Source organism: Plecotus auritus, assembly GCF_963455305.1.
Source record: "Plecotus auritus genome assembly, chromosome: 5".
Taxonomy (NCBI): Eukaryota; Metazoa; Chordata; class Mammalia; order Chiroptera; family Vespertilionidae; genus Plecotus; species Plecotus auritus.
In genome coordinates, this window is record NC_137776.1 from 107,351,437 (window position 1) to 107,865,106 (window position 513,670).

The 513,670-nt window shown below is 43.6% G+C and overlaps 5 protein-coding genes and 5 pseudogenes across 27 annotated transcripts; 5 read left to right on the plus strand and 5 right to left on the minus strand.

The window, feature by feature from the left end:
• Nucleotides 1-39,758: 39,758 nt before the first annotated feature.
• LOC308248283 (keratin, type I cytoskeletal 19-like) lies at nucleotides 39,759-68,129 on the minus strand (annotated as a pseudogene). The gene is made up of 3 exons: nucleotides 67,971-68,129; nucleotides 40,896-41,395; nucleotides 39,759-40,512 (listed from the first exon to the last, which is right to left on the minus strand). The product of its transcript is annotated as a keratin, type I cytoskeletal 19-like (transcript).
• Nucleotides 68,130-78,422: 10,293 nt separating this feature from the next.
• Nucleotides 78,423-86,932, plus strand: LOC308248284 (F-box only protein 21-like; annotated as a pseudogene). Its single transcript has 5 exons — nucleotides 78,423-78,494; nucleotides 79,347-80,791; nucleotides 82,938-83,057; nucleotides 86,598-86,711; nucleotides 86,795-86,932. The product of its transcript is annotated as an F-box only protein 21-like (transcript).
• A 6,152-nt stretch (nucleotides 86,933-93,084) lies between these two features.
• LOC308248285 (annexin A2-like) lies at nucleotides 93,085-94,093 on the minus strand (annotated as a pseudogene). The gene has a single exon. The product of its transcript is annotated as an annexin A2-like (transcript).
• Nucleotides 94,094-154,227: 60,134 nt separating this feature from the next.
• On the minus strand, nucleotides 154,228-170,162 carry LOC308247753 (peroxiredoxin-like 2C). Of its 3 annotated transcripts, XR_013960551.1 has the most exons (7): nucleotides 169,893-170,162; nucleotides 169,408-169,476; nucleotides 168,350-168,403; nucleotides 168,077-168,182; nucleotides 163,891-164,022; nucleotides 154,582-155,281; nucleotides 154,228-154,517 (listed from the first exon to the last, which is right to left on the minus strand). XR_013960551.1 is itself a non-coding variant. In XM_080667264.1 (6 exons), exons 1-6 carry the CDS (start codon nucleotides 170,118-170,120, stop codon nucleotides 155,259-155,261), a joined length of 612 nt encoding a protein of 203 aa, XP_080523390.1. In that variant the 5' UTR covers nucleotides 170,121-170,162; the 3' UTR covers nucleotides 154,228-155,258. The 3 variants fall into 3 exon arrangements, 2 of the variants coding, with proteins under 2 accessions (XP_080523390.1, XP_080523389.1); XM_080667264.1 differs by having other exon boundaries at nucleotides 154,228-155,281; XM_080667263.1 differs by lacking the exons at nucleotides 154,228-154,517; nucleotides 154,582-155,281 and adding an exon at nucleotides 158,450-159,319.
• Nucleotides 170,163-192,662: 22,500 nt separating this feature from the next.
• Nucleotides 192,663-212,256, minus strand: ZNF510 (zinc finger protein 510). 4 transcript variants are annotated; one of them, XM_080669491.1, is made up of 6 exons: nucleotides 212,174-212,256; nucleotides 209,567-209,782; nucleotides 208,712-208,770; nucleotides 197,893-198,040; nucleotides 197,517-197,613; nucleotides 192,663-195,547 (listed from the first exon to the last, which is right to left on the minus strand). In XM_080669491.1, the coding sequence occupies exons 3-6, from the start codon at nucleotides 208,724-208,726 to the stop codon at nucleotides 195,526-195,528; spliced, it is 282 nt and encodes a 93-aa protein (XP_080525617.1). In that variant the 5' UTR covers nucleotides 208,727-208,770; nucleotides 209,567-209,782; nucleotides 212,174-212,256; the 3' UTR covers nucleotides 192,663-195,525. The 4 variants fall into 4 exon arrangements, with proteins under 4 accessions (XP_080525617.1, XP_080525619.1, XP_080525618.1 ...); XM_080669490.1 differs by having other exon boundaries at nucleotides 192,670-195,547; XM_080669493.1 differs by lacking the exons at nucleotides 209,567-209,782; nucleotides 212,174-212,256 and adding an exon at nucleotides 211,871-211,983.
• Nucleotides 212,257-220,974: 8,718 nt separating this feature from the next.
• LOC308248286 (peroxiredoxin-like 2C) lies at nucleotides 220,975-293,693 on the plus strand (the record flags this gene model as incomplete). The annotated part of the gene is made up of 6 exons (XM_080668280.1): nucleotides 220,975-221,100; nucleotides 275,564-275,632; nucleotides 277,444-277,497; nucleotides 277,665-277,770; nucleotides 288,496-288,627; nucleotides 293,680-293,693. 6 exons carry the CDS (start codon nucleotides 220,975-220,977, stop codon nucleotides 293,691-293,693), a joined length of 501 nt encoding a protein of 166 aa, XP_080524406.1.
• Nucleotides 293,694-294,919: 1,226 nt separating this feature from the next.
• On the plus strand, nucleotides 294,920-434,051 carry CDC14B (cell division cycle 14B; the record flags this gene model as incomplete). 13 transcript variants are annotated; one of them, XM_080670806.1, is made up of 15 exons in its annotated part: nucleotides 347,131-347,299; nucleotides 377,423-377,513; nucleotides 378,043-378,118; nucleotides 380,355-380,447; nucleotides 396,735-396,811; nucleotides 400,489-400,555; nucleotides 403,148-403,210; nucleotides 406,279-406,366; nucleotides 406,979-407,209; nucleotides 413,184-413,322; nucleotides 413,484-413,643; nucleotides 414,313-414,410; nucleotides 424,175-424,291; nucleotides 428,313-428,378; nucleotides 428,672-434,051. In XM_080670806.1, the coding sequence occupies 15 exons, from the start codon at nucleotides 347,140-347,142 to the stop codon at nucleotides 428,706-428,708; spliced, it is 1,563 nt and encodes a 520-aa protein (XP_080526932.1). In that variant the 3' UTR covers nucleotides 428,709-434,051. The 13 variants fall into 13 exon arrangements, with proteins under 13 accessions (XP_080526940.1, XP_080526932.1, XP_080526929.1 ...); XM_080670814.1 differs by lacking the exon at nucleotides 347,131-347,299 and adding an exon at nucleotides 294,920-295,233 and having other exon boundaries at nucleotides 428,313-434,051; XM_080670803.1 differs by having other exon boundaries at nucleotides 347,140-347,299; nucleotides 428,313-434,051.
• On the plus strand, nucleotides 305,857-307,243 carry LOC308248287 (guanine nucleotide-binding protein subunit alpha-12-like; annotated as a pseudogene). The gene is made up of 2 exons: nucleotides 305,857-306,178; nucleotides 306,846-307,243. The product of its transcript is annotated as a guanine nucleotide-binding protein subunit alpha-12-like (transcript).
• LOC308248288 (large ribosomal subunit protein eL8-like) lies at nucleotides 327,251-327,883 on the plus strand (annotated as a pseudogene). The gene has a single exon. The product of its transcript is annotated as a large ribosomal subunit protein eL8-like (transcript).
• A 5,207-nt stretch (nucleotides 434,052-439,258) lies between the features above and the next one.
• On the minus strand, nucleotides 439,259-483,057 carry HABP4 (hyaluronan binding protein 4). The gene is made up of 8 exons (XM_080667813.1): nucleotides 482,529-483,057; nucleotides 478,343-478,505; nucleotides 471,501-471,662; nucleotides 471,238-471,306; nucleotides 465,865-465,948; nucleotides 451,995-452,166; nucleotides 441,606-441,791; nucleotides 439,259-440,035 (listed from the first exon to the last, which is right to left on the minus strand). The coding sequence occupies exons 1-8, from the start codon at nucleotides 482,917-482,919 to the stop codon at nucleotides 439,979-439,981; spliced, it is 1,284 nt and encodes a 427-aa protein (XP_080523939.1). The 5' UTR covers nucleotides 482,920-483,057; the 3' UTR covers nucleotides 439,259-439,978.
• Nucleotides 483,058-513,670: the final 30,613 nt, after the last annotated feature.

The window sequence follows — 513,670 nt, forward strand, 5'->3', positions numbered from 1 at the left end:
CGCCATATTCTAAAAAAAATAACTTTGCTTTCTAGCCTGCTTGAATAATGAGGAAGATAAACTTAGCTGTCTGACCTTGTAGGCCAGAGACTAGATATGCCCATAATCTCAATGCCATGCCAGGTGTATATTTTTAATTGGATAGAACTGTGTTGTTTGCAAGACCAGCAGCGAGATAACCACTAAGCGCACATAGGGCTGGCTCTTTAATTAAAAGGGAAGTTCTGGTTGTGGCTTGGCTTAGAATTTGAATTCATTTTCTCTAAGCCCACCCCGGTGAATAAAGTGTGACTCCAAACTCTCTGAGCATTGCTTGATTTATTCTGGTTCTCTGTAACATTAGGAGGTACTTAGAATTAGAATCTCCAATAAGTAATGAGTAAACTGAGCCCCAGATGTAAATGGACAACCAAGAGGTCCAGACTGCCTGTCAATACTTGAGCCAATTAAGCAGAGACAGGGTTGAATCATATATGAGCGTTTATTCCAATATTGCTGGCAGCATGGGAGAGCAGCAGGTCATCCACAAAAATCTGCTCTGCAGCCCCCCGTAAGCCAGCTTGGGTAGAAGGACAGATTACATGGGGAAGTAGGCAAAGGGGTCCACCAAATGGGCAGTTTGCAGGTAATATGGGCTGGTGATATGCAAAGGGCTGGGGTCTTCAAAGGACTGGCGATTCTGGTTTCTGCAACAAGGCTGTTAATCTTTCGGCAGCTCCCTGATGGGGAAGATGGGCGGCATTTCCAGGTGAGCTCCCAGCCAGGTTAGAATATGCCTTCTTTAATCAGAATACAGCAATCACGATTAACAGAGCATGATTAATATTTCTTACAATTCAAGCTGGTTCCTCATATTCTATTTCTGCCCCTATCACAGAGAGACTGGGGGCCTTGTCCAAGGCTCCACAGCTAGAAGTGACAGAGCCAGAAATGCACACATGCTAGCCTATGAGCATTCCAGTTCACCATGATTGTCCTGAAACCTGGGCGGTGCAGACTTAGCCACCATGCACAATTTGGGGTTATTAAGGGCTGTAGGGTGTCAGAACACGTCACCCCAATATAGGCCACTTTGGCATATGGGTTGTTTTGAGCTGAAGACAATTGAGAAGCAGTGGATGCCAAACAAAGCTCTCTGCCCTCCCCATCTGTCAGAAACAGGACATAAATCCCCACTTACAGGGTGTGCCAGCGAGGGTGTGACCTGGATGTTGGGTCTGATCAAAGAATTGAATCGATATCCCCTCCCCTGGGAACTGACCTTCAGGCCACTTCACAATGGACATTCCACTTTGTTAAACCATTATCTCTCCCCTCTGGAGTTTCCCAGAATCTGGACCTGCAGAGAATTCTCCACCCAGAAAAAGCCCAACTAGAGTCCTTTAAAAATCTCCTACACCCCCGTCTTTGGGTGCTGGTGCCATTTTGGGGCTCAGCCCCACTAAGTTTCCAGATGACCTAATAAATTCATAATTCTTTATCCCCTTTGGCCTTGTGCGTTCCTCTTTCAGTGACCCTAACACTTGGCTCTTTTATTTTTAAATATATTTTTATTGATTTCAGAGAGGAAGGGAGAGGAAGAAAGAGATAGAAACATCAATGATGAGAATCATTGACTGGCTGCCTCCAGCATGTCCCATATGGGGATCAAGCCTGCAACCCAGGGATGTGCCCTGACTGGGAATCGAACTGTGACCTCCAGGTTCATAGGTCAATACTCAACTGTTGAGCCACGCTGGCTGAGCTGACCTGGACTCTTTTTTAAAAATCCTTACTCGAGGATATTTTTTCATTGATTTTTTAGAGAAAGTGGAAGAGAGAGGGGAAGACAGAGAGAAATATCAATGTGAGAGAAACACATCAATTGGTTGCCTCCTGTATGGGCCCTGACCAGTGTCTGGGGCTGGGGAGGAGCCTGCAACCGATATACCTGCCCTTGACCGAAATCGAACCCGGGACCCTTCAGTCTGCAGGCTGACGCTTTAGCCACTGAGCCACACCAGCTAGGACTCTTAATCACCACAATGCCTCTGGACTCCTAGCAGCTTAGAGGTGGCATTGGAGGAGTCATGTCCATCACAAACCTGCTCAACAACCCTGGTCTTCCCTGATTCCCCCCATATTCACCTCCCGAGTTTGCTGTCTCTGAAGCCTGAACACCTTTGTCTGAGTCTTGTCCCTTCTCGACAGCTGCACTGCTTGTTAATGTGGGGAGGGGACAACTTCCCTTCCCGCCTCTGATTGTTTTGGCTGATTGAATAATTCAAGACAAGAGAATAATTAACAAGAGAAAGTCAAATTTAATTTCTTGTGCATTGGAGCACCACATATGTGAGAGACTCAGAGACCCCACTTTCCTGAGAGTTTCAGAGCTAGAAAGGTCAGTGTAGGTGGCATCCTGAGCTATGGGCAAGGTGAGGGGGCCTGGGCCTCGGAGTGGGGAGAGTCATTGCAGGACAGTAAGAGCAGATGCTCAGTAACTAGTAGTCCGTCCTGCCTTGGGGAGAGGTCAGAAAACGCTATTTCTGGTAACAAGCCATTGCAGGCAAGGCTCCCAACCCAAAACAGATGCTTCTAGGTCATTAAGCGGGGAGCAGAAGTTTTTCTTGAGCCCAGAGGGTCTTGGTTGCCTTTAGCTCAAAGTCATGCACCTACTAAAGGCACATCCCTAAGTCTCCCTGTGTGGGTGTGTGCTGCACAGATCATACACTGATGCTCTCTTCACTGTACCTCATCACTCTAATTTGCACCCGGAGAAGCCAGGAGGGAAGAGGGGATGGGTGTTTTCTTCCCCTACAGAGCGCATACCTCTCCCACTGGCAGTTGGAACCTCATCAATGCTCGGAGCCCGGCTTGGTGACCTAGAATACGAGGGCAGCACATTGCCCCACCGGCCAGAGCCCACGGAGCCACAGTGGTGGTGCTGCCTTCCACATTCACTGAGTAAAACAGTGAGCACCTATGTGCCAGCCGTCAGCCAGGCCCTGGGACAGTTCTGGGGTTGAAGCATCCATCTTATATAAATACTGCAGTTTGAAATTTTAGCCCTGCTATTTGGCTTCTGTAAATTCTTGCTTGCTAAGACTACTCCCACTTCAGAGAGGCCATTAAACCTTCCCCAGACAAGGTTATCAGTGCTGGTGCCAGGCCAGGCCTCTGGTTGAGGTCTCGAGGCCCCAGCACATACGGGCTCTTTAAGAACTTGCAAAAGGGGCCGGAAACACCCCATATTTGGGAGACAAAGAAGGTAAAAACATATAAATAGGGAAAATTCCTGCATGTTGGGGCCCAGAATTTGAGAGACATTCTCCTCTGGACCCGTGCGTAATAAATGTAACTCCATCTCTCTAAGTATTGCTTGGTTCTTCTTCGGTTTTCTGTAACATTATTGGTTCCCTGAGATTCCAGGAAAACCAACCCATGCTTGGCCTTTCAGCCTCTGGTGAATGGGCTGGGTTTGGGGCCCGGGGAGCCGGATAGGCCTCCGGGAGGTGCCGCTCTGCTGATTTAGCAGAATTGAACCGGGGGACTCCGGGCACTCCCAGACCTCAGCCCAGGACCCGGCCGGCATCTGGAGAGAGTGGACCGACACTTCTGGACCTGTCGACAGAATCGGTAAGGTAGGGGCCCCGTCAGTTCAGCCCACTCCAAGTGAATGGAAGGGGGAGCTTGATCACCTCCCCGGAAGCCATACAGCTTCCTCAGGCAAATCAATCAGGAGTCAGGAATCAGGTGATTGTTTAAACTCTGGGTAAATACCTGGTAGAAGTCAAAAACTCGAACTAGCTAGTATATAAATGTGGGACTCTGGAGGTGAATGAAGGAATTATGAGTTCACTTTGCTGTTTGTTTGTGTGGGACTAGCCAATTTGCTACCGAGAAGGGGGACTGGACACAGTCTTAACTCCTCCGGTAGGTTCTCACCAAGACGTTGGTTGAGAATTCTGTTCTGGGGCATGAGTGCCGGGAGTGCCCCCATTCCCGTCTGGGAAGTTGGGCATTGTTTCGTTTATCTGCTCAGCTCCAGTTCAGGCTAGTCTACTGAGAGAGTGTGAGTATAGATGTTTGTCTGTCTTGATATAATTATCTGCTCATTAACTGGTCTGTGTGAAGCAAAAGCCACTTTGTGCCTTCTGGCTGTACACAGGAGAGTATTTGTTATCTCTTTCTATTGTTTAATTTGTTAAAGATAGGGCGGACCTGCTGTGATGGTCTGCAAACGTCTTAAGCAGCGCTGCTGAGTTATTTTTCTCATAGATGTTTGCTCTCTATCACAGTGGGAGGGAATCAGCCCACTTAGCTAATAAAAATTTCTCTCTAATTTTGTATAAGTAAAGGTTTCAGTTTGCTCTGATTTGTGAAATTGCTGTATTAAATTGAAATTTTAAAGTCCTAGTGTTAATTTAAAGGTATAAATTTATGACATTTCAAAAAACAAAGAACTTTTATTTATGGCTTTCTTATCTCTCTCTTTTTTTTTCGTTGTTATATCTTTTTATTTTTTTATTTTTTTAAATAAATCTTTATTCAGATTATTACAATTGTTTCTCCTTTTTCCCCCCATAGCTCCCCTCCACCCGATTCCCACCCCACCTTCTGCCCTTACCTCCCCCCCACTGTCCTCATCCATAGGTGTATGATTTTTGTCCAGTCTCTTCCTGAACTCCCCCATACCCCTTTCCCCCTGAGAATTATCAGTCCACCCCCTTTCTATGCCCCTGATTCTATTATATTCACCAGTTTATTCTGTTCCTCAGGTTTTCAATTCACTTGATTTTTAGGTTCACTTGTTGATAGATATGTATTTGTTGTTCATAATTTTTATCTTTACTTTTTTCTTCTTCCTCTTCTTTAAGAATACCTTTCAGCATTTCATATAACACTGGTTTGGTGGTGATGAACTCCTTCAGCTTTTTCTTATCTGTGAAGCTCTTTATCTGACCTTCAATTCTGAATGATAGCTTTGCTGGGTAGAGTAATCTTGGTTGTAGGTTCTTGCTATTCATCACTTTGAAAATTTCTTGCCACTCCCATCTGGCCTGCATAGTTTCTGTTGAGAAATCAGCTGACAGTCGTATGGGTGCAACCTTGTAGGTAACTAACTGTTTTTCTTTTGCTGCTTTTAATATTCTCTCTTTGTCTTTTGCTCTTGGCATTTTAATTATGATGTGTCTTGGTGTGGTCCTCTTTGGATTCCTTTTGTTTGGGGTTCTGTGCGCTTCCTGGACTTGTAAGTCTATTTCTTTCACCAGGTGGGGGAAGTTTTCAGTCATTATTTCTTCAAATAGGTTTTCAGTATCTTGCTCTCTCTCTTCTTCTGGCACCCCCATAATTCTGATGTTGGTATGCTTGAAGTTGTCCCAGAGTCTTCTTACACTATCTTCAACTTTTTGGATTTTTTTTTTCTTTTTGCTTTTTCGGTTGAGTGTTCTTTGCTTCTTTGTATTTCAATTCTTTGACTTGATTCTTGTGTTCCTCTAGTCTGTTTTTGGGTCTCTGTATAATATTTTTTTATTTCAGTCAGTGTATGTTTAATTTCTAGTTGGTCCTTTTTCATATCTTCGAGGGTCTCATTATATTTATCAGCCTTTTCTAGGATATTCTTGAAAAGCCTTATAACCGTGGTTTTGAGTTCTATATCCAGTCATTTGTTTTCCTCCATTTCTTTCGTTTGTGATCTGTTTCTTTGACGCTGCATTTTCATTGCTTCCATGAGTTGGTAGGGTAGCTTTGTGTGCTAGGTTTCCCATATGGCTCAGTGGGTCGGCCTCCCCAGTTAACCTGAGGTGGACACTCTTGGTGCACCCCTTTGTGGACTGTGTGTACAGCCTTGTTGTAATTAAGTCTTGATTGTTGTTGGTATCACTGGGAGGAATTGACCTCCAGGCCAGTTGGCTGTAAGGATCAGCTGTGTCTACGCTAGGAGAACTTTGGTGCTGGAGACAGCCTTTATAGGATTAGACTTGCCAAATTGCAATAGCCTCTGTGCTCAGCTTGGATGGGGTGGAGTCTCTGGGCAGAGCAAACAGTCTTGGCTTCCGGTCAGCCTTGCCCTTGCGCGTGCGCACCTCCAGACCTCTGCCTTCCCCGGCTCCTGAGTCTCCGCCCGAGAGTCCATATTCCCCCCACAAGAGCGTGGGTCCCCAGGAGCTCGCCTGGAACTGGGGTTCAGTGCAGTTAGAACTGGGGCTCAGTGCAGTCAGGAGCTTCTGACTCCCTTCCACTAGGGAAAGCCTGTGGCAACCTCCGCAGCCTTTGTGCGCACTGGCGCCCGCACCTCCAGACCCCTGCCCACCGGGGCTCCCCCGGGTCTCCCCCGGGTCTCCGAGTCTCCGGGTGCCTTTCTCTCTACCTGACAGTCCAGACTCCCCCTGTATGAGCCTGGGTCCACGGGCTTTCGCCCGGGACTGGGGTTCAGTGCAGTCAGAACTGGGGTTCAGTGCGGTCAGGGGCTTCCTTCCCCTTCCGCCAGAGAAAGTCAGCCAGGCTCTCAGCCGCCCTTCCTCTCTGCGTGCACAAAGACCCTTTGCCATACCTCCAATTTTCTGTGAGCTTTTCTCTTTCCTTCTAGTTGTAGAATTTTCACTCAGCCAGCTTTCCTGTGGTTCTGGATGGTGTCCATTCTGTCTTTTAGTTGTAGTTTTGAAATTGTTCTGCGAGGCAGCAGTTTAGGTGCTTACCTATGCCGCCATCTTGGTTTCTCGGCTTTCTTATCTCTTTTGATGATCGGAGACTTCCAGGGGCAGGGCTTACAGCTCCGCAGGGCGGAGAGATTTACAGGCCCTGTCCCTGCCTGTGATATCATAATCCAACGTGAGGACAAAGGCTGAAGTTATTATTAACTATCTATGGACCTCCAATTCTAATAACATCTGTACCTGGATTAAAGATCTTTTCTTTCAGGAGGCCATCCAGGCTTTCAGTTCTCAAGAAATCTCCCTACACACCCTTATCTTCCTCCTCCCTATCTGTCCAGGCTGACTAAGAGTCATTTTTCTCCACAGGTCGGACCTCAGCCTTCGAAAGGGAGGACTACTACAGTGGTAGTCTGTAGTTTTCTCTGAAAGTCCCACTGTTTCTATTTCTCCCCTCTAAAGGAATTGTCTTCCTCTGACTCACAATCAGAAAGAGAGACAAGCAACTGGACTGGGCGACGGGACAGGGGAAGGGGGGGTTGTCCACAGTTAATTATGAAGCAGGGAGAGATAGGTTTTTGTTGATTTTACTGGCTGCAGACCGCTCTGCTGGCGTAGGGGTATGGTCCAGGTGTCTTATCAGAACTTCACTAGATTTAAGGTCGCAAGTTTTCTGCAAGCATAATTAATCTAGCTGCCCTGGTGATTTAAAACTGGTTGCTAAGCAGACTCATCCCCCAAGAGCCGGATGAAAGAAGGGGGTGAGGGGGGATGGATGCCTGAGCTGCCTGCAGTGGCCCTGGAAGAAGCCTCAGCAGCAGCGAGAAAAGCAGGGACAGCAGACATTTACCTGACACTAGAGCTGCCCCGCTGCTGCCCAGTGAGTAGTGAGTGTTTTACAACAAGCAATACAGGACTTAGGCCTTTGGCTTGCTGGCTGCAGCAGTTAAACCAGAAGCCAGTGACTGCTACTAGCCTTCCTGCAGCCCCAGGAATAGAGCAGCAGGCTTGGGATCTGTAAAAGCAGCAGATAGAGCTAGTGAAAGTTCCCTGTTTGCAAATGTGCTGAAAGGGTTCGGTACCTGTTACTGCTGGAAGAGGAGGGGCTGAGATCCCTTTCCAATGCACTCCCTTGGGAGAGGCCTGGTCCCTGCTCTGCCACAAAGGGGACTGGAGGGAAGACTAGGGGTCTAATACCCAAGCCACTGCTACAGAAGCGCTTTGCAATATGCAAAGTTGTTTCTAACTGCAACTCCGGCTGTTTTGGACTGGCAACCTAAAGTCAAAGAGCAAAGGAAAGGCACTCTCCCTGGACTGAGGAGCCTTCAGGACTTTGAGATTCTCCAAGAGAGGAGGAGTCTGACTGAGGGATGGCAGAGACCCTGTTGGGTTAGAAGGACCTAAGGCCACATGTTAAACTTACAAATTACGGCTTTCTAGGCAGATGTCCAAGCCCAGATATGTAGGGGTTAAGCTGCCAGTTTACAGCAAAACAACTTTCTCCCGTGCCAGTATAAAATTTAGGGAAATTAGACAGGTTGTGTTTGTGGCTAGAAAGAAGAACTGGCCACCATGCACAGCCCTGACAGTGGCCTGCAGAAAACTGTATAATAGATTTAGATGATACCTGCGACTTCATGGACATGACTCCAGAAAGACAAGGACAATTTTGCTTTCTGTAGGAAGGTCAAGAATAGACTTTAGTCACCTCCCTAAGATATCTATATAGCCCTACCATATGTCATATATGGTAGCAGAAGATTTGGCTACCTAAGGTGGCCACAGTGCCAATGTTACTGTCTTGCAGGCCTGTGTGACCATGCCCATGTCAGGGGTGGCACAAACCTCAACTTTAGGAAACTGGGGAAGGCCTGTTTAGAACAGAGGGAAGTAGTGAGTACCAGCCCTTTATTACAGGAATTACAGACCACGTGAGGTCCTGTGACATATGAGACCCTGTAAAGCAATAAAGCTCCCTTAGTCCTTTCTCAGAGGGCATATCACCCCTCCCAGAGACCATACGAAAATTTAAGGACAAGTTAAGTAGGGAGAACCCTACTACAAGGACAGCTATAATTGTCTACTTGAATATAGACACATTTTTAATTTCTCCTTGTCATTTGAAGACAGTTATATTACTCTGAAGAATCCATAGAAAGGACTGACAAGGAAAATCAGAAGATCTTAAAGCAGGTCAGTATATTTTTCTCCTTATATAATTCCTCTGAAATTTGGCAATGCTTAATAAATCATGACAACACATTTCTCTACATAAATTCAATAAGACCGGTTTCTAATAGTGGTTTCATTGACCAGAAACTTTGACTGGAATGTCATGTTTTAAAGAGCCCTGTCTGAACTCTAAAGACTTGAAGCCAATAAAAGTGCCAAGGAAAAACCTGGTATCCTGCTTGGGAGCCCTGAAAATGGCTGGTGCTGGAGCATCAGGCCCATACCCTACCATCACTGGTGGTTGGTCAGAGTAGAAGGGGAGCAATAAGGATGACTCTGCGTCCCTGCGGAACCCCACACACTCTAGGCCGTGACGAGTAGGAGGGCTACTGAGATGGGCCTTAAAACCTAGGGCGTGAGCCCAGGTGGAGTCACTGCAGGTGAGGGATTCACCTAACTCAGCAGATACTACAGGCAGGCCTGACGCAGCTGGATGGCTTGGCTTCCTGGCCCTACGGAGCACAATAAGATTCAATCATGAAATTCCGGCAAAAGTAGTCAGTTACCATTCTTGTTGTGTTTATGCAAACAATCAGGCCAAATTAAATACAATAGGTAAATTAGTCTTTATCTGGCTCTTTTGATAAACATAAAGGTAATATTGAGGAGAAAAATTCTATTTCAATAGAGGTCATTAAAACTGAAATGTTTTCTTTCCCTTCCAATGGACCATTTGTTACAGTTTGTCTCTGCCAGGTCACAAGCCCACCTCCTTCTGGGCCCAGGCCTCATCGTCCCTCTGACAGACAGCAAGGATCTCTTGGCTCTGAGAGAAAACTCCGTCCCTCCTCAGCATGAAGCAGCTACAGAAGAAATTCTACGTCCATTTTCCCTAAAAGAATTCAGAGCCAGGATCCTTGAGGTAATATATTAGGCAGTTAGACAGACATGAGCAGAGCAGGGACGATGGGCCAACTAGCGCTACAGGATGTAACTAAGTCTTTCCACCTCTATGTATGTGAGACAAGGGGCATAGGCAAAGAGGTACTCACCAAAGTCTCAGCCCCTAAAAAAGGCTGGTAGCCTATTTGTCCAAAAAACTTGACCCCTTTGCATTTGGGTGACCTACTTGCCTCTGGGTGGTAGCAGCCACAGCTATGCTTATTGAAAAAGCAAATAAGTTAACCCTAGGGCAGTAACTAATCCTAACTGCCCCACATGAGGTCGAGGTTTTACTCCAGAACACACTAGAGCACTGGATGTCAAACACTTGAGTCACTCAGTTTTAGGCTCTCTGGTAGACAAAAGAAAAATCAGTAACAATTTATACTGATAGCAGGTATGCATTTACAACAAGGTAAGGGTTCTCCACAGAAGCAAGAAGGAACTGGGCCACAGATGAAGCTGCCCAGGAAACCAGTGGGGCCTCTACAGATTCTAGTGACTCTTCCAGATCCTGACCTACCCAATCTAGAAAAGCTAAAATCCATAACCAGTCTTTATTCAAGTTCTTACAGGCTTTACAGTCTACCCAGGAAGCAATCCAGAAGCACATGTGAAATGCTCTGCCTGTACCAACTTCTGATCTGGTTCATCCCTTCCACCCTGGTGACTCTGTTTGGGTAAAGAAATTTGCCACCCAAGGACTGACTCCTACCTGGAAAGGACCACCTCCACGGCAGTCAAGGTCAACGGAATCCCAACGTGGCTTCATCACACCCGGCTTAAGACAGCTCAGGAAAAATTGAGAGTCCAGGATTCTTCGGACTCTCTAAAGATTACTCGTGGCCCTAATTCTGGACCCTTATCTTATAAGCAGGCCCACTAACTGTATTAGGCAGAAAATTAAGATTATAGTCCTCAGGGGTAAATATAACTACAATGACTAAGAGTCAATGATTTGACTCATGTACATAAAACCAGTGGGGAATGAAGCATCCATCTTATATAAATACTGCTGTTTGAAATTTTAGCCCTGCTATTTGGCTTCTGTAAATTCTTGCTTGCTAAGACTACTCCCACTTCAGAGAGGCCATTAAACCTTCCCCAGACAAGGTTATCAGTGCTGGTGCCAGGCCAGGCCTCTGGTTGAGGTCTCGAGGCCCCAGCACATACGGGCTCTTTAAGAACTTGCAAAAGGGGCCGGAAACACCCCATATTTGGGAGACAAAGAAGGTAAAAACATATAAATAGGGAAAATTCCTGCATGTTGGGGCCCAGAATTTGAGAGACATTCTCCTCTGGACCCGTGCGTAATAAATGTAACTCCATCTCTCTAAGTATTGCTTTGTTCTTCTTCGGTTTTCTGTAACAGGGTCACACAAAACAGCAAATCAAAGTCTCCTCCTGTCAGGAGGGGCGAGGGAGGGAAGCTCTGGACAGACCTCCCTCCCTTTCCTTCTCCCCCCTCTCTTGCACCCCAGCTCCTCCATCCTCATCCTCCATCCCCTCAGGGCTCTGGGACTGTTTGCTTCCCACCTCTCTTCCCAGACCAGCAGCTCCTCAAGAGTGAGGGTGGACCCTTAGCATCTTCTAGGAGTCTGAGGACTTCAGAGTTCTGCCCTGAGGGCTTAGTACGCAGATCACCCCAACACAGTGGGAACAATGGAGGCCTTCGGTGGAAATGGATGAGTGGGGGCCATGCCCCCTGACTGGTCTCACTCCTTTGAAATTCTTCTGGCTCGTTTGTCCCTGAGAGCAGGTTGTAATTGTGCTTACAAACCCCATAGGGCATCCCCAGATGGTTCACATCTCTGGATGGAGAGGAGGGAGATAGATCCCCAGGCTGCCTGGAGGAGAGTCTTGTCTCATCTGAAAATAGTTTCTTGCCTCTTCCATTCCCATAATCACACACACACACACACACACACACACACACACACACACACACACCTGACCCAATTTAAATCTGCTGGTTTGAGAAGGAAAATCCCTATTTTGTAAAAACTGCTGTTTGAAATTCTCTGTTGTTTTTCTTAGACGGCCTCTTATTCTAAAAAAATAACTTTGCTTTCTAGCCTGCTTTAGCCTGCTTGAATAATGAGGACCATAAACTTAGCTGTCTGACCTGGTAGGCCAGAGACTAGATATGCCCATAATTTTAGCTGTCTGACCTTGTAGGCCAGAGACTAGATGTGCCCATAATTTTTAGAACTGTGTTTGTTTTCAAAGACAGCAGCGAGATAACCACTAATTGCACAGAGGGCTGGCTCCTTAATAAAAAGGGAAGTCCTGTTTGTAGCTTTGCTTAGAATTTGAATTCATTTTCTCTAAGCTCACCGCGGTGAATAAAGTGTGACTCCAAACTCTCCTGCATTGTTTGATTATTCCGGTTTTCTGCAACGGGTTCACAAAGATTCTCCTTAACCAAGCCCTAGTCAGCCTCCTCATGCTTGGCCTGAAGACAATTGAAACAGGTATTTCAGAGGTAAAATAGGACAATTTTAGAAATTAAGGGGACCATGGAGGAAGCACAGGGCTGCAGAGCAGCAGAAGGTATATTTTCATAGAATAGGGAAGCTGAAAAGCTGCAACAGGTACATTTCCATAGAATGAGGGAGCTGGGAACAGCAAAAGGTCTGTATTTACAAAATAGAGAGAAGGAAGCCCTTCATCCAGAAGGAGAAGAAGAAAGCCCAAAGGGAATAAAAAACAATAAGGAAGGAGAAGAGAGAACCTCACATGTCCCAGGTGAGGTTCCAACCTTGGGAGCCCTGGAGTTACTATAGTAACCAGTCTAAGGGAATAGTGACCAATCAGAGGGGATATCAAGGCACCAGGATCTGCAGCCTTTATAAGCCATGGGGAAAGGAACTTAGTGGGACCCTTTCCCCCTTCCTACATGGGAGTCCATTGTGTGGGACTCTTTCCCTCTCTGCACGTGGGAGCCTGTACTTGTTCTTCAATAACCCTCCACCTCTGTTATACCACTTTCTGTCCGTGGATTCATTCTTCGATTCTGGCGGACAAAGACTCGGGTTCCAGTCCAAAAATTCCGTTTTACAATCTGGGCAAAGAACCTGTTAACCAGTTTAGCCAGCTCCCCCCCCCCTCCCCCCAACTCTTGACATCTGGTCAAATTCCTCATCCGCACCGTTGAAAGGAGTTTTAGGATAAAATAGGCAGGTTTAGGGAGTTTTCGGAATAAAGAGGGTCCGTGGGGGAGGACTGCATAGGTGAGGGCTTGGAGCTGCCAGAAGACTCACATTCACAAAAGGAAAAAAAAGGGTGCCATAGGATAAGGGGAGAGGAAGACACCCACTCACAGAAGATAGGGAAAAGCCACAGGGAAGGGGGGACAGAGGAAGTAAACTTTCACCGAGGATAGAGAAGTGCCAACAAATGGGAGAAAGAGGAAAACATCTTCACAGGAGATAGAGAATTCTATCAGTGAAGGGGGAGAGGAAGAGGGGGACACGGCATGGGGTTTGGGCTTTGAAGCTGATATTCTGCCAATTGGAAGGAGTATGAAGAGACAAAGAACTGCAGCCTTCATAAACCTTAGAAAAAAGGAGCTTGGTGGGTTACCCCCTTGGGACACCCTCCCTGCGTGGGAGTCTGTATTTGCTTTCAATAAATTTCCACCCTTTTCATCTACCACCTTTTGTCCATGGCTTCATTCTTCAAATCCATCTGGACAAGAACCCAGGAAAGAAATCACCCTTGCATTCTGCTCAGGAAAACTACCCGACTCACCACCCTAAGTGGGTTCAGCAAGCATCCTATTGAGTCCCTCTAGCCAGAATTCCCCCCACCCCCATATCTCCTCTTTCTCAGTGATTCTCCACCCATCAACCCCTCCCTGCTCCTTGGCTATCAACCCACAGCCAACTTTGCTGCATTTGGCCTGGGGCCAGTCTCAGCCCCTATTGTAAAGGTAGTCTTGAATAAAGTCTTCCTTACTGTTTGAGCAAGTGACAGAATAATTTTCTTTAAGCTTGTTTTAGAAGGAAACAGAGAAGTCGCCTAGTGCTTGCTTCTTGTTTTCTTCCTCCAGTAACCAGACTACAGCCAGTGTGACTTTGGGGTGAGATCCAAACATATAGCTATTAAGGTAGCACTGATTCAGGCAGAAGCCCAAATAGTGTTCTGATTAGGAGGCAAAAAGCGAGGGATATTATGAGGAAGGGAAGGGAACAATGACATCACTAGAAAGAAGGCATTTCTATTGGTGCAGATAACAGAACAGTGATACTAATTCTAAATAATGTTTTTAATCTTCAATCTGGTAGTCATAATGTCTACTTTCTTGTTAGCTTTGCAAGCAGTAATTTGGGATACAATGTTTTTCAGACCTAGTTCAAAGGCGATTTTGCCCAGATTTGAGGAGAAAGACCTACAAGGCAGTTCCTCTGGGATGGCAGCTCTGACTCCATTTAAAAATGGCTTCGTTTGCTTTTTTTTTTTTTTTACAGCTTATATGGTGAGAGTATGCTATCTCTACAGCTAAAAATAAATTGGAATTCTAGGAGAAAAAATCTTCTAGATATCAAATAAGATTTACAGAAAAAAATTTACCTGAGAATTAATATAATCCAACAGTTTACATTATGTTTTTTAAAACCTCTATATAAAACCCAGAATAGAAAATGTATAAAAGTTTAAATTAACATTTTAGATAATCTTCCAGCCGTGGGCAAACTATGGCCCGCGGGCCAGATCCGGCCCGTTCGGCTGTTCTATCCTGCCCACGGAGCCAAAAGAGTGGAGGGTTCTCTTGCTCTCTCCTCCGCTCCTTCACCAGCAGCAGTGTTAACATGGCAACGTCGGGAAACACAGCCGCAGCTCCTTCTGAGTGGGCGGATTTATATCCACCCATTCAGTAGAAGGAACAACCTCTCAATCTTCCAGAGGCTCCTTGTAATGCCCGCGGACGCGTCTCCGGACATCACCCTGGGAATGCGTAGACACGTTATCGTGGTGATGTAGGGAGACACGCCCCTGGAGAGCACAGTATCAGAGCCTTTCTGAGGTAAGATTAAGAGCTCTACTCAAACACAATTTTTTCCTCTTCCCACATTCTGTACATCACAATGACTTGTTAATAAAACAACAAAGACTTTCAGCTTTTAGTCACTTCAACTGGTGGCCTGTCCTTTGTCACAAAACCCTGAAACAGCACCAGAAGAGGTGCAACTGGAACTCATTGATCTTCAGTCTGACTTTGTCCTAAAGGAGAAATTCAGCTCTCTTGAACTAAGAGACTTTTATGCTTCACTTAATGAAGCCACTTTTCCAAACATCCAGAGGATGGCACAGAAGATACTGGTGCTGTTTGGGTCAACCTATGTTTGTGAGCATTTAGCGTCATGAACATCAACAAAGCCCCTCACAGATCCAGCTTAACTGACGAACACCTCAGATCTATCCTGAGAATAGCCACAACAAAACTAACGCCAGACTTTGATGCATTAGCTAAAAAAGGAGACCAACAACACTGTTCCCACTGAAGTTGATGTTTTAAAGACCAAAACCTTTCAACCCAGTCTACATTGCCATCTACATCTACGTCCCGGGCATAATTTGGAAGTTGCACTAAAGAAAATGTTTAATTTACTGTTTACACATTTTGTTCTTTTCTATTTGTTTTAGTTTTAAATTATTTTATTATATTTAAGTTTAATTTGAAAGGCTTTTGTACCTTTCCTTTGTTAGGCAATTTTATTTTGCCTTTGCCATCTTCAATATAAGGTATGTTATTGTGCTATGATTCCTGGTGCCACAGTTTATTTAAATTCCCCTTCTGATGGACATTTAGGGTTTTATTTCTTACCAGAGCCCCAGTGCACGAATTCGTGCACCAGTGGGGTATCTCGGCCTGGCCTGCAGGATTGGGCTGAAACCAACTCTCCAACATCCCCTGAGGGGTCCTGGATTGTGAGAGGGTGCAGGCCAGGCTGAGGGATCCCACTGGTGCAGGATCGGGGCTGGGGAGGAATGCAGGAGGTTGGCCAGCCGGGGAAGGACCACCGGAGGGCTCCAGGGTGTGTCTGGCCCATCTTGCCTAGTCCCTATCAGCTGGACCCCAGCAGCAAGCTAACATACAGAGCATCTGTCCCCTGGTGGTCAGTGCTTGTCATAGCAACTGGTTAACCAGTCGATTATTTGCCCCTGGTGGTCAGTGCACATCAGAGTGAGCGGTTGAGCGGCCTTAGCATATCATTCGTTGAATGGCTGATTGGTCGACTGGACAACTTAGCATATTAGACTTTTATTATATAGGATGATGAACGGTACTTCCCTAAACATCACAGACATGCATGAGTACTTGTCTAGGACAGCTTTTTAGAAATATAATTCTATATAATGTATACATACACTTTAAATTTTGATAGATGCTTCCTCTTTCCACTTGCCAGGGAATTTTCTTTCTTTCTTTCTTTCTTTTAGCTTTTATTTATTTATTTTTAAATTTCTTTATTGATTAAGGTATCACATATTTGTCCTCATCCCTCCATTCCCATCCCAAACCCCTCCCCACGCATGCCCCCACCCCCCTGTTGTCCGTGACCACTGGTTAGGCTTATATGCATGCATACAAGTCCTTTGGTTGATTTCTCCCCCTTACCCCCACCCTCCCCTACCTTCCCTCTGAGGTTTGACAGTCTGATCGATGCTTCCCTGTCTCCGGGTCTGTTTTTGTTCATCAGTTTATGTTGTTCATTATTTCCCCTAGATGAGTGAGATCATGTGATACTAGAAATACACTTATAAGAACTGAAAATGAGACAAGCAATAATGGTTATGCTGAGAGGCAAATGAGTCAGTCAGTCTGTAGTGAGTTTCTTTCTGGGTCAACAGTTCTTTTGAGTCCCAATTTCAATGTCAAACAGATCCCTATGTGTACATGTCAGCAATGATATTTCAGTTCTGGATGGTGGACAAATGGTGGTAATGCAGGTCTGACCCTCTCTGGTTTGGTCCTGGGAAACCTGCAGTGACGCACAGCTGCTGACTGCTAGTATGGCAAGGCGTCGTCAGCGTCTTCCATCCCTGGACTGTTTCTCTTCTGTCTTCATGGCTGGAGCAGTCCTATCAATTCCTCTCTGTTGCAGGAATCCACATGGTCTTGGAGTTGTTTTCTGAAAATATACAAACATATTCTTGACCAAAAGTTAATAAAGGAATCTTTTCTATAAATTTAACTTGGGCTCCTTTTTCATTTTTTGCCCAAATGATTTTCCTTTGGCTTGTTTTGACACCATGTGTGTTTTTCATGGGTGTCTTGCTATTAGCATTACAAATGAAAGTTAATTTTCTAAAGTAAAAATTTTCTAGATGTAATTTACTTACAGGATATTTTCCTTACATGATATTCTTCTGCTATCCCCCTTTTTTGATTTAAATATTAGGAGGCTTTTGGAAATTTTATAATGTAGTCTTGATAGCTTTTTAAATTTTATTTTTTTGTACTAAAATATGACTGCTTTAGGTTCCTTACATGTTATGCAATTTTACCATGAGATGAACTACCAAAAAAAATATTTAGTTAACACTTTAGGAACAGCTTTTTGTCCAGTACCATTAATTTTTCTAGAATATTCGCTTATTTCAATTAGCCAATTTAAATTAGTCTGAGAACTTAACTACTATTTTACTGTCAAATTTAATACTCTAACAACAATCTTATTTTACCCTGTAAATATTAGTGGAAAGGATTATTTGCCTTCTTGAGTAGGCCCTGAGCATTTCTGGTGCTAGGCTGGATTTAGATATCAAAAACTCACTTCCCACACCATGGGTACAAGACAACTCAAACAAGTCTTGTTGCAGTGAGAGGGCAGCTGCTGTCGGCCAAGTCTCTGTCTGTTACCTGGGTCCTGATTTGAGCTGGGCATGGGAAGCGAAGCAGCCATGGAGGTAGGAGACATCCCTCAGAAGGGGTGAGGGTTCAGGCCCCTGCAAAGTTAGGGGGGTGAGGGTCTGTGTCCCACCTCTGTTGACTCCCAAGTTCTCTCCTGATGGCCCCTCTGCGACTGTGCCTGTCTTAGGTTGTTCCTTCCCTGAGGAATCTTACCCGTCTCTGGCTAACCAGCCATCCTCTGGGGCCAAGCAGGGTGATGTGAGGTTCAGTTCTGTCTCCTTGGTAGCCTATGCCCCCGTGGCCTCCATGCCAAGCACCTGCCTTGGGATCCCCTCACCTGCTGGCGGGGCCCCGGCACTGATCACATATCTTGGGGAACACAGGTTTCTTCTCTTGCCAGGGAATTTCCTAGTTTCTTACGAACCTGCCTCAAATTGAACTATGGTCAATTGAAAAGAATCATTGTATAAGTGGACCTGTGCAGTTCAAACCCTTATTGTACAAGGGTCAACTGAACTTTTATAATTTTACCTTCTTAAATTTGGGTTCTTAATACAAAAAATTAAGAATATGTAATTCTTAAACTAGAAAGACATAGTAGTTTTTCTGTATGGACAGTTGTCTCAAAACCACTTAAAACATTATCCATTCTTGCCAGTCAGAGAAAGATAAATAGAACATGATCTCACTCATTTGTGGATTATAATGAACAACATAAACTGATGAACAAAAACAGATCCAGAGACAGAGAAGCATTGATTAGACTGTCAAACCTCAGAGGGAAGGTAGGGGAGGGTGAGGGTAAGGGGGAGAGATCAACCAAAGGACTTGTATGCATGCATATAAGCCTAACCAATAAACACAGGCACCAGGGGGGTGAGGGCATAAGGTGGGGGGGGGGGCAATGGGGTGATTAGGACACATATGTAATACCTTAATCAATAAAGAAAAAAATAATAAAAATAAAGTAAAAAATAAAAACATGTGGCAAAAATACTTGTTTTGGGGAAAAAAAACACACACCATTATCCATTCTTTTTCTACTTTTTTGAACTATGACCTTGGTCATGTGTTCAATTCTCACTGGTCAAGTTGCCTCTGGAAGTGCCAAAGCCACACTATTTCATTTCAGAGCCACTAGTGTTTTACATGTGATAGGACTCCTTCATCATTTTCCTTGCAGATTTTATTTCTCTTATCTGCAGAAGAACTTTGGGATTCACTTTTCAAGTCCCGTTAGGATTGGTTGAATTTACTGATTAAGTTTGGTTTCTAAGTTTTGGGGTATTATTTTGCATTACATTTTCTAATTCAGTGTTTCTCATGTATAGAAAAGCTAGTGATTATTGTTTGTTGATACCATATCTGCCCAGCTAATGAAACTCTCCTACTACTTTCACTAGTTTTCCCATTGATTATTTTGAATTTTGTGTGTAAGACAGTCATAATTTCATTATTTATACCTCCTTATTTTTTTGTCTTATCTTATTACATTGGCTAGGACCTCAACCACTATGTATTCTTTTTTAAAAATATATATATTTTATTGATTTTTTACAGAGAGGAAGGGAGAGGGAGAGAGAGTTAGAAACATTGATGAGAGAGGAACATCAATCAGCTGCCTCCTGCACACCCCCTACTGGAGATGTGCCCATAACCAAGGTACATGCCCTTGACCAGAATCGAACCTGGGACCCTTGAGTCTGCAGGCCGACGCTCTATCCACTGAGCCAAACCGGTCAGGGCAACCACTATGTATTCTTATTTTATTTGAAAATTCAAAATTATAGATTAAAGTAGACAAATTTATTTTTACATCTTCAAAATAAAATTTGTAGTTTTAAACTGTGAAATAGTCACTGCAAACAGCAAAAAGAACAAAGAAAGAAAAAATCACTAATGAAATTACATATTCAAATATAAATCATCATGAAATTTCTCCTCAGTAGTTAAAGGCTTCTAACTCCTCCTGCTCCCCATCCCCACCCCATGTCCAGCATTCTAAATTCTGAATGGAAAAAAAAGAATCCATAGTATCCTAGGGACCAAAATATTTTGGTAAGATAGAAAAATCAGTCAATATGTTGGGATATGGGACATTATCTTGTGTGATGCTACACAGCTGTACAAAGCAGTTGAATGTTGTGTTTTTGCAATTGCAAAGAGAACACCAATTTTAGATGGATTCGGACTAGAAAAGGGCCACATGCTAAACCTGACAAGCTCAGGGGCAGGAGCGGGGGTGGGGGTGAGCTGATTGGTGGTCCTTACAAACTCAGAGACCTAAAGTAACCACATAGGTTTGTCTGAAATAAAACTTCCTAACAAAAAGCAACTCATGGTGGGTAGTCATGTCCTAGGCTGGTATCTTGACTGACAAAGGAATCTTTACCTTAACTGAGCCTGGCTATTGTCTTTTTGCATCCATGATAACATACCTTTGGAATGTCAGAGTAATCCTCCTTTTCTTTCTTCCTTTCTTTCTTCCTTTCTTTCTTTCTTTCTTTCTTTCTTCTTCTTTTTTTTTTTTTTTTGGTATAGCAAAGGTGAAGATTTATTGAAGAATACGTACAGACTCCCACGTGGAGAGGGGGAAAGGGTCCCCATTTTTTTTTAATTCCCTTTTTCTGAACTCCTGAGGGCATAATCTCCTACCAAAGCATGAGACCCTCATTGTTATCTTGTTCCCCACATACCATCTCCATGTGCTGTAAATGTTGTTAACTATCCTATACCCACCAGTGTAAAAGAAGCATGTGTCTATCATTTTACTTTTATCCAATCTCAGAGATTTCCCTGCTTTGCTTTCTCCCGCCTCTCTAATCTATCACAATGGATTTTATGTAAACCCCTTATGTCTTCTCCTTTGATTCTGATGTGTAAAATAAGTGGTGGAACTGCCATTTTATCAATCTATTTAGATTTTGCTTCTCAACAAGTACTTTCAGTTTGGCACAGATAAACTCATAAAAAGTTTCCACAAGTTTGGATGTTTCTTATGTCAACATGGAACATAGCTGACCATGGTTCTATTTCAGAATAGTAGAACTGTGAGATCTGCCAGATTGCTTATGGCAAGGATGAAACCCAGTGTCTCGTTCCCAGGCTTAGGAACAAATTCCCTTGTGCCTGGAAATGGCATTGGTAATTCTTGAGTGACAATTTGTAATCACAGTTTCTCATTTTAGTCCATAACTTCTCAGCTGGCTTCATATCTGAGCTGCCTTCACCTGGAACATTCTTTTGTTCCTCTTTACCTTGTTAACTGAGCTGCTGGTTGCTTATCTAGGACAGCAGATGACGACAACTTAGCTTATTCTTACATCAAAAAACTTACTTCTAAAAAAAACATTTTGGGCGAGAGGAGAAAATGGTGGCTGAACAGGCAGACCTGTCAGTCACCTCATCCCAAGGGCCAGGCTGGAAATACAACTAAATTGGAGGGCATTCACCTGGAATTACAACTGTGGTCCAGCTGAGGAGGTGACTTAGAACAAGGAAGAATAGGGGACACTTGGAGACCGGTAGGAAGAGCAAGATCATGAGGGGGGGGTTGCCCAGAGCACACACACAAGCCCAAGGTTGTGGCGACCTACCAGCTGCACCTCCAGACCTGTGGCAGCACAATCCGCAGCGCCCATATCATCCAAGCAGCTACGAAAGGTAGCAAGGCTGTGGGCAGCAGTGGAGTCTAGACTCAGCAGACCAGAGCCAGTGGGGGGAGAGCTGTGGTTTCAATTGCCTTTTAAAAAAATCTCTAAACCTAGAGCACAGGAGTTTTCATTTGCAACTATATATCCGAGGCATTGGTGCAGGGAGGGAGGCATGGATTTGAGGTGCCTGAGGACAGGTGGGTGTGGTAAGATGGGCAGGGAGACTTGGAAAAGCAGTAGCCAGGAGTCCTGCATTGGGTTGTTTATAGGCTTCCAAACCTAAATGGCCATTTACCCTGGGAGGAGCTACCTGGGAGAAAAAAACCCACCCTCGCTGATACAGCCTGCCACACCCTGCATTTTGAGCTTTACTGAGGAAACAAAGGCAGAGGCCAAGCTTACAGGTCGAACAGTCTCAAGGAGCCCACAGTGACCAGAGTGGAGAAGGGCCACCCGCCTCACTATTCTAGGAAACAGACTGACAAAAACTCCAGGGACCCAGCGGACCCCATTGGTCTCCATATAGGACCCAGCCAAGAGCAGGGTAATATTTTGGGCCACTCGTGGAAGAGTAGCTCTGGGACAGGAAGAAACACCCATCTCATTCTCTGAAAGCGAAACAACACCAACTCCACCTAAAGCCCTGTCAGAAACAGACGCTTGAGTGATTAAGATTGACAGCTGGCAGATAAGCAAAAAAGGCAGATTGGCCCCTTCTTGCAGCCAAGGCCTGTGGAGACAGACACAAGCAGTGGACTGGTGGATTGCTTGGAGCTTCAAGCAGGGAGCTAAAAGCCAAAAGACAGTGGTTAGCACCTAAGTACCTCACTGGAAGCCCAGAATTGGCAGACAGAACAGAAGAGTGGAGTCCTAAGCCAGGTCCACTGGGCATTAAAACTCGGCTGAAGTGAACAACATTTCACTTCATTTTTATATTTTTTATTTTATTTATTTTATTTTTTACACCTTTTTATTCCTCTCTTCTCTTTTCTTCCTCCTGTTTTTCTTGTCTTTTCTCCTTGTTAAGTTTTCTCTTTTCTTTCTTTCCCCTCTTTTTAATAATTGATCTTCCTTATCTGTCTGCTTTATTGATTTGTTATTATTCTAGTCTCTGTTGTTTTGTTCATATATCTGATCCACTCTTTCCTGCTCTTACTCAATTTCCCTTTTCTTTTTTTTTCACTACTCAATTATTTTTTTCCCTCTCTTCTCATTTTTTTTCTTCTTCTCCTAAATAATTAACTTGCTTCATTTCTTAAATTCAGGATTATCTGCTCTCTCCTCTTGAATTTTTTTTCATTCTTGTCTCCTTTATTCTAAACCGTGGTCCTTACCCTATTCCTTTAATTCTGTAATGTTATTTTCTTTATTTAAGCTCTGCATCTACAGATTATGGCCACCCCCACCCCCCTTTTTGGGAGTTTTTTGTTTGTGCTTTTTGGTTTATTTGTTTGTTTTGTTGTGTTTTCTCCCCATATTTTTACTCTATTTTCTTTTCTATCATCCTTGCTCTTTTCTGTTTCCTAATTCTCTTTTTGCTGATGGTTACTTTTGTTGGGGTTATAAGGGTTTTGTGTACGTTCGTGTTCTGTTCCTTTTGTGTTGTGTCTTGTCTTGTTGTATTTTGTGCTATTTGGCCAGCACCTCCACAACAGCTGGCATGATGTGACAGGGAGCAATCCACATAATCAGACTCCCTGAGAGGAGACTCCATCCACTAATGGGACAATAACATTCAAGACCCAACTTCATCAGGAGAACCCAAATATCTCAAGTAGGGAGCCTCTTTAGAACACCCAGCCCAGGAGACCTGAGAGACAGCACCACTGGTCCCACAAAACATCTACTACATAAGACCAACCCCAAAAATCTGGGTGGCATAGCCATTTGATCTAATACATAGAAACAAATACAAAGGAACAGCAAAAATGGGGTGGCAAAGAAACAACCCTTAAATGAAAGAAAAGGAGGAATTAAATAAAAGAGGCAAGTAATTTGTCAGAGAAAGAATTCAGAGTAATGGTTATAAGGATGTTTAAACATCTGGATGAGAAATACATGCAACTCAAGAATTATAAGGAGCTGAATGAGAAATAACACTACATGAGTAAGAATCAAGAGAAAATGAAGAATGACATAGCTGCAATAAAGAACACAATGGAAGGTTTCGACAGTAGACTAGAAGCTGAGGACTGAATCAGCGAGTTAGAAAATAAGATAGGAAAAAACATCCACGCAGCACAGCAACTGGAAAACTTTTTTTTAAATACAGGAGGAGAGTCTAAGGGAGCTTTGGGACAACATGAAACAAAACAACATCCACATAATAGGGGTGCCAGAAGGAGAGGAAGTGGAGCAAGGAATAGAAAACCTGTTTGAAGAATTAATGACAGAAAACTTCCCTGACTTTGGGAAGAAAAAAGTCACATAAGTCCAAGAAGCATAGAAGGTCCCAATCAAGATGAACCCAAAAAGACCTACGCCAAGATACATCATAATTAAATTGGCAAGCATAAGAGACAAAGAAAGAATTTCAAAGGCTGTAAGAGAGAGAGAGAAAGTTACCTACAAGGGATCTCCCATTAGAATATCAACTGATTTCTCAACAGAAACACATCAGGCCAGAAGAGAGTGGCATGAAATATACAAAGTGATGAAAATCCAGGGACTGAATTCCAAGACTACTCTATCCAGCCAGGATATCATTCAAAATTGAAGGTGAAGCCAGGAGGTTTGCAGACAAGAAAAGGCTAAGAGAGTTTATTACCACCAAACCAGCAATGCAAAAAATGCCAAAGGGAATTTTGTAAAAAAAATATATAAAGGGAGGAAAGAACACAGGCATAAAGAATAAAAATGGCAGCAAACAAGTATCTGTCAATAATAACCTTAAACATAAATGGATTAAATGCTCCAATCAAAAGACATAGAGTAGCAGGATAGATAAGAAAACATGACCCATATATATGTTGTCTACAAGAAACCCACTTCAGAACCAAGGACTCACACAGACTGATGGTGAAGGGATGGAAAATGGTTTTTCAGGCAAATGGAAATGAAAAACAAACAAACAAACACAAAACCAACAACAACAACAACAAAAACCTGGAGTGGCAATACTTATATCTGACAAAATACACCTCAAGTTGAAGGCCATAACAAGAGATAAAGAATGCCACTTCATAATACTAAAGGAACTGATACAAAAAGAGGCCGTAACTCTGGTAAACATATATGCACCCAATTCAGGTGGATCTAAATATATTAAAAAAAAACTTCTGGAGGATATCAAGGGAGAGATCAACAATCATAGTAGAGACTTTAATACCCAACTGACATCATTGCATAAATATTCTAGACAAAAAACAACAAGGAAACAGCAATCCTAAATGATACTCTAGAACAGCTGGAACTAATTGACACCTTCAGAACATTCCACACCAAAGCTACAGAATATACATTCTTCTCAAGTGCACATGGGACATTTTCAAAGCTAGACCACATGTTAGGACACAAGCTAAGTCTCTACAAATTCAAGAAGATTGAAATCATATCTAGCATCTTCTCAGACCACAATGACATGAAATTAGAAATAAACTACAATAAAAACACTAAAAAATAATCAAAACATGGAGGCTAAATATTATGGTATCAAACAATGACTGAGTTACCAAAGAGATCAAAGAAGAAATAGAAAACATCCTGGAAACAATTGAAAATGGACACAGACATCTCTCTCATAGATTGTTATTCAAAATCTATGGGACCCAGTGAAAGCATTCCTGAAAGGGAAGTTCATAGGCCTACCTCAAAAAAAAAAAAAAAAGGAAGAAAGAAAAAGAAAAAGGTAATAAGTTATCTAACCCTGCAAGTTAAATAAATAGAAAGAGAACAACAAGAAAAGCCCAGCATAAGTAGGAGGAAGAAAATAATAAAGGGACTTATCCTGGGGATGCAAGGCTGATACAATATTCACAAATCAATAAATGTGATATAGCACATAAACAGATTGCAAGACAAAAATCACATGATCATATCAATTGATGCAGAAAAAGCATTCAACAAAATCCAACACCTTTTTTTGATAAGTACTAGACACAGCGATCAGACAAGAAGAAGAAATGATAGACATCCAAATTGGAAAGGAGGAAGTAAAACTCATTGTTTGCAGATAACATGATACTGCACCTAGAAACCCTAAAGACTCCATCAAAATCTACTAGATTTAATAAATGAATTCAGAAATGTAGCAGGATAAAAAATTAACACCCCCCAATCCATAGCATTTTATACACGAAATAGTGAACTCTCAGAAAGAGAAGTTTAAAAAATAACCACTCCCATTTATCATTGCAACAGCAAAATTAAGATACTTAGGAATAAACTTAACCAAGGAGGTAAAAGACCTGTACTCGGAAAACTACAGGATGTTGAAAAAGAGATAGAGGAAGAAATAAACAAGTGGAAGAATATACCATGTTCATGGATTGGTAGAATCAACATCATTAAAATGTCCATATTACCCAAAGCAATCTACAGATTCAATGTGATCCCTATTAAAATACCAAGGGCATATTTCACAGACCTAGAACAAACACTCCAAAAATGTATATGGAACCAAAAAAGACTCTGAATAGCCACAGCAATCTTGAGAAAGAACAAATTTGGAGGAATCACAATAGCAGATATCAAGTTATACTACAAAGCCTCTGTGCTCAAAACAGCCTGGTACTAGCATCAGAACAGGCATATATCAATGAAACAGAACACAGAGCCCAGAAATCGACCCAAGCCACTATTCTCAATTAATATTTGACAAAGGAGGCAAGAGCATACAATGGAATCAATACAGTCTTTTCAATAAGTGGTGTTAGGAAAATTGCACAGGTACATGCAAAAAATGAAACTAGACTACTTCTTACACCATACACAAATATAAACTCAAAATGGATAAAAGACCTAAAGACATAAAACCATAAAAGTTCTAGAAGAAACCATAGGCAGCAAAATCTCAGACATCTCCTGTAACAGTGTGTTTACAGATATATATCCTAGGATAATGGGAACTAAGGAGAAAATAAACAAATGGGACCACATCAGAATAAAAAGCTTCTGCACTGAAAAAGAAACCATGAACAAAATAAAAAGAGTGCCCATTGCATGGGAGAACATATTCACCAAGGATACATCTGATTAGGGGTTATTCTATAAAATATATAAGGAACTCATACAACTTAGCAAAAGGAAGACAAACAATTGAATTAAAAACTGGGCAAAGGCCCTAAATAGACACTTCTCCAAAGTGGACATACAGAAAGCAAGAGACATATGAAAACTTGCTCAAAGTCATTAATCATCTGAAAGATGCAAATCAAAACGGCAATGAGATATCACCTCACATCTGTCAGAATGGCTACCATCAACAAATCAACAAACAACAAATGTTGGTGAGGTTGTAGAGAAAAGGGAACCCTCGTACACTGTGGGTGGGAATGCAGACTGGTGCAGCCACTGTGGAAAACAGTATGGAGTTTCCTCAGAAAATTAATTATGGAACTTCCAGTTGACCCAGTGATCCCACTCCTAGGAATATATCCTAAGAAACTCGAAACACCAATCAGAAAGAACATATGCACCCCTATGTTCATGGCAGTGCAATTTATAATAGCTAAGATTTGGAAACAGCCTAAGTGCCCATCAGCAGATGAGTGGATAAAAAAGCTGTGATACATTGACACAATGGAATACTAGATGGCAATAAAAAAGAAAGAACTCTTACAATTTCTAACAGCATGGATAGACCTGGAGAGTATTTTGCTAAGTGAAATAAACCAGTCAGAGAAAGGCAAGTATCACATGATCTCACTCATATGTGAAATCTAATGAACCAAATAAACTGATGATCAAAAATAGACCCAGAGACTACAACTAAAAGACAAAACAGATATCATCCAGAACCACAGGAAGGCTGGCTGAGTGGGATTTATACAACTAGATGGAAAGAAAAAAGCACACTGAGACTGGGAGGAGGTGCGGAGGTGCGGAGGCGCGTGCGCGGAAAAGGGCTGGCAACTGACTACGCTGTTGTCTTTTCAATCGGGAGAGAGATACAAGCTCGCGACTGCTCTGAACTCCAGTTCTGGGTGAGACTCTGGGGACCCAGACTCATAGGGGGAGAAACTGGACTGTATGGCATCGGGTGGAACTGGAGGGCAGCTTTCTCTCAGAGGTGCTTGCAGTGATCATTGTTCCTGCACAGTGCCGCAGGACACGGAGACCTGGGGACCTCTTTGGGGCAGGGCTAATGGTCAGCCATTGCTGTTTGTTCCTCCCAGGTGATTCCCTGAGACCCCACCACACCCAATTTACAACCCCACCCAAGCTGTGTGCAGAAGCTTTTGCATATGAATGGCCTGGCCTTTTGCAATCTTAAACCTAACATACTGCAGCTGGGTGAGAGAACCCCAGAGCATCCAAAAGAAGGCCCAAAGCTGGACAGCAGCTTGCACCGCTTCACAGCTGGGCCTTATTTGGGCACTTCCAAACCCCAAAGAAAGAGGAGGAATCTGCACATCTCTCTGTATCTCCTGCTGAGTGGCCTCAGGCAGTGGCTCACTTTGCACCTCCTTGGAGATCCAAGAGCCAGTGTACCTAATGGTCAGAGTGAGATCATCCAGATTACAACTCTTCACATCCATAAGAGACACACTCAGGGGGAAGACTCAGTGAGTGCCAAAGCCCCAATGAAGCAAGTCCTGCCCCATAAGGGTGTCTCCAGCACAGAAGTTCTCCTGTCGTAGACACAACTGGTCCTCACAGCCAATTGGCCTGGAGGTCAATTCCTCCCAGTGATACCAACAACAACTAAGGCTTAACTACAACAAGATTGTGCACACAGCCCACAAAGGGGTGAACCAACAGTGTCCACCTCAAGTAATTAGGGAGGCTGAGCCACTGGGCCCTATAGGACACCTAGCACACAGGCCACTCTATCAACTCAGGGAAGCAGCCAAAATGTGGAGACAAAGAAACAGGTCACAAATGAAAGAAATGGAGGAAAGCTAACTATTGGATATAGAGTTCAAAACCATGGTTATAAGGTTACTCAAGAATCTTCTAGAAACCTCTGAGAAATTTAGTGAGACCCTCAAGGATATGAAAAAGGACCAACTAGAGATTAAGCATACACTGACTGAAATAAAGAATAATATACAGAAATCCAACAGCAGTCTAGAGGAACGCAAGAATCAAGTCAAAGATTTGAAATATGAAGAAGCAAAAAACACCCAACCAGAAAAGAAAAAAGAAAAAAGAAACCAAAAATATGAAGATAGTGTAAGGAGCGTCTGGGACAACATCCGAATTATGGGGGTGCCAGAAGAAGAGAGAGAGCATGATATTGAGAACCTATTTGAAGAAATAATGACAGAAAACTTCCCCTACCTGTTGAAAGAAATAGACTTACAAGTCCAGGAAGCACAGAGAACCCCAAACAAAAGGAATCCAAAGAGGACCACACCAAGACACATCATAATTAAAATGCCAAGAGCAAAAGACAAAGAGAGAATCTTAAAAGCAGCAAGAGAAAAACAGTTAGTTACCTACAAGGGAGCACCCATATGATTGTCAGCTGATTTCTCAACAGAAACTATGCAGGCCAGAAGGGAGTGGCAAGAAATATTCAAAGTGATGAATAGCAAGAACCTAAAACCAAGATTACTCTACCCAATAAAGCTATCATTTAGAATTGAAGGTCAGATAAAGAGCTTCACAGGTAAGAAAAAGCTAAAGGAGTTCATCACCGCCAAACCAGTATTATATGAAATGCTGAAGGGTATTCTGTAAGAAGAGGAAGAAGAAGAAAAAGATAAAGATAAAAATTATGAACAACAACGTGACAACAAATACATATCTATCAAGTGTATCTAAAAACCAAGTGAATAAAAAATCTGATGAACAGAATAAACTGGTGAATATAATAGAATCAGGGACATAGAAAGGGAGTGGCCTGACAATTCTCAGGGGAAGGGTGTGTAGGGGGTGTGGGAAGAGACTGGACAAAAATTGTACACCTATGGATGAGGACAGTGTGGGGGAGGTAAGGGCAGAGGGTGTGGTGGGAACCGGGTGGAGGGGAGGTATGGGGAGAAAAAGGAGGAACTACTGTAATAATCTGAACAATAAAGATTTATTAAAAAATAAATTAATTAAAATAAAATAAAAATAGACCCAGAGAGATAAAAGCATGAAAGACTGCTGAACCTTAGAGGGAAGGCAAGGGAGGATGGGTGGGAAGGGATCAACCAGTGAACTTGTATGCATATATGCATAACCCGTGGACACAGCCAAGGGGGTGGTGCAGGTCTGGGGGTGAGGACAGGAGGTTAATGGGGGGAAAAGGAGGACCTATGTAATACTTTCAACAATAAAGATTAAAAAATAATTAAAAAAAAACAAAAACAGAAAAAACTTTTTTGCCCTGGCTGGTATGGCAAAAAAGTTGTTTGGGCCCCATTCCATGTATTGAAAGATGCCAGTTGGATTCCTGGTCAGGGTATATGCCCAGGTTGTGGGCTTTATCCATGGTAGGGGGTGTGCAGGAGGGATCGAATTGATGTTTCTCTCTCTCCCTTCCTCTTTTTCTAAAAATCAATAAAAGTATAAAATAAAATAAAAACAATTTTTGGGGTCTTTGTCATAAACAAGTGGATTGAAACAACTTCACTGAAGTCACAAAGTGGATTTAAATCACATGAAATCATTACACTATGTTCCCATCACTTTATCAAGGCAGCTCTTCCTGCCAATTTTGCTGGGTCACGAAACCCCAGGAAACGTGCAGCTCTCTCTGCTTCACATTCCTTTTGTTGCTGCTCACAGCTCGTGGGCCTTCACCCAGGATTGAAGCTGTGTGCTCTCAGTTCCTCAGTTCACATTCAGCCCGATTTGTGTAGGGAATAAATGGATACATTTCATTCCTGAGTTTCCTAAATATTCTTTGACTTGGCAACATCCTGTTCAAGTTATTTATATGTAATTCATCAATTATCTCATTTACTCTTTGTAGGATGATGCATTTTCTTCCCTACATCTAAGGAATTTATAATTTTGGCAATAAAGTCAGGCCTTAAAGACATGAAATAGTGGAGACTCACACCCCCTGGTGGTAGAGCAGGGCATTGTCAAATATCAAATACACTACTTCAAGTTTTACAGGTAGTTAAAAAAAATAAACTACAGCCTAGAAAACTTATTTTTGTACATATGGCCCACCACTGTTGTTTCCTCCGAAGTAAGTTTCTGCCTCCGTCCTTCTGTCTGTCTTCAGAGTCCTGGTTGCATTCTTTCATGGCACAAGTTCTCTCTCATCTCTGGCGCACCCACACAGGCTCACGGGAACTCTGGGATTGGATTGCTCTCAGCAGGAGTGGGCAGAGAAGTGGCTGAGGCTAACTTGGGGCTCTGCCCCTCACAACTGCATTCCAACACGAGACAGCCTTCCCTCTGGGTCTGCACACAAGCTGCCCTTGCACCCCGCCCCCCTGAACTGTACCTCCTGGTCCACCTGCGGTTTTCTCTGCTATGTCCTCCATCAGTGCTCTTCTGCCTGCACTCAGAGTGCTCCAGAAATGGGCTGGGATTTCCCTCCACCTGTCCATTAGCATTGCTCACTCTACCCGTGTTTGCTGTCAGGTGCTCATTACACCTGTCCTTCCCCTTCACTTCTGCTCACTGGTGCCTGCGGTGACTCCCAGTGCACAGCATAGCAGACATGGAGATCCCAGGACACGGCGAGCCAAGAGAGAAGCAGGAAAGTTCTGGTGAGTGTCTGGCTGCAAACGCACACATTTACTATGTTGAATCGTTTTTGAGTGTTGATGGTATGGGCGTAAGCTTGAGGCAAGGAGAGGAAGGGTTCGGTCTGACTAGCAGGTGCATAGCATGGCCACTTACTGAGATGGAGGAAAGGGAGTGAAGCAAGGATGGGGCCCTCCTCAGGGGTGCTCCTCTCGATATGTTATGTTTGAGAAAACCTACACTTGCTGTCGGTGTTCAGAATATGTCACCCCAAGTTATGCCACCGTAGAATACTGATTCTTTTCAATTAAAGTCCATTGAGGCAGAGCGGGTGCAAGAAGGGCACCCTGACTCACCTTTGTCCCCTGAAAGCAGGAAATAACTCTCCCTTGTGAAAGGTACCCTCCCTGTGCCAGGAGAGAGAGCCAGCCTTACAGCAGAGGCAGGGAATTTAGGGCTGAGAAGGCTGTATGGACAAACCTGGTTACGTCCTCACTAATTTACTACCCTACACCCCCTTCTCTGTCCTCTCAATTCTTCACACATTGGTTGTTTCCTTGTCTAAAAGGAACAAAAGCTGCCTGCTTTGGTCACTTCTTTGAGTTTCATATTTTTAGTAGGGCTCCCACAAGTACAAAATTAAATTGGTTTTCTCCTGTTAATATGTCTTAAAAAATTTTTTTTGAAGACTAAAGCCTTTGTTTTAGGGATATTGGATTTAATGTGACAGTCTCAGAGGGACAGACAGTTGTAACTTGAGAGTGCATCACAGCTGATTGGCTAGAGGTCAATCTCCTTTGTAAAATAAACGTTGAAGCACCTGGGTGAAAAGGGAAGTTATATTATGTCTTGCTATAGTCATAAAAACCCAAATATGGCTTTCTTTCTAAAAAAATTTTTTTTATTGATTGACTTTTTAGAGAGAGAGAGAGAGAAACATTGATTTGTCACTCCACTTCTTTACACACTCATTGGTTGCTTCTTGAATGTGCCCTGACCAGGGATTGAACCCACAACCTTGGCATGTTGGGACAATTCTCTAACCAACTAAGCTACCCGGCCAGGGCTCCTGTTAATCTGTCTTATGTCAATTTAATTGTTAGACCAGCCAAAGAACCTGGAAGGGAAGAAGAGAAAGGTTTTCCTCCCTTGTGACTCACAAAGTTGCTTGGCAGCCCCTTGAAACTCCTGGGCGTGCCACTCTTCAGAGCTCTCTTTACTTCCGGAGAGCCAGGCCCCTCGAACAATGACAACGTTTGCACTTACGCCAAGCATGTTTACCACTGGCAAACTTTTAAGCAGCTTTAAAAACCATTTAAAGAAATAGAATAACTACTTTAAATCTCATCTTCATTAGTCACTTAATGAAAAGAATATTTGTTCAGAGAGAAATAAGTCAAAGGTCATGATTTTTCTCAGAGTAGGGTTGTAGGTAAGGCACCACTAGCTGATTAAAGTGCTCCTTTGGACAGAGAAACCAAGATGGCGGCATAGGTAAACACCTAAACTGCTGCCTCGCACAACAATATCAAAACTACAACTAAAAGACAAAACGGACACCATCCAGAACCACAGGAAAGCTGGCTGAGTGGAAATTCTACAACTAGAAGAAAAGAGGAAAGCACATTGAGACTCAGAGGAGCTACAAAAGGCTGAGGTACGGAGGCTCGCACGCGGAGAGGAAGGGCGGCTGTGTGCACGGGCGGCTGAGTGTGCGGCTAGCTTTCTAAAGCGGGAGGGAGAAGGAAGCTCCCGACTGCACTGAACTCCAGTCCTGGGCGAGATGCTGGGAAACCAGACTCATTCGGGGGGAATCTGGACTGTCAGGAAAAAGAAAGCACACTGAGACTCGGGAGCTGCGGAAGGCAGAGGTCTGGAGGAGCACGCGTGTGAGTGCAGAGAGGACTGACTGCTGAACGCACGGGAGGCTGAGTGCGCGGCTGGCTTTCTAAAGCGGGAGCGAGACAGAAGCTCCCGACTGCGTTGAACTCCAGTTCCGGGCAAGTTTCTGGGAACCCCGACTCATTCGAGGAGAAACTGGACTATCTGGCAGCGGGCGAAACTTGAGGGCAGTGCTCTCTCAGAGGTGCTTGCAGCGATTACCGAGGGACACTGAGATCCAGAGGCCTCATAGGGCAGGGCTGATGGAAAACCAAGGCTGTCTGCTCTGCCCTGAAACTCCGCCCCATCCAAGCTGAGCACAGAGGCTTTTGCAATTTTGCAAGTCTTGTCTCATAAGAGTGTCTCCAGCACAGATGTTCCCAGCATAGACACAGCTGATCCTCACAGCCAATTGGCCTAGAGGTCAATTCCTCCCAGAAATACCAACAACAATCAAGACTTAACTACAACAAGGCTGAGCACACAGTCCACAAAGGGGTGCACCAAGAGTGTCCACCTCAGGTAACTGGGGAGGCTGAGCCATTGTGCCCTAGAGGACACCTACCATACAAAGCTACTCTACCAACTCAGGGAAGCAGCGAAAATGTGGAGACAAAGAAACAGATCACAAATGAAAGAAATGGAGGAAAACAAATGACTGGATGTAGAGTTCAAAACCACGGTTATAAGGTTTTTCAATAATTTCCTAGAAAAGGCCAATAAATTCAATGAGACCCTCGAGGATATGAAAAAGGACCAACTAGAAATTAAACATACACTGTCTGAAATAAAAAATATTATACAGAGACCTAACAGCAGACTAGAGGATTGCAAGAATCAAGTCAAAGATTTGAAATACAAAGAAGCAAAAAAATACTCAGCCGGAAAAGCAAAAAGCAAAAAGAATCCAAAAATTTGAAGATAGTGTAAGGAGCCTCTAGGACAACCTCAAGCGTACCAACTTCTGAATTATGGGGTTGCCAGAAGAGGAGAGAGAGCAAGATACTGAAAACCTATTGGAAGAAATAATGACTGAAAACTTCCCCCACCTGGTGAAAGAAATAGACTTACAAGTCCAGGAAGCTCACAGAACCCCAAACAAAAGGAATCCAAAGAGGACCACACCAAGACACATCATAATTAAAATGCCAAGAGCAAAAGACAAAGAGAGAATCTTAAAAGCAGCAAGAGAAAAACAGTTAATTACCTACAAGGGAGCACCCATACGATTGTCAGCTGATTTCTCAACAGAAACTATGCAGGCCAGACGGGAGTGGCAAGAAATATTCAAAGTGATGAATAGCAAGAACCTACAACCAAGACTACTCTACCCAGCAAAGCTATTATTCAGAATGGAAGGTCAGATAAAGAGCTTCACAGACAAGAAAAAGCTAAAGGAGTTCATCAGCACCAAACTAGTATTATATGGAATGCTGAAAGGTATTCTTTAAGAAGAGGAAGAAGAAGAAAAAGGTAAAGTTAAAAATTATGAACAACAAATATATATCTATCAACAAGTGAACCTAAAAATCAAGTGAATTAAAAATCTGAGGAACAGAATAAACTGGTGAATATAATAGAATCAGGGGCATAGAAAGGGAGTGGACTGACAATTCTCGGGGAGAAAGGGGTGTGGGAGGTGCGGGAAAAGATTGGACAAAAAGCGTACACTTATGGATGAGGACAGTGGGGGGGAGGTAAGGGCAGAGGGTGGGGTGGGAACCGGGTGGAGGGGAGCTATGAGGGGAAAAAAGAGGAACAACTGTAATAATCTGAACAATAAAGATTTATTAAATTAAAAAAAATTAAAAAATAAAGTGTTCCTTTGGGCAGGTGTGTGGCCCATTTGGTGGCCCAGCTGAGATTTCTGTGTCTAATCTAATAATTCTCTGACCCTGCACTGGAAAACAAGTTCTGCAGGGCTGGCCTCAATGCCTTGTGTTTGGACAAAGTTCAGGGTTACTCAGCACTGTGTAAATAATAAGTAGTGACAAACTAAGACAAGCTTCAGAATAAGTAACACACACCACTAGTTTGTACACTTTAAATGAATGTGTGTGATATATGCATTATCCTATATAATAAACTAGAGGCCCGGTGCATGAAATTTATGCACTGGGGGGGGGGGGGTGTCCCTCAGCCCAGCCTGCACCCTCTCCAATGTGGGATCCCTCTCATAATCCAGGACTGCTGGCTCCCAACTGCTCGCCTGCCTGCCTTCCTGATTGCTCCTAACCGCTTCTGCCTGCCAGCCTGATCACCCCCTAACCACTCCCCTGCCAGCCTGATTGATGCCTAACTGCTCCCCTGCCAGCCTGTTTTCCCCTAACTGCCCTCCCCTGCAGGCCTGGTCACCCCTAACTGCCCTCCCCTGCAGGCCTGGTCACCCCTAACTGCTCTCCCCTGCAGGCCTGGGTCTCTCCCAACTGCATTTCCCTGCAGGCCTGGTCGCCCCCAACTTCCCTCGTCTGCCGGCTTGGTCACCCCTAACTGTCCTCCCCTGCAGGCTTAATTACCCCCACTGCCCTCCCTTGCAGGCCTGGTCCCTCCCAACTGCCCTCCCCTGCTGGCCTGATCGCCCACAACTGCCCTCCCTTGCAGGCCTGGTCCCTCCCAACTGCCCTCCCCTGCTGGCCATCTTATGGTGGCCATCTTGTGTCCACATGGGGGCAGGATCTTTGACCACATGGGGGCAGCCATCTTTGACCACATGGGGGCAGCCATCTTGTGTGTTGGAGTGATGGTCAATCTGTATATTACTCTTTTATTAGATAGGATGGCTAATATGCAAATAGACTGAACAACCAAACAACTGAACAACCAGTGGCTATGACATGCGCTGACCACCAGGGGGTGCGCACGGAACATGGTGGGAGTCGGCCATGGCAGGATGGTGGAGCAGCTGAGCGGGGGTGCCAAACCAAGGCCCTCAGAGCTTCTCCACCTCCTCCTGCTCCTGAGGGGTGATTGGGGCAGCAGCTGCCGCTCGCACCCGCTGACGGCACTGGCCCTGCTTGCACCCGCTGCTGGAGTGCCATCAGTGGGTGTGAGAGGGGCTGCGAACAGACAGGGGACTGGGGCTGTGGTGGGAGGGGCCAGGTGGGGGCATGGAGGATGGGCTGAGACCTGCCCCTGTGCCCACCGCAGTTTTGTGGCCCACAGTTCCTTTCAAGGTGCATGAATTCGTGGACTGGGCCCCTTGTATTATAGAAGCCTCAAGGTGTAACCACCTCTTTGAGTAACTCATCATTGTCTATGGTGTGTGTTTGTGTGTGTGCTGCATGGGTTAATAAACAGCTTCTCTTGTTGATCTATCTTTGGTTAATTTGAATGACCTCAGTCCATGAACCTAAAGTTTTCCTCTCCTACAGGAGGACCCATCTGTACAATGGAGATTGATTTAGTCATTAATAGATCTGAGGGGAGATGGCGGAAGGCACAGGAAGGAGTAGAACCCACCTGGTGGGTCACTTAATGGGGTGAGACTGTCAGGAAGAGATGACCTAGTGCCATGTGCCCATCAAGAATCAGAGGACCTGGAATCAGAGCGGAGGGCTGGAAAGGAGGGGAGCAACTTGGAGGGGTGTGAATGAAGGGGTTTACAGAATAGACAGCCTTCAGTTTGGTAGGGGTTGGACCTGGCCCAGACTATGGGTCTCAGCTCCAGGTAGGGAGCGGCCAGCACCCTCTGTACCTTGCCCACCACTCCATCTACAGGATCTGCCTGCACTCTGGGTTGTTCTTGGCCGGGCGAAGAATGGATTACTCCAGAAATGCTTGCTTGGCAAAGACTGACTAACACGGGGAGAGTGACATTTGGATGGACTGCTCATGCACATTTGAAATCTGGAAACTAACTATGGACTAAATGCAGAGCCAGCTCCCAGTATGTGGACATGGGAATCCCTGTCTTATCCATTCATTTTATTTTATTTTATTTTTTTAATCACTGCTGCTAGCTTTTGAAAACAAAAGGATCATATTCTGCCATATTTTAAAGCATAATCAAAGGGAAATTATTTGCAGCCAACAAAGAAAAAACTGACGCTTTGAGTAGGGTCTTTTGAGAAGCAATTTAACGTGGTGGTCATCCCTGATTTATGTGACCGCTGGGATTTAGGTGGGATGATGCACAAATGCCTCCTGTGATGGCCAAAGGTGCCCAGATCCCAGAGGTAGCCTGGGAGTGAGGTCCGCTGAGGGTGAGGTAGACTTCCAGTTGCTTTGAGGACTTGGAGCGGGGGTGGGTCCTTCTATTGAGAACAATGCAGTCTGAGCGGGAAGCATTGAGGCTCATGCTTGCCTGTGGATTTCCTTCAAGTCTCAATGACAGATCCTGTTTTCTCCCACTGGACACAATGGCATTCTAGTCCCATGGACTCTTCTGAGCTTTATCCACCAAGAGGCTGTGTGTCTGTTCTTTCCCCTCGGACCTGAGAACTTTGTGATGCTGTAGGAGTGACCTCCGTGGTCGACGAGGCTGCGTTAGAAATGGTGACACAGCTGCTGCCTGGGCCTTGTGCCTTGGGGCCTGAGCCACCGTGCTGTGGGGGGATGTGGATCTGGCTTCACGGAGCAGCTGTCCTGGATGCCAACGGGAGCTGAGGTGCACCGATCCCCAGAGCATAATTGAACTGTTTGAATTTTGCTCCCCTGCCCCCAACCAGGAGGGTTGTTGTGTTGCTGTCATAATGTTGCTTCTATTTAAGGATGTAACACACAAAAGATGCTATAAGAAACAGTTGTAGGGAACCCCAGTAACTTTTGCATTATCTCCGAGCACATTGTCTATTAGAGGGCTTCTTGAGCTTGAGAGAGCCATAGAATCACTTTGGAGGGTTTAAGGCTTCATGGGCTCCACTCCCAGGATTTCAGATTCGGTAGGTGTGCGGTGAAGTTGCCTGTCTAAGGAGTTCCCAGGTGACCCTGGTGCTGTTGGTCAGGGGCTCTCATGTAAGATGTTTCAGACCTTAGAGTCAGGAACAGCTTTGCTGCCCTCTTAGGTCTGCTAGCTCTCTCCTTGTTAACAATAGGAACTATGCAACTGTATTGCTCTTTTCTCGTTGGCTGCCAGGAGCTAAATGTGTGGTTCCACTCTCTCATCTGTGAAGGCCTCTCTGCGTGACCTCCAAATTCATGTCCACTTAAAGTCTCACAATGTGATCTCGTTTGGCAATAGGATCTTTGCAGGTGTAGTTAGTTAAGGATCTTAAGATGAAATCATCCAGGATTTAGGTTAGGCCCTAACCCAGGGGTGGGCAAACTTTTTGACTCGAGGGCCACAATGGGTTCTTAAACTGGACCAGAGGGCCGGAACAAAAGCATGGATGGAGTGTTTGTGTGAACTAATATAAATTCAAAGTAAAGGAGCGGAGGGGAGAGCAAGAGAACTGGATAGAACAGCCGGATCCGGCCCGCGGGCCGTAGTTTGCCCAAGGCTGCCCTAACCCAACAGCCAGTGTCCTTACAAGAAGAGGAGAGGACACGGAGACACATGCACACAAAGGGGAAGCCATGCCAAGAGGGAGGCCAAGGTTAGAGTGATGCAGGCAGCAGCCAAGGGAGGCCGGAGCTGCCGGGAGCTGGAAGACACAAGGAAGGGCCCTTCCCCAGCGCCTTTGGAGGGGGTGGGCTCTTCTGATACCGAGTTTCAGACTTCGGGCCTCCAAAACTCCGAGAGAACAACTCTCTGTTGTTTCATGCCACTTGGTTTGTAAACTTCTCTCTCTCTCTCTCTCTCTCTCTCTCTCTCTCTCTCTCTCTCTCTCTCTCGTATTTGTGAGTACAGTTTCATTGTATGTTTTTGCAACTATTTCAGAATAAGTCAAAGCCAACATTCTATTGCATTCATAAATATTTAAATATTTCTGTGTTTTTAAAGAATGATGAGACATGTCAAAAGGGACCAACACCAATTTTGGAATGCTTGAACATCAGAATAATAATAACAGCAAGAATGGATTACAAGATATTGACATGGAGGAATGCCTACTAAGGAACACTATGGGAAGGATAATGGAGTGAGGACATTATCAACGGCACTCAAACAAGGGAGTGAACGTTTGATGAGCTTCTAAATTACTAAGGACAGAGGGGTGGCTTTCCACACAGAAATCTGGTAGAAACCACCTTCACCAAGGGATCAAAGTTAACATCACTAGAACTGGGACAAACGAATACCATATGCCTCCTGAGAAAGGCAAAATATCTCTATGATAGTATCTCTTCTAAAACCCAATTATGAGAAAACATCAGATAAACCCAAAATGAGGGGTACTCTACAAAATAATTGCAATTAAAAATAATTGTAATTTAAAAATCACAAGGTCATGAAATGCTAATGTTGAGGAACTGTTCCAGATTAATGGGGACCAGAGGGACACGAAACTGCATGCATTGTGTACTCCTGGGTTTGATCACAGACCAGGGGAAAAAATGACCACATAAAGGACTTTATTGGGACAATCGATAATAAGTAAAATCTTTTCTACTTAAAAAATGTTTTTTCTCCTTTGGGCCATAACATTTTTTAAAATAAAAAATATTTTTATTGATTTCAGAGAGGAAGGGAGAGGGAGAGAGAGATAGAAACATCGATGATGATAGAGAATCATTGATTGGCTGCCTCCTGCACACCCCACACTGGGGATCAAGCCCAGCAACCTGGGGATGTGCCCTGACTGGGAATTGCACCGTGACCTTCTGGTTCATAGTTCGACGCTCAACCACTGGGCCACTCTGGCCAGGCTGGGCCATACACTTTTATTGACAGGTCAGAGGAAGAGCCAGAGAAAGGGTCCCTCCCCGCCCCTGCCCTTACCCAGGAGCCTCCATCCCTCTGCAAGAGCAGGAAGCCCAGGAGGCTGTGGGCATGTTGTTGTAATAGGCATCCTGGCCCTTGCGCAGGCTGGGTAGGTGGCAATCTCCTTCCTTGTCCAGACGATCTTGATGTCCATGAGCTGCTGCTGCTCCAGGTTCTGCTGCTCAGTGTCAGCACAAACGTCACTGGGCTGGGCGATTCTGCTGATCAGTGCCTGGGTCTGTGGCAGCTGGGCTCTGAAGTGAGCCTCGATGTCTGCCAGCCTGGCTTTCATGCTGAGCAGAATTGCAGCTTGATCTCCAGGCCCTGGAGGGTGTGGCACAGGTCGGAGTCTTGCTAAGCTGCAGTTGCTCTGTGGGGCCAGTGACCTCCCTGTTCAGCGCCTCAGTCTGGCTGGTGACCCAGGCTTTAGCATTCTTCCGGTTCTTCTCAGCCATGACCTCATATTGGCTTCTCACGTCACTTAGGATCTTGGCTAGGTCACTGCCACCTGGCCCCTCAGAGCACTGATGTCCTCCGCGTGGTTCTTCTTCAGGTCGGCCAGCTCTTCCCCATGCCGCTGCCTGCATATCCAGATGGGCTCTGGCCAGGCTCAGCTGGTCCAGCACCTCGTGCAGGTCACTCATGTTCACCTCCACGCTCATGCATGGGGCCTGCTCCTTCTCGAACTTGGTTTGGAAGTCATGCGCAGCCAGACAGGCATTGCCCATCTGCAGTTCTGAACTGCGTCCAGCATGGCCAAGGGTGAGCCTGAGGAGGGGCGGTGAGGGATTAAAGAAGACAGACAAGAGAATACAGTTGGGGCTAGGTGGACCACTTGTGCCTGGATGAGGAAACAGTGACACAGCCTGTAAGCCAAAGCTTTATTTTATAGTCAGATCACACAAAGCAAAACAAGGGGAGTGGTCAGCATGCTTACAATGTTCTTGCAAGTTTCAAATCTATTTTGTTACTCAAGCCTTGTTTTGGCAGCACTTGCTGCACTTCCCATAGCCCATTAGCTACCTAGGAACAAGGGAGGACTATAAGGTCAAGCTTAATTGTGCTGGAGGGCTCTGCCCTCCAAGCTGGGACTTGTATGTGGCTCTGCCACAGGTCAGTCCAAGGCTTGACCCTATAGCCACTCCCTGCACAGGACAATCTTGGAGTTCTCCATGGTGGCACCAATAATCTTGTCCCATAGCTCCTCCAGGGTCGGGTAAGAGTGGCTGGAGGTGTGAACAGGCGGGCCCATCTTCTGGTGCTAATCACGGATCTTCACCTCCAGGTCTCCGTTGGCCCTCTCCAGGGGGGCACACCTTCTCCAGGTAGGAGGCCAGACAGTCATTGAGATTCTGCTTGGTCACCTTCTCATTGCCCACTAGAAGCCCGGGGGACCGGGCCAGGGAGCCCACGGAGCCACCACCATAGCCCCCAGAGGACGAAGACACACAGTGGGTGGAGGACACTGACATGCCAGGGCCATGGAGCCTCTGTGGATGCTGGGTGCGTGGTAGGCGCCTCCTGCTCCAAAGCGCACCGCGACACCGTCCAGGCCCCCGCAGGATGAGGAGGCTGAGGACTGGCAGGCAATAGCTGTAGGAAGACATAGTGAAAGAGGTGGTGGGATACTAGTCGGAGGAGGAGCTGTGGTCTGCAGGAGAAGTTTTTAAATTTTTAATTATAAGATATATTTTTTATCTATTAAGGTTTTTATTACTTTGTGTATATATACACACACATATATTAAATAAATATTTATTGTTGAAAGTATTACGTATTTTCTTCTTTTCCCCCCATTGATCCCTTCTGGTGACCACCCCATCCCTGCCCCAGGCCTTCAGCACTTTATTGTCTGTGTCCATGGATTATCCATACAACTTCTTTGGTTGATTACTTCCCACCCACCCACCCTCCCTCGCCTTCCCTCTGAGATTCTGCAGTCTGTTCTATGCTTCTATGTCTCTGGATCTATTTTGTTCATCAATTTATTTTGTTAATTAGATTCCACATATGAGTGAGATCATGTGATACTTGTCTTTCTCTGACTGGCTTATTTCTCTTAGCATAATACTCTCCAGGTCCCTCCATGCTGTCTCAAAGGATAAGAGTTTTTTCTTTCTTCCTTCCTTCCTTCCTTCCTTCCTTCCTTCCTTATTTCTTTCCCCTTCATTCCTCCCTTCCTTTCTTCCTTCCTTCCTCCCTCCCTTCCTTCCTTTCTTTTTTACTGCTGCATAGTATTCCATGGTGCAAATGTACCACAGCTTTTTATCCACTCATCTTCTGATGAATACTTGGGCTATTTCCAAGTCTTATCTAGTGTAAATTGTGTTGCTATGAACATAGGGGTGCATACATACTTTCTGATTGGTATTTCAGGTTTCTTAGGATATATTCCTAGAAGTGGAATCACTGAGTCAAACAGCAGTTCCATTTTTAATTTTTTGAGGAAACTCCATACTGTTTCCCACAGTGGCTGCAACAGTCTGCATTTCCACCAGCAGTGCACTAGGGTTCCCTTTTCTCCACATCCTCGCCAGAACTTGTCATTTGTTGACTTGTTGATAACAGCCATTCTGGCAGGTGTGATGTGATATGTCATTTTTGTTTTAATCTGAATTTCTCTGATGATCAGTGACTTTGAACATTTTTTTCATGTGTCTCTTGGCCATCTGTATGTCCACTTTAGAGAAGTGTCTATTTAGGTCCTTTGCCCATTTTTAAAAAAATCTTTATTGTTCAGATTATTACAGGTGTTCCTCTTTTTTTCCCCCCATAGCTCCCCTCCACCTGATTCCCCACCCCACCCCATGCCCTTACCCCCCGCCACTGTCTTCATCCATAGGTGTAAGATTTTTGTCCAATCTCTTCCCGCACCCCAAACACCCCCTTCCCCCTGAGAATTGTCAGTCCACTCCCTTTCTATGTCCCTGATTCTATTATATTCACCAGTCCATTCTGTTCTTCAGATTTTTTATTCACTTGATTTTTAGATTCACTTGTTGGTAGGTATGTATTTGATGTCATTTTGTTGTTCATAATTTTTATTTATACCTTTTTCTTCTTCTTCCTCTTCTTAAAGAATACCTTTCAGCATTTCATGTAATCCTGGTTTGGTGCTGATGAACTCCTTTAGCTTTTTCTTGTCTGTGAAGCTCTTTATCTGACCTTCAACTCTGAATGATAGCTTTGCTGGGTAGAGTAATCTTGGTTGTAGATTCTTGCTGTTCATCACTTTGAATATTTCTTGCCAATCCCTTCTGGCCTGCATAGTTTCTGTTGAGAAATCAGCTGACAGTCATATGGGTGCTCCCTTGTAGGTAACTAACCGTTTTTCTCTTGCTACTTTCAAGATTCTCTCTTTGTCTTTTGCTCTTGCATTTTAATTATGATGTGTCTTGGTGTGGTCCTCTTTGGATTCCTCTTGTACGGGGTTCTGTGCGCTTCCTGAACTTGTAAGTCTATTTCTTTCACCAGGTAGGGAAAGTTTTCTGTCATTATTTCTTCTAATAGGTTTTCAATATTTTGCTCTCTGTCTTCTTCTGGCACCCCAAAAATTCGGATGTTGGTACACTTAAAGTTGTCCCAGAGGCTCCTTACACTATCTTCATATTTTTGGATTCTTTTTTCTTTTTGTTTTTCTGGTTGGGTGTTTTTTTTTTTTCTCATATTTCAGATCTTTGGTTTGATTCTTGGGGTACATTGATCTACATATTTCAGATCTTTGGTTTGATTCTTGGGGTACGTTGATGAGTTTCTGTATATTCTTTATTTTAGACAGTGTATGCTTAATTTCTGACTGGTCCTTTTCCATTTTATTTTTTTTTGGCATTCTCATTAAGATCCTTGAAGGTCTCACTAAGCTCCTCGGAGGTCTCATCAAGTTTCTCGGCGATTTTTAGAAGATTCTTGAGTAACCTTATAAATGTGGTTCTGAACTCTATGTCGTCCAGTAGTTTGCTTTCCTCCATTTCTTTCATTCGTGACATGTTTCTTTGTCTCCGCATTTTGTTGCTTCTCTGTGTTGATGGAGTGGCTTCGTGTGGTAGGTGACCTATAGGGGCCAGTAGCTCAGCCTCCCCAATCACCTGAGGTGGATGCCTTTGGTACACCCCTTTGTAGGCTGAGTGCAAAGTCTTGGTGTAGTTAAGCCTTGATTGCTGTTGGTACACTGGGAGGAATTGACCTCCAGGCCAATGGCTGTGAGGACCCGCTGTGTCTATAATGGAAGAACTGCTGCGCTGGAGACACGCTTATGGTGTAGGACTTGTTTCAGTGGGGCTTTGGTGTTCACTGAGTCTGCCTCTTGATTGTGTCACTTATGGATGTGAGGAGTTGAAATCTGGTGTCTCACACTGACCGCTAGGTACACTGGCTTCTGGATCTCCAATGGGGTGCAGGTCAGCTACTGTCTGAGACCACCCAGCAGGAGCTACCGCGAGAACTACAGTTTTCTCCTCTTTGCTTAGGGTTCGGAGGTTTTGGAGCTGTCTGACCCGGGCTGCAAGTTTGCTAGGTTAAGCTGAGATAGGGCAGGTCATTCATATGCTAAAGGCGCTGCTTGGATCTTGGGTGGGTTTGTAGATTGTGCGGGGCGGGGTCTCAGGGCATCACTAGGCTAGGGCATGGCAAACAGCAATGGCTGCCAGTAAGCCGGCTTTGCGTCTCTGACCGCGTCCCTGCGTCCTGCGCCCCAGCACAGTAATCAATTATTCCTGTGCGCAGCCCTGCAAGCAAGCCTCCCTCCCTTTCCGACCCGATGGCAGACAGTCCAGCTTCTCCCCGTAGGAGTTTGGGTCCCCTGCGTCTCCCCAGAAACTGGAGTTTGGAGTAATCGGGAGCTTGTCTCCCTTCAGGTTGAAAAAAGCAGTGCTCCCAGTCGCCCGTCGCCAGCCCGATTTGCACGCCTCTGTACCTCAGCTTTTCAGCGCTTGTGCACCTCTCAATGCTGTTTTCTCTTTCCTTCTACTGTGTTTCCCCGAAAATAAGACAGTGTCTTATATTAATTTTTGCCCCCAAAGACACGCTAGGTCTTATTTTCAGGGGATGTCTTATTTTTCCATGAAGAAGAATACGGTACACATTTATTGTTAAATAAAAATAAAAGAAATTTATTACCTGTATACGGTACGGTAGTACGGTAGTTGTCAACACAAACCAGACAAACTGTGAATCCTACAGTATCAAGAATTTACTCATTTATTCAATGACAATCATGTCATCATCTTCTGGAACATCATCATAACAATCCAATTCCTGAATTTCCTGGTGAATGTCTTGTGACTCCATTTCTTTCAGAATCAGTGGACCAAATCTCTCATGTTTAGCAATAGCACTGTCTTTAAATGAGTACTTCTTGTCAAGGTAGCCTGCTCGCAGTGCATTTGCAATGCAACTGTCAGTGATTTTCTCCCATGAATTCTTCACCCAAGTCAAAACTTCTTGCAGTTTAGGTTTCACAAATTTTCCACGCTGATTTCTCTCCATTCTATTTTTAATGTAGTCATTAATTTCCATGCGCAAATTGTCTTTGAATGGCTTGTTTATTGCAATATCAAGAGTCTGGAGATAGGCCGTCATTCCTGCAGGAATCATTATCTGATCTATTTTTCTTTCGTGAAGAAATGTCTTCATGTCTTTAGCGTGGTGAGTGCTGGCTGCATCCCAGACCAGAAGACCTCTTTGGCTCCCTCGCATAACAAGCGGCAGCATTAAATCGACCCACTTCCTTATAACTGCTTGTGTGGCCCAGGCTTTTTCAGTTTCAAGAATAAAAACGCCCAAAACACGTTCAATCTTTTCCTTCTTGCCCTTAGAAGTGATTAAAGGTGGGATTTTAGTGCCATCCAGACGAATTGCCAAAATACAGGAAACACGTGCACTTTCGTAAGCAGTGGAGGGAATGTACCCTAAGGAGGCACCCCGCTGTTCAATTGTTGTTTGAGATGATTGGCCCATAAACACTGCAGTTTCATCCATAGCAATCATGTTGGAAAGATTGTATTTAGAGAAGTCAGCATCATCAATAAAGGACTTGAATGCAAGTGCTCGCTTAATAACTTGAGTATCTTCCAACCTAAACAATGTTGTAGATCTTCTTAAAGACAGTTCACTTCGCTGAAGGAAATTATCCAGCCAGTGTTGTGATGCTTTGAAGTCTTCGGGGGCTATGTCAAACTGTGGTGCCATTGCAAGGGCAAATTCTTGAATCTGAGTCCTATTCACAACCAAAGCCTTTGCTCTCCTGTCAACAACCCATTCACAGATCAGGTCTTCCAGCTCGGAAAATAATGGTTGCCGACCTGATCCACACTTGCGCTTTTTAGCATTTCCCTTGTCCACTTGTTCAATGAGGTTACCATACTCTGCTCGCCATTTTCGGACCAATCGGATACTCAACATCTTCTCTTTGCAGAAAGCAGTAAGATTTTGGCCCCAAGAGTCTTCCACAATTCCTTTCTTGTACTCCACGGAGTAGCTTTTTCTTTTTGCGCTCATTTCTAGGGGTAAAAAAAAAGAAATTGGGGTATCAAGGTGGGGGGAGGGGGATCACTCAAAATGACACAGGGGGGATCAGAGGGGAGAATCAAAATGGCACAGGAGAATCAGAGGGGGGATTATCATTTTAGTAACCCCTTTTGATCCTCCTGTGTCATTTTGATTGCCCCCTCTGATCCTCCTGTGTCATTTTAAGTGATCCCCCTCTCCCCACCCCTGTGCCACTGAACACCTTCACCAGACATCCCCCCTACCCCTTTATCAGACATTTACCCCCTGGGGCCTGCCTGGGGACTGTCACTGGGCTTGCTGGGGCCTGGATCTGGGCTGGAGCAGGGTCTGCCACTGACTGAGAACCTTCAGTCATCATGAAGGCGGCCGCGAGCTCAGGTAGTGTCACCAGAGACAGACCAGCACTCACCACCTTCGCCGCGTCCCATCCGCTCCAATCCTCCTGTTCTTCTACACGCATCTGCGAAAGTCTCCTCCTCTCTCCCGCCCCGCGCTCACCGCTCACTCCGACCTCCGCTCCGCCTCCACACAGCAGTGACGTCAGGACTCCGCGTAACGTCACTGGTTGCTAGACGCCAGTCGGGGCGGCCCTAGCGACCAGTTTACGGTAAATTAATTTTCATTCTGAGACAGAGCCTGGGGGCCTTATTTTCGGGGGATGCCTTATATTTCACTCAGAAGGAAACCTGTAAGTGGGTCTTATTTTCGAAGGATGTTTTATTTTCTGGGAAACACGGTAGTTGTAGAACTTCCACTCAGCCAGCTTTCCCACGGTTCTGGGTGATAGACATTTTGTCTTTTAGTTGTAGTTTTGAAATTGTTGTGCGAGGCAGTAGTTTAGGTGTTTACCTACGCCGCCATCTTGGATCCTCTCCTTTGCCCATTTTTTAATTGGATTGCTTGCCTTCCTTTTTTTAAGTTGTATGAGTTCCTTATATATTTTGGATATTAACCCATTATCAGATGCATCGTTTGCAAATATGTTCTTCCATGCAGTGGGCTCCCTTTTCATTTTGTTGATGGTTTCTTTTGCTGTGTAGAAACTTTTTATTTTGATGTAGTCCCATTTGTTTATTTTTGCTCTAGGAGATGTACCCATAAACATTGCTATGCGAGATATCTGAGATTTTGCTTCCTATGATTTCTTCCAGGATTTTTATGGTTTCACATCTTTACATTTAAGTCTTTTATCTATCTTGAGTTTATTTTTGTGTATGGTGTAAGTTGGTGGTCTAGTTTCATTCTTTGCATGTATCTGTCCAATTTTCCCAGCACCATTTATTGAATAAACTGTCTTGACTCCATTGTATGCTCTTGCCTCCTTTGTCAAATATTAAATGAGCATAATGGCTTGGGTCAATTTCTGGGTTCTCTGTTCTGTTCTGTTGATCTATATGCCTGTTCTTGTACCAGTACCAGGCTGTTTTGAGTACAGTGGCTTTGTAATTATAACTTGACATCTGGTATTGTGATCCCTCCAAGTTTGTTCTTCTTTCTCAGGATTGCTGCAGCTATTCAGGGTCTTTTTGGTTCCATATAAATTTTTGGAGTGTTTGTTGTAGATCTATGAAATATGCCATTGGTATTTTAATAGGGATTACGTTGAATCTGTATATTGCTTTGGGTAGTATGGAGATTTTAATGATGTTAATTCTGTCAATTCATGAACATGGTATACTTTTCCACTTGTTTATATCTTCCTCTATCTCATTTTCTATGCCTTGTAGTTTTCTGAGTACAAGTATTTTACCTCCTTGGTTAAGTTTATTCCTAAGTATCTTAATTTTCTTGTTGTTATGGTAAATGGGATTGTTTGCTTAGATTATCTTTCTGATAGTTCATTATTGGTGTACAAAAATGCCATTGATTTCTGGGTGTTAATTTATATCCTGCTACATGCCGAATGCATTTATTAAATCTAGTAGTTTTTTGGTGGAGTCTTTAGGGTTTTCTACATTTTATACCATGTCATCTGCAAATAATGAGAGCTTACTTCCTCCTTTCTAATTTGGATGCCTTTTATTTCTTTTTCTTCTTCTTTTTTATTTATTTATTTTTAATTTTTTAATTTTTTTGTGCTGCAGAATTTTATTTTTTATTTATTTTTTAATAATTTTTTATTAAGGTATTATATGTGTACATATCTTACCATTGCCCCCCCACCCCACTCCCATACATGCCCTCACCCCCCAATGTTTTGCACCCATTGGTTACTCTTATATGCATGCATATAAGTCCTTCAGTTGATCTCTTATTTCCCCCACCTCTCCCTAACCTTCCTGCTGTAATTTGACAGTCTGTTCGGTGCTTTACTGCCTCTGTATCTATCTTTTTGTTCATCAGTTTATACTGTTTTTCATTATCCCCAAATGAGTGAGATCATGTGGTATTTTTCTTTCATTGACTGGCTTATTTCACTTAGCATAATGTTCTCTAATTCCATCCAGGTGCCTACAAATGGTAATAATTCCTTCTTTTTTATGGCAGCATAGTATTCCATTGTGTAGATGTACCATAGTTTTCTGATCCAGTCATGCGCTGACAGGCACCTAGGCTGTTTCGAAATCTTAGCTATTGCAAATTGTGCTGCTATGAACATAGGGGTGCATATATCCTTTCTGACTGGTGTTTCTAGTTTCTTAGGATATATTCCTAGGAGTGGGATTACTGGGTCAAATGGGAGTTCCATTTTCAGTTTTTTGAGGAAACTCCATACTGTTCTCCACAGTGGCTGCACCAGTCTGCATTCCCACCAGCAGTGCACGAGGGTTCCTTTTTCTCCACATCCTCGCCAACACTTGTCGTTTGTTGATGATAGCCATTCTGACAGGTGTGAGATGGTATTGCATTGTTGTTTTGATTTGCATCTCTCAGATAATTAGTGACTTTGAGCATGTTTTCATGTGCCTCTTGGCCTTCCTTCTGTCTTCTTTCGAAAATATTCTATTTAGGTCCATTGCCCATTTTTTTTATTGGATCATTTATCTTCCTTTTATTAAGTTGTATAAGCTGCCTGTAGATGTTGGAGATTAAACCTTTATCAGCGATAACATTTGCAAATACGTTCTCCCATACAGTGGGATTTCTTGTTGTTTTGTTGATGGTTTCTTTTGCTGTGAAAAAGCTTTTTATTTTGATGTAGTCCTATTTGTTTGTTTTCTCTTTAGTTTCCATTGCCCTAGGGGCAGTATCAGTGAAGAAGTTCTTTCGGCATATGTCTGAGATTTTGCTGCCTGTGGATTCCTCTAGTATTTTTATGGTTTCCCGTCTTATATTTAAGTCCTGTATCCATTTTGAGTTTATTTTTGTGTATGGTGTAAGTTGGTGATCTAGTTTCATTTTTTTGCATGTATCTGTCCAATTTTCCCAACACCATTTATTGAAGAGACTGTCTTGACTCCATTGTATGTTCATGCCTCCTTTGTCAAATATTAATTGAGCATAGTGGTTTGGGTCGATATCTGGATTCTCTATTCTATTCCATTGATCTATATGTCTGTTCTTGTGCCAGTACCAGGCTGTTTTGAGGACAGTGGCTTTGTAATACAGCTTGAAATCTGGTATTGAGATCCCTCCTACTTTATTTTTCTTTCTCAGGATTGCTGTGGCTATTCGGGGTTTTTTCTATTCAAGATGGATTTTTGGAGAGTTCTTTCTAGGTCTGTGAAATATGCCATTGGTATTTTAATGGGGAGTGCATTGAATCTATAAATTGCTTTGGGTAGTATGGACATTTTAATGATGTTGATTCTACCAATCCATGAACATGGTATGTTCTTCCATCTGTTTACATCTTCCTCTATCTCTTTTTTCAGTGTCCTATAGTTTTCCGCGTATAGGTCTTTTACCTCCTTGGTTAGGTTTATTCCTAAGTATCTTAATTTTTTTTTGGTGCGATGGTAAATGGGATTGCTTTTTTAGTCTCTCTTTCTGTAAGTTCACTATTGGTGTATAGAAATGCCATAGATTTCTTGGCGTTAATTTTGTATCCTGCTACATTGCCAAATTCATTTATTAAGTCTGTTAGTTTTTTGATGGAGTCTTTCGGGTTTTTTATGTACAATATCATGTCATCTGCAAATAGGGACAGCTTTACTTCTTCTTTTCCAATTTGGATGCCTTTTATTTCTTCTTCTTGTCTAATTGCAATGGTTAATACTTCCAGTACTATGTTGAACAGGAGTGGTGAGAGTGGGCATCCCTGTCTTGTACCTGTTCTTAGGGGAAATGGTTTTAGTTTTTGCCCATTGAGTATGATTTTAGCTGTGGGTTTATCATATATAGCTTTTATTATGTTGAGGTATGATCCTTCTATTCCCACCTTGTTGAGAGTTTTTATCAAGAAAGGGTGTTGGATTTTGTCAAATGCTTTTTCTGCATCAATTGATATGACTATGTGATTTTTATCTTTCAATTTGTTTATGTGATGTATCACATGTATTGATTTGCGAATATATGCATTTATTGAATGCATCCTTGCATTCCTGGGATAAACCCTACTTGGTCATGGTGTATGATCTTTCTGATGTACTGCTGGATCCGATTTGCTAGAATTTTGTTGAGGATTTTGGCATCTACGTTCATGAGGGATATTGGCCTGTAATTCTCCTTCATTGTGTTGTCTTTATCTGGTTTTGGTATTAGGGTGATGCTGGCTTCATAGAAGGAGTTTAGAAGTGTTCCTTCCTCTTGAATTTTTTGGAATAGTCTCAGGAGGATAGGTTTTAGTTCTTCCTGGAATGTTTGGTAAAACTCTCCTGTGAAGCCGTCTGGCCCCGGGCTTTATTTGCCAGAAGCTTTTCGATGACTGCTTCAATTTCTTCCATCTTTACTGGCATATTGAGCTGTTTAGATTCTTACTGATTGAGTTTTGGAAGGTTATATTTTTCTAGGAATATATTCAATTCCTCCAGGTTGTCCAGTTTATTGGAATAGAGTTGTTCGTAGTATTTGTTAACAATCCTTTGTATTTTGGCGGGATCTGTTGTTATTTCACCTCTTTCATTTCTGATTTTGTTTATTTGGGTCCACTCTCTTTGCTTCTTGGTGAGCCTGGCTAGAGGTTCATCAATCTTGTTTATCCTTTCAAAGAACCAGCTTTTGGTTTTGTTGATCTTTTGTATTGTTTCTTTGGTCTCTAGGTCATTTATCTCCCCTCAGATCTTTATTATTTCCTTCCTTCTGCTTACACTGGGCTTTTCTTGTTGCTCTTTTTCTAGCTCTTTGAGTTGTATGGTTAGGTAATTTATTACCATTGTTTCTTGTTTTTTTGCAGTAGGCTTGTAGAGCTATGAACTTCCCTCTCAAGACTGCTTTCGCTGTGTCCCATAGATTTTGGATTGTAGTGTTTTCATTGTCATTTGTTGCCATGATGTTTTTTATTTCTTCCTTGATCTCTCTGGTAACCCAATCATTGTTTAATAGCATGCTGTTTAGTCTCCATGTGTTTGATTTCTTTGGGTTGTTTTTATTGTAGTTGATTTCCAGTTTTATGCCACTGTGGTCTGAGAAGATGCTTGATATGATTTCTATCTTCTTGAATTTGAAGAGACTTTGCCTATGTCCCAATATATGGTCTATCTTTGAAAATGACCCATGTGCACTTGAGAAGAATGTATAATCTGTGGCTTTGGGGTGAAATGTTCTGAAGATATCAATTAATTCCATCTGGTCTAGTGAGTCATTTAGGATTGATGTTTCTTTGCTAATTTTTTTTTAGAGGATTTGTCCAATGGTGATAGTGGGGTATTAAAGTCTCCGACTATGATTGTATTGCTGTCAATCTCTCCCTTGATATCCTCCAGGAGTTTTTTTATGTATTTGGGTGCTCCTGTATTGGGTGCATATATGTTTACCAGAGTTATTTCTTCTTGTTGGATTGCTCCCTTTAGTATTATGAAGTGGCCTTCCTTATCTCTTGTTATGTCTTTCACTTTGAGATCTAATTTGTCAGATATAAGTATTGCTACCCCAGGTTTTTCTTCAGTTCCATTTGCCTGGAAAACCTTTTTTCATCCCTTCACCCTCAGTCTGTGTGCGTCTCTTTTTTTTTTGAGGTGGGTTTCTTGTAGACAGCAGATATATGGGTCTTGTTTTCTTATCCAATCCGTTACCCTATGTCTTTTGATTGGGGCATTTAATCCATTTACATTTAAAGTTATTTTTGATAGGTACTTATTTGTCGCCATTTTTATTCTTTACCCCTGTGTTCCTTCTTCACTTCCTATTTCTTTTTTTTTTACAGCAGACCCTTTAGCATTTCTTGCATTGCTGGTTTGGTGGTAATAAATTCCCTTAGTCCTTTTTTGTCTAAAGCTCCTGATTTCACCTTCAATTTTGATTGATAGCCTTGCTGGGTACAGTATTCTTGGATTCAGACCCTTCCTTTGCATGGCTTTGTATATTTCATTCCATTCCCTTCTGGCCTGATGAGTTTCTGTTGAGAAATCAGTTGCTAGTCTGATGGGGGTTCCTTTGTATGTAACTTTCTATCTCTCTCTTGCCGCTTTTAAGATTCTTACTTTGTCATTGGTATTTGCCAATTTAATTATGATGTGCCTTGGCGTCGGTCTTTTGGGGTTCATTTTGCTTGGGACTCTGTGAGCTTCTTGGATTTGTGTGGGGTTTTTTCCCCTATATCAGGGAAATTTTCTGTCATTATTTCTTCAAAGAGGTTTTCTATTCCTTGCTCAGCTTTCTTTCCTTCTGGAACCCCTATTATGCAGATGTTGTTTTATTTCGTGTTGTCCCAAAGTTCCCTTAGGCTCTCCTCCTGCCTTTTAATTTTTTTTTCTAGAAGTTGCTCTACTTGGGTATTTTTTCCCATCTTGTCTTCTAGCTCACTGATGCAGTCCTCTGCTTCTTCTAGTCTACTCTTGATGCTTTCTATTGAGTTCTTTACAGCAGTGATGTCATTTTTCATTTCTTCTTGGTTCTTCTTCATTTCCTCTTGGTTCTTTTTTTTTTAAAAAAATATATTTTATTGATATTTCACAGAGAGGAAGGGGGAGGGATAGAGAGCTAGAAACATCGATGAGAGAGAAACATCGATCAGCTGCCTCCTGCACACCTCCCACTGAGGATGTGCCCGCAACCAAGGTACATGCCCCTGACCGGAATCGAACCCGGGACCCCTCAGTCCGCAGGCCAACGCTCTATCCACTGAGCCAAACCGGTTTCGGCTCCTCTTGGTTCTTGCTCATATTGTCGAAATTGTCTTCCATTCTTTTCAGCCACCTCATGACCATTTCTCTGAATTCTTTTTCTGGAAGGTTGCTTGCCTCCATTTCGTTTACTTCCTTTTCTGGTGATGCCTGCTTTTCTTTCATATGCGGGCTGTTTCTTTGTCTCCCCATGGTCTCTCTTCTCTGGGTGTCTGGTTATGTAGTTCTCTCTCTCCTGCGGTGATTTAAAGGCATAAAATACAGCACTACCAGGTACAACACACAAGACACTGAACAGAAATGTATTCACTATATTAATAACCTCCAATAAAGGTGACCACCAGAGAAAGGCAAATTAGGGGATAGGAGAGAAAGAAGAAGAGGAAAAAGAAAGAAAGGAAAAAAAAAAAGGAGTGTCAAAATGAAATTGGGAAAGGAGAAAAAAAGTAAGAGAGACAAGAAAGAGACTAAGGGATAAAGGGGAACAAACTATATATATGGGGATAAAACTCCAATAGAACAATCACTAATCCCAGCAAATGCCAGCAACAAGTACCTGGGGATTAATACAAACTACAACACCAACTAATATTGAGTGAGGCAAGGGAAAACAGAAGCACAAGACAAACAAAAAAATAAACAAAGAAAAGAAGAATAAGCAAAACAATCTCACAAAAAAGCATAAAAATTCGATATAATCAACATTCAAGCAAACAACAACAAAAGGACAGAGAGAAAAACAATTTTTTTGGATAGTTAAGACAGCAAAGAGAGAGGTGTGGAAGGACTTGGAGCAGGGGATTGGAGATTAGATATTTAAGTAGGGTGAAATTTTAACAGGGGGTAAACAGAAAGAATAGGGGAAATCTAAAGCAGGAAAGGGGTAAGATAAACAGGACACCGAAAAGGGGAAGGTTAGGAAGAGTGTGATGGCATAAAGGTAGAGTTGAGATAAAGTAAAACAATGCTAAAGGAAAGATGAAAATAGAATGTAGAACACTAATCCCAAAGTAAAATGAAGAGAAAATAAAATACACTTAAAAAAAAAAGATAAAATAGCAGTAGTAATAATATGGATTGAAAATAAAAATGTAATAATTAATAAAAGTAAAATCAAGTGAGGAAAAAAGAAAAAAATTAGTTTCTTGAGTAAAAGATGCAAAAAATGAAAGTAAAAAAATAAAAAACAAAAAATAGAAATAAAATGTGGAGTAGTGAAGGTCATTCACTTCCTCTGTTGTTCTGTTTGGCACGCCTGTTTCTCAGTCCGGACAGTATTGCAGTTCCCTGCGTTCCACTACTCTTCAGTGTTGTAAGCCAGTCCTGATTTTAAGCAGGCGGTGTGTCTTAATTTCTCGTATTCCTTTATTTTTGATTACACAAGAGTCAATTTGTGATTCAGCCCCTGGGTGGCAGTGTTTCTGGAATGACTTCCGGGTCTATCTATGGCCTCTCTAGGCAGTGTTAGAGCCTTCTTTCCCTGTGGCACTCACTACCGGTTTGTGGGAGTGGGCTGCCTCAGAGCTGGCTCTCCGATGGTCACTCCCCACTCCGATCCCCAGGTTCCAGAAAAACAACTTTCCCCTGCAGTCTCCCAGGGTGTCCCCAACTGGGTGATCCTATGTATTGGGCTTAGTAATCAGAAGCAAGGATTTGAAGAGGAAAAAGCCCAAGTGTGCGAACTCCGGCGCTGCGCGTAAGTCTAAGCAGCCGGCATACCTTGAAATTCTTAGGCTGTCCCTGCACGTCAGATCAAAATGGGTTGCTTTTTAGAGATCCCTTCTGTTAGCAGCTCTGATGACCCCCTTCCACATTCACAGATCGCGCCAGCCCCAACAGCCACGGATTTTTCTAGGCTCAGACTTCCCTGGTCCTCCAGCTCCCACAAAACGCACGTTCCTCTCTCCCGCCGGGACCAGAGACCTCACCTTATCCCAGGCGAAATCTGACCTTTCCGTGGTGGAGTGTAGAGCTCCTCTGAATCTGCCTGTTTGCGCCAACTGGGGACCAGTGTTCTGGGGCTTGCAGCTGTTCCGTGGGTGCCGCAGTTGTGGATTCTCAGGCTTCCGATAAGCTCCACTTTCCCGCTCAAGATGGCGCAGACTCCGGGTCCAAGCCTGCAGCTCCGGGAGGGGACCCAGCCGCAGTGGGGGCTGTCAGATCAGGGGAACCCGTCTAGCAGTCCTCCACCTTCTTCTGGAGTTTAGCTGTCCCTTAACTTGCCAACAAACACTCCTCATACGACCCTCAGCTGTTCTTTCTTTCTGCTCCGGGACAAGGCTCGGAACACGTCTGTCTATTCTGCCACCATTTTTCCTCTCCCTCTTCTTCTTTTTTAAATCCTCACCTGAGGATATTTTTCCATTGATTTTAGAGAGAGTGAAAGAGAGAGGGAAAGATAGAGAGAAATATTGATGTGAGAGAAACACATCAGTTGGTTGCCTCCTGCATGAGCCCAGATCCCAGGCCAAGGAGGAGCTTGCAACCCAGGTACATGCCTTTGACCGGAATTGAACCAGGGACTCTTTGGTCCACAGGACAACGCTCTATCCACTGAGCCAAAATGGGTTTATTTCTTCTTCTTGTCTGACCACTGTGGCTAGGATGTCCAGTACTATCCTATCTAATAAAGAGGAAATATGCTAATTGACCCTCATGCCGTCACAAAGATGGTGGTGCCCATAGCCAATAAGGAGGGAATATGGTCATTGACTGCCCTGCCCTCAAAGATGGCGGCGCCCACAGCCAATAAGGAGGGAATACGCTAATTGACTGCCACACCCTCAAAGATGGCAGCACCCACAGCTACAAGATGGTGGTGCCCAGTCCCCTCAGTGCCGCTGGGGCGCCTGCCTCTGAAGTCCCCCAGTCCCCTCAGCCCCCCAGCCACCCAGGGCCAGCCAGAGGCACAGGCAACCTGTGGATGGCGGCTGCCCAGATGCCCAGGACCACCCAAGGCTCAGGTAACCAGGGCTGGCCAAGGTTTGTGCTGCCGGCAGTGATAGCAGCAGAGGTGTGATGGGGCGTCACCTTCCCCTGATTGCTGGGTGGCCTCCTGCCCCTGAGGGCTCCCAGACTGTGACGGGGGGAGGCCGGGCTGAGGGACCCCCGCCTCCAGTGCATGAATTTTCATGCACCAGGCCTCTAGTATTGAGTAAGAGTGGTGAAAGCAGACATCCCTGTCTTGTTCCTGTTCTTAGGGGAAATGGTTTTAGTTTTTGTCCATTGAGTATGATGTTCACTGTAGGTTTGTCATATATGGCTTTTTACTATGTTGTGATATGATCCCTCTAATCCCACTTTGTTGAGAATTTTTATCAAATATGGGTGTTGGATTTTGTCAAATGCTTTTTTTGGTGTCTATTGATATGATGATGTGATTTTTGTCTTTCAATTTGTTTATGTAATGTGTCACATTTATTGATTTGCAAATATTGCATTCCTGGAATAAATCCCACTTGGTCATGGTGTATGATCTTTTTAATATATTGCTGGATCCAATTTGCTAATATTTTGCTGAGGATTTTAGCATTAACTGCTTTTCTCAGTAAAATCACTGGAGCCAATTGTTAACCTCTCCAAAGACACATTTGGATAACTTCTATATCACATTTCCATCTACAAACTCCAAAACATGTGAACTTGGATTTGGTTTTTCAAATGTCTAAGCGGTGGCTCCTTGTTGTTGTTTTTTTAAAGCTGAGAAATTCTGAAGTCAGTGCTCTCTGGGAGGGGTGTGGATTTCTAGAAGCTCTATTCTGCCTCAGTGTCCAGGGGATGCAAGAGTAGGCAGGCCTGGGCTCTGGGTGCCACCCACCAAGCCTGGAAGAGCAGGTGTCATGTGAAGCTTGTCTGTGTCCCCAGACTCAGGCCTCACCTGCCCCCTTACTTCCTGGCAGCTTCAAATCGTCTCCCCAGCAATGCCCAGTGGTCATTAGCATTGTAATTTACAGAATTCCAGAAAGGTACTTCATGGAAATGTAATTGATTTCCCCACCAGAAAATGTTCATATTAAAATGACATTTAGAGAGACCCCTGTCCCTGTGGGCAATGGCATTTCCCTAGCTTTCATTCCTAACTGAAGAGGAAAGCTGGTTTTCTCAGGCTGAGAAATATCGTGATGACAGTTCAAGGAATGTTTGACCTGATTGTCTGATTGTAACAATGAAAAACTATATAAACAAGCAAGCATGAAGGATGTTAAGGTCTTGGAGGTGCTTCCCATTAAGAGACTGAACTTTTTTGACAAGTATCCCAAACACCTAACAATACCAGATGTTTGGCTTTAGATTTGTTTTTCTGTTTAGTTCTCATCAGTTGTCATTTGTGTGTTTCTGTGGCACCAGGAGGAAGGATCTTTGTGCACAGGGTCTGTGGCTGCACCAGCAGTGGAGTAGCCACCAGACAGAGTTGTACTTAAAGCCATTCCGATCAAGTGTTGACCTAATGGGACACCTTCTGCTCTATTCTTTAGGACCATTGGAACATCTTTACTTCAGTCCCATTAGCATAGGTCCTGAGGATCCCTGTACCAGTGAACTAGTTTGGCTGTTTTTATGCTCCTGTTTCCCAAAGACAGTTTACCAGGATCTCAACCTTAAAGGGAACACATTTGAACATGTCAGAGGACGCTCATTTTTAATAACTTAACAAACATAAGGTACAATTTACATAAATAAGATGTATCACTTTTGAGGGTGCCCCCTTCTATTCATTTCCACAAAGGCACACAGTTGTGAAACCAATGTCCCCATCAAGACAGACAACAATGCCATCACCACAGAGGTCTCCATCTCCATCACCCTCCCTGGCTGGGCCACCACTCCTCTGACCTCCAGGACTCTGAGTGGGTGGTTTGCCCTGTCCTAGAACTCGGTATCAGTGGAGCCACACAGCACACGGTCCTGTGTGTCTGGCTTCTTTCATGCTACACGACGTATTTGAGATCTACGCACATCTCGTATCAGCAGTTGATCATTTTTATTGCTGAATAGTATTTCGTTATATGAATAGGCCATCCTTGGCTTAACTATTTTCCTGTTGGTGGACATTTGGGTTGGTGCCTGACCATGGTGCTTTTCAGGTCATAGTTTGGAAAATGCTGATGTAGAGGAATGTCACAGGATCACACACACACACACACAGAGACAGAGAGAGAAACGGAGACAGCTAACAGGCTCCCAGGGGAGGTGGACAAGAAGGATGCTTTTTCAGCATTTCTCCATGCTCATGTACAAGAGTGGTCTGCAGAAATTTTTGTAGTGTTTAGTAAACTAGAGAGATTTTATGCAGAAGAGGAGATATTCTTTTTATTTTTATTGTTATTGATTTCAGAGAGGAAAAGAGAGGGAGAGAGAGAGAGAAATATCAATGATGAAAGAGAATCCTTGATTGGCTGCCTCCTGCATGCCCCCTACTGGGGATTGAGCCTGCAAAGTGGGCATGTGCTCTTGACGGGAATCGAACCTGGGACCCTTCAGTCCACAGGCTGACGCTCTATCCACTGAGCCAAACCAGCTAGGGCAAGAGGAGATATTCTTAAGGCAAAGTCTCAAAGGTGTATAGTTATCCATCCAACTGGTTTGGTCATTTTCCCTGAAAAAGAATTAAAAATTTGTTTTCATATAGCCTTTTAAAAATACATAGATGGTTTATATAAAAAGTATGCTGAACAAGATAGTCAATTTAAAAAATATAAAATCAAACCAAGCAAAAGGAGAATGCCAATATTCCAACAGTAAAGGCCAAAATAACTACTGAGTTTAAAGTTTGTCTGGGTCCCTGTGCTGAGAATCCACACCAGAACCATAAGCCATGCTATTCTTGTTACCACATGACAAAAACACGTAATTTTCCTCGGAGGAGGCAAGTTGTTGCCATAATTAAATTCTGAAAATGATGCAAAGAGACAACCAGTCAGTTCAACAAATACATGTTAAAAACTCCAGTGGGCCTCTGAGCAACGGGTCTGCTTTCTGTGACTAGTGTATGCACTGCCCATCTTACCCGGAGCCCGTGTGCCTTGATGGGGACATTGGACTCCAGGCTCAGATGTTGTTAACGGAAGACCATCTTAGTGGGCACTTGGGCCACTGTACATGGGAGCATATGTGGGACCATTAAAATGTGGCATAAAATTTCACAGTGGCAACCTTGTTCTTACACGATCCAGAAGAAACTGGATTTTAAGATGGTACACAAAGGTTAAGAATGAGTGTGTTATAAGACTTCAAAACCGTGTGGATTAAAAAAAACATATATATTTTTATTGCTTTCAGAGAGGAAGGGAGAGATAAATAGAAACATCAATGATGAGAGAGAATCATTGATTGGCTGTCTCCTGCAGCCAAGGTCCACATGGGGGGATGGATCAAGCCTGCAACCCGGGCATGTGCCCTGACCGGGAATCAAACCTTGGCCTCCTGGTTCATAGGTCGATGCTCAACCACTGAGCCACGCTGGCTGGTTGAAAACTGTGTGGATTTTTAATTCTTAAGTTTCATTGCAAATTTTAACTAGGACTGTTTTCTTTCTTGGGGACCACAACGTTTTTACACGTGCATGGGCAACCAAAGTTCTGAGGTAACATAGCAGGAGACAAGAAGTGACTTTCTTGCAAAAATTGACCTACAGACAGAGCTTGGAGGAGCAGCATGAGGCCATTCCACTCCTTATCCCTCCCACCCAACAATTAGAAAAAAAAAAGTTTTTTCATGTGAAGAATTCAGAAAACAAGAATAAAGAAAAATGTAAATTTAACTTTTAATTTCCAGTTATTTTTCACTTCAGACAAGTGGAAACATCATTAAAAATGTCTTCCATTGACAGCAGGAGGAAGAGTCAGGGTCTGAGACAACTGGAGGCGGTAGTGGTGGCTGGAACAACTTTACGTAAGGAAAGCTATTTTGCATCTGCCCTTTCTGCTAGAAATGGCCACTGTGCTCTGTGACTGGTTTCCTATCTCCCAGGATTTTACTCTTTAGTTAAAAGGGATGTCAGTCCCAAAGCCTTTTCAACGGCAGGACCTTCAGTTTCTGATGAGTCTCATGTGACTGTTTGCAGAAATGGCCACCAACAAACTAATGATTCTGACTGTAACACAGAAAACTAAGAATGGTAGGGCTGTTTGGAGTGAGGAGGTAAACATGAAAGAGAAATGCTCTGAGGAAGTTCATCAGTGGTGCTGGGGAAAATGCTGCGCTCTCTGAGCCCAAGGTTATGGGCTGACTTTATTGACCCATCATCTGGTTTGGCATTTTTTGGACCCTATAGAAACAACACACTCTCTCTTTAAAATATATTTTTTATTGATTTCAGAGAGGAAGGGAGAGGGAGATAGAAACATCAATGATGAGAGAGAATCATTGATTGGTTGCCTTCTGCACCCCCCTACACCGGGGATCAAGCCCATAACCTGGGCATGTGCCCTTGACTGGAATTGAACCTGGGACTCTGCAGTCGGCAGGCCGACGCTCTATCCACTGAGCTAAACCAGCTAGGGCTGGAAACAACACTCTTTTTGAAACAGATCAATGCTATTGACATTTAGTATACTCTGTTGATGATCTTGGCTCTATAAAGTGATTCGTCACCATCTCTTGGGGTACCCATGTGGATGTAGGCAGTATCTTTATGAATGCAACACCAGACAGGCATACTATGAAAAAATTAAGTGGAAACTAGTAGTAATGTCAATGTACTATTTCTACCTAACATTCGGGTTGATCTATAAACACTGTCAAAGGCTTCAGTTTTTAAAATTTACCTATTTCTAGGTATTTATTTCAACATTTATGAATTTACAACATTGACAAGCGTTTGTGGTTTTTTTTTGTTTTTGTTTTTTTTTAAATAAATCTTTATTGTTCAGATTATTACAGGTGTTCCTCTTTTTTTCCCCCTAGCTCCCCTCCACCTGATTCCCCACTCCACCCCATGCCCTTACCCCCCCGCCACTGTCTTCATCCACAGGTGTAAGCTTTTTGTCCAGTCTCTTCCCGCACCCCTCATACCCCCTTCCCCCTGAGAATTGTCAGTCCACTCCCTTTCTATGTCCCTGATTCTATTATATTCACCAGTCCATTCTGTTCTTCAGATTTTTTATTCACTTGATTTTTAGATTCACTTGTTGGTAGGTATGTATTTGATGTCATTTTGTTGTTCATAATTTTTATCTTTACCTTTTTCTTCTTCTTCCTCTTCTTAAAGAACACCCTTCAGCATTTCATGTAATCCTGGTTTGGTGGTGGTGAACTCCTTTAGCTTTTTCTTGTCTGTGAAGCTCTTTATCTGACCTTCAACTCTGAATGATAGCTTTGCTGGGTAGAGTAATCTTGGTTGTAGGTTCTTGCTGTTCATTACTTTGAATATTTCTTGCCACTCCCTTCTGGCCTGCATAGTTTCTGCTGAGAAATCAGCTGACAGTCATATGGGTGCTCCCTTGTAGGTAACTAACCGTTTTTCTCTTGCTGCTTTCAAGATTCTTTGTCTTTTGCCCTTGGCATTTTAATTATGATGTGTCTTGGTGTGGTCCTCTTTGGATTCCTCTTGTATGGGGTTCTGTGTGCTTCCTGAACTTGTAAGTCTATTTCTTTCACCAGGTAGGGAAAGTTTTCTGTCATTATTTCTTCTAATAGGTTTTCAGTATCTTGCTCTTTCTCTTCTTCTGGCACCCCAAAAATTCGGATGTTGGTACGCTTAAAGTTGTCCCAGAGGCTCCTTACACTATCTTCATATTTTTGGATTTTTTCTTTTTGTTTTTCTGGTTGGGCGTTTTTTGTTTCCTCATATTTCAGATCTTTGGTTTGATTCTTGGGGTACATTGATCTACAGTTGAGTTTCTGTATATTCTTTATTTCAGACAGTGTATGCTTAATTTCTGACTGGTCCTTTTCCATTTTTTTGGCATTCTCATTAAGGTCCTTGAAGGTCTCACTAAGCTCCTTGGAGGTCTCATCAAGTTTCTCGGCGGTTTTTAGAAGATTCTTGAGTAACCTTATAAATGTGGTTCTGAACTCTATGTCGTCCATTAGTTTGCTTTTCTCCATTTCTCTCATTCGTGATATGTTTCTTTGTCTCCACATTTTGCTGCTTCCTTATGTTGATGGAGTGGCTTTGTGTGGTAGGAGACCTATAGGGGCCAGTAGCTCAGCCTCCCCAGTGGACACCTTTGGTACACCCCTTTGTGGGCTGAGTGCAAAGTCTTGGTGTAGTTAAGCCTTGATTGCTGTTGGTACACTGGGAGGAATTGACCTCCAGGCCAATGGCTGTGAGGACCCGCTGTGTCTATAATGGAAGAACTGCTGCGCTGGAGATACGCTTATGGTGCAGGACTTGTTTCAGTGGGGCTTTGGTGCTCACTGAGTCTGCCTCTTGAATGTATCACTTATGGATGTGAGGAGTTGAAATCTGGTGTCTCACACTGACCACTAGGTACACTGGCTTCTGGATCTCCAATGGGGTGCAGGTCAGCTACTGTCTGAGGCCACCCAGCAGGAGCTACAGCAAGAACTACAGTTTTCTCCTCTTTGCTTGGGGTTTGGAGGTTTTGGAGCTGTCTGACCCGGGCTGCAAGTTTGCTAGGTTAAGCTGCGATAGGGCAGGCCATTCATATGCTAAAGGCGCTGCTTGGAGCTTGGGTGGGTTCGTAGATTGTGAAGGGCGGGGTCTCAAGGCGTCTCTAGGCTAGGGTGTGGCAAACAGCGATGGCTGCCAGTAAGCCAGCTCTGCGTCTCCGACCGTGTCCCCGCGTCCCGCGCCCCAGCACAATAAACAATTGTTCCTGCGCCGCAGCCCTGCAAGCAAGCCTCCCTCACTTTCCGACCCCACAGCAGACAGTCCAGCTTCTCCCCGTAGGAGTTTGGGTCCCCTGCGTCTCCCCAGAAATGAGTTCGGATTAATCGGGAGCTTGTCTCCCTTCGGGTTGAAAACAGCAGCGCTCCCAGTCACCCGTCGCCAGCCCGATTCGCGCGTCTCCGTACCTCAGCTTTTCAGCGCTTGTGCACCTCTCAATGCTGTTTGCTCTTTCCTTCTAGTTGTAGAACTTCCACTCAGCCAGCATTCCCGTGGTTCTGGGTGATAGACGTTTTGTCTTTTAGTTGTAGTTTTGAAATTGTTGTGCGAGGCAGCAGTTTAGGTGTTTACCTACACCGCCATCTTGGATCTCTCCGCGTTTGTGGTTTCTAAATCTCAAAAGATTCATATTGTTAATGAATACATGTTAATAAGCACATCCACATTGTTCAGAACATGGCAATTAACATGTAACGATGGTATGATCTCCTATTGTTATTTCTTCCCTTTATTGGAAAACCTTAGTTTTAACTATTTTTTCCAAAAATAAATTATACATTCACTTTTGATGATATATAGATTTTCATTTTTTTGTTAATCCTCACCTGAAGATATTTTTTCCATTAATTTTTAGAGATAATGGGAGGGAGGGGGGAGGAGGAGGAGAGAGAGAGAAAGACAGACAGAGAGAGCGAGAGCGAGAGCGAGAGAGAGAGAGAAATATTGATGTGAGAGAGACACATCAATTGGTTGCCTCCCACACACACCCAACTGGGGCCGGGGATCGAACCTGCATCTGAGGTAATGTGCCCTTGCCTGGGAATTGAACCCGGGACCCTTTAGTGTGTTGGTTGATGCTCTAACCACTGAGAAACACTGGCAAGGGCTCATTGCAGTATTTTTAAGAAGTGGTTTTTAAGACTCCTAAGAAACTATAATATTGAGAAACCAATGGCGGCATAGGTAAACACCTAAACTGCTGCCTCGCACAACAATATCAAAACTACAATTAAAAGACAAAACGGACACCATCCAGAACCACAGGAAAGCTGGCTGAGTGGAAATTCTACAACTAGAAGAAATGAGGAAAGCACATTGAGACTCAGAGGAGCTACAAAAGGCTGAGGTATGGAGGCTCGCATGCAGAGAGGATGGGTGGCTGTGTGCATAGGCGTCTGAGTACTCAGCTGGCTTTCTAAAGCAGGAGGGAGAAGGAAACTCCCAACTGCACTGAGCTCCAGTCCTGGGCGAGATGCTGGGAAACCAGACTCATTCGGGGGGAATCTGGACTGTCAGGAAAAAGAAAGCACACTGAGACTCGGGAGCTGCGGAAGGCAGAGGTCTGGAGGCGCGCGCGTGTGAGCGCAGAGAGGACTGACTGCTGAACGCACGGGAGGCTGAGTGCGCAGCTGGCTTTCTAAAGCGGGAGCGAGACAGAAGCTCCCGACTGCGTTGAACTCCAGTTCCGGGCAAGTTTCTGGGAACCCCGACTCATTCGAGGAGAAACTGGACTGTCTGGCAGCGGGCGAAACTTGAGGGCAGCTTTCTCTCAGAGGTGTTTGCAGCGATAACTGAGGGACACTGAGACCCAGAGGCCTCATAGGGCAGGGCTGATGGGAAACCAAGGCTGTCTGCTCCACCCTGAAACTCCTCCCCATCCAAGCTGAGCACAGAGGCTTTTGCAATTTTGCAAGTCTTGTCTCATAAGAGTGTCTCCAGCACAGAAGTGTTCCCAGCGTAGACACAGCTGATCCTCACAGCCAATTGGCCTGGAGGTCAATTCCTCCCAGTGATACCAACAACAATCAAGACTTAACTACAACAAGGCTGAGCACACAGTCCACAAAGGGGTGCACCAAGAGTGTCTACCTCAGGTAACTGGGGAGGCTGAGCCACTGTGCCCTAGAGGACACCTACCACACAAAGCTACTCTACCAACTCAGGGAAGCAACGAAAATGTGGAGACAAAGAAACAGATCACAAATGAACGAAATGGAGGAAAACAAATGACTGGATGTAGAGTTCAAAACCACGGTTATAAGGTTTTTCAATAATTTCCTAGAAAAGGCCAATAAATTCAATGAGACCCTCGAGGATATGAAAAAGGACCAACTAGAAATTAAACATACACTGTCTGAAATAAAAAATATTATACAGAGACCTAACAGTAGACTAGAGGACCGCAAGAATCAAGTCAAAGACGTGAAATACAAAGAAGCAAAAAATACTCAGCCAGAAAAGCAAAAAGCAAAAAGAATCCAAAAATTTGAAGATAGTGTAAGGAGCCTCTGTGACAACCTCAAGCATACCAACATCCAAATTATGGGGGTGCCAGAAGAAGAGAGAGAGCAAGATACTGAAAACCTATTTGAAGAAATAATGACCGAAAACTTCCCCCACCTGGTGAAAGAAATAGACTTACAAGTCCAGGAAGCTCACAGAACCCCAAACAAAAGGAATCCAAAGAGGACCACACCAAGACACATCATAATTAAAATGCCAAGAGCAAACAACAAAGAGAGAATCTTAAAAGCAGCAAGACAAAAACAGTTAATTACCTATAAGGGAGCACCCATATGAGTGTCAGCTGATTTCTCAACAGAAACTATGCAGGCCAGGCAGGAGTGGCAAGAAATATTCAAAGTGATGAATAGCAAGAACCTACAACCAAGATTACTCTACCCAGCAAAGCTATCATTCAGAATTGAAGGTCAGATAAAGAGCTTCACAGATAAGAAAAAGCTAAAGGAGTTCTTCACCACCAAACCAGTATTATATGAAATGCTGAAAGGTATTCTTTAAGAAGAGGAAGAAGAAGAAAAAGGTAAAGATAAAAATTATAAACAACTAATACATGTCTATCAACAAGTGAATCTAAAAATCAAGTGAATTAAAAATCTGATGAACAGAATAAACTGGTGAATACAATAGAATCAGGGGCATAGAAAGGAAGTGGACTGACAATTCTCGGGGGGATAGGGGTGTGGGAGGTGCGGGAAGAGACTGGACAAAAAGCGTACACCTATGGATGAGGACAGTGTGTGGGGGGGTAAGGGCAGAGGGTGGGGTGGGAACCGGGTGGAGGGGAGCTATGAGGGGAAAAAAGAGGAACAATTGTAATAATCTGAACAATAAAGATTTATTAATTTTTAAAAAAGAATCTATAATATTAACCTTTTTGAGTATTTTTGAATGAATGCAATTAAAAATTCTAGATTTAAATTTTCATAATTTTTTTCATATACCAGTCTGAGCATTACTTCAAAATAATATACATACAGGAAAAGAAGAATAAGAAGAATACTACATCTTTATGTATAAGGGCATATGAATCTCATCCTAACACATACTAAAAAAAATTAACTCCTGGGTTGTAATAAATACATGTAGATCATTTTGAGACAAAAAAGAAAAAGGAAAAGAAAAAAAAATGTCTCCCATCTGCAGATTCAAAGGGTTTTATTTATTTCTTCTTCTTTTCCTCCTGAGGATCCTGGGGCTCTTTACATGGATTGTGAAGCTTCATAAATAACATCCCTTACACGTAGCACATACATTGTACCCTAAGTGACCGGAACACACTGCGGGACAGACCTTAATTCATCATGACAGGTTGGTGACCAGCTACCTGATGGAAAAGCTACTGACTGAACAAGGGACTATTATGGTTACATTTCATAAAATGGCTGATTTTTAAATTACTTTTAGTAATTTATCAACAAATATGGTAAATGCCCTCATGTTCTGTCTTAATTAAAATGCTACTTTTAGTAAAGTGTGTCAGAAATCTGGGCACACGTGACAGGAACCTCACTCTCAGGGGGAGTGCATTGGCTCAAGCCGCTGACAAGGCGCTGGTTCGCCGGTAGGTGGCGCCCGCGATTCGGACTCTGGGTCTGGAGAGCCTTCCTCCTGGGGCTGGTCCCTCCCTGCTCTTGATGTCAGAAGGCAGCTCCTCTCAGGTTCCAGAGGGAGGAGAGCATCCTCAGGGCTCCTGCGCGGCTGGCTGACACATGCCCTCCTAGACCTCCCTGGTGGCCAGGGTAGGGGTTGTGCATGGGGCTTCCGCACAGCCTGGGCCTGGGCTAGGAGCTGGGTCAATGCCACATGGGCCCATGCCCGAGAGCAGAGGGTGGTCATCTCCTCCCGGAAGGAGGAGAAAGGGTTCTGACCAAACGTTCTTCCGAAAACAGCCCAGAAATAACGAGGCATTCTCAAGCTCAAACGTGCCTCACGGAGCCTTTCAGGGCCTGTCAGCTGTTCCTCCTGTCTCTTGGGATGATCGAGCTTTTACTTTCCTTTATCATTTTTATTATTTATTCAATCATTTTTATTTATTTTTAAATTTTAACTTCATTTTGATAAGCACACTTAACATGAGAACTTAACCAATGTTAACACATTGTGGACCAGTAGTTTTATTGCTAGCTTTATCCAGTGGCCAAATAAGCTTCTATTGAACGAGTACAAAAACGTTTTACATACATGATAAAGGCACTCTTTAAAATTAAATACCCATTGCATTTCGAAGTTATTTATTACATGTTCTTACAAGCTAATATCTTTTCAGAGTTCTCATGATTGGCCACAAGCCTTAGAACAGAAAACACGAGAATTCTCGTGATCTGTCCGTACAGTGCCACTGTCTACAGGCATAGTCTCTAGTAATTATTCCTTCTGCATAACTGACACTTCATATCCACTGGACAGCAGCTCCCCGTTTGCCTCCCCCCACCTCCCCTGCCGCAGCCCTGGGCACTCACCACTGGACTTTCTGCTTCTATGAAGGTGACTGCTCTCGGGCCCTCACGTAAGTGGATCACGCAGTGTTTGTCATTCTGGGAGTGGCTGGCTCCTCCATGCCGCAGCACCTGCAGGCTTTCCTTCTCTGTACTATGTCCCACTGCGTGTCTACGCCTCATGGTTTCATCCTTATCGGTCAGGGGACAGAGGTGGTCTCCACAGGGCTGTCTTGTGGCTGAGTTGTCCTCTCTCTTCTCTGCAGCTGGAGCAGTTGTGGTCCGCACAGCTGCTGCCTCTTCTATGCATCACATGTAGCAGCAGTTCAGTGAGTGTTGGAATGTTTGTGGATCTCAGCATTGCTGAGGCCCCCATCCCTTTGGAAAATGTTTCTAGAATCCGGAGTCTCCGAGGTGCAGCTGAATGTGGCATCCGGACTGTTGATTTGGAAACCCGATGGTTTTGCTGCTTGAGAGAAATGGAATGTAAATACTTTCTCTCACCCCTGGGAAGATTAGAAAATAAAGCCTTTGCCATCATCCAGAAAAGGGGGCTGGATTTAATAGGTCGTAAAAAGATCTTTCCTGATTAGGGAGAATCAGAAGGTGTGTGTGGGGGGTGAGGGGGTGGGGGAATTCCCTGGGGGAAACAGGAAGAGGGAAAGAAGCACTTTCCTGAAACAGAGGAGGGATGGGCTTAGCACAGTGGTGTCACGGGTCCCAGGCCTGTGGACCCTGTGCCCCACCCCATCATCCCACGTGGTGCCCCACTCGGCAAATGTCCCAGGACACCCACCAGCGCAAGAATAAAAGTGGAGAGAAGAAAATGGCGGCCGAATAGGCAGACCTGTCAGGCACCTCGCCCCAGGGCCAGATTGCAAATGCAACTAAATTGGAGAACATTCACCTGGAATTAACAACCGAGGTTCAGCTTTGGAGGAGACATATCAAGGAAGGGCAGAGAGCACTGGGAGACCGTTAGGAAGGGCGAGGTTGTGAGAGGAGCTGACCCAGCTCCAAGAGGCTGCAGGCCGAGACAGGAGGGAGCGGTGGCTCAAAAAACAGAGGCCCGGAACCCTGGGCGCCGCACCCCGAGCACCCGAGCCTAGACCCAGGGCCCACACATCGGCCATTTTTCCTGGAGGAGCTAGCGGCTCCCAGCAGCCACAGGCAGGTAAAGAAAACCCCTGCCTCGGTGACACAGCCCGCACACCACAAGGAGCCCTGCACGCCAGCCACACCCTGCATGTTGAGCTTTTCAGAGGAAACAGAAGCAGAGGCCAAGCTCATGGGTTGAACAGTCTCAGGAGCCCTCAGTGCCTGGATTGGGGAAGGGGCCGTCCGCCCCACTATCCCAGGAACCACATCGGTTATTTCCCCAGATGGGAGGACCGATAAAAACTCCAGGTTTCCAGCCGACCCCGCCGGTCTCCATATGAGGAGCTCTGTCCAGCCGAGGGCAGAGTAATACTGTGGGCCACTCATGGAGGAGCAGCTCTGGGACAGGGAAACACGCCCAACACATTCCCTGAAAGCGAAACAGCACCTCCCTGCCTAAAGCCCTTTCAGAAACAGACAATAGAGTGATAAGATTGACAGCTGCCTGACAGGCAAAGGCGGGCAGAGGCAGAACAAGGGGAACCAGAGGAAATCTGCTGACCAAGCCCTGGGCCCGGGTGGCTAACAAACCTACTCTAGAGGGCAGATTGGCCCCTCCTGTTTGCCACCAAGGCCTGTGGAGACAGACACAAACGGTGGATCAGTGGATCGCTTGGAGCTTCAAGCAGGTTGCTGAGAGCCAAAGGACAGTGGTTAGCACTGAGGTCCCTCGCAGGAAGCCCAGAACTGGCAGCCAGAACAGAAGAGTGGGGTCCAGAGCAAGCACCCATGGGGCGCTAAATTCCACTGAAACAAACGCCACTTCACTTCATTTTTCTCCTTTTTTCTTTTCACTTTTCCCCTCCCCTTTTCCTTCTTTTCTTTTTTATGTTTTCTCTTTCCTTTCTTTTTATCCCTTTTAAAATTTATCTTTTTTATCTATCTGCTTTATTGATTTGTTATTATTCTAGTCTCTGTTGTTTCAGTCATATATCTAATTTTCCTCTTCCCTTTTCCTACTCAAAATTTTTTTCTTGTTTCTTTTTTTCACTACTCATCTCCTCCCCTTTTTTCTTTTCTCCTGCTTTTTTCATCTTTTTTCTTTTTCTTATTTTAGGTCTATCTGCTTTCTCTTTTGTTTTCCTTTTTAACCCCCCCCCCTCGACCACCTTTCATTTCTTTTCTTTCTTCTTTATTTTAAACTGTTTTCCTTCCCCTCTTCCTCTAATTCTTTATTCTTATTTTCTTTATTTCAACTCTGTATCTATATATTCTGTCCCCCCCTTTTCTTATTGTATTTTGTTTGTGTGTTTTTTATGTGTTGTATTTTGCTTTCTCCTCCTATTTTTTCCTTCCTTCTTTTTTTTTTTTTTTTTCTAGCATCTTACTCTCTTTCATCTTTCCTAATTCTCTCTTCTCTGGTGGTTGCTTTTGTTGGGGCTGTAGTGGTCTTGAGTACGTTTGGGTTTTGTTTCTTCTATTTTATGTTTTATTGTGTTGTATTTTGTTCTGTTTGGTCAGCACTTCCACAACAGCTTGCACGACATGGTCAGGGGTGAGCCACATAGTCAGCCAGCCTGAGAGGAGACTCCATCCACAAACGAGACAATAACATTCAAGACCCAACTACAACAGGAGAAACCAAATAACTCAAGTCAGGGGCTTTCCTAGAGCACCCAGCTCAGGAGATCTAAGAGACTGCACCACTGGGTCCCACAAAACACCTACTACATAAGACTACCTCACAAAATCTGGAAGGTATAGTAGTCTGATCTAATATATAGAAACAAAAACAAAAGAACAGCAAAAATGGAGGGACAAAGAAACAACCCCCAAATGAAAGAAATGAAGAATCACCAGAAAATAACCTAAATGAAATGGAGGTAAACAATTTGTCAGATAAAGAATTCAGAACAATGGTAACAAAGATGCTCAAACAACCAGTGAGAACTACAAGCAACTTAATGAGAATTATAAGGGTCTTAATCAGAGCTACACCAACATGCAAAGAGAGCTTGAAACAATAAATAAGAATCAATTATAAATGAGAAATGACATAGCTGAAATAAAGAACACCCAGGAAGGATTCAACAGTAGATTAGAATAAACTGAGGGCCAAATCAGCTAAAAGAGACAAGGTGGAAAAAAACACCCATTCAGAACAGCAAATGGAAAAACAAAATTAAAAAGCAGGAAGAGAGTCTAAGGGAGCTTTGGGACAACATGAAATGTAACAACATTCTCATTAAAGGGGTACCAAAATGAGCAGAACCTGAGAAAGAATGGAGAACCTATTTGAAGAAATAATGGCAGAAAATGCCCCTAACCTGGTGAAGGAAAAAGTCACTCAAGTTAAGGAAACACACAGAATCCAAATCAAGATGAACCCCAAAAGACCAACACCTAAGCACATATTAATTAAAACGGCAAACATTAAAGGCAAAGAAAGGCTCTTAAAGGCTCCAAGAGAGAGACAGAAAGTTACCTAAAAGGGACTACCATTAGACTATCAGATGATTTCTCAATAGAAACACTTCAGGCCAGAAGGGAATGGCACAAAGCATATAAGAAAATGAAAACTAAGAGACTGAACCCAAGACTACTTTACCCAACAAGGCTATCATTCAAAATTGAAGGTGAAATAAAGAGCTTTGCAGACAAACAAAAAGGCTAGAAGAATTTATTACCACCAAATCAGCACTGCAAAAAATGCTAAAGGGACTGTTGTATGAAGAAGAAATAGAGAGAAAGAGAAGAACACAGGCATAAAAAATAATGACACTAAATCATTACTTATCAGTAATAAACTTCAATGTAAATGGCTTAAATGCTCCAATCAAAAGACATAGTGCAGCTGAATGGATAAGAAAACATGATTCATATACCTGCTGTCTATAAGGGACCCACCACAGAACAAAGGACTCACACAGAAGGAAAGTAAAGGGATGGGAAAAATTTTCCAGGCAAATGGAAAAAAACACACAAAAAACTGGGGTAGTAATACTCATATCTGACAAAATAGACTTCAAAGTGAAGGCCATAACAAGAGATAAGGAAGACCACTTCATAATACTAAAGGGATCAATACAACAAGAGGATATTAACTCTGGTAAACATATATGCACCCAATACAGTAACATCAAAATATAGAAAAACATTCTGGAGGATTTTAAGGGAGATATCAACAGCAATGAAATCATAGTAGGGGACTTTAACACCCCACTGACATCACTGGATAGTTCTTCTAGACAAAAAAATCAACAAGGAAACAGCAATCCTAAATGATACACTAGATCAGATGGAATTAATTGATATTTTCAGAACATCTTACCCCAAAGCTACAGAATATACATTCTTCTCAAGTGCACATGGGACATTTTCAAAGAGAGACCACATATTAGGACACAAACTAAGTCTCTATAAGTTCAAGAAGATTGAAATCATATCAAACATTTTCTCAGATGACAATGGAATAAAATTAGAAATCAACTACAATAAAAACACTCAAAAACATGCAAACACAGGGAGGCTAAATAGCATGTTCTTAAACAATGACTGGGTTACCAAAGAGATGAAAGAAGAAATAAAAAACATCCTGGAAACAAATGAAAATGAACACACAACAACTTCAAATGTATGGGACACAGTGAAGGCAGTCCTGAGATGCAAGTTCATAAAACTACAGGCCTATCGCAAAAGAACAAGAAAATTTTAAAATAATTTCTCTAACCCTACAACTTAAAGAATTAGCAAGAGAACAAAAAGGAAAGCCCAGAGTGAGTAGAAGGAAGGAAATAATAAAGATCAGAGCAGAAATAAGCGACATAGAGACAATAAAATAAAATAAAATAAAATAAAATACAGAAGATCAGTGAAACCAAGAACTTGTTCTTTGAAAAGAGAAACAAGACTGAGGAACCTTAGCCAGACTCATCAAGAAACAAAGAGAGAGGACCCAAATAAATAAAATCAGAAACAAAAGTGGTGCAGTAACAACTGACACCACAGAAATAGAAAGGATCGTAAAAAAGATACAATGAATGACTATATTCCAACAAACTGTACAACCTGGATGAAATGGAAATATTCCTAGAAAAATACAATGTTCCAAAATTCAATCAGGAAGAATTAGAAAACAGGCTGATAACTACTGATGAAATGGAAACAGTAAGACAAAAACAAAAACAAAAAACAAAACAAAACAAAAAACTTCCAGTAAACAAAAAAAGCCCCAGTCCGGATGGGGCTTTCAAATAAGACTTAATATCTATACTCCTCAAACTATTCCAAAAAATTCAAGAGGAAGGAACACTTCCAAGCTCATTCTATAAGGCCAGAATTACCCTAATTCCAAAACTAGATAAAAATGCTACAAAAAAAGATAATTATAGGTCAATATCCCTGATGAACATAGATGCTAAAATCCTCAACAAAATATTAGCAAATTGGTTCCAGAAATATGTTAAAAAGATCATACACTATGACTAAGTTGGATTTATTCCAGGGATTCAAGGCTAGTACAATATTTGCAAATCAATAAGTGTGATACATCACATAAACAGATTGCAAGACAAAACTCACATGATTATATCAATTGGTGCAGAAAAAGCATTTGACAAAATCCACCACCCTTTTTTGATAAAAACTCTCAGCAAAATGGGAATAGAGGGATCATACCGCAACATAATAAAAGCCTTATATGACAAACCTACAGCCAATATCATACTCATTGGGCAAAAATTAAAACCATTTCCCAGTTTCACCACTCTTATTCAGCATAGTACTGGAAGTCCTAGCCATAGCAATCAGACAAGAAGAAAAAATAAAAGGCATCCAAATTGGAAAGGAGGAAGTAAAACTGTAATCATTCGCAGATGACATGATATTGTATATAGAAAGCCCTAAAGACTCCACAAAAAAACTACTAGATTTAATAAATGAATTTGGCAATGTAGCAGAATACAAAATTAACACCCAGATATCTATGGCATTTTTATACTTAAATAATGAACTCTCAGAAAAATAAAAATGAAGAAAACAATTGCATTTACCACTGCCACAAAAAAATTAAGATACTTAGGAATAAACTTAACCAAAGAGGTAAAAGACCTGTACTTGGAAAACTACAGGACGTTAGGAAAAGAGGTAGAGGGAGATGTACATAAGTGGAAGAATATATTGTGTTCATGGATTGGTAGAATCAACATCATTAAAATGTCCATACTACCCAAACCAATATATAGATTCAATGCACTCCCTATTAAAATACTAACAGCATATGTCACAGACCTAGAACAAACATTCCAAAAATTTATATGGAACCAAAAAAGACCCCGAACAGCCACAGCAATCTTGAGAAAGAAGAACAAACTTGGAATAATCACAATACCAGATATCAAGTTATACTACAAAGCCACTGTAATAAAAACAGCTGGTACTGGCACCAGCGCAGGCATATACATCAATGGAGCAGAACAGAGAACCCAGAAATCAACCCAGACCATTATGCTCAATTAATATTTGACAAAGGAGGCAAGACCATACAATGGAACCAAGACAGTTTCTTCAATAAACGGTGCTGGGAAAATTGGACAGACACATGCAAAAACATGAATGTAGGCCACCAACTTACACCATACACACACAAAAAAAAAACACCTCAAAATCGATAAGACTTAAATGTAAGTCATGAAACCATAAAAGTCCTAGAAGAAACCAAAGGCAGCAAAATCCCAGACATCTCGCATACCAATATGTTTACTGATACATCTCCTAGGGCAAAAGAAACTAAGGAGAAAATGAACAAATAGGACTACATCAAAATAAAAAGCTTCTGCACAGCAAAAGAAACCATCATCAAAGTGAAAAGAGAGCCCACTGAATGGGAGAACATATTTGCCAATGATACATCTGATAAGGGATTAATTTCCAAAACATATAGGGAACTTATAGAACTTAACAAAAGGAAGACAATCCAATTAAAAAATGGGCAAAGGACTGAAATAGGCACTTCTCCAAAGTGGATATAAAGAAGGCTAAGATATATGATAAAATGCTCAAAAGTCACTGATCATCAGAGAGATGCAAATTAACACAAAAATGACATATCACCTCACACCTGTCAGAATGGCTACCATGAGTAAAACAACAAATGACAGTGCTGGTGAGGATGTGGAGAAACGTGAACCCTAGTTCACTGCTGGTGGGAATGCAGACTGGTGCAGCCTCTGTGGAAAACAGTATGGAGTTTCCTCAAACATTAAAAAATGGAACTCCCATTTGACCCAGTAATCTTACTTCTAGGACTAAGAAATCAGAAACACCAATCAGAAAGAACATATGCACCCCTATGTTCATAGCAGCACAATTTAAATAGCTAGATTTGGAAACGGCCCAAGTGCCCATCAGCAGATGAGTTGTGAAGCAGCAACCAGCACAGTTAGGGTTCAGGATCTGGAAAAGGACTGCGCACAAATGAAGACACTAGACAAGAAATATGAATTTACGCCGAAACCGGTTTGGCTCAGTGGATAGAGCGTCGGCCTGCGGACTGAGGGGTCCCAGGTTCGATTCCGGTCAAGGGCATGTACCTTGGTTGCGGGCACATCCCCAGTGGGAGGTGTTCAGGAGGCAGCTGATCGATGTTTCTCTCTCATCGATGTTTCTAGCTCTCTATCCCTCTCCCTGCCTCTCTGTAAAATATCAATAAAATATATTAAAAAAAAAAAAAGAAGAAATATGAATTTAGAAATCCTGGGGGGCCAGGTGGAAAACCCTTCTCTAGTGGAAAGGCTTCACTGGGGCCCAGGCCCTGTTAGCTTTTATTCACTTTTAGAATACACATCTTGCCCTTAGTCAGGCAGGCAATCCGGTAGCAGACAGATTATCTTAAAGGTCAGTAAATACTAGTAAAGATTTACTTTGAGATTATTAGGTCAGGAAATTGCTTGAGCCACCATTGTCTCAACAGAACAATCGGTGCATAGCTTTTAGCCCTTGCTAAAGCTCAAGGTCAATCAGCCTTCTGAATTCGCTGTTACACTTTCATGATACTGTAGACCAGCCATGGGCAAACTACGGCCCGCGGGCCGGATCCGGCCCATTCGGCTGTTCTATCCGGCCCGCGGAGCCAAAAGAGCGGAGGGTTCTCTTGCTCTCCCCTCCGCTCCTTTACTTTGAATTTATATTAGTTCACACAAACACTACATCCATGCTTTTGTTCCGGCCCTCCGGTCCAGTTTAAGAACCCATTGTGGCCCTCGAGTCAAAAAGTTTGCCCACCCCTGCTGTAGACAATGGATAGCTTCCAGCATGAGTGGATAAAAAAAAGTGTGGTACATATACACAATGGAATACTACGCTGCTGTGAAAAAGAAAGAAATTTTACCATTTGCAACAGCATGAATGGACCTGGAGAGTATTATGCTAAGTGAAGTAAGCCAGTCAGAGAAAGATAAGTATCATATGTGGAATCTAATGAAGAAAATAAACTAATGAACAAATAGATCCAGAGACATAGAAGCACGAAACAGGCTGTGCAATCTCAGAGGGAAGGTGGGGGAGGGTGGGTGGGTGGGAAGAGAGCAACCAAAGAACTTGTATGTATAAATGCAACACCCATGGACACAAATAATAGGTGGTTAAGGCCTGGGGTGGGGGGTGGGGCAGGCTAGAAGAGGTCATGTAATACTTTCAACAATAAAGATTCTTTACAAAAAGAATAGAAAAGTGAAGTACAGGAGATGCAGTGAGGTGATGGTGGGGAAGCCCCATGATTCCCGCCCGACTGGGGATAAAGCTGGGGCCTCCCTGTGGCTGATGCGATGCTCCTGGAGCTGGCCTGGCTTCCTGCCATCCGGCCTCCCGCCACCCAGGCCTTGCTCACTCACTGCCTTCAGAAATGAACTGCTTGAAGTCATATTTTTATGCAAAAAATTAAAATTTAAAGTTATCAAGACTGCATTATAAAATTTACAAAAGCCTCCATTAATCAAAAAAAAGGGGGGATAGTAGGGTAATACCATGTAAGGAAAAATATCCTATAAGTAAATTACATCTAGAAAATTTTTACTTTACAAAATTAATTTTCATTTGTAATGCTAACAGCAAGACACCCATGAAAAACACACATGGTGTCTAAATAAGACAAAGGAAAATCGTTTGGGCAAAAATAAAAAGGATCCCAAATCAATTATATAGAAAAGATTCCTTTATTAACTTTTGGTTGAGAATATGTTTGTATATTTTCAGAAAACAACTCCAAGACCATGTGGATTCCTGCAACAGAGAGGAATTGACAGGACTGCTCCAACCACGAAGAGGAGAAACAGTCCAGAGATGGAAGACGCTGACGACGCCTTGCCACGCTAGCAGTCAGCAGCTGTGTGTCGCAGCAGGTTGCCTAGGACCAAACCAGAGAGGGTCGGACCTGCATTGCCACCATGTGCCCACCATCCAGATATCATTGCTGACATGTACACATAAGGAACTGTTTGACATTGAAATGGGGACTCAGAACTGTTGGACATTGAAATTGGGACTCAAACATTTTTTGTTATTATATGTTTATTTCTAGTCTGCAGAGGCAAGATTTTTTAAAGGAAAAAAATGGGGAAAAAATAGATACAGAGGCAAAGAAGCATTGAACAGACTGTCAAACTACAGCAGGAAGGCGGGGGAGGTTGGGGGCGGGGGGCTGTAAGAGATCAACCAAAGGACTTGTACGCATGCATATAAGCATAACCAATGGGTATAAGACACTGTGGGGGGGGGGGTGGGCAGGTAAAGGCATGTTCTGGGGTGTAGGGGAGGCTGGGGGGGAGGTCAATGGGGGAAAAAAAAAGGAGACATATGTACTACTATTTGTAATACTTCAAACAATTAAAAAAAAAAAAAAAGAAATGAACTGCTTGAGAACAGCCCTTCCTGACTCCCTGGTAAGAAAAGCACCCCATCAGTCACTAGTGCTTTATTCTGCTGGATTTTTCTTGGATATCACTCCCCAATACTATTTACTATATACAGTATTAAATGAGAATATAGGGTTCAGGCAGCAAAGGATTTTTCTATTTAGTCTTGTTATTTCTGCAGTGCCTAAAAAGATGCCTGCTGCTTAGAAAGACATCATGCTTAATTAATATTTATGTTAGCAAGAGAACGCCTTTTTCTTTCCCAGCCTTTATCCTCCTTCCCCTCCGCCCCGCCCATAGGCAGAGAAGGCAGTGGTCAGAGGCAGCAGCAGATGGTGCTATAAAGACAGACTGTGTGAACCCAAAACTACTCTAAAAATATAGTCTATTAATTTAAGGGGGGAAAGTACTAAAATTTGGTCAAAATTGAGGTGTCTGTAGGAACTGCTAGTTTTGTAAAAAGCAAGTGATGCTTGCTGTAAGACTTATCACCATTACTCTTCTGTCTTCCCTAAAGAGTAGGAAACCCCAGAGTGAAAAGGTTAGTGCCAGTGACCAGGCAAGCTGATCTGCTGCCGCACTCACCACAAGGGGAGGATGGCTCCTGCGTCACCAGCCTCGGCTCGATGCTCCATAAGGAGATATTTTTTGAGGATGAACTGGTGTGTATCCTAAATATAAATATTTCTCTCTTTTCTGTGACCAGCACGGCTAGAGAGTGGACAGGAGTCCTGAGTAGGGGCGATGGGGAATTGAGAAAATGAAAGAGACAGACACAAAGACAGTGGGAAAAGCTGGGACTGGGTGGGACAGCTGTCCTCTGATGGAGAGACAGGGACCCAGAGCCGATACAGTGCATTTATTTTATACAGTAAGATACCAGGAAGTTTTACTAAAGTTTAAGATAAAGAAAATATGTGCATTCGTGTGGCTTCTTTGTAATCGTCACTTCTGGGTGGGCCCAGATAATTGTGTTTGTTCCTGGTGCCTGGCTGAATTTAGATAATGAAACCCACCCCTGCTGTCTGAGCTAAAGGTCAGACTGACAACACACCTGCCTCTGGCAAGGTATGTTTCCAGGGCATGGTTCTGCCAGATGCCACTGGATTCAGATGACAATCAGCCCTGACCGGTTTGGCTCAGTGGATAGAGTGTCGGCCTGCGGACTCAAGGGTCCCGGGTTCGATTCCGGTCAAGGGCATGTACCTTGGTTGCGGGCACATCCCCAGTGGGAGGTGTGCAGGAGGCAGCTGATCGATGTTTCTCTCTCATCGATGTTTCTAACTCTCTATCCTTCTCCCTTCCTCTCTGTGAAAAATCAATAAACTATATTTAAAACAAACAAACAAACAAACAAAAAACAGATGACAATCAGCTCAGGGGCCTTTCCTAGGCACTCTCTACACTAAATATGGAAGGAAGGAAAGCTTTGACCTGGAAGTACTACGAAAAAAAAAATATCCTTTACTACCTACAACAACAGAAAATTTTAAATAATCTTAAGGCTTTTCTTCAGCATTCGGATGACTCTGAATCGTATCTCAAAGGTGCTGTGTTTATCAACCAATACTGCAATCCTCCCTCCGAAATCAGTCTCAAAAACATCCATGCCCAGAATGGCAGCATCGTGGAGCTTGTGTGCAAGACCCTCCAACGCATCAACAGCCACCACCCCAGTTTGGCCTTCAAGGCAGTTGAGTCCTCCATGGTAATGGAGGTAGAGCTCCAGAGCCAGGTGCTGGACGCCATGAACTATGTCTTGTATGACCAGCTGTATTCAAGGGGAACCGCATGGACTACTATAATGCCCTCAACTTATACTAGTATATGCACCAGGTTCTGATCCGCAGAACAGGGATCCCAATCAGCATGTCTCTGCTCTACATGACCATTGCCCAGCAGTTGGGGGTCCCTCTGCAACCTGTCAACTTTCCAAGACACTTCTTACTGAGGTGGTACCAAGGCGCAGAAGGGGCCAACCTGGACATCTTTGACTACATCTACATTGATGCTTTTGGGAAAGGCAGGCAACTGACAGTGAAAGAGTGTGAATACTTGATTGGCCAGCATGTGACTGCAGCGCTGTATGGGGTGGTCAACGTGAAGAAGGTGCTGCAGCGACTGGTGGGAAACCTATTAAGCCTGGGAAAGAGGGAGGGCATTGACCAGTCATACCAGCTCCTGTGAGACTCATTGGACCTGTACCTGGCGATGTACCCAGACCAGGTGCAGCTCTTCCTCCTCCAAGCCAGGCTCTACTTCTACCTGGGGATCTGGCCAGAGGAGTCTTTTTGTCTTGTCTTGGAGGTGCTTGACATCCTCCAGCACATTCAGACCCTAGACCCTGGGCAGCACGGGGCCGTGGGTTACCTGGTGCAGCACACTAGAGCACATTGAGCATGAGAAGGAGGGTGTGGGCATGGAGGTTAAGCTCCATTCCCACGAGAAGCACAGGGATGTCTGCTACTCCATTGGGCTCGTTATGAAGCATAAGCGGTATGGTTATAACTGTGTCATCTATGGCTAGGACCCACCTGCATGATGGGACATGAGAGGATTCAAAACATGAACGTCCACAGCCTGCCTCATGGCCATCATCAGCCTTTCTACAATGTTCTGGTGGAGGATGGTTCTTGCCGATATGCTGCCCAAGAAAACCTGGAATATAATGTGGAGCCTCAAGAAATCTTGGACCCCAATGTCAGACACTGTTTCTCAGAGTTTACTGGTACCCACTAGATCCTGAACGCAGAGCTAGAGCTCCCATACCCAGAGGATCTGGAGTCTGTTTACGAAATGGTGCAAAACATTTACAGTGCAAAGAAAGAGAACATAAGAGTAAAGTCCAGTAGAGGGCATTGTGCCTTTACTGCTGCTACTACCTTCCAGGAGAACAGGACTCCAGGAGTCCTGGGCCCCCTTTGGACGCGACCACCAGGAAGCCACTTGGCCTGGAGTGCTGGTTGCCTCCCACCAGTTTAAGTGGCCCAGGAAGCCACTTGGCCTGGAGTGCTGGTTGCCTCCCACCAGTTTAAGTGGCCCAGGAAGCCACTTGGCCTGGAGTGCTGGTTGCCTCCCACCAGTTTAAGTGGCCCGTGCTCTCCTCAGCTGCAAAGACAATGTTGCTCTCCGTCTCCACTAGTGAATCCTTGGGAAGGCACTGTTCGGTCTGCTTGTCTGTGGTGAGAGTCTGTGACATTCTGTCTTCATGAGGGCTCACAGTCGACACTCGTCTAATCATTCCTTAACTCCTTCTCATTAGTCTGTCTCGCACTTATCTCAGACATTTCATTTGCTGGGCGATGGGCTCATAAGTTTGCAATGATTTCTCCCTGATTTCTCTGTGGCCCAGCTGCAGTCCTGAGTCAGGGTTATTGGTCTTTTCAGCCTGAATTTAGCTACTTATTCAGAGGTGAAGCTAAAAGTGAACTTGGCAGCATTTTGGAGATGAGCAAAGAGGTGCTAAATCAGAGTCGTTTGCATTTATTTTTTCTAATGTGTGAAACCGATTTCAGGCACTTGTCTTTGTCTGTATTTGAGTTAGAAGAATAACACAGTTTTCCCTCTTGGACTTATGCTCCTATCGCTATGAATCATTAGTTTTCCACTTTGTTACATGGAATTCTTTGAAGAAATGCATAATAATGGCCTTGGTGATGTATTTTTCCATGTTCATCTACTGTTCCTCCCTTTAAAGTAACTTTTTTTATGTTAATACTCTCCAGTAGCATGAGTAGATCTTAAATCAGTGATGGCTTCTCTTCATAGTAGGAAGTACAATCTGATGTTAAAATGTTTGCTTTTAGAAATTATACTTTGAGGTCTCCAAAGACGTAAAAATGAGATTTCACTTCTGTAACCAGAAGAAAAATGAACCTTAAAAATGAAAGAGGAGGTCCCATGCCCCCTGTCATTCCCGAGAATCACTTGGAGACCTTTTTGAGTGTGTCAGGGTAGAGCAGCCTTGGGCAAACTACAGCCCACGGGCCGGATCCGGCTGTTCTATCCGGTTCTCTTGCTCTCCCCTCTGCCCCTTTACTTTGAATTTATATTAGTTCACACAAACACTCCATCCATGCTTTTGTTCTGGCCCTCCGGTCCAGTTTAAGAACCCATTGTGGCCCTCGAGTCAAAAAGTTTGCCCACCCCTGGGGTAGAGCAACTAACACGTCTTTCATCGTAGAGCGTCTGACCCATGGGAAAAGAAATGAGTGTAGTCTGCTTTCTCGAGTCGCCATGGCTGTGACAGCACCGGTGAAGCCTGCACTCAAGTCCCCTGGGGACTCTGACTGCTCACTCAGCCCGCACTGGCCCCTCTTCCACGTTCTTAGTAACCAAGCGCTGACAGGTCCACGCTGTGTGCAGCTCTGGAACTCCCACCATGGCCATCAGGTCTCCTGCCAGCTAGTCTTGTTCACCAGTCGAGGCTGGTGTCTGGAGTTAGGGCCTCATGATGTCACTCTCTAAGTATGAGAATCCAGTTGATCTAATGCCTGAGGCTCTAGGGGGCAGGGATCCAGTCACTCTTGCTGCTTGTGCTCATTTGAGTGTAGGATTTTATATCACGTTGGATGACTGCCTTCCATTGGTCCTTAATGAACCCTGAGATGACAGGTTTAGGGACGCTACCTGAGGCTCTATAGGAAGTGATGGCTGAGTTAATAAGCATTTATTAGAAAAAGATGGAGATTTGGCCAGCTGTCCCCTTCCAGCCTGAACTCGCTATCATCCGGTATCCATGGTGCTAATCAAATCCGAAGTCAGATGATGAGGACTTGCATTTGAAATTGTGATCACTCACAGCACCCCGCCTGCCCGAGGCCGGCGGCAGGGGGGTGGGGGTGGGGGGTTCACACTACTCTCATTTAAAGGTGAAAATTAGAAAGTGTGGAGTAAATATTAATGAGATGCATTACAAAGAAACCGTGGAGCATGCTGAGAATTATGATTGTTGATTTTCCGGTTTGATTTCCTTTTCTCATAGAGTAACATCGACACCAAGAAAGATAAGATGGTTTTCCCTTTGGTGACCCGTGTAAATATGTACTGTTTAAAGGTTTCTTCACGGATGCTCACCTGGCTCCAGGAGGCCTCTGTCACCTGTGTAAGTTGGTATTGGGCACTTGATATTTTTCTAAAAATGTGTTTTTGGAACCTGTACTCTAATAAATCATAAGTTTCTTTTTAAAAATTTTCCAAAGTTTCCTCCATTAAAAAAAACAACCTTGTTATAAAAGTAGAACTTTTGCAAGGTTAAAATATTAAATATTTGGATATAGTAACTTCTTTTCTTTTCCAATGAAAGCCAAGATTTTTTTTTTAAACAATGGTTAATTGTAGAGGTGTTCTCTCTTTTCCGCGTCCAGCACGGAAAAGGAACAGGTCCAGTTCCTGAGTGGAGGAGCTGGGGATTAAGAAATAAAAGAAAGAAAGAGACCAGATAGAAAGATAGAAACAAAACTGGGAGCCAGGTGGGACGCCATCCTCTCTGATGGAGAGGCAGCGACCCCGGAGACCACGCAGCACATTCATTTTATACCCCCAAATACCAGGAAGTATCACCAAAACTTAGGATCAAAGGAGCTTATTTGCATTCTTGAGTAGGCCCTAGTATTCCTGGTGCTTGCCTGGATTTACATATCAAAGCCCGCTCCCCTGCACCTGGACAAAGGTAAAAAGTCAGTACTGATAACGCCCCCCACCTTCTTGGGGAGGGCGTAACCGAGACGCGGCTCTGCCAGTCGCCTCGGGCTCAGCTGACAACAATTTAAAGAATGCCCATGTGCCTTCCCAGGCAGCCCCCTACAGTTAATAAATGGAACTCCTCCAGGAACACCACAGGAATGGCCTGGCCGAGTTCGTCCCAGCAGAGGCCCCGCCGTGCCCTGTCGCAGAATGTCTCCAGTCTCTTCTGATCAAAAATAGGCAAAAATTTGCTCTGCTGAAACTTTTAACATTGATAAGTGAACAGGGTATCTTTAGACTGTGATTCTCCTGCCAAACCTGAGTTTTATAAGCTCGCGAGGAATCTTGCAAGTATCTGGTTCTAATGGAAAGACTGCAGCTTTTCAGTTCTGTTAAAAAGTGTGTGTTTGTAAAACCAGAACTTGAAAAGCTTTGAGGGAAACCCAGGTTCTTGGTGTGTCGCTAATGTGGACCCGAAAGCTGCGCTATTTCTCCCCCTCGCCTTCCCCCAGCAGAATGTCCTGCCGCGTCCTGATGCTCCGCGATGTCTCCGCGCGCTGTGCCTGTGCGGGAGGAAACTCGTGGGCAACCGGTCACGCGGTCCTTGCCCTGCGGTGTTTCTCAAAGCCTGCAATGTGCTGCTGCGCGTTGTGACTTCAGGCACGTGTGCTGCTCCTGCCTTCCTGCCGTCCCAGCTTGGGACGTCCCCCTGGACAGGCACACATGCCCGTGGCGTCCCAGGGGTCCTGTGTGCAGACCTCCTTTGGGAAACGCTGTCTCGGTGAGACACCAGTCACGCCCAACACTAGTCTCTACCTTGTGGTTGTGAGACCAGTTCTGCTAAGCATCGTGCTTGAAAGCATCATCCACCCAATCGATTCTGAAAGGCGGGCTTTTTGTTGTCTCTGCCTGAACCCTGTCGTAGATCTCCATTGCAAGTGCATTTACCCAGCAAAGTGTTCCCTTGCCACAACCAGCGCTCAGTCCTGTCGCTGAGTCAGTTTACTCTCTTACCATACCTACTTAATGTCTAACTTACAACCTCAAATGTTGCGGTCTTCTCCGACGCGTTAGACGCCTCCACGTTCTGCTGCCAGCAGGTACCTTTGCTATCAAGGGAGCTACTCCTTTCTCTTGGTCATGAACTTGAACTGCCAGCAACTTTTCACTTGAAAGATCTTGTGTTCCATGACAATCAAGATGTTTGTCTTGTTTCTGGGAGGGGAGGGGAGACTGTTCACCTAGAGGAAATGAGGAACCCGTCAGGAGGCAGTTTATTTTTGAAACACTAATAGCTGTGTTGCATGCAGCACTTCCTATTGCTTGCTTCCCTTTGAGCCAGGCACCGGCCTGTACTGTGGTGGCCCTCACAGAACCCTGTAAGGCAGGGCTGGTGGGTAACTATTTGGCCTGCATATGGTCTCAGTCACATATTCTTCTCTGTTTTTAAAAACGTACAAAACATCCTGAGCTCAAGGGCTGTACAGAAGCAGGCCTAGGCCGGATCAGGCCCCTGGCCATCGTTTGCTGACCCTGGCCAAGGGGTGGGCCTGCCTGGCATTCCCCCTCTGGCTGTACAGATGGGGAATCGCGCACCCTGCTTGTTTGTAGGTGGGAAACCTGGCATTTGACAGCCACACTACCGACTACCTCGCAATGTTTTTATCCTTCGCCTTGCAGCAACTTTAACTTCTTACCTTTCATTTCTGAAAACTTAGAATCAAGAGAAAAGGACATTCCTGTGGTGATACAAATAATGTGCAATTATAGCATAAATGTACTATGGCCATTTAGCAATGATTGTATTAGGATAATGCTACTTCTGTAATAAATAGACCCAAAAATTAAAAAATTAAAAAACTACATCAGAGACATTTAAAATATTTAACTTCCATCAATAAATGGACCAAAATTAAATGGTCTATGATTATAAAACAAATAGATTTCATATTAAAACAGCTTCCATGTGAAGATTTTTTAAGAAAAAAATTTTTAAAGTACCACTTATTGGTGAAGGAATCAAATTAAATATCTGCCTTTCCAGCCTCAAATTATTTATGAAGAACAAATGTCCAGATATTCTACTTTCTGTTATGAATATGAGTTTAGATTGAATAGGATTCAGGATATAACTTAGCAGAGAAAAGAAGTCCAGGATAAAAAAGAACTGAATAAATATATGGAGAAGGAAGGAAGGAAGAAGAAAAAATGGAAAGAGAGGAGAAGAAAGAAAAGGAAGGAGGAAGGAAGGAGTGAGTGAGATGGTTAATATTATGTGTCAACTTAGCTGGGCCATGGGGTACCTAGATATTTGGCCAAAGATTATTCTGGGTATTTCTGCAAGGGTGTGTTTGGATGAGATTAACTTTTAAATCAATAGACTAAAGATGCCCCAGTGTGGGTGGGCCTCATCCAATCAGTTGAAGGCAAGAGGAGAACAAACGACTGACCTCCCCCAAGTGAGAAGGAATTCTCCAGCAGATGGTCTCAGGCTCCTATGAGCCAGGTCTCTCCTGGGCCTCCAGCCTGCTGCCCTCACTGCAGATTCTGGATTTGCCAGCCTCCATAACCATGTGAGCCAATTCCTTATGACACCTTTCTTTCTCTCCATATGCGCATCCTATGGGTTGTACTTCCCTGGAGACAGCTTGCTAATACTCACCCCCATGAATCCCCATTTGGAAAAAACACACCAGGTTTTTCTGAGATACTATGAAATCATGCTTTGACAAAGCAGAAGCACCTCGTCCCAAACACACACTCTGTCCTTATTGCCAAAAGAAAAGTTTTAAAAAGTGAACTAAGATATAACGCCTTCATCATTACGAAGGACTAAGGCAATGGTCGGCAAACTCATTAGTCAACAGAGCCAAATATCAACAGTACAACGATTGAAATTTCTTTAGAGAGCCAATTTTTTTAAACTTAAACTTCCTCTAATGCCACTTCTTCAAAATAGACTCGCCCAGTTGATGGAGTCAGTCGGGCTGTGGCGTTTCATAAGGGAAGGCCACCTGGAACTGCTCCTTCCACACCTCCCACTGCTCTGGCAGAGCTCGCACAGCCGCTGCAGGTACTGGAGACGCAGTGATGTCCGGGGCCGTCAGTGAACCACAGCACAGGATGTACTCCCACACTTCGCACTTCGCTGGGCAGGGTGACCAGGCAGCTGAGGCCCGTCACCTCTGCAACAGCCTCCTCCAGCAGGGCTGCGTCTGTACCACAGCCATTGGGCTGTCGATTGCTGCTGCTGCCGCTGCTGCTGCCACCATCATCTTGTCCAAGTACCTCTGATGTAGTTTTTTGTTTTTAAATATATTTTATTGATTTTTTACAGAGAGGAAGGGAGAAGGATAGAGAGTTAGAAACATCAATGGGAGAGAAACATCGATCAGCTGCCTCCTGCACACCTCCTACTGGGGATGTGTCTGCAACCATGGTACATGCCCTTGACCAGAATCGAACCTGGGACCCTTCAGTCTGAAGGCCGATGCTCCATCCACTGAGCCAAACTGGTCAGGGCCTGATGTAGTTTTTAATCACACATATGCAAATCCAACCAAGATGGCTACTGCCACAGAGAGCAGGAGGGAGGCTTGGGTTTCCCCAGTGATGGAGGAAGCCAAGCTTTCCGCCTGCCCTTGCCGGCCTAGGCCTCCACTCAAGGCTACAAAGTTTCAATGATAGAAGATACATAAACCCAAACAGAAATGGCGGCAGCCACAGAGCTGGAAAGAGCAGGAGGCTAGGGTTGCCCCCGGTGATAGAGGAAGCCAAGCTTTCCGCACACCCTGGCCAGCCCAGGCCTCACTTAAGGCTACAAAGTTTCAGTTATAGAAGATACATAAATCCCAATAGAAATAGCTGCTGCCAGGGAGCAAGCAGAAGGCTTGGCTCTGCTCCAGGCTACAAAGTTTCAATTGTAGAAGATAAATAAACCCCAGATCCCAGGGCCTCCCCTTGGGTTGCCAGGGGGCGTGGCCGGCCTGCAAACCACCACAGGCCCCTCACCCAGGCCGCCCCACGCCCCAAGGGAACCCCCCACCCTGATCCGGGACACCCTTCAGGGCAAACCAGCTGGCCCCCACCCATGCACCAGGCCTCTATCCTATCTAATAAAAGAGTAATATGCAAATTGGCCATCACTCCAACACACAAGATGGCTGCCCCCATGTGGTCAAAGATCCTGCCCCCATGTGGACACAAGATGGCCGCCACAAGATGGCCAGCAAGGGAGGGCAGTTGGGAGGGACCAGGCCTGCAAGTGAGGGCAGTTAGGGGTGACCAAGCCAGCAGAGGAGGGAAGTTGGGGGTGACCAGGCCTGCAGGGAAAGGCAGCTGGGAGGGACCCAGGCCTGCAGGGGAGAGCAGTTGGGGGGGACCAGGCCTGCAGGGGAGGGCAGTTAGGGGCAAACAGGCTGGTAGGGGAGCAGTTAGGCATCAATCAGGCTGGCAGGGGAGTGATTAGGGGGTGATCAGGCTGGCAGGCAGAAGCGGTTAGGGGCAATCAGGAAGGCAGGCAGGCAGGTGAGCAGTTGGGAGCCAGCAGTCCTGGATTGTGAGAGGGATGTCCGACTGCCCCTTTAGGCCCGATCCCACCGGGAACAGGCTTAAACGGGCAGTCGGACATCCCTTGAGGGGTCCCATATTGGAGAGGGTACAGGCTGGGCTGAGGGACACACACCCCTGTGCACGAATTTCGTGCACCGGGCCTCTAGTCTATATATATAAAAGGCTAATGTGCTAAATGTCCGACCATCCAGGTAATGACGTCCCATAGCAATGCCCGGCTTCCTCTCCTTAGCAACTAGCCTCCTTGCAGTTTCTTCAGCCCAGGAACACAACTTGCTTTATTATCCGGTGCAAACATTTCACACTTTAAGTGAAGTGTTTTCCCATGCCTCATTTCATTTGATCCTCACAGAAGTCCTGGAGTAAGTAGATAGGAGAGTTGGTGGAATCCTATTTTCTTTTCATTAGCCAGAAAATGGAGATTTAGAAAGCTTAGAAACTTGACCCAACTGAAAAGAAGTAAGAAATTGTGGACCTTGAAAATGACTTCAGGTTTTCTCACTGTGCAAAATATAGTCAAACACTGTTGCAGTTAAATATTTTTTATTTATTTATTTATTTTTCAAATATTTTATTGATTTTTTACAGAAAGGAAGAGAGAGTTAGAAACATAGATGAGAGAGAAACATCAATCAGCTGCCTCCTGCACACCCCCTACTGCCCGCAACCAAGGTACATGCCCTTGACTGGAATCAAACCTGGAACCCTTGAGCCTACAAGCTGACGCTCTATCCACTGAGCCAAACCGGTTAGGGCAAATATTTTACTCTTTGTTCTCCCTGCATTGCTGGAAGCCAATTCCAGCATGTCAGCAGGGCTGAATTATCTGGGAATGGCTAAAAGGCATTTCCGCAAACCTGAAAATGATGCATAAAATGATTGTTTACTGCCAGACAGCCCAGGGCATCTTAATCTACATGTTATTACCTCCTACTGGCCAAACACCTGAACAGCCGAAGGCAGTTTCTCCCAAACCTGATAATCTGACAATGGATTGTGTATATGAAACCCTACCCTTTGATGTGTATATCTCCACCTTGCCTTAGGACAAATTGTGTTAATAAAAAGCAAGGGGTCCTGAGTTGAGGAGAACTTAGTTCCTCTAGCTAAGTCTTCTCTGACTCCTCATGATGCCTTTCAAAATTATGTTTCATCTCTGGACTCTTACTTAATTTACACACAGCCCCTTCTCCAGATTTCTGAACCCTTCTAGATGCTGGATCAAGACCACCGGCACTGCATGATCTGGAATAATAATTGGCTTCATGTTGATATTTACTGCTGTGTTGCTGACAATTACCTGAAAGAGAAGTTGGGGTGCTTCACTGGGCTGGAAAAAGTTTATCTACATCAGAAAGCAGGTCTAATTAAGCAAGTTTATTCTATCCTATCTAATAAAAGAGTAATATGCAAATTGGCCATCACTCCAACACACAAGATGGCTGCCCCCATGTGGTCAAAGATGGCTGCCCCCATGTGGACACAAGATGGCCAGCAGGGAGGGCAGTTGGGAGGGACCAGGCCTGCAAGGGGGGCAGTTGGGGGCGATCAAGCCTGCAGGGGAGGGCAGTTAGGGGTGACCAGGCTGGCAGAGGAGGGAAGTTGGGGGCAACCCAGGTCTGCAGAGGAGAGCAGTTGCGGGGGACAGGCCTGCAGGGGAGGGCAGTTAGGAGTGACCAGGCCTGCAGGGGAGGGCAGTTAGGTGTGACCAGGCCTGCAGGGGAAGGCAGTTAGGGGCAAATAGGCTGGCAGGGGAGCAGTTAGGCATCAATCAGTCTGGCAGGGGAGTGGTTAAGGGGTGATCAGGCTGGCAGGCAGAAGCGGTTAGGGGCAATCAGGAAGGCAGGCAGGCAGGTGAGCAGTTGGGAGCCAGCAGTCCTGGATTGTGAGAGGGATCCCAGATTGGAGAGGGTGCAGGCTGGGCTGAGGAACACCCCCCTCCCCCATGCACAAATTTTGTGCACCGGGCCTCTAGTCCTATCTAATAAAAGAGTAATATGTAAATTAACCATCACTCCGCTACACCCACAAGCCATGCCTACCAGCCAATCAGGAGCGAGTATGCAAATTAACCCAACCAAGATGGCTGCGGCCATGGAGAGAGCAGGAGGCTTGGGTTTCCCTGGCAATGGAGGAAGCCAAGCTTTCCGCACACCCTGGCTGGCCCAGGCCTCCACTCAAGGCTACAAAGTTTCAATTATAGAAGATAAATAAATTCCAACAAAAATGGCGGCAGCCACAGAGCTGGAGAGAGCAGGAGGCTTGAGTTGCCCCTGGCGATGGAGGAAGCCAAGCTTCCGCAGCCCTGGCCTGCCTTGGCCTCCGCTTAAGGCTACAAAGTTTCAATTATAGAAGATAAATAAGTCTCAACAAAAATGGCTGTGGCCACGGAGCAAGCTCCGCTCAAGGCTACAAAGTTTCAATTATAGAAGATAAATAAATCCCAGATACCAGGGCCTCCACTTGGGTCGCCGGGGGGCGAGGCCGGCCTGCAAACCACCACAGGCCCCTCTCCCAGGCCGCCTCACGCCCCAAGGGAACCCCAACCCTGATCCGGGACACCCTTCAGGGCAAACCAGCTGGCCCCCACCAGTGCACCAGGCCTCTATCCTATCTAATAAAAGAGTAATATGCAGATTGACCATCACTCCAACACACAAGATGGCTGCCCCCATGTGGTCAAAGATGGCTGCCCCCATGTGGACACAAGATGGCTGCCACATGATGGTCAACAGGGGAGGGCAGTTAGGGGTGACCAGGCTGGCAGAGGAGGGAAGTTGGAGGCGACCGGGCCTGCAGGGAAGGGCAGTTGGTGGGGGGGGTGTGTGGCCCAGGCCTGCAGGGGAGACAGTTGGGGGGGACCAGGCCTGCAGGGGAGGGCAGTTAGGGGTGACCAGGCCTGCAGGGGAGGGCAGTTGGGGCAAATAGGTGGGCAGGGGAGCAGTTAGGCATCAATCAGGCTGGCAGGGGAGTGGTTAGGGGGTGATCAGGCTGGCAGGCAGAAGCGGTTAAGGGCAATCAGGAAGGCAGGCAGGCAGGTGAGCAGTTGGGAGCCAGCAGTCCTGGATTGTGAGAGGGATGTCCGACTGCCCTCGAGGGGTCCCAGATTGGAGAGAGTGCAGGCTGGGGTGAGGGACACCCCCCCCCATGCACGAATTTTGTGCACTGGGCCTCTAGTATATATATATATATATATACAAGGCTAAGTTGACTTGCGCATGCACGATACATATAAAGCTCTCACTGGTGCCAATCACACACATGTGTTTCCATCTGTCATTGTCGATCATGAATTTGGTTGACACTTCTGTTATAGAGAAAGGGTGAATAGCGATATTAAAATATTTCTTCTAATTAATTTCCTTTCAATGTGCATGAATCCATGCACCAGGCCACTAGTAAAAATATAAACACTCAAACACATTAAAACAAAAAAGCATTTAACATGACCAAACAAAACTAACAATAAAACCCCCAAACAACACACACAGACACACACACATGCTGACTTTCATACTCTGTACAAGGGTGGTGGCAAAATCAGGACAGGAGACACACACTCAGATGTCTTTGACATGCACACAGGTAAGCTAACCAGGTAACACATTAATAGGCTGTTATGGAGCTGCAGAGCGCATGCGGCCAGGAGACTCACCACGTCCATGTTCCTCCTGCAGCGGGGAGAGGTTTCAGCAGGAGCAACAGGGGACATGCACCATGTGCAAAAGGGAATGAATGTGGAAGTTAGGAATGCATGTGAGGGAACTAAGAAAAGTGTAGTGAATTTTAAAGACAAATGCTGTCACTATTACACAAAACCAGAAGACCGCTTCATTTAAGAGGCATCTGGCCATCTCAGAAGCTTTAGATGGTTCATAATCTAGTCAGCAGTACGTGGTGGATGGATTGTGAACTATATTTGCGTTGAGTTCTTATCTGGAGGTAAACCGAGGGAGTGCCGGTTTTCTCCAGCACCTCTGGAAGGGCCCAAGCTCTGACCCAAGGTCACATCTTCTCCCACCCTCTCCCACTCCCCCTGCCCCTGTGAGCCCTCTCTCCCAGAGCACGCATTAGTAGATACACTATCTGTCATTCCGGGCTCCCTCTAATTTATCACTAGGAAAGTCCAGACATGATTATATCTGCAAAACGGGGAGGGGGGAGAAAGCACCACGTGTCTTATAGTGTTTCCAGGACCAGACAGGCTATTTTCAGGCCACAACGCATCTGAGAACACAAAGAGAACTGTGACCTTCATCTATTTGGTCTGGTTTTTAAAGGAGGAAAACCTTGTGCTCACTTTGGAGGTGACTTTAACTTCAGGCTTAGTCAAACATGACATTTTGTTCCAGAGAAAAACTCATTTTTGGAAGCAAACTAATTTACTTTATTTGGAGTCTTGCATAAGACACCCCTGGGTTGGGACCCTCAGGGTGGCCACTGACTGTGTTTGTAACCCTGAGCTCCTTACAGCTCCTCACAAAGCATCAGATTCTTCGTTTATCAAGTGGCATCTGAACACCCCTTTTCAGTTTCCTTAGCCTTGCCTACACTACAGGGAGTCCTTTCATTAATGTACTTATTTTCTTTTCTAAAGTAAAAATTCAGCTGACTCAACTGTGTACGACACAGCACAAAGTGTTTCACATCATAGATTTCACTTCCAGCTCCTTGGAATGCTCCTTTCTTTGGCTCAAAGGTGAGACTAGACGGGAAATCCAGGCAATGCTTAGTCACCTGAAATGAGGACGGGGCAGGGGACAGTGCCAATGCTATCCGCACAGGCTGGGCACAGGGGGGCTTTGAGTCGCAAGCTGAGTTTCTAGAGTTGTTAGCTGGCAGCAGAGGAGCCCCACTCCCGGACATGGGAGCCATCACGGCTCAGTGTCCCCACCACACAGGAACAGCAGCGCCTTCTGGGCGTTCCCCTTGGCATCTTGCTGGATGTAGTAGTACAGGGACTTGCCACACTTTCTCTTGAATTTAGACCTAACTTTCAACAAGTCCACTTCACTGCGGAGACAGTGATTCTGGTCAGGTCCTCATCACGAGTCTTCTTGCCCTTCACGAATAGAGGCAGTCAGCAAAGTAAGGGGCTTGTCTGGGTACAGGGGCCAGGCTCAGGAAAGCCCTTTCCAGGTCTCCCTGGACCTCCTCCTTGATGCTCTTTAACATGTCATAGGGACTGCAGCACTGTACCTGCCAAATACTTTCTGGACGTGACACATGCTCCCATCAGTCATGATGCTGATCCACTTGGGAACACCAGTCCCTTTTCTCTCCACTCCAGCATCATAGATCCCAGGGGCATCTTGGTCAGTCAGGCCATAATCCATGACAGAGCCGTCTCTGCTCTTCAGCCTTTCACGAGGGCAACCACCAGCTTGCAGAAGTCACCAGATGTGTCGGGAATCGTCCTCCAGCTCAGTCTCCTACATTTCCTTGTGGACTCTGTTAATTTCCTGCAGCTCCTGCTTGCTCCGTGAGCAGATGATCTCAATGAGAGAGCCCTCCTCAGGCCCCAGTTCCTCCATGGAGGCCTTCAGCTTGGAAGCATTGCGCTGAGCAGGTGTTTTCAATAGGTCCCCAACCCCCACCTCCAGGTGGCCGGACAAGGCTGACTTCAGTGCTGAAGCAGGTTACTCTTTTGTCCTTCTCTGTTGTTGCTGTGGTTGGTCAGAATGTTGACAATGGTGACCTCATCCACACTTTTGGTCTTGATGGCCATTTCAATGTTCAAAGCATCTCAATTGCCATCAAAGTTGGTGTGGGCTTTGACTGCCCCGTCCCCATTTAAGGGTGAGAGTGACCACCCTCCAAGCTGAGCATGTGCAGATTGAAAAGTCTCGTTGTGGTCATTTGTGTCTCTGGAGTAGGATCCATGATGCACTATCGTGGAGAAATCATTCAGAGGCAAAGCCCTGCTTGGTTGGGGTGTTTGGGCTTTCTCACTGGCACCCCGTCCAAAAGCACTGCTGGAAAAGTTGCCCTGGATTTATGTTTTGGAAGCACCGGAAAGACTAATCCTTGCAGGTTTGAAGTTGGACTGCATAAAAAATAGGTAAGATCATTTGGGGGAGGGGTCTCATAAAAGTCTCTCCAGACTTTATTTTCCTCATCTGCAAACAGTGGTGAGGGCAGGGATGATTTGGAAGGTTCTGTCCAATTCAAATGATATCAATCCTTGATACTTAGAGATAGCAGGAAAACATAATTTAAAATATTTTGGGAGATAATGAGTCTTGGACTTAGAATTCTCACTCAGGAATGACATTTTAAATTTCTCACATGACCCCTTAAAGGGATCTTGGACATTTTTGCCCAACACTGTGTTGTGTCGCCAAGAAATGAAACTGAATTTGGCTCTAGCCTTGTTCTGTGAAAGCTTAGAGAGTGGGGGCTGTGGGCTTCTTGGGCCAGGCCATCTAGCACAGCTGTTTGACTCTGCTATTCTGAGGAAGCATCCACAGACTCCCACCGTTCCTTGAGGAGAGAGAATGAGCTTAACATTAAGGGGTCAGCGGGAATGGACAGATTCTGTAATTACTCTTAACCAGGGAGACAGACCCACACTCCTCAAGAGCTGTGGGCTGACATGAAAATTAGCTCAAGCCCTTTCTTTGGGTATAAATAAATGTAAGTTTACCAGAGTACTTTGTTATGCTATCACAGGAAGGTGGTGCCTTAGAAAATACGCTCTGAATCTGCTGGCTAAGAGGAAAGGGATTCATGGTTGTCTGGGTCCAGTTGAGATGAACACCTTCCCGCACCTGAATGACCTGTGAGGATGAGGTTCTGTGTGACGCAGACGCAGTAGGGAGTAGCTCCACCCCCTCCCACACTCCCTTTGGTTTTGACTTTGTGTTTTTAGCTTGGAAGCCCCCCTCTGAGAGAACAGCATGGCATTAAGGAGGCTAAAAAGTGTAAATGCTTAGGATTTGAGACCCGTTCTCAGAAGATGACCGGCTCCATCCCACTTGCCCAGGAATCGCTGGACAAGGATACACATTTCAGCATCTCTCCCCACACCTGTGCCTGTGTGTGATGTGTCAAGAAAGCTGTGCCTAATGTAATTCAGTCCTTCCTCCATCTCCTGCCCCCTTCCAGGGGAACTGAAGAAATGACAGAAAACAAACAAAAAAGGACGGGAGGGTGGGGGAGGTGAATTTGGGTCCAAGCCAGAATAGAGAAATTAGCACCAAGGGGAAGAAAACCCAGAACAAGCCAGCGCCTCCCACCACACCATCTTTAAGTGTAGAAACACAGCAATGAATTATTAAAAAATAAAAGCATTACGATAACATTAACAAGTTACCAGAAAATTACAGAAGAGGTATTTCCTCTGCTTGAAATACGGGACCAGGAGAGCCAGGGGGAAATTTCAATTATACAAGCATCTGAGGGCTTGCGGCTCACAGCAGATGGTTCTTGGTCCTCTGGTTAATTGCGGTACATGAATCTGAGTGTTTTGTCCTCTAAATTTTTAAATTCCATCTTGTAACCATCATATGGTCCCCTGTCATCTGCATGGTTATCTGTCAGTTGAGCAGTGACTTATTTTACTCCAAAACGTCCTTGCAGAGTGAAGAAGGCCTTGGTACTAGTGAAAACGCCGGTGAGAGTCCTGTTTCTGGAAGTGATCGCTGTGTGTCCCAGAGCGTCACCGTCACCGCAGGCCCCAACACCCATGCGCGCACAGAACGCTTTGCGGGGCGCAGACCTGTTGGACCGGCTTCATGATGAGACTGCTTATTCATGGCTCCTCATTTTGCACAGGTTGAGCAGACGCTTAGCATAACCATGGAAACTGAGGCAATCTCCTGGCCTGCAGCAGCCCCGCGCACCTGTCACCACGGGGACGCTTGTTCAGCCTGTCCCTGCTGCCCAGCCAAGCTGTCTGTGCGCTTCCCTCCCATCGCTGCAGCTCCGTGCCACAGTCTTGTTTTGTTTCATCCATTGCTTTCTGGGAGTGTGGGCTTCCTTGCCAAGACCAGACCAGGTTTTGGCTGTCCCACCACCTTGTGGTTTTTAAAGTAAATACTGGCTCACCCGAAGAAGCAAATAAACTCTGGCCTCGTTTTGAGAGTAAGATGCAGAGATAGCTGCCCACAAAGCGGCCCTAGCCATCCCCGTGCGTCTGTGTGGAGGACGGGGACAGCCGCAACGCCGTTCCTCTCGCACAGTTTTGCCACACACACCTTGTCTCGCCAAGAAACGGAACTGAATTTGGCTGCAGCCTTGCTGTGTGCTGCGTTGGTTGGCGTAATCAAGTTTCTTCCTTTTCCTTGGAGGCAATGGGTAAGGAAGACAGGAGGCAGAGGAGGGAGAAGAAGCCACACCTGCCTGTCTCTCAGCATGCCATGGCGGGGCCTGCTGGGGCTACAGCGAGTTCCATCGTGAGGGGGTGGCACAGCGAGCCTCACCAGGGGCTAGGCAGGACCACTCTGCTTCTGGAAAAGAGAAGAACCCTTGGAAATGTCACCTTAAAACTAATACTTGGAACTTGCAGGGGAAGGTGGCTGGCTCCTGGATGACAAGCACACGAGAAACTCACAGAATGGCCCCCAGGGAGCCAGTGAGGAAAGGGGGCCGGGAAGCCCTCATCTTTGGAAAGTGATGGTCAAAGAGAACAGCGGGCTTGGTTTGCAGAAGTTTCTATCCTCAGAACACTGCCCCAAGTAAGGCGGGGAGTGGGTGAACAAGCCTGCGGATTCTCACGGATGCCCCTCTTCCCATCCACCTCCTGATACTGAGAAAAGGGGCAATTGGAGGAAAGATCGGAGAAGACCTGAGAGTGGAGAAGCCCCTCGCTCCGACCCAGTAAGTGTCTACTGATGTCACCCCTAGGGACAAGAGCTCTGAGACTGTCATGTAGAGAATTACACTGGAAGTAAACAGCAGCAAAGGGGACTCCCAGAGAACCCGCCTCTCCTTGGCGTTTCTTTGTTCTGTTCGATCATCTCCTTCTTCTTGGCGATTTCTCTCTTCCCCTTGGCCCTGGGTTGCCTGCTACACAGCCAGCCCAATAGTGTCTCCACAGGACTTAAAGCTGCCTTTGCGTGGGCACTTCCTATAGGTCTAACCCAGAGCCGGATGCTGGTCTCGCTTTACCTACCCAAGGGAATGGTTCTCGCTTCCTAAGTGAGAAAACTCAGGGAGCTAACATGCTTGCAGCTCACGGAAGCCCTGGGTTCCCACGCCCTCTGTGCCTTCCCTGTGCTGACTTGCCTCACTGCCCACCATGGACCTCACACCCACCCTCTGCCTCCCAGGACCCCCGGCACCTGAACTTAGCTGGGGGCAGCCCCAGACCTGATGGCCTCATAGGCAAAGGGAGGCGTTTTCCTGAGTGCAGACGGCAGAAAATGGAGCACTGGTGTTAACTTAAAAATAAAAGGCCTTTCAAAGGGAAAGGCCACAAGCATTGAGCTGAATAAGAACAGTTATTCAGGACTCATTGATTCAGCCAGAAACCCAAATTGTGTGCCAATTAGGAGACAAAGGTAAAGAGAGTCATGAGAAAGGGGAGCGAACAAGTACAGAAATAGAGGGGGGCATTTCTGTGGTGCAGGCAATACACAGTGAAGCTACTTCTACACAATGTCCTTAATTCCCAGCCCGGGACTCATCAGTCCGGGAGTCACAATATCTGCTCTCTTTCATTCTTGCCAACAGTTCTTTGGGGCACAGTGTTCCTGCAGGCCCTGACCATAGGCTATTTTGCCCTGTTGTGGCATCCAAAGCTTTGACACACAAGACACGCAAGGCAGTTCCTCTGGCCTGGCCACTCCGGCTCCATTTTTTTTTTTTTTTTCTTAGTGTGTACCAGGCAATGGCTTATTTTTTTAATTTTTTATTTTAAAATACATTTTTTATTGATAGTATTACAGATATCTCCCATTCCCCCCCCCTCGTTCCCCTCTTCTCAGCCCTAATCCTCCCCCACCAGGTCTTCACTATCCTATTGCCCGTGTCCATTGTCTATGCATATCTATATATATAGAAGCCTAAGCAACTGGTCAACCCAATAACTGGTCGACTTGTTGCTATGATGACGCACTGACCACCAGGGGGCAGATGCCCAACACAGGAGCTGCCCCCTGGTGGTCAGTGGGCTCCCACAGCCAACTTCCCACGGCTGGCCAACCTCCTGCGGTCCCTTTCCCCCGGCCGGCCAGCTCTAATTGGCCCCAATTGCTGGCCAGGCCAAGGGACCCCGCCTGTGTACAAATTCGTGCACTGGGCTTCTAGTAAATATATAAGTTCTTTGGTTTATTGCCAGACGTTGGGTGTGATTTAACACCAGTGGTCTTGATCCAGCATCTAGAAGGGTTCAGGAATCTGGAGAGGGGACCTTATTTACATAGATTAAATAAGAGTCCAGAGACAAAACATAATTTTGAAAGGCATATTGGGGGAGGCAGAGGAGCCTGGCTAAAGAAACCAAGTTCTCCTTGTCTCAGGACCCCTTGCTTTTTATTAACACAAACTGTCCTAAGGCAAAGTGGAGATATACACTTCAAAGGGTAGGGTTTCATACAGAAACATTGTCAGATTGGGGAATAGCCTATGGCTGTTCAGGTGTTTGGCCAGGAGGAGGCAATAACATGTAGATTAAGATGCCCTGAGCTGTCTTGCAGCAAACAATCAATTTAATGCATCCTTTTCAGGTTTGGGGAAATGCCTTCAGCCATTCCCAACAGGCGATAACATATATGACTCAGCCCTTGTTGAGTTCCCAAGTTCCATCAACCTTTCAATGAAACTCTTGCAATTATGACATGCTGAAATTGGCTTCCAGCAGTTTATCTCTTCTCGGTCCCCCAAGGGGTATGTCAGTCTGTTCCATGCCTCCCTGCTTCTGGTCTTATTGTTCATTAGATTCCACAAATAAGTGAGATCATGTGATATTATATTTCTCAGACTGGCTTATTTCACTTAGCATAATAGTCTCCAGGCACATCCATGCTGTCCCAAAGGATAAGAGATCCCTCTTTACTGCTGCATAGTATTCCATGGTGTAAATGTTCCACAGCTTTTTTATCCACTCATCTACTGATGGGCACTTGGGCTGTTTCCAAATCTTAGCTATTGTAAATTGTGCTGCTATGAACATAGGGGTGCATACATTCTTTCTGATTGTGTTTTGGGGCTTTTAGCTCCATTTTAAAGTGTCTCCGTTTATATTATTGTTCACACTGTCATACCATTCAGGCAAGGGTACTTTTCTATGAAAAGCAAAAAACAAAAAAACAAACAAACCCAAAACCCAATTCTCTTACTTGAACACCTGGACAAGGTTTTACTTCAGGAGGCAGGCTGGGTGCCACTTGTTGTGTGCTGCCTCCAAAACCTCAGGGCCATGGCATTGAAGGAATCACTGCATTCAAGTGAGGAGAATGAGAATGGGAACATAAATGTCGGGGCAATTCTAGAAGACAAAGCACTGCCCAGAATACAGTGGGGGGGGGGGGCAGGGGGGGGCAGTGGTTAGGGGATGCTGCGGGAGAGGTGGCTGGAGGGAAGGGCAGGGATCAGCTAGAGGAAGAGGCTGCAGGTGGATCCCAAGGCAGGAGTGAGGGGAGCAGAGGGCTCCTGGGAGGTCACTCTGCCAGCCACTGCCCCCCCCCCCCCCCCCGCCCTGCACAGCCAGCACTTTCCCTGCAGAAAGCAATGGGAATTCCCCCTTAAGAGAGTCGGAACACGGTTTGTGAATCTCGAGGAAGATGTCTGAATGAGAGAGCCCAGTGCAGGCACCTCTATTCTGACACTTGACCTCGGTGACCACCCCCTCACCACAAAGTGAGCGGGCCCATCCTCAAGCCCTGCCCCCACATGGAATTCCTTCCTTGGAGGGCAGGAGAGCTGGAAGGAAAGCCAGTGCAGAGGAAACCCACCTCCAAAGCTCATCTCAGAGAAGAAAGTAACATGGCCTCATGGCATGGAGGCTAGGGATCACCAGACACAGGGAGATGAAACAGCCCAGAAAGAGGAGCCGGGACAGTGACCTGACCTGGGAGGAGCCCAGAGGGGAGGGAATGAATGAAGAACTGAGAAGCCATCAGTGAGCCAACCGACCTGGCAGACCCCTCCAATTAGCATCATCGGGGATGTGCGGGACAGAATTTCATCTAAAAATAGGAAAACATTGTGACAGCACGAAAGAGTTATTGGAAAGAGAGATACAACTGCTGAAAAGTAAACAATAATAATGGAGGGGTGAAAGTGGAAGAATACTCAAGAATATACAGCAAAAAGGTGAAGGGCTGGAAAACTTGAGAAAAGATTAGATGGAGAGAGGACCTAAATCTGTCCAGCAGGAACTTTTGGAAGAAACCAGAGAAAATAACTTTTAAATTAAAAAAATTCAAAAACAAAATTAAAATGAGTAAATGATAAAATTAAGTTAAATTAATAGTAATTATTTTTTTAATTTTATTAAATTCATTGGGGTGACACTGGCTACCTCACCTCACAACAGGCTTCACTTCAGCAGGGCTCCTATTGTGCAGGAAAGGAAACTGAGGCACAGATGGAACAGGACCATGTGACTTGCATCAAAGCCTAATTTCCTTTGCCTCCGTGCCTAGGTTCTCTCCACTGCACACCCAGGCCCCTTCCGTGTTGAATGAGGTTCTGCAGCTCGCCAAACTCGAATTTCTGTCCCTTGAGTCTGATGACCGATAGGAAATGCCCTTATGTCTTCAAGTACTGGACACGCACCCTGTTTGCGTTTGCTCAGAGCAGAGGGGGCTGCAGAGTTGAGAGAAACAAAGAGAAGAGGAAATCTGCCCTTTGTGAGGGTGTTCGGTTCCAGCCATGATCCTCCCTCAGCTCCTCCAACAGGGCAGAGGCCTTGGGGGCGCGTGAGAGTTCTCCTGGAACCGCTGTGGTTCTAACATGGAGGCCCCCAAATATCTTACTGTCTCAGGGAGCTGGGAACGTGGCTTCAGGCACCACCTTCTCGCTGCACAGATGAGAAAGTGAGTTCAGAGGGCAGAACTTGCTCCCCGCCAGCGGCCAGTGGGCAGGGGACCCCGGCACTTCCCATCCAGCGCTGCCTGCGAACAGGGTGGGGCCAGCGAGGAGTGGGGCTGGGTGGCAGGGACCCAGAGAGAGAAGGGTGGGTGTGGCTGGAGAGGGCAGCCTGTGGGCCTGCAGCCAGGGCTCCCCAGGGGACTCTCCCAAGTGGGGAGAGGAATGTGGGCAGCGCTGGACAGTCCCGCATCCTTGAGCTGGACTCGCAGGGGACGGTGTGCGTACTCTGGTGCGGCGCCGCCCCCCCCCCCGCCTCGCCGCGCCACGTTTCTGTGAGCTGTGCTCCCCCTGCAGCGCTGTGGTTCAATATTCCGGCCAGATTAAAGCCCATGAGTCCATGTGTGGAGCCCAACGTGGCCATGTGCCATGTCCGTTCAGGGGAGCGCATCCCCCTGTAGCAGGACTCCCAGGAGCCAGGCACCCTGGGGCCAGGAGAGAGAGGAAGCAGGGCGAACTTCCTTTGTCCAGAAGTTCATTTGTTTAGATTCCACGTGCTTGCAGTGGCCACGCCTCCTGGCCAGGTGTGATTGATGGGCAAGCATTTTCCATGTCACTCAGACCTTACTGGGCATGAGTCTAAACTGCCTTTGTTTAGTCTCTTCCCCCATCAATGAGTGGGGAACAGCCCTGGAGTGTTAAATGCAGCTTTTTGGCAAAGCTGCAAAAATGGCGTGCCTATATCCTTGGTCTCCCCTTTCACTCCTTTCCTGTTAAATAACAACTGGTGATTACAATGGCATCAGTGCCATCCTGGTCTTGTAAGATGACACCCTTGGGAGAAACTGGGTGAAGTGTGCTCCGGATCTCACTGCATTAACTCTTACAGCTGCACGTGAATGTACATTGTCTCTAAATAAAGGTCAATTTAATATAACAGTGTGTGACTATAGATGTGTTACACCTCATTCTACTGTCACACCCAGCCCCACATTTATGCTATTTGCTTACCTCTGAGGCATTTGAATTTTTGAACTTCTTGAATGACAGCTAAATTGCCAAATGATTAAATAATGACTTAAAAGATGTTATTCCTTGTTGTATGTCAAGAGTTTGTTGTTTTTCTCCATTCTACCTCACTGATTTACTTCCCCTTATACATATCACCAAGGACATAGAGCCAAAATTACTGTATAACTTAAAATATATATATATATATATATATATATATATATATATATATATGGCCCAGTGCATGAAATTCATGCACAGATAGGGTCCCTAGTGGCTGCCAACCTCCGGCCTGGTCCTCCCTTCCTCCGGCTGCCTGCCACCACTGCCAGTGCCAGCTGTGGCCTCCCTTCCCACGGTTGGCTGGCTGGCCCCACCCCCTGGACGAACTCCCTGTCGAACTCCCAGTAGAGGGGACAATTTGCACATTAGGCTTTTATTATATAAGATACAACACATTAATAGTTGGACATTGAAATTCTGCAATGGTTTTGCTGAACCTTTATCATGGAATGGCTAAGTAGGAAAGGTAGATGGGTGCCATGAGCAATGAGACCTAGGGGGTTGGAAAGAGACTGTCATCTACATGAAGCAATGGCAGTCAGTGAAATGTTTCAAGTAGGCGACATTACATTCAATAACGGTGCCTGCAGTATGCCAGCAAGTGTACTAGGGAACTGAGGGTTGAACTGTCTGTAGGCTCACACAGATAGAGGACAGAGTAGGAGCCAGGTCTGCAAGTGAGGAGAACATAACATAAAATACTATCTTCCCTTTCATCTTTGCTAAGGAACATAAAAGACCCAAGTCAAAACTGGACCCACAGCAGTGCATTGAGCAAGCCGTCTCTGCAGCTGAATGGGCCTTCGGTGCTCCCAGGAAGTAACACATGAATAATGAAACACCGGAAAGGCTAAGACATTTGTGTAATTATGGAACCTGCTGAGGAAGGAACAGCTGTAATGAAAGCCACAGGGAAAATGTAAAACAGAGCATTCTGGTAATCCTCTAATCATACTTTTTAACTAGAGAAAAGCCCTCTCAGGCATGTCCTTTTATTCCCCTAGAAACTCAGGGCTGAATTCCTGAAGATCAAAATTATTAAAACCAATGAACATTCTTGAGAATATCTTTACTCATTCGGAAAGACAAATGAAGGATAAATATTCCAGAAAAATAATCAAGTCCTATAGTTTTCTGTAAGGGATGTTTTTTCTGTCCTGAGCTCAGAGCATGTTCTGATCTAGAAACCAATATTATTACACTCTCCAAGGCAGACGTGACTTCCACCCCCGTGTTCTGTGGGCACTGCCAGTGGCCTCAGACCTCTCCCTGTTCCTCTAGGATTGTCCTGCCTACATCTGCTCATGGCTGTCATTCCTATGCCCCCAGCTCGACTGTGTTACTCCATTCACAGCTTCAGTTAATGCTTAAAGTATCTGCCATCTATTGCAACGTACAGGAGTGAGCTTCGGGTCCTTATGTTCATTCTTGACATCCCACCTCCTCCATGAAAACAATTTTAACTGACAAGAAATATAATAGCAAATGTACATCCTCTTTTTTTTCCTGTGAGTCACCCCAATACCTCCCTCATCTTTTTTCCCAGTTAGTTATAGATTACTGCAAAACAACCCCTCAAATCAGTTTATAAACAATATTCACTTTATTGTTCTCTGAATTCTACAGCCAGGAATGTAAGCAGGGCCCCACGAAGATGGCTTGTCTGCTCCTTGGGGTCTGAGATCCCAGCTCAGAGGACTCAGATAGAGAGTGGTGTCACCAGAAGGCTTCTTTACTCGCTCATTCTGTGCCTGAACTGGTGACCTGAAGGTTGGGCTCAGCCAGGCCTGGAGCCCCTGCATGTGGCTTCTCTGTGGAGAAGGGGCTTCCTCCTAGCATGGCCGCCTCAGGGAGGGTGTACTTCTTACCTGAGGGCCCAGGACTCCACCCGTGTCTAGTAGAGGAGGCAGAAACTGCGTGGCCTTCTATGGCCCCATATCAGAAAGCTCACAGCGTCCTCTCCACCACATTTTTTGGTCAAAGCAGCCAAAAGCCTGTTGAATGCAAAGGAAAGGACAAAGACTGCTGGATGGGAGTGATACCACTATGATCAGCTAGTTATTAACAATAGGGAAGGAGCAAAGAGGGAAGCCAGGCATTAAGGGCATGTCATTTGGGCAGCTTCACCAGGAAGTTGCAACTTCTCACTCCACAGGGAAACACTGGCCTATTCCCTGTAAAACACTGGGGGAAAGGATCAAACAGAGGGAGGATAGATGCATGCCCAGTAAAGTTAGGGTAACATGGGGCAGGTACTTACCTGTCAGTCATACCTGGGAACTGAAATCATTGGCCAGGATGGCCATGGCCACTGCAAGCCTGTGAACATTTGGGAACACATAATCTCTTCACCAAGGAGTTCTGTCTCTTGTTGCTCCTTCCTCTTGGTCCCGCGTGTCTTGTGGGACTCTCTTGTTTCGCTCCTGCCCAGGTTTCCTCCATAGCCATGTGGCCCTGTGGATGCCACATGCGATGGACTAATGGACTGCAGCGGGGAAACACAAGCTAACCCTGGTGCTGGACTGGACCCTGCTCCAATATGGAAAGAAAACTTTGGACACTGGCTCTGAAGCCCCCGCTACACTTCTTTTATGGCAGGAACACGGGAAATGGGACTTAGGAAACTCAGAAATGTAATTCCACAAAAATAAAGCTTTCTACCATATCTCATCCTTCCATGTGAGTCTCAGAAAACTCCTTTTCTCCGGATATTGCAAGAAATCTACCCCCAATAGCAACTGGGGGAGATGAGGAATTCTTCCCTCTATGACCAGGAAGACCTACAAAAAATTTGTAGCATTTTTTCTTTAGTCTAAGAACAATGGGCATTTAGACACTGGCAACAGGTTCACACCTGACAGCGCCACAGCAGGGGTGGGCAGAGCGAAGACAGAGGCAGGGGGTAGGCGCTGCGGGGGCACCACCAGGGCCTGGGGTTGCCGGTAGCTGCCGGGGTGAGGGTAAGGGTGAGAATGGTTGGCCACAGTGACTCCAGAGTGCCAGATCCAGGTGGTCACAGTCAGGGGCTCACGGAGAGTGGGCACGCCGCACCCCTCCAGGGCGGGGCATTGCCAGGAGGTCAGCATAGGAAGAAGCCTCGGCGAGGTGCTCAGGTCCACCCAGACAGGGCGGACCAGCCTTCCATCCACAGGTGTGTGGACAGCAGCTTCACTGGCCACGTAGCAATGTTTTGACTGCACACACCTCAAAGGTACTCTGCCTTTGACTCCCACACACCTTGGGACCGCAGTTCTTTTCTTCTCATCACCGCCTGTTCCACAGCATCATCTCCCGCCTGGATGACCTTGACATCCTTACCGCTCTCCCCACACACGCTGATGCTCTGCTCAGCATAACTATCTCTGCCCTGTACCTGAGGAATTATGAAAACCCAGGTTTACTTCTCACCAGCTGCCAATGCTTCAGAGGTTAAGGTAAGAGTCCATGGCTTGACCCTGAAGGCCCCATGTGGTTCATTCCCTGACGACCTATCTTGTCACCCAGCCCTGGGCTACTTCACCTTTCCGAATGCCTCAAGGCCTTTGCACATGCTGGTTCCTCTACCTTGAATGCTCTTCCTTGCAAGTCCCTCTCACCTGCACCCAGAGACCCCCTACTTATAATGCAGCTCTCAGCCCAACACCACTGTCATAGGAAAGACTTCTCTACTCCCAGAGTGAACCTGAGCCCCTGGGATGCATTCTTACAATGCCCTGTGCTCTTTCTTCCTCTCTCCTCCTTTAACTCATGCCCTTGCAACGTGACCTTGCTAACTGCCCCACAGTGGACTCTTCCGTGGGATTTGCTTCGGACAATGGGATATCACAAAACATAGCACAGGAGGCAGTGTGAAAGGCGCGTGTGCATTGGGCTTGCTCTCTTGCTGTGACTGGACCCCCAAGACCAACCAGCCTGCTGCCTGCGGCCAGCGGTTACATGGAGAAGAGCTAAGGCTCTTTGTGTCCTGGCGGGAGGTTGTCCTGACCAGCCAGCTGCCACCCGGCCCTCTGACTCATCACAGACCCCGGAGAGAGCTGAGCAGACACCAAGCCAGCTGGCAGGAGGCGGGAACCAGCTGTGCCGGGATCAGAAGTTTGCGGTTGGGAGCCACCCCAGGCAGGGGGAGCGAGTGGAGATTCAGGTACTTCAGGACTTCATACCATCCACAGCCTCACCGGACTGCAAGCTTCATGAAGGCAGGTGCCCTCAGCTCTCCCTCTGGTCGCTGGTGCTTACAGCAGCCCCCAGCACCATGCAGACTCTCATAATGATTTACTGTTGAGCAAATTAAGTGAATAAGTCATGAGTCTCCACCGTAGAGACATCATTGTCTGGGTTGCTGACTGTTAAAAACAAGGCTCTGCATTGGTTTTTCTCACGCTATCTCTCCGGGTTCTCCTGACGTCACTTTCCGAGGCGTGTGGATATTCTTTCCCAAGCCAGCCTGCCCCTCCCAGCAGCTCTGCTCTGGCTCCTGCCCCTCCTGTCCTGTGTCTGTCCATGTTTTCACCTTAAGCAGCATTGTGGTGCCAGGCTGTGGGAGACTAGAAATTCCCGTCTAACCCTCCCTCAGGGAACACACACGTCCTAGAAAGTCCAGAAGGCCTCCCCCAGGAAGGCCGGAGCTGAGGTCTTGCAGCCCCTCCCCACACACTCCCAGGCTGTTTCAGCTGTTGGTAGGACAAGTGAGCATCCTAACACTGGAGGCGGGCAAGTCATTTGCATGACTTGGTACCAGCCCGCACTGCAGAGGACAAGGGCACTCTCTGGGGTGATGGCAACATCACAGATCTCAACTGTGCTGGTGATGACACAAGTGCACATCATTTGTCAAAACATAGAACAGGTGCGAGTCATTGTACAGAAAGTCTCAGCAAAGATGACCTGCAGAGCCACATGCGGTCCTGCTCTTCCCGCTCCCTCTCTGCCAGCTGTGCTCCTCGGTCCTCCAGGGTGGGAGCGTGGAGGGATGAGGGAAGGTGGTGTCACCTGCCAACTCTCTGTAGCTCACGTGGGTGCTGTAGAACTATCCCAGCCATTCTCCCAGGGGCAGGAGTATCCCCCAGCCCATGGTGTTCCCAAACTCCAGAGGCCCCTGGAGCACCCCTCAGCATGGGCAGCATGGGCCCAGGGCCCAGGTTGCCTCAAGGCTGTCTGTCTCTCAAGATGCTGCAGCCTCCTTCCTTGATGGTCCCACCCTGGAGCTCTCTGTGAACTTGTACTTAGTCTGGGAACTCCTCAGGGTTGCAGCTCCCGGCCCTGGAGGTGCACCAATGCGGCATCCCATTATAAATGTCCACGTGGGGTCTGGCTTCTTATGTCCTGTTGTTGTGGGGCTACACCCAGTATCCATTCCTGTGAAAATAGCAGCCATGTCTTCCTTTTGTAATGGGTTTTCCCCAAATCAGTCCAGGTGGTTCTGGAAAAGACACCTCCACAGGGAAATTCAGAGAGCAGCAGGAGCTGGTTCAAGGGGCGGGGGCTCGCCTTGCAGTTACCCAAGGGAGAACATTCTGGGACTGAATCGTGTCCCTCCAAAATTGATTTGTTGAAGCCTTAAGCCCCTGTGTGACTTCATTGGGGCATGGGAACTTCAAGAAGGCCATTAAGGTTGAGTGAGGCCTAGGGGTGGAGCCCTGTTAGGGTAAGGTTGGCACTCCATAACACTCCGCCATGGAGGACGCAGCAAGGAGGTGACCATCCACAGGCCAGGGCTAGGGCGCACTCCAAAGCCCACCATGCTGACACCCAGAACTGTGAGAAATGAATGTGTGTTGTTTAAGCCGCCCAGCTGTGGGGTTTTGTTAGGGCAGCTGAGCTGACTGAGACAGGACTGGACCGACAAGTGCAAAGGCCCTGAGGTCTGAGGCTCTGTGAGGTGAGCACAATGGGCAAGAGCTGTGATGAGAAAGGCCGTGGCCAGGTGACCCTCATAGGAGGTCATGACTTTGGCTTTTGTCCCAGGCTGGAGGCTGTGGGGAGGCTTTGATGAGAGCGGGACACTCTCACCTACATTTACAGGGACCACCTGGTCTTAGAGCGGGGCGGGAAGGCCTGTAGGTGACTGCACAGCGCTGGAAGGGCTGGGGGGTGGAATCAAGTTCTGTCCTAAGTGTAGAGGCCTGTCCTCAGGGAATGGGGTGTGAGGTTTGAGGGAAGGAGAGTCACAGGCTGACACAGCTCTCATCCTGAACAACTGGAAGGGTGGGGGTGTCACACTCTACCCGGGGAAGCTGGGGAGGAGCAGGTTCTTACTTAAAAACCTTTTTTTAACATTCAGTTCTCATCACCTGGTTGCAGGCTCTCCTGACATACAAATGAAGGTGATGCGGTCCCTGCCTCTAGGAATTTCGTTCCTATGATAGCCTCTAACCCTTACGTCTAGCCAGCTATACACTGGAATGGATGTGTTTAGTTTCTAAGTCCTAGTGAGAAAGCTAACCCCTATTTTGTAAAACTACTGTTTGGAATTCTCTGCTGTTTTTTTTTTTTTTTTAGACAGCCTCTTATTCTAAAAAAATAACTTTGCTTTCTAGCCTGCTTTAGCCTGCTTGAATAATGAGGAAGATAACCTTAGCTGTCTGACCTTGTAGGCCAGAGACTAGATATGCCCATACTCTCAATGCCATGCCAGGTGCATTTTTTAATTGGATAGAACTGTGTTGTTTTCAAGGCCAGCAGCGAGATAACCACTAAGTGCACATAGGGCCGGCTCTTTAATAAAAAGGGAAGTTCTGCTTGTAGCCTTGCTTAGAATTTGAATTCATTTTCTCTAAGCCCACCGGTGAATAAAGTGTGACTCCAAACTCTCCGAGCATTGTTTGATTATTCCGGTTCTCTGTAACACTAGATCCCATTTGTATATCCAGGAATAAAAATACACTTGAAAATAAAGTATACTGCCCCGGCCCGCGGGGCAGCAACGAGGGCACGCAGGAACCACCTAAGAGAATGAGACAAACAAGGAACTCGAAGAACGGAGGCAAGACAAGGTTCCTGATCAAGCCTCGTTTTTTTATTCGAGTGTTGCGGTATATAAGCACTCAAGAGGGGAGGGGTAGGATAAGGAGTTGCCATGGGATGATTGGTTGGGGACTGGGTATCTGTCCTAGCTGATCGGTTATTCTGATATGGGGGGTTCTTCTGGCCCTTGGGCGCGCGGGCTTTCCTTGCTCAATCAGAAAGTAAGACTAAATTCTTCTTTTATGGCCCCCGGCATCTCCTCCCTTTCTGTTTTTAAGCGGGAGTGGGCTTTAACTGAGCGAGGGAGTAGAGCGAGGGAGTAGTGACCCGGCTCCTCCCGTGGGTTTCCCAAGCCCACAGGTAACGACTGTCTCCTCTTGTCTTCATGGCTGAATTATTTCCTGCTAATTCCTCTCTGTTGCAGGAATCCACATGGTCCTGGAGTTTTTTTCTGAAAATATACAAACATATTCTCAACCAAAAGTTAATAAAGGTGTCTTTTCTATAAATTTGACTTGGGATCCTTTTTATTTTTGCCCAAATAATTTTCCTTTGGCTTATTTTGACACCATGTGTGTTTTTCATGGGTGTCTTGCTGTTAGCATAACAAATGAAAATTAATTTTCAAAGTAAAAATTTTTCTAGATGTAATTTACTTACAAGGCATTTTTCCTTACATAATATTGCTCCACTATCCCCCCCTTTTTTGATTTAATTATTAGGAGGCTTTTGGAAAATATAATGCAGCCTTGATAACTTTAAATTTTAATTTTTTGCACAAAAATATGACTGCTTTAGGTTCATTGCATGTTAAGCAATTTTACCATGAAATGAACTACAAATAGAAATTTTGGTTAATACTTTAGGAACAGCCTTTTGTACAATTAGATTTTCTTGAATATTCCCTTATTTCATTTAGCCAATTTAAATTAATCTGAAAACTTGACCATTTTACTGTCAAATTTAATACTTTAACAATTTTAGTTAATGGAAAGGATTATATGCATCCTTGAGAAAGCCCTGAGCACTCCTGGATTTAGGCTAGATTTAGGTATAGGGCAGCTGCCATCAACCACTTCTCTGTTGCCTGGGTCTCAGTCTTAGCTGGGCCAAATCTGTTTGTTGCCTGGGTCCCAATCTGAGCTGGGCATGGGAAGCACGAAGCAGCCATGGGGCAGGAGACCTCCCTCAGAAGGGGCGAGTGTTCAAGCCCCTGTAATGTTGGGGGGGTGAGGATCTGTGCCACACCTCTGTTGACCCCCAAGTTCTCTCCTGATGGCCCCCTGCGACTGTGCCTGTCTTAGGTTGCCCCTCCCTTGAGGAGTCTTACCCGTCATTGACTAACCAGCCATCCTCCGGGGCCAAGCAGGGTGATGTGAGGTTCAGTTCTGTCTCCTTGGTAGCCTATGCCCCTATGGCCTCCATGCCCAGCACCTGCCTTGGGATTCCCCCACTGGTGGGGGGCCCCAGCATTGATCAAATATCTTGGGGAACCCAGGTTTCTTCTCCAGGGAGGGCCCAGCTCCCGCCATTGTGCGAGAGACAGATCTATGGTACCATCCAACATGAGCTTTCAACCTCAGAATGAACTGAAAACTCAAGCAACAGCTGTGGGCAATTGAATTGTGAGAAGAGGGTTCCTTTTGACAAAAAGGGCCAATATAGAATGCTCAAGTACCTTCCCAAGGGGCCTTTCACACAGTGGAAGGAATTGAATCCTTTCATGTCCCTTTTAAATTGCTGCCAAACATTAAAAAAATTTTAGATTTTTAAGTTTGTTTGGATTAATTGTACAATATGCTGTTTGTAAAGCATCGAAAATTATAATGACATTGTAGAATAATATCATGTAAGGATATTCTTTGCTCTAAGCCATGACAATTCAATTTCAAACTGGCTGTCAATTTCTTTTTGTATAGACAAGGTCTAGTTACATTTTCTGTGCCTCTCAAATTTCTCCTTTTTTATTAAGCTGGAATTTTATTTTTTAAGAGTATCCCCATTAGCTAATTTGCATATACAGAGGGATCATGGGAAGCCTTCAGTAACTTTCTTAGAATACTTAATCAAATTGCTTACAAAGACATTGGCTTATTCCAAAGGAAAGGGTTGGCCCCTATGGCTTCCAAGGTGGTGGCCCCAGGGGGAGCGGCAAGACATGTGGCCATCATGGTGGCTGTCTAATCCGTTCCTTTAAGACAGTCAAATTTATATTGCAGACAAACAAAAATCTCACTAGCTGTTTCTGGTCTTTATTAGAATTGTTTATAAAAATATTGGCTTTTTATTTAGCTGAAAACCTTGATTATAATTTAAAAAGCTAATTTATTTAAGTAATTAAAGTAGGTATCTTCATTTAAAAAGCAAAGCAAATTTAGTAAATGTTTATGTCTGATTCACAAGCAGCAAATGTTGCCCCGCCTCTAGCTTAATTAAGAATGCAGGCGGCTACCAGTCAGGCAGTAAATGGTGGCTTCTAATCTGTTCTTAAATTTTACTTGGATTCAATTACTTATAAAAACATTGGCTTTTTATGTAACTTAATTTATATGAGACCTTGATTATAATATAAAAGCTAATTTATAAGTTAACTTAAGTAGGTATCTTTAATTAAAAAGCAAAGAAACTTATTCAGTAAAAATTATAAGTCTGATACTTATTGGTCTGATCCAAAAGCATAAACACTGTTCTACCCCAGCCCATTCAAAATGCAGGCTGCTTGTAACTTTTGTCTTTCTTGAAATTCTACTGCTGTTAAAATTTTTGGTTATATTTAAGAAATATATTGATTTTGCCCTTCTCAGAGGCGAAAACCTTCATAACACTTAATATATATATATATATGTGTGTAAAATATATTACTTAATTTTTATTTGATAACGCTTTCCATGCGATTTCAAGTATATTAGATCGGTTAAATTTAAAAATATTTCTTTTAAGAGAGAACAGACTTTTGAAAAACATTTCAGGGCCCATGAAATGTCCAAAAGTTATTCTCAAAACCTTGAAATATACTTGGAAAGATCAAATATATATATTTATATATATGTTTTAAAGATTATATACTTAAATTATCTTAAAGAATATCAATTAAATCTATACTGAATCACAGAATTAATCCTCTTTTTAAAATCAGATCAATAAGTAACATTTTTTGAATTCCTAATTATCAGAGAAAACAGTATTTTATTTTCTCAAAAACACGTTTTTATATTTTAGGCATTTAATTACCACATTTATATAATTTCTCCCAATTTAATTTGAACCTTGAAATTTTAGAGCTGGCACGTCAAATATTTAGTAGTTCTTTATTAATAACCCTTTATACTTTTAAGAATATATTTCAAAATCCAATAATTAACTTTAAATGGACCATGTTTTTTCTGCCCGGGGCAATTGAGAAGCAAACTTGTAGGTATTCAAATGTAAAATGGCCTTTAAAGAATGGCTACTAGCGGAAAGCTGATTTCAAAGGAGCCACTTTTTATTTAAGAGTTTGCCACTAAAGGAAAAACTTTTAGGCTACCAAAACAGTTTTTTTGGCCTAGCCGCTTGACCTTTTCAGGGAAGGGCGGCTAGCAAACCTGTAGCCATTTAAATGCAAATTATCATTCTTTAAAGATGGCTGCTGGCGGGAACTGGTCTACCTGTTTTTCTGGGGGAGGGGCGTCTACCCCTTCCTCCATTAACAAAGGGCGTTAGCTTTAAAACCTTTTCATGGTGAGAAAAGAGACCTTAAACTTTCAGAGCTTCAAATTTTAGGTAGCAAATTAAATACTTAGCATTTCTCAAATCAATAATACTTTTACATTTTTAAGAAAAATACAAGACATAATCAATTAATAGATTCAATTCTGTCCTCTAGGTTTTTTATGAGGCAAATTTAAACTTTACTTTTTATTTGCCAGTAGCTCTGTAAAACTCTGTTTGGTTTATTCTAATGTAAATTACCACATTTTTCAAAGATAGTTCCTGGCAGGAAACTAGATTACCTGTCTTCTGGGGGAAGGGCGTCTACCCCTTCCTCCATTAACAAAGGGCGTAGCCAGTTACCTGGGCTACTTAGCTCTTTATAATTAATACATTATTTATCTATATTTCAACAATTTCTTTGAGATTCTAGAGTCAATTATAATTATTTTCAAGCATTCACTTTGGATAAATTCTATAAGAGAGACAAATTTATTTATGTTCTCCTAGGCCTTAAAAGTTAACTTTTTTAACAAGGTTCATTAGCATTGTATTTTAGCTGATAGGGCCTGGGGTGGGGCTTTAGTTTTAGTTTAGATTAATAGTTCCTTCTAGGGGGAACCAAGGGCAGGTATCATGAACAAACTCAAAGAACTGCCTAAGGTCTTTTCTTTTAACCCTTATTCCTCGCGCTCTGAGGGATATCTTGACACCGTCAAGGAACATTTCATGGGCACTCAGAATTCCCCATTATTGGTCGACTGGATGGTGTAAGACCCCCAAAAGGGACCCTTACTCTATCTCACGGATCGGCGGCAACCCCAATCATCCGCAGGAGGCGTCACTTGATGCAAACAGCAAGAGGCTTTATTCCAGCGCGCTGGGGCTCAACTCCTGACTCACGCGAGCGAGGAGTCGCACCCCGAGCAGACAGTCTTACAAGTATATATAGGCAAAAACTATACATCGGGGGGTTACACATGTGAGGGGGAAGAGAGGACAAAGCCGCCGGGAAATTCCAACAGGGCTCGTTAATAACATGTTTAATGACAGGGCCTAAGTTTTCAGTCAACAGTCCCATCCTGTAATCTCCTGTCCTGCTTTTCTTATCTGTCAGAGCACTATTTGCTTTATCTGCTCTTAACTCAGTGCTATTTTCCTGAGACAGGTCCAAGGGTCTTGTTCCCACCACCGGCGAAGGGGGAAGACCTTGGAGTTTTAAGATAAAACGGACAGCTGTAAGAAAACTTTACTCTTTCAGTTAGGGTTTGCTTTTTTCCTGAAGCTCCATTTTCCATTGTTGCTTTTTAATCTCTGGAGTTAAGAAGTTCAGGATTTGCCTCGATAAGATAAAGTAAACAAAATTCTTTACCTTTCAATGGCTCTCCGAGTGACTCCTTCCCCCACGTAAGCCTCAGGGACGTATAATCCCCGTTCCAGGTCAGCCTGAATTTTCCCGTCAACCCAGGGATTCAGGCGGAATTACTCTCTTTTCGACTCTACCCTTTACTCCCTTGCTTGCGTGAAACAGTCGGTAGGTATAATCCGCCTACACGGATCCACACAGACGGGAAGACCCCTTTTGCCCTTTTCAGGGAGTAGGAATTCCCTTTGTTGAGTCTGTGAGGTGAACGACCTTTTGTTCAAAGCAAGCTCAAGGTTTTAAGAGTAGATCTAATTGGAGAGAATTCACGACAAGAAAGCCGGGCGACGGTACTAATTCAAGTGAATCAGAGTTCTCACAGCCGGAGATGGGTACCCTTCACTCTTCCCCAAATCGGCAAATGAGTGCTTATTAGTGGGCAGGAAAGAATCGACCAAGAGAGCCAATAATAGCAGTCGAGCAAAAAGGGGTGAAATGTTCTGAAATCTTGTTTGAAAAATCGTCTACCTACCTTCTTCCGATCTGTCTCACGGCGGGTGGGACCGTGGTGATCTAATGCTGAGTCTTCACTCGCGGGTCCTCGCGGCGACTCTGGGGGGGTGCCTGGCCAGGGCTTCTCCGGTAGACGTTCTCGTCGGGGGTCCCCAGGTCACCCCACATTGGGCGCCAGATGCCCCGGCCCGTGGGGCAGCAACGAGGGCACGCAGGAACCACCTAAGAGAATGAGACAAACAAGGAACTCGAAGAACGGAGGCAAGACAAGGTTCCTGATCAAGCCTCGTTTTTTTATTCGAGTGTTGCGGTATATAAGCACTCAAGAGGGGAGGGGTAGGATAAGGAGTTGCCATGGGATGATTGGTTGGGGACTGGGTATCTGTCCTAGCTGATCGGTTATTCTGATATGGGGGGTTCTTCTGGCCCTTGGGCGCGCGGGCTTTCCTTGCTCAATCAGAAAGTAAGACTAAATTCTTCTTTTATGGCCCCCGGCAGTATACCACTTAGACCAAATTAGGTTGTGCTTTTCAAAACTACACATTTTTCTCACTAAGAGTTGTAAAAGCTTCACAAACTTTTAATTGACAGAAAGTCATTTATTCTCCAATCATTTGAATATATTTTATTGATTTCAGAGAGAAGGGAGAGACAGATAGAAACATCAATGATGAGAGAGAATCATCAATAGGCTGCCTCCTGCACACCTCCCACTGAGGATAGAGCCCAAAACCAGGCATATGCCCTGACCAGGAATGGAACCATGACCTCCTGTGTTCATGGTTCGATGCTCAACCACTGAGCCATGCTGGCCGGGCATCCTGTAATCATTTATATGAACTTACATGAAGGACGAATACCTCATACATGGGGAGGGTATGACTTAGAGAGCAAGTGTGAAAGATTAATAAACAAAGCACTGGGTGTCTCGAGGAATCAGAAAAAAAAGTGGGAAAAGGAAAAGAAAAGAAAAGGCGAAGTACAAATGAGGAGAACGTGACAACTCTGGCAGATGGTCAAGGGAGGTGCGAGTCTCCCTCTGCTCTGCTGCTCCATGCGCCCGCCTCGGAGGAAGGGCAGTCTGCCAGAGGGAGAAGGTCCAGTCTTAGCTCCGTGGATTAGGAGTCAAAATGGGAAGACACATGGGACTCCTGGGGAGTGGGAGAGAAAATGTGACAATTGCCTGCAATGGCACTGGGTTTTACCCAGTTACTTTACACTGGCTTGACATTTGGTGCAGTTTAACACAACCCGTGACAAAGGATTGTGTGGACCAACGCACACTGATCAGTCCACACACCTTTGTGCGAGGTGCCCGAGCACCATTAAACACCACCGAGGCAGGCACTTCGACAGCTACTGTGAAAGCAGCTACAAGATTTATAGACTCAGAAGAAAATTAATATCAAGGTCGTGATTTCCCCACAGGGAGTAGCAGATCTTAAGAAAACCAATGCAAACATGGCCACAACTGTTACAAATAATAACTAGGAATGATCTGTCACTGCTTGGCACCTCTAATTGATCACATCATTCACTTGAGGGAAATAGCCTGATTCTACCTAATTCCATCAGTCTTCTGGAGGGGTACACAGCAACCTTGTCAGTACTTTGATTTGTAATATATAATCTTTTGTGAAGCAAATCACCTTCATGTCACGTGTTCATGCTACATCAATGCCTGCTATGTACCACCACTGACCTTCAAGAAGGTGAGTCTGCTGATATATATTCATCGTGACACTTTTCTGGAAATTACAGAAAAGTCATTGTAGCTCAAATACAACATTAGGAGATAAAGATGCTCCTTTAATGCTATTCTGCCTGGAAAGGCATTTTACATTTTATTGCCTTTTTAAAAGTTTGCATTAAATATATTACAATGTTAGCAAATGATATTTGAACTGCATTTATAATTCTATTCAACAAACAAAAGTCTTAAACACAGAAAACTTGAATAGCACCCCATACTTGCTGTGGTAGCTTGTCCCCCATGTATAGACATATATATGCATACACAGACATTGACACAATGGTAACTATAAGTCTGGAGTGCCTTCTGTTCAAAGGATTGCTCTGCTTTGCAAACTTTAGTTCATTTAAACCCCACAGCAACCCTGCAAGGTGGCATTTTAACTCTTATTTTATAGGTGAGGAAGCTGACATTTTGATAAATTAAGTAAAGTGACAACTTTTCTATAACTAATAAGTATTGGCACTGGGATTTGAAACCAAAAGCTGACTGGACTTCAGAGCCCACGTGCTGGAGGCTAATTCCAGCATGTCATAAATGCAAGAAGTTTCATCAAAAGGTTGATGGAACCTTGAGGCTTCAGCAGGGCTGAAGATACATATTATTGCCTGCTGGAATGGCCAAAAGCATTTCCCCAAACTTGAAAAAGATGCATAAATGATTGCTTGCTTCCAGACAGCTGAGGGCATTTTAATCTAGACGTTATTGCCTCCTGCTGGTCAAACTGCTGGAACAGCCAAAGGCATTTCCTCCAGCCTGACAATGCCTACTGTATACCAAACTTACCTTTGCTAGGTATATCTATTTTGCTATAGGGCAAAATGTGGGAATAAAAAAAGCCCTGGATCCGGAGACAGAATTTAGCTACTACAGCTAAGCTTCCTTTGGCTCCCCCATGGATTACAAATTTATATTATATTTCTAGTCTCTTTATTCATTTACTCGCAGCCTTTCTCCAGATTCCTGAACCCTTCTAGATGCTGGATATCACCCCGGCACCCACGCCTTCCCCACTGTGCACCCCCAGGCCCTGCTCCCCAGTGGGAGTCTTGCTGGTGGGCTGTGAGGGCAGTGGGGAGGCAGGGGACAAAGTTGAACTTCACCCACTTTGCACTCACACTGTGTCTGTGTGGCCATTCACGTGTATTTCCCTGACAGACAGCTTTTACTAACTCCTTCAGGACCCAATGGTTCCACTAAGTTCTGTGATTTTTAGAAAGCCAGTGTGCATTCCATGGTGCCCAAAGTCATGCCCTTCTAGGAAATGGCAGCTCCACATAAACAAGGCAAAGATCCAGGACGGAAGTTCTGGTAAAACGCATTCATGCCCAAACTCTTACTGACTTTCTGCTCTGAATGCAAAAAGTTTATATGGATATATAGACCTTACATGGTTTTTGCAATTATTTGCAATGTAGTTTTGCAAAATATATTTTTCTACATTGCATTTACTAAGAGTAGAATTTGGACAATTTTCATGCCAACTTTTACTTTTCTCTTGGTCAAAATGAGGACATTTATAGATTAGATAAATAAATAGAATATTTATTTATATATTGATAAATATATTTATAAATTAGATATTTATAATTGTAAAATGTAACCCAAATTTCCAAAACTGAGCTGCTTTAATACGTTGTTATGACTGTACAATGAAGTGCTACTTAGAGAATGGTGTATCAATAATATACTTATATCATCTATAAAACAAAATCAATAAAAAGATATATTGTATAGTTTCATTTTTGTGAGAAATAATAGTATAGTTTTAATTTAAGAGAAAGGTCCTCCCAGCAGTTATATCTCTGGTTGGTGACATTACAGAAGATTTTTATTTTTCTTCTGTGTGCTTTTCTCTTTACTTAAAAAACAAGTTCATGTAATAAAACTTGCTTTCAGATTAGATTTAATAAAAAATAAATATTGAACATAAATGCAAATCTCAATTCTTATTCTCAAATTTAGTTAAAGAAAGTAGAAAGGAGGTAGTGTGTCTATAAAGAAAAATCCCATCACAGGAATACATACGGGGCAACGGTAATAAGTGTTTGTTGAATGCCAATACTCACCAGGAATTCAGCTGTTCCAGTCTATGGGAAAGGGGAATACTATTTTTGGAAAGTTTCATGTCAATAAGGTCATCTGTTTTTATAAAATTATATAGGTGGAAATTATGTTCCCTTAAACATATAAAGCATAGTGGAGAGAGCTTTGGAAGCCTTTAAAATCAGTCGAGAAGATCTGGGTTCAAATACTGGCTCAGTCCTTTTATAGGTCTGTGAACTTGGACAAACCACTTAATATCCCTTTCCAAACTGTGACATGAGGAAAATAAGGCCAATGCATCATTGAACCCACTGGCTCACACAGTACACAGTAGCTATTACTGTTTTTGTTGATTACTTTTGGACTTCATCACTTAGCTGTGGAAACAACAATGCCCACATTAAATCAGAAGGACATGTGGGCAGACATTGCATGGTGCAGTAGACAGCCACTAAGTGGAACCTGCCTTTTTCCCATTATATGGAAATGGATTCTCTTAGTCATTTGGTAAATGTCTGGTGAATGAGAGCTGCACTTTAGCTCAGCAATAGAGGTAAAGAGGTGAGACTTAGTTACTTCTTTCATGGAGCTCAGAGTCAGGTGGTGGAGACAAGTGAGTAACCAGACAGTTATCATTCTATGCCAGCTGTGCAGGGCCAGCACAGTCAAGGGTTTGGTGAGCCTGAGTGAGGGCGGTGAAGGATTAAAGAAAAGACAAAGAGAATAAACTGGGGCTTGGTGGATCTCCTGTGCCTGGCTGAGGCCACAGAGAGAGATCCAGCCAGCAAGCTGAGGCTTTATTTTATAGTCAAAGGTAAACAAAGTAGTGGTCACCATAGTTACAATGTTCTTGTGAGTTTCACTTTTGACAGCACTTGCTGTACCTCCCACAGCCCATTAGCTACCCAGGAAGGATCTGCAGGGGTGGGCAAACTTTTTGACTCGAGGGCCACAATGGGTTCTTAAACTAGACCGGAGGGCCAGAACAAAAGCATGGATGGAGTGTTTGTGTGAACTAATATAAATTCAAAGTAAAGGAGCGGAGGGGAGAGCAAGAGAACCCTCTGCTCTTTTGGCTCCACGGGCCGGATAGAACAGCCGAACGGGCCGGATCTGGCCCGCGGGCCATAGTTTGCCCACGGCTGATCTAGGGAATGTCATAAGGTCAAGCTTAATTATGCTAAGAGGGCTGTGCCCTCTAAGCTGGGACTTGTTTGTGGCTTTGCTAACAGGTCAGTCCGAGGCTTAACCCTATATCCACTTCCTACAGCCAACTGCTAGTAGTTTTGGATGCACAGAATATAGGCACACCTGGGCACATCACATGACTTCAGATGCACATCATTTCCCTTGTATTCTGTGGGTACAGAGCCTCCACAGGGCACCATCCTGTGCCCCGGCCAGAGCCAGACTTGGGGAGGATTGAGGTGGAGTCAGAGCGGGTCTCCAGTGGGTGCGATGCTCTACTTGAGTCTTAAAGAATGAGGAGACCAATGAGTGCAGACAGCAGGGAAGGCTATGCCATGGACAGGAAAGAGCCCGGATAAGTGCAACCTGGGAGATGTGGTCTGCCCTCTGCAGGGGCCTCAGAGAATTCAATGTGACAGCAGGAAGGGGGCTGGGAAGAGAACGCATGGAGACTAGTTAGGATTAAAAGGCCCACCATGCAGTGGCAAATGGTTTGGAAGGGTTTTAATAAAATAGAACCGATAAAAGTCATGACGGAGACAACCAAGATGGCGGCATAGGTAAACACCTGTACTTGCTGCCTCTCACAACCACATCCAAACTCCAACTAAAGGACAAAACAAATATCATCCAGAACCACAGGAAAGCTGGTTGAGTGGAAGTTCTACAACTAGAAGGAAAGAAAAAAGCACATCGAGACTGGTAGGAGGTGCAGAGGTGTGGAAGTGAGGAGATACAGAGGCTTGAGCAAAACGGGCTGGCAACTGGGTGCACTGTTTTTTGTTTTTGTTTTTTTCAGTTGGGAGGGAGACAAAAGAAGCTCCCGCTTGCTCTGAACTCCAGTTCCAGGTGAGACTCTGGGGACCCAGACTCATACGGGGAGAAACTGGACTGTCTGGCATCGGGCTGAAACGTGAGGGCGGCTTTCCCTCAGAGGTGCTCATGGCAATCATTGTTCCTGAATGGGGCCATGGGACACAGAGACCCGGGGACCTCTTCAGGGCAGGGCTGACTGGCAGCCATTGCTGTTTGCTCCGCCCCGATGATTCCGTGAAACCCCAACCCACCTAATTTACAACCCCATCCAAGCTGTGTGCAGAGGCTTTTGCATATGAATGGCCTGTCATTTTGCAACCTAAAATCTAACAAACTAAAGCTGGGTCAGAGAGCTCCAAAGCCTCCAAAAGAAGGCCCAAGGCCCGGCAGCAGCAGCCTGCATTGCTTCACAGCTGGACCTCATCTGGGAACTTCCAAACCCCAAACAAAGTGGAGGAATCTGCACATCTCTCTGTAGCTCCTGCTGGGTGGCCTCAGGCAGTGGCTGACTTTGCACCTCCTTGGAGATCCAAGAGCCAGTGTACCTAGAGGTCAGTGTGAGACCATCCAGATTACAACTCTTCACATCCATAAGCAACACACTCAAGGGGCAGACTCAGTGAGCACCAAAGCACCACTGAAGCAAGTCCTGCCCCATAAGGGTGTCTCCAGCACAGAAGTTCTCCCATTGTAGACACAGCAGATTCTCACAGCCAATTGGCCTGGAGGTCAATTCCTCCCAGTGGTACCAACAGCAATCAAGGCTTAACTACAACAAGACTGTGCACACAGCCCACAAAGGGGTGCACCAAGAGTGTCCACCTCAGGTAACTGGGGAGGCTGAGTCACTGGGCCCTATAGTACACCTAGCACACAAAGCCACTCTATCAACTCAGTGAAGCAGCCAAAATGCGGAGACAAAGAAACAAGTCACAAATGAAAGAAATGGAGGAAAGCAAACTACTGGATATAGAGTTCAAAACCATGGTTATAAGGTTACTCAAGAATCTTCTAGAAACCTCTGAGGAATTTAGTGAGACCCTCAAAGATATGTAAAAGGACCAATCAGAAATTAAGTATATACTGACTGAAATAAAGAATAATATACAGAAATCCAACAGCAGACTAGAGGATTGCAAGAATCAAGTCAAAGATTTGAAATATGAAGAAGCAAAAAACACCCAACCAGAAAAGCAAAAAGAATCCAAAAATATGAAGATAGTGTAAGGAGCCTCTGGGACAACTTCAAGCATACCAACATCTGAATTATGGGGGTGCCAGAAGAAGAGAGAGAGCAAGATATTGAGAACCTATTTGAAGAAATAATGACAGAAAACTTTCCCTACCTGGTGAAGGAAATAGACCTAAAAGTCCAGGAAGCGCAGAGAACCCCAAACAAAAGGAATCCAAAGAGGACCACACCAAGACACATCATAATTAAAATGCCAAGGGCAAAAGACAAAGATGGAATCTTAAAAGCAGCAAGAGAAAAACAGTTAGTTACCTACAAGGGAGCACCCATACGACTGTCAGCTGACTTCTCAACAGAAACTATGCAGGCCAGATGGGAGTGGCAAGAAATTTTCAAAGTGATGAATAGCAAGAACCTACAACCAAGATTACTCTACCCAGCAAAGCTATCATTCAGAATTGAAGGGCAGATAAAAAGCTTCACAGATGAGAAAAAGCTAAAGGAGTTCATCATCACCAAACCAGTATTATATGAAATGCTGAAGGGTATTCTTTAAGAAGAGGAAGAAGAATAAAAAGGTAAAGATAAAAATTATGAACAACAAAGTGACAACAAATACATATCTATCTACAAGTGAATCTAAAAATCAAGTGAGTAAAAAATCTGATGAACAGAATAAACTGGTGAATATAATAGAATCAGGGGCATAGAAAGGGAATGGACTGACAATTCTTGGGGGGAAGGGAGTGTGGGGGGTGCGGGAAAAGATTGGACAAAAATCTTACACCTATGGACAAGGACAGTGCAGGGAGGGGTAAGGGCATGGGGTGCGGTGGGAACTGGTGGAGGGGAGCTATGGGGGGGAAAAAGAGGAACAACTGTAATAATCTGAACAATAAAGATTTATTTAAAAAGTACATGACAAAAAAAGGAACCATATTTATTTAATTTTTTATTTAGTCACTAGAGGCCTGGTGCATGAAATTTTGTGCAAGGGGGTGGGGTGGTGGGGGAGGGTCCCCTCAGCCCAGCCTGCACCCTCTCCAATCCAGGACATCCCTCTCACAATCCTGGACTGCTGGCTCCTAAGTGCTCAACTGCCTGCCTGCCTGATCACCCCTAACTGCCCCCCTTGCCAACCTGATCACCCCTAACTGCCTCCCCTCCTCTCCCCCCCCCCCCCCGCCAACCTGGTTGCCCCCAACTGCCCCCCTTGCGGGCCTGGTCTCCTCACGTAGCCTGCTCCTCGGCCGTTTGGTTGCCCCTCACTAACCCCTTGCTGGCCTGGTCGCCCCATGCAGCCTGTTCGGTTGTCCCTTCAGTTGCAACAGTCGTTTAGGCTTTTATATATATATAGATTTATATTTTGGAAAAGAAGACGATTGAATGCAGTTTATTTTTTAATCAATTGTCTAGTATTTACCAGACAAGATGTAATATTACTTAGTGTCATTGGTAGATAAATAATTAAATGTTCTCACTTTGGGGCAATTTTTTAAAAAAAATATATTCCTATTAGTTTCAGAGAGGAAGGGCGAGTGAAAGAGAAATAGATATATCAATGATGAGAGGGAATCATTGATTGGCTGCTTCTTGCACACCCCACACTGGAGATTGAGCCCTCAACCCGGGCATGTGCCCTTGACCAGAATGGAACCTGGGACCCTTCAGTCCACAGACCAACACTCTATCCACTGAGCCAAACCAGTTAGGGTGGGGCAATTTAATTGGAAACTTAACATGACCTTAAATGAAACTATTCATCACTGCTGTCTTCTACTCTATTTTTTGTGTGTGGCTAAAGAGTAAACAATGCTCGCAAATATCACTTTAAAACATGCTGTTTTAATCCCTAATATGCAAAAGCAGATTAATTAATAAACTAATGTTATATATGTCCCAAAATTCATTGCAGGACTTTCCATATGCTTGGAAAGATTTTAAGTCCCCAAAGCAAAGGACACATCAATTTTTTTTTTCATCCTCTCCTGAGGATATTTCTTCCCATGGTTTTCTGAGAGAGTCGAAGGGAGGGAAAGAGGGAGAGAGAGAGAAACATCGAAGTGACGTCAGGTGATGGGATGATGCTCTAATCCACTGAGCCACAACTCCGGGGTCAACTATTTCTTTCACGAGCCAGTCCATTCAAAGGTGAAATGAAAGGACAAGTCGGTAGAGCATCTGATGGTGTCCTCTGGCCACTTCAAAGGCTCTGAGCACTGTGCTGGCTTCAAAGAACACAGAAGGCCCGGGAGATGCTTCCCTGAGTCCCCTCCGTTGCCCCACAAGGACAGGGATTCCCTCCAAAGAAGGCTCCTGGGAACAGACTCAGTTTTCACTCACTCAGGAGGCAGCGTGTTTGGGTGCGGTCCCTACTAGCTGCGGGCTCTGCTCTGGACGTGGGGGGTGCGGCCCCCTGTCAGGTCGGGGCCGCGGTGTCTGGAACAGGCTCCTCCTGGAGGGCCAGCAGGTGCCCAGCGCCTGCCCCACAGCTGGAGGCCCAGGTGCTGGAGAGTCAGGAAGGGATTGGCCAGAGTTGAGGCCCCGCCCCTTGCCCTTTGATCTCTCCTCCCGCGCTGGACTGGCACGTGCACCTCTCTCCGTTGACGTTTCCATGGAGACATCAGAGCTCCTGGATGAAGTTGGCTCAGTGCTTGCGAGAGCCCCAGAGGAGTAGGAAGCGAAGGAGAAGCTCTCCCAGTTTCTGCTCTGACCTCGGCTCGCTGGGCTCACAGCTGGCTCTCGATGGGCAACTTGCTTTCTAGGTTTCGTCCTTTAATCCGCCGCCGCCGCCGGGCCTTGCCTGGTGCCCGCTGCCCCGTGGCTTTCCCGGTGCGCAGGGACGATGCCCCGCCTGGCCGCGCCCACCCCGCGGCTTCTGCACCTGCCCTGGGCCCTGAGCACCGGCTCCTCCCCGGGGGCCCTGCACCTGCAGCATCTGGCTGTCACACAGCCGGGAGAAGGCCGTGTCCTCTCCCCCAGACCAGGCGCTCCCCTCTGGGGTTCCTCTCCCTGGTGAGGTGGAAGGACCCCTCAAAGAAGCCCAAGCTGTGTTTCCGTAACCCCAGGACAGTCTACATCCCTCCTCCAAGGGGCAGACTTGCTCTCCCCGGGCAGGAAGTCAAGGCCGTGAAGCCGAGACCAGCGAGCACCATCCCACTTCCTTGCCCAAAGGACATGGAGGTGAAGGTCCAAGAAGAGTCCCCAAAAGGGAGGGCACAGAACCAAGACCATCAGGTACAGAGGAAGGGACAGGGTGACCAGGACAGCCACTACAGCGCTGGGGACCCCCCACTCACATCTAGGACCCTGGAGATCACGGTTGTCCTCCCTTCCGGCAAGAGCAGTCCTGGGCCTCTGGACCTCAGTGCCCAGCACCCACAAGGCAGCTTGAGCGAGAGCGCCCCGCTGTCTCCCAGGCACTGCTCCTGCGAAGGCCAGGTGGTCGCCAGCTCAGGCAGCCCTGCAGGAGATGCCCCGCCTGCTCTGCAGCCAACCCCAAGCCCAGGCTGCTTCCTGCAGCCACAGAGACCCGCAGAGGGAGTGCTGCGGGGAGACCACCCGCCCAGCGTCCCTGCGTCACTACCTTTGTGCGAGGAGATGGAGGCTCAAAAGCCATCAAGGAGCAATCCTCCCCTGGCCTCTGCCGCCAGGAAGCCCTGCAAGAGGACCAGGTCCCTGCCTCTCCAGCTCCCGCTGCCCCCGCTGCGGTGGGATCGAGGGGAGCTGCCCCCGCCTCCCAAGTTGCCCTGCCTTGCAGGGGATGGAATCCTGGGCGCTGACACAGAGGCCAGGGCTGCCTGCAGTGCCACTCAGTCTGCCCCTGCTTCTTCCCCTCCTGGCTCAGCGATGGCAGACCCCCTGCCCCTGGCCACTCACACTGGGCAGGTCGCTGCTCCCATCACAGCCAGGGGCAATGAAGGTTTCACCTCTCAGCCGACCTCGGATGATGAGGACATTGAAATGGACACCACTCCCCCTTGCTATGCTTGCACAATCACAACTTACCCTGACTCCAGCCTGAGATTCCTGCCATCTTACCAAATCCAATACAGTGTGGAGCGCAGGGACCCTGCAGTCCCCGCACCGGCCCACCTGCACTGAAGGACTGCTGCCCTCCTCAGGCCATCCCACTGGCCCCAACCACCCCTCAGCCCACCTGAGGGACTCCTCCTGGTCCCAGAAGGGACCCTCTCTCCCCAGCGCTCCTGTTAGCACTGAACCACACACTATGGCGTTGCCACGGAGATGCTAGACACTGGGAGCAGCAGTTCAGTTTGCGGTACACCGGCAGGCCCACCTGTGGTTATGGGTCCTGCGGCTCCATGGATTGTGGGAGCCCTGGGGTCAGTATGCCCACCCCAGGCCCCACTCATCCCCAGCATCCAGAGCATCCACGTTAGAGATGGACTGAGGAAGGCACACAGCACTGCTTCTACATCTCCCTTTGGCCATAGACCAGGGACCCATCTGGCCGCAGCCTGGCTGCCGACGAGGAGGAGCAGGCATCACCCAGTGCGTGCATACACTGCTGGTTCCACCTGAAATCCGATCCCTGGAGCCCACCTGTGATTACACAGGCGGTGTGGAGATGGGGAGGGTACCCCAGTCCCAGATGGAGGCGCTAGTGTTGACACTGGCCATCAGTGCACCTGCGGCCCGCCTGGACATGGAAAACCTCCTGCACTTGCAGCAGCCACCACCGTGGAGAATGAAGGTATGTTCCGAGACACTTCTGTCTCCACCTTTCCTCAGACCACGGGGGCTTTCCTGGCTGCACGGCCTCCATTCTCCATGCAGGTCCCACTTGTAGCTGCACTTTCTTTCCAAGCCCCGGGAACCACCTGTGCAGAATGCAGGGGATGCTATGGGAGGGTCCAACATCCCTCCCCTGATGGGAGGACCTGCTATTCCCACTTGCCATCAGTACAACTGGGGCCCGCCTGGCCCGCACACAGGTGGTGCCCTCACGGGGAAATGTCTCACCTGTGATGAGAGGCCACCGTGTCACCACATGCCATCAGATCACTTGCAGCCCAGCTATCCAGTGAAGGGGACAGCACACACTGCAATGACTGGATAGGCTTAGGGGCCCCCCTTCACACTGAGTCCTTGGGCACCCCCGGACCCAAACAGCAGTGCTCTAGGGGAGAGCACCAGACACTTTTACAGAGAAATGTCTACTCTCAGTCAAACAGCTGCCTCCATCCCCCAAGGTAGGGGGCCCCCTCTCACTTTGAGGAGCCAGGACTGTGTGTGGAGGCACCTGTTCAGAGCAACCATGCCTGGGCTCGGGCAGAGCAAACGCCAGCTTTGCAGTTGGGGCATCTGCCCAGGGATTCGTGAGAGCCACCAACCAATTCTATCTCAAATCTCAGCAAATTAGGACACCTTCCTCCACAACCTGTGTAACCATGGACTTTGCTCCGCTGGGAAGAGGCTTAGCCCCTTCAGGTGAAACTTAACCTGCTGGTCCTACATCAAGTCAGAGGGCCACACTGCAGGGGTCTGTGTGTTTGGGGCAGGTGGCGTTTGAGGATGAGGGACAAATAAGCCCAGGTAAAAACTACCTGCAACTTAAATCCCTTCAATAGCCTACCAGAAGTTCAAACCCCTTGTTCTGGCATGTGAATCCTCAAAATCTGCTCGCCCTACCCCCTTCTCTCCCCTCCCTGCCTTGCATTTTCTGTATCAGCACATAGAACTTCCTGCTGTGTCCCCAAATAGCCATTCTGTGCTCATGCTCTTCTCTCCTTCTAGATTCCTCTGGCCCTGACTTCCTTCCCCACCTGCAATTTGATATTCCATGCCCGTCATTTAAGACTTTTCTCAGATAGCTTGTCACTCAAAAGTCTTCGTTGTCTCTTGTCCCATCTGGATTAGGTACAACTCTTTTATGTCCTTGGAATACCCCGTGCACATCTCTGCCATCATACTTATCAGATTGTATTATAATTCCCAGTGGATACGTCTTGGGTTCTCACTAGAACATGAGGTCGTTGATGATGGATGCTGTTTTATTCATCTTTGAATCTTTTGCAATAGATTTATCTTCTATCTCACACAAGGCACTTCATTAAATAGTTGTTGAATGTGTGAACAAATGAATAAATGAAAGCTGCATTCATTGGAATCAAGTTTTGATGAGATCCAGAGATAATACAAAATATAAACTTCCCAGCTGAAGCAATAGATTTATGGTATCTTCCCACAGCTTTTTCTTTTTTAAATATATGTTTATTGATTTCAGACAGGAAGGGAGAGGGAGAGAGAAATAGAGACATCAATGATGAGAGAGAATCATTGATCGGCTGTCTCCTGCACGCCCCCAGCAGGAATTGAGCCCCCAAACTGGGCATGTGCCCTGACCGAGAATCGAACTGTTACCTCCTGTTTCATCTGCTGAGCCGCGCTGGTTGGGCCCATATCTTTTTCTTATCAATGCAAGTCCCACTTGTTGTTGCACTTTCCGAGCAGTAGCATGCACGGACGAGATCTGATTTAAGAAACAATCCCGTAATAAGTGCATACGGAAAGGAGGAACTGGTGGTTCCATATGGGGATTAAACCAGAATCTTTGGTCTTATGGGCAGCATGCTCTTTAACCAAAGCAATAAAACAATACTGTAGGAAATTTTATCACAAGTCCTATCACAGATAGAAAGATATAAGGTGATATCTGTGTCTCAGACTTCAACTCTGAATGTCTGGTCCTTTTATCAAAAGTAGGAAACAGAGCCAAGAGTCAGCCCCATATCAATAATAAGTGTGTGGACAGGAAACCTTGGGGACATACGCGATGGTGGTGTGACTGTCAGAAAACCCGCATTACCTCTTGTGCCATTGCTTCCTTCCTGTGAGAGCCTGGCTCCTCAGTTATTGGAGAAGGGGGACGTTGAGAGCACAGGGGAGTTCACAGGGACTCTGTGGCAGGCTCAGAGCCATTCTACAACAGGGTCCTTTCCTCAAACCACGGAGTCACTTCCAGGGCTTTTTCGGTTCTGTATTTGCTATATCATCGGTGACAGCCCGCCTGCAGCAACAAAGTAAAGAATCTCACTCTGCTTCCCTCTCATGGTTCCACAGGTAGTTTCCTGCCTTTCCGTGAGGTTACTTAACAGCAAACACTACAGAAACGTCCTGCAGTTCATCCACCTGCATTGCCTTCAGTCTGAACCCTGACTCTTCAATCACAGCGGACTCATTTGAATCACACAAATTTAAAGGTCATGACATTAATCACAGAGTTACCTAATCTCTGAGCCTTTTCCTCCTTTTTAGAAGGGGTGGCCTGTCATGGGGTGGGTGGGGAGAGCAACAAGAACTCTTCATGGTTTATGCAGCTTGATCAATTTCAGATGTGGTTTTCTGATATGATTACTAAATATTTGATACCAGGGTGCTATCTACATAAGGTCCAGTGACATAAGGTTATGAGAGATGGTTCATGGTTTTAGGTAGGGGTCCAATGAAGTCAGCACAGTGCACTGTTGGGTTAGAGGACTATTCATTCTATAGAACAGGTGAGCGGGCATTCACTTCACTATAAACCATAATCTTTATAGAAAGCCCTATTTTATTTTTCTTAACAATCAAACCTGGTAGGTCTTATGACCACATAAAATGGGGTGAAGGGGATGAAAGAGATAGTTCAAGGATGTGCTGGTGATTTTGTTTTTATGAATAAGACTCTGAGCAGATGGAAATTAAACCACATCATTTAATCACAGGGAGGAGAGAAGGTCTGAAGGAAGTCTGCACTATCACCTGCACGCCTTTCAATCTGGAACCCTGGGCGGGCTAAGACAGACTCTCTGTTGATTTAGATGTGTGTGATGGCTAAAGAAAGCTTGTTGATCTCTGTACTTGATGTGGTTGCTCTGTTACTGCAGACAGTCAGGGAGCATGGGGGAGTCTCCTCCACTGGCCAAGATGGCAGGTGGAGATTCTTACACTGAGCATGAAAGATGAATAGAAAGATGAATGGAGCGGGCCCCAGGGCATCAAAAGCTAGAAAGATAACTGGATAGAAAAAAGCCCTCCCCTCTGTATCCCTATAAGACCCCCAGCCTTGAGCAGGAAGGAGGGATGGTCTTTGAGACAGAAGTCCACCATTTTCCCAACTCATGGAAACTGGATAAACCTCTTTCCTTTTGCACCAACATCTGTCTCAGGAGTTTGGCTTTCCTTGGGGCAGGCAGTTGAACCTGCATTTTGGTTTCAGTTCTATGGGCCTCTTTTTATAGTGTCTCATATTAAAACCAGAATGTAAATCTAGGCATAGTTGTTCTATGAATTGGTTCAAAGATGTGTTCATTTTTCCTAATATTTAAAATATTTTAATGTAATGGATTAACTATAATATAAAATTAAGCTTTTGCAAGGTAATTTATGAAACTAACTCCTTACTCTTTCCTTTTTTGGGAGCACTAAATAAAAAAAAATATGGAGAAAGAAATATACAACATGTAATAGCCCCAACAATCACCTATCAACATTGAGAAAGATCTTACACAAGTAAACGTGAATCAGAAGAAACTTAAATTCTAGAGCTGGGATAAAACATCTTTGGAAAACACATTTATTCATAACACTGGTTGGAAAACAGGTAAAAAGTTTGCATTTTGTTTGGGACTTTAATAGGTTTATTGGACATAAAGTATGGTTAGACTAGTTTCATTTGTACTAGGAACTGGACAAAAACGATGCAAAGGAAACCAAATAGAATATAGAAAAATGGAAGTTTAGACAACATTTTGAAAATGTGTACAAAAAATTAAATGATTAAAGTTGTAATGTCATGTTCTCCAATGATATAACAATAATGATGCCTCTAATATATTTTAAAGGAAATTGTATGTATATCAATAAGTTAGGTAAAAACAAATATACTCATGGGGAAAAGATTAGAAAAACATATTCAAAATTATAATAGTAGCTATGTTGAGGTGGTTTATTATTAGTGAATATTTCTCTATTTTCCATATTGGGTAATACAATTATTTGAATGTGACAATTTAGGTTTAAATCCCACTAGGGTAGGAATTTTTCTACATCACTGCCTGATACATATCAAGTACCCAATAAATATGTGTTGAATGAAAAATTAAGACATTTATTACATTATAACATATTCATTACATTCATTAAAGTATATTGTCCCAATCTTGACATTTCCAGTCCCAGCTTTGAAGGCTGTACCAGGCAGTGAGGCGTGTCCTCTGTGCAGTTCTCAGTGGAGGGAGGTCAGCACTTGGCCTGCAGAGGTTCACCTCTGAGCTCACTGCTGCCTTATGCAGTGCAGTGAGGCCTCGAGCAGGTTACTCTCTGTGACTCAATCTCCTCATCCAAACAATAGGTATAATGATGCTTCCTGCCTAGGACTGTGTGAGGATCAAATGTTTCATACATGAAATCTCTTAATGTAATGCATGCCACATTGTAAGTGATAAATAAGTGTTGACCATTACCAGTATTGTTAGTGTATTGTTGATGTTGTTATTAATTTTATTATTAGTGGAAGTTTATATCTCTAGTTGTCTGGCCAGTATGTTGTTTTCAGCCTCTAATGCCCACAGTGGTTTCTGCCTCATGCAACAAAAAACATTTAAGCCTGATTGAGAGAGATTAAAATCTTGCATTAGGCTCTCAAGAGAATCAGTAATCGACAGATGACTCTTGAAATACAGATAATATCTGCCTTGGAACTCAAATTAGGAGAATTTAAGAATCTGAAAGTTGTCTCTCAGGGTTCAAACATGAGAGGGCTAAAACTCCTTCAGAATGGGTTTCTGCCTGCCTTGCCGAAGCCTGGGGCAGAGGTTCTGAGCTCTACGAAGCCTGGGGTGACGTGTGGAGAGATAAGGGGGTGGGGGGCAGGAGCAGCAGCCTGATAAGGAGTAGAAATGAGCTGAAAGTAAGAGGGTGGGAGGCACTCCCACTAGATGACTTTTCTTCTCTCCACTCTGGTCCTTCTCCCTCACTCTGTCCCCTCACTGTCATCTCAGGCCTTTGGGAAGCAGAGCTCTGGGGAACCAAACGACAGGGCAGGGGCGCTGGCTGTCTTCTGCTATGATGGCCCCACAGCATCTAATGTCCTCGGGTCACTTTGCATTTGTGGCAGGAAGGTACATTAAGTATGCTAGTATTGTGCAGTCACAATTTCAGCTCCCAAATTGGCAACTTATTTTTAAAAATTATCAAATAAATGATTTTCTTAATGTACCTTTAAGAAAAGAAAATTTGGTTGAAATCTGTAATTCTGACTTTTAGACATTTAGATGCAATTTTATTGCCTGAGTGTGTTTTCAGTGGAAATTAATTTCACTAATGACTACGATCTCAGTGGAGGAGTTTTAGAAATGATGTTCAAAGCAAACAAGAAAACCTTTCACTGGAGAAAATGAGCTTCATCATCTGATGGATCAGAACTTTGTTCAGAAGGGCAAAACTCCGCTTGAGATAAGTCACTGGTTACTACTTCATTTTATAAATCACTGAGCTTTTGTTTAGCATATAATTTTATTTGATTTGTTATAAAATGTTATAATTTATACAGCTATATTTTGTTTACTTTTTAATATCTGCCTTTCTCACATGACTAAGCTCAGTAGCACCCAAATTTCATTTTCCACTTATTGGTAACTGAGAATGCCACACTACAGATGATCAAGAAACATTGATGAGAAAATGAATGAATGAAATTTTTTCCTGTATCCCCATAGGAAAAAAAGGGGACAGGATTTTTATCATAATACTAGCAAATGAAAGAAATAAAAAATAAAATGAAAAAAATTTCAGCTTGAAATTTTTCAAAATAAATAAAATAAATAATGAGTGTGAGGTGAAATAAACACTTTCAGATATTTCTGGAGAGAGTATGAGTTGGTAGACTTTCTGGGAAGCAGCTTGCTAGTTTTTATCAAGAACTTTAAATATTTCATTCTCAGTTCCCACCATTTTAATTTGTAGCAATTTAGTCTAAAACATAATTAAAGACATGCTCAAAAAAGTGGGGAAAGATTCATTTACACTAATATTAAGTTCAAACAAAAGAAAATGATTGGATACATTATGGCAAGGAAGGGATGGCAAGGAAGGGAAGTTAAGGGCAACCAGGCCAGCAGGGGAGGGCAGTTGGGAGGGACAAGGCCTGCAAGGGAGGGCAGTTAGGGGTGACTGGGCCAGCAGGGGAGGGCAGTTGTGGGTGATCAGGCCAGCAGGGGAGGGCAGTTGGGAGTGACCAGGCCTGCAGGGGAGGACAGTTAGGGGCAATCAGGCCTGCAGGGGAGGGCAGTTGGGGGTGACCAGGCTGGCAGAGGAAGGCAATTGGGGGTGACCAGGCCTGCAAGGGAGGACAGTTGGGGGGGACCCAGGCCTGTAGGAGAGGGCAGTTGGGGTGACCAGGCCTGGAGGGGAGGGCAGTTGGGGGTGACTGGGCCAGCAGGGGAAGGCAGTTGGGGGTGACCAGGCCTGCAGGGGAGGGCAGTTAGGGGTGAACAGGCCAGCAGGGGAGGGTAGTTAGGAGCGATCAGCCTGCAAGGGAGGGCAGTTAGGGGTGACTGGGCCAGCAGGGGAGGGCAGTTGGGGGTGACCAGGCCAGCAGGGGAGGGCAGTTAGGGTGAACAGGCCAGCAGGGGAGGGTAGTTAGTGGCAATCAGGCCAGCAGGGGAGCAGTTAGGTGTCGATCAGGCTGGCAGGGGAGTGGTTAGGGGGTGATCAGGCTGGCAGGCAGGCAAGCGATTGGGAGCCAGCAGTCCTGGATTGTGAGAGGGATGTCCGACTGCCTGTTTAGGGATCGGTCCTAAACAGGCAGTCGGACATCCCTCGAGGGGTTCCAGATTGGAGAGGGTGCAGGCTGGGCTGAGGGACACACCCCTCCCCCTGTGCACCAATTTCGTGTACCAGGCCTCTAGTTACTAATATAAAAATAATTGAGGGAAATCAAGAAAACATTGTGATTTCTCTCTTTGTGTTGGCATACAGGTGACTTTCCCCTTTAAAATTCCCATATTTTCTAAATCACCTATAATGAAACTATTCTTTTGTGATCCAAAATAGATATTGATAATAAAAAAGTATCCTCTTCAAGGACTTGAAATTTTTTTAATGTGAGTGAGCACATTCATATTTATAGCTTATAATTTATTTTTTAAGTATACTAAGTATTCTTAAAGAAAACACATTTATCAAGTTTTGTTTGTCAAGGAAATAAAAGTCAGTTCATTAAACACATAACATTCTCACTTTTGAGAGTTTAGCTCTCTCACAATATCACTAATGCAGAACAAAGATGAAAATCAAGAAAAACCCTGACAACATAAGCCCTGAACCAGCAAAATAAATGGCAGAGAATCTGCACTAAACCTCGTACATTTTCTTATTTAAAAGGCCCTCAGTCTTCTCTCAGTGCCTTTGTTGTCTGTGTAAACTCTCTCCGTGCCATTCTGCCAGCAGGGGCCTGAGGGGCACCCTCCACTTGCTCCTTTTTTCTGGTCTTCGCATTCTGCAGTCAGGTTTCCCCAGGCTGTCCCCAGATGATGTGGGAGGTCAGAGGGAAATTCAAACCACCTTTGTCTCTTACTTGGCTTATGGAATGTTTCTGAACTGGTCTCCTCCTCTCTAGTCTTCATCTCTTCCACGTCACTCCCTTGTCCCCCGTCCCGCCCCTCTATACCCCTTGGCTGAAATGCATCAAGACTTGGCATTGCTCCGGAGACCAAACTGCAGGCAGGGACTGCCTCCCAGACCTTCCTCGTGTGGTCCCGCCTGCTTCTCCAGCTTCATCTCTGCTCGCTGTCACACACACTCAGCTGAAATCACAGCACACACTCCTTCCCCTTGCCTACATTTCTCACATTTGCTTGCTCATTGGCCTTTCCCAAGACGGACCTCTGACTTGAACACACACTCATCTCCTCTGCCTTTTCACCTGTGAGCTTTTAAGTTGCTCATCCTTTGGGGCTCAGCTTAGACATCTTCTTTGAGAGGCTTTGCTGATCACCCAAGGCAGGAGCCACTGACTGCCATCCTCTGCTTCACACCCGCTGTTCCTCGGATCACAGCCCTGGCTGCACATTGGTCTCTCAGAGGCTGTCTGCTCTCCCCTTAATTATACTTCTAAACTAGCTGAGCTACTTCATTTCCAAGCACAATGTGAGGAGCACCAATTATAGGTGAGTGTAAAAGCAGTTATCAACAGATATACAGACTAAAGTAGAAATGAACAAGCTAGAGAGGAGACTTAAAATAAGGAACTGAAAAGTCTTGGTATCTTTTAGATAGAAGCAAAGTCCTTAAAAGTTTCACTATTGATAGAGTGCAAGACAATGTCCAAAAACAGTAACTCAGGGAGAGGCATGTCAAGTCAAAAAGAATGAAACTATATTTGAAATACCAACAAAATGGTTGAAATAACGTTTGATTGATTATTACATTTGATAATTGCTCTAGGAAGTTATAATTACTTCAGTGTCACCTGGTCATCTCAAAGTGGTCATTTCTGCTCTAGGTGTGTGTCACGTATTTCCTTCCTCATTGCAGGATGATAAATGATAGTAAATGCAGTTGTGTATACATGTAATTGATAAAATATTTTTAAAATATGCAGTATATAGAATTAAACAGTTTGAAGAATTCTTCAGATAGAATTGATTGAACTGGTAAATTACTTTACTGTCTTTGCCGACTTTCGTGCAGCCTTTGTATGTAATAAAGCCAACGTTGTTACATTGATAGATGCAAATCTACTGCTTTGATGTGGACCAATGCTCAAGGTTTAAGGAAGCAGTTAAAGGAAAAGGGAAGATAAGAGCTTACCCGTTCCATTTGAGGTAATCATTACAAATAGATTAAACACCAACTTCATTCTTTTTTTAATCACATGAAGTATTGATGTGAAATATTGAAACAAGCTTTGGAACAAATAGAAGAGCTCACAAGTAGAATGGCAACTGGTGGTCGTTTCCAAAGAGAACAAACCCTTGGCTGGGAAGCAGAAAGGGACTCTTGCATTTGTTTGCTGGGCTCCTCACTTCCAGCTGGAGCAAACCCTTCTGAGTGCACCCATTTGTCCATTGTATCTGCCAAGCGTCACAATGACAAGGCAGTGACTGTGAATCATGACATTTAAAATCTACTTGTCTCGGTGGAAAATTTAAAAAATTAAAAAGGTTTTTTGTCTTATTTGTTTTACCTTGCTTGGAAAAAAAGTGATAATTTGGAGGGCATTACTTTTGAATGATTAAAATGGAAATCACTAATCTTTACATTTAATTGAACAGTTAATATTTTACCCCATTTTTAAAATGTCATTCTTTTTTAACAGGTTGGAATAGAAGAAAATTTGGAGTACAAAGCAATCATTGATGGAGTTGGGAATGTCAGTCGCTTTGGTAAGCAAGCTATTTGTAGAAATGTCCTTCCAGATTTGGATGCATATAAATTGTTACAATATTACAAAAATCAGTTGTTCCAAAAGAAGAAAGGAGTGATCTCTCAATTTTCACACTTGATGATTGATACATTGCACACAAAAGAACAACTTATCCATAATTTTTGTCTATAATTCCATATATTAGCAATACATGTCCCAACTCCTACTAGGCAAGATATAAAGGCCTGTTCTTCATAGGTTCCTCCTGAAAGTCAGAAGTCAGAGATATTAAGAACATTCTTTGCTAAATACACCCAAATATTTTCATCTCTTCTGGATTGAATTAGTTGTCCTTCAGCCAGCCCAACAGTGGTCAAGAGCCCAATGGGAGTGAATGTTACCTTCGAAAGACGACCTCGAGGTGCTCCTTGGGTCCAGTCACCCATTCTTCCCCTCTGGGCCCTCTTCCCTCTGATGTGATGGAGCTTCACCCCTGCCAGCTTCTGAGCAGCTGGAGTGGTGAGAAGCACGTCTCAGGGTCCTGTCCATTTTTCCTCCAGATGGCCCATCGTCCTTGCTCTGCTCATGTCTGTCTAACTGCCTATCACACACCCCCTCACGGATCTTGGCAATTAATTCTTTCAGAGAAAAGGGGTGTAGACCTCTTCTATAGCTGCTTCATGCTGAGGAGGGACAAAGTTTGCCTTCAGAGCCGAGATCCTTTCTCTCTGTCAGAGGGACAATGAGGCCTGGCCACAAAGGAGGTGGCAATAGTGTCTAGAGTTGGTATTCCCTGAGTACGAGTAGGGCTTGTAACCTAGTGGAGACAAACTGTTATAAATTTTAGTAATATTTGGTAAAAGCCAGTGATAAATTCAGGATCCAGTTCAATTCATAGGTGAAAAATAAAACTTTGAGTCTAATATTCACAACTGTGTAGTATAGAGTCTACTGAAACACAATTTTCCCCCTAAAATTATCCTCATTTTTATTAAGGAGCCAAATTAAGACCAATTTATTTACTGTATTAAGTCTAGTTTCAATTTGGCCTGATTGTTTGCAAGAACACAGAAAGAACAGCAATTAATCATATAGGCTTTTAAAAAATATGCTTTGGGCCCAGCCGGCATGGCTCAGTGATTGAGTGTCGAACTATGAACCAGGAGGTCACAGTTCAATTCCCAATCAGGGCACATGCCCAGGTTGCGAGTTTGATCCCCAGTAGGGGGTATGCAGAAGGCAGCCAATCAATGATTCTCTCTCATTGATGTTTCTAGCTCTCTCTTCCTCTCCTTTCCTCTCTGAAATCAATTTAAAGTGTATATTTGAAAATATGCTTTGCTGGAATTTCATGATTGAGCTTTCATTAGTCTCTAAGGGCAAAGAAGTTGAGCCATCTAGCTGCCCTCGGGTATGCCTGCAATACCAGTAGACTTGGGAGAACTCCTCATGTTCTTGAGGTTTCCAAAAATGTCTTGAGATTCCTTCCTTGCCATCTCTCAGGAAAGCAACCTTCATTCCTTAACTGGAAAGACTTTGAAGCTCTTACTGGCTTCAAAGAGAGTCTTCATTCCTTAAAGCTTTCTACTTCTATTTGTTCCACAAGCTTTCAGACATGACATTTTAGTGAAAGTCTTGGTTAATAAAACTACAATAGGAAACTAGACTTATTGAATTCATGCTAATTAAGAATTGCCAAATTCTGGAGGGGTCAGGTTGGGAGAAAAATACATAATTTACCAAATTGCTTTAAGAAAAAAACAAGTTTCCTTATGTCTGAATAACAGAAAGATTAAAAATCAGCAATACTTTACACAAAAGTTACAACAACTATATAATTATTATTAGTTCATTCAGTCCCATAATCAATTTTTTTGTTTCTCCTGATTTTTCCTGCCCACTACTATAAATCCAGATAATTCTACAGAGTTCTAATAATTTTCATCCAGTTTAAAGGGGATGATCTGAAAATGTCAGAGTCTTTCCCATGGATCCCTCAGAACATGTAACATTTTTTCCAAATGCATTATAACAAAATAGTGACGGTCTCTAAATGACAAAAAGAAATTTAAAATAAGATGTTTATGGATTTGATTATAATGCAAATGACAAGGAATCTTGTCCTTTCTGCAAAACAGAATATTCCAGAACAATAATTACAGTTATAAATGAAAGCATATCAGAATCTATTTCAATAATATGCACATATAAATAAAATATAGTTATTATTTCTTTATTTGACAAAACTTTCCATGTACCTTAAGAAGAAAATTTTCCTTCATAAGAAGAGAAAACAAATCCTTGAGGCATTCCATGGCCTATTGCAATGACCTAAAGCCAATTCTAGGTCAAGAAAAAGTTTCTTGAAATTCAAACCCTGGGAAGGTTGTCAAACTTATTTTACAAAATATCATATATCATTATTATTTTTATGAAACAGTATTAGACTATTCATTAAAAGTGACAAAGGAGTATAAACACAAATATATGCTAGCAAAACTTCAGTTCCCACAATTAAGAAGATAGCTTTTTTTAAGTAATCAAGTACCTGATTAATATACATAATATATAACCATTTCAATAATTTATAGAACTTTTGCTTCCTGGGCAAAACAGGAAAAACTTTTCCTCTTTTAACAGACTAGAAAAGGACTAAACAAATTCTGCATTAGCTTACTTTAGATTAATTTGTCTAATTACATTTATTATTCAAAACTACTTATAATTTCATTTTAAGATTTCTCTTCACAACCCTTCTATAACTTTCATAAGCCTTCTTACCCATTCAGAATAACCAGCTTTAGGAGTTACTCTTTTCTCTTCAAAACGCATCTCCATGCCTCATGCCTTCTATTGCAACCACCATTCTCTGGAGCATTACCCCAATCTGTTGAGATTTAGCTTCCTGGCAATTGTCGACAGTTTGGGTCAAATAAACTCAAAAAAAAATTCTTAAAAAAAAAAAAAAAGATTTAGTGACTCCATATATTAATTTGGAGAAAATCAACACCTTCATAATACTAAACCTTCCTACTCATGAACATGGTATTCCTCATTATTTGAAAGTTTATCTAATTCTCTCAAGAAGTTTTGTAATTTTAAATGTAGATGTTGTACACATTGTTAGATTTACTTGTTTGATTTTTAGTTGCTATTTTAAGTTATATTGTCTTAAAATTACTTCCTATTGTGTGATATATTATATGGAAATAGAATAAATTTTTGTATATAGGTCTTGTGTGCAGTGACTTTACTGAATGCACTTATTAATTCCAATAATCTGTAATTTTTTAAAACAGATCATGATTATATTTAATACACAACATCGGTACACCAAAAAAGTAAAACAGCACTGAAAAATAATAACAAAATCATGGTATTTCATTTGCAATGCATGAGAAATGGTTAACATTTTTAGTCATAAACAAGCTCTTAGAAACCAGTAACAGAGACACTATAATGCAAGGAAACTGGAAAAAAATAAAATGAAATAATACAAATGACAATTAAGCATTAAGTATATTGATGATTGTGCTGAGCAGTGATGAAAAATAATTTCTCTGCAATATGACACTGAACAGAATAAAGACACTGACACCTAATGTTCTTCAGTGTTAAACAGTGTTGTACAGTTTGAAGTCTCATAAAACATTGATGAGTATCAACAATTAGGGGGAAAGCTGGTTTTGAATCAAAATATAAATTTGAATATCCTTAGCCCAAGCAATTAAATTCATTGAAATTATTTCAACAAATTAGTTGAACAAATTCAAAAGGAGTGATATAAAAGCATGTTTAATGCAGAGAAAATATGTAGCCAGTATAAGCACCCTAAAATACCACTTGCCTTTCAATTTATCAGCTCAACCCCAAAGGGTGTGCACAGAATCTATTGGTAGTAGATGATAGCGTAGGGAGTACAGTCACTAAGACTGTGATAAGTACATATGGGGCCTGGTGAGTACCTGAAATTGAGGGAACACTTTGCAGCACACCTGAAACTAACACAAAACAATATTGAACCAATCCTATATAATAAAAGCTTAATATGCAAATGGGCCAGTAGGTGGGGGGCGGGGCCGACAAGTGGGCAGAGGGAGGAGACGGCAATTGGGGTGGTGGCAGGGCGATGGGGGGCGGGGCCGGCTGCTCGCCTGCAGGCGCTGTCCCCCATTGGCCTGCAGGTCACCTCCCGCAGAGGGAGGCCAGACTGTTGGACATCCCCCAAGGGCTCTTGGTCTGCGAGAAGGCACAGGTCAGGCTGAGGGGACCACCCCCCCCGCAAGTGCATGAATTTTTTGTGCACTGGGTGGGCTTCTAGTTGAAAAATAAAATGAGACATAACATGAGGGACAGGGGGAGTATTCAAATTAAAAGAAAAATAAAGGTACATAAAGTAATACTATATACTTAACAAATTTCTATGTTGTCCAAATCTAAAAAAAAAGATTATTTTTAATGAATACATTTTAAATCTACCCTACGATAAGTAAAATCAGAAATATGTGGGAGCCCTGGAGGAAGGCCTCACAATGGCACGTCCCAGGCTTCTCGGTGTTACCGTCGCCAGCACCCCGTCTCCTGGGATGCAGTCCAGCAGCAGCAATGGAGACAGTCAGCATGCTGCTCACGGTCCTCTCCATGCCACCCTTTAGGTCGCCTTGGAACATGAGCTTCCTCACTCCTGTGTTCCACATCGGCAGGGCGTCTCCGTGGCAACACACAAAGGAGGCCTCTCCACACCTTCCTGAAGACGGGCCTTGGGTAAGATGGTGGCAGGAGCGGTGGCAGGTGTTCCTGTTCAGTCATCACAATCACATCGCCAAGAGGTTGTCATTTTTTCAATATTTTACAGGTACAATCATATTATTTTCAAATTGTGATGTTATCATTTATTCCTATCGAGTCTTTTTTTCTTTATCTGATTTTATTGCATTGGTATACTCTTCAGGGCCATCCATGCTGCACAAAAGTAAGATTTCTTTCTTTTTTATGGCCACGTAGTATTCCATTGTGTAAATGAACTACAGCATCTTTATCCACTCTTCTATTGATGGGCACTTGGGCTGCTTCCAGATCTTGGCTATTGTAAATAACACTGCAATGAACATAGGGGTGCACATATTCTTTGGAATAGTGTTTCAGTATTCTTAGGATCTATGCCCAGAAGTGGGATCGCTGGATCAAAAGGCAGTTCCATTTTTAACTTCTTGAGGAAACTTCATACTGTTTTCCACAGTGGCTGCAGGAGTCTGGAGAATGGAAATAGAGGTTGCTTGGGGCGATGGCTCAAGATGCAGTGAGCAGCTGATATTTCATTGAATTGTACACTTGAATGCTGTGTGGTTTTGCAAACCAATGTCATCCCAATAAATTCAATTAATAAAGAAAAAAGAAATAGAAGAGAAACCAAGATGGCGGCATAGGTAAACACCTAAACTGCTGCCTTGCACAACAATTTCAAAACTACAACTAAAAGACAAAACGGACATCATCCAGAACCACAGGAAGGCTGACTGAGTGGAAATTCTACAACTAGAAGGAAAGAGAAAAGCACACTGAGACTCACAGGAGCTGCAGAAGGCAGAGGTACGGAGGCGCGTGTGCAGAGAGGGCTGACAACCTAGTACGCAGCTGGCTTTCTCAATCAGGAGGGAGACAACAACTCCCGACTGCTCTGAACTCCAGTTCTGGGCGAGACTCTGGGGACCCAGACTCATATGGGGAGAAACTGGACTGTCTGGCAGCAGGCGAAACTCGAGGGCGGCTTTCTCTCAGAGGTGCTTGCAGTGATTACCGTGGGACACTGAGACCCAGGGGCCTCTTAGGCCAGGGCTGATGGGAAGCCATTGCTGATTGCTCCGCTCTGAGACTCCACCCCATCCAAGCTGAGCACAGAGGCTTTTGCATATGAATGGCCTGGTCCTTTGAATTCTAAACTTACCTAAAAAACTGCAGCTGAGTCAGTGAGACCCAGAACATCCAAAAGAAGGCCCAAGGCCCTGCAGCAGTTTGCATTGCTTCACAGCTGGGCCTCATCTGGGCACGTCCAAAAACCAAATAAAGAAGAGGAATCTGCAGATCTCTCTGTAGCTCCTGCTGGGTGGCCTCAGGCAGAGGATAAATTAGCACCTCCTTGGAGATCCAAGAGCCAGTGTACCCAGGGGTCAGAGTAGGACCATCCAGATTACAACTCCTCAGATCAAGAAGGGACACACTCAGGGGGCAGACTCCATGAACACCAAAGCCCCACTGAAGCAAGTCTTGTCTCATAAGGGTGTCTCCAGCACAGAAGTTCTCCCATTGTAGACACAGCTGATCCTCACAGCCAATTGGCCTGGAGGTCAATTCCTCCCAGTGATACCAACAACAATCAAGGCTTAACTACAACAAGACTGTGCACACAGCCCACAAAAGGGTACACCAAGAGTGTCGACCTCAGGTAACTAGGGAGGCTGAGCCACTGGGCCCTATAGGACACCTAGCACACAAAGCCACTCTATCAACTCAGGGAAGCAGCCAAAATGTGGAGACAAAGAAACAAGTCACAAATGAAAGAAATGGAGGAAAGCAAACAACTGGATATAGAGTTCAAAACCACGGTTATAAGGTTTTTCAAGAATTTTCTAGAAAAGGCTGATAAATTTAGCGAGACCCTCGAGGATATGAAAAAGGACCAACTAGAAATTAAGCATACACTGTCTGAAATAAAGAATAATATACAGAAATCCAACAGCAGACTAGAGGATCACAAGAATCAAGTCAAAGATTTGAAATACAAAGAAGCAAAAAACACTCAACCGGAAAAGCAAAAAGCAAAAAGAATCCAAAAATATGAAGATAGTGTAAGGAGCCTCTGGGACAACTTCAAGCATACCAACATCCGAATTATGGGGGTGCCAGAAGAAGAGAGAGAGCAAGATACTGAAAACCTATTGGAATAAATAATGACCGAAAACTTCCCCCACCTGGTGAAAGAAATAGACTTACAAGTCCAGGAAGCACAGAGAACCCCAAACAAAAGGAATCCAAAGAGAAGCACACCAAGACACATCATAATTAAAATGCCAAGAGCAAAAGACAAAGAGAGAATATTAAAAGCAGCAAGACAAAAACAGTTAATTACCTACAAGGGAGCACCCATACGATTTTCAGCTGATTTCTCAACAGAAACTATGCAGGCCAGACGGGAGTGGCAAGAAATTTTCAAAGTGATGAATAGCAAGAACCTACAACCAAGATTACGCTACACAGCAAAGCTATCATTCAGAATTGAAGGGCAGATAAAGAGTTTCACAGATAAGAAAAAGCTAAAGGAGTTCATCACCACCAAACCAGTATTATATGAAATGCTGAAAGGTATTCTTTAAGAAGAGGAGGAAGAAGAAAAAGATAAAGATAAAAATTATGAACAACAAATACATATCTATCAACAAGTGAATCTAAAAATCACGGGAATAAAAAATCTGATGAACAGAATAAACTGGTGAATATAATAGAATCAGGGGCATAGAAAGGGAGTGGACTGACAATTCTCGGGGGGAAAGGGGTGTGGGGGTGTGGGAAGAGATTGGACAAAAATCGTACACCTATGGATGAGGACGGGGGGGGGGGGAGTAAGGGCAGAGGGTGGGGTGGGAACCGGGTGGAGGGGAGCTATGGGGGAAAAAAAGAGAAGCAATTGTAATAATCTGAAGAATAAAGATTTATTTAAAAAAATAAACAATTTTTAAAAATCCCCCCCCAAAAAAGAAATAGAAAATTAGCACTTCTAGACCTTTATATAACATGATTATTATTCTAGTAATTCATTGTTGTTGGATTTTATAAAAGTACTAGTGGCCCAGTGCACAAATTCATGCACATTGAAAGGAAATCAATTAGAAGAAATATTTTAATATTGCTACTTGCCCTTTTTCTATAACCGAAGTGTCAACCAAATTCACAATCGACAATGACAGATGGGAACACACGAGTGCAATTGGTGCCAGTAAGAACTTTATATGTATTGCGCATGCACGAGTCAACTTAGCCTTTTATAGATATAGAATAAACTTGCTTAATTAGACCTGCTTTCTGATTTAGCTAAACTTTTTCCAACCCAGTGAAGCACCCTAACTTCTCTTTCAGGTAATTGTCAGCAACACAGCAGTAAATATCAACATGAAGCAGATTATTATTATAGATCATGCAGGGAGAACAAAGGGCAAAATATTTAACTGCAGCAGTGTTTGACTATATTTTGTGCAGTGAGGAAACCTGAAGTCATTTTCAAGGTCCACCATTTTTTACTACTTTTCAGTCAGGTTAAGTTTCTAAGCTTTCTAAATCTCTGTTTTCTGGCTAATGAAAAGAAAATAGGATTCCACTGAGTCTCCTATCCACCTACTCCAGGACTTCCTGTGAGGATCAAATGAAATGAGGCATGGGAAAATGCTTCACAGACATTTGGTTAAAGTGTAAAATGTTTGCACCTGACTATAAAGCAAGTTATGTTCCTGGGCTAAAGAAACTCCAAGGAGGCTAGTTGCTAGGGAGAGGAAGCTAGGCGTTGCTATGTGATGCCATTACCCGGAGCCCACAGTGTCCGTTTCTTGCTGTACTGGGCTATGGGCTGAATTTTGTGCCATGGGGTCTTTGCAGCATTGGCTGAGATTTGGTGGGGTGTCGCTCTGGGGTGGTTGTGGGGCCTGTGTCCCACTTGGGGGAAGCTGAGTGTTGGCTTGTCAGCACCAGGTCCGTAGTGCTGGCCAGTGCACGTCATGGCAGCTCCTGCGTTGAGCGTCTGTCCCCTGATGGTCAGTGAGCATATAACGACTGGTGGGATGGTAGGAGGGACAACATATTAACCTTTTATATATATAGATTGGTCTCCACAGATTAGAAATTTAAGAAAACAAAACAAACATGTTCCTTCACCACAAGATGTGAAAGGCTTGAGAAGCACAGCCATAAACCACCCCCTGACCCATCTGGGACCCCAGCCTCACCCCCTCTGACCATTTTGTTACTCCAAGCATGTTGTTCCCTTTCCAAGGGTTTCCTCCCATAGCACACCCTCCGATTACAGAGGTTGTCAACCAGTGTCCACAGCAGGCACCCTGGTGGTGCTGCAAGAATTTCCAAAACACCCAACACCTGACTGTTTAGTCAGGGCACTGACCTCTTTTCCTTTAGATTGTCAAATAGATAAAATGACAGCAGCCAACACAACAATAGCCATCCGGTGTGAGTGAATCAAACTTATACCTATTTTTTTTGTCTGATCAGCAAAAAATATATTTTTCTGTTGTGCCACAGAATTTTAGTACTTAGTTTGTGTGCCATGAGATGAAAAAGGTTGGAAATCGCTGTCCAATTATATAAAACTTGGACCTGTCTCAGCCAGCTTTCTAAGTGCTATTCCAGGTTGCAAAATTCCACTCATTTATTCAATCATGAAATGTTCACAAGAGGCTCACTATAAATTTTATATAGACTTTTAACGCATAAATATAGTACAGTACTCTATCCCTCTTCCTATGGCTATGTACATTTGCTAGTCAAATGTCATCTCTCTCAGATGATAATTTTCTGGATCATTTGGTTGCTAAACCTTAGTTTTTTATGTTTAAGGTTGGCACAAAAATATATGGACTTCCCTGGCAGGTATAGCTCCATGGTTAGAGATTGGCCCCAGGATTGGGTTCGATTCCCGGTCAAGAGCACTACCTGGGTTGCAGGTTCAGTCCCTGGCTCCAGTGGGGGCCTGTGAGGGAGGCAATGAATCCATGTGTCTCTCTTACATCAATGTTTCTCTCTCTCTCTCTCTCTCTCTCTTTCTCTCTCTCTCTCTCTCTCACACACACACACAGTCGTCTCTCTCTCCCCTCTCCCTCACTCTCTCTAAAAAAATCAATGGAAAAATATCCTCCAGTGAGGATTAACAAATATTGATTTCACACCTTCCAGAAGTGTTCTACCAACTACTGCTAGCTTTTAGCCAAACTGGTATGGGATACGTTTCTGTTATATTAGACTGAACCTCTAAATCAGACCTTCCATATAGAAGGGAAAGTTTGTCCAAACCTGGGGCTACACAGATACTTGCTACCCAAGATGGAAATTTATAGGGCAACTCACAACACAACAAACCAAAAGGACAAAGCAAAGGGCAAGGAGTCCACCTAAGAAGGCTTTAGGGAGGAGGGGCAGGGAGAGAAAGGGCTGCGCACAGCAAATGACTGTGCCGATGGTGAGGGCCAACAGCGATGATCCACATTAAAGTAAAGACTGTGTGAGCTCTTTCTGATTATTGGTTATTTCCATAGTTTTTGTTTAAAAAGAGACAACAGTAGCCCAAATCCAAGCCAAAGTCCATAGTATTTATTTTCTCCAAAGCCAAAGAAAAAACTCAGCATCCCATAGAACTTGAATCTCTCCCTGTATTCTTAAAAAATATAAAAATAAAAAACCAGTTCCAAAGACATGCGATTCTCTTGAACAGACAGCTAAGCCCAGAAATGGTCCTACCTTCCCAGTAGGAGCTGTACTTCATATTCCATAGGTAGTGGAGAGACACCACGTCCTCTGTTCTTTGTAGCCATTCTTGGGTCTAACATGAGGGAACAGGTTCAGATAATACAGCCTTCCCTCCCCACTCCGCCCAGCTGGATTCATAACCACAGCCCGCTCCCTCCGTGACCCTCCCTCCCTTCCTCCCACCTCCTCTGTCTGGGATGTGCCAAGTGCGAATGCTGAGCACCTTAAAGACGCAATGTCATTTTTTCCTTGCAAAAACCACATATAAATAGATACAATATTTCTAAAAAACTTCAGAATTTTTCATACTTAAGTAACAGTAATTTTTCTTAATATTTTCAATATCGAATCCACATTAAAATTTTCCCAATTTTCCCCAAATGACCAATGGAAAAATGCTGTTATTTCCCTCAGGAGACAATAGAGGACCACCCCTTGCATTTGACAAAAGAGTTCAAATTTACACCGTAACCTCTGTTTCCTGGCTACTTGAAGGCAGTGGGCTGCTTCAGGATGAAGCTGAACACCTACTTCCTGGCCACTAGGGTCAGAAACTCATTGAAGTGGATGATGGATGCAAACCTTGTACCTTTTCTGAGAAGCATATGTAGGCCGTCCTCTCTGAGAGCTTCTACCCCTAAGTTCAGTAAAAAATGAGGTTACCTGAGTAACAAGTAAATAAGAACAGACATTTGAAAAAAAAACCCTTAACCTCCTCGGGCTCTAAAAGAACCTGGGCCAGAGACTTACTAATAAGAAATTTGTTCTCCAGCTTTCAACATGCCTGAAGGCTGTGCAGGAGTGACGTCAGAGGGGACATGGAGGCCTGTGGGAAGTGTAGTCCTGAAGCTTCCAAATAAAAAATCTTGCCTTACAGCATTCTATCTTTTTAACTAGATGTAAATGATATTACTGCAAAAAGTAAATAATGCACACTGAGTATTTTTTCTGATAAATAAATCTGAATGAAAAAACTGTGGCCTTCCTTTGGTGTAATTTAATTCAATGAATCCTCAGTTTTTATTTCTTTGTGCTCGTCAGAAGGACACGTGCACTGTTGATAATGAGTGGAGAAAAGTGTATGTTCACTAGGCTGACTCCTATAAGGCATAGGCCCAGAGTGTGACTTGGGGAGTGTATCTAGGAGCTGGAAGGCAGGCCAGGTCTTGTGACCCCCACCTTTTTTCCGTTCCCTCGGCTGAACCTCAGTTCTCCACACTCCACCAAGAGCCACAGAAAATGAACATACCTCAGGGGAGCTCCTTATCCATTCCCCACTGTATCTTGTAATGGATTTATGAGGTTTAGAGGGCTCTGTGTTACATGGAAAAAGAAATAGAAATAGATCAAGTCAATCTTGAGGGAAATATTTTTATATTTTACTGTAAACTGTGATGTTTGCTGTCAGCTCTTGGCAGGTGACCTTTGTCAGGGTAACTAGGTCCCCTTCAGGTGCTAGTTTGCTGGGATTGCATTTTAGTCATGAATGTGCATTGAACTATATTGAATACCATTTGTGTATCTATTGAAATAAAGCTATACTTATTTCCTTTAATGTACACATATTTTAAACAATATAGTGGGTTTTCTAATATTAACTTGAATTCCTATATTGGATTGGACTATACTTTTTTTTTTAAGCTGTTCCTATTTTTAATATATTTTTATTGATTTCAGAGAGGAAAGGAGAGGGAGAGAGAGAAACATCAATGATGACAGGGAATCATTGATTGGCTGCCTCTTGCACGTCCCCCACTGGGGATCGAGCCTGCAACACCGGCATGTGCCTTTGACCGGAATCGAACCTGGGACCCTTCAGTCTGCAGGCTGACGCTCTATCCACTGAGCCAAACCAACTAGGGCTGTACTTTCTTCTTTTACTTGAGATATAATTAACATTAAGTTTAAGGTGCACAAACTGTTGGTTTTATGTATTTACGTATTATGTATGACTAGTGGCCCGGTGCACGAAATTCGTGCACATTAAAAGGGGATTAATTAGAGGAAACAATTTAATATTGCTATTTGCCCTTTCTCTATAATAGAAGTGTCAGAGATGAAAGAAAATTAGTAAAATGAATATGAAAACCTTCCTCCTGTCAGAGTCTGGGGCACACCATGGGACCCAGAGTCAAGTCCCTGCCCACCCACATGCGCCTCAAAATCTTGTGAGACCCAGACCTGGCCACCCCCCCCCCCCTTGGGATAGATCCAGACCTGGCTAGTCCTACCCTTGTCAAGCCCCGCCAGGCAGGGAACGTAGCCTCAGGTCCCCTGGCCCGGCGCCAGGATGGGGGGCATGGCCTGAGGTCTCCCAGCCCAGACCAAGGTTGGGGGTCGTGCCTTGAGGTCCCCCGTCAAGCCCCACCAGGTGTGGGACATGGCCTGAGATCCCCTGTCAAGGCCTGCCAGGCGGGGGTGAGGGGGTGCAGCCTCAGGTCCCCCGGCCCGGCACCGGGTGTGGTGTGGTGTTTCTTCCTTTTCCATGTCCCGCACGGAAAGGGAGAAAGACAGGTTCCTGAGGGGAGGAGCTGGGGATTAAGAAATTAGAGAAAGAAAGAGACAAGAGACAGAAATAGATTCAAGCTGGGTGCCTGGGTGGCTTCCTGTCCTCTGATAGAGAGACAGTCACACTCACCTCAGACAACACAGCATATTTATTGGTTTCCAAAAGGGATTTTATGATCAAAAGGAGTTTCGGGTGTGCCCAAATCCTATTCATCAGGATCTGAGTAAGCTCCTTATTTTGGGTGGGTCAAGGTCCTTTTTGTTCCTCATTCCAAGTACATGGGTACTGATAACAGGATTCTGCCAGTGCCCTTGGGCTCAGCTGATAAGAATTAAAAAAGTATCCATGTGCCTTCCCAGATGGCTCTCTACAACCGGGAGGGGGGAACAGCCTGAGGTCCCCTGTCAAGCCCCATCGGCAGGGAGTTGCAGCCTCAGGTCCCCCATGGGCGGGGGGCACAGCCTGAGTTCCCCCGACCCAGCCCTGGGGGTGCACCTTGAGGTCCCCTGTCAAGCCCCGCCATGCAGGGGGGTGCAGCCTCAGGTCCCCTGGCTCGGTGCAGGGGATGCGGCCTGAAGTCCTCTGTCAAGCCCTGCCAGGTGGGGGGCATGGCCTGAGGTCCCCCGGCCTGGCACTGGGGCCAGGGGAGCAGCCTGAGGTCCCCTAGCCCAGCACCAAGACGGGAAGCACACCTTGAGGTCGCCTATCAAGCCCTGCCGGGTGTGGAAGGCGGCCTGAGGTCCCCTGTCAAACCCCATCAGTTGGGGGGCGAGGCCTGAGGTCCCCTGTCAAGCCCCACAGGGGCCTCAGGTCCCTGCTGATTGCTTGTTAAGGCTCCTTATGGGAACTTGGCCTCAGCTGAGGGTGCAGCCATCTTTGTGATGGAGTGATGGTTAATTAGCATATTCCCTCTTTATTAGATAGGATTACTACAGCAGCATTAGCTAACACCTTTATTGTGTCACATATTTCTATTGTTGTGTGTGTTGAGGACTGTTAAGAATTAGTTTCTTAGCAACTTCAAGTGTATAATACAGTGTTGACTGTAATCACTGTGTTGTGCAGTAGGTCTCCAGACTTACCTATCCACCAGTTGCAGGTTTTAGACCAGCCGTGGGCAAACTACGGCCCGAGGGCCGGATCCAGCCCGTTCGGCTGTTCTATCCAGCCCGCAGAGCCGAAAGAGCGGAGGGTTCTCTTGCTCTCCCCTCCGCTCCTTTACTTTGAATTTATATTAGTTCACACAAACACTCCATCCATGCTTTTGTTCCGGCCCTCCGGTCCAGTTTAAGAACCCATTGTGGCCCTCGAGTCAAAAAGTTTGCCCACCCCTGTTTTAGACTGTGCTTTGTTGTTTCCCTTTCCAATCGTGTCAGCATGTTCATAGCCTCGTGAAAGGAAATGGCCACTGTCCTGCTCCTTTTCTAATAACTTAGATGGGAAAGTTGTGTTATGGGTAGACTTTGTGAAACTTACCTATAAAGTTGGGCCTTGAGAGGACTTTTTGCATGAACATTTTGATTAGTACTAATTTTTTTCTTAATCTTCACATGAGGATATTTTTTCCACTGCTTTTCAGAGAGAGTGGAGGAAGGTTGGGAGAAAGAGAAAAACATCGATGGGAAAGAGACACATCCACTGCTTGCCTCCTGCACGCACCCCTGATGGGTGAGTGGGGAGAGAAACAGCAACTGAGGGACATGCCCTTGACCAGGAATCAAACCCATGACCCTTCAATGCATGGGCCAACACTCTAACCCAGGGGTGGGCAAACTTTTTGACTCGAGGGCCACAATGGGTTTTTTCTTTCAGCTCTGCGGGCCGGATAGAACAGCCGAACGGGCCGGATCTGGCCCGCAGGCCGTAGTTTGCCCACAGCTGCTCTAACCTCTGAGCAGCACTAGCCAGGGCTTGATAATTAAATTAGTTTGTTAGTGATAAGTCTACACTGAATTTGTATTTTTTCTTAGTATAACGTTTCTTCTTGCATTTTTATAGAAAGCTTTCATTTTTATTTCATTTTAAAATGTATTTTCATAAAGCTTATGATAGTATTCTCTTAGGAACCTAAGGTCTTTATCTGTGTATCAAGAGTTTCCTCCTTTGGTCAGTTTCGAATTTTTTTTTATTTTTATTGATTTTTTACAGATAGGAAGGGAGAGGGATAGAGAGTTAGAAACATCGATGAGAGAGAAACATCGATCAGCTGCCTCCTGCACACTCCCCACTGGGGATGTACCTGTCGAACCTGGGACCCTTGAGTCTGCAGGACGATGCTCTATCTACTGAGCCAAACCGGTCAGGGTGATCAGTTTCAAATTTTATTTTAGTGCAAGTACTGCTAATAGTAAAGGACAAAATACGGCCCAGTCTGAAACCTAGAAGTCCGGGTTTGAGAGTCTTCACCTTTTGTGCTGACCATAGACTCTCAATATTGGGCGTAGAGGAACATACACTTGCCATGTTTATCCCCTCTACCTTTGTATCCCCACCTATCAGCATCATTTGTTGACAAGAATATACTTTCCACATCGCATTGCCTTGGCACCACTGTGGGAAATGAACTAGTAAACTATGTATGGCTCTATTTCTGGACTCTGTTCACTTCCACTGATCTTTATTAATCCTTTTGCTAATACCATATTGTCTTGATGAGTGTCTCCTTACTGTAAGTCTTGAAAACAGGTAATATAAATCTTGCAACTTCCTCTTTTTAAAGTTGTTTTGGATATTCTAAGACCTTTGTTTATAGAAAGTTTTTTTCTGTCAAAAAGCCTGCTGAGCTCTTCATTTGATGGCACTGAACCTGTAGCGTCTACATCAGTCTAGGGAGAATTCAGATTGGTCATGTTGAGTGTTCCAGCGCATGAACACAGTGTCTCTCTTCATTTAGGAAGGTGAGTTGGAGGGTTTTGAGGGTTTGGGTTTTTATCCATTTGTGTTACAGGGATGGTGTTGACTTACATTTTAAAAGAATAACCCTGTCTGTCGTTGAAGACCGACGCTCACAGGGCAGGGATAGAAGCTGGAGCATACCTGTGTTTCAGCTACCCTGGTAGGAAATGATCGTCACAGGGTGTTAACATTGCTTTGAAACACCTAGATCCTGCCTTTAATATGAGGGAGAGCCAACCACCTGAGAGCGCCAGTTCCTTTCCCACAACCTTGCAAATAAGAGCAATCTGTCAAGTTTTTTGAATTCGTACCAATGTAATTTTAAAAATTGCATCGTATTTTTAAATATATATTTAAATATATATTTTTTATTGATTTCAGAAAGGAAGGGAGAGGGAGAGAGAGAAAGATCAATGATGAGAAAGATCATTGACTGGCTGCCTCCTGCACACCCCACACTGGAGATCGAGCCAGAAACCAGGGCATGTGCCCTGACTGGGACTCAAACTGTGACCTTGTTCATAGTTCGAAGCTCAACTACTGAGCCATGCCAGGGGGGCTCCAGTGCATCTTTATAGCCCCTTTTCTGTGATATAAATTGCACTATTGTCCTACAGTTTTGCCTCACTCATGATTTTTCTTTTCTTTTTCCGTTTTATTTTTTCCCCATGAAGACATTTGATTTTTATGTCGTCAGATGTAGCCGTTTTTTCTTTTATGAGTCCTGGATGGGCATTTCCATCTAACATTGTAAAAGAAGTGTTCTGTGCAGTCTTCTAGAATATGATGTTATTTTTTGCATTTAGATCTTGAATACTCACATTGTATGTTATCCTGCTCTGGTGTGAGAGATGGACCTAACTCTTTCCCCAGATGACCATCTCATTATCCCTGTGATATTTGCGTCCCACCTTTCCTCACTCATTTGAGATGTCATCTCTATTCAGATAGGAAATTTACTTTCCTAACATTCCTCACACTGCACTTTGTTCCAGTCCACGCATGGTGTCTCAAATGGCAAGATTTCATTCTTTGTTATGGCTGAATACTATTCTATTGTGTGTTTATAGGTATGGATAAAGAATATGTCACATATTTTTAAATTGATTTTAGAGAGAGGAAGGGGAAGAGAAACATCGATGTGAGAAACGTTGATCATTTGCCTCCAGCATGTGCCGATGGAACCTGCAACCTGGGTATGTGCCGTGACCAGGAATCAAACCCGCCACCTTTCTTTGGTGTATGGGACAACGCTCCAACCACCTGCCCCGCACCGGCTAGGGCTTTCACATCTGCTTGCTCCATATCTTTCAATAGACACCTAGGTTGCTTCTCCATCTTGGCTATTATAAACAATGCTCCAATGAACATAGGGGTCCACATAGCTTTTCAAATTCGTGCTTTCATTTTCTTCAGATAAATACCCAGAAGGGGTACTTATTTTTTATTTTATGAGGAACCTGTGTAGAGATATTTTTGATTATCACAACTGGATGCTACTGTCATCTAATCAATGGAAGACAGGGATATTGATAAACATCCTAAAATACACAAAAATAGTGTTATCTGGTCCACAGGTCAGTACCCCATTGAAGAAATCCTGCTCTAGAGCACTGCTCCTGAAATATAAGTCTGGTGGTGTGGCCCTGGCTGTGGCTTGGTGGTTGGAGCAGCATCCTGCACACCAAAAGATTGCTGGTTGGATTCCTGGTCAGGGCACATACCTAGGTTGTAGGTTCGATCCAGATTGAGGCCAGTACTTGGAGGCAACTGAGGCAACCAATTGATGTTTTTCTCTCACATCGATGTTTCTCTTCCTCATTTTAAAGGACCTTGGAGCATTAATAAAATGTAAAAGTATTTTAGGCAAATGTCAACAAATTCCACAAAGCAGAGATATTATTGTACAATAAAACAAAATTGCAAATATGAGAGAAATTAAAATCCCTCTATCTTAAATCAATAATGCATGTATATCTTTTTTTAAAAAATCTATTTTATCAAAAAGTAAATCAATATTGTACAATTTCCAGAAATTGTTTTAAATGAAAAACACTTATTAGAACTTTTGGGCTATCAGATAAGGCAGTGCTTAGAGGAAAATTTTCAGTTTCACATACTTATTTTAAAAAGCAAGAAAGTAGATGGTAACAAAAACAAATATTTTATTCAATTACTAGCTCATCATTAATCTTGAGAAACAAAAGTATTTGATTTTTAAAAATTAAACATTCACTTTCATTTTATTGTAATTCTTGTTGCCCCAACTGTTCATTACAGAAGGCTTACAACACGTGTCCTCACTGGGTTCCTTGGTCTATGGATGGGTGTGATGGTAGCCCATTCTTGCACTGCTGTAGCCCATTCTTGCACTTCTGTAGCCCACTCTTGCACTGCTGTAGCCCATTCTTGCACTTCTGTAGCCCACTCTTGCACTGCTGTAGCCCACTCTTGCACTGTTGTAGCCCACTCTTGCACTGTTGTAGCCCACTCTTGCACTGCTGTAGCCCACTCTTGCACTGCTGTAGCCCATTCTTGCACTGCTGTAGCCCACTCTTGCACTGTTGTAGCCCACTCTTGCACTGCTGTAGCCCACTCTTGCACTGTTGTAGCCCACTCTTGCACTGCTGTAGCCCACTCTTGCACTGCTGTAGCCCATTCTTGCACTGCTGTAGCCCACTCTTGCACTGTTGTAGCCCACTCTTGCACTGCTGTAGCCCACTCTTGCACTGTTGTAGCCCACTCTTGCACTGCTGTAGCCCACTCTTGCACTGCTGTAGCCCACTCTTGCACTGTTGTAGCCCATTCTTGCACTGCTGTAGCCCACTCTTGCACTGTTGTAGCCCACTCTTGCACTGCTGTAGCCCACTCTTGCACTGCTGTAGCCCACTCTTGCACTGCTGTAGCCCACTCTTGCACTGCTGTAGCCCACTCTTGCACGGCTGTAGCCCATTCTTGCACTGCTGTAGCCCATTCTTGCACTGCTGTAGCCCTTAGGCATAAGTCACAGGTTGTACTTTATGCTGTAGCCTTTAACTCTCCACTGCAAGGCCTTGGAGTTGGCCAAGGATTAGCCTTCTCTAATTCCTGGGATGGTTACAACCCTAAGGGCAGCCCATGGCGTCAGTGCCTCGTTTCAGCCTGCTGGAGTTCTTCACTTTCTTATGAACTCAGCTTTAAAAATGATGTTGTTTCTTCTCTGTAAAATGATGATGATGATGATTATGATGATAGTATCAATTCTATAAAGCTAATATACTGTATGTAAAGCATTTGAAATAGTATCTGGCAAATAATTAACACCATATACATGTTAGATGTTATTCTTTTATCCAGTATTCTATGTATTTATTGCAGTAAGGTTTTAAGATATTTTGAATCCAGTATATTATTGGATGTGGAGAATCCTATATAATAAAAGCCTAATATGCTAAGTGTCTGGTCAACAGATCAGCCATTCAACCAATAAAGCGTAATATGCTAAGGCTGCTCAACCACTCACTATGACGTGCACTAACCACCAGGGGGCAGATGCTCTGACCAGTAGGTGAGCTTGCTGCTGGGGTCCACACGCCCTGAAGCCCTTCTGCAGTCCCTCCCTGGCTGACCAATCTCCCGCATCTCTCCCTGGCCCCGATCGTATACTGGTGGGGTCCCTCAGCCTGGCCTATGCCCTCTCGCAATTCAGGATGAGGGACTCCCCGCCCCCCACCCCCAAGTGCACGAATTTCGTGCATTGGGCCTCTAGTGTTTATATATTTTGTAACACCTATTATAAGTTTAAACATTTGTTTGGGTAGGCAGTTTACCACTGTATTATAAATGTAACTATACCTCCCAGAAGTCACATAAATAACATTTATATATTTTAGAAAAAATGTGTACATTTGTAAGTATATAAATTTTATGTAAGCTATGACTCAGCAGTTTTAAGTCTAAAATCAGCAAAGGATATGGGTTACCACCAGTCTTTCCTTACTATAAAACATAGCACAAAATTGCTTAATTTTCAATTTTATGAGCAATTTTATTTTTATTAAGAACATGATTGTGCATGTATATGTACATGAAAATACATTCAAATATTTGGATACTTTAAATATATATTTTTGTGTGACTTCATATGCTAGATAAAAAAAATTGTAAATTCAATGCAGTATTATACTTGCTAATAATTACCAATATAGGGTGGGGCAAAAGTAGGTTTATAGTTGTGAGTATACAAAACAGAGTTTATTATTTGTTAATTATTATATTCTTTTCCATATGAGCAACTATAAACCCCTACTTTTGCTCCACCCTGTATTTTGACTTTGAGATACTTTTTATCAGAATTTCTGGGATTCTTCATATTAAGATTCTAGAAAAAATAAAGGATGACAATCCACTAAATAAAAGCAATTTGGGGGTAAGAAATGGAAGCTGTCTAGAAAGTAAACAAATCACAGTGTATGTTTAAGTTATAAAGTATTTTTAGTTTAAACAATTTTCTTCCTGTTGTTTATTGTTGTTAATCCTTACCTGAGGATCTCTTTTCCATTGATTTTTAGAGAGAGCAGAAGGGAGAGAGAGATATCGATGGGAGAGAGACACATTGATTGGTTGCCTTCCTCATGCACTCTGACTGGGGCCAAGGATTGAACCTGCATCCCAGGTATGTGCCCTTGACCAGGAATCAAACTCGCCACCCTCAGTGCTTTAACCACTTAGCAAACCAGCCAGCGCTAAGCAATTCTTAAAATTCCCTTAAAAAAAAAAAAAGCATGTCCACCATAATTTAAATATGTATCTTAAATATCTAAAACATATTTTTCTCCCCGCCCCCCTCCCCCACCAAAAAAAATCCTGAGGGATGAATTTCTGAGGTCTCCATTCATATGTAGGAACTTGAATTTAATGGCAAGGCACTATGAATAATAGGGAACAATGAACTATTCAATAAGTATTCTGGACCAATGCTCACTATAGAGAATATAAGATTAAATCCCTATCTCAGAGCACACACAAAGTAAATCTCATATGCATTAAAGACCAAATGTGGAAGAGAAGTGTAAAATTTTAAAAAGAACACAGAAGAATATTTTTGTAAAGAGAGAGTTTTCACATAAAACAAAAATACCCATAAATCATAAAGGGAAAATTTTACGATATTAAAAATAAACCTGGCAAATACTAAAGCACATTCTAACCAAGTGAGAAGACAAGCTGCAGACCGAGTGGAGATGTCTACAGTGCCTGTAACTGACACACAGTTAGGGTCCAGGATGTGTATAGATTTACAGACCAGTAAGGAAAAGTCAAACGACACAGGAGAAAATTGAAATGGATGTGAATGGGTGATCCACAGTGAAACAACCTGAATATCCAAAAGCTTATGGACAGATGCTCAACTCCATTGATAATCAGAGAATTGCCCTCACCCCCAAAAAAGGTCCTAGTGAAATGGATAGTGGGTGTGGGTGACAAGGTGCTTTGAACAGACTATAGGAAAGGTGTGGTTTGCCTTATTTCCTCCGAGTAGAGCAATTGTGATAGAAATACACTGAGTGGCCAGATTATTATGATCTCTGAACGCATAATAATCTGGCCACTCCGAGTATATCCTATATAATAAAAGGCTAATATGCAAATTGTCCCTTTGACCAGGAGTTCGACCAGCAGGCAGGCCGGCCAACTGCACATGTCCCCTCCCCCTGGCCAGGCTGGCTGGACCCCACCCATGCACGAATTCATGCACCGGGCCTCTAATATATATATATATAATATATATATTATATATACACACACACACACACACACACACACACACTCTGAGTGGCCAGATTATTATGCATTCAGAGATCATAATAATCTGGCCACTCAGTGTATATGGCCTTGCAGCCTATATAATGGCACCGTTGAGGACCTGGAGCTTGTTGCGTAGGAATATACTATCCTTCATGTAATTTTTAAAGACCTTTTCCTGGCCAAAAAATGAATAATGCTCACTATGTAATAGTTGGGAAATATAGAATAGTGTGAAAAAGAAAATAAATCCTGCCATACAGAGATACCTACAAGCAAGATTCTGGTGTGTTGCCCTGGCTGGCGTTGCTCAGAGATTAGAGCATCATTCCAGGCACCAGAGGGTCTTGGGTTTGATTCCCAGTCAAGGACACATACCTGTGTTGCAGTTTTGTTCCCCAGGCCTGGTTGGACACATGTGGGAAGCAACCAATCGATGTGTCTACCTCACATTGATATTTCTCTCTCTCTCTCTCTTTCTCTCCCCTCCTCCCTTTCTTCCACTCTAGCTAAAAAAGCAATGGAAAAATATCCTCGGGTCAGGCTTAAAACAAATAATAAATTTTAAAAAGATTCTTTTTTTCTAAGCATACAAAAATATAAACAAATACATATAAAAATGTGATTATATTATATAATAGGTAAGAATTTAATATCCTTTTACTTTTTCCACTGGATAAAATTGTGTTGAATTGTTTAACTTTCCCCTTATATGTTCTTCATAAGGATTTATGCTTTCTATGGCCCCCCAAAACCTTTCATTGAATGGATATACCATAATATAAGATAAAGAATAGTATTTACTATTTTATGGCTTTTAAAATTTTATTTTGGCTCTAGCCAGTTCGGCTCTGTGCATAGAGCATTGGCCCACAGACTGAAGGGTTGCAGGTTTAATTCCAGTCAAGGGCACATACTTCGGATGCAGGCTCGATCCCCGTCCAGGGTCAGGGTGCATGCGGGAGGCAACCAATCAATGTGTCTCTCTCAATTGATGTTTCTCTCTCTGTCTCTCCCCCTCCATATTACTCTCTCTGGAAATGAATAAAGAAAATATTCTCAAGTGAGGAATAACAAAGAAAAAACACAAAAAAAGTTTTATTTTGTATAAATAAAATTTTGTTTAAAACTTTAAAAGCCATAAAATTAGAAATATACATCACATTTTTGACAATCAATGCTTCTCAGCATGCGGTTCAACTGGTACATGTCTCTATGTTTTCAGAACTCCTCAAAGGCTGACGAAGTAGACACTACACAAGGATATACACTCCGACATTTCACACAACATCTCAAGGGTCCGTCTGAAAGTGACAGTCTGTTTGTCACACATGGATAACTGAAGGTCTGCCTGTGAAGTCCACCTGCTGGACTCCTACAAGCTGTAAAACAGAGTTGATGGGTTTGTGATCCAATCTATTCTTGTCATGGTGTATAAAATGGATGTAGTGACCTAGAAGACAATAAGAATAAAAGGCAGAGGTTTGCATACATTATTACCTATTGGATTTATTGCTTACTAGAATCAAGGATGCTTGTCAACTTTTAATTAATCCACAGGAAAAAATTAATCACCCAGAGTACATTATATTCTATGTGTAGTGCCATAATAATTTTAAATTAAGGTAATAAAGCATGATAAGGATATGGTTAAATAAGAGTGATACTTATTGTTTATGAAATCCAAGGGGCACGGTTCTTAAATTATGACCTTCTATTAGGTTATAATTAAATAAAATATCCTGTCAAACAGGCAGAAAATGGAACTGACATAGATAGCAAGCTGGAAAATCACATCTGTTTCTTAAATGTAATAATGGAATAAATCACTCGCTTAAAAAAATTCACTCCCAAATACTGATTTAATAGGCTATCTGCACATTGGCCAGTGTAATCGGTTGGTTGGGCATTGTCCTGTGCACTGAAAGATTGCCCATACTATTCCCGGTCAGGGCACATGCCAGGGTTTCAGGCTTGGTAGTGGGCGTGCAGGGTAGCCATTGATGTTTCACTTTCAAGTTGATGTTTTGCTCTCACATCTATATTTCTCTCTCTCTTCCTCTCTCTCTAAAAATAAAAAAGAAAGATATTTTTCTTTTTACTTTGCAAGTATCTTTTTGTTATTTTTATTTATTAAAAATTTTTTTATTTTATTATTTTTTTAAAATATATTTTATTGATATTTCACAGAGAGGAAGGGAGAGGGATAGAGAGCTAGAAACATCGATGAGAGAGAAACATCGATCAGCTGCCTCCTGCACACCTCCCACTGGGGATGTGCCCGCAACCAAGGTACATGCCCTTGACCGGAATCGAACCCGGGACCTTTAAGTCCGCAGGCCGACGCTCTATCCACTGAGCCAAACCGGTTTAGGCTATTAAAAATTTTTAATGTTGACATTATTGTAGGTGTTCCCCTCTTTTGTACATCTTCACCCACCCCCCAATAAAAAATATTTAAAAAAAAAGGCTATCTGCATTATAACTGTAGACCAAAAGAAGCTGAAAATAAGGACATTAAGACAATCAGTTAGGATAGACTTAGATGTCTACAATTCTTTTACTGCTCAAACATAAATAAGTTATCATTTATAGTCCAGTTCTGTTTACTTATATTATTGGGCTCAAGATAAGAATTTTAACTTAAAACAGTAGATTAAGGAAACATTATTAGAGGCATGTTTTCTGCATTGTATTTATCTGCTGTCTCTAGTCATCACTATAGATTTAATATAAACTGGCTTATTATCAAATAATACAAATAAGGCAAATGAAATACTGGCTTAACCATGATATAGATTTGTATAAATACACACACCTGGCTTTTTCCTTAGAGGAGCTCTATTTCCTCCAGGAGGTAGTATCAAAATCTCCTAGTAAGTGTGTTCTCAACTTGGACACAAATGACACTCTCCCTGCGCTCTCCATCCTTACACAACTGAACGTGTGGTCCAGTGACACCGATACGTGGAGATGAGGGGCTCAGAAAAACACGGTCCAATCTAAGGATGGAAACGAGTCCATCGGAAATGTGGCTAATGTTGTTCCAGGCAAATTATAGGACTCCTTCATAAAACATGGCTTCTTCTCGCGAGTCTAACTGGTGTACACTCGAGAGGGAAAGGGAGCTTAAGTAACAGAGTTTAGCTTGTTGTAGTGTTCCACATGCAAAAGGCCAAAAAGTCATAATGTTTGGTCAAAATCCTCTCTATAAATTCCTTCTAGCTATCTGGAATTTATTAAAGTAAATGTAAATTTTGTAACTCTTAGAAGCTACACTCACTAACGTGGACAATTTTAAAGAGGAAGAAGAACCAAGAAAAACAGTTTACAACTGCTTTTTGGCACTGTCACGTGTGAGTGTTTGTCCCTGACTGCAGTACTGGAAGGTGGCAGAGATTCAGCACTCAACCACTTAGCAGAGTGGAGCCAAAGGAATTTCAGGTGTTCCAAAATGATCAATAAAGCCATCGAAAGCATGTGGCTTTTAGTGATTGTTATTGAATGAGCTATCCCTGGGGCTGACTTGCTTTCTGAACTAAGCAAATCCCGTCTAGAACTACCTAGATTGACACATCTATTGACCCAAAAAAAGTGCTTGATGACTTTCTCCTATTTGGAATGTTCAGCTCCATTGAACTTCCTTTTTTTTTAAAGTTAATAAATCTTTATTGTTCAAATGATTACAATTGTTCCTCTTTTTTCCCCCCATATCTCCCCTCCACCCGGTTCCCACCCACCCTCTGCCCTTACCTCACCCCCACTGTCCTCATCCATAGGTGTATGATTTTTGTCCAGTCTCTTCCCCCACCCCCCAAACCCTTTTCCCCTGAGAATTGTCAGTCCACTCCCTTTCTATGCCCCTGATTCTATTATATTCACCAGTTTATTTTGTTCATCAGACTTCTTATTCCCTTGATTTTTAGATTCACTTGTTGATAGATATGTAGTTGTTGTTCATAATTTTTATCTTTACCTTCTTCTTCTTCCTCTTCTTAAAGAATACCTTTCAGCATTTCATATAATACTGGTTTGGTGGTGATGAACTCCTTTAGCTTTTTCTTACCTGTGAAGCTCTTTATCTGACCTTTAATTCTGAATGATAGCTTTGCTGGGTAGAGTAATCTTGGTTGTAGGTTCTTGCTATTCATCACTTTGAAAATTTCTTGCCACTCCTGTCTGGCCTGCATAGTTTCTGTTGAGAAATCAGCTGACAATCGTATGGGTACTCCCTTGTAGGTAATTAACTGTTTTTGTCTTGCCGCTTTTAATATTCTCTCTTTGTCTTTTGCTCTTGGCATTTTAATTATGATGTGTCTTGGTGTGGTCCTCTTTGGATTCCTTTTGTTTGGGGTTCTGTGCGCTTCCTGGACTTGTAAGTCTATTTCTTTCACCAGGTGGGGGAAGTTTTTGGTCATTATTTCTTCAAATAGGTTTTAAGTATCTTGCTCTCTCTCTTCTCTGGCACCCCCATAATTTGGATGTTGGTACCCTTGAGGTTGTCCCAGAGGCTCCTTACACTATCTTCAAATTTTTGGATTCTTTTTTCTTTTTGCTTTTCTGGCTGAGTGTTTTTTGCTTCTTTGTATTTCAAGTCTTTGACTTGATTCTTGCGGTCTCTAGTCTGCTGTTAGGTCTCTGTATAATATTTTTTATTTCAGACAGTGTATGTTTAATTTCTAGTTGGTCCTTTTTCATATCCTTGAGGGTCTTGTTAAATTTATCGGCCTTTTCTAGGAAATTATTGAAAAACCTTATAACCGTGGTTTTGAACTCTATATCCAGTCGTTTGCTTTCCTCCATTTCTTTCATTTGTGATCTGTTTCTTTGTCTCTGCATTTTTGCTGCTTCCCAGGTGCTTACAGCGACTACCGAGGGACACTGAGACCCAGGGGCCTCATAGGGCAGGGCTGACGGGAAGCCAAGGCTGTCTGCTCCGCCCTGAGACTCCGCCCCATCCAAGCTGAGCACAGAGGCTTTCACAATTTTGCAAGTCTTGTCTCATAAGAGTGTCTCCAGCTCAGAAGTTCTCCCAGTGTAGACACAGCTGATCCTCACAGCCAACTGGCCTGGATGTCAATTCCTCCCAGTGATACCAACAACAATCAAGACTTAACTACAAGCCTGTGCACACAGTCCACAAAGGGGTGCACCAAAAGTGTCCACCTCAGGTAATTAGGGAGGCTGAGCCACTGGGCCCTATAGAACACCTACCACACAAAGCTACTCCATCAACTGAACTTCCTTTTTTTTTTTTTCAATCCTCACTCAAGGATATGTTTTTTATTTTTTTTAATGTTTTTATTGATTTTCAGAGAGAGGAAGGGAGAGGGAAAGAGATAGGAACAGTAATGATGAGAGAGAATTATCAATTGGCTGCCTCCTGCACACCCCCACTGGGGATAGAGCCCAAAACCCAGGCATGTGCCCTGACCTGGAATTGAACCACGACCTCCTGGTGCATGGGTCCACACTCAACCACTGAGCCACATCAGTGAGACCAAGGATATTTTTTATTGATTTGAGAGAAAAAGAGAGAGAGAGAGAGAGAGACAGAGGCAGAGAGAGAAATATCAATGTGAAACATCAGTTTCCTCCCATACACGCACTGACCAGGGATAGAACACGCAACTAGGTATGTGCCCTGAGCAGATATCTAACCTGCAACCCTTTGGTGTACAGGATGACGCTCCAACCAAGGGAGCCACCTGGCCAGGGCATCCATTGAATTTTTTTCAAGTGTTATAGCCACATACAGTCCACCAAACCACTGTTGACTTCCTGTCCCAAAACCTGAAAACCCTCGGGCATGGAATGATGGGCACATTACATCCAATAGACAGACGTCAAAATACACACAAGCCTTCGAAAACACAAGGTGCCCCCTGAGAAAGCACAGCATCCTGACTGCTACAATGTCAAGCTGCCTATTTTAACGTGGTCGCTGTTTTATGAAGAAAGCAGGTAGCCCCTGCACTTCTAAAGCACATGAAGTGTTCTTTGGGTCTGGGCTTTGATGCTTACCTGGACCTAAAATGAGGGTCCCACCTTGCTGAACTGGATCTCCTTGAAAATCAAAAAGAGGGCCGGTCACCGCCCGCCACAGGCTCCAAATGCTTCCTGAGAGTATGTTTGACTTTATATGGGGGCTTGGTCCTGAAATATTAGAAAGTGTCTTTAGATGCTATCATTTTATATTCGATTAGATATTTAAAAGGTAACGTTACTCCTTCTCTTTCTTGTGTTTCATCTTAACTTTCGACTTGTCTATTTTTCCTTCAAAGAACGGTTTCTCAGCCTTCCAAGAAGGATCTCAGATGAGAGCATTCTTTGTCCTGTGCAATGTAGTGTGCTTAGCAGCACCCTTGCCCTCTACACCCACTAGATGACATGGCACCCATTACCCACCAAGATGTGATGACTGAAAATTCTCCAGTCAATGTCAAATGTCCCCTGGGGGCAAAAGTGTCCCTGGTTGAGGATATCTTTTAAAAAAATTTTTTATTTGTTGACTTTAGAGAGGAAGGGAGGGAGGAAGGGAAAGAAGGGAGGGAGAGCGAGAGCGAGAAAGCGAGAGAGAGAGAGAGATTGTTCCACTTATTCATGCATTCATTGGTTGATTCTTGTATGTGCCCTGACTGGAGATCAAACCTGCAACTTTGGCATATGGGGATGATGCTCTCACCAGCTGAGCTACCCAGCCAGGGCGAATTGCCTGATTTCTTAATATTCCCAGAAACTTGTTATTTTCCTTCATCTTGTGAACTCCTCTCTTTCATGTTTACATTAAAATGGACAGTCATCTTACCAAGAAACAAACAGGCGAATTCACTTGGAGACATGGGGAAAAGACTAAATTTTACTGTTTTATAGGATTCTTCACCTAAAATAAATATTCAGAAATCCAAACTATCTCCTCCTGTCCACAGAAGATGTCATTTGATATTTCTGAATTGTTAGAACTTCAACTGAAGGAGATTCCACAGCCTAGAATTTAACAGTCTTTGCTGGGAAGCACACTCCTGTGGGAGGCAACCAATGGATGTGTCTCTGTCACATCAATGTTTCTCTCTCTCTCTCCCCTCCTTCCCCTCTCTCTAAAATCAATGGAAAAAATGTCCTCACTTCTCGGGTGAGGATTAAAATAATAACAAAATAAATTTATAGCTGCATAGTACTTTTTAGTGTGTTGGTTTTAAGGAGGACTATTCTGACATTTATACTGTTTCAGGAAGGAACTTTTAAAAATTGTTATATAAGAACCTAATATTTTCTGTTTGGAAATACAGTACTTTAACACGGGTCAAAGAGGCTTAACATATGTGACTATCCCCTCTCTTATAATCACAAGGATATATTTTGTCTAGAATTCAAATCCTTATCTTTGTTGTGGCAATGCATGGTGAGGTGCTACTGAAGTGAAACTCACAGTTTACATCTAAAGTGCTAAGTGAGACAGAGTCCATTCACACACTGAGACTCCGTTGCGGCACTGGAAATCAGCCTATCAAAGAGTAAGTCCACACTGCACTGCTGAAATTTCCTACACTAAAGAGAGAAAAGGCGCGAACTCAGTGTTTATGCCAGCTCACCAACAGCTTTAGTAAAGTTTAAGTTGCTTTCTTTAAAAACATTAGAAATGGGTCATGTTAACTCGCTCATAAACAGCTCCCCAGTCCGCCCCCTCCTGCCAGCCACCCCTAGGACTTCAGGCCTGTCATTTCTTTCCCGCCCTTCATTACAACCTTCTCACTAATATCACTGGCTCTGGTGGTGGGTTCCAATTCCTCCTCCACTCTGGGTTGTGATTGTGTCATAACTTGTCCACTTTAAGTACTTGTACGAGCCCCACCCGCACACTGCCTCCAGAACAAACCCAAACTCCTCGGCATGTCACCCCATACTCGGCATGAATTAGCCACAACCTGTCTCTTGGCTCACCAATTCCCAAATTGCCTTTTAGACTCTGGCCAGATGCAGGGACCTGGACTTCCCCAAGAGTGAGCTTAGCCTGACGGATGTGGCTTAGGGGATTGAGCTTCCTCCTGTGCAACAAAAGGTCACTGGGTCCATTCCTGCAACTGACTGGGTACTGTCATGAAGCTATGCCTGGGTTGGGGGTTTGATCCCCAGTAGGGGGCATGCAGGAGGCAGCCAACCAATGTTTCTATATCTCACTCCCTCTCTCTTCCTCTCTCTAAAGAAAAAAAAAAAACATATTTAAAAGTGAGCTTAGACGCCTCCTCCTCTGAGAAGCCTTCCCAGATACGCTCTCCCCTCGCTTTTCTGGCACAGGTATCCCCAGTACATGCTTTCCTCTCTCACAAACCCTTCACCTGGATCGGAATGAGCTGTTTGCTTCTGGCTCTCAGAGTAGAGGATGTGCCGGGAGGGCAGGGCTGTGTCTGTCTTCTATCACCACCTCCCAGAGCGCCCAGCACAGCGGTTGTCACTTACGAGAGCTCGATAATGTTTGTGGAGATGAATGATCTGAGTTCAAGTTTTCTTATTGGCATCTCAGAGCCAACTTCTTCCTACCTAAACCACAGATTAGCAGTTCACTTGAAGCTCACTAAGCTCTATTAATTATAAAGAATTGTGCCAAGGGCAGGGAATGTGGACCACATAATGGTGAATAAAACATCAAACTCTTCAACTAACTACACTCCCAGCCCCTTTATGCGCAATAACTAAGTATACAAGGAAGTACAAGGTGCTGTTAAAATACAGCGAGGGGAGCATTTACTCCTTCTCGAAGAGCTATTAAGAGCCCCTTTGAGTTGGGCTTCAAATGAAACCAAGATTTAATCAATGAAAGGACATAAAATATTCAAAGTCATGAAGATAAGGTATCTATATATATATAAAACCCTCACATGCAAATAGACCAAATGGCGGAACAACTGAACAACAGGTCGCTATGATGTGCACTGACCACCAGGGGGCATGAGCGAAACATGGTGGGCATCGGCCATGGTGGGATGGTGGAGCAGGTGAACGGGGGCACGAGACCAAGACGGGGCACTGGTCGCTATCATCGGGGTGAGCCTCTGGTGGTTACTGAAAATTCTTTGCTCCCACGCACCGCGGTCCCACCAGGCGCTCACACCTGCTGTTGGCACCAACCCTGCTTGCACCCGCTGCCGGCACCAGAGCTACCACTCGCACCCGCTGCTGGCACCCACTGCCAGCACACAGCGCTGGCCTCAATCGCTCAGCGCCGTCAGCAGGTGCATATGGCAGCTGCTGGCCCTGATTACCTCTGAGGGCTTCTCCACCTCTCCCTGCTCCTGAGGGGTGATTGGGGCAGCAGCCGCCACTCACACCTGCTGACGGCGCCGGCTCCACTCGCACCTGCTGCTGGCACCGGCCCAATCGCTCCACACCATCAGCGGGTACGAGCAGAGTCAGTGCTGTCAGTGCCTGGGAGTGGTGGTGGCAGGAGCGGGGCTGCTGGCAGACAGGGGACAGGGGCCGCAGCAGGAGGGGCCAGGGAGGAGCAGAGGATGGGCTGCGACTCGCCCCTGTGCCCACCACAGCCTCGCAGCCCACAGTTCCTTTCAAGGTTCATGAATTCGTGCACTGGGCCCCTAGTAAAAGTATATTAGCTTAAGCAATAATTTTCTCTTAATCATAAAAGTAAAATGTACTCATTTTAAAAACACATAAAAGCCATTTTTCTCACTTCCATTAGTTGGGGTTAGCACTGCAATATCTTTTAAAGTCTTTTTCATTATACACACACACACAGACAGACATACACACACACCACAGCTCTTTATGTTTAGTACTTCGCAGCTTTCCATGTCATTATACCCCCAGAAAGGAATCTTTTAGGGCAGTGGTTCTCAACCTTTCTAATGCTGCAACCCTTTAATACAATTCCTCATGTTGTGGTGACCCCCAACCATAAAATTATTTTCGTTGCTACTTCATAACTATAATTTTGCTACTTTATGAATCGTAATGTAAATATCTGTGTTTTCCGATGGTTTTAGGCGACCCTGCTAGCGGTTCTGTATTAAAGGGCTGCGGCATTAGAAAGGTTGAGAACCACTGTTTTAGGGTCTGCTGTATCTGGACTGCTTACAGGAATCATAAAAAACAGTCTGAGTTATTAACTTACCATTTGTTCCCCTAAGCATGTAGATTCAAATGTAAAAATACATCATTAGTGTTTTCTACTTGAGACATGTCATGTGTAAATTACCTGAGGAGGTAACTTCTTCACCTCTTTTCATTCCCAATATTTTGTAAATTTCTCTCTCAGGATCAACGTAGATTTCATGACAATACCCAGTCAGTTTGCAGAAAGGCTACAAAAAGAGAATATGTGAGATCTTTATAAGAAAAAAGTGAGAGAAAAGTAATTATAATCTAACTTAATTTCAGTAAATATAACCTACACTTAGTGGTTCAAATCATATTCTTGCTATGTCTGTTAGTTTTAATGTGTTAATTTTTCAATTTGTTATACATTTACCTCAATATGATGGTAGGATGACTGTCCAATCACTATAAGGGTGACATTTGCCTCCTTTAGGAGAAAAAACACACATGTAAATACTATTAGAAATTATGTTTCCTACAACTTCCCCTTATCCATTCCCATGGAATAAATGGGAAAAGTATGTGAGTCAAAGCAAAGAAATGTATGGTAAAATGTTTCATTCTGATGATCTTTTGCTAAGTAAGAACTTTAATATAGTCAATAATTTTCTACACTCCCCCCAAAGGTGTGCTTTAAAAAAGAATAGTCCTGCACAGTTAGCTAGGTGTTGTCCTACGCACCAAAAGGCTGTGGGCTCAGTCCCCGCTAGGGGGCGTGCAGGAGGCAGCCTATTGATGTTTCACTCTCACATGAGGTTTCTCTCTCTCCCTCTCCCTTCCCCTCTAAAACAAATCAATAAAAATATTTTAGCAAAGAATAAAAATGATTAAAGTAGTATTATTTAATCAGTTTTATTTTTTCACATCCCAATGGTAAGGTCTGGGGAAAACAGATCTGAGTTTTACAAAGGCTGCCCAATGCCTTCACTCGAAAGCTCATCTGGGGACAAATCTCTATGTATGTGCCTGACGAAAAACACATGTGTTTGGTTGTCACAGGGATGTGGAATGTGCACCCCATTACCAATACAATTTTTCACCTTTAAGATATATTAGTATTTTCCTATAATGAGCAACTATGTGGTGTTTTTATTACAAAATTAAGGAAAGAAATCTCAATAATTGCCAGCATTTGTGTTTTTGGTCATGTCGTTATCATTCAACATTTGTGAATAGGCAGGTTACTAGGTAACATCAAAAGTATTACTGTGGTTAGTATGTTTATAAGCCGCAGTAACCAATACATGAAAACAGGAATAGATGTCTAATGCGTCCCTCCCTGTTAGGAGGTGCTGGAGAGGTGCGGGAAGGTGATAACCTGGGTCTAAGGCAGCTCCTCACCGACCCCCACTGCACTTCTTATAAATGTAGGTGACTTGCACAAGGTCCCCTGAGGCAGGGCACGCTGCTGTTCACTCTCAGGAAACTTACTTGTAAGAAACTCTTGGGGATTTTGGCTAGATCTTCCACGTACTCCTTGCAGGTGTAACACAGGAAATGCTGAAACCCCAACCGGCAAGAAGAACAAGTTAGCGACAGACACCCTCCGGGTTCAGCAAAGACCAAGTGCTTCGTTTCGCATGACGCTAACCCAGCACCCACGTTGGGTAGAAAAGGGTATCGCGGTGCCCAATGTGCTTTAAAGCTGGGCCGCACCCCGTCCCCGCTAGGCCTCCTCGCTGCGGAGAAAAGGGCCTCGGCTTGGCGGCTAGTGGTCCCTTCCGCCTCTGGGAAGCGAGAGTCCGCCCGGCGTTCCGGACGCCCCTAGTGGGCTGCCATGGGAAGGGCCGGGCGGATACCGCCTTCGACCCGACCCTCCAGGGCCCGAAGTGTCTCCCAGCCGTGGCTGGGGAAGCAACCTCCACCCCAGCTGCGGGCGAGGTCCCTGCTCCGGTTGCCTCGCCGCCCGCGCTCACCCGCACGAAGACCACGATGGCCTGGCGCTCCTGGAACAGCGCGCCGAACGGCACCCGCCTTCCGTTCGAGTCCAGCACGGGAAGCTCGGCCACGGCGTCGGCCAGTGGTTGCCCGCGCGCGGGGTCGCTCGGGACCAGGGCAACAGCGGCGGGGCCGCTCGGAACCGGGACTGTGGCGGTGCGGCCGCTGACCTGCCGCGTGATCGGGGCCAGGGCCGGGGCGGCCATCGCGTCCTGATTTCCCGGGCCCGAGTTCACGCCCCGAGTGGGTGGGACACATAGGCGCCGAGGTGGGCGCCAGGGTCACGGGGAGGCGGGGCTCAGCGGAGAAGGGTGGGTTCTTGGGGAGGCGGAGCGCGCGGGAGGCGGGGCGCGGCGAGAGGCGCAGGGCGCGGGGGAAGCGGGCAGCGCAGAGTTCGCGTCACTGGGTTGAGCTGCTCGCGTCCAGCGGCTCCGAGGTGAGGTTGTGCGGCTCTCGGTTTCCACCCGGCTCCGCAGGTCTGGATGCCTGTGCGTTGCTGACAGAAACACTCCTGGTAGGAAGAGTGAGATGGGTCCGAGGCGAGAAAAGTGTTATTTAGGAAGAAAGCAGTCTCTTGGGCTGACTTGAGTTCTTACTCAGGAGAACCAGGTGCCGAGGATTTTCTTACCCAGGGCAACCATATCTAGGATCCAATAGCATTGCTACTGTGTTAGCTTATATTCCGTTTTTAACCCAGCCCCTGTCACTTTCTTTTCCAAGTAATCATTAACGGTGTATTATACAGATCTTAAGTGTAGAGTTATATTTTTAAAATATACACATATATTTTTATTGATTTCAGAGAGAATGGGAGAGGGAAAGAGACATAGAAACATCAATGAGAGAATCATTGATCGGCTGCCTCCTGTACGCCCCCTACTGGGGATCTGAGCTAGCGACCAGGCATGTGCCCTGTGGGGGAATCAATCCTGACCTCCTGGTTCATAGGCTGACGTTCAACCACTTAGCCACATCAGCCCGGCAAAGAGAACCTTTTTATTCTTTTCTTTAAAACTTGCCAGTCCAGGTCATTGAGTGTTTCTTTATGAAGTTAGTAAGTAGTAAACAATTTAGTAAGCAGATGAAGAAATAATGTTTCATCAGTTATGTAAAAGCCAGTTTGAAATGCAGGAATTCTTAGATTTAGGAAACATTCCCATTTCATGTTGAATTGTAATCTACTTGTTTGGATTGTTGGGAAAGCCAACACTGAAGAGAAGTCATGATGGTTGTGAGATCCTCCCTCCCCCCAACTGGTGGGTGGAGTTATGACGTTACCGGGGTCTGCCGCCAAGACATCCCGGGACATTGAACCATCAATCAGCGCCGCCGAGTGCCCTGGGGCCCACCCCTTCCTGTTCCTTCCCTTTAAAAGGACTCTCCACCCATGCACGTGTTGCTGTCCCTTCTGATCTGCAGGAGGCAGTCTGGTTGGGTCCCTCCTTCTCCTCCCGTCCCTGTTTTCCTGGTTTCTCTACCTCCTCAGTGAGGAATCTCGCTCCTTACTGCGGAATAAGCCTCCTTTTAATATATCTTGGTTTCTGACTCCCGTTTCCTGCGCCTCGAACTTTACATCGGTGAGTCTAGTTGTTTACTCATTCATCCATTTAATAATCAACACTCACTTATTGAGCACCTACTATGTCCTAGGTCCAGTGAACTCTTCTGTTTGAAAAAAGTGGATGAACTGAGAGAAAACCACAGAGTTAAGTAGGAAAGTAAGTTTTGACTCTAGTATGAACCTTTTTGTTGGCTAATTCAATTGTAATGTAATCCCTTAATTGAGAAAATAAACATAAATGAACATATGAACATAGCTGTATTCCAAGCTGATGGCATATCCACATATTGAAGAACTATTTCAAATGACTCTAAAACAGCATTTTTTTACTCTACATCCCTAGAAGGGTATTTTGATTAAAAAAAAAAAAAGAAATCTTAAAATCTTTGTAATAGTATTATTAGTAGTAGCTAGTATTAGCATTGTGATTTCAAGACTATTATATGTCTTCTGTAGGATAAAGCAAAGAAGTAATCAAAAATTTCACATAAGGGAAAGAGAGAATTATATAATCAAATAAATTGAACAAAACCCCTGCTACCTGTTATATAAGTGGGAAATAAATATAATTTTTTAAAAAAAATAGGCTGTATTTTTAGAGAAGTTTTAGGTTCACAGCAAAATTGACAGAAAATAGGAAGAGTTGTCCATCCCTGGTCCCTGTAAATGCAGTCTTCTCCAGCATTAACATCCCGAGCTAGAGGATACATTTGTTACAATCAATGAACCTGCACTGACCCATCATTATCACTAAGTCTGTAGTTTACATTACCATTCGCTCTTGGGGCTGTACATTCTATGGGTTTTGACAAACGTTTAATGACATGTACCCATTGTAGTATCATACAGCATAGTTTCACTGCCCCAGAAATTCTATGTGCTTCATCTATTTCTCTCTCCCTCTCACCCAACTCTTATAACCACTGATTTTTTAATTGTCTCCATAGTTTTGCCTGTTTCGAAATGTCATATGGTTGGAATCATACAATATGTAGACTTTGTGGGTTGTCTTCTCTCAGTTACTACAGTTGATCCTTGAACAATGTAGAACTTAGCCCCCCCCCCACACCCCTCCATGCAGTAGGAAATCCTCTCATAATGTTGACTCCCCCAAAACTTTACCCTCAATATCCAAGGGGGGTTGGTTCCAAGACCCTCGCAGATACCCAAACCTGCAGATGCTCAAGTCCCTTACATAAAATGGCATAGATCAATGCAGACAGTCAACCTTCCACATCCACTGACTTCCAACTACAGATCATGGCCCTGGCCAGGTAGCTCAGTTGGTTAGAGCATCGTCCTGATATGCCAAGGTTGTGGGTTTGATCCCCAGTCAGGGCCTATACAAGAATCAATCAATGAATGCATAAATAAGTGGGACAAAAAAATTGATATTTCTCTCACTCTCTCTCTCCCCCCTCCTTCCACTCTCTCTAAAATCAATAATAAAAAGAACAAAATACACCAGTAGAGGTATTTATTGAAAAAGCCTGCGTATAAGTGGGCCCATGCAGTTCAAGCCCATGTTGTTTGAGGGTCAACTGCAATATATATTTCTGATTCCTCATTGTCTTTCATGACTTCTTTCTGGTGCCAAATAGCATTCCATTGTCTGGATGCTCCACAGTATTTACCCATCAACTACCTCAGGGCATCTTGGTTGCTTCCAAGTTTGACAACTGTGACTAAAGCTGATGTAAACATTGGTATGCAGTATTTTTTTTTTCCATTAAATTTATTGGGGTGACATTAGTCAACATGAACATATAGGTTTCAAAGTGTGCATTTCTATGTTAGACATACGTTTTCAACTCCTGTGTGTATGATTGCTGGATCATATGGTAAGAATATATTTAGTTTTGTAAGACACTGCTAAATTTTCTTCCAAAGTGGACCTGTTGGGCCAAGAAATATTAAAAATTACATTTTGTCACCAATAGTTGGACTGACATCTCAAGAAAACTGCAAAGGTAGAGAACTGGAAGAATAGAAGTATACAAAAGCTGTTAAAAGAGGCTCAGAAAATCTATGTACATAAAAATAAGAAAGGCAAAAACAGAAAACTAACAATGTTACACGTTTTAATTTGCCTTCTTTTAGTTTTTATCACAGAAGGTCTCTTGTACTTTGTTGAAGGTATATTTTCTTGAAAGTAAAAGTGCATTTAAAATGCGTTCATAAATGTAAAGCTAAGAAATGCATACTGTTTACTTTTTGGTAATCATTGAAAAATTAAGGTTTCTAAAAGTGAAGAATTCTAATACATTTTACAGAAAAAAGAAAAAAAGAAAAGAAAAGGCCAGTACAAGTTGCTGAAGGTGTGACAGAAAGAAAGAATATTAGAGTAGAAATACTTAATGGAAGTCTGAGGCATGGTTTTGCATTTTTGAAGGACATAGAAGGAAGGTTTAAAGGCTAATTTGGAAGTGTGAAATTTGTGAAGGTTGTGTATGTAATAAGAAGGAAAAGAGAAATGTTAAAAGGAAATTAATTAAATGATACAGGCCAGTACGCCAGGACAAGCAGAACAGGGAAACGGAGATATTTAAACAGCAGTTTGCAACCATCTAGAAAACTCTGTCTTCCCTAAACCAAGGACACTTAAAAGTCAATGATTTGCATTTTGCCTCCCTAAACAGAGGGTAAATAGCTTATGCCAAAGTACTCAGAGAGACTGATAGAAGAAATCCAATTAGTGTTATTTGCTGTCCACACCCAAGGACAAATGAAGTTAGGAAATAAGCCTTATTTTGGTAAGTTCTTTTCTGGTAAAATAATTATGTTATATTAATCAGGTATTTAATAAAAAATGACCATCTTTTAATCGTAGGAACTGATGTTTACTACCTATGTTCCTGTCTAATATACTTTAATATTTAATCTTTTGATAAAATCAAGTTTGACAATCCTTTAAGGGTTTGAATTTTAAGAAAAATTTCTCTTGATCTAGAATTGGCTTTACAATTGATCATCCCAATAGGCTCTGAAATGCCTCAAATGTTTGTTTTCTCTCTCATAAAGGAAAATTTTATACTGAAGGTATATAGGAATCTTTGTCAAATACAGTTATAATTAATGGTTATTATAATATTATAGAATGTTGGGTTTTACAGAAAGGACAACATTCCATGTCTTTTACATTATAATGAAATCCATAACTGTTTCATTTTAAACTTCTTATCATTTGGAGACAGTTACTACTTTTTTATAATACATTTGGTAAAATATTATTCTGAAAAGTCCATAGAAAGGACTGGCAAGGAAAATCAGAAGATCTTAAAACAGGTCAGTGTATTTTCCTCCCTATATGATCCCTCCAAAATTTGGCAATACTTAATGAATGAATCATGGTATTACATTTCTTTGCATAAATTCAATAAGACCGGTTTTCAATTGTGGTTTTATTGACCAAAAACTTTGACTGGAGTGTCATGTTTTAAAGAGCCCTGTCTGGACTCTGAAGACTTGAAGCCAATAAGAGTGCCATGGAGAAAGCCTGGTATCTTGCTTGGTAGCCCTGAAAATAGATGGCACTGGAGCATCAGGCCTATACCCTGCCATTGCTGGCAGGTGGTCAGAGTGGAAGGGGAGCAATGAGGGCACTTCTGTGTCCCTGCAGAACCCCCATGCACTCTAGGCCGCGACAAGTAGGAGGGCTGCTGAGATGGGCCTTGAGGCCTAGGGCGAAGGACTGGGTGGAGTCGTTGCAGGAATTCACCTAACTCAGCAGATACTGCAGGCAGGCCTGACAGCAGCTGGATAGCTTAGCTTCCCTGCCCTTCGGGGCACATTGAGATTCAATCATGAAATTCCGGCAAAGGTGGTCAGTTACTATTCTTGTTGTGTTTATGCAAACAATCAGGCCAAATTGAATGCATTAGACAAATTGGTCTTAATTTGGCTCTTTAATAAACATATGGGTGATTTTAAGGAGAAAAATTCTATTTCAATAGGAGTTATTAGAACTGAAATGTTTTCTTTCTCTTCCATCAGACCATTTGTTGTAACTTTTGCTGTTCTAATTGCTCAATAATACTAAATTTTATAATACAGTTTGTCTCTGCCAGGTCACAAGCCCACTTCCTTCTGTGCCCAGGTCTCATCGTCCCTCTGACAGACAGCAAGGATCTCTTGGTTCTGAAAGAAAACCCCATCCCTCTTCAGCATGGAAGTAGCAGAGGAGCCCACCGACATCCATTTTCCCTGAAAGAATTCAGAGCCAGGATCCTTGAGGTGATATGTTAGGCAGTTAGACAGACATGAGCAGAGCAAGGACGATGAGGAAACTGAAGAAGAAATAGATGGGACCCTAAGGTGTGCTTCTCACCACTCCAACTGCTCTGAAGCCGGAAATGAAGAAACCTGTGCAGACTCTCTCTCCCTTCCTCCACAGGTTTAGAACAGCTAATAGATAGAATCAGTAAGCTCTGAATCCCCAGATGTTACTCCAGACCAGGTCTCTGGACTGCCATCACAATCCCTTAGGTGATGGAGATGAAAACAAAACACAAAACTCGAGCTGCTGAACACCCTACTCTCTAGCTTTGAGTCTTCTATTGAATCCCCAACGCTGAAAATCAGCTTGAGGATCAAAGCGGGGGAGATGATGGGGAAAATGAGACATTTTGGGGGGGCTAGCAATCTGAATCTGTGCCAGTAACCTAATGCACATCCTTGTTAGCCTATAGTCTTCTAGTCACTGCCCCTTCTTTAATTATCTGGTCCTGCAAGACCTGTTTACCTAAGTACTACCCCCATTTTAGAGAGGCCATAAATCATGAACAATACACCACCCCCAGACGGAGTTATCAGAACTGGCGCCAGGCCAGGCCTTTAGATATGGTCTCACGACCCCCACCCCAACACATGGGGCTTTTTGCAAAGCCTGTGAAAGGTCTGGAAATCCCATCCCATATTTGGGGGACAAAGAAACCAAAGGGTATAAAGGGAAAGCTTCCTCCATATTGGCTTGCTCAGGATTTGGAGAGAAACAGCCTCCCTGAAACATCTGAAAATAAATGGGTTTTTCCTGTACTCCTGCGTATTTTTTGGTCGCCTGGTAAATTCTGTAACAGTAGGGGGCGTGCAGGAGGCAGCCGATCAATGATTCTCTCTCATTATTGGTGTTTCTATCTCTCCCCCTCCCTTCCTCTTTGAAATCAATAAAAATATATTTTTTAAAAGAACAAATGTAAATAGCCAACATGTATACAAAAAAATTCTCAACATCACTAATCCTCAGGGAAATGCAAATCAAAACTACAATTAACTATCACCTCACACCTGTTAAAATGGCTATTATAAAAAAGACAAAATAAGTGTTGGTAAGAAAATGGAGCCCTTGTACACTGTTGATAGGGATGTAAATTGGTACAGCCACTATGGAAAACATTATGGAAGTTACTAAAAAAACTAAAAATAGAACTACCATGTGATCCAGCAAATCCACTTTGGTTATATACCCACAGGAAATAAAAACGAGATATTGAAACAACATATATGCACTCCCAGGTTTGTGGCAGCATTATTCACAGTAGCTCAGATATGAAAATAACCGTTCAATGGATACATATACACTGAGTGGCCAGATTATTATCTCTGAATGCATAATAGTTTGGCCACTCAGTGTATATCCTATATAATAAAAGGCTAATATGCAAATTGTCCCCTTGACCAGGAGTTCGACCAGCAGGCAGGCCGGCCAACTGCCCATGTCCCCTCCCCCTGGCCAGGCTGGCTGGACCCCACCCATGCACGAATTCATGCACCGGGCCTCTAATACACACACACCCACACACACTCTGAGTGGCCAGATTATTATGTGTTCAGAGATCATAATAATCTGGCCTCTCTCTCTCTCTCTCTCTCTCTCTCTCTCTCTCTCTCTCTCTCTCTCTCTATATATATATATATATATATATGTCAATATCACAATTTTTTACCATTTACCCATCAATGGACACTTAGGTTGTTTCCATATCTTCTCTATTGTAAATAATGCTGCAGTGGCCCTACCTGGTTTGGCTCAGTGTAGAACATCAGCCTGTGGACTGAAGGGTCTAAGGTTCCATTTGGGTCAAGGGCACATACATGCCTGGGTTGTGGGCTCGATCCCCCATAGGGGATGTGCAAGAGGCAGCTGATCAATGATTCTCTCTCATCATTGATGTTTCTCTCTCTCTCCCTCCCCCTTCCTCTCTGAAATAAATAAAAATATATCTATAATAATAAAAACGTAATATGCTAATTAGACCAAACATCCTTCCAGACGACCTTCCGGACGAAGCTGGGGCTGTGAGGGAAGCCCGGGTCCCGGGTGCCTGCTGGTGGCTGGAGGGAAACCCAGGTCCCGGGTGCCAGAGGGAAGCTGGTGCTGGCAGCTGGGGGAAGGAAGGCCTACTCTTGCACGAATTTTGTGCATCGGCCTCTAGTTTTAAAATAATAATGCTGTAGTGATCATATGGGTGCAGATATCTTTTCCAATTAGTGTTTTCATGTTCATTGGATAAATGCCCAGATGTGGAATTGCTGGATCATATGGTAGTTCTATTTTTAATTTTTTGAGGAACCTGCTTGGTGTTTTGTTTGTTTTCTAATATGTTTTTATTGATTTTTAGAGAGAGAGAGAGGAAGGGAGAAGGATAGATAGAAACATCGATGAGAGAGGAACATCATCAATTGACTGCCTCTGCTTGCCCCCTATTGGGATCGAACCCACAACCTGGGCATGTGACCTGACTGGGAATCAAACCGGTGATCTCTTGATTCCTGGTTCAACCACTGAGCAACACCAGCCAGGCTGCAAAGTGTTTTTTATAGTGGCTGCATCAATTCACATTCCCATCAACAGTGCACAAGATTTCCCTTTTATCCACATTCTTGCCAACAATTTTTTTATAATAGCCATTTAACAGGTCTGAGGTGATATCTCATTGTGCTTTTGATTTGCATTTTCCTGATGATTATGATATTGAGCATTTTTTCACATTGGTCATCTGTGTATTATCTTTGAAATATGTTTATTCAGGTTGTTTTTGCCCATTTTAAAATTATTTTGTACCTGTTGTCTCTTTTAACAGAACTAATAAACAAACTCAGTAAAGTTGTAGGCTAAAAAAGCCCATTTTATACTTTGATTTTGAGTTGTGTGAGATATTTATATATTTAGGATGTTAGCCCCTTATCAATACATGATGTGCAAATATTTTCTCCCATTCAGTAGGTTGCCTTTTCATTTTGTTGATGGTTTCCTTTTCTGTGCAGAAGTTTCTTAGACTGATATAGTCCCACTTGTTTATTTTTGCTTTTGTTGCTTTTGCTTTTGGTATCAGATTAAAAAAACACACATCATCAAGACATATGTCAAGGAGCTGCCTATATTTTCTTCTAGGAATGTTATGGTTTCAGGTATTATGTTTAAGTCTTTAATCCATTTTGTTTAAGATGGTGGTTGAATTTCATATTTTTTTTGCATGTCGTTGTCTAGTTTTCCCAGCACCACTTATTGAAGAGACCATTCTTTCCTCATTGTGTAGTCTTGGCTCCTTTGTTATAAATTAATTATCCGTGTATGCATGGGTTTATTTTTGGGAATCTCCCTTTTTTATTGTTCTATATGTTTATTTTTACTCCTATACCACACTTTTAAAATATAGTTTGTAATATAGTTTGAAGTCAGGAAGCTTAAACCTGTCAATCTGGCGTTACATGGTCCTCACTAGTAAAGTAATCGGTCTGGTAGGCCCCTGCTGTCCCCTAAAGAAGGTGACCGACCGTGCCACCACCAATTTGCTTTTTGTTGGTATGACTGACTTGTTCGGTTCCTTTCTGCCTATGAAAGCATTTTATTTTGTACAACTCCTCAGAATGCCTTTCTGTTTGCTAGATGGGATGCTGCTTGATTCATGAATAACTGAATAAAGCCAATAAGATCTTTAAAATTTACTCAGTTGACTTTGTTTTTAACAATTCTAATTTTTTTTATTTTGATGGAGTCTTTAGGGTTTTCTATATATTATGCCATATCATCTGAAAATAGTGAGTTTTACTTCTTCCCAATTTTGGATGCCTTTTATTTCTTTTTCTTGTTTAATTGCTCTGGCTAGGACATCTAATACTATGTTGAATAAAAATGGTGAGAATGGGCATCCTAGTCATTTTTCCTGATCTTAGAGGAAAAGCTTTTAGCTTTTTACCTTTGGGTCTAATATTAACTGTTGGCTTGTCATATTTGGCCTTTATTATGTATTTTAAAAATTTTTATTTTTTAAAACTATAGTTGACATTCAATATTACTTTGTATTAGGTTCAGGTGTACAGCATAGTGGTTAAACATTTATATAATTTATCCCTCAGATAAATCTAGTACCCATCTGGCATCATACTTGGTTATTACAATATTATTGACTATATTCCCTATGTTGTACTTTGAATCCCTGGGACTGTTTTGTAACTACCAATTTGTACTTCTTAATATCTTCACCTTTTTTACCCACCCACCTGGTAACCTTCCCTTCTATCTGGCAACCATCAGTTTGTTCTCTAGGAGCTGTTTCTGTTTTATTTTATTCTTTAGATTCCACATATAATTGAAATCATATGGTATTTGGCCTTTATTATGTTGAAATATGTTCCCTGTGTATCATGTTTGTAGGAAATTTTGATCATAAATGGATGTTGAATTTTGTCAAATGCTTTTACTGTACCTATTGAGATGATTATGTGATACCTTTCATTTTGTTAATGTGATGTATCTTATGGTTTGCTTTTAAAATTGTTGAACCATCCTTGCATTCATGGAATAAATCCCATTTGATCATGGTGTATGATCCTTTTAAAGTATTGTTGAACTTGGTTTGCTAATATTTGCCGAGCATTTTTGCATCTATGTTTACCAAGGATATTGGCCTGTAATTTTCTTTTCTTGTGGTGTCCTTGTCTGGTTTTAACATCAGGGGAATGCTGGCCTCATAAAATGTGTTGGGAAGAGTTCCTTTCACTTCTTTCTTTTTGGAAGAGTTTTGAGAAGTGTTGGTATTAATTTTTCTTTGAATGTTTGGTAGAATTTACTAGTGAAGCTGTCTGGTTCTGGACTTTATTTCTGATTTAATTTCCTTACTATTGTTTTCAGATTTTCTATTTTATCATAATTCAATCATGGTAAGTTGTATGTCTCTAGGAATTCATACATTTCTTCTAGGTTATCCAATTTATTGGAATATAATATTTCATAGTGTCTCTCATGAGCCTTTGTATTTCTGTGGTATCAATTCTAACATTTTTATATGATCATTTTTATTCCTGAATTTGGTAACTTGTATCTTCTTTTGTTGTTGTCATAGTAAATTTTTATCAGTTTTATTTTCGAATGATCAACTTTAGGTTTAATGGGTTTTCTCTTTTTATGTTTTCAGCATCATTGAATCTTGCTCTTAGGTTATTCTTTGCTTCTCTTGCTTTGTTTATTTTATTCTTTTTTTGTTTGTTTGTTTCCTGAGATGAGCTCTTAGACTTGCTGACCTTTCTTCTTTACTAAATGTAAGCATTTGGTGATATAAATTTCCCATCAGCACTGCTTTAACACCAAGGCACAAATCTACACAAACTCCCTCACCACACACATTCAATTCAAATTACTTTTTCATTCCCCTTTTTAACTTTCTTTTTGTCCCATGTAATATTGATAAGTGTGTTGATTCATTTCCAAATGTTGTATTTTTCTGTTATCTTTTTGTTATTCATTTATAGTTTGATTTCATTATAATCATAGGACATAATCTGTATATTTTTAAAAATTTACAATTTGTTTTATGATATATGGCCTTAGTGAATGTTTCATTTGTTCTTGAAATGTGTATTCTGTTATTGCTGGGTGTTCTGTAATGGAAATTATATTCATTTGGTTTAGGTACTGTTCAATCCTTTTATATCCTTGCTGATTTCCTATTTAGTGACATTGCCAATTGCTGAAAGAGGGATATTGAATTTGACAACCATAATAGATTTGCCTCTTTCTCCTTTTAGTTCTGTTTGGTTTCACATGTGGTGATATCTTGTTTTGTACACAGAGGCTTGTTGCATTTTTGGTGGATAGAACTTTTTATCATGTAATGTCACTTTCTACCTTTGAAATATCCTTTGCTGTGAAGTCTGCCTTCAGTGTTTGGCTTCTTTCACTTTTGCATGCGTTGAGGTTTGTCTGTTTTGTAGTATGTATCAGTACTTCTTTTCTTTTTACAACTGAATAATATTTTATTTTACAAATATACCATATTTTCTTTATCCATTAATCTGTTGATGGACAGTTTGGATTGTTTATATCTTTTGGATGTTGTGAACAGTGCTGCTATGACATCCATGTACAAGTTTTTTACTTCTTTTTCAAATATTTTAGGTATATGTATAGCAGAATTGCCACAACGTCAGGCCACGTAGTTTATTTTATTAATTATGTACAATGAGTCAGTCAGTGGATAGTTAAGCTAGTTATATTTTTCTGTCAGTTGTGCAGTCTGATCCACAGAACACCAGAAGATCACTAACATAGCCATGTGGCCAGGCAGTCTAATGGTATTTGGAAACTGTCCAGTCTCCAACTAGAAAACAAACGTGTTTCTCCCTCATTACAGTGTGAAGATTCCCTAGTAGGACAGAATATATTATTTCTGCTGGGCTTCCGGGAAGACCTATGAGAGAAATAATGTACCTGTCAAGGAAAGACAAGCAAGGGGGCAGGTCAGAACAGGTGTTATGCCCCTCCTTTTGGGGTCAGAAACCTCTCCCAGGAGATAGATTCTTGAACCTGGAAAAATAAAAAACTTCTTGGAATTGCCAGAATGAAAATTTGGAAGTAAAAATGAATGTAACCACTGGTACAGTGGATTAAATTGATGGTCCTGAAACCAATTCTTTTGTCTCCCCACTTGGTTGACATTGAAAATCTGATTTACCATTACTGCTGTTTTACAATATTGCTTGACTTGGTGCTTACAAAGAAAGCCTGAACTCTTAAAATGCTAATAAAAAATGGATAGATACGTAGATAACATTTTGAATTGGGTATACCAGTTTAGTAAAAATAACTGTCTAACAAAGATCTGAAGGACAGTAGTGTACACATCTGAATATTAAAAGCAAGTTAAGTATCTTTTAACAATTTTATTTTTTATTATTTTTTTAATTTTTTTATTAAGGTATTATATGTGTACATATCTTACCATTGCCCCACCACTCCACTCCCATACATGCCCTCACCCCCCAATGTTTTGCATCCATTGGTTACTCTTATATGCATGCATATAAGTCCTTCAGTTGATCTCTTATTTCCCCCACCTCTCCCTAACCTTACCAGTGTAATTTGACAGTCTGTTCGATACTTTACTGCCTCTGTATCTATCTTTTTGTTCATCAGTTTATAATGTTTTTCATTATCCCCAAATGAGTGAGATCATGTGGTATTTTTCTTTCATTGACTGGCTTATTTCACTTAGCATAATGTTCTCTAATTCCATCCAGGTGCCTACAAATGGTAGTAATTCCTTCTTTTTTATGGCAGCATAGTATTCCATTGTGTAGATGTACCATAGTTTTCTGATCCAGTCATCTGCTGACGGGCACCTAGGCTGTTTCCAAATCTTAGCTATTGTAAATTGTGCTGCTATGAACATAGGGGTGCATATATCCTTTCTGATTGGTGTTTCTAGTTTCTTAGGATATATTCCTAGGAGTGGGATTACTGGGTCAAATGGGAGTTCCATTTTCAGTTTTTTGAGGAAACTCCATACTGTTCTCCACAGTGGCTGCACCAGTCTGCATTCCCACCAGCAGTGCACAAGGGTTCCTTTTTCTCCGCATCCTTGCCAACACTTGTCGTTTGTTGATTTGTTGATGATAGCCATTCTGACAGGTGTGAGATGGTATCGCATTGTCGTTTTGATTTGCATCTCTCGGATAATTAGTGACTTTGAGCATGTTTTCATGTGTCTCTTGGCATTCCTACTGTTTTCTTTTGAAAAGATTCTATTTAGGTCCTTTGCCCATTTTTTTATTGGATCATTTATCTTCCTTTTATTAAGTTGCATAAGCTGCCTGTAGATGTTGGAGATTAAACCTTTATCAGTGATAACATTTGCAAATATGTTCTCCCATACAGTGGGGTTTCTTGATGTTTTGTTGATGGTTTCTTTTGCTGTGCAAAAGCTTTTTATTTTGATGTAGTCCCATTTGTTTATTTTCTCTTTAGTTTCCATTGCCCTAGGGGCAGTATCAGTGAAAAAGTTCTTTTGGCATATGTCTGAGATTTTGCTGCCTGTGGATTCCTCTAGTATTTTTATGGTTTCCCGTCTTATATTTAAGTCCTGTATCCATTTTGAGTTTATTTTTGTGTATGGTGTAAGTTGGTGATCTAGTTTCATTTTTTTGTATGTATATGTCCAATTTTCCCAACACCATTTATTGAAGAGACTGTCTTGACTCCATTGTATGCTCATGCCTCCTTTGTCAAATATTAATTGCGCATATTGGTTTGGGTCGTTATCTGGATTCTCTATTCTATTCCATTGATCTATATGTCTGTTCTTGTGCCAGTACCAGGCTGTTTTGAGGAAAGTGGCTTTGTAATACAGCTTGAAATCTGGTATTGAGATCCCTCCTACTTTTTTCTTCATTCTCAGGATTGCTGTGGCTATTTGGGGTCTTTTTTTTATTCCAGATGAATTTTTGGAGAGTTCTTTCTAGGTCTGTGAAATATGCCGTTGGTATTTTAATGGGGAGTGCATTGAATCTATGGATTGCTTTGGGTAGTATGGACATTTTAATGATGTTGATTCTACCAATCCATGAACATGGTATGTTCTTCCATCTGTTTACATCTTCCTCTATCTCTTTTTTCAGTGTCCTGTAGTTTTCCGCGTATAGGTCTTTTACCTCCTTGGTTAGGTTTATTCCTAAGTATCTTAATTTTTTTGGTGCGATGGAAAATGGGATTGCTTTTTTAGTCTCTCTTTCTGTAAGTTCACTGTTGGTGTATAGAAATGCCATAGATTTCTTGGCATTAATTTTGTATCCTGCTACATTGCCGAATTCATTTATTAAGTCTGTTAGTTTTTTGATGGAGTCTTTCGGGTTTTTTATGTACAATATCATGTCATCTGCAAATAAGGACAGCTTTACTTCTTCTTTTCCAATTTGGATGCCTTTTATTTCTTCTTCTTATCTAATTGCAATGGCTAATACTTCCAGTACTATGTCAAACAGGAGTGGTGAGAGTGGGCATCCCTGTCTTGTTCCTGTTCTTAGGGGAAATGGTTTTAGTGTTTGCCCATTGAGTATGATTTTAGCTGTGGGTTTATCATATATAGCTTTTATTATATTGAGGTATGATCCTTCTATTCCCACCTTGTTGAGAGTTTTTATTAAGAAAGGGTGTTGGATTTTGTCAAATGCTTTTTCTGCATCAATTGATATGACTATGTGATTTTTATCTCTCAATTTGTTTATGTGATGTATCACATTTATTGATTTGCAGATATTGTACCATCCTTGCATTCCTGGGATAAACCCTACTTGGTCATGGTGTATGATCTTTCTGATGTACTGCCGGATCCGATTTGCTAGAATTTTGTTGAGGATTTTGGCATCTACATTCATGAGGGATATTGGCCTGTAATTCTCTTTCATTGTGTTGTTTTTACCTGGTTTTGGTATTAGGATGATGCTGGTTTCATAAAAGGAGCTTGGAAGTGTTCCTTCCTCTTGAATTTTTTGGAATATTCTGAGGAGGATAGGTTTTAGTTCTCCCTTGAATGTTTGGTAAAACTCTCCTGTGAAGCCGTCTGGCCCCGGGCTTTTGTTTGCCGGAAGCTTTTCGATGACTGCTTCAATTTCTTCCATCTTTACTGGCATATTGAGCTGTTTAGATTCTTACTGATTGAGTTTTGGAAGGTTATATTTTTCTAGGAATATATCCATTTCCTCCAGGTTGTCCAGTTTGTTGGAATAGAGTTGTTCATAGTATTTTTTAACAATCCTTTGTATTTCGGTGGGATCTGTTGTTATTTCACCTCTTTCATTTCTGATTTTGTTTATTTGGGTCCTCTCTCTTTGCTTCTTGGTGAGCCTGGCTAGAGGTTCATCAATCTTGTTTATCCTTTCAAAGAACCAGCTCTTGGTTTTGTTAACCTTTTGTATTGTTTCTTTGTTCTCTATGTCGTTTATCTCTGCCCTGATCTTTATTATTTCCTTCCTTCTGCTTACACTGGGCTTTTCTTGTTGCTCTTTTTCTAACTCTTTTGAGTTGTATGGTTAGGTAATTTATTACCATTGTTTTTTGTTTTTTGCAGTAAGCTTGTAGAGCTATGAACTTCCCTCTCAAGACTGCTTTCGCTGTGTCCCATAGATTTTGGATTGTAGTGTTTTCATTGTCATTTGTTGCCATGATGTTTTTTATTTCTTCTTTGATCTCTCTGGTAACCCAGTCATGGTTTAATAGCATGCTGTTTAGTCTCCATGTATTTGATTTCTTTGGGTTGTTTTTATTGTAGTTGATTTCCAGTTTTATGCCACTGTGGTCTGAGAAGATGCTTGATATGATTTCTATCTTCTTGAATTTGAAGAGACTTTCCCTATGTCCCAACATATGATCTATCTTTGAAAAGGACCCATGTGCACTTGAGAAGAATGTATATTCTGTGGCTTTGGGGTGAAATGTTCTGAAGATGTCAATTAATTCCATCTGGTCTGGTGAGTCATTTAGGATTGATGTTTCTTTGCTGATTTTTTGTTTAAAGGATTTGTCCAATGGTGATAGTGGGGTATTAAAGTCTCCTACTACGATTGTATTGCTGTCAATCTCTCCCTTGATATCCTCCAGGAGTTTTTTTTTATGTATTTGGGTGCTCCTGTATTGGGTGCATATATGTTTACCAGAGTTATTTCTTCTTGTTGGATTGCTCCCTTTAGTATTATGAAGTGGCCTTCCTTATCTCTTGTTATGTCCTTCAGTTGGAGATCTAATTTGTCAGATATAAGTATTGCTACCCCAGCTTTTTTTTCAGTTCCATTTGCCTGGAAAAACTTTTTCCATCCCTTCACCCTCAGTCTGTGTGTGTCTTTATTTCTGAGGTGGGTTTCTTGTAGACAGCAGATATATGGGTCATGTTTTCTCATGCAATCCGTTACCCTATGTCTTTTGATTGGGGCATTTAATCCATTTACATTTAAAGTGATTATTGATAGGTACTTATTTGTCGCCATTCCTATTCTTTACCCCTGTGTTCCTTCTTTGCTTCCTATTTCTTTTTTTTTTTTTTTACAGCAGACCCTTTAGCATTTCTTGCATTGCTGGTTTGGTGGTAATAAATTCCCTTAGTCCTTTTTTGTCTGTGAAGCTCCTGATTTCACCTTCAATTTTGATTGATAGCCTTGCTGGGTACAGTATTCTTGGATTCAGACCCTTCCTTTGCATGACTTTGTATATTTCATTCCATTCCCTTCTGGCCTGATGAGTTTCTGTTGAGAAATCAGTTGCTAGTCTGATGGGGGTTCCTTTGTATGTAACTTTCTGTCTCTCTCTTGCCGCTTTTAAGATTCTTACTTTGTCGTTGGTGTTTGCCAATTTAATTATAATGTGCCTTGGCATTGGTCTTTTGGGGTTCATTTTGCTTGGGACTCTGTGAGCTTCTTGGATTTGTGTGGGTTTTTTCTTCCCTATATCAGGGAAATTTTCTGTCATTATTTCTTCAAAGAGGTTTTCTATTCCTTGCTCAGCTTCCTTTCCTTCTGGAACCCCTATTATGCGGATGTTGTTTTGTTTCGTGTTGTCCCAAAGTTCCCTTAGGCTCTCCTCCTGCCTTTTAATTTTTTTTTCTAGAAGTTGCTCTACTTGGGTATTTTTTCCCATCTTGTTTTCTACCTCACTGATGCGGTCCTCTGCTTCTTCTAGTCTACTCTTGATGCTTTCTATTGAGTTCTTTACAGCAGTGATGTCATTTTTCATTTCTTCTTGGTTCTTCTTCATTTCCTCTTGGTTCTTGCTCATATTGTCGAATTTGTCTTCCATTCTTTTCAGCCACCTCATGACCATTTCTCTGAATTCTTTTTCTGGAAGGTTGCTTGCCTCCATTTCGTTTACTTCCTTTTCTGGTGATGCCTGCTTCTCTTTCATATGCGGGCTGCTTCTTTGTCTCCCCATGGTCTCTCTTCTCTGGGTGTCTGGTTATGTAGTTCTCTCTCTCCTGCGTTGATTTAAAGGCACAAAATACAGCACTACCAGGTACAACACACAAGGCAATGAACAGAAATGTATTCACGATGTTAATAACCTCCAATAAAGGTGACCACCAGAGAAAGGCAAATTAGGGATAGGAGAGAAAGAAGAAGAGGAAAAATAAAGAAAGAAGAAGAAGAAAAAAAAGGAGTGTCAAAATGAAATTGGGAAAAGGGGAAAAAAAAGAAAAAAAAAGTAAGAGAGACTAGAAAGAGACTAAGAGAGAAAGGGAAACAGACTATATATATTGGGGATAAAACTCCAATAGAACCATCACTTATCCCAGCAAATGCCAGCAACAAGTACCTGGGGATTAATACAAACTACAACACCAACTAATATTGAGTGAGGCAAGGGAAAACAGAAGCACTAAACAAACAAAAAAATAAACAAAAGAAGAATAAGCAAAACAGTATCACAAAAAAGCATAAAAATTCGATATAATCTACATTCAAGCAAACAACAACAAAAGGACAGAGAGAAAAACAATTTTTTGGATAGTTAAGACAGCGAAGAGAGAGGTGTGTATGGACTTGGAGCAAGGGATTGAAGATTAGATATATAAGTAGGGTGAAATTTTAACAGGGGGTAAACAGAAAGAATAGAGAAAATCTAAAGCAAGAAAGGGGTAAGATAAACAGGACACTGAAAAGGGAAAAGTGAGGAAGAGAGTGATGGCATAAATGTAGAGTTGAGATAAAGTAAAATGATGCTAAAGGAAAGATAAAAATAGAATGTAGAACATTAATCCCAAAACAAAATGAAGAGAAAATAAAATGACACTTAAAAAAAAAGATAAAATAGCAGTAGTAATAATATGGATTGAAAATAAAAATGTAATAATTAAAAAGGTAAAATGAAGTGAGGAAAAAAGAAAAAAAAATAGTTTCTTGAGTAAAAGATGCAAAAAATGAAAATAAAAAAATAAAAAATAAAATGTGGAGTAGTGAAGGTCATTCACTTCCTCTGTTGTTCTGTTTGGCACGCCTTTTTCTCAGTCCGGACAGTATTGCAGTTCCCTGCATTCCACTGCTCTTCAGTGTTGTAAGCCAGTCCTGATTTTAAGCAGGCGGTGTGTCTTAATTTCCCGTATTTCTTTATTTTTGATTACACAAGAGTCAATTTGTGATTCAGCCCCTGGGTGGCAGTGTTTCTGGAATGACTTCCGGGTCTATCTATGGCCTCTCTAGGCAGTGTTAGAGCCTTCTTTCCCTGTGGCACTCACTACCGGTTTGTGGGAGTGGGCTGCCTCAGAGCTGGCACTCTGATGGTCACTACCCACTCCGATCCCCAGGTTCCAGAAAAACACTTTCCCCTGCAGTCTCTCAGGGTGTCCCCAACTGGGTGATCCTATGTATTGGGCTTAGTAATCAGAAGCAAGGATTTGAAGAGGAAAAAGCCCAAGTGTGCGAACTCCGGGGCTACGCGTAAGTCTAGGCAGCCGGCACACCCCTGAAATTCTTAGGGTGTCCCTGCACGTCAGATCAAAATGGGTTGCTTTTTAGAGAGCCCTTCTGTTAGCAGCTCTGAGGACCCCCTTCCACATTCACAGATCGCGCCAGCCCCAACAGCCACGGATTTTTCTAGGCACAGACTTCCCTGGTCCTCCAGCTCCCGCAAAACGCGCGTTCCTCTCTCCCGCCAGGACCAGAGACCTCACCTTATCCCAGGCGAAATGTGACCTTTCCGTGGTGGAGTGTAGAGCTCCTCTGAACCTGTGTGTTTGCGCCAATTTGGAAGCGGTGTTCTGGGGCTCGCAGCTGTTCTGTGTGTGCCGCAGTTGTTTCTTTTAACAATTTTAGAAAATTGTCCAAAATAGAAGTCTTTGAGTGGGAGCTTACAGCAATAATTTCCTTTAACTACAATAAATGATGAATAATCTAAAAAGAGAATTTGCAGCATCAAACGGAATATAAGAGTTCAGATATCACGTTGATAATTCTATCTTCAAGAAATATTTCTGAGTGCCCAGGATCGTTTCATACACTTGGGATACATTATGAACAAAACAGATAAAAATTCCTGCCTTCATGGAGACTTTTCATTATTAGCTTGAAGTCCCTTCGCAGGCAGGCAGGCAGGCAGGCAGGCAGAGTCTCTAGATGAGGGATCCACCTGTTGGAATAAAAGTCCGTGACCTGGAAAGGAGACCAACCAGGCAGGGAGAAGAGAGCAGTCACGACTAGAGTGTAGCCCAGGGCCTCCAGCTGAGACATTGCCACCTGGCCTCAACTGAATGACTCAGGCCCTAGGGTGAATTGGTTCCATCCTGGTGGGTAGATGATCCTGTACCTGATAGCAAATCCAGTCATAACCCTCAATGCTTCTATATAAAAGGGGGAGTTAGGAAGATGATTTTAAGTATCTTAAGAATCCAAGAAAATATTTTAAGAAAGGAGGTTTTCTTTGTATTACCAACTATCATAAAAACAGAGTAAACAATAATCTCTTGATTTTCTGGGAATATAGCACTAACTGGACATTATCTTCTCTTATTGCAGAGGCATATTCTTGGCAAAGCTGCTGGTAGCTCTAGAGCAGGGGTCCTCAAACTATGGCCCGCGGGCCACATGCGTCCCGCTGAGGACATTTATCCAGCCCACCGGGTGCCGCTGCCTGTCCTGCTTAGCAGCCGGCTTGTCCCGGGCCCACAGTGCGCATAGGAATTTGTTCATAGTTTTTTTTTTAAAACTACAGTCCGGCCCTCCAACGGTCTGAGGGACAGTGAACTGGCCCCCTGTTTAAAAAGTTTGAGGACCCCTGCTCTAGAGTAACAATGTAACAGGTCTGTGATGTTCCATTTTCAACCTCCTGGGAGGTATTCTCCTTCTGTAAACTTAATTCAGCACTCTTCAGTGAAACCTTCAGTACCCAGCCAGAAAGATGGAGTAGTTGGGCTCATAAAAGGTAGCCCTGTTCACAAAAGGAGGATGTTACTAATCTATATATATAAAAGGCTAAGTGTCCGGCTGTCTGACCAGTAGCTATGATGTGAACTGACCACCAGGGGGCAGACACTCAACACAGGAGCTGCCATGATGCACACTGGCCATTTAAAAATGAACGGGCCACAGACTTGGTGCCAACAAACCAAGTGGGACACAGGCCCCACCATCACCCCAGAGAGACATCCCACCAAATCGCAGCCAACGCTGCCAAGACCCCCTGGTGCAAAATGTGACCCACAGCCCAGCTCAGCCTGGAAACGGTCACTGTGGGCACCAGATAATGACATCACGTAGCAATGCCCGGCTTCCTCTCCCTAGCAACTAGCCTCCTTGGAGTTTCTTCAGCCCAGGAACCCAATTTGCCTTATAGCCAGGTGCAAACATTTTACAGTTTAATCAAATGTTTGTGAAGCATTTTCCCATGCCTCATCTCATTTGATCCTCACAGAAGACCTGGAGTAGGTAGATAGGAGATTCGGTAGAATCCTATTTTCTTTTCATTAGCAAGACATGAATAGCGATATTAAAATATTTCTTCTAATTGATTTCCTTTCAATGTGCATGAATCCGTGCACCAGGACACTAATATAACAGAATGTAGAAAATGGGTCATGAGCAGCCATATGCAATATGGTTACAAATGACAAGTTACCATATGAAGACATTAAAAATCAGTAGGAAAGGGGTGAATTAATCAAATGGTATATTGAACATTGCCTACTAATCCAGAAGCAAGTAAAGTATATATTCTAATATCAAATCACATCAAGTGAGGCACTCGATAAAGAGACCTTTACTTTGTATCCAGTGCATGATGGTGGATGTTTTGCTGTCAGTATGATAGTTGATCCAGGGAGCAATGCTGGCAATCAGGGTAGTGAAGTCTTCATCAACAACTTGATTCCAGTCAGTTTTGTCAGAAAATAGTCTCTTAACATGGGCATCTAGTTAAACAACCCAAGTGTGATGCTCAGCAGCTGGGACTTTCCCCACAGTTCACAGAACCAGGGGGCTGCTTTTGTCATTCTGTGGTGTTACATCTGACATGTCAGATAGGCACAGTAAGAGCCCAAGAGTAAATAAAAGCACACCGAGTTTGATCAAAGGGAATGCTGGCTAGAGTTGAGAACACATCAGGTTTTGGGTCTGCATAGTGACAGGTTGAATAGTCACAGGCTCTGAGTGATTTCAACTAGTCAAACCATCAGGGAAACAAGGGCTGCTTAGAGTAACCTCTGTGGATTTACGGCCCTGCTGAGCCAGCAGCTTTGCTCCAGGCAGCATCGTGGGGATAAACTTCTTCTCTACGGGATAGCTACTATTTCATGTACGGCTGATACTACTGGGACTAGGAGAGCTGTATTCTGAACATACCAAGAAGTCCTTTCTATCTTGTAAGTCTAAGATGATACACTCCAAAATCAAGTCAGAGGTCTGAGAGGCAGACGTTCAGTGTAAGAGAGCTCAAGACTAAGTTAATAGGTACCTAAAAAGGGGGTATACTTGGTAGCTTTGCCAGGGCATCAAGTCAAACCACCCTGTCCCCTCACCCCCAAGGGGCCTCCTTTTGCTGGAAGTTTGAATCAACAAAATCAGTCAGAGAGTTGAAGCCCACTAAGGGTTGTGGGACCTTAAAGGTATCTTACTTCCTGACTGGGAGAATTCTCTCTGTACCTTATGGGAAGGGGGAGTACAACATATAACATTAATTTCTTTTAAAAATGAAAAAAATTATTGATTTCAGAGAGAGGGGGCGAGAGAGGGAAACATTGATGTGAGAGGGTAACATTGATCAGCTGCCTCCTGAATGCTTCCTACTGGGGATCGAGCCCACAATCCAGGCATGTGCCCCAAATGGGAACCAAACTGGCAACCTCTCAGTGCATGGGACAATGCTCAACCACCTGAGCCACACTGGCCAGAGCAACGTTAATTTCAACTATACTTCCAGATACAGAAGTAACCACAGTTCATTGCACTGGTACAAATGGCCCATTTATTGAGAAGGTTACATTCATTTTCCTTCCCTACTGTGAACCCTGCCCTAAGGATAATAACTAAATCTAGGTACTCCCTACCTCCATGGGAACTGGTAAGATGTTGACTTGGGTATCTGTATTTCATAGGACCATAAACACTTTCCTTCCCCTCCAAGTTCCCCAGAATAACTTGGTGTATGCCAAAGGCCTTGAGTCTCCGCTGGAGACAGGAAATCTCTTCCCCTTAAAGCAGCTGAGGTTGGGGTAGAGCAAAGTGCCAGGAGGTGTGGAGGGAGAGTGGCTTCATGCCGTTAAACAAGCCATGTTTACTTTAGTTACATGATAGCTGCTCACCATTCATCTAATTTTTAAATCTTCCAACTTTTTCAATTCATCCAAAGCCCAGTATCAGGTGGTATGATCTTACCTCATTATATTGAAAGGATGCCTTTTGTATGAATTCTCTGATGGTCTTTGAGAGACCCCTTTGCATATCAACTCTCTAATAAGGTCTGTACCCGCTGGATAATGTAAGTTTGGCTTACGCAGTAGTATTCTGCCTCTTCAGCATTAAAATGGTTAAATTATGTATAGAAATAGACCCGTACATATAAGTGCTCAACAGAACACAAGTTCAAGTCTTGCTCACAAAATGTTCAAAAGGAAAGATGTGGAAGAAAATTTGGTTTCACATATTTCAGGCACCCTGGCTTTCATCTTGTACTGTGCCATGCTAATCCACGGCACACTAGGCTGGCCTGGAAGTCATCTCCACATTACCCTTACAGCAGCCTGGTCACTTGTTGGGGAAGTCTTTTGTCAGAACTGGATGTGGCATACAACATGAGCATCCACATTCCACTAGCCAGTCACAAAGTCCCTCTTAGATGAAAGGAGACTGGGAAATTTAGATTAGCTATGTGCCTAGAGGAAAAATGAAATTCTTACTAGTGAACAAATTATCAGACTGTGTTATTGCGAGAGTTCTAATAAGGCATGACAGCATTCAAAAGGCCTTTCTCCATAGTAGCTTGTGTGAATTCTTTGGTATACTCTCAGGGTTAACTGTTGGACAAAATTCTTCCTACATTCATATTTATATGGTTTTTATTCTATGTGAATTTTCTAATGTTAAATGACTTGGTCTTTAGCCAGAAGGATTTTCCTTAGTTGTTATATCAATAGGGTTTTCTCCCTCCCTGAATTCTCTGGCCTACATTTAGGGTTGACTTCTTATACAATTTTTCATATTCATTGCATTTATAAGACTTCTCCCCACTGTGAGTTCTCTGATGTATTCTGAGGTTTGATTTCTGGCCAAAAGTTTTCCCACATTTATTACATTGAAAGGGTTTCTCCCCTGTGTGAATTCTATGATGATCACTAAGGATTGCCTTTCGGACAAATTTTTTCCCACATTCATTACATTTAAATGGTTTCTCCCCAGTGTGAATTCTCTGATGAACTCTGAGGGTTGATGTCCGGGCAAAAGTTTTCCCACATTCATTACAATTAAATGGTTTCTCTCCTGTGTGTGTTTTCTGATGTTGAATGAGATGGTCTTTTCGCCAGAAGGATTTTTCACATTCATTACATTGGTAAGTCTTCTTCGCACCATGAGTCCTCTGATGTATTCTGAGGTTTGATTTCTGGCCAAAAGTTTTACTACATTGATTACATCGAAATGATTTCTCCCCTGTGTGAATTCTATGATGGTCTCTGAGGGTTGACTTTTGAACAAAAGTTTTCCCACACTCAGTACATTCATAGGGTTTCTCTCCTGTATGAATTCTCTGATGTCCTCTGAGGGTTGATTTTTGGACAAATGTTTTCCCACATTCATTACACTTATAGGGTTTCTCTGCTGTGTGAATTCTCTGATGTGTACTGAGATGAGACTTCTGGGAGAAATTTTTTCCACATTCATTACATTCAAATGGTTTCTCTCCTGTGTGGGTTCTCTGATGTTGAATGAGATGTCCTTTTTGACAGAAGGATTTCCCACATTCATTACATTTATAGGATTTTATGTTAGAGTGAGTTCTTTGGCGTACTTTGTGGGCTGACATCTGGTAGGATTTTCTATTTTCATGATATTCAAAGGATTTATGCCCAGTTTGTGTTTTGTCATTACATACCAATGCATTCTTTTCTGTGGCAATTCTCTGAGACTGAATGAGATGTGACTTCCTATTGAAATTATTCTCACTGGCATTATGTACATAGTGTTTCACAGCCATGTTAACTTTATGGTGTTCCATGACAGCTAATTTCTCACAGAAGGATTTCCCACACTGCTTAAGATTAGAGTATTTCTCTTCTGTTCCAGTGTTTTTTTGATCAAAGACTTTTATCTTATCACAGTTTCTCCTACATCCATCATCTTTACAGGAATTTTCTCCTGTATGAATACTCTTATGTGTAACAAAGGCAGCCTCATCATAGAATTTTTCAGTTACATTATATTCAGAACCTTGCTCCAAAATTTGACACTTTTGATGCTCAGGAAGATTATCCTTATAAATGAGGGCTTTCCCATTTTTATTACATTCAAAAAACTTATCTCCAGTATGAGTTCTCTCAAAGTTAATTTTGAAAGGCAAATTTTCAGAGACACTACAGCAACCTGTTTCTGTTGTTGAATAGGTTCTATTAATGACAGATTGAGAAATATTTTGCAAATTCACTCCCCATGAGTCATATTTACAGGACATTTTTGTTGAAGAAACAGGAGCTATGTGCAGATTAAATGGTTTTTCCCAAATTTCCTCTTCTTTTCTAGTCAAAGGCTTATTAATGATCAGTGTTATTTGCTGCAAGTGTTTGTCTTTTATTTTCTTGTTCCTCTTGATCAGGTCATCATCTCTGTAATGTTCCAATACTGGGAAAAAATGGAAAATATCTTATGAATCTTACTTTTTTTTTTGCGAGTAGGGCTCATAGATGTATACCTTATGTTGCATTTCAGTTTTTGGTTTCTCAAGATTAAATAATTTGCATGCATACATATATGTATGTAGATAAATGTATATTCACTTTCTTTTAAAAATATTGATATAGTGAAAATGAGAGGGGAAACTGGCAGTAAATACATATCTATATTTGAATTTTAGATAGATTGGATTTTGCTACCTGGATGGAAAAGGAAAATATATTAGAAATTGGACTTTTATTGGAGTGGTTATTTTAGGCAGCAGGAAGACCAGATTATGGGATGGATACAACAAGGACTATAAACTTAAGTAATAAGAAAAATAAGAACTTATTGAGCATTAATGGGCTAGGCCCAAAAGGGGAAGGATTTAGCCCACCTTATAGTTGTGAGTCTATATAGTAATACAAACAAGAGTAAAACCAATGAAAGGAAAATCCATTCTTGCAACCAAATTAGATTCTCCTTTGATTTATTCTATCTATCAAAATTGAACAATAAGTGACCCTGATAACTACCTCATCCTAAATTTCCACATTTTAATTTTATATGAGTGGTGCAGTTTTAAATGGGGTATTATGGAAAGTCTTACTGCAAAGATGACACTTAAGAAAGGTCTAAATTCTTTATGTATTCTGGATGCCCATCATTTATGGGTTATATAACTTGCAAATATCATCTACTTTTGACTCATCTCTTAACACTCCATTAAGCATGAAACATAATTTATATTTGCATCTAACTTATATGTACAATATAATAGTATACATTATATACACAATATAACACTCATGGAATTAGAAATCATGTAAAAAATAGAACACAAATTGCTCTGCAAAAATCCCTATTTGACCCTCCCTGGTTACAGTTTCTTCATGCTTATGTCTCCTAATGTTTATGTAATAATTTCCTTTGTAGTTTTAGTCCAATATATGACTTCTTAAAAATGTAACTGAATTTTGCCTTTTTCTAACATATAATCATATGTACATATTTGATTTTGAATAGGAACTTTGAAATACATATATATATTTTGTTTCTTTTACTTAATATATTTATAATCAGTATATAAGATTTTATGTAGCTTTATAATTCTCCCTTAGGAATACAATTTTTTTTTTTATTCTGATGAGCCTAATTTTTGGCAAAAATAAGCAAAATTGCCATAAATATTCTTTTATTCATTCTAGAGCAGCGGTCACCAACCAGTGGTCCGCGGATCACTGGTGGTCCGTGAGGTCCGAAAGGTTGGCGACCGCTGTTCTAGAGAATACATTCATGCCTTTCTGTAGGAAACACAGTTAGGAAAGGGACTGCTTGGTGACAAGGTATGTAAAACTTCAACTTGATTTGATAACATCCTCCTAATTCCACAGTGGTTTTATCAGTTCACATTTTCACTCAGTGGGTGAAGGTCTTTAATATTTCACATCCTCATCAGGACCTGGCATTGCCAGATTTGTTGATCTCACTGCATATCATGCATCTCTCTTATCTCACCTCATATATTTTTTGCACTCTGTGAAAACTAATAAGTTTAATCATTTTCAACCATTTAATTGGCCATTTCAAAGTTCCTATTCAAAGTCTCTAGCCTATTTTTCAACTGGATTGCTACCTTTTCCTATATTGACCTGCAAAAGTTCTTGCATTTTTAGGATGTGTATCCTTCTTAGGTTACTTGTACTGTATGACTATTCTGCTGCTCTGTGGCTTGTCTTTTCATCCTTTTAATGGTCTTTTATGAACAAAGTTCTCAATTTTAATTTAGTAAAGTTTGTTCATCATTTCCTTCTGATTGGTGCTTTTTGTGCCTTTTAAGAAAAGTCTTGAGATACATAGGTGTTCACTGCTAAGCTGACCTTCTAGAGTCCAACTAGCGCCATCGAATTCTGTCTGCTGGTGCTCAGTAACTCACCTTGGTGGCTCTGGTTTGAGAATTCTTCCTCTAAGAACCAAGGCTCTTGTCCTTGCTCCAACTTGAAGATGACCTTCTGGTTTGAAAATGCAGTTCCCTAGAAGTAGGAACAATGGAGTACTTAGGGCAGAGGAAAAGCTTTTTTGTCTCCAAAAGTAGAAAAAGATGCAGCTTCAGGAAGAGCCTGAAGATCCTCATTTGAAGTTATCATCGGGAGTTGACAGCACATTCCTCAACAGGGCTTAGTTACTTTATACTCCTGAATTAAAACTCTAAATAACATTAAAACCTGAGTGAAGTATCCATGTGTACTATTGCGTAAAAAAGAAGTGCCTTCTAGACAGAGTTACAAAAGTAAGTTATGCTGTATGCTCACCCACTGAGACTAGGTTGTTGTAGTTCTCCAGCGTCACATCTCTGTAAAGGGTCCTTTGAAAAGGACCCATGTGCTGCCACTCTTCCTGGGTGAACTCCACAGTCACATCCCTGAATGACACTGATGCCTGCATACACTTCTGTTCAATCTGAAGGGTTCAGAATTAGGAGACATAGAAAAATACATATGAAAACAATTCTTATGTTTACTGTAAAACACAAATGAAAATAAATACGCCTATTTGGGATCTAATTTTATACTTTGGAGTTACTTAGTAAAAGTATTTATAACTTATTGTATATATATATATATATATATATATTTTAAATATATTTTATTGGTATTTTACAGAGAGGAAAGGAGAGGGATAGAAAGCTAGAAACATCGATGAGAGAGAAACATCGATCAGCTGCCTCCTGCACACCCCCCACTGGGGATGTGCCCGCAACCAAGGTACATGCCCTTGACCGGAATCGAACCCGGGACCCTTCAGTCCGCAGGCCGACGCTCTATCCACTGAGCCAAACCGGTTTCGGCTTATTTTATATATTTTTGAGTTATATACATGTACAATCAATAAGCACATTAGTAAAGATTTTGTTGCTTGAATTTTTTTAGCAAAAAAATATAAACTTCCTACAATTTTTATCCCACACCCTCAATATACAACCCTAGATATACATACTTAGGCTAGGGTCAGCAAATTATGACCTGTGTGGCCAATTTCAGTTTGCCACTTTTTCAATTAAGTTTTATTGGGACATAGTCACACACACACACCGTTATTTTGTATTGTCTATAGTTGATCTTGTGCTGAGCTAACACAGCCTCGTAGTTCCATAAGAGATCTTGTAACTATTAAAGGAAAATATGTACTCTCTGGTCCATTACAGAACAAATTTTCCAACTTCTGGACTAACCAATCCAATTAAAGGAAAGATTGACAATATAAAAACAACAAATCAAACAGAATTTATAGAGCCCAGCTGGTGTGGCTCAGTGGTTGAGTGTCAACCCATGCACCAGGAGGTTACCAGTTTGATTCCCAGCCGGGGCACATGTCAGGGTTGCGGACTCAATCCCCACCCAGCAGGGAGCATGTAAGAGGCAGCCCATCAATTTTGATGTTTCTCTCTCTCTCCCTCTCCTTTTCTTTCTAAAAAAATCAATAAAAACATATTTTAAAAAAACAACACAATTTGTAAAGAGTGATATATTTAGATTGAAAGTAAGAGGATGGAAAAAGATACACATGTAGTCACCAACATAAAGAAAATTGATTTGGTTATATTAACATGAATAGCAGTAGATTTGAAGGTAAGAACAAATGATAAAAACATAATGAATAACAACATAAAGATAAAATGGTCCTTTTAACAGGAAATATAGCAAATTGGTATGCACTTGAAAAGATAGCTTCCAAATATAGTCGATCCTTATTATTCAGAGATTCTGTATTTGCAAATTCACCTACTCACTAAAATTTACTTGTAACCTCAAAATCAATACTCATGAATTTGTGGTCATTTGTGGACATTCACAAAATGGTGAAAAATTTGAGTGCCCAATACAAGTTTTCCCAGCTGAATTTGAACAAGATAATGCTTTGCCTTCGTGTTTCAGCTGCCATAGAGTAAACACGTGTCTTTTTTACAGTCTATTTAGCACTTTTTCCCCTGCTTTTTCTTGTGATTTCACTTCGTAAAACGGCCCCCTTTTGAAATGCTGCCTAATGTTCCTGAGTGCAAGAAGATTGTGCTCTGCCTTCTGGAGAAAACAGGGGTGTTAGATAAGCTTTGTTCAAGCATTAATTATGGTGCTGTTGGCTGTTAGATCATGAATCAACAATAATATGAAATAAGGTGTTTTCAAACAAAAGCACATATAAAAAAGATTATGTACTGATTGATTGCCCCAAATGTTGTGACCAGAGGCTCAAAGGAATCTAACCCTGTATTTCCCCTAGGAGTAAAAATTTAGTAGTTGCTTATTCAGTGTTTGTGGTAACCTAGAACATAACTACTGAGAATAATTAGAATTAACTGTATATAAATAACAGAAATTAGATAGACAGATCCACAGTTATAATTAGTGATTTTAACATAACTCAGTAACTGACAGGACAAGCAGTCTGAAAAACAAACAAAAGGTATTTGGAACAGGGGTCAGCAGACTATAGCCCAGAAGCCAAATCTGACCACTACTGGTTCTTTTATAAGTAAAATTTTATTGGAACACAGTCACATTCATCTGTTTATGTGTTATTTATAGTTGCTATAGCACTAACCTGTAGAGTTTGGTAGTTCCAACAAAGCCTACTATCTGAAATTTAAATAAAGTTTGCTGACCACTGTTACAGAAAATTTAAATGATGTAATTGACCAACTTGACTAACTGAAATATATAGGATAACCTGATCATAACATAAATTATTTTTATGCACTTTGCACACTAAAATGCAAAAACAGTAAGTCTCACAAAATCAGAAAAAAAATGCATCCAGAGCGGCTTTGAATTTTTGCTCACAGATGTAGATCTGAAAAGAGCAGTGCAGTCACGCACCACTTAACCATGGGGACATGTTCTAAGCATGCTTTCTTAGGCAATTTCATCTCTGTGTGAACATCATATAGTGTACTCACACACCTAATGGTACCGAATGCACACCTAGACTATATGGTATGCCTGCATTATATATACACATCATTATGTGGCGCATGACTGTAGTAACATCATTACAACAAGAAAAAAAGCTGGGCAAATTGAAAACTAATATCTACAAATATTAAAGAATCTAAAAAAATCTATTAGAGCTAACAAATGAATTCAGCAACTTTTAGGATTCAAAATGAACACACCAAAACCATTTTTTGTTCATTGTTAGTGTATTCCTAGTATACACTAACAATGAACTACAAAAAGTTTAATAAAACAATTGCATTTACAATGTCAAATACTTGGGCATTCAACACTAGAAAACATTGCTAAAAAGGAATTAAAGAAGACCTAAATAAATGGAAAATCACCCTATGTTCATGGATTGGAAGATTTAATACTGTTACAATGGTAATACTCACCAAAGCGATCTACAGATTCAGTGAAATCTGTATCAAAACCCCAATGGCTTATTTTGTAGAAATGTCAATCCTAACATTCATATTGAAATCACAAGGGACCCTGAGTAGCCAAAACAATCTTTAAGAAAATAACAGTTTGAGGACTTGAATTTCCTGGTTTTAAAACTTAACTATAAAGCAACAGTAATTAAGACAGTGTGGTACTGGTGCAGATATTTGAATCCATGAAATAAAACTAATATCTAGAAATAAACTCATCCATGCAATCATTTAATAGGAAAAGAATAGTCTTTTCAACAAATGATATTGGTAAAACTGGATAGCTTTACCAAAAACTGGACATGCAAAAGAATGAAGTTGAAATCTTACTCATACCACATTCAAAAATTTATCTCAAAATGAATCAAAGACCTAAATATAAGTTTAAGGTATGAAACTCTTGAAAGAAATGGGAGATAAATCTTTATGACCTTGGATTTGGCAATGCTTTCCCAGATGCTACACCAAAAGCACAAGAAACCAAAGAAAAAAAATAATCTGGATTTAATAAAAATTAAAAACTGCATCAAAGGACACATTCAAGATAGTGAAGACAACCCACAGAATGAGAATATTCATGAATTATATTCAGAACTCTTGACTTACAATGATTTGACTTACAATTTTTTTTTTACTTATTAATGGTGTGGAAGTGATACATAATAAATTACATGAGCTACTCAACATTTTATTATAAGATAGATTTTGTGTTATATGATTTTGCCCAACTGAAGGCTAAGGTAAGTGTTCTGAGCATGCTCAAGATAGGAGAAGCTTCACTATGACATTCCATAGGTTAGGTATGTTATATGCATTTTTTTACATATATTTTCAACTTAACAATGGATTTATCAGGACATAATCATCCAGGAGTATCTAGCAGCCAGAATATATAAATAACTTTTACAACTGAACAACAAAATAAAACCTAATTTTAAAAATGGGCAAAGAATCTGAATAGACTTTTCTCCAAAGAAGATACACAAATGCCCTAGCTGGTGTGGCTCAGTGGATAGAGTGTCGGCCTGCAGACTGAAGGGTCCCAGGTTCAATACCAGTCAAGAGCACTGGGTTGTGGGCTTGATTCCCAGTGGGGTGTGTGCAGGAGGCAGCCAATCAATGATTCTCATCATTGATGTTCCTATCTCTCTCTCCCTCTTCCTTCCTCTCTGAAATTAATAAATATATATATATTTTTAAAACATACACAAATGGCCAATAAGCACATGAAAAGATGCTCAATATTATTGTCAGGGAAATCCAAATCAAAACCTAAAACTCCAATGAGCTACAACTTCACACTCTAAGATGGTCATAATTTAAAACAACAACAAGTTAGCCTTGGCCAGATGGCTCAGTTAGTTGGAGCATCGTCCCATACATCTAAATGTTGAAGGTTCAATTCCCAATCAGGGCACATACCTTGGTTGTAGGTTCAATCCCAATGGGGCACATACGGGAGGCAACTGATCAATGCTTCTCTCTCTTTTTCTCTCTCTCTTGCTCTAAAAATCAGTAAACATATCTTTGGGCAAGGATAACAAAAAAGTTAAACAAGTGGTGGTGACAATGTGAAGAATTTGGAAACCTAATACACTGCCAATGGGAATGTAAAATGGTATAGTTGTTGTGGTAGTTAGGCAATAAGATAAATGTAGTGTTACCATATAACTCAGCAATTCCACACCTAGATTTATTCCCCAAAGAAATGAAAAAGAGGTGTTCATACAAACACGTGTGTATATCCACATATCTATTTATCTACCTATGTATTTGATGTTAATAGCAGTACTATTCATAACAGCCAATGTAGAAACACCTTAAGCCCAGCAGTTTTGATGAAGGGATAAACAAAATGTGGCATATCCACATAAAAAAATTGAAAACATTATACTAAGTGAAAGAAACAGTCACAAAGACCACAGATTATACAATTTGATTTATTTGAAATATTCAGACTAAGCCAATCTATAGAGACAAAATGTAGATTAGTGGTTGCTTAGGGTGGGGCTAGGGCAGCCTTGGGCAAACTACAGGCCGGATCCAGCTGTTCTATCCAGTTCTCTTGCTCTCCCCTCTGCTCCTTTACTTTGAATTTATATTAGTTCACACAAACACTCCATCCATGCTTTTGTTCCGGCCCTCCGGTCCAGTTTAAGAACCCATTGTGGCCCTCGAGTCAAAAAGTTTGCCCACCCCTGGGCTAGGGGTATGTTGGGATAGGGGTGTGTGATAGTTAATGATACAGAGTTTTTTTAAGTGATAAAGATGTTCTAAAATTAACTGTGGTGATGATTGCACAATAGTGAATATACTAAAAACCACTGACTACTTTAAATGTCTGACTTGTAAGGTATGTGATTTTTATTTCCATAAGTTGTTTTTAAAAAGGACCCCAGAAAAATGGGCATTTTCAGATTTTTTATGTCTATTACAGAAACTGAATTCATAGTTAAAAACCAGCCACAAAGAAACCCATAGGCAAACTTGCTTTAACGATATATTTTCCAAACCCTTAAAGAAGAAATAACAGCTATCTTAAACTCTTCCATATAACAGAAAATGGAGAACCATTTTATGAGTATAATATTGATAAGACATTACATGAAAAGAAAAGTTCAGACCAATTACCTCTCCATTAACACATACTGAGAATTACTAATTGAAATACTAACAAATTGAATCCAAGACATATTAAAGGGACAGTACTTCATGACCAGGTGGGAATTATCTCAAGAATACAATGAATCAATATAATTCACCCCTTTAACACAATAAAGGAGTAAAATTTTATTATCTCACTGGATGCAGAAAAAACACTCGACATAATTGAATACCTTTATGTGATAAAAACTTTAAGAAAACTAAAAACAGAAAAAGAACTTCTTTATTCTTTTTTTAAAAATCCTCACTCAAGGATAATTTTCCCATTGATTTTTAGAGAGCATGGAAGGGAGAGGGAGAAACAGAGAGAAAGACCAATGTGAGAGAGACACATTGATTGGTTGCCTCCTGCATGCCCCGACCAGGGCCAGATTGAACCTGGGACCCTTCAGTCCGCAGTCCAACACTCTATACACTGAGCCAAATCAGCCAGGGCAGAATTTCTTTATTCTAACAAAGGATATGTCCAAAAGAAACCAGAAATATTGAGTACTTGCCCCCTCAGGCGAGGTATACGAAAATGATTTCTGTTATTATCACTTGTATTCAACGTTGTTCTGAAAGTACAAGAATAAAGCTTAAAAAGAAATTAAAGACATAAAGATTGGAAAGGAAGTAAAGCTGTTTTTATTTTTAAAAGACCTAATTGTGCGTATTTAAAATAAAAAAGAATCTACAAATAAGCTATTAAAATAAATGATTAGATATGAAATTAATGAATATGTTTTATTACACTTTACAGATATTGTGTTTTTTTTTTTTCAAAATTGAAATTAAGACCTCCACCAAAAACATTATGACTCGCTGAAGGCTCAAATGCTAGTTAGCATTTTTTTTTAGCAATAAACTATTTTTCAATTAAGATATGTAGTTTTTTTGACAATGCTATTGCACACTTTATAGACTATAGTTTAGTGTAACAACTTTTACATGCACTGGGAAACCAAAAAAATCATGTGACTCACTTTACTGTGATATTTGCTGTATTCAGGTCTAGAATCAAGCCCGCAATATTTCTGAGTTATGCATGTATTAAAAAATACATTGTATTTTAATAAACCAACAATAAACAATTAGAAAATAAAATAAAATAAATAGTATTATTTACAATATCAAAATAGACCAAATACATAGGAATAAATCTAATGAAACATGTCAAAGACTTCACCTCTAATCTGAAAAACTACCCAGCAGGATTTTCTGTGGAAACTAACAATACTTCTTTCCTTTCTTTTCTCTTCTTTTTTTTCTTTTCTTTTTTTTTTATTTCTAGAGGAAGGGAGAGGGAGAGAGAGATAGAACCATCAATGATGAAAGAGAATCATTGATTGGCTGCCTCCTGCACGCCCCCCACTGGGGATCGAGCCCACAACCCGGGCATGTGCCCTTGACTGGAATGGAACCCGGGTCCCTTGAGTCCACAGGTCAACACTCTATCCACTGAGCCAAACCAGCTAGGGCGAGAGGAGAGTCTTTTAAAGAAACGTTACCAGAGTAACTTGATATCCATATGGAAATATGAGCCTTGACATGATATCACACACTAAAGCAATTCCAGGTGACCAAGCTTAAATCATCAAGCATCTGCTAAAGCATAAAATATCTTCATGATCTTGGAGTGGGGAAAGACCTTTCAACCATAACACACAGAGGACTACCATTAAAGAAGACACTAACACTGACCTTTGAGGACTTCCTGATTTCACAACTTAAGTATAAAGCAACAGAATCAAGACAATCTACTTCTGGGTATATCCACAAGAATTAAAGGCCAGGACTTGAAGAGATATTTGTATACCTTTATCCATAGCAGTGTTAGTCACGATAGTCAAAAGGTGGAAGCGCCCTGGCCGGTGTTGCTCAGTCAGAGCATTGACCCAAGCACCAAAGGATTGTGGGTCAATTCCCGGTCAAGGGCACTTACCTGGTTGTAGGTTTGTTCCCCGGTCCTGGTTGGGGCACATGTGGGAGGCAACCAATGTGTCTCTCACATTGACGTTTCTCTCTCTCTCTCCCCACTCCCTCCCCCCTCCCTTCTTCCTCCCTCCCTCCCTCTCTTCCTCCCTCCCTCCCTTCCTTCCTTCCACTGTCTCTCAAAAAAATCAATGGAAAAAATATATCCTCAGATGAGGATTAACAACAACAACAACAAAAAGGTGGAAGCACCCTAAGTGTCCATCACTGGATGAATGGATAAATAAAATGGGGTAAATACGTACAATACAATGTTATTTAGCCTTAATACGGAAGTATATTCTGATATATGCTACAACATGGATAAACTTTGAGAACTTATGCTAATGAAATAAGCCAGTCACAAAAAGGAATGGAACCTTATGACAAACACCATATGATTCCACTTCTATGAGTAGTGGAATTCATAGATAGAAAGTAGAATGGTATTTGCCAGGGGCTGAAGGGAGGAAGGAATGGGGAATTGCTATTTAATGGATTAGACCTTTAGTTTTGCAAGCTGAAAACAGTTCTGGAGATTGGATGCACAACAATACGAATGTGCTTAACATTACTGATATATACACTTAAAAATGGCTAAGATGGAACATTTTATGTTACCTGCATTTTACCACAATTAAAAATAAAATGGAAAAAAAAGGTAAAGAGCTAGGTGCCCTAGCTTCACGAGCTGCCATAACCAAACACCAGACTAGTGGTTTAACCAACAGAGGGTTATTTCCTCCCAGTTCTAGGGCTGGAAGTGCGTGATCAGGCATCAGCATGGTTATTCTGGTCAGGCTTTACTCCTGGCTTACAGATGGCCACCTGCTCACGGTGTCCGTGCATGGCCTCTGCTCAGTGCCTGATGCCCCATTTAACTTTCATTACCCCCTGAAAGCTCTATCTCCAAATATAGCAGCATTAGGGGTTAGGGATCCAGCATATGAACTGGGGAGTGGGTGGGGGGCGGAACGGGACACAGCTCAGTCTGCAGCACCAGGTGAACACAATGAGAATATGGTTCTAAGTGTCAATCCAGAGAAGACAATGAGAACATACTAAGAGGCGGAGCCAGGAACAAGCTATACGAGGTTTGGTTTTGCTTTAGAATAAAGTTACATAGTGAATTTTTTAATGTTACATTTCCCACTAGATTGTGAACATTATTAAGAAAAAAACCTACCTGTGTTGTTTAAGCGTAACTATAGCACATGCCAATTTGCGGGAACCTCTTGGCTGTCAGCAAATAAGTGTCAATCAAGCTAGAGCAGCAGTGAAGGGAAAAGGAGAAACGGGAAGGGGCGATGCCTCCAAAGCCTGATGTGGCCATCTGGAGAGACTGGGAATTTTACTGCGACCAGTGAGGAGCCACTGAGGTGATTCACATGCGGGAGGGACATTACCTCAGGAGCATTTAGGTGAACAACCCGTGTGAAATGTGCTTGAGGAGGTGAGGAAAGAAGTGGGCAGAGTAGTAGAGAAGTTATTCCAACACTTCAGTGGAGAGACCATAAGATAGGGGAATAAAGTAGAGAAATGCATTTAAAGACATTAGGTGGAGCCATATAAAATTGCTATTATTTTTGACTGACTCAAATAGAAAAAGTAGCAAAACATGATTACCGACCAGCATCGACAGAAGTTGAGAAAGAGAAAGAGTGAGAGCGAGAGCAAGGAGACCCACAGATGGATGCATCCCACTTTTGTGGCTTGGGTGTCTAGCTGAATAGGGTTTATCAAGGAATAGGGAAAGATGAGGAAAAGTAGTTTGGGAGGGACTGCCAATGTTGGCTTTTACTTTGAATCAGTTGAGCTGTAGATACCTACAGAGAGATGCTGAGTCAACTATGTCCACTATAGTAGCCACTAGCCACATGTGACCATTTAAAACTTAAAAATTCAGTTCCTCAGTCAAATAAGCCACATCTCAAGTGTTCAACAGGCACAGGTGGCTCGTGCCACCACTCTGGACAGGACTGATATAGCCCTTTCCATCATCACCAAAGTGCTGTTGGTCAGAGGGGGCTGCCGGGCCACATTTGGGAGAATGAGCAAATACACCATTGTTAAAGCCAGAGAGGGGATGGGACGACTCAAGACTAGTTAGAAGGGTAGTGAGAAAGAATGGGAACGTGGATGACACATGTGCAAGGGCAAGAGAAGGATGATGGCTCCCTGAAATGATTGAGAGGCAGGACAGCCGCAGAGGAGGGGGCAGACGCTAACACGAGACAAGAGTTCTTCCAGAGGGTTTAGTGGGGGCAGCCAGGCACTGCACACGAGTCTAATGAGGTGAGGATGAGCAGGACCCACTCGGTTTGATGATGATTAGGTCACTGGTGGGTGCAGGTCATGGGTGTGGGAGGAGAGACATCAAGGCCTCATGCAAAGGTGTGAATGGAAAGTGTGGCAACATCTGCCAAAGAATAGAACTTTAGACTATCTGCTGAACAACTCATTGATGACAGGTACTTGGGAGAAATATTTACGGAGAAATAAGGATGTGGATGTACAGATCATTCATGCTGACCTCCAGCTAGCCTAAGAATGATTTCTGAATTCAACAGGATGGTCAGGAATATATCTAACTCCTATTTCAGTTACCTGGGCCACTGTAAGCCCTGCATGGGCAACATGTCCTCTGCTTCCACTGAGGAGGGAGAGGAAGCAGCCCCCTGCATTTATTGCAGGGATGTTATTAGAAAGATGTGCACAATCACCTCCGTGAAGACCAACAAAGACATTTCTTCCTGACTTGGAGGGTTTTAGGTTCCACCAGGAATGTTTGGCTTACACTTGTTATCCACACACATCTTTAAACTAATCTTGTCTGCCCGACCCTGACATGCCTACCGGAAAAGTCAGGAAGAAATTTGCAGCTGCACTTTGGAAAACCTGTGACATTCTGTGACATGAGGACATGCATCTAACTACATGACAACTCTGCTGTGTTCTTCATCTGCTTTCTCTATCTTCCTTGAGTGATGCCGGTACATTTTCTAGTTCTATTTGTCCACATCAATATATGGTTCTTTAACCACCAATAAAATCCACTGTAAAAAGGGAGTTAATAAATAACTCACCTGAGGTGTGTTCATTCTCTGTTGCTCTCAGGAGAGTGTAGAGAACTCTGAAGGATAAACTGGGGGTAAGGAAAGAGGAATGAAGTCAGGAAAGGTCTGGAGAGCTTCTGTATTCACTTGCCTAAAAGTCTCATCACTCCAGCGGGGGAAAGGCCTCCCTGTGGAAAACGTTTCACTGGCCCTTGAGAAGGGGCAGGAAGCACCATGCAGAGACAGCAGTCCCTGAAATGCACATCTCTGATAGTATCGCATGGATGTAACCTTGCTATTTTTTATTGGGTGATTGTAAGTTATGTTACTATTGATTTTAAAAAAGTATGTTCCCTCTGACTAATGTAATTAATAATATTATTAAATATAATGGTAATACTAATCCAGTTTTGATTTTTTATTTGTTAATATTGTTATTATTTACACCTTGAGTTAGAAAATAAAAAATGGAAAAGAATAATAAGATACATACTGATTTAAAAATGTAAAATCTTTTTGTTCTAATTTGTTGAAATTTCTCAAAAAGCTTTTTTTTTCTCAGCGAAGTTTCCCTTTCTATTCTCCTCCTGATGCCTAAATTCTTGAGTCAAATTTACTTCTTCCTCTTGAATCTGCTTTGCTTTTGAATTTTTAAAAAATATATTCAATTTATTGGGGTGACTTTAGTTAATAAAATTATATAGGTTTTAGGTATAGAATTCTATAACACATCCTTTGTATACTGTATTGAATGTTCACTATTCAAAGTCAAGTCTCCTCCCATCACCATTTATCCCTCCTCTACCCTCTTCTACCTCCCCCTAGCTCCCGAAAGTCTTATTAAAAATAAAAAAGACTTTTGATAAGACACTTCTAGTGACTTACCTGTGACAGAATAGCACAGTGCTTTGCTCCTAGTTCTGTCCTGCGGGACCAGGGGACATACATCTTAGGTTCGAAACTTTTAAGATTTCAAGAGTTGGAAACAGAAATCCCTTCCTACACTATCATTTTGTGATCATAACTGTTCAGGATAAAGGAAGCTTCAGCATATCTCTGGATGCCACATGTGATGAACATGATATGAGAGATGCTCGAGATCTGGAAAGAAGGAAGAATGAAGAGGATGGAGGACTACTTCAGAAGAAGACCAATTTCCTTGGCCATGGCTGTGGCTTTTCCTGTGCATCCTGACAGTCACCCATCCCTCTCAACCCCAGCTTCCCACTTTCCGCCGGCTGGTCCAGTTTCCGCTGTCACCTTCCGGATGTGGGAACAAGTCTGGCTGCCCTGGACAGGGTGACTAAGAACTGCTTTTGGTGGAGCAAATCAGGACCCGCTCCTTTCCAAGTTATCCAGCAGCTGTTCTGAAGCTCTGGTGAGGCCCAACCGGGGTTCTTCCAGGTGGGACTCCTGCCCCTATGGCTCCCTCCTTCTTGCCACACAGAGTCGCTTTGTTCCAGAGATGCTGAGACCTAGGCCTAGGAAGCAAATCCATTTCCGTTGAAACTTTCATCTAGAGCAGTGTTTCTCCATTTCAACTGCTGACACGTGGGGCTGGGTAATTCTTTATTACGGGGGGCTGCGTGCAGTGTAGGCTGTCTAGCAGCAATTCCGGCCCCTACACACCAGGTGCTAGTGGCACTTCTCCCAGCTGTGACAACCAAAAACACCTCTAGACATTTCAGAAGTCCTCTGGGGAGCAAATCACCCTCGTGACATGATCGCATTAAACCAGGTTCTCTTGGAATTCACTAGAACTGTTCTATCCATTACTGTAGCCACTAGCCACATCCTACTACTGAGCACCTGAAACGTGGCTAGTGCCACAAGGTGAATTAATAACATTCTGCACGTTAAGATAAAGGCAATACAGTCAGTCCTCACTGAACATCATCAATAGGTTCTTGGAAACAGCAGCTTTAAGTGAAATGGTATATAACAATCCATTTGAACATAGGCTAATTGAGATAAGCAAGAGTTAAGTTCCTACGGCATATTTCTGGTCATAAAAACATCACCAAACTTCTAAATAAAGGTCCCAAATACCTCCAATACTACGTAAACATCGATATAAGTGTGAGCTATGTATGTTTTTAAGGCAGATTAATGAAAACAAGATGATTTTTCTAATACCCTGCTTATTCAGGTTCAGGGTGTCCAGAGAGTCCCAGCAGCTCGGCAGGACCCCCGCCCCTGACAGGACACCCTTCCATCGCAGGGCAGCTCACACCACATGCACTCACTCAGGCTGGGAGAGTGTAGACGTGTCAGTTAAGCTAACCTGCACATCTTTGGGGCGTGGGAGGAAATGGAAATCTCTGGCGAAAACCCACACACGTGCAAACGCCTCCACACAGTGGCGCAGCTGCAATCAATTAATTCCCCTCCTTCACCAATGCTATTACAAAGCGCTGTGAGTTAAATGCCGTCATTCAAGGACCTGCTGTATATTCTTAAAATTATTTTCACGTTTCTTTTTAGTTTTTAATGTGGCTACTAGAGCATTTACCATTATAGCTGAGGCCCACCTTATCTTTCTATTGGACTGCGAGCACTGCACTGGACTATCAGATTGAAGGCAGACACAGCCTGGGAGTGCCAGGAGCCCCCAGAGGCTTTCGATACATGCCAGAAACCCCAGAACACATACACCTGCCACAGAGGGAGGTTCCGCGGGCACTGGCTTTATAATCCCGGTCCTGGGGATCCGGCACACGACGCTCTGCTCGTGCTGTGCAAGCTGCAAGCCGGGTGGAGGCAGGCAGGGTGAGGAGCAGGCTGCATGTGGGGGTAGAGCATACCTGTACTTGCATCCTGGCGTCCTCACTTGGTGGCCTGGGTCTGTTCACTGTACTCCTGGGTGGCCATTTTCTTATTTTTTACTGATGTGGTAATAACTATAAATATGGTGGTTGTGAGAATTAAATGAAATACTAAATGAAAAGAACAAGAGTGTCTTCCAAACATGATGGGAGCCAACATGTAATGTTGGCGTATGAACTAGTACTTATTAGTGCTCATTAACTAGCACGTGTTAAACAAATACTTGCCAAGTTATGACCTCTCTCTCTCTCCCTCTCTCTCTCTCTCTCTCTCTCTCTCTCTCTGAACAACGTCACAACGTAGTTTTTACTATTTTTCCACCCAAAATGACAAATCTCCCCCAAGCCCAAGTGTCGCACTGACCCGTTCCGCGAGCTCCAGGCTCGGCCTCTCTTTGCAGACCCGCGGCCGGCGCGCTGGGCGTCAGGTTCAGGTCAGCGCCTCCCTCCAGGTTCGCGGTCAGCGTTATCCCGCGCATCCCTCCCTCCGACCTGGTCCGGATTTCCCAGGCCCGCGCGGTAACTCCGGCCGCACCCAGCATCTTCTGACAGGACTCAGCCCCACCTGCGCCCCGACACCTCTGGGCTGGGCCGCCCACCCGCCTTCCTAGGTCTACGTCTAGGCCTGGCCCTAGGAGAGGCGGTGGCAGCCCCCCAAAGCTCTCACCTGCCTGCAAACCCTCAGCGCCAGCGAGCGGGAGCGCGCGGGACAGGACAGTGGGCGGGGTGGCTGCACATGCGCAGAGGAATGCACAGGCCGTAGGTTCCCACAATGCTGCGCGCGAGTGTGTGTGTGTGTGTGTGTGTGTGTGTGTGTGTGTGTGTGTGTGTGTGAAGTAATCATTACTTTTGCTCATTCTTATAATAACATTTGGATTATCTAGTCAAGTTTACTTTCTTCGAGATGCATATTACTTAGCATTGTTTTTTTATTTGTAATTAACTAGAAAGGCAAATATAGGAAAATGTTATCATGTTCTACCTCTAGAATATTGGTATTCTCATTTTACTGTTTTCTACTTTTCTATGTGTTTGGAAACTAATATAAAGTTTATTTTTTATTTTTTTTGAGGTAACTTTATTTTTTTAATTTAATAAATCTTTATTGCTCAGATTATTACAATTGTTCCTCTTTTTTCCCCCCATAGGTCCCCTCCACCCGGTTCCCTTACCTCCCCCGCACTGTCCTCATCCATAGGTGTACGCTTTTTGTCCAGTCTCTTCCCGCACCTCCGACACCCCTTTCCCTCCGAGAATTGTCAGTCCACTCCCTTTCTATGTCCCTGATTCTATTATATTCACCAGTTTATTCTGTTCATCAGATTTTTTATTCACTTGATTTTTAGATTCACTTGTTGATAGACATATATTTGTTGTTCATAATTTTTATCTTTACCTTTTTCTTCTTCCTCTTCTTAAAGAATACCTTTCAGCATTTCACATAATACTGGTTTGGTGGTGATTAACTCCTTTAGCTTTTTCTTATCTGTGAAGCTCTTTATCTGATCTTCAATTCTGAATGATAGCTTTGCTGAGTAGAGTAATCTTGGTTGTAGGTTCTTGGTATTCATCACTTTGAATATTTCTTGCCACTCCCTTCTGGCCTGCATAGTTTCTGTTGAGAAATCAGCTGACAATCATATGGGTGCTCCCTTGTAGGTAATTAACTGTTTTTGTCTTGCTGCTTTTAATATTCTCTCTTTGTCTTTTGCTCTTGGCATTTTAATTATGATGTGTCTTGGTGTGGTCCTCTTTGGATTCCTTTTGTTTGGGGTTCTCTGCACATCCTGGACTTGTAAGTCTATTTCTTTCACCAGGTGGGGGAAGTTTTCGGTCATTATTTCTTCAAATAGGTTTTCAATATCTTCCTCTCTCTCTTCTTCTGGCACCCCCATAATTCGGATGTTGGTATGCTTGAGGTTGTCACAGAGGCTCCTTACACTATCTTCAAATTTTTGGATTCTTTTTTCTTTTTGCTTTTCTGGCTGAGTGTTTTTTGCTTCTTTGTATTTCAACTCTTTGACTTGATTCTTGTGGTCCTCTAGTCTGCTGTTAGGTCTCTGTATAATATTTTTTATTTCAGTCAGTGTATGTTTAATTTCTAGTTGGTCCTTTTTCATATCCTCGAGGGTCTCGCGAAATTTATCGGCCTTTTCTAGGAAATTATTGAAAAACCTTATAACCGTGGTTTTGAACTCTATATCCAGTCATTTATTTTCCTCCATTTCTTTCATTTGTGATCTATTTCTTTGTCTCCCCATTTTCGCTGCTTCCCTGAGTTGGTAGAATAGCTTTGTGTGGTATGTGTCCTCTAGGGCACAGTGGCTCAGCCTCCTCAGTTACCTGAGGTAGACACTCTTGGTGCACCCCTTTGTGTACTGTGTGTTCAGCCTTGTTGTAATTAAGTCTTGATTGTTGTTGGTATCACTGGGAGGAATTGACCTCCAGGCCAATTGGCTGTGAGGATCAGCTGTGTCTACACTGGGAACACTTCTCTGCTGGAGACACTCTTATGAGACAAGACTTGCAAAATTGCAAAAGCCTCTGTGCTCAGCTTGGATGGGGTGGAGTTTCAGGGTGGAGCAGACAGCCTTGGTTTCCCATCAGCCCTGCCCTATGAGGCCCCTGGGTCTCAGTGTCCCTCGGTAATTGCTGTAAGCACCTCTGAGAGAAAGCTGCCCTCGAGTTTCGCCTGCTGCCAGACAGTCCAGTTTCTCCCTGAATGAGTCGGGGTTCCCAGAAACTTGCCCGGAACTGGAGTTCAGCGCAGTCGGGAGCTTCTGTCTCCCTCCCTCTTTAGAAAGCCAGCCGCACACTCAGCCTCCCGTGCATTCAGCAGTCAGTCCTCTCTGCGTGCACGCCTCCAGACCTCTGCCTTCTGCAGCTTCTGAGTCTCAGTGTGCTTTTCTCTTTTCCTGACAGCCCAGATTCCCCCCGAATGAGTCTGGTTTCCCAGCATCTCGCCCAGGACTGGAGTTCAGTGCAGTCGGGAGCTTCCTTCTCCCTCCCGCTTTAGAAAGCCAGCCGCACACTCAGCCATCCGTGCACTGAGCAGTCAGTCCTCCCCACGCGTGCGTCTCCGTACCTCAGCCTTTTGCAGCTCCTCTGAGTCTCAATGTGCTTTCCTCTTTTCTTCTAGTTGTAGAATTTCCACTCAGCCAGCTTTCCTGTGGTTCTGGATGGTGTCTGTTTTGTCTTTTAGTTGTAGTTTTGATATTGTTGTGCGAGGCAGCAGTTTAGGTGTTTACCTATGCCGCCATCTTGGTTTCTCCTATAAAGTTTATGAAGGGAAAGTTTTGAACTGTTCAAAGTGTACCTTTTAACTCAGAGCTGCTAAAAAGGTAAAGATATATGAGTCAAATGCCAAAACTAAAACAATCTAGCAATGAGTTTCATGTGCTTTATTCAATGGAGAACAAACCACAGAATGGGGAAGTACATGCCTGGCAAGCAATGGATCAGTCTTCTGATGGATTTTGGACAAGAGCAACTGTTATAGAGTTGCTTGAAGATGCAACATGGAAATGGCATGATTGCTAAATCAGAGATTTCCTCATATGGAAGGTCCTAGGTTTTAGGGTAGAGTAAGCTAGCAAAAGCTGAGTTGGAGGGTTGTGATTAATGTGTTAGGTTCCTTAACAGATGTTCTGCATAAGTTCAGTCTGACTTAGATTAGATTTGTAACATAAGCCCCCTTTCTTATGTTACAAATACATCTGGGGTCATGATTTATCAAGGTCGGCTCATTGAGTATAACAAATGTACCACTCTGCTGCAGAATGTTCATAGTAGGGAGGGCTATAGGAATTGGGGCACAGAAAACAGACAGGAACGCTCTGCACTCTCTGCTCAGTTCTGCTGTGAGCGTAAAACTGCCCTAAAATCCTCTTACTATGGGGAGAAAGGATACAGAGCCAGCCTGAAAGATCTCCCAATGACCAAAGCTGGGACATCTTTAGCAAAATGATAAATATAGTAATGGATTAGAGCCCAAGGGATGAAATAATTTCCAGGTGCCCATATAAATAAAACAAAGGAATGAGTGAACAGAAGGGGAGAAGGGACAGAGCTTCCTAGCAGAACTCCAGTTAATAACTGTGGACCATGTAATGCACTGAGCCAAATGCCATCAGCAACACACTTGCAATTGAGCAATTTGGATTTCAATAGGGTTGCAATGAGGTCGTTGCATGAAGGTCTTAGTAAGAGGGTGCTAGGAAGGAATTACAGGATTTGAGCTTTGGTCAGTTCATTTTGCAGAGGTTCCAAGGCAGCTGAATTTGCTGATCCCCGCGCTCTCATCCGGAGTGCAGGCCCTTCATTTCCACAGTAGACCCTGAGGTCCGGAATCCCCTTCCTGGAGTGCTGGCCCGAGCCAGAAGCTTCAGGACTACACTTCCCACAGGCCTCCATGTCCCCTCTGACGTCACTCCTGCACAGCCTTCAGGCATGTTAAAAGCTGGAGAACAAATTTCTTATTAGTAAGTCTCTGGCCCAGTTCTTTTAGAGCCCGAGGAGGTTAAGGGTGGTTGTTTTTTGTTTGTTTGTTTGTTTTAATGTCTGTTCTTATTTACTTGTTACTCAGGTAACCTCATTTTTGACTGGACTCAGACTTAGAGGTAGAAGCTCTCAGAGAGGACAGCCTACATATGCTTCTCAAAAAAGGTACAAGGTTTGCATCCATCATCCACTTCAATGAGTTTCTGTCCCTAGTGGCCAGGAAGTAGGTGTTCAGCTTCATCCTGAAGCAGCCCACTGCCTTCAAGTAGCCAGGAAACAGAGGTTACGGTGTAAATTTGAACTCTTCTGGCAAATGCAAGGGGTGGTCCTCTATTGGCCCCTAAGGGAAATTGTTGTATTGTAAATCATCGAATGAGATACAAGACGCCTTAATGAGCCAATTAATTAGGAGTCATTTATTCTCACACAGCCCAGAGGGAGGTGTCTTTTCCAAGTCTCTGAGCAACCCATACAGGAAGTTTTCCATATTTATACTTTTCAAGCCTCTTTATTTGCAGATATTACAAAGGGCTCTGAGTGAGTTATTGTTACAGACAGTTGTAACCCTGAATACATAATGAGTTTGTACTTGGAATTATTATCAGTATTAGTCTATTTTAGTCTATTACATTAGATGGCTAGCTTGCAAGGTCAGACAGTTAAGTTTATCTTTTTCTATTATTTTAACTAAAAAACAAAGTCATTTTACAGAATAACATACTGTCTTAAAGTGACAGAGTTTATAATGACAGAGTATACAGGACTAGGGACTATCTAACAATATCAGAGAGTTTCAAACAGCAGTTTTTTATACAAGATGGAGGTTGCTATACTTCAAAATAACAGCATTTTTCCATAAGTGATTTGGAGAAAATGGGGAAATTTTAGTTTGGATTGGATATTGAAAATATTAAGGAAAATTACCATTACTTAAGTATGAAAAATTCTGAAGTTAATTCGAAATAATTGACAGTTAAAAAAGGCATAATGACTGAAGTATTTAGGATTTAAATTGTATAGCTGGTCAAACTATATTAAACAGATCATGTCTCAAGCTCTGGGCCCTTCTGACTATTCTTGCTAAATGTTAAAACGTAGCAGTTTTTGCAGGTGCCGCTGTAAATAGGATGAGCTTGACAGGAACTCAACCTGCAAAGAAGAAATCAACCTGTAGTTGACCAAATAGTATATATAAGAAATAACTAGCTCTCTCCAAGACTGAGTTTTGGAGATGTGTGTCTCCTTTATTGGGTGCAAGTAAGTAAAACTACCTAACAACAACCACGTCTAGTTCCTGAATAAAGCACCCCAAGAGGTGACCGTCTTGATTTCAGTAAAAATCATAATACATTTTAACATAAAAGATCACAAATGGAGAAAAAGTAGTCACTACATATGTTTATTCAACAAACATTTATTGAAAACTTGCTACTGCAGCCCTGACCGGTTTGGCTCAGTGGATAGAGCGTCGGCCTGCGGACTGAAGGGTCCCGGGTTCGATTCCGGTCAAGGGCATGTACCTGGGTTGCGGGCACATCCCCAGTGGGGGGCGTGCAGGAGGCAGCTGATCGATGTCTCTCTCATCGATGTTTCTAACTTTCTATCCCTCTCTCTTCCTCTCTATAAAAAATCAATAAAATATATTTAAAAAAAAAAAAAAACTTGCTACTGCATAATAGACACCATTCTAGATACCTGGATAGCAACAGCAAACTAAATTCCTGCCCAGCAGGCATGACTCAGTGGTTGAGCATCAACCTAGGAACCAGAAGGTCAGTGTTGGATTTCTGGTGGGGGCGCATGCCCGGGTTGCGGCTGGATCCCCAGTGTGGGGTGTGCAGGAGGCAGTTGATCAATGATCCTCTCTCATCATTGATGTTTCTATCTCTCTGTCTGTTTCCCTTCTTCTCTTTGAAACCAATAAAAATATATTTCTTAAAAAAGATTACATTCCCTAAACACCCATGGAGTTTTTGATTACTTGTTGTGGATAACTATTAGGGTCCCTTCAAGAAATAAGTGCTCACAAATATCACATTAAAACATGCCGTTTTAATTCCTAATGTTCAAAAGAAGATGATTAGTAAATTTACATTATACATGCCCAAAAATTCATTGAAGTCCATGTACTTGTAAAAATTTTAAGTCCTAAAAGCAAAGGCCACTTCAACTATTTCTTTTTACCCTCACCTGATGATATTTTGTCCCATTGATTTTCAAGAGAGTGGAAGGGAAGAAGGGAGGAAGGGAAGGAGGAAGGGAGGCAGGGAGGGAGGGAGGGAGGGAGGGAGGGAGGGAGGGAGGGAGGGAGGGAAAGAAACATCAAAGTGAGAGAGACACATCGATTGTTTGCATCCCGCCCTGACTCTGACCGGGGCCTGGAATCTGGGATCGAACCCACAACCCAGAGCATGCCCTACCAGGTGTTGAATCCGTGACCTTCCCCTGAATGGGACAACACTCTAACTCATGGAGCAACACCTCCCGGGTCAACTATTTCTTCACAAGCCAGTCCATTGAAAGGGTGAAATGAAAGGACAAGTCGGTAGAGCATCTGATGGTGTCCTCTGGCCACTTCAAAGGCTCTGAGCACTGTGCTGGCTTCAAAGGACACAGAAGGCCCGGGAGATGCTTCCCCGAGTCCCCTTCGTTGCCCCACAAGGACAGGGATTCCCTCCAAAGAAGGCTCCTGGGAACAGACTCAGTTTTCACTCACTCACGAGGCAGCGTGTTTGGGTGTGGTCCCTACTAGCTGCAGGCTCTGCTCTGGATGTGGGGGGTGCGGCCCCCAGTCAGGTCGGGGCCGCGGTGTCTGGAACAGGCTCCTCCTGGAGGGCCAGCAGGTGCCCAGCACCTGCCCCACAGCTGGAGGCCCAGGTGCTGGAGAGTCAGGAAGGGATTGGCCAGAGTTGAGGCCCCGCCCCTTGCCCTTTGATCTCTCCTCCCGCGCTGGACTGGCACGTGCACCTCTCTCCGTTGACGTTTCCATGGAGACATCAGAGCTCCTGGATGAAGTTGGCTCAGTGCTTGCGAGAGCCCCAGAGGAGTAGGAAGCGAAGGAGAAGCTCTCCCAGTTTCTGCTCTGACCTCGGCTCGCTGGGCTCACAGCTGGCTCTCGATGGGCAACTTGCTTTCTAGGTTTCGTCCTTTAATCCGCCACCGCCGCCGGGCCTTGCCTGGTGCCCGCTGCCCCGTGGCTTTCCCGGTGCGCAGGGACGATGCACCGCCTGGCCGCGCCCACCCCGCGGCTTCTGCACCTGCCCTGGGCCCTGAGCACCGGCTCCTCCCCCGGGGCCCTGCACCTGCAGCATCTGGCTGTCACACAGCCGGGAGAAGGCCGTGTCCTCTCCCCCAGACCAGGCGCTCCCCTCTGGGGTTCCTCTCCCTGGTGAGGTGGAAGGACCCCCCAAGGAAGCCCAGGCTGTGTTTCCGTAACCCCAGGACAGTCTACATCCCTCCTCCAAGGGGCAGACTTGCTCTCCCCGGGCAGGAAGTCAAGGCCGTGAAGCCGAGACCAGCGAGCACCATCCCACTTCCTTGCCCAAAGGACATGGAGGTGAAGGTCCAAGAAGAGTCCCCAAAAGGGAGGGCACAGAACCAAGACCATCAGGTACAGAGGAAGGGACAGGGTGACCAGGACAGCCACTACAGCGCTGGGGACCCCCCACTCACATCTAGGACCCTGGAGATCACGGTTGTCCTCCCTTCCGGCAAGAGCAGTCCTGGGCCTCTGGACCTCAGTGCCCAGCACCCACAAGGCAGCTTGAGCGAGAGCGCCCCGCTGTCTCCCAGGCACTGCTCCTGCGAAGGCCGGGTGGTCGCCAGCTCAGGCAGCCCTGCTGGAGATGCCCCGCCTGCTCTGCAGCCAACCCCAAGCCCAGGCTGCTTCCTGCAGCCACAGAGACCCGCAGAGGGAGTGCTGCGGGGAGACCACCCGCCCAGCGTCCCTGCGTCACTACCTTTGTGCGAGGAGATGGAGGCTCAAAAGCCATCAAGGAGCAATCCTCCCCCGGCCTCTGCCGCCAGGAAGTCCTGCAAGAGGACCAGGTCCCTGCCTCTCCAGCTCCCGCTGCCCCCGCTGCGGTGGGATCGAGGGGAGCTGCCCCCGCCTCCCAAGTTGCCCTGCCTTGCAGGGGATGGAATCCTGGGCGCTGACACAGAGGCCAGGGCTGCCTGCAGTGCCACTCAGTCTGCCCCTGCTTCTTCCCCTCCTGGCTCAGCGATGGCAGACCCCCTGCCCCTGGCCGCTAACACTGGGCAGGTCGCTGCTCCCATCACAGCCGGGGGCAATGAAGGTTTCACCTCTCAGCCGACCTCGGATGATGAGGACATTGAAATGGACACCACTCCCCCTTGCTATGCTTGCACAATCACAACTTACCCTGACTCCAGCCTGAGATTCCTGCCATCTTACCAAATCCAATACAGTGTGGAGCGCAGGGACCCTGCAGTCCCCCCACCGGCCCACCTGCACTGAAGGACTGCTGCCCTCCTCAGGCCATCCCACTGAGGGGCCCCAACCACCCCTCAGCCCACCTGAGGGACTCCTCCTGGTCCCAGAAGGGACCCTCTCTCCCCAGCGCTCCTGTTAGCACTGAACCACACACTATGGCGTTGCCACGGAGATGCTAGACACTGGGAGCAGCAGTTCAGTTTGCGGTACACCGGCAGGCCCACCTGTGGTTATGGGTCCTGCGGCTCCATGGATGGTGGGAGCCCTGGGGTCAGTATGCCCACCCCAGGCCCCACTCATCCCCAGCATCCAGAGCATCCACGTTAGAGATGGACTGAGGAAGGCACACAGCACTGCTTCTACATCTCCCTTTGGCCATAGACCAGGGACCCATCTGGCCGCAGCCTGGCTGCTGACGAGGAGGAGCAGGCATCACCCAGTGCGTGCATACACTGCTGGTTCCACCTGAAATCCGATCCCTGGAGCCCACCTGTGATTACACAGGCGGTGTGGAGATGGGGAGGGTACCCCAGTCCCAGATGGAGGCGCTAGTGTTGACACTAACCATCAGTGCACCTGCGGCCCGCCTGGACATGGAAAACCTCCTGCACTTGCAGCAGCCACCACCGTGGAGAATGAAGGTATGTTCCGAGACACGTCTGTCTCCACCTTTCCTCAGACCACGGGGGCTTTCCTGGCTGCACGGCCTCCATTCTCCATGCAGGTCCCACTTGTAGCTGCACTTTCTTTCCAAGCCCCGGGAACCACCTGTGCAGAATGCAGGGGATGCTATGGGAGGGTCCAACATCCCTCCCCTGATGGGAGGACCTGCTATTCCCACTTGCCATCAGTACAACTGGGGCCCGCCTGGCCCACACAGGTGGTACCCTCACGGGGAAATGTCTCACCTGTGCCATCAGATCACTTGCAGCCCAGCTATCCAGTGAAGGGGACAGCACACACTGCAATGGCTGGATAGGCTTAGGGGCCCCCCTTCACACTGAGTCCTTGGGCACCCCCGGACCCAAACAGCAGTGCTCTGGGGGAAAGCACCAGACACTTTTACAGAGAAATGTCTACTCTCAGTCAAACAGCTGCCTCCATCCCCCAAGGTAGGGGGCCCCTCTCACTTTGGAGGAGCCAGGACTGTGTGTGGAGGCACCTGTTCAGAGCAACCGTGCCTGGGCTCGGGCAGAGCAAACGCCAGCTTTGCAGTTGGGGCATCTGCCCAGGGATTCGTAAGAGCCACCAACCAATTCTATCTCAAATCTCAGCAAATTAGGACACCTTCCTCCACAACCTGTGTAACCATGGACTTTGCTCCGCTGGGAAGAGGCTTAGCCCCTTCAGGTGAAACTTAACCTGCTGGTCCTACATCAAGTCAGAGGGCCACACTGCAGGGGTCTGTGTGTTTGGGGCAGGTGGCGTTTGAGGATGAGGGACAAATAAGCCCAGGTAAAAACTACCTGCAACTTAAATCCCTTCAATAGCCTACCAGAAGTTCAAACCCCTTGTTCTGGCATGTGAATCCTCAAAATCTGCTCGCCCTACCCTCTTCTCTCCCCTCCCTGCCTTGCATTTTCTGTATCAGCACATAGAACTTCCTGCTGTGTCCCCAAATAGCCATTCTGTGCTCTTCTCTCCTAGATTCCTCTGGCCCTGACTTCCTTCCCCACCTGCAATTTGATATTCCATGCCCGTCATTTAAGACTTTTCTCAGATAGCTTGTCACTCAAAAGTCTTCGTTGTCTCTTGTCCCATCTGGATTAGGTACAACTCTTTTATGTCCTTGGAATACCCCGTGCACATCTCTGCCATCATACTTATCAGATTGTATTATAATTCCCAGTGGATACGTCTTGGGTTCTCACTAGAACATGAGGTCGTTGATGATGGATGCTGTTTTATTCATCTTTGAATCTTTTGCAACAGATTTATCTTCTATCTCACACAAGGCACTTCATTAAATAGTTGTTGAATGTGTGAACAAATGAATAAATGAAAGCTGCATTCATTGGAATCAAGTTTTGATGAGATCCAGAGATAATACAAAATATAAACTTCCCAGCTGAAGCAATAGATTTATGGTATCTTCCCACAGCTTTTTCTTTTTTAAATATATGTTTATTGATTTCAGACAGGAAGGGAGAGGGAGAGAGAAATAGAGACATCAATGATGAGAGAGAATCATTGATCGGCTGTCTCCTGCACGCCCCCAGCAGGAATTGAGCCCCCAAACTGGGCATGTGCCCTGACCGAGAATCGAACTGTTACCTCCTGTTTCATCTGCTGAGCCGCGCTGGTTGGGCCCATATCTTTTTCTTATCAATGCAAGTCCCACTTGTTGTTGCACTTTCCGAGCAGTAGCATGCACGGACGAGATCTGATTTAAGAAACAATCCCGTAATAAGTGCATACGGAAAGGAGGAACTGGTGGTTCCATATGGGGATTAAACCAGAATCTTTGGTCTTATGGGCAGCATGCTCTTTAACCAAAGCAATAAAACAATACTGTAGGAAATTTTATCACAAGTCCTATCACAGATAGAAAGATATAAGGTGATATCTGTGTCTCAGACTTCAACTCTGAATGTCTGGTCCTTTTATCAAAAGTAGGAAACAGAGCCAAGAGTCAGCCCCATATCAATAATAAGTGTGTGGACAGGAAACCTTGGGGACATACGCGATGGTGGTGTGACTGTCAGAAAACCCGCATTACCTCTTGTGCCATTGCTTCCTTCCTGTGAGAGCCTGGCTCCTCAGTTATTGGAGAAGGGGGACGTTGAGAGCACAGGGGAGTTCACAGGGACTCTGTGGCACGCTCAGAGCCATTCTACAACAGGGTCCTTTCCTCAAACCACAGAGTCACTTCCAGGGCTTTTTCGGTTCTGTATTTGCTATATCATCGGTGACAGCCCGCCTGCAGCAACAAAGTAAAGAATCTCACTCTGCTTCCCTCTCATGGTTCCACAGGTAGTTTCCTGCCTTTCCGTGAGGTTACTTAACAGCAAACACTACAGAAACGTCCTGCAGTTCATCCACCTGCATTGCCTTCAGTCTGAACCCTGACTCTTCAATCACAGCGGACTCATTTGAATCACACAAATTTAAAGGTCATGACATTAATCACAGAGTTACCTAATCTCTGAGCCTTTTCCTCCTTTTTAGAAGGGGTGGCCTGTCATGGGGTGGACTTTCAGATGTGGTTTTCCGATTTGATTAGTAAATATTTGATACCAAGCTACAGCACAAATGCTAGTTTAGCCAGAGAAAAGTTTAAGACTTGGTCTTGCAACATTTCATATTTTTTAATGACCTTTAAATAAAACATAGCTATTCTTAGCACTGCTTGGGTGCTGGCTACAGAAGATCCAGTGACATAAGGTTATGAGAGATGGTTCGTGGTTTCAGGTCGGGTGCAGCACAGAGCAGTGTTGGTTTAGAGGATTATTAATTCTGTGAAACAGGTGAGCGGGCATTCACTTCACTGTAAGCCAAATCTTTATAGAAAGCCCTGTTATATTTTTCTTAATGTTAAACAATAAAATCTGGTAGGTTTTATGACTGTAAAAAATTGGATGTGGGGGGATGAAAGAGTAGTTCAAGTATGTGCTGGTGATTATGTTTTTATGAATAAGACTCTGAGCAGATGGAAATGAAACCACATCATTTAATGACAGGGAGGAGAGAAGGTCTGTAGGGGGCGACCAACATGGAGAGTGCTAGGGAAGTCTGCACTATCATCTGCACACCTTTCAATCTGGAGCCCTGGGGGGCTAAGACTCAGTGCCTTATAATACAATGAGGCTTTCTGTTGATTTGGCAAAGTATGATGGCTAAAGAAAGCTGTATTGATCTCTATACTTGAAGTAGTTGTTCTGTTACGGTAGACAGGGAGCATGGGGAAGTCTCCCCCATCGGCCAACGTGACGGGGGGAGATTCTTACACTGAGCATTGCAAAAGCTAGAAAGATGAATGGACAGGGTCTGAGTGAGCCAAGAGCTAGAAAATGAATGAGAGAGGGCCCCAGGGCACCAAAAGCTAGAAAGATAATTGGATAGAAAAAAGCCCTCCCATCCCTATGAGACCCACAGGATTGAGCAGGAACGGGGAATGGTCTTTGAGACAGAAGTCCACCCTTCTTACATCATGTGGCACCTGAATAAACCTCTTTCCTTTTGCACCAACATCTGTCTCAGGAGTTTGGCTTTCCTTGGGGCAGGTAGCTGAACCTGCATTTTGGTTTCAGTTCTATAGGCCTCTTTTTATAGTGTCTCATATTAAAACCAGAATCTAAATCTAGGCATAGTTGTTCTATGAATTGGTTCAAAGATGTGTTCATTTTTACTACAATTGTACATATTTTAATGTAATGGATTGACTCTAATATAACATTAAGCTTTTGCATGGTAATTTATGAAACTAACTCCTTACCCTTTCCTTTTTTGGGGAGCATTAAATCAAGAAAATTGGAGAAATAAATAGCCAACATGTTATAGCCCCAAACAATCACCTATCAACATTGATGAAGATCTTGCACAAGTAAATGTGAATCAGAAGAAACTTAAATTTCAGAGTTGGGATAAAACACCTTTGGAAAACACATTCATTCATAACACTGGTTGGAAAACAGGTAAAATATCTGCATTTTGTTTGGAACTTTAATAGGTTTATTGGACCTTGAGTATGTCTAGATTACTTTAATATGTTTTTCCTTTGAATAATGTATTACGAACTAGGTAGAAACTTGATGCAAATAGAACATAGAAAATTGGAAGTTTAGACATTTTGAAAATGTGTACAAAATATAAAATGACTAAAGTTGTAACATCGTGTTCTCCAATAACATAACAATAATGATGCCTCCACTAGAAGATATGATAAATATAATGTAATATATAGTTAATGTAATCTAATGATTCCCTCACTAGTTAATCACTTACTCAATCAGGATTTTCTTTTCTTGGGCATTATACTTTGATCTTGTCTGCCCAACCTCATATTATATTCAGTAATTGGATATGAAAAAAGCAATAGACTATAATTAAATTTTAAGAAAAGAGAGTACTAGCTCTTGAATATAAAAGTTTAAAATTACTGTATATACATGATCCTTAGGAAGCACTCTCCAAGTGTTTTGCCTTGAGACTATCTTTAAAAAAAAACATGCAAAATATAACACCATAAAAAATCTAATAAGTGATAAATAAAATAGTTTTTAAAAATGAACAGCTTTGCCTTTCTAATATGTTTTAAACAAAATTGTATGTATATCAGTAAGTTAGGTAAAAACAAATATACGCATGGGGAAAAGATTGGAAAACATATTAAAAATTATAGTAGTAGCTATGTTGAGGTGGTTTATTATTAGTATTTCTCTATTTTCCATATTGGGTAATACAATTATTTGAATGTGGCAATTTAGGTTTAAATCCCATTAGGGTAGGACTTTTCTACATCACTGCCTGATACATATCAAGTACCCAATAAATATGTGTTGAATGAAAAATTAAGACATTTATTACATTATAATATATTCATTAGATTCATTAAAATATATTGTCCCAATCTTGACATTTCCAGTCCCGGCTTTGGAGGCTGTACCAGGCAGCAAGGCGTGTCCTCTGTGCAGTTCTCAGTGGAGGGAGGTCAGCACTTGGCCTGCAGAGGTTCACCTCTGAGCTCACTGCTGCCTTATGCAGTGCAGTGAGGCCTCGAGCAGGTTACTCTCTGTGACTCAATCTCCTCATCCAAACAATAGGTATAATGATGCCTCCTTCCTAGGACTGTGTGAGGATCAAATGTTTCATACATGAAATCTCTTAGTGTAATGCATGCCACATTGTAAGTGATAAATAAGTGTTGACCATTACCAGTATTGTTATTGTATTGTTGATGTTGTTATTAATTTTATTATTAGTGGAAGTTTATATCTCTAGTTGTCTGGCCAGTATGTTGTTTTCAGCCTCTAATGCCCACAGCGGTTTCTGCCTCATGCAACAAAAAACATTTAAGCCTGATTGAGAGAGATTAAAATCTTGCATTAGGCTCTCAAGAGAATCAGTAATCTCCAGATGACTCTTGAAATACAGATAATATCTGCCTTGGAACTCAAATTAGGAGAATTTAAAATCTGAAAGTTGTCTCTCAGGGTTCAAACACGAGAAGGCTAAAAGCCCCCCACAGCCTGGGGCAGAAGTTCTGAGCTCGATGAAGCCTGGGGTGACGTGTGGAGGAATAAGGAGGGGGACAGAAGCAGACGCCTGATAGAAATGAGCTGAAAGTGAGAAGGCAGGGAGCACTCCCACTAGATGACTTTTTTTCTCTCCACTCTGGTCCTTCTCCCTCACTCTGTCCCCTCACTGTCATCACAGGCCTTCGGGAAGCAGAGCTCTGGGGAACCAAATGACAGGGCAGGGGCGCTGGCTGTCTGTCTTCTGCTATGATGGCCCCACAGCATCTAATGTCCTCGGGTCACTTTGCATTTGTGGCAGGAAGGTACATTAAGTATACTAGTATTGTGCAGTCACAATTTCAGCTCCCAAATTGGCAACTTATTTTTAAAAATTATCAAATAAATGATTTTCTTAATGTACCTTTAAGAAGAGAAAATTTAGTTGAAATCTGTAATTCTGACTTTTAGGAATTTAGATGCAATTTTATTGCCTGTGTGTGTTTTCAGTGGAAATTAATTTCACTAATGACTACGGTCTCAGTGCAGGAGTTTCAGAAATGGTGTTCAAAGCAAACAAGAAAACCTTTCACTGGAGAAAATGAACTTCATCATCTGATGGATCAGAACATTGTTCAGAAGGACAAAACTCCACTTGAGATAAGTCACAAGTTCCACTGGTTACTACTTCTTTTTATAAATCACTGAGCTTTTATTTAGCATATAATTTTATCAATTTGTTTTCAAATGTTATAATTTATACACTTATTTTTGTTTACTTTATTAATATCTGCCTTTCTCATTTGACTAAGCTTAGTAGCACCCAAATTTAAATGTTCACTTACTAGTAACTGAGAATGCTACACTACAGATGATCAATAAATGTTGATGAAAAAATGAATGAATGTAATTTTTTCCATATTCCAGTAGGAAAAAAGGGGGGCAGGATTTTTATCAATATACTAGAGAATGAAAGAAATAAAAAATATGAGAAAAATTCTCAGCCTGAAATTTTTCAAAATAAATATCTATATAATAAAAGCCGCCGAAACCGGTTTGGCTCAGTGGATAGAGCATCAGCCTGCGGACTGAAAGGTCCAAGGTTCGATTCCGGTCAAGGGCATGTACCTTGGTTGCGGGCATGTCCCCAGTAGGGGGTGTGCAGGAGGCAGCTGATCGATGTTTCTCTCTCATCGATGTTTCTAACTCTCTATCCCTCTCCCTTCTTCTCTGTAAAAAAAATAATAATAATAAAAATAAAATAAAATAAAAGCCTAAGCAACTGTTATGGCAGAATGACCAGAATGACTGGTCGCTATGATGCACATTGACCACCAGGGGCTCACAGCTGGCGAGCGCAGCGGCGGTGGCAGGAGAGGCTCTAAGGAGCAGCGAGCCGAGTGGTAAGGAGCAGTGAGCAGGCAGGCGGTAAGGAGCGAGGGGTCATGGACTGTGAGAGGGCACAGGCCAGGCTGAGGGACGCCCCCTCCAGTGCACAAATGTTGTGCACTGGGCCTCTAGTAATAAATAATGAGTGTGGGGTGAAATAAACACTTTCAAACATTTCTGGAGAGAGTATAAATGGTAGACTTTCTGGGAAGCAGTTTGCTTGTTTTTATCAAGAACTTTAAATATTTCATTCTCAGTACCCACCATTTTAATTTGTAGCAATTTAATCCAAAACATAATTAAAGACATGCTGAAAATGTGGAAAGATTTATTTACATTAATATTAAGTTGAAACAAAAGGAAATGATTAGAGTATGGACTATATATATCTTGTAAAATTAATGTTTTTGAATGATTTACATAAAATGGTTCAACATTAAAAATTAATGCTTCTTAATTTTTTAAAAATATGAAGAGTTTAAAAAACAATATGAAATAGTATACATGATATTATAATTTCAACTTTATAAAACTAATTAGAGACTGAGAGTACAGAGTTGAGTTAAATGGACCAGGTTTGAATAGTGACTCTGCCATTTAGTTGTGAGTTAAAGAATGACATTGGCCCTGCACGGTTTGGCTCAGTGGATAGAGCGTCGACCTGCGGACTGAAGGGTCCTGGGTTCAATTCTGGTCAAGGGCACATGCCCAGGTTGTGGGTTCATTCCCCAGTGGGGGACGTGCAGGAGGCAGCAGATCAGTGATTCTCTCACATCATTGATGTTTCTATCTCTCCCTCTCCCTCTCCCTTCCTTTCTGAAATCAATAAAAATATATATATATACTGTTGGCCCAGTGCACAAAATTCATGCACGGGGGGGTGGGGGGTTGTCCCTCAGCCCGGCCTGCACACTGTCCAATCTGGGACCCCTCGGGGGATGTCTGAGCCTAAACCGGCAGTTGGACATCCCTCTCACAATCCAGCACCACTGGTTCCTAACCGCTCACCTGCCTGCCTGCCTGATCGCCCCTAACCACTCTGCCTGCCACCTGCTCACCCCCAACTGCCCCCCCTTCACTGGCCTGATCACTCCCAACTGCCCTCCCTTCCTGGCCTGATCGCCCCTAACCACCTCCGCCTTGGCCCCGCCACCATGGCTTTGTCCGGAAGGATGTCCGGAAGGTCTCCCAGAAGGTCTCTAGTCTAATTAGCATATTACCCTTTTATTAGTATAGAATAGAGGCCTGGTGCATGGGTGGGGGCTGGCTGGTCTGCCCTGAAGGGGGTCCCGGATCAGGGTGGGGGTCCCCTTGGGAGGTGGGGCTGGCCTGGGCAAGGGGCCTGGGGCAATTTGCAGGCCAGCCATGCCCCCATCGGAGTGGGGGTCCCTTCTGGGGGGCGTGGCCAGCCTGTGTGAGGGGCTGAGGGCTGTTTGCAGGCTGGCCACGCCCCCATTGGGGTGAGGGTCCCTGCTGGGGGGCATGGCTGACCTAAGCAAGAGGCTGAGGGCCATTTGGGGCAGTTTGCAGGCCAGCCAAGCCCCCAGCTTTATCCAGAAGGACATCCGGAAGGTCTCTGGAAGGTCTCCTGGTCTAATTAGCATATTATTCTTTTATTAGTATCGATTTTAAAAAGACATGACATTCTACAAATTATTTAATTTACTTAAGTTTCCATTTTTCTTCTGTAAAATTGACTTAATATTAGTAGCACCTGCTTATGAAGTTGTTATGAGGATTAAATGAGAGAATGAGTTATTACTAAGATAAAAATAATTGAGGGAAATCAAGAAAACATTAACAGTGATTTTTCTCTTTGTGTTGGCATACAAATGACTCTCTCCTTTAAAATTCCCATATTTTCTAAATCACCTATATTGAAACTATTCTTTTATAATCCAAAATAGATATTGATAATAAAAAAAAAGTCCCCTTAAAAGACTAAATTTTTTAATGTGGGTGAGCACACTCATATTTATAGCTTATAATTTATTTTTTAATATATTAACTATCCTTAAAGAAAACACATTTATCAAATTTTGTTTGTCAAGGAAATAAAAGTCAGTTCATTAAGCACATAACATTCTCACTTCTGAGAGTTTAGCTCTCTCACAATATCACTAATGTAGAACAAAGATGAAAATCAAGAAAAACCCTGACAACAACATAAGCCCTGAACCAGCAAAATAAATGGCAGAGAATCTGCACTAAACCTCGTACATTTTCTTATTTAAAAGGCCCTCAGTCTTCTCTCAGTGCCTTTGTTGTCTGTGTAAACTCTCTCCGTGTCATTCTGCCAGCAGGGGCCTGAGGGGCACCCTCCACTTGCTCCTTTTTTCTGGTCTTCGCATTCTGCAGTCAGGTTTCCCCAGGCTGTCCCCAGATGATGTGGGAGGTCAGAGGGAAATTCAAACCACCTTTGTCTCTTACTTGGCTTATGGAATGTTTCTGAACTGGTCTCCTCCTCTCTAGTCTTCATCTCTTCCACGTCACTCCCTTGTCCCCCGTCCCGCCCCTCTATACCCCTTGGCTGAAATGCATCAAGACTTGGCATTGCTCCGGAGACCAAACTGCAGGCAGGGACTGCCTCCCAGACCTTCCTCGTGTGGTCCCGCCTGCTTCTCCAGCTTCATCTCTGCTCGCTGTCACACACACTCAGCTGAAATCACAGCACACACTCCTTCCCCTTGCCTACATTTCTCACATTTGCTTGCTCATTGGCCTTTCCCAAGACGGACCTCTGACTTGAACACACACTCATCTCCTCTGCCTTTTCACCTGTGAGCTTTTAAGTTGCTCATCCTTTGGGGCTCAGCTTAGACATCTTCTTTGAGAGGCTTTGCTGATCACCCAAGGCAGGAGCCACTGACTGCCATCCTCTGCTTCACACCCGCTGTTCCTCGGATCACAGCCCTGGCTGCACATTGGTCTCTCAGAGGCTGTCTGCTCTCCCCTTAATTATACTTCTAAACTAGCTGAGCTACTTCATTTCCAAGCACAATGTGAGGAGCACCAATTATAGGTGAGTGTAAAAGCAGTTATTGACAAATATACAGACTAAAGTAGAAATGAACAAGCTAGAGAGGAGACAACATAAGGAACTGAAAAGTCTTGGTATCTTCTATTTTTTTAAATTTCTTTATTGATTACGGTGTTACATATGTGTCATTATTCCCCCATTAACCTCCCAAACCCCCCCTCATGCCCTTACCCCCCTGTTGTCTGTGTCCATTGATTAGGCTTATATGCATGCATATAAGTCCTTTGGTTGATCTCTCCCCCTTATCCCCACCGTCCCCTACCTTCACTCTGAGGTTTAATGGTCTGATAGATGTTTCTCTCTCTCTGAATCTATTTTTGTTCATCAGTTTATGTTGTTCATTATATTCCATAAATTAGTGAGATCATGTGATATTTATCTTTCTCTGCCTGGCTTATTTCACTTAACATAATGCTCTCCAGTTCCATCCATGCTGTTGCAAATGGTAAGAACTCCTTCTTTTTTACCGTAGCGTAGTATTCCATTGTGTAGATGTACCACAGTTTTTTAATCCACTCATCTGCTGATGGGCACTTAGGCTGTTTCCAAATCTTAGCTGTAGTAAATTGTGCTGCTATGAACATAGGGGTGCATATGTCCTTTCTAATTGGTGTTTCTAGTTACTTGGGATATATTCCTAGAAGTGGGATCACTGGGTCAAATGGGAGTTCCATTTTTAGTTTTTTGAGGAAACTCCATGCTGTTCTCCACAGTGGCTGCACCAGTCTGCATTCCCACCAGCAGTGCACGAGGGTTCCTTTTTCTCCGAATCCTTGCCGGCACTTGTCGTTTGTTGGTTTATTGATGATAGCCATTCTGACAGGTGTGAGATGGTATCTCATTGTCATTTTGATTTGCATCTCTCTGATGATTAGTGACTTTGAGCATGTTTTCATGTGTCTCTTGGCCTTCCTTCTGTATCCTTTCGAAAAGTATCTATTTAGGTCTGTTGCCCATTTTTTGGTTGGGTTGTTTATCTTCCTTTTAAGTTGTATGAGTTCCCTGTAAATGTTGGAGATTAAGCCTTATTGGTGATAACATTGGCAAATATGTTCTCCTATGCAGTGGGCTTTCTTGTTGTTTTGTTGATGGTTTCCTTTGCTGTGCAAAAGCTTTTTATTTTGATGTAGTCCCATTTATTTATTTTTTCTTTAGTTTCCATTGCCCTAGGAGCAGTATCAGTGAAGAAATTGCTTCAGCATATGTTCGAGATTTTGCTGCCTGTGGATTCCTCTAGTATTTTTATGGTTTCCCGTCTTATGCTTAAGTCCTGTATCAATTTTGAGTTTATTTTTGTGTATGGTGTAAGTTGGTGGTCTAGTTTCATTTTTTTGCATGTATCTGTCCAATTTTCCCAGCACCATTTATTGAAGAGACTGTCTTGACTCCATTGTATGTTCATGCCCCTTTGTCAAATATTAATTGAGCGTAGTGGCTTGGGTCAATTTCTGGGTTCTCTATTCTATTCCATTGGTCTATATGTCTGTTCTTGTGCCAGTACCAGGCTGTTTTGAGATCAGTGGCCTTGTAATACAGCTTGATATCTGGTATTGAGATCCCACCTACTTTGTTCTTCTTTCTCAGGATTGCTGCAGGAGTCTTGGTATCTTTTAGATAGCAGCAAAGTCCTAAGAGTCTTACTCTTACTAGAGTGTAAGACAATGTCCAAAAATAGTAACTCAGGGAGAGGCATGTCAAGTCAAAAGAATGAAACTATACTTGAAATACCAGCAAAATGGTTGAAATAACATTTGATTGATTATTACATTTGATAATTGCTCTAGGAAGTTATAATTACTTCAGTGTCACCTGGTCATCTCAAAGTGGTCATTTCTGCTCTAGGTGTGTGTCACGTATTTCCTTCCTCATTGCAGGATGATACATGATAGTAAATGCAGTTGTGTATACATGTAATTGATAAAATATTTTTTAAATATGCAGTATATAGAATTAAACAGTTTGAAGAATTCTTCAGATAGAATTGATTGAACTGGTAAATTACTGTCTTTGGCAACTTTTGCGCAGCCTTTATATGTAATAAAGCCAACGTTGTTACATTGATAGATGCAAATCTACTGCTTTGATGTGGACCAATGCTCAAGGTTTAAGGAAGCAGTTAAAGGAAAAGGGAAGATAAGAGCTTACCCGTTCCATTTGAGGTAATCATTACAAATAGATTAAACACCAACTGAATTATTTTTAATCACATGAAGTATTGATGTGAAATATCGAAACAAGCTTTGGAACAAATAGAAGAGCTCACAAGTAGAATGGTAACTGGTGGTCGTTTCCAAAGAGAACAAACCCTTGGCTGGGAAGCAGAAAGGGACTCTTGCATTTGTTTGCTGGGCTCCTCACTTCCAGCTGGAGCAAACCCTTCTGAGTGCACCCATTTGTCCATTGTATCTGCCAAGCGTCACAATGACAAGGCAGTGCCTGTGAATCATGACATTTAAAATGATGTACTTTTCTCGGTGTGAAATTTTAAAAATTTAATAAGTGATCATTTGGAGGGCATTACTTTTGAATGATTAAAATGGAAATCACTAATCTTTACATTTCATTGAACAGTTAATTGAATATTTTACCCCATTTTTAAAATGTCATTCTTTTTTAACAGGTTAATAGAAGAAAATTTGGAGTACAAAGCAATCATTGATGGAGTTGGGAATGTTAGTCGCTTTGGTAGGCAAGCTATTTGTAGAAATGTCCTTCCAGATTTGGATGCATATAAATTGTTACAATATTACAAAAATCAGTTGTTCCAAAAGAAGAAAGGAGTGATCTCTCAATTTTCACACTTGATGATTGATACATTGCACACAAAAGAACAACTTATCCATAATTTTTGTCTATAATTCCATATATTAGCAATGCATGTCCCAACTCCTTCTAGGCAAGATATAAAGGCCTGTTCTTCATAGGTTCCTCCTGAAAGTCAGAAGTCAGAGATATTAAGAACATTCTTTGCTAAATACACCCAAATATTTTCATCTCTTCTGGATTGAATTAGTTGTCCTTCAGCCAGCCCAACAGTGGTCAAGAGCCCAATGAGAGTGAATGCTGCCTTCGAAAGACGACCTCGAGGTGCGCCTTGGGTCCAGTCTCCCATTCTTCCCCTCTGGGCCCTCTTCCCTCTGGTGTGATGGAGCTTCACCCCTGCCAGCTTCTGAGCAGTTGGAGTGGTGAGAAGCATGTCTCAGGGTCCTGTCCATTTTTCCTCCAGATGGCCCATCGTCCTTGCTCTGCTCATGTCTGTCTAACTGCCTATCACACACCCCCTCACTGGGGGCGGTGCTTCATCAGAGCCACTGGTGCCCCATAATGCCCTCCCCGAGGACATGGATTCCCTGGGAGTGTTGTTCTATCTGGATCCTGGCTTCTCCCTAGGAAGCAGTGCTAACAATCTCTTTCACTGGCTGGGGACACATCCTAGTCTGCCTTCCATTCCCCACCTGTCTTCTGTCTTCTGCCCTGCTTCTTCTGCACCCACTTCCTCCCTCCTCTTTTACCCAAAATAAAGTCCTCGTGCCCAGCAGCTCACTCACTAGATACCTCATGTTTCAATGTGCTCAGCAAGGACACCTAAGGCTGCACAGGTGGCAAGCGGTAGGACCAGAATGTAGAGCCTAGTCTGTCCACCAAGTTTGTTCCCCTGTACTGGAGATTCCTATTAGTTATATGTTTCAGAACACACATGATGAACATGTCTTACTTTTATTTGAAAGGTTGTTAAATATGATCTGTTTGAACTAAATTTGTTAAGTTCTCCTAACGTTAATCATTTTTCCATTTTGGGAGTTCTTGGATTCCATCTATTTCAGAGTCTAGAAAAAACAACAACACCTAATGCCCAACAGACTGAAGGCTTCCCCATGTGGGCGCCAGACAGTGCTGCTGGGAACCCGGAGGGTTGAAGACATGGTTGTCCTTCGACAGTGACTCTGGAACTGCAGCCCAACTGCTAAATCCTGCCCCATATTCTCCATAGAATGTGAATCACCCAAAACAGCACTTCTCAACCCTCAGCCAGATTATAAATCTGTCTCACTATCATGTGGGCTGGTTGCGCATTTTCTATGTTTCTCTCCAGGAGACAAACCCATTTCTCTTTCCTTCCCTCACCCCTGCTTTCCTTGTCTTCCTTCTTCCATCCCTACTCTGTGCAGGCATTGTCCTGTCCATGGTGTGGTGAGAGGGAGGGGATGTGGCAGCCATGCAAAGGTGGTGCATTAATATTCCCCAAGCAGAGCCCGTAAAATAGGGAACTGTGACTGAACTTTCTCAAATTGGAAGGAAGAGCCACACCTCAGGTAACATCATCGGTGACTCTGAAATGGGAATTCTCATCGGCATGACTTGTGGTGCTTTCTTCCTCACAAATGCAGCCAGGAATGTCTATATTGAAAAGTCCTCACAGGTGGTGTTAATGTAGCTCCATCTTAAGTCTCATTGTCCTGAGTAATAAGAGTTGATTTTAAGTATTTAGTTTTAAGTATTCTTCACTAGGTTGGCCCTGGTGTGGCCTTTATCTCTCGTCCTCTCAACCTCCTGGTCTTTCCTCCTTCTACTACCAACCTCCTTATGGGAGGGGAATCTGATTGGTTGGTTAAATACCAATATATATGTTCAAATGAATAGCGATTGAATGAATGAATGATTGTTCACAAATAGAGCAACTTTGGCTCAGGTGTGATTCTCTCTTGTATTAGCAATATTGACCTGATTCAGATGAATAACATATTTTTGCAAACCCAAAAGAACTGCAGCTTAATCCAATTTTCTCTTGTGACAGTGGTGTAATTGAGAAGCACTATTGCAACTGAAAAATCTTGTGATATGCAAGACAGAAACTTTGGACATGCATGTAAATAAAAAACCAAGACAAGATACGAAATAGTTAACACCTTCATAAGAGAGACTAGATGAATGCTACTGAGGATCAGGGACAGGAAGAATAGATTCCATATTGGGGTGAGGGAAGGAGAAATAAAAAACTACCTTCTGATTCTTTCTCTTCTTATTTTCCCTTTAATTTTTCCCCATTTCAAGGAAATTCTCTATTATAGCATCCCTATTCAGATCTCCCTTCTGCTTCTTTCTTTTTCCTTTTTCCCCTGGCCTCTAGCTTCTCTGGTGCCATTTCCTCTCCACCTCATTTAGCATCGGGTCAATTCTGGCTCCTTCCTCAGTTATCATTCTCCACATCCACATTTCCACAGAACACTTGTAGATACAATTTGTCTTCAAAGAAAAAGGGAACATTATAGCAATTGATTATTAAGAAGAAGATTATTTAATCACACATTTTTTCAGCTATGAAAAACATAAATCTGAAAATAGAAAATATTTGCTTATTAAATATTTTCCTCAGTTTCAGAGAACTTGGATCTGTGTCTAAATTTTGATATGCTCATCTTGACCTTGGAGGAAAGAAAGACATAATTCTAGAAGTTACTAATTAATCCATGGAACCAAATAGAAGTAGAATATTTTAATGGACTAAAACTAGATTTAGGTTGTATATAGGCAACACTATCAATTTCACCACATAGATTTTTATTTCTAACATTCAGTGTTAAATTCAGCCTGGAAGCAGTTATAGATAAATTATTAACAACACCTTTTCTTCCTTCAAAATTTTCTGTGTTGCAGAACAATTAATATTCAATAATTTAACTCTTAAATGGAAATTTTATTTTTAACCTTTCTAGACATGTTCATTCTTTCTAGAATTTAGAGCTGTGGTAGACTATTAAGATCATCTATGTTAAGGTTTTTGGCCTATAACATGGGCTGTGAAAGAAGTCACAACTGAGAGAAGAGATAGATGCAGAGAGAGAGAGTTTATTTTTACTTTCCCAAAGGGAAAGGGCTGGTGCATTGCTAACCAATGCAAGGACAAGCAATAAACAGCTGCTCCCCCTCTTAAAGCCTGAGCAGCTGTGGCAGGTGACCAGGAAGAGAGGGGGATTTCAGAGCTGAAATTCAGCAGACATCAGGGGGTTTTCTTTGAAAAGTTTGCTTTTTTTAGGCGACAGTCCAGGCAGATTTCCTAAGGAGGTGTCTTATCAGTATTTTTCCCAAAGCCTGAAAAACATGCATAGAGTAAGTTATGAAGAGTTCAAAAGAGTCTTGTTTAAAGAGAAGGGGGGAAGGGAACTTTCTATTAACTGCCCCTGAGTTGTAAAAATAGCAGGGGGTGGAGGATGCAAGAATGTAGCCTTGAGAGTAACTTGTCTTGGGGTTTGAACAGAGGGGCTGTTTGAATCAGAGGTGCTAACAATCTTGGGGTTTAATTACATAATTGTGGAAGGCCACAGCAAAGAAAAAGAAAGGCCTTTCTATGCTAATAATCTATTTCCATTGTTTCATTTCATAATGAGTAAAGTGGGGTTCAAAAGGACTGAATTCAACCACCTTGGGGCTTTCAACCCTGGCTGCATGTTGGAATCAGCTGGGGCACTTTTTAAAAATGCAGATGCTCCAGTCCCCACTAGAGATTTGAATTTAAATGGTGAGTGTGGGGCCTGTGACATTGGTATATATTTCAAAGCTCCCCAGATGATGCAAATAAGGGGTGAGTTAGATGCTCTACATTGTGCCACTTCACTTAGACTAGATTAAATAGACTTTGGGGACTATTTCTTAATGACCTAAGTCACTCACTGGAGCAGAGGACATGAACAGGGCTGGGTAATTAGGAGGGTAGGGGACGGAGTTATACACAGATCTTGCTGGTAAGCAGATTGCTGCCCATAGGAGTGAGGGCTGGCACACAAACAGTTAAATGACCAAGGCAGTGCTACTGGGAAGATGAAAAACAAAAATGGGACTATTCAATGAGACAAGGAAGTCGTATTGTTTCAGGATCCTAAGGTCAGATGAAGCACTTAGGAAACCTGCACGAGTGTTTTATATATATACTAGAGGCCCGGTGCATGAAATTCGTGCACGGGGTGTGGGTTCCTTCAGCCCAGCCGGCCCCCTCTCCAATCAGGGACCCCTTGGGAGATGTCCAACTGCCGGTTTAGGCCTGATCCCTGGAACCTAAACCGGCAGTCAGACATCCCTCTCACAATCTGGGACCGCTGGCTCCTAACTGCTCACCTGCCTGCCTGCCTAATTGCCCCTAACTGCCTCTGCCTGCCTGCCTGATTGCTCCTAACCCCTCTGCCTGCCTGCCTGATCACCCCTAACTGCCTTTGCCTGCCTGCCTGATCACCCCCAACTGCCCTCCCCTGCTGGCCTGATCCCCCTAACTGCTCTCCCCTGCTAGCCTGATTGCCCTTAACCGCCTCTGCCTCAGCCCTGCCACCATGGCTTTGTCCGAAAGGACATCTGGAAGGTCTCCTGGTCTAATTAGCATATTACTCTTTTATTAGCATATATATATATATATATATATATATATATATATATATATATATATACTGTATATATGTACTAGAGGCCCAGTGCATGAAACTCATGCACAGGTATGTTCCCTAGGCGTGGCAGGCGTGGCAGGTGATCAGGGCTGATCAGAGCCTTCCAGCTGCCGGCCAGGGCCTTCCTTTGTTCCATGCCACCCCCTGGTGGTCAGTGAACATCATAGCAAGCGATTGAACACCCACTCCCAGTCTCCCGATCAAACTCCCAAGGGGACACTTTGCATATTAGCCTTTTATATATATAAATAAACCAGAATATATTTTTCACTACTTGTCTTGCCTTTTTATTCTCTTAACTAGAGGCCCAATGCACGAAATTCGTGCAAGAGTAGACCTTCCTTCCCCTGGCTGCCGGCACCGGCTTCCCTCTGGCACCTGGGACTTGGGCTTCCCTCCAGCCTCTGGCAGGCACCCGGGACCTAGGCTTCCCTCGCAGTCCTGGCTTTATCCGGAAGGTCATCCAGAAGGTCATCCAGTCTAATTAGCATATTACACTTTTATTATTATAGATAGTGACTATTGATGAATAGATCTTGATTGTCACATATTAAGATTTATCATTTATCCTTCACTAGAGGCCCAGTGCACAAATGTGTGCACTGGTGGGGTCCCTTGGTCTGGCCGGCCAGGGGGAGGGACAGTGGGAGGTTGGCTGTGGGAGCACACTGATCACCAGGAGGCAGCTCCTGCGTTGAGCTTCTGCTCCCTGGTGGTCACTGCGCATCATAGCTACTGGCTGGTAGTCCGGTAGTCCAGTCATCCGGTCATCCAGTCGTAACAGTCACTTAGATGAGCAATACTATTTGTGTGCCATTGTAGAAATCTTAACCAACCATAAGGTTATAACGATAATTTTCTGTTTTCCTCTAAAAGTTTTTTTTAATTCTGTTCACATTAGATCTATAATTTATTTAGAAGTTGTTCGTGCAATGTATTTAGAGCTGATTTGGTGTGAAGAAGGGAATCAAGATGCACTTTTTCCCCATAAAGACATTCAATCAAGGCAGCACTGTTTATTGAAAATGTTGTTCATTCCATCCACAGAGTAATTTTTTATGTCATAAATCAAGTGACCATGTATGTGGGTCTGGACTCTCTGTTATCTTCAATGTTCCATTTGTTTACTTTTCCATAAAGATCTCACTACCATGCCCAGGCCAGTGCTGCTTAGTGTGTGAGCATCACCCCAGGCACTGAGCAGTCTCCAGTTCAATCCCTGGCTACCTGGATGTGAGCTTGCTCTCCAGTAGGGGGTGTGCAGGAGGCAGCCAATAGATGTTTCTCTCTCCTTCTCTCTCTAAAAATCAATCTATGATAATAAAAGCGTAATATGCTATTTAGACCAGATAGCCAAATGACCTTCCGGATGTTCCAGACATCCTTCCAGATGAAGCCACCAAGGTGGGGACTGAGGCAGAGGCGGTTAGGGGTGATCAGGCAGGCAGGCAGGCAAGCAGTTAAGAGCCAGCAGTCCCAGATTGCGAGAGGGATGTCCAACTGCCAGTTTAGGCCTGATCCCACAGTCGGACCGGCAGTCAGACATCCCCCGAGGGGTCCTGGATTGCAAGAGGGTGCAGGCCGGGCTGAGGGACCTCCCATCCCATGCACTAATTTCTTGCACCAGGTCTCTAGTAAAGACATATAAAAATATCTCACTATTATGATTTCTATAGCTTTATATAATTGGTCTTCTTATCTAGTACTGAAAGTTTACCAGCTTTGTTGTTGTTCAAGAGTATCCTAACTTTTCTTTGTGGAGTTTTTTCAATTACAGTTGACATTAAATATTATATTAGTTTCAGCTGTATACCATGATGGTTACACATTTATATAACTTAGGAAGTAATCCCCTTGATAAGTCTAGTTCATACCCGACTGGCACCATACATATTTATTACAATATTACTGACTATATTCACTATTCTGTACTTTATATCCCCATGACTATCCTATAACTGCCAATGTACACTTATAAATCCCTTCAATGAGTTGAAATTGCTTGGGCTAAGGATATTCAAAATTTCAATGAATTTTGTTTTGTGTTTCCTATAAAATTTTAAAATCAGCATGTCAGTTCACACACATGTACACATACATAGGGAGAGACACACACACATACACACATAAACACTCCTGGGACATCGATTAAGATTTATTGACTCCATAAATTAATTTGGAGAAAATCAACACTTTCATAATACTAAACCTTCCTATTCATGAACATGGTATTCCTCATTATTTGAAAGTTTTATCTAATTCTCTCAAAAAAGTTTTGTAATTTTAAATATAGATGTTGTACACATTAATTGTTAGATTTACTTGTTTGATTTTTTGTTGCTATTATAAGTTATATTGTCTTAAAATTACTTTCTATTGTGTGATACTATTATATGTAAATAGAATAAATTTTTGAATATAGGTCATGTGTTCAGTGACTTTACTGAAGACACTTATTAATTCTAATAATCTGTAACTTTTTCTTTTTTTAACAGAACATGATTATATTTAATACACAATTTCAGTATACCATAAAGTAAAGCACCACTGTAAAATAATAACAATAAACATGGTATTTCATTTGCAAGGCATGAGAAATGGTTAACATTTTTAGTCATAAACAAGCTCTTAGAAACCAGTAACAGAAACACTATAATGCAAAGAAACTGGAAAAAAATAAAATGAAATAATACAAATGACAATTAAGCATTAAGCATATTGATGATTGTGCTGAGCAGTGACGAAGAATAATTTCTCTGCAATATGACACTGAACAGAATAAAGACACTGACACCTATTGTTCTTCAGTGTTAAACAGAGTTGTACAGTTTAAAGTCTTATAAAACATTGATGAGTATCAACAATTAGGGGGAAAGCTGGTTTTGAATCAAAATATAAATTTGGAATATCCTTAGCCAAAGCAATTCCAATTCATTAAAATTTTTTCAACAAATTAGTTGAACAAATTCAAAAGGAGTGATATAAAAGCATTCTTAATGCAGAGAAAATATGTAGCCAGTATAAGCACCCTAAAACACCACTTGCCTTTCAATTTATCAGCACAACCCCAAAGGGTGTGCACAGAATCTATTGGTAGTAGATGATAGCGTAGGGAGTACAGTCACTAAGACTGTGGTAAGTACCTATGGGGCCTGGTGAGTACCTGAAATTGAGGGAACACTTTGCAGCACACCTGAAACTAACACAAAACAATATTGAATGTAAACTAATTGAAAAGTAAAAAGAGACATAACACTGGGAGATGGGGATTAAAATTAAAAGGAAAGCAAAGGTACATAAAGTAACATGGCTATGTTGTCTAAAAGCTAAGAAAGATTATTTTTAATGAATACATTTTAAATCTACCCTACGATAAGTAAAATCAGAAATATGTGGGAGCCCTGGAGGAAGGCCTCACAATGGCACGTCCCAGGCTTCTCGGTGTTACCGTCGCCAGCACCCCGTCTCCTGGGATGCAGTCCAGCAGCAGCAATGGAGACAGTCAGCATGCTGCTCACGGTCCTCTCCATGCCACCCTTTAGGTCGCCTTGGAACATGAGCTTCCTCACTCCTGTGTTCCACATCGGCAGGGCGTCTCCGTGGCAACACACAAAGGAGGCCTCTCCACACCTTCCTGAAGACGGGCCTTGGGTAAGATGGTGGCAGGAGCGGTGGCAGGTGTTCCTGTTCAGTCATCACAATCACATCGCCAAGAGGTTGTCATTTTTTCAATATTTTACAGGTACAATCATGTTATTTTCAAATTGTGATGTTATCATTTATTCCTATCCAGCCTTTTTTTCTTTATCTGACTTTATTGCATTGGTACTGTCTTCCAGTTCAATGTTAGAAGCAGTGTTAGCAGGACATCCTTGGTTCACTCTTGACCTCTAGGGGAAAAGCTTTCAAGAACTCATTCTTAAATATGAAGTTTACTTGGGCTTTTAGAGGTGAACACCAGAATAAGATTTTAGGGGTTTTTCCCACTAACTGGTACTGACTGTTATCAAATCAGTTTTTTGTATTTGGTCATGTGTTTGCTGAGTATTTTTCATCTGCAAATACTCTCTCTAGCATCTTGCTGTTGTAAAGATGAAACATCTAACACTATGTAATGATATCTGTAAAAAGTTAGGAGTATGCCAGTTTTATTGCCCTTTTTAAAATATATCTAAAACATTCTTAACATGTCAATTCTGCTGAAATACATGACAAAGCAGAGGTCTCTGTTTATGGAAGTTTTGAGCAGCTGAGTTCCAGAGCTGGCCTTCCAGCTGACACGCATGTTACTACTTTTAGGGAAACAGGCTGAACCTCCTGCCAAACTCCACTGACAAGTGTGACACTTACGGTGACTCATTGAACTCGCCTCCTTGCAAGGCCATGGCCACCTGGATTGTTCTTCAAGCTACAGTTATCCTCTCGGAAAGCCAGGTCATCTCGGAAATGCCAACAAATGAAGTAACTTGAAGGAATCTAAAAAGAATGATTTTCTAAGCTTTACTACAGAATATGCTTTAAAGCGTTAACTGATGCCCTTGAAACAGGAATGTTAAATTATATGTTAAATTATCTTCCTTTTGGTTGGCTGTTTCTGCGAAGTTCTTCCAAACAGCGTCTGTTTACATCACGCTGATGGACTACTTACAAAACAGTTTTCAAGACCAACAGAACCAGTTTCCTAGGCGGGTGATTTCCTCTTATACTGAAAGGAAGAGACTCATGAAGCAGGTGTGTATTGAAATACCATTTTTCTACAACTCACAGATTCAGTGCTGTAGTAGGAGATAAGTATGATACAATGGAAAGCATAAAGACAAGCATTTTTAGAAACATTTTGATTATTAGTGTTTTAGCTCTACACAATCTATTTAACTTCTATAAATCTTAGTTACCACAGTCATAAAATGGCCCTTTAAAAAAAATCTGTTCTTCCCACACGAATAACACTATTTTTGTGTATGAGAAACACTGCGATTCAGTAAAGAAGTGAGTTTTCTAAGACATGGTAATAGAAGGCAAGTTCACTTTATGGAACTCGCCTGTGCTCAGAGCTGTAAGAGAGAAATGAATAAGCGACCGAGGTGTACGGAGCTTGGAGAGATCATGTCTGGTTGGGGTGATCAGGGAGCTTCAACGAGAGAACCACATTTGAGCTGAGCCCTGACATATGATGTGGGTTGTAAATTATTTGTCTGTGTACACTGAAAACAGATAATTTGCAAATTGAAGGAAATTCTTAAGTGTCCCCCCATTGAGATTGGAAAAAGAGGTGCAGTGGCGTCATATCCTAGGACCGTCCTATTGCTGGAGCCCATCCCCTGAGTGTGCTCCTGTCTGCGCATGTCTGTGCATTTAATTCACCACAGGATTCCCATGAGGTTAGAGTCATTTCAAATTCCCGGTCAATCCCGGGTAAGCAAACTGTGTGCCTTAGTGCTCATCTTGTTGTACAAAAACGTGGGAAGAATCTTTTAAATCTGTGTTTATACTGTTGGAAACATTCCCCCTCCTGTGTGGAAGGGAAGACCTCAGCAATTGTCAGGGAAAGGGTCTTATTCCCTCCCCTGACTGGGTGACACTTCTCTTTCTCCCCTAGTCCTCTCCTCCTCCTCCTCCCCTTTCCCCTCCCCTTTCCCCTCCCCTTCTCCCCCTCCCCCTTCTCCCCCTCCCCCTCCTCCTCCTCCTCTTCCCTTTCTTCTTCCCCTTCCTCTTCCTCCTTCCCCTCCCCTCCCCCTTCTCCCCCTCCCCCTTCTCCCCCCCTCCTTCCCTTCCTCCTCCTCCTCCTCTTCCTCCTTCTCCTCCGCCTTCCCCCTCTTCCTCCTCCTGTTCCTCCTCCTCCTCCTCTTCCTCTTTCTCCTCCTCCTCCCCCTCTTCCTCCTCTTCCTCTTCCTCCCCCTCCTCCTCCTCCTCCCTCTCCCCAGTTCCATCTTTTTCTTCTCTTCTCCTCCTCTTGCTTTTCCACGTCTTTGCTCATTCGAGTGGCGGTTATCAGCTCCTGGCACTGCCAAGTGGCCTGGCAGAGCCAGCGGTAAGCCAGGGGTCTCCCTGTTTGTGTCACTGAGGACATTGTCTGAAATATACATCACCCTATTTCCTGACATTCATGGAAAACCCCACAAAATCCTGGGCAGGGAAACGCAGAGCAGCCCACGTGGGCATGTCCATGACATACCAGACCCCTGCAGGGCCCTACCTGAGAGCAGTTAAGAACCCTCCTGCTGATGACCTGAGAATAAATGAATGGTGGCCCAGGAACTTCTAGGCTGAGACCAAGTTTCAGGTCCAAGCAATTGCTAGTACAGTGGTACCTGCTATAATGAAATCTTTTTTTCTAAGCACCCAGAAATCTAGAATTTACCTTGGCAGTGACGCAGGGAGGATGTCTGGTGGCACCTGGGAAAGGGGTGGATAGAGGCAGCATTCGGGGGAGAACTGACCATGCACCATAGCTGCTCAAGTCGGTGCCACATGGATCTGTGTGTGAAACACGCTGGCAGCAGCAACCACCTGGGTCAGATCCACACGGGGTGGACCTGCAGGCTCAGCAAAGAAGGGAAAATCCCGAGTGTTAAATAGTCACCGAGGAATCCTGCTTCCACTTAAAGACAACATATCTATTCAGACTCCAGTTCAATTTTATTCCCAGTTTGACCTGTAAAAAGGGAATAAAAATAGTATCTGCTTATATGAGATTTTTGCAAGGGAAAAATGACATCGCATCTTTAAGGTGCTCAGCATTCACACTTGGCACATTACGTTAAATCAATGGTGACTGTTTGTTACATTTGATTAGAAACACAGCCATGGGGCTAGAACTTGAGAATTCCCTACAAACGTGAAAGTGAACGCAGCTTCCTGAATGAACTCCGAGGGTCACATCCTGCTGTTTTCTGTTCCTAGTCCCCATGGAGATCTGCCTTTGCCAATTATGTGTGCGTGCGTGTGTGCATGCGTGTGTGTGTGGGTGTGTGCATGTGTGTCTCCTCCCACACCGCGCCCCCATCCCAGACAGAGGAGGAGGGAGGAGGGGGGGAGGGTCACTGAGGGAGGGAGGCTATGGTTATGAATCCAGCTGGGCGGAGGTAGGGCTGTATTATCTGAACCTGTTCCCTCATGTTAGACCCAAGAATTGCTACAAAGTAGAGAGGATGTGGTGTCCCTCCACCACCTAAGGAATATGAAGTACAGCTCCTGCTGCAGGGTGGGGCCATTCTGGGCTTAGCTGTATGTCAAGAGAATCGCATGTCTTTGGAACTGGTTTTTGTTTGTTGTTTGTTTGTTTTTTGGTTTGTTTTTTTCTGAGAACACAGGGATGCAAGTTCTATGGGGTGCTGCAGTTTTGTCAGAGCAGCAGCAGGAGCCCTGCACAAGCTCTGGTGCTGAGCTGCTCTGAGTGACTGAGTCCATGTATTCTCCCATTCAACTACGCCAGGGCTGGCTCCTGCCTGAACCCTGCCCACTGTACTAACTGTTGGGAACTTAGTCCAAGTTCCTCCTTTATCCTCGGCTCACTAGTAACAGGTGTCGGGTCCGAGCCCTCTGCCTGGAGCTGGACCTTCTAGGATGCTGGGTCTTAGATGGAGAAGCCATGAGAGGTTGTGGGTGTATAAGGATGAGTCTTCATTGCAGAAGCCAGTGGTCACATAGCCATCAGACAAGAACAGTCCTCACAGCAAAGTCCACACAGGCAGGCAGCCGGACACTGGCTGGTGAACATAGATCTTTCCCATAAAGCAGCATCAGTCTCTGTCCCCACAGCTATTATCTGAGCAGCCGCACGCTGCCTCCTAGACTCACCACCTCACAGCATAGCGGTACCTGAGCTCTCCAGCTCAGCAGATTCTCCTGTCTCTCCTGCCCAGCTGCTCTCTCCAGCAGACTTCTTCACCGACTCCAGCCTACTCCAGCCAACCAGCTGGTCAGTAACCTACTTTTATACTATTTAGACAAAAAAGGCTTCACGCCAATAGTTACATCAATCACATTGGCTACTGAAGTGCATAGTCTACTGTGTGTCCTTGCACCCACTCATGGTATTATGGCCTGATTAGGATTCCTAGGCTCAGAGTCCTTGGACATCCCGTTTAGGCAAATGCCCAGAGCGGCCTTTGGTCACTCTGGTGTATTGATAACAAGGCCTTTGTGATTCCATTGGCCTTGACTATCCAGGTCCCACAAGTTTTTTCTTTGGCTTTGGAGAAAATAAGTACAATGGGCTTTGGCTTGGGTTTGGGCTAATGTCTCTTTTTAAACAAAAACTATGGAAATAACCAATAATCAGAAAGAGCTCACACCATCTTTTACTAAAATGTTGATCATCAATGTTGGCCCTCACCATCGGCACAGTCATTTGCTGTGCGCAGCCCTTTCTCTCCCTGCCCCTCCTCCCTAAAGCCTTCTTAGGTGGACTCCTTGCCCTTTGCTTTGTCGTTTTGGTTTGTTGTGTTGTGACTTGCCCTATAAATTTCCATCTTGGGTAGCAAGTATCTGTGTGGCTCCAGGTTTGGACAAACCTTCCCCATCTATATGGAAGGTCTGATTTAAAGGTTGCAGTCTAATATAACCAAAACGTATTCCATACCAATTTGGCTAAAAGCTAGCAGTAGTTGGTAGAACACTTCTGGAAGGTGTAAAATCAATATTTGTTAATCCTCACTGGAGGATATTTTTCCATTGATTTTTTTTAGAGAGTGGGAGGGAGGGAGGGGGGCAGAGGAGGGGAAAGAGAGAGAGTGAGAAAGAGAGAGAGAGAGAAACACTGATGTGATGTGAAAGAAACACATCCATTAGTTCCCTCCCTGCAGCCAGAGATTGAACCTGCAACACAGATACGTGCCCTTGACCGGAAATCAAACCCAATGCCAGGGCTAAGCTCTAACCACAGAGCTACACCTGCCAGGAGCAGTCCCTATATTTTGATGCCAACCTTAAACATAAAAAACTAGGATTAGCATCCAAATGATCCAGCAAATCATCATCTGAAATGACATTTGATTATCAAATGTTTGTAGCCATATGAAGAGGGATAGAGTACTGTATGATATTTATGCTTTTAAAATCTATATAAAATTAATAGTGAGCCTCTTGTGAACATTTCATGATTGAATAAATGAGTGGAATTTTGCAACCTGGAATAGCACTTAGAAAGCTGGCTGAGACAGGTCCAGGTTTAATATAATAGGACAGCGATTTCCAACCTTTTTCATCTCGTGGCACATAAACTAAGTACCAAAATTCTGTGGCACAACAGAAAATATGTTTTGTTTTGTTTTTCTGATCAGACAAAAAATAGGTATAAGTTTGATTCATTCACACCAGATGGCTATTGCTGTGTTGGCTGCTGTCATTTTATCTATTTGACAATCTAAAGGAAAAGAGGTCAGTGCCCTGACTAAACAGTCAGGTGTTGGGTGTTTTGGAAATTCTTGCAGCACCACCAGGGTGCCTGCTGTGAACACTGGTTGACAACCTCTGTAATCGGAGGGTGTGCTATGGGAGGAAACCCTGGGAAAGGGAACAGCATGCTTGGAGCAACAAAATGGTCAGAGGGGGTGAGGCTGGGGTCCCAGGTGGGTCAGGGGGTGGTTTATGGCTGTGCTTCTTAAGCCTCTATCACCTGTGGTGAGGGAATATATTTATTTGTTTTGTTTTCTTAAATTTCTAATCTGCTGAGACCAATACTTTTATTGAATCCAACAACAATAAATTACTAGAAAAATAATCATGTTATATAAAGGTCTAACTTTCTATTTTTTTCTTTATTAATTGAATTTATTGGGATGACATTGGTTCGCAAAACCATACAGCATTCAAGTGTACAATTCAGTGACACATCACCTGCTCACTGCATTGCGAGCCATCGCCCCAAGCAATCCGTCCTCCAGACTCCTGTGGAAAACAGTATGGAGTTTCCTCAAAAAGCTAAAAATGGAACTGCCTTTTGACCTAGTGATCCCACTTCTGGGCATAGATCCTAAGAATCCTGAAACACTAATTCAAAAGAATGTGTGCACCCCTATGTTCATTGCAGCATTATTTACAATAGCCAAGATCAGGAAGCAGCCCAAGTGCCCATCAGCAGATGAGTGGGTAAAGACGCTGTGGTACATGGGACACTACGTGGCCATACAAAAGGAAATCTTACGTTTTGTGCAGCACAGATGGACCTGAACAGTATTATGCTAAGTGGAAGAAGCCAGTCAGAGAAAGACAAATAACGTTCCATTTCTGTACATAACTCATCTCGCACCAGGGAAAAGCAGTTCCCTGACGGACAACAGGCTGCCCAGCACTCCGAGGAGCACTTGTTAGGGAATGGCAGAGCTGGCCCTCGAAAGAGGTTGGAGCTAGACTGCCAGGAATCTTGTGCATGATTAAAGAATTCCAAACTTTATGCTCTCAAAACTGCCATAAATTATCTTCCTGAATTTACTTGCACTGCAGGTTAACTCGCTTAAGACTTCTGTGCTGAACAGTTGTTTGATAAAACATATATCTAACAACCTATTTGGGCTTTGCAGATATGGATTAGTATCCCATCAGTTGCCTGGAATTTTTTTCTTTTAAATAAATAACCTGGTTTGTGGAAATTTGGGTTTGTTTGGATAAGGGAACACTTTATATCATCCCGGTTTCCTCTCCCCGTTTCTCTGTCTTGTATCTGTTATCATCTGAGTAGGTTGGATTTTATATCAGATTTCTTAGCAACCAGAACTGACCTGTGAGCCCCTACCTTTTGTTGTCCTGAGCTCTTATGACCTCCTTCCAGGCACCAGGTTTCAAGAAGCTGCATGTATGTGGGGCCAGACTGGACCAGCTGGAGCTCCATTTCTGCAGAGCCTCACCCCAAACCTGTGATGGCCCTGAGGCGGGAGGATGTGAATGCCTGGGCGCCTGGGTGAGGAGGGCACCTCGGGCTCAGGCACATCAAAGGGATCCCACCCTGGGATACAGCCTTCCAACTGGAGGGCATTCCCAATAAGTTAAACATTTCCTATTTTTAAAATATGTGGGAATAAAATGACCCTGTGAGTGAAAATTAAGGAGCATCGGAGTGAGAATAAAATGTCTGTGAGAGTAATTTAAATACCACAGGGCAATATTCCTTTACTTTGGTTATAATGAGACTACAGGCCCGATGGACGAAATTCGTGCAAGGGGTTGGCCCCAGCTGCTGCGGCGGCTTCCTCTGCCTCAGCGTGGTGGCCGGGGGCCTCTGCCTCAGTCCCCGCTGCCGCAGCTTCGTCTGGAAGGACGTCCAGTCTAATTAGCATATTAGGCTTTTATTATTATAAAGGCCTGGTGCACAAAATTTGTGCACAGTGGCTGGGGGGGGGGGGAGTCCCCTCAGCCCAGCCTGCACCCTTTCTAATCCGAGACCCCTCGGGGGATGTCCGACTGCCTCTTGCAATCCGGGACCACTGGTTCCTAACTGCTCACCTGCCTGCCTGACTGATCGCCCCTAACCCCTCTGCCTGCCTGCCTGATCGCCCCTAACTGCTCCGCTGCTAGTCTGATCACCCCTAACAGCCTCTGCCTCACCCCTCACCCAGGAACCAGGATTGCCTCCTCTGGCCAGCCGCAGGCACCCAGGACCCGGGCCGGCTTCGCCCGGGCTGCAGCTGCAGGTGCCCAGGACCACGGGGCGGGTGGCTTGTCCCTCTCCCGGGCCGCAGGCGCAGGTGCAGGTGCCCAGGACCATGGAGACTGTGGGGTGTGCGGATTGTCCCTCTCCCAGGCTGCAGGCACAGGTGCAGCCGCTGGTGCCTAGGACTGTGGGGCATGTGGCTTGTCCCTCTCCCGGACCGCAGCCTGGCTGGTCCCCATTCCTCTCTCGCGAGCTCATTTGTGCCTGGCTGGTCCCCATTCCTCTCTCCCCAGTGTTGAGTATCTGAGCCTTTACAGTGTGAGAATGTGAGGGCGTGATGACCATTTGCATATTAGCTCTTTATTATATAGGATTGTTAGTTAGAATCCTTACCTGAGTCCAGAATTCAACCAGTAAGTATTCTTTTCATCCCATTCCATGCTGTCTCTGACCAAGGGGTGCAGGGGCTGCTTTTAGAAGGAGATGACATCCCTCAGTCATTCTCTCCTGTCCTTCATAGTGGCCCTCGTTAAGGGCCTGAGGAGACCCGGCCACTAAGGACACCCTGTCTTTGTCTCCTGGGACCTGCCTCTGGAAGTGCTGCACTGAGTAGGGTGTGCTCGTGAGAGTTTGCCTTGCCAGCCCCGTGTGAAGCCTTTGCATTCATCACTCCCTCTACCTTCACAATAATCTTACGATGTAGGCTTGACTCCTATCTTCATCTGAAAGGTACATGTTTCCTTTCCCTGAACCATTTGGAAATATGTGGCAGACATCATGACACTTTACTCCTCAATGCTCAGTATGCATTTCAGTATCATTTTCCTGAATAACCATCATATCATTTTCACACTAAGAAATTAATAATTCCATCATATCATCTCACATAATCCATTTAAAAGTCCCCATTGTCCCAAATCACTTTTATGGCCTTTTATTTTAACTGAAGCTTAAATTTTCTTCCATTTATTGTGTTTTATATTGTTTAAAAACAATATATTAGTAAACATATCTCCTTTTTTTTCCCCCATTGACCTTCTGCCAGCCTCCCCGAACCCCTGTCCCATGCTCTCATCCCCCCCGCAGTGTCTTGTGTCCATTGGTGTGCTTATATGCATGCATACAAGTCCTTTGGTTGATCTCTTTCCCCACCTCCCCAACACTCTCCAGCCTTCCCGCAATAATTTGACAGTCTGTTCGGTGCTTTACTGCCTCTGTATCTATCTTTTTATTCATCAGGTTATAATGTTCTTTATTTTCCATAAATGAATGAGATCGTGTGGTATTTTCTTTCATTGCCTGGCATATTTCACTTAATGCTCCCCAGATCCATCCATGCTGCTGCAAATGGTAAGAATTCCTTCTTTTTTATAGCAGCGTAGTATTCCATTGTGTAGATGTACCATAGTTTTCTAATCCACTCATCTGCTGATGGGCATTTGGGCTGTTTCCAAATCTTAGCTATGGTGAATTCTGCTGCTATGAACATAGGGGTGCATATATACTTTCTGATTGGTGTTTCTAGTTTCTTGGGATATATTCCTAGAAGTGGGATTACTCGGTCAAATGGGAACTCCATTTGTAGTTTTTTGAGGAAACTCCATACTGTTCTCCACAGTGGCTGCACCAGTCTGCATTCCCACCAGGAGTGCACGAGGGTTCCTTTTCCTCCGCATCCTCGCCAGCACTTGTTTGTTGATTTGTTGATGATTGCCATTCTGACAGGTGTGAGATGGTACCGCATTGTCATTTTGATTTGCATCTCTCAGATAATTAGTGACTTTGAGCAAGTTTTCATGTGTCTCTTGGCCTTCCTGCTGTTTTCTTTCGAAAATATTCTATTTAGGTCCGTTGCCCATTTTTTTTATTGGATCATTTATCTTCCTTTTATTAAGTTGTATAAGTTCCCTGTAGATGTTGGAGATTAAACCTTTATCAGTGATAACATTTGTAAATATGTTGTCCCATACAGTGGGCTTTCTTGTTGTTTTGTTGATGGTTTCTTTAGCTGTGAAGAAGCTTTTTATTTTGATGTAGTCCCATTTGTTTATTTTCTCTTTAGCTTCCATTGCCCTAGGAGTGGTATCGGTGAAGAAATTGCTTCGGCATATGTCTGAGATTTCTCTGCCTGTGGATTCCTCTAGTATTTTTATGGTTTCCTGTCTTATGTTTAAGTCCTGTATCAATTTTGAGTTTATTTTTGTGCATGGTGTAAGTTGGTGATCTAGTTTCATTTTTTTGTATGTATATGTCCAATTTTCCCAACACCATTTATGGAAGAGACTGTCTTGACTCCATTGTATGTTCATGCCCCTTTGTCAAATATTAATTGAGCATAGTCATATGGGTGAATTTCTAGATTCTCTATTCTATTCCATTGGTCTATATATCTGTTCTTGTGCCAGTACCAAGCTGTTTTGAGAACAGTGGCTTTGTAATACAGCTTGAAATCTGAATTTGAGATCCCACCTACTTTGTTCTTCTTTCTCAGGATTCCTGTGGCTATTCGGGGTCTTTTTTTTTTTTTTTTTTAATGATGTTTACTTTGAATTTATATTAGTTCACACAAACACTCCATCCATGCTTTTGTTCCAGCCCTCCGGTCCAGTTTAAGAACCCATTGTGGCCCTCGAGTCAAAAAGTTTGCCCACCCCTGCTCTAGTGGGAAGACTACCACCAGGCTCGGGCCTTGCTACCCCTTTCCTCGGGGTCTTTTTTTATTCCAGATGAACTTTTGAATAGTTCGTTCTAGGTCTGAGAAATATGTCATTGGTATTTTAATGGGGAGTGCATTGGATTTATAGATTGCTTTGGGTAGTATGGACATTTTGATGATGTTGATTCTACCAATCCATGAACATGGTATGTTCTTCCATCTGTTTACGTCTTCCTTTATCTCTTTTTTCAGTGTCCTGTAGTTTTCCGTGTATAGGTCTTTTACCTCCTTAGTTAAGTTTATTCCTGGGTATCTTAATTTTTTTGGTGCAATGGTAAATGGGATTGCTTTTTTACTCTCTCTTTCTGTAACTTCACTATTGGTGTATAGAAATGCCATAGATTTCTTGGCGTTAATTTTGTATCCTGTTACATTGCCAAATTCATTTATTAAGTCTAACAGTTTTTTGATGGAGTCTTTAGGGTTTTCTATGTACAGTATCATGTCATCTGCAAATAAGGTCAGCTTTACTTCTTCTTTTCCAATTTGGATGCCTATTATTTCTTCTTCTTGTCTAATTGCAATGGCTAATACTTCCAGTACTATGTTGAACAGGAGTGGTGAGAGTGGGCATCCCTGTCTTGTTCCTGTTCTTAGGGGAAATGGTTTTAGTTTTTGCCCATTGAGTATGATGTTGGCTGTGGGTTTATCATATATGGCTTTTATTATGTTGATGTATGATCCTTCTATTCCCACGTTGCTGAGAGTTTTTATCAAGAAAGGATGTTGGATTTTGTCAAATGCTTTTTCTGCATCAATTGATAAAACTATGTGATTTTTATCTCTCAGTTTGTTTATGTGAGGTATCACATTTATTGATTTGCAGATATTGTACCATCCTTGCATTCCTGGGATAAATCCTACTTGGTCATGGTGTATGATCTTTCTGATGTATTGCTGGATCCGATTTGCTAGAATTTTGTTGAGGATTTTGGCATCCATGTTCATGAGGGATATTGGCCTATAATTCTCTTTCATTGTGTTGTCTTTATCTGGTTTTGGTATTAGGGTGATGCTGGCTTCATAGAAGGAGCTTGAAAGTGTTCCTTCCTCTTGAATTTTTTGGAATATTCTGAGGAGGATAGGTTTTAGTTCTTCCTTGAATGTTTGGTAAAACTCCCCTGTGAAGCCATCTGGCCCTGGGCTTTTGTTTGCTGGAACCTTTTTGATGACTGCTTCAATTTCTTCCATAGTTATTGGCTTATTGAGATGTTTAGATTCTTCCCGATTGAGTTTTGGAAGGTTATATTTTTCTAGGAATATGTCCATTTCCTCCAGGTTGTCCAGTTTGTTGGAATAGAGTTGTTCATAGTATTTTTTAACAATCCTTTGTATTTCGGTGGGGTCTGTTGTTATTTCTCCTCTTTCATTTCTGATTTTGTTTATTTGGGTCCTCTCTCTTTGCTTCTTTGTGAGCCTGGCTAGAGGTTCATCAATCTTGTTTATCCTTTCAAAGAACCAGCTTTTGGTTTTGTTGATCTTTTGTATTGTTTTTTTGGTCTCTATGTCGTTTATCTCCCCTCAGATCTTTATTATTTCCTTCCTTCTGCTTACACTGGGCTTTTCTTGTTGCTCGTTTTCTAACTCTTTGAGTTATAGGGTTAGGTAATTTCTTACCATTGTTTCTTGTTTTTTTGCAGTAGGCTTGTAGAGCTATGAACTTCCCTCTCAAGACTGCTTTGGCTGTGTCCCATAGATTTTGGATTGTTGTGTTTTCATTGTCATTTGTTGCCATGATATTTTTTATTTCTTCTTTGATCTCTCTGGTAAACCAGTCATTGTTTAATAGCATGCTGTTTAGTCTCCATGTGTTTGATTTTTTTGGATTGTTTTTATTGTAGTTGATTTCCAGTTTTATGCCACTGTGATCTGAGAAGATGCTTGATATGATTTCTATCTTCTTGAATTTGGAGAGATTTTGCCTCTGACCCAATATATGGTCTATCGTTGAAAATGACCCATGTGCACTTGAGAAGAATGTATATTCTGTGGCTTTGGGGTGAAATGTTCTGAAGATGTCAATTAATTCCATCTGGTCTGGTGAGTCATTTAGGATTGATGTTTCTTTGCTGATTTTTTGTTTAGAGGATTTGTCCAATGGTGATAGTGGGGTATTAAAGTCTCCTACTATGACTGTATTGCTGTCAATCTCTCCCTTGATATCCTCCAGGAGTTTTTTTTTTTTATGTATTTGGGTGCTCCTGTATTGGGTTCATATATGTTTACCAGAGTTATTTCTTCTTGTTGGATTGCTCCCTTTAGTATTATGAAGTGGCCTTCCTTATCTCTTGTTATGTCCTTCAGTTTGAGATCTAATTTGTCAGATATAAGTATTGCTAACCCAGCTTTTTGTTTCATTTCCATTCGCCTGAAAAATCTTTTTCCATCCCTTCACTCCAAGTGTGTGTGTGTCTTTTTTTTTTGAGGTGGGTTTCTTGTAGACAGATATATGGGTCATGTTTTCTTACCCACTCAGCTACCCTATGTCTTTTGATTGGGGCATTTAATCCATTTACATTTAAAGTTATTATTGATAGGTTCTTATTTGTTGCCATTTTTATTCTTTACCCCTGTGTTCCTTCTTCACTTCCTATTTCTTTTTTTACAGCAGACCCTTTAGCATTTCTTGCATTGTTGGTTTGGTGGTAATAAATTCCCTTACTCCTTTTTTGTCTGTGAAGCTCCTGATTTCACCTTCAATTTTGATTGACAGCCTTGCCGGGTACAGTATTCTTGGATTCAGACCCTTCCTTTGCATAACTTTGTGTATTTCATTCCATTCCCTCTGGCCTGATGTGTTTCTGTTGAGAAATCAGTTGCTAGTCTGATGGGGGTTCCTTTATAGGTAACTTTCTGTCTCTCTCTGGCCACTTTTAAGATTCTTACTTTGTCGACATTAAAAAATGTCTGATACCGGAAGAGAAACCAAGATGGCGGCATAGGTAAGCACCTAAACTGCTGCCTCGCACAACCATTTCAAAACTACAACTAAAAGACAGAACGGACACCATCCAGAACCACAGGAAAGCTGGCTGAGTGAAAACTCTACAACTAGAAGGAAAGAGAAAAGCTCACAGAGAATTGGAGGTACGGCAAAGGGTCTTTGTGCACGCAGAGGGAATGGTGGGTGAGAGCCTGGCTGACTTTCTCTGGCGGAAGGGGGAAGGAAGCCCCCGACCGCACTGAACCCCAGTTCTGACCGCACTGAACCCCAGTCCCGAGCGAAACCCTGTGGACCCAGGCTCATACAGGGGGAGTCTGGACTGTCAGGTAGAGAGAAAGGCACCCGGAGATGTGGACACCTGGGGGAGACCCGGGGCACCCCAGCAGACAGGGTTCTAGAGGCGCACGCGCCAGTGTATACAAAGGCTACAGAGGTTGCCACAGGCTTTCCCTAGTGGAAGGGAGTCAGAAGCTCCTGACTGAACTGAGCCCCAGTTCTGACTGCACTGAACCCCAGTTCCAGGCGAGCCCCTGGGGACCCACGCTCTTGTGGGGGGAATCTGGACTCTTGGGCGGATACTTGGGAGCCGGGTAAGGCAGAGGTCTGCAGGCACGCACGTGCGCAAGGGCAAGGCTGACTGGAAGCCAAGACTGTCTGCTCCGCCCTGAGACTCCACTCCATCCAAGCTGAGCACAGAGGCTATTGCAATTTGGTAAGTCTAATCCTATAAGGCTGTCTCCAACACCGAACTTCTCCCAGCGTAGACACAGCTGATCCTTACAGCCAACTGGCCAGGAGGTCAATTCCACCCAGTAATACCAACAACAAACAAGATTTAACTACAACAAGGCTGTACACACAGTCCACAAAGGGGTACACCAAGAGTGTCCACCTCAGGTTAAATGGGGAGGCCGACCCACTGGGCCATATAAAAAACCTAGCACACAAATCTACCCTACCAACTCAGGGAAGCAGTGAAAATGCGGCGTCAAAGAAACAGATCACAAACGGAAGAAATGGAGGAAAACAAACGACTGGATATAGAATTCAAAACGACGGTTATAAGGCTTTTCAAGAAAATCCTAGAAAAGGCCGATAAATATAACGAGACCCTCGAAGATATGAAAAAGGACCAACTAGAAATTAAACATACATTGACTGAAATAAAAAATATTTTTTTAATTTTTTTTATTAAGGTATTATATGTATACATATCTTACCATTGCCCCCCACACCACTCCCATACATGCCCTCATCCCCCAAAGTTTTGCATCCGTTGGTTACTCTTATATGCATGCATATAAGTCCTTCAGTTGATCTCTTATTTCCCCCACCTCTCCTAAACCTTACCGCTGTAATTTGACAGTCTGTTTGATGCTTTACTGCCTCTGTATCTATCTTTTTGTTCATCAGTTTATAATGTTTTTCATTATCCCCAAATGAGTGGGATCATGTGGTATTCTTCTTTCATTGACTGGCTTATTTCACTTAGCATAATGTTCTCTAATTCCATCCAGGAGCCTACAAATGGTAGTAATTCCTTCTTTTTTATGGCAGCATAGTATTCCATTGTGTAGATGTACCATAGTTTTCTGATCCAGTCATCTGCTGACGGGCACTTAGGCTGTTTCCAAATCTTAGCTATTGTAAATTGTGCTGCTATGAACATAGGGGTGCATATATCCTTTCTGATTGGTGTTTCTAGTTTCTTAGGATATATTCCTAGGAGTGGGATTACTGGGTCAAATGGGAGTGCTATTTTCAGTTTTTTGAGGAAACTCCATACTGTTCTCCACAGTGGCTGCACCAGTTTGCATTCCCACCAGCAGTGCACGAGGGTTCCTTTTTCTCCGCATCCTCGCCAACACTTGTCGTTTGTTGATTTGTTGATGATAGCCATTCTGACAGGTGTGAGATGGTATCGCATTGTCGTTTTGATTTGCATCTCTCGGATACTTAGTGACTTTGAGCATGTTTTCATGTGTCTCTTGGCCTTCCTTCTGTCTTCTTTCGAAAATATTCTATTTAGGTCCGTTGCCCATTTTTTTATTGGATCCTTTATCTTCCTTTTATTAAGTTGTATAAGCTGCCTGTAGATGTTGGAAATTAAACCTTTATCAGTGATAACATTTGCAAATATGTTCTCCCATACAGTAGGGTTTCTTGTTGTTTTGTTGATGGTTTCTTTTGCTGTCCAAAAACTTTTTATTTTGATGTAGTCCCATTTGTTTATTTTCTCTTTGGCTTCCATTGCCCTAGGGGCAGTATCAGTGAAAAAGTTCTTTTGGCATATGTCTGAGATTTTGCTGCCTGTGGATTCCTCTAGTATTTTTATGGTTTCCCATCTTATATTTAAGTCCTGTCCCCATTTTGAATTTATTTTTGTGTATGGTGTAAGTTGGTGATCTAGTTTCATTTTTTTGCATGTATCTGTCCAATTTTCCCAACAGCATGTATTGAAGAGACGGTCTTGACTCCATTGTATGTTCATGCCTCCTTTGTCAAATATTAATTGCGCATATTGGTTTGGGTCGATATCTGGATTCTCTATTCTATTCCATTGATCTTTATGTCTGTTCTTGTGCCAGTACCAGGCTGTTTTGAGGACAGTGGCTTTGTAATACAGCTTGAAATCTGGTATTGAGATCCCTCCTACTTTATTCTTCTTTCTCAGGATTGCTGTGGCTATTCGGGGTCTTTTTTTATTCCAGATGAATTTTTGGATAGTTCGTTCTAGGTCTGAGAAATATGCTGTTGGTATTTTAATGGGGAGTGCATTGAATCTATAGATTGCTTTGGGTAGTATGGACATTTTGATGATGTTGATTCTACCAATCCATGAACATGGTATGTTCTTCCATCTGTTTACATCTTCCTCTATCTCTTTTTTCAGTGTCCTGTAGTTTTCCGCATATAGGTCTTTTTCTCCTTGGTTAGGTTTATTCCTAAGTATCTTAATTTTTTTGGTACAATGGAAAATGGGATTGCTTTTTTAGTCTCTCTTTCTGTAAGTTCACTGTTGGTGTGTAGAAATGCCATAGAGTTCTTGGCGTTAATTTTGTATCCTGCTACATTGCCGAATTCATTTATTAAGTCTGTTAGTTCTTTGATGGAGTCTTTCGGGGTTTTTATGTACAATATCATGTCATCTGCAAATAAGGTCAGCTTTACTTCTCCTTTTCCAATTTGGATGCCTTTTATTTCTTTTTCTTGTCTAATTGCAATGGCTAATACTTCCAGTACTATGACAAACAGGAGTAGTGAGAGTGGGCATCCTTGTCTTGTTCCTGTTCTTAGGGGAAAAGGTTTTAGTTTTTGCCCATTGAGTATGATGTTAGCTATGGGTTTATCATATATAGCTTTTATTATGTTGAGGTATGATCCTTTTATTCCCACCTTGTTGTGAGTTTTTATCAAGAAAGGGTGTTGGATTTGTCAAATGCTTTTTCTGCATCAATTGATATGACTATGTGATTTTTATCTCTCAATTTGTTTATGTGATATATCACATTTATTGATTTGCGGATATTGTACCATCCTTGCATTCCTGGGATAAACCCTACTTGGTCCTGGTGTATGATCTTTCTGATGTACTTACTGCTGAATCCGATTTGCTAGAATTTTGTTGAGGATTTTGGCATCCATGTTCATGAGGGATATTGGCCTGTAATTCTCCTTCATTGTGTTGTCTTTATCTGGTTTTGGTATTAGGGTGATGCTGGCTTCAGAGAGAAAGCTTGGAAGTGTTCCTTTCTCTTGAATTTTTTGGAATATTCTGAGGAGGATAGGTTTTAGTTCTCCCTTGAATGTTTGGTAAAACTCTCCTGTGAAGCCGTCTGGCCCCGGGCTTTTGTTTGCCGGAAACTCTTTGATAACTGCTTCAATATCTTCCATAGTTACTGGCATATTGAGCTGTTTAGATTCTTCCTGAGTGAGTTTTGGAAGGTTATATTTTTCTAGGAATATGTCCATTTCCTCCAGGTTGTCCAGTTTGTTGGAATAGAGTTGTTCATAGTATTTTTTAACAATCCTTTGTATTTCGGCGGGATCTGTTGTTATTTCACCTCTTTCATTTCTGATTTTGTTTATGTGGGTCCTCTCTCTTTGCTTCTTTGTGAGCCTGGCTAGATGTTCATCAATCTTGTTTATCCTTTCAAAGAACCAGCTCTTGGTTTTGTTGACCTTTTGTATTGTTTCTTTGGTCTCTATGTCGTTTATCTCCCCTCAGATCTTTATTATTTCCTTCCTTCTGCTTACACTGGGCTTTTCTTGTTGCTCGTTTTCTAACTCTTTGAGTTATAGGGTTAGGTAATTTCTTACCACTGTTTCTTGTTTTTTGCAGTAGGCTTGTAGAGCTATGAACTTCCCTCTCAAGACTGCTTTGGCTGTGTCCCATAGATTTTGGATTGTAGTGTTTTCATTGTCATTTGTTGCCATGATGTTTTTTTATTTCTTCTTTGATCTCTCTGGTAATACAGTCATGGCTTAATAGCATGCTGTTTAGCCTCCATGTGTTTGATTTCTTTGGGTTGTTTTTATTGTAGTTGATTTCCAGTTTTATGCCACTGTGATCTGAGAAGATGCTTGATATGATTTCTATATTCTTGAATTTGGAGAGACTTTGCCTATGTCCCAACATATGGTCTATCTTTGAAAATGACCCATGTGCACTTGAGAAGAATGTATATTCTGTGGCTTTGGGGTGAAATGTTCTGAAGATGTCAATTAATTCCATCTGGTCTGGTGAGTCATTTAGGATTGATGTTTCTTTGCTGATTTTTTGTTTAGAGGATTTGTCCAATGGTGATAGTGGGGTATTAAAGTCTCGTACTATGATTGTATTACTGTGAATCTCTCCCTTGATATCCTCCAGGAGTTTTTTTTTTTATGTATTTGGGTGCTCCTGTATTGGGTTCATATATGTTTACCAGAGTTACTTCTTCTTGTTGGATTGCTCCCTTTAGTATTATGAAGTGGCCTTCCTTATCTCTTGTAATGTCCTTCAGTTGGAGATCTAATTTGTCCGATAGAAGTATTGCTACCCCAGCTTTTTTTTTTCATTTCCATTTGCCTGGAAAACCTTACTCCATGCCTTCACCCTCAGTCTGTGTGTGTCTTTATTTCTGAGGTGGGTTTCTTGTAGACAGCAGATATATGGGTCATGTTTTCTTATCCAATCCGTTACCCTATGTCTTTTGATTGGGGCATTTAATCCGTTTACATTTAAAGTTATTATTGATAGGTACTTATTTGTCGCCATTCCTATTCTTTACCCCTGTGTTCCTTCTTCACTTCCTATTTCTTTTTTTTTTTTTTACAGCAGACCCTTTAGCATTTCTTGCATTGCTGGTTTGGTGGTAATAAATTCCCCTAGTCCTTTTTTGTCTGTGAAGCTCCTGATTTCACCTTCAATTTTGATTGATAGCCTTGCTGGGTACAGTATTCTTGGATTCAGACCCTTCCTTTGCATGACTTTGTATATTTCATTCCATTCCCTTCTGGCCTGATGAGTTTCTGTTGAGAAATCAGTTGCTAGTCTGATGGGGGTTCCTTTGTATGTAACTTTCTATCTTTCTCTTGCCGCTTTTAAGATTCTTACTTTGTCATTGGTGTTTGCCAATTTAATTATGATATGCCTTGGCATCGGTCTTTTGGGGTTCATTTTGCTTGGGAATCTGCGAGCTTCTTGGATTTGTGTGGGTTTTTTCTTCTCTATATCAGGGAAATTTTCTGTCATTATTTCTTCAAAGAGGTTTTCTATTCCTTGCTCAGCTTCCTTTCCTTCTGGAACCCCTATTATGTGGATGTTGTTTTGTTTCGTGTTGTCCAAAGTTCCCTTAGGCTCTCCTCCTGCCTTTTAATTTTTTTTTTCTAGAAGTTGCTCTACTTGGGTATTTTTTCCCATCTTGTCTTCTAGCTCACTGATGCGGTCCTCTGCTTCTTCTAGTCTACTCTTGATGCTTTCTATTGAGTTCTTTACAGCAGCGATGTCATTTTTCATTTCTTCTTGTTTCTTCTTCATTTCCTCTTGGTTCTTGCTCATATTGTCGAATTTGTCTTCCATTCTTTTCAGCCACCTCATGACCATTTCTCTGAATTCTTTTTCTGGAAGGTTGCTTGCCTCCATTTCGTTTACTTCCTTTTCTGGTGATGCCTGCTTCTCTTTCATATGCGTGCTGTTTCTTTGTCTCCCCATGGTCTCTCTTCTCTGGGTGTCTGGTTATGTAGTTCTCTCTCCTGCGTTGATTTAAAGGCACAAAATACAGCACTACCAGGTACAACACACAAGGCAATGAACAGAAATGTATTCACAATGTTAATAACCTCCAATAAAGGTGACCACCAGAGAAAGGCAAATTAGGGATAGGAGAGAAAGAAGAAGAGGAAAAAGAAAGAAAGAAGAAGGAAAAAAAAGGAGTGTCAAAATGAAATTGGGAAAAGGGGAAAAAAAAGAAAAAAAAGTAAGAGAGACTAGAAAGAGACTAAGAGAGAAAGGGAAACAGACTATATATATTGGGGATAAAACTCCAATAGAACCATCACTTATCCCAGCAAATGCCAGCAACAAGTACCTGGGGATTAATACAAACTACAACACCAACTAACATTGAGTGAGGCAAGGGAAAACAGAAGCACTAAACAAACAAAAAAATAAACAAAATAAGAATAAGCAAAACAATATCACAAAAAAGCATAAAAATTTGATATAATCTACATTCAAGCGAACAACAACAAAAGGACAGAAAGAAAAATAATTTTTTGGATAGTAAAGACAGCGAAGAGAGAGGTGTGTATGGACTTGGAGCAGGGGATTGGAGATTAGATATATAAGTAGGGTGAAATTTTAACAGGGGGTAAACAGAAAGAATAGAGAAAATCTAAAGCAAGAAAGGGGTAAGATAAACAGGACACCGAAAAGGGAAAAGTGAGGAAGAGAGTGATGGCATAAATGTAGAGTTGAGATAAAGTAAAATGATGCTAAAGGAAAGATAAAAATAGAATGTAGAACATTAATCCCAAAACAAAATGAAGAGAAAATAAAATGACACTTAAAAAAAAGATAAAATAACAGTAGTAATAATACGGATTGAAAATAAAAATGTAATAATTAAAAAGGTAAAATCAAGTGAGGAAAAAAGAAAAAAAATAGTTTCTTGAGTAAAAGATGCAAAAAATGAAAATATAAAATAAAAAAATAAAAATAAAATGTGGAGTAGTGAAGGTCATTCACTTCCTCTGTTGTTCTGTTTGGCACGCCTTTTTCTCAGTCCGGATAGTATTGCCATTCCCTGCGTTCCACTGCTCTTCAGTGATGTAAGCTAGTCCTGATTTTAAGCAGGCGGTGTGTCTTAATTCGTATTCCTTTATTTTTGATTACACAAGAGTCAATTTGTGATTCAGCCCCTGGGTGGCAGTGTTTCTGGATTGACTTCCAGGTTTATCTATGGCCTCTCTAGGCAATGTTAGAGCCTTCTTTCCCTCTGGCACTCACTACCCGTTTGAGGGAGTGGGCTGCCTCAGAGCTGGCTCTCCGATGGTCACTCCCCGCTCCAATCCCCAGGTTCCAGAAAAACAACTTTCCCCTGAAGTCTCCCAGGGTGTCCCCAACTGGGTGATCCTATGTATTGGGCTTAGTAATCAGAAGCAAGAATTTCAAGAGGAAAAAGCCCAAGTGTGCGCACTCCGTGGCTGCGCGTAAGTCTAGGCAGCCGGCACACCCCTGAAATTCGTAGGGTGTCCCTGCACGTCAGATCAAAATGGGTTGCTTTTTAGAGAGCCCTTCTGTTAGCAGCTCTGAGGACCCCCTTCCACATTCACAGATAACGCCAGCCACAACAGCCACGGATTTTTCTAGGCACAGACTTCCCTGGTCCTCCAGCTCCCACAAAACGCGCGATCCTCTCTCCCGCTGGGACCAGAGACCTCACCTTATCCCAGGCGAAATGTGACCTTTCAGTGGTGGAGTGTAGAGCTCCTCTGAACCCGTGTGTTTGCGCCAATTGGGGAGCGTTGTTCTGGGGCTCGCAGTTGTTCCGTGGGTGCCGCAGTTGTGGATTCTCAGGCTTCCGAAAAGCTCCATTTTCCAGTTCCAGATGGCGCAGACTCCGCGTCCAAGCCCTCAGCTCCGGGAGGGGAACCAGCCACAGTGGGGGCTGCCAGGTCAGGGGAACCCCATCTAGCAGTCTCCCACCTTCTTCTGGAGTTCAGCTGTCCCCCAACTTGCCAACAAACACTCCTAGTGCGACCCTCAGCTGTTCTTTCTTTCTGCTCCGGGACAAGGCTCGGAACACTTCTGTCTATTCTGTCGCCATTTTTCTCTCTGAAATAAAAAATATTATACAGAGACCCAACAACAGACTAAAGGAACACAAGAATCAAGTCGAAGAATTGAAATACAAAGAAGCAAAAAACACTCAACCGAAAAAGCAAAAAGCAAAAAAAATCCAAAAAGTTGAAGATAGTGTAAGAAGACTCTGGGACAACTTCAAGCGTACCAACATCAGAATTATGGGGGTGCCAGAAGAACAGAGAGAGCAAGATACTGAAAACCTATTTGAAGAAATAATGACCGAAAACTTCCCCCACCTGGTGAAAGAAATAGACTTACAAGTCCAGGAAGCGCACAGAACCCCAAACAAAAGGAATCCAAAGAGGACCACACCAAGACACATCATAATTAAAATGCCAAGAGCAAAAGACAAAGAGAGAATATTAAAAGCAGCAAGACAAAAACAGTTAATTACCTACAAGGGAGCACCCATACAATTGTCAGCTGATTTCTCAACAGAAACTATGCAGGCCCCGATGGGAGTGGCAAGAAATTTTCAAAGTGATGAATAGCAAGAACCTACAACCAAGATTACTCTACCCAGAAAAGCTATCATTCAGAATTGAAGGGCAGATAAAGAGCTTCACAGATAAGAAAAAGCTAAAGGAGTTCATCACCACCAAACCAGTATTAAATGAAATGCTGAAAGGTATTCTTATAGAAGAGGAAGAAGAAAAAAGTAAAGATAAAAATTATGAACAACAAATACATATCTATCAACAAGTGAACCTAAAAATCAAGTGAATTAAAAACCTGAGGAACAGAATAATCTGGTGAATATAATAGCATCAGGGGCATAGAAAGGGAGTGGACTGATAATTCTCAGGGGGGAAGGGGATAGGGGGTTCAGGAAGAGACTGCACATAAATCATACACCCATGGATGAGGACAGTGGGGGGGAGGTAAGGGCAGAAGGTGGGGTGGGAACCCGGTGGAGGGGAGCTATGGGGGGAAAAAGGAGAAACAATTGTAATAATCTGAATAAAGATTTATTTTTTAAAAAAGATTCTTATTTTGTCGTTGGTGTTTGCCAATTTAATTAGAATGTGCCTTGGAGTCGGTCTTTTGGGGTTCATTTTGCTTGGGACTCTGTGAGCTTCTTGGATTTGTGTGTGCTTTTTCTTTCCTATATCAGGGAAGTTTTCTGTCATTATTTCTTCAAACAGGTTTTCTATTCCTTGCTCAGTTTCCTGTACTTCTGCAACCCCTATTATGCAGATGTTGTATTGCTTCGTTTTGTCCCAAAGTTCCCTTAGGCTCTCCTCCTGCTTTTTAATTTTTTTTTCTAGAAGCTGCTCTACTTGGGTAATTTTTCCTACCTTGTCTTCTAGCTCACTGATGCGGTCCTCTGCTTCTTCTAGTCTACTCTCAATGCTTTCTATTGAGTTCTTTACAGCAGTGATGTCATTTTTCATTTCTTCTTGGTTCTTCTTCATTTCCTCTCGGTTATTACACATATTGTCAAATTTGTCTTCCATTCTTTTCAGCCACCTTATGACCATTTCTCTGAAATATTTCTCTGGCAGGTTGCTTGCCTCCATTTCGTTTACTTCCTTTTCTGGTGATGCCTGCTTCTCTTTCATATGCGGGCTGTTTCTTTGACTCCCCATGTTCTCTCTTCTCCATGTGTCTGGTTATGTAGTTCTCCCTCTCCTGCATTGATTTAAAGGCACAAGATACAACACAACAAGGCACAACACACAAGGCACTAAATACAAATGTATTCACGATATTAATAACCCCAAATAAAGGTGACCACCAGAGAAAGGCAAATTAGAGGATAGGAGAGAAAGAAGAAGAGAAAAAATAAAGAAAGAAAGAAAGAAAGAAAGAAAGAAAGAAAGAAAGAAAGAAAGAAAGAAAGAAAGAAGTGCAAAAATGAAATTGGGAAAAGTAAAAAAAGTAAGAGAGAAAAGAAAGAGAATACGAAAGAAGACGGGAACAAACTCTATATATGGGGAGAAAACTGTGATAGAACAGCCACTAATCCCAACACATGCCACCATCAAGTACCTGGAGATGAATACAAACTACAAACAACAACTAATATCAAGCGAGGTGAGGGAAAACGAAGCAAAAAAACAAACAAACAAAAAGAATAAGCAAAACAATCTCCCAAACAAGCATAAAAAAACGATATAATCAATAATCAAGCAAACAACAACAAAAGGACAGAGAGAAAAACAATTTTTTGGAAAGTGAAGACAGAGAAGAGATAGGTGTGTATGGACTTGGAGCAGGGGATTGGAAATTAGATATATAAATAGGGTAAAATTTTAACAGGGGGTAAAAAGAAAGAATAGGGAAAATCTAAAGCAGGAAAAGGGTCAGAGAAACAGGACAACTAACGGGGAAAAGTTAGGAAGAGAGTGATGGCATAAAGGTAAAGTTGAGATAGAGTAAAATGATGCTAAGGGGAAGATGAAAATAGAATGTAGAACATTAAGCCCAAAGTAAAATACAGAGAAAATAAAATGATACTTTTTTTAAAAAAAAAAAAAAGGTAAAATAGTAGTAGTAATAATACTGATTGAAAATAAAAACGTAATAATTAAAAAGGTAAAATCAACTGAGGAAAAAAAGAGAAAAAATTTGTTTCTTAAGTAAAAGATGAAAAAAAATAAAAAAATAAAAATAAAATGTGCAGTAGAGAAGGTCATTCACTTCCTCTACTGTTCTGTTTGGCACACCTGTTTCCTAGTCAGGACAGTATTGCAGTTCCCTGCGTTCCACTGCTCCTCGGTGTTGTAAGCCAGTCCTGATTTTTAAGCAGGCAGTGTGTCTTAATTTCTTGTATTCCTTTATTTGTGTTTACACAAGAATCAATTTGTGATTCAACCCCTGGGTGGCAGTGTTTCTGGATTGACCTCCGGATCTATAGGTCCTTTCTAGCCAGTGCTTAGATACTGCTTTCCCTGTGGCATTCAATACCGGTTTCTGGGAGTGGGTTGCCCCAGAGCTGGTTCTCTGATGGTTATTCCCTGCTCTGATCCCCAGGTTCCAGAAAAACAACTTTCCCTTGCAGTCTCTTAGGGTGTCCCCAATTGGGTGATCCTATGTATTGGGCTTAGTAATCAGAAGCAAGGATTTAAAGGAAAAAGAAAAAACAAACAAAAAAACTAAAAAAAGAGCCAGTGTAAGCGTGCGAACTCCGGGGCTGCGTGCAAGTCTGTGCAGTCTTTTTCCCCCCTTGGGTCTAAGTAGCTGGCACAATTTTAAAATTTTTAGGCTGTCCTTTTGCATCAGATCAAAATGGGTTTCTTTTAAGAGTTCCTTTCTGTTAGCAGCTCTGAGGACCCCCTTCCACATTCATGGATCATGCCAGCCCCAACAGCCATGGATTTTTCTAGGTGCAGACTTCCCCCGGTCCTCCAGCTCCCGCAGTGCGTGCATTTCTCTCTCCTGCCAGGACCAGAGACCTCACCTTATCCCATGCTAAATCTGACCTTTCCGTGGTGGAGTGTAGAGCTCCTCTGAATTCGTGTGTTAGTGCCAATTGGGGACCCGTGCTCTTGGGTTCGCAGCTGTTCAGTGGGTGCCGCAGTTGTAGATTTTCAGGCTTCTGATAACATCCACTTTCCCCTTCAAGATGGCACGGTCTCTACGTTGGAGCCGGTCGCTCTGGGAGGGAACCCAGCCACAGTGGGGGCTGCCCGGTCAGGGTAGCCCCGTCCAGCAGTCCCCCACCATCTCCTGGAGTATAGATGTCCCTCAACTCACTAACAAACACTCCCTGTGCGACCCTCAGCTGTTCTTTCTATCTGCTCCGGGACAAGGCTTGGGACACGTCTGTCTATTCCGCTGCCATATTTTCCTCCCCTTTCCATTGATTTTTAGAGAGTGGAAGGAAGGCTCTTCCATTTATTGTTATGTCCCTTTAGTTCTTTTAATCAAAAACAGCACACCCCTAACTCCCTTTTTTATTTATTTATTTTTTTTTCTTTTCAAATTTTTATTAAGGTATTATATGTGTACATATCTTACCATTGCCCCCCACCCCCACCCCACTCCCATACATGCCCTCACCCCCCAATGTTTTGCATCCGTTGGTTACTCTTATATACATGCATATAAGTCCTTCAGTTGATCTCTTATTTTCCCCACCTCTCCCTAACCTTACCCCTGTAATTTGACAGTCTGTTTGATGCTTTACTGCCTCTGTAACTATCTTTTTGTTCATCAGTTTATAATGTTTTTCATTCTCCCCAAATGAGTGGGATCATGTGGTATTTTTCTTTCATTGACTGGCTTATTTCACTTAGCATAATGTTCTCTAATTCCATCCAAGTGCCTACAAATGGTAGTAATTCCTTCTTTTTTACGGCAGCATAGTATTCCATTGTGTAGATGTACCATAGTTTTCTGATCCAGTCATCTGCTGATGGGCACCTAGGCTGTTTCCAAATCTTAGCTATTGTAAATTGTGTTGCTATGAACATAGGGGTGCATATATCCTTTCTGATTGGTGTTTCTGGTTTCTTAGGATATATTCCTAGGAGTGGGATCACTGGGTCAAATGGGAGTTCCATTTTCAGTTTTTTGAGGAAACTCCATACTGTTCTCCACAGTGGCTGCACCAGTTTGCATTCCCACCAGCAGTGCACGAGGGTTCCTTTTTCTCCGCATCCTCGCCAACACTTGTCGTTTGTTGATTTGTTGATGATAGCCATTCTGACAGGTGTGAGATGGTATCGCATTGTTGTTTTGATTTGCATCTCTCGGATACTTAGTGACTTTGAGCATGTTTTCATGTGTCTCTTGGCCTTCCTTCTGTCTTCTTTCGAAAATATTCTATTTAGGTCCGTTGCCCATTTTTTTATTGGATCCTTTATCTTCCTTTTATTAAGTTGTATAAGCTGCCTGTAGATGTTGGAAATTAAACCTTTATCAGTGATACCATTTGCAAATATGTTCTCCCATAAAGTGGGGTTTCTTGTTGTTTTGTTGATGGTTTCTTTTGCTGTGCAAAAGCTTTTTATTTTGATGTAGTCCCATTTGTTTATTTTCTGTTTGGCTTCCATTGCCCTAGGGGAAGTATCACTGAAAAAGTTCTTTTGGCATATGTCTGAGATTTTGCTGCCTGTGGATTCCTCTAGTATTTTTATGGTTTCCCGTCTTATATTTAAGTCCTGTACCCATTTTGAATTTATTTTTGTGTATGGTGTAACTTGGTGATCTAGTTTCATTTTTTTGCATGTATCTGTCCAATTTTCCCAACACCATTTATTAAAGAGACTGTCTTGACTCCATTGTATGCTCATGCCTCCTTTGTCAAATATTAAATGCGCATATTGGTTTGGGTCGATATCTGGATTCTCTATTCTGTTCCATTGATCTATATGTCTGTTCTTGTGCCAGTACCAGGCTGTTTTGAGGACAGTGGCTTTGTAATACAGCTTGAAATCTGGTATTGAGATCCCTCCTACTTTATTCTTCTTTCTCAGGATTGCTGTGGCTATTCGGGGTCTTTTTTTATTCCAGATGAATTTTTGGAGAGTTCTTTCTAGGTCTGTGAAATACGCCGTTGGTATTTTAATGGGGAGTGCATTGAATCTATAGATTGCTTTGGGTAGTATGGACATTTTAATGATGTTGATTCTACCAATCCATGAACATGGTATGTTCTTCCATCTGTTTACATCTTCCTCTATCTCTTTTTTCAGTGTCCTGTAGTTTTCCGCATATAGGTCTTTTACCTCCTTGGTTAGGTTTATTCCTAAGTATCTTAATTTTTTTGGTGCGATGGAAAATGGGATTGCTTTTTTAGTCTCTCTTTCTGTAAGTTCATTGTTGGTGTATAGAAATGCCATAGATTTCTTGGTGTTAATTTTGTATCCTGCTACATTGCCGAATTCATTTATTAAGTTTGTTAGTTTTTTGATGGAGTCTTTCGGGTTTTTTATGTACAATATCATGTCATCTGCAAATAAGGACAGCTTTACTTCTTCTTTTCCAATTTGGATGCCTTTTATTTCTTCTTCTTATCTAATTGCAGTGGCTATTACTTCCAGTACTATGTCAAACAGGAGTGGTGAGAGTGGGCATCCCTGTCTTGTTCCTGTTCTTGGGGGAAATGGTTTTAGTTTTTGCCCATTGAGTATGATGTTAGCTGTGGGTTTATCAAATATAGCTTTTATTATGTTGAGGTATGATCCTTCTATTCCCACCTTGTTGAGAGTTTTTATCAAGAAAGGGTGTTGGATTTTGTCAAATGCTTTTTCTGCATCAATTGATATGACTATGTGATTTTTATCTCTCAATTTGTTTATGTGATGTATCACATTTATTGATTTGCGGATATTGAACCATCCTTGCATTCCTGGGATAAATCCTACTTGGTCATGGTGTATGATCTTTCTGATGTACTGCTGGATCCTATTTGCTAGAATTTTATTGAGGATTTTGGCATCTACATTCATGAGGGATATTGGCCTGTAATTCTCCTTCATTGTGCTGTCTTTATCTGGTTTTGGTATTAGGGTGATGCTGGCTTCATAGAAGGAGCGTGGAAGTGTTCCTTCCTCTTGAATTTTTTGGAATAGTCTGAGGAGGATAGGTTTTAGTTCTTCCTTGAATGTTTGGTAGAACTCTCCTGTGAAGCCGTCTGGCCCCGGGCTTTTGTTTGCTGGAACCTTTTTGATGACTGCTTCAATTTCTTCCATAGTTACTGGCATGTTGAGCTGTTTAGATTCTTCCTGATTGAGTTTTGGAAGGTTATATTTTTCTAGGAATATGTCCATTTCCTCCAGGTTGTCCAGTTTGTTGGAATAGAGTTGTTCGTAGTATTTTTTAACAATCCTTTGTATTTCGGCGGGATCTGTTGTTATTTCACCTCTTTCATTTCTGATCTTGTTTATTTGGGTCCTCTCTCTTTGCTTCTTGGTGAGCCTGGCTAGAGGTTCATCAATCTTGTTTATCCTTTCAAAGAACCAGCTCTTGGTTTTGTTGATCTTTTGTATTGTTTCTTTGGTCTCTATGTCGTTTATCTGTGCTCTGATCTTTATTATTTCCTTCCTTCTGCTTACACTGGGCTTTTCTTGTTGCTCTTTTTCTAACTCTTTGAGTTGTTGGGTTAGGTAATTTATTACCCCTGTTTCTTGTTTTTTGCAGTAGGCTTGTAGAGCTATGAACTTCCCTCTCAGGACTGCTTTCGCTGTGTCCCATAGATTTTGCATTGTTGTGTTTTCATTGTCATTTGTTGTCATGATGTTTTTTATTTCTTCTTTGATCTCTCTGGTAACCCAGTCATGGTTTAATAGCATGCTGTTTAGTCTCCATGTGTTTGATTTCTTTGGGTTGTTTTTATTGTAGTTGATTTCCAGTTTTATGCCACTGTGGTCTGAGAAGATGCTTGATATGATTTCTATCTTCTTGAATTTGAAGAGACTTTGCCTATGTCCCAACATATGGTCTATCTTTGAAAAGGACCCATGTGCACTTGAGAAGAATGTATATTCTGTGGCTTTGGGGTGAAATGTTCTGAAGATGTCAATTAATTTCATCTGGTCTAGTGAGTCATTTAGGATTGATGTTTCTTTGCTGATGTTTTGTTTAGAGGATTTGTCCAATGGTGATAGTGGGGTATTAAAGTCCCCTACTATGATTGTATTGCTGTCAATCTCTCCCTTGATATTTTCCAGGAGTTTTTTTATGTATTTGGGTGCTCCTGTATTGGGTGCATATATGTTTACCAGAGTTATTTCTTCTTGTTGGATTGCTCCCTTTAGTATTATGAAATGGCCTTCCTTATCTCTTGTTATGTCCTTCAGTTTGAGATCTAATTTGTCAGAAATAAGTATTGCTACCCCAGCTTTTTTTTCAGTTCCATTTGCCTGGAAAACCTTTCTCCATGCCTTCACCCTCAGTCTGTGTGCGTCTTTTTTTCTGAGGTGGGTTTCTTGTAGACAGCAGATATATGGGTCGTGTTTTCTTATCCAATCCGTTACCCTATGTCTTTTGATTGGGGCATTTAATCCATTTACATTTAAAGTTATTATTGATAGGTACTTATTTGTCGCCATTCCTATTCTTTACCCCTGTGTTACTTCTTCGCTTCCTGTTTCTTTCTTTCTTTCTTTCTTTTTTTTTTTTTTACAGCAGACCCTTTAGCATTTCTTGCATTGCTGGTTTGGTGGTAATAAATTCCCTTAGTTCTTTTTTGTCTGTGAAGCTCCTGATTTCACCTTCAATTTTGATTGACAGCCTTGCTGGGTACAGTATTCTTGGATTCAGACCCTTCCTTTGCATGACTTTGTATATTTCATTCCATTCCCTTCTGGCCTGATGAGTTTCTGTTGAGAAATCAGTTGCTAGTCTGATGGGGGTTCCTTTGTATGTAACTTTCTGTCTCTCTCTTGCTGCTTTTAAGATTCTTACTTTGTCATTGGTGTTTGCCAATTTAATTATAATGTGCCTTGGTGTCGGTCTTTTGGGGTTCATTTTGCTTGGGACTCTGTGAGCTTCTTGGATTTGTGTGTGTTTTTTCTTCCCTATATCTGGGAAATTTTCTGTCATTATTTCTTCAAAGAGGTTTTCTATTCCTTGCTCAGCTTCCTTTCCTTCTGGAACCCCTATTATGCGGATGTTGTTTTGTTTCGTGTTGTCCCAAAGTTCCCTTAGACTCTCCTCCTGCCTTTTAATTTTTTTTTCTAGAAGTTGCTTTTCTTGGGTATTTTTTTCCATCTTGTCTTCTAGCTCACTGATGCGGTCCTCTGTTTCTTCTAGTCTACTCTTGATGCTTTCTATTGAGTTCTTTACAGCAGCGATGTCATTTTTCATTTCTTCTTGGTTCTTCTTCATTTCCTCTTGGTTCTTGCTCATATTGTCGAATTTGTCTTCCATTCTTTTCAGCCACCTTATGACCATTTCTCTGAATTCTTTTTCTGGAAGGTTGCTTGCCTCCATTTCGTTTACTTCCTTTTCTGGTGATGCCTGCTTTTCTTTCATATGCGGGCTGCTTCTTTGTCTCCCCATGGTCTCTCTTCTCTGGGTGTCTGGTTATGTAGTTCTCTCTCTCCTGGGTTGATTTAAAGGCACAAAATACAGCACTACCAGGTACAACTCACAAGGCACTGAACAGGAATGTATTCACGATATTAATAACCTCCAATAAAGGTGACCACCAGAGAAAAGCAAATTAGGTGATAGGAGAGAAAGAAGAAGAGGAAAAAGGAAAGAAAGAAAGAAAAAAAAAAGAAAAAAGGAGTGTGAAAATGAAATTGGGAAAAGGGAAAGTAAAGAGAAAAAAAAAAGTAAGAGAGACAAGAAAGTGACTAAGAGAGAAAGGGGAACAGACTATATATATTGGGGATAAAATTCCAGTAGAACAATCACTAATCCCAGCAAATGCCAGCAACAAGTGCCTGGGGATTAGTACAAACTACCACACCAACTAATATGGAGTGAGGCAAGGGAAAGCTGAATCACAAAACAAACAAAAAAATAAGCAAAAGAAGAATAAGCAAAACAATCTCACAAAAAAGCATAAAAATTGGGTATAATCTACATTCAAGCAAACAACAACAAAAGGACAGAGAGAAGGACAAGTTTATGGATAGCTCAGACAGCGAAGGGAGAGGTGTATGTGGACTTGGAGCAGAGGATTGGAGATTAGATATGTAAGTAGGGTGAAATTTTAACAAGGGGTAAACAGAAAGAATAGGGAAAATCTAAAGCAGTAAAAGGGTAATATAAACAGGACACTGAAAAGGGGGAGGTTAGGAAGAGAGTGATGGCCTAAAGGTAGAGTTGAGATAGAGTAAAACGATGCTAAAGGAAAGATAAAAATAGAATGTAGAACCCTAATCCCAAAATAAAATGAAGAGAAAATAAAATGACACTTTAAAAAAAAAAAAAGATAAAATAGCAGTAGTAATAATACGGATTGAAAATAAAAATGTAATCATTAAAAAGGTAAAATCAAGTGATGAAAAAAGAAAAAAAAAGTTTCTTGATTAAAAGATGCAAAAAATGAAAATAAAAAAAAACATTAAAAAAATAAAAAAATAAAAGGTAAAAATAAAATGTGAAGTAGTGAAGGTCATTCACTTCCTCTGTTTTTCTGTTTGGCACGCCTGTTTCTCAGTCCAGACAGTATTGCAGTTCCCTGCGATCCACTGCTCTTCGGTGTTGTAAGCCAGTCCTGATTTTAAGCAGGCGGTGTGTCTTAATTTCTCGTATTCCTTTATTTTTGATTACACAAGAGTCGATTTGTGATTCAGCCCCTGGGTGGCAGTGTTTCTGGATTAACTTCCGGGTCTATCTATGGCCTCTCTAGGCAGTGTTAGAGCCTTCTTTCCCTGTGGCACTCGTCACCGGCCTGTGGGAGTGGTCTGCCTCAGAGCTGGCTCTCCAATGGTCACTCCCTGCTCTGATCCCCAGGTTCCAGAAAAACAACCTTCCCCTGCAGTCTCCCAGGGTGTCCCCAACTGGGTGATCCTATGTATTGGGCTTAGTAATCAGAAGCAAGAATTTCAAGAGGAAAAAGCCCAGTTGTGCGTACTCCGGGACTCCGCGTAAGCCCAGGCACCCAGGGAACGCAGGGGCTGCGCGTAAGTCTGGACTGCCTGAAATTCTTAGGGTGTCCCTGCACTTAAGATCAAAATGGGTTGCTTTTTAGAGTGCCCTTCTCTTAGCAGCTCTGAGGACCCCTTTCCACAATCACAGATCACGCCAGCCCCTACAGCCACGGATTTTTCTAGGCACAGACTTCCCTGGTCCTCCAGCTCCCGCAAAACACGCGTTCCTCTCTCCCGCCGGGACCAGAGACCTCACCTTATCCCAGGCGAAATCTGACCTTTCCGTGGTGGAGTGTAGAGCTCCTCTGAACCCGTGTGCTTGCGCCAGTTGGGGAGCGTTGTTCTGGGGCTCGCAGCTGTTCCTGGGGTGCCGCCGTTGTGGATTCTCAGGCTTCAGATAAGCTCCACTTTCCGGATCAAGATGGCGCAGACCTCCCTTTTTTATTTTTTTTATTGTTTGTTTCAATGACATTGACTCTTTTTGAAGAGTCTAGGCCAGGTGTAACCCATCTGTTTTGCCTCCTGGTTACTCAGGTTATATACTTTTGACATAAATATTCCATAAGTGATACATGTTGCATAATTCAGCCCTTCTCTCTCAGCAGCTGGGGTGGAGGTTGCTTCCCCAGCCACGGCTGAGAGACACTTTGGGCCCTGGAGGGTTGGGTCGAAGGTGGTATCTGCCCGGCCCTTCCCATGGCAGCCCACTAGGGGCGTCCGGAACGCCGGGCAGACTCTCGCTTCCCAGAGGCAGAAGGGACCACTAGCCGCCAAGCCGAGGCCCTTTTCTCCGCAAGCAAGGAGGCCTAGCGGGGACAGGGTGCGGCCCAGCTTTAAAGCACATTGGGCACCGCGATACCCTTTTCTACCCAACGTGGGTGCTGGGTTAGCATCATGCGAAACGAAGCACTTGGTCTTTGCTGAACCCGGAGGGTGTCTGTCGCGAACTTGTTCTTCTTGCCGGTTGGGGTTTCAGCATTTCCTGTGTTACACCTGCAAGGAGTACGTGGAAGATCTAGCCAAAATCCCCAAGAGTTTCTTACAAGTAAGTTTCCTGAGAGTGAACAGCAGCGTGCCCTGCCTCAGGGGACCTTGTGCAAGTCACCTACATTTATAAGAAGTGCAGTGGGGGTCGGTGAGGAGCTGCCTTAGACCCAGGTTATCACCTTCCCGCACCTCTCCAGCACCTCCTAACAGGGAGGGACGCATTAGACATCTATTCCTGTTTTCATGTATTGGTTACTGCGGCTTATAAACATACTAACCACAGTAATACTTTTGATGTTACCTAGTAACCTGCCTATTCACAAATGTTGAATGATAATGACCAAAAACACAAATGCTGGCAATTATTGAGATTTCTTTCCTTAATCCTATATAATAAAAGTCTAATATGCAAATAGACCAAACGGCGGAACAACTGGAACAACTGAACAACCAGTCACTATTACATGCGCTAACCACCAGGGAGCGTGTGCGGAACATGGCAGGTGTTGGCCACAGCAGGATGGTGGAGCAGGTGAGTAGGGCGCCAGACCAAGGCACGGCGCTGGTCGCTGTCATCAGGGAAAGACTCTGGTGGTTACTGAAAATTCTTTGCTCCTGCATGCTGTGGTCCTGCCTGGCGCTGTGCCTGCTGCCGGCACCAGCCCTGCTCGCACCCGCTGCCAGAGCTGGCCCCAGTCACTCCATGCTGTCAGCGGGTGCAAGTGGGGCTGGCGCTGTCAGCGCATGGGAGAGGCGGTGGCAGGAGTGGGGCTGCAGGCAGGCAGGGGTCCGGGGGCTGAGGCAGGGGGGGCTGGGCAGGGGCATGGAGAATGGGCCAAGACCTGTCCCTGTGCCTACTGCAGCCTCGCAGCCCACAGTTCCTTTCAAGGTGCACGAATTCGTGCACTGGGCCCCTAGTTTTGTAATAAAAACACCACATAGTTGCTCATTATAGGAAAATACTAATATATCTTAAAGGTGAAAAATTGTATTGGTAATGGGGTGCACATTCCACATCCCTGTGACAACCAAACACATGTGTTTTTCGTCAGGCACATACATAGAGATTTGTCCCCAGATGAGCTTTCGAGTGAAGGCATTGGGCAGCCTTTGTAAAACTCAGATGTGTTTTCCCCAGACCTTACCACTGGGATATGAAAATATAAAACTGATTAAATAATACTACTTTAATCATTTTTATTCTTTGCTAAAATATTTTTATTGATTTGTTTTTAGAGAGAGGGCAAGGGAAAGTGAAAGAGAAACATCAATGTGAGAGTGAAACATCGATAGGCTACCTCCTGCATGCCCCCCTTAGTAGGGATTGAACCCACAACCTTTTGGTGCGCAGGACACCACCCAGATAACTGGGCCACATCAGCCAGGGCTACTTTTTTTTAAAGTACACTTTTGGGTGGAGTGTAGAGAATTATTGACTATATTAAAGTTCTTACTTAGTAAAAGATCATCAGAATGAAACATTTTACCATACATTTCTTTGCTTTGACTCACACACTTTTCCCATTTATTCCATTCTTCTGGAAGCCTATGGCTTTGGAATGGAATGGATAAGGGGAAGTTGTAGGAACCATAATTTCTTTTTTAAAAAAATATATTTTATTGAGTTTTTACAGAGAGGAAAGGAGAGGGATAGAGAGCTAGAAACATTGATGAGAGAGAAACTTTGATCAGCTGCCTCCTGCACGCCCCCTACTGGGTGTGTGCCCACAACCAAGGTACATGCCCTTGACCGGAATCGAACCGGGGACCCTTCAGTCTGCAGGCCGACACTCTATCTACTGAGCCAACCAGCCAGGGCAGGAAACATAATTTCTAGTAGTATTTATATGTGTGTTTTCTCTCATAAAGGAGGCAAATGTCACCCTTACAGTGATTGGACAGTCATCCTACCATCATATTGAGGTAAATGTATAACAAATTGAAAATTTAACAGATTAAAACTAAGAGACATGGCAAGTATATGATTTGAACCACTAAGTTTAGGTTATATTTACTGAAATTAAGTTAGATTATAATTACTTTTCTATCACTTTTTTCTTATAAAGATCCCAAATATTCACTTTTGGCAGCCTTTCTGCAAACTGACTGGGTATTGTCATGAAATCTACATTGATCCTGAGAGAGAAACTTATAAAAGATTGGGAATGAAAAGAGGTGAAGAAGTTACCTCCTCAGGTAACTTACACATGACATGTCTCAAGAAGAAAACACTGATGATGTATTTGAATCTACATGCTTAGGGGAACAAATGGTAAGTTAATAACTCAGACTGTTTTTTATGATTCCTATAAGCAATCCAGATACACCAGCCCCTAAAAGATTCCTTTCTGGGGTGTAATGACATGGAAAGCTGCGAAGTACTAAACATAAAGAGCTGTAAGGTGTGTGTGTGTGTGTGTGTGTGTGTGTGTGTGTGTGTGTGTGTGTTTGTGTGTGTATGTAATGAAAAATACTTTAAAAGATATTGCAGAAAAGGAGGAAGATGGCTGCCAATGGGAAGGCAAACTGCAAGAGAGTGTATGTGTGAGAAAACAAAGGGAGAGTGTGTGGTCGCACAGGGAGTGTTTGTTGGTGAGTTGAGGGACAGCTATACTCCAGGAGACTGTGGGTGACTGTCAGGCAGGGCTCCCCTGACCGGGCAGCCCCCACTGCTGCTGTGTTCCCTCCCGGAGCGACTGGCTCGGATGTCGAGATCTCACCATCTTGAAGGAAAAGTGGATGTTATCGGGAGCCTGAAAAGCCCAGGGAATCTACAACTACAGCACCCACCAAACAGCTGCGAACCCGAGAACACCAGTTCCTAAGTGGTGCAAGCATGCGGATTGAGAGGAGCTCTAACTCCACCACGGAAAGGTCAGATTTTGCCTGGGAGAAGGTGAGGTCTAGGATCCCAGCAGGAGAGAGAAACACGCACGTGGGAGCTGGAGACCTGGGAAAGTCTGCACCTAGAAAAATCAGTGGCTGTTGGGGCTGGTGTGATCCGTGAATGTGGAAGGGGGTCCGCAGAAGGGAACTCTTAAAAGCTACCCATTTTGATCTGGGCACAAAACGATAGCCAAAATTTTAAAAGTGTGCAGGCTGCTTAGACCTAAGGGGAAAAGAGACTTGAGCACAGCCCCAGAGTTTGCACACTTAACTCTGGCTCTTTTTTTTTTCTCCTCTTTAAATCCTTGCTTCTGATTACTAAGCCCAATACATAGGATCACCCAATTGGGGACACCCTAAGAGACTGCAAGGGAAAGTTGTTTTTCTGGAACCTGGGGATCAGAGCAGGGAATAACCATCAGAGAACCAGCTCTGGGGCAACCCACTCCCACAAACCAGTATTGAATGCCACAGGGAAAGCAGGATCTAAGCACTGACTAGAGAGGACCTATAGATCCGGAGGTCAATCCAGAAACACTGCCACCCAGGGGTTGAATCACAAATAGACTCTTGTGTAAACACAAATAAACTGCCTGCTTAAAAATCAGGACTGGCTTACAACACTGAGGAGCAGTGGAACGCAGGGAACTGTAATACTGTCCTGACTGGGAAACAGGCATGCCAAACAGAACAGTAGAGGAAGTGAATGACCTTCACTACTGCACATTTTTATTTTTTCATCTTTTATTTAATTTTTTTTCCTCACTTGATTTTATCTTTTTAATTATTACATTTTTATTTTCAATCCATATTATTACTACTACTATTTTACATTTTTTTTTTTAAAAAGTATGATTTTATTTTCTCTTTATTTTACTTTGGGATTAGTGTTCTACATTCTATTTTCATCTTCCCCTTAGCATCATTTTACTCTATCTCAACTTTACCTTTATGCCATCACTCTCTTCCTAACTTTTGCTCTTTTGTTGTCCTGTTTCTCTTACCCTAATCCTGCTTTAGATTTTTCCTATTCCTTCCTTTTACCCCCTGTTAAAATTTCACCCTACTTATATATCTAATTTCCAAGCCTCTGGTCCAAGTCCATACACACCTATTTCTTCTCTTTCTTCACTATCCAAAAAATTTTTTCTCTCTCTCCTTTTGCTGTTGTTTGCTTGATTGTTGATTATATCGATTTTTTTATGCTTGTTTGTGAGATTGTTTCACTTTTTCTCTTTTTTTGTTTGTTTTGTTTTTGTTTGTTTTTTTGCTTCTGTTTTCCCTTGCCTCGCTTGATATTAGTTGTTTGTAGTTTGCATTCATCTCCAGGTAATTGTTGTTGGCATGTGTTGGGATTAGTGGCTGTTCTATTACAGTTTTCTCCCCATATATATAGTTTTTTCCCCCTCTTCTTTCTTATTCGCTCTCTTTTCTCTCTCTCCTTTTTTTTTGCTTTTCCCAATTTCACTTTTTCACTCCTTTTTTGTTCTATTCTTTATTTCTTATCCTCTAATTTGCTTCTCTCTGGTGGTCACCTTTATTTGGGGTTATTAATATCGTGAATACATTTGTATTTAGTGCCTTGTGTGTTGTGCCTTGTTGTGTTGTATCTTGTGCCTTTAAATCAATGCAGGAGAGGGAGAACTACATAACCAGACACATGGAGAAGAGAGAACATGGGGAGTCAAAGAAACAGCCCGCATATGAAAGAGAAGCAGGAATCACCAGAAAAGGAAGTAAATGAAATGGAGGCAAGCAACCTGCCAGAGAAATATTTCAGAGAAATGGTCATAGAGTGGCTGAAAAGAATGGAAGACAAATTTGACAATATGTGTAATAACCGAGAGGAAATGAAGAAGAACCAAGAAGAAATGAAAAATGACATCACTGCTGTAAAGAACTCAATAGAAAGCATCGAGAGTAGACTAGAAGAAGCAGAGGACCGCATCAGTGAGCTAGAAGACAAGGTAGAAAAAATTACCCAAGTAGAGCAGCTTCTAGAAAAAAAAAATTAAAAAGCAGGAGGAGAGCCTAAGGGAACTTTGGGACAAAACGAAACAATACAACGTCTGCATAATAGGGGTTGCAGAAGGACAGGAAACTGAGCAAGGAATAGAAAACCTGTTTGAAGAAATAATGACAGAAAACTTCCCTGATATAGGGAAGAAAAACCCCACACAAATCCAAGAAGCTCACAGAGTCCCAAGCAAAATGAACCCCAAAAGACCGACGCCAAGGCACATTATAATTAAATTGGCAAACACCAACGACAAAGTAAGAATCTTAAAAGTGGCCAGAGAGAGACATAAAGTTACCTACAAAGGAACCCCCATCAGACTAGCGACTGATTTCTCAACAGAAACACAAAAGGCCAGAGGGAATGGAATGAAATATACAAAGTCATGCAAAGGAAGGGTCTGAATCCAAGAATACTGTACCCAGCAAGGCATCTATCAAAACTGAAGGTGAAACCAGGAGCTTCACAGACAAAAAAGGAGTAAGGGAATTTATTACCACCAAACCAACAATGCAAGAAATGCTAAAGGGTCTGCTGTAAAAAAAGAAATAGGAAGTGAAGAAGGAACACAGGGGTAAAGAATAAAAATGGCAACAAATAAGAACCTATCAATAATAACTTTAAATGTAAATGGATTAAATGCCCCAATCAAAAGACATAGGATAGCTGAGTGGGTAAGAAAACATGACCCATATATATGCTGTCTACCAAAAACCCACCTCAAAAAAAAAAAGACACACACAGACTGGGAGTGAAGGGATGGAAAAAGATTTTTCAGGCGAATGGAAATGAAAAAAAGCTGGGGTAGCAATACTTATATCTGACAAATTAGATCTCAAACTGAAGGACATAACAAGAGATAAGGAAGGCCACTTCCTAATACTAAAGGGTGCGATCCGACAAGAAGAAATAACTCTGGTAAACATATACGCACCCAATGCAGGAGCACCCAAATACATAAGAAAACTCCTGGAGGATATCAAGGGAGAGATTGACAACAATACAGTCATAGTAGGAGACTTTAATACCCCATTATCACCATTGGACAAATCCTCTAAACAAAAAATCAGCAAAGAAACATCAATCCTAAATGACTCACTAGACCAGATGGAATTAATTGACATCTTCAGAACATTTCACCCCAAAGCCACAGAATATACATTCTTCTCAAGTGCACATGGGTCATTTTCAAAGATAGACCATATGTTGGGACATAGGCAAACTCTCTTCAAATTCAAGAAGATAGAAATCATATCAAGCATCTTCTCAGATCACAGTGGCATAAAACTGGAAATCAACTACAATAAAAACAATCCAAAAAAATCAAACACATGGAGACTAAACAGCATGCTATTAAACAATGACTGGTTTACCAGAGAGATCAAAGAAGAAATAAAAAACAGGCAACAAATGACAATGAAAACACAACAATCCAAAATCTATGGGACACAGTCAAAGCAGTCTTGAGAGGGAAGTTCATAGCTCTACAAGCCTACTGCAAAAAACAAGAAACAGTGGTAAGAAATTACCTAACCCTTCAACTCAAATAGTTAGAAAGAGAGCAACAAGAAAAGCCCAGTGTAAGCAGAAGGAAGGAAATAATAAAGATCTGAGGGGAGATAAACGACATAGAGACCAAAAAAACAATACAAAAGATCAACAAAACCAAAAGCTGGTTCTTTGAAAGGATAAACAAGATTGATGAACCTCTAGCCAGGCTCACAAAGAAGCAAAGAGAGAGGACCCAAATAAACAAAATCAGAAATGAAAGAGGAGAAATAACAACAGACGCCACCGAAATACAAAGGATTGTTAAAAAATACTATGAACAACTCTATTCCAACAAACTGGACAACCTGGAAGAAATGGACATATTCCTAGAAAAATATAACCTTCCAAAACTCACTCAGGAAGAATCTAAACATCTCAATAGGCCAATAACTATGGAAGAAATTGAAGCAGTCATCAAAAAGGTTCCAGCAAACAAAAGCCCAGGGCCAGATGGCTTCACTGGGGAGTTTTACCAAACATTCAAGGAAGAACTAAAACCTATCCTCCTCAGACTATTCCAAAAAATTCAAGAGGAAGGAACACTTTCAAGCTCCTTCTATGAAGCCAGCATCACCCTAATACCAAAACCAGATAAAGACAACACAATGAAAGAGAATTATAGGCCAATATCCCTCATGAACATGGATGCCAAAATCCTCAACAAAATTCTAGCAAATCAGATCCAGCAGTACATCACAAAGATCATACACCATGACCAAGTAGGGTTTATCCCAGGAATGCAAGGATGGTACAATATCTGCAAATCAATAAATGTGATACCTCACATAAACAGAGATAAAAATCACATAGTTATATCAATTGATGCAGAAAAAGCATTTGACAAAATCCAACATCCTTTCTTGATAAAAACTCTCAGCAACGTGGGAATAGAAGGATCATACATCAACATAATAAAAGCCATATATGATAAACCCACAGCCAACATCATACTCAATGGGCAAAAACTAAAACCATTTCCCCTAAGAACAGGAACAAGACAGGGATGCCCACTCTCACCACTCCTGTTCGACATAGTACTGGAAGTATTAGCCATTGCAATTAGACAAGAAGAAGAAATAAAAGGCATTCAAATTGGAAAAGAAGAAGTAAAGCTGATCTTATTTGCAGATGACATGATACTGTACATAGAAAACCCTAAAGACTTCATCAAAAAACTGTTAGACTTAATAAATGAATTTGGCAATGTAACAGGATACAAAATTAACGCCAAGAAATCTATGGCATTTCTATACACCAATAGTGAAGTTACAGAAAGAGAGACTAAAAAAGAATCCCATTTACCATTGCACCAAAAAAATTAAGATACCCAGGAATAAACTTAACTAAGGAGGTAAAAGACCTATACACGGAAAACTACAGGACACTGAAAAAAGAGATAAAGGAAGACGTAAACAGATGGAAGAACATACCATGTTCATGGATTGGTAGAATCAACATCATTAAAATGTCCATACTACCCAAAGCAATCTATAAATCCAATGCACTCCCCATTAAAATACCAATGACATATTTCTCAGACCTAGAACGAACTATCCAAAAGTTCATCTGGAATAAAAAAAGACCCCGAATAGCCACAGGAATCCTGAGAAAGCAGAACAAAGTAGGTGGGATCTCAATACCAGATTTCAAGCTGTATTACAAAGCCACTGTTCTCAAAACAGCCTGGTACTGGCACAAGAACAGATATATAGACCAATGGAATAGAATAGAGAATCCAGAAATTGACCCATATCACTATGCTCAATTAATATTTGACAAAGGGGCATGAACATACAATGGAGTCAAGACAGTCTCTTCCATAAATGGTGTTGGGAAAATTGAACAGATACATGCAAAAAAATGAAACTAGATCACCAACTTACACCATACACAAAAATAAACTCAAAATGGATCAAGGACTGAAGCATAAGACGGGAAACCATAAAAATACTAGAGGAATACACAGGCAGAGAAATCTCAGACTTATGCCGTAGCAATTTCTTCACTGATACCGCTCCTAGGGCAATGGAAGCTAAAGAGAAAATAAATAAATGGGACTACATCAAAATAAAAAGCTTCTTCACAGCAAAGGAAACCATCAATAAAACAACAAGAAAGCCCACTGCCTGGGAGAACACATTTGCCAATGATATCAATGATAAGGGTTTAATCTCCAACATTTACAGGGAACTCATGCAGCTTAACAAAAATAAGATAAACAATCCAATCAAAAAATGGGCAACTGATCTAAATAGACACTTTTCGAAAGAAGACAGAAGGTAGACCAAGAGACTTATGAAAACCTGCTCAAAGTCACTAATCATCAGAGAGATGCAAATCAAAACGATAATGCGGTACCATCTCACATCTGTCAGAATGGCTATCATCAACAAAGCAACAAACGACAAGTGCCGGCAAGGATTCGGAGAAAAAGGAACCCTCGTGCACTGCTGGTGGGAATGCAGACTGGTGCAGCCACTTGGAGAACAATATGGAGTTTCCTCAAAAAAGTAAAAATGGAACTCCCATTTGACCCAGTGATCCCACTTCTAGGAATATATCCCAAGAAACTAGAAACACCAATCAGAAAGGATATATGCACCCCTATGTTCATAGCAGCACAATTCACCATAGCTAAGATTTGGAAACAGCCTATTGCCCATCAACAGATGAGTGGATTAAAAAACTGTGGTACATCTACACAATGGAATACTACACTGCGATAAAAAAGAAGTAGTTCTTACCATTTGCAACAACATGGATGGAGATGGAGAGCATTATGCTAAGTGAAATAAGCCAGGCAGAGAAAGATAAATATCACATGATCTCACTCATTTGTGGACTATAATGAACAACATAAACTGATGAACAAAAACAGATCCAGAGACACAGAAACATCAATCAGAACGTCAAACCTCAGGGAAGGTAGGGGACGATGGGGATAAGGGGGAGAGATCGACCAAAGGACTTATAAGCATGCATATAAGCCTAATCAATGGACACAGACAACAGGGCGGTGGGAACATGAATGGGGGATGGGGGGTAATGGGAGAATAAGGACACATATGTAATACCTTAATCAATAAAGAAATTAAAAAAAAAGATATTGCAGTGCTAACCCCAATGAATGGAAGTAAGAAAATGGCTTTTATATGTTTTTTAAATAATACATTTTATTTTTGTGATTAAAATAAAATAAATACTTCATCTTCATGACTTTGAATACTTTATGTCCTTTCATTGATGAAATCTTGGTTTCATTTGAAGCCCAACTCAAAGGGGCTCTTAATAGCTCTTCAAGCAGGAGTAAATGCTCCCCTCGCTGTATTTTTTAAAATATATTTTATTGATTTTTTACAGAGAGGAAGGGAGAGGGATAGAGAGTTAGGAACATCAGATGAGAGAGAAACATTGATCAGCTGCCTCCTGCACACCCCCTACCAAGGTACATGCCCTTGACCGGAATCGAACCTGGGACCCTTCAGTCCACAGGCCGACGGTCTATCCACTGAGCCAAACTGGTTAGGGCCCCTTGCTGTATTTTAACAGCACCTTGTACTTCCTTGTATACTTAGTTATTGCGCATAAAGTGGCTGGGAGTGTAGTTAGTTGAAGAGTGTGATGTTTTATTCACCATTATGTGGTCCACATTCCCTGCCCTTGGCATAATTCTTTATAATTAATAGAGCTTAGTGAGCTTCAGGTGAACTGCTAATCTGTGGTTTAGGTAGGAAGAAATTGGCTCTGAGATGCCAATAAGAAAACTTGAACTCAGATCATTCATCTCCACAAACATTATTGAGCTCTCGTTAGTGACAACCGCTGTGCTGGGCGCTCTGGGAGGTGGTGATAGAAGACAGACACAGCCCTGCCCTCCCGGCACATCCTCTACTCTGAGAGCCAGAAGCAAACAGCTCATTCCGATCCAGGTGAAGGGTTTGTGAGAGAGGAAAGCATGTACTGGGGATACCTGTGCCAGAAAAGTGAGGGGAGAGAGTATCTGGGAAGGCTTCTCAGAGGAGGAGGCGTCTAAGCTCACTTTTAAATATGTTTTTTTTTTTTTTCTTTAGAGAGAGGAAGAGAGAGGGAGTGAGATATAGAAACATTGGTTGGCTGCCTCCTGCATGCCCCCTACTGGGGATCAAACCCCCAACCCAGGCATAGCTTCATGACAGTACCCAGTCAGTTGCAGGAATGGACCCAGTGACCTTTTGTTGCACAGGAGGAAGCTCAATCCCCTAAGCCACATCCGTCAGGCTAAGCTCACTCTTGGGGAAGTCCAGGTCCCTGCATCTGGCCAGAGTCTAAAAGGCAATTTGGGAATTGGTGAGCCAAGAGACAGGTTGTGGCTAATTCATGCCGAGTATGGGGTGACATGCCGAGGAGTTTGGGTTTGTTCTGGAGGCAGTGTGCGGGTGGGGCTCGTACAAGTACTTAAAGTGGACAAGTTATGACACAATCACAACCCAGAGTGGAGGAGGAATTGGAACCCACCACCAGAGCCAGTGATATTAGTGAGAAGGTTGTAATGAAGGGCGGGAAAGAAATGACAGGCCTGAAGTCCTAGGGGTGGCTGGCAGGAGGGGGCGGATTGGGGAGCTGTTTATGAGCGAGTTAACATGACCCATTTCTAATGTTTTTAAAGAAAGCAACTTAAACTTTACTAAAGCTGTTGGTGAGCTGGCATAAACACTGAGTTCGCGCCTTTTCTCTCTTTAGTGTAGGAAATTTCAGCAGTGCAGTGTGGACTTACTCTTTGATAGGCTGATTTCCAGTGCCGCAACGGAGTCTCAGTGTGTGAATGGACTCTGTCTCACTTAGCACTTTAGATGTAAACTGTGAGTTTCACTTCAGTAGCACCTCACCATGCATTGCCACAACAAAGATAAGGATTTGAATTCTAGACAAAATATATCCTTGTGATTATAAGAGAGGGGATAGTCACATATGTTAAGCCTCTTTGACCCGTGTTAAAGTACTGTATTTCCAAACAGAAAATATTAGTTTCTCATATAATAATTTTTAAAAGTTCCTTCCTGAAACAGTATAAATGTCAGTCAATCTCAGAATAGTCCTCCTTAAAATCAACACACTAAAAAGTACTATGCAGCTATAAATTTATTTTGTTATTATTTTAATCCTCACCCGAGAAGTGAGGACATTTTTTCCATTGATTTTAGAGAGAGGGGAAGGAGGGGAGAGAGAGAGAGAAACATTGATGTGACAGGGACACATCCATTGGTTGCCTCCCACAGGAGTGTGCTTCCCAGCAAAGACTGTTAAATTCTAGGCTGTGGAATCTCCTTCAGTTGAAGTTCTAACAATTCAGAAATATCAAATGACATCTTCTTTGGACAGGAGGAGATAGTTTGGATTTCTGAATATTTATTTTAGGTGAAGAATCCTATAAAACAGTAAAATTTAGTCTTTTCCCCATGTCTCCAAGTGAATTCGCCTGTTTGTTTCTTGGTAAGATGACTGTCCATTTTAATGTAAACATGAAAGAAATAGAGGAGTTCACGAGATGGAGGAAAGTAACAGGTATCTGGGAATATTAAGAAATCAGGCAATTCACCCTGGCTGGGTAGCTCAGCTGGTGAGAGCATCATCCCCATATGCCAAAGTTGCAGGTTTGATCTCCGGTCAGGGCACATACAAGAATTACCAATGAATGCATGAATAAGTGGGAGAACAAATCAATGTCTCTCTCACTCGCTATTTCCATCCTTCCCTCCCTCCCTCTCTAAAGTCAACAAATAAAAAAAATTTAAAAAGGTTTACTCAACCAGAGACACTTTTGCCCCCACAGGACATTTGACATTGACTGGAGAATTTTTAGTCATCACAACTTGGTGGATAGTGGGTGCCATATCATCTAGTGGGTGTAGAGGGCAAGGGTGCTGCTAAGCACCCTACATTGTACAAGACAAAGAATGATCTCATCTAAAGCATCAGTAGTGGAAGGCTGAGAAACCGTTCTTTGAAGGAAATATAGACAAAAGGCCAGGCCTCTTTTGGGGTTAAGATGACACACAAGAAAGAGAAGGAGTAACATTATATTTTTAATATCTAATCCTATATAATAAAAGACTAAAATGCAAATTGTCCCCATGGGCGGGCAGGAGTTCGACCAACTGGGAGTTAAACATGTGCTGACTACCAGGGGGCAGTGCGGAACATGGTGGGCATCAGCAACTCGGTGCTGGCAGGGGGCAGCAATGGAGGCCCTGCCGGCCCCGATGGGCCCCTATAAGAGCAGGACCATGGCAGGATGGTGGAGCAGGTAAGCTGGCGGCTCCAGGCCAAGGCGGGTGTGAGCAGGGGCCCCGATCACCCCACCGGTCGCCCCACACATCAGCCCTGATCGCTGGCCAGGTCTAGGGACCCTACCTGTGCATGAATTTCATGCACCAGGCTATAGTCCAATATAAAATGATAGCATCTAAAGACACTTCCTAATATTTCAGGACCAAGCCCCCATATAAAGTCAAACATACTCTCAGGAAGCATTTGGAGCCTGTGGAGGGTGGTGACCGGCCCTCTTTTTGATGTTCAAGGAGATCCAGTTCAGCAAGGTGGGACCCTCATTTTAGGTCCAGGTAAGCATCAAAGCCCAGACCCAAAGGACACTTCGTGTGCTTTAGAAGTGCAGGGGCTACCTGCTTTCTTCATAAAACAGCGACCACATAAAAATAGGCAGCTTGACATTGTAGCAGTCAGGATGCTGTGCTTTCTCAGGGGGCACCTTGTGTTTTCGAAGGCTTGTGTGTATTTTGATGTCTGTCTATTGGATGTAATGTGCCCATCATTCCATGCCCGAGGGTTTTCAGGTATTCGGGACAGGAAGTCAGCGGTGGTTTGGTGGACTGTTATGTGGCTATAACACTTGAAAAAAAATCAATGAAAGCCCTGGCCAGGTGGCTCAGTTGGTTGGAGTGTCATCCTGTACACCAAAGGGTTGTGGGTTAGATATCTGGTCATAGCACATACCTAGATTGTGGGTTCGATCCCTGGTGAGGGTGTGTATGGGAGGCAACTGATCGATGATTCCCTCTCACATTGAAATTTTGCGCTCTCTCTCTCTCTCTCTCTCTCTCTCTCTCTCTCTCTCTCAAATCAATAAAAACATATCCATAGTTTCACTGGTTTGGGTTAGTGGTTGAGCGTGGACCCATGAGCCAGGAAGTCACAGTTCGATTCCTGGTCAGGGCACATGCCCGGGTTGCAGGCTTAATCCCCAGTGGAGTATACAGGAGGCAGCTGATCAACGATTTTCTTTCATCGTTTATGTTTCTATCTCTCTCTTCCTCTCCCTTCCTCTCTGAAATCAATAAAAATGTATTTTTTTAAATAGGCCTTTAAGACCTTGAAAAGGCCGAAACCGGTTTGGCTCAGTGGATAGAGCGTCGGCCTGCGGACTGAAGGGTCCCGGGTTCGATTCCGGTCAAGGGCATGTACCTTGGTTGCGGGCACATCCCCAGTGGGGGGTGTGCAGGAGGCAGCTGATCGATGTTTCTCTCTCATCGATGTTTCTGACTCTCTGTCCCTCTCCCTTCCTCTCTGTAAAAAAATCAATAAAATATATTTAAAAAAAAAAAAGACCTTGAAAAGACTACAATGTGTGTATCTGAAACTAAGACAAAATAATACTGAATGTGCACTGTAATTGAAAACAAAACATTTAAAAAAGAAAAAAAGCAAATCACCTAGTAAGTAAAAAGAGATTTATATTTTTAGTATAAATGTTATATTTATTAAATATCTTTACAGTTTATTTAAATGTATTTACAGAACTATTCCTGCGTAAGTTATATTTCAATCAATTCAGTTCATTGCCTCTTGGCTAAGATAAATAATGATAATCTCAATAGGAAACAGCAGCTCATTAGTATATATAAATTCAAATTTGCTTCATTATTTAGCCATCTTCATCAAAAACTACCTGCTAACCGTTAAAATTTTGACATGGACACTGTCAATTTTTAGTTGAGAAGTTCAATTTTACATAGAATTTAATTTTTTTTAATAAAGTCCAAAATTGTTTTTATATTTTCAGTTTTATATGCAAATTTTGGTGTGTTTTTTATATTGTAAAATTTGTTAAATGCAAAAATGTGATCATTTGTGGATAGATGCTATAGCTTCTACAAAAGATAGCTGGTATAAGGTAACAAGGAACCAAAAGCTTATCTCAAAGATTTAAGTGAGCCAAGGGAAGGCACATAGAGCAGTCTCAGAAAGTGCCTGATTTGGGGCTCCCAGTTGCCCTCTTGGAATCAGGATGGTGAAGTATTCCCAGCATCAATGATTCCGTGTGGAGTATTGCCAACCAGGGACGCTCATCCAAACCCTGGTGTCCAGCCCGTCCAGTGTGTCTCAGTGGTTGAGCACTGACCTATGAACCTGGAGGTCACAGTTCCATTCCTGGTCAGGGCATATGCCCGGGTCTTATGCTCGATCCCCAGCAGGGAGTTGTGTAGGAAGCAGCCCACCAATGATTCTCTCTCATCATTGATGTTTCTATCTCTCTCTCCTTCTCCCTTCCTCCCTAAAATCAATAAAAACATATATTTTTTTTTTATAAAAAGCAACCCTGGTGTCCAGAATCTTTACTGGGGCTCCACAGTTGACTGCCCACGTGGCTGACCTCAATCTCCAGCCGCCCCCTCCCCCAAGCTAACCTGATACCAAACTCAAATGATAACTCAAAACTACTACCATAAATGACATTGTAAGTCACATCATTAGTCATCAGGTATGACCCAAGACCTTCAGGCAAACAAAGACACCCAATCCAATCAGAGGGACATTCCAGGGGCTTAGAGAATATCTCTAAGAAGCTGATGGCAAAGGCCAGGCCTCTTTTGGGGAAAGAGCACATTCTTTACTACACAACCACAAATTCATAGGGAAAAAAAACTCATAAATGGCTTATAAACATGAAAATATGTTTAACCTCACTAGTAATTAAGGACCTGCAAATTAAAACCACAATGAGATATTATTTAATACTCAGGAATTTGGCAAAACATAAAAGGTATAACAACAACAATTGTCCAAAATATGGTCATTGGTATTCTCATACACTGACAGTGAGAGCATAATTTTTTAAATTGAAATATGTGGGCGAAAAAAGGGGTCCACGGAAAGTAACCTCACATGGTGATCTGATCAGAAATTCCTAACTGGCAGGTCATGGTGGGTAGTATACCTCCCAGGCATATAACCCTATGTCCCAAATACACATGTAATGCCACACTACCTGCATATACGTAACCCCACACTCCCAAAACCCACACAGAATTAACTCTTCCATCTTGTAGAACACACAGCCACACACACACCACCAAATCGTATAAACACTACTGGACACCAGCATATACAACATCCACCAGTCCTGAAAATAGTCCCAGACCTGCCCTCTGCACACTGAAACAGGCATAGACAGCTGCTGAAGATCACAAAAAGAAATACACATAACATTACAACATGCCCAAATACACAATGATCCGTCTACATTCCCCAAATAAAAAACACAGATCATACACCCAAGCTAATGAATGCCTGCACTTGTCCTAACATTGCCCTATGCATATGCAGATAATCCTTCCAAATCGGCCAGTAGAAAAATTCCCAAATTCACAGGAGGAAAAAAACCCACAGGTAAACATTTCCCCAAAGACCAAATTATAAACACCTAACCACCATCACCTTGAGTATACACTACATCTCAACACCCTCCAAATATAGCACTCAACCCTACACATTCACAAAAACACAGGCATGACCTCCCCATGATCACAGACATCCACAGACAAAGCGAGCGCACACATTTGATTCCCGCCACCGAGTGAATACCACAGACCCCAGGCCTGCCCGCCACCCCAGGCTTCACACACCCCAGGCCTGCCCGCCACCCCAGGCTTCACACACCCCAGGCCTGCCCGCCACCCCAGGCTTCACACACCCCAGGCCTGCCCGCCACCCCAGGCTTCACACACCCCAGGCCTGCCCGCCACCCCAGGCTTCACAGACCCCAGGCCTGCCCGCCACCCCAGGCTTCACACACCCCAGGCCTGCCCGCCACCCCAGGCTTCACACACCCCAGGCCTGCCCGCCACCCCAGGCTTCACACACCCCAGGCCTGCCCGCCACCCCAGGCTTCACACACCCCAGGCCTGCCCGCCATCCCAGGCTTCACACACCCCAGGCCTGCCCGCCATCCCAGGCTTCACAGACCCCAGGCCTGCCCGCCATCCCAGGCTTCACACACCCCAGGCCTGCCCGCCATCCCAGGCTTCGGGGCAGAGGCATTACTGTTAGTCAGCAAGGCCGCTCCCCTCATTGGCGGAGTGCGGGGTGAAGGAAACCGCTGGCTGAGAGGCTCCATTGGGAAGGCAGGCCTCGTGAACTCTGGGGAAGTGGGGAGGCTTCGCCCTGTCCACTCATTTTCAATGAGGTGCGCAACTTCTTGCTGAACCGGAGGACGCTTTCAAGTTCGGAAGAACTACCCCACCCCTTGTGTTATTCAGAAAGCGGGGGACAGAGAATGACCCTGGAGGTCAAGGCCTCACACGCTTTAGGCCCACCCTGAACCGTCCATGCAGCTGGATCCCAGTGATGCCAACTCCCTGGTGTCAACTGTGCACTGGGCCGGGGCCTGAACACAGCACAGACCTGGCGCCCACAGCCCACAGCGTGACCCACAGTGAAGAGTGGTGCCTCTGAGCGAGAAGAGTCCCAGCGCATCCCTTTCCTCCTTGTTTAAATTTATTTTTTATTGATTTTTAGAAGAGGTGCGGAGGGAGAGACATACAGGGATAGAGGAGGGGGCTGTGTAACCAACTGAACTTCCGGGCCAGGGCCCTGCCTCCTGTCTACATAGCAGACCCTGGAGGCCGCCATGCCAGCCCCCGCCCATACTGCAGAATTTCAGTTGCCAATATAACACATATGTATAGCCGTGGCCACTTTGGCTCAGTGGACAGAGTGTCAGCCTGGTACTGAAGGGTCGCAGTTCAGATTCTGGTCAAGGGCACATGCCTGGTTGCGGGCTGGATCCCCAATAGAGGGCGTGAAAGAGGCAGCTGATCAATGATTCTCATTGATGTTTCTCTCTCTTTTTCTCTGAAATCAATAAAAACATTTTTTTAAAAACACGTATGTATAGTAGCAGAATCAATTACTTGAGTTTGTCATACTTTCCAAGGAAACTGAAATCGTCGGATCCCCTTTCTGGTCATTTGCAAGAGAAGAAAGAGGCAGGACAAAGACTCCTCACTGCATTTTCCATTTTGCAGAATTGGGCTGTGAACTATGCAAAGGCATTACTTGTTTAAAACATGATATTGAAATCAATCAACGGTTAACAAACATTGAACAACATAATACTCTGAGAAACAAAAAGTGGTGATTTCTGGTCTTGCCCTGTGGCTGCAGGGCCTTGCCCTGATGGACTGGAGCAAAGGGGATTGTTTGTAAGCCTGGGCCGGCTGCATCTGCAGGGCTCCCAGCATTGGGTGGAACTTGGGGCCACAGGACTGCTTCCTAAGGAATGATGTGCACACAGCAACCGAGCATGCTGCTTCTGCGGGGTCAATCCTAATTTCAAACACAGATCCGTGAACCATAAGTTCCTGTTATTTTTTCAGGCTGCATGTTCTGAATTTTGTTCAGAAACTGTAGCCTGTGTTGAAGTAAACCAAGACCAGATAGGAAGCAGGTTGAGGGACCCAGAACTAGGTTGATGGATCAAGAACTGAAATACAGGGCACATCAGGCAAAGACTTTGTGCTGTGAATCTAAAATCACCGATGTATAAAGTGCCCGAAGAGTCACACACCAATTGTGTTGCCACTTAAATTTCAAAGGAACTGCTGGTTCTTGCCTACCTATCAGAGCCTTCCATGAAATGCCCCCCACCCCACCCACCGGGCCCACCAGTCCTCTGCCCCTCCCCTGCTGCAGAATGCCTGGATTCCTACCTTCTACTGTTTAAATCCAAATCTTCCCTCCACTGGATGCTGTGGCCTGAAGGGAAAGGAAGAGGCTGGGCCTCAGGGACAGGCTGTCTGCCTCTGGGCCTCCTGGCAGGAAGAGCATCCTCTGGTCATGAAAAATGCCAGTTTCGGTTAAGAATGTTCTGGATAAAGCAATTAAAAGTATTTGTTATTAAACGTTGACTACTGAAATTGAACATATTTGATAACATGATGAAATTGAACTTACAAACACGTATGTACATTAAAGTGAATGGGAAAAGAGTAGATAAGATACTGCAAAAGAAGAAATTCATGACATGAAAGGTCAATGTACCACAGAAAAAGAGTCAGAAAAGATGAATGTAGCACAGAAAATATGAAAGAGAAGTGCATGCACATAGAGTCTGCTGGCACCTGATTTGGACTTCCAGCCTCTAGAACTAAGTGTTTAAAAAATAATGTTGTTCTTCCCGTCAAGATGACAAAGCAGGAAACCACTTTGCTCGCCTCTTCCCATGATTACATCAACATTATAAATAAATATCGAACTGCCCTTGGAAACCACCTTAAGACGAGATGAAGAGAACTCTGATAAAGAAGAAGCCACGCTGAGACTGGAAAGAGGGGCAGAGACACACAACGGCTGGTACCCACACACCTGTGGCAGGTAAGAATTGGCAGGGATATCTCAGCTGTGAAAGTCTCCCCAGTCTTCCAGCCCCCGCCCCCGACCCTTCGCGCTCCCGAAGCCCTGGGACCACGTCATGCGCTGGAGAGGGCCCAGCAACTCCGCCTGCGTCACGGCCGCCACAGACTGCCATTGGCTGGTGCGTGTCACGTGCAGCGGCGCGCGGCGGCGATTGGGCGGACGGGTGGCGGAGGCGGGGCCGCGGGCTGGTGGAGGGTCCGCGCGCCGGGCGGTTGTGTGAGGCCGTGAGGGGGCGTTGCTGCCCGTCTTGCGGGAGGCGCGCTGGGACCCCGCTGACCCGGAGATTCCTCCCGGAACCCCGCTGCCAGAGAGAGCTCCCCACCCCCCGGGCGGGGGCCAGGGCAGCGGAGCCGGGGAGTAGGCCGACCTCCTCAGGGGCAGCGGCACCGGCGGCTCTCGGGCCGCAGGATCGGGGCTGCCGGCCCGCGCCGCCCAGACCGACCTGGTCTCGAGAAGCTGACAGTCGGTTCTCACGTGGAAGCTCCTGGCTTTCTGATGTTGGCAACTAGTTAAAAGTAAGTCATTACGCGGTGGGGAGCCAACGGAGACCTCTGTGACTGATGTACGCGACTCTGCCCTCTGTGTGGTGTCACCGGACCAAGTCCCCTCTCTAGCACAGCGTTCCCAGCTCATCTTCTTGGGGGCAAAGAGGACTTCGACAGTTCAGTGCCTCGCGCCCTCCCAAAGGCTGCACAACATAAGCAGATGTACAGTCACTGTGCGTTTTAATGTCCTGAGGCAGGGGGGTTAGGAGAGAAAATGTCTAGAAAGGCTCTGGGGGACGAGGATAATGAGAAAAAGGTGCGAAACACTGCTTTCGGGGAAGAGATGCAGGCGTTCCTGAATAGTTGTCTGTACATTAAGGGGTTAAAGCAAACTAGCATTCACACACGTACTACACAGGTAGTTTACTTGGTCTTCACAACAGGGTAAGCCTCATCCCACGTTCTGTATGAGAAACGGAGGCTCAGAGGGTTTGGGTGGCTTGCCGCAGTCAGAGCTATTAATGAAAGAACTGAGATTTAAACCGTCAGTTGGCTCCAAACCCACCCGCGCATCCTGTCTCAGCCTCCAGTCCAGACCTGTCCCGACCTCCTTGTGCACCAGAATTTCATCTTGTGACTTTTAACAAGTGCAGATTCCCGGCCCCGCCTTCAGAAATGTGGATTCAGTGTAGAACCAGGCTGGGGATCCGCATTTTAACCACTTTCCTAGGTGATTCCATTTTGGGGATTCAGGGAGCATTTTGAGAATAAGTACTGGAGTCTAATTTCCCACCCAGTTCTCCTAGGTTGTACCCAAGGGACTCAAAATGCCCCTTCCTGAGCAGAGATTCCAACTCATGCAGACAGGAGGAAGTCCTTTGTTGGGAGAAGCCAAGGCTTATGATGAGACTAGAGACCCAATGCACGAAATTTGTGCACTCAGGGGGTCCCTCAGCCTGGCCTGCACCCCCTCATAGTCTGGGAGACCTCAGGGGATGTCTGACTAAGGGAGCGGGCCTCACACAACCACCTGGCGCACGGACCCTCCATCAGTCAGACATCCTTAGCACTGCTGTAGAGTCAGGAGAGGCTCCCGTCACTGCTGCTGCTCTTGCCAGCTGTGAGCCTGGCTTCTGGCTGAGTAGTGCTCCCCCATGGGAGCACACTGACCACCAGGGGGCAGCTCCTGCGTTGAGTGTCTGCCCCCTGGTGGTCAGTGCATGTCATAGTAAGCGGTTGAGTGGCCTTAGCATATCATTAGCATATTACACTTTGATTGGTTGAACAGATGACCAGACACTTAGCATATTAGGCTTTTATTATATAAGCCTAGAGGCCCGGTGCATGAAATTTGTGCACTGGGGGGCAGTGTCCCTCAGCCCAGCCTGCACCATCTCCAATCTGGGACCCCTTGGGGGATGACTGACTGCCGATTTAGGGATTGGGCCTAAACCAGCAGTCAGATATCCCTCTCACAATCCGGGACTGCTGGCTTCCAACCACTCACCTGCCTGATTGCCCCTAACCGCTTCTGCCTGCCAGCCTGATCACCCCCTCACCACTCCCCTGCCAGCCTGATTGATGCCTAACTGCTCTCATGCTGGCCCAATTGCCCCCAACTTCCCCCCGCTGCCGGCCCAGTCACACCCAACTGCCCTCCCCTGCCGGCCTGGTCGCCCCCAACTGCCCTCCCCTGCCGGCCTGGTCGCCCCCAACTGCCCTCCCCTGCTGGCCTGGTCGCCCCCAACTGCCCCCCCGCAGGCCTGGTTGCCCCCAACTGCCCCCCCCCCCGCTGGCCTGCTCGCCCCCAACTGGCCCCCCCCCGTCAGCCTGATAGCCCCCAGCTGCCCCACCTGCTGGCCTGATCGCCCCCAACTGCCCTCCCTTCCTGGCCTGATCGCCCCTTACCACCTCTGCCTCAGCCCCACCACCATGGCTTTGTCCGGAAGGACGTCCGGAAGGTCTCTTGGAAATCTCGCAGTCTAATTAGCATATTACCCTTTTATTAGTATAGATGACTCAGGACACAGATTAAATTTATATTACCCTGTTTCCCTGAAAATAAGACAGTGTCTTATATTAATTTTTGCCCCCAAAGACACGCTAGGTCTTATTTTCAGGGGATGTCTTATTTTTCCATGAAGAAGAATACGGTACACATTTATTGTTAAATGAAAATAAAGGAAATTTATTACCTGTATACGGTACGGTAGTACGGTAGTTGTCAACACAAACCAGACAAACTGTGAATCCTACAGTATCAAGAATTTACTCATTTATTCAATGACAATCATGTCATCATCTTCTGGAACATCATCATAACAATCCAATTCCTGAATTTCCTGGTGAATGTCTTGTGACTCCATTTCTTTCAGAATCAGTGGACCAAATCTCTCATGTTTAGCAATAGCACTGTCTTTAAATGAGTACTTCTTGTCAAGGTAGCCTGCTCGCAGTGCATTTGCAATGCAACTGTCAGTGATTTTCTCCCATGAATTCTTCACCCAAGTCACAACTTCTTGCAGTTTAGGTTTCACAAAGTTTCCACGCTGATTTCTCTCCATTCTATTTTCAACGTAGTCATTAATTTCCATGCGCAAATTGTCTTTGAATGGCTTGTTTATTGCAATATCAAGAGTCTGGAGATAGGCCGTCATTCCTGCGGGAATCATTATCTGATCTATTTTTCTTTCGTGAAGAAATGTCTTCATGTCTTTAGCGCGGTGAGTGCTGGCTGCATCCCAGACTAGCAGACCTCTTTGGCTCCCTCGCATAACAAGCGGCAGCATTAAATCGACCCACTTCCTTATAACTGCTTGTGTGGCCCAGGCTTTTTCAGTTTCGAGAATAAAAATGCCCAAATCACGTTCAATCTTTTCCTTCTTGCCCTTAGAAATGATTAAAGGTGGGATTTTAGTGCCATCCAGACGAATTGCCAAAATATAGGAAACACGTGCACTTTCGTAAGCAGTGGAGGGACTGTACGCTAAGGAGGCACCCCGCTGTTCAATTGTTGTTTGAGATGATTGGCCCATAAACACTGCAGTTTCATCCATAGCAATCATGTTGGAAAGATTGTATTTAGAGAAGTCAGCATCATCAATAAAGGACTTGAATGCAAGTGCTCGCTTAATAACTTGAGTATCTTCCAACCTAAACAATGTTGTAGATCTTCTTAAAGACAGTTCACTTCGCTGAAGGAAATTATCCAGCCAGTGTTGTGATGCTTTGAAGTCTTCGGGGGCTATGTCAAACTGTGGTGCCATTGCAAGGGCAAATTCTTGAATCTGAGCCCTATTCACAACCAAAGCCTTTGCTCTCCTGTCAACAACCCATTCACAGATCAGGTCTTCCAGCTCGGAAAATAATGGTTGCCGACCTGATCTGCACTTGCGCTTTTTAGCATTTCCCTTGTCCACTTGTTCAATGAGGTTACCATACTCTGCTCGCCATTTTCGGACCAATCGGATACTCAACATCTTCTCTTTGCAGAAAGCAGTAAGATTTTGGCCCCAAGAGTCTTCCACGATTCCTTTCTTGTACTCCACGGAGTAGCTTTTTCTTTTTGCACTCATTTCTAAGGGTAAAAAAAAGGAATTGGGGTATCAAGGTGGGGGGAGGGGGATCACTCAAAATGACACAGGGGGGATCAGAGGGGGGAATCAAAATGGCACAGGAGAATCAGAGGGGGGATTACCATTTTAGTAACCCCTTTTGATCCTCCTGTGTCATTTTGATTGCCCCCTCTGATCCTCCTGTGTCATTTTAAGTGATCCCCCTTCCCCCCACCCCTGTGCCACTGAACACCTTCACCAGACATCCCCCCTACCCCTTTATCAGACATTTACCCCCTGGGGCCTGCCTGGGGACTGTCACTGGGCTTGCTGGGGCCTGGATCTGGGCTGGAGCAGGGTCTGCCACTGACTGAGAACCTTCAGTCATCATGAAGGCGGCCGCGAGCATCAGGTAGTGTCACCAGAGACAGACCAGCACTCACCACCTTCGCCGCGTCCCGTCCGCTCTAATCCTCCTGTTCTTCTACACGCATCTGCGAAAGTCTCCTCCTCTCTCTCGCCCCGCGCTCACCGCTCACTCCGACCTCCGCTCCGCCTCCACACAGCAGTGACGTCAGGACTCCGCGTAACGTCACTGGTTGCTAGACGCCAGTTGGGGCGGCCCTAGCAACCAGTTTACTGTAAATTAATTTTCATTCTGAGACAGAGCCTGGGGGCCTTATTTTCGGGGGGGATGCCTTATATTTCACTCAGAAGGAAACCTGTAAGTAGGTCTTATTTTTGGAGGATGTTTTATTTTTGGGAAAACACAGTAGATATTTAAAACAATGGCAGGAATATATTTTTAAATGTACCATTAAAGTAAATCCTACATTAGCTGGTTTGGCCAAGTGGATGCAGCATTGGCCCCAAGACTGAAGGGTCCCCCGTTTGATTCCAGTTTAGGTCACATACCTTGGTTGCATGCTCAATCCACTGCCCTGGTTGGGGCCACATGGAGGCAAACAGTGTGTCCCTCTCACTTCGATGTTTCTTTCTCTCTGTCTTCCCCCTCCCTTCCACTCTCTTTAAAAACCAATGGAAAAGTATTCAGATTCAGGTGAGGACTAACCTCCTCACCCCCAAAAAAGTAAATACCTAAAAATATATGTAATAGTAACCAGTACAACTACAGAATACTTTGAAAATAGCATTTTTTTAAATTTCTATTTAAGTCAAACATTGAGTATAGAGATTTGGAAAATACCAATAAGCAAAACCAAAAAACCAAACCCCAAACTGTTAATATTCCATTAGTTTACTAATCTAATTTGCCTTTCTCTTAATCTATAAGTGGATTCTATTTAGAATGGTCATATAAAGTGCCAGCTCTGCTATAAGGGCTTGACCCTCTTCATTTCAATTGAAATTTTGAACCTGTTCCATGCATAAATGGGCTTAGTCTTACTGTAAGGTCAAACTTATCCACCCTGTTTATAAACCACAGTAGATTTTGACTTTCCTTGGGTCTGTTTAGGGAAAGGCATGATTAAACTAGTTTTTTTAAGTTCGTTTTAGTCATCTGAATAAAACAAAATAAGAAATACTATAAAAATGGAATATACAGAAACGTTATCCTATATAATAAAAGGCTAATATGCAATTGTCCCCTCGACTGGGAGTTCGACCAGGGGGCGGGGCCAGCCAGCCAACCACCCATGCACGAATTCGTGCACCGAGCCTCTAGTAAAGGAATAAAAGTCAACCATACTCCCATTATCTGTATTTTGGTCAGTCTCTTTCAAGTCTATGATTTTTCTCTGCCTATTTATTTTTTACATACTGTGTGCACAATTTTTGTATTTGACTTTCTTGAAGAAAAATGTTTTACCATTCTGTCAATTTTTAATATTTTAATACATTGCTGAAATAATGTGCTGTAGCTAATGCCAATGTTTGTCTTTCCCAGCTCCCCCACCTGAGTTCTGCAGGTCAGGTTCTTCCTAGATGCTGACCATCCTGACCTGGATAATTTATAGTATTCATTGTCATCATTGCTCTCATTTCTTGAACCTGCCTTATATCACTGTACTTCATATTGGCAGCTTACCAGGACAGGCTTACCTTCACCATATCCTAGTGTGCACTGTTATTGGACTGCTATCCCTTTCTTCCTCATAGCTGAGTTCATTTTCTCAGCCCCAGTGCTGACTAATCTCCACGTTTCCTCTATTCTTTTAGCCTGTTTTGCAAAGGACCTAGCATGCATCTAACTTAGCCTGCCTAATTTTATCAGTAAAAGGCTTTACACAATTAGCTGACTCTAGTTCAGTGTTTTATTTCCTTTGAGCAAAAGCATATTGAGAACAAAGACGAGAAGCAGGACCACAGGGGAGGTTTTCTTCTCTCTTTGATTAGTTGTGTGTATTTCCTGGTGCACATGGGAAAAGTATTCTCATTTAGATAATTTTCTTCTCTTCCATCTGATGCAAATGGTTAGATATTTCTAACAGGCATTGTGGATTTTTAAATTGTGAATGCTCTCAATGGTCTAAATTGCTATAAAGATATCGTAGAATAATTATGCTTTTAGCTTGTACATTTCAGGGTCTTGTTTTGTAATTGATTATTACTTGGATCAATGGTAGACCTTTTTTAACAAAATATATTTTTATTGATTTCGGAGAGGAAGGGAAAGGGAGAGAGAGATAGAAACATCAATGATGAAAGAGAATCATTGATCGGCTGCCTTCTGCACATCCACATTGGGGATCGAACCTGCAACCCAGGCATGTGCCCTGATCTGGAATTGAACCATGACCTCCTGGTTCATAGGTCTGTGTTCAACTACTGAGCCACATGGGCTGGGCAGTGGTAGACCTTCTTGACAGACAAATCAAACTAAAATTTTTTACATTCATGAAGATGGAAACAAAATTGAAATGTTTTCCTTTATATTAAATTTTAGATTTTTAAATTTTATACTTTAAAAAAATCTAATTTTTCTAGGTGATTATTACCATCAGAAGTAATATCTTTTTTTGTCACATAAATGGTAGAGTTTATTGTTTTCAGCAGAGTGAATCCTGTTTTATTGGGCATTTGGGGAAGAGATCTTAACATACATTAATCACTAATTTTGTGCCAGACATTGAGCCAAAGTCAGCCTGTTATTCTGTTTACCCTTCATTCCTAAGCCTGTCCCTCAGGGCATGCTGAACACCTCTGACTCTTTTCCACACAACAATCCTTTAAATATTTGGATTCATCGCTCCTTTGGTGTATGCTTTCTTTCTTTCTACCAGACAGTTGCCTTTTAAAGGTCAGGGACTATTTTATTTGTCCTTGTATTCTCCCATACTTCTCATAGTTCTTGGTACCTAGTAGGGGCTCACGTATTTATTATATTGAATTGGGCTGTTGTTCATGTGAGTCCCTAACTCTCCTGGCCTCTTCCCCTGTAAACATACTCCAGTGTACCTGTCCCATTTAAGCTATGTTCCTGATTTATTCTGTCCTCCTACTTTGAAAAAATATACCTGCACAAGAACACAATTTTACATGATTTAAAGTTGGAAAAATATCAAAGCTTACCTACTTTTATTATCACTGAACATGTCAAAGTTTTCTGTTACCAGACATAACTGAAAACCGCATTATTTATTTTTGTTGCTCAAATTGTTCCATCTTTTGCCACTGGGGCTCTTTCAGTTGGCTTCTGTATCCCTTTGACATATTCCCAGCAGTTTGTGTTTTGAGTACCTCCCTACTTTGTCACTGTAGAATGTATGCTCTAGGCTCAACTTATATATTTTGTTCCAGCCCTAAAACCAGCCATTTCAGCAAGGATCCCTATATCCTTTTGTTGGAGAATGATGTTAGAAACCAGGATTTGATCTGATGTGCTCATCATTACTGGGGTGTCATTGCTTTTAGACCCTGTCAGTGACCAGAGCTAGGAAATAAATGTATGCATATTAACCTGTATACTAGTATACATACATATCTGTATTATTTCTCCTTTTACTCATCAGTTTCTATATTAAGCTAAACAGGAATTCCCAATGATGACTTAGACACTAATTCATAACTACCGAGGTTCATTCTAGACTTCGCCCCTTCCGTATCTGTCATCCTTCATTCCAACAGTGAGAAACCTGGCCCCTACCATTCACTATCTTTTTACTTATTTTTTAGTCCTAGTGTATACGACGGCAGCATCAGAACTTCTAACCAGTACCTCCATGGGAAGCAGCATTACCACCCACAGTGCTCATGTACAGTTCCTTTTGTCTTACAGTTTCCAGTCATTTCTAAAGTTACTTAGATCCTTTCCTCCCTATTATCTCCAGTGAGGTTATGTCATACATTTGTAATACAATTAAAATCTTTTTTCATAGTCTCCATTCCATGTTGTGATTCCCCCCACACACTTAGTTGATATTTTTAAAATTTGCATTTTAAAATATTACATAAGGTTCATTCTTTGCGCTATAAAGTTCCATGAGATTTGAGAAATGAATAACATCATTTACCCATCACTGTAGTACTAGAAAAAATAGTTTTATGGTTCTAAAAATTATCTAATATGTTAAAAATATAATTGGTTTATATACCATGAGAAATATATGCTATAATTTTTTCAGACATTTCGTATTCAGAAATATTCAAATTAATACCAATTTCTTTTCTGCAAGAAAAAGAAAACTACAGCAACCACACTTTTACACACACTTATGACCTTTTCATTTTTTCTTAAAAATACAATGTATGGATAACTAGTATCTATAATTTACTAATATTTAAACAGAAAAAGGAGTCTAGGCTTCTTGGGAATGTCAAATCATTTTCTCTCTCTCTTATAATCTATCCTTCCTATCAGCCTTTGCTCTTGCTTTCACTTTCATCCCCACTCCTCATTCTCTTTCTCTCTCATTTTGCCCATTTTTAAAAATTGGGTTTTGTGTTTTTTTTTAACTGTTTAGACTTAAAATTTCTTTGTATATGCTAGATACATATATTTTATGATCTATGTCAGTGGTCGGCAAACCGCGGCTCGCGAGCCACATGTGGCTCTTTGGCCCCTTGAGTGTGGCTCTTCCACAAAATACCACGGCCTGGGCGAGTCTATTTTGAAGAAGTGGCGTTAGAAGAAGTTTAAGTTTAAAAAATTTGGCTCTCAAAAGAAATTTCAATCGTTGTACTGTTGATTTTTGGCTCTGTTGACTAATGAGTTTGCCAACCACTGATCTATGTGATTTGTAGATATTTTCTCACAGTCTATGTTTTCATTCTCTTAATAGTGCTTCACATAGCAAAAGTTTTTCATTTTTTTTTTTATATATATTTTATTGATATTTTACAGAGAGGAAGGGAGAGGGATAGAGAGCTAGAAACATCGATGAGAGAGAAACATCGATCAGCTGCCTCCTGCACACCTCCTACTGGGGATGTGCCCGCAACCAAGGTACATGCCCTTGACCGGAATCGAACCCGGGACCCTTCAGTCCTCAGGCCGACGCTCTATCCACTGAGCCAAACCGGTTTCGGCAAAAGTTTTTCATTTTAATTAAGTTCAACTTAAAATGTTTTCTTTTATGAATTTTGCTTTTGGTATTGTTCTTAAAAACTCATCACCATTGGGTCATCGGCAGCGGCCTTGGCCTGAGGGAGTGCCCAGCTGCCACGCGGGGCTTGCCTTGCCTGCAACGGAGTCCTTGGCCTGAACGGCCATATCCGGCCTGGCGCGGACCTCAGCTGCTGTCTACTGCCTGCCAAGGTTGGCAGAGTTGCAGCCTGGACATCACCCACCTTGTAGCCCCTTGTCAGGATCTTGCTGCTGGGCACTGGCAGGAGCTGCAAGTTCAGCTCAAAGAATAAGGCACCATCTTTGAGCCCATCAAGGGCTCAAAGGTCCTTGTGGATGCGGGGGAACATTCCGTGGCAATGTTCGATAACAAAAGACTTGGCATGTTCCTCATGGCCTTTAAGAACAAAGCCGGACTGACCATAGAGGCGGCTGCCTTCTGGCTGTACGTGTCTACCCTGAGCACCCTTACAGGCACTTGGACATCAGGGAGGCCTTCAGTCACAGGAGCAAGTTCCAACTATGTTAATCAGTGAAGTACTTCCTGGACAATTTGGACCAGATCTGCCAGCTGAACTACTTTCCTAATAAGCAAGAAGACAACCTGCTGGCGAGGAAAGCCACTAAGGGCATTGTGGAGCATGACTTTGTTATTAAGAAAATCCCTTTTGCCCTAGCCCAGTGGTTGGCGAACTGCGGCTCTTTGGCCCCTTGAGTGTGGCTCTTCCACAAAATACCACGGCCCGGATGAGTCTATTTTGAAGAAGTGGCGTTAGAAGAAGTTTAAGTTTAAAAAATTTGGCTCTCAAAAGAAATTTCAATCGTTGTACTGTTGATTTTTGGCTCTGTTGACTAATGAGTTTGCCAACCACTGATCTATGTGATTTGTAGATATTTTCTCACAGTCTATGTTTTCATTCTCTTAATAGTGCTTCACATAGCAAAAGTTTTTCATTTTTTTTTTTATATATATTTTATTGATATTTTACAGAGAGGAAGGGAGAGGGATAGAGAGCTAGAAACATCGATGAGAGAGAAACATCGATCAGCTGCCTCCTGCACACCTCCTACTGGGGATGTGCCCGCAACCAAGGTACATGCCCTTGACCGGAATCGAACCCGGGACCCTTCAGTCCTCAGGCCGACGCTCTATCCACTGAGCCAAACCGGTTTCGGCAAAAGTTTTTCATTTTAATTAAGTTCAACTTAAAATGTTTTCTTTTATGAATTTTGCTTTTGGTATTGTTCTTAAAAACTCATCACCATTGGGTCATCGGCAGCGGCCTTGGCCTGAGGGAGTGCCCAGCTGCCACGCGGGGCTTGCCTTGCCTGCAACGGAGTCCTTGGCCTGAACGGCCATATCCGGCCTGGCGCGGACCTCAGCTGCTGTCTACTGCCTGCCAAGGTTGGCAGAGTTGCAGCCTGGACATCACCCACCTTGTAGCCCCTTGTCAGGATCTTGCTGCTGGGCACTGGCAGGAGCTGCAAGTTCAGCTCAAAGAATAAGGCACCATCTTTGAGCCCATCAAGGGCTCAAAGGTCCTTGTGGATGCGGGGGAACATTCCGTGGCAATGTTCGATAACAAAAGACTTGGCATGTTCCTCATGGCCTTTAAGAACAAAGCCGGACTGACCATAGAGGCGGCTGCCTTCTGGCTGTACGTGTCTACCCTGAGCACCCTTACAGGCACTTGGACATCAGGGAGGCCTTCAGTCACAGGAGCAAGTTCCAACTATGTTAATCAGTGAAGTACTTCCTGGACAATTTGGACCAGATCTGCCAGCTGAACTACTTTCCTAATAAGCAAGAAGACAACCTGCTGGCGAGGAAAGCCACTAAGGGCATTGTGGAGCATGACTTTGTTATTAAGAAAATCCCTTTTGCCCTAGCCCAGTGGTTGGCGAACTGCGGCTCTTTGGCCCCTTGAGTGTGGCTCTTCCACAAAATACCACGGCCCGGATGAGTCTATTTTGAAGAAGTGGCGTTAGAAGAAGTTTAAGTTTAAAAAATTTGGCTCTCAAAAGAAATTTCAATTGTTGTACTGTTGATATTTGGCTCTGTTGACTAATGAGTTTGCCGACCATTGCCCTAGCCAGTTTGGCTCGGTGGATAGAGTGTTGGCCTGCAGTCTGAAGGGTCCCAGGTTCGATTCTGGTCAAGGACACATGCTCAGGTTGCAGGCTCAATCCCCAGTGGGGGCGTGCAGGAGGCAGCCAATCAATGATTCTCTCTCATCATTGATGTCTCTCTCTCTTTCTCCCTCTCCCTCCCTCTCTGAAATCAATAAAAATATATTAAAAAAAGAAAATCCCTTATAAGCCCAGCCAGCCTGGCTCAGTGATTGAGCGTCCACCTATGAATCACCTATGAACCAGGAGGTCAGAGCACATGCCTGGGTTGCGGGTTCATCCCCAATTGGAGGCGTGCAGGAGGCAGCCAATCAATGATTCTCTCTCATCATTTATGTTTCTATCTCTCTCTCCCTCTTCTTTCCTCTCTGAAATTAATACAAATATATTTTAAAAAAGAAAATCCCTTTTAAGATGGTGGATGTGGACAGCCAGTGGTCCCAATGCCAGAAGTGGTTCCAGTGCTTTGATGGGATCACTTCAATCCTGTTCATGGTGTCCTCGAGTGAGTGCGACCAAGTACTCGTGGAGGACTGGCCAACCAACTGCCTGGTGGAGTTCGAGAACATCTTCAAGACCATTAACAACAACAAGACAGACCTGCTGGTGGAGAAGATGAGGAGTGTCAGTATCATCAAGCACTTCCTCAACTTCCGGGGTGACCCCCACCAGTTGGAGGACCTGGAGCTTCTACCGCTGGCAGGAACCACAGCACGCCCGCTGTTCCACCACTTCACCATGGCCATCGATGGAGAGCATCTGCTTCATGTTCCATGCAGTCACGAACATGATCCTGAAGGAGAACCTCAAGGACATCATGCTGCAGTGAGAACCAACTCCACGCCGCCCACCTTGTCCTGGGTGGCTTTCCATGTGCATGGCCAGCATCTGAGTGGGTGGTGGGAGCATGGCGGATCCCAGGCCGAGGACTTGGGGGCTTTGATGAACTACTGAATCCTGGGGATGGTACACTACTGAGACTCTAGATTACTCTGATGTGAATCTGCACTAGCAAGTAGCCATTGCAGCTCTGACACAGTGTCACCGCTGAGTGTCATGCACGTTCTCTCTAATGCAAAACACAGACCAGCTGGCTTTGCAGACAGCTTTCCCTCCAACTTCTGACAGACACTAACCCCAAAGCTATGCCTAATGGTACTTTGTAGGAGACTGAGTGCGCACTGATGCTGCTAAATGCAGTCCCTGTGCCTGCCCCGCGGGAGTGAGGAGTGAGGATGGGGGAGTGTCTCAGTGCCACCGACCAAAGTGAATGAGTTGCTTTTAAAACTCTTGTGCCAATTTCCTGAGAACCCCCAGTGCATGCTGTTAGATGAAGCCCAGGCCCCCAGCCTCGGAGGATGGGGTCCCGGGTGTGGTCGTGCCTTAATGCCTCCAATGTGCTCTGTCTTTCCTGCCTGTCACCTTGCCCTGATCGTGTGGATAGGGCATGTCCCTCTCCCACTGCACAGCACACATTGGCACTTAGTACTCCTTACCACCCTGCTGTCCTGCACCCACTGGTAAAGACAAATAAACTGGCCTTGAAGGTGACAGTACCTTCTTTCACCAACTTCTTGTACCTGCAGTTGGCTGCATGGAAGCAGTAGAAGTCTTTCTGTCCTTTGGCTTCTGGAAGCTGCAGGGCTACCAGCACAGCCCACGTTCAGCACAGCTGCGTGGTTCACTGGTGACGCTGACCTTTAGGAAGTGCCAACCCTGCACAAATCTGAGTCCCTGCAGACTGCCACAACTCCAGTGCCTCTTAGAGCTGATCCCCATTCTCAGCCCTCCTCTCCATCCAGGGTCTTGTCCAGGGCTCCTGCTTCTAGAATGTTCACACAACACATGCACACTGTCCGCAGTGGCTCCCAGCTGGGGGAGTTCAGAAGCTGTGGGTGTGACAGGGCTGTTCAGTGGCACCCAGTCACAGTCCACCTATCTGCCAGATGCCACTATGTAAAAGTACATTTTATTCCACTGCAAAGTCTGTCTTGGTGGTTAGGGCTTTCCTGGTATTTGAAAGAAAAGAAAAAAGAACTTCCTCTGTAGCTGGCACCAGAATTCATTGAGGTTTAATCGTACAATATAGGGTCCTTGTATCTAGGCCATACTGTTCCCCTCCTGTGTCCCTTTGCATCTCTCTTGGCTCCATGTCAGCAGGCCAGATAAACCTGAATCGTGTAGTAGAGGCTGACCCAGAAGAAAAGAGAGGAAAAACCTGCTTCTGAGTTACCCTTGTTATCACTATGTTTTTAATGAGGAGACAACATGAAATTTTTTCCCTCTTGGTGATCTAGGCTGTGTGGCAGTATTCACTGAGCTTTCAGCTCTTTTTTTTTTTTTTTTTAAATTTTCACCCAAGGAGTGAGGATATTTTTCATTGATTTTTTTAGAGAGAAACATTGATGTGACACATCGATTGGTTGCCTCCACACGCCTCCAATGGGGGGCGGGATTGGATCTGCAATCCATGTACCTACCCTTGACCAGGAATCAAACCTGAGCCCTCAGGTGCGCAGGCCACCAGGGCTCAGCTCTTTTTTTTGTTGTTGTTAGAAAAAACTGTTTTTGTACTGCTTCCTGTGGCTCTTCATACGCTGAGAGGCAGTGACCCAGTATCAGTTTCTATGTGAAGCTTAGAGGGAAGGAGCACTAGGCAGCACTGGAGGGGCGATTCTGAGATCACACTTGCCTTTGATGACAGTGGGGGTGCTCCCTGCCAGTCACTGTGTTGGGTCTCATAGGTGTGTGAGTATTTGAGCTGTTACCAACTTGAAAATGTGGCTCAGGTGAGGCTGCTGCATCCTGGCTGGTGCACCTGCTGGTCACTGTGTCTGAGTTCTTTGCCTTTAATCAGGTTGATCCATTTGCTCATTCACTTTCATGTAAGTACTAGTGGCCTGGTGCATGAAATTCGTACACATTAAAAGGGAATTAATGCCTCCAATGTGCTCTGTCCTTCCGGCATGGAAGGACAAATAGCAAATTTTAATATTGCTATTTGCCCTTTCTCTATAATAGAAGTGTCAGAGATGAAAGAAAATTAGTAAAATGTATATGAAAATCTCCCTCCTGTCAGAGTCTGGGGTGCACCGTGGGACCCAGATTCAAGTCCCCGCCCACCCACATGCACCTTGAAATCGTGCGAGACCCAGACCAGCCAGCCCTCCCCCTGTCAAGCCCCACCGGCCGGGGGTGGAGGGGCGCAGCCTCAGGTCCCCCAGCCTGGCGCCAGGCAGGGGGTGCAGCCTCAGGTCCCCTGGCGCGGCCTCAGGTCCCCCGGCCTCAGTGCCAGGGAGGGCGGTGTGGCCTCAGGTCCCCCTGCCTGGCCTCAGGTCCCCCAGCCCCGGCATGATAGCGTGATGATCATTTACATATTAGCTCTTTATTATATAGGATTATATAGGATGAGGGACTATGACTGCTTTGGGCTGACCAGAATGCAGGGTGAGATGGCCCAAAGGCCAGGACCCGACAGCTCAGCCAACACCCCTGTGGGCTTTTCGCTGAGCCTGGGGATTCCAGGGCCAAGAGGAAGGCATCAAAGAAGCCGATCTAATTCTGGCATTCATCATAACCAGAGAAGAAGATAACTATTTGCAATGCTGAACTAAACGATTTATAACTTTTCTACACTTAGACTGTAGTCATTTTTGCCTCTAAAATCTTCAGCTTTTGTAATTTTTTATCTTAATTTCACTGTTACCCTTGATTGTTATCTTTTGTATTGAGATGTTGGAGGAGCAGGAGGTAGTTGTGCCTCATCTATTATCGCAAAAATGTAACAATAAACTTCCTCAAATAAAAACAAAACAAACAACTCTGCACCAAACCCAAAGTCATGCAGATTTTCCCTTATGCTTTCTTTTAGAAATTTTATAGTTTCTGCATTTTACATTTAGGTTATGATCCATTTTTAATTGACTTTTGTGTTAGGTTTGAGTGGTTGTTAATGGACTTCGAGTGTATAGCATCGTTTGTTGAGAAGACTATAATCTCTCCGTTGAGTTGTCTTTGTAGCTATGTCAAAAAATGACTATATTTTTGTGGGTCTATTCCTAAGCTCTCTATTCTGTTCCATGATTGATGTGTCTATTTTTTTGTGTATGTGCTCCTCTGTGTTCATTACTGTAGCTTTTAGTAAGCGTTGAAATCGGGTAATATGAATCCTCCAACTTTGTTCTTCTTTTCAGAATTGAAATGGCTATTAGTAAAATGTACCTTTGCCTTTTCATATAAATTTTAGAATAAGGCTTATGTATGTCTATAAAAATCTGGCAGGGATTTTGATAGGAAGTGCAATAAGCTCTTAGCTAAGTTTTGGGAGAATTAACATTTTTACTATGTCTTCTAATGCAACTACACATATCTCTTTATTTAAATTTATTTTTTATGTTGTTCATTAGATTCTACAAAATAGTGAGATCATATGGTATATGTCTTTCTCTGACTGGCTTATTTTGCTTAGCATAACACTCTTCAGGTTCATCCATGCTGTCCCAAAAGGTAAGATTTCCTTCTTTTTTTACAGCCACATAGTATTCCATTATGTACATGTACCACAGGCTGTTGTTGTTTTTTGTTTGTTTGTTTTTTGTTTGTTTGTTTTTTACCCATTCATCTACCGATGGGTACTTGGGCTATTTCCAGATCTTGGCTATTGCAAATAATTCTGCTATAAATTTAGGGTGCATGTATTCTTTCTGATTGGTGTTTCGGGATTCTTAGGATATATATTCCTAGAAGTGGGATCACTGGGGCAAATGGCAGTTCCATATTTACTTTTTTGAGGAAGCTCCATACTGTTTTCCATAATGGCTGCACCAGTTTGCATTCCCATCAGCAGTGTACTAGGGTTCTCTTTTCTCCACATCCCCGCCAGCACTTGTCGTTTGTTGATTTGTTGATGGTAGCCATTCTGACAGGTATGAGGTGATACCTCATTGTTGTTTTAATTTTCATCTCTCTGGTGATCAGTGACTTTGAGCATTTTTTCATATGTCTCTTGGTCATCTGTATGTCTACTTTGCAGATATGTCTATTTAGATCATTTGCCCATTTTTTAATTGGATTGTTTGTCTTTTGTTCAGTTGTATGCGTTCCTTATATATTTTGAATGTTAACTCTTTATCATATGTTTCATTGCCAAGTATGTTCTCCCATACAGTGGGCTCCCTTTCCGTTTAGTTGATGGTTTCTTGTGCTATGCAGAAGCTTTTATTTTGATGTATTCCCATTTATTTATTTTCTCCTTAGTTTCCTTTGCCTTAGGACAGTGGTCAGCAAACAGCAGCTCGCGAGCCACATGCGGCTCTTTGGCCCCTTGAGTGTGGCTCTTCCACAAAATACCATGGCCTGGGCGAGTCTATTTTGAAGAAGTGGCATTAGAAGAAGTTTAAGTTTAAAAAATTTGGCTCTCAAAAGAAATTTCTATCGTTGTACTGTTGATATTTGGCTCTGTTGACTAATGAGTTTGCTGACCACTGCCTTAGGAGATGTATCTGTAAGCATATTGTTACGAGAGATGTATGAGATTTTGCTGCCTACAGTTTCTTGTAGGTTTTTTATGGTTTCACAACTTACATTTAAGTCTTTCTCCATTTTGAGTTTATTCTTGTGTAAGTTGTCTAGTTTCATTTTTTTGCATGTATCTGTCCAATTTTCCCAACACCATTTATTGAAAAGATGGTCTTAACTCCATTGTATGCTCTTGCATCCTTTGTCAAATATTAATTTAGTGTAATGGCTTGGGTAGATTTCTGGGGTCTCTGTTCTAATCCAGTGATCTATATCCCTGTTCTGTGCCAGTACCAGGCTGTTTTGATTATGGTAGCTTTGTAGTATAACTTGAAATCTGGTACTGTGATCCCTCCAACATTGTTGTTCTTTCTCAATATTGCTGCAGATATTCGGGGTCTTTTTTGGTTCCATATAAATGTATAAAGTATTCTAGATCTGTGAAATATGCTGTTGGTATTTTACTAAGGATTGCATTGAATCTATAGATTGCCTCAGGTAGTATGGACTTTTTAATGATGTTAATTCTATCAATCCATGAACACAATATATTCTTCCACTTGTTTATATCTTCCTCTATCTCTTTTTTCAATGTCCTGTAGTTATCTGAGTACAGGTCTTTTACCTCCTTGGTTAAGCTTATTCCTAAGTATCTTAATTTTTTTGTTGCAATGGTAAATGGGATTGTTTGTTTAGTTGCTCTTTCTGAGAATTCGTTATTGGTATATAAAAAAGCCATCAATTTTTGGGTGTTGATTTTGTATCCTGCTACATTGCCAAATTCATTTATTAAGTCTAGTAGTTTTTTGGTGGAGTCTTTAGGGTTTTCTATGTAAAATATCATTTCATATCATCTGTGAATAATGAGAGTTTTACTTCCTCTTTTCTAATTTGGATGCTTTTTATTTCTTCTTGTCTGATTGCTATGGCTAGGCCTTCCAGTACTATGTTGAGTAAGAGTGGTAAAAGTGGACATACCTGTCTTGGTCCTGTTCTTAGGGGAAATGGTTTTAGATTTTGCCCATTGAGTATGATGTTCACTGTAGGTTTGTCATATATGGTCTTTAGCATGTTGAGATATGCTCCGTCTATTCCCACTTTGCTGAGAGTTTTTATTAAAAATGGGTGTTGGGTTTTGTTGAATGCTTTTTCTGTGTCCATTGATGTGATCATGTGATTTTTGTCTTTTAATTTTTTTATGTGATGTATCACGTTTATTGATTTGTGAATATTGTACCAGCCTTGCATCCCTGGAATAAATCCCACTTGATCATGGTGTCTGATCTTTTTAATATATTGCTGGATCCAATAATGCTATTATTTTGTTGAGGATTTTAGCACCTATGTTCATCATGGTTACTGGCCTGTAATTCTCTTTCTTTGTAGTGTCTTTATCTGTTTTTAGAATTAGAATAATGTTGGCTTCATAAGAAGAGCTTGGAAGTGTTCCTTCCTCTTGGATTTCTTATAATAGTTTGAGGAGGATAGGTGTTAGTTCTTCTTTGAATGTTTGGTAAAATTCCTCTGTGAAGCCTTCCGGACCAGAGGCTTTTGTTTGCTGAGAGTTTTTTTATTACTGCTTCTATTTCAACAGTTGTTATTGGCCTATTCAGGTTTTCTGATTCAGTTTTGGAAGATTGTATTTTTCTAGGAATTTGTCCATTTCATCCACATTGTCCAGCTTGTTGTCATAGAGTTGTCCTTTGTATTTCTGTGGTATTGGTGGTTACTTTACTGCTTTCATTTCTGATTTTATTTATTTGGGTCCTCTTTGTTTCTTTTTTTAAAAAAATAAATCTTTATTGTTCAGATTATTACAGTTGTTCCTCTTTTTTCCACCCATAGCTCCCCTCCACCCGGTTCCCACCCCACCCTCGCCCTTACCCCCCTCTCCACTGTCCTCATCCATAGGTGTACGATTTATGTCCAGTCTCTTCCCACACCCCCCTCACCCTTTTCCCCCCCCCCCGAGGATTGTTAGTCCACTCCCTTTCTATGACCCTGATTCTATTATATTCACCAGTTTATTCTGTTCATCAGATTTTTTATTCACTTGATTTTTAGATTTACTTGTTGATAAATATGTATTTGTTGTTCATAATTTTTATCTTTACCTTTTTCTTCCTCTTCTTAAAGAATACTTTTCAGCATTTCATATAATACTGGTTTGGCGGTGATGAACTCCTTTAGCTTTTTCTTATCTGTGAAGCTCTTTATCTGACCTTCAATTCTGAATGATAGTTTTGCTGGGTAGAGTAATCTTCCTTGTAGGTTCTTGCTATTCATCACTTTGAATATTTCTTGCCACTCCCTTCTGGCCTGCATAGTTTCTGTTGAGAAATCAGCTGACAATCGTATGGGTACTCCCTTGTAGGTAACTAACTGTTTTTCTCTTGCTGCTTTTAATATTCTCTCTTTGTCTTTTGCTCTTGGCATTTTAATTATGATGTGTCTTGGTGTGGTCCTCTTTGGATTCCTTTTGTTTGGGGTTCTCTGAGCTTCCTGGACTTGTAAGTCTATTTCTTTCACCAAGTGGGGGAAGTTTTCGGTCATTATTTCTTCAAATAGGTTTTCAGTATCTTGCTCTCTCTCTTCTTCTGGCACCCCCATAATTCGGATGTTGGTATGCTTGAAGTTGTCCCAGAGGCTTCTTACACTATCTTCATATTTTTGGATTCTTTTTTCTTTTTGCTTTTCTGGTTGGGTGTTTTTTGCTTCTTTGTATTTCAAATCTTTGACTTGATTCTTGCAATCCTCTAGTCTGCTGTTGGATCTCTGTATATTATTCTTTATTTCAGTCAGTGTATGCTTAATTTCTAGTTGGTCCCTTTTCATATCCTCGAGGGTCTCACTAAATTTATTGGCGGTTACTAGAGTACTCTTGAAAAACCTTATAACCGTGGTTTTGAACTCTATATCCAGTTGTTTTCTTTCTTCCATTTCTTTCATTTGTGACCTGTTTCTTTGTCTCCACATTTTGGCTGCTTCCCTGTGTTGATAGAGTGGCTTTGTGTGCTAGGTGTCCTATAGGGCCCAGTGGCTCAGCCTCCCCAGTTACCCGAGGTGGACACTCTTGTTGCACCTCTTTGTGGGCTGTGTGCACAGTCTTGTTGTAGTTAAGCCTTGATTGTTGTTGGTATCACTGGGAGGAAGTGACCTCCAGGCCAATTGGTTGTGAGGATCAGCTGTGTCTATGATGGGAGAACTTCTGTGCTGGAGACACCCTTATGAGGCAAGACTTGCTTCAGTGGGGCTTTGGTGCTCACTGAGTCTGCCCCCTGAGCGTGTCCCTTATGTATCTGAGGAGTTGTAATCTGGATGGTCCCACTCTGACCACTGGGTACACTGGCTCTTGGATCTCCAAGGAGGTGCAAATTTAGCCTCTGCCTGAGGCCACCCAGCAGGAGCTACAGAGAGATCTGCAGATTCCTCTTCTATATTTGAGGTTTGCAGGTGCTCAGATGAGGCCCAGCTGTGAAGCAATGCAAGCTGCTGTGGGGCCTTGGGCCTTCTTTTGGATGTTCTGGGTCTCTCTGACTCAGCTGCAGTTTGTTAGGAAATTTTAGATTTCAAAAGGCCAGGCCATTCATATGCAAAAGCCTCTGTGCACAGCTTGGGTGGGGCAGGGTCTCAGGGTGGAGCAAACAGCAAGGGCTGACCGTCAGCCCTCCTCTTTGTTTCTTGATGAGTCTGGCTTAGGGTTCATTAATCTTGTTTATTCTTTCAAAGAATTAGCTCTTGGTTTCATTGATCTGTTATATTGTTTATGTAGTGTCTATGTCATTTATTTCTGCTCTAATCTTTATTTTTTCCTTCCTTCTACTTACTTTTCTTGTTGTTCTCTTTCTACTTCTAGTTGTTCTCTTTCTAATTCATTAAGTTGTAGGATTAAATAGTTTATTATTAATTTTTCTTATTTTTTTAAAGTAGACCTGCAGTGCTATGGACTTCTATCACAGGACTGCTTTGGCTGTGTCCCAGAGATTTGGGGTTGTTGTGTGTTCATTTTCATTTACTTTGGAAAGTTTTTAATTTCTTTCTTGATCTCATTGGTAAACCATTCATTGTTTAGTGACATGCTCTTTATATTCCAGGTGTTTGAATGTTTTGGGGAGTATTTACTGTGATTGATTTCTAATTTCACTCCATTGTGGTCTGAGAAGATGCTTGATATTATTTCAGTCTTCTTTAACTTGTAGAGACTTGTTTTGTGTCCTAACATGTGGTGTATCTTTATGAATGACCCATGTGCACTTGAAAGAATGTATATTCTGCAGCTTTGGGGTGAAATGTTCTGTAAATGTCATTTAAATCCATATGATCTAGTGTGTCCTTTAGAGTCACTGTTTCCTTGTTAATTTTTTGTCTGGAATACCTATCCAGTGAAGTCATTAGAGTGTAAAATTATCCTACTATGCTTGTATTGCAATGTATCTCTCCCTTAAAGTCCTCTAGAAGTTTTTTTTTATATATTTAGTTGCTCCTATATTGGGTGTATATATGTTTACCAGGGTTATATCATCTTGTTGGATCGATCCCTTTAGTATTATCTAGTGACCTTTGTTGTCTCTTATGATGGCCTTCATTTTGAAGTCTCTTTTGTCAGATATGAGTATTGCTACTCCAGCTTTTTTTTTTTTTTTCATTTGTCTGGAAAAAAATTTTCCATCCCTTCACTCTCATCCTGTATGAGTCTTTTGTTTTGAGGTGGGTCTCTTGTAAACAACATATAATTGGGTCATGTTTTTGTATTTATTCAGTTGTCCTATGTCTTTCAATTGGAGTGTTTAATCCTTTTATATTTAAGGTTATTATTGATAGGTCCTTATTTATTGCCATTTTAATTCTGTATGCCTAGGTTTCTCTCTCTATTTCTTCTCATTACAGCACTCCCTTTAGCATTTCTTGTAATGCTGGCTTGGTGGTGATGTACTCCTTTAGTCTTTTTTGTCCAGGAAGCTCTTTATTTCACCATTTATTTTGTATGATATCCTTGCTGAATATAGTAATCTTGGTTTTAGATCCTTGTTTTCCATTACCATTCCTTTCTGTCCTGTAGAGTTTCTGATGTGGAATCAGCTGACAGCCTTATGGGAGTTCCATCAGATAAATTTCCTATCTCCATATCATTTATTTTTTCTTCTAGAGAAATCTCTTATTCTTTCATTTGGGGGTTGTTGTTTTTTTTGTCTCCCCATTTTGGCTTCCTGTTTGGGTTTGTGACTATGTATTAGGTATATCTGGTACCCCTTCTCAATATCTACAGTGTCAAATGCTGTTTCTGACTAATTAGATCAGCAAAGACTCAAAGCCTCCAGAGACCCACCTCTGCCTGCAAACTGATTGGATTCAGTCTTGAGTAGCCCTCAGCCAGTTCTCCCACAGGTGTGGTGAGAGGTTTTCCAGCAGGGTGGGGGCAATTGCTTCTGCCTGGAGGCTAATAGTTATTCTCAATTTCTTAATGGGTTTCAGAAACTCCACACTGTGGGGCAATGGGTTTTCCAAAGGGTGGGTCAGCTGTCTTCCCCCAGGCAAAAACAAAGCAAAGGTGTGCCTGAGAAAGATGACCTTTGCAGCATGAGGAATAACTCAGCACAGGAAACTGGGGTGTCTGCCTTCTGAGCTCTAACCCCAGAGCCCACAACCCTGGCTTCTGCTCACACAGCTCCAGTCCACTCTGCTCTCCCTGTGTCAGAGCACAAGGTGTGTTGGCCCTTTTAAAGGGTGCCTGCATTTCCAGCCGTCTCTGACTGGCAAATAGCAACCTTGCTGCTTTTTACAACCAGATGTTATTTGGGCACCTTTCTCAGTTCTGGTTCTCTCTGCTGTGGTGCTTAGCTTGTGGATTAGACCTCAGATTTCTCAGTGGCAACCCCCCATAGCTGAGATATCTCTCCAGAACTTCAGCTGCTATCTGTGGGAGCCAGGCCAGTCCTTTTGTGCCTCCGCCCTTCCTACTAGTCTCTATGTGACCTCCACTTTTTGTCCTTGGTTATCAGGGTTCTCTCCAGCCAGTGTTCAGTGGATTTTTCAGTGGCTGTGCCTGTGCCTGTGGCCCAGGAGAGGGACAAGCTGCCTGCTCCGTGGTCCCGGGTGCCAGCGGCTGGGGCTGTAGCCTGGGAGAGGGACAAGCCTCCCGCCCCATGGTCCTGGGCGCCAGCAGCTATGCCTGCGCCTGCCGACTGGGAGAGGGACAAACCGTATACCCTGTGGTCCTGGGCACCAGTGTCTGTGCCTGCCCCTGCGGCCCAGCCCGGGAGAGGGACAAGCTGCCCACCCCGTGGCCCTGGGTGCCAGCGGCTGGGGCTGTAGCCTAGGAGAGGGACAATCCGCATGCCCTACAGTCCCTGCGGTCCCGGGTGCCAGCGGCTGCGCCTGCGGCCTGGGAGAGGGACAACTGCCCACTCCGCAGTTCTGGGCGCCTGTGCTGTGGCCCAGGTGAAGCTGCCCACCCACGGTCCCCTGTGGCTGCAGCCAGCCTGGGTGAAGCCAGTCTGGGCCCTGGGTGCCTGCGACCAGCTGGAGGAGGGAATCCTGGGTCCCAGGTTCAGGGCTAGGCAGTGGGGGTTAGGGGTGATCAGGTCAGCAGGGGAGCAGTTAGGGGCAATCAGGCAGGCAGGCAGAGGTGGTTAGGGCCAATCAGAGAGGCAGGCAGAGGTGTTAGGGGTGATCATGCAGGCAGACAGGCAAGCGGTTAGGAGCCAGTGGTCCCAGATTGCGAGAGGCAGTTGGATATCCCCCGAGGGGTCCCGGATTGGAGAGGGTGCAGGCCGGGCTGAGGGACTTCTCCCTCTGTGCACATGCACTGGGCCTCTAGTTCTTTTATAATCTCAGTTCTTGTGTTATGTTAGACTAGAGGCCCAGTGCATGGATTCAGGCACAGGTGGAGTCCCTCAGCCTGGCCTGCGCCTCTCGAAATCTGGGACCCCTAGGGGGATGTAGCAGTGCTAAAGCAGCAGGAGGGGACTGCCGCTCATCCCAGCCCCGCTGCACCTGCCACTGCTGCGGAGGTGGGAGAGGCTCCCACTGCCACAGCAGTGCTCGCCAGCCATGAGCCTTGAGTGGCGCTCCCGCTGTGGGAGCTCACTGACCACCAGGGGGCAGCAACTGCATTGAGCTTCTGCCCCCTGGTGGTCAGTGTGCATCATAGTGACCGATTGACTGTTGTTCCAGTCGTTCGGTCGTAACTGTTGCTTAGGCGTGTGTGTGTGTGTGTGTGTGTGTGTGTGTGTGTGTGTGTGTGTATAGATAGATAGATAGATAGATAGATAGATAGATAGATGTATATATATATATATATATATATATATGTATTATAGTATTACTTTCTATTCTCTAGAAACTAAGCAAATATCCTTAATTACACTGGTAATCAAGTTAATGATTTAATATAAGTTAAATGTAAGTTAAAACAAGGAGATGCCATTCTCTAGCACATGAGAGGCATTAAGGAGGAAGTGCTGCCAGGAGCACCACTCAGTGTAGGATTCTGAGGTGGTCAGAGAAAACAACACATTGGTTAATACTTCAATAATTATGGGGGGAAAATGAGAATTAGCCCCATAGAAGAGTGGTAAGGGCATCCAGAATTGGCAAGAGTATAGAGGAAGAGGCCCTGGCTGGGTAGCTTAGTTGTTTAGAGTATCCTTCTGACAAGCCAAGGTTGTGGATTCAATTCCCAGTCAGGGCACATACAAGAATCAGCCAGTGAATGCATAAATAAGTGGAACAAAAATCGATTTCCCTCTCCTGCCCCACCCCCCGTCCTCTCTCTCTCTCTCTCAAATATATATATATATATATATATGGCTAATATGTAAAGTATTTACTCAGGAGTTTGACCAGGAGACTGGAAGTTTGATCACTCGCTATAAGGTGTGCTGACCACCAGGGGGCGGCAGGGAACGAAAGAAAGCCCCAGCTGGCAGCCGAGGAAGGAAGGCCCCGGCTGGCAGCCAGAAGGCCCCGATTGGCCCTAATCACCAGCCAGGCCTAGGGACCCTACCCATGCTTGAATTTTGTGCACCGGGTCTCTAGTAAGTAAATAAAAATAAAAAATTCCTGGCCAGTGTGGCTCAGTTGGTTGAGCATCATCCTTTACACCAAAAGGTCACGCATTTAATTTCCAGTCAGGGCACATACCCAGGTTATGAGTTTGATCCCCAGTTGAGTCAAGCAATTGATAATTCTCTCATATCAATGTTCCTTTCTCCCTTCCCCTTTCCTTTCCCAACTTGCCCTTCTCCTTCTCTCCCTCCTTCCCTCACTTCTTCTCTTAAAAAAATCAATGAAACTATTTTTTATAAAGAAAGTATGGAGGAAGATGTCACTTTGGGGATCCTAGGAAGGTATATGGCTTAGTACATGAGTGTATGAGGCAGTAAATGAATCAGGATTCTATATAATAAAGAGATAATATGCAAATTAACCCTCATGCCCTCACAAGATGGCTGCCTACAACCAGGCCGGCAGGGGTGTTAGTGAGGGACGACCAAACAACTGAACAAGCAGGCTGCGTGGGGCAACCAGGCCGGCAGGGGGAAGGCAGTTGGGAGTGACCAGGCCAGCAGGGGGGCAGCTAGGGGCAACCAGGCCAGCAGGGGTGGTGCAATTGGGGGCAACCAGGCCAGCAGGGGGGGCAGTTGGGGGCGATTAGGCTGGCAGGGGGGGCAGTGAGGGGTGACTAGGCCGGCGGGGGAGGGGGGAGCAGTTGGCGACCAGGCCGGCAGGGGGGACAGTTGGGGGCAACCAAGCTGGCAGAGGAGGGCAGTTAGGGGCAACGGCAGGGGGGGCAGTTGGGGGCGACCAGGCCGGCAGGGGGGGGCAGTAAGGGATGACCAGGCCGGCGGGGGGGGGGGGCAGTTAGGGGTGACCAGGCCGGCAGTGGGGGGGCAGTTAGGGGCGACCAGGCCAGCAGGGGTGGCAGTTAAGCGAGATCAGGCCGGCATGCAGAGGCAGTGAGGGGTGATCAGGCCAGCAAGGGGCAGCAGTTAGGGGCAACCAGGCAGGCAGGCAGGTGAGCAAGTAGGAGCCAGCGGTCCAGGATTGTGAGAAGGGTGTCCGACTCCAGGGGATTGGGCCTAAACCAGCAGTTGGACATCCCCTGAGGGGTCCCAGATTGGAGAAGGTGCAGGCTGGGCTGAGGGGACCCCCACTGCATGCACGAATTTCGTGCACCAGACCTCTAGTATGTAAATAAGACCAGAGCCAAGTCATGGAGACCTTTATTCTTTTTAAAATTTTTTTATTGATTTTGGAGTGGAAGGGAGATGGAGAGAAACACTGATGTGAGAGTAAAACACCTATCGGTTGCCTATCAGGGATTAAGCCTGCAACCGGGTATGGGCCCTGACCAGGAATCAAACTGGCAATTTTTCAGTGTACAGGATGATGCCCAACCAACTGAGCCACATGGGCCAGGGTCTGGTGTGCTTTCTAAATACCATTACCCAATGAAAGAAACTGGGCCTTCTTGGAAAATGCTTATTCCTAGGCAGAGGCAGGGAAAGGACAAGTTAAACCTGGAACATCATGTGCCAGAAAGTAAGAAAACACTAAAAAATTTATGTGGATATGTCAGAAGGAGACAGAAGCCAGTATGAAGTGGTACCCATTAGTCAAATTTAGGACAATCTGAGAATCAAAATAAATAACGACAGTAAGGAATTATAACCCACTGTAAAAGATAAGTGAATAATTTGTAATTCATACCACCTATCTACCTATATATGTGTGTACATACATACAAACGTACATAAAAGGGAGAGGAAAGAAAGCCCTTTTTTCTATAGAATGCCAATTTAAAAATGTATAAGACAATTAGAAAATCTTTAGTTTGCACCATTATAGTAACAAGTGATTTAGAATCATCAACATGTACTGAATCACAGAAGTGGAAGTTTGTGGTCTCAAAGTATTTCTTCACAGATTATTTATTAATTACCAACCGGAAAATTATCTATTTACAGTAGAAAAACTTGGCAGGCAACACCGTAATGAATCCAGTGATCAAAGTTCATGAATTACCCAGAATGGGGCAAACTTGTCCTGAGCCTCCTAATCTGATGCATCAAGGATTCACCCTCACAGCAGAGAACACCTGCAAAAATGCACATCCTGACCCTAACCCTTAAGGAGGATTGCCTCCTGGGCCAGGAAAAAAATGCTATAAAAGACATTAAACTTTGCCCCCTAAATGAACTTTACCATAGGGTTTGAAATTTTTCAAACTAAAAAAAAAAAAACAAAACATACACACACCTCCTGGCCAGTGTGGCTCTGTGGTTGAGTGTCGACCTATGAATGAGGAGATCACAGTTTGATTCCCTGTCAGGGCACATGCCCGGGTTGCACTTCAATCCCCAGTAGAGGGTGTGCAGGAGGCAGCCGATTAATGATTCTCTTTCATCATCGATCTTTCTATCTCTCCCTTCCTCTCTGATATCAATAAAAGTATATTAAAAAAGAAAAACAATACACACAAGAAAGATGACTCTCATGGAAATGTGTAGGATGATCCAGAAGATAGATTCAAGAAGACTTGCCCTAAATGGGGCAAGCAGCTGTTAGAATATTTTAATTGATGATAGGATTCGAGGAGATTTGCCATTTTGACAGTTTACTAGGAAGCAGGATGGAGCATGGTCCAGGAAACAGATATGCAGTTTAGAAGACACATGTAATCCTCAAACTCTTCACTTGGATTTTCCAAGTACATTTTAATGTTATTTTGACAGCCAGACTCAACTCAAAAATAAATTTCCTTCATATATAATATTTAATAGTGCACCAATTAAAATAATTAAGTTAATACAGTGAATGTAAAAACATAATTGCTTTTTTTCTATATCGTTAAATAACAATACACTTTTTACAGATAATTTCTAGTAGCAAACTGCCTATATTATGTATTACTTTAGCCTTGTGTTTTTGTCTTTTCATAGCTCCTACCTTTGGACAAAACAATTCACTGTTCACTTGAATCTGCATTTAAAAATAGAAAGAGGAAATTAATGAAGAATCCAATTTAATCTGTCCATTTGAAGAGAAAATTGAAGATAAAAAAATCATAAACAGTGAAAACCTCCCACCATTAAAAATTTAAAACTATAGATCTGTGCATTTTACTGTTCTCCCTATTCCTATGAAAAATGGTAGATGAGAGCGGAGACCCAAGACTGGGCTATGATGTCCTCATACATGGGAAAACTTATAACAAAAAGATCCCCCCCAAAATCACCCAATATATTGAAATTGGTAGTCAGTTCTTTTCCATAGCCAGAAAAGTTTGTGGGGAATTTTCTTCCCAGACATAACAGGAGATAAAGGATAAATTGCTTTTATGCTTCTACAAGGACAGAAGTGACTTGAAATTCCTTTAATACTTCGGTGTATACAGGCAGAGTCAGACAAGGTTGAAGTGGAAAGAAAAATGTGTGTCCTGAGGGTGAAGGAAGATATTAGCTACTTCAGATGACCTGATTACTGATTACTACCTGCTCCAGTAGGCTCTGTCCTACCACCACCTAGTCCCAGTGGGAGGAGGCCCAGTGGGGTTGGCCCTGTGGGTAGGGTTGGCCCAGCAGTTAGGTTTGGCCTGGCCAAAATGGAGGGAAAACTTGGGGCTGAAGAAAATTTTGCAGACCTTAAGAGAGAACAGCCAAGTCCTATTTGAAGAAGAGGGATGAGATTCCAGCCAGCAGAGCCCATCCAACTCAGTCAAGGTGAGAGAGTGGGAGGGAAATTTCAGAAGCTGAGGTGTGCTACAGAAGGGGTGCCAGTGGCAGTAGAGAGCAGCAAGCAGGGGCAAGTGAAGGTGGGATAGGTTGGAGTGGCAATGGGGAAATCTGCATAAGGGCCTGAACAAGGAGCCATACTTATGTTTGCATGAACGGTACTTTTAAAAGGCCCATTAACAGAATAATATTGAATTTAAACTGTTTTTGAAAAATAATTTTTAAAAATGATAGAATGCCCATTTATTCTATATCTTGTTTTTGGTGGCAGTTGCACAGGTGTATATCATTTTAAAACTCACTTATAATTTTGAACTAACATCTAAGATCATACATTTTATTGTATGTTAATTATACTTTGATTTTTAAAAATCCCATTAGAAGTGGACACAGCGGGAAATTTCTGTAGCGGGAAATATACATACCCCTAGAGCTTCCTTTGAAGACAAGATCAATAAATCTTCATGAGGCATCCTTTATACTTGTAAAAATGAGGTGATGAGAGACTGCATGACAAAAATCTGGACTGAAATAAAGAGGAGAGTTTAATTTCAAAGCTCACTTGGGCCTTGGTATATATAAAAGTGTCCCAGAGGTAGTAGATGCTGCTTTTTGGCCAGACTGTAGTAGGTCTAATTTCTTTTGTACCAGTTGGCCTCTGGGCATTGTGAGAAGCCAGGAGGAGAAACTGAAATTAGTCTGGACAATAATTTTTTTAAAAAACCCATAACATATTTTTATTGATTTCAGAGAGAGAGAGAGAGATAAAAACATCAATGATGAGAGAGAATCATTGATTGGCTGCCTCCTGCATACCCACCTCTGGGGATCGAGCCTGCAACCCAGGCATATGCCCTGACCAGATATCGAACATGACCTCCTGGTTCATAGGTCAATGCTCAATCACTGAGCCACACCAGCTGGGCAAGTCTGGACAATAATTTAAAGTACAATCTCCCTTGTGAGCAAGAGAAGCTTAGAAATCTATGTTTAATGAAAAAAAAGTTTGCATTCCTTAGTATGGATATAGGCTGTACCTTCTAGTAACAATGATAGGGTACAAGAACCATGTACAAAATCAATAACTTCCCTGTCTACCAGCTATGACCAATTTAAAACTATATTGGAGAAAAAAAATCCATTCACAATTGCAGCAAAATTTTACAATACCTCATAATAAATCTATGATGGTTTACTTACTGAAGGATATAAGAGAGAACTTAAATGGAAAGATAAGCCTTTTCCTTTAAAGAAATTCAATTATTTTAAGAAATTCCTATTAGAGAATTCAATATTATAAATTCAGTATTATAAATATCAATTTTCCTCAACTTAATCTAGAAATCAAATGCTATGCCAGGCAATATAGCAAAAATTTAAGAATATGTAAGAATATAAAAAATTGACTGATATATGAAAAATTTCAAACACACAAAAAAGTAGCACAATGAAAAAACAAGAAACCATTACCTGGATTAAATAATTCTTAATACTTAGCCATAGTTTCCTCATAGATAGATAGAATGAGATATAGAGTATATATTTACTGAACCATTTGGAAGTGTTATACTCTAACTCTTTATCAATAAATTCTTTAGTATGTATTTTCCTAGATGTATTAGTCAGTTTGGGCTGCTATAACAAAATGGGTGGTTTAAACAAGATATTTATTTCTCACAGTTCTGAAGGATGGAAGTCCAAGATCAAGGTGCTGGGTGATTTTATTCCTGATGAGGACTCTCTTCCTGTCTTGCAGACAGCTGCCTTCAAACTGTGTCCTCACGTGGTGGAGAGAGAGCTACCTCTGTCTTCCTCTTCTTATAAAGGAGCTATTCACAACACGAGGGCTGCATCCTCATTGCCTCATCTAGACCATCACAATTGGTGGGTTAAGGCTTTAACATATGAATGTGGGTTGAAGACAGTTCAGTCCACAGCACTAGAATAAGGCTATTCTCCTACATACCCACTTTATTATTATTACCATATTTCCTGATGCTCAGTCCATTTGTAAATGTCTGCACTTGTCCTAAATATGTTGTTTATAGCTCATTTGTTCAGACCAGAGATTGGCTATTGCATTTGGTTGTTATGCCCCTAAAGGCTCTTTTAATTTACCACAGGTCCCAACATCCACTGGACCCCAGTTTTTCCCATGACAGTTACTCATTGAAGAGACAGAGTTTATAGAAAGCCCCACATTCAGGATTTGTTAGATTTGTTTCCTCATTAGTCACTTAACTTATTCCTCTACTTGCCTCTAAACTAAAGTCAGCTCTCAAGACTTTATTAGATTCAGGGTAAACATTTTTGTCTGTAATATTTTATTGGTGATGCTGTGTTCATCAGGAGGTACATAATCTTTTGGCTCACTCTTTAGTGAAGCAAAGTTTGATGTCTGGTTTAAGGTGGTGATAACCATATAATAAAAATATTTTTGTCTTTCTCCTCCCACTGCACAAGATACTGAAAGGAAAGAAAGCTAAGGGGAAGAAGGTGGTGCCGGCCCCTACTATTGAGAAGAAGCAAGAAGGTGGTAAATTCCGTTTGAGGATTTGGCATTGGATAGGACAGTGGTCGGCAAACTCATTAGTCAACAGAGCCAAATATCAACAACAGTACAACGATTGAAATTTCTTTTGAGAGCCAAATTTTTTAAACTTAAACTTCTTCTAACGCCACTTCTTCAAAATAGACTCGCCAGGCCGTGGTATTTTGTGGAAGAGCCACACTCAAGGGGCCAAAGAGCCGCATGTGGCTCGCGAGCCGCAGTTTGCTGACCATGGGGATAGGACATCCAACCCCAAAGGGACCTTATCCTCTTTGTCAAAAGGCCCCACTTTGTTAGGCTGTAGTGGCCAAGGGCTATCTATATATATAAAAGGCAAATGTGCTAAGTGTCCATCTGGGTAATGACGTCAGGTAGCAACCCCCAGCCTCTTCTCCCTAGTGATTAGAATTCTTGGAGTTTCTTCAGCCCAGGAACACAACTTGCTTTATAGCCAGGTGCAAACATTTTACACTGGAACCAAATGTCCGTGAAGCATTTTCCCGTGCTCATCTCATTTGATCCTCACAGATGTCCTGGAGAAGGTAGATAGGAGACTCGGTAGAATCCTATTTTCTTTTCATTTGCTGGAAAACGGAGATTTAGAAAGCTTGGAAACTTGACCTGACTGAAAAGAAGTAAGAAATGGTGGACCTTGAAAATGACTTCAGATTTTCTCACTGTGCAGAATATAGTCAAACACTGCTGCAGTTAAATATTTTACCCTTTGTCCTCCTTGCGTGATGTACAATAATAATCTACTTCATGTTGATATTTATTGCTGTGTTGCTGACAATTACCTGAAAGAGTAGTTGGGGTGCTTCACTGGGCTGGAAAAAGTTTAGCTAAATCAGAAAGCAGGTCTAATTAAGCAAGTTGACTCCCATATGAGTGATACAATATAAACTTCTCGCTGGTGCCAACTGCACGTGTGTGTTTCGATCGTCATTGTCGATCGTGAATTTGGTTGACACTTAAAGAAAGGGTGAATAGTGATATTAAAATATTTCTTCTAATTAATTTCCTTTCAATGTGCATGAATTCCTACACTGTGCCACTAGTTCTCTATAAGCATATGAAAGTGCCTCCTGCTTTTAACCAGTTCACCCAGGCCTTGGACCACCAAACAGTAACTCAACTGCTGAAGCTGGCCCACAAATACAAACTGGAGAGAAAACAAGAGAAGAAGCAGAGGTTGTAGGCCCGGGCTGAGAATAAAGCTGCTGGCAAAGGGGTTGTCCCCACCAAAGGGCCACCTGTCCTTCAAGCAGGGGTTAACATTGTTGCCACCCTGATGGAGAACAAGAAGGTTCAGCTGGTAGTGATTGACACGATATGGATCCCATTGAGCTGGTGATCTTCCTTCCTGCCCTGTGCTCTTAAGCTGGGGCTTCCCTACTGCATTATCAAGGGAAGGGGAAGGCCAGGCTGGGCATCTAGTCCACAGGAAGACCTGCACCACTGTCACTGTAAGTTGGAAGACAAAGGAGCTCTGGTTAAGCTGGTGGAAGCTATCTGGACCAATTACAACAACAGATATGGTGAGATCTGCCGCCATTGGGGATATGAGGTCCAAAGTTGGTGGCTTGCATTGCCAAGCTGGAAAAGGCTAAAGACCTGGCCACCAAGCTGGGCTAAGTGTTCACTGTTGAGTTTTCTCTACATATAAGTAATAAAAATTCTCCTTTAAAAAAACAAAAAGTATCTTTGGAGCTCTGGACCGGTTTGGCTCAGTGGACAGAGTGTCCATGTAGACTGAAGGGTTCTGGGGCTCAATTCCAATCAAGGGCACGTACCTCGGTTGCAGGTTCCCTGCGCCTGGTTGCTGTGTGTGTAGGAGACAACCAATCGATGTGTGTCTCTCACATCGATGTTTCTCTCTCTCACTCTCCCTTCTACTCTCTAAAAAATCAATGGAAAAATATCCTTGGGTGAGGAGTAACAACAACAATAAAAAAATCCAGTATCTTTGGAAAAGAAAAACAGTAAGGAGGAACGTATCCCACCTGGACACCAAACCATACTATAAAGCTAAATAGTGTGCATAGATCAACTGTACATATAAAAGTATAGCCTTTCAAATTAATGGGGACAAGATGGGCTATATAAATAAAAAGTGTTGGGACAAAATAGATCCTTTTTCTTATGTCCTTCAGACAAATTCCAGGTGAATCAAAGAGCTAACTATAACATCTCTAAAAGAAATAGAAGCAAATAAAGAATAATTTTTAAATATTAGGATGGTAAAAATAAGATACAACACTAAGAAGAAGCCCTAAAAATTGATAAAATTGATTTGACATTAAAACTTTTATAGCAACATGAATAGAATAATGTGACAGAGAATATGTAAATAGGTAATACCAGCAAAGGTTGAAGGGGCTGAAATCCATGATGTATAAATAACTACCACCTAGCTAAAAGAAAAAAAATAAATGAGCAAAGAACATAAATAAATACTTAGAAAACACACTGCAAACATTTGATGAGCACCTTATAATGTGTTTGGTTTTGCTAGTGATCAGGGAAATGCAATGAAAATAGTGAGATACCATTTTTTTAAAAATAAATCTATATTGTTCAGATTATTACAGTTGTTCCTCTCACCTCTCCCCCATAGCTCCCCTCCACCCGGTTCCCACCCCATCCCCTGCCCTTACCGCCCCCCCGTCCTTGTCTATAGGTGTACGATTTTTGTCCAGTCTCTTCCCACACCCTCCACACCCCCTTCCCCCCGAGAATTGTCAGTCCACTCCCGTTCTATGCCCCTGATTCTATTATATTCACCAATTTATTATATTCATCAGATTTTTTATTCATTTGATTTTTAGTTTCACTTGTTGATAGATATGTATTTGTTGTCACTTTGTTGATCATAATTTTTATCTTTACCTTTTTCTTCTTCTTCCTCTTCTTAAAGAATACCCTTTAGCATTTCATATAATACTGGTTTGGCGGTGATGAACTCCTATAGCTTTTTCTTATCTGTGAAGCTCTTTATCTGACCTTCAATTCTGAATGATAGCTTTGCTGGGTAGAGTAATCTTCCTTGTAGGTTCTTGCTATTCATCACTTTGAATATTTCTTGCCACTCCCTTCTGGCCTGCATAGTTTCTGTTGAGAAATCAGCTGACAATCATATGGGTACTCCCTTGTAGGTAACTAACTGTTTTTGTTTTGCTGCTTTTAATATTCTCTCTTTGTCTTTTGCCCTTGGCATTTTAATTATGATGTGTCTTGGTGTGGTCCTCTTTGGATTCCTTTTATTTGGGGTTCTCTGCGCTTCCTGGACTTGTAAGTCTATTTCTTTCACCAGGTGGGGGAAGTTTTCTGTCATTATTTCTTCAAATAGGTTTTCAGTATCTTGCTCTCTCTCTTCTTCTGGCACCCCTATAATTTGGATGTTGGTACACTTGAAGTTGTCCCAGAGGCTCCTTGCACTATCTTCATATTTTTGGATTCTTTTTTCTTTTTGCTTTTCTGGTTGGGTGTTTTTTGCCTCTTTGTATTTCAAATCTTTGACTTGATTCTTGCAATCCTCTAATCTGCTGTTGGTGTATGCTTAATTTCTAATTGGTCCTTTTTCATATCCTCGAGGGCCTCGCTAAATTTATCGGCAGTTTCTAGAAAATTCTTGAAAAACCTTATAACCGTGGTTTTGAACTCTATATCCAGTTGTTTGCTTTCCTCCATTTCTTTCATTTGTGACCTGTTTCTTTGTCTCTGCATTTTGGCTGCTTCCCTGTGTTGATAGAGTGGCTTTGTGTGCTAGGTGTCCTATAGGGCCCAGTGGCTCAGCCTCCCCAGTTACCCGAGGTGGACACTCTTGGTGCACCCCTTTGTGGACTGTGTGCACAGTCTTGTAGTTAAGTCTTGATTGTTGTTGGTATCACTGGGAGGAATTGACCTCCAGGCCAATTGGCTGTGAGGATCAGCTGTGTCTACACTGGGAGAACATCTGTGCTGGAGACACCCTTATGAGACAAGACTTGCAAAAGCCTCTGTGCTCGGCTTGGATGGGGCGGACTCTCAGGCGGAGCAGACAGCAATTGCTTCCCGTCTGCCCTGCCCTAAGAGGCCCCTGGGTCTCAGTGTCCCGCGGTAATTGCTGTAAGCACCTCTGAGAAAAAGTTGCCCTTGAGTTTTGCCTGCTGCCAGACAGTCCAGTTTCTCCCCAAATGAGTCTGGGTCCCCAGAGTCTTGCCTGGAACTGGAGTTCAGAGCCGTTGGGAGCTTTTGTCTCCCTCCCAGTTCAGAAAGCCAGCCGCATACTCAGTTGCCAACCCTCTCCACGTGTGTGCACCTCGGTACCTCTGCGTTCCACAGTTCCTCTGTGTCTCAGTGTGCTTTTCTCTTTACTGAAAGTCCAGTTTCTCCCCAAATGAGTCTGGGTTCCCAGAGTCTCACCCGGAACTAGAGTTCAGAGTCATCAGGAGCTTTTGTCTCTCTCCCGGTTGAGAAAGCCAGCTGCATACTCAGTTGCCAGCCCTCTCCGCGTGCGCGCCTCGGTACCTCTGCCTTCTGCAGCTCCTCTGAGTCTCAGTGTGCTTTTCTCTTTCCTTCTAGTTGTAGAATTTCCACTCAGCCAGCCTTCCTGTGGTTCTGGATGATGTCCATTTTGTCTTTTAGTTGTAGTTTTGAAATTGTTGTGCGAGGCAGAAGTTTAGGTGTTTACCTATGCCGCCATCTTAGTTTCTTGCTAGTCTGCAGTTGGATCTCTGTTTATTATTCTTTATTTCAGTCAGTGTATGCTTAATTTCTAATTGGTCCTTTTTTATATCCTTAAGGGTCTCACTATATTTCTCGGAGGTTTCTAGAAGATTCTTGAGTAACCTTTTAACCGTGGTTTTGATCTCTGTATCCAGTAGTTTGCTTTCCTCCATTTCTTTCATTTGTGACCTGTTTCTTTGTCTTCACATTTTGGTTGCTTCCCTGTGTTGGTAGAGTGGCTTTTTGTGTTAAGTGTCCTATAGGGCCAAGTGGCTCAGCCTCCCTAATTACCTGAGGTGGACACTCTTGTTGCACCCCTTTGTGGGCTGTATGCACAGTCCTGTTGAAGTTAAGCCTTGATTGTTGTTGGTATCACTGGGAGGAATTGACCTCCAGGCCAATTGGCTGTGAGGATCAGCTGTGTCTACGATGGGAGAACTTCTGTGCTGGAGACACCCTTATGAGGCAAGACTTGCTTCAGTGGGGCTTTGGTGCTCACTGAGTCTGCCCCCCGAGTGTGTCTCTTATGGATGTGAAGAGTTGTAATCTGGATGGTCTCACTCTGACCACTGGGTACACTGGCTCTTGGATCTCCAAGGAGGTGCAAAGTCAGTCACTGCCTGAAGCCACCCAGCAGGAGCTACAGAGAGATCTGCAGATTCCTCCTCTTTGTTTGGGGTTTGGAGGTATCCAGATGAGGCCCAGCTTTGAAGCAGTGCAAGCTGCTGTGGAGCCTTGGGCCTTCTTTTGATAGCTTTGGGGCTCTCTGACCCAGCTACAGTTTGTTAGGTTTAGATTGCAAAAGGCCAGGCCATTCATATGCAAAAGCCTCTGCGCACAGCTTGGGTGAGGTTGTAAATTGGGTGGGGCGGGGTCTCAGGGAATCACCAGGGTGGAGCAAACAGCAATAGCTGAGCGCCAGCCCTCCCGTTCCAGCCAGATGCCAGACAGTCCAGTTTCTCTCCATATGAGTCTGGGTCTCCAGAGCCTTGTCCGGAAGAGAAGTTCAGAGCAGTTGGGAGCTTGTATCTCCCTCCTGATTGAAAAAGACAACAGCGTACCCAGCTGCTAGCCCAGGGGTGGGCAAACTTTTTGACTCGAGGGCCACAATAGGTTCTTAAACTGGACCGGAGGGCCGGAACAAAAGCATGGATGGAGTGTTTGTGTGAACTAATATAAATTCAAAGTAAAGGAGCGGAGGGGAGAGCAAGAGAACCCTCCGCTCTTTCGGCTCTGCGGGCCGGATAGAACAGCTGAACGGGCTGGATCCGGCCTGCGGGCCGTAGTTTGCCCACGGCTGTGCTAGCCCCTTTCCCATGCGCCTCCGTACCTCTACACTTCACTTCCGCACCTCCTACCGGACTCAATGAGATTTTCTCTTTCCTTCTAGTTGTAGAATTTCCACTCAGCCAGCCTTACCGTGGTTCTGGATGATATTTGTTTTGTCTTTTAGTTGTAGTTTTGATATGGTTGTGCTTGGCAGCAAGTTCAGGTGTTTACCTATGCTGCCATCTTGTTGGATCGGTCCGAGATATAATTTTTTATCTCAAACTTAAAAGTACTGATTATATATCCAATGATTTCAAGAGTGTGGGGAAACAAGTACTAACAAATATTGTTCCTTCTATCCAAATTAAAAAATGAGTACCCTTTGATCCAACAATTCCATCTCCCATAGATATTCATTGAGCATGGTTTGTAATAGCATCCCCACTCCCCTCAAGACAACCTCAGTGTCCATCCACAGGAAAATAAATCATGGAAAACATAAAAGGAAAATCTGTGTAGCCATAGAACAAAGTGGCTATAAGGGCTGACAAGGAAAATGTTCTAGATGCAGTACTAAATGAAAACAACTGCATAGAACAATATGCATAGCAGGAACCAATTTTTTTTAAATCTTATCTAAATACAGACTGTTAAAGGTGGTTATCTATGGGAGCAGGATTGAGGTGGGGTTTGAAGGTGGAGAACTTACATACTTCTGCCTTTCATTTAAAATAAAATATACAGTCACAGGTTTAGATATTTGGTCATTTGGGATAAAATGAAAGAGAAAGAAAAATTCCTTACTCAAGAATCTTGGAAAAACAAAAGAATCTTTGAGGTAAAAAGCCACTATCAGAAAATAGGACCTAGATTTCTGAAGCTAATCAGGAGGATGAGCACAACAAGTATCCATTCAGTCTTCGTAGAAGTGTTTAGCCAAGGACAGCATGAATGTGCTGATCTTTATGTATCTCTCTCCATTTCTCCCAGATTACTACATTCTGTTCCACTGACATACTGAATATCTGACTACATGTCAAATGCATGCCAGCATTTCTCAAAAGGTAAATGAGAGAAAGAGTTCTGTACTGCTTATTCAGTCTGTAGGCACAGGCCTCTTTGACTTTGGGGTGCAAGTGTTGCAGAAGACCAAAGAAAACCAAAGACGCTTCTAAGAAAAAGGAGGGACACTGTTTAATACACCAGCGGACTCAGGGAACAGCCTTCCAAATCTGAGTGAAGGAACACGCATGGTGCTTTCCTTTATATCTCCCTCCCTGTGGTCTTTGTCCCACAAACATGGATTATGCTTCCAGTCCTTTTTGCAGGCCTTGCAAGAAGGCCCCCAGGTGTTGGGGATCTCCAGGCCATATCTGATGGTCTGGCCTGGCACCAGCATTAATAACCCTCCCTTCGGGGCAGTGTACTGTTCATAGTAACAGGTTCTGCAAGACCAGTATCTGGGAAGGAGAGAGGGACTTAATTATAGGTTACCAGGAATGTACACTGAGCTTGCTGGCTTGGATTCAGATCACTAGCCCCAAATATCAGGGTTACATTGGAATTAGCCCTTTTTAGCCTTCTCATTACCCCTCCCCCCTTTGTCCCACAAGCTTCTCTTAGCCTTGTGGTACAATGACTATGGGATGTTATGGTGAACATGGACGACGACTGCTCTTAACTGCTTCCAGCTGGAAAGGGGCGATGACAAGGGGTTAGCATCCCGTGAGGGGTTTGTAGGGAATTCTGAAGTTTAAAGGAATTCCCATCCAGTTTGCAGGAGGCAGAGGCAAGCAGCGGTTCCACACACGTAGAATGTTCCTGCAGGGGAGCACCAGGTGGTGTTTTCAGCCTTGAGGGTAGAGTTGCATAGTTCATCTGGGAGGCGACCTGTTGGATGTTGTCCTGGGTATTGCTGAAACAAATAGAAGCAACATTAATTAGCTGCACATTGGCCATGACAGGTCCTATCATTTTTTCCATCCAATACAATCCCCGCCCCCCACGTGCATTTGGTAGTGGAGTCGTAACTTGCTGCAGGCTGATAAGTATAGCTAACAAACATCTGGCTTGATGGGGCTTTCCCATAGGCTACCCGGTCTAGCATATTTGGGTAGTGAGTTTCTAAGCAAGGACACGTGGCAGTGGTCCCTATGGGAGGCAAGTATGTGCTAGCTAATATTATTAGTGGAAGCATGTTATTCCCTCTATTTCTGTTCATTGGGGGTCCACAACAGTGAACCACTAGGACAAAGAGCAGTATTAAGGCTAATACTGCAAGGCAGATGTAGCCAAGGATGGCATGACAATTCATGATGAGGCCTTTGTTTCCTTGCTGTGTGGGAAGCAGTAATTTTATGGTGCTTCTGTGTCTCAGCAAGGGCAGATGAGTTCTCCTCCTGGTACTAGCCTCGGGTTCCGGTGGCACTCATAAAAAGACAAAATGAGAATTATTAGAAAGATAAAACCAATGATTATCCAGAAATACCAGAGCATATTACCTTTGGGAGGAGATAAGAAAGAAAGATTAGTATTAGGGAGAATTCAGCAGGGCATTTCTAAATTCCTTGGAGCAGGTTGATCGGCCAGATCCGCTGTCTTCTTGAGAGTGATCCTCAGGGGGTGTTTCTGGTCAGAGGTCACCTTCCACTCAGGCTGGGCATCACTCGGCTGGTGGGCTGCCTTCACCCGGGAGTGGTGGATCCAGGTGTTCAGTCCTGCAACCTTGAGAGCTGTGGGGGTGGTTAATATGACTGGATAACGTCCCTTCCAGATAGGCGTGAGGGGCTCCCTTTTCCAGTCCTTTACCCAAACCTGGTCTCCAGGTTTATAAGGATGTACGGCTGTTCCTAGAGAGATGGGTAGTCGGTCAGTAACTCATCTGTGGACCTCAAAGATAGTTTTTCCGAGTCCTTGTAGTTGTTTCTGGATTTCTAAGTTCCCTATTTCCCCCAAATCTCCCTTTGGCCGAATTAAGGCTACCATATAGAATTTCAAAGGGAGAGAAACCTACCCTGGCCCTTGGGGCACAGCGTACCCGCAGGACTACAAGAGGCAAGATATCTGTTCAGGGTAAGGTTGTCTCTTGGCATAGCTTAGCCATAGTCTGCTTTAGAGTCCGGTTCATGCGTTCTACTTTCCCTGAACTCTGAGGCCTGTAGGCTGTATGAAGGTTCCATTTAATTCCTAAAGCCTTAGCTACCTGTTGTACTATTTCTGCTACAAAGGCTGGGCCATTATCGGACCCTATGGTCAGAGGCATTCCATACTGTGGAATTATATCCTTCAGCAATGCCTTAGTGACTTCTCTCACCTTTTCCGTGCGAATGGGATATGCCTCGACCCAGCTGGAAAAGGTGCAAACAAAAACCAGCAGGTATTTATTTCCTCTGCTAGGCCCTATTTCTGTAAAATCTATTTCTAAGTCCTCAAAAGGAGCTTGCCCACAGCGCTGAACTCCTATTGGTCCCACAGGACCCTGTTTGGCATTGTTCTGAGCACAGAGGAGGCAACGTTGAGAGACTGAGGCACACAAGGAGGGAAGACGGGCAATTAGGTAGTACCTGCCTAACAAGGCTTCTAGGGCAGTCTTCCCTAAATGAGTGAGTTCATGCTGCTAGAGGACTACCTTATGGGCTAACTGTTCTGGGACATAGACCCTATGATCTGGGAGTATCCACCAGCCTTCCTTTGTTCTCTTGCCCCCTTCTTGCTGGGCCCATTCCTCTTCCTGAGGAGTGTACTTTGGAGGTTCAGGTAATTCGGGGGCCAACATGATCTGTGAAGGTGCCACTTGTTCTTTAGCAGCCAGCTTGGCTGCGCATCAGCACGTTGGTTTCCTTCTGATACTGAGTCTTTCCCTTTCTGGTGACCTTTGCAATGGATGACAGCTATTTCCTTGGGCTCCCAGACTGCTCCTAGTAACTTTAAAATCTCATTCTGATTTTTAAATTCCTTTTCCTCCAGCCATCAAGAGCCCCTTTTCTTATATATGGCCTCATGGATATGCAGGGTAGCAAAGGCATAGCGCGAGTCAGTGTAGATGTTGGCACGCTATCCTTACGGAGTTCTAAGGCTCTGGCAAGGGCCCAAAGTTCTGCCCTCTGTGCTGACCATCCTTCAGGCAGGGCCTGTGCCTCGATTGTCTCTAAGTTTGATACCACTGCATATCCGGCTCGTCTTTTTCCTTCATCTAAGAAGCTGCTTCCATCTGTGAACAATACCAAGTCCGGGTTTGGCAGGGGCCTGTCCGTTAGATCTGGCTGGCTGAAATAAACCTCCTCTAGGACTTCCAGGCAATCATGCTCAGGGGCCCCCTCAGCAATGGGTAGAAAGGTGACAGGATTAAGAGTTCTCACTGCTTCTAATCATACCCGCGGGTTCTCACTTAACAGGCCTTGATATTGAGTCATTCGAGCGTGAGTCAGCCAGTGCTGCCCCCTTGCTTCCATCAGGGTGACAACAGCATGAGGTACTTTTGTCCTAAGGTAAGCTTTATCCGCTTCCTTGACTAACAATGCAGTGGCTGCAAGGGCCCTGAGACATAGGGGCCACCTGGAGGCTACTGGGTCAATCTGCTTGGAGAGATAGGCTACTGGTCTTTGCCAGGGTCCAAACTCCTGGGTTAGAACTCCTAGGGCTACCCCGCTGTTCTCGTGAACAAAAAGATTAAAGTCTCGAGTCACATCTGGTAACCCTAGTGCTGGGGCCTCAGTGAGCTTTGCCTTTATGGTGATGAAGGCTTTCTCCTGTTCAGGACCCCAGTTGATGGGTGCCTTCTCTTCTCCTTTTAAAGCTTCATAGAGACGTTTAGCCAAGTCTGAAAACCCTCAGATCCAAATTCGACAGAACTCTGCCGCTCCTAGGAATTCCTGAATCTGCTGCTGGGTGCTAGGGACTGGGATGGCACATACTGCCTGCTTTCTTTCAGTCCCTAGCCTTCGTTTCCCTTGGATGATCCGAAAGCCTAGATACTTGACTTCTTTCTGACAAATATGTGTTTTTTTCTTAGACACCCGATAACCTGTTTCAGTTAATAGTCTCAGAAGGGCTCGTGTTCCCTCCCAGCGCTGAACTCATGTGGAGCTAGCCAGTAGGAGGTCGTCTACATATTGGAGTAGAACACACCCCAAATCCTGTCCTGGGAACTTAGACAGATCAGATGCTAGTGCTCCACTAAAAAGAGTAGGGGAGTTCTTGAACCCTTGTGGCAGTCTGGTCCAGGTGAACTGCTCCTTGGCCCCTGTAATTGGGTTTTCCCATTCAAAAGCGAAAAGAGGCTGGCTGGAAGGAGCTAATCTAAGACAGAAAAAGGCATCTTTCAGATCTAGGCATGTAAACCATTCCGCCTCTGATGGGATGAGTCCCAGAAGCGTGTAGGGGTTCGGCAGTGCTGAATGCAGGGTTATAACAGCCTCATTAACAGCCCATAGATGATCCTGGACAGGGCGGTAGTCATTAGTCCCAGGCTTTTTGACAGGCAAGAGTGGCGTGTTCCATGGAGAGCTGCATCGTTGAACAAGTCCCCACTGAAGCAGCCGGTCTAAGTGGACCTGGATTCCTAGGCATGCTTCTCTCGGAATTGGATATTGGCAGATTTTAACAGGCTGTGCCCCAGGCTTTAAGTCAATCAGCACCAGGGCGTGGTCCTTAGCCAGGCCTGGAGAATTTCCTTCAGCCCAGACCAGCGTGAATTCTTTTTCTAATTCAGGTTCTAATGGTGAGGCCTTTGACTAGGGGTTATAAAGTCTCCATTCTTCCTTCCTTCGCACTGCTAGGGACAGGATCATTGGGGAGGTCTCCTCACTTAGGTGAAGCCATGCTGAGCCATTTGGAGCAAAAGTGATTTCTGCACCCATTTTGGCTAAAAGGTCTCTACCCATTAGAGGCACTGGGCAGTCTGGCAAGTACAGGAATTCATGAATTACTTGATGACCACCAAGTTAGCATCGGCGAGAGCGGCAGAATGGTCTACAAGTCTGATCCCCAGTAGCTCCAGTAATGGTGGCCTCCTTTCCCGAGAGAGGCGCTATTTTCTGTGTGACTACTGAGTGCACAGCTCCTGTATCAACCATAAAGTCCACAGTCTGGCCCCCAATTTTCATTCTGACCATCGGCTCGTGGGGGCCTAGTTGAAAAGAGCCCGGTCTGTCCTAGTCGGAATCAGCCATTGCTAGCCCAATGAGATCTGCTTTGAGTGGTTCTGGTTGATAGCGACTGGGTGGAAAAGGGGGCCCAGTTTTCTTACTTTGTCGTTTGGGACATTCATTCTTCCAGTGTCCTGTCTCCTTACAATAGGCACACTGGTCTCGTCTCAGGCTCACTCTTCCTTTCCCTCCTGGTCTGTATTCATGCTTCCCTTTCTGATCTGTCTGGGAGCTTGAGCCTCTAAAAGCCGCTGCTACTATATTGGCCCTTCTTTGTATTCTTTTCTTCCTCCCTCCTTGCCACACTGTCTCGGTTGATGAAAACCTGTTGGCTATCTCCAGCAGTTCGGTGGCATTTTTTCCTGCAAACCCTTCCAGCTTCTGTAATTTTCTCCTGATATCAGGCTGGGCTTGGCCTACAAAAGCGGCATTTACCATGGTTTGATTTTCTGGGGCCTCAGGTCTAAAGGGGGTGTAGATCCAGTATGCCTCACATAGTCTCTCATAGAAAGCTGCTGGACTTTCATCAGGCTTCTGGAAAACCTCAGAGATTTTAGCCATATTGGTGGGCTTCCTGGCTCCGGCCCTGACCCCCTGGAGGAAGGCCAGCCAATATCTTTCTAACCTGGCCCTTGCGTCTTCTGAGTTCGGGTTCCAATCAGGTTCCTCATCTGGGAAGGCCTTCCTTGCCCATCTGTCTCTATCTAATATTCCTGCCGGGGCCTGGGTCTGGAGCCACTTCTGAGCCTCTGATAGTACTCTCATGTGCTCCTCAGTGTTAAAGAACGTGAAAAGGAGCTGCTTGCAGTCCACCCAGGTGGGCTTCTGGGTCTGGAAAATCGTTTCTAGGAGGTCTACCATGGCCTGAGGTTTTTCAGAATAAGCTGGGGTGTGATGTTTCCAATTCAGGATGTCACTTGTGGTAAAGGGCTGATAATAATAGACTGGCCTTCCCTCCTGCAAGGTCCCATCTTCACCAAGCACTTGGGCACCCCGAATCTCCCTGAGAGGCATCTGACGTGCGGTTGTGGCTTGGGCCCTTGATCGGCTGAACGCAAATGCCACCCAACTGGCTCTGAAGAGCCCAGTTGAGGAGAGACGGAGTGGGGTGGTATTTTCAGACTTTCCGGACCTTCCAGACCAGCGGGGGGGAGCACTTGGTGCTGCCTGTGGCACATATGGAGGTGGTAAAACTGGCGGGACTTCCTCAGGGGGTCCTGGCAGAACAGGGGGTTGGGTTCCCTTCTGAGGGACCTGTTTCTTTTCTCCTGCCTGATTCTTTTCTGCTTTCTCCTCTCCTGCCTGCTTTTCCTTAGCCTGCTCCTGCCCTGCCTGTCTCTCCTTAGCCTGCACCTGCCCTGCCTGCCTCTTCACTCCTGCTATTAAAACTTTACTCTGTCTCTTGTTACACACGCAGAACCGGACCCAAGGCGGCAAGGTTTGAGCAATTTCTAACCAGCTGTCTATGTAGGGAAACTGATCTGAGTGTCCAGGGTCTTTTGTGACTACATTCCAGACCGCCCGACCAGTCCCTTATCTAAGGAGCCTTCCGAGGGCTAGCCGACCCCGAAGGCTGGCCATTCTACTTCACAGAATTTCCTCAGTGTTTTGGGGTTCATTTTAATACCATAGTCTCCATTGAAACCCTTTTCCAATTTTTTTAACATGCAATTGAGAACAGTGGGTTTACTTTGTCCCGACCCCATGATGATCGGTGACGAGAGACAGACAAGGGAGGGGGTGACCTGTTTTCACAGATCCTCACTCAGATGCCCGCCTAGCCGTGTTCCTTGGGAGCTTAGATTTGTCTTAGCTAAGGTGCACCTGTATAAACCCCGGGCCTGGTCACCTCCACGTGGGGGTGAGTCACCGTTATGCCATATGGCAAATCGCGGAACCGCAGGTTGGGGCCCACTCGGACTCCATAACCAAGGTCGTGGAGCCACACAAAGGATAAGAGAGGGCAGGCCCCCTCCCTCCACACTCACACACTTTCACCAGACATTCACTCAGAGTTTAAAAACACAGTCCACCCGATTCCTGACCAATTTAACTGATGAAGTCCTATGACTTCCGGGGAGGTGATCAAGCTCTCCCTTCCACTCACTGGAATGGGTCTGACTGACTGGGGCCCCTACGGTACCGATTCTGTCGACAGGTCCAGAAGTGTCCATCCACTTTCTCCAGATGCTGGCCAGGTCCTAGGCTGAGGTCCGGGAGCGCCAGGAGTCCCCCAGTTCAATTCTGCTAAAATCAGCAGGGCCCGCCTTCTGGCGTCCTATCCCGCGCCCCCGGGCCTCAAGCCCTGTCCTCTCACCGGAGGCCAAAAAAGACAAGCGCGGTTGGTTTCCTGGGATCAGGGAACCAGCTATTGCAGAAGACCAAAGAAAACCAAAGATGCTTCTAAGAAAAAGGAGGGACACTGTTTAATACACCAGCGGACTCAGGGAACAGCCTTCCAAATCTGAGTGAAGGAACACGCATGGTGCTTTCCTTTATATCTCCCTCCCTGTGGTCTTTGTCCCACAAACATGGATTATGCTTCCAGTCCTTTTTGCAGGCCTTGCAAGAAGGCCCCCAGGTGTTGGGGATCTCCAGGCCATATCTGATGGTCTGGCCTGGCACCAGCATTAATAACCCTCCCTCCGGGGCAGTGCACTGTTCACAGTAACAGGTTCTGCAAGACCAGTATCTGGGAAGGAGAGAGGGACTTAATTATAGGTTATCAGGAATGTTCACTGAGCTTGCTGGCTTGGATTCAGATCACTAGCCCCAAATATCAGGGTTACGTTGGAATTAGCCCTTTTTAGCCTTCTCAAAAGCATTCTCAGTCGTTCTCTGATCACAAGTCTCAAAATAACTAGAATGTTCACCCCCTCCCCACCCATTCCATTGTTATTTTACTTTTTGTGTGGAAGTGTACAAAAGCAAAAAATCAAATTAATATCAGGAATATTGTTTTTTTTATTTTTGTTTTTTTTATTTTTTTATTTTTTAAATATATTTTATTGATTTTTTTACAGAGAGAAAGGGAGAGGGATAGAGAGTTAGAAACATTGATGAGAGAGAAACATCCATCAGCTGCCTCCTGCACACCCCCAACTGGGGATGTGCCCACAACCAAGGCACATGCCCCTGACCGGAATCGAACCTGGGACCCTTCAGTCCGCAGGCCAACGCTCTATCCACTGAGCCAAACCAGTTAGAGCAGGAATATTGTTTTTAAAGTCCACAATTACAGGGTTTGGTCTGAGGTCCAAAAAATTTAATAAAAACTCATGACATTTACACAGCTGTAGAGGTTATTCAATTTCAAAAACTCACCTGCAAGAAGAGATCCCTTTAAACTCTGTTCTCAACCTGTGGAGAATGGTGCTAGAACCAAGAAAGAGTCATAGGTTTTCAAATCAAACTCACTGCAGGATCTGACTTAAGGACCTGACCTGTCAAATGAGGGATTCCACACCTATAATGAGAACAATAACCTCTAATGTCATTTGTGTGAAGCCCCAGCACCGTGTCCAGCATGTGACGGGAACTCAATAAATATCCATTTTCTTCCCTGTTAGGGTGTTTGGCCTGTGCGTGACTCTGGCTGTGTAAGAATTCACTACTAAAAGAAGAGATAGATGCAGAGAGAAAGTTTATTTTACTTTTCCCGAAGGCAAAGGGACAGTGCGTTGCTAATCAGTACAAAGGCAAGAAATAAACTGTGGCCTGCTCTTTTAAAGGGTAATGGCTGCTGTTGCTAGAAGGGAGGGGGATTTTTGGGCTGGAGTTGAGCAGACATCAGGGGGGTTGTCTTTGGAAAGGTTTGTTTGCTTTCTTTAGTCCAGGCAGATGTCCTAGGGAGGTGTCTTTATCAGCATCTTCACAAGCCAGTAAAACATTCTTAGAGCAAAAGTTACAAAGAATTCAAAAGAGGGGCAGCTTGGGTTTGAAAGGGAGGGAGTAGAGCCCTTCTACTAACTGGAAACTTTCCTGTCCTGATTTCCCCAGTCATTAAATCCTTAGGGAGGAGAGGTATGCAGGAATGTAGCCTTGAAAGTATCTTATCTTGTCTTGCAGTTTGAACAGAGGGGCTGTTTGAATCAGAGCAGCTAACAGTCTTAGGGTTTAATTACCAGGTGCTTCTCATAAATTGTGGATGATCACAACAAAGAAAAAGAAAGGCATTTTTTTTCTGTCCTTACATTCTCTTCACAATTCTAAGAGATTTTCAGTCTCAGAGTCAGGAACATGGGAATTTCAAATTAATGCTGAGATTACCAGAATACCCAATGAAACACAACCACTTTTTCTAGATGTGCTAGAGAAGGTTTTAGAGTGTGTCCATTTCCCCATATGCCTGCCACCTAATCCCTCTAGTTTTTATCGAATTTTGACCTTAAACAAATAAGATAATTTGTTTGAAGATATACATAATTAAAGCTGTAATCCAGCCCTGCCAGTGTGGCTCAGTTGGTTGGAGTGTTGTCCTGAGCACCGAAAGGTCATAAGTTTGATTCTTGGTCTGGTTTGATTCTGGGTCGGGTTGATGTTTTTCTCGCTCTCTCTTCCTCTCCCTCTCTGGAATCAATAAAATAAAATAAAAATTTAAAGAAAAAAAAAGCTGTAACCCATTGATCCTAAAATTTATATTACCATCTGAAACTTAAAACAACAACAACAACAAAACATTTTCATTGATTTCAGAGAGGAAGGGGGAGAGAGAGAGAGAGAGAAACATCAATGTTGAGAGAGAATCGTTGATTGGCTGCTTCCTGCATGCCCCACACTGGGTATCAAGCCTGAAACCTGGGAATGTGCCCTGACCAGGACTCAAACTGTCACCTCCTGACTCATAGATTTATGCTCCATTACTGAGCCACACCAGCCAGGCACTTTTTGAAACTTTAGCATCATGTAGCTATTGACCAGTTTCTACAAATCTCAGGTAAGATTTCAAATTTTCAGAATATTATTTATCTGAAATATACATTCAAGAAAATGCTCCATAACTATTTTCCTTCCAGCGTGAATTTTACCTAGAATTCCTCCTGTCCTTTTGTTGCTTTTCAGTGTGTTGCCCACAGTGTTGAGGATCACAACAAGATGCATCTGTTCTCTGAGCTCAGACAAAAACAACTTAGAATCCTGAAGTGTTAAGATTCTGCCACTGATTGGGCCCCAGGTCCTCACTGTGAAAGGACAGCCTTGGACCAAATATTGTCAAGGCTCTTCCAAGCTCTAAATTTCTATGATCAATGGTCAAACAATGAGCAGCAAACTCACCAACCAACCATGCAAACTACATTTCCTGTGGCCAAATTCTCAGCTAAGAGGTCACTTTTTTTTTTTGAAGTGTGGGGAGCCTCCCAATTGTTCAAGGAAAGTGTCCCAACAAAACAAGTATCTGTAAGAAATAATACTTTTAGCCACTATGTAAACATGAACTAAGAACAAAATATAAATAGGGTTTCAAACTTTAATATGTATACTTAGCACATGGACTTTCTTTTCTCAAGAATGGAAGATCTTTCTGCATAAAGTGTAATCATGTACTTTTTCTCTTAATGATGTTATACTAACAAAACCGTAAAGGTATATATTTGTAAAATAAAAAAAGGCTTATAGTATAATTATCTGTAGTTAGAATTTTTCTTTTATTGAAAACACATTTTGTTAGAGTTTCTAGCCCAAACACTGTATCTGAAGGTGAAAGAAAAGCAAATTGATATAAATGAACTTCTCAGCACTTTAGTTGGAGTTTGACATGTAGGTCAGTCAGTCTCCAATACTTAGAGTGTCATTCTAGGGAGCCAAGAGTACCCCTCCCATGTAATAGTTACTTAGAACAAGACCTACCGAGATGGCAATGAGACTTACTGTGGTGATTGATCATTTAGAAATATGTACAAATATCAAATCATTGTACATTTGAAACAAATATAATGTGATGGGCCAATTATACCTCAGTTAAACAAAAGACCTATTCTTATAAAATCCCAGGTAGATTGGGAAAGGGTGGCCTTTCTACTGCTGAGCCCCTAGGTCAGGGTGAAAGGTCTCCTCCCAGTCAAAACAGGATGGACCTGGGGCTGCAGGCTCCTGCTTATTGAAGTCATTCGCACAGCACTTGACAGCTTTTAAGTCACTAACTTCTTTGCTGCCCTTACAGACAAAACATGTAGACCATTTTTAATTTCTGACCTTCACTGACTTCCTCATGGGAAATAGGGGACAGATGGATATGACACTTTAACTTCGGTCTAAGTGGCTGATCTCTACTTCCAGACTGTTCCACTGAGACTGTCTAGCTCAGGCGTCCTCAAACTACGGCCCGCAGGCCACATGCGGCCCGCCGGGTGCCACTGCCTGTCCTGCTTAGCGGCCGACTAGTCCCGGGCCCGCAGTACGCATAGGAATTTGTTCATCGTTTTTTTTTTAAACTATAGTCCGGCCCTCCAACGGTCTGAGGGACAGTGAACTGGCCCCTGTTTAAAAAGTTTGAGGACCCCTGGAGCTGAACCTTTCACTCCCAGCCCCCTTTCCTCCTTAATTAGCAGTGCTTAAAATAAAGGCCTTCGACAATAGAAGTCAAATAGCCCACCCGGGAGGAAACTATTAAAATTTGCATTTTTGAGAGGATTCCTGGGGGACTGACTCAATTCACCTTCCTCTTCCAGAAGCTGGCAGTGATTGTGGAACCGCAGGGTAAAATTAGGAATATGCTGGCCAAAAATTAGGAATAGTTTGCAAGGTGTATAATTTTGGGCTATGAAATGTAAAGACTATCCTCCAATCTTCTCACCCTTTTAGATGCTATCATGGAAATTTGTTTAAAGGCCCTGCCAAATGACAGTTTTGGTTAAGTTCCAGAAAGATCAGGCGTTATTTCAACCCAGAAGAAAAACAAAGGGATCTGACTACAGTTTGCAAGATAAAAGTTCAAGGATTAAATCTGCCACTTGCTTCAATATTACAATAATTTGACTTGTAGACACCTTAGGTAAGAAAAACATAGTAACTGGTCTAAAAAATTACTGAGTTAATTCAGGTGCTGGATTCCGAGATGAGGAACTAATAAGAGGTGTCTCCACTGTAGTTTTATCCACTCCTTAAGGAGTGTTGTGGAGTCGAACCCTGGAGTCAGAATAAGACCACCGGAGGCTGCTGATTGATTAAAAAAAGCAGGCAAGGATTTATTGAGCTGGCCAGGACGGCCGCGAGAGCACCACACGCAGGTGGAGTCCACCCTCACGACTGTGCCGTTTGCCGTTTCAGGTGTAGGCAGTCCTTTTAAAGGTCTAAACCACAAAAATTTTCCTTTGTTCTAAACGAGCCCCCAGCCACATCCTGCTGGACCTCGGATTGGAATGTGGACCTATCATGCGAAAGCTGATTGTACAGAAGCAGAATTGAGCGAAGTTAATAATCTCTGAAAGTTGTCTGCAGTTTCAACTCCTGGAGCTACTGAGTCAGTGGGAATCAGTCTCCTGTGGTTCTGGTCCACAGGCACAGGAAAATAACCTTTGTGATGTGGGATGGATTTATGTGCTGAGGTAACTACCCTATTGTTTAAGCAAGTAAGTGTGTGCAGAAGCCAGAATAGCAGCGTTAAAATTCAAACAGCAGTTTTTACCCAAGTATGGTTGCTACCATACTTCAGGAGCCCTTGCTTATTCTTTAAAAAAAAAAAAAAAAATATATATATATATATATATATATATATATATATATATATATATATATATATAAAAAGATTGATTTTTTAAGAGTGAGAGAGACAGTGATTTGTTGTTCCACCCATTTATGCACTCATTGGAGGATTTTTCTAATGTCCTGACCAGGGATCCAACCACAACCATAGTGTATCTAGAGGACGCTCTAACCAATTGGAGCAATCTTTTTGAATGCTATACGAGGTCGATAAGAAGCACAGCTGACAAACAGTCGGTTAGTTCTGAAACCAAAGCTACCTTAAGTCTATGTAGTGGGGGACAACTTCATCATTCCAAGCCAGAAGCCATGGCTTAAGTCCTCCAGTTGGTGCGAGTACAAGGAAAACCGAAAAAACATGTGCCAAAGAACTGGAGTTTCTAGGGCTGTGTAAAGCTTCGGTGACTCACTAAGAAGTTAGGAACTGGGGTCTAGGCACACAGGGAACACAGAAGAAACAGTAAAGTTGGGGCGCTGACAGGGTCCCCCCCTTTGATTGGCGGAACCACACAGACTTTTCTTTATGGCGTCACCAGGTACCTGCCTGTAGAAAGGTCCCCTCTCTGTGACATCACGCCTCACTGACCAATGAAAGGCCTCAGTCTGCGGCCGAGGAGGGTTGTGGGCCCTTTTTTGTGAATGAAGCTCTACGGAACAGTCCTCCTGGGGTCCCCAGGCATCTGGGACTGCCCTACACCCGTCCCTCCGCTGCGGCGTCCACGGCGGGCGGGCGCAGTTCCCCGAGGCAGTCCCAGCCGCCCGCGCAGCTCCTTCACCTCTGCCCAGCGCGCGGGCTGCCGGCACCTGGGGGCGGGCTGTGGGGCGCCGGCAGGGGCTGCAGGCGCGGGAGCCGGGGCTCCGGCACGGGTCCCGCGGAGGCTGCAGAAGGGAGAGGGGCAGGCACGGTGGGCCTGGCCCCTCCTCCTCCTCCTCCTGTGCGGCCGCCTCCTGCCCGGCTCGGCGGGCACCCGTCTTTCCCGCAGCGCCACTCTGCTCCCAGTGCCCCGGGAGCTCACGCGCGTGGCTGGCAGGGGCCTCCGTGGGCGAGCGGGAGCCCGGGACCATGGTGGTGGCCCCCTGATGGGCCGCGGCCGCCTCCATGAAGCGGAAGAGCGAGAGGCAGCTGAGCTGGGCCACCGCGCCCCCCTGCTCCAGGCGCAGCTCGTTGTCCTCCCTGGGAGTGAAGAAGAGCCGCAGCTCCGCGTCGCAGGAACAGCGTCACCTGGACCAGCAGGATGACCTGTACCTGAACATCTCCGGTGAGCCGGCTGACCAATGCGTGGCGAGGCGCCCGGGACACTCAGCACCCTGCGCGGGGGTCTTAGCCACTCCCCTCTTCCCCCCCAGGCAGTGGAGGCGCCTCCACCTCCACCCCCACCCCCACCAAAGCCCCAGCCCGCCACACTCCCTCCACGAGCCTGGCGCCCGGGAAGCGGCCCCTCCTAGTTGCAGTCCGTGTGTGTGGTGAGCTGTAACTTGATCTGTTTGACTCCCTCCTACCCAGCAAGGTGGGCCGAGGTCACCTTTCTAAATGGCTGACATCAGCTCGGCACCTCGGGCTTTTTCTAAGTTCGGATTGATACCACCTCCTGGGGTTCCCTGCCGGAGCCTGAACCTCCGTGTGGCCCCAGAGGATTCCCCGGACGCGCAGAACATGCCCGCAGGGGAGCTGTTTGTGTGCCGTGTGCCAAACCTCTGCTGCTGGGTAGGAAATGGAGCCCCGCCTAGGGCGGCGTGCCCTGGCTGACGAGCCGGCCCTCTCCCAGCCCTGGTCCTATGTGCACGCCCCCTCCCCGGCGTGGGCACGCGGTCGTTCCCCTCCCGGGCTTCAAGAAACAAGTCACGTGGATGGTATTTGAACCGTCAGTGTGCTGAATGCACTGAGTTGTCACTTGTGAGCAATCGTATCCAGACACAGCAGATAGAAAAGCAGCCCGTTGATAGCTGTTTTATTATTAGTGCTGATTCTACAGTTCTCGAAAGCTAATACATCGATTTTGGTAGCTGTTTGGTTTGCCAGGATTGACACTGAAGCTTGTGAATGCATCACATGGGATGGAGGGTGAGGAAACACTAAACAGCACAGCCATCCACAGTTTTGAGGGAATTTGCAGTCTGTTGAATGTGGTGTGTAATGTGTAAACCCTGGCATGCCTGGGGTTTTTATAAACTGTTGCCGCCCTTAGCCATTGGGGCACCAGGTGAGCTGGAGTGGTCAGAAAATTAGTTTTGAAAGTGTTCAAACACATAAATGTAGAAATTAGTATATTCTAGGTTGATGGACAGTTGGAAACTAAGGTTCTTTTTTTTAAAAAAGCGGAACGTTTGTCAGTGTTGGTGGGTGGCCCCTGGGAACAGAGAGTAAGCAGGAAGTGGTTACCTTAAGTTCTTGCCCCCTGCTGGTACCTGCAGTGTAGGAGGGGAAGCGCGCTGGTCCTCCCAACAGTGTACACTCCGGAGATGGCCCGTGAGGAGGGCTGGGGGAGGGGAGGGGGAGAGATCCACACATTCCTTATGCCTTTGTTCTTTAAACCTCTTCAAAGGAACTTTGTTTACTAGCATTTAATTTTAGGGCAAGTATTGCACTTACATGGTCCAGAACTCTTCTAAAGGTGCATGGGATTATGTAGTGAAAAGTTGGTCTCAGCCACTGGTATCCCTCCCCAGAGACAATGCATGTTCCTAGTTCCTTGTGACTCCTAGAAGGTGACTGAGTACATACACACGATATTCTCTACCATACCCAGGCATGGTAGGATACAAATCTCGTTTTGCGAGTTGTTCTTCACACTATTTCTTAGCAGACTGATTGTTATGCTTCATTGCTTTTAATTAATGCTTAGGTCAAAGTAGATTTGGTTTTAAAACCTAAAACCATGAAAAAGGATATGGGGATTTAAATGTACATATGTTTATTGCTTGTTTAGCCATCTCCCTACTGCTGAACATTTAGGTTGGCTCCAGTCAAAAAGGAAGTTTGTTGTTTTTTTAAAAAAATACATTTTTATTGATTTCAGAGAAAGAGGGAGAGGGGGAGATAGAAACATCAATGATGAGCCTGCAGGCTCCCCCTCTGGGATCAAGCCCCCAACCTGGGCATATGCCCTGACCGGGAATTGAACTGTGGTCGACGTTCAACCACTGAGCCTCACTGGTCAGGCAAAAGGAATTTTTTTACAACAAAGTAATGGGAGTAAATATTCCTCCTCCTTCATTGAGAAAAAAATGCAGTCTGGCTTTCCTGAGACAGTGACCAGTGACTTAACATACCTTCAGAAAACATCACAAGCAGCATATTGAGGAAAAGATTGGTGCCATGTAAAAAATCAAAGTGCTGTTATTTGGCTTACAAGCCCAGATGAATGGAAGGTTCCGGTCTCAGTTTAAGATCACTCCAGGGAAGTAAGGGAGTTAGCCTTCCCTGCGATTTCTCCAGGTGTTCCTTAGTGATAGTCTTGGCTTCCTGGAAAAAATGATACTAAATCAGTCTGTTTTGGTGTGATATACAAGACAAAATAAAGTGACTTGGGGTGCAGTGTGTGGACTACTTTTTATTCGGCTTGTAAAATAAGACCTCATTCTCAGCAAATGGCAGCCTGGTCCCATTCTTGCCAACTTGTTTTTCTCTCGCTGCTTCCTGAACTTAAAAAGCAATGCCTGCACATTTTTACAGTCAAACATTACCGGAGGAGGTAGATATAGTTAGTCTCCCTCCCCGGTAATATTTTCTTCAGTTTTCTATGCATATGTGTGTTTCTACAAATTGTGTCATACCCGCTAGAGCAGTCCTGTTTTTAATGCCTGCATGTTATGGCATTGTGTGGCTGAGGTGTGATTTATTTAACGATAATAAATAAATGGTTACCTTGGGGGTTTTCCAGTCCTACTGCAAATGGCTATGGTAGCATCAGTGTGTTTACCCACATGTGTGACTATCTATAGAGTAAAATAGAGTGAAGAGGCTGGTCAAAGTACATACAGGTTTATTCATTCATCAGTGTACTTTTTTGGCGACTATGAATAACGCTGCTATGAACATTCATGTATAAGTTTTGGAGTGGACATATGTTCTCAGTTCCTTTGGGTATATACATAGGAGGGAAATTGCTTAATCGCATGGTTACTCCATGTTTAATCTTTTGACCAACTGCCAGACTTTTTTCCAAAGCGGCTGTACCACCATTATTCCCACCAGCTATATACCAATTACTCCACATTCTTGCCAGCACTTAAAAGATTGTGATGATTTTTCCTATTGAGTTTGGCTTGTAAAGATTAATGCACAGTATCACTTCTGCCCTTAAATACTTTTTTTTTTTTTTACTTTAGTCCCTTGTCATTTTTATTGCAGCCTATTTTATCAGTAAGTTGAAGTCGTATTGGTTCCAGGATAGTTCATGTGTGTACATTCAATATAGAATGCTTAATGCCTATTTTGTTCCTGTAGTTCTTTGTTCTGTTGTCACAGTTGTTCAGTGTCCGGCCAGCCACCTCTTTATACTGGGCTAAAATTTTTACTCTTACTAGGAGCAGACTGATGGGGGGTTATTCTGACACTGACCCCATCACACTGTATTGACCATTCACTGAGTCCTTGCCACGTGCAGTGAGATGGGTTTTTACCTGAGCTGTATTCCTGTTGCAATTGCAGTGCAATGTGGAAGGAAGGTCATAAGTACAGTAGTATAAGCTGCCGAGTAAAGCTATGATCAGAATTCATTGTTACCAGTCAAGAGAGCTGGAGAAAGGAGAGTGAGGAGGCTTTTCAGTTGAATTTGGAAGTAGATAATTCAAGATGGGAGAAATACCAAAGGAAAAAATCTTGGGCACAGTCAGGATTTTGATTTTCGTATGAACCTTCTTGTGGCCACAAGTATTAATCTTTTTGATCTCTATATTCATGTCCCTTAAACCGGGCTCTCCATAAACGGCAGTGCTAGTTCTCCTCTCCTCTTTATTAATATAGGAAAAGAATTTTAAAGATTATAGCACTGTGGAATCTGTTCGATAATTTACAGGATTGATTGTTGGTACAGAACCTCAATTTATTTTACTTAATTGTTCTTTAAATTCTTGACTAGTAAAGGAAGTTTATAACTACTAGCTAAAAAAGATTCCTGGTCGTTTGTCTTAAATATAAGAAAAAGATTTTTTTTCAGTGTCTGCTATGATATTCTACCTTATAAAGAGTAACAGTAAATCATTTTATTGGAGAAGCTCTAATCGAGGTTAGGATTGTCATTTGTAAGAACTGATTAATGGTGTCTTGGATACTCATCAAATATGATTAAACAATACACACCCCACCCCCATTTTTTAGGATTAAAAAAAAATCACTAGACATCATTAGATGGGGAAAATTATTCATTAATTTAAGAAATATTTATTGCATGCTCACTATGTAAAACAGTCATGCATATTCATTGGTTGCAGTGATAAAAGTATATTTTCTTGCTAGAAAAGGAATGCTGTTACCTGGGGCACTGTTTCAAGAGGAAATAAATTCATTTTTCTTCACAAGTTTCATTTAGTAGATTATTGAGTTTCAATAACAGAAGCTGATCAAAGTATGTCCTATTCGTTTTTCTTCTTGCTTATGACTTCTATAAAAAGGAAGAGAATTATACTTTTAAATTTGTGCATAATGTGAATTCATTTTCTTGATTTATGTGCTTCATTCTTCAAAATCTTTACTTCTGATGGTGTCATGTTATCTGCTTTAAGTATAATTCCTCAGGCATTCCAACAGTATACACAAAAACCTAACAGTTTTAATGTTACTGCTTCAATGGACATAAAGAGGGTTGGACATACAGATGAGGAAGGGAAGTGGATTAACTGGCTTATACAGGTGGTACTAATGCCAGCAGTTGCCAGTCAGTGCAAACTCTAACTTCTCTGTGCCTTGAAATGAGAGTGAATTTCTCCAGTTCCTACTGGGGTTAGGGAAGGCTGGGATGAAACCACATTGTGGATTTTTAGGATGGAATGACAGCTCTTGCAAGTTTCTGAGATAGTCTCTGGGGATTTCTGAATTGATGGGACAGATGTTTTGTTTTTTGAAAGAATTTCAGGCGATCATCTAGAAATTTCACAACCATTCACTCACTTTTCCCTCTGAAGAAGCCAAGACCAGAGATAAGTAATTTTGGCCAAATCGATGCGAAATAATTTATGACTACCTGACTTCCATTCTTTCCGACAGATAAAGCTGTTTCACAGAGTTGTACATAAGTGGTTTGTTCAACATCTACTCATTAGTCCTGTGCTACTTAGGCTAGTAGACAGTGTCATAGTAGATGCTTCAAAAGTAGTATCTGTAAAGTTGAATTTAGAGAGATGAGTAATTAACATCGGGAATTTGGAGAAATGAGCAAACTAAGTACACAATTCAGGTCCTGCAGAGCTCATGCTGTTTTCCAAATTGGCTGTCATCACAGCCAAGATTTTCCTGATATTTCATTCATTCAACAAATGTGAATGAATACTCAGCCAGGTTTTTTTTCCCCCTCAAGTGCTAAAAATAGGTCACTGCTGGAGATAGTCCCTGCTGTCATAGAGCTTGTTTCACGTGTTAAGTGAGGAAAAAACTTGGAGGGCCTGAGGGAGAACCAATGTGTAGAGGAGCCATTCCGTGTTTGAAATCATTGGGGAGGGAAAACTTTGATGGGTAAAGTTTAGGCAGAGCTAATTCTCGTGGATAGGCATGAGGTAAGCTTGTGTCTGCCCACACGGGGATTGAACAGAGCTGGATTATTAATAACCTTTGGAGCCACGATTTCCCCATCTGTTTAAAAACTGCTCAGAGTTGTAGGGAGGTTGAAGGGAAGGGGCTGCATGTTGAGTGACTGGCCTGGTGCTTGTGGACAGCCAGGGCTCCATTGATCTCCTTAGCATTCCAAGTGTGTCAGGACAGGGCTGGAAGGCAGACTGGGACCGGCACTGCTGGGAGTTTGTAGCTCAGAAGTAGACATTTCCCCATCAGTTCCTTGCACAGAAGGTTCCGTGAAACAGCAGTGAAAACGCTGTGTCCCTTGCTCAGCTTCTGAGCGTGCCCTTTGTGGCCCCAGTGGAGGCTGGCTCAGTATTTGTCTGCAGCAGAGGAGGAGTGGCACAGAGGAAGAACAAACCCAAGCCATTCCTTCATGTTTGAAGCTATTGTTACATATTTATATTATACCAAGGAGTTTGTATGTTGCCTGGTATTAAATTGTAGCTAAGCTTATTGGGGGTCTTCGCAAAGATGCAAAGGCCTCATGGGAGAGCATCAGGTAGAAGGTTATAGAAAGTAAATATATTAAATTATTTACTGAGAGTATAAATGTTTTTAGAGGGGTTAATATAAAGCATGACTGTGCTCTAGTACAGTGGTTGGCAAACTGCGGCTCGCGAGCCACATGCGGCTCTTTGGTCCCTTGAGTGTGGCTCTTCCACAAAATACAACGGCTTAGGCGAGTCTATTTTGAAGAAGTGGCGTTAGAATAAGTTTAAGTTTAAAAAATTTGGCTCTCAAAAGAAATTTCAATCGTTGTACTGTTGATATTTGGCTCTGTTGACTAATGAGTTTGCCGACCACTGCTCTAGTACATCCGTTTTAAGAGAGTATTACACAGATCCAAAGATTTATACTGGCGGTGCATGTTACTGGCAGATGGCATTTTCTTGGTGGTAGTGGGGTAAAAGAAATTTCCTTTCAAAAGGCCTTTCCATACTTAATGTGTAGCATAGAGGCCCAATTTATTTGAAATGTGTGGGTATTGTACATAAATAATAAATTAAATCTCTAAATCTATTTTTTATTATATTGGGGGAAAATAATTTTAATAGCCAGTGTTTTGACTTCCCTTCCTAGCTAAGAAATGTTTTTAATCTTAGTAAATCCTTTCAGATCCTTCACATTAAAAATATTTTTATAATTATCTGTAAGTTGAAATGAAAGCATGACCAGAGTGGTTTATCTGAATATTTCAAAGCTATTCCTCACTTAGGACGGGCACCTTTACGATTGAGGTAAGTAGGTGCAGGGGTTGTTGTGGGCAGAAGTGGAGAGATTGTATTAGAGATTCTGTTGGTTCAGCAGGAGATAACGAAAATCTCCCAAAATTGTTTCTTTACATGATTTGGTTTTTAGCTTCTGGGGTTAGTCACTTAATTTCTAGAAGTGCTGACTTCTGTATTAGGCAGGGATTACCTTTGTAAGCATTTTTCAAGATAAAATTGATTTTAACATCTTAAATACAAGGATATTGAACTGGAATGTGTATGTCTCATCTGGATTCTGGAGTTTGTATGGAAGTTTTACGCCCTTCTCTCTCTCTCTCTCTCTCTCTCTCTCTCTCTCTCTCTCTCTCTCTCTCTCTCTCTTTTTTTTTTCTATAGCTCTTCATGGATACTGCACCAAAAAAGGTATTCAGATCATTGACTCTACTTTGCAGTTCTTTCTGATGAATTTTAAACATAGATTTAATCTGTTAGTTGTGATTCTTGGTTCTGTCCCTTCCTGTTTGCTTGTCTTAAATTTAGTCTGAGATACGGATTCAGTGTTTTATAACTGTAGAGTAGCTTTTGTATGTTTATGACTCAAGTTGAAATTTGTCTTTATATGAAAAGGTTTGTTGGTTTCTGTGTCCAAGTACTGCTGAAAGTCATTTCTATGATATTTTATTGGGTAATTTATGAATGCTATGTTTCAGATGGTGGATATTTTTGGTAATACTAAATTTTTTGTATTTTAACTGAATCTCACTTTTGTAGGCTTTTGATGAAAGGCTATTTATAATGAGTTGTTATAATAGCTATTCTTGATTTCCCTCCTCCCCCAGCTTACTTAGTTATTTCTAGGCATTTCTTTGCTTAATGGACAGGCTTATGTCTTATTTACTGTGTTTGGCAGGAGAGAAATGTCATGAAATGCCAACCTGAACTTTGGAAACAGTAAAGCTCTTTTATATTCTATTTTTCTAAAGAATTTTAAAAAGTATTCTGATTCTCTTTGATATTCAAGTTCCTCAAATAAGGCCAGAACAAATCTGAATGGCCCCATATAGTGGTATACATGTCCTGCCCCCCCACCTCCCCCTTATCTTAAAAAGGATTTCTCACTTTATTTTCTTGGTCTTTTATTCAGCTCCTTTGATTCTTAGTATAGATTATATTCTAAAAGAACAGTTCTCTTAGAATGCTTTATTCACCAGTCAGTTCATAGATTGAGTCTCATTGTCTTTGAGTCTGAAAAGCTGAGAAGTTAGGCTGGGTAAATTCACTCTAATTGTGTAATATCACATACTGAATTCATTTTTCCAGTAATTCACTTTTATACCATTAAAATTTGGTTGGCAGTGTACTTTTCACAAAAGAAAAACATCTTGTTCCTGATGTCAATGGGGTTTGTTGTTCCTTCAAGTTCTAATTTGAAAGTAAGATTACTTTCTTGGCACTGCTGCTTAATTGATGACATTGATCTTTGAATACCCAATCCAGCCTATTAATAAAGAGGGAATATGCTAATTGACCGTCACGCCCTCACAAATGGCGGCACCCACAGTCAATTAAGAGGGAATATGCTAATGGACTGCCACACCCTCACAAGATGGCGGTGCCCATAGCCACAAAATGGCAGCGCCCAGTCCCCTCAGCCCCGCCTCATCCAGCCTCAGTCCCCCAGTCCCCTCAGCCCTGCCTCATCCAGCCTCAGTCCCCCAGTCCCCTCAGCCCTGCAAGGGAGGGCAGTTGGGGGCGATTGGGCCGGCAGGGGAGGGCAGTTGGGGACAATCATGCCGGCAGGGGAGCAGTTAAGTGTCAATCAGGCTGGCAGGGGAGTGGTTAGGGGGCTATCAGGCTGGCAGGCAGAGTGGTTAGGGGCAATCAGGCAGACAGGCAGGCAGGCGAGCAGTTAGGAGCCAGCAGTCCCGGATTGTGAGAGGGATCCTGGATTGGAGAGGGTGCAGGCTGGGCTGAGGGACACCCCCCGCCCCCATGCACGAATTTCATGCTCCGGGCCTCTAGTAATGCTATAATATCATTACAGATTCTGAATTCTATAAGGCCCTCTATTTTAGGACCATCACAGCTGAATCATTCTCTGCATTTTGCTCATTTATACCCATTTACATTTGTATGAATTGTGCTATGGAATTAATTAGTGTATTCATTCAACAAATATTTATTGAGCAACTACTTTGAGCAAGGGATTGGGCCAAGTACTATTGAGGAAGGAAGAAGGGGATGCGAGGAGTTGTAACGACCTGCTCCTTATCCTTGAAAGATTGAGAAGGAATAGACTCTAAGTCATCATCTCAGTGAAGACAGGCAATGAAGGAATCAGCCATTATGTAGTTTTGTACTCTTCTTCATTGAAATGGTGTTGGTTTGAGAGAACTTTGTGATGAAAATGTCACTCGATAATTACTACACAAAGTCAATTATTTTTCCAAATATGTAGAGTGACTGATTTGTCTCATGGTGTCTTTCTTGTGTATGCACGAGTGTGTGTGTGTGTGTGTGTGTGTTAACCTTTAACAGAAACTAGGGTAAAAAGCTTCATTTTGGTATATAATTACACACACACACACACACACACACACACACACACATAGTTAATATACTGAAATCCCTGTCTCTATTATGACAGAGTCAAAATGAAAGGTCTACATTTCAATTAATTTTATGTCTCCAATTTGAATCTCAAAGTATTCCAGACTATATAATTAAAAATGAGATACCTTATTTATTCTTAAAAATACATTATTTATTGGTAAGAAGTATTATAGAACACCTTATAAGCTAAGTATTGCTTCTTAAATTAAAGGCACTAAAGATGAAGATTGCTAAATATTTTAAGGGGTAGATTTGGTTTGTGTGACTTGGACTGAAAAGCATTCTGATTTTCCCTTTTCTTGTAGGTGCTGAGGGAGCATTGCTTTGACATGAATGTATAACAGGATGAATATTGTGGGGTTACATTTTTGGGAGCTGTTCTCAGTGTGCTCTTGGAATTTGTTTTGTAATCCTGTCATTGGAGAGCTTGTTGGAAGCCCCTGATACCTGAAATGGAAGCCTGTAACATGCATCTAGCTAGCAAACAACTGCAGTTGAATTTTAACTCCACTATTAATACTATATCCTAATTTTAAAGTGTGTGACTGAAAGGGCTAGACCAGTGGTCGGCAAACTCATTAGTCAACAGAGCCAAATATCAACAGTACAACGACTGAAATTTCTTTTGAGAGCCAAATTTTTTAAACTTAAACTTCTTCTAATGCCACTTCTTCAAAATAGACTCGCCCAGGCTGTGGTATTTTGTGGAAGGGCCACACTCAAGGGGCCAAAAAGCCGCATGTGGCTCGCGAGCCGTAGTTTGCCGACCACGGGGCTAGACGAACAACTTCATTCAGGATATGTTTGAGTGCATTTTATAGTCTTGTCCTTACAGTGGCTGCTGCCAGCCCAGCAGGAGAGATTTCAGACTTGCCCGGATCTCTGGGCAGTGACACAGCACTCAGACCCGGTGACTGTATCTTCATCTGCATTCGTGTCTGTGTCGCACAGAGGGGCTTATCTGTGAATGTCACGGACATTCCATAATGGATGCTCTGAATGATGAGATCTTTGGAAAGGAGGCTTGCGCTACCATTTTAAAAGCTTCTTAGATTTTTCCTCCAGAACCAGCAGGAACTGGTTTTGATCACTGTAACACACAAGTCTGCTTCTCCTTCCTGCTGACAGCACCATTGCCCCTAGCTGTGCTGTCAATGTGTGTGTGTGTGTGTGTGTGTGTGTGTGTGTGTGTGTGTGTGTGTGTGAGAGAGAGAGAGAGAGAGAGAGAGAGAAAGAGAGATTGGGGATAGACTTTACCCCAGCATGGGGAAAATATCCTTATATCCTTTTCATATCCCTGAGATCTATCTCACAGTGGTCTTCTTACATTTTGCCAGTAACAAGCATCTAGACATGGCAACCTGAATTAGGTAACAACTTTGCTCCAAAAGCAGAAAGTATTTAATGAAATCTGCCTTATTCAGGAGAGCAGGCAAAGAGGGATAAACCTTAAAGAATCCTTTATCTATTAGGAATGTATTCAGACTATTTTGATCAAATAAATTTATTATTTTTTTATTTATTCATTTTAGACATGGGGGGCGGAGGGTAGAGAGAGATTGACTTGTTGTTCCACTTATTTATGCATTCATTGGTTGATTCTTGTATGTGTCCTGACCGGGATTGAACCTACAACCTTGGCCTTTCAGGATAAAGCTCAAACCAACTGAGCTTCCCAGGCAGGACCGAATCAAATAAATTTTTAGAGGTTAAATTTGGGGATTCAGAAGACAACCATTTCCAGGCACAGTGTTAAAGGAATTTTTTTTTCCCTTAATGTAACACCTTGGGGAATTTTCAAAATAAAAAATTGGGATATTGTAAATGTTAAGCAATAAACTTGGGACTTTTTTAAAAAAAATCAAAGCTTTAAGCACTCTATTTTAAAATGATACCAGAAAAAAAGATTCTAATATAGAGATTTATGAATTAGATTACTAAGTTTTGTTGTTTATGCCACAAGAGCAATTTTTAATGCCAATTTTATGTGTACCCGTGACATACTCCATATAACATAACCCTATGCAGTTCTGCTTTGTTGTAATTATATTGTCTTCAAAATATTTTACTAAGAATAAGTAGGCATATATAAAAGTGCAGTCAATGTTTTGTTTTGGGTTCTCCCAGAACACACTGAGTCAAGAACTCCAAAGCAAGTACAGTTGCCTCTTGAACAATGCTGGGAGCAGCAGCACCTGATCCCATGCCGTCAGAAATCATGTATAACTTTTGACTCCATAAAACTTAATTGTTCCCTGGTACCCATGGGAATTGGTTCAGGATCCTCTTGGATACCAAATTCCACGGATGCTTAAGTCCCCTATGTAAAATGCCCTGGACCAGTGCATACAGTGGGCCCTGTATCTCTAGATTCCCAACCACATTGAAAACAGTATAGGTTGTTATTGAAAAAAAAAAACAAAAAACAAAAATAAAAAACCCTTGTAAGTGGACCCACGCAGTGCAAACCTGTGTTGTTTAAGGGACAACTGTACTTTTTGGGGGAGATGATTCCAAGAAGCTGTCAAAGGGGAGCTGGGAAATGGGAGGGTCAGGAAAGGTAGGCTATATAGATGGCTCACTGAAGCCACTATTCCTGTGGTAGCTGGAGTTTAATCCCACAGGGGAAATCTGGGAGCCAGTATAGAACAAATGAGGGTACAGAGGGTGAGTGATAATTTTGAAGTGCTGTGAGGGTGACCAAAATGGACTTCGTAGCCAGAAGAAGCCCTGAAAGTAATGGCGGTGCAATGGCAAGTGTGCCAAAAGGAGGAACGATGGGTGGAGCGCCTGCAGCCACTGACAGTACTGATTTGATCAAGAGCTCTTGGTGCTACTGTGAGTTTTCAGTGAGTTAGCACACTTGACCATTATTCCAAGTTGAGTGTGTCATTGTCTCTATGTTGTGTCCTGGTGGAGCACTTAAAAAAATTAATTTTTAAAAAAATATATGTTTTTATTGACTTCAGGGAGAGGAAGGGAGAGGGAGAGATACAGAAACATCAGTGATGAGAGACAATCATTGATCGTCTGCCTCCTGCATGCCCCACCCTGGGGATCTAGCATGCAACATGGGCATGTGCCCTGACTGGGAATCCAACCAGTGACCTCCTGGTTCATAGGTTCACGCTCAATCACCGGCCAGGCCTAGTTGGGGCATTTTTTATAGCACCTGTTGAGAAAAGAGAGAAGAGGAATGCAGGCCACAGGGTGGGTTTGCTAGAACTACTGAGAGTACTAAGCTGGAAGTTTACACCTAGGCTTAATGAGGCACTTGCAAGTAATTGCTTATAGGAATAGATTAAGATCAGTGTGCAATTAAGAATAGTTGGAAGTGCTTTGATTTTTATGAAAAGTTTGAGAAACATCACTGTAGCTTGGAGGTTTGACTAAACAATTGTTGATTAGCATCTAGAAGAATTAGGGGCAGAGATAATCCTGACCTCAGTGAATGTGAAGTGACTGGCACAGCTGGGCCCTTGCCAGTGCAGAATGCCAGGACTGGATCTCCATGGAGATTGCTGATTCTGTGCAAGTTCCAGTTCCAGGAACTCCTCATCCCCAGCTAAGTGGAGTTTGTGCCAGCAGGTGAAGTCAACCACCTTCTGTCATTTACTTCTAATAAGGCCAGATAACACATATTAGGTACCCTGGGGAATGTTTCAAGGTAAATAAATCTAATGACTAAATGGCTCAGGAGTTTATAATCTATGTACCACATGTCTGTGCAAAGTATTACACAGATACCAAGTTGGGAAATCACAGTTTACAGTATGTGGTGTAAGTGCTGTTTTCTTACCTTTCTGGGTGCTTTCCTCCTGTGAAAGCCCTGCACAGTCCCTTTTCATTTTTCTTTGGAAATAATAATTCCGCCCACTATTCTCAGTGGAGGGGAAATGTCACACTGCTAGTCTTGTGAGGTGGCATTTAACAAGGCTGAAGCTTTCACATGGGATCAAGATTCAACAACAAAAGCCTTAACTTTGGAAGCATTAGAAAAAGTTTTTCTTCATTTTCTTGAATATCAGTGGGCAACTTGAAAAACTTACCTGAAAAAGTAGTGCTGGTGATCTTTCCTGCCCTTTATTCATGTTCCATGTTTTTGAGGTGCATTCATGATTCTGGGTTCACCAGACATTCGTTATTGGTCCATGCATGCCCCTTTATTAGGCTTTCTGTGTTACTGAAATATGGCTCACTAAACAACACTCTGTGTGTACAGATGTATGTATATTTGTATCCTCATGCAAGTTACAGCACATTATTCCCACTGTTTCTGCACCTGGCTTTTCTTTTTACTGTTCTTATGTTGCTGGCACAGAATTGGAACAGAGTTGGAACAAAGGGAGCTGGAGGAACCTAATGGACTGTGCTTTCAAGCAGCTCTAGGTTGAGTTGCGATGATAAAGCTGCTGGGTAGTCAATATCTGCTGGATGCTAAGGCCCAGTCTCACCTTCACTTCCAAATAAACCTTCTCAGACACAGAAGATTTTAGTTTTTAAAAAGACAGCACAAAAAGAAAATAAGAATGATTAGTTATTCTACTAGCAAGCATATTTTTCCGCCATCTTTAGACTTGGTCATAACACACACACACACCCTTCCATCCCAGCAGCTTAAAACAAACATTTAAATCTTGTTGCTGTTTCACATCCACTGTGGGGCAGCAGGGGACTTGGCTTATTGTAATTGCTTGGGGACCTAGGGTCCTAGGCTGACAGCACCCTGCGCCAGAAGGGAAAGGGTGGAGGGTCTTGAATCAGCATTAAGCATCATTTACACTCAGCTCATTGGCCAGAATTAATCACCCAACTGCAGAGGGACTACCCAATTGCAGAGGGACTGGAATGTGCCTGTTAGGGAAGGAGCCAGAAATATTTGGTGAACAGCTTTAATAACTACATTTAGACTTTCAGATTGCTCAGTGCGTCTATATACATAAAAAGCCAGTCACCAGAATGCTGGAATGACCGGTGGCTATGATGCCCACTAAGGCCAGCTAACCGGCCGGATGTGGGGGTGGGGCCGGCTGGCCAACCTCCCGCAGCCCGCCCCAATCGGCCTCTCCCACCCCGATGGGCCTGCAGGCCCCCCCCCCCGGCCAGCCCCGCCCCTGATTGCCCCCACACACCCCAATAAGGGGGCAGGGACAGCCGGCCAACCTCCTGCAGCCCCTCCTCCCACCCGGCCCCACCCCATATCAGCCCCCACTACCCCGATCGGGGGCAGGGCTGGTCAGCCAACTGCCTGCCGCCCCTATCCCCAGTCAGCCTCGGCCCAGTCGGCCCCCCCACTCTGATCAGGGGTGGGGCTGGCCGGTCCATAGCCCCACCCCACCCCAATCGGGGATGGGGCCCACTGGCCAATCACCCTCGGCCCCTCCCCCCAGCAGGCCCGGCCCTGATCTGACCTGATGGGGCAGGCCGGCCAACCTCGTGCAGTCTCCTCCTCCCAACAGGCCCTTCCCAATCTGCCCCAATTGGGGCCAGGCCGCTGGGCCCCACCTGTGCAAGAATTCATGCACTGGGCCTCTAGTATTTATATACACAGACAACTCTGTTTTTACATCAACAAGAGAAACACTGTAAATACAGATGTCATTGCTTTTTTTCCACCTCATGTTACAGTGGAATCTTTCTTGGTCATTAGTATAAATATATATTAAGTACTTCAAAGAAGGTACTGCCAATTATAACTGTAAGTCACAGGTTTTAACATACAGCCTAATTTCAGAGATGTTCAAATAATGAAAAAATTTACATCTTAAATTGATGGAATATATAATATCTTGGAGATCTTTAAATTTTATTTTAGAGAGATTTTCTCATTCTTTTATCGCTGCATAGAATTTCATTTTATAATGCACATGACAGCTTTACTCAAGTCCTTATTGATACACATGTGGATGATTTTCAGTCTTTAACTATAAAACATAATGCTGTTTTAATAACCTGTTAATATGCCATTTCATACAGGGTTGGCTTTTCAAAAGTGGATTCCAGAGTTAGAGATATATCTACGTATATTATAAAAGGCCTGTGGCCCTAATGCCATAATGACCAAAGACCAGAATGGGTGGGCGGGGCTGCGAGCGGGGCAGAACAGTGGGTGGGACGCACACAGGTGGGTGGGGCTGCGCGATTTCGAGTGCTGGGCTTCTAGTATATTCATAATTTTGATAGAAGTTATACTCATTTACAATCCACCAGCAATGTATTAGAGGATTTATTTATAACTTCACCAATAGGGTGGATTATCAAACTTGGATTTCTCCCAGTCCTGGCAGGTGGAAGATTATAGTCTCAATGTAGTTTTCATTTGTGTTTCTCTTAAGAGCACAGGCTGAGTTTCTGAACACTGGGTATACATATCTTTTGCACATTTTTCTATTGGGCTGCTGGCTGCTTCCAATTTATATGCATGAGGCTCTTTAAATATTAGGGAAATTATTATCTGTTAGGATTTACAAATGTGTTCTATTTGTTATTGCCTTTTTTTCTTTTTTTAATTGAAGGAAAATTTTTTAAATTTTTTATTGTTGAAAATATTGCATATATCCCCTTTTTTCCCCATTGACCCCTTCTTACCTGCCCCCACTTCAGGCCTTCACCACACTATTGTCTGTGCCCATGGGTTATGCATATATGCATCCAAGTTCTTTGGTTGATCTCTTCCTTGATTTTCTTACAGTGTGGTGGTGATATGTGTTTGTCGTGCAAAGTTGATAGGTGAACCTGCTAATTTTTTCTCCTATGGCTTCTGGATTTTAAGCCCTAGTTAGACTAAACAAAATTATTAAGGAATTCTCATGTGTTTTCTTTCTTCCGTTTTTCCTTGCCCTGGACTTTATGCTGTTGTTCTTGGGCATTTGACTTGTACATAATTATATTTTAAGCTCCCAAATACATTGTTGTTAATAATTTTCTATGTAGATAGCATTTTTAGTGCCCTTAATACCTTTGTGTAGACCGCAATTTCCAACTGATATAATTTCCTTCTTCCTGAAGGATATTTAAAAAAACTTTTCATTAGTATAGGTCTGCTAGTGATGAACTCTTTCATCTTTTGAATGTCTAAAAGTGTCTTCATTATGCCTTCATTTTTTAAAGATTTCTGCTTAGTGTGTAGCATTTGATGTTGAAATGTTTTTTTCTTTGAAGATGTTCTAATGTCTTATCACTTACACTGGTTCCAGTAAGAAATCTGATACCCCTATCTCTGCTTCTGTGTGTAGCATGGACTTTTTCCTCTAGCTCAGTGGTCGGCAAACTCATTAGTCAACAGAGCCAAATATCAACAGTACAACGAATGAAATTTCTTTTGAGAGCCAAATTTTTTAAACTTAAACTTCTTCTAACGCCACTTCTTTAAAATTGACTCGCCAAGGCCGTGGTATTTTGTGGAAGAGCCACACTCAAGGGGCCAAAGAGCCGCATGTGGCTCGTGAGCCGCAGTTTGCTGACCACTGCTCTAGCTGATTTTCTCTTACCACTGGTTTTGAGCAATTTGATTATGTTGCCATTTTTATTATGTTTCTTGTGCTTAGGATTCACCGAACTTCATGGATCTGTGGGTTTATAGTGTTCATCAATTTAGAAATTTTAAGCCATTCTTTCTTTAAATATTTTTTTCTGCCTGCCCCCTTCCTTAATATACAGTTGCTTTTTATATATGAGGCCATATGCTGTCCCACAGTTCAGATGCTCTAATATTTTAGATTTTTTTTTCTGTTCTGTTTCATTTGGAGAGGTTCTCTGATACGCCTTCTTCACTCTTTAGTTCTTCTATTTTCTTCTCTGCTATTTATCCTATAAATGTTATTTTTCATCTCATATATTATTGTTTTCATCTTTAGAAAAGCTTGATTTGGGCCCTTTGTGTCTTCTGTGTCTCTATCTCAATTTTTAAAATAATGACCCTTTTGAGATATAATTCACATACCATACAACCCACCAATTTAAAGTGTACATTTCAATGTGGGTTTTGTTTTTTTTGGGGGGAACAGGTAATAGTATATTTTATATAGTATTTAAATATTAACTATTTAAATTTTAAATATTTTAAAAACAGTATTTTGGGGGGTGAGTAGTATATTTGCAGGGTTGTGCAACTATTACCATAATCTAATTTTAGAACATTTTCATTATCCCCAAAAGGAATTTTGTACCAAATAGCAGTTACTCTCTAGTCCCTTCACCTTCTCCATCTCAGCCCTAGGCAACCACTAACCTACTTTCTGTCACTGCATATTTCCTATTTTAGGACATTTCATAGAAATCAGATTATGCTATTAGTGATCTTTTGTGACTGGTTTGTTTCACTTAGCATGTTTGTGAGGTTCATCCAAGCATGTATCAGTACTTCATCCCTTTTTTTATGGCTGAATAATATTGCATTGTATGACTGTATCATTTTGTTATCTGTTCATTAGTTGATGGACATTTGGATTGTTTCCACTGTTAGGCTATTATGAATAATGCTGCTATGCACACACACACACAACACACGTATATATACATGAATATATATTTTTATGTGGATATATAGTTTCATCTACGTAGCTTACTGAAATATGAATACAGTTATAATAACTTTTAATGCCTTTCTCTGCTAATTCTACCTTGTGCATCAGTTCTAGGTCTATATTGATTGACTGATTATTCTTTTCATTATGGGTCATGCTTTTCTGCTTCCTTGCATGCCTGGCAATATGATTGGATGCTGCATTTTACCTTAATGGATGCTGGGTATTTTTGTATTTTTATAAACCTTTTTGAGCTTTGTTCAGGGATACAGTTAAGTTACCTGGGAACAGTTTCATATTTTCCAGTCTTTCATGGTTTGTTAGGTGGGCCTGGATCTGTGTTCAGTCAATTATTGAGGCAAGACCTTCCAGAGATACGAGTAATGCAGCGCCCTGGGACTTAAGAGGTTTTACATAGTGACCAATGAGAACACAGCTCTTGCAAGCCCTGTGTGAGTGCCCAACGTTGTCTTCTCCAATCCTTTCGGGGGAGCCTTTCCTGGGCCTCTAGTAGTTTCCTCACATGCATGCTCTGTACTCTTAAATATTTGGGACTTCTTGCAAATCTCTAGGGTTCTCTCTCTGCAGCTTCCTCCTCTTGGTACTGTCTCCTATTAACTCGCTGCCTTCGTTTCCCTGGACTCAGCTGCTTTGAAGTCGGCTGGATTCTGCCTGAGTTTACCCTCCCTTGTGCAGTGACAGTGAGCAAGGGCAACCTTAGCGCTCTCCTTCTTTGTTTCCTCTGTCTCAGGGATCACTGTCCCCCATTGCCTGATACCTGGAATCATGAATACCATTATTTAATGTATTTTGTCTGTTTTAAGAAGGCTTTGTTGTTCTTGTTAATCCTCACCCAAGGATATTTTTCCATTGATTTTTAGGGAGAGTAGAAGAGAGATGGAAAGACAGAGAGAAACATCGATGTGAGAGAAACATTGATTGGTTGCCTCCTGCATGAGCCTTGACCCAGGGCCTGGGCCAGGTAGGAGCCTGCAACCGAGGTAGGTGCTCTCGACTGGAATCAAACCCAGAACCCTTCGGTCCGAAGGCCGACGCTCTATCAACTGAGCCAAACTGGCTAGGGCAAGAAGGCTTTTTTTTTTCTAGAAGGTATGGTAATCTGGTCCCTGATATTCTATCTTGGCTATCTGTGTTTTCTTATGTATTTTACATTTTTATCCTCTTACATTTAAATATTTTATTAGAAATTTATTCTGCTGTGAGGTCATAGAGCCACTTTTGTTTTTTTCAGATGGCTACCTAATATCATTTATTTACTCAACATCTGGTTTGATTTATCATCTTTATTGTGTATTACATTCCACTATGTGTCTGGGTCTATTTCATAACTTCTATTCTATTGGATATATATCTATTAGGTGCCAGGAACATTCTGTATTAGTAGTGGAAGTCTTTTGCTACATTTTAATATCTGGTAGTACTAGCTCTTTTTTAGATTTCTAAAAAAAATAGACGCATTTATTACTCCTTGGTCCTGGAGGAGTACATGAACCTCAAGGGGCCACACCAGAAGATCAAGTCTGGATGCTGGCAGAAAGCTTTTTTTCATATTCAATATTATTTTGTATTAGTTTCAGGTGTACAGCAGAGAAAGTTTTTTATTTTTATGTTTTTTAAAATGTATTTTTATTGTTTTCAGAGATGAAGGAAGAGAGAGAGATGGAGAGATAGAAAATCAATGATGAGAGAGTATCATTGATCAGCTGCCTCCTCCATGCCCCACACTGGGGATTGAGCCTGCAACCTGGGCATGTGTCCTGACCCAGAATTGAACCCTGACCTCCTGGTTCATAGATCGATGCTCAACTATTGAGCCTTGCGGGCTGGGCAGAGAAAGCCTTTTCAATCTTTTTTTTTTTTTTTAAATCTTTTCCCCCAGCTATTCTTGTTTATTTTTGCATTATTTTTCCCATGTGAACTTTAGGATCAACTTGACTAGTCCATAAATGAACAGAACCCTGCTAGTTAACATGGCTGTTAACGTGTAGAAGAAAATCTGTCAGATGAGGACTCTTTTGTCCACAAACATGCATGTCTTTTTGTTTGCTCGTCTTCTCTTGGTAGCTCATTACTGTGTTAAATTTTTCATATCCTATGATATCTTATACTTGTTAAACTTTTCCTCAAGTATTTATGTTTTGTTGTGTTGTTATTTTTATAAATGGGATTTTCCTCCTCTATTTTATTTCACATATTAATCTCTGAACAGTTAACTGAACTCTTGAAAACATTTTCGTTTTATTTAACTTGGACTTCACATGCCTACACTACAGGGTTTGGAAGGTAGAAGTGGCTCCTCAATGCTTAGATGTTAGAATAAAGATGAGGAATTACTTTAACTGCGTTAATATTGTATTTACATTATAGATGATTACCTAGGGGCTTTGTTTTTAATTATTAAAATGTAGAGATCGATCATTCTGATCTTGTTTGTGTGTTATCTTATTATAGCTCTTGTAAGTAAGACTCTTATTTATATCTTTCTCTAGCTATCTATGTTTGAACTACCTAGACCAGTGGTCGGCAAACTCATTAGTCAACAGCCAAATATCAACAGTACAACGATTGAAATTTCTTTTGAGAGCCAAATTTTTAAAACTTATACTTCTTCTAATGCCACTTCTTCAAAATAGACTTGCCCAGGCCGTGGTATTTTGTGGAAGAGCCACACTCAAGGGGCAGAAGAGCCACATGTGGCTCGCGAGCCGCAGTTTGCCGACCACGGACCTAGAGTAAGTTAGTATAGCTAAAGATGATCATATTCAGTGAATGGATTCTTTGTTTGATAAGTGAATATATTTTCACATCTATTTCTTTTTGCATGCTAATGTTAATATTGATATTTGTATAGGTATTTCTTGCTAGGATATACTACGCTCCTGGAGATCAAGAATCCACATTTCAGAGAATGTTCTGCTGTATCTTAACCAAATAAGTACATCTGACAAATGTAAGGGTTACTTTTAGGAGTGGAATAGAATATTTGGAATTATTATTTAGGCTGTGTGGTTAAGCACAATGCTTGCACATATTCATTCAACTTTAACAAAATATTCTCACCAGGTATACATTTTATCAGCATTTTCAGTACTTGGTGATTTTTTTTTCAACAGGAAGATTACACTCCTGCTTTCAGGCAGTGTTTTCCGGTGGCAACTCTCTAGATAACACTGTAAAATGTAAAGCTGCTCCATAGTTACAAGCTAAATAGCACTTTGTCATAAAATAGTTAATAAATATAATTCACTATTCACATTAAAATTCCTGGATTTTTAATGATTTCTCCTAAGACAATTTAAAAAAAATCCAACTTCAAATTTTAGAGCATAAAGAACACTAACTCAAAATTGTGTTAATCTTAGCCTGAAGTTGTTGTTTTTCTCCTCAAAGTACTGTATGAGCAAATTTTTCTTAGAATCCTTGGGCTTACTGCTTCATGTAGGACTGCTGCAGAGAGCTAAATGTTACTGCTGAGCACATCTGTCACGTTAAAGAACTTACCTGTCAGTAAAGGTGGTGTGTGCCATTGCTGATGCACGCTGCATGGCAGGGCAAGGAGGGACTCTCGGTGAACATCCAGTCTCTGCTGCTTATTTTCCCACCAAGTTGCCTGCTTCCTGCTCTCCTTCTGGATCCCCAGGGTGTGTCTTCTGTGGTGTCTCAGTCCTTCCTCCTCTACTCCCCAAGGAAGCAGAGCTTCAAAGGGACTTAAAGCTGGAAAAGCTCAGGACAGCATCTCTATACGGTGATGGCTGCAGTGTTTCCCCCCATCTTTCCTTTTGAAAAGTAAATTAAAGTATTAATCTTGAAAGCCATATCATATAAAACAAGCAGTTCGGAAGTTACTTACCTGAGCCATTTAATTATTTTTCCTTTGGCTTCCCTTGAAGCCACACTGTGATATAATAATGAGAAATTGGGGCCTTTTTTGTTTCAGTGCTGGTATATATGCTCCTATATACGAATTGATTCAGGTTATATTTGTTCAAAACTTTGTTTTTGTCACTGCTGAGCAGCCCTGCGAAAGTTACTTAATCTCCCTGGCTCTGGCTCTCTTATCTGTAAAATGAGGGCGATAATACCTAGATCATGAGAATTAGTGAAAAATAACAGTATTTGTGAAGTGTCTAGGCTAGGATGTATTCGGGAAATGAGAATTTCCTTCTCCTCTTCCTGGTCCGCCCTTCCTCCAGTTATTTATTCATTTGTTCATTAAGTAGACAATTACTCAGCGCTGGTTGTATCATAGGTACTGTGCTAGATAAGGTGTGTTTCTCACCACACTCATTCTCTTCAAGTTGCTGAGAAAAATCAAAGTTGGATGTTAGGATCAAGGCTCTTGGAACCAAAGGCCCTGAAAGCAGTAGGAAAGCCATAGCTTCCTCGCTTTTGTTTTTCTGACACTTGGGAGGCCTTTTGTTTGTTCATAGATCAGAAACTGGTGGACTTAGAGGAAATAGTCCTCTTAAGTCTGCTGTCCTTTATAGTCACCACTATCCACGTTAGCAGATACTGAACATTTCCATCCTCGTGGACAGTTCTGTTGGGCAGTGTTGTTCCAGGCAGTGTGAGAGTTGGATCATGAGTAGATCAATATACTATATAATAAAGAGGTAATATGCAAATTGACCCTCACACCATTACACAAGATGGCCACCCCCATGTGGTCAAAGATGGCTGCCACAAGATGGCCAGCAGGGGAGGGTAATTGTGGGTGATCAGGCGAGCAGGGGAGTGCAGTTAGGGGCGACCAGGCCAGCAGGGGAGGGAGGGCAGTTAGGGGCAACCATCCTGCAGGGGTGGACAGTTAGGGGTGACCAGGCCAGCAGAGGAGGGCAGTTGGGGGCGACTGGGCCGGCAGGGGAGGGCAGTTGGGGGCGATCAGGCTAGCAGGGGAGGGCAGTTGGGGGCAATCGGGCCGGCAGGGGAGCAGTTAGATGTTGATCAGGCTGGAAGAGAAGTGGTTAGGGGATGATCTGACTGGCAGGCAGAAGTGGCTAGGGTCAATCAGACAGGCAGGCAGGTGAGCAGTTGGGAGCCAGCAGTCCTGGATTGTGAGAGGGATGTCCGACTGCTGGTTTACGCCCGATCCCACAGGGGTCCCAGATTGGAGAGGGTGCAGGCTGGGCTGAGGGACGACCCCCCTCCCCCGGCCAGTGCACAAATTTTGTGCACCGGGCCTTTAGTTTTAGATAATGAGAGACAAGAGATATATGAAGAGCTCTAGATTATCTGCTATTTTATGGGATTTGAAGCAAGTCTCAGTTGGAGCCATATGACATGGTATTATTAACAGTTTTCTCTTGGAACTCTCAATCCGGAATACTTTTAAAATTATGTCGTTGATTGAATGTAAAGAATGGCAGATAATCTTTCCATTAAAAGATAAAAATAGCCCTAGCTGGTTTGGCTGAGTGGATAGAGTGTCAGCCTGTGGACCAAATGGTCTCGGGTTCGATTATGGTCAAGGGCAGGTACCTCAGTTGCAGGCTCCTCCCTGGCTAGGCTCTGCGCTTGAGGCAACCAATTGATGTAGTTCTCTCACATCGATATTTCTGTCTTTCCCTCTTTCTAAAAATCAATTTAAAAATATCCTTGGGCGAGGATTAAAAAAAGATAAAAATATTATTTCAGGAATTTTTGAGAGAATCTTTCTATTAGCCACATTATCTTTTCTTGTAGGTCTTTTTTTTTTTTTAAGTTGCAATGTAATATACTATTCATGGTCTATACCAGTGGTCGGCAAACTCATTAGTCAACAGAGCCAAATATCAACAGTACAACGAATGAAATTTCTTTTGAGAGCCAAATTTTTTAAACTTAAACTTCTTCTAACGCCACTTCTTCAAAATAGACTCGCCCAGGCCGAAAACCGACTTTTGTGCATGGGCCACGAAGTTTCAATCGCACTGTACCTGCGCGCCCGCACATGGTATTTTGTGGAAGAGCCACACTCAAGGGGCCAAAGAGCCGCATGTGGCTCACGAGCCGCGGTTTGCCGACCACTGGTCTATACGATACACTTAATTAGGTCAAGATAGTTCTTAATTATATTCTATACAAAATGCTTTGATAGCCCTAGCCAGTTTGGCTCAGTGCATAGAACCTGCAGACTGAAGGGTCCCAGGTTTGATTTCAGCCAAGGGAACATGTCCACGTTGCGGGCTCAATCCCCAGTAGGGGGTGTGCAGGAGGCAGCCGATCAATGATTCTCTCTCATCATTGATGTTTCTCTCTATTCCTCTCCTTCCTCTCTGAAATCAATAAAAATATATAAAAAAATAAAATCTTCAAAATGCTTTCATATTAATTCTGTAGTCTTTTCATGTAGTTAAAATTCTTTCCTGTCCCCACCCTTTAAGAAGTATAACTCGTACACAATAAAATGCACAGGTTTATGTGTATAGTGTGAATTTTGACTAGTGTATACTCTTTTTTAAAATAGATTTTTACTAGAGGCCCAGTGCACAAATTTGTACACAGGTGAGGTCCCTTGGCCTGGCCGGTGATCAAGGCCTATGGAGGGGGGTGGTGACCGGCAGGGGGGAGGGGCCGCAGGAGGTTGGCTGTGGGAGCACACTGACCACCAGGGGGCAGCTCCTGGTGGTCAGTGTGCGTAATAGCAACTGGTCAACTGGTCATTCCGATTGTTAGGTCATAACCGTTGCTTAGGCTTTTATATATATACTAGAGGCCCGGTGCACGAAATTCATGCATGGGGGAGTGGGGTGTCCCTCAGCCCAGCCTGCACCCTCTCCAATCTGGGACCCTCGAGGGATGTCCGACTGCCCGTTGTGAGAGGGATGTCCGAACGGTCAGTCAGACATCCCTCTCACAATCCAGGACTGCTGGCTCCCAACTGCTCGCCTGCCTGCCTTCCTGACTGCCCCTAACCGCTTCTGCCTGCCAGCCTGATCACCCCCTAACCACTCCCCTGACAGCCTGATTGATGCTTAACTGCTCCCCTGCCAGCCTGTTTGCCCCTAACTTCCCCCCCCTGCAGGCCTGGTCACCCCTAACTGCCCTCCCCTGCAGGCCTGGTCCCCCCCAACTGCTCTCCCCTGCAGGCCGGGGTCCCTCCCAACTGCCTTTCCCTGCAGGCTGGTCCCTCCCAACTGCCCTCCCCTGCTGGCCTGATTGCCCACAACTGCCCTCCCTTGCAGGCCTGGTTCCTTCCAACTGCCCTCCCTTGCTGGCCATCTTATGGTGGCCATCTTGTGTCCACATGGGGGCAGGATCTTTGACCACATGGGGGCAGCCATCTTGTGTGTTGGAGTGATGGTCAAATCTGCATATTACTCTTTTATTATATAGGACTAGAGGCCCGGTGCACAAAAATTGTGCATGGGGGGGTGTCCCCTCAGCCCAGCCTGCACCCTCTCTTGGGACATCCCTCTCACAATTTGGAACCACTGGCTCCTAACTGCTCATCTGCCTGCCTGCCTGATCACCTCTAACTGCTCCCCCACCCCCTGTTGGCCTGGTCACCCCCAACTGCCAACCCTGCTGGCCTGGTCACCCCTAACTGCCCCCCCACCGGCCTGGTCACCCATTACTCGCCCCCTGCTGGCTGCGTTGCCCAAACTGCCCCCCCCCCCCCCCGCCAGCCTGGTCGCCCCTCACTGCCCCCCAGGATGGAGTCTGCAACCTGGGCATATGCCCTGAGTGGAATCGAACCCTGACCTCCTGATTCATACTTCAACTCTCAACCATCCAGTCATGCTGGCCAGGCAACAGTGTGTACTCTTGTGAAATACTGTTCCCTCTGGGCCCCTTTCCCTCTTATCCTAAATAACCACTGTTGATTTCTATCAGTATAAATTAATTTTACCTGTTCTTCAACTTTACATTTTGAGGGTCATACAGCATGAGCTCTCTTGTGTCTTCTTTTGCTCAGCATAGTGTTTTAGTGATGCATCCATTATATTTGTATATCAACATGTCATTGTTTTGTTTTTGTTGAGTAGTGTTCTGTTGTTTGAATATAGTAAAATCTGTTTATCCATTCTCCTGTTGATGGAAATGTGTGGTGTTTCCAGTTTCTGGTGTTCCAAAGCTGCTACAATTTGAATGCCTTTTCCATAAGCTTATAGGCCATTCCTATAAACTCTTTCATAAAGTGTCTTCGAATCTTTTGCCCTGGTTAACATCTAAAATAATTTAATATGTACCCTTACTCCTCTCTTCTCTACACCATTTTCTTAAAAAAAAAAAAAAACATAGCCAAATTGGCATGACAATTTTAAAAAATCCCCCTGACAGGTTTTTCTATAGAAGAAAGTACTTATTGATATGACTATTGGCACAGAATTGTGATAAGTCTTAAACATTTTTCAGAGGGCCTTGAAATACCATTAGAGGTGAAGAACGAGCTTTGTAAGAATTTGCTTCTGATAAGGCAATTATAGTATATTAAACATACTCATCAAATTAAGTCTTATTCACTGCCAAGAAATTTGAAATGAGACAGATCATTTACTTATCTTCCCTCCCCTTTGAAATGCTTACTTTGGTAGATACATTAGAATTCATCCAAGTTCTTGACTTAGGGTCCTAGGAAAAAAGATCTGTCTGCTGAAGCTGACTGCTTTACTTCTCTTTCTGGCTCAAGTGACTGATTGCCATGACTATGATTCAAATGTTTTAGGACATGTTAATGACCCCAGGTCTCTCTGTATGGCACTGGTGGAAACTGCCCTGAGCCAATTTGGTCTTGCACAGCTTCTAGGACTTCTTAATAACAGGTTTCCTGCAGGAAAACTCCCGGGAGGTGGGGTTTATCCAATCTCAGATAAAACATTTTTTTTCACACAACAGTGATTTATTAAATATTTTTCGCAAGCAGGCACATCTGTCCTATAAGCTTAGCCCCTGCAGTTTTAGGTATTCTGACCATTCCTTTATGAAAGGCTCTGTGGGGCACCAAAAGCAACTTTCCTCACGCCTTCCTAAGTCCTTCTGGCTGGGCTAGTAGCCAAAGCAACAGGAGACAGAACAGCAGAAAACGTCTAAAATCATTTTGGATACACGTGTCGGGATGCCATAAGAATATGATACCCAAGGAGACACTGGGCAGTTGAGGTTTATATGCCATTCTGGACAAAGGAGAAGGAGGAAAGGGTCTGGGATTTCAAAGGGGAAGCAGACAATTTACAAGTAGAGAGAGCAAGCGGGCCATAAACAGATTCTTGCTGATGCCCCAGAAACAAGGGGACACTGAAGGCAGGCCAACAAGCAGGCTTTGCAGATCTCTCCCTGTCTGCCACATTTCATTTCTATACGTCCTTCCTTTAAGCAGGTGTTTCTATCTGAATTCCTTAAGGGGATAAGGTTCAGAGGTTCTTTTTGAGACTTTTGTTTCTTAATAACCAGCTTTAAAAAATCAATATCCCTAAAGGTATATTTTGGGATGACAGTGTTTGTTGCCTTGAATTGCCATGAATGGAGGTTGTCCCAGCTTATATTCCTACCCACTGGCAATGTTAGCTTCCCCACAACCTCACCACCACAGTGCCTTTCCAGACTCCTTTGATTTTTACCCGTCTGAAGGAAAACTAGGACCTTGTAGTTTAAATTTGCATTTCATTATTTTTTTTAAGAACATAAAGTTGAAAGGAGGTAGGCATCTTTGTGAGATGAAGTTAAAATATTTTCCCAGTTTATTTCTTGACTTTGGTGCCACAAAACCTTTTTAAAAGTGGGTATCAATTTAGCAGTTGATTCTCCTGTGGCTTTTGATTTTATTTTGAAAGGCCTTCTCCAGTTGGACCCCACAAAAAAAGAATTCATGGTTTTGTTGTTTACGTTAAAGTTTTTATCTGGAGTTTTAGAATCAAGTTAGGGACATTTACTTCTGAGGCAAACACATATATGTGATATATAATGTAGATATTGTATTGGGATTGTAAATACTGTGTAATCCTTGGGAAAGAGTTGTTGCTGTATTGTCTGTGTTAAGGGAGGTCTTTGCAAAATTTTTCACGGATTATTAAAGTAACACTTTTTATTTAGAACTAAATTGGGGCTGTACTCATACTGTATCTTAATTCTTTTTCACTTGAGACTATAAGAAACAGGTTTAGAAAATACTTTAAATGGCTGCTTAGCATGGTGTCAGAAATTTTTTTTTAAGGAATGATTGACCACAGTAGTAGGCTTACCTTTAAAATTTTGAACTATTTTGAAGACGTTCATTGTAAGTAAGACGCCAGCACTCCCAACCAGCCCGACACTCCGTGGGTCTCCACTTGAGAGAGGACGCAGCTCTGGGTGGCCCAGGTCTGCTAGCCGGGCGCCGGAAGGTGGCGGGGGGGGGGGGGGGGGAGGAGGGGAGGAGGGGTGGGCTGGGCGACGGGGTTGGGGGGGGTGGAGGAGTTAGGGGTTTCCCCGGGGCTGCGCCTCCGGCCCGGCCTGGATGCTGCGCCCTCTGCTGGCAGCGGCCAGGGCGGCTGAGGGAGGCGCCCCGAGCTGGCGCGCTGTGGTCAGGTTCACCACCTCGCCCTTCTCTTCCAAAAAGCCCTTTCACGAGCTTTCGGAGCTGCTTCCTCGCCCTGGCGCGCCGGGCGCCGCTGCACTGCCCTCCTGCGGCGCGGAGTCTGGCGCTGGCGGCCACTGTCGAGGTGGGCGAAGCTCAGCCTGCGCGCCTGACTGTGGCTGCCGCGCCCCACTGCGGCCCTTTGAGAAGCTTTGAACTTCCGGGGTGACTCGCCCCGGTATGCTGTGGAGTCGGTGGCCCCCGGTATGCTGTGGAGTCGGTGGCCCGGTGGCGACACCGGTTCCCCTGCTTGGGCACGGCCCTTTAAACTTTGTTTTTTAAACTTCGGGGGTGTGGCCGCAGCTCCTCCTCTCTCTGCGGCTGGTGGTTCCCTGGCCATCCGGCCCTTCCCTCCCTCAGCCCCGCCTTCCAGATGCTCTGGAGTCATGAGCCGGGAGGGCTCGGGGACCCGTCTGGTGGCCGAGGTGATCAAAGGTGAGTGCGGAGGGTAGGGGGCTAGCCGGTCCCGGGCGCCCCCAGGACACCCGTATTTAGATGGCATAAGGCTGGGCCGGAGATGAAGGAAGCCCCGATTTCTGGCCAGGAGGTGCCTTTAACTTTCCGGGCCGGGGCCAATGCTGTCTCATGGGCGTGGGTGGCCTTTCCGGACTCCTAGCCCCCCACGCGCTCTTGATTTGGGGTCAATGTTAACAGACCTGTGTCACGAGAAGCCCCTGGTAGGTGAATTGCATCTTCACCCAAGGGAACAAAGTCTGTGGTCACTGCACGGGGATTTTGAGTGTTTGTGGTTGCAAGACATTTTAGCTGAGCAGTTTACAAGGAAATAAATACAGCAATTGCGTGAGTTGAATTGCTGACAATTACCATTTGGGCAAAGGTTGCCAGCTGGCGTCCTGTGTTTCTTACTATTTTAAAGGCTGGACTTGATTTTGCTACAATTTAAGTGTAAGTATATCTACTAGCACTGCTAGTGTTGCTACAACTGGGTATTGCAGGTGACTGCTTTGCCAGGATTTTTAGGCAACTTTTTCTAGATTAAAGCGGGGGAGGAAGGTTGGAGCCTCAGAACATTATTAGCACCAGTTATCATTCTTTCTAAACCCTCACCTCATGGCTGCCTAACTGCACTTATGCAACACAAGTTCATCGCGCACTCATCATGCAGATACCTCTCATTGCTTCTGTTGCAGTGGTAATTTGTCTAATTGTAAAAGTCACTACAAAAGTAGTAGTGATCCCTAAGAACAGTTGGATAAACATCTGGTTCATTTTGTTGCTGATGTTCTGTAGCCTTAAACGTTAAATTTTGAAGCAGTTTTGAAAGCGTTCTTTACTTAAAATATGGTTTCTTATTGAAGGACTCTTTAGGATGTCGTGAAAACATAGTGATGCATAGCGAAAGCCATCTGGTTGCTGGCTAGCCATCAAGTGCACGCTGCCGTTTGTTCAGATTTCTTAGTCCAGAGGAAGTAAAGTTTTGCATGAGAGTTTCCTCCAGAAATCAAGCCATACTGCTACGTGAAAAGTCACTTGTCATTATTGAAACTTATGGTTAAGGGCAATTTCTCCTTTAAAAAAATAGTCTTATTTATTTTCACTCACCAAAAGTATCTGTTGGTATCCTTACCATCAGAAACCTGTATGGAAAAAATAAAAATTTGACTTCATCTGAAGAGTTGTATCATGATATATGAAAATTTTTAAAATAATCTGAAGGAAGGAACATTGCAATTTTTCCATTTCAGATCGCCTTTGTTTTGCCATTCTCTGCAGCAGACCAAAGAGTTCATCAAATGTACATTATTTCACCATAGATAATGAACTTGAATATGAGAAGTAAGTATTGGTTTTTAAAAGATTGTTAGTAACTTTTTTTTTTATTTCGAAGAATCTAAAGGTATGTTTATAAATAGGATAACCCTGGAAAATTACAAATCTGTTGACTGATAATTGCAGGATGTTTTTCCTTTAATTTTCCTTTAACCCTTAGTAATAAAGTAGATCCTTAGGGAAAAACTCAAAATGGAAGAATCTTTCTAAATTTAATAACTTATATTTAAAATTCTAATAGCTTACAGTACAATGAAATATAAACTAATGTATTAAGATGTGTCTTTACCAGTGGAAAAACAGCTTTTTTTATTCAGAAGGTATTTTCATATGTTATTTGAGGTTAGATGTAGGTGTTGAACCATTTTTTAATAGGCATTATTTACCAAAATATCTCTTCCACTTCTTAAGGTAGTGTGACTGATAACAATTTGGTGTATGCTTTCTTGTCTGAATTTGATCTTTAGCTCCAAAAAGGCATTAATATTCAGGGCATCTAGAATATACTATACGTTTTTGTGTTTTACTTTTAAAGCTTCTACGCAGATTTTGGACCACTCAATCTGGCAATGGTTTACAGATATTGTTGCAAGATAAATAAGAAATTAAAGGTAAAGTCTTTTTTTATGTAAGATTTGACTTAATCATTGTTAGCCTGGTCTTGGGGAGGGGAAAGTAAGGAAAGCACATTTGTTTTAAAAAGGAAATGCCGTGTTTTTACTGCATTGGTGTTTGGGCATATTTGTGGTTTTCTTGTTTTATAAAGGCATAGTGTATATGTTAGTTGTCCAGAGTTTTGATTGAGCAGTTTGAGTTTGGGTCATTTGATTCTGGCTTGCATTAGTGATGCTCAAATATTTGAAATCCAAAGTGGAAACTGTTTAATAAAGTAAACCTCTTACTGTCTGACCTAATGGAACTGAAACCTAACAAGAGAAGCGTCCCTTGCTGTGGTCATTGTTCTTCCTGCCTTCGCTTTGATAGGAAGGAGTGCTGGCAAACAAAGACCCTGCCCCTCTTACTGTCTCTCATTCTACCTTGACTCTCCCCTGATGTTGTACTACTTGTGACTTCACCTTGACCTTTTACACATGCAATTCAGGAGCAGGGGAAGCAAGGGCAAACACTGAGAGCTATCTTTGAGGCTGTCACTGAGAGCTGCAACAGTGTATTTCTATAAGCTTCAGACCCCATCCATTTATTTTAAAAACTTTGAATGGTCATGCACAATGGGAAGTGTATATACTGCTAGCAATTCCTAATGAGTCATTATAAATTCTCAAGTCAAAAATACTGGATTTGGGGACAGGTCCTTTTTAAAAACAACTTTATTCAGTCAATTACTTACCAGTCTACTACACAGAAGAAATAATATTATTTTCAATTAAAATGAAATTATATTAAAAATTTATGGATACGGCAGGTGTTTTTTGCTTGAGTGTCAAACCTAAAAATTCACATCATAAATGTTAGAAGCACCTGTCAGCTGAGCTACTAATCTGTAAAGTGGAAGTTGTAGCATTGCCTTTTTTTTTTTTTGTATTATATGCGTGTTCACTACGAATTTGTAGAGAGATGGAGACTCTTCTTTCTGCACTTTTCCTCTTAAATAAGAATATAAGCATTTATGGTCTTATGTGTTCATGTCTCCCCTCCCTTTTCCAGTTGTCAGTGGCAGGCTTTTTGTTTCATGCAGGGCTATGAAGCTAATAATAATTTCCTCTCCCCCCACTTGTGTTCCTTTGGTCTAATTTTGAAAGAATTTTTTTTCCACACTTGGCCATCTATGAACTTGTATCCTTTGCGTCAACTAAGAATGTATTGGTCCCCCCCCCCCCCCTTTTAACGTTTTATCATTCACTAGCACAACTTGTAGCGTGCTGAGCATCCAAACTGGTCAAAACATTACTGCCTATTCAATTAGTAGTAATAAAACTGTGTTGAGAGATTGAATTAAGAGACCCTTGTGCTTGTGTTGCTCTATGGCTGGTTGGATTTGTTTCAGTTTTTAAAATCAGCCTGGCTCTCTCACTCCACATAAACAACTAAAGGAACATATATTCGCATCCATCACTGACTCACTGAGGCCGAGGCCGGGGGATGTGAGCTCATTGAAGTGAATGTGTCCTGGCCTTACCCTCACCCGAATCGGTGCCCACCCACATTATTGAAGTTCAGGTGTGGAAGTGCTAACTCAGCATGTGTTCCTCTGGGTTTTAACTTTGATATCCTTTTCATTTTTAACTTTTTATTGAAGTACACTGTATGTACAGAAATATGTACAGATCATGAGGGTACAGTTCAATGAATTTTCACAAACTGAATATACATGGGCTGTCCTCTTGATCATCAGGTAAGGGACAGGGCACTAACAACACCACTCAGGAGCCCACTCACGCTCTCCGGGTATCTCTGCGCCTCTCACCCCCGTCTCCCCCCACCCTGCCCCCCATTTACTATACTGATGTCTAACAGAAAGAATTACTTTTGCCCGGTTTTATATACCCTTTTATTTTAATTTAAAGGTCTTGGGAATAGGTTTTTTGTTTTTTTTTTAAGTCAAACAGTTGGCCCCGCCCTCCCCCTCGCTTATTTTTTCTGTCAGAGGTAGTCTGTACTTTATATCTGTTCCTGTCTCCTTCCCTCTTCTTTAATTGTACGTTTCTAGTGACCCAAGAATGCCTTTTATGGGAAGGTACACGGTACTTTGGGATATCAAAGTTAGTATTTTTAAAGGTCTTGCTAATATGAATGCTGAGATTTGGAATTTATCTTCATCACAAAATAAAGTTTTAGAAAACTTGAAGTTATGAAACAACACACTAACAGTTGTGTATCTTTATGCAGTCCATCACAATGATAAGGAAGAAAATTGTTCATTTTACTGGCTCTGATCAGAAAAAACAAGCAAATGCTGCTTTCCTTATTGGATGCTACATGGTAAGTGTCTACCTCCTTTCCTCCTGTGTCAGTGAAAATGCATTCAACAGTGGTGCCTCACGTTTGCTGTTGGAAGTGCGAAATTATTTTTTCTAAGATGTTTTGATTTTCTTCCCAGAGAAATATGTTTTGCTTTTTAAAAATTGACCAGTTGAGGAGGCTGTCCACATGCAGGGACAGGGGCATGGGGAAGACCTCTGTCCTTTGTGCTCATTTTGCTGTGCACCTAAAGCTGCTTTTAAAAAGTCTGTTTAAAAAATTGACCAGCTAGTATGAAAACCTTTATCTGTTATGGCACTTAAGGTTAGAAAATAATGCCCTCCAGCCTAGCCGGTGTGGCTCACTGGTTGAGTGTTGCCCTATTGAACCAGGAGGTCACGGTCTGATTCCCGGTCAGGGCACATGCCCAGGTTGTGGGCTCAATTCAATCCCCGTGTGTGGCGTGCAAGAGGCAGCCAGTCAATGATTCTTTCTCATCATTGGTGTTTCTATCTCTCTTTCCCTCTCCCTTTCTCTCTGAAATCAATAAAAAAATATTTTTTAAAAAAATCAAAATACACCAAATGAGGTAAGAGTGCTTTATAGTTTGAATACAGTTTTTCCTTACTAAGGTGTGATTCTAAGATTATCTTCATCCTCATCAGAAGGTCTAGCAGGAGGATGTGGTGTGTCAGTGCTGTAGGAAATGGGTAACATACTCCCTAGCTTACACATGGCATTGAGTGGTTGTCTGTTGGGCCAGTGGAAGTGTGGATATTTACACAGGAGTTATGAATTTCATTGATTTGTAAATATCATGGGAGATATTTGTGGGCTTGTTTTTTTTGAGTCAGTTTTTCTCTAGCGCCTAGATTCATCTGCAGGACCCTAAGCAATAGTTTTTCCGGCCAGCTGAGCCTTCCCTGAACACCCCCTCTCATTCCCCCCCACCACCACCCACCCAGGGAACAGGGCCTCATCTTTTAGCAGAAGGGAAGCAGCTCTTCCATTCAGGGGAGAAGCATAGGTGGATGTTTCTGCCACCTCCACCCACCCAAGTTGAAGTAATTACTATCCTCGATTTAAAAAACAAAGGGATTGCTTTTGTTCCTGAGATTGTTCTTTCTTCCCTCAGCTTGTTACTTGATTCTGTCATGCTGCCTCCCTTTTAAAATACATATCTTTTCTTATGTATAGTTTTATAATTGGGAATTTACATTGATTAGACCAAAAGTTGGTGGTACTAGTTAAAATTTCACCTCAAATTTGAATAATTTCTTTTTCTATGTCGAAACTAATTCACAACAATTCTTAAGTCCTTTTGGGGGTTGTTTTCCTATTTGTGCCCACAAAAGTGGTTGAGAAATAATTCTGAGATAACTAAGTCCTATTATCATCTTTGCATTTGTGAAACACAGGTTGTAGAATGTGCCTAGCAGAGTTTGATTTCTTAAGCTCACCCAGATGTGACGTTGTGTGTTTGTTTTTCCATCTTTTCGGCTGTTGTGCTTGGCTGTAAAAACCTTTAGGGGGAAAGAGCCTACGCGAGGTCCCAAGAAAAAGAGAGGATGGAGAGGTGGCTGTTTAATGAGGGCGTTTGCTCCCATTACTTGGCGAGTCACTGGGGAGAAACCCCAGGATTCGAATAAATTATGACAGCTTTACAGAAAAGGGGAGACAGCCAGAGTTCTTGGGGTTTATAACAGATTACAGGGAACCCTGGAGAAGTGGTCCTGTCTTGCACTGCCCAGGAGGAAACCACTGGCCGAAGCTGGCGGCAGGGAGCGTGCTCCGGAGCAGAACTGCAGAGCTCTGCCTGCGCTGTTTTTAGGCAGCAGTTTGTCTCAGGTTCTATGGGATGTCCCCAAGATGGGAGTTCCTGGGGAATCAAACCTGGTGACCTCAGTGTGAAGAAGCCCTGAGAGGGTAGCTGTGGGCGTGGTGGGAACCAAGGGTTGTCAGAAAAGCGAAATCAAAACACTTGATCATTTTATAAGACATTTCTCTTTTTAAATTTTGTTGTTTTTACTGCTCATTAAAAACAGTAACTCCTTGGAATATTCATTGAAAATTTGTTGGCATATTTGTTTGCAGTTTGGTGTTGGCCTTTTGACTTCATATAGGTTTGTATTTTGATATTGTTAAATATAAATTCAGCCCAGTGACACTCAATATCTAATTGGCTTTATTAACAATGCATGCAGTGGGCAGCATCCCATCTGGCAAATGGAAAGGTGCCCCGGGAGCTGTAAACAACGAGAAGGAGGGTCCGTCAGTGGATTATTTTAGCAAGGTCTTTTGAGGCAGATTCCTTCATTAGTGCTGACCTGGAAATTCAGACGGATTGGTTTAGAATTCCATTCCTGGGATGGCCGAAACTGCAGTTAAGTTAGGTATGAAGTCTTAGTGCAGCTTAGCAACTCTGGCTCCATTTTGGGCCTGTTGTTTCTTTTTCATAGCAGGCAAAGTTAATTTGGGGGGAGGACTTAATATATTTTTGGTTTACAAATCTTTTCAGGACTTTATGCTCTCAGGTTAGCACTGATTTGATTGGTTAGGAAAGTGCCAGGTAAGCCATTTGGGCACCCACTTAAGTTCATTCCTGGGCTCAGCTAGAAACCAGCTTGGCAGGAGGATTACAAATCTTGGCTGTAGCAAGAGTCGTTGCAGCCATGAAGGGCTGGCAGACGTGGGAGCATGGAACTGTAATGATGCTAGGTGGGGAAACAGGAGAAGAGCATTAGGAAAAGGAAATAGTAGCAAAGGAGTGTCCAGATATAATGTGAATACCTCACAAGATTGACATCAGAGTAAGTACATGAAGGTTTTGATCTTGTTGAATCCACTGACTAGAAATTTGTAGTAAGATGATGAGAATTCTCCTAAAAATTGATCTTCAGCCTTGACAACTTTTTCAGGAGTTGTTGAGGAATTTTGGAGTCAGTAAGGCTTTTTAGTGATTGCCTGGGGGCTGGGGGGTGGATAATGTTAAAACAGGCAAAAAATCTGGAGAACTGTTGAGAAGTCAATTCCAAGTAGGACTGACTGATTCTGCCCTTTTACACTCCGGGCCTCCCAAAGGAATGATGCTCCCTTCATCCTCCTGATTCGAAAGGCCCTATCGGGGTATGGAGGGGGTGTGAGAATGAAGCACCAACACTTCTATTTATTTTATCCTTAAGCACAAGAGATTGGGCTTTACATGCAAACACTAAAATAGGATTGACATGCCATGCTCGCCGGGGCGTTTGCTGCATGGCCAGGCGCCATCAGTGGTATAAGAAGTGAGAAGAGCAGCCTGGCTGTTCATTTGTCTTCCGTGTATTTCCAGGTACCGCACTTTATGTGGCCTCGTGAATGGATTTATCAACTACCCCAAATAGTAGAATCTTTGGTAACAAATTAGCGAGAAACTAAAAATCTTTTGAATCACACTGTAAAAGAGCTGAAGAGCATAAAGGATAAGTGAAATTTTCTTTTACAAAAAAGATGAGTGAACCATATCATTTTACAAAATAGTAAGTTTCTGATAAGACTATTGTGTTAAGTCAGTGACTGCTAACTGAGCTAGATGTTGGGGTGGTGGTACTTAACCTGTCTTTTCAGATATGAAATTTTCAGTGGAAAAGTAAGTTCTTTTCAAAACATTCATGATTAAGAAAATATTTCACAAATGAAAGTTTGAAACTTTGTCATTTTGTTGTAAAAAAAAAAAAAAGAAATTATGTCATGTACAAAACCCATATGTGTATGCTTGGGACATTTTACTTGAGAAAGAAACACCTCTTTTCTATTTATAAAGTAGGACATGTGCATATGTATGTGTGTATACTGTGCTTTGTGTCCACTAGTATAGTTTTATCACCTGCTTTTTCCAGTGAGTGATCTGTTCTTCTGTTTTAGTACATGTTTTGCCATCTTTATACCCAAATTATATTTGTGTTTCCCCTGTGAATCCAAAACATTCAAGCCAATCCCTGATCCAGGTTGACATGGTGGTTGTACTCCTAAGCTCTCACACATGGCCCCGTTTGCTAAGGCCGATTTATTGAAGGAACCAGTCATTTTATCTTGTAGAATGTCCCACCTTTTGAATTTCTCTTCTTTTTTCTTTGTGATATTTTAAAACTTGTTTCTTTGTTCTCTGTATTTTTTGTGAACTAGAAGTTGTATCTCTAGGCTTATGCATTAGGTAGTATATGTTGCATTACATCAGAAAACATAAAATACCTCACTTACCATTAGTGATGGTAAAAATGACCACTGGATTAGATGCTAACCATCAAATCCCTTCAGTGTATGGTTTTCTCCTTAGGGCTTAAAAGTATTCTGTGTGATATTATTTTGGATTTGCCTGTAGTCATATGTTTGGTTCCCCATCATCCATACATCCAATTCAGGGGTCCTCAAACTACGGCCCGCAGGCCACATGCAGCCCGCCGAGGACATTTATCCGGCCCGCCGGGTGCCGCTGCCTGTCCCGCTTAGCAGCCGATTCGTCCCGGGCCCGCAGTGCACATAGGAATTTGTTCATAGTTTTTTTTTAAACTATAGTCCGGCCCTCCAACGGTCTGAGGGACAGTGAACTGGCCCCCTGTTTAAAAAGTTTGAGGACCCTTAAATAATAATTGATAATACTTGCCTGAATCAGTAATTTTATTAGGGTTTCACAGGATAACGGTTTTTGAATTATTTCATTCATCCTTCATTTATTAGTTGGTTATCTTTTTCTTTTTTCTTTTTTTAATCCTCTCCCAAGGAGTGATTTTTTTAGAGAGAGAGGAAGGGGCAGGGAGAGAGAAAAAAGTCAATCCATTGCCTCCCGTATTCGCCCTAACTGGGTATCTAACCCGAAACAGGTGTGTGTCCTGACCAGGAATCGAACCCACAGCCTTTTGATGTACTGTACAACGCTCCTGCCAGGGCAGGGCTTTCTTTTATGGGAACTTAGCTTTCCCTCATCCAGTTGGGGCTCTTTGGTTACCCTGTAACCAAAGTTTCTACTGAAAAGACAGAATGAATGGTAATTTTCCTTTAATTACCAGTTTTCAAAGTAAAGTGCTGTATTAATAACCATAAAACAAAATTTTACATCCTGCTTTATTTTTTTTTTTAAGGAATGTAGTGGTTTTTTTTAATTATGTTTTTATTTCAGAGAGAGAGAGAGAGAGAGAAGGAAACATCGACCAGCTGCCCCCTGTTGAGAATCGAGCCCACCACCTGGGCATGTGTCCTGACTGGGAATTGAACCTGGGACCTCCTGGTGCATGGGACGACACTACACTGATCTGCACCGCTAGGCTACAGCCTGCTTTGAAATCATCTAAACAAAGTATTAGGAGTTTTGAACTCATTTGGTAAACATTTTTAAAATGTGCAAGCACTTTTCCCATTAGTTTTTAAGAACATCTGTGAACACTTGGGAAATTGAAAATTCACTAACCAAATGCACATCATTTGTGAGTGGGATTAGAAAAATGAGTGTAATCATTCCTGCATTTTTATTTATATATCATTTATTGTCAACTATCTATTTTTACTTATAGCACACATTAAACTCAAGAATTGAAATAGCTGAACTTACAACAAGGCTTTAATTTAAAAATGTTTTAAATGAAGCATATCAATCACATTAACTGTTACATTTATTAATATTTAGGGAACAAAAGAGGTTCTTTTTTTTCTGGTTAATCCTCACCTGAGGATATTTTTCCATTGATTTTTAGAGAGAGTGGAAGAGTGGGGGAGAGACAGAGAGAAATATCGATATGAGAGAGACCCATCGATTTGGTTGCCTTCTGCATGTGCCCTGACTGTGGCTGGGGATTAAGCCTGCAACTGAGGTACATGCCCTTGGCCGGAATCGAACCTGAGACCTTTCAGTCTGTGCAGGCCGATGCCCTATCCACTGAGCCAAACCAGCCAGGGCCAGAAGGGGTTCTTTAGCACAGTTACAATGTACAAAAATTCATTTTAGAAATAATTGTAACTATTTTTCTCTTATTTTAAAATTTTTATGTGTTCTTTAAATGGAGATGGTGCGCTATTTTACTAGTAGATATAAACATTAATTTCTAGTTGTATAAAAACTATTTTGAAGAGGCCACTGTATAGTGGATGAAGCATAGGAGGTTTAGGTTCAGACTGAGCTGACTTCTGAACTGACTTTTTTTTTTTTTAATATATTTTATTGATATTTTACAGAAAGGAAGGGAGAGGGATAGAGAGCTAGAAACATCGATGAGAGAGAAACATCAATCAGCTGCCTCCTGCACACCTCCCACTGGGGATGTGCCCGCAACCAAGGTACATGCCCTTGACCGGAATCGAACCCGGGACCCTTGAGTCCGAAGGCCGACGCTCTATCCACTGAGCCAAACCGGTTTTGGCTGAACTGACTTTTAATTTTATTTATTGTATATCAACTGATGCAGAAAAAGCATTTGACAAAATCCAATAAAAACTCTCAGCAAAATGGGAATAGAGGGATCATACCTCAACATAATAAAAGCCTTAGATGACAAACCTACACCAACATCATACTCAATGGGCAAAAACTAAACCCATTTCCCCTAAGAACAGGAACAAGACAGGGATGCCCACTTTCACCACTCCTAGAAGTGCTAGCCATAGCGATCAGACAAGAAGAAGAAATAAAAGGCATCCAAATTGGAAAAGAAGAAGTAAAACTGTCCTTATTCACAGATGACATGATATTGTACATAGAAAACCCCAAAGACTTCATCAAAAAACTACTAGACTTAATAAATGAATTAGGCAATGTAGCAGGATACAAAATTAACACCCAGAAATCTATGGCTTTTTTATACACGATCAATAATGAACTCACAGAAAGAGCAACTAAATAAACAATCCCATTTACCATTGCAACAAAAAGATTAAGATACGTAGGAACAAACTTAAACTAAGGAGGTAAAAGACCTATACTCGGAAAACTACAGGATGTAGAAGAGGTAGAGGAAGACGTAAACAAATGGAAGAATATACCGTGTTCATGGAATGGTAGAATGAACATCATTAAAATGTCCATACAACCCAAAGCAATCTATAGATTCAATGCAATCCCCATTAAAATTACAATGGCATATTTCACAGACCTAGAATAAAATCTCCAAAAATTCATATGAGATTAAAAAAAAAAACAAAAAACACAACAACCCCCGAATAGCTGCAGCAATCCTGAGAAAGAACAAGGTAGGTGACATCACAATACCAGATATCAAACTATATTACAAAGCCACTATTGTTAATTTTGTTTATTTATTTGTTTGTTTGTTTGTTTACTAGAGGCCCGGTGCATGAAATTCATGCACTTGCGGGGGGTCCCCTCAGCCCAGCCTGCACCCTCTCCAATCTGGGACCCCTTGGGGGATGTCCGACTCCCCGGGCTCGGGTCTAAACCGGCAGTCGGACATCCCTCTCACAGTCCTGGACCACTGGCTCCTAATCGCTCACCTGCCTGCCTGCCTGGTCACCCCTAACTGCCCCCTACCCCACCGGCCTGATGGCCCCTCACTTCCCCCCCCTACTGGCCAGGTCACCCCCAACTGTCCTCCCCCGCCAGCCTGGTCACACTGTCCTCCCTTGCCAGCCTGGTCACCCAACTGCCCCCATCTTCTGACCTGGTACCCCTAACTGCCCCCCCCCCACCCCCCGCTGGCCTGGTCACCCCTCACTGCCCCCTCTGAACCCCCCCCCCCCCCCCCGCCGGCCTGGTCGCCCCACACAGCCTGCTGTTCAGTCGTTTGGTCATCCCTCACTAACCCCCCTGCCGGCCTGATCATAGGCAGCCATCTTGTGAGGGTCAATTTGCATATTACCTCTATTATATAGGATTCCTCACCCAAGGACAGGGTTAGAGAAAGGGAGGGAGGGAGGGGGAGAGAAAGAAACAGAGACATTCATGTGAGAGAGAAACATCGATTGGTTTCCTTTCGTTGGTGTCCCAACCAGGGTTTTAACCTGCAATTCAGGTATGTGCCCTGTCCAGGAATGGAACTGGCAAACTTTTGGTGCACAGGACATTGCTCAGCCAACTAAGTCACTCTAGCTGGCCCTAATTTTATTTTAGGCAGAGTATATTGTACAAATTAAGCATTCAATAAATATCCTTTTTTCCCCCTTTGTTCTGTCTTAAATCAGATTTCTGTAAAAAAAAAGAAGAAAGAAAGTTAACATTTTATATTACTGGTTGTTACCTTGGTTCCATCTTACTGTCCCAACAGTTGTATTTTCCTGCAGATAATAAGTATTTAGTTCTTCCATAGGTTAAATGTACTTTTGTTGGCTAGCCTGGAAATTAACTATCACTTCTAACATTTTCTGTGGTTAAAGCATTCTGAGTTTAAAAGACAAGCAAACTGTTGTTTTCAAATTTGCTTTTATCTAATAGTTCCTAGGTTACTTTAGTAAAGTGTTTATATTATTATTATTAAATATGTTTTTAGAGAGAGAGGAAGCAAAAGGGACGTAGAGAAACATTGATCGGCTACCTTCTATATCAGCCGTGGGCAAACTACGGCCCGCGGGCCGGATCCGTCTATTCTATCGGGTTCTCTTGCTCTCCCCTCCGCTCCTTTACTTTGAATTTATATTAGTTCACACAAACACTCCATCCATGCTTTTGTTCTGGCCCTCCGGTCCAGTTTAAGAACCTATTGTGGCCCTCGAGTCAAAAAGTTTGCCCACCCCTGTATATGCACCCCAACCGGGAATTGAACCCTCAACCTTTTGGTGTATAGGACTCCGCTTCAACCAACTGAGCCACTTGGCCAGGGCCTTATTGATGATCTTTTGAATCTGTGGTCCACTTTTTCATAATGATTCAATTACTTTGGACCTGGATTAGTCAGTGCTAGTTAAGGTGGCTGGTGGATACAGGGATCACTTGAGTTAAACAAGGGGAACAGAGGGGAGAGGATCTGGAAACAGTGGGTAAGAATCCAGTTTAGCAAACAGCAGTCGAGAGTGGGCAACAGAGACTGGAGGACAGAACCAGGTGGACAGCCAGAGTCTTTGTAAACACCCATCCCGGTCAAAACCCTCCCTGAGTGTCTGTGAATGGCTGGGTTGAACAGCAACCAGGCAGCTGTAAAAGAACCAGACTCCAGGGAGTCTGAGGTGAGGTGCCTTGGAGCCCCAGAGAGGGGGCAGCATCCCTCGGGCTCTGCCCGAGCGAAGGCCCTGTGGTGGAGGCACCTGGCTGCAGTCGTCACATTCATCACAACTTCCCCTTCACCCTAGTGAGCCTGCCTGACATTTCAGCTGCATGTGGCACTTGCTGGTGGTGTTAACCTTGGGGAAGAGTGAGGAGAAATGGCTCTCTGACCATATGTGATATTTGGTTGCAGATGTGTTAAGCTCTGGAGTTTGGATGCCATTCTTGTTTCTGTACTTGTTTTAGATAGCATGGTTTCTTGTCTATAAATAAGGCCTGAGCAGTAGGCCCTCTTCCATCAGTAACAAGCAGTGTGATCTAGAGTGAGCAGTCAACACCAAGGCCGGAAAGTAGTAGCCTGCCAGCTTTATGTAACTCGGAGTGTTTCTAAATAGTGGTTTGTTTTTTCCAATGTTTAAAAATTAGGAGATTTCATTTTTTAAAATTAAGATTTTTTTTTGTCTTAAAAAATTGTCTCCACCAATTAGATAGTATATCCATGTGTACTTTTCCTCCAGGCAGTTCCCTCACATCTGTGAGCTGCCTGGCCTTGGGAGATAAGTGTTTGCCACTCCAGGCATCCAATTTCCCTTTATCTAAATTGGGACTCGCTATACAAACGTACTATATATACGTGTGTACTATATATATGTGTATATGTGTGTGTGCGTGTGCACGACATTCATTCACTGGGCAGGGGGTCTTTCAGCTCGGCCTGCGCCCTCTTGCAGTCGGGGACCCCTCAGGGGATGTCCAACTGCCACAGAGGTGGGAGAGGTTCCTGCCGCCACCACTGCACTCGCCAGCTGTGAGCCCAGCTTCTGGCTGAGCGGCACTCCCCCTGTGGGAGCGCACTGACCACCAAGGAGCAGCTCCTGTGTTGAGCGTCTGCCCCCTGGTGGTCAGTGCGCAGCATAGCGACCAGTCGTTCTGCCATTCAGTCTATTTGCATATTAGCCTTTTATTATATAGGACTAGAGGCCCGGTGCACGAAATTCATGCACGGGTGTGGGGGTGGTGGGGTGTGTGTGTGTCCCTCAGCCCAGCCTGCACCCTCTCCAATCTGGGACCCCTTGAGGGATGTTCAACTGCCCGTTTAGGCCCGATCCTAGCAGGGTCTAAACGGGCAGTCGGACATCCCTCTCACAATCCAGGACTACTGGCTCCCAACCACTCGCCTGTCTGCCTTCCTGATTGCCCCTAACTGCTTCTACCTGCCAGGCTGATTACCCCCTAACCACTCCCCTGCCAGCCTGATCGACGCCTAAGTGCTCCCCTGCTGGCCCGATTGCCCCCACCTGCCCTCCCCTGCCGGCCCGGTCACCCCTAACTGCCCTACCCTGCTGGCCATCTTGTGGAGGCCATCTTGTGTTCACATGGGGGCAGCCATCTTTGATCACATGGGGGCATCTTGTATGTTGGGGTGATGGTCAATTTGCATATTACTATTTTATTAGATAGGATAGCAATTTGAAAAACTAAAACTGTTAAAAAATAAGACCATCTGACTTTTTCTAAAAATTAATTTAGGATTTTTTTCTTACTAGTATTTGTGCAGAAACTGTGAAAGTGATTTTGTCTTATTTGTTTATTATTTTATCATATAAAGCTGTTTATTATATATCTTCCTTCACTGCTCACCATTTTTATGCAGTAGTTGGATCTTTAAGCTTATTTCCAACTTACATTGAATCATGAACATTCTGTGTCATTCTGGAGAAGTGGTTTTTTTTTGTTTGTTTTTTTTTTTTAGAAAAGATCAAGTTCATGGCATAGAAAGACTGTCATCTGGCTGACATGAAAATATTGTGACATGGAAAATATTGACGTAGATACATTATGTGACATTTCTCATGAACATTATTGGAACATAGTTTACTGGTTTAACATTTGTTGTGGAATTTAAATACTCTTTGTTATTCTTGAGTCAGATATGATTTGTAATGTTTCAGTAACAAAGATTAAGCTTCAAAAATGTCTGTATGAGAATAGAAATAAGCCTGTGTCTAAATAATTGCGTTTAGTTTTTAATCGTGTTTTTATTATTTGAGATTGTCAGGTTGTGATCCTTTTGTTTCAGCCACTGCTAATTGGGCCCCTCCCAGGTTGTGAGACATAGATAAGTACTAAGTAATCCAGGGTTAGAAATTTCACAGGGGTGGGGCAGACAGATGGTAATTTGAAAGTGGGGGTGGTGGGAGTCCTAGAAATGGGTACGGTGTTGTTCAGCCCAGTATTTCATTCTTGTGAGATTGCTTTTTGCTCCTTAGGACAGATTTTTCTTTTTTTTCAAATGTTTAAGTTGATTTGAGAGAGAGAGAGAGAAACATTGATTGGTTGCTTCCCATATGTGCCCCAACCAGGGACCCAACCTGCAAGCTGGTCACCTTCTGGTGTACAGGATAATGCTCCAACTAACTGAACAACACTGGCCAGAACTGGAGAGATTTCTTGAGAGAGAGAGAGACAGACAGACACCCAAGCAACAATACACTCCTTATCGATGCTTCCTACGCCGTGGGGGCTTCCTGACCTTAACATCTCTGCACTTGTCACATATTTTTATTTATTTACCCACTTTTAATAAACTGAAATGATTACTTCCGTATTATTTGTTGTGCTACTGTATTATCTGTTGCTGCATTACAAATTATCCCATGACCTAGTGACTGGAACAATAACTAACATTCTCTGAAACAGTTTCTGTGGGGGAGGTATCCAGAAGGAGCCTGCGGTAGGCCTGCTTCTGGATCCCCCTGGGCTGCAGTCATCCAAAGGCTTGCCAGGCTGCAGGGCCCACTGCTAAGATGGCCCATTCACATGCCTGCAAGTTTTTGATGGTAGTTGGATGAGACCATCAGGTCCTTGTCATGTGACCTGGCCGAGTGCCCTCACGGAATGATAGCTTGCTTTACCTGGGGCTAGAATGAGGGGTCCACTAGGAAGCAAGGCAGAAGCCACAGTGCCTTTTATGACCTAGGCTCCAAAGGCACACTTTGCTGTTACCACAGCGTCAGTTGCTTAGACAGAGGCGCCCACTTATGGTGGGACCCGTGAGAGTGGAAATGCCAGGAGATGGGCATTACGGGGCCTGTCTTGGAAGCTGGCTACACAGTTGTTTAATGTCCCTCTTGTTCATCATTGGTTCTTCCATTTTTGGACAGCAGTGTGGAATCAGAGTGGCCATTCTATATACGTGGCTTCTCATGAAAATAGACCAGAAGAATTTGAGACACCACTTAGCTTCCAAATTGTCAGGAACACTGTGATGTTTCATAGAATTGCATTGATTTAGAGTTTACTGATTTGAGAATTTGTGTTAATAGAGGAGCCATTTATAGGATTTTTCTTAAGTAACAAATTTAGAATAGTTTCCTTTGGGGGAGGCCTTTTGACTAGGAAAGAAGGTGAATGGGTGTAAAATTTAAAATTATAGATTGTTAGCAAATATTTCTTTGATAGTTGTGTCTTAGTTCTTTGGAGTTGCTATTAACAAAATCCCAGACTGGGACACTTAGAAACAACAGAAATGTACTCCTCACTCTGGAGGCTGGGAGTCAGATCAGGGTGACAAGTGCTCTGCTGAGGGCTCTCACCTGTGGGAGAGGTGAGAGTCTCTCTGGAGCCTCTTTTGTAAGCACCAGTCCCATCTATGAGGGCTGCTCACTTAATGGCTAAGTACCTCCCAAAGGCCTCGTGTACTAATACTTAGAATTTCAACATATGAATTGGCGGGGGCACAACAACATTCTTACCATAGCATTATGTAAGTAGACTATTCATATACAGGCATTCCTCAGCTGAATTTTGTTAGTTTTTTTTTCCTTCTCTTTCTCATTCTTATTCATTTTCTTTGGTTGTATTTGTCCCAACTGGATTTAAAAGCTACATTTTTTAAAGTTCATCACTAGGAATTAGATTTTGTTTCCTCATAGAAAAAATTGTTATATTATTGTCTTTTTTGAGTTGAACTTGTGTTCCAAGGCTAACCCACAATTATTTAATGTATTAGAAACTATTTTTGTTTTGGAAGTTAGAAGGAAATAATGCTATTGCAGTGTTAGTAAAGAGCGAAACCAAAGAAGTGCATTCTTAAGCAGGAGGAATTATCATTAATCTGGTGCTTAAGGAAAACTTTCTGTAATTTGAGAGGTCTTATTAGAAAATCGGAAAGAGGTCTCTGGATTTCATTGAACTAATTTATTTAAATTATGTATATGTACCAGTATACACACACACACACACACACACACACACACACCTGAGTCAAATCCTATTCTCACGGCCTCAAGGTATCCTTTTATTTGTTTTGTTGTGTTGGTTTTTTTTTGTTTAAGGGTGGTTTATTTGGAAGGAGTCTGCTAGGAAGTCCAAGTAGAATGAAGAAAAGACTGATGTTATCTATAAGTCTTAGAAGAGAAAGGAAGCGTGTTGGAGACTAGAAGAAAATGAGGAAATGGGAGTAGGGGCTGGATAAAAATTTTTTTATTAAAAGATTTGTGCCCAGCTGGCATGGCTCAGTGGTTGAATGTCAACCTATGAATCAAGAGGTCACGGTTTGATTCCTGGTCAGGGCACATGCCTGGGTTGCGGGTTCAATCCCCAATGTAGGGTGTGCAGGAGGCAGCTGATCAATGATTCTCTCTCATCATTGGTGTTTCTATCTCTCTCTCCCTCTTCCTTCCTCTCTGAAATCGGTAAAAATATATTTTAAAAAATAATTGTTATACTGTTTTCCCAAATAGTAATAAATTAGAAAGTTAATTGCTAGGTTGATGCTTAAAAGATGTAAGTGTGGAGTAAGTAATATATAAACAAATATAATATGTTGAATGAGATTAGATCTTGTGGTTAATTCATGATAAATTATAATCTTGTATGAGTCAGTAATAGTATACTTGAAAATTTATTTGATACTAGATAAAAAGCAGTTCTTGGAATTGAGTTATTTGTAATATCTCCTGTGGGTTCGTACACTGCTGTAGATAAATGTTAGAAATTCTGTATAGTTAATTATAGTTTTGTATTCTTTTTAGAGTAAATGGGATGAAATAAATCATATTGAGAAACAGGCTATACATTGGAGAAATTTTCCATTTATGAGTCTTAAAACTGAAAATTGATAAAATGTTATCTGGAAGCTAAGGGGACATGTCCTCTTAGTTTCAAAGATCCTTGCTGGATCTTGGATTTTTATAATTTCTCTTAGTCCAATGATATATTTATATCAGCTTTTTATCAATTATTTTAAAATTTCCTTTATATTGATTTAAGTTCGGTGAATCAGAGTCCATGTATAGTGGACTAACCAAGAGTTACAATGAAACATAAGATATGGATCCGCACTTCAGAATGCTCACCATTTACTGTGGGAACAATTCATCTATATACATATAGTAGAGAAATACGCTAATTAACCGGGACACCGTAATAGGTCGACTGGACAGGTGGAGGTTGCGAATGCAGCGTCGGTGGCGGGGTGACGGGCCTCTGCGCACCTGCACTGGGGGAGGGCCTGATCCGCAGTGGCCACGGCTGCTTCAAGGACCAGAGAGGGAGGCAGGGCCGGACTGAAGACTCGAGGGTGGGCGGTGCCGTGCGAATTTCGAATCACGTGCTGGGCTCTTAGTGTATAATAAATAATGGAGATAAAACTTTTGTAACCTTTTCAGTAACTTCTTTTTGCTACAAAGAATTTAAAGTGTTTTATGTAAAGCTACAATAAGCTTTAGAATGGAATCTGATATTGGTGATATATGTGCAAATATAATGCTTACAGCCTCCTCCGCCCTCCATACAGGAACTGAAAATGCTCTGCCCTGCAGGAAGGTTCTGAGTTGGAGAAGGACTTATGCCTTCAGCCCTGGCCGCTGTGGCTCAGTTGGTTAGAGTATGGACCCATGCGCGGAAGGGTTGTGGGTTTGATTCCTGTCGGGGTACATGCTCAGGTTTCGGGGTGCATGCAGGAGGCAGATCTATGTTTCTCTCTCTCCCTCTCTAGAATCAATGAAAAGAATATCATAGGGTGAGGATTTTTTTTTTAAAAAAAACTTGTGTCTTCAGATAGAATGAGGGTCAGGAAGTCCTAGCAAACTTAATGGGGGTGGGGTGACTTATTTAGAGGGATGCCAGTGAAATGCTCTACTCTAAGTTTCTAGAGAGGAGGAAGGGAGAATGATCCTGGTAAAATATCTCTGCAACACTAGAAATGAGAAGACGGTGGAATAACATCTATAAACTATTGAGGGGAAAGGACCGCAGACCAAAAACTGCATAACACTGTATACATAGTAAAAAATGCCAGGGCAGAAAACAAGACATTTTCGGAAAATTCAAGGAATACCAGCTATGGATCTCAAATGCTGAAGATTCTACTTGAAGTATTCTAGATGAAAGTTGAAGCGAAACGTTCTCCTGAAGATAAAGGAAGCAGTTGCAGTTTTACAGGAAATCTGTACAGTATGATGAGTGGTTACAGCTACTGGGTGGCGTGAATCAAAATTTTTGTTCTACTTTTGTGCCCCTTTCCACCCATCCCCGTCCCAGTCCACCCCCAACCCCATTCCCCACACACCTCTTTACTGTCACTTCATGGATGTTTAGGAACTCTGACCTAGAAAATCTGTTTTTATTTATTTATTTAAATCACTGTAGGTTTTTGTTTGTTTGTTTTTAATTTATTTTTAGGGAGAGAGAAAGGGAGGGGGAGAAACATCACCCATGTGAGAGCGGAGCATCAGCTGGCTGCCTCCTGCACTCCCCCTACTGGGGCTTCAGCCTGCTACCCAGGCATGTGTTCTGCCTGGGAATTGAACCGGCAACCTTTCAGCACTCGGGAGGATGCCCAGCCAGCGGAGCCACACCGGCCGGGGTTAGAAAATCTGCTTTTAAATTGTTGTACTTCCTGCCGCAGACAGCTCTTTCGGAAACCTGTTGGTCACGGCTCTTATTGCAACAACAGCAACAAGCTGTGGCAGATTTAAACAAAAGAGGGATTCACTGGCAGGGCTGGGTGGCAGGGGTCCTTGGGAAGGCCGGGGAGCCAGGCTAGAAATGGAACGGAGCTTGGCAGCGACAGCACTGCATCTTCGTTTAGAAGTAAATCGCCCTTTTCTTCTTTTCAAATGTAGGTTATATATTTGGGGAGAACTCCAGAAGAAGCATATTCAATATTAATGTTCGGCGATACATCCTACATTCCTTTCAGGTAAATGTAAGATGACATGGTAGATTCATTTAATCAGGTGCCAGAAATACCTGGGTGCAGGGGTTTCGGAAAAAGGCGGACCTGGTAAATAGTCTTTCTAGGACGAGGGCAGGTAACCCGTGGAAGAGCTTACTCAGTAGGTACACGACTGGTATTTTGTTGTGGGGCTGCCCTGTGTATTGTAGGGTGTTCAGCAGCACCCTGGCTTCTGCCCACTAGATGCCAGTGACACCTCCACCCCCACAACAATTGTCAAAGTTAAAAGGTGCACAGGCGTTGCCCCATGTCCCTGGTGTGTGGTGCGGGTTGCTTCACTGAGAACCACTCCCCTTGATGGAACCATCAGATGAGGGTCCTGACTTAGGGTACTCAGAGCTACTGCTGAGGAGTTTGGTTCTTGAGGGATTAAATAAATTTTCCCACTAGTTAATTTCTGGGATAAAAACTAACCCTTTCTCCTGAGGACACAGCCAGCAGAGATTGTGAGTGAGGCTGCTAACGTGACATCACTACTAGAAAAACCAATGGCTGTGCCTCAGAGCTGCTAGGTGAGCGATGTCTGTGCATGAAGGGTGACTTCTTCATTCTCCTCTCACACTTACTACATGATTGTGTTGAAGATCTCTGGAAAAAAACTTTTTTCTTTAAATCAAATTAAGTTCTGAAAGTTTTTCTACCTGTTTACCAAAATATTTGACTTAACTATATAATCTAAATACTTATATGGTGCTGAATGTGTAGTGAATGTGTGAAATAATTTTACTTGTTGCCTGCTGTATGGATAATCTCAAATATCGCATTGTTCTTCCACTCATAAATCCGTAGGTTTAGGATTGTTGCATAAACCTCCAATGCCCAATTTTGAAGGTGTGGTCTTCCTTTTAAAATGGGAGGCTCTATTCGGTAAATCTGCCTTCATTGTGGACAAGCTTCAGGAGGCGTCGCCCTCATGTCAGGCAGCACCTCCTCCTTCAGTGACTTTGCAGGACCAGCCATGGACTTGCTCCTTGACATAGATTTGTGAGGACAGTCTGCAGTCTGTTACGACAGTGACCTGTTGCACTCCACGCTGTATGTTAGTGACTTAGTAAAGTAGAAGAATTACTCTGAACCCAGTGCCACCCCTTCTTTCTAGCACATGCATCACCTTAAACACTCTGTTATTGGAAGGGGTAGAAAGGGGTGATGTTATTTTCTAAACTGGAAAGTGCTCCATTTTTTTCTCCACCCAAAATATAACGGCAACCATGTGCTTCCTTTAGAAAAAAATGCTTGTATTTTTAGTCCCTGCGTGACAGGCACATCGAGAAAGTGTTCCGGGGAGCACTTCTTTATCCTAGCCTTTGAACGTTATATGAATGGAGTCATACAGTGTGCATTTTGGAGAGCTGGGATCTAGCTTTTTAAACGCTACCTATGAGATTTGTCCATATTGTGGCAGGTATCTGCAGCTCATTCTTTTTCTTCTTACTACTCTCGTAATAGAAAGTAATGGAATAGCATTCCATTCACTGACTTTGTCACAATTTATTTACATTGTCCTTTTGTAGGTACTGGGTTATTTGAGGTGTTGGGCTATTATGAATACTGTATCCTGTGAGAGCTGTTACTCCTAAAAACTAGTACTTGACATTGTTTTGCAGTTTCTAAGCAATACTCCATTGATTTGCACCTGATTTTCCAAATTTGTTAAGTGATCGTAATGCCAAACCCCCTCTTCCTGCCAAGGCTTGCATCCAGATCCATAGCTGCCATGCTGCTGTTTTGAAGAAGCCTGATTGCTTGGGTGGGGGCGGAGGTGTTGATGAAACAGACAAGTGAACAAAGAAAGGTTCTTGTTGGCCATTCAGACAGTGCGACGTGTGAGGCAGAACTATAGCCAAGCCCACCCAGGTGAAAGCTTGCCGGATCATCAACTAGAGCAAGGTTTGGCCCACAGTAGGTTCTCCAAAAATAGGCATCGAATGCAAAGACTGAATCAACATGCCTTACCTGGATTGGATAGGAGCTATCAGTTGGTTAAGAAGATAACATCCTGGCTGAGGAGGAGACGTGACTAAAAACATCAGGATGTCATGTGACAGTTCATCCTATTTCCACTGATAATTTTGATTTTGATTTAGAGGAACTACTTCACTTTCTTAACTAGTGTCTCTTCCTAAAATCATTCCAATTTCATGAAAAATTATTTCTATGAAACAAGTATTTGTGTTGATTTTGTAGTTAGTGATCCTTAAGCTGTACATCACGATCACCTGCCCCACCCCTAGACCTTCTGACCCAGCAGGTCAGGGGAGCCTGAGACCTGATGTTTCTGACAGTTCACGTAGCACTGATGCTGCTGGCCCAGGGACAGCACTCTGAGAATCGCTGCGGCGGGGCATTTTGCTTTTCTCCTTCCTGAATGTTGTCAATGAGCTGTTGGTAAAATGCAGGCCACTTCTAGCTTTAGCAGAGCAGCTTTTAAACTCTGAAGCTTACACAGAGTGGCAGGTATAAGATATGTGCGCAAGCCTCGTGAAGGCCAGCATGCACACTGAGTCTCAGTAACCTGGGCCAGGCCAGCCAGGAACTCTGACGCTGTGGGAGCTGAGAGGGACGCCCTTACTTTTCCTCACTGTTAGCTTAATGCTGCTATGACCACCGACATTCTTAAGGTTTGTGGCAAGAATTAAACAGTTTAAATGTGCAGTTTGATTTCTCAGGTTAGAAATATTACAACTAAGGCAGGCACTTGCCAGCACCAGTAGCCACCGTTCCACAGAAGGACCGGATGTGCCATGCCGAGAGGCACGGTGGTTTGTCATGTCTAGGATGAGCATAACTAAGTTGATTTTATCTTACTAATCCCCCAGAGGTATGCTTTGTAATGGCTCCGGGTAGGAGAAAGGAGAAGCGGGTGGCCGTGGAGGAGCGCCTTGTTTTTCTGGACAAGATCCTCATTGGTGTGAGAGCCGTGTAGTGAGAGTGTTGCTGAGTGTTGGTGCAGCTCTGGGCCGAGTTGACTGTAAACTGATGTTAGCACTTCCCAAGAGCAGAGCGATTCTGCTAAGGGTAGTTGGTGCCCTAATTCCTGGGGTTTTAGTGGTACTGTGTTCTTTAAGGATCAGAAAGAAGTTACCCAGTTAAATTGTTAAAAAGTGTAAAATTGTAAAAGCATAATGAGAGGAGAAAAACGTTTTAGCTTGCACCTAGTATTTCAGATACTACCTTCTTTTTCCTACTTGGATGGAGATATATACAAGTACACGTGTGCTTACACGCACACACACAGAGATACATATATACAGAATCAAAAACCAGTCTTTCCTGGTAACAGTTTGGTACTGTATTTTGTGGTATGAAGAGAGAATTCAAATACCTTGCCCTTTGGGTAACTCTTGAAGCTCAACCATCAAAGCCCAAGCTGATCCAGAGAGATCTCTCACAATTTAGGAAGTGGTCGTTATTGATCCCTGTTTATTAAACGGTATCTACTGGAGGAGGTAGAAACGGCAGTAAAATTTATATCAGTGACTTTTATTTAAAAACCAAACAAATATTCTTCTCTCCCTCCTCCCCCCTGAGTCTTGCTCTTGAGTGGGTGTTTGGTTTTAAATTCTAGTCAGCTTTGTGTTGAGTAAATGTACTGCAGAAAATTAACTGAGCTGCGTATTTCAATGCTCTTGGGATTTCAGAGATGCTGCCTATGGGAGCTGCAATTTCTTCATTACCCTTCTGGACTGTTTTCATGCGGTGAAGAAGGTAGGTGACTGCAGACGCCCCCACCGTTGTGCTGGAGAACGGAGCACCGCCCAGGGAAGACAGGTCTTCCCCCCAAAGGCCTCCACCCATTTCCCCACTAACATGAGAAGGGCCCCCACTTGGGGAAGTTTGTTCTGAATCTGAGAGCGTCTCTGCATGAGTAGAGAAGCCACTTGAGTAACAGTGGACAATCAGACAGTTAGATAATTGGGTTCTAAATCCAGACTTTGAGTGTGTTTTGACTTCAGAGAAAAACAGAATGGCAATAGATTTACTGATTCCCAACTTCTCTTGGATTTATGTGTTTGCATAAGATATATAAATAGGATTCCCACCAATCCTATTTACATGTTTATAACACAGTGTCATACACTTGGTTTTGAGTCTTCAAGCAGTCAATTTCCAATTCACATGATCTGAATAGCCATTAGTTTGTATACTAATAGCCCATTAGTTAACATATAAAACCAAGTAGGTCACCTGAAAAGCTACTTTAAAGTAGTGCCTGCGTTTTATAACCAGGCTGCTTGCTTTCTCTGGCACCAGCGGATTCCCTGCATATCACATTACAAAAGAACAGGATCCCCTGGAGTTCGGGGCGCAGCGGACCCCGGTGGTAAGCCTCACTTTCTTGGGTGTATCTCTTGGATGTCAGGACAGTACAAGCAACTAGAACTTTAAGTCAGTAACCTATGGATCGGTAAGCCTTCAGTTACCTCTCGAGTGTTTATGGGACTTGTATTTTCAGAGGCAAAAGGAACCCAGCTTTACTTTCTTGTATGCTGAAACATGGTGGCTTTTGAGAATTTTGACAGAAATGTTGTGGATTAAGATGAGAAGACTAATTAGTATACAAAGTCAGAGATTAATTAGTATACCTTTTAGTTCTTTTGGGGTTGAGTCCAGCAACTCTGTGACGGGTGCAGGTGACTGAGGGCCCCCTCCCCCAGGCCTCAGTTTCAGCAGGTGATGGGCTCTATCAGGAGAGAGGAGGCATGGCAGGTCTACATGATCCCTCCTGACTGAGTTACAGCCCATCAGATGGACCCCAGGAAGCTGCTAATGTTGGCAGGTGCACGGTCAGGACCCTGGGCCAACCTTTTCTCATCTTCCACCACCTTTCAAAAAAGAGCAAAAAAACTTTGAGGGCCTGGGAAATGGTCTGTAACAGTGTATAGCTGTCTTGTTAATTCTTGCCTTAGTTTTATTTTAAATATGTTTTTATTGATTTTTAGAGAGAGAGGAAGGGAGAGGGATAGAGAGATAGAACATCGATGAGAGAGAAATTTCATGAATCAGCTGCCTTCTGCACGCCCCCTACTGGGGATTGAGCACGAAACCTGGGAGTCCAATGGGTGACTTTGTTTCTGGGTCGTCACTCAACCATTGAGCCACACTGGCCCCACTTAGTTTTTTTGTTTGTTTGTTTTTGTTTTTAGCCAGATCTAATTAGCAACTGTAAGTCAAAGATTGCACTTTACATACTATATTTAATTTTATTGAAGTCAACAGCTTCTGATTTTCAATTTAAGCATTTGTTTGTGACTGATTTAGAATATTGTGTGCCTGAAACATTTATAAATGCTATTAGTGCTACTTCTAATGGGATCTCCTTATGAAATTCAAAGAATAATAGAAATTTCCTATAAACTGCATTTTATTGCATCATTCTGTTAGGAACATCTCTAGTCCAAGTATCATGACATGTATTGAGTATTTTGAATTCAAGGAAATAAAATTCATCATGGATTTGATCTTGGAGCTAGCATTTAAATAACTACACTTCATAAAATGAGGCCTATTGTAGCTTTCATATTTTTTCATTTATATTTCAGTACTTTAAATTTTGAAAACTGTTTGTAAAGTCACCAATGTTTTTTGCTGTTTTCCATTTTTTTAAATTACATTTATTGGGGTGACATTAGTTAACAAGATTACCTTGTTGATCAAGAATTCTAGCTTACATACTGTCTGGCTCAGAGAATACTTCTCTGAGGCAGCCAGCTCACCCTTGCCTCAGAGTATAGATCCTTTGCTCATTTCACTTAGCATGCTCTGCCCACTCCAACCCAGTATGGAAAACTTACTTTTTTTTTTTTTATTGAAAAAAGACATTTTGAATTTTAGTGTTTGATCTCTGGGCTGTAGAGGAAATATTAATCTCTTAACTCAAGAGGAATTGGAAAGTGAAAATATTTTTGAAGTGTGTGGGTTTCGTTTGTGATAAACTAACCTTTCTGTTTGGGGGCCATTGAGTTCGTGCATTATTTTGAAGCCTGAGTCGTGTAGATCTAATAAGAGGGATTACTTGGAAGGATTGATTTTTTTTTTTAGCTCTGCACAGATAGGATGATTGTGAAGGAAGATAAAATATCAAATCTCGTTAAAGTAAATATTGATGTACTAGTAACTAGTTAGAACTAGTTGGGAGCCTTTATAAGACATATTCCACCTCTTTAGAAAACTATTCAGTGGAACATAATCTGAATATGATAATGGTTTTTGGAGGGTGCCTCCTGATATTAGGAAATTGGATTGGAAATCATTTCTTATTTGCATCTTTGTTCTTAAAAGCTTTCCTTTGGATTTTAGGCAATGCAGTATGGCTTCTTTAATTTCAACTCATTCAGACTTGATGAATATGAACACTATGAAGTAAGTTTTCAAGTACATTGATTTTAATTCTGTTACTTATGCTTTCCTTACCGAAGTATCACTGTTTTTAAAAACACTGAACAATGGGGGTGTGTGCAGAGTATGAAAGAGTCCCGCGTGACCCTCACACACAGCCCAGTTCCTCGTGGGCATCTGCCCTCGGTGCCTCTCTCCTTCCAGAGGGAAGGCCGCGCTCTGCGCTGTTTCCTTAGGTTCAGTTTAAACGTCTTTAGTAATGATGACTTTCCTCTGGTGCCTAAATAAGACCATATTTGTAAAACCCTTAGCACAGAATCTGATGAGATGAATAGATAGTGATGATGCATCTAATTAACCTCTGGGAAATATGTTTTATCATTACCGTTTGCATGAAATCAGGACACTTCTGCTTGTGAATTTCACAAAGTAAACACATGGCTTAAGTAAAAAAGGGAAGATTTATTGATTTTCATACATAAAAAGGCCAGGAGCAAGTGTACCATCATGCATGACCAGATTCAGGTACTCACTCTCTCACCGGAAACTGTGCTGAAGTAGGTGCTGTGTCCCGGTCCGGCCCTCAGGAGTGGATAGCCACCAGCCACTGTGACTCTCCCGGTTGCCAAACTCACCAGAAAAGAGCACCCAGGCTCCAGCAGGAGACCGAAGAGATCCTCTCCTTGGCCTGGCTTAGATCATATCCCTAGCTCTCAACCAGGCATGTTCCAAGCAAGGGAGGGGGTAGGTGGGGAGCATACTCACTACCCCAGGAGCTGGAGTGCTGGGCCAGCCCTATCAACCACACAAACCAAAAAAGGAAGAGAGTCCAGGTGGGCAAAACCACAGGTGTCCTCCACACTTTAATGCAGTGTATTTCTTTTAAAGAAAAGTAACTTGATTCTACTGTTTATCCCACCTTCCAAATAGATAAGGAGTAAGATGCTGAAGGTCCTTTTCAGCCAAGAATGCTGTGGGGTCTTATTTTCTTATCTTACTACTAGAGGCCCGGTGCACGAAAACTCTTGCACTTTGGGGGGGTCCCTCAGCCCGCACTGCCCCTTCTCACAGCCCGGGAGCCCTCAGGGGATGTCCAACGGGGAGCGGGCCTAAGCTGCAGTCTGGCCTCCCTCTGCAGGAGGCCACTGGGCTGATCATGGGAAGGCACCACCCCCATCACCCCGCTGCTGCTGCCACTGCCGGCCTCACAGCCGCCGGGGCTCATGGCTGCCTGAGCCCACATCTGCCGTGAGCCCTGGGCCTCGCAGCTGCTGTGGCTTTGTCAGGATGGACGTCCGGAAGACGTCTGCCCTAATTAGCATATTACCCTTTTATTAGTAGAGATAGTTATCTGGAGCAGACATTGTCACTGATAATCAGTGATTTCAGACAGCATTTTCTGCAGCAATATCTTGAATCCTCACATAACTATTCTTTAGCAGTTAATTTCTAATTATTTTAAGCTCTTAGGTATAACTGGACTGTTTTATTGATGAGTAGGGTTAGTAGTTATGATCAGTCATTACAGAGATACACCCAAAATGTAAAAGCAAAATGTGTGATTCCTTAGGGCACACCCTGTCTTTATTCTCTGTTAGAGCAATACATTTCTAAAGTACAATATGTATTTCATTACCACATTACACTATAGACTGCAACTTAATTATTACACTCTTCTGCTGCTTGTCCTTATAAAATTAAACATTTAAAATAAAATATCTTTCCTAGGTAAGCAGAACGCCTAAACCAGCACTCGGTGTTCCTTCCGTGTGGCACAGCGATGCCGCCGTGTGCCCCTCGGGAGTGACACGGCACTCCTTGGCTTCTCTCACTAATGCAGAAATGCCGGTGCTGGCAGGGAGCAGAGGTCACCACAGTGTGTTTACTTTCAGTGAAATTGCTTTGAGACACGGGGACTATTTGGGCAGCTACAGACAGGAGCTCACAGACTGGTTTTGTTCGGTCTCCACAGTGTATTTAGAAATGTTGGGTTAGTGTTTTGTTCATTCCTTGATCCTTGATCCCTCTCTCCCTCCTCCCCTTTTTTCACCTACGATTCAATGAAATCTAACTGCAGGTTTCTTGTTAAAAACTTCCGGTTTCTGTTTTCACTTGAAAATCAGAATACCTGGCAACACTTTCCTCGTTCCCATTTAGACCTGTTAGCATGGAACACGGACTCACCAATTCTTCTCTGTGATACTTAAGTAACTTGGTTTTAGGTTATGGGCCTGGCCTGTGATGTCCAAGCAGCTCAGTCTATTTCTTACTTAGTCTTAGGTACACATATACATACCCAGCAAAGCTAACTGATCTTATTTTTATCATTCGTTTTCTTCTGCAATCTCAAGTGTCTCCTACTTCCTGCTCAAGTCCTTGTGTAACCATTACTATTGTTGTTAAATTTGAATTCTATTTATCTTACAATAATTGTTATGGAAAGGACTTAATAACAGGAGTAAAGTGTTTTAAATTTCAGGTTTTTTTTTCTAGAGACCTATAGTGATCTTAGTATACTTACAATTTTAAATTTCCTGGTGGTTTAGTAAAAAATTTTCAGCGACCTTCTTATTAAATAGCCAGCAACATGATGCAAAGACATGTTTCTACAAATAAAAAGTAAATATCGGAAGTCCCTGAGCCTGAATAGCTACTTTTTTCTCCTTTGCTCAATGAGTCAAGATTGCTCATATTGGAAGCCAGTTAGTCATTTAGGAAAACGGGAGTTTCCAGATCACTCCTAATGGAAAAGTTTACTTTTATATTAATTAGTAGCAACTATATGAGAATTTACTTGGATAAGATAACCGAAGTACTTAGGTATATTTTAGATAGCAGCAGTCAGTTGTTTTCTGAAGGCTGACTACCCAAGCAAAGAAACACTTAAAAGAGAGTGATTAGGACCAAAAAAAGTCAACTGACTCTTCCCTGGAATATTCAGAGCAGGCTCAAATTTAGTGTCCTGCCTCATCATTTATAAATAGCGTTTCTGCTAAAGCAAATGGATCTGAAGTTCAGCAGGCACTCAATATTGAGAAGGGGTGTGGAGAGAAGATTAAGTCTAAAAATGAATCATGCTGGTCTCTTTGCAGAGAGCAGAAAATGGAGATTTAAATTGGATAATACCAGGCCGATTTATTGCCTTCTGTGGACCTCATTCAAGAACCAGACTTGAAAGTGGTATGCAAAAATATGGGACCCTTGTAGTTTTCTTATTAAAAGTATCCTTTTTTGTTTTTTCTAAGAGGCCTAAGAGTTCAACTAAGGTACTTGATCATTTCAGTACATTATTCTGCCTGGATTTAACTTTATTTAATTTATTTTTTTACACTTATACTCAAAGTAGAGGCCCAGTGCACGAATTTCATGCACGGGGGCGGAAGGGGGAAGGTTGTCCCTCAGCCCGGCCTGCACCCTCTCGCAATCCAGAACATCCCTCTCACAATTTGGGACCGCTGGCTCCTAACCGCTCACCTGCCTGCCTGCCTGATTGCCCCTAACCGCTCGCCTGCCTGATCACCCCTAACTGCTCACCTGCCTGCCTGATCGCCCCTAACTGCTCACCTGCCTGTCTGCCTGATCTCCCCTAACTGCCTCTGCCTCAGCCACCACTGCAGCGGCTTTGTCCAGAAGGACGTCTGGCTATCCTGTCTAATTAGCATATTATGCTTTTATTATTATAGATCGGTATTCAATGCCCAGTCTAGACACTGTTTCCACAAAATTACAGATGAAATTGTTATCATTGTTTTCTTTCTGCATTTTACAACGTTTGGTAATTTCTTTATGTAGGTTACTACCAACATTCTCCTGAGGCTTACATTCCCTATTTTAAGAATCACAACGTTACTACCATTATCCGTCTGAATAAAAGGATGTATAATGCCAAACAATTTACGAATGCTGGTTTCGATCACTATGATCTTTTCTTTGCGGATGGCAGCACCCCTACTGATGCGATCGTCAAAGAATTTCTGGATATTTGTGAAAGTGCCGAGGGGGCCATTGCAGTACATTGTAAAGGTATGTCTGTAGGGTTAGTTAAAGAGTGGTGGGCGTGTATGTGTAGATGTGTGAGTATATTTGTATCTATACCATGGTTATTTAGATGATGTGCTAGGACACACGAAGCTGCTTTTGTGGTTACAGAAGGCATTTTTTCTATTTTAACTTGCTTGTTTTTAGAATTTTTTTATTGATTTTACAGGGAGGAGGGAGAGGAAAAAAGAGATAAAAACATTGATGATAGAAAAACATCAATTAGCTGCATCCTGTATGCCCCGTACTGGGGGCCGAGCCCAAAGCCCAGGCATGTGCACTGGCATGAAATGGAACCCACCAGCTTTTGGTGTCTGGGAGGGTGCTCAACTAACTGAGTCACATTGGCCGGGCATAAGTTGCTTTTTTCTTAAACCCACTTTATTGTGGTTTTACTGACATAAAAAAACTCTACATATAAAGAATGCTTTAAAACCCTAATTTCATATGAAAAGTATAGCAAGTTAAATGGTGTTCATAGGTAACCCTACAAAGGCTTATCACATGGAAATGTATTCATTTATTCATCACATATCTGCTCTGTGCCTGTTGTTTGGTAGGCTCTAGGATATGTCAATGAGCAGAGCAGACAGATTGTCTGAAGAAATAATCGCTAAAAGCTTCCCAAATTTGAAGAAAGACATGAATGTAAACACCAAAGAAAGTCAGGGAGCCCCAAGCAGGATAAACTCTGGACCCACACCCAGATGCATTATTATCAATCTAAAGGCAGAGGCAAACAGAATCTTGGAAACAGTAAAACAGAATCAACTTATCACATTCAAGGGACCCCAATAAGATGTAAATAGATTTCTCATCAGAAGGTTTACCTGTAGAGTGTCCCAAAAAATGTATATGCACTTTGAATGATTATAAAGTCAGTTTTTATTAACATACAGTTCATTTTCAAAATTTAAAAGAAGCTACAGAATGAATAATATTTTTTATCAACCCCTGTTTTCAAACTGATGACTATTCTGGTCCAGGCACTGCTAATAATGCGAAGCAATGGAATCGCAAACATCAAGAATCATTTTGTTCAGTATTTGTGTGACCTTGATTCGTCAACTGTTTTTGGTTTTGTAACATAAACTTTATATTTTATGTATCCCCATAAAAAAGCCTAGTGGATAGTTTTTCTTTGTTTAAAGCTTAGTCTTGCCTCACCCATTATTTCAAATCAGTTAAACCTAAAAAGGAATGAAAATGAAGTGAGTTATCAGCTGTTAAAGTGTGCATACATTTTTGGGGGACATAGGGTATACACACTGTGAATAATTATAAAGGCAGTGTTTGTACTTCAACTGTGTTTTCCATCTTCCAGTAGCATTTTAGGATGAAATTCCTTTGTTCAGAGCTTACCTGGCTAAAAAGAAACATCAGCTGAGCTCAGCTGTTAAAGTGTGTGTACATGTTTTGAGAGGTAGTCAAAGTGCTGAAAGGAAAAAAAGAGTCAACCGCAAATCCTGCATCTGGCTAAACCTTTTCTCAAAAATGGGGTGAAATTAAGACATTCCCAGATAACTAAAAGGTGAGGGAGTTTGCTACCACTGGGTTTGCCATGCAAGGAAAGCTAAAGGTTGAACGGAAGGACACTAGCTAGTCACTAGAAGCTATCTGAGAACTACAGATCTCTGGTCAGAGTAAATACATTGGACACTTACAAAGGCTGTTACTACTGTTATTTAAGCTATAAACTCTCTAATCAAAAGATGAGATTGGAAGAATGGCTTAAAAAAATAAAAGAGAATCATTTTAGATACAAAGACACAAATAGATTGAAAGTGAAAGGATGGGCAAAGGTACTTCATATAAATAGTAACCAAAAGAGAGCAAAGGCGATTATACTGATAACAGACAAAATAGACTTTAATGAAAGGTTATGAGTCAAAGGGGGGCATTATCCTATCTAATAAAAGAGTAATATGCAAATTGACTGTCACTCCAACACAAGATGGCCGCCCCCATGTGGACGCAAGATGGTTGCCACAAGATGGCTGGCAGGGGAGGGCAGTTGGGGGGGACCCAGGCCTGCAGGGGAGGGCATTTGGGGGGGACCAGGCCTGCATGGAAGAGCAGTTACGGGGAACCAGGCCAGCAGGAGAGAGCAATTATGGGTGACCAGGCCGGCAGGGGAGGGCATTTGTGGGGGACCAGGCCTGCAGGGGAGAGCAGTTGGGGGGGGGGGGGTACCAGGCCATCAAGGGAAGGCAGTTAGGGGCAATCGGGCCGGCAGGGGAGCAGTTAGGTGTCAATCAGGCTGGCAGAGGAGTGGTTAGGGGGTGATCAGGCTGTCAGGCAGAAGTGGTTAGGGGCAATCTGGCAGATAGGCAGGCGAGCGGTTGGGAGCCAGCAGTCCCGGATTGTGAGAGGGATGTCCGACTGCCAGTTTAGGCCCGGACATCCCTTGAGGAGTCCCAGATTGGAGAGGGTGCAGGCTGGGCTGAGGGACACTGCCCCCACCCCCGTGCACAAATTGCATGCACCGGACCCCTAGTCTACACTAATAAAAGAGAAACATGCAAATTGACCATCCCTCCGCTATGCCCACCAGCCAATCAGGAGCAAGCATGCAAATTAACCCAACAAAGATGGCGGCAGCCTCGGAGCTGGAGTGAGCAGGAGCCCTGGGTTGCCCCTGGCTACGGAGGAAGCCAAGTTTCCCACCCGCCCTGCCTCCGCTCAAGAAGTGGCTAAAAAAAAAAAAAAAAAAGGAGTGGCTGGGGGCCTGGGTCACTGAGGGGCATGGCCAGCCTGAAAATTGCCCTCAGCCCCTTACCCAGGCTGGCCACGCCCCCATGGAGTAAGAGTCCCTGTTGGAGGGCATGGCCAGCCTGCAAACAGCCATCAGCCCCTCACCCAGGCTTGTCAGGCACCCCAGAGGGGAACCTCACCCCATGGGGGCATGGCTGGCCTGCAAGCCACCACAGGCCCCTCGCCCAGGCTGCCCCATGCCCCAAGGGAACCCCCACCCTGATCTGGGACACCCTTCAGGGCAAACCAGCCGCCCCCCACCCATTACCTAATAAAGGGTAATATGCTAATTAGACTGGGAGACCTTCCAGGAGACCTTCTGGAAGTTCTGACAAAGCCATGGTGGCGGGGCCGAGGTAGAGGCGGTTAGAGGCCAAGAGGGGAGGGCAGTTGTGGGTAATCAGGCCAGTGGGGTGTGGCCAAGTGGGGGAATCAGGCCAGCGATGGGGGGGGGGGGGGGGCAATTGGAGCTGAGCAGATCAGCAGTGGGGCCAGATGGGGACAAGCAGGCCATCAGTGCGGGTCAGTTGGGGGCGAGCAGGCCGGCAGGGTGGGGCAGTTGGGGGGGAGCAGGCCGGCGGGGGTGGGGCAGTTGGGGGCTAGCACACTGGCACGGGGGGCAGTTGGGAGTGATCAGGCTGGTAGGGAGGGCATTTGGGGGCAAGCAGGCTGGCGGTGGGGGGCAGTTGGGAGCGGGCAGGCAGGCAGGTGAGTGGTTAGGAGCCAGCAGTCCCAGATTGCGAGAGGGATGTCCGATTGCCGGTTTAGGCCCGATCCCTGTAAACTAGCAGTAGGACATCCTTTGAGGGGTCCCAGATTGGAGAGAGTGCAGGCTGGGCTGAGGGACACCCCCTCCCCCACCCCCACCCCCGCCCCCGTGCACGAATTTCGTGCACCGGGCCACTAGTATATTACTAAAGGTTCAATACGGTAAGAAGATATAACACTTAAAAACATTTTACATGTCTAATAGACCTTCAGAATATGGGAAAGAAAATTGGACAGAATTGAAGGGGAAAATAAACAATTGTCCAAAAATAGTTGGAAATTTTTATATCCCACTTTCAATAATGGGTAAAAAAAACAGACAGAAGTTAAGAAATGCAGGACTTGACCACCACAATAAACCAGCTACATCTCAGAGCATACAGAGCACCCTGCCTACCAACGGAATGTGCTGTTGTCTCAAGTGCACGAGGGACATTTATGATGACTGATCATATTTTTATTTTAAACACATATTTTTATTGATTTCAGAGAGGAAAGGAGAGGGAGAGAGAAATAGAAACATCAATGAGAGAGAATCATTGATTGGCTGCCTCCTGCACACCCCCTATCGGGGATCAAGCCCGCAACCCAGGCATGTACCCTTGACCTGAATCGAACCTGGGACCCTTCAGTCCACAGGCTGACACTCTATCCACTGAGCCAAACCAGCTAGGGCAATAATAGCTTGTTAAATGTCCTTTTAAAATGTTATTTGAGACCAAAATAATCTTGTCACTACCACATGAGTAATAAATCTAGTTTTCCCTTAGCTGTGTAGAAGCTTTGGTGGATTTTCCCCCCCTTTGGCTTTGGGAAGTTATTCTTTTCCCCTTTTTTAATTAAATTTATTGGGGTGACATTGGTTAACATGATCATAGAGGTTTCAGGTTTGGGTTCCTATGTTACAAGATCTGTGTATTGCACTGTGTGCCATCATCCAAAGTCAAATGAGAAGTATGCTGTCTGGCTCCATTAACTATTCTGCAGGCCTACAACGGGAGGCAGGCCCGCCTCTTTGGCTCTGGTGGTGGCCTTGTCCCTGAAGTCATGGATCGTGGTAGCCTGGTCCATGCCCCTGGGCCTGGGAGTTGGCAGCCCTGCTGACCTCTGTGTCTCTGTTTCTGGTGATTAAATCCATGGGTAATGTCTTTATGGAGTTGAGTGTTCAACCACACCTTTGGTGTTGTCTTCAGAACATGTGTGCTTACTTTTTGCAGTATGGATAGGCCTAGAATTTTCAAAATGTTTAGTTTCTGGTTCCTTTTTGTTTAAAAAGTTCTTAGATTCATCTCCCTTTGCTCATATTTTACATGTTAGTAAGGAGACCCCAGGCTGCACCTTCAACCCTTCGCTCACGGATGATTTCCTTTGCTAAATATGCAAGGTCGCTGCTCACAAGTTTTGCTTTCCACAAAGCCTGCAAGCACAATGCAGCCAGGATTTTGGCCTCTTTCTAACAAGGATGGCCTTTCTTCTATTTTCCAATAACATGTTCTTCATTTCCACCTGTGTGTGCTCCAGAATCTGTGCTACCGTGCATATTCCTGCTGACAGCTCCTTCAAGGCAGTCTAGGTGTTTTCTTACAGGAGCCTTGTAACTCCTGCAGCCTTTAAATTCCAGAGCCAAAGCTACTTTCACATTTTTACGTATTGTTATGGTTATGGTACCAAAATCTGTATTAATGAGGGTTTTCCAGAGAAACAACCAATAAAATATGTATGATACATAGAAGGAGGTCTATGATAAGGAATTGCCTCGCACACAAGGGTAGGCTGGCAGGTTGGAGACCCAGAGGAGCCAGCGGCCATGAAGTCTGGAGGCGGTCTGCTGGAGAGCCCTCCTCGCTTGGGGAGGCCAGTCTTTTGTTCTGTTCATACCTTCAACTGACTGAATGAGGCCCACCCACATGGAGGATAATCTACCTATGCCAAAGTCCACTATTCTCACCCAAATACACCAGCCAGGTTGACACATAAAATTATCACAGGATGAAATAGAGTTTAGGCATGAGTAAAGGAGGATAGCAGGAATAGAATATTAAAAAATTCATGTGAAAATGAGTAGAAAAGTACAATAGAAACACTGATGAATGAAGGGGAAAGTTTTGCAAGATTTTAAGCCTGTGATTTTGGGAATATGATTTTGTCATTAAGAGAAAACTCGGTAGAAGCACTGGACTTCTTGAGAGTCATCACTTAGACAGTGATTTTCATTCCTGACTATGTGTAGAATCATTTGGGGGATTTTAGAAATCTCCGTCCAGGCGGCATTGCATGACAATTAAATCAGCTCTCTGGAGGTGTTTTTAGACCTCTCCAGGTGATTGCAGTGTGCATCCGAACTTGAGGACCACTGTTTAGGGAGGCAGGCCCACCCCTCGCAACAGAATGCTGGAGTTCAGGAGGCCAGGTCTGATTGGCTTGTTTCCCGTCCTAGCTGGCCTTGGACGAACGGGCACCCTGATAGCCTGCTACATCATGAAGCATTACAGGATGACCGCGGCCGAGGCCATCGCCTGGATCAGAATCTGCAGGCCTGGCTCTGTGATTGGGCCACAGCAACAGTTCTTGGTGACGTAAGTAGTTGGAAAGCTCTGGTAATTCCTAGGAAACACTTGGGTCTGGATACTGATTGGAAGTAGACTTCTTAGTCTCCTTAATGACAGGTGGTCAGGAAGTTGTTCATTTGTCACTTTCTCAAAAGGTGTATTTTGATGCTATTTAAATGCTCTGACAGGAAACAGTCAAACCTCTGGTTGGAAGGAGACTATTTCCGTCAAAAGTTAAGGGGTCGGGAGAATGGCAGACACAAAGCAGCTGTCTCAAAGCTCCTCTTGGCTGTGGATGACATTTCACTCCATGGGGTCGAGAATCATGACAAGCAAGAGCCTGAACTGGTAATCGAACCATCCTCGTCACTCTGTTGCTATTGCTTTAAATGCTGGTGAGAACCTTTTAGGGCACGGAGGAAGCTGCAGATCAAAGTAATAAAGCACATTTTGCGGGATTATTGTCACACATTTTTTATATGAGGGGTCCTCTCTAGGAACTTTTTGCTCAAAATAGTTAGAACAAGGTTATGTGTCCATGACACTGGAGCTCTTACACACTGTGCACTGGTGGGAGGGGATGTGAAGGAAGCGCTGTAGGTGGCCCTAGTGACCCCCCTTCCCGACACCTTGCCCATTTGTGACAGCTGACCTAGGGGACTGGTCGTTCTCAAGTGGGGGACTTTAGAGAACCAAGAGTTTAGGGGTAGCTGCACTGTATTAAGTGATGGTAAGTAGATGGTGAAATTTAAAAAAGCATGTTTTCAATATTGAAAGCCCATTATGCTCTTCACTGTCAGTGTTTTATAGCAGGAGCGCTGTTAGCTTCTGTGTCTGTGGACGTGAAGGTTGGGTGTCGTGCAGCGTGACCTGTAGCTTTATTTCAAAAGCAGCAGCTATTTTAGAGTTCAGCCGGAAGCTGACGTGCATGCCCCGGGGATAAGTGTAGCTGCTCTGCTTTGCTGCGTGAGCCAGCGCAGCCTGGGTCGTTGGCTCAGTGTGTTTTTACTTGTACAGTACAGCGATGACGACGAAAGCTACAGCGTGACGCAAGGAGATAGACTCCGGGCCCTGAAAAGCACAAGACAGTCAAAAACGAGCGCTGTGCCCCTCACGTGAGTCCGGGCTCCTTGGGGGGGCTGATGTTCTTTCGTGCGTGTCTGAGGTCCTTCGTGAGCATTTGTCCTTATATTTCCTCCATAGTTGCATGTCCCTTGGGCCACTTTGAAATGATTCTAAGTTATTTTAAATCGAGTTATTTTAAATAGCCTACGAAGCTCCAGGCTGTCCTCTGTTTATCTCCGTCTCCATCTTAACCCTCTAGCCCGTGTATAGGAAAGCCGTTTAGGATTCTTTTCCTCTGGAATAACCTCTGGACATCCTCAGGGGTGTCACACCAGGTGTAAGCCACAGAACAATAGATTTGTCCATAATTATTAAAAATGGTGAACATCTTTAGACTCACTACTATGTTGCAGGCAATCTCTTTTAATATGGCAGAATTTAATCAGTGTTGACATGGTGGCTTAATGTCATCATATCACTTTAGGGCAACAATAGATTAAACTATATCTTTTATTTAACTTTTTTGTTTGAGGAATTATATTCAAGTTTCAGAAGGTTTAGCATGGGGATAGGAAGTATTAGAGTCAGTGAGTGTGTGTTTGTCCACTTGTTGCTTGTGTAAGTGGTAGTTAGGATCAAATTTCACAGAGCATCCAATATGTTTTAAAAAAAAAGTAGAATAAAAAACTTAGCATCATACTTTTTTCCTAGGGTATTCTCTTTTTTTTTTTTTTTTTTTTTTAATCCTCAACTGAAGATAGGTTTAATTATTGATTCTAGAGAGAGAGGAAAGGAGGGAGGATGTGAGAGAGAGAGAGAGAGAGAGAGAGAGAGAGAGAGAGAAACATTGATGTGAGAGAGAAACATTGATTGGTTGCCTACTGTATGCATCCTGACCAGGAATTGAACCCCACAACCTTTTGGTGTACAGGGCGATGCTCCAACCAGCTGAGCCACCCGACCAGGGCTGTAGGGTATTCTTCAGTAGATGATCACACCTGTGACACCGGATTTCTTCCTCCGATAACCTCTCATCATTGTGGGGCACCCAGTTTCCAGCCCCCTCCCCCTATTCTGTGGTGGACATAGGCCAGTTACTCAGTAAGCATCGTGTAATATGGTGCATAAGGAGCTAATGACATAGTAAATGTTCATGGCAGGAGAGCAAAACTTGTTTTTCATTAAAAATGTTTCTTCCCTGGTATCTCCTAATAATCTTCACTTCTCAAGTAGAATTGCACCTAAGGCACGTGTTGTGGTGGGCCTCTGCCTCGGGGTGTCCTTCAAGATCCAAGAGAAGAATAGAGTTTTCCAATATAAAGTGCTGTGTGAGTGGAAGGCATCCGTGTTGACTATAGGCCCCATTTAAGCATTATCTTTGCAATGGGGTTTCCATCAACTAGAATGCTTTAAGACTGGTACATTTTACGTAATTTTTCCAAGTGCCGTTTTGTTTTTAATTTCATTGAAAGTCTTTATTTAAAGCTTTATGGGTTATTTAGAAACATTATAGTCCCTCCAAATAATTATTCTGAAGCCAATTTTAGACATGATGGAGGCAACAGGCAGGGCCCAACACAGAGCCCATCAAATGTCATGTGCACAGTCTTCTGTGGGAGCTGGGACCCGCACGGCATGCAGCGGGCCTGCGGTTCCGCATTCCAGCAAGCTTCCAGGTTCCATGCCATTGTCCAGGGAAGCCCTAGGAAAGGGAGATTTTGTGGGCTGCTTTTCATCGTGCCCAGGTTTTTTGTATTGCTTTTAAGAATCTGCAGCATCTGTTTATTTCTCAACAGCTTATTGCCTTCTCCAGCTGGGATGACAGTTCTGCTTAGTCCGACCTTTTTGTTAAATAGGGTTTGTGGGAAATTTCCTGTCACCGAGCCTGCTCCCTGGGGAAGGTTTCCTAGAGTTCAGCTCACTCTTTTCCAGAACAGTCGAGGCCTTAACTGTCTCTTGTAGCTGATGGGTTTGTGGTAAAATAAAAGAAAATGGTAAATGAAGACTGACATCCTAAATGTGTCGGACCCAGAAGGTGACACTAAGTGCCATTCCTCTCCCCTTGGTGTTTGAGGTCCGGGAATGAAAGCTGACGGTGCTCAGTGATGGTGAATGACGGAACTGGCGAGGGCGGGGAGGGGGAGCCAGCCTCAGGGTTTCATTACCTAGTTACACCCCTACCCCCACCCCAAAGCCAAAATAGGACCCTGGCCCTTTGCTCTGAAGCACTCTTGGTATAAATTAAAACCAAGTAAAATGGTAAAAGTTATAAAAGTTACTAAAGAAACTAGTTCAGGATCCCCTTTAATTATAACCCAAAAATAATAGAATAGCCCCTAAACTGTCCCCCTCCACACACACAGGTAACAGGCTTATAGGCCAAACTTTTGAAGGAAAAGGCCGAAGCCCCCCATGTGTGCACAGGCCCTAAGATGTTCGGTCAGTCTCAGCACCTTCCCTCCCGGGCAACAGCCTGCCTACCCTCTCCTTTTTGAAACCCTCTCTGCTGTTAAAATCATCTCCTTTTTGCTCTTATTTGTAGCTCTCTTGGCTCTAGAAAAGGAGATCAATTGGAGATTTTCTTTCCCTCCCAAGTCTTTGTTGTTATTTTAGAAAGAAAAGTCCCCTGAGAGTTTTCAACAGCAGATTAGATTGAGAAACCTGAATTCAATCCCCGCCTCCCGACTGACTTCCCTGTCACTGCGGGCAAGTTATTTTTCTTTGCTATTGGCACTTAAATCCAAATGAAAATACTCATCATAAGGAAAGTTAGTGAGAAATATGTGATTCTTAGGAGAAATTTATGGTACGTAAAATACCATTCCATTTACCAGTTTCTATTTTATAGTCAATATTCGGGGAAAGTGAAAGTCATTAGAAATTGTAAAATAGTCATTTTCTCGGAAAGCCTGTGTGATCCTGCCCACCGTGAAGACAGTAGGTCATGTAGCCCCATTACCTGGAGGTGATCGTTGGGCGTGATGGCAAGTACGTGACTGTCTGTGCTCACACAGATTTCGTAGATTTGATAGCTCCCCCGTGCTGCCTATTTCTGCATACTGATCCTTTCTGCTAGTTTGTTGTGGTTAAATGAGATGCTTCATGAGGAGGGGAAATGTATCCTACACAAGAATATGCAAAAGTACAGATCTAATTAGCCTTGAAAAGCCTTAAACCCCCCTTAGCGGTACAGTGTTGACAAGTATGTTTTTCATCATTGGAAAATAATTCACATGCCAGGAGCTTCATTAGAGCAGTGGTCAGCAAACTCATTAGTCAACAGAGCCAAATAGCAACAGTACAACGATTGAAATTTCTTTTGAGAGCCAAATTTTTTAAACTTAAACTTCTTCTAATGCCACTTCTTCAAAATAGACTCGCCCAGGCTGTGGTATTTTGTGGAAGAGCCACACTCAAGGGGCCAAAGAGCCGCATGTGGCTCGCGAGCCAGTTTGCCGACCACTGCATTAGAGGAACAAGTAAAGATCTATACTGCAGACACCTGGATATTCAGGCCATTCTGCCTTTAAGATAACTGTTAAGTCAGTAACTATAAGGGAGCATTGGGATTGGTAGGGTTCGGTGGTGCTCCAAAGTCATTTATTACATTCTATGTAACTATTAAGCCCCTGTAATCTTAACATGCAGCAGGTTTTGTTGGTTTTGTTTTTCTTTGCTGGCAGGAGTAAATGAGAGAGTAGATTTGGGTTCACGCCCACATAGGATGCCTGGGTGTGGCACGTAGCATTCAATGATAAGGTGACAGACATTGAGGAAGATGTCTGTGCAATCTTCATCATTTGTGCCCAATAGTTTGCACAAAGCAAATACTCAATGCAGCCTTTTGTTATTGGTCACAGACGTGTTGGTGGCCGTTTGGAAATGTAGTTGGAAGGAGTTAGCACCCTCGAAACTGTGAGGAGGTCCCTTTCTCACTGCGGGAAGCCAGGCCAGGGGATTAAGAAACACCAAGCTGAAAGCCGAGTTGGGTTGCATGAGGAAAACAACTAAGGAAATGTGTACAGTACAGCAGGCCCTCCAATAACGTCATTTTGTTAATAACACTGAGAAGATGCTGTAGGAAATTAACTTTTGTTAATATCAATTAGTCTACAGTAAAATTGGTTTTGTCATATTTTGTTTTGCATGAAGTTGCAGAATCTTCGATGATGTTAAGTGAGGACTTACTAGATTAGTTCATGAGGATAATGGTCTTCATGTCACGTTGTCTGGGTTGCCTATACTTCTGCAATCCTTGTTTTCAGGACATGCACCTCCTGGATGATACAGAATATGGCTCCATTGAAGTGAGATCAGCCCCACTGTGCTGTGTCTGCTTCTAATTGTGCCTCCGAGGGGATGGATGGCTGTTAGTTATCAGTCCTGGGCCCTTTTTTTGTTCGGTTGGTTTTGCCTCCTTTTCCCCTCTGGTTTGGTTCAGTTTTTTGTGTGTGCATATTGTGCTTTTTGAAGAATTTCAACCCTATAACAACAACTTTGATTTCTGTATCATACAATTAAATTAACATGGGGCAGTTATTGAAGTAGAGATTGGGCCTACTCTGTTCTTACCAAGTGTCAAAACAGTTTAATACTGAAGACAGCATTTTTTTGTTGTTGTTAGTCCTCACTCGAGAATATTTTTCCATTGATTTTTAGAGAGAGTGGAAGGGTGCCGGAGAGACAGAGGAACATCAATGTGAGAGAGACACATCGATTGTTTGCCTCCCGCCCATGCCCCAACCAGGGTTGAGCCTGCAACTGAGGTACATGCCCTTGACCGGGAAACGCTTGACACTCTAACCACAGAGCATGCCGGCCAGGGCAAGACAGCCTTTTTTTCCCAACATAATATAGCAAAACTCCATCCTTGTTTCCCACCCTTTCACATCATCACAGGGTGTCTAAAATTTACACATGGCTTTATTTACTTACTTATTTATTTATTTATTTATTATTTTATTTATTTTGGCTTCTCGGTTTGAACATCTGTTCTTTCCCTTCACCCCTTTCCAGATGTTCCCTAGCTGTGCTGACCTCTGCACTGTGTAGTGTTGTCATCTGGTGGATTGTTTGTGACTACATTCTTCCCATCCTGCTATTCTGTCTCGATGGTTTAAGAACACAGTAGCCATCGGACCCTTTGACAAATAGCTGCTGTGTAAGTGTCCCACCCATTTCTCTACTGGTTCACTGCTGCCCTGTTTTCCCATGATGCATGTTTTTGTAACTAGCAGCTCTCCTTGCTTTATTGATTTGCCTTTTTTCAAAGGTTCTTTTTCAAAAACTCCTCAACCCATGGCATGGTGTCGGGGAGGGAGGCCCCTCACTATTCTTTTCTTACAAGGGACATTAAAAACAACACACTTTGATTTTTTTGTTGTTGTTTTTAAAATGTTTTTATTTATTTCAGAGAAAGGGAGAGGGAGAGATAGAAACAACATCACCGAGGAGAGAGAATCATCAGTAAGCTGCCTCCTGCATGGCCTCTTCTGGGGATCGAGCCCGCACCCCGGGCATGTGCCCTGACTGGGAATCGAACTGCAATCCTTGGTTCCTGAGTCGATGCTCAGCCACTGGCTTTGTTTTTACGTTGTGCTGACTCTGAACAAATTTCTTAAAGTAGCAATTGAAAAGGACACCGAGCTAGCTTCTTTTCCTCTCAAAAATATTTAGTTAGTTGGGGTGCTTCTCTTTCAATTAATTGTCTGTACAACTTTTCTCTAGTTTTCTAGAATAAACATTTTTAGTGTATCCTTTCCAGTCTAGCAGAAGTAAGTTTCGCACTGATTTTGTGCTGTTGTGAAGATCTGACTTTGTAGCCAGGAGGTCTCGGGAGCGTGGCGCCCCGTCTCGCTCTGGCTGTGCTGCGTCCACAGCCTCTCGCAGCAGGCAGCTGCTTCCCAGCAAGTCTCTGTCTTGAGTTTGCGGAACTCTCTCCTCTCCCTCGTTTCCCTGCCTCCCCCTTTCAGTCACGTGCAATGTTCAGAACTGGATGTTGAAAGGAGGGAAGCAGAGAAGACTGGAGTCTTGTCTGTGTTTGTGTTTCTGCATGACCAGCGCTGCTCCTGACTTGCTCCTGCCTTCCTTCTTTCCCCGAAAGCAACCAAAATGCCTTAGGGTGATATGGACAGACTCTGTGTTCTCTGGACACCTTTCACCCTTAAACGAGTACCTTGCCAGAGAAGAGGCGTCTTTCCTGCAGAAGAACGTACACAAGGCTCACCGGGGATCTCCAGCCCAGACCCAGCGCAGGCCCGGAGCGGTGCCCTGGTGGCTGCCGTGACAGCGCCTCTCACGTCTAGGCTGCCTTCCTTATTCTCTGACGTTTTTTCTTTAGCTCATATCCAAGGATTTCTGTTCTTATTCCAACTTGGACCTGAGGGTTTTATTAAGAAATGCAAAAGTTCCTGCTAGGACTTCCTCCAAAGTAAAATTCCATGGCAACCACCGCTCGTGTTTTATGGGTTCGTTGAGTGTCTTCAGATGGTGGGAAAAGACTGTGAAACCTAACAGACTTCATTCTTTTCAAAATTAAGGAAAAGCTGCTTAACATGTTTCTATTGGTGACATTTTCTTAAAATGTGTCATTAAATATAAACTTGTCACATAGGCTGACACACTGTTTCCCATATAGATGACCCTTTCCTGTGGTTTTCCAGTGGCAAAGCTGTCTTGAATAGATGAGCTCTGAATGGGTGGAGGCGTTGCTAACAATACTTAGGTGCTTTTGAGTATATCATTTTCCCAGGGTAACTTTTAAATGGGCTCCATGAGGCTCTCTTCTTTTTACCATCTAGAAAGGTGTACCTTTTTCTGTTACTACTAACGCTCGCCATTGCATTAGGCCCGCAGCAGAGTATTCATTCAGCCTGATCGATTAATTTGGAATTTACAGAAATCAAAGTTTTCAAGGGTAACAGTGGGGTAAACAAATAGAATCCTCGTAGTTGTCTTTGAGGCAATTACTCATGGGCACAGCTGGTGGCGTGCCTGGAGCTCTTAAGGCCAAGGACCCCTCAGGTTGCTGCATCCAACTCTTAGTGGGAAGATGGCGTCCGGAGTTGCAGGGCCCGGCCCATCATTCGGGAAGCTCGTTTGGCATCTGTGGGCGACAGCCAGTGTAAATAGTACATAGTTGCACTGATGGATTCTTTTCTTGGAATTGAATGTTTATGTTCAAAGCACTTTTGTGGCTTGATAGTTTTTACTTTACAATATTCCTCAAGTTGTATATGTCATGTCCAAACTTGGGGAATATTGGGGCTCAGAAGACACCGCGGAGAAGAAAGGGAACTACAGTGTGGGGCAGAGATCAAAAGCAGGCCTGAGGGTTCTGCTGGGGAAAGTGGAAAGGAGAAGGTACATATGCTGCCTGTTGCTCTTCGAGGTCACGTGATTGGTTTGCCAGGTGGGAATGGTTCCTTCTCGCTCACCTTGGCAGTCTGCCAGCTTATCCCCTTGTCAGTGGTACTTGTTCACTATCACAGGTAACATCTAAGTGCAGTTGCTGGGTTTTTTCCCACTTCATTGATGCATAATCTACAGATGTAATAGCTGGCTCTATTGTTAATGCAAATAACTGGGGACCTGAATCTTTATTAGTGTGATTAATGCATTCTAAATGTCTACCATGCTCTCTTTCAAAGTTCCACATCACTTATTAGTTATTAATATTATTATATTAATTCACATTAATTATTTACACTAATTTTATAGATATTTTTAAATACTTGTTAAAAAACACAAAAAAATTTCCTGTCAGCCTAAAATTTGATTTAGCTGTAATTTCTTGTCTTGAATAGTATTGTTGATTTAAGAAATCAGATCTTAAATTTCCTAAGCAGGCGATGTATTGGCCCGTGTTTTTCCTCCTATTGATGACCTGACAGTGTGGTGGTTGTCTGTACTGTGGGCTGTAAGTGGCCTCATTTGAAAAGTCGGTGTGGTGTTTCAGAGCCAGCAGGAGCCTCACTTTCTCATTGTAGAAATGGAGATAAACCGCCTTGTCGCGCGGGTGAGCGGCCCTGGGCCTGGGCCTGGGCCTGGCTCAGGAACGGCGGCGGGAGCACCCTTGGCTGGTTTTTGTTGTTTTATTTTTCCTTTGTGAAAAATTCTAGATTCACTTCTTTAACAGACACTACTAAATATCTCCCCCTCCTTTATATAATCAGAAAAAAACTAAATAAATCCTTTTTTTCAGGCATAGAATTATGTGCCGGGGCAGTGGGGGGTGTCTTTAATCGCACAACTGTGTCTGCGTATGCCAGCACAGTCAACGTTTAGGAGGTAAAACTTTACGAGAAGTCCTGAGTCCAGCATTGGCTCATTAGCGAGGATCAGTTTCCCTCAGCAAGACGGGGGTGGGGAGGTTGGGGGGGCTGTCTCATGAGGCTTTCAGAAACCCTTGGTGGACAGCAGCCCAGACAGCCCTGCCCCTCATGCCCAAACAGCTTGAAGACCATGGGCCCCCAGATTTCTGCTCTGGTACAGTGCAACCCCTTGTTTTTTAGTGATGGGAAGCAAGCATTTTACTAAATATTGACGATTTCGTGCTTTGGGTAATACTAAGATTGTAGGAATTTACTAATCTAATTTATACTACATTTTAAGGACCTGGTTTGCTTATTTACCAACAAGGTGGTAACTCAGGCATAGGAGGTAGGGACCACTAGTTTGTTGGAATGGTTTCTTTTTTTAAATATATATATATAATTGACTTTAGAGAGAGAGAACGGGAAAGAGAGAGAGGGGTAGAGACAACGATGAGAGAGGAACATTGATCAGCTGCCTTCTACACGCCCCCCTACCAGGGATGGAGCCTGCAACCTGGGCATGTGCCCTCACCGGGCACCAGCGACCTCTTGGTTCATGGGCTCAATCATGGAGCCACACCGGCCAGGCTGGTATGGTTTCTTTTTCCTGTTAAGAGCTGGGTTCAAGTCCGTTATCATTGGCTGTTTTACCTTTATGTTTGCATATGAGAGGAGGAAGCTTTTTCAAGCCAGTGTTTCTCTTAGAAATAACATTGAGTACTTTTTCTAAATGTGGGGGCATACATTTGAGTATGAAGAAAAGGAATGTGGATAAAATGTTTTGATGTTTTCCCTATGACAATTGAGTGAGGAATGTAGAAACACACTCCACTTGCATGTAGGCTTGATCTCAGGGAGTTCTGATTCATTAATTTGCCTCCGTATAATTTACTCCCATAGCATTGCTTCCTGGAGGTTTTCATAGTTTAATTAAATCAAGTATCACAAAATTCAAGCAGTTTCACTTTCTTATTAATGGTACTTGGTGATTCAGTAAGTAGTTGTAATCCAAACAAAACTCACATTTTGCTTGAACATGGTTTTAAAATTTGAAGTCTTATATGAAATTGGTATTGATTCAGGGTTTATTGCCCTTACTCTCAGCTGAGGAGTGAATATTGTCTAGATATTTATATTCACGTTCTATAGATTTGGGGGATTTAAATGATTTCTTGTTTTCATGACAGGAATTCTGTGGACTTCCTTTTACTTAGGACACAGACATTTGCTTTGTTGGTTGATTCTTTGGTGTGGGGATTGTTGAAATGCCAGGTCATTTGTTTTCCAAAGACAAAGACTCCCGTTATCTTTGTGTAACTAACCTTCATAAGGAAATGAGGTGCTTCATTTCAAAAGACCTCGATGTAAAAATGTGTTTGTGGAAAATCCTACCAATTCTCCATCAGATAATTTGCACTCAAGTGCAAAAATGCCTTCCTGTGTCAAGTATTTGAAAGTTGTTTCAGTGATATAATCTTATTTTTTCCAACTGTTTTCAGAGTAATTCTTCAGTCCAGTGTTCAGAGCTGTAAAACATCTGAACCTAGCGTTTCTGGCAGTGCAGGCATTGCTAAGAGAGCCACCAGATCTGCTTCAAGGAAAAGCAGTTTTAAAAGGTGAGAAAAGAACCCTACTCTTCCGAAAAGTTCAAGCATTGTGTTTCCCGTTTACCCTTCGGGAGACGAATGAAGACAGGCCAAGGCAGAGTCCCTGTGACGGGGAAGTGATCAAATGTGTTCAGTGTGTTCATCATCTAAGGGAATCTGGACCATTTTAATGCAGGATTTTGTTTAGTTTCGTTTTTCAAAAACAATGTTCAGCCCTGGAAATGTGGCCTCTGGGTCGTAATGTGGGCAAGTTGAGCCTGATGTAAGTTCTCAATTAAGAATTCCCAAAGTTCTCCGCCCGGACTCGGGAACCCTCTCTGTGTGCAGGTGCCGCGGGGTTGTTGGAGAACTCGCTGCAAATAAGTGTGGTGGTGGGCACGCGAGCTTCAGTGGGACTGCGATCCCTCGTGACTCAGGGACTGACCTTGGCCACAGTCCACAGCCACACGGCTCCTTCTCTCCCTTTGAGCCCAGCATCTTCCCTTAGTTACCGAAGGGGGAGGGGCATAGTCTGTGACCGCATCCGTTACTCACTGTTGCCTCAGGAGCTCTGTCATGAACTGCAGGCAGACGTTTTATTCTGAACGTGTTCTATGAACAGGTCCCTCTGGGGGAGGAGCAGGCAGCCCACGGCGCCCTCCCAGGAACAGAAGGCAGGCGGCTCCTCGCTTGTGTGACGTAGCCTGGAGGGGGCAGCCGTGGTCCTGTCCTGGTGCGCTCCTGGCACAGCGAATCCCTCCTAACAGGTCACCTGGCTTCCCTAAAACGTCCTGCACAAATGTCATGCTTCTTTTTCATTGTTCTGCCCGGACCTGGGGTTTGGGCCCGAGGTGCCCGTCCTCGGTGCTAAGCAAGGCTTCTGGGTGGCACGCAGCCGTCGGGTGCTGAGCACTGGCTGGCGACCAGCCGCTCCAGGGGTGTTGCTTTTTGAAGGAATTGCTCAGCTCTGCCGTTTTCGTCTTTGCTGGTCCTTTGGACAGTTTACTGCACACCATTACTGCTAGTGGGTGGGAATGTGATTGTGCCCCGTGCAGGTGTTTGAGAACTGGGCACTGACTCATGATTTTAGGATTTAAAATTTTTCATCAGAAGGGTATCAAATATTCATACTAATTCTACATGAGTATTAGAGAATTAGAGTATTAGAAAATTACTGACCAAAAACCCAAGATTAAGTACATTATAAAAGCAAAATGTTATTTATATAACAGTAAGAAGGAAGAAATGGTCTAAAGACTGATGAATTATACCAAATGAATATCTAGAATCATGTTTTTAAAGAAAATTTAATGATCTGGATAAATGCTCATGAAGCAATAAATGAAAAGAGCTATGCCCAGTTGTTATGAACTATTATTCCAATTTTATAAATGTACAGTATATTTTATATGTGTATATAGAAATGCATAGATGTATAAATATTTACAAACAAATATTTATAAATGTATATATTTCAACTTATGTATTTTGAAATAAGATAAAGGAAAATATGCCAAGGTATTAACAGGACAGTGGGGATTTTTTTTAAATCACTTTCTTTTTTCCAAACTTTTCTACAATTATGGAGTGAAATGGGAGCATTTTAACTTTGACACTTTTAGGTGAATTAAACTGTTAAAAATTCAAATAAGGAGGCTGTTGGTGATAGTTAGGCTGTTCGGATGGACGTGCTCTCTGCGGGTCTCTGCTCAAGATCCCTCACCGCCCCGTGTGTCAGGCACCTTTCCTCTGCTGCTTTGCATCGTGCGCTGCAGGCCTCAGGGAGAGAGTCCAGGAGCCACAGGCGGGCGGGGTGTGCCCTGCCACCCTCCTCCGCTGAGGGCGTGGCCATGCCACGGGTTTCCATCTAGGTCTTGTCTAGTGACTAAACGTGTGCTTCCCAGCAGAGGTGCTTCCTGTGCAGTGAGCATCTCCCGAGTCCCTGGACCGATGCTCGGAGGGTCTGAAGTCGAGTTCAGACAGAGTTAGTTGCCTGACTAAATATTGAAATGGCCCAAAGCAGTGTCCAGGCACCGGGGATAGTGCTGAAAAGCAAAAAGGCTTCTTGTAATTTTCTGAAAGGGACTTTCAGGGATGGGGAGGGGCGGAGAAGTGAACCAGTGAGCGTGCACTGGGGTTCGCCGTGTTCAACCACCCCCTGTGGCGGGGTCTCCTCGGCCTCCTTCAGGGCTTGTGAGTCACCTGTTCACCAAAGAAGGACAAACCCATCATTACAGGCCTCACTCCCACCTCCTAGGAAGCAATGGAGCTGAGGCGGCCAAGCTGTCGCCTGGAACTTTTACCCTGCCGAATAGTATTTGTTTCTGATTGGGGGATGGTGAAGGAATTAATACGTGTGTATATAATTCGATTTAGGACAAAATAGTCTGAGCTAAGACTATTCTTTCCTTAGACAACAATATGAAAAGAACAGCACACATTTCAGAGCGTGCTCATACATACCCTCGAGGCGCAGGCCTGCCGCTGCCCGGAGCCTGCCTTCTCTCCTGCAGGTTTGTGTTGTTCACGCCATCCCCTCAGCAGGAGCTTCACTTCGTTCCCACGTTCTGTTCTGTTCTGTTCTGTTCTGTTCTTAGAGGTTCCAGAGGAAGACCTCCCCACACGCACCACCCACTGCCACGGCTCTCTTGATATTTGACAGTTACTGAGAGTCTCCACAACGCGGGGAATTTCCCCACAAACATGTTGAAAGAGCAAATATCTGACAGCTTAAAAGTATAACTATGGTCATACGCATTTGCTGGAAAAGAAAGCCCCCGGTTTGCCTCATGTGTCCATGAAGGGAGGCCACCTCCCCTCGGTCCTGTGTGCCCCGCTCTGCTCAGGGCCCGGGACCAGGACTCTGTGTGGTCCCTCCTCATGCCCCTCCTGAGTGGGAAGAAGTACCTTCAAGCGCTCTGTACCTCCCGCTTCCTGTCAGAGCTAGAAACCACCTTAATGTCGCTCTTAAATCCAGTGAAGAGTTAGTCCGTTCTCCATTGTCTCGCATTAACTCACTGGAGGCCTGGAGGGTCTGGAGAAGGCCGCCACCCTGCGTCGTGTGGGGACCCACCTCCGTGACCTACAGTTCCTGGCTGTGCAGCTCGCCTGCTGGTGCGTGCTTCTAGCAGCTTATGCTCTTTGGGACAGTCTTTTTTTCTTTTCTTTTTTTAAATCATCATTTCATTTATTTTCTAAGAAAACTGCATATGCAAAAGGGGTTTCTATTCCAGGTTGCATCCTTGGGGACCATCACTCTGCTCCACCTGCCAAACCTACCGAACGTTCATTGCTCCGGGGGACCCTGCGCCCAGTCACCCTGCTGCGAGGGCTCCCTCAGCCCCTGAGACATGCTCTTCCCCCGCCCTTCATGTGAAGGAGCTACGTTAGGGCTGCTTCTTTCTTTTTGGCCTAAGTCTTCTCGTTTGTGATTCTTACCATCGTCACACCTGTCCCTGCTTCCGGTCCGTTAGCGTCTCAGGCCTCAGTGACTGTTCACCACCTCTGGGCTTTCATTTTTCATTATTCGCATCATCTCACATGTGCATCAGTGTAGAAGGCCAGAATGTTCTATCTAAATATTCTTTTGTTTAAATGCTGGTGACCTCTGCCCTTTTAAGACATTAATCTCCCTTTGAAATTCCAGATATGTTCCCAGTTGCCAGCGGCCCTGGACCTTTATCCTCAGTGCTGTCCTGCGGGCTCTGAAAGCCCCGGTGGGTGTGCATGAGCTGCTCCGGTAGAGGCGGCCTCCAGATCGGATTGGTTTTTCTGACTCTTTGCTTTTGCATTAGTTTTTCTCTGAAAGCTGCTATTTAGTTGAAGGTAATAAATTGCGGAAGGAAGCTAGGGAGGTAGCGTGAGGATGAATCAAGGGCAGTGATTTACGGGCAGCCCGGGGTGGTTCTGGCGCCGGTGCCTGGTGGCCCCTGGCTGCGCTGGGCTGAGCTGGAAGCCACGTGCAGCGCCCACCTTTCTGTGACCGAATTCTGGCTTTTAAATAACCGAGTAACACTTCTTTATCTTTTCGTTCTTTTCACTCTTCCCACAGCCTGGTTCCTCAGAGGGAAAGAAGGAAAAGGAATGCTTTGCAGCAAATGCCCCTAATGGCATTATGGTACTCTCATTGCTCCGCTGCCTCTGCCCCACCCCCTCTTACTGTGTTTTTATTGTTTTGTTTTCCGTTTTGTTTTCGCAGAATTGAACCTTTTTCTGCTTTGCTTTCCTCTCCTGTTTGTCTTTATGGTTGGTATCGTAGTGTCGTCCGAAGTATTTTGTCATTAAAGAATTATATAAATGTATAATTTTTAGCATGTCAATATTTTTTATTATGTTGCCTTCCTTGTCTTTAATAACTACCTACAGGACACTTAAAACCTTTGTGGTAAAATCCTTTTTTTTCTCCCATAGTCCCTCCATTTCTAGGACTAAGACAGTGTTGCGTTAAGTAAAAACCTGTGACCAGAACTGAAGGAAGACTGGGAACAGCACTACATCAGGACTTAGCACAATTTATTTGGAAACTAAACAAAATTGCAAATGCCTTAGCTGCTTTCCACCTAAGAAGCTTGTTCAGCGAAGAAACTGTCCCCTGGAGTTTAAATAACTGCACGGGCTTGGGTACAAGTGGGACTCGAAGACAATCCAGCTCTCCTTTTGTAGACGCGTCCCATGTGGAACAGCTGTTGTACACTTAGTCTCAGGTGTCAACACCAGAGCCCGCGCGGTGGGGAGCTGGCGCCCGGTGGGTGTGTCCCTGTGATGGCAGCACTAGCTGCTGGCCTCGAGGACAGGTCTGACGGAGGCCTTTCGCCCATTTATTTTCTGTTCACCCTGCGCCCGAATGTACAGAGGTGGACAGGCCTTGCCGAAACAGTACTCTGATCTGATTCTGTTTGGTGTGATCCTCTTCCCTGGAATGCTTGTCATACTGTGTAACGTTACCTGGTAAGCCCCAAGCTGCTCGGTTCCACCAAAGAGTGCTTTATCCTGGAGACCTCGAAAGCGCGTGTGAGGCTGCTGCGTGCGGACACGTGGGCGCTGTGACCTCACACCTGCAGGGCGCCTGGGCAGTAGCTGCAGACTCAGGACAGGAACCTGGCCTCCGTTGGAGGACGTTGAGTCATGCCTTTGATGGTATTTAGGGACTGAAGAATTCCAAGGCTGCCCACTATTTGGTTGCCTAGTCATACAAATTATTTCCTTCCGGGCATGAAAAACCACATTTCAGTGTTTCTCCTTGGAATGGGATCCCAAATACTGGGCGCTTTAAAAAACTTACTGTTTTATGAGGGTCTTTCTCTGTAGCATTATGGACTTTTTTCTTACATGATCGGCCAAGGCCTTTCCCACACTCTTAGATTTCAGCAACAGGTATTCACATCTGGATTTCAGTTTGTACTAAGACACTCACTGTGGCCTTCAGTTAGGGAATCAACTCTTTGCAGAGTGCCTTCTCTCCCCCACACCTGTAGCAGCACAGCGGAGTCTGATGTAAAGCAATCTCACACACACACACACACACACAAAAACCAGTTTATTTGCTGCTAAAATATAAATATGGCCCAAAATAAGAGAACATTTTTCAAAATATTTTGAAGTGAATAGTTTTCATTACTGTTAGCCAATGTTGGCCTACCCTAGTTTGGGAAATGGGGAGATACAGTATTGAAAGGCAGAATGAGTCAGGTCAGTAGGCAGTTGCATTCTTTAAGCTGCCTTTTAAACAGAACTATGAGGACTAAGAAGAAGTTGGTAGAAACAGAGTAAAGTCTGCGAATGCAGAAGTAACGGGCAGGCCTTGGCTCCATCTGGCACTTCCTCTCAGCTTTGAGGGGATGTGGAAGATGCCATTGTTTTGGCCAAACAAGCAGTTCTTCCCCACTAGGCGCTGTGGGGGTCCTCACGCCCGCTTTTACACTCTAGGGGACTAGATCTCAGAAAAATGGAGGGTTTTTTGCCCCTGGAAGTTCATAGACAGAAAGAAGGGCTTCCCTGATGGGAGACGGCTTCTCAGTAAGCCACTGCTGTATTGTGCTGGGAGACGATACGAGATTTCAGACCGCCCAGCATAAGCATTGCATTCTCAGGGCAACTCTTCGTCCCTTCACGCTTTTAAAGGCCATCTCCTACATAAATAGTCCAGGCAGCTGTGAAAATCACTTCCCATCTGAACCGTGCCTGGCTTGGCCTCGTATTACTTCAGAACAAGTCAGTGTGCTGTCCCTTCAAAGAGGAAGCCCTTTGGTGTCTAGGCCAAGAGTGAAAAATTTGGGCTTCAGTGCCAACCACAGTACTTTTTATTTTATTAATTGCCTTTTTGTGTTGGCTGCTCACATTTCCAGCTAGAATTGCTATCCCTGTGGCTCTTTCTAAAAACCCTTGTGTTTAACAGGCTTGTTCCTGAAATTAGTCATAGGAAACAAGTGATTTGGAACACAAAGGACCCAGCACCAGTGTTAAACTTCTGAGGGCCATATCGAGAATCCAGGAAGTTTCTGGGTCGTACTGATGGAAAGTTCTTGCTATGAATCAGAGTGGAATCTCCACCCCCGCCCCCCAACTGAACTGTCAACATGCCCAGAATCATCTGAGGCCTCTTTTGGAGACCTTGTTACAGGAGACCTTGTTGCTATGGAATATGAAACGGCTTGTCAGCTTGAGAGAGTCCTTTCACTTAAGAGCCTTAAATAGCTTTGAAAGTACACCAAACAGTTTTCATTGGAATTGAAAGTAGAAATGAATATTTTTAGGTGCCCTTGAAGCTTTCTGGGGACAAAAGTCAGGGGCAGTCCAAAGGAAGGTGTCTGCAAAACTGGGCCCCCGAAGTGCAGACAGACTTCTCTCTTGTCTTCAAGGAGAGCTAGGCGGCTCCGGCCTGTGAGTGAGTAGCCATGCTCGGGAGTGCAGCGGCTCCCTGCTCCTCTGGTCTCCAGAACCTTCTGTTCAAACTTGAGCCCCTGAGCCTGTCACCCACCCACTTCCTGCCCCGCCCTCCTCCCTCTCCCAGGGGTGATTTCTACCTCTTCTCTAGGGCCCACACAGATTTTAGAGGCATTCCCCATGCTCTCATAAGAAGACGGGTTTCCTTTGGGCGCGGCCCCTGGCTGGGTCGTGCTGGGCTTGGTCCTCTGCCTGAATCACGGTCCTGACAAGTGAGCAATGCGCTCCTTTGATGTTTGTTCTAAAAGGAGCTTCACTGCTTCTCTTCACACATTTTAAACAGTAATTCTTGTATTTGGGAAAGCCATGCTCATCAAAACAACTTTAAACCCGACTTGCATTCTTTAATAGTTACCGCCCATGAAAGCTGTCGTGTGAGGCTGGCTGCTGCTCTCCCACCCACTAAGTCAGTTCCTCCACGTCGCGGGGGAAATACTGGGTGCAGCGCACGGCCGCTCACCTGCGCCGTAGGAAATTACCTCCTCGACCGCCTAATTAAATGTCAGCAGGTAGCTTCATCTGAGTATAGTACTGCAGTTTTATATTAATAATTTGCATACTTTTATCTAACCTGCACTCATGTACAGATTACTAAAAGTTTTAAAATGTAACTGATTAATCAGTATTGGGTCAATCATTGTCTTGATTTTTTAAATTAAAATGTATATTTCTAACCACATTTTATAAAGCTGAGAGAACTGGTTGAATGAATGTTTATTTTCCTGAAGGTATTTTTTAAGATACAGCTTCATAATGGCGTGTAAACTTTGCATATCTATGTAGTTTGATATGTATTGTTGCATTTGGAATATCATGTGTATTGTAACTGGTTTTATACAAAATATTGAAGAGTGGAAATTGTATAATTATAATCATGTAATTAAAAGTATTAACCAAATAATCTTTAGGTTGTGTTCGCTTACTAACATTCTGAGTTGGAGGAGTATTGTGACCGTCAGTCTTCATCCACTGGGGCTGTGACAGCAAAACACTCCCACCCAGGCTGCTGGAACGACAGAAGCGTCCCAGTCCCGGCTCTGGGGCCGGAGGCCCAGACCACCTCGGCAGGGCTGGTTTCTCGATGCCTCTCTGCTTGGCCCTTTTTCCTTGCGCTCGTCCCTGCGGTCTTCTGTGTGTCCTGCTTTTCTCCTGACACCATCCTAATAGCCTCCTTTTAACATAATCACCTTTTAAAAGCCTTGTCTCCAAACAGCCCTGTTCTGAGGTATTGGGGATTAGGGCTTCCATTTAAGAACGTGGGGGATATAGTTCGGCCCATCGCACCTTTCCCGGGAGAAGACAGTGGGCATGTGAGGGGCTCCTGTGGGGAGTCACTCGGCACGCACCCTCACCCACTCCGAGGACGCAAAGGTTTCACTTCCCGGACACGAAGATGCATCCATCAGACCTCGGGGTCTTACAGGTCAGAGGTGGGAGCCCCTTCATTCGTCTGCAGGCTCGGGACCCAAGTGCTGGGCGAGAGGCAGGGCCGGTGCTTGAGCACCGCACGCCCTGTGCCATTCGGGTGCAGGACTGCCTTCCCTCGCCATGGTCCCGGGCAGGCATCACGGCGGCCTCGTGCCCAGGTGCCTGAGACAGCTTGTCCTGAAGGAGGTGCTGTCCAGCTCCCTGGGGACTGGGCTTTGCTTCATGCTGGGATGTGAGTTTTCAAAGCACAAACCAAAGGGACCCGTCTTCTCACCGTTACCCAAACGCCTGCCACCAGAGGGATTTGCGGGCTCTGCCCTCCATTGAGAGCTACAACATCCACCTGCTCCCTCCATGATTGACCTGGAGGCCAGTGCTGGGCGTGTGCCTCCTGGTGACTGACCAGCTTGGTTAGTTGGCATGCGCCAAGCAGCTCGAAGTCCGAGGAGGCTGGGAGGGAGGGGCAGGCGTGGTGGCAAGGCCCCGGGCCTGCCGGGCTGTGGATGGAACCTCAAGGTGTGCTGTTTCTCCTCGGAGCAGCTCTCCAGGGCTGTGCAGTTTGGGTGGCAAACCTCTGAGACCCTGGCCTGCAGGTCAATCATTGCTTCCCTGTGTTGTCAACCACACTGCCTAGAGCATGGGCAGTCTGGTAAAACCCCTCTTATTCCATTCACGTGAGATGGGAATAAAAAAAGTTCCTATTTTAACAGTATGAGAATTAAATGAGATAATACATGCAACACACTCAAAACAGTGTCTGGCATATAGCTTCCAATAAATTTCCTACATTTAAGATAATTTTCTCTAGGTGATCAGGTAAAGGCTGACTTTGATAGCACAATATGGTCCTTCAGTATCTGATATTTTTGGTACCTGCAGTATAATTTTGTGTGTTAATAGAGGTCAAACTATTGACTCTTGCCCTATCCAGTTTGGCTCAGTGGTTAGAGCGTCGACCTGTGCACCAAAGAGTCCTGGGTTTGATTCCAGGTCAAGGGCACGGACCTAGGTTGCAGGCTCCTCCCCAGCCAGGGCCCAGGTCTGGGCTCATACAGGAGGCAACCAATTAATGTCTCTCATCAATATTTATGTCTTGTCTTTCCTTCTCTCTTCCATTCTCTCTAAAAATCAATGGAAAAATATCCTCAGGTGAGGATTGAAAAAACAAAAAAAGAATAAAAAACCGAAAAACAAACTTGACTCTTGCAGGGAGAAACTCCCGCATGAAGGTAAGTGGAGGGTGGTCCAGAGGCTGGGCAGCGGCATGCCCAAGTAACAAGGCCCCCTCCCGAGCCCCGCGCCTACTGAGCGCGGACAGGGAAAGAGGCAGTGGTGTGCATCCCAAAGCCGCCTGCCCTCGCTGTCCATCTGTAAAGTGGGCTAGTAAAAGTACAGGGTTTGGATTAAAAGAGATAAGAGTACGTGGACGACTTCGCTGGGTCCTGGTGCCAGCCTGCGTGTAACCCCGGGACTGCTTTTCCTCTCCCGTGAGTGCGTGCTGTGGCGGGTGCATGGGAGAGCGCGGGAGAGGGGTTCACAGGCTTTTTGCCTGCTCCGCGGCATGCCACGACTTCTGAAGTCATTCTCTCATCACAGTTGGCCATGTGGGTGCTTTCCAGCACTTTATGATTATAACACTGCACAAACATTCCCACCTGTGAACTCTTCCAGGGTGATCCAGGGGATAAATTCCTTCAGAAGATATTTCTAGGTCAAGAATATGCAAAATTGTGAAGTTTTTATGTTCACCACATCGAAAAGTAGCTTGGGATCATTGTTCAGAGCATGGATTCTGGACCCAGACTGCCTCTTACTTAGCTGTGTTCTTGGAGCCAAGATGATAATATCTAATATATTCATATGAGGATTAAATGAGTTCATGTTTGTTCATTAGAACAAGTGCCTGGCCCATTACTAAGAGCCATGTACATATTATTTAATTAAAAAATAAAAACACTGCTTTAATGCTGTCCAAGAGGACTGTGGCCATGCACAGCCCCCACCCAACCCCCCCAGGAGCAGCTGTCAGGGCTGAGCTGGTCATGAACAGCAGGATGCGCTGCCAGTGTCACTCCCTGCTACAGAGTCCTGTCTTTGAGCATTATTCAGGTTTGGGCCTTTGTCTTTTGAGTTGTTGGCACAGTATGTCCCTGCTGATTCTCGCCACCTCTCCCAGCTCCTCCTGGGGTGCTGGCCAGCCCCCTCGCCTGCCTCTAACTGTGTCTCCTGTCTTTGCTAGCAAGTCTGCATGGCCTTGACGTGCTTCTGGATGACACGTGCTTCTTCCACACAGAACTGTCCAGGTAAGGAGGCCTCCCACTGGCCAGGGCCAGACCACACGGGCTAGTGACCACCAGGGCACTGGCCTTGACCCCCTCCGTTCTCATAATGCCCAGACACACCTGTAGGGGAAGAGGCTTTGCGTGAGAGCAGAAAAGGGGCGGGGGCTTTGTTCCACTTGAAGATGGACAGTGGCTCTTCCCGCCAAGCTTCCCTTGAAGAGGAACACAGGACTTGCGGCAGGACAGCTAGCTCTTCCTGCAGGACAGCGTGGAGAATTCAGCCCTCCCCCACGCCGCTACCGAATGCCAGCCGTGCCCCCAGCCATTGGACAGTCCACTACCCCCCCTCCCCTCCCACACACACACAAGCTCAGCGCCATCAGGCTGGGAGGTGCTGCGGGGCCTCCAGCACCGCTCCTGGGCAGCACCACAAAAGCAGCGCCTGGAACGGGCTTGTGGGGCAGCGTCCACTCCGCACTGGGGCGGGCAGAGGCGGGGGCTGGCGCTGCCTTGGACCACGTGTACTCGGTGATTCCACCGTGGCAACCCCACACCTGCCTTGCAGTTAACCAGGGAGCTTAGCACATGCCCCCAGGGTCTTCTCTCCAGCGGCATGATCCAGTCCTTGCCACCCCAGCAACTCCCTGAGTCAGTGTTATGAATACAACCACCTCCTCGCTTTTCCAGTGATGGCTGGCCGGCACGGGCTGCAAACTTTCTAGACCGGCTGTTAATCTGGCTGGGGCTCCGCAGGGACTAGACCTCCAGAGCAGGTCTGTGCTGGACGGCAGCGCTCACCAACGGCGTTCTCTCCAGGTGCAAGTGAAACTGTTTCCTCTGGCCCAGGCCTCAGCCTCAGCAAGTTTTTGCCTCGTTCTTTCACTTGGTGTTGAGATTTCAGCCCAGAGACAGCGCTGGGCCTCCCGAAGGTGACCTGGGGGATAGCCGGTGGGGAGGGCCGGCAGGCACCTTCTCTGGTTCAATCCCAAGCCCTGGAGACAGTGCTGCTTACCACAGGGGCCCTGGGACTGACGGATGCTGAAGTCTATCTCCCAGGAAAGTTCATGCAAAAATGGTGACGTTCATAAACAGGCCCTCAATGGCCTCACTGGCTGTCTACCTTCCACTCCATGGGCGCTCCTCCTACAGCGCGGCAAGAAGGGCGCCCCGGAGGTGTGCCATAAAGGAGCCTACTCGCCAGCCGCCCCCAGGCCCCTCCAGGCCTAGGGATCCCGGTAGGGATGGGGCCGGGGGAAGTTAGCACTGTCCTGGCCAGGCCCTCCGGCCTTGCATTTGTTCTTCCTTTCTACCCACCCATCTTAACTGCAAACCTCTCCAGCGTCCCTGCTCATTCCCGCTCTTTCCTCCGCCACCAGCACATACAGTTTTCCTCCCTGTTGCTCTAACGCTGCCAAGAACTGCTGGGAGGGGGATGCAGACCAGGGCCACCAGCCGGGTGTGCAGCCCTGGGCTGGACAGCGCCCTCCCTGGCGGAAGTGTCCTTAGTGCCTGGGCAGGTGGCTGTTCTCCAGGAGATGGTTTTCCAGCCTCAGTGTCTTGAGAACTCTGAGGGCCTGATGTGGAAGTCCAGGCCACTCCATTCTCACAGCAGGTGCTTCCCAACTTACACAACTTCGTGCTCCAAGGAAGCCCTCTGAAATAGCCACGTTTTTTGCAAAAAAAAACTGCTTAGAAGGCAGTTGGTTCTCAACTCCACTGGCTCGACCTTCTCTCCCCACACATGGGCCTGCTTTGCCCATGGTAGAGCTGTGATGGGTTCAAAAGCCACTGTGGTTTGGTTGGGGCAAGTCCTATTGCTTTGAGTCATGGGAACCTGGAGAGGTGTCAGGAGCTGAGGCCTCCGGCTGCGAGGCCCAGAGAACCCCCGCCCCCATTCCTGTCTCCACCCCTCAAGCCCTGCCACTGCAATTGGTCAGTGTTGCAGGGTTGCCCTAGCTCACGTGGCAGCACACAGCATACTCAGTGTCCTCTGGCCCTTCCCTGTCCCTCTCCTAGCAGGTTTGCCCAAGGGACTGGTCATTTAACGGGTGTGGAGAGAGAGCACTGGGCAGGGGGGTGGAATCTTCTTTCTGCTTCATCTCCTCATCCCATCCCTGCCCGGGTCAGCGGGCGCAAGGACGTTGCCCCACCCCTGACTGAGGTGCTGAGACCAGCACAGCACAGCCTTCAGCAGCCCCTCGAGATGTGCTGGTCATAGCATGGTTCTGCAGGAAGGGCGGAGGGGACCCTCAGACCGAAAGTCATCCGATGGAGGGCGTGGGCCCCGTCTCAGTGGACAGGCTTCTGGGGACATTGGCTTCTCATCTTAGGTGGTGGTTACAAGGCTTTGCACTCTTATCTGTATTGTGTTTTATAAGAAAGTTATTTTAAGTACCTGCTTTCCTTCCTCATTTTCTTTACCATAAATACAGGTCTCCCAGGGCCAGAGCCAGGCACTGCCTCACCCTGGGCACGTCAGGGCAGTGGCGCCAGCATCTGAGGACCTGCCTGCTGGCCGCTGGCAGAGAGGAGCGCCAGGCCCGGGGGTGGTCCTCACGGGGCTGAGGAGAGATGAGGCAGCAAGTGGGAAATGGGACCTTTTCTCCAAGCCAAACTGCTCATCCGGGGGCGGGCCATGGCTGGCAGCGTGGCTCTTTCTGGAACAGCTTAGAGGCGGTTCCCGCTTTTATCCAGCAGCTGCCCTTGCCCACCTCTGAGACCCAGCCCTCCCCTCATTCCTCCCTCTCCACAGGACTCGCTGCCACCACCTGGGGGGTTCCAAAGGAAAAGCAATGCCTTCGCCCCTGAAATACCTGCGCCCCAGGGTGGCGAGGAGAGTCAGTGATCAGAAGGCAAGGGGGTGCCTAGTGCACCCCTGGACTCTGAGGGCCTGCCCTGCTGAGATGAAATGTTAGGTGTTCACTACCACCATCAGGCTGCGGACCCCAGCCGGATATGAAACCAGCAGGGCAGGATTCAGCCTGTCCCAGGGCCGCAGCGGGACCAGCCCCCCTTCCAAGCTGTCAGATATGCAGGGGAGACAGCGGTCAGGGTCACGCCCACCTCTGTGGGGCTCTCCCAGCTGCAGGTTCTGGGACACCCCACCCTCACCGTCTTCAGCTGCCGCCCTGGCAGCCTGAGGCCCAGCTGTGCCCTCCTGGCTGAGAGGGACCCAATCGGCTGAGGCTGGCGCACCTGCCAGGGAATCCCAACACGCTGGACGGCGCTTTCCAGTCTCTCAGGCCCATTTCCTGTGGGGTGAATCTGCCTAGTATGTCACCAGCGGGAAACATGCCCTGCCGCGCGACAGCACATCTACACACAGCCCCTGCCTGGGGGGAGCGGAGGCAGCAACCCCTCCTCCCTATAGCACAGGAGGATCTTCCCGGCCCTGTGCTTCTGCTCTTCCTGGGGCCGCGGCCTCAGCCGCAGCATGGCTCTGCAGGCTCAGCACCCCGGCCAGGGGCCTGCCGCTCAGCACGGGGTCTCGGTGGGTGTGTGGGGGAGACCACAGCGTTTGCAAACATCAAATCTAGCGCTGTGGGCTTTGTAGCACGTGTTCTTCACAACACTAGTGGGAGGGGGATCTTAAAAGGGATGTTTCACTAATCATCAAAGGAAAAGTGGCTCCGCTGCATGGCCTCCCGTCAACCCAGGGGCACAGCCACAGTCACCCTGCTGGTCATGGCCGAACCTGCCGTTCCCCCTCACCGGTGTCTCCGCTCCCATCAGGTCCGACTGGCCGTCTCCAGGGCGAGGGAAGACGCACTTGGATGTTGATAACAAGGGAGCGCCCGTCCTGTCGTTACAGGGAAGGTCCTCCACCGCCTGTCACGAGGCAACGGGTTCAGCTCCGATTCTTCAACAGGATAAGACTTTGCTGGGGCTTTTTCTCACATTCTCTCTCCATCATGGTGTGACCCAAACAATTCCGTTTCCTACACCCAGTCGGGAGGGAGGACCAGCCTTTCTTACTCGGGTCCAAGTCCAGAGCCAGCAGGTGGAGCGATGCAGGCGGAAGCACAGGTCCTGAACCAGGGGCAAACGGGTCCTGAACCAGCTGCTTCAGCCCAGTGGGGGGACATCACCCAGCTTCCAGCAGTGGCCACAGCTGCCCCTGCCCAGCCCCCACGCCGGCTCAAAACCTCGCGGGACTTGGGGAGCTACTGAACCTCTGAGGCTGCCCCTACCCCAAACATTCACGGAAGAAACAGGACCCCGACCTGGTGCGGTGCCGAGAGCACACATTAGGCATCCACAAGCCCCGCCGGCAGGCCACAGGGATTTGGTGCACAGGCCCCAATTCTGACACAAGTTTTGAAGGAGAAAAGAATATGGAACCAAGTTGCAATGCTCTTTCGCCTGGACCCCTTTTCATTTGATAGGCGGGTTAAATTACATGACTTTTAAAACCACATACATAATACTCATCCTAAAAGCCACGCAAACCCTAGCTGTGCACATTGATACTAAACGTGGTACGGGTGCGCACAGGCAGAAACCACGAGGTGGGGGGCCATTTAACAGCCAAGCTTCCCGGCTCTGTCCGAGGGTGACCAGAGCTGCACAATGGCTGCTTCAAATGGCTGGCTAATGAAAACCAGAACTCCACCAAGCCCAGGGGAGGGTGACGTTTAGTCAACAGCAAATCAGCTGCAGGTCCGTTTCCGGTCTCCACCCCCCAGCGGCCTTACTGATGCGGTGTGCGTCCTCCCCCACAAGCAGCCTCGGCCTCCGTCTCTAAGCTTCCTAGGTGGACTGGGACACCCTCCACGGACACAGGCTCCATGTCCACAGTCCGAACATTATTTCTCAGCTTCACCTGTAAGTCCTTAAACAAAAATATAACCTCCGCACTCCACCTGCTTGGGAAAGTGCCAGACTAACCCGACCAGAACGGCAGCCCTGTCCTGGAAAATCTCTATTCCCCCCACCCCCCGCCACAACCCCCCAACAAAGTGCCATGAATCACACCAAAGGGGGAAAAGCAATATCTATTGTTCTGAGTCTCTTCCCCAAGCAAGAAGTCTTCCCTGCGGTGCTGCTGAGCGCCCTGGCGCAGCTCTCACGCCAGAGCAGGAAAGTCTTCAGGGTCGTCCGGGTTTGGAGCAACGTCTTGTATCTGAAAGAGAAAAGTGTTGGAGCCAACTGTCATTTCACCCGATCCCACTCAGGCGCTCACCGCACGCTGGGCAGAGGCGGGGTGGCCCCCAGGCTGGGCAGAGGCGGGGCGGCCCCCAATGCAGCGCCAGGAGCTCCGCTGAGGGTGCACTCTCTCATCCTCACTGCTGTCCGGCTACTAAGTGCCTGGCTGTGCCCCCACTCCTCGAACAAATCCTCCCTGAGTGACCCTATTTCTATCTGGCACGTCCGTCACCCAATGAACAGACAGAAGGTTGACCACGTGGAGATATAGGATGACTCCCCAGTTGGCCCCGCGGGGCGGGGGGGGGAAGGGAGGAGCTGACAAGGTGAAGGGAGACAGATGGGAAGTCAGTGTGGCAACCTCAGTAACAGACGCCCCAGGACGGGTGTCCAATGCAACTTGGTGGCCAAGCACACATCACAATCAGGGAAGGCTTTTCTGGAAGAGCAGGTTCTCCCGCGAAGGGGCGGGGCCTGTGGCAGTTCTGAGCCGGAAGAGCATAGGTGGGCGGCAGGGGAGGGGCTGGCGCAGCTTCCAGAACCTCAGGCTCGCTCCTGACCAGCGCAGCAGTGGCTGGAGCTCTGCTTGCAAAGGAGAGAATGTGTATTTTCTATTCTCAGAACAGAACCTTTTCCAACCTGGCCTCAAATGCAACCTGAAAAAACTGTATAGTGTTTTGCTCTTGCTTAGGTATAACCACCTGTAGGCACTGCTCCAGGGGCTGCTCCTGGGAGCCAGGGAATCGGCAGCAAAAGGAACGTCTGGGAGGCCAGCTACGTAGGCAGAGGCAGGAGGACTCAGGCCCACGCTGGCCACAGGGCCTCCGGCCCGACTCCTACTAAATAGGTACTCGTGTATTTATGCACCAAACATTATGAAACACCTTCTAAGCTTACATGGTGCTAGGCCCTGGGGAAACGGATAAAAGCAGACATGGTTGCTGCCGCCCACAGACACAATCCACAATCACACCAGTGAGAACAGTTACCAATGGAGATCATGCTCCAAAGAGTAGCAGCAAGCCCTTGCTCCAGGACTGTGCACTGGTCTGGAGGGAAACGTAATCCAAGAAGCCTCCTGGGAGTAGGCAGGTCAGAGCTGTTCCTGGGAAGCAGGCAAGGGTTGCTCGAACAGGCGGCAGAGCAGACTTGGCGGAGGGGGAGAGCTCTGAGTGGAGAAGGGGCTGCAGAGGGCCTTCTGCCCTGAAAGCTCGGGGTACAGGACGTGCCCTCAGGCATCGTGAAGGAGATCTGTTCCCCAAGCCTGGGGTCTGGTCTGATGCAGTGAGTTCTGCTCTGAGCGCACCTTCAGGGCAGGCAGTGGACCGCCTGGAGACCCTGGAGGCCAAGGCTACAGACGGTCTGTACCCAACTGATGGCAATGCTGACATCACCGTTCCAAACACCCGACATCAGACCCACACTAGAGAGAGAAGGAATCCACCACAGAACCTGACGACCCTCCAAAATCAGACTGTGCAGCTCAGGGCCTCCTCCTCCTCTCAGGTTCTTCAGGAAGCCACCGGGATCAGAATACAAATACTTACCACCACTTCTGCTCTGGGTCCATAGTTTTCTGTCCTTCTGATCCTTCCCCGGCCTCCCCGTGTGCCACCTCTGGCTCCGCGCCCCGGACGAGGGAGGTTACCAAAATTAATCTCCAGCTGGGATGTGATGTCATTGGCCGCTTTCCGGAAAACATGGGCATCATCCTCGCAGTCATCCTTTACTATCTGAAACAGTGACAGCATCACACACACACAGCTGTCTCCATGGACAGCACTGGGCTCAGGGTCCGAGCGACATGCTGCAAGGGAGCTAAGGCCTTGTGGCCGGAGCAGCCTCCCTGGTGTGGCCCGCCTGGGCGCAGGGTGGAGGAAGATGGCAGTGCCGCTCTTTCTAGCACAGGGCGCTGCACGTCTCACAGCCACTCGTTCTCATGTTCACAGTCCTAATCCAAACATCTTTAACTTACATTATTCCAAGTGAAACAAAAATTCTACCAGTTTAGCAAGTTAAGATGTAAGATCTGACATGAGTAACAGCAATTGAGATAAATGTTTTATACCTGTATATTTTGCTAAGATTTAAAGTTTTAAATTTCTGCTGTTGTTTTGTATGTTCATGAATAATACTTTGATAAGGAAATATTCTCCTTCCTTGAACAGAACTTGATGGAGAAACTCCTTTCGATGTGGGGTGCTAACTGTACAAATACCAGATGTTAGAAACTGCATGATCAGTAATAAACAATTTTTACTCTGAGTATATGCAATGGTCAAATAACAGACTGGTTACCTGAGGACTGCTACCAATGCTGTATCAAGAATGCCAGCCGTTTTTTAAGAACTGCTTTACAAAATTCTTTGAGAAAGCACATTTTATTCTAAGAGGTCAAATAAGTTCTGCCTCTTTTAAAAGAAAACTGTATTAAATAAATCTCTCCAATTTTGATTTGGCTTCAACTCCTAAAGGATTTTTTTTTTTTAAAAAATATCTCACTTTTAAGTAAAATACAAATCTACAGAAAATATACCCATGGTCTTGGATGAGACTCTCCAAAGTGCTATAAGGTTAAACGTTCCCACAACTAGTCCAGGAAATAAAATAAAATTTCCCTGAGTACATCAACCCCTTTGGACTACATGTTCACTGCAGGTTTCATGGTTAACATTCATGTTCCTTCAATGTCTCAAATTAAAATAAAACAGAGGCCGTCCTGGCTGGTGTGGCTCAGTTGGTTGGAGCATCATGCAGTGCACCGAAGGATTAAAAATAATAAAATAAAAAACAATTAAAATAAAACATAGGCCTTAAGTATATGGATTCTTAAAGCTAAAACGGTGAGGGAAAACAATTCAGGAGCACTGGCCCTCTGGTGAAAAGATGCACCAAAAACCAGTAAGAGGGACAATTCCAAACTGGCAGTGGATCAAGAGGAAGCTACACTGACACTCTCCCAGCTGGAATTACAACTAAAATGCAGAAAAAACATCCTGAATAATCAACTGAAGACTGGCTGGAGAGAACCCTGATAACCAAGGGCAGAGAGTGGAGACCACGTAGAGACTGGTAGGAAGGGCTAAGCAAAAGGGCTGGCCGGGCTCCCACAGACAGACAGACAGAAGCTAAAGTTCTGGAGAGAGATCTCAGCTGTGGAGGGTTCCCATTGAGAACTCTGAGGTTTAATCCCCAAGCTGGGATCCCCAGCCCAGAACACTAGAACTAAGAAAGGAGCCCAGATAACATCTGGCTGTGGTAAGAAGTAGGATTGTTGTCTGCCAGCAAGAGATGGCTGGAAATGCAGTTACCCTCTTAAAGGGCCAACACAACATTTTGAGTCAGCCACTCACCTTGACTCCAGCCAAGGAAGGGCAGAGTGGACTGGAGCTATATGAGCAGAAGTCAGGGTTGGGGACTCTGGGGTTAGACCTCAGAAGATAGACAACCCGATTTCCTGTGCTGAGTCATTCCCTCATACAGCAGAGTACTTCTTTCTCTGGCAGACCATTACCATCCAGGCAGCTTTTGCCTGTGGGGGAAGCAATTGTGCCACCCTGTTGGAAAACCTCTCAACCCACCCTGTGGAGTCTATGCCTTGCTAGCGTTAATAGCCTGGGGCTAATCAAGACTGAATAACAATCAGACTGCAAGCAGAGGCAGACCTCTGGAGGCTTTGAGTCTTTGCCTGATCTCCTCTGGCCCGGAGCTAGGAAAAGCAGACCTTGGTGCACATCTTACTTCTTCCCAAAGGGACCCAGCTGCAGCAGAGGGAGCCACAAGCTGTGGATTGCTGATAGCCCCAAACAGGGTACTCAGGGCCAGTCAGAAACAGCGTCTGACACTGTCCTGCACCAGAGGTTGGGAGGTGTAGCAGGTCTACCTAATAAACACAAACCCAAACAGGCAGCCAAAATGGGAGAGAAAAAAACAAACCCAAACAAAAGGACAAGAGAATTCTCCAGAAGAACAGCTAAGTAAAATGGAGATAAGAAATTTATCAGATATAGAGTTCAGAATAATGATGGCAAAGATGCTCAACAGCATGAGAAAAGATACAGTAACCAAGGAAAAAACACTAAGAAATGAAGAATGATATAATACTAATAAAGAACAAATTGGAAGGAATACACATCAGATTAGGGGAAGCTGAGGATCGGATCAGTGAATTAGAAGACAGGGTAGAAAAAAATCAATCAGAGAACCAGAAAGAAAAACAATTAAAAATCAGGAAGACAGCTTAAGGGACTTGTGGGACAACTTGAAACGTAACAATATTTGCATCATAGGAATGCCAGAAAGGGAAGAAAGTGAGCAAGGGATAGAGAAAAAAACGTGTTTGAAGAAATAATGGCAGAAAACTTCCCTAACCAGATGAAGGGAAAAGTCATACAAGTTCAGGAAGCACAGTGAGTTCCAAGCAAGAAGAACCCAAATAGCCCCCAACACAGACTCTTCATAATTGAAATCCCAAAAGTTAAATACAAAGAATCTTAAAGGCAGCAAAAGAAAAGCAATTTGTTACCTACAAAGGAGTTACTATAAGGTTGTCAGCTGATTTTTCATGAGAAACTCCATAGGCCAGAAGGGAATGGCATGAAGTATTCAAGGTAACGAAAACCAAGAATCTGAAACCAAGATTACTATATCCAGTCCAGCCAGCATGGCTCAGTGGTTAAGTGTCAACCTGTGAACCAGGAGGTCACAGTTTGATTCCCGGTCAGGGCAGATGCCCAGGTAATGAGCTCGATCCCAAGTGTGGGGCAGGCAGGAGGCAGCCAACCAATTAATCTCTCTGATGTTTCTATCTCTCCCTCCCTCTCTCCCTTCATCTCTGAAATCAATAAAAATATATACTTTTTAAAAAGATTACTATATCCAGCAAGGCTATCATTCAATATAGATGGTGAAATAAAGAGCTTCCAAGACAAAAAAAGTTAAAGAAGTTTATCACCACCAAACCAACACTGCAGGAAATGCTAAAGGAACTGCTATAATGAGAGGAAATAGAGAGAAACATAGGCATAAAGAATTAAAATGGCGCTCTGACCAGTTTGGCTCAGTGGATGGAGCCTCGGCCTGCGAAATGAAGGGTCCCAGGTATGATTCCAGTCAAGGGCATGTACCTTGGTTGCAGGCACATCCCCAGTAGGGGGTATGCAGGAAGCAGCTGATAGATGTTTCTCTCTCATTGATGTTTCTAACTCTTATCCCTCTCCCTTCCTCTCTGTAAAAAATCAATAAAATATATATATTTTTAAAAGAATTAAAATGGCAATAAATAAGTACCTATCAATAATAGCCTTAAATGTAAATTAACTAAATGCTCCAATCAAAAGACACAGGGTAGCTAAATGGATATGAAAACGTGACTCAAATATATACTGCCTACAAGAAACCCACCTCAGAACAAGAGACTCACAGGATGAGTGTGAAGGGATGGGAAAAAAATTTTCCATACAAATGGAAATATAAAAAAAACAAAAAACTGGGATAGCAATACTTATCTCTGACAAAAGAGACTTCAAAATGAAGGCCATCACAAGAGACAACAAAGGTCACTACATAATACTAAAGGGACTGATCCAACAAGAGGCTATATCCCTGATAAGCATATATGCACCCAATATAGGAGCACCTAAATATATTTAACAAACAAAACTTTCTGAAAGACGTTAAGGGAGAGATCAACAGCAATACAGTCATAGTAGGGGTCTTTAACACCCTGCTGACTTCACTGGATAGATCTTCCAGACAAAAAATAAACAAGGAAACAATGATTATAAATGACACACTAAATCAGATGGATTAAACTGACGTTTGTAGAACATTTCACCGAAAACTGCAGAATATACATTCTTCTCAGTGCACATGGGTCATTCTCAAAGATAGACCACCTGTTAGGACACAAAACAAGTCTCTACAAGGTCAAGAAGATTTAAATCATATCAACATCTTCTCAGATGACAATGGAATTAAATTAGAAATCAACTATAGTAAAAACACCCAAAAATGTTCAAACACATGAGGCTAAATAGCATGTTATTAAACAATGAATGGATTACCAATGAGATCAAGAAAGATATCAAAAACTTCCTGGAAACAAACGAACACACAACAACCCAAAATCTCTGGGACACAGCAAAAGCAGTCCTGAGAGGGAAATTCATAGCACTACAGGCCTACCTAAAAAAAAAAAAAAAAAAAAAAAAAAAAATTAATAATAAACTAATACTACAACTTGAAGAATTAGAGAATAAGAAAAGCCCAGAGTAAGTAGAAGGAAATAATAAAAATCAGAGCAGAAATAGATGACATAGAGAGTACAAAAATACAAAAGATCAATGAAACCAAGAGCTGGTTCTTTGAAAAGATAAACAAGATTGATGAACTGTTTGCCAGGCTCATCAAGAAACAAAGAGAGAGGACCCAAATAAATAAAATCAGAAACAAAAGCAAAGAAGTAACAACTGAAACCACAGAATACAGGACTGTAAGAAAATACCATGAACAACTATTTGCCAACAAGCTGGGCAATGAGAATAAAATGGACAAATTCCTAGAAAAATACAATCTCCCAAAACTGAATCAGGAGGAATCAGAAAACCTGAATAGGCCAATAACAACTGAGGAAAGTGAAACAGTAATAAAAAAAACTTCCAGCAAACAAAAGCTCTGGTTCAGATGGCTTCACAGGGGAGTTTTATCAAACATTCAAAGAACACCTATCCTTCTTAAACTATACCAAAAAATCCAAAAGAAAGGAACACTTCCAAGCTCTTTCTGTGAGTCCAGCATTATCGTAATTCCAAAACCAGATAAAGACACTATAAAGAAAGAGAATTGCAGGCCAATATTTCTGATGAACATAGGTGCTAAAATCCTCAACAAAATATTAGCAAATCAGATCCAGCAATATATTAAAAAGATCATACACCATGACCAAGTAGGATTTATTCCAGGGATGAAAGGCTAGTACAGTATTCACAAATCAAAAAATGTTATACATCACATAAACAAACTAAAAGACAAAAGTCACTTGATCATATCAAACAGAGGCAGAAAACACAATCAACAAAATCCAACACCCATTTTTTAAAAATATATATTTTTATTGATTTCAGGTAGGAAGGAAGAGGGAGAGAACCATCAACAATGAAAGAGAATCATTGATTGGCTGCCTCCTGCATGCCCCCTACTGGGGATCGAGCCCACAACCAGGCATGTGCCCTTGACTGGAATCGAACCCGGGACTCTTCAGTCCGCAGGCCGAAGCTCTATCCACAAGCCAAACCAGCTGGGGCCGAACACCCATTTTTGATAAAAACTCTCAGCAAAGTTGGAATAGAGGGATCATATCACAACATAATAAAGGCCATATATGACAAACATATAGGCAACATAATACTCAATGGGCAAATACTAAAACCATTTCCCCTAAGAACAGGACCAAGACAGGGATTTCTGCTTTCACCACTCTTATTCAACATAGTACTGGAAGTCCTAGCCACAACAATCAGACAAGAATAAAACATAAAAGGCATCCAAATTGGAATGGAGGAAGTGAAACTCTCATTATTTGCAGATAACCTGATATTGTACACAGAAAAACCCTAAAGATTCCACCAAAAAACTACTAGATTTAATAAACGAATTCGGCAATGTAGCAGGATACAAAATTAACACCCAGAAATCTATGGCCTTTTTATACACCAATAATGAATTCACCTAACCAAGGAGGTAAAAGACGTGCACTCAGAAACTACAGGACACTGAAGAAAGAGACAGAGGAAGATATAAACAAGTGGAAGAATATACCGTGCTCATGGATTGGTAGAATCAACATCATTAAAATGTCCATACTACCAAAAGCACTCTATAGAGTCAATGCAATCCCCATATTTTATAGATCTAGAACAAATACTCCAAAAATTTATATGGAATCATAAAAGACCCCAAATATCCACAACAATCTTGAGAAAGAAGAACAAAGTTGGAGGAATCACAATACCAGATACCAAGTTATACTACAAAGTCACTGTAATAAAAACAGTCCAGTACTGGCACAAGAGCAAGCATATAGATCAATGGAACAGAACAGAGAACCCAGAAATCAACTAAAGCCATTATACTTAATATCTGACGAAAGAGACAAGAGCATACAATGGAATCAAGACAGTATCTTCAATAAATGGTGTTGGGAAAATTAGACAGATAAATGTGAAAAAATGACCACCAACTTACACCATACACAAGAATAAACTCAAAATGGAGAAAAGACTTAAATGTAAGTCGTGAAACCATAAAAATCCTAGAAGAAACCATAGGCAGCAAAATCACAGAAATCTCTCACAGCAATATGTTTGCGGATACATCTCTTAGGAAAGGGAAACTAAGGAGAAAATAAACAGATGGGACTACATCAAAATAACAAGCTTCTGCACAGCAAAATAAACTATCAACAAAATGACAGGGGAGCCCACTGAATGGAAGAACATATTTACCAATGATACATTTGATAAAGGGTTAATATCCAAAATATTTAAGGAACTCATACAACTTAACAAAATGAAGACAAACAATCCAATTTAAAAAAAGGGGGCAAAGGACCTAAACAAACACATCTCCAAAATGGACATACAGATGGCCAAGAGATATATGAAAACATCCTCAAAGTCACTGATCATCAGAGAGATGCAAATTAAAATGACAATGAGGTATCACCTCACCTGTCAGAATGGCTACCATCAACAAATCAACAAATGGCAAATGCTGGCGAGGATGTGGAGAAAAGGGAATGCAGACTGTGCAGCCATTATGGAAAAACAGTATGGAGTTTCCTCAAAAAAAGTAAATATAGAACTGCCATTTGACCCAGTGATTCCACTTCTAGGAATATACCCTAAGAAACCCAAAACACCAATCAGAATGTATGCACCTCTATGTTCTTAGCAGCACAATTTACAATAGCTAAGATCTGTAAACAGCCCAAGTGCCCATCAGCAGATGAGTGGCTAAAAAAATCTGTGGTACATTTACACCATGGGGTACTATGTAGCAGTAAAAAAGGTTCTCTTATCCTTTGAGAGAGCATGGAGGGACCTGGAGAGTATCAAGCTTAGTGAAATAAGTCAGTCAGAGAAAGACAAGTATCATGTGATCTCACTCATATGTGGAATCAAATGACCAAAATAAACTGATGAACTAAACAGGTTCAGAAGAGATCAACCAAAGGACTTTTATGCATGCATATGAACATAACCAGTGGACACAGACAACAGGGGGGTGAGGGCATGTGCTGGGGGGTGGGAGTGGCTGGGGGAGAGGTCAATGGGGGGAAAGGAGACTTATGTAATTCTTTAAACAATAAAGAACTTAAATAATAATAATAAAAAAGAATAGATCCAGACACATAGAAGCATGGAACACTGTTGAATCTCAGAGGGAAGGAGGGGGAGGGTGGATGGGTCAGAAGAGATCAATCAACCAAAGAACTTGTATGTATGTATACATAACCCATGGACACAGACAATGGGGTGAAGGCCTGGGGTGGGGGGAGCTGGAGGGAGTCACTGTGGGAGGAAAAAAGAACTTGTATGCATATATGCATAACCCATGGACACAGACAAAGCGTGGTGAAGGCCTGGGGCAGGGGGCGGGTGCGGGCTAGATGAGGTCAATGGGGGGAAAAAAAGGGTCATCTGTAATACTTTCAACAATAAAGCTTTTAAAAATAATAAAGATTTTTTAAAAACAACAACACAAAACAGTAAGAGGCAAAATAATAAACAGCTGCCTCCTGCTTTAGAAAACAGCTGAATGTTGCAGCAGGGGACAGGTGGCCCTGCCCCAACAAGGGACAATGTACAATGGATGCTCAGTGAGCTAAAGGTCAGAAGCCAAAGTACGTTGAGGGCCCAGCTCCACTTGCAGACTAGTGTTAGGTCTGAACTTTGCAAAAATCAGAGCTCCAAGAGAATGAGAGGTATTATCCTAGTGCTTTTGTCTCTTAAAGCCCAGAACAAAGGCTTTAAGAATAATTTCTGGCTAAAATCTCCAAGGCCATAATAAGATTAACAAAAATGTGTGCTTTCCTGAGACGAAGGTTGGTGTCTCAGCTCAGCCAGCTGCTTCAAATATTCCAGGAGCCTTCTCTGAGGAGCCGGAGCCAGAGCCGGGAGGAGAATCTGGTGAGGATTACGGAGAGTAGCTTCTATTTTTACCTAACGTGTCAACTGCACGTCACCCTGACAGCACATTTGTTTTAGGCAAGGCTATATTTACAATTCCCCATAACAAAAAGAACAACAATAGTGGAGAAAAAAAGAACCAACCTAGCTAACTGATGTACTTGTTAAAAAAAGAAAAAAATATCTCAGAGATTTCCACTCGTAGAAAAAGTCACTTGTAGTAGATAGCTCAGAACTTACTAGTCAAGGCCCCTAAGAGTCTGGAGTACCCAAACAGGAGGGTGGGAGGGGATTCTGTATCATAAACAACACTTTAATGAAAGTATTCGTTCAAAGAATACAACTAACAAGTGTAAATTAGCTGTAGTGGGTGTGGGTCAGTGGTTAGAGCATCGGCCCACACACTGAAGGGTCTTGGGTTTGACTCCCAGTCAAGGGCACGTACCTGGGTTGCAGGTTCGATACCTGGCTTGTCAGGGCGCATCGGGAGGCAATCAATCAATGTGTCTCTCTCACATCAATGTTTCTCTCTCTCTCTCTCTCTCTCCTCCCCCCCATCCTACCATACCTCCCTCCCTTCCACTCTCTCTTAAAAAAAAAAAAAGTCAATGGAAAAAATATCCTTGGGTGAGGATTAACAGGAAAACAAGGTGTAAATGGGAATGAGACAATTCTACATGGTGCAAAATCCCTGAGTTTTAAACAGAAAATAAATAATATCCAGCAGAGAGGATTTGCTCATCACCATCACTGACACAGAGACTGGTATTAAGATAAGCAGCAGGGGCAAATGATGCAAATTATAAATGTTCAAATTAGAATGCTTTAGTGTGCCCTTAAGTTTAGTAACTTACACAGAAATGTAATTAAAGACTTTCTGACCACCCAGCCACCGTGGCTCAGTGGTTGAACGTCGTCAACCTATGAACCAGGAAGTCACAGTTTGATTTCCAGTCAGGGCACATGCCGGGGTTGGATCCCCAGTGCGGGGTGTTCAAGAGACAGCGGATCAGTGATTCTCTCTGATCAGTGATGTTTCTATCTCTCTCCTCCTCTCCCTTTCTCTCTGAAATAAATAAAAATATATTTTTTTAAAAAAGACTGACCATCCTTGTCAATATATTTTCAAAGTGGAGGCCTCCGATAAAGAGCTGAACATAAGCCAGGAACAGTAAGGCCTCACAGGAGAGGCGCTGTGAGCAGCCCCGACTGGACAGCAGGCTGCCAGGCTCTTCGGGCTCCTCGGCTGAGTTTCAGCAGTTACGCAAGGGAGCAAAGATGCTGCAGTAACATAAAAAGGCGTCACAGGGCATAGCACCCTGACCGGTTTCAAATGATCAACCCTCCCAATTAAGTGCTCTAAGAACTAGAGGTGAGAGTAATCTTATCATGTTAATGCAGAATAGTCATCCTTTGAAATGGCATCATTCAGAAACATTCTGTACCTCCCTTGATACAAAAATGAAGTGCAATTAACATGTACTATTTGCACAGTCTCAGCAGAGTTCTGGGTGAGCAGAAAATTCACTGTCACTATTACTATGTATTAAGTGTCAACTGGTCAAAATTCAATTATTTCACAATAAAAATACAGTAAAATTAGGCACACATCATCTCAATTACTCTTAGGCAGAAACTGGAATGCCAACTGCCAATGTTACATTTTCAAAATAGAAGTGGGAAGGCCCATCTCGCTTCCAATAAGGTGTCAGGGAAGATTAGCTCCAGACAGAACGTCATGCTTACATCATCTCTGTATCGGGACTTGTGTATCACCACTGCTTTGGAAGGGACCGTGCACTCAGGTTTCCGGATGTTAAATTCAGGCTTTGGTCTGGTCTGTTCTTGAAGAGTTTTCCACTCATCTAGGGTCATCTCTTGAACTTGAGTTTCTTCTTCTACCTCCAACTCAGGAACTCTGGGAAGTATAATCATAAAGAGTAACTTTGGATGGGTCTGAAAAGTCTACTTTCTCAAAGAAAAAGTCATAGCCATTAGTTTAACATACTTTCATGATACTGCATCTCAAATCTAAAGAAGGTAAGAAAATCTTTGGGCTAAAAGCTTCCTTGTTTTATTTTCACAATTTTATGCCATCACTGCCAACGGAAGATACTTCCTGTCTGTGCTCAAAGCAGTCTTTGAAAAGCAGGAACATTACCATCCCAATGACAGGCACCTGACCACCAGGACTCCCTTCTCAGATGGCATACCACGTGACATGAGATAATTGTAGAGGAAAGTGGGAGAAGCTACTAAGGTAAAACAAAGGAAACCATGAATACATTATAAAACAATGGGCCACAAATGCCTACTTTTATAAATATTCTCTTTAAATTCATTTTTTAAAGAAAAAAAAGATAAACATGTAGATTAGAAATCTGGACTTTAAAGAAGTCCAGAAATAAACCCTCACATTTATGATCAACTGATTTTTTTGGACCAGAATGCCAACAAAGACAAAAGGAAACAGTCTCTTCAAGAAATGGTGCTGGGAAAACTGGGTATCCGTGTGCAAAGGGAAGAAGTTGAATCCCTACCTCACACCAAAATGTAAGAGCCAGAAGTACGAAACTCTAGAAAACATAGGTGTAAACCTTCATAATTTGGATTAGGCAATGGTTTCTTATATATGACACCAAAAGCACAAGCAACAAAAGAAAAAGCAAATAAACTGGGCATCCCCAAAACTGAAAACTTTTGTGTTGCAATACCATCAGCAAAGTAAAAAAGACAACACACAGAATGGTAGAAAACATGTGATAATCATATATCTGATAATGGACTTATATCTAAGAATACACCAAGGACTCTTACAACTCAGTAAAAATAAATGATCCAACTCAAAACCAGGCAAGGCTCTGAATAGACATTTTCCCCAAAATAGGTCTGTACCATAGGCAATAAGATGCTCAACATCATCAGACATCAGGGAAATGCAAATCAAAAACCACATCAACTTTCATCACTCCACCAGCACGGAGATGTTTAGACACAAAAGGCTATTTTAAAAGTGTTGGTGAGCCCTGGCTCAGTTGGTTTGAGCGTTGTCCCAATATGCCAAGGTTGCAGATTCAATCCTCGGTCAGGGCACATACAAGAATCAACCAATAAGCACATAAATAAGCAGGACAAGAAATCAATCTTTCTTTTTAAAAATCAATCAACAAATAAATAAGTGTAGGTGAGGATATGGAGAAATTAGAACCTCTTATATTGCTGGTGGAAATATGAAATGGTGTGACCATTTTGGAAAATAGTCTGACAGTTCCTCAAAAATTTAAACACAGCGCTACCATCTGACCTAGCAATGTCACTCCTAGGTATGTTAGTATATCCAAGAGCAATAAAAACATAAGTCCAGCCCTAACCGGTTTGGCTCAGTGGATAGTCAGCCTGTGGACTGAAGGGTCCCAGGTTCGATTCCGGTCAAGGGCATGTGCCTTGGTTGCAGGCACATCCCCAGTGGGGGGTGTGCAGGAGGCAGCTGATAGATGTTTCTCTCTCATTGATGTTTCTAACTCTCTATCCCTCTCCCTTCCTCTCTGCAAAAAATCAATAAAATATATTTTTAAAAAATAAATAAAAACGTAAGTCCATGTGAAAACTAACAATCGCATAAAAACTGAATAATGCTATTTATAGCATCATCTATACTAATAAAAGCCTATGTGGTCATCATGCCCTCACACCGTGATGCCCTCGCCGTAACAATCCATCACCAGGAGGCTGCATGCACAGCAGGCATGCGCGGGTGAGCAGAGCTATATGCACGTGGAGCCGCAGAGGTGGGTGGGCCCTGGCAGCTCCGCCTCCACGTGGCAAAGCTGGGGATCCCCCAGCATGGGGTCCCCCAGCTCCAGCCTACCTCTTTGGGGCAATCCATCAAGGAGCCCCAGATGTGTGGGTGGGGCCTACTACTTTGGGGAGATCGATCACGGGGCTCCTGCCCTGTGAGAGGGCACAGGCCAGGCTGGGGAACCGCCCCCACCCCCAGTGCACGAATTTCGTGCACGAGGCCTCTAGTTATTTATAATAGGCAAAAAGGAGAAACAGCCTAAATGTCAATATGTCAATCAGGTGATAAACAGATAAACAAAATATGGTCTATCTACATTATAGAATATTATTTGGCTATAAGAAGGAATGAAGATCTGATACATATTACAACATGTATAAATCTTGAAAACACTTATGTGAAATAAGTCAGCTACAAAAGGTTTATGTAGGATTCCATTTATATAAAACATCCAGAAAAGGCAAATTCATAGAGACAGAAAGCAGATTAATGGTTGCCAGGGACTGGGGGGAGAGGGGAAGAGAGGGTTGGGAGAGGTAGGGACTGAGGGGAGAGGGTGAATAGGAATTGAGTGTTTATGGGTGTGGGGTAATGAATATGTTTTAGAATAAGATAATGGTGACAGTGGCATAACATTGTGAAAAGTACTATATGTCATTTCATTGTACACTTTAAAATGATCAAAACTGTAGGGTAGCTCAGTTGATTAGAGTATTGTCCCAATATGCTAAGGCTGTGGGTTTGATCCAGTCGGAGCACATATAAGAAGCAACCAATGATGCAATAAATAAGTGGAACAACAAATCAATGTTTCCCTCTCAAGTCAGTAAATTTTAAAAAATGATCAAAAATATGTTATGTTATACATATTTTACCACCAAAAGAGATAATAAAGAAGAAATGAAGTATTAATACATCCTATTATATGGATAAACCTGAAAACATTATGCTAAGTGAAATAAGTCAGATACAAAAGGAAAAATATATTCCACTATGTGAGGTACCCAAAATAGGCAAATTCATAGAGACAAAGTAGAATGGGGGTTATCAGGGACTGAGGGGAGGGGAATGGGAGTTATTTTACTAGAAGCCCGATGCACGAAGATTCGTGCTAGAATGGGTTTTCCTTTCCCTGGCTGCTGGCACTGCGTTTCCACTCCAGCCCAGCCTCTTTCAGCTCAGGCCCTGCCTTCCCATGCTGCCCAGAGGCCCTGAGAGACCGGGGGTGGGGCAGAACACCTGCGTTGTTGCCATGGCAATGATGCAAGCGTCCCACCCCATCACTTGGCGCCTGTGTATGCAAATTAACCTCCATCTTTGTTGGGTTAATTTGCATAACACTCCTGATTTGCTGGTGGCATAGCAGAGGTACGGTCAATTTACATGTTTGTCTATTATTAGGTAAGATGGGCACAGAGCTTGTTTACAACAATGAAAAAGTTCTGAAGATGGATGACGGAGATGGTTACACATAATATGAATGTAATTAACACCACTAAACTGTACACTTAAAAATGGTTAAAGTGACAATCTTTATGTTATATATACTGTACCACAATTTTTAACACTTAATAATGTAATATACAAGAAACCATTGAGTTGTACAGTTTAAATGAAGGAAGTGTACAGTGTAGGAATTATATAAGGCTTAAAAGAAAAAAATCATTAAGGGGGAGTAGGTAGGGGATCAAATCTGTAATATTGTCCTTGAAAAGCTAATGTAATTTAAGGTTCTAGATTATAGGTTAATGATATAAAAAACCTCAGTAAAATCAGGAGAGAAACCTAATCATAGACGAAACAAAATAAGACACAATTGCCAAGTGACTTTAAATGCCAAGCTGATGATGGAAAGAACATCAAAGCAGTGGATGTCTCTGAAGATGAGGGAACTTCCTGGTGATGGTAACATTCTACATCTGATACATATGCTATTTATCAAAACAATGAATGTACACTTATTTTTGTACATTTCACAATAAACAAATTATCAATTTAGCAGGTGGGTATATGTGTTTATTGTAAAATTCTTTAAACTTTGCTGTGCTTTAAATTTTTCAAAAATGTTGGAAAATACTAATATTAAAATATATCCCAGCCCTGGCCAATGTGGCTCAGTTGGTTGTAGCATAGTCTTGTACACCATAAGGTGGTGGGTTCAATTCCTGGTCAGGGCCCATACCCAGGTTGCGGGTTCGATCCCTGAGAAGAAACCAATCAATATTTCTCTCCCACATGGATGTTTTTCTTTCTTTCCTTTTTAAAAATATATTTTATTGATTTTTTACAGAGAGGAAGGGAGAGGGATAGAGAGAAACATCAATGAGAGAGAAACATTGACCAGCCGCCTCCTGCACACCTCCTACTGGGGATATGCCCACAACCAAGGTACATGCCCTTGACTGGAACCGAACCCGGGACCTCTCAGTTCACAGGCCAACGCTCTATCCACTGAGCCAAACCAGCCAGAGCCACATGGATGTTTTTCTTTCTCTCCCTTCCTCTCTCAAAAACAAAAGTCAGTAAAAGTATATATTTATGTATATACACTGAGTGGCCAGATTATTGTGTGTGTGTGTGTGTGTGTGTGTGTGTGTGTGTGTATTTATAGAGGCCTGGTGCATGAATTCGTGCATGGGTGGGGTCCGGCCAGCCTGGCCAGGGGGAGGGGACATGGGCGGTTGGCCGACCTACCTGCTGGTCGAACTCCTGGTCGAGGGGACAATTTGCATATTAGCCTTTTATTATATAGGATCCTATCTAATAAAAGAGTAATATGCAAATTAACCACCACTCCTCCACACCCATAACCCACGCCCACCAGCCAATCAGGAGCAAGTATGCAAATTAATCCAAGATGGCTGCAGCCACAGAGCGAGCAGGAGGCTTGGGTTTCCCTGGCAATGGAGGAAGCCAAGCTTTCCAGACACCCTGGCAGGCCCAGGCCTCCACTCAAAGCTACAAAGTTTCAATTATAGAAGATAAATAAATCCCAACAAAAATGGCTGCAGCCACAGAGCAAGCAGGAGGCTTGGCTCTGCTCAAGGCTACAAAGTTTCAATTATAGAGGATAAATAAATACCAAATACCAGGGCCTCCGCTTGGGTCGCCAGGGGGTGTGGCCGGCCTGCAAACCACCACAGGCCCCTCACCCAGGCCGCCCCACGCCCCAAGGGAACCCCCATCCTGATCCGGGACACCCTTCAGGGCAAACCAGCCGGCCCCCACCAGTGCAGCAGGCCTCTATCCTATCTAATAAAAGAGTAATGTGCAAATTGACCTTCACTCCAACACACAAGATGGCTGCCCCCATGTGGTCAAAGATCCTGCCCCCTTGTGGACACAAGATGGCCACCACAAGATGGCCAGCAGGGGTGGGCAGTTGGGAGGGACCAGGCCTGCAAGGGAGGGCAGTTGGGGGTGACCAGGCCGGCAGAGGAGGGGAGTTGGGGGCGACTGGGCCTGCAGGGAAGGGCAGTTGGAGGGGACCCAGGCCTGCTGGGGAGAGCAGTTGGGGGGGACCAGGCCTGCAGAGGAGGGCAGTTAGGGGCATACAGGCTGGCAGGGTAGCAGTTAGGCATCAATCAGGCTGGCAGGGGAGTGGATAGGGGGTGATCAGGCTGGCAGGCAGAAGCAGTTAGGGGCAATCAGGAAGGCAGGCAGGCGAGCAGTTGGGAGCCAGCAGTCCTGGATTGTGAGAGGGATGTCTGACTGCCCGTTTAGGCCTGATCCTGGGATCGGGCCTAAACGGGCAGTTGAACATCCCTCGAGGGGTCCCAGATTGGAGAGGGTGCAGGCTGGGCTGAGGGACACACCCCCCGCGCACGAATTTCGCGCACCGGGCCTCTAGTATATATATGTGTATATATATAGTTTGTTTTTAAATTGTAATATAAATCAGGGAAAGAGCAGGGATAGAAGCTAGTTGAAAAATACCATGTTTTACCAGACTGCACTTTTGGAAACATGTAGTTATATTTTACATAACTATAAAACAAGCTAAAATTAAAACTCAATGTCTAAAATTTAAAAGCAAAATTAATCAAATATTTATGAAGTTGGTGATATAACCAACAAAAGAAACTAAAGTGCCTTTAAAATATGAATTTACTCATTTCTCTCTATATAACTGTTTAGTAATCATTACTGGAGGTAGTGTTGATAATACTATATGTGGCTGCTATGTGTTGCACATGAGTAAAAGTAGAATGTTACTAACAACTAGGATTTTCAGCATGGAAGAAAAAGACACAAATATAAAATATTTTAGCTAAAAATCTTAGTCCTAACTTTCAAATGGAAATATTAAATTAACTCATAACACATTTTATCTTAAAAATATGTGTATGTGTGTATTTCCTTGCTGTCAGTTAAATGTCTTAGAAATAGTCAAGAACCTAGGAGCAGTGAGCATCCCTAGTGGCCAGACTATGGTAGCTAATTCCACATCCTAGTAAAGGACTATGGCTCTTTGAAAAATGGCTCAGTATGAAGCATGGGATAGGAAGTATAAATGACGACTCTGGAATAACAGTAAGAAAGCTATCTAAGACCGCTAAATGTGTGTCAAAAAGATCAATAATCAACTTGCAAAGGTTCCCTCTAGTAAAAAAAATGGGTCAGTTTAAATAAAAACCTCAGTGGATTGAAACACACTATTTATGTTTAAATCTCTAAGTTCATAATGACACTTTAAAAAGATTTGGCACCTTTGAAGTACACTAGGGAACCAAGTCATTATTCTAAAAATGAATAAATAAGAGGTACTTGGAACCTTTTATTTAACAAGTACCTTTTATTTATCTTGTCTTTCCTTAACAAACTTATACCTGAGTGCAATCAACTAGTTCTACTGCAGATAATTCCAGCTAATAACTGAAGAATGACAGACTACCACCAATTTGCAGCTCCAATGGACAAAGGCAATAATAATCAGCAACCTTCCATAACCTATTAAACAACCTTGCCAAAAAGTTGAACCCAAATTTTTTATATTATTATTGATTTTAGGGAGAGGGAGAGAAACATTGATGTGAGAGAGAAATATCAATCAGTTGCCTCTTGTACGTACCCTGACAGGGGACCAAACCTACAACCTCAGTATGTGTCCAGGAATTGAACCGGCAGCCTTTTGGTGCATGGGGCAACACTCAATCACTGAGCCACAACAGCCAGGGAGAACCTGTATTTGACTAAACTTCTGTCTCTCATTACTCATTTTCAGGAAATACATAAAATATAGGGGACAGAGAAACATGTTCAACTACTCTACTAGAAATGTTGTGCTGGAACTGGCTTGCTTGCATCAAGTCATAAAGCCAATTTTTAAAATTTCAAAATTTTGTGAGCCAGATGTTAAACACAGTCATTGTTTAAAACTTGTATACTCTTATAATTAACTACTAGAGGCCTGGTGCACAAAATTCGTGCACGGGGTGTGTGTGTGTGTGTGTGTGTCCCTCAGCCCAGCCTGCACCCTCTCCAATCTGGGACCCCTCGAGGGATGTCCGACTGCCCGTTTAGGCCCGATCCTGGTAGGATCGGGCCTAAACGGGCAGTCGGACATCCCTCTCACAATCCAGGACTGCTGGTTCCCAACCGCTCGTCTGCCTGCCTGCCTGCCTGATGGCCCCCAACTGCTTCTGCCTGCCAGCCTGATCACCCCCTAACCACTCCCCTGCCAGCCTGATCGACGCCTAACTGCCCTCACCTGCTGGCCTAGTCACCCCTAACTGCCCTCCCCTGCAGGCCTGGTTGCCCCCAACTGCCCTCCTCTGCCGGCCCTGTCACCCCTAACTGCCTCCCCTGCAGGCCTGATCGCCCCCAACAGCACTCCCTTGCAGACCTGGTCCCTCCCAACTGCCCTCCCTTACTGGCCTGGCACCCCCCAACTGCCCTCCCCTGCAGGCCTGGTCCCTCTAAACTGCCCTCCCCTGAAGGCCTGGTCCCTCCCAACTGCCCTTCCTGCAGGCCTGGGTCCCCCACAACTGTCCTCCCCTGCAGGCCTGGTCCCTCCCAACTACTCTCCCCTGCCGGCCATCTTGTGTCCACATGGGGGTGGCCATCTTGTGTGTTGGAGTGACAGTCAATTTGCATATTACCTCTTTATTATATAGTATATTATAAAACAAGCTAATAAATGCTCACAACTCACTATTCCCTAATTATTTCACTACAGTTTACCTCTATCTGTGCTCTTGGAGCTATTTGTCTATTGTATGTGCACAGTGGAAATACTACATGATGGTGTACGACTGCACATCTCTCCCCAACTCTGCATTCAGTGATGTCACATTGGTCTGGTTTTTTTGTTTTTACTATGTTTTTATTGATTTTAGAGAGGAAGGGAGAGGGAAGAGAGACATAGAAACATCAATGATGCAAGAGAATCATTGATAGGCTGCCTCCTGCACAACTGGGGGTTGAGCCCACAACCCAGGCATGTGCCCTTGGCCGGAATCAAACCCAGGACCCTTCAGTCCACTGAGCCAAACCAGCTAGGGCACACTGGTTTTTTCAAATCAGCCATTTAAGAATATTTGCACCACAGAGACTAGCAAGTGCAACAGATCTGGGCTTTTCATCCCAGAGAACCAGGCATTAAGTATTTACCAGCATACCATTGCCCACAGGATGTTTCAGTAAAATTCTGAGTCTGGAAAACTCTTTGGACACATGACCTAGTTCTTTAATGAATAAATTGCAAGAGAAAACAGATTAAAAGTGACTCAAGGGTAATCAAGATAGTGTGATATTACTGTAATATAGATAGACCAACAAAATATAGTACAGAAATACGCCCACACATTCATGGGCAACTGATTTTCAGCAATGATGCTCAGTGTGCTGGAATGTCTGGATGTGCAAAGAAAAGAGCTTCTATCCATACCACAAACTGTGCACAAAAATCCACTCAAAAGGGATCAAATAAATACATACTACTTTTTTAAAATAATGGATCAGATACCTAAGCATAACACCCAAAATTATAAAACCAATGCATTCAATTCACCCTTCAAGAAGTTCTAAACCAAGAGGTGCACTGAATATACATTGTGGCTGAATGTCAAAAGCGTAAGTGTTGGAGTAATACTCAGACATAGCCCAGACCAGTGGTTGGCAAACTGCGGCTTGCAAGCCACATGCGGCTCTTTGGTCCCTTGAGTGTGGCTCTTCTACAAAATACCACGGCCTGGGCGAGTCTATTTTGAAGAAGTGGCATTAGAAGAAGTTTAAAAAATTTGGCTCTCAAAAGAAATTTCAATCGTTGTACTGTTGATATTTGGCTCTGTTGACTAATGAGTTTGTCGACAACTGGCCCAGACAAAGAGCATCACCATCTTCTAATGCACTTCTTACAGACAAGCCTACTGTGAAATTACCAAAAAGTTATCATTGTACAATTAAAATTTTAGTGATCATTTATTTACATTTGACAAGGCAGTGCAGAAACAAGAATTTCTCAGCAGTCTTCCACTAGAGGGCCCGGCCGCGGCTCCACAGCACAGCTCCTGCAATTCTAACTAGATGCTCACTGTCCACTGTGGCCAGCAGAAAAGAGAGGAAGATGTGCTGGCTGGCAGAGAAGAGAGGGGAAGATGTGCTGACCGGCTCTGCGAGGACAGTGCAGACAATGAGATGGCCACCAAATCATTTTGTCTTTCAGAGGAACTGTTTAATTGGAAGAATTATTTTGTCTAATATTATCCATGCTGGAGTACTACAACCAATTATAGAGATTAGAATAATGCTATAATTTACTTTCTATTATTCTGTTTTATGTTAAACAAGTGACCCTTCGTGTGAAATCGCGCGAGACCGGGACCGCCCCCCCACCCCGCCCCCCGCCACGCCATGCGACTGCCTCGAGTCCCGGAGTCCCATCCTGTGTCGCCGGCACACCACGGGATGGCCAAGTCCTGGAGTGCCGCCCCGATGCCCTGGCTCCAGGCTGTGTGGAGTGGCCGCCGGGCCCCGCCCCTGCGGTGTGCATGTGGGGCCGCAGAAACCCTGGCAGAAGCCACACGAAGCAGCCACTGGGACCCCCACACCCCTGTGGGGCCGCAGGAACCGTGGTGGAAGCCACGCGGAGTGGCCGCCGGCCCCACCCCCACTGCGTGCACCGCCATCTTGTGACAGCGTTATGGCATGAGGGTCAATTTGCATATGACCTCTTTATTATATAGGATTATTATATAGGATTTGTAGAAATGGTTTATTGGCTCAAAAAGGATATATTTTTTTCCTAAAAATAACTCACTTTCTCACAAGGGGTGGGAATCTTTATTCTGTCCAGGGCCATTTGAATATTTATAACATCATTTGCGGGCCATACAAAATTATCAACTTAAAAATTAGCCTGCTTTAGGTGATCAAACATTTAATTAATTCACCCCTAATGCCTTGGCAGCAGGGCCAGACCAAGTGATTTCTCAGGTCTTACACGGTCTTCGGACTGGACGTTCCCAACCCAATATGTACACTGCTAACCTATTTCCTTAGTTACCTCCCTGTCTAACTATTGCTATTAACTGTTCATCTACTTCTTAAGTGCATTTCTTAGTTGTTGTTTTTTTAATATATTTTATTGGTTTTTTATAGAGAGGAAGGGAGAGGGAGAGAGAGTTAGAAACACTGATGAGAAAGAAACATCAATCAGCTGCCTCCTGCACACACCCTACTGGGGATGTGCCCGCAACCAAGGTACATGCCCTTGACCGGAATCAAACCTGGGACCCTTGAGTCCGCAGGCCGACACTCTATCCACTGAGCCAAACCGCTTAGGGCGCATTTCTTAGTTTTGAATGTAAGTTAACAGCTTTCAAAATCATCAGTCATTGTAGCATTTTACTCTTGCAATAAGTAACAATAATAGCAGCTACTGCCCTAGCCAGTTTGGCTCAGTGAATAGAGCATTGGCCTGTGGACTAAAGAGTCCTGAGTTCAATTCTGGTCAAGGGCACCTACCTGGGTTGTAGGCTCGATCCCCAGCCCAGGTTGGAGCGCATGCCAGAGGTAACCAATCCATTTGTCTCTCTCACATTGATGTTTCTCTCTCTGTCTCTCCCCTCCTCCCTTCCTTCCACTCTCTCTAAAAATCAATAGAAAAATATCCTCAAGTGCAGATTGACAAAAAACAAAACAAAAATAATAGCAGGTATTTATTTATACAGCAATAACTATGTGCCAGGTCCTACTCTATGTTACACACATATACATACCCCCAACCAACACTTATAACAACCCTCTGATGTAGTCCTGTTATTATTCCCATTTTGCAGATAAAGGAAATAGAAATTAAATAACTTGTCCTAACTACTATGGGCAGGGATTTGAACCCAGCATACTGGCTTGAAGTCCATAGACACCCTCTTGGCAGCTGAAGGATAAGTAAAAAGTAAATAGGTGAAGGGTTGGCAGGGGCTTAGTGGCACAGAAAAAGGAGGAAACAGCACTTGTAGAAGCTCTATGCCAAGTGTGGGGGCAGCAGGAGAAAGGTATTTGGCAACATAAATAAGGGCCACCTGGTGGACCCAGAGAAAGCACCGGCACTCTGCAGGGGCCAGACCACACAGGACCACACGGGTCAGGACAAGGAACAGAAAGGGCATGAAGCCCCTGAGGTCTTCACAAGGCTGAGGGCATGGAACTCATCACCAGTGTGAAAGCCACTTTGGTGTGGCAACGGGCTGCTAGAAGGTGAGCATGCAGCAAGGGAGCCCGTGGGAGCCACGGTGACAGACCAGCTGACAACAGCTGAGACTGTGACACATGAAGGTGGTGGATTTAGAGGGTACCAATCATCAGGGCAGAATGACAGACTGGATTTTGGGGGGAGAGGGACAAGAAGAAGGAAGTCTCAAGGATGACTCCCAGATTCTGGTTTGATGGCAATGCTGCTCCACAAGATGGACACGTGCTGAGGGCCCGAGGAGGGTGGACCTCCGCCCTGGACGTACTGCAGGAGGAGCCCTGGATGTCCAGGGGCAGGTGTCCAGCAGGAAGGCAGACCCACAGGCCCGGAGTCCATGCCGAAGTTGGGAGCCCAGGCATACGCTCTGGAGTCAGTGTATGAACATCAATTCAAGCTGCACAGTGCAGGTTTTCCTACACAAAGATGCTAGAGAAAGGGAAGGCTACGGCAGAGCCCTGAAGACTCATATTTTAAAAGACCAGAGAGACAAGGATGAGTCTGCAAAGGAGCTGAGAGGCAGGAGGAAAGCCAGAGAGTGCAGGAATCACAGAAACCAATGGCAGGGTGCCCTTAAGATCAATAGCCCTGGCCAGGTGGCTCAGTTGGCTGGAGCATCATCCCGCACACCAAAACGAGGTCCCAGTCAGGGCACATACCTAGGTTGTGGGTTCGATCCCCAGTCAAGGTGTATATGGGAGGTAACCGATTAATGTTTTTCTCTAACATCGATGTCTCTCTGTCTCTCTGTCTCTCTGTCTCTCTGTCTCTCTCTCTGTCTGTCTCTCTCTCAACACATCCTCTGGTGAGGATTTAAAAAAAAGGATCAAGCCCTAGCCAGTTTGGCTCAGTGGATAGAATGTCGGCCTGTGGACTGAAAGGTCCTGGGTTTGGTTCCCGTCAAGGGCACATGCCCAGGTTGCAAGCTCGACCCCCAGTAGGGGGCGTGCAGGAGGCAGCCGATCAATAATTCCCTCATCATTGATGTTTCTATCTCTCTCTCCCTCTCCTTTCCTCTCTGAAATCAATAAAAATATATTTTTTAAAAAAAGGATCAATAAAGTCAGATGCTCTGAGAGATCAAGGACAACACAGACCAAAACATCCATCAGGCCTGGAGACGTGTGGGGACTGTTTCAGAGGGCAACAGGACAGAGCCAGACCTGGAGGGAAATAAGAAGTAAAAAGGGAGAAAATGAAGAAAGAACACACACCCTGAGAAAGGTGGCTGACTGAGAATGTGGGACAAGAGAAGATTTAAAGTAGAATAAACTGAGCATGTTTAAAATGCTTGTTGGAAGACCAGAGTAGGGCAGCAGGAGGTGAGTAGACCTGAGGGAAGGAGCTAGTGAGTGTGAGGTTTCTGTGAAGACAGCAGGAAACAGGCCCCAAAGCCCACGAGGTGGGAGGAGCTGTGGCGCCTCCCTTTCGCCACCCGGGAAGGCCGCTGGAAGGCATGCAGGAGGAGGCAGGTTTGCACCTTTGCGCATGGGAGGGTGATGCAGCTCCCATCTGATGGCTCCTAATTTCTCTGTGATCGAGGGGCCAAGTTGTATATAGAAGATGAAAGAGCAGGTGTGCGCAAATGGGGGGCAGTGCCAGGGATCTGAGGAGATGCAAAGGATTAAAGCAGTCATTGTAGGGGGAAAGACTCATTTCAGAATGCTGGCGACCAACAGTGACCTGCAGTGCTCAGCCTGTGGGTGCAAGAGAGAAGGTGGATAGCCACAGCCATCCAGGAGGTGGATCCTGATGGCCAGGGAGCTTAATGACTTTACAAGAGTGCCTGAGAGGGAGCAGGGGCCTCAGCTCCATGAAGAAAAGAGGAGGGAAAATAAAGGGACAAGAGAAGGGATCATGACAAGAGAGAGACTGGTCACATACAGGCTGCTGATGGAAAAGAGGTTATGGACACAGGACAGAAGACTTGAATTTAACTGATTCATTATCATTACTAACCAATCATTACATTTGAATTATTAATCAGTTCAATTACTTGTTAATACATTAAGTAGATCAACCTCCGTGACATGACAGAAGGCTGAGCTTCCTGCTCTATGAAGCATTCTTAGAAATCAGTAACAAAAAGCGCAATAACCCAATGGGAAAAAGAATTAAACACCTACTTGGCTGGAGACCCCTCCTCCAGGGGGTCCGGGGACTCCTCCACCACCGGGGGCTCCTCCATAGGCCCAGCTGGCTCCCCGTCACTGAAAGCAGCAAAAACCATTCCAGTCACACAAACTTGTTTACAGCAACGCTCTTAGATATTCGAGAGAGAAACATATTATAATGCCCTTTTCTTAAGTAGATATCCTTCAAGGAGTTACATGCACACACACAGGTAATCCACATTAAAATAAAAAAGACAAAATGCTCAATTGATAATCCATATAAATTATTTTCACAAATATGAAAGGTACTTTGAGAAATAGAAGTTTCTATGAATGGTCTAAAATTAAAACAGATTATAAATGACCAGAAGAAATATTCAAAACTCTTCTGAACTTAGGAAATTCCCATGATTAATAGGGGCCATAAAACCATTTACAATAGATTCTTATCCATATCAAACTTTTAGAAAATGGTAAGAAAGTAAAAACATTCCACAGAAAGAGTGTGTTGGGATTACAAACAAGCTGGTAATAACTATTTGAATTTTAACACATATGACTTTAATTCTTCCTTTTTATGGTAACACTAGTGACCCGGTGCACGAAATTCGTGCACATTAAAAGGGGATTAATTAGAGGAAATAATTTAATATTGCTATTTGCCCTTTCTCTATAATAGAAGTGTCAGAGATGAAAGAAAATTAGTAAAATGTATATGAAAACCTTCCTCCTGTCAGAGTCTGGGGCACACCACAGGACCCAGAGTCAAGTCCCCGCCCACCCACATGCACCTCAAAATCGTGTGAGACCCAGACCCGGCCAGCCCCCCCGAATTGGGCTAGATTCAGACCCGGCCAGCCCCACCCTTGTCAAGCCCTGCCAGGCAGAGGGCGTAGTTTCAGGTCCCATGGCCTGGCACCAGGACGGGGGGCGTGGACTGAGGTCCCCCAGTCCAGACTGGGGCAGGGGGCGTGCCTTGAGGTCCTCCATCAAGCCCCGCCAGGTAGGGGACACGGCCTGAGATCCCCTGTCAAGCCCCGCTGGGTGGGGGGCATGGCTTGAGGTCCCCCATCAAGCCCCCCCAGGCAGGGGGGGGGCACGCAGCCTCAAGTCCCCCAGCCCAGCACCGGGAGGGGGAGGTGCAGCCTCAGGTCCCCCATCAAGCCCAGCTGCCAGGGGCGCAGCCTGAGTTCTCCCAACCCAGCACTGGGGGTGCACCTTGAGGTCCCCCATCAAGCCCCGCTGGGTGGGGGGCACGGCCTGAGGTCCCCTGTCAAGCCCCGCTGGACTGGGGGTGCGGTCTGAGGTCCCCCAGCCTGGTGTTGGGGTGGGGGGCAGGGCTTGAAGTCCCCTGTCAAGCCCTGCCGGGCGGGGGGCGTGGCCTCAGGTCCCCTGGCCTGGCACTAGGGCGGGGGTGCAGCCCGAGTTCCCTCAGCCTGACACCAGGGTGAGGGGTGCGGCCTGAGGTCCCCTGTCAAGCCCTGCGGGGTGGGGGGGCACAGCCTGAGGTCCCCTGTCAAGCCCTGCTGGGTGGGGGATGTGGCCTGAGGTCCCCTGTCAAGCCCCATGGGGGCGGGGGAGGGCATAGCCTCAGGTCCCTGATGATTGCTTGTTGTTGTTTTTTTTTGTCTTTTTTTTTGTTTGTTTTTTTTATGCCCTTGACTGGAATCGAACCTGGGACCCTCCGGTCCACAGGCCGATGCTCTATCCAGTGAGCCAAACTGGTTAGGGCTATTCATTTATTTTTAAATATATTTTATTGATTTTTTTTTTACAGAGAGGAAGGGAGAGGGAGAGCGAGTCAGAAACATCCATGAGAGAGAAACATCAATCAGCTGCCTCCTGCACACCTCCTACTGGGGATGTGCCCGCAACCAAGGTACATGCCCTTCACTGGAATCAAACCTGGGACCCTTCAGTCCGCAGGCCGACACTCTATCCACTGAGCCAAACCGGTTAGGGCTGATGATTGCTTGTTAAGTCTCCTTACGGGAACTTGGCCTCAGCTGTGGATGCAGCCATCTTTGTGACGGAGTGGTTATCAATTAGCATATTCCCTCTTTATTAGATAGGATTAATCCTATCTGAACATTACTTAAAAACAAATTAGTCCCAGCAAAGAAATTTCATTTTCAGGAAAATGCTAAAATTAGTAAATATATTTGAGTATATAATGTCAATATAATGGACATTACATATCCATTAGAAATATTTTATACTCTACGTACAGAACCCAGTTTCATAAAATAGGCTATTTTTTCTAAAGTAAAGAAATTGAACTGTAATAACAGAATAGACTTTTTACACTAATTTTTGTTGTTGTTAATCCTCACCCAAGGATATTTTTCCATTGATTTTGAGAGAGAGTGGAAGGGAGGGGGGAAACAGGGAGAGAGAAACATCAATGTGAGAGAGACACATAGATTGGTTGCCTCCCACAGGCTCCGAATGGGGCCAGGGATGGAGCCTGCAACTGAGGTAGTATCCTTGACTGGAATCGAACCTGGCACCCTTCAGTCTGCGGGCTGATGCTCTATCCACTAAGCAAAACTGGCTAGGGCTACACTAATATTTTTAATTTTCAAATCAAAGCTATTGTAATCAGCTTTTAAAACAACTCAGTTTTTCAATGCAAAATTAGAATGATTGATTTTTACTTTTAAAAAAGGTCCTGAATCAAACGCACTTGTGTTGGAAGGACATCCATGTGCTCTGCCCAGTGGAGGCCCTTCACAAGGCTCTCTGCACCACAGCCTGACCCTGCGGGGTCACGGGAGGTCTTAGCATCAGCAGCCACAATGCTGAATTACTCCAACTTTCTCTTTGTCTCTTGGTCACGTAATAAACCAACGGGATAAAAAACACAGGTGCACTGACAGTCATAGCTTTCAAAAATACAAAAAAACGGTTGATGTTTCTAACTCTCTCTCCCTTTCCCTCTCTGAAATCAATAAAAATATATATATTAAAAATTCATAAAATGGCTACAAAGAAACAGAGAAGGAAAAAAGTAGAGGAATACAAAGATACTTTGTAAAGACCGGTATTTCTAAAACTTGAGCAATTGACTTTAAAGAAAAAAAAATCACAGATCTCCCCCCTATATTCACCTAAATTATTTTATGAATAAACATAAAATTAACATTGTATTTATAGGTCTTATAGAACCATATGACCACAACTACAAAACAATCAAGTGTCAATATCAGGCACAATTTGCTTTGGCAGATTTTGTTATTTTGTTTAATGTCAATCACCAATGCTGGGTTAGTTAGAGGAAAGATGCAGCTCCAGCCAGGGCCAAGTCCACTTTGACTTCAGTTATTCCAACACAGACAATGCCCGCTTGCACACCTATGTTCCACAACACTATGCTGAACACATCAAAGCTTTGTTTCCCAGCTCAAATTCACTCACACTTCACACTTAAATGAATGACGCCAACAGATTTTAGCCAAATGTTCCTTGATTACTAAACTGTTCTGCTCTTCACAACAGACGTTGGAAGGCAGCATTGCTGCACATTACATTATGGGTGTCTATTTCAATTGGTAACAAAAAAATAATATCTGGTATTATACTTTAAATTATGCAGATGGAGCAAATTCTATTTTTAGCACAGGTACTTTATGACAAACTGTTCTAAAAACCATAACACTGGAAATGGCTCAGTCCTTTTTGAAAACAGCTTGCCCACAGATCTCGTCCTACTGCTAGTATCTTCGAACAGGACTTCTGTCCTACGCAAATTGCAAATCGTCACCCCTACAACTGAGCCAGCAGCATCGGGCCTGGCCAGCCAGGGACGCATCACTGATGGGTTAGGCTTACCTCTCCTCTTTCCTCATTCACCAAAAGTAGCACATAACTCTACTATACTGCACAGTTTTCATGGCAAATCAAAATCTCAATTTAAGTAAACAATTAAAGTCTTAAGCTACGAAAAATCTCTCAATTAAAGATTATTACCACCTAAGAGCTTTGAGTTTAGAGCTCACAAACCAATCCAAAATGAGTGCCATAGGGCACCTTTGATCTTCACATTGGACATGCCAGTCATTAGGAGACATATGGTCATCTCTTAAATATCCAGGCATTTAAAACGCATTCTGAAGCATATGCAAATGTAGTGTTATATGCTTGGGGCATCAGCGAACAAGCAATTTTGTTTGGCTAAAATAAGATAAAATGAAAGAATTTTTAAAATTGAATTATTGGGGTGACATTAGTTAATAAAATTATATAAGTTTCAGGGGTACAATTGTATAATACATCATCTGTATAACATATTGGGTGTTCGCCACCCCAAGTCAAATCTCCTTCTATCACCACTTATGCCCCCTTTTCCCCCTCCTACTGTCCTCCACCCCCCTTTCCCTCTGGTAATCACCATACTGTTGTCTATGAGGTTTGCTTTTTTCACTTAATCCCTTCACCTTTTTCACCCAGCCCTCCTACCCCCTCCCCTCTAACAGCTGTCAGTCTGTTCTCTGTATGAGTCTGTTTCTATATTGTTAGTTGGTTTATTTTGTTCATTAGATTCCACATATAAGTGAAATCATACGGCACTTGTCTTTCTCTGACTGGCTTATTTCACTCAGCGTAATACTCTTCAGGTCCATCCATGCTGTTGCAAAGGGTAAGATTTCCTTTTTTTTTTTTTTTTTACAGCCGAGTAGTATTCCATTGTGCAAATGTACCGCAGCTTTTATCCACTCATCTACTGATGGGCACTTGGACTTTTCCAGATCTTAGCTATTCTAATAATGTTGCTATGAACATAGGGGTGCAAATATTCTTTCAAATCAGTGTTTCGGGTTTCTTTGGATAAATTCCCAGAAGTGGAATTGCTAGGTCATAGACAGTTCCATTTTTAATTTTTTGAGGTAACTCTATACTGCTTTCTAGTGGCTGCACCAGTCTGCATTCCTAGCAGCAGTGCAGAAAGGTTCCCTTTTCTCCACATTCTAGCGAACACTTGTTGTTTGTTGATTTGTTGTGGTAGCCATTCTGACATGGGATTTCTCATTGTGGTTTTATTTTGCACCTGTCTGATGATTAGTGACACTAAGCATCTTTTCATACGTCTCTTGGCCATCTGTATATCCACTTTGGAGATGCGTCTATTCAGGTCCTTTGCCCATTTTTAAATTGGATTGTTTGTTTTCTTGGAGTTGAGTTTTGTAAGTTTTTAATAAATTTTAGCAAACCCATTTTTAAAAGTTATCTCACTAAACAAAAGCCTAAAATCAACCTCTATTTAAGGGAACACAGTATAAAGACACTTGCAAACACAGCAGAGGACATAATTTTCATGAAAGGCAAACAAGGATGGAGATTTCCACTTAACTGTAGGTTCACAGAATGCACACATTTGCAGCGTACCTGATATCTTTACCAGATCCCCAGGTGCGAACTCCACATCCACCCATGTTGTCTTCAGTTCTGATTGCTCTACAGAAAGAAATATTTCTTTAAACTGCAAGCTGGTCTCTAGTCAATCTTCAATTCAGAGAACTTGATAATAAGAGCTATCTCAGGATCAGCTCTTTACTAAAATAAAGTCAACTAAATATTAACACATAACAGATTCATACTATGTACGACTAAGGTCTTAAAGTGAAAATAGCATTAACAAAGGAACTTACATTTTATCATTCCCACTGTATCTCTCAAATTCACGTTTTCCTCTTTGGTCAAAACGATCAAAAGCTCTGTTCCCGGGACCACCTCGGCCTCTGCTCCGCAGGCCCCCTCTTGGGCCCCCACGTACTCTCAGGGGTCTGTCTCGATCAAACCTGTCAACTGGTCTAGGAAAACATGGTATAATACAAAGTGGTGGATTAAAAAGCGAAGGCTTTTTTAAGAAAAAAATATTCTAGAAGGCTATTATGGCTATAGTATATTGGAAAGAATGGTGGCCTGCACAATGAATTAATAGTTAACTTTTACTAAACACATACTTTCCCTGGTGTTGTTCTGAGCGCTTCACATACAGTCATTTAATTCGCACAAACAAATCTGTAATATACTACTATTGCCCACAGATGAGGAAACTGAGGCGCAGAGGAGGTAGGTAACTTGCCCAAGGTCATATGGCTACTAAGTGGGGGAGCTGGTGAGAGCAGGTCCTAGGCAGGTCTTACACTAATCGGTAGAGGGGCACCTCTCTCTCTCTCTCTCTCTCTCTCTCTCTCTGGACCTGTTTTCCACATTTATAAAATGAGGAGGTTAGGACCTGGCCAGTGTGGCTCAGTTTGTTGAGCATTGTCCCATGTACCAAAAGGTCACAGGTTCAATTTTTGGTCAGGGTACATGCCCAGGTTGCTGTTTCGGTCCCCCGTCTGGGTGCGTGTGGGAGGCAACTAATTGATGGTTCTCTCTCAATTTGATGTTTCTCTCTCTCTCTCTCTCTCTCTCTCTCTGTCTCCTTTCCTCCCTCCCTCCTCCCCTCACCCTTTCTTCCTCTCTAAAATCAATTAAAAAAAAAACAGACCCACAAACATATTTTTAAAAAATGAGGTTAAACTAACTCTAAGATTCATTCCACTTCTAATACTAAATATTTAAGTTAAATTTGGAATGTTTGAATAATTTAAAAGATGGTTAAACTTCAAATTATGCCCCCTCCCAAGCACACAAACAATCAGTGACATTTGGGGCTGAAACATCCTATGACAACCTGGCTACTATCCCCATTCTCTACATAAATGTCCAAGAACAGCTAAAGACAACCTCTTGTGGTTAAACCCAATAGTAACTTTTGTCTTTAAGTCATTTGACCCCTCTTCACCATGTGACACTGCCAACCACTAATTTTTCTCTGACCTTCCTGGCTCCTCTTTCCCTATCTGTCCTTAAAAAATTATTTTTTTATTGGTAACTAGAGGCCCAGTGCACGAAATTCGTGCACGGGGGGGGGGGGGGGTCCCTCAGCCCAGCCTGCACCCTCTCCAATCTGGGACCCCTCGAGGAATGTCCGACTGCCCGTTTAGGCCTGATCCCCCCAACGGGCAGTCGGACATTCCTCCCACAATCCAGGACTGCTGGCTCCCAACTGCTTGCCTGCCTGCCCTCCTGATTGCCCCTAACCGCTTCTGCCTGCCAGCCTGAACACCCCCTAACCACTCCCCTGCCAGCCCGATTGATGCCCAACTGCTACCCTGCCAGCCTGTTTGCCCCCTAACTGCCCTCCTCTGCAGGCCTGGTCCCTCCCAACTGCCCTCCCCTGCTGGCCTGATCGCCCACAACTGCCCTCCCTTGCAGGCCTGGTCCCTCCCAACTGCCCTCCCTTGCTGGCCATCTTGTGGTGGCCATCTTGTGTCCACATGGGGGCAGCCATCTTGTGTGTTGGAGTGATGGTCAATCTGCATATTACTCTTTTATTAGATAGGATAGAGGCCTGGTGCACGGGTGGGGGCCAGCTGGTTTTCCCTGAAGGGTGTCTTGGATCAGGGTGGGGGTTCCCTTGGGGCATGAGGCAGCCTGGGTGAGGGGCCTGTGGTGGTTTGCAGGCCGGCCACGCCCCCTGGCGACCCAAGCGGAGGCCCTGGTATCTGGGGTTTATTTATCTTCTACAATTGAAACTTTGTAGCCTGGAGCGGAGCCAAGCCTTTTGCTTGCTCCATGGCAGCAGCCATTTCTGTTGGGATTTATGTACCTTCTATAATTGAAACTTTGTAGCCTTAAGCGGAGGCCTGGGCTGGCCAGGGTGTGCGGAAAGCTTGGCTTCCTCCATCACCCGGGGCAACCCTAGCCTCCTGCTCTTTCCAGCTCCAGGGCTGCCACCATTTCTATTTGGATTTATGTATCTTCTATCATTGAAACTTTGTAGCCTTGAGTGGAGGCCTAGGCCGGCAAGGGCAGGCAGAAAGCTTGGCTTCCTCCATTGCTGGGGAAACCCAAGCCGCCCTCCTGCTCTCTGTGGCCGTAGCCATTTTGGTTGGGTTTATTTGCATATTTGCTCCTGATTGGCTTGTGGGTGTAGCAGAGAGATGGTTAATTTGCATATTACTCTTTTATTAGATAGGAGGATACCCATACATGGTACAAAATTGACAAGGTCCTACTCCTCCTGCTCCTTCTCAGAGGCAGGCGATCTGGGGTCACACAAAGGGAAAAGTTCCGCACCTTGCCTTTCTCACCCACGTGTCTTGGTGTTCCGCATACAGCTGCCTGCCGTGCTCTTCTGGATACCCATTTGTCCTGAAGTGCGCTGGCACTCCCAACTTCCCATCCCCTGCACACTGTCCTCAACTCTATGCCTGTGCTACATGGCCCTCATTCATGTGACCCCATGTCTCTCACTCAGGTCTGATTCCAGGCCACAAAGCCAGGTACTTCCTGGACACCCCCCTCTGCACATCCCCACCCCTGCAGATGTGTGAACAACAGTGACTCCTGCTCCTCCTATGGTCCCTAACTCACAACATAAGAGCGCCCAAGCCAGCTTCTGGGCCCTTTCTCCACTCCTCCTTTTCCCCTGCCACACCCACCAGACCCAGGCCTGACTGCCTGCCCACTTCCCTCACACCCAGACCTGCCTCACTGCTGGTCACGATCACTCTCCATGAGGATTCGCTCTCCTCCACTAGACTCAAAGCTCCTGAAGGAAGACACATCTTTCTCATCACTAAACCCTAGCTTAATAAGACAAATTATATTTTTTAATTTGTCAAGGTTTTTAAAAACATCTAAAGCTACAAGAAATTACTTATTGAAATCTAATGGGGCATTATTAGTGGCTCCAATGCCAAGACGAGAGGTCTGTATCTATGGCTGAAAATGCTGCATTAAAATACTAGTAGTGTGGCTCAGTTGAGCATCATCCTGTACACCAAAAAGTCGAAAGGTTGCTAGTTTGATTCCCGGTCAGGACCCATAGCCAGGTGGCAGGTTTGATCCCAGGTCGGGGTGCATGCGGGAGGCAACCAATTGGTGTTTCTCTCTCACGTCGATGTTTCTCTCTCTCTTCCCCTTCTTCTCTCTCTCAAATCAAAAACATTTTAAAAGCTACTATCCAACCATGGGTAAAAAGATACAAAACTCCTAATTCTCCTTACTCAAAAATATAAAGAAATAAAGAAGCATCAATCATTAACTTTATGCCAGACTCTTACCATTTTAAATAAATGTTCAAGTTGGATTTTGTCTCCAACCTCCTCTGACCAAAACCAAAATTTTTTTAAATATATTTTTTTTATGATTTCAGAGAGGAAGGGAGAGGGAGAGAGAGACATAAACATCAATGATGAGAGAGAATCATTGATCGGCTGCGTCCTGCACGCCCCCTATTGGGGATCGAGCCCGAAACCCGGGCATGTGCCCTGATCAGAATTGAACCCAGGACCCTTCAGACCGCAGGCGGACACTCTATCCACTGAACAAAACCGGCCAGGGCAAAACCAGATTTTTAAATAGAAATTATTGTTGTAAAATCTGATTCTATATTAAAGTACCTAAAGCAGAGTTCTAAAACAATGACCAAAGAAAAGTAAGTTCTTAATCAGGCCATAAAAGAAAAAAGTATACCTAAAAATTGAGAGGAAATGAAGCAAAACAACATACAAGGAAAATAATGCCAACAGTCAAAATCAGGTCTAAATTTACATGAAATCCAATCAGATATGGACAAAATTACAAATTCATTTAAGCTATAATAGTGATTGAAACTGACCCTAAAAATAGACCTGTGTGTTCTGGTGTATTTTAAATCCTTAATCATTTTTTCTCTACTCCACAAGTTTACTCCTACCCCCAATTAAATATATTCTCAATTGCCTCTTTACTTTCCCCTTATTATAAATTGTATCTTCTCTGTCACAGGTTGGTGAGACTGAGGAATCCTCTATTCCACTTGGGAAGCTTTCTTATATACGCACAAGCAGAAGGAAGAAACTTGGAGCCAAGCATCCCACTTTATATACCTGTCATCCACTCTTGTACAACAATCCTAATAACTAGACATGAGTATGTTTTACAGGTAAGGGAATGAAGTTTCTATGTGGGGAATGGGGAGCTGATGTTTAATGGGAACAGATGGGGAGAGTGAAAAGGTTCTGGAGAAGGATGGAGATGGTTACACAACAATGCGAATGGACTTAATGCCACTGAACTGTAAATTTAAAAGTGGTTTAGCCCCGGCCAGATGTGCAGTGGTTAGAGCATCAGCCTGCAGACCAAAGGGGCATGGGTTTGACTCCTGGTCAAGGGCACGTACCTTGGTTACAGGTTCCCAGCCCTGGTCGGGACATGTGTGGGAGGCAACCAATCAAAGCGTCTCTCTCACGTCGGTGTTTCTCTTTCTCTCCCCTTCCCTCCCTTCTATTCTCTCTAAAAATCAATGGAAAAATAACCTCTGGTGAGGATTAAAAATAAAAAAGGAAGAAAATAGGAAAGGTGTTACAAGTAATCACCTCAGACAGTAAGATAGTTTAATTTTCTTTATAATTTTATACTAGTATGTTTTCCAAATTGTTTCAAGAGACTATAAATAATTTTTAATAAAGACCTTTATTAATAGAAAGTTACTTTTAAAGAAACTAAGGAAAATATATTTTCTGATGGCACATGACGTAAAAAAAAATTTCAAATTTCCTTGAAAGTAAAAATTCCTACATATTCTTAATGTGATATGCTGAGAAGGGCACAAAACATCACTTCCGTGTTATTCCTGCCAAATAAGTTCATTCCATGAGGAAATAACAGACAAACTCAAATTCTGAGCTGTTCTACAAAACAAACAGCCTGTCCTTTTCCAAAAAAGTCAAATTCATAAAAGATAAAGGGAGACTAAGGAGCCATTCCAAATTAAAGAAGACCAAATGTAATGCCCATTCCTGGACTGGATCCAGAATTAGACTTCTTTTTTCTTTTGCTAAAAGGACATCACTAAGACAACTGGGGAAATCTGAATAGTCTGTGGATTACACAATTTAGATAATTCAACAGAATTGTACTGAAGTTACTAAGTTTGATAATTGTACCATGTTTTTAGTAAATATATTTAAAGTATTTAGGGATGAAGGGACATTCCTGCACCTTACTCTCATCCAAAATGACAAAGAAAAAAGTTGTGTGTATGTGTGTGTGACACAGAGAGAGAGACTATGAATGTGTAGGGTAAAAGAAAGAAAAGGAAGAAGAGGAGTATAATAAAGCAAATGTGGTAAAATGTTAACATTTAAGGAATATGGATAATGGTGTATGGAAAATCTTTGTATAATTATTGCAACTTTTTGCAAATCTGAAATTTTTAAAGTAAAAGGAAAATAAAATCCCTCCATAACCCCATATCCCACCCTACCCTTGCTTGCATGTATGATTTCATTTAATAGTCATCTTTCCATGTTACTATATAAAGACCTATCTTATCCTTTTTTAAAGACTCATAGTTTTGCTACTAAAAAAAACCTGGAAACATGAGTTTGTGCTTTTGAGCTATAATTTCCTTATTTCCACAGAATAAATTCCTGAAGTGAGAAAAAAAAATACACAAATGCTTCCTAAAATAAGCAGCTCTGATTCAGAAGCTCTTTATAAGCATGCAGACTGGCCATTACACAGCAAATTTGAAGCAATCACCAAAAAAGGGCAGAATTAAACCTTTTTCTAACCCCCACCTCTAACGTGGTGGCAGATACACTGCTTCAATGTTTTGGACATGTAACTGTTAGGGAACAGATCTGCAGAAGTTGCCATCTGCTCAGCTCTCTCACACTAAGCTAGTCTGCTAGACTTCCTTGTTTTTTAGGCTTGTTTTAATGGACTCCAGTATAGTTTTACAGAGCTAAATTCTTTAGTTAAAACTTGTAAACGAGATTAGTAGTCAAGAAGTTGAAGGACTGCCCGGCTGGTATGGCTCAGTGGCCCATGAACCAGGAGGTCATGGTTCAATTCCAGTCAGAGTACATGCCGGGGTTGCGGGTTCAATCCCCAAGAGGGGGTGTGCAGGAGGCAGCCAATCAATGATTCTCTCTCATTATTGATGTTTCTATTTCTCTCCCTCTTCCTTCCTCTCTGAAAGCAATTTAAAAAGCAAACAATAGATGGGAATGGGGGGATGAGGACAAATATGTGATACCTTAATAAATTTAAAAAAATAAAATAAAAATAAAAAAGCAAACAAAAACAAAAATAAACTCATCAATAGTCTAAAATAATACTAAATCAAAAACATAATTATATCCCTAGCCTAAACTTCAAAAAAAAGTATTTGACCACTTGAACATACTCCTGTGCAGTATTTTATGAGAGTGCTTTTCATAGTTAGCAATAAAGAATTCATTTTTTATCGTAAAATCATTGCCTGAACCAAGACTTAAGGTCATTTAGGAGGTAAATGGAAGATCCTCCATGTGGCACCTAAGGTAATAGGATTTGCTACTTAAACTGGCAAATTATTCCCGGGACTGGCAGCCTGGAAAGGTCACCAAGGCTAGCAGTTCTCTGAAAACCGTTCTGGTTCCTAAACCCTCCTAGCAGTACATACTTTTCTTCTGTAACCTTCTCAGGTGTAAAGTCTGCCTGCCTCTCGGTCTCATAAGGGTGATATTCCCTGTAGGATCTCCGCTCTGCTCTATCCAGCGTCACCTCTGTCCCCCGGCTATCATTCCATCCTTGCTGCTCCCCTCTTCTAGGAGTTCGCTTCTGGCCTGCAAGCAAAAAATCAAAGGGGAGAGGTGAACACAAAGACTACAGCAGCACGTCATTCACAGGTACTTTTACATTTAACCCTTCTAGAAACCAACGTCATGGGAAATGTAGTTTAGAGAAGGAAAGCTGCTGATATTACTACAGCCAGTATCAATTACTTTTTAATAAAAGTTTTAAGTTCCTATTGAATTACAGGCTTTCTCTTATGTCATGGAAAGCATGATAAAGTTAAACAGACTACACCAACTAACCTGTAATTATAGGTATTGCACAATGACTGTGATAGCTAGGGATATAGATAATAGCTAAATCAACGACGTTTCACAATAGCAGCTTTATTAAAACATGGCAGCTAAGCTACATCCAGAAACTTTTAGGATAAATATCCTGTACGTTAAATTTTTTTTAGAACCCCAAGTATAGTTTATCATCAGCTACTAAGGTTTTTGTTTTTGTTTTTAAATACAGCTTATACCACTATTATCTTTCTTTTATTTAGAAACAGATTTTTCTGCTATTTCCTGGTATTTATGATCATACTTCTCAAATATGAGGCCAAACTTGTCTAGCCAAATCATACATGGGCCAGTTAGCACCCAAACGGGCATCTCTCATGCGTGGAGCCAGCACTCAGCTGGGGCAGGGACCCGACCATTTTCCTCTCTCATCTCTACTCCCCTCCAGTTCGATGCTTTAACAATTTTAAGCAGAGTCTGTGTTTGATAGGCATGTAATACCTGGTAAATATGTTCTGAAGAATGTTTGTCACTTCAAAATCATCTTCTAAAAACATTTATCTTTTCTTTGTATACATTTAAAAGGTCCCCATCTCAAACATTATTTATAATTTTATTACAGTACCTTTGACTTTTCTATAAATTACCCTTTAATTGGTTATATGGCTGTAAAAATATTAAATGTATTTGAATTAATGAGTCTTTTTTAAACAGTTGGTCTCCACTCCAAGTTAGACAAACAAACATGACTCTTAAGGAAGATGTTTACACGTATTTTTCCATTTTCCTACTTAATGTTTTCTATCTGAATTTTATAATTTGGGCACATGTATTAACAAAGTTCCAATACCCTACAAATATTTCATTCTTTCTTCAAAACCCAAAACACAAAGACGCAATAGGGGTACAATTGTTTCCCCACAATTCAGTGCTAAAAGATTAAGACTGCAATTGAACCTAGTTGTTTTCTGTGCTGGATCAGCAGCTCCAAGTGGATAATGCAAACACTGAATTTCACTGACCCTTTCCACTAAAACACTGGCACACGCAGTCTGTTCACTGATCTAATGCCAAGCCCACAAAGGGACAAAATACAATAAAATTTTCAATGAGATTTCTACAAAATAAAGTTGAACTTTGACTGAAAAACAATCGTTCTGAAAGGCTAAGAAAAGTAAAGATGAAACAGCCCCTGAGGACTTCAAGAACAAATTTATTGAGCAAGGCTCACACAAGGGTCTTACGTACAGTTGACTCTTGAACAACTTGGGTCAACTGAAAAATCCACATGTAAGTGGACCCAAGTTATTCAAGGGTCATTGTATATTGCTAAATAGTGAAGGATACTAAAAACCTCAATGGGAAAAATCTTATGATTTCCACATCCTTTTGAGATTAATAAATGTTTCCATTATATGTCAAACATATTTTGACTTTGTTTCTTGCCTACACTAAGTATTCACTCACAATATTCTAACTAAATTAAATTTTTTTGAGTGTTAGAAGAGTCCATATAAATTAGGGCTACAAAACTTTGAGATAGTAGCTCTCTAACATCCATTACAAATAAGCTTAGTACAGTAACTGCGTAGACAGAAATTAATGAGCTGTTAGGTCCTGAAATAACACATACTTGAAAAAAGGACTAGAAAGACAAAATTTCCATTCCAACTACAAAATTAAAGAACTTTAATATAGTTCTCAAAACCCAGATCACCTGGATCATGAACAACTGACAGAAAAAAGTTATCAACATACTAGATTACAAGGCTAAGTGAAAGAAGCAGACTGCATCCCAATTTATATCGTTTAAATTTAGAAAAAAAAAAAAAAATAGGCCCAGCTGCAGTGGCTCTGTGGTTGAGCTTTGACCTATGAACCAGGAGGTCAGGTGCAGCTGGATCCCCAGTGGGAAGCAAGCAGAAGGCAGCCAATCAATGATTCTCTCTCATCACTGATGTTTCTATCTCTCTCCCTCTCTGAAATAAATAAAAATATATTTTAAAAAATAAGAAAAGAGGAAATAATTTTGTTCATTAATGTATATAAATACGAGGTGTTGACAATTGGAAAAATAAAGGATTTCCACTTTAATTCATACATTTCTAACTTGTTTAAAATTTTATAACAAAAATGCATGGCATTTTTAATTTTGAAAGAGTTAAAAAATGATATGTTAGTAGCACTAAATGCAGTTTCACAGGATGAAATACCCATTTTCATTTGTTAAAAAATAAAGGGAGAGGAAAAGCTTAGCCTTTCTCTATTCTTTTATTACTGTATTTGGCTACATAAATTTGAGAAAAAAATAGAAATTAATACCAAATGTACATATCTCAAGTCTCACTCTATTTAAACACTCTCATGAACTTACTGGTTTACCAAGGGGTCTTGAAATAACTTTTTAAATAAATTCAACATCTGTATTATAGTGACTTATTTTCTGATTCTCAAGGGATATCACTGGACTGCACTTTTCACAGCTAAAGGTAAACATCACATAGTTGCAGAAGTCAAAGCCCCAATACTTAAATCAGTTGTTTTCCAGGGTCGGAATGCACAATTTAATATTTTTGTAATTTTTCAATTACAGTTGACATTCAATATTATATTAGGTTCGGGTGCACACATAGTGTGAGACATTTATGTAACTTACAAAGTGATCCCCCGCATGAGTCTACATAGTTATTACAATATTATTGACCGTATTCTCTATGCTGAACTTTACATCCGTAACTATTCCGTAACTGCCAATTTGTGGGGTGCACAATTTTTATCAAGCAGGGACCTAGCCAGTAGAGCCGAGCTGAATACACGGCTAACAGTGGCTGCAGTGGTGGAACTACACATCTTAATCTAACTCTCCTCTTGGGCAAACCTCAGGACCCTATTTCAGGAAAACAGGAAGCACAGGTGTGTTCTTGCTGGCTATACCACTGATGCAGTTCAGGTGAGACTCCAACGCTTAACTACCCTCCCTCCGCCGAAACAGCGGGAGGGGAACTTTGAAGAGCCTTGTGGCCAAGGTTACAGAAAGCAGCCAGTGGGAATGACAAAGTTACACATTCCACCGACACCACGTGCGGTTTTTAAAAATAATGCCGGCTGAATTCTGGAGGCTACGGTAAGGGGATGGGTTGAAGGCACAGAGCTCGGGCGGCGCCGGGAACCCCGCGCCACCCTCCGCATTCGCTGGCGCCGACGTCACAGTCTCCGTGGTCACCCAGGCCTCCCTGCATCACAGTGGCCGTCACGCCTCTCTCCGCAACTCTTCACGCACCCGGACTCTCGCCACGCCGCCCCCGGGCCGGGGCGCCCTACCTCCCCCACGCTGCCTAAGTGGGGCTCCCCTCCAACCACGCCTCTCCCTTTGCTTCTTGCAGAGGGTGGGCTGGAGGAGGCAGGAGTCCCTGCGGGCTCCGGCTTGCAGAGCCCGGGGTAGCGACCCCCGTTTTCACCCCGCACACCACCCCAGCAGTGTCCCTTCACTTTGCCCAACTTGTGAAGGATCAGCTCTGGGTTTTGAGGCCCCTACCCCAAGGCTGCACTCCCCCACCCCAGAAGGGACTGGGAAAGGTCAGAAGCGCGTGACAACGCCCACCCCCGTTCTCTTTCCTACCTGCTTTGGCTACAAGGGCCCTCAACTCATCCTGGCCGTTCCAAAAGCCCCCTCCCTTTTGGGGAACAGGTTCCAGTGACCGCAGCCTCCTAGCGGGACGCTGGGGCGGTTTAAGAGGGGTGACCTCCGTGACCCCTTCCTCCTTCCCCTCCCGCCACCGCGCTCACCCGGGGGCGTCCAGGTGCCCGGCGGGGCGCGCGTCCCGGGCGGCTGCGAGCCGCCCCCGGGACTGTCCGGCTGCTGCGCGCCGGGGGCCGGGAGGCCCTTGCGATCCTTCTGGGACTCCCGCCGGCCGCCGCCCGCGCCGGGTCTGTGGCCCGAGGCCCCAGCCGGGCTCCTGCCGCCGCGGTGGCCGGCCCCGGCCGCCGCCGCCGCCGCCGCCTCGTCCCGCCTCTTGCGCTGCAGCTGCTGTTGGCGCCGGCGCTCGGCCTCGCGCAGGATGTCGAACGGGTCTGACTCGTCGTCCAGCAGCTGGTGGAAGCGGTTGGCCACGACGCAGCCGAAACTTTCCTGCATCGCGGCGGCCGCGGCCACGGGGCTCCCCAGAGAGCCCTTCATGCCTCCGCGGCCCTGCGGGCCCGCCGGGGGCAGCCCAAGCGAGCGAGTCTCAGCGAAGCCGGCGGCGAGGACCCATCACGCCCGTCGCTGCAGCCCTCCCAGCCCGGTGCCCTCCTTCCCCGCGCGGGCCCCGGCGCAGCCCCCGACGCCCGCCTAGCCGCCGGCAGACAGCCAATCAGAGCACTCAGACACGCCCCTTTTCCTAGCGGGCACGCCTGGAAGGCCAATCAGAGGCCGGCTTCTGTCACGTCCTACGACCTCTATGCCCCACCCCTCGATTCACCGTGAGGGGCGGAGTCCAAGGGGCGGAGCTACTGGGAGGAGCGCGGAGTTTGTGGTCCAGGCAGGCCCACCTGTGTAGGTGGGTCGAGACCATTTGTGTTCTCTCTGGGACTGGATTCACAACATTCATTATTGGCTACTCTTCTTTGAAGTTTGTATATTCATTTATCCATTGAACACTTACTATGTGTTAGAGGTTTTGGCCAGTGATGAGGGCTGCGAAGAATTCACAACTAAAAGAAGAGAGAGCCGAAACCGGTTTGGCTCAGTGGATAGAGCGTCGGCCTGCGGACTGAAGGGTCCCATGTTCGATTCCGGTCAAGGGCATGTACCTTGGTTGCGGGCACATCCCCAGTAGGAGGTGTGCAGGAGGCAGCTGATCGATGTTTCTCTCTCATCGATGTTTCTAGCTCTCTATCCCTCTCCCTTCCTCTCTGTAAAAAATCAATAAAATATATTAAAAAAAAAAATAAAAAAATAAAAGAAGAGAGAGAGCCAGCTGGCCTGCTCAGTGGTTGAGCATCGACCTATGAACCTGAAGGTCGCAGTTAGATTCCTAGTCAGGGCACATGCCCCGTTAAGGATTTGATCCCCAGTGTGGGTTGTGCAGGAGGCAGCCGATCAATGATTCTCTCTCATCATTCATGTTTCTCTCTCTCTCCTTCTCCCTTCCTCTCTGAAATCAATAAAACGTATTTTTAAAAATAATAAAAGAAGAGAGAAATGTAAAGAGAAAGTTTATTTTTACTTTCCCCAAAGGGAAAGAGCTGTGCTAATCAACGCCAGGGCAAAGAACAAAAAAGCTGCCCTTCCTTTTAAAGCCATCCGGCAAGGAAGGCAGGGAGGTTTTCCGGCTGCTGCTGTTGCTAGGTGACATTGAGCAGACATCAGGGGAGTTACTTTGTTAGTTCTTTATGAGACAATCCCGGCAGCTGTCCTAGGGAGGTGTCTTATCATGATTTTTCCTAAGTCTGTATAATATTCCTAAAGCAAAAGTTGTGAAGAGTTTAAAAGAGGTTTGTTTGAAGGGAAACGGGGAAGAGAACTTTCTACTAATTATCCCTGGGTTGTAAACCAGCAGGGAGAAGTATATGCAAGAATGTAGCCTTGAAAGTAACTTGTCTTATAGTTTGAACAGAGGGAATGTTTGAACCAGAGGAGCTAACAATCCTGAGGTTTAATTACCAGGTGCTCCTCATAAGTTGTGGAAGGCTACAGCAAAGAAAAAGAAAAGCCTTCTTTTTTCCCCCCCTCCTAACACTATGTGCCAGGCATTATGTTGTAGGAGATACTAATTCCGTGATTTATGGATCTCACAGTATATCGACAGAAAGTGTCCTGAAGAAAAGGCACAGGCTTCCCTAGGAGATAGAAAAGGAACCTGAAGCTTCCCCTAGTAAGTGCTGATTAAGCTGCCATCTGAAGGATGACAAGGAGCAGGAGCAAGGGCAAGTGCAGAAGTCTTGAGGTGGGTCAGTGCATAGCCCAGGCACACGCTCAAAGAAAGCCAGTGACCTGGGTTGCAAAGAGTTGGGGGAGGGCCTTGTTTGGTCTGGTCATTACTCTAAAAGCAGTTAGAAGCAAGTGATAAACAGGACCATATCTTGAAAAAGGCTACCCTGGCTACAACATGAAGGGCATGGAGGGAGGTCAATCAAGCAGAAGATTGCTGCAGAGCTCCAGGAAAGAGCTGATGGTGGCGACTTGGACTAGAACGATGGCAGTGGAGGTGAAGAGAGTAGTAGATTCAAAAGCTATTTTGCAGGTTTTATCAACAGGACTTGTTGAATCACTAGATATGGATGAGGAGGAGGGAAAGGAGGGGTGAGATGACGCCTGTTTTTCTGGTGCAGCTGGAATGGTGGTGCTATTCACAAAGAATTAGAGCACTGGAAGGGAACACTGATGCGAATCATGAGTTTAGTCTTGAACATGCTGAGGTTTGGGGTTTTGTTTGTTTTTCTTGTGAGATATTCAGCTGAGGCCTGGAATTCAAAGAACACCAAGCTCAGCCCTGGCCGGGTGGCTCAGTTGGTTGGAGCGTCATCCTGTACACCAAAAGGTTTCAGGTTTGATTCCCCATTGGGGCACATACCTAGGTTGCAGGTTCCATCCCCTGTTGGGGCGCATATGGGAGGCAACCAATTGATGTTTCACTCTAACATCAATGTTTCTGTCTCTCTCCCTTCTGTTAGTGTTTTGGATGGTGACACAGGCTGTGAAAGAATTCACAACTAAAAGAAGAGATGCAAAGAGGAAGTATATTTTACTTTCCAAGCAAGGAAAGGGCTGCTGTATCATTAGTCAATACAGGGCAAGAAACAAAGGGTGCCTTCCACTTTTAAACAGTAATGACTGCCCTAACTAGTTTGGCTCAGTGGATAGAGCATCAGCCTGTGGACTGAAGGGTCCCAGGTTCAAGTCCAGTCAAGGGCATGTACCTTGGTTTCCGGCATATCCCCAGTTAGGGGGTGTGCAGGAAGCAGCTGATCCCAGTAGGGGGTGTGCAGGAAGCAGCTGACTGATGTTCCTAACTCTCTACCCTTCTCCCTTCCTCTCTGTAAAAAATTACAAGATAAAACCAAAACAGTAAAATTTAAAAGGTAAAATAATTTACATTTCTTACCATTGTTTCCACTTGATAATATATGCAGGAATGAAAATATTTTTCCTAACTCTTAGAGCGTTTCATCTGTCCTTTATGCCTGCTGAGCTGATTGTGATAAGATCAATTAAATTATAGTTTCTGGTTTAGTTGTTACAAGGTTGATAAGTGAATTCGAATTCAGTTTCTCACAGCAAATGAATAAAGCAAGTACATAGTCTCAAAGTTAGGAGTTGTAGAACCTACACCATTAACAATCAAGATGCTGTAAGAGGACTTGTAGCAAGCCCACATCCATTTATGATGACCAGACAGAGGATGCTGACATCTGGAGAGGACCTATGCCCAACCTACTAATGTTTGTGCTCCTGGTGTCACTGAGCTTCTTCCAGCCTTCTTTCTGGTGACCAGATGTTACAGCACCACCGAGCTTTGGATCCTCAGAGCACTGTGCCCACAGACCAGTTATTTCATTCTCTCAAAGTTCCTAATATGAAAATTTTGATATGTTATAACTTTCATCGAGGCTGAATTAAATAATTTTGAATTTTGAACTTTTTAGTCCCACATTTCTTCTGGATTCTTCCAGTTGTGAGCAACAGAAAACCCACCTGGAATTAAAAAAAAAAAAAAAAAAAAAAGGCCAAGAATCAATCAGGCATCGCTTGATTGGGGTCAACAATGTCAGGGCCTGACCTCTCTCTCTCTGCCCCTCCCACTCTCTCTGCTTTATTTTCTCTGCATTGGCTTCCCTTTTACTAGTTTCTCTACATAGATGGTCCCGCAATGCTGTGTTTAAGACTTACAGTTATCAGCCCGGCAGGAAAAGGAAGAGGACCTTAATGTCAACACGGGCAGGGGTCCCAGAATTGAACTGGTTGCTATAACAAAGGGTATTTCATTCTCTGATCAGCCAGGCCCAGATCACCAACCAGACCAAGCTGGAGTCTGGAGTCAACCTCCTAAACACCGAGACTGAGTGGGAGCCATGGTCCCCAAGGGAAATGTTCTCCACTACCAGCAGGCAGGACTAGAGGGCTGGGCAGTTGGGCGGTGACACGGAATTCCCCACAGGCGGTGACCAGCACGGGCATGTGGTTGGCATGCTCCTCACAGCATTGGACTGACGTGTCTTGCATTGCATCTCATTCATTTCAATATCCTTTCCTTACCTTTTCTGGTCTCATCTTCAGGGCCTGGAAAGGTGCCTTTCATTCCGGAAATATTTGTTGTGTGAGTGAATGAATTTCTTGTTTGTATACATGTGCTCCTGACAATTTGAATGTGTAAAATAATAAAGTAGCCCAGTAAGTGTGGTTCAGTGGTTGAGCATCAACCCATGAACCAAGAGGTGGTTGGTTGGATTCCCAGTTAGAGTACATGCCCAGGTTGCAGGCTCAGTCCCCAGTAGGGGGCGTGCATGAGGCAGCCGATTGATGTTGATGTTTCTCTCTCATAGACATTTCTATCTCTCTCTCCCTCTCCTTTCCTCTCTGTCTCTAAAAAAATTAGTTAAAATATAAATAAAACAAATCAATGTGTGAAAATTAATTAATACATGCTAGATGATCAAATAGATGTGATATTATTTCTTTTTTTGGAAAGATTCATTATTCTGCACATGTGCTAATAGGCATAGCTGAATTTTGTATAGTGCTTACGAGGTGGGAACCATCATTCTAAGTATTTTCTACCTGTTCTCTCAACCACTGTAACAACCTGAGGAGGGAGATGCTTGTACTATCCCGTCTTACAGTGAGTGCGTGCCTCAGGAAGTGCTGGAACTGGGATCTTGAGTGCAGGCAGTTTGGCTTAAGTCTGCACTGCTACCCATTATCCTTTCCTACTGAGCGCCATGCTAACAGCCAGGATGTGAGCAGGACTGGTCTCTCTCCTTAAAGAGCTATGCAAGCAGGGAGAAGGTTTTATTGTGCACATAAGCCCATCAGGGGAGCTGAGTGGGAGGAGCGGGGTCCATAATTATAACTAAAATGGTGAGAAGCAATGATATATTTAGATCCTCCCTTAAAATATCCTTTTGTGGGATAAAAACTATATGTGTACATGCTAAGTCTGAATGGACTAAGATGTTGAAATAGGGCTGCTCTTCTGATCAGATTAGATTTCAGAAATGTATTAGAAGGTAAGCCAACACCTCGCTCTCCAAGGATGGTCCAGGACCAGCAGCTGCACATCGCCTGGGAGCTTGTTAGGAATGCAGAATCTTAGGCCACCCCAGAGCGACTGAGTCAGAATCCGCACTTTACAACCTCCCTAAGAGATATCTGTGTGCAGGAAAAGTTGAGAAGCGGGCCTGTAAAAATACAAACGAGCAAATGAATCTGTCGGGATCATCTGCTGGAAGCCTGGTTGTCTTTTGTTGCTGACATGTTTGGCATTATCCAGCAGCAGGCACAGCTGAGGTATGAGCCTGGGACCAAGGCGCACAGTGGAGAAGGTTGCCTGACACCCAGGGGAGGACGGAGAGCCTGGGCCAGCAGGGAGTCAGGCAATCTTCAGGCCACCTCCCCCACGGTGAAGTCCTCCCCCACATGCATTGAGGAACTTACCACCTGAACACAGGTTAAGGGGAAGGAGTTGGGAAAGCCTCTAGAAAGGCGAGAGGTGTAGACCAGGGCTTGGGTGAATGATTAGGCTCTCCAGGGAGAATTACATATGTTGGTAGACAGGACCTCGGGAGCCTCCGATTGGCTGGAACTTTTGCATAGAATGGCAAAATATGGGCTACACCAATAGGGAGGGGCCAGACCTTGAATAACTTTATGTGGCATTGTAAGGAGTTTGGACTTCACCTTTTAAACTTAGAGTGTGTCACCAGCTTTTTTTTTTTTTTTTAATATATTTTATTGATTTTTTACAGAGAGGAAGGAAGAGGGATAGAGAGTTAGAAACATTGATCAGCTGCCTCCTGCACACTCCCCACCAGGTATGTGCCCGCAACCAAGGTACATGCCCTTGACCGGAATCGAACCTGGGACCCTTGAGTCCGCAGGCCGACGCTCTATCCACTGAGCCAAACCGGTTAGGGCTGTCGCCAGCTTTTTGAGGGTTGGGAAGAATTAACTTTATTGCTTTGGGTGAAATTATACACTCATGAAAAGAAAACTACGAAAAACACAAAGAAAGTAAGACACATCTGAAATCTCACCACCCAGAAATAACCACTGCCAACATTCCCTAAGCATTCTCTAGTCTTCTTCATACATGTGCGCACATGTAATTTTACATATCTACTTTTTCACTCAAGAAAGTCATAGACATAGTTCTGTCAACAAAAGTATCTATATTATTATTTTAGTGGCCATATGCTAATGCTTTATGTATCACTTTGGATCCAATCAGAAGACAGAGGCACATAGTAATTTAAGTGGAGAATGTAATACAGAGAATATTTAGACTATGACAGAAGAGTAAATATAAAAGTGGTAAAAAAAAAAAAAAAAAAAAAAAAAAAAAAAAAAGAGCCCTAGCTGGTTTGGCTCAGTGGATAGAGCGTTGATCTGTGGACTGAAGGCTCCCCAGTTCAATTCCCGGCCAAGGGTACATACCTCAGTTGCAGGTTTGATCCCATGCCCTGATCTGGGCATGTACCTGAAGGCATTCAATCCATGTGCCTCTCTCACATCAATGTTTCTCTCTCTCTGTCTCTCCACCTCCCTTCCACTCTCTCTAAAAATCAATGGAAAAATATCCTCGGATGAAGATTAACAAAACAAAAAGTTTAGCTCTTTGCCTGGTTTGGCTCAATGGAAAGAGTGTCAGCCTGGGGACGGAAGGATCCTGGGTTCGATTCCGGTCAAGGGCACGTACCTCAGTTGCAGGCTCCTTCCTGGCCCGGGCCCTGGTCAGGGCCTGTGCAGGAGGCAACCAATCGATGTGTTTCTCTTACATCGATAATTCTCTCTGTCTTTCCCTCTCTCTTCCACTCTCTCTAAAAATCACTGGGAAAATATCCTCGGGTGAGGACTAAAATAAAAAGTGGGAAGAGAATCCTAAAGGTTATCCTAGGACAGAGGGAGGGTGCCCAAGGAAGAACAAAGTTGGAAGGGAGCCCAGGCTCCCTTGAGGAAGGTGAGGTTACAGCCCACCGGATGGTGGAGAAGTTCGCCGGGTGGTCAGGGCAGAGATGGCCCACAATCCCTGGGAATGTAGGAGCAGCCTCCCGGGTTCAGGCCAGTCAAGGCAAAGGGGGGCGGGGGTGCACCAGGGAGTCTGGAGCCATCGTCAACACGGCTGGAGCCAGAGCACTTCTACGTGCAACTTGGGCTGGAGAGACTCCAGACCTGCATGGAACAAAGCTCAGCGACGGGCCCACTATGTGGCTAGACCAGACGTCCTCAAACCACGGCCCGCGGGCCACATGCGGCCTGCCGAGGACATTTATCCGGCCCGCCGGGTGCCGCTGCCTGTCCTGCTTAGCAGCCGACTCATCCCGGGCCCGCAGTGCGCATAGGAATTTGTTCATAGTTTGTTTTTTCAAACTATAGTCAGGCCCTCCAACGATCTGAGGGACAGTGAACTGGCCCCCTGTTTAAAAAGTTTGAGGACCCCTGGGCTAGACCTTCAGGGCCTGTTGTGCACACAAGGGACAGCCGCCTGGGCTGAAACACAGGCCCATGCCTTCTGGAGCTCCTGGCTCTCCTGCCCTTGCCCTTGTGGGCCGCTAGAGAAGGCTTCTCTCAGGCAGTAGGGGAAACTGCATGGAATATGGATTATACAATTAAGCTGTTAAAAAAATGAAAGCAATAACCAAGCCCTATCCGGTTTGGCTCAATGGATAGTGCGTCAGCCTGCAGACTGAAGGGTCCCGGGTTCGATTCCGGTCAAGGGCACATGCCTGGCTTGTGGGCTCGATCTCCAGTAGGGGGTGTGCAGGAGGCAGCCAATCAATGATTCTCTCTCATCATTGATGTTTCAATCTCTCTCCCGCTCTGAAATCAATAAAATACTTTATTAGAAAGCAGTAATCAAGTCTTATGTGTCATTGTATTCTTATAAGTAACACAGGGCTTGGCACATCGTAGGTACTCAATAAATGTCGGTAAAGTAAAATAAATAAATAAATAAATAAATAAATAAATAAATAAAACCCACCAGGAGTTAGGCAGTGGAGAAAAAGGCACGCTATGCAGTAGCCTGGCTACAATCCACCCCAGAACTAGAAAGAGAAAAGCTCTTCCTCTCCCCGTGTCCTCCCAGCACCCACCTCAGCCAGAGCTCAACATCTGCTGGCAAGAGAAAATGTTTGTAAGGGCCCAGATTCACTTTTTCAAAGTAGGCAATGAAGGGTGAATTGGGGATGAGAGGCAGTAAGTCAGTCACTGGCAAATGTAGTGCCTTTCACCCGTTTTCTACCAATGCATATTTTGGTGTTTCCCATGTTTCACCATTTTCAACAATGCTGGCGCGTATGACCCAGACATACATATTCTCACACTTGAGTGATGGTTAGAAGAAAGTTTTAAATTGAGGCGATGGATATGAGACTTACAGCCCATTCTTGAGTTAGTAGTCAAAGCCATGGTTGGCTTGGGGAAATGCCATGGAAATCAGCAGCCGCCTGCATCCCCAGAGGTGCCCAAGGGCTTCCTCTAGAGCTGCCCAGCTGCGTTTCTGGGAACCAGTGACTCTCCAGGGAGGACGTCTAAGATGTCTATGACGTCTTCACATGCCTAGGCCTCTTCTCCCACCTCTGCATGGTCAGCAGAGCCCACGCTCGGAGAGCCACCGGCCTCGCCCAGTGCGCAGGCCCCTGCCCCTCCAGGCCACAGCTCCCTCTGCTCCTTCTTTGCGTGGCACTGAGGGGTCCACTTTCTCCCCTTAGGAAACTAGTTTATTCTCCTTGGGAATATTTTTAATTTGTTATATTAGACTCCACATTTATAGTGTTTGTAAACAGAACTAAAATACCTCTAGGGCCCATCTACTGCATGGAAGGCTTGTCCTATACTCCCCTCTCTCCCTCATTTTCTACCTAGAAACCCCTCAAATACACCCTGTTAGTGTTCATTTCTTACAGACACACGTCAACTCATTAATCAGCTGAGTCCCACATCATGCCAGGGGGTCCTTAGAAGGATCCTGAAAGATAGGTGCTGTTATCATATTTTATCCAGGAGGAAATTACAGTGAAAAGGCCCAAAGCATTCGCTGAAGGTCACAGAGGTAACGAGTAGTAAAGCTGGTTTTGAAACCAGGCCTCAAGTCTAAGTCCAAGCTGCTTTCCTATTTTAGCAAAAATATAATTAGCCCAAGGGGGAAAAACGCAGTAGGCTGTTACCTTCTGTGTTGGCTCATAAAGTCTCAGCAAACCGCAGGGGCTCTCAAGACCCCTCCGGAGGTCCCTGCCCTGCCTTCCTACGCTGCCCTAGCAGCCGGCCCTCCTCTGGGGATCCTCCTGCGGACCCTGAACACCTTTCCACATCCCTCAGAGGTCTTGCTCCTCAAAGGCACCGTCTCTCCTTTGACGTTCCTAGTCCCAGCCAGGAGCTATCGGCAAAGGGGCAGTGGTGGCTTTCAAGGGGATGTGCCCTGCACTCGCACAGCATTGCTCAGACACGTGTGCAGGCTCAGACTGTTAGCACGAAGAGAAGACATCTGCCAGCCTCACTGAGCATCAGCTGTGTGTCCGGCCTATCATGAGACAGAGTGGCAGGTGCGGGTTCTGCCCCTTTAGCTTTCATTATTCATCCCAAAGGAGTTGGCCATCCTTTACTTGTTATTATTAATCCTCATCCAAAGATATTTTTTCCATTGATTTTTAGAGAGAGTGGAAGGGAAGGAGGAGAGGGAGAGAGAGAGCGAGAGACTGCATACACCTCGACTGGGGTGAGGGATCAAATCTGCAACCCAGGTACATGCCCTTGACCGAGAATAGAACTTGAGACCCTTCGGTGAGTGGGATGATGCTCTAACTATTGAGCAACACCACCCAGGGCAGTCATCCCTTACTTTTGTTTTCTCATATATACACTATATATTTTTCCTGATTAAATGTTTACAGATATGAAAAATAAAAAAGCCCCAAATATCACCAAAATATGTGATAAAGAAAATCCTCATGATTTGTCCATCCACCCCACCCTCTCAAAAAAATTATTAGGAACCATTTGGCATTTAAAAAAACACATATTTAATGGACTTTATTTTTTAGAGCAATTTGAGATGCACAGCAAAGGTGAGCAGAAGGTACAGAGGTTTCCCATATACGCTCTGCCCGTCCCAAGCACAGCCTCCGCTGTCAACATCTCCTCAGGGTGGTCCATTTGCTACACTACGAGTGGATGAGACGAGGGCTCTCAATGAACTTCACTTTGCCGTACTCATGTAATTGCGCAGTCCCCTCCCTTGTTGCGCCTGCACTGGCTGTGACCTGTTCGCTAAACGAATGAAGTGGAAATGGTGCTATGCCAATTCTCTGCCTCACTCTTCAGAGGAATGGTGCTTCCATTTCCTCTTTTCTTGGAACTCTCCTTGGAAATCAGCGGTCAAGCTGCGAGAAAGCCCACAGCCACGCGGAAAGGCCCCGCAGAGAGGAGGAGCCCTAACCTCCGATGGGGAAGGAGAGAGACTCAGTCATTCTTGCACCACTGGCGTGAAAGCAGCCTGCCATGTGACTGCAGCTGCGCGAGACACTCCAAGCAAGCCCAGCAGGGCTGCCCAGTTGAGCCCAGTCAATCCACAGAATCGTAAGATAATAGCCTGGTGCTGTTTGGAGTCATTGAGTTTTGTGTTTGGAGATCACTAGGCAGTGAGGGGAGTAACACAAAGATACCCCATATCCTGGATATTCTCCTAGCAGTGAGAAAAACAGGAGAACGTGGCAGATAAACAGGGGAGCAAGAAGTGAAGTTTCTGTAGCACAAACCGCAGTTTAGCTCAACAGGTGTCCAGCTAACAAGACAGCTCTTCTGCTTGTTCTCCCTGGTCAACTACATTTTTCCAGAGCCTCATGATATGCAGCTTAAGTAAGGTCTTTAGGTCAAAATTCAATGTATTAAAAAACAGAGACTAAAGACAGGAACCACTTGGTGAAGATATAAAGATAAAAATCGATGAATAAATAAAATGGTCAATATTTTTTTTTAAAAAATGTGACCTAGGCAACCGAGGCATAATAGGCTTTACTGTTTACTAGAAATGCTATCTATCTATCTATCTATCTATCTATCTATCTATAAAATACAGAAATATGCTAATTAATGGGGACGCCATAACTGATCGACCAGACAGGAGGAGGTTGCGCGCGCAGCATCGGGGGCAGGGCAGCAGGGACCTCTGTGCGCCTGTGCTGGGGGAGGGCCTGATCAGCAGTGGCCGTGGCTGCTTCAAGGGCCAGAGAGGGAGGCAGGGCTGGACAGGCAACTTGGGGGTGGGCAGCGCCACACGATTTCGAATTGGGCACTGGGCTCCTACTTTTAAATAAAAGCAATCACATAAATACAAGACACTGAGCACACTAATTCTCTGACCTTGGAAGAGATGGTGAGCTCCTGCAGCCCTCTATGGATGAGAGGCCTTGCTTTCTCCGAATAACTTTTCAGAATGACTGAGAGAATTTCAGAATGACTGAGAGAATTTCTCTCCTGCCCCAGGACCTTCCTACTATTATTCTTGGATTAGCAATCAAACCCATGGTTGGCTTGGGGAAATTCCATGGAAATCAGCAGCTGCTGCGTCACCCAGAGGTGCTAGGAGCTAGCTTCCCCCAGTGTGGCTCACTCCCTAAATTCCTTTACATCCCTGCTCAGATGTCTCCTTATCAGCGAGACCTCACCTGACCAGCTTAATTAAAGCCCCATTTCCCACTTTATCTCCCTCTACAGAATTCCCACTGCGTCGTCTGTCTCCCTCCACTGGAGCATAGAGACTTGGTCACCACTGCTCTGTCCCCAGTGCTGACAACAGCCATTGGCACAGACTTGGCATTCATAACTGTTTGTTGAATGAACGGGAGTGGAATGACTAAGAACTTACTTTCGGCTAAATGGAAATGCTAAGCAACACAGTGTACTTGATTCTTTTGCTTAGCATCACAGATCATTCGTGCCATTCTAGTAAGTCTTTTAAAGTGGCTGGGTTTCCTAAGTCAATACATAATTATCCTCTTAAGGCTGAGTGAGCATTTGAAAGGTCAATATCTAAATTGTTTTGCCGATCTGACATTTCTGCTCTTGATATTATTGTTTAGCAAACGTTGTGATGGGGCATATCATTGACACACGGCCCGGGAGAGGTCAGGCTGGGTGAGCACTGAGCACACGGGGAAGAGGAGTGGACCAGGTGCCATCCTAACCCCACCCCGAGGGGGCCAGAGGGCCTGAACAAAGCCACTTAATCTCAGATTTTTTTCAGCCTTAAAATGCAGATACCCGTCCAAGTCTACCTAGTAGAGATACTGTCTTGGCCAAATAAGAAAACATGCAGAAGTGCTCTGCATCACGAAATGCAAGGTGTTAGACTCATGTCACAGTAATAACCCGTCTTCAGCTTTTGAACACCTGGTATAACCAGGGGCCTCTGCTGCGACCATGAGAGAAGTCTTCCCCTAACCTCACAAACAGGCTTTCCGTTTCGTAGGGGGAGAGGGGCAGCATGTACATAAAAGATGTGCTCATTTAACTAGTAATGCAATCATTTCCAAAATGTGCTCCAAATACTAATGCAATTTTTAACACAATTGGCTGACCAGGTTGTAATCCTGGCATGTTAGCTGATATCAAGCAGTATGTGGAGCAATAGACCCCATTTAGCAGACACTTATCTGTTAGAGACCATCCTCTGCATATATGTGTCCTCTTGGGCCTTATTCTTTTGTTCATACGGCTTTTAAAACATTTATATAATATATGAATATTTCCACTGGAAAAAAATGCAATATAGAAATGTACCAAGAAAAAGAATAACTTCTCTTTTCATACCATCACATATTATATTAGCTTTCTCTTAAAGCACACAATAATTGAATATCAGCAAGGGGGAGATTGCCACTGGGGCAAGAAAAATTTAAAACCATATGAGAACTTTGCAGACTTCCATGCAAATAATTTCCTAAGGAAGTTTAGATCAGCAATATCAAACCCACTAGAGTTAGAGAGCTTAAAGAGACTAATTGCCATAGAAGAAACAGAGAAAATGTTTAAGTAACCACATCAAGAAAAAGCACCAGGCCCATATGATTTCACATGATCATTTTACCAAACCATTAATCTAGCATTAAAAAGGCAGGAAACTTTCTAATTTCTTTTATGAAGCAAATATAACACTGATATCTAAATCAGATATAGTCCAAAGAAAGAAAACTATTGGCCAATCATGCATAAATATTGATTCAAAAATTCTAAACAAAATATTTGCAAAAAGAATTCAACACCACATTAAGAGAATAATACACCATGACCAAGTGGTATTTATTCCAGAAATGCAAATCTGGTTTAGTATTTGGAAATAAATTAGTGTCATACACCATATTAATAAATCTAATAAAAAGATTATAATCTTCACAGAAGCTGAAAAATTAACAAGTCAACACTTACACATCATAAAAACACGCAAGAAGATAGTAATTAAAGAATAATTTCTTAACATGGTAGAGAAAAATGTATATATACATACATTACTCCTAATAAGCTAGTTTCTTATTTAATGGAAAAACACTGCAGGGAATTCTTCTAGGATTGGAAACAAGACAAGGATGTGCCCTGTCCACCACTATTCAACATTGCGTAAGAGGTATTAACCCATGCAATTAGACAAGATAAGCAATTAGAGGTATCAGAATGGGTAAAGAAGTAAAAAATATCTATATTTGCAGATGATATGATAGTATACTGTTCTTGGAAACTCCCAGAAAAACCAATGATATAATTAATTTAAACAATAAAAGAATTCAGTGAAGTGGCAAGATATAACATTAACATACAAGAATCAATAGCTTTTATATATACAAACAATAAACAGAAGACATAATGTTGGAGACAACCTCATTTACCATAGCAACAAATAAGTTTAAGTATTTACGATTAAATTGAACAACAACAACAACAAAATAAGAAATGCTAAAACACTGCTGAAACATATGAAAACAGACTTGAAAAAATAAAAAGACATCCTCTGTTATTGGGTGGATTCACTGAACACTGTAAGGATGTAAGTTCTTTCAAAGTTAACTTGTAAATGTAATGCAATTCCAATAAAAATACTAACAAGCCATTTTATAGAGTCAGAAAAGTTGATGTTAAAGTTCATATAGAAAAACAAACATGCAAGAATAACCAAGAAAACCCTGGAAAAGTAAAACTATATGGGGACTAACTTTACTACCTATTAATACATATAAGTCACTATAATTAACACAGAGCAGTACTGGTAAATGAATAGGCAAATGGACCAGTAAAATTGAACATAAACTTAAAATTAGACCCTAGGCCCTGGCCTGGTTGGAGGGTCATTCCATACACCAAAATATTGCAGGTTTGATTCCAGGTCAGGGCACATACCTAGGTTTCTGGTTTGATCCCCGGTTGGGGTGTATATGGGAGGCAACCTATCGATGTTTCTTTCTCACATCTATGTTTCTTTCTCTCTCTCTCTCCCTTCCTCTCTCTTTAAAAAATCAATAAAAACATATCCTCAACTGAGGATTTAAAAATCTATATACAGGCAGTCCTCGGGTTACGACAGAATTGACGTACGTTGTTTTGTGGTTATGTTGCCATCTCCCATTTATTTATAAAAAAAAAAGTTTCATCATTTCAACGTATACTGAGTGGCCAGATTATTATGATCTCTGAATGCATAATAATCTGGCCACTCAGTGTATATCCTATATAATAAAAGGCTAATATGCAAATTGTCCCCTCGACCAGGAGTTTGACCAGCAGACAGGCAGGCCAACCGCCCATGTCCCTCCCCCTGGCCAGGCTGGCCAGACCCCACCCATGCACGAATTCATGCACCGGGCCTCTAATATATATATATATATATATATATATACACACACACACACACACACACACACACACACACTGAGTGGCCAGATTATTATGCGTTCAGAGATCATAATAATCTGGCCACTCAGTGTATGTACATATGTGCTTTATGTTTTTTATTATTTATTTACCACAAGTAAATGTCAGGAATTGTTATCTTTCTTTTAAATTTTTTTTACTGTTTCACTTCATTACTGTTATGAATGCGCTCCATGTGAGTGACATAGGTGCTTATGTAGGTGGGTTCGGACTTACAGCGAAAATCGCGTTATGTTGCACAGTAGGAATGGATCTCCGACATAACCTGAGGACCTACTGTATATAAAAGGCTAAGCGACTGTCCGACTGTCCATCCTGTCGCTATGACATGCAATAACCACCAGGGGGTAGACGCTCTGACTGGTAGCTATGATGTGTACTGACCACCAGGGGGCAGATGCTCAATGCAGGAGCTACTGAGCTGCGGTGACTTGGCAGCTGTGCACCCCGGAATTAGAGAGGAGGGAGCCTGATTCTGGGGTGTGCACCCAAGAACCTCCCTCTTGCAATCTGGGACGCCTCAGGAGATGTCAGAGGTTTCAGCCCAATCCCCGCAGGCCAGACCAAGGGACCCCACCTGCTGGAGGGACCCTGCTCACTCTGCAGACACCCTTCTGAGCTGCAGTGCCACCCCAGGTGTGGCCAGCCCGGGAGGGACAGCAGGAGGTTGGCTCCAGAGTGTGTCTCGCCCATCTCACTCAGTCCCGTCCTGCCGGCCAACTTCTAATTAATTTTCTTTCAATGCGCACAAATCCATGCACCAGGGCACTAGTAAATAAAATAAAATAAAATTAGACCCAAGTACATTTGGAAACAGTATATGACAAAGGTGGCATCTTAAGTTACTAAGGTAAAGATGAAATTTCTAATAAATGTGTGTGACAAAAATTTTTTAAATCAAGTCAGAAAACACCTGACAACCCGGGAGAAAGTATTTAGAGCATATACACCATAGACAAAAGGCCATCTCTCTATATAAAAGACTAATATGTAATTGTCTGCCTGTGAGTTCAACCAGGAGAGCAGGAGTTTGATCACTCACTATGATGTGCGCTGACCACCAGGGGGTGGCACGGAGCATGGTGGGTGATCAGCAGTGGGGTGCTGAGGGAGTGAAGGAAGGAGGAGGTGGGGAGGCGGGGAGGCCAGACCTAGGGACCTACCCTGCACAAATTTCGTGCACAAGTCCTCTAGTAAAAAATAAACAAAAAGGCCACTTCTCATCTCTCAGGCCCAAGCTCTATTGAGCAGATCTCTTCAGATGCTGTCTCTCCTCCTAACAGAAGGGCGTTGATAATTTCGTGGAAACGCAGGCGCAGTCTTCCCAGTGTAGCACCAAGTCCTGAAGATGTGGGTGTGACAGGATGGTCACCCCAATGAACACACTTGGACTTCACACTATCACCTCCCGATTTCTAGTATTATCTATAAACTGAATGGTCAGATTATTATGATCTCTGAACGCATAATAATCTGGCCACTCAGATTATTATATATATATTAGAGGCCTGGTGCATGAATTCGTGCATGGGTGGGGTCCGGCCAGCCTGGCCAGGGGGAGGGGACATGGGCGGTTGGCCAGCCTGCCTGCTGGTCGAACTCCTGGTTGAGGGGACAATTTGCATATTAGCCTTTTGTTATATAGGATATACACTGAGTGGCCAGATTATTATGTGTTCAGAGATCATAATAATCTGGCCACTCAGTGTATATATAAAAGGCTAATATGCAAAGTGTCCCCACGGGAGTTTTGGAAGACTGGGAGTTCTATCGCTTGCTATGATGTGTGCTGACCACCAGGGCGGTGGCAAGGAATGAAGGAAGGCCCCAGCTGGCAGCCAGCAGCCACTAGGGACCCTACCTGTGCACGAATTTCATGCACTGACCTCTAGTATAATATAAAGAACTCTTAAAAATAAAAGGTTATCACACCCATAAGAATAGCTGCAATAAAAAAAGACAGATAATAGCAAGTGCTGGAGAGAATGTGAAGAAATCAGAACCATCATACACTGCTAGGGGGAATTTAAAGTGGTGTGGTTGTTTTGGAAAACAATTTGACAGTTCTTCAAAAAGGTAAACATACAGTTGCCATATGACCCAGCAATTCCACTCCTAGGTATTACTCAAGAGAAATAAAAACATCCATCCACATAAAAACTTGTATATAAATGTTCTTACCACCACTCTTCATCATAGACAAAAAGTGAAAACAACCCAAATATCCATGAACAGATAAATGGATAAACAACATGTGCTATTTATGCCTGCAGTGAAATATTTTTCAGCCATAAAGAGGAGTTAGGTACTTATGTGTACTTCAACATGGATAAGCCTTTAAAACATGCTAAGTGAAAGAAACCAGTCACAAAAATTCACATTGAGGGATGTTCAACAATGTAACTGATCAATTCTCTTCAAAGGTGTCAGGATCATGAAAGACAAGGAATCACTGCAAAACTGTTACTGACTGCAGGGAAAGAGGGCCAAGTGATAACCGGTTCTCTTCTCCGTGAGATTCTGGCTAGATCATGGGAGAAAAAAGTGGAAAATTGATGAAATTTGAATAAGGACTGTAGTTTAGTTAATAATATTGTCCTAATGTTAATTTTCTCGTTTTGATCATTGGGTATGGTGATAGCCTTAGGGAAAAGTGAGTGAGGGATATTTGGAAACTCACTCTACTATTTTTGCAACTCTTCTGTAAGTCCAAAATCAGTTATGAATAAAAAGTTATATATGTGTGTGTGTATATATATGTGTGTGTGTGTGTGTGTGTGTGTGTGTGTGTGTGTGTGTATCAGTGATAACTACACTGACACCATTCTCCAAAGTTAATCAGTGACACAAAGAAGTGAAGAAGAATAGAACTTAAAAGTGGATTTGTCCTCATTTACCTTAATTAAAAGACAATGATTAAGATGAAATGCCACAGCAGAAAGTTCCCATAAATACAAAATGTACTGATTATCTTTGGCAGAAGCTTACAACTAGGGCACCCAAGAGCTCCTCCATGTGATAAAATCCCAAGAGTCAGTTCAGTGACCTATCTCAATACTTAAGTGCCTGTTGAAAGTATTAATCGGCTGCCTCATTACACTGCTTCATTTGAATCTGTTTTGGATTTTACTCTAGCACGCCAAATTAGTGTTACTTAGTGTATAACCACAAGTCATTTTAAACTTGATTCCAAGTCCAGCTGGTAATTCATTACTGTGGGCCTAAAATACAGGAAAACCCCCGATTTAACAGACTTGGGATTTAACGAACAAAATTTCCAGTCTGTATGTCATTTGTGAAAAATAGCCTGTTAATTTTTAAAAATTTTGCTTATAATTAAATTAACAGGTTATTTTTGGGTTATTAATTCACTGTTATTTTTTTAATATATTTTTATTGATTTCAGAGAGGAAGGAAGAGGGAGAGAGAGATAGAAACATCCAAGATGAGAGAGAATCATGGATCAACTGCCTCCCACAAGTCCCCCACTGGGGATTGAGCCCACAACCTGGGCATGTGCCCTTGACCCGAATCAAACCTGGGACCTTTCAGTTCGCAGGCCGACGCTCTATCCACTGAACCAAACTGGCCAGGGCATAATTCACTGTTATTTTTAACAAAGTTTAGTGAACAGGCCCTTTGTTGGAAAAAAAAACAAAACAACCACTGGTAATTTCGCCAACATTAATAAATATCTACAACTATAGTTTACATATTTAAATCCAAGAATCAGCGCTCGTAAACAATGTTCAGGGAATGATTAGCATGTGATCATATCGTGTCCTCAGTGATAATTGGTTATGGTGTCGCGTGATGTGACTTCCTGCAGCAGTTTTCACGGTGGGGCTGCTGCTTCCACGTGCGCTAAGCCCCGGCCCAGCCGTGGGCACTCGTTTCCTTGAGGTGACGGGTGAATGCACCCATTTCCTATTCAGTATAAATTTAAAGTGATTGTTATACACACAGAAAACTTTTCTGTGAAATTAAACTTTTCTTACATTCTTTTTATTACACAAATGTGTCTACATAAGTAACAACAGGTAAACTAATTTGTCAATTTTTTTAACATACGCATTTGGAAAACCCACTTTATATATTGGACTTTTGTCTTTAATGGACACCCCCTTGCCCAAATTAGTCCCTTATATGGAGGTGTTACTGTAATGAAGCTTATGTCTTTGGTGGAGCATACGAGAATCAATATTACTTCCTCTCAGCCATGGTCACAGTCAAGGCTATGTGGAAGGGTAAAACTGCCCTTTCTCCTAATGCTGCTGATGTGGGGTGTTGAGGAATGCTGAAAGATGGGCTAGCCCCCCGAATCACCACCTGTGTCAACAAAAGCAATTCCGGAGGTAATGATAGTAAAATCCACTTGTATGAATAGTTGAAACTGCCTCAACCTTGTGTAAATTTTACTCAAGTGTTTGCTGTTATGTATTGACCTGTAACATACACTCTAAGTAAAAACATCATGTTTGCTATGAAAGATGGTATGAAGGCAAGTCCCCAGGCACAGCCTCCCCATCAGGACTGCCACTCCCAAGCACTCTCATGTGAGAATTTTGGATCCCTTGTGTCCCTACTTTACTATGAGTTCTGCAATCACCAGCTGAGGCGGTTTAGCAGGTCATCCCTAGCGTTACTCGACTGTTAACAGTGATTTGTATCTGGTTACTCAAGTTACACAGGCAGCCAAGAAGACATTTCCTGTGCTCCTATGAAGGTAAGAAGGGGCAAGACGTATTTTCTATGTCGTTTACATGGGCCCCAAATTTACATTTGTATTGTATGAAATTGTAGTCCTCTTGTTACAAAGTGTCTTTTGTAGGTTTGAGTCACACATCAGGGTCTTTGTAGGTGTAAAGTTGCAACCGTGAAGTTTTCATCAGCGTCTTTTCACCATGTGCTACTGAAGTTGACAGCCTGGACAGCACAGAAGGAAACTCACTCAGCCAGACTTCAATGGTAGCAGAGGCTGATTCTTCAACCTTTTGTGTGTCCACATCCACAGACACTTCATTCACTGGGAAGGGGCGTGGCTGGAGGACACCCAGAGCGGGGGCCTATAAAGTTGGGGGCCCACAGCAGAGTCCCTGATTCCCAGGTCTACAGGTGGTACTAAATCCAACAAAATGAACATTGAATTCCAATAAAAAATAGGACATGATAAACAAACAAGGAATAGACAACTATTTCATGGAATAGAATAGACCAGTGGTCGGCAAACTGTGGCTCGCAAGCCACATGTGGCTCTTTGGCCCCTTGAGTGTGGCTCTTCCACAAAATACCACAGCCTGGGCGAGTCTGTTTTGAAGAAGTGGCGTTAGAAGAAGTTTAAGTTTAAAAAATTTGGCTCTCAAAAGAAATTTCAATCGTTGTACTGTTGATATTTGGCTCTGTTGACTAATGAGTTTGCCGACCACTGGAATAGACTCATGCTTAATGGGACCTAGCATATAATAATTGTAACAACACTGAGAACAACTTTATTGAGAGCTCACTGCATACCATATTCTCTTTGACCCCACTTTACTTATGGAGAAACTGAGTCTTCGAGAGGTACGTATAATGCCCACGTTGTCAAAACAGTGCCATGGCTCTGCTCTTTTTTCTTTTTATTGATTTCAAAGAAGAAGAGAGGATAGAGAGATGGAAATACCAATGATCAGAGAGAATCATTAATCAGCTGCTTCCTGCACACCCCACACTGGGGATTGAGCCCACAACTGGGCATGTGCCCTGACCAGGAATCCAACTGTGACTTCCTGGTTCATAGGTGGATGCTCAACCAATGAGCCATGCCGGCCAGGCCATGGCTCTGCTCTTAATGACTTAACTATCTATAATATTAAAATCCTTAGTGACCATCGCAACTGAATGGACGACCGAACAGGCTGCGTGGGGCGACTAGGCCGGCAGGGGCGTTAGTGAGGGACAACCAAACAACTGAGCAGCAGGCTGCGTGGGGCTACCAGACTGGCAGTGGGGGGGGGGGGCAGTTGGGGGCAACTAGGCTGGCAGGGGGAGCAGTTGGGGGTGACCAGGCCAGCAGGGGGGGGAAGTTAGGGGTGATCAGGCAGGCAGGCAGGTGATCAGTTAGGAGCCAGTGGTTCCGGATTGTGAGAGGGATGTCTGACTGCCGGTTTAGGCCCAATCCTCAGGATCGGGCCTAAACCAGTAGTTGGACATGCCCTGAGGGGTCCCGGATTGGAGAGAGCGCAGGCTGGGCTGAGGGGACCGCCGACCCCTTGCATGAATTTCATGCACCAGGCCTCTAGTTTATGATAAAGGTAAAAGGATCTCAGTTCAGTGGGAAAAGGGATGAACCTTTCAATAAATAGTGTTGCGAAAATTGGGGCAATACTACCTGCTATAACTTCAGTGGTTTAATAACATAAAATATTACTTCTTTCTCACTTACAGTCCAACATGGGTGTTCCTGACTGGTGGGGGCTCTCCTCCAAATAATACTTTAGGGATCAAGATTTTTTCAATATTAGTATATTTCCACTTTCAAAGTATGGTTTGCAAGGGTGTGTGCTCAATTGCATCACCCAGAAGGGGGACAAGTGTGGAGGATGGGAGTGGGAGTATTTATGGGCCAGGCCTAAATGGGGTCCATAATTTCTACCCACATTACGTCACTAGAGCTTAGTCACATGGTCACACTCCATGGCAAAAAAGGCTAAGAACGGGAGGTTGCCGTTTGCCCAGGAAGAGGAAGACCTGTGTGGGTGAGCATCTAGCCATCTCTGCCACAGTTATCTACTGAGGTTTCAAAAATAAGCTAGATTTGGCCCTAACTGGTTTGGCTGAGTGGATAGAGCGTCAGCCTGCAGACTCTAGGGTCCCAGGTTTGATTCCAGTCAAGGGCATGTACCTTGGTTGAGGGCACATCCCCAGTAGGAGGTGTGCAGGAGGCAGCTGATCGATGTTTCTCTCTCATCGATGTTTTTAACTCTCTATCTCTCTCCCTTCTTCTCTGTAAAAAAATCAATAAAATATATATTTTAAAAAATAAGCTAGATTTGGATTTCATATCATATCCACGATAACAAATTTAAGGTGGGTTAATAAGCTAACACCAAAGTCAACTATGAAAGAGTCAGAACAAAATATTTTTAATAATCTTGGGGTTGGAAAGGCCTTTAACGAATCACAGAACCCAGGAGCTATCAAGGAAAAGATTGTCAGATTTAACTGCATGAAAACTAAAAATATCTGAACAACAAAAGATACTGTAAACAATGTAAAGAAAGTAACAGTTTACTTCCTTTTCTTATTACAGTTCTCATACATCACTATATTTATAATCAACAATAGATAAATATATATAATCTACACTAATAAAAGAGAAACATGCAAATTGACCATACCTTTGTGACGCCCATCAGGAGTGAGTATGCAAATTAACCCAACAAAGATGGCGGCGGCCCCGCCCGCCAGCCGCTCCGGGCCTCTGGGCAGCATGCATGCAGGCGCGGAGCAGCCTGGTGGGGCAGGATGCCTGCTATGAGGGGGAGGGTGGGAGCGGAGGGAGCTACAGGAGCGGCACTCCAGCTGGAGCGAAGACTGAAGACTCTGGCTGGACCTAAGACAGAAGGCGGCAGCCAGAGCGAAGGCCTGGGTCCTGGGTGCCAGAGGAAAACTGGTGCCGGCAGCCAGGGGAAGGAAGGCCTATTGCACAAATCTTTGTGCAATGGCACTCTAGTATACAAATATTTAGAAATAGTTGAGAAAAAGACAACTTAATGGAAAAATACATCAATGACACAGACAGGAAATTTTCTGAAGAAAAAAATCAAATAGCTAGCAATACTATATAATAAAAGAGTAATATGCAAATTGACCGTACCTCTGCTACACCCACCAGCCACACCCACCAGCCAATCAGGAGCGAGTATGCAAATTAACCCAACCAAGATGGCTGTGGCCACGGAGCGAGCAGCAGGCTTGGGTTTCCCTGGCAATGGAGGAAGCCAAGCTTCCTGCACACCCTGGCCGGACCTGGACTCCACTCAAGGCTACAAAGTTTCAATTATAGAAGATAAATAAATCCCAACAAAAATGGCGGCAGCCATGGAGCTGGAGAGAGCAGGAGGCTTGGGTTTCCCCGGCAATGGAGGAAGCCAAGCTTCCTGCACACCCTGGCCGGCCCTGGACTCCACTCAAGGCTACAAAGTTTCAATTATAGAAGATAAATAAATCCCAACAAAAATGGCGGCAGCCATGGAGCTGGAGAGAGCAGGAGGCTTGGGTTTCCCCGGCAATGGAGGAAGCCAAGCTTCCTGCACACCCTGGCCGGCCCTGGACTCCACTCAAGGCTACAAAGTTTCAATTATAGAAGATAAATAAATCCCAATAAAAATGGTGGCAGCCATGGAGCTGGAGAGAGCAGGAGGCTTGGGTTTCCCTGGTGATGGAGGAAGCCAAGCTTTCTGCCCACCCTGGCCTGCCCTGGCCTCCGCTCAAGGCTACAAAGTTTCAATTATAGAAGATAAATAAATCCCAGATACCAGGGCCTCTGCTTGGGTTGCTGGGGGGCGTGGCTGGCCTGTAAACCACCAAAGGCCACTCACCCAGGCAGCCCCATGCCCCAAGGGAACCCCCATCCTGATCCGGGACACCCTTCAGGGCAAACCAGCCAGCCCCCACCCATGCACCTATCCTATCTAATAAAAGAGTAATATGCAAATTGACCATCACTCCAACACACAAGATGGCTGCCCCCATGTGGACACAAGATGGCCGCCACAAGATGGCCAGCCGGGAGGGCAGTTGGGAGGGACCAGGTCTGCAAGGGAGGGCAGTTGGGGGCGATCAAGCCTGCAAGAGAGGGTAGTTAGGGGTGACCAGGCCGGCAGAGGAGGGAAGTTGGGAACGACCAGGCCTGCAGGGGAGGGCAGTTAGGGGCAAACAGGCTGACAGGGGAGCAGTTAGGTATCAATCAGGCTGGCAGGGGAGTGGTTAGAGGGTGATCAGGCTGGCAAGCAGAAGCGGTTAGGGGCAATCAGGAAGGCAGGCAGGCGAGCAGTTGGGAGCCAGCAGTCCTGGATTGTGAGAGGGATGTCTGACTGCCCGTTTAGACATCCCTCGAGGGGTCCCAGATTGGAGAGGGTACAGGCTGGGCTGAGGGACACCCCCTCCCCCGTGCACGAATTTCATGCACCAGGCCTCTAGTACAACATAATCAAGGAAGTGCAAATTTATTTATTTTTTTATTTACTTATTTTTAAAATATATTTTTATTGATTTCAGAGAGGAAGGAAGAGGGAGAGAGAGATAGGAACATCAATGATGAGAGAGAATCATTGATCGGCTGCCTCCTGAAAGCCCCCTACTGGTAATCGAACCTGCACCCCAAGCATGTGCTCCTGACTGCAATCGAATCTGGGATCCTTCAGTCCACAAGCTGATGCTCTATCCACTGAGCCAAACCAGCTAGGGCAAGGAAGTGCAAATTTAAATAATAAATTATTTTGCCCATCAGTTTTGCAACAATAAAAAATATTTATATACTCAGGATTAAAGTGAATGTGAGGAAATAGGAAATGATTTACACTATTGGCAGAAATCCTATATAATAAAGAGCTAATATGCAAATGGTCATCACGCCCTCGTGCCCTTGTGCCCTTGTGCCTTCGCGTACTCGCGCCAGGGCTGGGGGACCTGAGGCTGGACCAGGGGACCTGAGGCTGTGCACTGCCCCCCCCCCGCCCTGGCACCGGGGCTGGGGGAACTGAGGCTGCGCCCCCCGCCCAGTGGGGCTTGATGGGGGACCTGAGGCTGTGCCCCACTCCTGTCGGGGCTTGATGGGGGACCTGAGGCTGTGCCTCCCACCCGGCACCAGGCCAGGGGACCTGAGGCTGCGCCCCCTTCCCTGCAGGGCTTGATGAGGGTGGAGCCAGCCGGGTCTGGGTCTCGTGCAATTTTGAGGCGTGCGCAGGTGGGTGGGGACTTGACTCTGGGTCCCACAGTGTGCCCCAGACTCTGACAGGAGGGAGATTTTTATATATGTTTTACTAATTTTCTTTCATCTCTGACACTTCTATTATAGAGAAAGGGAAAATAGCAATATTAAAATATTTCCTCTAATTAATTCCCTTTTAATGTGCATAAATTTGGTGCACCGGGCCACTAGTATAAATATAAAATCACAGCATTTTAGAAAGGCAATTTGGCTATATCTATCAGTTAAAAAGCTCTATAGCATTCAACCCAGTAATTTTCCAACCCAGCAACATTTTGCACATGCACCTAAGGTTATATAACTAAGAATGTTCATGGCATTAATCTTGCAAATATTAGAAAAATTGAAACATTTAAATGTCACAAATACCCAAATATCTCTTGATGAGCACTGATGGTATTGCTATTTTTCTTACAAATAGCTCTTTTGGTTTCAAATAGATCTAACTTGGGTTGCAAGCCTGTCAGACCAGGTAGAAAACAAAGACAGAATTGCTAAAAGGAAACAAGGGTGTCTAATAAATTCAAAGCCAAGGTTAGAACCTGGAACTGGTCATTAAAACCCTAAAGGGACACTCTATATATAATGTGCTTCATCCCACCAATCCTCAAGGGTTCTATCTGATCCTTACCCAATTTGAATCACGCCTGCATTGAATGACTAACTTCAAATTCTCAGTAAGTTTTTAAAATTACAGTTTACATACATCACTACATTAGTGTCTTCTGTAGCAACCAAGTTGTACTTCTTTTTTAAAAATACATTTTTACTGAGTTCAGAAAGGAAGGAAGAGGGAGAGAGAGATAGAAACATCAATGATGAGAGAGAATCATTGATCGGCTGCCTCCTGCACGCCCCCTAATGGGGATAGAGCCCACAACCTGGGCATGTGCCCTTGACTAGAATTGAACCTGGGATCCTTCAGTCCGCAGGCCAACGCTCTATCCACTGAGCCAACCTGGCCCGGGCAACCAATATGTACTTCTTAATCCCTTTACCTTTTTTGCTACTACCCCCACCCCCGCCACCCCAATCTGGCAACCAACAGAAAGGTCTCTGTGTATCTATGAGTCTGTTTCTGTTCTGCTTATTCATTTTGTTTTTAGATTCAGTTGTTGGTAGATATGCATTTATTGCCATTTTATTCATATTTGCCAAACAGAACACTGAGAAAATTATTTTGGAGAATTTTAATGGTAAAATATCTTCTTGTGAATCTCAAGCGATCAGACATTTTTATCCTATTTCATCTATGTGTATTTGTAAAGTTGTTTTATCTGCACTTGTAGCTGTGGAGACAAATTACTGAAAAGGATTTATGTTATGCTCAGACTCCTACGCTAACTAGGATAAAAGCAACCAAGCAGCTTCAAATGCTCTTATTGATACTGTATTTCCAAAGTGAAAAAATAATTTTGTTTTGTTTCAAAATTTTATCTTGAAACTTTGAAGTACATTTAAAAAAGAGGATTTGAGGTATATAGCTTTCTCAGAAGGGGCCTACATTTTAACAATAGGAAAAACTATTGTAATGATACAGTAAGTGTTCTGAGATAGGTCTTAGTATTCTTCAGAGTCAGTATATACTACGGGCTGGTGGCCAGGTCTGGGGCAGAACAGACACCAGGAATATGATGATCCACACACACACTTCCGACAGCTTTCTAGTTGCATTAAAATGGAGCCAAACAAGCTGCATGATCTCAGCTTTGCTCCGGCAATCACCCTCTGACCGCTTCACAGGTTCCTGGCATGCCTTTTATTCTCTGGTGGCAGAGAGTAAGTGGAGTTGCCAGGTTACTGTTGATGAAAGTAATTTTTAGAATCAGAAAGTCAGTGTTCTGGCTCTGAATGATTCATCTTGCACTCTGGGGCATGTGAATGTTAAACAGTAAACTATCAGTTGGTGCTTAATCTGTTAGATCTTGCTCAACCCATAATTTGAGTGCTCACTTTTTTTTTTTTTTTACTTCAAGTATGAAAGAGATGGATTATATTTTCCTTCCAGCTCATTCAGAAGTAAATGGCACAATCATTTGGCATTAAATAGTAAAAACAAAATAAATGTTTACTAAATTAAGTGAAATGAGAGGTGAATGTTCAGCTTTCCACATCAACTATTAAATTATCAAATTGGGGAGAAACCAAGATGGCGGCATAGGTAAGCACCTAAACTGCTGCCTCGCACAACAATTTCAAAACTACAACTAAAAGACAGAACGGACACCATCCAGAACCACAGGAAAGCTGGCTGAGTGAAAATTCTACAACTAGAAGGAAGGAGAAAAGCTCACAGAGAATTGGAGGTAGGGCAAAGGGGCTTTGTGTGCGTAGAGAGGAAGGGTGGCTGAGAGCCTGGCTGACTTTCTCTGGCGGGAAGGGGAAAGAAGCCCCCGACTGCACTGAACCCCAGTTCCGACTGCACTGAACCCCAGTTCCGGGCGAAACCCTGTGGACTCAGGCTCATACAGGGGGAGTCTGGACTGTCAGGTAGAGAGAAAGGCACCCGGAGACTTGGAGACCCAGGGGAGACCCGGAGGAGACCCGGGGGAGCCCCGGCAGTCAGGGGTCTGGAGGCGCGCATGCCACTGCGGAGGTTGCCACAGGCTTTCCCTAGCAGAAGGGAGTCGGAAGCTCCTGACTGCACTGAACCCCAGTTCCAGGCGAGCCCCTGGGGACCCATGCTCTTGCGGGGGGGATCTGGACTCTCGGGCGGAGACTTGGGAGCCGGGGAAGGCAGAGGTCTGGAGGCGCGCGCGCACGCAAGGGCAAGGTTGACTGGAAGTCAAGACTGTCTGCTCTGCCCTGAGACTCCACCCCATCCAAGCTGAGCACAGAGGCTTTTGCAATTTGGCAAGTCTAATTCTATAAGGCTGTCTCCAGCACCGAACTTCTCCCAGCATAGACACAGCTGATCCTCACAGCCAACTGGCCTGGAGGTCATTTCCTCCCAGTGATACCAACAACAATCAAGACTTAACTACAACAAGGCTGTACACACAGTCCACAAAGGGGTGCACCAAGAGTATCCACCTCAGGTTAACTGGGGAGGCTGACCCACTGGGCCATATAGGAAACCTAGCACACAAAGCCACCCTACCAACTCAGGGAAGCAGTGAAAATGCAGCGACAAAGAAACAGATCACAAATGAAAGAAATGGAGGAAAACAAACAACTGGATATAGAATTCAAAACCACGGTTATAAGGCTTTTCAAGAATATCCTAGAAAAGGCCGATAAATATAACGAGACCCTAGAAGATATGAAAAAGGACCAACTAGAAATTAAGCATACACTGACTGAAATAAAAAATATTATGCAGAGACCCAACAATAGACTAGAGGAACACAAGAATCAAGTCAAAGAATTGAAATACAAAGAAGCAAAAAACACTCAACCGAAAAAGCAAAAAGAAAAAAAATTCCAAAAAGTTGAAGATAGTGTAAGAAGCCTCTGGGACAACTTCAAGCGTACCAACATCAGAATTATGGGGGTGCCAGAAGAAGAGAGAGAACAAGATACTGAAAACCTATTTGAAGAAATAATGACTGAAAACTTCCCCGACCTGGTGAAAGAAATAGACTTACAAGTCCAGGAAGCACACAGAACCCCAAACAAAAGGAATCCAAAGAGGACCACACCAAGACACATCATAATTAAAATGCCAAGAGCAAAAGACAAAGAGAGAATATTAACAGAAGCAAGAGAAAAACAGTTAGTTACCTACAAGGGAGCACCCATACGACTGTCAGCTGATTTCTCAACAGAAACTATGCAGGCCAGACGGGAGTGGCAAGAAATTTTCAAAGTGATGAATAGCAAGAACCTACAACAAAGATTACTCTACCCAGCAAAGCTATCATTCAGAATTGAAGGTCAGATAAAGAGCTTCACAGATAAGAAAAAGCTAAAGGAGTTCATCACCACTAAACCAGTATTATATGAAATGCTGAAAGGTATCCTTAAAGAAGAGGAAGAAGAAAAAATAAAGATAAAAATTATGAACAACAAATACATATCTATCAACAAGTGAACCTAAAAATCAAGTGAATTAAAAACCTGAGGAACAGAATAAACTGGTGAATATAATAGAATCAGGGGCATAGAAAGGGAGTGGACTGATAATTCTCAGGGGGAAAGGGGTATGGGGGGTTCATGAAGAGACTGGACAAAAATCATACACCTATGGATGAGGACAGTGTGGGGGGAGGTAAGGGCAAAGGGTGGGGTGGGAACTGGGTGGAGGGGAGCTATGGGGGGAAAAAGGAGAAACAATTGTAATAATCTGAATAAAGATTTATTAAAATAAAATAAAATATCAAATTGGATTTAAGACCTAAAACTTGAAAGTTTTGGAATATGAGGAATGTGACTAAGAAATGTAAGGACCCCATTTTTTAGTCTCTCCTTTTTGTTCAGCAGATGTGAGGTATAATCTGTCGGTGGTTTTTAGAGGCATCCTTCCAAAGGATTTATTTATCAAGGTATGTAACTTTGGGTTAGCCTCAAGTTTTCTCATATGTAAAATGGGAATAATAACATCTGCCTCACAGAATTGTTATTAGAATGTAAGTGAAGCATCCATTCATTTTATTGTATACTAGAGGCCTGGTGCATGAATTTTGTGGACGGGGGTGGGGGGGTAGGGTCCCCTCAGCCCAGCCTGCACCCTCTCCAATCCAGGACCCCTTGGGGGATGTCTGACTGCTGGTTTAGGCCCGATTCTGGGGATTGGGCGTAAACCGGCAGTCGGACATCCCTCTCACAATCCTGGACCGCTTGCTCCTAATCGCTCACCTGCCTGCCGGCCTGGTCACCCCACACAGCCTGCTTGTTCAGCCATTTGGTTGTCCCTCACTAATCCCCTTGCCGGCCTGGTCGCCCCATGCAGCCTGATTGTTCAGTTTTGGTCCTCCCTCACTAATCCCCCTGCTGGCCTGGTCATAGGCAGCCATCTTGTGAGGGTGTGAGGGTTAATTTGCATATTACCTCTTTATTATATAGGATGTATATTCATAGATATTATTATTGTAGGCTTCCAGAAAATGTTAGCTACATACTATTTTATTTATTGAAAAAATACTTTTACTTGGTTCAAAGTTCAAAAGATACAGTGTTATATGCTGTATCTTTTTCCAGCCACATAATTCTCCTTGGAGTCAACAGATGTATCATTTTCTTATGTATCTTGCTAGAGATATCTATTCTGCTTAACTAAAAGCAAAAATGTATATTCTTTCCCTATTTTTTAAAACACATGAATGAAATCTTACTAATTCACATTTTCCTTTTTATCACTTAAACTGTACGTTAGAGGTTGCTCATACCAGTAACATTTTTGAATTGTGACTAAATTAGACATAGCTGTATATTAGCATGTGTGTGTGTGTGTGTGTGTGTGTGTGTGTGTGAGAGAGAGAGAGAGAGAGAGAGAGAGAGAGAGAGAGAAAGAGAGAGAGAGAGTGAGCTAACGTGCTCTAATTTAGTTACCAATCTAACCCTTGACTACTGGATATTCATTCATACATTCATTTTATTAATTCATTCAACAGATATTTTTTGAAGGCTAGGCTCTGGCAATACAGCCAAGAGCAAATCAGACACAGTCACTTTTTCCCCATTATAGTGAATAAGAGGCTGGACATTCCAGTCTGCTGTGTAGTGCTTCAGCCCTACACTGGCCCTGGGTGGCTGACTGTCAGGCTCGGATTTGCAAGATTGTCCAGCATCCCTCTGGCTCGGGGTGTGGTTCAGAGGCAGGGCGCGCAGACAGAGGAGTCTGGAACAGCGGGAACCCTGCGGGGAGCCCGGAGTTCCACGTGGATCCAGATGCAGGGATGA

Coding starts and splice junctions, on each gene's coding strand:
- LOC308247753 (XM_080667263.1), bottom strand. CDS start 170,120: ATGGCCGCCCCGGCCCTGGCCCCGATCACGCGGCAGGTCAGCGGCCGC. Junction 169,477..169,892: donor CCATCGTGGTCTTCGTGCGG/GTGAGCGCGGGC, acceptor TTGGGGTTTCAG/CATTTCCTGTGTTACACCTG. Junction 168,183..168,349: donor CATCCTACCATCATATTGAG/GTAAATGTATAA, acceptor CTCTTTTTGTAG/CCTTTCTGCAAACTGACTGG.
- ZNF510 (XM_080669490.1), bottom strand. CDS start 195,380: ATGTCCTGTAAATATGACTCATGGGGAGTGAATTTGCAAAATATTTCT.
- HABP4 (XM_080667813.1), bottom strand. CDS start 482,919: ATGAAGGGCTCTCTGGGGAGCCCCGTGGCCGCGGCCGCCGCGATGCAG. Junction 478,506..482,528: donor GGGCACCTGGACGCCCCCGG/GTGAGCGCGGTG, acceptor TTTTGCTTGCAG/GCCAGAAGCGAACTCCTAGA. Junction 465,949..471,237: donor GGATCTGGTAAAGATATCAG/GTACGCTGCAAA, acceptor TGCTGCTTTCAG/TGACGGGGAGCCAGCTGGGC.